Below are 558,120 nucleotides of genomic sequence, written 5' to 3' on the forward strand. Positions count from 1 at the left end.
CATGTAAATATTTAGTTAATAAAGAATCTTGGTATTGTAAAGGTGGAACTTTTGACCTAACCTTCAACGGATTCATGTAGGTTTGTTGCATTCTCACTTTTATAATCTGGTCTGTTGGAGGTGTCTATGCTGATAGTTGATTATTTAGAGTGCCGACTGCTCATATCTACTGTAGGTTGATTGCACCCTTCCTAGGTTCTATATTAATGGTACGGCATTAAGTTTTTGAAAAACTACCAGAAAAAAAATAAACAAATATTGTGATATAAAATTGTAAAAAAGAGTGCAATGATCTTGTCTAATATTTTAATTGTTCGTTTCATGTATCTGCGATATGTAGTCCCCTGTTTTACTTCATCTGCATTTATGCTGAGCTGTATGATTTACCGATTTGCTGGTTATGATTTTGAAAACCTTCTGGTAACTGTGCGGTGTATGCAGTCTCTCTGTTTGGATGTTAAGGGTGACCTGTAATATTTTCTTCCTTATTCTCTGCGGATTTGGTGAGTGACTGCATGTAATTATTTATCCTTGGTTGGAAGTTGAAATTATTGAAGAATTTGTAGTTGAGTATGACTTGATTGGCTCAGGGTTACAAGTGTACTACCGTTGGCTACATGTTCGGTAATGTGTGTGCTACCTGTCAGCTAGGTATTTTTGCTATCTACCTGTGTACTGTGTTTACGATTTTGGTGAGAATTAATTTTATCTTATCTGGGTGTGCTTATCCGATCATTTACGTTTGGGTGAAGTTCGGTCTGTTGCTATTTGTGGAGTGATAGTCTGCGCGCTGGGAGCATTTTATTGTATTATCTGTTCTGGCCTTGGTTTCGGCTCCCAGACTTAATGTTGTTATTATTATCACTATTATCATGGTTTCCTATATTGTGCTTCGATGGTGTACATGCTAACCATTAATTTACCTTCTTCTATTTTCAACTGCGTTTACCGGGCGTATGAAACTGATGAATAATTAACCTAACCTCTAGGCGTAGCCAATTATGTCTATTTCTATGTGTAAACGGTTATATACTGAAGTATGTGGTGATTCATGGTACCCTCCTATAGTTACTGTCTGTGACCTTGTCCTGTAAACCTTAATGAATTTATGTAGTTGGTGTGGGTGTTAATCTTACCTGAACTTATGGGGTGTATTTATGTGGTACTACCAATTTACGGCCTAACCACTTTATTATCTTGCCAGTTCTGGTTTTTCTGAAATTATTATATCCCAACTCTCGTGAATTATTTATGCTGGTTATGAATTAAATGTGGCACATGATGTTTTAGTAATCTTTGGCATGTAACTGTCCTTGTATTGTTTAAACTTATTATACTACTGTGGTAACTTGTGGTTTGCTCACATCATTATTTGTTCACTTGTGTAATATCTTGACAAGGTGTTGAACCTTTATCACACTGTTGCTGACTAATCCTGGCATTATGTGACCTATCGCTGGTGATATGTTCTCATCTCTGCTCGGTGATTGCTAATCGATGCTAATTCTGAGGCTGGCTTTGCTTGTTGCATGAATGGTGCTCCCATTTTTATCCTGTTTTTATGGTTAGTGTCGGCTGGTGTGTTGCTGGGTGGTTGGAGGCGTTTCATCTATGTTATCTGGTATTGAGTGGTTCTCGGTTTTGGATTGAGCTCTGCTAATCGGTGTTAGTATGGGTGACTTGTTCAATCAATCAATCAATCAATCAATCAATCAATCAATCAATCAATCAATCAATCAATCAATCAATCAATACTGATCTGCATTTAGGGCAGTCGCCCAGGTGGCAGATTCCCTATCTGTTGTATTCCTAGCCTTTTCTTAAATGACTGCAAAGAAATTGGAAATTTATTGAACATCTCCCTTGGTAAGTTATTCCAATCCCTAACTCCCCTTCCTATAAACGAATATTTGCCCCAATATGTCCTCTTGAATTCCAACTTTATCTTCATATTGTGATCTTTCCTACTTTAAAGACACCATCCAAACTTATTCGTCTACTGATGTCCTTCCACGCCATCTCTCCACTGACAGCTCGGAACAAACCACTTATGATGTAGATGTTGATTCCCATAGGGAACCAAAAATATTTGTCCTGAACGAGTAAATTTATAATACCAATATAATGGTCCATTATTGGACATCATAAATTTTCCAGCTAACTCATTCTTGGTTGCCTGCGTTTCGCCCTCATGTGCTAAGTTAGGCTCGTCAGTTGGGACTTAGCACATCACCCAAGACGCAAGGCTAGTGCATACCGTGGAGGCTTACTTACTTTACTCGGTTTCATTCCCCACTCCGAAGGGGTGAGGCGGGCCACCTAGAGGGTTGCGCCCTCGCTCTGGCCGAGAGTTTTGGGCGTGTTGGGGGTTGTATGGGAAAAGGAAGGTGGGTAAGTGGATGTGAAATATAATGGAGATGGAAGAGGGGGAAGTGGCTTTTTTTTTTTTTTTTTTTTTTTAAATAGGGCTCAATATTGTGTATAACGTGTATAACAGCTTGACTTTATATATTTGAGACATACATTGGTCAACAAAAGGGGGATACATAGGTGTTTTTTATTCAATATTGTGCATAACAGCATGACTTTATATATTTCAGACATTTACATACATTGGGCAACAAAAAGGGGATACAGAGGTTTTAAAACAAATATATAAACCTGGGCGTCCAAACTTTGTTGGTCATGAAATGAACATTAAGTTTTATACACAGAGAAGGAGAGATAATAAGAGAAGCCTACTTCAATAAATACAATATAGTATTGGGTTATAAAGACAGGCATGAAAAGACTGAGTATAAGATTACATAAATAAATTAATACATATCTGAAAGGTAAGAGTGCCATGTGAGAGTGGAGCGGTGCTCATAGCCCTGGGGCGTAATATAATATGCTTAACTGAGTGTCCGATGCTGAAGGTAGTTTTTACGGGACCGGTCGATCTGTGGGCGCTGTGAGTGCTTGGAAGTGATGGATTGGGGTAAGGATTCGGAGAGGTCGTTTGAGAGGAACTTGGAAGAGTTGTGTTATGAGGGGATTTCCTTGGTCAAGGGAGAGCTAGATGAAGCGGTGGAATATTGTTGAGGTGTGGACATCGAGTTTGGGGATTGGGAAGATGTTATAGAGGTCATGGGTGTGGTAAAGTGGGGGAAGGCGGAGGGCGATACGGATTATTCTTCGTTCCATGGATATGAGTGGACGGAGGAGATGATGGTTGGTGCTAGTTGCAGCGAGCCAGACTGGATACCCATATGTGATGAATGAGCGTATGAAGGACGTGTATGTGTGAATTAGAAGTTGGGAGCAGAGACCCCAGCTGGTGCCGGCAAGCCGACGGAGCAGCTGGGATCTTCGCTGGGCGCGTGTTTTGATATGAAGGAAGTGAGGGCGGAACGTAAGGTGTTCGTCGATGATAATTCCGAGGTATTTGAGGGATGGTTGGGGGTGGATAGCAGTTTTATGGATGGTGAGTTTGAGTTCATCTGGATTCCGTGTTATGGAGAGGCAGCGTTTGCGGGGACGGATAAGCGTGGACTGAGTTTTGGTGGGATTGAGACGTAGGTGCCAGCGATCACACCATTTTACAAAGGATTTAAGGAAGGGTTGGAGACGCCGGCTGATGCTTTGGACAGACGGAAATGGAGCGAGAATAGCTGTGACGTCCGCGAACTGTAAAAGATGGATGGGAGGTTGGGGCTGTGGAATGTCCGCGACGAATAGGAGGAAGAGTAGTGGAGACAGGGGAGAGCCTTGGGGGACACCAACATTCATGGGGAAGGATCGGGAATTGTGGCCTTGTATGTGGATGGTTGCAGAGCGGTCAGTGAGATATGATGAAAGAAGGCGGATGTAGGATTGGGGAAGAGAGAAATGGTGTAACTTGAAGATAAGGGCGTCATGCCAGACAGAGTCAAAAGCGAGATGAAAATCAAATGTGATGAGGAGTGTAGGACGGGCTCGATTAAAGTTACTGGAGGTCAGCTGGATTAGACGAAAGAGTTGGTGGTGAGTGGAATAGCCGGGTCGGAAACCACATTGGGAGGCTGGGATAAGGTGCATGGAGTGGATATATTTATAGAGACGACGGGCCAGAATTTTATCAAGGCTATGACGATGATCAGGCAGATGGGGCGATAGGAGTCGAGATTAGTAGGGTCCTTACCGGGTTTAGGAAAGAGCAGCATGATGGCCTGTTTCCAGAGGGAAGGGTAGTAACCAGAAGTGAGAAGGAAGGTGAAGAATTGAGCTAATAATGATATAAAGGCAGGCGGGGCTTCCTTAAGATGGCGGTACTGGAGTTTGTCGGATCCTGGGGCGGTGTTCCTTGTCCGGCGGAGGGCGTCTAGGACGTCATTGTCGGTGATAGGGGTATCGAGGATGTGATTGGTTAGGGCGTGATTAGAAGAAGGGGAAAACATGGGGGACGTGCGGACTGTGTGGTAGGTTGCGTCGTTCGTATAGTCGAAGTGTCTGTCGAATGGGCGTGTGAAACGTCGTTCGTAGTGGTCTGCGAAGACCTCCAATTTTTCTGGGGTGTTACTTGGGGATCGTCCTTGGTGAAGGATGGGGAATTTAGGGGAGCTTGTCTGTCCAAGGAGCGAGGATAGTCGTCTCCAGTACTGGGATGTGTTAGCATGAAGGGAATTCAAGAATGAACAGGTGGCCCTCCAAGATCGTCTTTTGTACATCTGCAGGTAGTTTTCAATGGTCCGTAGTGTCTGTCGGTGAAGGCGTAAGAAGTAGGTGTCTCGAGTCCGTTGGTATTCAGTTAGGTAGGATTGGGAAAGTTTTTGGAGGTGGCGGAACTTGGGGGGTAGTCTAGGTTTGGAGGGGCTATAGGAGGTGGTAGGAATATAATCCGCAGCTGCGGTGGTGAGAGTATTTTGGAGAAATTCTGCGTAGGTGTCGGTGGAAGGAGCGTCGGCTGGAAGTGGAGGCGCTTGTGCAATAGCAGAATTAATTGAATCTTGGTAGGCAGGCCAGTTGGCTAGGGAGTAATTCGGTCTTTTGATAGGGGGAGGAGGAGTGGGACGTGGAGACCGGGTCGGAATTTGGAGTACGATGGGAAGGTGGTCACTCCCAATGCTGGGTAGATAAGAAACTGTGACAAGGTGGAGGAGAGAGTTGTGAGCGATAACTAATCGGGAGTGGTTTGTGAGCTGGGAAGGGATGGCCCGGGTAAGGGGATTAAGGAGGAGTCGATATGACTGAGAAAGGTGGAGAGGTTATTGGTTTCACGGGGGGTGCGGTTGTGAAGGTTAAGATCTGCGAGGAGAATGAAGTGTGGGAAGGTGCTGTGAAGATGGGCAAAGAATTCAAGAGGGAGAGGTTGGATGTTACGGTTGTATATGGTGGCGACATGAAGGATCCGGGATGAAAAGTAGATGGTAGCAATGATGGATTCTGGAAAGTGAAGGGGATGCGGAGGGTGATGGAGGCGAAGGAGAAGTGCAGGTCGGATAGCGAGGGCGGCGCCCCCGCGACCGATATCAGCAGGATGGTCCGATCGGTGGAGGGTGAAGCCTGGGAGGTGAGCAGATTGGTCTGGACAGAGCATTGTTTCATTGAGTAAAATGGAGTGGACTGGGTGCTGGGAGGTAAGGGTCTGAAGGTGTAAGCGTTTGCGATGAAAAGATTGAACGTTCAGGAAAAGAATGGCGATGGGAGAGGAGGCCGGAATTCTATGTAAACTACCTGCCATGATTATACCAGCGTTTCTAGACATGTGAATAAAAAATGAGTGTTTAGTCCAGCGTGAGATGTCTGAAAATAGAGATTAAGGGCCTGGTTCGCTGCAGCTTGCAAGTGTGAGAGGACTAGGTGGCAATGGTGGGGATAGATATTGAGAAGGGAAAGTGTTATAAAACGGACGACGTCTTCGACAATAGGTGAAGGAAAAAGAGTATTACTGGGAGTAGTGGGAGGGACGATGGTTCGAATGGGAGCTCTCATAGTGCATAGTGCATAGGCACTGCTGGTGGCTTCATATAGCTTATGCAGTGGCCTCCACGGTATGCACTAGCCTTGCGTCTTGGGTGGTGTGCTAAGTCCCAACTGACGAGCCTAACTTAGCACACGAGGGCGAAACGCAGGCAACCAAGAATGAGTTAGCTGGAAAATTTATAATGTCCAATAACGGACCATTATATTGGTATTACATACCACTTAGTCGAGCAGCTTGTCTCCTTTCTACCAAGTCTTCCCAGCCCAATCTTTGCAACATTTTTGTAACGCTACTCTTTTGTCGGAAATCGCCCAGAACAAATCGAGCTGCTTTTCTTTGGATTTTTTCCAGTTCTTGAATCAAGTAATCCTGGTAAGGGTCCCATACACTGGAACCATACTCAAGTTGAGGTCTCACCAGAGACAAATATGCTCTCTCCTTTACATCCTTACTACAACCCCTAAATACTCTCATAACCATGTGCAGAGATCTGTACCCTTTATTTACAATCATATTTATGTGGTTACCCCAATGAAGATCTTTCCTTATATTTATACCTAGGTATTTACAATGATCTTCAAAGGGAACTTTCACCCCATCAATGCAGTAATTAAAACTGAGAGGACTTTTCCTATTTGTGAAACTTACAACCTAACTTTTATCCCCATTTATCATCATACCATTGCCTACTGTCCATCTAACAACATTATCAAGGTCATTTTCCAGTTGCTCACAATCTTGTAACTTATTTATTACTCTGTACAGAATAACATCATCTGCAAAAAGCCTTATCTCTGATTCCACTTCTTTACACATATCATTGATATATATAAGAAAACATAAAGGTCCAATAATACTGCCTTGAGGAATTCCCCTCTTAATTTTTACAGGGACAGATAAAGCTTCCCCTACTCTAATTCTCTGAGTTATATTTTCTAGAAACAGAGCCACCCATTCAGTCACTCTTTTGTCAAGTCCAATTGCACTCATTTTGGCCAGTAAGTTAGTTTCCCATGATCTACCCTATCAAATGCCTTACATAAGTCAATTGCAATACAGTCCAACTGACCTCCTGAATCCAGGACATCTGCTATATCTTGCTGCAATCCTACAAGTTGGTGGGCTTCAGTGGAATAACCTTTCCTAAACCCAAACTGCCTTCTGTCACACCAATTATTAATTTTGCAAACATGCCTTATATAATCAGAAAGAATGTTTTCCAAAAGCTTACATACAATGCATGTCAAACTGACTGGCTGTAATTTTCAGCTTTATGCCTATCACCCTTTCCTTTATATATAGGGGCTACTATAGCAACTCCCCATTCATTTTGTAAAGTTTCTTCATGCAAACAAAAATCAAACAAGTACTTCAGATATGGTACTATATCCCAACCCATTGTCTTTAGTATATCCCCTGAAACCTTATCAATTCCAGCAGCTTTTCTAGTTTTCAACTTTAATAATAATAATGTTATTTGCTTTACGTCCCACTAACTACTCTTTTACGGTTTTCGGAGACGCCGAGGTGCCGAAATTTTGTCCCGCAGGAGTTCTTTTACATGCCAGTAAATCTACCGACACGAGGCTGACGTATCTGAGCACCTTCAAATACCACCGGACTGAGCCAGGATCGAACCTGCCAAGTTGGGGTCAAAAGGCCAGCGCCTCAACCGTCTGAGCCACTCAGCCCGGCAGTTTTCAACTTTTGTATCTTACTGTAAATGTCATTGCTGCCATAGGTAAATTTTAATACTTCTTTAGTATTAGTCACCTCCTCTATCTGGACATTATCCTTGTAACCAATAATCTTTACATACTGCTGACTGAATACTTCTGCCTTTTGAAGATCCTCACATACACACTCCCCTTGTTCATTAATTATTCCTGGAATGTCCTTCTTGGAACCTGTTTCTGCCTTAAAGTACCTATACATACTCTTCAATTTTTCACTAAAATTAGTGTGGCCACCAATTATGCTTGCCATCATGTTATCCTTAGCTGACTTCTTTGCTAGATTCAATTTCCTAGTAAGTTCCTTCAATTTCTCCTTACTTCCACAGCCATTTCTAACTCTATTTCTTTCCAACCTGCACCTCCTTCTTAGTCTCTTTATTTCCCTGTTATAATATAGTGGATCTTTACCATTCCTTACCACCTTTAAAGGTACAAACCTATTTTCACATTCCTCAATAATTGCTTTTAACCCATCCCAGAGTCTGTTTACATTTTTATTTACCGTTTTCCACCGATGATAGTTGCTTATTAAAAACTCCCTCATGCCTGTTTTATCAGCCATATGGTACTGCCTAACGGGCTAATTTTAATCTCTTCCTTTCTTTCACATTTATTTTTAATTACAACAAAAACAGCTTTGTGATCACTAATACCATCTATTACTTCAGTTTCTCTATAGAGCTCATCTGGTTTTACCAGCACCACATCCAGAATATTCTTCCCTCTAGTTGGTTCTATCACTTTCTGAATCAGGTGCCCTTCCCATATTAACTTTTTTGCCATTTGTTGGTCATGCTTCCTGTCGTTCGCATTACCTTCCCAATTGACACTTGGTAAATTGAGATCACCCGCTACGATCACGTTCCTTTCCTTATCGTCTCCCACATAGCTGATTATCTTATCAAATAATTCTGAATCAGCATCTGCGCTACCCTTTCCTGGTCTGTACACTCCAAAGACATCTAGTTGCCTATTATCTTTAGAAATGAGCCTTACACCTAGAATTTCATGTGTCCATCTTTAACTTTTTCGTAGCTTACAAATTCTTCTTTCACCAGAATGAATACTCCCCCTCCTACATTTTCTATCCTATCTCTACGATACACCCTCCAGTTCCGTGAGAAAATTTCTGCATCCATTATATCATTTCTCAGCCATGATTCAACTCCTATTACAATATCTGGTAAATATGTGTTGTGTTTGAGTCATCAGTCCGTAGACTGGTTTGATGCAGCCCTCCATGCCACCCTATCCTGCGCTAACCTTTTCATTTCTACGTAACTATTGCATCCTACATCTGCTCTAATCTGTTTGTCATATTCATACCTTGGTCTACCCCTACCGTTCTTACCACCTACACTTCCTTCAAAAACCAACTGAACAAGTCCTGGGTGTCTTAAGATGTGTCCTATCATTCTATCTCTTCTTCTCGTCAAATTTAGCCAAATCGATCTCCTCTCATCAATTCGATTCAGTATCTCTTCATTCGTGATTTGATCTATCCATCTCACCTTCAGCATTCTTCTGTAACACCACATTTCAAAAGCTTCTATTCTCTTTCTTTCTGAGCTAGTTATCATCCATGTTTCACTTCCATACAATGCCACGCTCCAAACAAAAGTCTTCAAAAACATCTTTCTAATTCCGATATCAATGTTTGAAGTGAGGAAATTTCTTTTCTTAAGAAAGCTCTTCCTTGCTTGTGCTGGTCTGCATTTTATGTCCTCCTTACTTCTGCCATCGTTAGTTACTTTACTACCCAAGTAACAATATTCATCTACTTCCTTTAAGACTTCGTTTCCTAATCTAATATTTCCTACATCACCTGCCTTCGTTCGACTGCACTCCATTACTTTTGTTTTGGACTTATTTATTTTCATCTTGTACTCCTTACCCAAGACTTCATCCATACCATTCAGCAACTTCTCGAGATCTTCTGCAGTCTCAGATAAAATAACAATATATCATCAGCAAATCTCAAGGTTTTGATTTCCTCTCCTTGGACTGTGATTCCCTTTCCAAATTTCTCTTTGATTTCCTTTACTGCCTGTTCTATGTAAACATTGAAAAGGAGAGGGGACAAACTGCATCCTTGCCTCACTCCTTTCTGGATTGCTGCTTCTTTTTCAAAGCCCTCGATTCTTATCACTGCAGACTGATTTTTATACAGGTTGTAGATAATTCTTCGTTCTCGGTATCTGATCCCTATCATCCTCAGAATCATAAATAGCTTGTTCCAATCAACATTATCGAATGCCTTTTCTAGATCTACGAATGCCATGTACGTGGGCTTGTCCTTCTTGATTCGATCCTCTAAGATCAGACGTAAAGTCAGGATTGCTTCACGTGTTCCTACATTTCTCCTGAAGCCAAATTGATCTTCTCCCAACTCAGCTTCAACTTGTTTTTCCATTCTTTTGTAAATAATACGTGTTAAAATTTTGCAGGCATGAGATACTAAACTAATGGTGCGGTAGTTTTCACACCGGTCAGCTCCGGCTTTCTTGGGAATAGGTATAACAACATTCTGCCGAAAATCGGATGGGACTTCTCCTGTCTCATACATCCTGCACACTAAATGAAATAACCTTACCATGCTGGTTTCTCCTAAGGCAGTCAGTAGTTCAGAGGGAATATCATCAATTCCAGGTGCCTTGTTCCTATTTAGGTCACTCACAGCTCTGTCAAACTCTGACCTCAAAATTGGGTCTCCCATTTCATCAGCATCAACAGCCTCTTCATGTTCCAGAACCAAATTATCTACATCGTTACCTTGATACAACTGTTGGATATGCTCCTGCCATCTTTCTGCTTTGTCTTCTTTCCCTAGAAGTGGCTTTCCACCTGAGCTCTTAATATTCATGCACCTAGATTTCCTTTCTCCAAAGGTTTCCTTGATTTTCCTGTATGCAGCATCTACCTTTCCCAAGACCATACAGTCTTCGACATCCTTGCACTTCTCCTTCAGCCATTCTTCCTTAGCTACCTTGCACTTTCTGTCCACTTCATTCTTTTCTGTATTCTTTTCTGCCCTCTTCATTTCTAGCATTCCTGTATTTTCGTCGTTCATCAATCAGGTCTAGTATCTCCTGAGTTATCCACTGATTCTTAGTTGATCTTTTCTTCCTTCCTAACATTTCTTCAGCAGCCCTACTGACTTCATTTTTCATGACTATCCACTCTTCCTCTATTGTGTTTCCTTCAGCCTTTTCATTTAGTCCTTGTGCAACATGTTCCTTGAAACAATCTCTCACACTCTTTTCTTTCAACTTGTCTAGATCCCATCTTTTTGCATTCTTTCCTTTTTTCAATTTCTTCAACTTCAGATGGCATTTCATGACAAACAAGTTGTGGTCAGAGTCCACGTCTGCTCCTGGGAAAGTTTTGCAATCCAACACCTGGTTTCTGAATCTCTGCCTAATCATAATGAAGTCTATTTGATACCTTCCAGTGTCTCCAGGTCTCGTCCACGTATAAAGCCGCCGTTTGTGGTGTTTGAACCAAGTATTGGCAAGGACTAAATTATGATCAGTGCAGAATTCAACCAGCCGACTTCCTCTTTCGTTCCTTTGTCCCAATCCGAATTCTCCTACTGCACTACCTTCTCTTCCTTGGCCTACCACTGCATTCCAGTTTCCCATCACAATTAGATTCTCGTCACCTTTTACATATTGAATTAAATATTCTATCTCCTCATATATTCTTTCGATTTCTTCATCATCCACTGAACTAGTAGGCATATAGACCTGCACAATTGTGGTGGGCATTGGTTTGGTGTCTATCTTGACAATAACAATAACAATAACCACCATCACCACCCTCTAATAAACGTCCCCACCCCCTTTCTCTATTTATCATTTCTTTATCAATTACTACGGCAAGTTGTTTCGAGTTGAACCTCGTATTTCTTTCATTATTTCTTCCCATTTTTAATATATTTTTATTTGGCTTTATTCTTTTTTAACGTTTTAAATTATTTTAAAACCTATATATCCACTTTGATTTTGACGAAATTAAATCCTACACTGTTTCCCTAAGACTTCATTCACGTCACCTTTTACCCTTCGGCCGGAAAACAAATGCCTACAAGACCTGCCTAGCAACGACTTTACATAAGTGCATACTTGATCTGCTTATGAACTTCAAATATATTTGTTTTCGGCGCAAGATAGTGATGTTATGTTTACTCTCTTGACTGTGATTATTGTGTTTTGAACATTAACTGAATTGCCACGATGTGATACAATGTTAATATTTTGCCTATGTTTAATATGTTAGTTATTGTTAAGATCTTCGCTAATTGGCTGATGATGACACTCTAAATGTGTTGAAACCGGTCCCATTAAACAGGTTGTAACTACTTTTTACTACGGAGTATTGAAAGGTGGATCCTTCCCTATAATATTGTACATCTTAACAATAATTCTTTCACTATGCTGGTCGTAGTAGCTTATCCGCTGCCCTATTTTCTTATGCATTATTAAACCAACTCCTGCATTTCCCCTGTTTGATTTCGTGTTGATAACTCGGTAGTCACCTGACCAAAAATCCTGTTCTTCCTGCCAACGTACTTCACTTATACCAACTACATCTAACTTTAGCCTATCCATCTCCCTTTTCAGATTCTCTAACCTACCACAACGATTCAAACTTCTAACATTCCACGCTCCGACTCGCAGAATGTCAGTATCCATCTTCCTGATGATTGCCCCCTCTCGTGTAGTCCCCACCCGGAGATCCGAATGGGGGACTAGTTTACCTCCGGAATATTTTACCCGGGAGGAAGCCATCATTAGTACATCATTCATACAGAGAGAGCTGCATGTCCTCGGGAGGTAGTTACGGCTATAGTTTCCCGTTGCTTTCAGCCGTGTAGCAGTATCAACACAGCTAAGCCATGTTGAGTATTATTACAAGGCCGTATCAGTCAATCATCTAGACTGCCGCCCTTGCAACTACCGAAAGGCTGCTACCCCCCTTTCGATGAACCATTCGTTAGTATGGTCTCTCAACAGATACCCATCCGATATGGTTGCACCTGCGGCTCGGCTATCTGCATCATTGGGACACGCAAGCCTCCCCACCGCGGCAAGGTCACATGGTTCGCAGAGGAGGCTGGTAAATATATATCTATTAAATTACTTAATTTACTTCTTTCTTTACAATACTTCTACAGTTCAACACTAACAATTTTATGTCATCCCCACTTGATTTCCAGTTCCCTGTTCCCTTATCACCGCTCCCTAGGCCACCCTGTTTCCCTGAATGTACCTCCCTATAACCCTTCCAAACAAATTTCCTAACTTATATGTACCACTGCGGTTTAAGTGAAGGCCATACGAGCGCAGATCCCTATCTCCTACCCATCCATTAGCATCTAGAAATTTCACTCGCAGTTTCCCACATACCCACTCCATAGTCTCATTTAAATCCCCAATCACCCTCCAGTCAGTATCCCTCCTACACAGTATTCCACTGATAACAATCTCCGCTTCCTTAAACTTTATCCGCGCTGCATTTACCAGATCTCACACATCCCCAACTATGTTGGTACTTATACCTGCTTGTATTACGTTGTTAGTACCAACGTGAAACACTACCACTTTCTCCTTTCCCTCCTCCTTCTCTTCTACTTTCTTCAACATCTGTCTTAACCTAATTCCTGGATAACACTCTACCCTGGTACCCTTTCCTCCACACACTTTCCCGACATGTCTAACGATAGAATTCCCCATGACCAGAGCCTCAACCCTACCCACCTCATTTGATCCCCTCCCCTCCTGGTCAGTCCTATCTTTCCTGACAGCTGCAGAAGCTACTTCCTCCTCCCTTTTCTCCATCCCATGACCCTGTTCCACCTGTCTTTTCCTATCCACTACTCCACATTTCCCTTTCCTACCTCTTCCCTTTCTCCTACTTCCAAACTTCAAGGCAAAGTTCCCTGTTCCTCATCTTCCCTCGGTTGTTCTACCTGCAGTGACTCGTACCGATTTCTCACCGACACCTGTCGTGAATTTTGATCCTGAATGGAGCCCTTAGCCTGCAATCTCCTTCCCCTTAAAACATTAGACCACCTATCTTCCACAATTCCCCCATTTCCTTCCAATCCCTCTATTTCACCTACTGTATCCTGTACATTGTTTGGAGGCCTACTTTCCTTCCTGTCCTCTGAGAGTATATTAATTATCTCCCTCAAGCTCTCCAACTCCTCCCACATACTCCTTAATGCCTGGCCATACCCACAGTTCCTACACTCACAATGCTTAGGCATTTTTTTACTAAATAATGAAAAGAAAAGGAAAAATAAGATAACTTAGTGTGTGCAAAGTAAAAATGAAAGGAAAGAAATATTGTCTAGGTTAGTTCACAAAGAACACACGACAGTAAGTTATTTAATATAGGCTACTACTACACTACAATACTACTTAATTGTACTATTTTTATTTCTACAACACACTAACACGATGAAAATTGCTCTTAATTACTGGAAACAGAGAATAATACACAAGAATTACACAATTCTTAACTGCAGTTAAGTCTACCCTAATTACAACAACAGAATTTTAGTAAGAGAGTTACTACAGATACCACAGAAACGATACTATACAATTAAATATTTCACAGTAATAGAATAAACACACTACTTTCTAATAAGATGCTATAATACACTACAATAATTTTAAACTACGTTCAGATGTATTCTAATTACAACATTAAAGTTTGAAATTCGCAAAACTACTCAAAATTATACAATAGGCACTGTAATTTCTAATAAGTTACTATACTACACTACAATAATGTTTAAACTACATTTGGACGTATACTAGCTTCTTAGTAAGCACAAATAAAAATGAAAATTCCAATTAGGCCTAAATTTAGATATTCGCAAGAACAACCGGTAGGTACGGTACTCAAAGATTACCAACAAAGTTAAACACGTATACAGATTAATATTAGTACTAGTTTGTCCTACTATGCTGTAACAGAAATGAAACCTGCCATTTGCACAAAAATTTAACAGGCAAGATACTATCTAATATACTGTATCTACACTACAATTCTCAACTGAAATGCGGTTATGTGATCTTTACAGATGGTGGATTTACTAATATTTTCCCTACTCCGTGGGACGGAGAATAAAAGTGTCCTTAAATGTTGAAAAATTTGAGGTTGTTTCCAATAATTTCTCAAAAGTATTTCTGTCTAAACTACGCCAGGGACTTGAATTGCAGTTATTGGAATGTTGGCCTCGTGCCTGAACTTTTAGAGTTCTTAACGGTTTTCCCTTTCGTAATTATTGGTTGCATGTGTTTGACTATTTCTGATGTGTCATGGGCCACTTATTTGGTGTAAGCTATCAATTAGTTGTAAAGTATACATCTGATGTCTGGGCTACCTCAAGTTTTCCCACTCGTGATTTTTCCTGTTGTGTATTAAATAATCTAACTTGCCTTCCTGAATTGTTGGTTTTGTTTTCATCCTGGTGTAAATGTTACTTGGTATTTTGGAGTTTCTTATGCCTGATTGTTCTCTACATTGTTGGTATTGTGCACTGCCATGGTAATAATGTACCTGGAATATGTGTTTTAAAAAAAATCTGCTAACCTATTGTTATTTATCTGATTTCTTTGAGTTGTGGGTTCCATGTATTCCCTACCAGATCTGCTTATTGTGGTCTTGCATTGTGCAAGTGAGGATCCTTTGCCTGAGGGGCGGAATGCCTCTTTGAACCTAAACGGTGTGGCTCTGGGCCTATGTGGGGTGATTATGTTGTGACGGTACCGCGGTTTGTTTCTGGGGATATATTTTGGGGTAGCATGGTGACTTTGCGGCATGTTGTTGAGGATGGTCTGTGTTCCTTTTATCCCTTTTACGGGGCTGACACATGTCCTTTGTAGTTTATCATGGTTGTTGTATTTGTATTGTGTTGTGTAGTTGGGTGGTGATGGCACCTTGGTATGGGCAAGTGTCTTGTCTTTAACTTACCCGTGTCCTGTGGATATGGCCATTTTTCCTTACATGAATTCGCTACTCTCAGAATTAGCTTGTATTGTTATGAGTAATTCGTTGGTTTTGTGTGTTCTGGTTTCTTATTTTCCTGTCTCCATGCATTTCCTATTGATCTGATGTCGTCGTGTCTGTAATTGCCTCTTCTGTAAAGCTCATTTTTTATTTTATCTGCCACTCTATGGTGTTTTTCTATCAGTGGATCTTGTAGTGTCTGTCGACATTGTTCGTTGGTCATCCTACCGTTCTGCGGGTTTGCTTGTTGGGTATGGGACTAACCAGTTCTCCCCTAGTCGGTACTGGAATCTCACTGCTGTTAGGTCATGGGGTCTATTAGTAGTGTACTGCCTTCTTCACGTTACTTTGAGCATTTTCCATGGACTTGACTTGTATTTCACCACTTATGTTTTATTTGCCTGCTCTCCTGGTGGATAGGAGAAGGTGCCTATTGCCGTAAAGGGACAGTGTGATGTGGATATCACGTATTTATAGACCAGGTAATGCTGAGATCCTAAGGGATAACCGGTGGTATATGTAGTGTAGGTCATTGCTCGTTATTTTCCTTTTGGGTCTTCTAATCTGATGTTTTTCATTGCCTTTAAATTTGATTGGATGTCCATTGTGGAATGAATTGTGTTTCTGATTCTGTGCAGTAGGTTAGTTATCAGATTCCAAATTGTGTTCCCTCCTGAGTTTCTTCTATCCCTATTTCTGTCCTGGTTGTTCCATGGAGCTTATTATGGTCCAACGTTATATTAACTTTGATCTGGAAGTTTTGATAGATTGGTGTTAGTTAGTTGATCTGTTGTTGATGACAAACCTGATTGCGCACCCTCCATCTTGAAATTGTAGAGGTCTCCAACCGATCGTGCTTACTCTTCCCTTGCTATGAATTTGTTTACCCTTTAAGCCTTGGATTTTTCATATTTAATCCCCTATCCCTGGTTACTTGAAGCATGACTTATTAATTGCGTATTGGTTGCTTGTCCTTATTCTTATTCAATTAGGTGATGTATTGTGATATGGAGAGTTGAACCGGTGTTAGTTGAAAATTTATTTAATGTTCTTGTCAGTGTATTTTGAATTTTTTTTTTGAAACGATTTACTCATCACCATGTCGTAGTCCTGTATCTGCTAAGTTCTAAACTTTGGATTTGTTCCTACTTTCTCGGGTTATACTTGTGTAATGACATCTTTACAACGCCCAATTGACTTACGTTTATCTGGTTCGGGTCAGACGTTGAACTACCTCGCTTGGTATTTCTGCGAGTATCAGATGTGAACTTCTGTGGGGTGTTGTCATCCGGTACAGTTTTCATGGTATCCTGAGTAGTGTTTCATGTTCTCGATAATGGGTTATGGTTTGATGGTAATTTGAACCTGTGTATTGGGTTGGTAACTGAGCCGAGTGTTGAATTTACAATTACCTTTTAACTTTGGAGATATGAACTTTAATCGTTTGTCCTCTTTCCAGTATTGTAGTTATACCCTGTGCTTTACTCATACTTCCTCCACTAATAAACCCTTGCATGTGTGCCTTTGGTGCTCTCTGAGTTTTTTAGTGGTATACTTTGGCCCTGACTCAATCAAGTGTAACAAATCTATGTTAATCTAAATTGTGAATTTGGTTATTCCGTAGTTTTCATTCGCCAATTGCGCCTCCTTTTGCCCTCCCTTGTGCCTTTGCGTTTCCTTTATCTTTAATCGACGCTAATTGATCTGCCATGAAACAAGATGTTGCGCTCTTTTATCATGGAAACTCGATAGATAGGATTAATATTATGATGGTACTCTTGAAGCCTTAAAGTGGACGCATTTCAATAAGAACTTTATGATAAAAGAAAGAAGATATAAACTAGGGGTGCTGATTTTCAAGGTATGTGCAGGACCCGTGTGATGTTAAATTAAAAAAGGTGTGATCCTTCTAACAACATGTGAGAACTTCTGAATGCCTAGCTGGTGATTACTCTTTTGTTGCCTATGAATAACAATTTGGGGTAACTAAGTAATTGAAATCTACTGAACTTTAACATGTAGTTTAACATTATTTTGGTACAATTAAATATCTCGAACTACAAGGATGTGTATTGTAGAACTTTCTTAATGGAACTCTATGTTCAAAAGGAAAAAGATATTGGTGTGCGAAAGGTTAAAAAAAAAAAAAAAAAAAAGTTATGTAAATTATGAACTTAAATTAAGTCTACAAAGTATGCTGAACTTTTGACCTTGTTTTACATTGTAAATGGTCTAAGTACTATGAGAATGGTGGTATATTATGCATCTTGCAAGCATGGTAAAAAAAAAGAGGTTCAATGGTCTTTCTCTCATGTGATTGGTACTACTAAATAATTTTCTTGATTCTTTGACCACTATATGGTAAGAGAATTATGTGAAGCTTCGGGGATGGAGGCTGTCTCATTGGTGACGAGTTTTAGCTCTCCCTAACCATATTTTGAATCTGCATTCATGCAATAGAAATTAGTGTCATTCGGAAATTATTTCCGCCTTGTATTCAACTAATACTTTCTACGTGGCTTTGCCCACATTATTTATTTGATACCATCTTCGTCATTGTCGCCATGAGATTATATTGCTTTAAAGTTTTCTCTTGGTCCGGTACGATTCTGTGCTGTAAGTTGTAATGTCTCCTTGAGGGCGAGTCTCTGACTCTTCCTTTTCCGTTTGGTGGGCCATGCTGCCTGTTGGCAAGTGACGCCATGCTGGAGTAATCACGGGAGTACGATGGAGGCAAGACGTGTTTCGTCTTCACTTCTGGATCGGCTTGCAATCTACTACATGGATACTGGATAACAGTGTTTCTGCATAAGGGTTTAGTCCTTAGTGCTGCTTAATCAGATTTGGGGAACGTCTTTCCTTTAAATATGAATCTAGTAATTTCAAGTATATTTCATTTACGTGAGTAATGGATACTAGCATTCTTCTGCAAACTTCAACAATGCAAGTAAGTCTCTTCTTCATTTCTGTCTTGGATCTGCTTCCTGCTGCGTGAAGAAATATGAGTTGAAACTCTTTCGTCTTGAGTATCGTCGTGGGTCTCAAATTTATTATGTTGTCCTGTTTTTTTTTAGTTACCTTAGGTTTTTCTAAGTTGGGTTTCCAAATTGCACCTAGTTATACATCCAAACCTTTTGGTAAATAGAAAGTGTGATTAATTAAAAACAATTTATCTAGTAATACTATTGAGTAATTATGAAATTAATCTGTGTATAATTTTAAAACTACGCGAGATTTCACTAGGGTGCCAGTCTCTTGATTCGTTTTCATATCTTGTTTACCTTTGTTTGTGCTTATTTTATTTTGACCATGTACTTGTTATTTTATTTTTAACCTTCATATTTTTCTTATTGGACCAGCGTTGTTTTGGTTCATGTTTCGGGGTTGCCAAGGTCTCTTGGCGTGTTTAAGTCACCACGGTAACTGGTCCTGGTTGTGATAGTGACAGTTTGATGTTGTTTGGTGATGGGATTCTTTTAAAGTTGTGTGTGGATATTGTTCTGCTTCTTGGGGATTTTTCATTTAGTTACGCTTGCTTAAATGCAATTTTATTTATCCCCACTACCTTTTCATTCTTATATTTTTCTGGCCTTCTGCCGGGTTATGTTTGCTATTTTCTCATCCGCGAGCCAAGTACTGGGGGCCGTGTGAAATCTCTGTGGTAATCAACTGAGGTGTTTTCTGAGGAATAAAAATGTTTATAAGTTAAAGAAATATTGTGAAAAGAAATATTTCTGGAAGACGCGATGCATGAAACATGTTAAAAATTTCACACGAAGTTTGATTGTTTTGAAGTTATGCAAATGTATCATTTAATTTTATTTCTCCATCCGGACGGTACATTAAGATTTTATCACTACATTTAATTTTGTAACCCAATTTTGGGTGGTTTCAATTTTGGACGTTTTCCCTGATAATGATGGCTTAATTTCTTTAATTTTTAAATAATAAATATGTCAGTTATGTTCATAATTAAAACTTGTTCTCTTTATTGTAGACTAGAAATTTACTGCCATACCAAAGCTTAATTTGGTCCATGGTCTCTAGGTAATTGATTGTTGTAACTAAGGTAACAGTAAGTGTTTGATGGTAATGAGTTATTTTTCCTGTCACCTTTATTATTGCCAATGTTTAACTTCTGTTGCTGATAGTTGGTAGGCGGTAGAGACCAGGCCTCAAAGTCCTACCTCCTTCAATCTCAATCAGGACATTGAAATTCTCACTGTTAATATGATAAATCTCTTCATGACATTAGTGTATAAACCTCCAGGTGCTTACAGAACTAAACCATACAGTAAGATCAGTAAAGTGACTTCATAATAGATTACCAGGGAATTGTTTGATATATTTCCAAGTTCTTTGAAAACATTTAAGAAAAGGTTAGGTAAACAATTGATTGATTGATTGATTGATTGATTGATTGATTGATTGATCGATTGATTGATTGATTGATTATCGATTGATCATATCTTTCCTATTTTTTGAACATGAACAGTATCAAAAAATAAGATGTGGTATTGTTTTAAGAAAAATGGGTGATGAAAGCCTCTGATGGATGAAAATCAGTGAATGATGGGATTATCACAGCATCCTTTTCCACTGAACAGGGCTCACAATACTCCAACAGAGAGCACTGATGACTAAAAGGAATGTCTTTTACCATAAATTCTAAAAATTCCTTGACTGAGTAGTGATGCTCAAGAACTGTGAAATCAGTATATGGAAAAACTTGATAATGTTTCTCTCTCTTTGACTGTTCTAAATGGGGGATTTAAAAAAAAGTCTCTTTGCTTTGTGACTATTTCACTTCATTCTATTCCATAAAACTCTATGTGCATTATAATATATAGGAACAACCTACCTTGAAAATTTCCATTGGAGCTTCAATGGTTGAATATAAATGTCGGACCCAAAGAATTCGTCCACTAACAGGAGGCATTAGCCTTCCTATGGGAGGTGATTTCCTTTCTGTATGATAGTGATCTCTAATCACTTCCATTTCTTTGTGAAATTTTTCCATCACTTCCATGTACACATCTTCTACTTTCAAACACGGCAAGTTCAAGTTTTCAAATCTGCAAGTAATGCATACAGATCTGAGGGTATGAAATAAAGAGCCTTTCAATCTACACTCTCATAAAATTATAATAATTATAACAATGTTATTGGCTTCAGGTCCCACTAAATACTTTTATGGTTTTCAGAGACACTGAGGTGCCAGACTTTAGTCCTGCAGGAGTTCTTTTATGTGCCAGTAAATTACCAACATATGGTTGACGTATTTGAGCACCTTCAAATACCACCAGACTGAGCAAGGATCAAACCTGCCAAATTAGAGTCAAAAGGCCAGCACCTCAACCGTCAGAGCTACTCAGCCCTGTTCATAAAATTCTTCTCCTAAGCTTGTGAAAGTGAACTTATCCCAGTAAAATGCAAAACTAAACTGTGAACCATCCAATAGAGCAATGGGTCTCATTAAAATTACTGAACCAAGCATTTGCCTACACAGTATGGTAAATAAATTTGCACTCAGGAGATTGTGAATTCAAAATCCCTTCAGTTGCTCTGCTATTATTTTCTCATGACATCCTGTTTTCAAAGCAAAGCAAAGCAAAGCAAAGCAAAGTCACCTCCGTACAGGCCATGAAGGCCCTTGAAGGAGGGGAAGGTAAAGGCTTCCACCAGTTAACCTCGACACGTGATGGGGTAGAGTGGTTAGCTCTACGCCCAGCTGCCTTTGCCCCCAGGAATTAACCTGGTACTCATTTTTGGTGTAGGCTGAGTGAACCTCAGGGCTATATGCATTCCGGAAGTGGAAAAATCGTTTCTTAAATTTTTACGACTTCCTGACGGTGATTCGAACCCACGTCTTTCCGGGCGAACCGAGCATGCCTTTACCGCCTTGGCCAGGCAGCCCCACATTCTATTTTCACACGTGTAAATGCCACAGGTTTACCTTAATTAAGGTTATAACCTCTTATATTCCCTATATTAGTCCTCTATCAGCATAGTCAAAAAATCTGTGTTAGTGTGACATTAAAGAGCTAGCAAAAAAGAAAAAATATCTTACTGCTTAGAGAACAACTATCTTAATAAATTTGATATCATAATGTAAATAGCATAAAAGAGTTATTTTCACTTATATTGAGATAATGAAGGCCTAACGTAAGGAGGTGAGAATGCCAGTGAATCTTTGAGCCTGTGATAGGGAAGCTCCCTAGAAGGAGCTGGAAGCTGATTAAAATAAGGAAGGTGCCCAGAACAATCTGAAAGTGGAAACTGTGAAAATCTTTCATGGACATACTTATGAAAAGAACAGCTGTGGGAGTATGGAGTCAGTCTTGAACCAGTTGCGAGTAATATCAAGCAGTTTCGAGACTATCATGAGTTTGTGATGAGTTATTCAGTGAGGAGTGAGTCCATCAGATGGCTATGCAGAGTTCATTAAGGATTGTTAATTGTGAGGTTAACTGTTCTGGAATGACTGCACAGTGAGAAGCTGTGTTGGATAGTTGTGTTTGACAAACCAGATAGCTGTGCATTTGATTACATCCAAATGTAAAAAGACTGTGTCGAGTGGAAAACCCAACACAGTGAGAAGCTGTGTTGGATAGTTGTGCTTGACATACCAGATAGCTGTGCATTTGATTACATCCAAATGTAAAAAGACTGTGTCGAGTGGAAAACCCAAACATGAGAGAATTTTTAAATTTTAAAAAATCATATTTTATGGCATCACTTAAATTATAACACTTATTATAGACAGAATACAGTATATACAGTAATGAAACAAGAAATATACCTCCGTTAACACCATTAGGAAAAAACTGTTGGTCTCTACTGGTTTTTTTTTTCTCCCACATACTTTTCAGCAACTTTAATTGCTGTGAATGTGAAAATCCCGTCACTTACAATCGACTGACGTCTGCTGATGGTACAGGAGAAGGCAGCTCCAGCCCTTCTTGATGGGATTAATAATAATAATTATATATTATTATTATTATTATATTATATTATAATTATATATATATATTATATATTATTATTATTATATAATATAATAATAATTACATATTTTACGCCCACATTGGAGCACTTAAATCAATACATTGAAGTTAATTTCTTCTTTTTCTTCTCCCAGAACTTTCTCCTCCTCTCCGACCTGGAAGCCCTTTGTGTGCCCGATATAGTATATTGTTTCTGTTCAACTGTTTTTAGTTTGAGACTTATGCTTTTGTTCTTCAAAATCCTCTTCTCTTTTCTGTCTTTGATATGTTGCCGAGTTATACCCAATTCTTCCAGATCATCCTGAACTTCTTTGAACCAATTATTATTGATTTTATTTTTCAAAAAAAAAAACTTCTTCTTCTTCTTGCTTGCTTGGTAGCAGCATTGACGGTATTTGTAGGAGGCTTGGCCACTATAACATCAGAGTCCACATTTATGTAGGCCTTAATATCAGGTTTGCAGTTAACAAGCTGCTGATACTTCACCCATTCTTCAGAAAGAGGAGCGAGTTCCTCCTCTTTGTATTCTGAAGTCCCCAAGTCACCTTTCAAAAATCCTGCTTTGCAAAAGCAGTTTGCAATTGTTTCCTGCTTCATATCAGCCCATGATTTACTCAGCATTGTTATCAACTGCAGTAGATCGATGTCCGTTAATGACTCCTCAAATTCAATTCCTCTCAGAATTCTCTGAACAGCGCTCTTCCTATAGAAATACTTCAAGTTTTTAATCACCCCTTGGTCTATGGGCTGTAGTTTGGATGTTAAGTTTGGTGGCAAGAAGACCACGTGCACTGCCTGTAACTCCTGAATGAGCACCTTGCAATGAGCAGAGAAGTTGTCTATGAAAAGGAGGGATTTCCTCTCTTCACGTTGAAACTTCTTGTCAATATCATGCAGCCAAGATTCGTAAGTGGAGCTTGTCATCCACAACTTTCGGTTACTTTCGTACATGATTGGTAATGACTTCACACACAAGAAACAGCAAGGCTTTGCAGATTTTCTGATCACTAGAAGTTTTAGTTTTGCATTCCTGTCATATCAGCTCTCAGCATCATTGGAACTTTTTTTTTTTTTTTTTTACTTATTTTCCCCCAAAACACTTTTCACCTGTAAACATCAGTGTATATCCAGGAAAGCATTTGTAGAAGAAAGCAGTCTCATCAGCATTAAAAACATCATTAGGACTGTACTCCTGTAATAGGGCTGGTAAAACATTTTCTTTGTAATGTTTGCTATCCACTTCACTGACTGCAGCACTTTCACCTCACATTACCATTTGTACTATTCCATTCTGAAATTTAAAATTTTCCAGCCACTTACTGCTGGACTGAAAAGAGTCATAACCTAAGTTTTTAGCAAACGTTTCTGCTTATTTACGTCTCTCACACGAGTCACCCACAGAAGCATAGATTCTTCAAGCTCACGGAAACTTGATGTTCTAAGTCTCCTCGGCTGCGGTGTAAATCATGATTCATTTATTGCCAGGTGAATCTTGCCTTTATCTTTGAGTATGGTAGCTAGTATGCTTGGAGAAATTCCATACTCAGCTGCAATGTCCTTCTTCTTTTCTGACCTTTATCTACTTCACATATCATCTGAACTTTCTCACTGAGGTTTAGGCATTTCACTTTGTGTTTCTCCATGCTTTACACTGCAGGACAGTAAGCAGATACTAAATGACTGTTCAAAAAGATGCTCCAGGTTTTCTTCATAATCACGTAATGCAAGGTGTTGGCACATTGAGCCCATCAGTACTGTCACTTCCTGTCCCAGCTGCATATGGTGAATGCAACAGGGGTGGAAAGATAAGCTGCTATGTAAACATACCGAGGTCAGCTGGGAATACCATACTGCCGTATGTTTAGGAACAATAACACCCAAACCACAAATTCTGTATTGAACAGTTGAAGTTGTACAAATTTGAGTTACAGAGTATTTTTTGCTTCTATGGAGGAAATGTCTGCTTTGAGAAATCAAGAAATTAACTGAATTTTGAATAATAGAGAAATAAATACACATGAAGAATAGGACAAACAGCCAAGAAATTGAAGTTACTTTGAGATACTGAGAATTCAAGTAATAGAGGTTTGAGATATCAAGGTTTGGCTGTCTATGTTTTGCTATATTTTAAGGGCTTCTTCAGTGGGTTAGACAGACAGACAGACAGACAGACAGACAGACAGACAGACAGACAGACAGACAGACAGACAGACAGACAGACAGACAGACAGACAGACAGACAGACAGACAGGCAGGCAGGCAGACAGGCAGGCAGGCAGGCAGACAGACAGACAGACAGACAGACAGACAGACAGACAGAGAGACAGACAATACCTTTATTTGTGGCATAGTTAGCCTCGAGGTCCTCTCTTATGCTTAATCACAAGAATGGTATACATTTACATAACTTATAATTACAAATACATATAACACAAATAATATTAATAGCAATAACAATAGTAATTATGTTAATAATAATAGCAGAATCCTTAATTTTAAAATTATAATGTACACTTAAATGACGTAACTACAGTAATTCATTCATTCAACAATTACCCAGGAAGTCAGCAGGATCTACTCAGCAAATGCTCACAGCAAGCCACTTTAAACCTGTGATGCAAGGGAACATCCCTACTGTTGTCAGCTGGACGCACAGATTATGAAGAAGCGGTTGTAAACAGCAGTGTGGTTTGAGGTACGGCAAGAGAGGAGCCAGATCTTGTACTGTGGTCATAATAGGATGAGAGGTAAGAAAAATGTGAAGAAGGGTAGTTGGGAATATCAGCAGAAAGTATTTTGTGTAGAAATGATAATGTGAAGTTCATGGTGCTGGTACACCTCACAATAAGATGACACATGAGCATCATATCACAGAATAATACTATCTTATGTGGCTGTACAGGCTCTGGTCCAGTTGCTTATAACTGTTGTACATTATTTCAGTCAACACAGTGTTTTTGCAGATGGAAGCACTCTAGCTTTCTGATATCCTGACAGTAGAAGGTCCAAATTTCACAACCATAAAGCAGTGTTGATATGACAATAACACAGTAAACCATGATCTTGGTATGCACTGTACAGTCCTTAATCATGAAGACATGATGGGATAAACATCCAAATGCTGAGTGGGCAGCATTAATTCTCCTATCTACATCTCGTGAGCAGATAGCATTTGTTGAAAGGATACTTCCTAGGTATAAAATTATTTATATTCATGAACTTTATTAAATGTGCTGATCACCTGTTGAGTCAAACTGAAGGTCTTAGTCATAGTAATTCCTAAGTTAGTTGCTGAAGTAGAGTAGCGTATGATTTTATTTGAAATTATTGGAACAATGTCACATTGCTTGAGAGAATATTGGTTTTTACTAGTACTGAAAATAATAACTTGAGATTTATTCATGTTTATAAATAACTTGAAATTTTTGTATAGTCACTACAATGTTGAAGGTCAGAATTTATTCTAATACTTGGTTTTGAATGGTAGTAAATCTGTTCAACATCTATATAAATTTGCAATGTGCAGAGTTTAAAAGCTATTTGGATGAGAAATAACAGTTGTCTGAGGAGCAACACCTGAGGGGCACCTAGTGACTTACTATGTCATTCTGAACTCTTATTTTCTACTGTCACATGCTGCCAATGATTTTAAATTATAAGAGGAAAGAAACTGAAGTGACATTCTCTTAAAATTTACTTCTTGATGTTTCTGCAGAAGTAATGAAGGGTTGACAGTATCGAAGGCACTACTGGGATCTAATGATGTCAGTTCAGTCAGATCACTTCGGTCCTTTGCATGTCTGATATCACCTGCCACTCTTAGTAAAGCTGTCACAGTGCTATGTCTTTTCTGAAGTCAGACTGAAGGAGGTTGAGGAGGAAATGCTTGGTAAAGCATCCAGTAACTTGTGTGTAAACTAGATGTTCAAGCACATTGTTTAAGGGTGGTAAGATGGTTACTGGATGAAAATCTGAAGGAGAATCTAAATTGGAGCTCTTCAGAATGGGTCTAATTAGTGCATCTTTCCAAACACACCATTTGTCAGGCAGTATTTAAATACAGAGTATACTTTGGGACGGATCATATTGTTGACCCTCCTACGAATCTATTAATACACAAAGATGTAAATTATGTCTTATTATTGATGTGACAGAGGCTTGTAAATATAGTTGTCCTAAAAATCTCACACTATGCACAAGGAGTCCTATTGTCTCAAACATTTGTACTCCCGTACTAGTTTGATGGTGAGTGAAATATTGGAAATTTTGGAGGAAGAACCGACATCTGAAGAGGAGCAGCACATCAAACCTCCTAATGATGGATGTGAAATGGTTGATGGATAATGACAGATGAGTATGAGGGTAATTTAAATTATCTTGCTAGAAACATACTTCTGAGTGAATGTGAAGGGCAAATTGGTTCAACAGAATATGAAAAAGGGAAGGCTAGGTCCTGTGGTAGTCAAAAATATTACTGAAAGTTCTACAGATGGAACTAAAAAACCAGAAAACCATGTAAAAGGAAGCTGTCATATGAAAATAAAGAGAGTCTTATATAAGATTGGGCCATTATTTCTGTTTCCAACATCCCTGATCAGAAATTCAAAAGCATTAGTAGGTCAAATTGTAAGACACAAGGGCAACCCCAAAGTGGACAACATCACAATCTGCATCTCATTTAGTGACTGACTGTATTCCTGTCTCCTCCTCTCTTTCCCACCCCCTCCCCCACACACAATCACATCTGATGATGCACAAAATTGTGAAATTCTGCTAGAATTCTCTCTCTGCCAGTGGCTATGGGATACCTTTCCACATTTCCAAGTGAATACAGCAATATAAAATGAAAGGCTGAAAGAATTTGGACTGGGTGGAAGTGTAGTTTAGTCCTATCTCTCATTGATGCAGGTGGGACTGAATCAAACAGGGGGCATACAATATTCCTTGATGACTATATTACATCCCTGAAACTGGTAAGACATCTGGCTTCAAAGGGAATGAGTGCAACAGGGACATTTCAAGAAAACCGCACAGAGAAGTGCCCCGTTCAAAGAGAGGCAGACAGGAAAAAGAAGGGGATCATATGACTACAAGAGTTTTGGTGGTACGTTGCTGGTGCGCTGGAATGACAACTGTGTTGTCACTGCTGGTATGAACTACAGACAGATGGAGATAAAGCGGTGTATCAAGGTGGTCCAGCATAAAAAATATGCAAATTGTCTGTACTGCAATGAAAGCTGTTTAATTCCTATAGTGGCATCCGAAGAGTGGATCAGCTTGACCAGTTTGAACTTCACCCGAAATGCTTGTGTGGATACATAAACGTAAATAGCATATACAGTATTGTGATAAGTCTGTAGTGGAAATTGAAGGTCCACTTTACAGTGTAAATTTGATAAGTAAATACTGCCTAGCTTGCAACATTATTGTACAATGTAATGCTGAGTAACTAGTGTCATTACTGACTTGAGTGCATAGCGTCCAATATATCGGACGGCCTGTGTAAATAAAACTAATACTTGTATGAATATTCTGATAACTGGAACATGTTTCTGCAATTATTAAGAGTAGAAATGTGTAGATAAATAAAATAACACACAAAAAATAACTTTATGCACTAAGGGATTAAACTGAGTCTTATCAGACCACACTACCTTCGTCAGTAAGTGTTCATCTTAACTTACCATTTGTTGATACCATTCACAAAATTGCAGTTGATGAACAGGATCATCGTCGTTAAGCGCATGCAGTAATCGTGGGATATAATTGCCCACTTTATGGCTTTCAAAATTTGTCATATACTTGACCAGCTAATCACCATTTACCGCACACATTGCGTACCAGACTTCAGTGGAGAGGTAGCAAACCTTTCCAACACAACAGTCGATGAAACAAGACTAGTACCTGTACGTGTTCTTTCCGATCTTCCTTTATACATACATACATACATACATACATACATACACACACACATTATCATTATAGACTGTTATGCCTTTCAGTGTTCAGTCTGCAAGCCTCTGTGAATTTACTAAACGTCGCCACAATCCTCTGTTTGCAACTAGTGCTGTGGCCTCATTTAGTTCTATACCTCTTATCTTTAAATCGTTAGAAACTGAGTCTAAGCATCATCGTCTTGGTCTCCCTCTACTTCTCTTACCCTCCATAACAGAGTCCATTATTCTCCTGGGTAACCTATCCTCCTCCATTTGCCTCACATGACCCCACCACTGAAGCCGGTTTAGGCATTTTCGCTGCTCAAACATGAAGCATGCTCCAGCTATTTTGTTTTCCTACTAGCGTGGTGCAAGTACCAACATCTGTTGGGCAAAAGACCATATTACAACATACTGGTACTTCAAAACAATTGACAATACCAATATCCCGATACAGTCTGACAAGGAGTATACACATTTTTCTGACGGATTCTGTATATGAGTTAGTACTGACAGAACAGCTCCTAAGATACTGTATTTCATCACATAATTGTCACATCCTTTATTTTCAATATAAAAATTGGATTTTAAAATTTCATCCCAGAAGTGGTGAATGCTTAAATTTTATTCATCAAGCTGCAATATAAATTGCATATGAATGCATAATTTAAATACGTATATGGCTTAAAGGCAGTTTAGCAACACAGTCATGTTTGCAAGATGTTGCACAATGCATGAATGAATGAATGAATGAATGAATGAATGAATGAATGAATGAATGAATGAATTAATAATACCAATATATGTACGAAGCGTCACTTATTGGCAGTTTGACAATGTGATCATGAGACAATGTACAATTTATTCACCGGTGACATATTAAGAGGTCTCATTTGAAATATGTTAGACTGTAAGTTATCGCTTTGTTGCCAATGTCACTGGGAAATACCGGCACCACATACACTTGATTTCTAGCATGGCTTTCAAAGCCTTGTAACCGGGGACGTACTGGTATCAGTAAGCGCAGGTAAACTGCAACAAAATGTGTCACTGAGAATCTAATTCACAAAAAAAAAAGTTAAAGGAGACCAAAACAAAAAAGTCAAATTGCCTCAAAATCAAAGAGAGTATCAGGCAGTGTTCAACTACATAATTGCTTTTGTTGTGCGCCGCTTCACAGGCCAGTAAAACAAGGAAACACAAATAAATCTGATGTTACTGTGCTGTAAGTGCTGAGTGCTAACTACTCCATCCAGTTGACTGTTACAATACACCCATTGCCACTCTTCCATTTATTTGATGTGTTGTTTATTATAATCGAGTGTGATGACTGTCAAAATGCCTGCCTGTAGTGTGGATGGCTGTAACAACATGAGTAGAAACAAAAACTATAGAGAGGAAACAATACATGCCCATAGATTTCCAGCTCAAAGTAAGCCACCTTGCACGTTTAGCAGTTGGGTAGAATTTTGCAAGAAGAAACATTTTTCTCCCGGTAAAGGAGCTACTGCTTATTCAGTGCATTTTAAAAATACAGACTATGATGAAACGCACTTTTGAAAATGAAGTTGATGCCTGCAGAAAAGCAACAAGATCCATAATTGAAGCCAGGGGCTGTTCCTTCAATAAGATGTCCGGCGCCAATAGTTGGAGATACTTCTCACGCAGGAATGCTAATTCATATGGAAGCCACTTTACAAAATACATTGTGGGAGTACTTGTCAGTAACTGAAAGGAGCAGGACAAAAAGGTATGAGACTAAAAGATGGTGGGAATTTGTTGACACAATAATAAACAAAAGTGATAATGATAAAGATGTATATGACGTGCAGAATTATATGAATGAAAATGTTTTACCAGACTGGTACGAATGTAGTTTAGAAATACAGTGTGAGTTAGGAAGTGAAATAGCTAGAGAATACTTAGGTGCTGCAATTTCTGGCCCAGCCCTGAACAGTGACGTGATGGTAGAACATTTGAACAACAGTTTCTATGAACCAGATGAAAGTGATGAAAGTGATATTAGTGATACTGATAACATCCATACTCAGTATGATGTACATATTACAGGTTCATATTTCTTTGTTGCGTGGACAAGTTTACCCATACTCTTGGAAATTTGTTACATTTTTCAGTTGAACGTAAAGTGAAAAACATTTTACATTACATTAAAGAGACGACCTGATCAAGAATCACTTCTCACAATTTCACTCGCAATAATAAATGAGGTAACATTCTGCAAAAAAAAATTGTATATTAACTATATTTATCATACATTAAACTATCTTAGGAAACACTCATATAATTCTACTGTTTTAATTTACATCTTGAAGCCCACATGTGCCCTTGGGTTCCGGAAAGGTGTTCCTTATGGTGTTGACAACATACGATGGTATGACAACTCTGTTCATTTTACCAATCACAATCCATGAATTTACTCAGGATGTGAAATTTTTGTAACAAATAAAATGCCAAGTTCTATTTGATGGATTTAAAATTGTCAGTAAACATTTCTTTGTCCTGTTCCTTGTTTTTTATTTTATTTTATTTTTTCTATTGGCTTTACGTCGCACTGACACAGATAGGTCTTAGGGCGACGATGGGACAGGAAAGGGCTCGGACTGGGAAGGAAGTGGCTGTGGCCTTAATTAAGGTACATCCTCAGCATTTGCTTGGTGTGAAAATGGGAAACCACGGAAAACCATCTTCAGGGCTGCCGACAGTGGGGTTCGAACCCACTATCTCCCGAATACATTCTTTGTTTCTAAGCTCATATTATGCCTTGTCATTGTTAACAATTCACAGTCTAAAAATAAGCCTTGTAAACAAGGGATTTCATATTTTACACATACATTTCTCAGATTATAGTGCTTTTACATTGTCTAATACACAATGGCACATACTTTCTTCATTTATATCCATGATGGTACACTCATTACATTTACACAAAATTCACATGCCAGCTCAGCCTGTAGTGTTTAGTAAATCCATGTCAAGATTGCTAACTGAATGGACATCAGCAAACGCCATTTGTTCTGGCTCACACTGATATGGATGAATGTTATTTTTCAGCCATTATAAGTCAAAATAAGCCCACTGACAATGCAACAGAAGAACACCACCGTAGCAGATGGAGTGCACGAAAAGACAGCACGAGTTTATGCACAGCGTCAAGGCTGCTAGGTAGACTTGACAGCGCAATGATGTCACAAGCTGTTACTACCTCCGCATATAACTTGAGAATGGTTGGACATAGAGGCACCAGATTAACAGCATTTTTATTAAGTTCCCATATAACATAGTTAGCAATGAATAATGAAATATACGTTTTTGTGTTGTGTTCTCCTTTAACATTTGTTCTTATCACTGGTAAACATCAAAATTAATGCATTCTTTTTTTTTCATAATATTGTCATGTAAAGAGCCACCCATGACCGTGGGCTATATTCTTGTGGTCTACTATAATACATAATCAAACGTTCCAGTACTGGGAAATTTACGAGTAGGTACATCCCTGCTTGCAACCCTTGTACTTCACCTGAAGTGGGCCTCTCCATGTTCTGGGGGGGTATGTAGGTTTTTCCTGTTTTGTGTTTATTAGGTAGGTTACTCTCACAGAAGTATCACTTGCTCTGAAATGTGCATGTGTTTGCTGTTTGTGAGAGACATAATTACTGGAGACATGTGTGAGAATTTAAATTTTGTTTTGTTAGCCCGTATTTCACAACAAAGAAATTATTTTCAAGTACAATCTTTTAACTTTAATTCTAAAATCAATGACATTTGACTCAAGTTAATTTATATTTTGAGATTGGAGGAATGTTCTCTGAACTGTTGTGAATAAATTACGAATATTGATTTGGACTATTTTGTTTATTGTGATGTATATTTGTGAGTATCACGTGCACCTTAAACTTGTATCAAATACAATTTAGTTAAACATTAATCTTTTGAGTAATAAAATACAGTTATTAAAAAAATTATTCCAATAATGGTCACATCCTACTATTTTTCCAAAAATTGTGGCATAAAAATTGCGACAATTATGTGGTGAAATACGATATCCTTAATTACTAATATAGGAATGTCACCATTACCTGTGGCATTAGATGTAATAAGAGTATATCATATATTTAACTTCATTTTAGCTGGTATTTCTAAAAGAGAACTGCTTATGCACAGAATGCTGCTCAAACAAATGTGGCAAATTTTTAGCGAAGGACATAGAGGCTATTTTTGGTTGTGTAAAACGGATCAATGAAAGTCTCTGTTCTAGCCATATGTTGCTCTATGGCTTTACCTATACCTAGTGTATGTAATTTACTCCATTTTTGTCTTGGACTATTTTTCAACAGTTCCTGAAAGTAATTATATTTAGAACTAGCAAGATACCCGTGCTTCGCTATGGTATTATACTGAAATTTATAATTGAATGCTTATTGTTTTATATATAATCCGCCAAAGTTCGCGATCTGATTCGTTTTCTGAGAGAATCCGCCAAAATTCGCGATCTGACTCGTTTTCTAATAGATTACGGCAAGTTTCCTCCCATTTTTCAATCTTTCTTTCCAGCAATCGATATCGTACTTCCCGGGCTAGGTCCAGGTATTCCACCCGGTCAGTTGGGTCCCTAAATTTTGCCATCTTTTCCTATAAGCATTTTTAATATGGATCAAATACTTTAGGAGATCCGGCGTGGTGTCGTCTTGGGTGCCTTAGCGGTATTGAAACCGCAGCAGGACTGCATTCTTAGTCATTACCCATCCAGGACCCGTTTCCAGCGCGGTCCGCACATTTGATGACGGACCAGAACATTATTATTATTATTATTATTATTATTATTATTATTATTATTATTATTATTATTATTATTATTATTATTATTATAATAGATGTTCTGGACCTCACAGCAAGATGCAAGACCGCTACTTGGCGGTAAATTACATCTTCTGCCATTGTCATTGTTGACAATGTGACCAGCACCATCGTCATGCATAGGCAAGTGTGCGGAATTTTTGGCGATACAAATGGCATACTTCCGTGCATTATTGACCTTATTATAGATGTGAACAATTTGACGGTCAATCTCATTCCTATCGTTTATTTCAAATGTGTTTACATTTTTATTTGTATGCCAGGAGATCTACTGTAATCTAAGAACATTCCCTGAAGGAAAAGATGGCTGTTGAAAACGAACCTTGGAAAGATTAAAAATGATCGGTATATGATCAGAATAAGTACATTGAAAATCTACAGCCTGTTTCCAGTCATTCGACAGGGTCAGGAGTGGAATGAATAAAGTCCCACCTAGCGGCGACAATAGGAATTGTGCCGGCTGCCCAAGCACTCCTCTAGGGCAATGATTGATGAATGACAAATGAAATGAAATATTGGACAGTGTTGCTGGAATGAATGATGACAGGGAAAACCGGAGTATCCAGATAAAAACCTGTCCCGCATCCATTTTGTCCAGCACGAATGTCACATGGAGTGACCGGAATTTGAACCACGGAACCCATCTGTGAGAGGCCGGCGGTCTGCCGCCTGAGCAACGGAGGCTCCTTATAACAACATTATGAGCAGTAAAATCATTTGGTCTCACCTCCTTCTACACTCCACCGCCGTTAAGTTTATATAACCCCCCCCCCAAAAGAATATTAAAAGAAGGCGTGTTTCTTTACATTTAAAGGAGATTCCAAACACCATGTTCACGTCTATTACCTTCAGTTTTGAGATATAAGTATCCCCATAAAAATAATTCACTTTTTTCACTTCCTTTCACACTCCTCCCCCCACCCCTAAGTGAATTTTCTGGCAAAAAATACTTGTTTCTTTTATAGTAAAGGATCTTCTAAATACCTATTATCACGACTCTAATTTCTTCAGTTTTTGATTTATGTGTCCTAATGAAAGGAATTCAAATCCTTTTCACTCCCACCCCCCCCCAAGATTTTTTGCCCCCAAAACGGGTTTTTCTTTATTTTAAAGGAGATCCAAGTACCAATTTTCATGGCTGTAACAACTTTAGTTTTTATTAGACATATGTATTCTCATACAATTAAGTCAATTCATTTTTCAATTCTTTCACCCCACCCTCCATTGGAGTTTCCGAGAATACGTGTTTCTTTAGTTTTAAAGCAAATTCCAAATATCAAATTTCACGTCTGTTTCATTTTTGAGATATCAGTAGCCTAATTAAAGGAATTCAACACCATTTTCAGTCACTTTTACTCCCCCCTCCACCCAAGTGGTATTTCCGAAAACTAACAATACACGTTTCTTTATTTTTAATAGAGATAAAAATGCCATTTTTCACTTCTGTTATATGTTATGTTTTTTGAGATATACTATAGAAAAATCTTATTTTAAAATTTCACCCCTTTTTAATTCCCCTTAAGTGGAGTTTCCAAAAACAAATCACCTACGTTTCTTTACATTTCCAGGAGATTCCAAATACCCACTTTCTACGCCTGTAACATTTTACGTTTCTCAGATACTCTGTAGGTATAGTCTTTCAAAAAATTCACCCCAATTTGTCACTCCTGTTTAACCGCCATTAAGTGTATTTTCCAAAAACAAAAAAAACAAAAAAATGTGTGTTTATTTTTAAAGGAGATTCTAAATACCAATTTTTTACATCTGTAAACTTTTAAAGTTTTAAGATGTAGACACACGCATTTTAAAATTTCACCCCCATTTTCACTCCCCATTACTTGGATTTTCCAAAAACAAAAATATTCCTGTTTCTTTATGTTTAAAGTAGATTCCAAATACCAATTTTCAGGTCGGTCATATCTTCAGGTTCTGAAATATAAGTAGCTTCTTTAAAGGCATTCAACCACTTTTTCACCCTTTTCCACCCTTGCTATTGGGATTTTCCGAAAACAAAAAGATACCTGTTTCTTTATTTTTAAGGGAGATTCTAAATACTAATTTTTACATCTATAAACTTGAAACGGTTTGAGATATAGATACACCCCTTTTAAAAATTCACCCCCTTTTCACCCCCCATTAATTGGATTTTCCAAAAACAAAAAAAATACTTGTTTCTTTATTTTTAAAGGAGACCCCTAACACCAATTTTCAGGTCTGTAATGTCTTCAGTTTCTGAGATATAAGTATCCTCATTAAAGGCATTCAACCCCTTTTCACAACTTTTCACCCCTCGTATTGGGATTTTCCTAAAACAAAAAAAATACGTGTTTCTTTATTTTTAATGAAGATTCTAAATACCAATTTTTACATCTGTAAACTCTCAAAGTCTTGAGATATAGATACACTCCTTTTAAAATTTCATCCCCTTTTCACCCTTCCATTAATTGGATTGTCCAAAAACAAAAAAAAGTGTTTCTTTATTTTTAAAAGAGATGAAAAGTACCAATTTTCAGGTCTGTAATATCTTCAGTTTCTGAGATATAAGTACCGGTATCCTGATTAAAGGCATTCAACCCCTTTTTCACCCTTTTTCACCCCTCCTATTGGGATTTTCTGAAAACAAAAAAATACTTGTTTCCTTTTTAAAGAAGATTCTAAATACCAATTTTTACATCTGTAAACTTTATAAGTTTTGAGATATAGATACACTCCTTTTAAAATTTTACCCCCCTTTTCACCCCCTTAGCGACGGAATATCCAAAAATCCTCTCTTAGCGAGCACCTACATCTTAATATGAATATCTCCCCAAAATTTCATTTCTTTATGTCCAGTAGTTTTGGCTCGGCGATGATGAATCAGTCAGTCAGTCAGTCAGGACAAGTTATTTTATATATATAGATTTCTAATTAACTGCTTGGTTCTGTACCACTTGAAATCGTCTGTGTCACGTGTCTGCCTGTGTTGTCTGTATAATTTGTCACGACTCTGTTGGATTATTTTGATCAACATAATAAATATACACTGCTGAAAAAAAAAAAAATCCCTGCAACATCCACAAGGACAAGGTCAGTTTATTCACAAGCAATGTGACAGGTAGTTCATCATAGCAGGAGTATATGATTACAAATTCAGACCAAATGAAACACAAATGTCATAGTAAAGGATGCCCAAACAGTCACATCAATATACAGGGTACCCCTCTCTGGTGACAATGTAGGCATGTACAGTAGGGTCTTGATTATCCGACCTAAACGGGACCTGGAGTACATCGGATCACCGAAAATGTTGGATAATACAGAATAACTTTGAAAATGAACTGAAACAAACAGGAAGGCTATACTCTAGTACTAAAACTATGACATGTTTTACGGTACTCTATTTATTAAATTATCAATTCAATTGTACAGTACATGCAGTAATTTGGCAATGGTTCTTGCACGTAGAGCATGTTGCGTCACAGAAGCTGTATGCGGAAATGCATTGTTCTGCTGAAAAAGCACATCACATTCCTGTCAAAGAAATGGCAGCAGCACCAGACAACAACCTGTGCAATGCAGCGGCCACTGGTTATGTTACCCTGCAGAAACACCAACTGTGACCGCAAGTTGTAACTGATGGCCCCCCACACCATGAAGCCTGGGGTGGGACATGTGTGTCATTGGCGAATGCATTCTGGAATAAGCCACTCACCAGGTCTACACCGTACATGTGTACATCTATTACTTGCATATGGACAGAACCTATACTCGTCACTGAAGACAAAAGAGCACCACCTCCCTCTCCAGTGGAGAGTAGCCATGCTTAGTGGTGTCAGTAGAAGCTTGGCCAGAAGCTCACGTGATCGTAATCCTGCTGTAAGCAGATGGTTCCTAATCGTCCTTGGTGTCACAGCAACATGTGACTGGATTTTGTTCCTAGATGATGTTTGGTCGCCCACCACCGCTCGCACAGTGCATCAAATTTGACATGCATCTGTACTACGCAGATATCCGGAGCCTGATCTATGGATGTAGGAATGTTCTATAGATGACTGCTGAAAGCAGCGGCACACCACTGATACATTGTGGCTAATATATGTAGCAATCCATTGATACGTCCGTCCAGCTTCCTGCAGGCCGACAATGCGACCCTGTTCAAATGGCTGCAGTTGTTCAACAGGAGCATGTACTCATCGGCAGGGCATGGTTGTACTCCAGAATGAATGTTGCAAACACTGTTCAATTCTAACCTCAGCATAGTTACTACCTGCAGAGTCAAAACAGAGCAAGCACAGACAGGCCTCCTGAATGTCATCTGATTGCCAATGTTCGTAACAAATGAATCACTAGTACAACAACCCCTCAGTAGGCACATATTATATCCTAGAGCCACTGAACACACTTCTTGAGGATGTTGCATTTTTCCCAAACATTGAAAATAAACCATGAAAATAAGGTGAGGACTTGTTTAAGTAAGTCAATGTTTGTATGTGTGACTGAAGATGTCCTATAAGAGGACGAAGCATGTATCACGAATATAGTCTAATGTAGTCTTTTCAATAAACACAATTACAGTATTGTAAAGGTGGAATTATAAATTTAAATTTTCACAAATTGATACTTTGACAATATGGGTTCTAATATGAAATTTATTACCTGCAATATTATAAATCATCTTGACAAAATTAAGATATGGGAAGAATATACAAAAGAACTCTTCTATGTTAATCGACTGACATTAAATGAAAATCGTGAATGCTCAAATGTACCGAGAATTTTGAAACTGGAAGTAATCCATGTGATAAGACAATTAAAAGATAGGAAAGCTTTAGGCCAAGATGAAATTCCAGCTGAAGTTATGAAACTTATCAACGAAGAGCAAATTAATAAGATAGTGGACCTTTTTAATAACTCTAGAAAATTACCTCAAAGTTGACTAACCACTACTTTCATTCCCCTTCCAAAGAAAACAACCTCAAAAAACCATGGTGAATATCGTCTCCTTAGACTAATGAGCCATTTGTTAAAATCTTTCTTGAAAGTTATCCATGCTCGAATAAGGAAGAAATGTGAGGAAAACCTGGATGGTACCCAGTCTGGATTTCGGAATGGATATGGAACTCGTGAGGCTATTTTCAGTTTAATGACTCTTATTCAAGAATGTTGGGATCAACAAAAGGATGTCTTTGCCTGTTTCGTAGATTATGAAAAGGCTTTTGATAGAGTAAAACATACCAAACTCAGACTACTGCAGCAAACTGGAATTGATGATAAAGATATAAGAATTATTGAAAACCTGTATTGGCATCAGAAGGCTGTGGTGAAGGTTGATGATGTTATAACGAACTACATAGAACTACATAGAAATCCGATGATGAGTTCGTCAAGGCTGTTTTGTCTCCGTTATTGTATAACACTACTCAGATGCCATATTTAAGGTAACATCAACCGATTTGGAAGTAGGAATTAAAGTGAATGGAGAACTAATAAGTAATTTGCGATATGCAGATGGCACAGTAATTCTTGCTAATAGTGTTGAAAGCTTGCAACTATTCCTGGACAAAATTAATATAGGTAATGGAAAAAATATTTGCTAAGTTTCCTTATACAGCTGATGTGACCACTAAGTGGTCGAAACATGTTCTGTGAGTGATAATGTTTATTTAATTTTACCCAACGCAAAAAATAAAGTATCAATCAGGTGGTTCTTTAATTATTCTTGTTGATTATACCCATCGATATGGTCATGAAGTGGACTACTTGCAATAAGGGATAGGTCTTATCGCGATAATGGGATTGGAAAGGCCTACGAGTTGGAAGGAAGCAGCCATGGTCTTAATTAAGGTACAGCCCCAGCATTTGCCTGGTGTGAAAATGGGAAACCATGGAAAACCATCCTCAGGGCTGCTGACAGTGGGATTCGAATCCACTATCTCCCGGATGCAAGTTCAAAGCCGGGCGCCCCTAACCGCATGGCCAACTCGCCCGGTACAACATATTTGTTGTATGTATACTAATATGACTGGATTTAATACAAGAACACATAATTAATAGTATCTAATATATTATTACCTGTAAATATGATGTATAAATCCAATGTAGTGTTGTGCAACACAGGGTAAGGTTCCAGAACAACACACCTTGTCACAAGGCGTTTATCAAATGTTTGATCCATTTGTACATAGGTTATTGGAGACAGGAGTAATTACGAGAAAACATGTTGTGTCATACTTTTCTAGAAGCCTGGCCAGGCAATATGTATAAAGAGGCAGTCTTGGGGGTTGAAGTCAAGTTGTTATCGAGACTTGTATTGGAAGTCGTTAGCTGAGTGGGTGAACTCATTTTGTGGTTTTGTTGTGTTGGTAATCCGTTGACATGCTAATGTAGCAGTCTTCTTCTTCTACTTCTTCTTCTTCTTTGTAGAAGTGTTTTGTTCAAAATGATGGTTTATTAATGTGTGTGTATAATGTGTACATAATTTGTAAGTAAAACAGTGTACACAATTGACAGCATCACGTCTGTGCATCTTCGTGATTACGACCTTGGCAACCGTGTATTTCACAAGAGGAGTGACGGTGGAAGGGACATCATCGAGTATGCCAGCAGAAAGCTATTCTCACTGAACAACGCTACTGCACTGCCGAGAAGGAAGCCTTAGCCATGGTGTGGGCCACGGGCAAATTCAGAGGATGCTTGGAGGAAAGGAAGTTCCAGCTGTACACCAATGACACAGCTCTCAAATGGTGGAACGCAGTCTCTGGCTCAAAATCTAAACTGATGCAATGGGCTCTGTTAGTCGCAGAATTTGATTTTGATGTGTGTCACGTCCCAGGAGCAGACAGTTCATCTAGGCACCCGGCGATGGAACCTGAAGCCAGAAGTACCACTGTCGAGAGGGAGTTTCCACAAAAACACCAGAGCAAACCCAGTGAACCTGTTCTTATGATCATCAAGAAGGAACTTGATCTGGGAGTAATCAAGCAATGGCAAGAACAAGACAAGCCCTGTAGGACAATGATACAGTGGATTAGGAGACAGAACACCGATAGTTAACTCATCCCAAGGGAATTCAAGGTGTGCTACAAGAACTTCCGGGTTGACGGAGGACTCTTAATGTACAGATCACACCTCTCTGACACGCCTGCAGTAGTGGTGATTCCTAGACAGCACACAACGGACATTCTCGAGAAGTTCCACGACAGTAGTGAAGCCAGACATCCAAGAGGTGAAGAGACATACCAGTCTATCCGACAAAGATTCTTCTGGGTTAACATGCGGAAAGACATCTTCGTGAAAGGGTGCTTACATCTGTGCCTGCACCTAGGTGAGCAACAGGAAGGCAGATTTCACTCAGCAAGGAAGACGGCCACAATGCCCTTGGGAGATCATAGCCCTGGACATGATGGGTCCTTAAACTAGAACACCAAGGGGTAAAACAGGACTCCTAGTAATCACTGACCTCTTCACAAGATGGACTGAAGCCTTTCCGATACCAGAAGCCACAGCGGGGCGCATCACCAGTCTTCTACAGGATGAGGTATTCAGCCGCTACGGTTATCCATGGTGCATTCTGTCAGACAACGAGAGTCGGTTCACATCAAGGAAGTGGCAGCAAATGATGACTGAATGGGGTGTGGAGCACTGGACCACCCCTATCTACAACCCAAGGGCCAATCCAATGGATCAACAGACCCAGGAGCTAAAAAGGATGTTATGGGTCGACCTAATAGACAAGGAACATCAACTGTCACTGTCAGATACTGCAGTCACTCTTTGCCCTGCAACGACACATCAACTGGGTCACTGGTTGTTCCCCAGCGGACCTGTTTTTGGTCGATAGCTATACGACACCGGGGATTGGGAGTTTCATCCACCACCCACTTCTGGTCAAGATGATTCAGCTGTTTCCCTAGCGGGGTGGCAACATAAGCAGCAGCAGGACATCAAGGAAAAGCAAGCATTAGCCGAGAAGAGATCCCTACCCAGGCCAAGGCTCAAGGTGTCAAAGAGATCCAGATCTTCCTACCAGGTCAACAAGTGCTGCGATATAACCACTCAGTCAGTAATAAGATTTAGGATTTCATGCATGTCTCTCTCCTAAGTGGATTGGTCCCGTCAAGGTCAATAAGCAGCTGGGCCATGGGGTCTACTTACGAAAGACCAACCCTCCTGTCAAGGTCCACGCATCAGAGTTATGGCGAGTCACCCAACCGCTGCGCATACAGAGTAAGCCTGGTACTGCCACGGATCCACCCGGAGGAGGGGCTACTAATGTCATGGCACAATCTGGGCATAAGGAAGAGAACGCATCGACTATCACCGAGGAGGAGGCTGGCAGCAAGACAACACCGACCCCCGACATGGCACAATCCGGCCAAGAGGAGGAGAGCACATCCAGCGACATCAAGGAAGAGAGAAGATATAATCTACGACCAATGCAAAGATGACGAGTGTGATAGACTGTTGAAAGTTTTTCAAGTTATAGGGGGATATTAATGCAGGTGTAATGGACTAGTATAACTTGGAAACAATTCTCTAACCCATGGGTAAATAATGAAAATATAGAGGTTGATTATTATTATTATTATTATTATTATTATTATTATTATTATTATTATTATTATTATTATTATTATTATTGCTGTTGTTGTTATTCACGTAGTAATGTACAGACTTTATTTGGCATAAATCGTGGCCGTATCAATTATTATTTGTGTGTTGTCTTGTGTAAAAAAACATGTGAGGTTATCCCTTTCAGACCTGAAAGAAAACTGGCGGTGTGAATTTTTGTTTGTATGTCAAAAACTGACTAAAATGCTCTTAAATATATATATTTTTAGTTTATTCTACAAAATAAAAATTAACATCTGAAAAAACGCACCCGCACAATTGTGCGTGTCAGGACTTACTTCACTACTTACAAAAAAGAAAAATTACCTCAATGCACGTGAATATACATATGTACATGATCAAATGTTCTATTTTACAGTGGGGAATAATTTTAAAAAATTAAATCTTTGTTCAAACACAAGTAAACTTTACATTTTCCACATTGAGGAGGAGTTTTGCTATTACTGCCCTTTTGGCAGCAGCAGCTTGTTGTCAGACCTGAAGGAAATCTGGAGGTGTCTAAACATCAAAACCTTACTAAAATGCACTAAAATACATGTTTTTACAGTTTATTTTACAAAATAAGAACTATTGGCTGAAAAACAGAACCCACACAATTGTGCGTGTCAGGACTTCATTCACTACTTGCAAAAAAAATAAATAATTAAAAAAATTCAACTCAGTACATGTGAATATGCACATGTACATGATCAAATGTTCTATTTTACAGTGTGGAATGATTTTAAACAATTAAAATCTTATACATTACATTTCTCATGTAGAGTACGAGTTTTTCTTTTACAGTCCTTTTTGTGACAGCAACCAGCACTCCTGCATGCATTGGTTGTAAGGAAACCTAGCCCGGACATTTGTGCGTATCAACATTCAAAACCTCATGGTAATACGTACGATGTTGTATGTTCACAATTTACGTTTGTTACACAATCTACACACTTCATTGATTATATTCTGATATTCAGTAAAGCTTCTAGATTAATATGAATGCAATAAATAAATACTTACTTTAGGCATTACTGCTTCCCACCATATTCCTAATGAACTGTATTTTTGAACTCTTCTTCCTGCCCCCTGGTGGTCAAGTACTACACTGACTGACAGAGCAAATGCAACACCAAGAAGGAGTGGTTCGAAAGGGATGAAAGTTGGGGAAAAGACAGAGACGGCACGGACGAATAATTGATGTTTATTTCAAACCGATATGCAGGTTACACAATGCGCACGGCATCGACTCAGTAGGATGTAGGACCACCGCGAGCGGCGATGCACGCAGAAACACGTCGAGGTACAGAGTCAATAAGAGTGCGGATGGTGTCCTGAGGGATGGTTCTCCATTCTCTGTCAACCATTTGCCACAGTTGGTCGTCCGTACGAGGCTGGGGCAGAGTTTGCAAATGGCGTCCAATGAGATCCCACACGTGTTCGATTGGTGAGAGATCCGGAGAGTACGCTGGCCACGGAAGCATCTGTACACCTCGTAGAGCCTGTTGAGAGATGCGAGCAGTGTGTGGGCGGGCATTATCCTGCTGAAACAGAGCATTGGGCAACCCCTGAAGGTACGGGAGTGCCACCGGCCGCAGCACATGCTGCACGTAGTGGTGGGCATTTAACGTGCCTTGAATACGCACTAGAGGTGATGTGGAATCATACGCAATAGCATCCCAAACCATGATGCCACGTTGTCTAGCGGTAGGGCGCTCCACAGTTACTTCCGGATTTGACCTTTCTCCACGCCGACGCCACACTCGTCTGCGGTGACTATCACTGACAGAACAGAAGCGTGACTCATCGGAGAACATGACGTTCCGCCATTCCCTCATCCAAGTCGCTCTAGCCCGGCACCATGCCAGGCGTGCACGTCTATGCTGTGGAGTCAATGGTAGTCTTCTGAGCGGACGCCGGGAGTGCAGGCCTCCTTCAACCAATCGACGGGAAATTGTTCTGGTCGATATTGGAACAGCCAGGGTGTCTTGCACATGCTGAAGAATGGCGGTTGACGTGGCGTGCGGGGCTGCCACCGCTTGGCGGAGGATGCACCGATCCTCGCGTGCTGACGTCACTCGGGCTGCGCTTGGACCCCTCGCACGTGCCACATGTCCCTGCGCCAACCATCTTCGCCACAGGCGCTGCACCGTGGACACATCCTTATGGGTATCGGCTGCATTTTGACGAAGCGACCAACCTGCCCTTCTCAGCCCGATCACCATACCCCTCGTAAAGTCGTCTGTCTGCTGGAAATGCCTCCGTTGACGGCAGCCTGGCATTCTTAGCTATACACGTGTCCTGTGGCACACGACAACACGTTCTACAATGACTGTCGGCTGAGAAATCACGGTACGAAGTGGGCCATTCGCCAACGCCGTGTCCCATTTATCGTTCGCTACGTGCGCAGCAGAGCGGCGCATTTCACATCATGAGCATACCTCAGTGACGTCAGTCTACCCTGCAATTGGCATAAAGTTCTGACCACTCCTTCTTGGTGTTGCATTTGCTCTGTCAGTCAGTGTAAATAAAAACAGTTGAAGTACATGCTACATGTCCCGCACAAGCACTGCAGTCCGGTCTAGTGCCAAGAAAACGTCAAATAAGCTCAGACATAAATAAAATACGAACCCGCACAATTGTGCGTACATGGTCTGAAAGGGTTTTGTCACAACACGTCTGCTGTATGTATATTAATATGACTGGATTTAATGTAAGAACATGTACTTAATAGTATCTAATTTATTATTACCTGTAAATATGATGTATAAATCCAACGTAATGTTATGCAACACAGGGTAATATTCCAGAACATTACACCTTGTCACTAGAGGTTTATTGAATGCTCGATCCATTTGTACATAGGTTATTGGAGACACGAGAAATTACGAGAAAATATATTGTGTCATGCTTTTCTAGAAGATTGGCCAGGCAATGTATGTAAAGAGGCAGTCTTGGGAGTTGGAGTTGAGTTGTTAGCGAGACTTGTAGTGGAAGTCGTTAACCAAGTGGGTGAACTCATGATATGATTTTGTTGTGTTGATAATCGGTTCACATGCTAATGTAGCAGTCTTCTTCCTCTTCTTCTTCTTCTTCTTCTGAAATGAGACGATTTTGTGTTTTGTTCAAAATGGTGGTTTATTAATGTGTGTGTGTATAATGTGTATATACCGGTAATTTGTAAATAAAACAGTGTACACAATTTACAGTATCGCGTATGTGCGTGTTTGTTGTTACTATGTGGTTATGACAACCGTCCCCACCTATATTATCACTATCAGTATCACCATTGTTTTCTGCATCACTTGCCACATCCGTCAAGCTGTCAGTGCACTCATCTTCACTGTCATCAACACTTACATCTTTCTCTCAATCAGAATCCATCGGTAATTCACAAATATTGCAAGAGACTATTCTCATTTTAGATCCTGTATTGAAAATCAATACTTAACTAGCATACAAAATTAGGATTTCATTCTTATTTTATTGCCAAATTATTAAAAACGTGGTACATGTTTTGCTCATTTTCTGAGCATTTTCAGCCATATTGTCATCAAAAGGTTAATTAGGAACATTGATCTTGAATTTGTATACATGATTTGTCATTAGCAAACTTAAATAATACAATTTTTAAGGAACCTGAATAAATATAATTATCTTATATATTACGTCGTTTGGATGTGATATAGGACATAATTATTAAACATTGAAATTAAAACTATTACAATCCATATGGGATGTCAATTAGTTGGTCTAAGTGTAACAATTTTTTCATATTCTATTAAAAGTTTGTTGTTTGAACTTAAAATGGTTTATTAAAATCTTGAATAATCATTGTCACATCATATAAACTTGAGAAATAAAATATATTACACTCTCAAAATAAATTATGAGATCAGGCGCACTTATTATTGTGTTCGCCATCATAATATCTGAAACTCTAATGTGCCATGGATTATTATAGGTGATGTTGTTGTACACTTTGAAATTAACATTTGTTGAAACTTGTTAAATTCAACATTTGCTGTTATCTTATTCAAGATTTAAATATCCTGTGTAAGTGAGCAGGGCCTAGGTCTGATGGGGACTCTCAAGCTTTGAATTAGGATTTCTCCCAACTATGCAATGAGCTTGTTGACATATCTGTAACAAGGGAAAAATTTCATAAGGATATACTATATATGATGTAAAATTGAGGCTTCACTTTAAAGGATCAACACTTACCCCTTCGACTCCTGCTTACGTATGTGTTGGTGTTCTCGGCTGTTTGACGACTGCCTGACGTTCTACTGGCGATCCTTGTGTTGTATGTAGGTACGTAACCACGGGGAGTGGGGAGGGGAAGTAGCAGTGGGCAGCGTCATAATGGATAGAGTGGTTTGTGGAGGGGAATATCCAGAAGTAGTATAGGACGGGGTGTTTGTTCTCTTAGATTGACTATTTATATCATCAGGAATGAAAATATTTGAAAATTTTTTCTATCAAGTTTAAATGTTTGTATTAAATTTGGTTATTGTTCAATTAAAGGGTTCTTACCTTTGATTTCATCATTCAATTTTTTACCTTTGTTGAAGTGTTTATCTAAGTGGATATTTATATTTTCCAGTTCATCCATCAGTTTTCCTTTTTCTACCCTTTTTCAATCTTCAATCTTTCCACACCCTGAGCAAGTGAGTTTATACATTCCTGAACATTGATATTGGTTATTATGTGAATTTACTATGTTATGGTTGAAAAAAAATATTTTGATTTGTGTTTTGAGTTTTAAATGCAATATTAATTTCTCGTTTTTTAACAGGATTAGTGATTTGATGTATAGTTGGATTAGTGAATGTAAATGTTGCAAATGTTCACAGTGATATTGAGAAAACAACAATGTTTCAAAAGGTGAAATTGGTACCAATTATATTTTTCTATGTCTTCTTTAGTCCGCCTCCATAGCGTAATGGGTAGTGTTATTAGCTGCCGTCCTCGGAGGCCCGGGTTCGATTCCCGGTACTGCCAGAAATTTATGAATGGCAGGAGGGCTGTTATGTGGTTGAAATGGTACAAGCAGCTCACCTCCATTGGGGGTGTGCCTGAAAAGAGCTGCACCATCTCGGTATGAGGACACGAGTTTGTCCACCTCCGTAGTATAACAGTTAGTGTTATAAGCTGCCATCCTCGGGGGCCCGGGTTCGATTCCCGGTACTGCCAGAAATTTAAGAATGGCAGGAGGGCTGGTATGTGGTTGAAATGGTACATGCAGCTCACCTCCAATGGGGGTGTGCCTGAAAAGAGCTGCACCACCTCAGGATGAGGATACGAGGTTGGTTTTTTTTTTTGTCCGACTCGTTGGCTGAATGGTCAGCATACTGGCCTTTGGTTCAGAGGGTCCCGGGTTCAATTCCCAGACGAGTCAGGGATTTTAACCTTCATTGGTTAATTCCACTGGCATGGGGGCTGGGTGTTTGTGCTGTCCCCAACATCCCTGCAACACACACACCACACATAACACTATCCTCCACCACAATAACACGCAGTTACCTACACATGGCAGATGCCGCCCACCCTCATCGGAGGGTCTGCCTAACAAGGGCTGCACCCAGCTAGAAATAGCCACACAAAATTATTAATATGTCTTCTTTAAAAGAAAAATACAATGAACCTTCCATGACCACGACTTTTGTATTTTTTTACGGAAAAATACGTTTCTGTCTGTGAGCGAAGTTATTGTCTCATGGCCATGATTACGTAGGTACACAGCTATATCTTTCGGTATGAGTTAAAACTATGTACAACCTTACTTCCATTGCCTTCTAACTGGTACCAGATAAGTGTTACAAGAAGAATACAATACTCACCATCATACTGTTTAGTGAAAAATGCTATCTTTCAGTAAAATAAAATGTATCAATTTTTTTCCATTCTGGGGTATGAAAACACATTATCTCCATTGATAAGCATGAGAATAAACAGGCTGTCTGTGACCATGATTGTTAAGGCGTGATCTGTATATAGTCTGACACCATGGTTAAACAGTTCAAGTCCCGTTTGATGATTACATTTTTACCATCAGAACATTAGCTAGCAGGGTAAGGGAGGTAGTGATATACAATTTATAATCACTAGATTGCGTGCCAAAATCCTGGATTAAATTCCAAACCTCTCCGCAGTGCTCATATGGAGTGAGGGCATATGATGGACACTGTTTATGGTGATTCATCAATCGGATGGTGGCGTAAAGTCTTGTGCAGACCCCTTGGAGCTATTCGACAGTAGTAAGCTGTGTGCCAACACTGGCTTCAATCTCTTCCTTCCTCCTATCATATATCATGTCATTTATTTCATCTTATTAACTCTTCTGATGAGCTTGACATTAGGAAGGGCATCTGGTCATAAAAGCTCGCTATGAAGATTCATCTCATTTCACACTCGACCGCGAAGAGAAACAGGGCAAGGGTTAGACATACAAGCACGACATAAAACAACTTCCGCTGAGTTTGAGGAATGACATTTAAACAAATGTTTATCTTGCATGCTTCATTGTATATGCTTCTATGGTAGAGATACGATTCGGCTGAGATGGAATTTTGTATGCTTGGATCTTTCTCAACAAAATGTTTGGCAGTAGTTCCTCACTGTTACAGAACAGCTGTTATCCAGTCAAGTTTTAAATAGTCTACTTGATGGCTAAAATTTAAGATCTAACTTCACTGAATTGCTTCTAAAACTCACAAATGGACAACTAGGACAAATGGCACTATTGAGATAAAGTTCATATATCCCAATAATTGCAGTTCAAGTCCCTGGAGTAGTAGTAGTAGTTTTGATATAAATATTTGAGAAATTATTGTAGACAACCTCGTATTTTTCAGTAGGCCTAATTAAGGACACTTTTATTCTCCGTCCCGTGGAGTATGGAAAATAATAGTAATCCACCAGCTGTAATAATCACATAACCACATTTCAGTAGAATTGTAGTGAAGATAAGGTATAATATATTAGATAGTATCTTGCCAGTTATATTCGTGTTTTTCTTCGTGTACGGCAATCCTTTCAATTCTTAAGCATTTAACCAAACGCAGTGTAGTGTAGACACATTGTAGTATAGATACAGTACATTTAGATAGTGCCATATCTTGCCTGCTATATTCGTGTGTTATCTTTCGTGGGTATCTATTAGACCGTAATACTAATAATAATTTGTCTAAGCATTTAGCTTCGTTGGTAATCTTTGAGTACAGTAGTTCTTGCAAATTTCATTTCTGTTGTGCTTAGTAGTGACATACGGTACGGTACCAGTATCGTAATTAGGATACGTCTGAAAGTAGTTTAAAATTACTGTAGTGTACTGTACAGTAGTATACGAGTAATATCCTATTAGAATTTAGTGTGCTTATTTTCTTATTGTAAAATATTTGTGTAGTACTGGTGTAGTAGAGGTATCCGTAGAAACTCTTACTAAAATACTGTTGTTGTAATTAGGATAAGCTTTATTGCAGTTTGGAATTGTGTAGCTCTTGTGTAGGCTATTACTTTCGATATTCAGTAATTAACAGCAGTTTTTATCCTGTTAGGAGTTGTAGGATTTAAAAAAATAGAGCACGACTAAGTAGTATTGTAGTGTAGTCGTATATTAATTACCTTATTGTTGTGTACTATCCCAGACAATATATCCCTCCGTTCATTTATTTTTTGCAAATAAGTTATTTTATTTTTAATTTCATTTTTTTTCCGTAAAGAATGGCTAAGGAGCGCGAGTGTACTTATTGTGGGTGTGGCGAGGCATTGAGGGGTATGAGGGAGGAGTTGGAAAGTTTGAGGGAGATAATTAGGATTCTCACAGAAGACAGAAAGGAAGATAGGACTCCCTCAAACAATGTACAGGTTACAGTAGGTGTACAAGAGGGAGGGAAAGGAAAGGGAGGAGTTGTAGAAGACAGGTGGTCTAATGTTCTAAGGGGAAGGAGATTGTAGGCTAAGGGCTCTATTCAGGATAAGAATTCAGGACAGGTGTCTGTGCAAAATCGGTACGAGTCACTCCAGGTAGAACAACAGAGGGAAGAGGAGGGACAGGGAACTGTTGCTGAGATGTGTGGAAGTAGGAGGAAGGGAAAAGGTAGGAAAGGGAAACGTAGAGTAGAGGATAGGAAAAGACAGGTGGAACAGGGTCATGTGAAGGAGAAAAGGGAGGAGGAAGTAGCTTCTGCAGCTATCAGGAAAGATAGGGCTGACCAGGAGGGGAGGGGAGGGGATCAAATGAGGTGGGTAGGGTTGAGGCTCTGGTCATGGGGGATTCCATCGTTAGACACGTGGGGAAACTGTGTGGAGGAAAGGGAACCTGGGTAGAATGTTATCCAGGAATTAGGTTGAGGCAGATGTTGAGGAAAGTAGAAGAGAGGGAGGAGGGGAAGGAGAAGGTGGTAGTGTTTCACGTTGGTACAAACAACATAAGGCAAGCTGATATAAGTACCAACATAGTTGGAGATGTGTGGGATCTGGTAAATGCAGCACGGGTGAAGTTTAAGAAAGCGGAGATTGTTATTAGTGGAATACTGTGTAGGAAGGATACTGACTGGAGGGCGATTGGGGATTTAAATGAGACTATGGAGTGGGTATGTGGGAAACTGGGAGTGAAATTTCTAGATGCTAATGGGTGGGTAGGAGATAGGGATCTGCGCTCGGATGGCCTTCATTTAAACCGCAGTGGTATGCATAAGTTAGGAAATTTGTTTGGAAGGGAAATAGGGAGGTACATTCAGGGAAATGGGATGGTTTAGGGAGCAGTGATAAGGGAACAGGGAACTGGAAATAAAGTAGGGATGACATAAAATTGTTAGTGTTGAACTGTAGAAGTATTGTAAAGAAAGGAATAGAATTAAGTAATTTAATAGATTTATATTTACCAGATATTGTAATAGGAGTTGAATCATGGTTGAGAAATGATATAATGGATGCAGAAATTTTCTGAAGACACTGGAGTGTGTATCGTAGAGATAGGATAGGAATGGTGGGAGAGGGAGTGTTCATTCTGGTGAAAGAAAAATTTGTAAGAATTTGTAAGCTACGAAAAAGTTAAAGATGAGATACATGAAATTCTAGGTGTAAGGCTCATTTCTAAAGATAATAGGCAACTTGATATATTTGGAGTGTACAGATCGGGAAAGGGTAGCACTGACGTGGATTCGGAATTATTTGATAGGATAGTCAGCTATGTGGGAAACGACATGGAAAGAAATGTGATTGTAGTGGGAGATCTGAATTTGCCAGACGTCAATTGGGAAGGAAATGCGAATGGCAGGAAGCATGACCAATAAATGGCAAATCTATATATATATATAATAAGAGTTTTGTCTGTACATTGCTCAGGATTTAAAAAGGATGGTATTTCTGTATCAGTCGTGTCCATAGTAACAAGGAAATGCACTTTTTCATTTTCCGTAATGTCTGTCTGCCTGCCTGTCTGTCTGTCTGTCTGTCTGTCTGTCTGTCTGTCTGTCTGTCTGTCTGTCTGTCTGTCTGTCTGTCTGTCTGTACACACATCACGAGAAAACGGCCAAAGAGAATTTAATGAAAATCGGTATGCATAGTCGGGAAATAAGTTGCTACAATCTAGGCTATAAATAATTTTATTCACGCTGAGTGAAATGGTAGTTTAGGGGAAGGCCTAAAATTTAATTCTCAAATATTTATATTATTATTGGTCATACCTTAGTGAAAATTGGTATGCGAAGTCGGGGAATAAGTTGCTATAATTTATGCCATAAATAATTGTATTCGTGCTGAATAAAATGGTAGTTTAGGGGAAGGTCTAAAATTTCATTCTCAAAAGTTCATATTAGTGGTTTTATCTTAATAAAAATCGGTATGCAAGGTCGGGGAATAAATTGCTATAATCTAGGCCATAAATAATTTTATTCATGCTGAGATACATGGTAGTTTAGGGGAAGGCCTAAAATTTAGTTCTCAAATATTCATGTTATTAGTGGTCGTATCGATTACATAACTACAGTTACATAGTTTGAAATTTCCGATCATTTATGTCTTATACATTGTTACCGTACCGGCTATTATCACAGCAATATTCATGAATTTGGATTTTTGTTACTAAGTCCAAATCAGCGCCAAGTCACGAGAAAATGGGTAAACAGAATTTAATGAAAATCGGTATGTGAAGTCGGAGAATAAGGAACTACAGTCTACGCTATAAATAATTTTATAAGATGACCTGATATCACAGAGTCGAAAGAAAACTAAATGTGAAAACCTACAATATAGGAAACTCATAAAATTGATCAACAATAGCATTACATTGACCATTGTTTGTGATGTGCTTTGTGTCTTCTGTTGCCACAAATTTACGATAGAGAGGATTACTGCTGCGTACCGAGTATTTTTTTTTCAATTTGCCTGACGTCGCACCGACACAGATAGGTCTTACGGCGACGATGGAATATGATAGGGCTAGGAGTGTGAAGGAAGTGGTCTTGGCCTTAATTAGGATACAGCCCCAGCATTTGCCTGGTGTGAAAATGGGAAACCACAGAATACCATCTTCAGGGCTGCCAACATTGGGGTTTGAATCCATTATCTCCCGGATGTAAACTCACACCTGCGCGCCCCTAACCACATGGCCAACTCGCCCGGTCGTACCGAGTATAACAGCCTGCCTGAATATTGGTGGGAAGTAGCTGGAGAGTTCGATACATTCTTTAGCATGCCATTCCACTGGTTCATACATTTTCTGATACTAGTGGTACGTAACACACTGGTTCATTCATCATAGCATTCGAGCTATTCAACCCCTACTCTGAGGCACTGATTGGAATGAGCAGTGTGCATATTTAACGGAATAATATCAGAGGAGTGTTCGCGACTGTCTGCGGCTTGGTCATTCCAGCTCTGGAACTTTGGACTGTTAGATCGGCATCGTAGTACTGTTCGTTGAAAGTGAGAAAAGTGCGGTTTTTCATTTGATCGAGTATTTTATATGATATTGCTTTTAATCGCTACTTTCCTATTGACGTTAAAAAATGACCTATGTTGACTTCAGTTAGGAAAACCACAAGGTCAGTCTCTGAGAATCCAATCCCGTAGTGAAGCACGGGTACATCAGCTAGTAAGTTAATATGGGAAGGACAGCTGATTCAGAAAGTGATGGAACCAACCAGAGGAAAAAATATCCTGGATGTCGTGCTGATAAAACCAGATGAGCTCTATAGGGAAACTGAAGTAATAGATGGTATTAGTGATCATGAAGCTGTTTTTGTCGTAGTTCAAAATAAATGTGATAGAAAGGAAGGTTTTAAAAGTAGGACTGTTAGGCAGTACCATATGGCTGATAAAGCAGGCATGAGGCAGTTTCTAAAAAGTAACTATGATCGGTGGAAAACGGTAAATAAAAATGTAAACAGACTCTGGGATGGGTTTAAAGAACCTGTTGAGGAATGCAAAAACAGGTTTGTACCTTTAAGGGTGGTAAGGAATGGTAAAGACCCACCTTATTATAATAGAGAAATAAAGAGACTAAGAAGGAGGTGCAGACTGGAAAGAAATAGAGTTAGAAATGGCTGTGGAAGTAAGGAGAAATTGAAGGAACTTACCAGAAAATTGAATCTAGCAAAGAAGGCAGCTAAGGATAACATGATGGCAAGCATAATTGGCAGTCATACAAATTTTAGTGAAAAATGGAAGGGTATGTATAGGTATTTTAAGGCAGAAACAGGTTCCAAGAAGGAAATTCCAGGAATAATTAATGAACAAGGGGAGTGTGTATGTGAGGATCTTCAAAAGGCAGAAGTATTCAGTCAGCAGTATATAAAGATTGTTGGTTACAAGGATGATGTCGAGATAGAGGAGGAGACTAAGGCCAAAGAAGTAATAAAATTTACATATGATAACAATGACATTTACAATAAATACAAAAGTTGAAAACTAGAAAAGCAGCTGGAATTGATTAGATTTCTGGGGATATACTAAAGACAGTGCGTTGGGATATAGTACCATATCTGAAGTACTTATTTGATTATTGTTTGGTCGGAGGAGCTATACCAGATGAATGGAGAGTTGCTATAGTAGCCCCTGTGTATAAAGGAAAGGGTGATAGACATAAAGCTGAAAATTACAGGCTAGTAAGTTTGACATGCATTGTATGTAAGCTTTGGGAAGGCATTCTTTCTGATTATATTAGACATGTTTGTGAAATTAATAAATGGTTCGATAGAAGGCAATTCGGTTTTAGGAAAGGTTATTCCACTGAAGCTCAACTTGTAGGATTTCAGCAAGATATAGCAGATATCTTGGATTTTGGAGGTCAAATGGACTGTATCGCGATTGACCTGTCTAAAGCATTTGATAAGGTGGATCATGGGAGACTACTGGCAAAAATGAGTGCAATTGGACTAGACAAAAGAGTGACTGAATGGGTTGCTATATTTCTAGAAAATAGATCTCAGAGAATTAGAGTTGGTGAAGCTTTATCTGACCCTGTAATAATTATGAGGGGAATTCCCCAAGGCAGTATTATCGGACCTTTATGTTTTCTTATATATATAAATGATATGAGTAAAGGAGTGGAATCGGAGGTAAGGCTTTTTGCGGATGATGTTATTCTCTATAGAGTGATAAATAAGTTACAAGATTGTGAGCAACTGCAACGTGAACTCGAAAATGTTGTGAGATGGACAGCAGGCAATGGTATGTTGATAAACAGGGTTAAAAGTCACGTTGTGAGTTTCACAAATAGGAAATGTCCTCTCAATTTTAATTACTGCGTTGATGGGGTGAAAGTTCCTTTTGGGGATCATTGTAAGTATCTAGGTGCTAATATAAGGAAAGATCTTCATTGGGGTAATCACATAAATGGGATTGTAAATAAATGGTACAGATCTCTGCACATGGTTATGGGTGTTTAGGGGTTGTAGTAAGGATATAAAGGAGAGTGCATATAAGTCTCTGGTAAGACCCCAACTAGAGTATGGTTCCAGTGTATGGGACCCTCACCAGGATTACCTGATTCAAGAACTGGAAAAAATCCTAAGAAAAGCAGCTCGATTTGTTCTGGGTGATTTCCGACAAAAGAGTAGCGTTACAAAAATGTTGCAATGTTTGGGTTGGGAAGAATTGAGAGAAAGAAGAAGAGCTGCTCGACTAAGAGGTATGTGATATACTAACAATTTGTTGGTTGTTTTTGATCTACCTTTTCAATACAAATTACAGTTTGTGTTGCTAAGTTGTAATGTTACAACACTAATTTACCGGGACATGTTTCACTTTTATTCACAAGCATCATCAGCCTATACAATTGCCTCAAGGTTTGTCATATTTGGATTGTTGTTACAAATTTCATTACATTGAATGTAAATCTAATTTCAGTGATAACAATATTTAAAACATAAGAATAATATACACATTAAAAATTATGACAATATGATTTGCAATGTTAAAATGGAGTAACTCTTAATTCTAAAACACATTGACATCCAAAACACAGTTTTTACAATTTGAAAATTTGGCTAAAAATTGTTTGCAATGTTAAAATAAAATTGATTCATCTATAATCTGGCATTAAAATTTGAGTCATAAATATAAATATTGGATGTTAGTATATAGGAGCCATAATTTCTGAAGTGCGTTGGTTTCTAGACTATAGTAACATTTCAATATTGAGAATTTTAGTTAAGAATTGTGCTCTCTAAATAATGTTATTTAAAAAGACTGTAATTTTGCATCATGCGTGATTAGAGTCATGATGATAATCTAGAATTGAAGTCTTGGGTTCGTTGGAAAATGGCTTCTAGGTTTGATGAGGTTTGCTGCTGCAGTTTGGCAATTTGATCAGAGGAAGTATTGACATGTTTAATTCTTGTCTGTAGCGACCAGACTCTCCGTTGGAAGTTGATTGTTTTGATGCAACAGCAGACAAAGGGGTAAGTGATAATGCAACATCAACACTCACATTACAAGCACAACACACACACAATATTACTTAAGTTCATTTCCATTTGTTCCAGATGCTTCTTCCATTCTATAAATCAAAAGAAACATAATCAGATAATCAAAATTTGAATTGAAGCCCCTTTTAACCATAACTTACATCAAAACAATCAACTTCCAATGGAGAGTCTGAGTCGCTACAAACAAGAATTAAACATGTCAATACTTCCTCTGATCAAATTGCCAAACTGCAGCAGCAAACCTCATCAAATCTAGAAGCCATTTTCCAACGAACCCAAGACTTCAATTCCAGATTATCATCATGACTCTAATCACGCATGATGCAAAATTACAGTCTTTTTAAATAACATTATTTAGAGAGCACAATTCTTAACTAAAATTCTCAATATTGAAATGTTACTGTATTCTAGAAACCAACGCACTTCAGAAACTATGGCTCCTATATACTAACATCCAATATTTATATTTATGACTCAAATTTTAATGCCAGATTATAGTTGAATCAATTTTATTTTAACATTGCAAACAATTTTTAGCCAAATTTTCAAATTGTAAAAACTGTGTTTTGGACGTCAATGTGTTTTAGAATTAAGAGTTACTCCATTTTAACATTGCAAATCATATTGTCATAATTTTTAATGTGTATATTATTCTTATGTTTTAAATACTGTTATCACTGAAATTAGATTTACATTCAATGTAATGAAATTTGTAACAACAATCCAAATATGACAAACCTTGAGGCAATTGTATAGGCTGATGATGCTTGTGAATAAAAGTGAAACATGTCCCGGTAAATTAGTGTTGTAACATTACAACTTAGCAACACAAACTGTAATTTGTATTGAAAAGGTAGATCAAAAACAACCAACAAATTGTTAGTATATCATAGCATAGTTCAATACGGGCCTAATAAAGAGATTAGTTACATGTAATAAGAGGTATGTTCCGAGCTGTCAGCGGAGAGATGGCGTGGAATGACATTAGTAGACGAATAAGTTTGAATGGCGTTTATAAAAGTAGGAAAGATCACAGTATGAAGATAAAGTTGGAATTCAAGAGGACAAACTGGGGCTTATATTCATTTATAGGAAGGGGAGTTAGGGATTGGAATAACTTACCAAGGGAGATGTTCAATAAGTTTCCAATTTCTTTGAAGTCATTTAGGAAAAGGCTAGGAAAGCAACAGATAGGGAATCTGCCACCTGGGCGACTGCCCTAACTGCAGATCAGTATTGATTGATTGATTGATTAATTGATTGATTGATTGATTGATTGATTGATTGATTGATTGATTGATTGATTGATTTAACTAAACTAGATTTCAAAATGTATTGTACAAGATTCTCTTGGTTTTTCTTTTCAACCACGTGAGAGTACTCATTATCCTCATCATCATCATCATTTCCCTTTATCCAGCTGTAGCCGGGTAGGGGCAAATATGGTTCCTCTCCACTTTCTTCGGTCTTTCCACCACTCCTCCTCCAACACTGTCCCAGAGTACTATGTTTTCCAAATTAGCAGTTTTTTTCCCCAATAAATGAACAAGTTAACTTCATCAACAAATAGATTCTGAATAGTTTGATAGGTGACCAAATAACGTACATTAGCATTGACTACATAGTGTGTGATGATAATAATGAAGTTAATAAAGCTGGTTTCTGCAACGGAACAAGATTGAATGTATACAAGCCATACAAAAATATTGTTCATGCAGACATTCATATGAGCTCAGCTTCAGGAATAAAATGTTTTACTTCAAGAATAGATTTAGCACGAGTGAATGCAGGTATACCATTTGTTTTTAAATGGAGATAGTTTCCTCTAAATGTAGCCTTATTTACACACTGAATATGTCACCAGGACAAACTTTAAAGTTGGAATAAAAGCTTTCTTGAAAATACACAGATCCATAGACGAGAAAGTACAACTCCAAGCTTTGTAAGGAAATACTGTAATACCTGTTTTGATTTCATTCAAATGCCAAATAAAACCTGGAAAGTGTAACTTTTATTCATAAGATGTATTAATAGTCCATTTAGAATTCCTAATTACTTTACAGATAGAAATTTTGAATGTCAAAGACGGGGCTTATGTACTAGTAATGACAAAAACCTGCTCTAAAGGGTTTAGGGAGAATGATCATTAACTCATTCCGGTCTGGGCCTGAACATCCCTAACAAACATTCTGGACTGGACATTTCTAAGGTTTTGAAAAAGATTATATCTCTGTACCTGTAGGAGATATTTGCATGATTCTTTTTTCCTTGTGCTTGTTTGACATCTAGTTTTTAAAAATGTTGTTTGTTTCACATCAGCTCTCACTTGAGATTTTAAAATAGTTTATATATTATACCATATTTTTTGAATGAAAGAAAGGTCCGACGGATTATTAAGTAAGTACAGTTTTCTGAAATAATGCTATATTTTCCCTAGATTGATCATGTAAAATATGCACTGCTATTACAAAACAGCAACAATAATGAAAATGATATACAATAATACCTGTTCAATAATAATAACTGTAATAAGAACTCTTATGAAATTTTATTTGTATATTTTTATGTGACGATACTGGCTTGGAAGGTGATGTTAGCAAAGATGATATTGAAGGCATGTAATTGTAATTTTATTCATAAATGGAAATATTGACATCCAAATAGGAATTCGAAACAATATCTTGCATTTCATTATGATTGAAATTCATTTTACAGTTTACCATATGTTCCCGTGCATTTCATAAATGTGCAAATACGTAAGAATATCTAAATATTAGTAAAGTTTTCTGTTTTTTTAGATGTGAGGGATTACGATTAGGCCTACACAAAATATCAAAAATACAGTATAACTTCTATCAAGCACTTGCTTGCCATGAAATGCCATGTTTTAGAGCACACTGAGTGACAACACCTACTTAATGCACACTCGTCAATTATATCGCAAATTCTCTGACTTAGACAATACTGCCATCTGTTGAAATACTCTCGTATGTAACACATGAAGAAACATGATGCAGTTGGCAGAATGTGTGCACAGCTCGTTCTTGATTTTTAGCGAATTGTCAAACTTTACTATGGGCTATGCTCGCAGAGTGGCATGAAAGTAATTTTGGCCGCTGCAAGCTATGCTCACAGTTAGACCGGAAAGAGTTAACAATCAAATGTGTATGTTATAATTGTAATTATTTTTCAAATTTTGGCAGAATAAATTTCATATTTTGGCAGCATTTTCTTTATATTGTACCTGTTTCTCGTAATGAAAATAAGATGCTCTCAGGGCAATACTTGGAAAGAAAACTGCCATACTGCCTCCAAAAGATTATATCATAATCACTGATAATCACAATGAACATGGTGAATGTAGGAAGAAAATTCAAGCAGCCTATGGGATAGAAGAACCATGATCACAGGTGAATTCTTGATTAAGCAGTAATACCGGTACATGATCTGATCATCATGAACACGTGGGGTTTGAAAAATATGATTCACAAATATTTACTACAGTGAAATATAGTAATTGCTACAGAAATTAACGGCATTCCTGTCAGCTATCGAGAACTGAAAGATATGCTACAAGAAAAAGTCACAACAAAAAGAACAGTCAAGGTGCAATACTGACCAATCATCTAAGTAGCGTACCCAAAACACTAATACAGACAATGTAAATTGAAGTTACGAAGTATTTCAGCATGTGGACATGCATCAGCTCTGCCTCAGCTGATGTGGAGTGGATGGCATAGACCTCACCACTGGGCCGCCAAGTTTGAGACAAGTCACCAACATCACCCAATTACCTGCCATATTTTGTAACTCCTAAAATAATGATGCTACAACAAACTGAATAACAGCATCGTGTACCTCATATAATTTAAATTTCATGTTCACTTCTATCTTAAGAACAGATTTACCTTTGCCGAAGAAAATATCAAAGTTTGTCACTCTGTAACATAGATGAAGTTAATGTTATTTCTCAAGAAGAAATGTTCAAAGTTTCTTACACTGTCGAGCAGAAATACAAGTCCTAACTCAACAAGAAATATTACAAATTCGTAGCACTACGTTGCATGAAAAGTAAAAGTATTACTTACATTTCTGCAATACTACATTATGTAATGTATGAACTTAGTGTCATCAAGCCTTTTACCACAGACTCATTTTAAAGAGCTTTCTTCATTTTGCCTGCCCCGTGGTATAGGTGTAACATGCCTGCCTCTTGCTTGGAGGTCCCGGGTTTGATTCCCGGCCAGGTCAGGGATATTTTTCTTGACCTGAAGGCTGGTTCGAGGTCCATTCAGCCTACGTGATTAGAATTGAGGAGCTATCTGATGGTGAGATGGTGGCCCCGCTCTCGAAAGCCCAGAATAATGGCCGAGAGGATGCGTCGTGCTGACCACACGACCCCTCGCAATCTGCAGGCCTTCGGGCTGATCAGCGGTCGCTGGGCAGGCCAAGGCCCTTTCAAGGGCGTTAAATGCCGTGGGGTTTGGTTTTGGTTTCTTCTTCATTTTAGATGTTTCTGTGTATTTTAATGTGTATTGTGCCTATTTTTAATGTGTATAGCTGATGATGGCCCAAGTGGCTGAAACTAGTACTATTTTAATATTAATATTGGAATGATAATGTAACTTACTATTGTTGTGTAAGTTTAGTCAGATTACCATTAGCCTTGTACTGAATAGGTGGACCCATTTCACTCTATAAAGCATTATGTTGTCATCATTGGCTGTAACTCAACAAGAGTATGTATATATAACTTCTTCCTGCATAAAATGAACAGTTCAACTCAGTTTATGGATGTGTTTGCGATGACTAAACAGACCAATCTTGGCATAAAACATTCGCCCACACAAATCACACTGAATGGATGCAGGAGGGCGGAGATATAATTGACAGAGCTTTTTGCTTGTCGCTTGGCCTCTTGATGTCTGCAGTATTCTCTTGCAAACAAGTTAACAGTGGTGGATGTAGTGTTCCACCAGAGTGAACGGTTCACAGCACATTATTCCCACATCAGTATATTTATGCCAGTTGTTTTCATGATGTGTATCAGCTGGTCCTTAACATGCTTAAGGGGGGCACCATGAGGTCTACTACCAGAGCATAGTTCACCATAAAGAATTTGGCAGGTAAGCCTTGTATCACTCATGCAGTAAACATGGCCAAACCATCTCAATTGATCAGCGATGATTGTTGCTTCAATGCTATTTAGCTGCGCTTTGTCGAGAACTGCAATGTTAGTCACATAGTCCTCCCACTTGATATTCAAGATGTATCTCATTTTCTCTTGGTGGAAGTGCTCAAGTTTTTTGATATGGTGATAAAGTGTCCAAGTTTCACAGCCATACAGTAGCCTTGAAATAACAACAGCTTTGTTCACCATGAGTTTAATAGCAATTTTAGGCCGTTATTCATGAAGACTGTGCATTAACCGTCCAAACGCTGCATGGGCAGCCTCAGTTCTTTAATCAACACCTTGTTCGCAGTACACCGTTTAGACAAGATATGAAAAGTGATCACCCTGTTCCAGTGTTACGTCTAAGATGGAGATAAACTCAGGAAGAATTAATCCTGGGGGCAGGTTGTGCAAGTACCTTTGTTTTGGATTTTTTTTTTTTTTTTTTTTTTTTTTTGAAAAGCAGTCACATGCAGTTTTAAAGCAGCGAGCTGCCTGATGTAGTTCTGCGGGTGCTAGAGCAGGAGATGCGGTGTCATCACCATTCTGCAGTTCTGTCACCCGGTAACCAGAGTACGTCTTTGTGAGCGAAGTCTTGCCAGATTGAAAAGGCCTCCATCAAAACAAAATTTAATCTCCATGCCTAAGTTTTTTACTGATGATTCACCCAGCATGGCAGCCATATACAATGCAAAGAGTGTAGGAGCAAGCACACAATCATGTACATCAATATTATTTCTAAAACACATCACAGTTTCATTGAAATCTGACCTCGACTATAGAAGATATTCAATAGACTAGAAACTGATGCAACAAATGTGATGTGGCTCGCTAGCTACAGCTTTTGAACATATATGCCAGAATATGCTCATATTATTCCAGCCATGATCCACAACTCTACTCAGCAGGATAGCTGCTGTCTTAGGGCAAAGTTACGAAGTGCGACAGACTTAAAAATTCTATCAGAGAAAGTAATACTTAACTTTTCATGCAACACAGTGAGGCAAATTTGTAATATTTCTTGTTGATTTGGGACTTGTATTTCTGCCCGACAGTGTGACAAACTTTGAACATTTCTTCTTGATAAATAATTTTAACTTTATCTATGTTACAGAGTGACAAACTTTGATATTTTCTCTGGCAAAGGTAAACCTGTTCTTATCATAGAAGTAACATTTAAGATTGAGACTTTGTGATTATTAGAGAACAAATCTTAGCTTCCCATCACCACAAGATAATAGTATTCAAATAGTATTGATGGAACTTACTTTTTGTGTCATTAAATGCTCAATTCAAAGTGCCAGTGTACAGTAGGACATCTATATATTAACATGTTGGAGGCAGCCAAATTTAAATGTGGTACCCTCCAAAAATCACAGGATTTTAAATTTTTTTGAAACTTTTTCAATGCTAGGGGAAGCAATGATAGTAATAACTTTTGGAATATTTAGAAAAATCACACTTTCTTTTACACAAAAATGAATTTGAATTATCATCATAGTGCAGCAATTTTTAAATATAAATTTATGAAGATGATAAGTTTTACAAACGAAAATAAATCTGATGCAGCTATGGTTGCCAGTTGGGTTAATATTTCAAAATTTGTCTAATATTGTGGACACATCTACTGAAAAGTACTAATACAGATTCTAATCTACTTGGTCAATTGGCATCAGTGTCCTTTGTTTACGACCAGTAATTTGATTTCCCACTGTTTGTTGTTTCACGACAGGGTTGCATCGAGTTGCTGCACCCACATTTTTAGGAAGCGGTATAAAAATGTATTACAGAACCCACTTCAGGAAGCAGTATAAAACTACTGTATGTTACACTTCACACCAATCTGAAATTAGCTCATTATCTATATTTACTGCCTAAAGCACCAGAATCATCATGTTTACTTAGTGTGTTATTGTTACCCTCATCCTCATTTTCAGAACTCGTGTCTTCCATAAGAACATCCAGTATGGATTCATTGTCGAAATTTTGTACACTTGAATTAGACATGCTAAATATTCACAAGAATTACACAAACAAGCCTGCCTCTAGAACACACACTCTTATTGTCCGCATGTACCATATGTACTTTCCTGCTCATTTCACAGCTGAGAGTCAATGATGATGCAGCCTCAGGTTATGGCTGGGTTATCTATGACTTGAAAGAATAGCTCTTGACTTATGCTCATAAATAGTACATTTTATGCTTATAGAAGCATTCATCATTATCCTAGTGAAATCACAGCTCACTGAAATAGTGGCGAATATTTTTGAGCTCTGTCAGCAACAATGAAATAGTGTGACTGTAGTTTCTACGGGAGGCGTCTCCAATGTGATAAAAGAGTTTACTAAAAACAGTTTTGGAAAATCCACCTGTCTGTTCTACTGGGCCGATTTGCTTCATTTCTGTTTTATTCTCTCTGGAATTACCTGCCGGTGAATCATGAGACATTGATAGGTCTCTAAGTTCAGCCAACTTTGAGTAATCATAAAATCAAATCATTAAATGATCACTCCAATAATTGCAGGTGAAGGCATACCCTAACCCGCAATATATTCTGTTCTTAGCAAGTTTCTAAGCAACTAACACTTTAATTAATATTCATTAATATACATACCGTATGTGATTTTCATTCGTCGTAATATCATTGCATGCAGTCATGTTTGATTACTACCTATTAAACCCATGACCTTTGTACCGTAAGGAACCAGAGTCCTATGTCATTGCATGAGGTCCCATATAAATTATAAGTCATGAGCTCTAGCTACATTTTGTTTATCTCTGACCAGAGACGGCACGTGAAGGACCAGGTGTTTGTTCTCATTCTCAAGCTAAAGAAATTATGTCACCCGCACGTGGAAAAGGAGTATGGATATGGTGAACTATTTGTTGTAATAAAAAGTACATTTTAAGGAGGATTGGCGATAAAACTGTCGTAGTGAATGGTAGGAAATTGTAAGAGAAAAAATTTTGTCATTAATGATACAGATTTTAGTAACAATAATAATGTTATTTGCTAAGGCCTTTTCAAGGGCGTTAAGTGCCATGGGGTTTGGTTTTTTATTTGCTTTACGTTCCACTAACTACTTTTATGGCTTTACAAGATGCCGAGGTGCTGGAATTTAGTCCCGCGGGAGTTCTTTTACGTGCCAGTAAATCTACAGACACGAGGCTGACGTATTTGAGCACCTTCAAATACCACCGGACTGAGCCAGGATCGAACCTGCCAAAATGGAGAAGGCAAGCACCCCAACTGTCTGAGCCACTCAGCCCGGCTACAGGTTTTAGACCGCTAAATAGTTTCAGAAGGAAATTTGTAAAAAAGCCGTGCCTGATCATTCAATCTCGGTTACATCAACCAAATATAGTGCCTATCTTATGAGGTAATTTAACGATTCAATTCGTTAAAAGAAATTCTTAAATGCTCATCAATAACAATGCTACTAAATTAAATAACTATGGGTTACACTGAGACCTGCCTTCAGTACATTTTTATGGGGTAGGAAAAGTGCCTGTAAAATTTTTGGCGGTGGGTGAAAATGGCATGAGTGTGGGAGTAAAATGTATAAAAGAGCGATGCTCCATCTTGAAAACATGCATTGTGTCAATTGAATTTGAGGTGAGTCCACGTATTTCAGAGTAACTTTATAAACCAGCGTATGAAAGACTCCCAAGGAAAGATAGGTTTTGGCCGAAGGAGGCTGTAAAATCATCTCCAAGTGGAGATAGGTTTTAAACATCACTTCATTTTTCAGGGACAGTTAACAGTCAGTCATTCTGATGCTGCAATCCTGCAATTCCTGCAATTGAAGTTAAAATAATAATTGTTGTATTTTAAAATACTGCGTGTGCGGGTCGTGTTCGACAGACGTGTTCAGTATTACAAACCATAACTCTCATCTTTGTTCTGTACTGAAAACACTATTTCACTCAATTTACAAAAGGAGTATTTGTATTACCCCACCTATTCAATACAATTTAGAAAAATATTATAAATACTACTTTTGTAAACTTAGATGTATTCGGTCCGTGCAAGCAAGAGAACGTGTGAAGAGTAATGTTTGTTTATGTCATTATTTTCAGGTGAATAAAATAAAAAGGAAACTATGTTTGTAAAGCCTCGATCTGCCGAGATGGCTAAATAAAACGAGTGAGAGACTGGTGAATCTGTAAAGATGGGAGAAGACGTATGAATACAGGTATGTGAATTACCACGTTGTTAAAATGGTTTCATTTATTTCATGATGTCACCATATATTTTCTTGTGTATGTATCTATGACTCATTTTGGTCACCCTTTTATTGCATGAATATGTCAGAAATATGACAAAAGGTCATTTGTTTTATTTTCTTGGATAATCACAAAAGTCAAGGAATTCAAGACTTGGAAGCTGAAGGACAATGATAGAATAATAGAGTTCCAAGAAAACATCAAAACAATAATATCAAAGACAGATGAAAGAACAGTTGAGGAGGAATGGAAGGATCTGACAGAAAATCTAGTAATGATAACTGAGAAGTTATGTGGACTAACCCAGTGGCGTATCCTGTAATCTCCACTGAGGCATGCAACTAGTAACCATGCAGTTAACACAATGTATTAAGTAAATTTCAATTCTACTCATCCTAATTACATGTAGATGAACTCGAGCCAAACAGTTTTACTGTAAGTTTCTGTATTGAACGTGCGTACACAATTCTTGTTTTCTGTTTTTAAATTTACGAGAGTACGCCTCTGTGGTGTAGTGGTTAGTGTGATTAGCTGCCACCCCCGGAGGCCCGGGTTCGATTCCCGGCTCTGCTGGAACGGGGTCCACTCAGCCTCGGGAGGTCAACTGAGTAGAGGTGGGTTCGATTCCCACCTCAGCCATCCTCGAAGTGGTTTTCCGTGGTTTCCCACTTCTCCTCCAGACAAATGCCGGGAAGGTACATAACTTCAGGCCACGGCCGCTTCCTTCCCTCTTCCTTGTCTATCCCTTCCAATCTTCCCATCCCCCGCAAAGCCCCTGTTCAGCATAGCAGGTGAGGCAGCCTGGGCAAGATACTGGTCATCTTCCCCAGTTGTATCCCCCGACCCAGAGTCTGAAGCTCCAGTACACTGCCCTTGAGGCGGTAGAGGTGGGATCCCTCGCTGAGTCCGAGGGAAAAGCCAACCCTGGAGGGTAAACAGAAGAAGAAGAAGAAGAAGAAATTTACGAGGGAAGGTAGAGGTCTCCCGACTTTAACTATTTGAATCTTTTCATCAAACGAACCGCCAGTAAATGGCTTTTCAAACTGATTTACAATTATATCCGTTTTAGACTCATCCATCGTTAATACCACATGTGCGCAAAATATAACAAAACACCTAAAACACAATGAATTAACTCACTTGTTAGCCACAACTCAAGCACTGGAGGTAGGTCACCCAGTGGCATTGGTCAGTTTCGTCACATTGGGTTCTCGCCGGGGGGTAAAGATGCCGACTTTCTCCAAGTTGCTAACAGATGGCAGACGGTAGCACGGGTATGGGGTGACAAATTCTGACCAAGTTTCAATTGCAGCGACATCGTTCGGAGGGTTTCAGTACTACGTCTGCCACTGAATGCAATTTTAAGATTGAATGCCTTTCATCCGTAACTCCTGCATTCGCTGTCTCTTCCTTCCTAGAGTGGAGTAGACGGCGAGACTACACCAGCACCACACGTAGTCAAGCAACGGAACCAATACAGTTGCGGGGACCTTTTGAACTTCTGAGAGATGAAATCGTTAATATTTGACTTGAAACAACCTAAAATCGTACATCAGACAGTTCTTTGTGTTATCATAACGCATGCAATGAATGCCTTGCATTCAAGGAGAATACGCCCCTGGACTAACCAGTGGCACAAGAAGATGGAAGGAAACTCCATGGTGGAATGACAGAACAGGAACTGCTGTCCTGAACAAGAACATGTTCAGAAAATATTTCAAGGACCGGACTGACCATAATAAGGAACTATACAGGGTTGCTAAAAACAAGCAAACAAAGTTGTTACAGAAGAACGAGAGAAGTGGCTGAATAAGTGGAGTGATGAATTGAAAGAGGATGTTAATGGTAATAAGAAAATGTTATATGAACTCAAACCCCATGGCAATACAGCCCTTGAAGGGCCTTGGCCTACCAAGCAACCGCTGCTCAGCCTGAAGGCCTGCAGATTACGACAAATCCTCTCGGCCGTTATTCTTGCCTTTCGAGACCGGGGCCGCTGCCTCACCATCAGATAGCTCCTCAATTCTAATCATGTAGGCTGAGTGGACCTCGAACCAGTCCTCAGGTCCAGGTAAAAATCCCTGACCTGGCCGGGAATCGAACCCGGGGCCTCCGGTTTGAGGCAGGCACGCTACCCATACACCACAGGGCCGGCAAGAAAATGTTATATGGGATGATGAAAATAGAAAAAGAGATAAAGAACACTCCAAATACCTAAGAGATGATAATGAAAATCTAATCACTGAAGATGAGAAGATCAAAGAGACTTGGAGGACTTACTTCAATGAATTTCTAAATGTGAATTGCATGCAGCCTACACAAAAAGACAGTACTGGTACTGTGTCATGCAAGTCTGCCTCTGACAACGGGTGAGACTTAACATGGAGTGATGTAGAATATGCCTGGAAATATGTCACCGGTCAGTGGGATGGAGAATTGGAACTACAGTATATTTAGAAATATAAATTTTAACGTTTTTGTGTAACTGAAATATGTTTGTAAAATTTTTTAAATATGGAAACATCAAGAAACATTGAACTGTATGAACATTGCAACATGCAAAAGTGTTTTGAAGTGATTTTTTTAAAAATGTAGTTTTTATGTAATCTGATGTAAAATTTGTAAGGTGATTTATTTTGGAGCATCCTGTATCTGTACCACACGTGTGGTTTCCTATGATGAAATTTTGGGTGTTGTAATCGTAATGTTCCAGAACTTGTGCAATTGCTAACGATGTTAAAATTACCATATATGGTAACGAGATTTCCTTTTGGCAAAAAGGTCCAGGAATCTAGGGTAAGTTTGATCTTATTGGTTGATTGTAATCGGGCCATTTCCGGCCTTGTGGCCGGCTTCGAAAAATGATGCGTGAGCTCGGCGTCTTTTTCCATCCGACCGCCCAAGCGAGCGTTCGCGCTCGAAGGCTTCTGCCCTCGGGAACGCCTGCCTTTCCGAAGTAAGTGTTATTTCAGTGTTTTTGCAATGTTATTATCAATGTTTTCCGGTTTCATTTCATTTAGTTTAATTCCTTTTGTGTTTCATTATTTCTTTGCTTAATGTCATCTTAATAGTTTAATTTAATGTGTCCGAGTTTACCCTAGGTTCCAATTGCCGTACTTTTAATTCTTTCATCCATTAAATACTTTCGCTTTAAACTATACCTTTAATGAAGTATCACCTTCATTGTTAAATCAAGTTATATGTTAACTTACTTAAGTATGTCTTGTTTCCGTGTCGTGGAACTGTATTTTGTAAAACTTTCTTGTCATTTCTAATATAGTTGAGCTGGAGGGTGTTTCTTATAAGTCTTTTCTCCCCCATAACGTCATACGTTTCCATGGACCTCAGTAGGGCTTCCCAGCACGTTCCACATCCTGTCTTAGTTGTCATTTTTTTTGGCCTGTAAGTGTTCCCTGTATTTGGTTTATATGAATTATCCGCCACTGCGTCATATTTCTACCTCCTTATTCATATTATTAAGTATTATCTTATTTACTACAAGTATTATTATTATTATTATGTTATTTATTATTTCTATATTACTTCATTATTATTGTTATTCTTATTTTTATTTATGTACGCTCGAAGTACCGCGGTTCCATTGGTTGATTGTAATCGGGCCATTTCCGGCCTTGTGGCCGGCTTCGAAAAATGATGCGTGAGCTCGGCGTCTTTTTCCATCCGACCGCCCAAGCGAGCGTTCGCGCTCGAGGGCTTCTGCCCTCGGGAACGCCTGCCTTTCCGAAGTAAGTGTTATTTCAGTGTTTTTGCAATGTTATTATTAATGTTTTCCGGTTTCGTTTCATTTAGTTTAATTCCTTTTGTGTTTCATTATTTCTTCGCTTAATGTCATCTTAATAGTTTAATTTAATGTGTCCGAGTTTACCCTAGGTTCCAATTGCCGTACTTTTAATTCTTTCATCCATTAAATACTTTCGCTTTAAACTATACCTTTAATGAAGTATCACCTTCATTGTTAAATCAAGTTATATGTTAACTTACTTAAGTATGTCTTGTTTCCGTGTCGTGGAACTGTATTTTGTAAAACTTTCTTGTCATTTCTAATATAGTTGAGCTGGAGGGTGTTTCTTATAAGTCTTTTCTCCCCCATAACGTCATACGTTTCCATGGACCTCAGTAGGGCTTCCCAGCACGTTCCACATCCTGTCTTAGTTGTCATTTTTTTTGGGCTGTAAGTGTTCCCTGTATTTGGTTTATATGAATTCTCTGCCACTGCGTCATATTTCTACCTCCTTATTCATATTATTAAGTATTATCTTATTTACTACAAGTATTATTATTATTATTATGTTATTTATTATTGCTATATTACTTCATTATTATTATTTTTATTTATGTACGCTCGAAATACCGCGGTTACATAATACATCAAAACTGGGAAATCAGCTGGTGCTGATGAAATTAATGGGAGAAATGATCGAGGCTATGGGCATTTGTGGAAAACATTGAATCTATAGACTCTTTCATAAGATCTGGAAAGAAGAGGACATACCAGCCGATTAGAAAACAGGCATCATAATTCCAATTTTCAAGAAAGGAGATAGAAATTTTTCAACTATAGAGGCATCACTTTAACAATTCAAGTTGGTAAACTTTATGAAAGAATTATAGAGTGTAAAATCAGACCCCTTATTGAAGAGAACCTCTTCGAAGAACAGTATGGATTCAGGAAGGGGAGATCAACAACTGATTTAATCTCTACAGTCCCTCAGTTAATGGAAAAATACTACGAACACAACTGAGATTTGTGGTTTGCCTTTCTGGATATCAAGAAAGCATTTGATGGTGTGAACAGAGAGAAGGTGTGGGAAACACTGAAGAAAACTGGAATACAGGATGATATGAAACACAGGATCAAGAATTTGTATAAAGATACCCGAAGTAATGTCAAAACACCTGTAGGAATGACTGAAACCTTTGATATAAAATCTGGGTTAAGACAGGGAGGTGTTTTGTCTCCTCTTCTTTTCATCACTGTGATGAACGAGATTCAGAGAAAAGTAAACCAAACCATTGGAGGTAAGAAAATGAAAGTTATCTTGTTCGGGGATGATATATTCTTGTGGGGAGACTCTAAAGAAGACCTTCAAGGACAAATAAACTCCTGGACAGAAGCTGCTAAAGAATCAATCAATCAATCAATCAATCAATACTGATTTGCATTTAGGGCAGTCGTCCAGGTGGCAGATTCCCTACCTGTTGTTTTCCTAGCCGAGAATATGAACTCATTTTCAGCCAAGAGAAGAGTGAGGTTATGGTCATGAAGAGATACAGGCAACCAATGGGACACATTGAAATGGAGGGGAAACAGCTACAGATGAACCATCAATTGAAATATCTTGGAAGTGTTATCTCTCATACTGGTTCTACAGACAAGGAAATTTCCCACAGAATTCAGGCAGGTAGCAACTTTTACAAAATAGTTAAAGGCATAATATGGAACAAGAAAATACCAATAAAATGTAAGAGAGTCATACATGAATCCTATTACATACCAATCCTGACCTATGTTTGCAAAACATGGACCATGAGAAATAAAGAAATTAGTACAATCCAGGCAGCAGATATGAGATTTGTCTGTAGCATGATCGGTAAAACACAGAGGGACCGAGTCCGTAATAAGGAAATCCGCAAGCAGGCTCAGTTATAAGACTGCAGGACAGAATAACAGCGCAGCAACTGAGATTGTATGGACACATGCGACACATGGGAGATAACAGATTACTGAAGAAATATGATCTAAAACTTGAAGACAAAACTCCAAGAGGGCGACCAAGACTCAGGTACAAGGACATGGTGAAGATTGACATTGAACAGCGAGGATATACTCTGGAAAGCATCAAAGAAGGAGAGAAGTTCAGAGACCAGAACTGGTAGAGAAGCCTCGTTCGCCAACACATCACTTAAAGATGGAACGACATGGGATATGTATGTATGTAATCGCAAAAAGTCACGAAACTAGCATGTGAAGTGTTATAGAATAGTAGATTGTGATGGTTGAGATACAAATTTAATGTGTAAAGTAAAGGATCATTTCTGTATGTTTATTTTCTATATTTGTGGTTTGTCAAAGTTAAGATATTAATTTGTCATAAAATTCTGTTTGATATAAAGACAAAAATTCATGCAAGTGTAATTCACGGTTATTCAGTTAGAGCTGGCATGAAGGCACACCAGTGTATTAAGCAACGTAAATTTTATTCAAGGGAAGTTATGAGGCAAGTTTGATAAAAAAATTTACAGGGATTTCTATTCCAAAGTATGTTGAAATCTGTGTAGAGTTGATGAGAGGAAAATAACAGTAACATTTTTTAAAGTCAAGTTTGTGAATTCCAGTTTTGGAAACATTTAGCTCAGATATGCAGGGAGAGATTGTTAGTTGTCACAATGTGTTTGTGTAACAGCATTGTGGCTCATTCAAGAGAGAAATTCCATATTAGTGTCATGTTGAGATTTTGTGTTAAGTAAGTGTTTCAAGTCTTGCAAAATGGGTGGCAGTAAAGGATTGTGAATCAGGTTGTTGAAATCCTGCAGTGTTGATGCTGGGAGGTCCAGTGTAGGAAACCTGAGGAGTTATTTGGTGCAATTTATTGGATGGGAATAGGGTCAGTCCATAATTAGGATTCCACATGAAACTGTAGGTCCATGATGGATAAGAATTTTTTAGTGATGCCTTAAATTAAATCTCTTCGTATAACTTATGTGGGTCAAGAATTATATTTCATGTGAATTGCCAGCGAGACCGAGTTTTGTTGTTCATTTAATGCCAGTTAAAAACATGACTAGCACACATGTGTTTCGTTTCAAGATACTCAAGCCAGCTGTAATCGATTTAGCTCACTACTAGAAACTAACTGTAACTGGAATTGGTCATGTGTAATAAAATGTTTGGAATCAGATTTCATTCATTAGTAGAGATTCGTCTTAATAAAGATTTCAATTCATGTTTCAAAGCAGCAGTAATGAGACAATGAAGTTGGTTAATCATTTTGAGGGATGTCAAAATTTGAGAATGTAGCAATGTTGTCTGACATTATTCGAGGGTTGTACAAAGTCTTATTTTTAAATGCCACAAAGCAATGTGATGGGGATTTGGTTATTTTGCATTGTGTGTTAATTTGTGCAGATTGTACAATTTAATGTTAGGATTATCCAAGCTAGTTTCTTAATAACTGTTAGTGTTAATGTAAGCTTGTTGAGTGACATCATAAAATAAATAAATAGTACTGAGAATCTTAACAATGTATTTGATTTTCAGCAGCAATAAATAAAGTGAGCAGTAAAATGAGACGATTATGTAATTGAAATAATTAGGGATTTTTTTAAAGAAACCATTCGTCTGGGGTAGATAAAATTTGTTGTTAATTAGGATTATGAGATTACTTCAATTTATTAAATTTTTAAAATCAGTGAATTTGTATTTTGAAACTTAACTTAAAATCAAGTGACTAACTTGAAAATGTATTCTGGAAATCTTGGCTTTTTAAATGGGAAATCTCAACTTATTAATGTAACAATTAAGGGGATATGTCCGATGGCAATGGACTTTAGTGCCACAAGTGTTGTGAGTGTTTGTTGTGTTGTTATCATTTTTGATTTTGATTTGTTGTGCATCAGATGTGCTGGGGATTTGTTAATGTGGAAACCTTGGTCATCAACTACTGTAACTTAATTGTGTTCAGCCTTCAACTTAGCTATTTGGATGGTCATGCGGTCATCAACCTCAGTGACTCAGATTAGGGCCATCTGCCATTATAGCTTCATTTTCCTTGCAGTCAGCATCCACACTGACTTTAACGTAAATTACAATGTTAGATGTCGGTCCATGGCATAGTCCATGCCGTACAACCACTGTGTGGCACATACAGATTGGACTGCCTTAATTATACCAAGAGTCCAGAGCTCGTGCTATGGGGTCTGGATCATCACGAATCATTATTATGGTACATGCAGTCTCACATGGAAGCCGATCTTAGGGATCTCCAGACTTTCTTTATTTTGACTCTTAACTTAAGACAGTGGTTTCTAGTAAGAATGCTCCTCTAGCATTTGAGTTAAGGTCTCCAAAGCCAGTATCTCTCATCAGTGTTATGATTCTTCTTCTTATTTTTTATTATGGACAAGACTGAGTTCGTTGTTAAAATGTCATGTGCTTCTTTGACCTCATTTTAAATTATTTAAATAATACCCATTTCCTTTGACTCGATTCCTCTTATTTAGTAGATAGATTAAGTGATGAAGATCCCTAGACGACCCAAGAGAAAGATCTCGTGCTGATTTGCTAATAGGTAAGGAAGGTAGGTATCCTCCGAAGGACTTTAAAGGTTTCACTATGAAGCCAGAGAGTATACACTTCCTCTGATGATGGAAGAATACTATTCTCAGCTAGATACTCTTTGGGTCTCTGACTTTCCCCTGCTTCTGAATATACTCAACAGATGGCAGAAATTTCCTATACTGCTAAGAGAAAACAGAGTACATATGTACAGACGGGAAGGTATCAAGTCGACTAGCCTTCTGTATGAATATTAATAAAGCGCAGGGAGAAACTCTTGAAAAAATGTGCAGTCTACTTACTCGATCCATTATTCAGCCATGATCTACAAGATGATTGGTACCCTTCATCGAATGTTGATGCTGAGTACTCTATCTGACATTATGATGTGGTAGTGAGCGACCACACAAGACAGATCTATATGTTACACATCAAGCTACCAAATTCTGAACATCACGAACAGGACATGTGACAATTAAACAGTGTCACTTCAAAGAAAAGGAGGAAGATGTTATGAGACTAATAACTCTGCTAATCATTACCACAGTCAAAGAGAGCTGGGGAAAAGAAAATTCACAATGCTGTACATGCCATTCCTGGGATAATGAAGTGAAGACAAGGAAAGATCGGCAAAGAAGTGCAGTTTTGTAATTATAAAATCAAAGATGCGGTACACAACAAGAAAAGGTTATATCGTGAGACCGGTGTAGAATCTCTATGATGTGGAAAGTTGTTGTAGAATATTTTATTTGTAAATCTTTTTTAAAGGAATATTTGCCGTATAATGTGGAATGTTGTGGTAGAATATTTTATTCGTATTCCATTTAGCTACCTAACCTGTACGGTGTAAAAATATTATTGTAGTATATTTTATTTGTATTCCCTTTATTCACTTAAGTAACTACTAGATTGTAAATTATTACTCTGTAATAGCTGGAACAGTCCAGAAAGGTTGTGACGTGAACTTTTCCTGTCGGTTGTAGATTCTAGAAATATGTCCTTACTAATTCTGGAAGATGGAAAGTTCGCGATTAGTGTGTATATATGTTAGGGAATATTGTATAAACATCACGACTGGATAAAGAATTATTATTAGTGAATCTGGGTGGCAACAGGCAAGCTCCTCTGCTCTGATTGGTCATTCGGTAATTGCACCAAGGCCAGACCTCCCTTTTTAAGTGAGCGAGACAGGATTTCGTGGTCTTTCGTTCTCTCGTCAGTTCTGCAATAGATGCACGTCGGCGACTCCCCGCACCCGAGATGGCCTACTTTGGGCTAAGCTCAGTTGATTTCTGTTCCCCTTTAATTTACATTTACTGTTTCGCTGGTGTTACAATCGTAACTTTCTTGGCAATGCAAAAGTGGTGCATCCATCAAGAGAGTGCAACAGGCATTTCTACAAACTACAATTCCATTAACAGTTTCTTATTTTCTCTTATCACATACGCATAACAAAACAAAGAAAACATTTAAAGATTGAAATTAAAATTAAAAAATACTAATTTCTAAACTTACAATGCTGATCTTCCTGTCCAATCTTGATGTTGTTTTCACTGTTGCTGTTGTTGTTGTTAATACAAAATTTCATATTCTGTAGGTTTTATAAAGTTATATGGACATGGTATCAGTTGAAGCAGTATGGTGACTTACCGTTTCAAAAGATGTAATGCTGCTTCTGCCTTGGAAACTTCATCTATACAACTGTGCATAAAGTCCTTAAGGTCTTCTTCAGCATCGTGAACATCATGAAGATAATTATTATAGTCTAAATCAAATTCCTTTTTGCGGTGATCCAAGACATCATACTGACGATCCGTGATTTTGTTATAAAGAGCATTAAACTTCACGGCATAGCATTCTATTCCTTCAATTCTTGAACTATCCAAAATGGAATAAAAAATAATATTTTCTATTATATGTGCAATCTGGAAACCAAAATAAGAAATACTATTAAATATCATATATAATACTGAGCAACTTACTGGTACAAGTAGATTATATCAATAGGGTCCTATCTGTAGAAGTGTTTAAATGAACCAATAACTACCCGGTATACAATACTTATAAACCCAGACTGTCCAGCGGCATTTTTACTCTCGGAGACCTAAGCAGCTGTACAGGAGGTGTGTGCATATTTCCTGACCTTGCAAGGAGCGTGCACGTGTTCGACCTAGTATCAGTAGCCAGTCTGAATCTCAGCTGTTAACATTGTGAGACAGTTATCATTGCAACACCTTTTTTCATATGTAAAAGTTATTTTAAGTACGAGTCGATTCGACAGGTACGTGATGTATTTGTTCAGCAATTTCCTAGTGAAATGCCACCTTCACGAGCACAGATTCATGTAATTGCAAATAAATTTGGAACTACTGGCTCACTGCTCAATAAAAAAATTGCATGGACACGAACAGTTTTAACAGAGGACATAATTTGGGCTGAGGCAACTGCTTTAGCGCAGAGTACAAACACCATGTGCTTTGTATGGATTTATAAGAGACATAAATGACATTGGAGTGAATCTTGAACAGTCACTGAATAAATCACTCACAAAATTAGCACAACAAGTAGGGGTTTCGGTTTCTTCTTCACACAGAGCTGCAAAGCTGTTACACATCAAACCGTACAGATTTACACGGGCCCATTTTTTAAAACCTGCTGATCCAGCCACAAGAGTGGGATATTGAGAGTGGTATCTTGCATCATTGAATGATTGTTTATTCAATCGACTGCTTGTGTTATTTTTGGATGAGTTCTGGTTTCATCTTAATGGTCGTGTGAACAGTCATTACTCTCACTATTGGTGTGCAGAAAATCCTAACGTGTTTATGAAGTCCCTCATTATGAAGGATGACACTTCCAGCATCTTTTATAAGGTAAGATTTCATATAAGATTGTATACACGCTTAAAGTAGGGCGGCCGCGCGCGACATAATTTGGGCTGAGGCAGCTGCTTTAGCGCAGAGTACAAACACCGTGCGCTTGGTATGGATTTATATGAGAGACCCTGTATTTATATTCAATTACACTGATATGACAATGATTTATTCATGAAATGTGAAGAAAACTGCAGACAAATAATGAAAATTCAAGCAGCTTTAAGAAGATATGAAAATTGCAATGAAATTTCATGAAATGAAGGATAGTATGCAATTAAAACAGAACATGTTTAATTTCAGAAACACTTCTTGCAGTGGTGATTCTGGTTTTGATTTCTACATCTGGACTTACTTGTAATGCTGATCTTCCTGACTGTTATATTATTATTAATGTTACTGTGGTATACTCTTTTGTGTTCTCCGGTGGTGTTTTGGGGAGGGGAGATTGGTGAGGATATTTTAACATTAGAATTTCCTTAAACATGTCCCTCTTAATATGTAAACATATAGTCCTGTAATGTGCTCTGCACATGATTGGTCTATCTCCTCCCCTTCTTGGTATCGCTAACGGGATACGGATGGCCTTGGTGATTGTTGGGGGTAGCCATTTTGGCAGTTATTGCCTGCTCTTTCTACAAGACGGATGTGATATAGACCTCATTATATTTCCTGGGGTTTTTCTCCCCCTTTCGGGGTGGGAATTTTATAAAGATTTATTTATATTTCCTGGTATTTACCTGATCGGTATGTAAATTTTATCGTTTGATCTCCATTCTCCTCAAACCCCCCACGAATTTTTGACATTCCAGTTAGTTTATATTATATTGTAAGCTGTTTCTGTTTCTTAATTTCATTACTGACCCTTTTTCTAAAATTCATTATTCTTCTGGTTTGTAGATTTAAGTATTTTCCTTGGTCAGTAATTTCCTTGACGTCCTTCAATTTAGGAGGCATTCAAACTTGTACGTTTCCATTGGTAACTCACTATGTTTTATTACACTGTTTTTTATTCTCCTTATGTCAGATACTATTCCCATAATATTATGTTTAATGGGAAACTTTTGGCCTTTCTTAGATTGTATTATTGCACCTTTATTTTAAATACCATAGGGGTTTCACTTATTATACCCATCTGTTCAGTAAGCTAACCTTGAATTTAATTCACCTTGTGGTAGCAATCATTAATTGTAATGAAGTAGCGGTATGTAATGAGAAAAAATGAAACCACCTCCTTTATTGCGGTGATATGTCACATGTTTTGACCGTCTGATTTTTAGTTCGCTTGTCGTCTTCGTGACTGATTGTGGCAATGTCGCCTTTCGGATTAGAGACTTGAGTCTGATTGGACTGAGATCGGGTGGACGTTGTGGATTGATTCGACTTGAGTTTGGTCTAGTGGATTTGGTGGTGATATTTACTGATCTTACATTATTTCACCACTTCATTGGATGATTATTTGTGATGTCATCCATTTGTTATTCTCCTGCAATTTAATTAGAAAAGTTTTGGATTAAGGAGTGACTTCTCCTTGACTTGACTTTGGTCTACCTTGTTCCACATTCGGTTGTGAGCATTTCTCCTACTTCTTCTTGTGTTTTTGGGGGGTTTTATCTAATGTTCCCCTCTGATTTTAATTCTATTGATTTTAAGTTCCCTACCTTAATTGATTTTGGAATTATCCCTATTTGAGTTTTCATATGAATTATTATATTTGAGGGCATTTGCTTTCAATTTCCTCTCCATGGAAACTTAAAATACCCTGGGCTTGTGTTAACACCGTACTAAGGTATTGGTTTTGTTTTTCTCCATTTAGCCTTGTCTTTTAATTTAATTGTTAAACCACCAGTTCCTTCTTCTTCCTTAGGCTATTATTTCTAAATCATCCAATTATTTATTGATTTATTATTGATTCCCTTGAGGACTTGTGTAATACTCATATACTGTTGTTATTACATTCTATTATTTCTAAAATCTAGGTCTTATCCTTTCATAATAATGGTTCTGAACTAGTCTCTTAAATTTACTATATTAATTCTCATTTTTGAATAAAACGTGGTCATGATTGCAATGATCCACTATAAGCCCGCTCTCCAAACGTTTACCCCTTTGAGGTAAGTTGCCTTGCTTTTTGCTTGTAGCAATTTATTTCTATTCCTTTTTAGTTTACTGCTTCGGGTGTAGTGACACTGTATTGAAATTTATCGTTTGATTTTTCTGGGTGTCGGTGTATTCGAAGAGTGTGTGTTAATTTTTTATCTTGCCTGATCTCTGTGCACTGTGATCCTTACTGTTATTGTGTTATTAATTATCTGTCACCCGGTACGTTATTGTGTATTTTTCTTAACTACCACTGTGCCATTTATATTTAATTTGCCTGATCACAGTGTTAATTTAATCCGATCTAATTGTGTTCAGGTTAGATGACCTTTGTTGTTCTTGTCATTGTTGTTGTCATCGTCATTGTTAATTTAGTTATTTTACCGGGCGAGTTGGCCGTGCGCGTAGAGGCGTGCGGCTGTGAGCTTGCATCCGGGAGATAGTAGGTTCGAATCCCACTATCAGCAGCCCTGAAGATGGTTTTCCGTGGTTTCCCATTTTCACACCAGGCAAATGCTGGGGCTGTACCTTAATTAAGGCCACGGCTGATTCCTTCCAACTCCTAGGCCTTTCCTATCCCATCGTCGCCATAAGACCTATCTGTGTCGGTGCGACGTAAAGCTCCTAGCAAAAAAAAAAAATTTAGTTATTTTCTGTTTGCTGATTAACATGAATTTTGCTTCTGAATTTTATTTTAAGGCAAACTCCTTGCTTATTTTGTTGGTGCTGTTCAAACATAATTGAAAGTTTTCTCAATTGCAGCAAGTATCATTGTGTCATCTGTATAGCGGATAGTATGTATTCTCTTTCCATTGATCTTGATTCTTTTATCAGTTCCATCTAGGGCAATTAAAAAAACTGCAGAGTATAAGTTTCATTTGTTTAACAATAACAACAAAGGCAGAAAATCCTGCTGTCTAACTGTGTGTCAGTTAAATACCGAGCCCAATTAAATATCAGGAAGAAAGAAAAGAGAGAGTCCTGCTGTCTCGATCTTCATCATTTATAGTTTAATGATGATCATCATCTCAACACGGCGGTAAACAATGATTTAGTTTCTTCTCCAAGTGGTGATATGTTTGGTAATAATATGTGCATGAAGTGCAATGGATCTATTCACGGAAGTAATGCTAGTCTTAATAGTCTTAATGCTTCTTACGAGTGCGAATTTAAGAATACGTTTGGTAGCGAAGTGTCGGATCCGGTAGACGATCTCGTTTCCGATAACCTCACTTTGGACTCCTCGCATTTGAGGTTTAGAATAAGAGACCTGGAACTTGAACTCTCATCCAAAGATGAAATAATTAAAATGTAATCAACAGAACTAGAAAATGCTCGCCGGGCCGAGTGGCTCAGACGGTTAAGGCGCTGGCCTTCTAACCCCAACTTGGCAGGTTCGATCCTGGCTCAGTCCGGTGGTATTTGAAGGTGCTCAAATACGACAGCCCCATGTCGGTAGGTTTACTGGCATGTAAAAGAACTCCTGCGGGACTAAATTCCGGCACCTTGGCGTCTCCGAAGACCGTAAAAGTAGTTAGTGGGACGTAAACCAAATAACATTATTATCATTAGAAAATACTCTGCTGGAATTGAAGAACTTTAAACAAAATAATGTTGAAATGCCGAGTCAATACAAAAATGATTTTAAAGAGGTTAAGTCGAAGAATGTTAGGCCTAACTGGAAACATGTTGTATTTAAGGATTCTGTAAATAGTAATTTAGTGACACAAAACAGTTTTCAAGTGTTAGAATGTAATGATCATGAGGCAACCATAGAACATGACTCAGCTGCAGTGTTGAAAAGACAAAACAAATCCCGTCGGCGACTGGTACATAAACAAGCCCGTACAGTAATAGTGGGGGACTCGATGATAAGAAATGTTGGGCCCGAAGTTGAAGAGGGAATTGCGTACTGCTATCAAGGCATACGAGTGGGTCAACTTGCTGAACATGTAAACAGTGACAGTATTAAAGAAAATCCTTAAGCCCTAATAGTTCATATTTGCACAAATTACCTTCATCATTTCTCAACACCTAGTGACATAATGGCCGAAACTGATAAACTTATTACTGCGATAAAAAGGAGGTTTCCAGCGGCAAAGCTCTGTCTCAGTGGCGTTTTATATCGGCATGATGTTGATTATCGCTATATAGATGCTGTAAACTCCACTCTTGACTGGTTATGCCGTAAAGGAGATGTCCTTTTTGTCGATGGTAATAGTCGGCTTAGAGGTAGTGATTTTAGAAAAGATGGGCTACACCTTAACAGAAAAGGAACCTCTTTGTTAAACTTCTCAATAGAATATCTAGTAGAATGCTCTCGGGAAACTAATTAAGAAAATGAGGGGGGATGCTAATCCTAATGACAAAAACTTAAGTGATACAGAAAATGATTTAGAAAGTATAACTTATATCAGGAATACAATACACAATGTAGATAGGGAATCATTTCACAGAGATCAGATACACTATACTAAGAAAGCACCAAAGACATCAATAAAAAGGTTAGTTGAACACTTTAGAGGATACTATCAAAATGTAAATGGACTTCGAAGCAAACTAACTGAACTTAAAATTTCTTCATGTTTAGCTGACTATGACTTCATGATGAAATTAGTGATATGGAACTCGGACTCAAAACGTATTCAATTTTCAGATGTGATAGGTCTTCTTTAACGAGTATGAAGGCATCCCATGGGGTGGTAATGATCTGTATTAGCAAGAGGTTTAAACCTACTCTGATACCATGCATTAATACAGTTGAACAGTTATTTGTGTCCCTGACTTTTAACACCACAAAATTAATCATTGGTGCTGTATACATTCCACCCAAGTCTCCTGTCCAAAAATATTTCGAACATTGCAGTGCTGTTGAAAAAATTATGTCAAATCTTGACAACCATTTATTGCTCATTGTTGGTGACTACAATCTACCACATCTTAATTGGATAGTAAATGAAGAAACATCTTCTGGCCTTATGTCAGTAGGTAACCACACTATGCAGTCCAGTTTAGTTATAGGCACTTTTTCTTATCTCTGTTTAAATCAGTTTAATGCTATCCCAAATTTTCTGAATCACTTTCTTGATTTGGTTTTCAGTAACTCCAGTTCCATTGAAGTAAAACCTAGTAATGAAAGTATTGTCCCCCTCGATAGACACCACCCAGCATTAGAGATTCCTTTACCTATAAATGAGCTATACAATTCCTTGCCGGCTGATAGTTTTTATTTTGACTTTTTAAATGGTGACTATAATGGACTAAATTATTATCTGTCACAGTTCAGCTGGAAGGTGGTTTCAAAATGTATCAATTGATAAAGCAGTAGAAACCTTCTATTCAGTACTACATTATGGCATGGAACTTTACATCCCTATACGGAATTTTAAGACTCCCAAATTCCCAAAGTGGTTTAATCATAAATTGAAGTCCCTGATTATTGAAAAGAAAAAAGCACACAAGCGATACAAAATATCAGGTCTCAATAGTGATTATCAGCATTTCTCGAAATTAAGAAATGAATGCAAGTCTGAATCTAAATCTTGCTATACAATGTATGTCTCCAACTGTGAATGAAGTATTACTTCCAATCCACAGAAATTCTGGCAATATTTAAGTTCTAAAAGGTCATGTAATAATATTCCTTCAACAATGCATCTTAATGAAGTTATAGCAGATACTGGAGAAAATATTGTCAATCTTTTAGCTAACCACTTTTCATCTGTTTATTCTTCTTATCAGAATAGTAGTAGTATGTCATATGATTATCCTTTCTCTGTCAATCAATCATTTATAAACATTTGTAAGGCAGAAATTTACAACAAACTGATATCTTTGGAATTAAAGAAAACTGTAGGACCTGATCGTGTTTCAACTTACCTGCTCAAGTACTGCTCATTTATTTTATGTGAAGCACTCTGTTATCTGTTCAACTTATCATTAAACCAAGGCGTTTTTCCAGTGGAATGGAAGAAAGGATTTGTTAGTCCAGTTTTCAAAAATTATAAAACTGACATAAAACAACATAGACCAGTTATAATTTTTTCTCATATTTCCAAAATTTTTGACTCAATAATTCTTGACAAAATCACACCTCTCTTTAGAAATATCATCATTGATGAGCAACATGGATTCTTTTCAGGACGGTCAACCTGTAGCAATCTTCTTTTATTCTATCAGTTCCTCTTGGATGCAATAGAGAACCACTCCCAAGTGGACTGCATTTATACAGACTTCTCAAAAGCTTTTGATACTGTCGACCACAATATCTTGCTGCAAAAACTAACAGGCTACGGAATTAAAGGGCCTCTGCTCTCATGGTTCGAATTGTATCTTAAAAATCGCCTGCAGATTGTTAAAATAAGGAATCACTTTTCTGCACCTACTATTATTACCAGTGGAGTTCCTCAAGGGTCTCACCTTGTGCCCTCTCTACATAAATGACATTAAAAATATACTTGAGAATTCTGAATTGCTTTTGTTTGCCGACGATGTAAACATTTTTATGCAAATTAATTGTCGACTTGATTGTTTAAAACTTCAAGAAGATTTACATCATCTGGAAAAGTACTGTATTCAAAATGGGTTGAAACTTAATCATGAGAAATGTAAAATAATATCGTTTTTTAAAAACAAGAAGAAAATATCATTTCAGTACAAATTTAGTAATAACAACATTCTAACTCCTGTTTCTCAAGTTAATGACCTTGGTGTTTTATTCAGTTATAAGCTATCGTTTAATGAACATATTGAAAATATTTGTAAGAAAACATTTCAAAGATTGGGTTGCATTACTAGATATTCTAGAGAATATTCAAACTTAGCTACCTATCGATTGCTGTATGTGTCTATGGTACGCCCTATACTAGAATACTTTACACCTGTTTGGAACCCTTCTCATCAGACCTCTATCCATAGATTAGATTCAGTACAACATAAATTTCTTCGTTTATATTCATTTAGAGCAGGATTCTCATATGATAATGTTGATTATACATCCCTACAACAGTCCTTAAATCAGCATAGCCTGTCACAACGCCGTGAATTATTGGATACACTCTTCATTTTTAAATTGCTTCATTCCTTGGTGAATTGTCCACAACTCCTTGCAAAAATTAACATACATGTACCAGACAGACGCACAAGGTTCATGAATACATTGTCTACAAATTGGCATAGAACTAACTACGCATTCAATGGGCCAATTGAACGAATGTCAAGATCTCTAAACAAAGTGGATATTGATATATTTAACTGCTCATTGTCAAAATTTAGAAATCACTTACATAATCTCCAGAATTAACTATTACTTTTCTGTGATTACTTGTAATATAACCTGTGTATATATCTGTACATATTTTTCTACTTATACTCCATTGAACTTCCTTTTTTGTGTGTTTTGTTTTGTCTTGTTTATTCTTCTCTAAGGTTATGTAAAATGGAATTACTGTTAATAAAGTATTATTATGATATGTTAACCTTTTTGTAGCTAATGATGTTATATGAGAGCATGATCTTTCACTCTAAAGCTACGCAGTTTCTCCAGGTGTTGTTAAATAATTCACAGCATATCTGTGGGGCCTGAAAGAAAACCTGAAAACTGCACCGGAAAACCAATATTACTGAAAATGAAAGATAAGATTTAAGATGGAATAATCTAGAAGACAATCAACAAGGAATTCTTCATAAGATCTGACCTCAATCTACATGCTTACATCCTATATATTGTCTATGTGTTTGTAGAGCTGAGAAAGCTGAACACTTGACACTAATACTGAGAAAAGGATTTACGCTTCCAAACCTTTTCTTCTTCTTAAGACTTCGTCTCCGAGCGGAGGTTGGTGATCCACGTAACTAGCTCTGATCTTGACAGCACAGAATGGAATGCCATTTCTGAAGTACAGCAGTGCCATCTTCGAAGATCTTTCAGCCATGAATTTCTTCTTCTCTCAATAGATCTCTTCCCCTGTATTTTCCCTTCAATAATAAGCTGTAATAACTGATACCTCTCACCTCTCATGATACGTCCTAGGTATTGCGTTTTCCTGTGTTTTATGGTGAGCAGTAGTTCTTTTCGCTTTTTCATCCGACGAAGGACCTCGGCATTTGAGATTTTTCATTACCCAGGATATCCGCAAGAGACGGCGATACAGGAACATTTCGAACGATTCAATACATTTTTCTATGATTGGATCCAGAGTCCAGCTTTCACATCCATATAGGAGAACAGAAAATATATAGCAGCAGATCATACGAATTCGTAGTTGGAGACTGAAATCTGACCTCACAAAGAATTTCTTTACGGTAATGAATTGTTTCCTGGCCTGCTCAATTCTAGATATTATCTCCCGTTTGGAGTTACATTGGTCATCCAAGGTGGTACCCAGATATTTGAGAGAAGACACTTGCTCAGCTATTTTATCTTTTATTATGAGATTTGTCTGAATTGTCCTCTTAGAGAACACCATCAGTTTCGTTTTTGAGGGGTTAACATATAATCCAAACTTTTCACTGTGCTGAACTAAGGAGTTTATGCACTGAAGGGCAGGCATGTCATCAGCTATGACAACAGTATCATCTGCATATCTGATGTTGTTGATGATTTTCCCGTTAATTTTGATCCCACCATAATCTTCCAATGTTTCTTTAAAGATTGCCTCTGAGTAAATGTTAAACAACAGAGGTGACAGTACACAACCCTGGCAGACGCCCTTCCTGATCGAAGCAGTTTCTGAAGTTCCTTGATCAGTTTTGACATTTGCAAACTGATTCCAGTACAGGTTACTGATTATACGTAAGTCACCGGACTCAATACCTGTTGATCTCAGGTCTCTATCAGCTTATTGTGCTTGACACAATCAAAAACTTTTTATGGTCTATAAAACAGACATAGACATCAACATTCATATCCCTGCACCTCTGTAACAACACATTTAACGAGAAGAGTGCCTCACGTGTACCAACGCCATTTCGGAAACCGAACTGATTCTGATTCATGTGGGATTCACATTTTTTGTATATTCTAGTGTGAATGATTCGCAAGATTATTTTGAGCATGTGAGACATCAAACTTATCATACGATAATCATCGCACTGAGACGAGTTAGGCTTCTTCAGTAGTGGAATGAAGGTTGATTTCAGCCATTCTGATGGTATTTCTCCTTATACATATATTTGATTGAATAGTTAAGATATTCAGGCCGGTAAATTCCTGTTCTGTTATTACTTTGAGAACTTCAGCGTACACACTGTCAGGTCCAGTTGCTTTACCATTCTTTTGAAGTTTTACGGCATGTACAACTTCACTATTTGTTATTTCAGGGCTATTTTCATTTATTCTCTTGTCAGGTGAAGGAGGATCATTTCTGTCATCTTTGAAGAGATTTTCTATATATTCCTTCCATCATTTGAGTTTCCCTTCCACACCCAAGATGATTTCATCATTGGCATCTCTCAAAATTTGACCATATCGTCTCCGTTTCAAACCAGCAAGTTCTTTCACTTTCTTATGCAAGTTAAAATAGTCGTGCTTCTCTTGAAGGATCTCAATTTCTTTACATCTGTCTGTCATCCATAATTCTCGGGCTTCCCTGCAGTTTCTGCGTACAGCTTTGTTTAGAATTTTGATTGAATGTGATCTGTATTTTTGTGCTTTCTCCTTTCATCCAGTTCTAGAATTTCATTTGTCATCCAGCTCAGTCTTTTGATGTTGTTGCAGTGTCCAATTTTATTTTCCTGGATTTCAATCACACTATCTTTTATGGTGATCTATGTGTATTCTACCTCTGATGATTCAGTGTATATTATTAATTCCATCTTCTTTCCCACTGCAGTTCCAACATTAGTTCTTACTTTGGGATCCAACAGTTTCTTAATATCTATATGCTTGGATGATTTAACATTTCTTTGAATTTTTCTAAAACGTGTCATTTTAAGGTCCATTACAACTGGATTGTGGTCACTATTTACATCAGCACCGGGATACGCCTTAACGGATGTCACATATTTCTTTAGTTGTTGTTTTACCAAAATGAAATCAATTTGATTTCTTATGATCTTTTCGTCATTATCGGCGGGTGATATCCATGTGTAAAGCCGCCGAGGAGAAAGTTTGAAGAATGTGTTAGAGACAAACAGATTGTGCTCCATACAGAACTGAACAAGTCTATATCCTTTTATGTTACATTCACCAAGACCAATGTTATTTCTCCATTCTTAGTTATTTTCATAGCTTCCTCTAAGGTGTCATAGAATGCTTCTACTTCATCATTATCTTTATTGGCAGTTGGTGCATGGACCTGAATAACGTTCATGATCCGGTGTGATGTTTGTAACCTCAGCAACATTACTCTATCACTAAGTGGTACAAAATCTTTAACTGAATTTGCGATCATTGATGAAATAAGCACAGCAACTCCATATCTGTGATTGGTGTTGGTTCCTCCCGAGAAGTACATATATCCTTCCTTTGTGTACTGAATTCCTGATCCAGTCCATCTTACCTCACTCAATCCAAGAATGTCTACTTTCAGTCTACATATTTCTGCTTCCACATTTGCTAGTTTTCCACTCATATACAAACTGCGTACGTTCAAAGTAGCAACTCGTAATTTCTTGTCATAGATTTTGATTTTCCTAGCACTGTCAAGTACACAATCGTTCACAACTATGTTCGCAGCAATCCCCCATGGAGATCTGATTGGGGGAATAGAAACTCTGTATACTAATTTCTGAGCCATGTTATGTGAATTAATATGGATGTCCTTCAGCACCTTTAATGCAGTGGTTTCCCGTTGCCTTCTGCATTCTACTGCCGTTGACCACACTTGGTTCCTCCGCCTTTAGGGGCAATTTCTTACCCCTTGGACAATAGAGTGACCAGACCTACACCCGCTCATCCACTCTCAAAGAGACTGTTGGCATCTGGTGTAGTGTGTCTCCTTATACCGGGAGATATTCGGTCCCCTTTTAGTCGCCTTTTACGACAAGCAGAGGTTACCGTGAGTGAATTCTAACCCGCAGACCACACCTTCCAAAAATGAACTGTAGAGTGGACACTATCAGTAAAATATTCTACAATATGAATTTTGATTATTAGTATCCTTCAGAATACGACGTAGCATATGTACATTATTCTTACATGAAGCCGGTTTCTCATAGAAAGAATCCTGCGTTGTCGTTATCATACCATCTCCTTTAATAGGCTTATCAGGATTACCCCTTGGACAATAGAGTGCCCAGACCTACACCCACTCATCCACTCTCAAAGAGACTGTTGGCATCTGGTGTAGTGTGTCTCCTTATACCGGGAGATATTCGGTCCCCTTTTAGTCGCCTTTTACGAGAAGCAGAGGTTACCGTGGGTGAATTCGAACCCTCAGACCACACCTTCCAAAAATGAACTGTAGAGTAGACACTATCAGTAAAATATTCTACAATATGAATTTTGATTAGTAGTATCCTTCGGAATACAACGTAGCATATGTACATTATTCTTGCATGAAGCCGGTTCCTCATAGAAAGAATCCCATGATGTTGTTATCATACCATCTCCTTTAATAGGCTTATCAGGATGATTGTAAGACCAATGAATACGAAAACCTTTTGTACATTTAATGAATTTATCGCAGATAGGGCAGTTTTATTAATTTGCACGATGGACACAACCACGAGTCAGCAGCGCTAGTAAGAACTTAAACTTCCACATCAGAGATGCCAGCGTAAACTCCATGAATCCTCAAATGACATATCTCACAGAGAAGTAATTCAATGAATATAACGTCACCTTATTTCCCACACAGACATCAGGCAATTGTTCGTTATCTTCTATCTGACACGCACAATAACAAAGAATAACTTAAGCATTGAATATCATACTGAAAATACACGACGCATGAATACTAACAAAACATGGTTACCGTTCCTTAGTTGGTGTAAAGTACACCTAGGTGGTATTAACTAATATAGTATACTTTTCGAAAAGGTCAAGGAGAATTTTACAATCAATGACAAACAAGAAACTATAACAAGATGGCTGCCATCTTGTTCATAACTGAACTTAAGAATTTAGTGGAAACATCATATTAAAAAAAAAAAACTCAACCACGGAAGACAACACTATCACATATGTAAAACACACTAACAAACTTTGCAGTCAGTCAATGAACCCCAAACAAAGCACCATTTGGTTGATTTCAATACAGAAATTGCGTGTCTGAAATCAATGGTCAAATCCACAGCCTCCTATTTATTCTATCATCAGGTAATGCATGACTCCAGGGGGGTGTATTCTGGCTTCCCGCGCATTTGGTGGCAAACGAGTCAATACTAACGTGACGTCACTGGGAAGATGCAGTGAGCTTTGAACTCGCCACTCGCTTTGAAGTCTTGGTTGTGTTGATTTTGTGGATGATAAATAGTAAAGTCTATGTTATAAAATCTAACTTGCTGGTGTAAATACTTCGTTTCTCATTTAACAGGCAATTGGTTGCTTTAGTGTTCTACGTATTTAAGTAAAATGAGTAAAAATAGAACTAACTGTGCCGTTGCTCTGTGTAATAATATTGGTTACAAAACTGAGGTCATAGTTTACCATCGATTCCCAAAGAATGAGGCACTCCAAATTACATGGGTGGCTCGGTGCAAGCGAATGGACAAGATAAATATTAATAATGCAAGAATATGTTCAGAACATTTTCTTTCGGATGATTATGAACGAGACTTGAAAAATGAATTACTGGGTCTCCCAATCACAAAGTTTATACAAGGAGTAATTTTAATACCACCTATTCAATACAAATTTATTCCACTATAGTGTGGTTAAATACACATGGAAATTATCAGAAATTTGAAGTACATGTTTCGCCCACTATTTATTGGGCATCATCAGCTTCAGTCAATCTTAAAACAAACACACATGGTCTAAGGAGTCATAATAACTTGTGTAAAAAATTGATGAATAGTTACAAGTGTTAATACTTTGGATGCAAAATGTTTACAGTAAAAAAAGTATTAAAACAAAACTTATACTAAAATCACTTTGAAAAAATGATGTGTTCATCTAAAAATAATAGTCATATATTGTTTTTAAAAATAGTCCATATCTGACACTGAAATGGATCTTCTTGATGAGAAGTTTATTTATTTTTTGCTAGGGGCTTTACGTCGCACCGACACAGACAGGTCTTATGGCGACGATGGGATAGGAAAGGCCTAGGAGTTGGAAGGAAGCGGCCGTTGCCTTAATTAAGGTACAGCCCCAGCATTTGCCTGGTGTGAAAATGGGAAACCACGGAAAACCATCCTCAGGGCTGCCGATAGTGGGACTCGAACCTACTATCTCCCGGATGCAAGCTCACAGCCACACGCCCCTAACCGCACGGCCAACTCGCCCGGTAATGATGAGAAGTTTAAGCAATACATGTTACATTAGGAAAACAGAATATAAAAAATAAGGCGTCAACAGGATAAGAACAAGACGGTTAAAAGATGCAGTAAAAGTTCATATTTGAGGCCAATATTTAAAATAAGGATGAAAAGAAGTAGTTGTTGCATTGAAGGCAGTGTAGTTTATGACGTCTTGGAAAGTTGGATTAAAATAGTGGTATATCGTGAAGTGCTGAAAAACATCGAAGAATTTGCCGTAAAACGCTGCTAAAATATCGAATAAAAGAAGGTAGGCTGGACGACAAATTCATGTGACAGAAAATGCCTTCAATGCAACTACTTCTTTTCATCCTTATTTTAAAAATTGGCCTCAAATATGAACTTTTACTGCATCTTTTAACCGTCTTGTTCTTATCCTGTTGACGCCTTATTTTTGATATTCCGTTTTCCTAATGTAATATGTATTGCTTAAACTTCTCATCAAGAAGATCCATTTCAGTGTCAGACATGGACTATTTTTAAAAACAATATATGACTATTACTTTTAGATGAACACATCATTTTTTCAAAGTGATTTTAGTATAAGTTTTGTTTTAATACTTTTTTTTACTGTAAACATTTTGCATCCACAGTATTAACACTTGTAACTATTCACCAATTTTTTACGTAAGTTATTATGACTCCTTAGACCATGTGTGTTTTAAGATTGATTGAAGCTGATGATGCCCAATAAATAGTGGACGAAACATGTACAGTACTTCAAATTTCTGATAATTTCTATGTGTAATTTAACCACACTATAGTGGAATAAATTTGTATTGAATAGGTGGTATTAAAATTACTCCTTGTATAAACTTTGTGATCAGCTATATTTCAATACGGAATAATGACGAGAATAATGGTTTGTAATGGGTCTCCCAATACGGAAGATATTGAAATCGGATGTTGTTCCATCCTAGAAAATACCAAATTGGCATGGAAATAAAACTGAGGTCCGCCACTGTGGTGTAGTAGTTAGCGTGATTAACTACCAGCCCCGGAGGTCCAGGTTCGATTTCCGGCTCTGCCACGAAATTTGAAAAGTTGTACGAGGAATGGGACAGGGTCCATTCAGCCTCACCTCAGCCATCCTCGAAGTGGTTTTCCGTGGTTTCCAATTTCTCCTCCAGGCAAATGCCGGGATGGTACTTAACATGAGGCCACAACCGCTTCCTTCCCTCTTCCTTGCCTGTCCCTTCCAATCTTCCCATCCTTCCACAAGGCCCCTCTTCAGCATAGCAGGTGAGGCCGCCTGGGTGAGGTACTGGTCATTCTCCCCAGTTGTATCCCCCGACCCAGAGTCTGAAGCTCCAGGACACTACCCTTGAGATGATAGAGGTGGGATCCCTCGCTGAGCCCGAGGGAAAAACCAAACCTGAGGGTATAGGGATTTAAAAGAAGAAGAATAAAACTGAGGCTAGTGCAGTAAGTCATATTCACTTTCCTTAATCTCGGCTTTTAATTTGATGTTTTTACATTTAAAATTACATTCAGACTTGAAATGCTTGTTATTAATAGTAACAAATACCGGGTGAGTTGGCTGTGCAGTTGAGGCCGCGCAGCTGTGAGCTTGCATCCGGGAGATAGTGGGTTCGAATCCCAGTGTCGGCAGCCGTGAAGATGGTTTTCCGTGGTTTCCCATTTTCACACCAGGCAAATGCTGGGGCTGTACCTTAATTAAGGCCACAGCCACTTCCTTCCCACTCCTAGCCCTTTCCTATTCCATCGTCGCCGTAAGAACTATCTGTGTCGGTGCGACGTAAAGCCATTTGTAAAAAAAAAGTGCCATACTCAGAAACCACAATACCTTTCTTTTCTGTTTAGGTTATAATGGAGGGAGAACAGCACGGTGACATGAGATCAGTTAGGAAAAGGGCCGTAACAGTATTAGACTCCTTATCTCCGAAGAAACTGAAACTAGACCAGGCAACCAACACAAAACCAGCTCCTCATCAATATATATTAATGAAAGACCAGAAATTAAATATATTCTACACAAACATCATTAATAAATGATGTATTCGTTGTTTTGAACTCAAGGGTCCCTAACAATGGAAAAACTCCCCTTAGAAGTGGTTATGGCCTCAAACATCGATGTCAAGAAAACACTTTAAAAAGATTTTTTGACTTTTGCTCGAGTATGCGTTTGGGGAAAAGAAGCAGTCTCCTTCCGTTCCAGAAAGGGTTTTTAATATCCATAAACTCCCTTACTGGACTCTTTGGAGATGTGAAAGGCATTAGGGCAAAGTACATTTTGACTTCCAGGCTGAATCAGACTGTCTGGAAAATTATTTTTCTAGACTTTGGGGTCTCGGTATATTTTATAACAATCCCAGTCCTTTCGAAGTGAAAAATAGAATGCGACTCTTAATACTAACTGGGAATGCGAATGACATGCCTCTATCTCGTGGAGCCCCTGTTGCTCAGGACAGAAGTCAACTTTCTACATTTTCTGACCCTCTGACACCTGACGAAGGAACTGAAGAAGAATTCTGGAATTTCCTTTCCAGCGAACTTTGCATCGAAGTGACTGACAACCCGTCCGATGTTTTGAGTTTTATTTATTTATTTATTTATTTATTTATTTATTTATTTATTTATTTATTTATTTATTTATTTATTTATTTATTTATTTATTTAATTAATTATTAGATACAGTCTATGGAGGGCCATTTTACACTAATAATAATAATAATAATAATAATATAAATAAGTATAAAAGATAACAAAGGTATAAACAACAATATTAAGTAACAACAATAGTTAACAATTTTAACAGTAACAATGTAACAACAATGAAAACGGTAACTGGGAAGTGTCGGTTTCAGAAATTAGGAAGAAGAAAGGTCAAGGGTTGGAGGGACGGAAGAAAGTGAAAACCTGGAGAGGACTTCAAAGGAATCTTTTAATTTTTTGTTTGAAGGATGCGAAAGGTGTGAATATGTCGATATCGGGTAGTGAATTACCAAGAGTAGGGAGACGGTGGAAGATAGAGCGTTGTTGTAAGGTTAGGCGCGGATGGGACACATGATGGGTGCGCCGGTTGCGTGTAGGGCGGGGAGGAACGTGTATAGGGAAGTACGCTGGAAGAGAATTACATTTGGTGTAGCCATTGATTATTTTATGGAGGTAACATAGATCAGAGAACTGTAAACGGCTTCTCAGGTCAAGTATACCCAGGTAGTTCATAATGTCAGATTTAGTTTTGTTCTTAGAAACAGGATTGCGAGTCTTAACAATGAAAGTGAAAAAGTTAAAAATACTATTTAGTTGAGATATGTTTGTGATAGCAGATGAGGACCAAATAGGGGAACAAAAGTCAATAATGGGGAGAACATACGAGACAAAGTATAATTTTAAGGCGTTAATATAATTAATTTCAGTAAACCTGTAAAGAATGCCTAGAGTACGCATAGCACGGGATTTTATGGAGTGAATGTGAGCAGAGAAGGTTAGTTTACAGTCTATTATAACACCTAGGTCTCTTATCTGAGAAGCCGATTGCAATGTATTTCCGTGGATGGTATATGCAGTGTTCATTCCTTGCTTTAGCAATGAAAAGGAGATTGTATTGCAATTCTTAAAATTGGGAGAAAGATTCCATTTCTTAAACCAGTCACCACACGAATTGAGAACAGTCTGTAATTCGTCACAGTCATCAGGCGTAGACACTTCCCTTAGGATTTTCAGGTCGTCGGCGTACAAGAGGAGGGAACACTGACTATTTCGGGTGCAAAAAATTATGTCATCGATATAGAGAACAAAGAGTAGGGGTCCCAGAATACTGCCCTGAGATACTCCTGATAACACAGATAACCATGATGAGGCAGATTCAGGGAGTACCACTCTTTGTTTTCTGCCGGAGAGGAAACTTGTTATCAATGACAAGACGGGGCCATGGATATTAAATCTGGTAGCGAGCTTATGAAGAAGAAGTGCATGATCCACTGAGTCGAATGCCTTGGCCAGATCTATATATATTGCATCTAACTGAGATTTATTTTCCATTGCTGAAATGATGTGGTGATTAAGAACAGTGAGGTTAGTGAGGCATGATTTTCCGGGAGTGAATCCGTGTTGTTCTTCAGATATGTACGGCTGTGTGAAAAAGAGGAGTCAGCGGTGGATTATTCTTTCGAGGACAGTGGATAGTATTGGAACGATAGATATTGGGCGGTATGATGATATATCATATTTGTTGCCAGATTTGAAAATAGGTGTGATATCAGCTTGTTTCCAGCTGTCGGGGAATGTACCAGTAGCCATACACAGGTTTAAAATTGTAGATAACGGTGCACAGAGAGATGCAGAAGTATTTTTGAGGAATATAGGGCTAATATCATTGGGCCCGGTGGAGCGGTTTGTTGGGAGACTATTGAGAATATTTTGTACTTCGTTAGGGGTCGTTGATATTTGTGACAGTGAGTAACTGCAAACACTATTGATTTGTGGTAGTTCTGTGATAGGTGCAGGAGGGCTAAAGGTAGAGTGAAAGTACTCATTGAATTTTTGAGACCTTAATTCAGTTGGGACATCATCACTATGTAGTTTAGGATTCAGTGGTATCCGAGGTGACTTTCTGCGTGACGAAATTAGGGTCCAGAACTTTTTAGGGTTGTTTTTAAGGTTTCCAGTTATAGAAGTGATGTGCCGGTTGTAGTCATTTTTAAGATGCGATTTTGAGATTTGCCTGAGGTGTTTAAAAGTATTATACGTGTGTGAATTGGGGATAGACTTCCAGAGTGACCACGCACGGGTTTTGTTCTTTAGTAGCAATTTAGTTTCGGCACTCAGCCAGGGGGGATATTTGTGTGTTCTGGGTTTGGAGAAAGGTACATGCTGTTTAATGGTGGTAAATATTAAATCCTCAAACAGGGAAACCGCACTGTTGACGTCACGCTCAGCTGATAACCAGCACCAAGGGAGGGATGACAAGTCCTGGTTGACGACTAGCCAGTCCTTACTCCAGAGCGGAAATGTTTGCCTCGCAGCGGGTGGGAAGTCTTTATGTTGACAAGCAGGTAGGCTGAGGGTAGCCTCGATTGAGTCATGGTCAGCGCTAAGAATGTTTCTGCCAACAGATACACTAGCACTAGTTACTGTAGAGAAGAGGAGGTCCAATGTTGCCAGATTTCTGGTGGGTTTTAAGCAGAACTGATGTAGATGAAGACCGTTTATGAAATTAGACAAAATAAATGAGTCCACAGGGTCGGTTACTGTTCCAGTGGTTGTAGATTGCCAGGATATGTGCGAATTGAAATCACCGATATCGTTGGATTTATTTAGAGCCAAAACCGTTGAATTAAAGCAATTTTCTAACGCTGTGATATCACCGGAGGGTGGGCGGTAGAAGCAGCCAACTAACAAGTTTTTACTTCTGGGGATCGTAATTTCAACCCAGGTTATCTCACATTCAGTTTCTAGGTCGGGCCTGTGACGGGCTTTAAGTTTATTACTTACTGCAATCATTACACCACCCCCACGCTTACCGGTACCTCTGTTTTTACGGAACACTGAAAAGTTAGATGAGAATGGAAGATCACTGTCCGAGACAAAATCAGGTAACCAAGTTTCAGTGAAACGTAAGATATCAAACTCGCTAAACTCAGGTTCACTGAGTACACAGTCAGTTAATTTGTTTTTCAGACTCTGGGTATTCTGATAATAAACATTAAGCGGTCCTGGATTTAAATGAACGTCACCGGAAAGAAGTAGTAAGATAGCGAACACAGCACATGAGGAAGCATGGCAACCTTTCGTCCTTTCGCTAGAAGAAACAGGGGCATGGCGAAGCACAGGGAGATCAGAGACGGACAAAGCAGAGAAAATATAATGCCGTTCAGCGAAGCACCATTGCAGTACTGAATCACACGACACTTCACTTGCTTCAGGGATGGTTGTAGATATGAAAGCACAGTACGACACACTTCTATACAAAAGAAAGACTAAAAGAAAGTAATATGTCGGAGGTACAAAAACACGCCCGTTCCCAGTTACCGCCATCTTTGTTAGAAGTGAAGAAAACTTGCTACTTGATACTGACCTAAGCAGTTTAACGATTCCCCATGAAGATGTAACAGACGATGCTTTAAAATACTTGGCAGGTTACGTCGCCGACAAGTATAAAAACACTGACAGTTTGTTGGGAACAAAAGCGGATATATATTGTCTTGATCCAATACTATCCTCTGAACAAGACCGGATCTCTATCATTTCTAAAGGTATGCCTCACTTCTTCTTCCCCTGAGTGGTTGGCTACGACAATGGAGTTTGAAGTTATTTTTTATTCCTTCCACGGGCACTGTATTTCAAGGTGCTACAAAGTAAGGGAAACATTAACATCAACTATACACTCGAAATTTCCCAAAGTCGATAGGAAAATCATTGCCTTATATGGAAGGACAAGGACTTTCATTCGAATGAGACATTTGAACAAAAAGGCCAAATGGGAAGCAATGAAGACGAATGCAGTAAAGAAGAACCCACTCTGGGTTGTATCTCCTTAACAGCCATGGATTACATTTCCTACCTTAACATTAAAAAATAAGCTTTAGCCGGTTTCAGTGTTGCTAACTTCAACTTTTGAAGGATATTTAAAACCTACCGTGGCAAAAACAGCCCACTGAGCGCCGTAGCAGATAGTGGAAGGATATCCTTGCGAAATCCACATCCGTCTTGTCCGATAAAGAAGAAAAATGTTAAAACAATTTTAAGAACTACCTATTCATTGTAATATGATTATTAACAAAAAACATGCCTAACTAAGGTTTACGAGGCTGGCACATAAAATATGCATTATAATTTGCCCTACGATAAATATTTTTCTCTCATTCATTAAACATATTCATGATTTAAATATATGTTCCAAGTCAAGAAAGAAAAACATTCCAGTTTGAAAGCTCAAAAGAAACGATAAATATTACTTTGCATTCAGCATTTAATGCAAGAGAATATTACAGACCGCAGATGTGTTCTTCCCGATGACGTCACAAGACGCTGACCAATGGCAGCACACATGCCCGGAATGGCCTACCTGTAGATTATTCTAAATTCCTTGGCATGACTCTTTGATACAAAGCATTTCAAACTAAGAGTTTCTCAACTGCATATAAGGAACTGCTGCTTGTGATGAAAGAAAAGAAGAACCAATATTTAGACGTGTAATGCGGGTAAGGTAAGGGTGTATTCTGCCCGAAGGCAGATCCAAACTTCCGCAGATGTGTGCCTGAGCCGGAGTTTACATACGGTAGGGTGGCCAGTTCCTTTCTGCTCTTCCATTACCTTACCCCCACCAACAGCACGTGGGAACCCATCCAAATATTGACCACACCCAATGTTGCTTAACTTCGGAGATCTCACGGGATCCGGTGTTTCAACACAGCTATGGCCATTGGCTGTAATAAGGGGGTGAAACGTAAAATTACTTGGCAGGAGTAAATATTCTTTAACAGAAAAGAACAACTAGGAAACCATAGTTTGCTCCTTTCCATTACTTACATTACAAAATGAGTTCATTTTCTCCTTATGTTTGTCCTGTATTCCTAGTTTCCTACCCACCTCTATACATGTTTATCTTCTTATCTCTTCTCTTTTTTACTGTGTTTATTCAGCTTTCTTTTTACTCCATACTGTACACATCAAAACTGAAGTTCAATGGGTGTTGAAGATGGTCTTCCTGATGAAGCTAGGTGGCAGAAAAAGGCTTGTTGAGGATTGAAAAGAAATGGATGTAGAATAGCTAGGAATGATGAGAAGGCAGCTTATCTATTTTAAAACAGCCGTGTATGAAGATCATCCATGTTCTTTTGTGTTTTCATGTTGGTCTTGTCTCGTTTTCTATTGCTCATTCCTCTAATACTGACCTGTTATTGTGTTTATCCTATTATGTATTCCTCTTCACATTCCTATCTTTTTATTTAAAAGTTTACTACAATTACAAATAAAGTAACTCCTTCTTGGGGTTTCCTGCCTTGTGGCGGAGAAGGATCTTCAAAGGCTTGGAGAGTAACCCCAGCAGAAAATCCAATTCTGTGTTAGCCCCAGCAAGTCAACAGTAGAAATATCAGGATTGCTTTCAAAGTTACAATGAGCCTCAGAAAGAAATGTGTACCGAATGTAGACTATTGTTCTGGTGCTCTTGGAATCAATAATGATCTTATGTCCGAAGATCCTCCATGAGGCATGATAAGAACCAATCATAGAAATCAACTTTTGATTGGAACCTTGAACATTCTAACCCTAACAGGGAAATGCAATGAGATCATAGATTTAATGATATGCAGGTACATTCACATCTTAGGGCTAAATGAAAACCAAATGAAATAGCTGCAATACAAGAGTTTTAGAGGATGGATATAAATTATATTATAGTAAGAATGAATCAGCAGCAAGGAATGGCATATGTTTTATCCTCCATAAAGACATCGATAGTATCTCAGATATCATGTTCATCAATGAGAGACTAACAAACCAAAGTGTGTCTAAAAGGAGAAACCTTAACTGTTGTTGAAGTCTATACTCCCCAACAGGATTGTAGTGAAAATGAAAAAACAAATTTCTTAGAAAAATTGGATGACATCACTGATGATGAGAACCTGATTTCCTATGCACTATGAAACTAGTAAATCAAGATTGTTTAATATGTGTTTTGAATTACTTTCACTGGTAACACATGCCGGCCAACCTACATTAATTGAAAATGTATTTACTTCACCAACTTACTTGGAGTGATAATGTTTTAAATTTGTCATAATTTTGTACGTTTTCATAGCATTCTGATATATATTTTATTACTAACATTTTTATTTTAAAGGGTGACCCCCACCCACTTTTCTTTCCCTACAACGTCAAGTAACCATTCACCCTCTTAGGGATCCTAGCCACCTTCTTCTGTTGATTTGTTGTTAATTTTAATTTATAGCATGGCAAGCATGAATGAATACACCCTTTAATGACTTGTCGAATTCTTGGAATCCAATATCTCTCACGTAATGATGATATCAGGAGTTGGGGTCCAGCGTGAAGTAATCTTTGATGTTCACTTAAAATAATAAGTTTCGTGAGGTGATGCTTGGGAGGTAATATAAGTTGATGTTTAGCTTCGTAAGAGATGGATGATGCATTGTACAGTCTTCCACCAACACGAAGATAGCCATGTTGGTCCAGAGTCGGGCTTAAGTTCCTAATTTTGCTAGCTGAGTGAATGTTCTTTCCTTGCTTGAGGCAACAAATTTCTTCATGATAGGATATTGCTTGAACAATCTTGATACATACATTGAGGGCATTACTTATTTCTTGAGGCCTTAATGGGGACATGTCACGATCATCGGGGTTTCTCCTGCAGTTTGAAGCAAATCTGAGACAATAGCTAATCGTCCTGAGTAGTCAGTTTAACGAGGAGAATGTGTTTAGAAATGAGTCATTATGTTGCACAATAACAAGTGAAGTTAATATTCTTTCGTCTGGTATCTTGTTAGGATCGGAGATAGTTTCTCGTTTCGGCCAAGCTGAGGGATCTAAGCATAGCTAGGCTGGACAGTGCCACCACAGCATGTTGTTCTTCATGTCTGTTGGTTCAATGCCTCATGAAACGAGATCTGCTGGGTTATCCTGTGATTTAACATGAGACCAGTGATTCAAGGGAGAAATTTCTTGAATTTCTGCAACCCTATTTGCTACGAACGTCTTCCATTTAGTGGGGCACGCATTTAACCATGCTAGTACAATTGTCGAGTCAGTCCAAAGCTGTATCTTAGTAAATGACAGTTGTAGAGAGGCAAGTGTTTCCTTCAGGAGATGGGAGAGCAGTAAGGCACCACACAATTCTAGTCGGGGAATTGAGACTTGCTTTAAAGGTGCGACTCTCAATTTTGCACATAACAATCTGATAAGAACGTCATCTTTGTTGTTCACAGACCTCACATAAATACAGGCGCCATAAGCGTGATGTGAAGCATCGCAGAAACCATGGATGTCTATGGACTTGATTTTCCCTTTAGCGAGAACACACCTTGGGACCTTGATGCTATTAAGCGTGGGAATCTGATCATATAATTTCAACCACATATCAAGTAAGTTTACTGGTAAAGGGTAATCCCATCCTGACCTTTCCTACCAGAGACGTTGCATGAAAACCTTGGAGCTGATTACTACAGGGCTTATAAATCCAAGTGGGTCGAAAATTGAGGATATCGTTGAGAGAACCATTCTCTTTGTGAACGTCGTATCACCCATTAATTCTGGAAAATTTGCATTACTGTTTATTTGAAACTTGTCTGTGGATGGATGCCAAGTCAACCCTAAGGTCTTTACCATGTCACTAACGTTGTCAGTTAACAAGTGCTTAGTTTCTCGTAAGCTTCCTGGGATGGAGTTCAGTAATTCAGGGCTATTGGAACACCATTTTTGCAAAGGAAACCCTGCACGACTGAGAAGCTGTTGTAACTCAATTCGCAGCTCCAGGGCTTCTTCTAAGGTATCTGCTCCAGAAAGACAGTCATCAACATAGAAGTCATATTTGAGGATCGCAGCCGCTCTCGGGAATTCGGACGCTTCTTCGAGTGCTAATTGCTGGAGACATCTTGTGGATAGAAACGATGCTGCAGATGTGCCGTATGTGACAGTGTTAAGAGCATAAGATTTTAGATTATCTTGAGGATGTTCTCTCCATAGGATGCACTGTAAGTGTCAATGTTTAGGATGCACCATTATCTGACGGTACATCTTTTCAATATCAACGGTGAAAGCAATGTTGTGAGTGAAGAATCTCATAACTATTGAGCAAAGATCTTCTTGAATTGTAGGTCCTACCATTAAGATATTGTTGAAGGCAGTACCGTTGTCAGTCCTTGCTGATCCATCAAATACGACTCTTGTTTAGTAGTGCTGCTAGAATGCTTGACAACAGCGTGATGAGGCATATAATATCTTTCTCCTTCAACGGGTTCTGACTGAAGTTCCGTCATGTGTCCAAGGGTCTGGTACGCTCTCATGAAGGTGATGTAATTTTGACAAAGGTTGTCTTGAGTTTGTAGTTTCCGTTCTAAGAGATCGTCGGCTGGCAGTCTGCATTGAGTTTCCAAGTTTCAACTCTCCCTTAAGGGGTAGCTCTACGATGAATCTCCCAGTTTCATCTCTTCTTGTGGTGCCCTTGAAATGGGCTTCACATTCCTTCTCTTCAGGTGAGTGTGTAACATGGTTCACTTCCTCGAGGCTCCAGAACTTCTGAATTTGTATTTCTAAGTTGAGGTCAGACCTGATAAAAAGCGACTTTGTTGGTGTCTCCTCTTCCCTCGATTGAGTTGTGAATATCCTAGCTGTGTGTTCTGTAGGCATGGGTACCCTTGTCGGCTTTTTCTTCCGGGTTTCAGGAGCTGTAAGAAAAACTGTGCGCCAATCAGTAAATTGGTAGCCTGAGGGATGTGAAAGTCAGGATCAGCGAGAGTGATGTCTTGTGGAATGTTCCAGTCCTTGCAATTGATATGTGAGACAGGTATATTGCCAGTTATTCTGGGAAGAACAATACATTCCATGTTGAAGTGATAATCGTTGATTGTTGAGTGAACCTCAATATTCACTGCTGTGTTTGCTTGGGATGTGAGTTCACCAAAAGCTTGCAGTGTCATGGCGCTGGTCTTTTTCTTTTTCAGTCTCAGTTGTTGCACCATGTGTTCAGATATAAAGTTACTCTGAGAACCATTGTCGAGTATGGCACGAACTAAATGGAATCTTCCCTGACCGTCCTTGATCTTTACTAAAGGCGTACTCAGAAGTATCTGATTCTTGGATGTGCTTCTTAGAGAATGATAAGATGATTGTTGTGGTTTGTTGTTTTGATTTGCAGGAGATGATATATGGTCAGTCTCATGATGCAACAAGGTGTGGTGATATTTGTTACATAATCTACATGATGTTTTTGATGTACATGCCTTCCAAGTGTGGGATGAGCTCAGGCAATTGCTGCATAGATTTTTATCCTTTACTACTTTGAACCTTTCATCACAATCTAATTTAAGAAAATCTGGGCACCTATAAAGCTGATGTTCATCTGAACAGATGCAACATTGTCTTGACGTTGTAATGTACGACTGTTGAGCTGCGATTTTTGACCTTGAACTTGTCTGATGGTTTTGCGATAGACTGGGAGAGGGTTTGGAGGCACAAAGTTGCAATGTCTGACAACGTCTCTCCAAGAACTTAACAAGTTCTTTAAACTCTACAGCTTCGAGATGAGAATGTTTATTTCTGAATTCTAGTCTCAATTTCTTATCCACTCGCAATAGTAAGAGCTCGTTTAGGAGAAGATGTAGCGTGCTTATCTTAGTATCTAGTGCGTTCAGCGCATCAATGCTACCTCAGAATTTATTTACGAGTTGGCGTATCTCTGTTTCGGTTGAACATATTTTACCTGGTGATTCTAGGATCTGTTTAATATATTCAGCAGCTATTAATTTTGGCGAGTGATACCTGCTCACGAGAAGGTCATAAGCTACAGTAAAATTGGAGTCTGAAATGCCAATATTCCTAATAGCATCCTTGGCTTCTCCTTTAAGCGAGGATAACATATAATGAAACTTGTCAACATTTGACAGATCATTGTTATTAACTATCAGGTTCTGAAAGGTGTCCCTGAAGTGAAGCCAAGTTGTTAAAGTACCGTCAAATGTAGGGAGCCTGATTTCTGGCAATTTTATTTGCCTTCCTACAGCATTGGTTGAAAGAGAACGTACTTTGTTAGCTAAATGTGAAGTCTGGGAAATGATAGCCTTTCAATAATAACAACAACATTTACTCAGGGTCAGGTGTTTATAGGTTAAAATGTGCCCAATGTGGGTTCACATATTTTGAACAAACTGGGAGGAGCTTTTACACGAGGTATCTGGAACATTACAATGCTTCCAAGCATAATAAGTATTCGGCCATGAGCCAGCATATGACTGAAACAGGCCATAAGTTCACCTCTATAGAAAATAATTTGATGGTCATTAAAAACCTAAGCAAAGGGAAATTATTGAACGAAACAGAAAACTTGTACATTTATTTGGACCAACCTTATAACAAAAATAATAATCTTAACGATGCCATCGATAACAAAAATTCATTATATGAAACAACTCCAAGGTTAATCCAGACCGTAAATCAGAATAAAGTTCCCAGTATGTTTAAATCACAGAACGCATGCGCTCCAATAGCCACACCTATTGCCAGGCCCACCCAATCCAATTCAAGTAACGCCTCTCAAGCAACAATGCAGACGCACAATTTGAATATCACACCCCCTTCCCCACCAGGCTCCACCCCTCCGCTTCAGCATCGATACTACACTAGAAGCAAGCTTAGCCATTTAGACACAACCGGAACAATGGATCCCAGCTAACGTCGACAAGACAAGTAAGTTCATACGATAAACACTCTACTTTATTACCGTATTGGGTTCCCCGTTTTTTCTCTTATCCAGTTACAGACAAATCATATTCCTCCCAGATTGAATATGCACCAATGGGAAGTTTATCCACAAGAATGACGGAATATTTTTATTCCGATAAACAATGATTGAAATCAACAATATGTATCCTACTTACACGCTTCAACCTTATAACATAACCATGCTTCTTTCTAAAGGAATATTCAAACTGTTTCAAACCCTAACAGGAACGACTTGAACCAAGGTTCCGGCATTGTTAAAATTTCTTACCACTCAAGCGACCATATCTGCTGATGAAACCCCAACTCACGCAGTGATAAATTCTAGTCAATACATTTTGAGAAACCCCTATTCATGCTTGACCAATCCAATCCACAATTGGAATTCTAATCATTATAAAATAAGTTAATTCAAATTTCATTGTTCATAATATGAATAGAATTCAGAATAAGGTCAACAAGATTTGGATAAGAAATGTAATTAAAGCAACGTAAAAAAGAAAGCCCTCTTAAATTTACAATTATATAAATTTCATTTATTTTTGGCCCAAATGTTGTCTTCGTTTGAATGGATTTCATTTCCAACTACATGTGGACTATAAATTGAATATTAATGATTTTATCCAAGAATCCGGTGTTGTAAAAATTCTTATGGCTCAGGGGACTATAACAGCTGAAGAAACCCCAACTCACGCAGTGATAAATTCTAGTCAGTACTATTGAGAAGCCCCAATTCAAGTTGTGATCAATCCAATCTGCAATTGGAGGTCTGGTCATTGTAAAAATGTAATTCATTGTTCATAAATTCTGGCAAGGTTAATGCACTTATTGTACATACTGTATATATTGTAAACTCTGTAAATAGCATAAGACAATTGTATTTAGTATTAAGTTAGTTTACTATAAGTTCCAATGTTTATATTTTTAATTCTTGACCTTAGGATTAATATAGGCTGAAGATGCCCATAACTAGGGCGAAACATGTCCCTAACTGGTGTGTTTCATTCATGTAGAATTTAACCACTAAAAATATATATTTGTATTGAAAAGGTGGACACAATAATTTTAATCTTGAAAGAGTTTACTTATAGTCATGGACCGGTCTCCGTTTCATACTTGTGTGTGTCGATGCATTCTTGCATTTTACGTGGATGTTCCCAACTCATATGACTATTGCTAACACTAAGATTTCTTGTTTGAAATAGATCTTTGCTTCCTTTGGACCCTGTCAATTTTTAGTGAGTGACAATGCCAGAGCTTTTACCTCTGTGCAGATACATAATTTCTGTTTTGATTTATCTATTTCTCATTTAACTGCTACCCTGTATTATCCAAGACCAAATTATGCTGAAAGAGGAAATCAGAATCTTAGATCTGCTCTTATTGCCTACCACTTTGCTGACCACAATAAGTGGGATTCATCGCTTAATTGGTTGTCATTTGCTTTCAATACTGCTGTCCATGAAAGTCATAAGCAAACTCCTGCTTCATTAATGCTAGCTTTTATGCCTAAATCTCCACTTTCAAATCTATGGTCCATTAACGATCTTCTTCCTGACGTCACCAATCCAGAAACGATCTGTGCTATTTGGCATCATGCGCGCAAAAATTTGAAGGTTGATTGCGCTGAAGTTTAACATAACTACAATCACGGGCGAAGATCGCACAATCTGCCTGTGGGTGATCAGGTATTTGTTAAGATCATCCTGTCAGTAGTGCTGCGGACCATGTTATTAGCAAGTTAGCCCCCAGATTTCAAGGTCCCTGCACAATTTTAAGATTTCTAACGCCAGTACCACTATTGGTAAGTGATCCTGAAAGGAAGAGGATTAGTAGAGTGTATTTGTCGCAAATTAAAATACCTTTGTTATGAAATGATACTTTAGTAACCATTTAAGTTTTAGTTATAAGAAATGTATTAGTTGTAAGAAATTGCAGAATCTTAATGCTGGCCAGCACATATGTATTATCCCTGTATCTTAATCATAAGTTATTTTGGTAATTTAGGAATAGGAATGGTCATTTATGACTATATAAAGGTATCCTCCTTGGGTATTTGTTTCTTTTAAGAGTAATGAATTTTGTGTAAAGATTACGTAAGATTTGCATTCACGTTCATAACTAGGGATTTATCTGTAAATTTTCCGGATTGGGGTAAACTACTATAGCTTTTGCATTTTTATCTTTTCTCTTGTTTTTCAAAATTATTTAATAGTGCTTGCCCTGGGAGTCTGATATCCCAAGTTCATAGTGTGGGAGTGGATCTCCCCATGTAGTTGTGTGGAGCCACCAGTTGGGTGAGTCTAGGTGAACATTAGTTTAAATTAAAATAGAAAACCACCCTTTAAAATCTTCAGTTGTCTTCAGTTTCCTTCAAGCTCTTCAGAATGGTCAGGCGATGGAGTTGCATCAAATATTATTCTTTCAGCTGCAGATTTGTTTATTTTACAGTGGCAGCGATAACTGGGTCCATCTGACAGAGAACCTACCGCGTCTGAGTGGAGGGCACATTGATTTTTGGTGGTTACCAGCCGATACTGGATCGAATGGCCAATCGTTCCTGGTGGCAGCAGTAGTGCTATACTGCACCACACTTTACAGCTTGATTAAGTCAGTCACTAGATAGGTGAGATGGCCCAAAGGTTTCCATCGCAATGGTTGGACTGAACATATATGGGAGTAGGCTGGTAGTTGGCCGGCATTAGCCATTTCCTAAAGCAGCGAGACCAGAGGTCAAACAGCAACTACTTCGATGCACTATGGATGTTCCTGTTGAGGACAGTGTCAAGACAGAAGTGTGGTGTGAAGTTTTTTTTTATTGAGCCTCGGTTCAATTTTAGAGAAGGGGAGGATGTGACAAACGTTGGGACTGCCGTGTGCAATAAACATTCCCAGGAAATGTTTAAAAATTATCTGTATAAAGTTTTATTTGTTTCAAATTCATGTTGATTGAAAAATCTTAATTATAATGATGTTTTTAGGCCTATAAAAAACACTGAACATTATGAAGAATATCTACATTGAAAAAAATTTTGGTGGTTAATGATATTTGTTTTAGAAAATCATGAACATTTAAGGATTAATTTTTCTGAAGATCTTGATGCAAAATTTTAAATTTTATAGAATGTATTGTGTAATTGTGGTTTAAAACTTGAACTTGTGAGGCAGGGTGTACTGCCACGTGCCATTTTTAGGAGTATTTTTCCAGTTGTTTCCTGTATTTTTCTGGTTCATTAGAAAGAATATTCTCTCAAAGCTTTCTGATAAGTCAGAATGAGAATGTTTCTAATTGGTGAATGTGGGTGTCAGGAGTAATGCGATTGGTCACCTGTGATCAAACGATTTCTGGTTTTGGGCTCCTCGTGAGAGCGAGGCAAACTGTCCGCATCTTTGATTTCTGACCACCCTTGCAGGCAGCCGCACATCTGCTTTCATCCCGCTTGGGATGCCAGCCCTTGGGGTAAGCGCTATGTTCTTGTTCTTAACTTAATTTAAATTCAGTGTAACCTTTTCCTTTTAGGAGTTTACCCCAGACATCAGCATTCACCAATATGTTCTTCGAAATGACTTAGCTGTACAGCTAGTCATTATTCTTTGGTTTTGGAGGCAATTCCCCCTTTTCTCTTTGTTTTATAAACTGTGTACTTGACATATTAATCTTAATTTTCCTCCAGAATTGCCTCCCATAGTTCAGTGTCCCCCGATGTATGCTAAATTATTATCTGCTCTATGCCAGAAGTTTTTTTGGTATGGGAGCAATTTAACTTAGCCCCTGCATCAAGCTTTATCATTACAATTTTAATTTAATAATGTAGTACACAATCTTGTAAGCCACTTTAATTTCTTTTGAATTAATTGCATTTCTTTGGTGGTTGTAATTGCTCCTGTTTCTAGTCTAATTTTGTTTTGTTTAATATGTATTTTGAATTACTTTTGCTGGTAACACATGCCAGCCAACTTACATTCATTGAAAATGTATTTACTTAGCCAACTTACTTACAGTGTAAATCTTTTTAATTTGTCATAATTTTTTAGGTTTTCATGTCATTCTGATCTTTATTTTGTTGCTAAAATTTTGATTTTAAAAGGTGACCCCCACCCTCTTTTCCTTCCCTACAACGACAAGTAACCATTCACCCTCTTGGGGGTCCTAGCCACCTTCCCACGTACTTCATTAGTTGTCATGTTGGTTTACCTGTTTGTTTTCACTTCTAGCAACTTGCATCCCCAAACCTTACGATATTTTTTATCTCTTTCGCTCCATTCTCATTATTATTTTATAATTATGTATTATCTTAATTTAATGTAACCTGTGACGAGGTTACATTAACTGTAAATAGTAGTTCAATAAACTTAGTGAATAGTAAAACACAGTACTTCTCTGTGTAGCAATTTTATTATCAAGGACTCTAAGAACCTGCCACAGTAATAACAGAAACATCATCTCAATTTTCTATCAAAAAGAGAAAGAAAGAGAACAGATAATTAAAAGAGAAAACAGCATGAGCATGACAGTACAAGAATATAAAATGCACACACTGACATATTTCCTTTGTCATTGAATTACATTAGAAAGCAGGATAGTGGGGGTAAGTTTTGTACACTTTCCTTCCACCTGAAAATTCACTAATATATTTCAATGTAATCTACATTTTTCCTTATAATAATGATGACAATGACAATGATGACTATGATGATGATGATCATGATGATGTGTTTGAAGCATTTAACTTACTCTTTCAAGGCGAGTTTGAAATGCCCCAAGTTTTCCAAAGATATATACTTCAGAACAATCCACGGGTGCTGCTCCAGGAAATTCTTTGTCAGCATCTTTCATCTGATGAAAGCAATCTGCATATTTCCTGTGAAGTCCAACACAGACCTGGGAAGAAAAATATCCATACACGTAAAAACTTTCCTCTTATTCGTTATGAAATAATTAATACTGTTATAGTCACAATTATTATTAAGTTGTGTTCCACAACACATTTCAGAACTTATACTCTATTGTCAGGTGGTGAAAGGGTGATGTTCAATTTATTGCATTCTTTCACACTGTGTGATACTGGTATAATTTTATGTGGCTACTGTATGCCTGCAAAATGTGGACACTAAATAAACATGAAACGAACCATTTTGAAGCCTTTGAGATGTGGTGCTGTTGCAGGATGATAAATGGGATGTGGAAAGATAAGATGTTATACACCAGAGTCCTAGACACTGTGAACCACCAGAATCAATCTTTTGCACCATCCGTAACTGTAACCTCTTTCGTTACACACAAACACAAATGAACAAGATGATAACAATAATAATAATAATAATAATAATTACGGCAGACTAAAAATGTTTAGACGTTATCAAAATATAAAAAACAAACGCACGTTTTGCACAAGAGAACAACAAACAGTAATGATCAGGTTGAGCAACATGACGGCTAAGGAAAGGATAGTGGAAAGTGGTGGGACCATACCCAGGCAGTGAAAAGGTATTGGCAGTACTGATGAAGTGAAATCAATGGTGATTCAGTTTAAAATACAGTTTACTTAATTCATAATATTGATGGAAATAACATAATTTGCAAAGGTGACCAAAATAATATTACACTAGGAAATCGCAAAATAATAATAACAATGATGAGAGATTACACCGATTGTAGAAATAACATAATCTGCAGATGTGACCAAAATAACATTACACAAGGGACTCGCAAAATAATAATAATAATAATAATAATAATAATAATAATAATAATAATAATAATAATAATAGATTACCCTGGATGAACAAATTTCTATGATGCTAATTTCTATTATTTCAAGAAGGAACATCACACTGAATGTGTAAATTTCACGGCACAAATATTAAGTTACTTACATTGCAAGAAAGAATATACACACACAAGGAAAGAACGGAAAACTCAACATTTTAAAAATTATCTTAGTACAGAGCTCTTTTAGGAGGCAGCCTTATCAAAAACACTTCTGAAAAATGTGCTCTTCCTAAATGAGAATATCCTAAGGTGAAGCGGATCTATGAGAGACAGTTCCGAGGGGAAAAATTTATGATTTACATTTACAACCAAAAAATGAATTGAACATTTTACATTTTAACACAATTCAAGAAAACAAAAGGAGAAGGGAACTGCCTCTTAACAAACATGATATGACTCGCCGCAAATGCTAAGTTATTTTAATTTAAATTTGGCGGCAGAGAGAGAAGTGGGTAAGCTCCGGCGTTAAAGAGAAATTAAACTGAACACTACATTTGAAGATTACTACCAGAAAACTGAAAAAACCAGATGCTTACCTTATAGGGGGGCCAAGAGACCCATCACCTCGAGGGGGCAACCTCTCTTGTCAATGGTCAAACCAACAAGACGGCTTGGATGCGCTTGGCTCTCACCAAGAGTCCCGCTGCCGGAAATGGTGAAATCGCGAAACAACCAGCGAGCGCCCCGCATATCTTGTGTTCGCCAATAGCAAATAGTCTTATTATGGCCAATGAGGGCTTCACAAAAAATTGCTGACAAAATAAAGCGTATAGCATCGAGAAATTTCCCAAATGACACAACCGGAAACTCCTCGAAGCATCCTACCCGATCTGACATGTGCACCACAGTATGTTGCACAAGTTTTTCATCTTACCTTTAACATTCCTAAGACCTAATAACATTTTTGATAATACCCCAATAATTTTGAAGAAGTATATAAAAAAGACAAAGCAACAAATAAACACATGAACATACAAGAATCACTATATCCTCTGAGTCCAAATAATATTTTACAATCACTACATCCTCCCTGCCCTCAACTTCGAGCATAGCTCGATAAAATTAATTTTATTACACTTCATTTAGCAGTCCACTTTCTGAAATACAACACTGTTGGAAAATATATTATTGATAAAATTTAGTGTCACTTTGATGTCTGCTGAAAAAAGTACAACACTGTGGAAAACAAAGCAAAGGTATCTTCTTGCACTGGATTTTCAGTTTGTTCTTTATTTACACGGTAGGATTTGCTACCATGTGACTGACGACTCGGCCGATGTCACCAGCCTCCACATTAATTCAATTCAAACTGGGTTCTCAAGCAAATAGTTGTGCGGTTCATCCATACTTTAAACCAACGAAATAGCAAAATAGAGCACAGTCTAGCACTACTGGCATTATTAGGACATCTGGCTGCTGTGTTGCGGTGTCGGTTGACAAGTCCAAAGCATATGATGTGCCCCATCAATAGGCACATCAAGAATTGTCTGATAGATATGCATCAGTGTTATCTGGATATCTGGTATGGGACAATGGTCACCAAAACATAGAAAGTGCCCCTCAACTAGGCACATTCTGTTGTCAGGTAGGAAACGGCTGCACTTAGGCTTTCACATGCATTAATTGAGCAGTAGATGGTTCAGAGGAACAAAAAGACAAAATAATAGCATTAAATTCAGTCATTTTATCTCTAACGATTGTCAAAGATGCGCACACTTCGTCTGTCGATAACTCGGGGATGGATATTGGTACATTAAGTGATTGTTTTAACAAGCTCGCGTCATCTCTAACCCTTCCTGTCAAATTCAATTTACGAATACAAAGTGCGTAAACTAATTCCTCCTTCCTCAAATGGAAAGGGACAGGGATAGCACAAGACATGTTGACCAAACAGCACTACGAGATAATACTTTAATTAAATTTTAGGTTATAATCACCATCAACTTCCCTTCTTCAGCAACCACGCTTTGTTACCATTATGTAACTTCTTTCATTACACAAAAACACAAATGAACAAGATGATGATGATGATGATGAAGAAGATAATAATAATAATAATAATAATAATAATAATAATAATAATAATAATAATAATAATAATAATAATAATAATAATAATAATAATAATAATAATTAAGGCAGACTAAATTGTTTGGACGCAATCAGAAATATAGAAAACAAATACACGTTTTGCACAAGAGAACAACACACAGTAATGATCAGGTTGAGCAACATGACAGCTAAGGAAAGGATAGAGGAAAGCGGTGGGACCATATCCAGGCGGTGAAAAGCTATTGGCAGTACTGATGAAGCGAAATGAATGGTGATTCAGTTTAAAATACAATTTACTTAATTAATAATATTGATAGAAATAACATAATTTGCAAAGGTGACCAAAATAATATTACACTAGGAAATCGCAAAATAATAATAACAGTGATGAGGGATTACACTGATCATAGAAATAACATAATCTGCAGATGTGACCAAAATAACATTACACAAGGGACTCCCGAAAAAAAAAAAAAAAGAAAATAATAATAATAATAATAATAATAATAATAATAATAATAATAATAATAATAATAATAATAATAATCGAGTACCCTGGATGTACAAACTTCTATGATGCTAATTTACATTATTTCAAGAAGGAACATCACACTGCATGTGTAAATTTCACGGCACAAATATTAAGTTACTTACATTGCAAGAAAGAATATACACACACAAGGAAATAAAGGAAAACTCAACATTTTAAAAAATTATCTTAGTATAGAGTCCTTTTAGGAGGCAGCCTTATCAAAAACACTTCTGAAAAAGGTGCTCGTCCTAAATGAGAATATCCTAAGATGAAGCGGATTTACGAGAGACAGCCCCGAGAGGCAAAATTTATGATTTACATTTACAACCAAAAAAGGAATTCAACATTTTACATTTTAACACAATTTAAGAAAACAAAAGGAAAAGAGAACTGCCTCTTAACAAACATGATATCACTCGCTGCAAATGCTAAGTTATTTTAATTTTAATTTGGTGACTGAGAGAAAAGCGGGTATGCTCTGCCGTTAAAGAGAAATTAAACTGAACACTACATTTGAAGATTACTACCAGAAAACTGAAAAAGCCAAGCGCTTACCTTATAGGGGGGCCAAGAGACCTGTCACCTGGAAGAGGCAACCTCTCCTGTCAATGGTCAAACCAACAAGACGGCTTGGATGCGCTTGGCTCTCACCAAGAGTCCCGCTGCCGGAAATGGTGAAATCGCGAAACAACCAGCGAGCGCCCCGCATATCTTGTGTTCGCCAATAGCAAATAGTCTTATGGCCAATGACAGCCCAACAAAAAATTGCTGACAAAATAAAGTGTATAGCATCGAGGAATTTCCCAACTGATGCAACTGGAAACTCCTCGAAGCATCCTACCCGATCTGACATGTGCACCACAGTATGTTGCACAAGTTTTTCATCTTACCTTTATCGTTCCTAAGACCTAATAACATATAACATATATAACATATATATAATAACAAATAATTTTGAAGAAGTATATAAAAAAAGACAAAGCAACAAATAAACACATGAACATACAAGAATCACTATATCCTCTGAGTCCAAATAAATATTTTACAATCACTGTATCTTTTAAGTCCAAACAAATATTTTACAATCACTACAGTAACCATCGTCTTGCATGATGGGGTCACACAATGCACCATTCAAATTTAATGAGAACTGTGGTAGAAAGCTTTACAGAAGGAAAACATCCATGAGAAAGACCTAGAAATACCTTCTTTAAACAAATTCTAATTGTCATGCAGGCACATAATTATGTTTCAATGAAGGAAGCAGCAGATGAGAGGAAAATTGGTAAATGTTTTAACTGATCAGTCTTAGGACCGTAAACCGATGATGATAACTGTTATCTCTGTCAAAGCTTAATTCAAATCTCAAATGATTAAAGTGTTCAACTATTTTTGTTCTTAGAGGTGGCTTACCTTGATATGTCATGCATTTACTTTTAGAATTAAGCATCTTTAATTTTTTCTAAGTATTTTTTTCATTGGAAAAAGCTCTTTTTCTGTATTGGCTACAGGCATTTTATCATTCACAAAGATGCACACACAAGATGCAGTCAATTGTGTACACTGTTTTATTTACAAATTATATGCACATTACACACACACATTAATGAACCACCGTCTTGAACTGAACTGGCACATTAGCATGTCAACCATCTACCAACACAACAAAATCACAACATGAGTTCACATACTTGACTCGACTAGCGACTTTCACTAACCACTCAACTCAACTTAAGACAGTCCTTTATATACATTGCCTGGCCAGGCTTATAGAAAAGTATGACACAACATGCTTTCTTGTATCTTCTCAAGTCCTTGCAAGAAATCAGCTTCATTTCCTGTATCAAATCCTATTTACAAAGACTTAATAACAATTAAAAGAAACCTTCCACCTTTTTGATACTTATATTTGCATTTAAGCAAATCAATTAATCATATACAGTACATATTTTGTTCCTGTTTATAACATCCTCGGCTGTTTTACATTGCTTAGGTGAATTCACTAAGTATTTATCTTTTTAATAAGATCTTAAACAGTGTAACCGTTACTTCAGCGGCCACACAAATACAGTAAAGAGGGGAAAATAAGTTCAATTATATGGTACCTAAGACACTACACACACAATAAAACATCTGATGAACTACGTGGCACTCCGCCGATAACAACACTCGTAAAAATCAGTAGGGGCAACTTGATGATAATAAACCAGGAATGTGGAAAGGTTACTGGGAAACCTTACGAAGGGCCATGGAGAGGCGAAGGTTGTGGTTTCAGAAAGGCCAGCAATGATCTCTGGTTTTCAAAATATTATTTACCAAATCGGCAGTACAAATTCCGAAACAAATTCAACTGTACACAAAATCTAGATACACACTACACATCATATGCATGTTCTTAGACAAACTACCGTATAGATATTCCTAAACAAGAGCTTTGCCTTAAGTTCAAAAGTTAAGCAAGTGCATCTCAGTACAAATCAAATTCCACAAATACAATATTGAAGGTAAGGGGAAGCATACAATACTATTACATTTTAGAGCGAAATTGAAATTTGTTTTTCACATGTGATCAAAGATTGGCGATTAGGGTAAACTCCTGTGATAGACTAACGAAAACTAAATGGAACTTAAAACCGGACAGAAAGAAACAGCGCTTACCCCAAGGCAGGCCATGCTGGTACCGAGGAGACATTCACGATGTCAAAACTTCAGGAGGCTCGGCAGGGCAAGACCAAGACGGCTATGAGATTTAAGACCTCAGACCTTTCACGAAATGCTGCCTAGCCCCTTTTAAAGGGGACCCTGGCCTCGGAGTAGCCAATCAAAACACAGGAGCTTGCCCGGATTGACCAATTACAACACTTACTTCAGTCGCGATGTTTAAATACTTTCTCGAATACATACGATTGAAAATCTTCCAATTCCAGAATAGTTAGAACATACTTTCTAGAATACATAACTAACAAAGGCCAACACACCCTGTTCTAAAATTCATGTGACAACTTTCTGGACAGTTCCAGTAAATATAGAAATAAAACCTACTAGTTACAAATACAATATGTACAATACAGTAGGTACTACTTAACAAGGTTTACAAATAAAACTTCTATAAACACTTTCCACTTCCAATATATTCTACACCTGTGTCAATCAGGTACCTTGTTTTTCTTAAATACTTTGTAAATTTAAAATAAATTAAAATAAATTTTAAAAAATGTGGATGGTTGAATGGGGTAGTGAAATGAGAGGGAAATGGATCTACTTATAGTTAGCCTATTTAAAAAAAACTATTTCTATTCATTTGAACAGATGTTGTAAAAAATGTTTCTAGCACTTTTATCGCTAAAATATTCCGCTTGTCTTCTAATAAAAAGTTTTTGAAAAAATAACTTTCCTTTGTCACTGTTCAGAATATTGATATGTATTCTCTTTATTTACTCACTTCAAGGTGGCTGCTCTTTGTTTTAAATTTAAAAGTGTCTCTTGAATTCGGTTAGTTCAGGAACCTTGAAGCTGATTGCTGCTTCGTTATTAATAAAACAGTCCCACAATTTGGAACAGGATTTTTGGTCAGCCTTAAAATAATAAACTCAGTTCATGAATTCAGATCACAGTCTCCATGACTCTCAATGCTCACCTTCAAGGCATCTAATAAAATCTATACTATAATAAATGCCCATGTTCCCACTAATGATAAAACCAACTCCTCAAAAGACCAGGAGGAAACAGGAGAATTTTGGGACCTATTGGACCAGACCATAGATAACATCCCCAAACACCATATAAAATTATTAATAGGCAACTTCAACGCTCAACTAGGCAGAGAAAGAAAATAGCGTGACACCATTGGAAAATGGCCAGCACACAAGAAAACAAATAAAAATAGAAAGACACTAGTTGACCTGTGTAGAAACCATAATTTAATCTCAAAATCTACATGTTTTAAGAGGAAACCTCAAAAATTCCAAATATGGAAACACCCTGACTACACCAAAGGAGAATGGCAACTGGATCACATCTGCATGGACAAATACCACCACAAAGAGATCTATAACGTCAAAGTCCTCCGAGGAATAGACACAGGTTCAGATCACTATGTAGTTAAAATTAAAATTAAACTCACTCCCCAGAGGAGACAACAAAAGCAAGCCCTTAAAACTAAAAGAAAAGTAGATCCTACCCAGTTAATCAACAACAAAAATTACCAGAAAGCAACTGAAAAAATAAAAAATCACAGATAAACTTGAAGACTTAGTACACAACCTTAAACAAATTGCAGAAGACCTGGCTCCAATTAAACCACGTAAAAAACACCAATGTTGGAACAGTGAATGTGATGAAATAGTGGAGAAAAGACATCAGGCATGGCTATTACATCAGTCCCAAAAAAACAGGAATATCCTATCAAAAGCTAGTAAAACAGAGAAAAGAAACTACCCAAGTCTTAAGAAGAATAAAAAGACAAGATCATAAGGACACCCTGCAGTTAACTGAAGAACAATTCAATAAAACTCAATCAAGGGATTACTACAAAACCTTCAGAAAGCAGCTCCAAAAATGTGAACCCCCGACCCTACTGATGAAGGATGAAGATGGTAAGCTGGCCCATAACAATAAAGACAATGCAGAAATTCTGGCTAAACATTTCAACAAGATTTTAAATTGTGAGTAACCTACAGAACTCCTTCATTTGGACAACAACACCCTGATAAAAACACCACCAGAGAACATCAATCCCCCCACAATAAAGGAAGTCTACGAAGCACTGAATAAATTAAAAAAATACAAAGCACCAGGAGAAGATCAGACCTTTGCGGAAATCTGGAAATATGCAGGAACATCAGCAAAAGTTGCCCTCCATCAACAACTTGTCTCTATCTGGATTAAAGAAGAACTACCATAACACTGGACAGCAGCCCTCATTCATCCACTGCACAAAAAAGGAGACAAAACCGACCCTAATAACTACAGGAGAATCTCGCTCCTAGACATAACATACAAAATCTTTTCAATAATCATCCTTAATAGGATAAGTTTACAACTTGAGAAAGAACTAGGAGAATATCAAGGAGGTTTCAGACCCTGGAGGAGCTGTCCTGATCAGATCATGAGTCTTAAGTTGATAATGGAGAAGAAACAGAGATATGGTGATAACATTTGTAGATTTCAAGAAAGCTTATGATTGCATCCATAGAGAAACTCTGTTTAAAATTTTAAGACACCTTGGACGACACCCCAAATTAATAAACATGATAAAATTGACTCTCACCAACACCAAATCAAAAGTGAGGTTTAGGGGTGAAACATCAGAGACATATGAAATTAAAACTGGACTACGGCAGGGAGATGGGCTCTCACCACTATTATTTAGCTGTGCTCTAGGAATGGTAATGAGGGAATGGTTTAGGAAATGTCCCCCCAAAATAAAGATTGGCCAAAAAATCAAAACAAATTGCCTGGGTTTTGCTGACGATTTAGCATTACTAACAGTGGACATAAAAGAAGCAAAAACCCAGATATCAGAACTTCAAAACATTACAAATAAAATTGGCCTCAAAATGTCATTTGAAAAAACAGAAATTATGCCTCAAAAACCAACACAGCTAAAAGAAGTCACCATAAATGGAAATAAAATCAAAATAGTAACTCAATTTAAATATCTTGGAGAAGTAATAACACATAACCTAAATGAAAAAATCTCAATCCAAATAAGAACAAATAGATTAGCTAAAGCACAGAAATTAACATGGAATATCTACAAAAAGAAATGTCTATCAATAAATACAAAAATAAAACACTACAGCACAGTTATAAAACCAGAAGCTACATATGCAGCAGAAACACTCTTTTACCTGAATAAACAATCAAAGACTGACAAGACTTCAGAAAATTGAAAGGAGGATTGGAAAAACCTGCATCAACGAAAATTATCAGAAAGATGGACAGTGGCGGTTAATACTTAACAAAGTCGTGTACAAAGAGCTAGAACCCATTACAGATACTATGCGTAAGAGGAGACTGGGATTCTTTGGACATATCCTGAGGATGCAGGATTTGAGACTTCTGAAACAACTAGTACAACACAATCTCGTCTCAAAAAATACCACAACAGGATGTAAATGGATCAGAGCAGTAAGAGAGGATCTGAAAGAAATAGGCCTTACAACAGAAGACACCACAAATAAGATAAAATTGAATACAAAACTCAAGAATACAAACCTCCGCTCTACCCTTACACAAAACAAACCAACAACACGCACATTTTCAACTGAGGAAAGGACACGAAGATCGGAGCGTCTAAAGAAGTACTGGGGGGACTGCAAAGCCCAAACAATCCCTTCAAAGACACCTGAATGACGGACTGACTAAAGTGATCCTATGTGGTCATGAAAGAAGAAGAAGAAGAAGATAGCCTCCCCACAATTTTGTTGTTGTCAAAATCCACTCCTACTGTGTCCTTGGAGGAGCTATGGCTGAAGCAGCATTCCATCTTCTTTACCATATTTTGGAACAGGTGGTCTCTTCTTCGAATCTCTTGTACTATCTCCTTGGTGATCCATGGCGATTTCTGTTTGCTGATTATATTTACTATTGGTGTGGTTTCTTCTACGCATTGGAAGAAAATTTTCTTCCAGTTTTGCCATATCTTGTTAATGTCTATATATTGCCCATGAATTTTGGGTGAGAACAGGGAAGCAGTTTGATAGTAACGTATGTAGATCGTTTCAGTTTGTTTGGGAAAAATTATAGGCTGTTCTGGTATAGAGTTCAAGGATGGCATTGTATGGGTCAGTGTTGCAAGAATTGCCTGATGGTCACAAAACCCAAGAATAATATTAAGGGATTGGAGGGATTGGGGTATGTTACTTAGGAAAAAATATAAATGGAGCATGCCGTTTGCATAATATGCATTGCTTTGAATATTAACTGATGAGGGAATAAATCATAAAAAAGCAGAAAAGAATCTACTGCCGAGGGAGTTATTTGGAATAGGGACAGCATTTCTGGACCATATAATTTCTAAGTTCAAATCACCAACAATATAAATGGCATTGTATTTTTGTTGTATATATTGCACATGCTTGAGGGAGAGGATTAGTTCATTGTTCATCTCTGGGGACAATTTAGGGGTGTGACAAATTGATCCAAAACAGAATTTTTTATTCGTTGCATGACACTTCTACCCACAACGTTACATCTGTTGTCTCCAGGTGATGAACTCTATTCAGGTGACATTCTGACTTTACTGTTATTATTAGCACTCCTCCTGCAGAGCCGTAGGACCAGTCCTTACATAACAATATCGAAACACTTCTGAGTTATTAATTTTACTGGACAACCACATCTCACTGATACATGAAGATGGCTGGGTCAAAGCTTTGAAGCAATGCGTGAATATTTTGTAGCCGTCCAGGTCACATAATACTGTGCACATTGAATTACAGACTATGAATCTCATGTTAGATCTGTATTGACCGTTGAACTTCTTACAAGATTTTTATAATATTGACTAGGAAGATATCAACTTCATTCTGTACAATTTTGTAAGATGTGCACATTGAAGGCAAAAAGTTATAGATATTAATTACATATTTACATTTATAATTATTCACTAAGCCACTGGTCATATCACTGGTTATTGTAAAAAATGAGCATGATAATGATGTCATTTCCCACTGCCAGCATAACCATGTCTGGGAACCCTTCTTTATTTTTCTGAAGTCAGACATTGAGAATTTTGGACAGATTCTATGACCATTTAGTAAGCAGTTATTACAGTGGAAAAATAATTGCTTCCTCCTACCACTATTTCCACAAATTGTGCAGTATTGAGGTCAGAGGTTCAGTTCAATGTCCCCACTTAGGGTCATCGCCAAGCACCACAGTGGCCGATCAGGAAAAGGCCATCTGACAACACCGCTCTCATCCCTTTGCTGTAGCTAACCTATGACTGCCAGCCCAGACTTTCAGCACTGCACCATGATAAACAGTTAAGTGTATATTTTTCACTCACCAATACTTTTTCGAATAGAATTATGTTTCAAAGTGTGACCAAAATTGGGACGGCTGGGGGGAAGTCATCAAAATCTCTTTGTTGTATTTAAACTCATCTATTTTTCTAAAAGAAATGAATTATGTTATATAACATAGCTAATACTTTGGACATTTGAGAATTGGACCTATTACTTTGAAAAATTTATTTATTGTTCTGGAAAAATTATGACCATTTTGAAAATTATTTCTATAAGATATTTGTTTTGGAAGAATTAGGTTTTTGGACTTACAAAGAATAACTATTTTGGAAAGGAAGGTGGTTGTACAAAATTATTATTCACTTTTGTTGTATCTGGTATTTGCAAGCTTTAATATTTTACTTTGAAACAGATACCGCCACGTGCCATTAGTGGCAAAATTAATGTTGCATCAAGCAATTTTCTTGAATTTGCATCAGCTAGAATGTAGAGAATGAATGAATACCAACTGCCCCTCTGCTTAGAATTTGGTGATTTCGAAAAGGCATTTGATTCTGTTAGCCACTCATCTATCCTTTTGGCATTAGTTGAACAGGGATTAGAAGCAGTCTACATCAACATACTTAAGGACATATACAAATCATCTTCTGCCTTTGTTAGTGTCAGTGAAACAACTGAAGGTTTTTCACATTCAGCGTGGTGTAAAACAAGGTGACCCCATCTCACCAAAGCTCTTCTCTGCAGTCTTAGAAAGGGCAATGTCCAAAATTCAACGGAAAAATTGAGTCATCAGAATCAATGGGAGGAGGCTGAATCACTTGAGATTTGCAGACGATACAGTATTGTTGGCTAACGATAAGGAAGAACTGCAATCACAAGTACACGATCTTGTACTTATTTGTCAGCAAGTAGGCCTCAAGATTAATCTGTCCAAGACAAAGATCATGCATAACAAGTGGGCAACTTCAGAAAAAAAGGAAGTGATAGAAGGAATAACTATTGAAAATGTTAGTGAATACATCTACCTTGGCCAACAAATCTACATGAAAGGAGATATGTCAATAAATTTTCCGAAGAATCAAGTTAGGATGGCAGGCATTTGGACAATATTCAACCGTCTTCAAATCCAACATGTCAGTAAACCTAAAGAAGCAAGTTCATGACCAATGCATTCTACCTGTCATGACCTATGCCTGTGTGACCTGGACAATGAATGAGTTCATTAAACGGAAACTAAGAACTGCCCAGAGAGGAATGGGGAGGTCTATGCTTGGGTTTACCAGAAGAGAGAGAAAGAGGGCCCATGACATAAGAGCAGTAACAAATGTCGTTGACATCATAACGAGAATTTCTACCTTTAAGTGGCAATGGGCAGGACATGTTGGCTCAAAGAAGGGATGACAGATGGACCAAGGTTGTTCTCAAATGGAGCCCAGGAGATAAACTGAGACCACGAGGAAGGCCACCGGATCGCTGAGACAAAAACATCCGCGAAATCACCAGAGTTAATAGGCAAAACATTGCTCAAGTTCGTTGGAAGAGGAGCAAACTCCTAAATATCTAAGTTCCAGACTTCAAGAGGCCATATCAGTTATTGATAGAACTGGCTGATTGTGATTGTGATTATTGTTGAATGTGAAAGTCGGGAGTAAATTCGATTGCCTGATTGGTCACCCCGGGAGTTGCACCATTTCTGGCCTCTTGTTCCTCTGTGGGAGCGAAGCTTGCTTGAGTGTCTTTTGCAAGTGACCAGCCTAGAGGGCGGATGTGCTTCAGTTTCCGCCCCATCATGGGATACCTACCTCGGGGTAAGCACTGCTTCTTCTTGCTATCTGGACTTATTCTAATTTAAATGTAAATTTTTCTTTCACGTAGGAGTTTACCCTCGATATTCACATTCGCCATTTAATCATCAAAATGACTTAGCTGTTCAGCTAAGCATCCCATTTTTAATTTCGGAGGCAATTCCCTTTTCCTTTTATTTAAAGAAATATGTAATTAAGATGTCATAACCTTTGCTCGGATTTGCCACCGGTAGTTCAGCGTCTTAATTCACATCCCGAAAACCGATGTTTCTTGCTGCAAGTGTTTTAGGTGAGAATAGTAGATTTCGGTGCCTCTGTATTAAGTTTATTTAATCTCCCCCTTTCTTTTCTGTGTTAATATCTTTTCATGTCCCTTTCTTTAATTTCATTTAGTCATAAGGGATTAGCCCTTTACATTCATATAATGTTATGTCTACTTTCCTTTCTTGAAAAGTGTTTTGAAATTGCCATCGCTTGTAATATATCTTACATAAAATCAGTTTCATGGTCCGTATCGCACTTCAATAGATTCACAATTAAGTATTTATTATTTTCCACCTAGTCGATACAATGATTGCTAAAGGCAATTTAATGGTTAAAAGTGGTACATGTTTCGTATTATTTTATCAACATCTTGAGCCACATAACACTGTTTAGATGAAAAATATAAAAAATTGACAAAGTAATGCTTAAGAGGAAGTGTCCTTAAAATTAACATAAGATTGACAACATTATAACAAACAAAAAACTCAAGAGAAAAATATAAATTATTTCTACAATTGAAAGCAGTCATCAAGGAAACACTTGTACAATATTCCAAAGAGAATATGTCCTAAATGAATATTCTTTTCTTAATAATTCATGAAAAAAAGGTCAATTTATAAATTATAAATTATACAGTTTATAAGTAATTGTCGAAATGAATAAAACCAAATATCACAATGTGGTTCTTATTATTAACGCAGATGAAAAATATAACTAATTCCTAGTTGTCAATTCTTATTAAGCCTGCTTTCCTTTGGAACAGTAACTTCTGTCATTCTTTCACAGTCTTGTGTCTGGTGTAATACTGATAATGCGTTCTTCCTTGCTCTTGCACCTGAGGAGGTAGAGGAGCGGGGGATATAGGTGTGTCAAGAACCTCCTTGCTGCCACCTATAGCTTCAACTGAGGAGGAATAAGTTGTAAGGCTATCTGTAGGTGGAGAAATTCCAATTCTTTTTTCGTGATCTTTCTCAAGCATTTTCAAATATACTAGAATTTGATAATATAAAGGATTCTTATATTCTACAGCCAAATCTGAAAGGAATAAAGAACTGGACAACAAACCCTCTTCAATGGTTTCAACAATAACATGATTGATAAAATAATTAATAAATTTTCGGAGAAGCAGCATTCCAAATTAGCAATCGAACCTAGTAAAACTGAAAAATACATCAAGTTCACATATAATAATCCAAACATACACGTAATAACAAATTTATTTAAGAGAAAAAATTTCAAAATTGCATTTTCCACCAATAACAACATGAAACATAGTATTTTCAACCATGATACAATAAATCTCTCAGAAAAAGATAAATTTTTTGATTCGGGAATATATAAACTCACATGCTTTGAATGCAAGAATACATACATAGGACAATTTGGCCGCAATTTTAAAGTTAGATATTTGGAACATGTGAATGCTAAAAAACATAGAAGATTCTCAGCTATGGGATCACACATGACTGCCACAGGTCATAAATTTACCAACATAGAACAAGACCTTACCATCATAAAGAAATTAAAGAAGGGCAGCTTAATGAAAACATATGAAGATCTATACATTCATCTAGACCAACTTATAAAGAAAAATGATAACCTTAATGAGGCTGTAGAATATAAGAATCCTTTATATTATCAAATTCTAGTATATTTGAAAATGCTTGAGAAAGAAAAGAATTGGAATTTCTCCACCTACATATAGCCCTACAACTTATTCCTCCTCAGTTGAAGCTATAGGTGGCAGCAAGGAGGTTCTTGACACACCTATATCCCCCGCTCCTCCACCTCCTCAGGTGCAAGAGCAAGGAAGAACGCATCATCAGTATTACACCAGACACAAGACTGTGAAAGAATGACAGAAGTTACTGTTCCAAAGGAAAGCAGGCTTAATAAGAATTGACAACTAGGAATTATATTTTTCATCTGCATTAATAATAAGAACCACATTGTGATATTTGGTTTTATTCATTTCGACAATTACTTATAAACTGTATAATTTATAAACTGAACTTTTTTTCATGAATTATTAAGAAAAAAATATTCATTTAGGACATATTCTCTTTGGAATATTGTACAAGTGTTTCCTTGATGACTGCTTTCAATTGTAGAAATAATTTATATATTTTCTCTTGAGTTTTTTGTTTGTTTTAATGTTGTCAATCTTATGTTAATTTTAAGGACACTTCCTCTTAAGCATTACTTTGTCAATTTTTTATGTTTTTCATCTAAACAGTGTTATGTGGCTGAAGATGTTGATAAAATAATACGAAACATGTACCACTTTTAACCATTAAATTGCCTTAAGCAATCATTGTATCGACTAGGTGGAAAATAATAAATACTTAATTGTGAATGTAATATATCTCTCAAAATTTACCTTCATTTGTAAATGAGTTTGTTAATTTCATTATTCTTGTTTGTTTTGATTTTGTTCATCCCTTTTAATCGCTGATTTGTTAGTTCATTTAATTGAAATTTTTATGGGTGATTTCTATCTATGTTTCTTTCCCTACAACGCAAACATTATCATCCACCTTTTAGGGATCCATGCTGCTTCCCACATCGTTTATAGTTGTCATGTTTGTCAACCTGTTTATTTACATGTAACACAGTTTTGAGTCAGTGAACTTCGCGAGTGTCATAACTGTTTTTGCTTTTTAAATTCTTAAGATCCATTATTATTATTATTATTATTATTATTATTATTATTATTATTATTATTATTATTATTATTATTATTATATATAATTCGCTGGGGCCATCAAGGACCACGTTAAGTCTTGTTGCATTTGACACTGAACTTGGCCTTCTTTAGAGCCCAAATTTCCCTCATTCTTTGTGAGTGGGACTGCTTACGCTCCACTGTCCAAGGACCACCGTGTCTTCTCTTCGGTTGCTCGTCTCGGTTTAGCCCGTTCGTCAATATTTCCTTGCGGAAGAGATCTCTATTGAGGGCGTCTTCAGCTGAGATATGTAGCATTTGCAGGTCTTCTTTGGTATTTCTAAACCAGGGAATTGTGGTTTTGGGGTTTGAATCAAAAAAGTGAAAGATTTCTTTAGTTAACTTACTTCTATCCATTCTTTTCAGATGACCATAAAAGCGTGCCCGTCTTTTTCTGATTGTGTCGGTAATTTTCTCTATTTTGCTGTAGACTCTCTTGTTGGATCTCTTTTGATGGATTCCATTTCTGTACTTTGATCCCAAGATTCCTCTCACAATTTTGCGTTCTCTTTTCTCCAGTTCTTCAAGGAGTCCTTTGTTGGCTTTTAGAGACAGGGTTTCGGCTGCATATAGAACTACTGGCTTCAGAACTGTTTCATAGTGATGTATCTTGGTGTTTTGGGAAAGGCATTTTTTGTTGTAGATTGTGCGGGATGTTTGGTAGGCTATTTCCAGTTTGCGTACTTGCTCCTAAAGTGCTTCTTTGTCCAGTCCATTTTTCATGATGATCTCACCCAGGTATTTGAATTTGTCTACTCGGGTGATGTCCCCGTATTTTGTATGAAGTTTTGGTGAAGCCTCTTTGATGTTAGTCATTACTTCTGTTTTCTCAAACGATATCTGCAAACCAGTATGTTCAGCAATTTCCTTTAAAATTTCAACTTGAGCTCTAGCGGTTTCTATGTCGTTTGAGAGAACAGCAATATCATCGGCAAATGCTAAGCAGTCTGTTGCGATCCCCTTGGATTTGGTTCCTATTCTCAATGGACTGTAGTTGGTTTCCTGTAATCTCACCCGCCAGGTTCTGATGATCTTTTCAAGAACACAGTTGAAGAGTATCGGGGATAGCCCATCACCTTGTCGGACTCCTGTTTTGATGTCAAAGGAATGCGAGAGACATCCGTGGAACTTCACCTTGGATTTTGTATCGGTCAGGGTGGCTCTAATTAATGCCAGCAGTTTCAAATCAACTCCAAATTCATTTAAGATGTTTAGCAGGACTTCCCGGTCAATGGAATCGTACGCTTTCTTAAAGTCCACAAAGACAGACACATACTGCTTGGACCTTAGTGTACAATATCTGATGATCGTTTTGAGATTTTGAATCTGTTCAGCTGTTGAGCGACCTTTTCTGAACCCTCCTTGGTATTCACCTATTTGATGTTCGACTTGTGCTTCCAAACGCTCCAGGATGGCAAGTGATAGAATTTTGTAAGTCACGGGTAGCAAAGATATTCCTCTGTAGTTGTTGATGTTCTTCATGCTGCCTTTTTTGTGTAATGGATGGATCAAAGCTATTTTCCAATCTTCGGGTAGGGTCTCCTTGTTCCAAATTTCTTCTATTTGCTTTTGCAAGATATCAAGTGATTCCTCTGGGGCATATTTCCATAGTTCTGCTACTACTGAGTCTTCCCCCGGCGCTTTGTTATTTTTGAGATGGGCAATGTGGCGCTTGATTTCATCTCTGTCGGGTGGTCTGGAATCTGGGTACCTGAGTAAGGGTTCCTTGGTCTCAATGGTGCTTTGCGGTTTAGAGCAATTAAGTAAATTCTTGAAGTAATCTGCCAGAATGCTGCAATTTTCTTCACTTGACGTCGCCAGTGTGCCGTCCTTTCACTCAAAGCATAGAGATGCTGGTTTATAGCCAGTGAGTTTGCGTTTGAAGGCTCTGTAGTACTCTCTGCTTTTATTCTTTCTAAAGTTTTGTTCTATCTTTTCAATGAGAGATTTTTCGTATTTACGTTTCTCAGTTCTGAACACCCTAGCTGCTTGGGCACGTTGGATTTTGTAGGTTTCCCAATCATTTTCTGATTTCGTAGAGTAGTACTGTTTCCACGCATTGAGTCTTTCTTGGAGGACTGATTCGCAGGTATTATTCCACCAGGCATGCTTTTTGCTTCTCTTGATTTCTGCAACGTCTTTGGCGGCCTCAACAAGGAGACTTTTGGCGTTGTTAAAGTCACAGTCATTTGGTCTAGCCTTCTCCTGGAACTCCTTGACCCTTTGCCGAAGTTTATCATTGTCGAAGCGTGTGATCTGTTTAGTTGTCTTCCTTGTGTTTGCGGGAATTGGTTTGAATTTGATAAGAGAGATATAATGATCTGAGGCCACATTGATGCCTTTCTTTACCTTGACATTCATAATCTCAGGGCTGTTTCTCCTGGAGATTGCAACATGATCAATTTGGAACTCTCCGAGAGCTTGGACGGGAGAACGCCAAGTCATTTGCTTTCTGGGTAGATGGCGAAAGTGGGTCGACATGACCTGCAGGTTGTGATTTTCGCAAATGGACATCAGTCTTTTGCCGTTGGGATTGGTTCTTTTGTGAGCAGGGTAATTTCCTATAACTTTCTTGTACTTCTGTTCACAACCTAGTTGGGCATTGAAGTCACCCAAAAGAAGCTTGACATGGTGTTATTATTATTATTATTATTATTATTATTATTATTATTATTATTATTATTATTATTATTATTATTATTATTATTATTATTATTATTATGTATTGTGTTTTACATTTTTTTTTTTTTTAATGTAACCTGTAATGAGGTAACATTTTGGTAACAGAGCGTGTGTTGTGGATGAAAGATTGGTTGATGGTGATACCCTCGAATAAGGTAAAAATTTTAATTCTAAATGCATAGAATTATCTTGTGTTTTAGTTCTTCCTTTCACAATGTCTCGAGCTGTTCCTGCTCCTTCTCATTTGAGAAATGAGGAATTATGTTACGAACTCCAAATTCGAAAAGTAGATTCCACAGGGACTGTTAGGGACGATATGAGCTTCTTAAAAGCTTCTCTTAACTTCCTTTGCTAACCGCAGATGAATTGCGTGAGTCTTTGTTAGTGATTAAAAATTGATTGCCGGAATTTAATGGCACAATTTTGTTTTTCAGTTCTTCTGAGCCCTCAGAAAATTAATTAGCACATGTTAAAGTGCAGCTACAACATTACACGGATCGTATTCGGGATTTGTTCTCACTTAACATTCAAGAACATGAGTGGCAGGAGTGTGAATCATTGTTAACATCCTTTTCCAAGTTGTTTGAGAAAATTGTCAGCTTGCATGCAGGCCATGAATTGCCCAATTCAATGTCTGATGTTCAAGTGCCTACCTCTTCAGTATCTGGTGAAAGTGATTGTAACTACACACTGGTTGAATCTCCGGTTTTTTCTTCAACAAGTGAAAGTGTTACTCCAATTTCTATATCTACAGCTTCTCAAGCTTGTACTGTGGTCATTAGTGCTAATGTTATTCGGGAATCTAATGTGGGTAATGTTCACCAGGCCTCTTCTTCAGCTCTCTTTTCAAGTGATTTGGAGCCTGTAAATTATTCATGTAATGTGTCTTCTGCACATGTTGAAGTGCCAGATAATATTCCTATGGCACCTTTTAACTCTACCGTGTCTCAATGTCAACCTATTTTAGCCGAACAACCTGTTTATCAGGCAATAGTGCAAAACTATTCTCCTATCCAAGTGCCATCTGTACCTAATGTTCCTTTAGGTTGTATAACCCATAAACAAGTGGTCAATGCTCCGATGGTTTCTCAAATTTGTGAAAACGTTTAGCAGATGAGGATATCTGCGCCTGTTCTATTACAGTCTAATGCTAGTCCTAACCTCACTTTCAGTACCCCATCCTTATCTCCAGGGCGCTCCAATCAGGGTCATTATGTTGGTATAATTCCTTCTCAGGACCACTTGAGTCTTTCCCAAGTATCTCCCACACTTGCTTTCTCCCACATTTTCTCCAATTTACCTCATCCATTGTCTATTATATTTAAGGGAGTATTAAAATTTACTGCTAATTCTATTGACGAGGTTATTTCCTTCCTTCGATTTTTTCAAGTCTTATATCCACATGTATCTTGGACCTCTTTCTGAGCATATCATTAGAGCCAATTCTGAGAGATGGACAGTGGATCAGTTTCATGCGCGTGTACTTGAATTCTTAGTTCCTTCCTGTGCCTTGTATTCGTTAGTGCAAAAACATTATTTCAGTGCAGCATTTGAATGAATCTTTGTCAGAGTATATTCAGAATATTAAACTCTATGTTAGAATTGTTATGCTAAACTACTCTGATTCTCAAATGGTTGCTAGCATTATTGATAGTCTTGCCCCTAACTATCGGTCATATCTTGCTCTTTCAGCACGACCAGCAACTTTTACTCAATTGTATGCTATCACTGTTTCTGCCGAAGGTATTAGATATGCCGACCAACTACACCTTGCATTAGTTCCCCCTCCTATGAGCATGTCTTTATCCTTTTTCTCTGGTTACTAAAACTGCTTCTTCCCTTTATTCAAAGCCATGTAATTCTCGTGCATGTTTTAGTTGTGGTTCCACTGAACTTTTCCAGAAGAATTATCCTATGATTGGGCCCTCAGGCAATTTGAAACCAGACGTGGGTAGAGTCCCATCTACCAACAATTCTTGTCGATACTGTGGGTCGAATAGGCATTTCTCTAGACAGTATCCATGGAATTCTTCTGGACCTGGGCGTTCTAGTAACAGTAATTCTAGATGACTAACTGCCAACCCTTGTGATAAACCTCAAACAGTTGCTTCATGTTCTGTTTGTTATAACTGCACGTTAAAGGACGATTCACCTAATTCTGAGACTGATAGTAGGTTCCAGTATGAACCTAATGTAAATTTCCTACAATCTTGTGGCATTTCTGCTATTCCCCCTTGTAAATTACATATGCTTAGAGGTAAATAATGAACCTGTATGTGCATTGCATTACATTGTCGGGTGAGAACTGGTATAATTGAATGAAAACTGTTTGTAAGTTACCTCCATTGAAAACAGTATCCTTAATTTGACATACTGCTAATTCTAACACTTTGAATATAGTAGGATCTCTAAATGTCAAAATCAGAATCCGTGATTTTACATGGAACACGCCAGTACTAGTTTCATTTTAGGTGCAAATTTTATTGCTAAAACTGGTATGATTTTGGACCTGCAGTTCAACAAATGCCTTTTTAAGTCCTCCCTGAGTATCTATAAGCAGTGTAATTGCTCTCTTATTCTTCCTTGTCATGTTAATGCTATTCCTGAAGATACTGGTGAACCCAAAGCTTTTGATTTTTATCATTTTCCTGATGATCGGGCTAACCAACTTCAGAATCTCTGCGATAAATTTCCAGATGTATTCACTAACAAGTTAGGTGTAAGTAATGTTTTGAAGAACAAAATTGAAGTCACTGATAACATACTTGTTCGCTCTCCTCCGTATCATCTGTCGCCACCTAAAATGAAAACCCTTAAGGCTATTATTGACCAAATGCTTGCTGACAGTGCAATACGTCCTTCTAAATCTGCTTTTTCTTCTCCCATGTTTCTTGTCCCTAAACCACAGGGTTGTTTTCGGCCTGTTGTTGATTAACAGATCTTGAACAAGAGAGTTGTCCTTCAATCTGTTCCCCTTTCTGATCTTCTCTCTTGTTTTTTGGTTTGCTAATGCCAGAATTTTTACCACTTTTGATTTGAAGCAGGTATGTTATCAGACAACTCTTGCTGAGGAATCCAAGCACCTCACTGCTTTTGCCACTGATTGGAACATCTATGAATTTAAGAGGGTGCAGTTTGTCTTGCGCATGAGCGCAGCTGTCCTTACTCGGTTGCTAGATAACGTTCTGTTAGATATTAAATTCAGGTTTGTGTACAATTATCTTGACGATATGGTAATTTTCAGTGGAACATTTGAAGAGCCCCCTATCCATCTCAATGAACTCCATGAAATACTGTGTAAAGCAGGCCTAACCCTTAGGCTAGCAAGGTTACTTTCTCACATACCCAAATGTCATTCTTGGGGCATATTTTGTCAGAGAAAGGTGTCTCCATTTGACAATCTCATAGAGGTGCCATCCAAAATTTTGCTACCCCTATAGATGTCAAAGCTGTAGCCAGATTCATTGGCATGGTCAATTCCTTTCATAAATTCATCCCCAATTTTGCTTAAAGAGCAGCCCCGTTAAATGTTTCGAGAAGAAAGGATGCTAAATTCATGTGGGGGTAATGCCCAACATGAAGTTCCTTATGATTTGAAACCGGCTTTATGTAACGCTCCTGTTCTGGCAATACCAGATTTTTCTAAATGTTTCATCCATCAAACCTATGACTCTTCAACAGATATATCTGGTGTTCTTCAGGAATTCAAAAATGGGCGTCATCACATTTCTTATGCTTCACGTATTCTAAATCCTGCTGAGTGAAACTATTCTATTTATGAATTGGAAGCCTTAGCTGTTGTCTTTTCTTTAGAACAGTTTAGAAATGTATTGTGAACACCTTCCTTTCGATCTTGAAACTGACAATCAGGCATTCAGTTGGGTAATTGCCAAACCAAGACGTAGCGGTCATCTTGCATGTTCGGCAGTACGCATCTCAGCTTTTCAGTTCGAATCTCATCACATTCGTGGCACTGAAAACGTAGTGGCTGATAGCCTCAGTAGAATGTTCTATATATGCAGTTCTGATCCTCAATCAGAGCCTGCAGATCCCTCTACTAACCTAGTTTCATCCTTTGTGAATGTAGTTCTGACTAATTCACCTTTTCTTTTCAATATTTCCAAACATCAGGAATATGATGCAGAATTAAAGGCTATTATTGACAGGATTAAATTGGGCAAACTTTTAAAACCTTATGTTCTTAAGAATGACGTTCTATGTTGTCCTGCTCCCGGTCGCAGAGACCCCAAAATTGTTGTTCCATCTAAACTAGTTCCTACTCTTTTCAAATATTTTCATGAATCTCCAGTTGGTGGTCATCTTGGTGTTTTCTAAACTAGAGAGAAAATCTGTAAACATATCATTTGGAAATCTATGAACGGTGAAATCCGTACATTTGTCAAATATTGGAAAACTTGTAACATTAGTATATCTGCACCTAATACTCGCCTAGGTCTGAACAAGCTTTTCGTCTTATAGAGATATTATTAATTGATTACATTGGGCTTTTCCCGAGGTCCAGGACTGGCCAACATTTCATACTTGTGTGTGTTGATGCCTTCTCGCATTTTACGTGGCTGTTCCCAACTCGTATGGCTAATGCTAATACTACTATCTCTTGTTTGAAACAGATCTTTGTTTCCTTTGGACCGTGTCAATTTTTAGTGAGTGACAATTCCAGAGCTTTCACCTCTGTTCAGTTCCATAATTTTTGTTTTGATTTCGCAATATAATTATTAAATTAATGTCGTAATGGTCCACCTTTCAATACTATAATATGCAATATTCTAAATTACATTAACTAGGGACTAGTTTCAGCCAGGGCTGGCCATCTTCAGCCTTAACATAAAACATCTCATAACTAAACAAATGTACGTGCAAACAACTGACATAAAACAAATCAAACAAATATATACAAATTGACAATAAAAACTGGGATGAAATTATGGGTAAATTTGAAAATAACTAGGTACTAAATTCTTGCATCTTGAGTATGCTCATCATTGAGATTCTTTCATGTATTAATATTCACAGAATTGTTAGCTCTAACAGTGCTAATCATTACTAATTCAATTGTAAACAGGAGCTGATAAATGTTGATCCCGTAGTCATTCACCAAATCTACTTGAGTGGTGTTAGCCGTAAAATTATCTTGATTTGGTCATTTTCAGTAAAACATTTGAAGAGCACCTTATCCATCTCAATGAATTCCTTGAAAGACTGTATAAAGCAGGCCTAACCCTTAAGGCTAGCAAATGACAAATATTTTGATTTCTCAATTTCTCATGTAACTATGAGCCCGTATTATCCAAGGCAAAATTATGGTGAAAGACTTAATTGAAATCTTCGATCCGCTCTTATTGCTTATCACTCTGCTGACCACCCCAAGTGTGATTCATCGCTCAATTGGTTGTCATTAGCATTTAATACTGCCATCTAGGAGAGTCGTAAGCAAACGGCTGCTTCATTAATGCTAGATTTCATGTCTAATTCTCCCCTTTCGAATCTGTGGTCCATTAACAATCTCCTTCCTGACATCGCCAATCCAGAAACAATCCGTACTACTTGGCATCGTGCGTCTAAAAATTTGAAGTTTTATTACACTAAAGTTCAACATTACCACAATCACGGGCAAAAACCGCACAATCTATCTGTGGGTGACCAGGTTTTTGTTTAAATTCATCTTGTCAGTAGTGCTGTGGACCATGTTATTTGTAAATTAGCCCCCAGATTTTTAGGTCCCTGCAAGATTTTGAAATTTCTTACCCCAGTAACATTATTGGTAAGTCATCCTGAAAGAAAGAGGATCAGTAGAGTGCATTTATCACAAATAAAGGTACCTTAGTTATGTGTATTCATGATTCAGTGACCATTTATGTCTTAGTTATAAGGAATGTCTTAGTTATGAGAAATGTCTTAGTTGTAAGAAATGTCTAATATTTTTAAATGCAGACCAGCATATACACATGCTATCGCTATATTTTAGTTATGAGTTATGTTAGTGAGTTAGGAATAGGTATGGTCATTGTGAATATATTTGGTATCCTCCTTAAGTATTTGCTTATTTTAAATGTAGTGATTTTAGTAGAATGATTAGGTTATGTAAGATTTTGTTTTATGGTCACATCTAAAGGTATTCTGTCTGTAACCTTTTGGGCTTGGGGTAAACTCCTATTGGTTTCCATTTTTATCTTTTCTCTTGTTTTAAAAATTTATGAATACTGCATGCCCTTGGTTTCTGGTATCCCAAAAATCCAAAGCTCCTGATGGAGCTATTGAGCCACCGATTGGGTGGCATTAATTTAACTACTAGAAGAAAAATTTTCACCCTCAACTTCTTCAGTTCTTCATCAAAACACTTCGTTCGATGCTGGCCTTTTCTGCTGCATATCTGTTTGTGTTGCAGTGGCTGAAAAACTTTGGTCCATCTGGTGGACAAACTACTGTGCCTGTCTGGATGCTGCACTTGGTCGCTACCATCCAATTCGGGGACCGAGTTGTTGGAATGTTCCAGCTTGCGGCAGTTACTTATACCATACTGCACGATACATCACAGTCTGTTTCCAGTCATTTCACTGGATGGGTGAGCTGGGCTGAAGGTTACCAAATAGCCATGGTTGGACTGAAAGTGTATGGGAGTTTGTTGGCAGCCGGCAGGTGTCAGCAGCTACATAAGTCAGCGAAATCAGAGGTCAAGATGGAATACTTCAAAGCATAATGGATGTTCCCTAAGGATAAAAGGTTTAATACATTGAATAGGCGGAAACACTTTATCCTTAATTAACATTGTAAATTTCGATTTAATACGAACCATAATGAAATTCTTAACATTAAATAATGGATGTTCCAGTTGAGAAAAGTATCAAAATGGATGTGTTGTGTTGTGTATTCCTTGCTCCCCAAAATTTAAAGTTTTGTTATTGAGCCCTAACTCAATACTGAAGCAGGGGAAGATGTGACGTGTGGACAAACCTCCAGTTAATTTAAAGAATAAAATTTATTATTTTCGAGTGTAGCTTGAATTTGGGATGTGGAGGATGTGACCGGAATTGGGACGGCTGTGGGGAAGTCATTGAAGTTTCTTCATTGTATTTTGAAAACTCATCTATTTTTCAAAAGAAATTAATTACAGTATGTTGTATGATATAGCTAATTATTTGGACATTTGAGAATTGGACTTAATGCTTTGAAAAATTGATTTATTTTTCTGAAAGAATTATGAACGTTTTAAAAATTATTTCTATAAGATATTTGATTTGGAAGAATGAGGTTTTTGGACTTATGAAGAATAACTATTTGAAAAGGGAGGTGGTTGTACAAAATTGTTATTATTAATATGTGGAATTTTTGTTGTATACGGTATACTGCCACGTGCTGTTAGTAGTGAAACAGGTGTTGCATCAAGCAATTTTCTTGAACTTGCATCAGCTAGAATTTACAGACCTTATTGGTCAAAATAACGAATGTTATTATTGGTGAATTTGAAAGTCGGGAGTAAATTTGATTGCCTGATTGGTCACCCCAGGAGTTGCACCATTTCTGGCCTCCTGCTCCTCTGTGGGAGCGAAATTTGCATGAGTGTCTTTTACTACTGACCAGCCTAGATGGTGGACGTGCTTCGGCTTCCGACCCATCATTGGATACCTACCTCGGGGTAAGCACTACTTCTTGTTTTTTGAACTTCATCTAATGTAAATATAAATTTTTCTTTCGCATCAGAGTTTACCTCGATATTCACATTCCATTTAATCATCAAAATGACTTAGCTGTTCAGCTAAGCATCTCCTTTTTTTAGTTTTGGAGGCAATTCCCTTTTCCTTTTATTGAAAGAAAAATATAATTAAGACATCATAACCTTTGCTTGGATTTGCCACCAATGGTTCAGCATCGCTTAATTCACACCCCGAAAACCAATGTTTCTTGCTGGAAGTGTTTTAGGTGAGAATACTAGGTTTCGGTGCCTCTGTGTTAAGTTTTTTAATCTCCCCCTTTCTTTTCTGTGATAATATCTTTTCATGTCCCTTTCTTTAATTTCATTTAGTCATAAAGGATTAGGCTTTTACTTTCATATACTGAAATGTTTTGTCTACTTTCCTTTCTTAAAAGTTTTTTGAAATTGCCATGGCTTGCAAAACATATCTGCAAACTTACCTTCATTGTAAATGAGTTTGTTAATTTCATTATTCTTGTTTGTTTTGATTTTGTTCATCCCTTTTAATTGCTGATTTGTTAGTTCATTTAATTAAACTTTTTAAGAGTGATTTCTATTTATATTTCTTTCCCTACAATGCACACATTACCATCCACCTTTTAGGGATCCATGCCGCTTCCTTTACAGCTGTCATGTTTGTCAACCTGTTAATTTACATGTAATGCAGCTTTCAGTCGGTGAACTTTACGAGTGTTGTAACCGTTTTTTTTTTTTTTTTTTTTTTTTTTTTTTTTTTTTTTTTTTTTTTTTTTTAAGATCTATTATAATAATAATAATTATATAATAATTATTATGTTGTAGCACACATTAGAGGAAGTCTTCAGCAGCAGAAGAACAGCAGTTTAAGGGCAGAAGTACGTGAGTGCCCACTGAAATAATGCTGAAACCTACCATACCATTTCTCACAATATCTATTAAAAAATGAAAGATAGAAATGCATCAATTTTACCATGTCAAGTCAAAGCCCTTCTGATTCTAATAGATTGCAATTTATACTATTTAGACTTGTAGTTTCTTGTAAGGAATTTATTGAATATGAGAAATTTTTTAAGGTCTTATTGAAACATGTCATCATGTTGGTACACATTACTACTGAAGTATTGGTAACACTGCTTCCAAATTATCACCACACATTCATTGATGCATGAAAGTCTTGAAACTCTAGAATTTTAACATTTGATAAATATTTATGTCTTCAGTTATAAATTAAAATTTAATTTTAAAATATTGTAAATTTTAGCAACAAGAAAAGGTTTATAAAAAACACAATTTAGAAGTCAACATTAAAAATTCTAGAGCTTTAGTATCGCAGTACAGTCATACATGAGTGTGCAAAATTTCATATCTCTAGGTAGAATAGATATTGTGAGAAGTGTTCTGGTAAGTTTCAGCATTATTTCAGTGGGCACTCATGTAATTCTGCCCTTAAGAGCCAGCTGAAGTGTTCATTATTATCTTCTTCCTTACAACATAGCCAATGACCTTCTCTGCAGTCTCTCTGATGGTGTTTCTTAATGTGTTCCACTCTGATTTAACATCTTTTATGTTGGCTGGACATTTAATCAGCTGATTTAAAAGAGTGTCTTGGAAAGCAGTGCGAACAACTTCATTCCGAAGATTGGTGATGTTGAATTTTTTCCTGAAAGGGTTACTGATAATGCCATGAATAAAGAATGGGACTGAACTAAACACCAAAATATGCTGTTCTCATGGACAAAATAATGAGATTATCAGCATTCATAAAACTAAGCAATAGCAAGGAGGAAAAGAGAACACTTTTTAAAGGATGAAGGTAACAATCAAAGAAAGAGAAAGGTCAAGAAACTATTACCATAGAGATTCAAAGAAAATTAATGTTGACTATGTGTGGCTGATGATGTACAAGGATCCTTAGATGACTAACTAGAAGTCTATGGTCAGTCTGGCAGGATGTCTCATGCACACAAGATAAATAAATAAGTACATGGCAATGTATGAAGAATATATTGGAGATTGCCTCTGTTCTACAGTGTTTTCAAGTTTGGACTTGTCTGCTCTTACTGTTGCTTCTTCTTCCCACATTCGCCTGTCATTGCGATAATCGTATTATGTGTTCCTCTTTTCCGTTGATTTTGATATATGACTTGACATTAAGCTTTGGACTTTTCCTCTGGTTTTCTAAATATGTTGCCATTGCCTAAACATGTTGCTCTACTAAATCAGATAAATTATCCTGAAATACTCTGTACACGTTCTGAATTTAAGTAAGATTTTAAGTGGTGCTTATTAATTCTCCAGAGCATTCTAAAGAGTAAGATGGCCAAAGGTTATTGGGAAATGACTCTCTTTTCTGTGCTATTTTGCAAATAACATATCCTTAAAAAACAGGCCATAGTAAAAACTAATCACTAAAAACCATTTTTGAGAATCTTTACAGTTTGGCTAAACATAGAGAATGAAAGTCCAGTTTAATTCAAACTTTGTAATAAAAGCAATTCTTCTTGGACAGTACCTTGATCTTTCTAAGGACTTCCTTCTTTGCTTGACTCCAAATACTCACAGTACCATTATTAGTGAGATAACCTTGGCATGCTGTAATCAGCTGATTCGTCACCTAAAAGATAATAATTTTAGTTTACACAATATTACCATCCATTTATTTCAAACAATTACACTGAGAAATTAGTAGGCCTACAATGGAACTCATCAAATCAGTATAGGAAAGATTTTATTTAAAAATATGCCACCAGCAGAGACATTCTCCACTTATAGAACATAACAGGTAATTTTTTTATCTACAATGACAGGCATTAAATGTTGAGTACTCCAACAGAGGTATCCAACTGAAATGCCATTTGATACAGATAGTTTTATTACATAAGTGGAAGAGGCAAATATTCTAAGACATCTAGTGTATTTTCCAAAACAAGGGATGGTTGTCAATTACTGATAATGCCATGAATAAAGAATGGGGCTGAACTAAACACCAAAATATGCTGTTCTCATGGACAAAATAATGAGATTATCAGCATTCATAAAACTAAGCAATAGCAAGGAGTAAAAGAGAACACTTTCTAAAGGATGAAGGTAACAATCAAAGAAAGAGAAAGGTCAAGAAACCTATTACCATAGGGATTCAAAGAAAATTAATGTTGACTATGTGTGATTGTACAAGAAAGAGAAAAGAGAGGAGCTTAGCACAAGTGAAAGTTTATGCCAGACTTAACCATCTGCTTACCAAGATAGAAGCATAGGATTAAAATGAAATATTACTGGAGTGAAGGCACAAGCAAACAAAAGAAGCAACGAAGTATGCCTCCAGCAGTACAATGTTCCATCCTCATGCAACAAATGACACGATCACTTCACCAAAGGATATGGTCACTATTAGTAGCATATCGGACTGTTTCATGCCTAGAATTGTACATTGATACAATCGAGCATGTAAATAGTTTTGGTGTCAGTTGTTTGTATTATGTTCCAAATCACAAACTTTTCACAAGGGAAGAAACTCGTATTTCATTTGGTCGCACAAATGTTCAATGGGCTACAAATCAGATAACCAGCTAGGCCAAGGAAATATTGAAATATGACTTATACACTCCTGGGATATCAAAACTGCAAGCAGGCAGGCATTATCTCACTGGAAAATGACTCCTGACTGCTCAGCAAGGAATGACAATGGTGTGATAGGAATTCTTCAATGTAGTGGTGTATGGCCAATGACTGTTGTCAGTGACAAACAGGGAATATATGTGCAGCTCTACACACCATCACACCAGTTCTAGGGAACAGATACCATTGTAAAGTGAGGCAAAGAGAGTAATACTCATATGCTGGCATGGTGGTTATTCACACCCAATAAAATGCATGGTTCGTCACTAAAAACAAAATACTGTACCACCAGTCCATAACATTTCACACTGCTCATCACTGACATTATTGCAGACGAGGAAAACAATATTTTGGTGTTGCAAAGCTCATCACAATCACAGAATTGTCCATGCTAGGCATCTGAAAATGCATCTGGTAGAGATACATTGCTCTTGATGATGGATAAGAAAGCCATTGAATACTTTTGTGCTTATCTGACAATCTTATAGTGTGCCAGTTCATCCACATGCAGTCCACCATGTATGTATGACTTGATGTGCCATTGCTCCCAATATAATTCAACTGTAAAGTCCAAATGACAAGCAATTCAGTGCGCCATCCACTCTGCCACTTGTAGCCTAACTACAGAGCCTCAAACAAATGCTATCAATAGTTTTAACAAATGCTTCATGCACCTCCTAGGTATCCATGGATCATACTTGTAAGTACCGTGTAAGTCACATCGCATGTGTTCTTCTGAGGACTGTTTATTAAGCCACACAGAGTGACTGAAGCACTCTTGTACAACATACATTCAAACATATGTATTCCATTTTCATAACTTCCATTCATGAAGCTATTTAAAAACTTCCCCAGTTACCAAATCATTTTTAAAGGCTGTGCAAGTATTTATGGCAACCTGCACATTTTTTTCTTGCGGCAGAATGATCACTGAAAATTTGGGAAAATGGATACCCGGTAATGTAAGAATCATATTGGCCCAAATATGGAAAGGCCTCGCATATAAATCAACTGAATTTTTGGACGATATTTGAAAGAAAAATGAAACAGTGAATGATATTACAACATATTCAAGTTCTCCTACAATTCAGAAAACTTAATAAGCCCTGAAATAAATCTGAGAACAAAAGTTTTATTTTAATATAAAAAATTGTACGCTTGCTTCAATTTTATTATGCGATGACTGGTAGGTCATCAGCCCAGAGGCTGGTTGGATCCTCAAATAGCACCATCAAAGGCTATGCAGTTATAGGAAAACCACAAAAAACAATGGCAGCACCAAAATTAGGCGTACTAAGCAGGATGAGGAGTGAGGTAGTTTGCCATTGCTTTCCTCACTGGGCCAGACAGTGCTATTGTAGCACGACCGACCCCATGAATAACAACTTTCATAACAATACCAATGTAAATGGTCCGTTATTGGATATTACAAATTTTCCAGCTAACTCATACCTGGTTGCCAGAGTTTTGCCCGCATGTGCTAAGTTGGGCTCATCAGTTGGTACTTAGCACACCCACCAGAACACATGGCTAGTGCAAACCGTGGAGGCCACTGCGTAGGCTACTTGGAGCCACTGGCAGTGCCAATGCATTATAACAGACTTTGTCTCATTACCAAAAACTGATGCCTGCTTGGCCATCAGATGATATAGATGCTGAATCCCATAGGGAACCTGAAATATTTGTCCTGAATGAGTAAATTTATAATACCAAAATAAATGGTCCGTTATTGGACATTACAAATTTTCCAGCTAACAACTCATTCCTGGTTGGCAGCGTTTTGTCCCCATGTGCTAAGTTGGGCTCATCAGTTGGTACTTAGCACACCCACCAGGACACATGGCTAGTGCAAACCGTGGAGGCCACTGTGTAGGCTACTTGGAGCCACCGACCGACTGACCAACCAATAAATACTGATCTGCATTTAGGGCAGTCACCCAGGTGACAGATTCCCTATCTGTTGTTTTCCCAGTCTTTTCTTAAATGATTTCAAAGAAATTGGAGATTTTCTGAACATCTCCCTTGGTAAGTTATTCCAATCCCTAACTCCCCATCCTACTGTATAAATGAATATTTGCCCCAATTTTTCCTCTTGAATTCCAAATTTATCCTCATATTGTGATCTTTCCTACTTTTAAAGACGCCGCTCAAACTTATTTGTCTACTAATGTCATTCCACGCCATCACTCCACTGACAGCTGCGAACATACTACTTAGTCGAGCAGCTCGTTTTCTTTCTCTCATTTCTTCCCAGCCCAAACTCTGCAACATTTTTGTAATGCTACTCTTTTGTCGGAAATCACCCAGAACAAATCGAGCTGCTTCTCTTTGGATTTTTTCCAGTTCTTGAATCAGGTAATCCTAGTTGGGGTCTTACCAGAGACTTATATACCCTCTCCTTTACATCCTGATTACAGACCCTAAACATCCTCATAACCATGTGCAGAGACCTGTACCCTTTACTTACAGTCCCATTTATGTGATTTCCCCAATCAAGATCTTTCCTTATATTAACACCTAAGTACTTACAATGATCCCCAAAAGGAACTTTCACCCCATCAATGCAGAAATTAAAACTGAGAGAACTTTTCCTATTTGTGAAACTCACAACCTGACTTTTAACCCCGTTTATCAACATACCATTGCCTGCTGTCCATTTAACAACATGATCGAGATCAAGTTGCAGTTGCTCACAATCTTGTAACTTATTTATTACTCTATACAGAATAACATCATCTGCAAAAAGCCTTACCTCTGATTCCACTTGTTTACTCATATCATTTATATATATAAGAAAACATAAATGTCCAATAATACTGTCTTGAGGAATTCCCCTCTTAATTATTACAGGGTCAGATAAAGCTTTGTCTACTCTAATTCTCCGAGATCTATTTTCTAGAAATATAGCAACCCATTCAGTCACTCTTTTGTCTAGTACAATTGCACTCATTTTTGCCAGTAGTCTCCCATGATCCACCCTATCAAATGCTTTCGACAGGTCAATCGTGATACAGTCTATTTGACCTCCTGAATCCAAGATATCTGCTATATCTTGCTGGAATCCTACAAGTTGAGCTTCAGCGGAATAACCATTCCTAAAACTGAACTGCCTTCTATTGAACCAGTTATTAATTTTGCAAATATGTCTAATATAATCAGGAAGAATGCCTTCCCAAAGCTTAAATAGTAGGTGCCCACCAAGAAAGCATCAGCTGTAGATAATTACAAACAGGATAAATTCATCTGGTTTTCTTTTGGGTGAGTAAGTATTTGGAAATTGAACGTGGGGCTTTCAGGGGAGAGGCAAATATGCTGCTCCTACATCTAAAAATTTATATAAATGTTTAATTTTTTATTTGTTTTACATTTCACTAAAATTGTTCACAGTCTAGGTAAAACCAAGGACAGATTGTCCCCACTTTTACATCCTGGGGTATACAAAATATCCTGTACTTGCAGCAAGGTATACATTGGCCAAACATGCCGGTCCATCGGTACTCGTATCAAGGAACATGAACAAAATATTAGTCTCACCCAGCCAGACAAATCAGCATTAGCTGAGCGTGCCCTGTCATCGGGTCATGATGTCGTGTTTCAAGATGCTTGAGCTCTTACCCATACTAGACACCACAAGTCCAGGGCTATACGGGAAGCTGTGGAAATGCGTAGAAATCCTAACAGTTTCAACAGCGACAGTGGATATCAATTAAGTATTACGTGGTTGCCTGCTATTAAGGATTTGCGTAGGTAGTTCGCTTTCCTGTCCCTTCACCATTGTTATTTCATTTTGGTTTTTTCCAAATTCGTACATTCCTTATCACCAAATGTGTCATTCCAGGCTTGTGTCAGAGTCATACTTTCATATGTATGTACACCTGTTATGTTATTCCCTCTCAGACGGATTCTGATAGTGCTGTCAGCTCCCACTTCGAATGCTAGCGCTGTACTGCGTACAGTGAGCTATCTGACAAATTAATGTACCGCTTTCACTTCTCTTATTAACATCTAAATTCAAACTTCATACTTGGAGAAGTCTTCCTCATGGACAGTCGAGATTTTCTCCTGAAGATGCAGAGCAAAGTTTTCTGTGAAACGTTAAGAATTTCACCTTATTTTCTTGACACGGCATAAGACCAAAAGCCCATATGTCAATAAGTATGGGCCGTGAAAGCATCAATGGTAAGATATTTTATAATCATTCCCTTTTTATATAAAAGCATTGACCATGGTTCATGCAATATGAGAGACTTTGTCTCATTACCAAAAACTGATGCCTGCTTGGCCATCAGATGATATAGATGTTGATTCCCATAGGGAATTGGTATTATAAATTTACTCATTTGGGACAAATATTTCAGGTTCCCTATGGGAATCAACATCTATATCAACTTTCATAACACTCAGACACACTGGTTATGCCCTGAATGTCATAACTCAGCACCATCCATATTCCTGCAGCTTCCTATTGTCACAGCCATGCATGAGACAGGGACTTCGGTGGAAGCTACACTTTATCTGGCCTCTGCCAAGAGATGGATGCAAAAGTACTGCATCTATCAAGAAATTTATTGGTGTAATCTGCTGGTAGATACTGCATAGTAATAGTGGTACATCGTAAATATAGTCCTGAATGCAGCATCATCACTTTACACCACCCCAAGCTTGCCTTAAATTAAGTTGGGCTACACCTAGATAACAAGTTTATGGAAATGCACATAAAATTTTATTCTATTCACCACAGCTAGAACATACGTTTAATAAAACAATGATCTATATGTTAAATGACACAGGTTTCAGAACGTTCTGGCTATATGATGTATTTTTAATGTAATTGTCTTTGCTGCAGGGATTCAGTGTAAATCATAATGCATGGTCCAATTCCATGACTAAATGGTTAGCGTGATGGCCTTTGATCACAGGGGTCCTGGGTTCGATTCCTGGCAGAGTCGAGTATTTTTACCATAATTGGTTAATTCCTCTGGCACGGGGGCTGGGTGTATGTGTCATATTCATCATCATTTCATCCTCATCACGACACGCAGGTCACCTACAGGCGTCAAATGGAAAGACCTGCATGTGGCGAGCCAAACTTGTCCTTGGACACTCCCGGCACTAAAAGCCATATGTCTTTATTTTTTTAATGCATTTTTAAAGAAATTAAGCATTTTGAAAAGTCATGACAGAATTAAGCAAAACCTCAAAAGTGATTGTTTCATTACTGGTTGTTAAGATGACATCATAAATGGAAATGATAGAGAAGATAGTGGATACATGGTGACTGATCTGGTCACTCATACACTACAGTACTTAAGATTTGTGTAACCACTAATAGTTGTATAGTTTATGGGCCATAATGCGTTGTCTGCATTATGACTTTGAGGATTGCTTTGTACTTTGACAATGTGCAATAGCTTTCACAGCATCAAGCCATGTCACATTTCACACAGCAGTGGCTCTTTAGGGGAACAGGCTGAGGGGCACTACTTTTTCACAAATTCACGTACTTGGACAAATAAGTTTATGTGGTGTGTCCCTTAATATGGGATTAATTTGTTCTAACAGACATTGACTCAATCCATCCACTGTCCTGTTGGTTGGATTCACGAACTCCCAGAATCTTTCATAGACGTGACCCTCTAATGCATATCGAAAAACAAGTACCAATTGGCATTTGCTTGAAACATCTGTTGTTTCGTCTGCTTCTATTGAAACGAATTGGGATTCCCCCTTTTTTGAATGAATTTGTTCCCTACACACATTCAACATACAGTCGAGAAGTTCGTTCTGAATGGTCTTTGACGTACCTTTAAATACAGAAGCTTTGGTCAGGTGTTCTTTCATAGCAATGTCTATTTCACCTGTAAAATGAATGAGACCTTTGGGAATTCCAGGATTTAGAGAATTTTCTGTCTCATCATGGCCATGGAGTGCCACTTCAAATATGCAACAGAATTTTATCCACTGAATAATTCTGCGTAATATGTACCTATTTTTCCTAACCTGATCATTGTGTTTGTTAATGGATTGGCTACAAGCAGAATCCAGTTGAGTCACTATATTAGCTTTCCTTAGCACAGCTTATTTCATGCATGAATTGATATGTTGGTAGGAACTTTCGTCATTTTTAATTTTTTCTTTCAAGTGTTTGAGACCTGTTACTCCGGTTTTCGTCCATGTCAGGTCATGTCCGAACAACATGCACGGAAAACAGAAAAAACACATTCCTTGAATCACAGCCCCACAACCACCTGTATTCTGTATACAACCCTGGCTGGAATCTACGTCGATATTCGCACCCTTTATACTGTCCGACTTGTTCTAGTTGTAAATGGGGTGTTGGTCGACCGAGTGTCTTTATCTCCATCTTTTCAGTTAGGGACAGTTGAGAAAAAGGTCTAATTAAAATATTACTCCCAGAATTCATTGTACATAGCCTACAGGTTAATCATACCTGTGTGATATACCTTAAGCGACTCTTCATAGGGATTCTATATATCCACACACAACACATGATAGATTTACTCTGAACGACACGACACTAAATATTATGAGATAGGATACTGACAAATTTCATTAGCCAGTACAGCATATTTATCAGACTGCAGATAACAGACTTGGAACACGAATTTGAAACGGATGTTCTGCTCGGCGCGATAAGCCTTAACGTATTTTTTGAATCGTAGCAGGCTGGCTTCGGCAATGACCCAATCTCCCATTCAGTGCATATTAAGAAATAGTTCCATGCAGGTGTGAACGAAAATTACCGAAGAAAGAGACAACAGCTAAGGGCACAGGGCCGGCATGACCGGCTACGAAGAGCCCACCAGAGAAAGCAAAGTATGTGTCTGATGAAAACACTGACGCACTAGCTGCATACGGCGCCTAATACCAAACTGAATGTATCATCATTCAAATTGCCAGTATTTATAAAACCATGCATTAACAGTTACTTAGCTGGAGGGGCACATACCCCTCTGCCCTCTGCCTTTTAGAGCGAGCCGCTACTGATGTCGTACCACTATGTGCATATTTCTTGCGATATTCAAAGGATAAGTATCACATTTTAAAATGCCTGCCTAGCCTGTCCAATGCCTTCATTCTAAAATGATTACAGTCAATGAATTTTTGACAGATCTAGCTTGTATGACGTTATGGAAGAGCTGTCATGTTTGTCCTCAACTCTTCAAGAATGAAGCTGCAACATGGCAAAAGCAGATAGATAATCTGATTTTCAATTGAAGCATTTGGTGAAATGTGAAGACACTCGAGAAAAAGTGACAATGTGAGGAAGCTGTGGAGTTACATTCTTTCAAAGGAGTTAACATAACTCCCAAGAAACTGACCCAGCTAAATACACCTCAGTTTATTTCTAGCACTGCTGATAATCTGAAGTCAAGATGTTTTTCATTTCAAGCATCAAATGTAAAAAGTGTCTCAAGCACCAGACTGTCAAATATTTACACAACCTTCATACAGAACATAAACATCTTTGACGCAAGTGCATGACCTTCCAATGTTTCTCATTTTTACAGAAAAGAATCCATTGCAAGACTTTGCAAAATACTGCACATGGACAACAAGCCAGGGGAATTTGCATTCCAAGAATTTATCGACAATGGAGGGAAAGTTGTGCTGCTTATAGTAGCTGAACTGCAGAGAGTAGTGAATACTTTACCTTGCAGCACTACTGATTGCGAGAGAGGATTCTCGGCAATAAACCACATACTGACAAATGAAAGAAACAGGAGGACAATGGAGAATGTGTCTTCCCTGTTATTTATAAAAATGAATAACCCCCGCTGGAGTTATGGCTGCCAGCCCCATATGTCCAGTCATGGCTATTGAGGCACCATGGAACTGACAGCACATAATTGCACCATGTTCCAACATCAAGATACTCTGAATCAACAGCAGACAAAGGGGAGCTTTGGAATCTTTTTTAAGGTAAGATAACTTCCCGTTATTTAATATATATGTATAGATTTAAATATTCTATCCTATGTCATGTTGGTCTTGAAAAACAAAAAAAAAATCATCTAAATGACACCAAGATTTTTAGCAAATTTCACACCCCAGGCACCATATACTATTTACAAAAATATAGTATGTATAGTACTTTCCTTAAACACCTAGGCACTTTTATTTTTACCACTACACCACTGAAAGCTAGTCATGTTTCTCAGAGTTTAAATTTCCCTCCCATATCACATCTGGCATATTTAGGTCACTACCAATGACAATGCCGGTATCACATTTCTCGACCACCCCATGCTGTACTAAACGTATGTCCACCCCTTTGTCTCGTTTCTTGATAAGGGGTTGGGGATGAGGTGAGATGAATTTATATGGCATATTTTCACAGCCGGATGCCCTTTCCTGGCTCCAACCTCAGTTGAAGAGCTGATGAAGATGAAATAGATGATGGTGAATGAAATTGGGTAAGGAGGTAGAGGGAATGAACTGGGCGTATGAATAGGAATTGTCCTGGCATTTGCCTGAAAGTGAAAAAGGGAAACCACAGAAAACCATTCTCAGGACAGCCGACGGTGGGATTTGAACCCACACGTCTCCTGAATGCAGAGTCTGATTCCCTAGCCGTCGTGCATTAACATGCACATCTGGTTAGTGCTGCATCCTATGAACTCTTTGCAAAGCACCTTTGTAAGTATCACAATTCTCCTGCTGCAGGATACAAATGTCATCCATTGTCTAACTTGCTTCCGCTTGTAGTTCTGCCAACCGCCAATTCCCTTCACTGCTCTTTGGAGTTTTGGTAGCTTTTACATGTTCCAACACTCCCCCAGTACCCTCTCTTAAAGTTGTAGACATGATGTTGCTACCTTGCTTCCCTTTCACTCGTACCTTGTTATTACAAGCTCTTGAACTTACCAAATTAAGACAATCACTCTGTTTCTTAGTAAGTACCATCTTTTGGTCAAGTTTCTTATTAGCAACAGAATCACACACAACTTCTGCTGCGCTCCCAGATAGAGACAAAAGAGGACTTCATCAAGATAAGTTCCAGATTTCAAGTTCATATGTATTTAAACAGAAATAAATATAAATGTTTATACATTTCTAAATATTTCAGTGTTGATTCAATAAAATCTGATGGTGTTCTTTCAAGAACTAAACATGTCGTTCTATTTTAATAAGTTGTTTCTTTTTCAAGTATAATAGTGTTACCATACATTTTTCTTTTCAGATAGTTTATAAATTTATTACTTAAAATTAGTTTCAGCAGACTGAAGAACATAAGAGTTAAAAAAATCTCCACCATGATTGAAGTATCAAGCTTCCTCGTGATGATGATGCTGGAATCAAAATAGTCCAGACAGCTCCTGTTTTCCTTTCTACTGCAACTCTTCTTCAACCCAGTAATGCTGGATGGAATCCCTTTTCACACCCAGAGCACTCAACCACGGCCTTCACTCTTTACACCATCAACTGCCTCCGCACTTTGCACACCATTTTTCCGTCACCATTTCAAATTTCCTCATTGACAACCATCATATACCAATTTATGGGGATACTAGCTGATGTACCCGTGCTTCGCTACAGGATTCTCAGAAAGACTGACTTTGTGGTTTTCCTAACTAAAGTCAACATAGGTCATTACAAAAATGTCAGTAGGAATGTAGCGATTAAAAGCAATACTCGATCAAATGAAAAACCGCACATTTTATCACTTTTAACAAACAGTACTATGGTGCCAATCCAACAGCCCAAAGTTCCAGAGCTGGAATGACCAAGCCGCAGACTGCCGTGAACACTCCTCTGCCATGATTCCGTTAAGTATGCATGCTGCTCATTCCAATCAGTGCCTCAGAGTAGGGACTGAATAGCTTGAATGCCATGATGAACCAGTGTGTTACGTACCAGTAGTATCAGAAAATTTATGAACCAGAGGAATGGCATGCTAAAGAAAGTTATCTAACTCCCCAGCTACTTCCCATCAATGTTCAGGCAGGCTGTTACACTCTGTATGACCGGGCAAGTTGGCTGTGTGGTTAGGGGTGCGCAGCTGTGAGCTCATATCCGGGAGATAGTGGATTCAAACCCCACTGTCAGCAGCGCTGAAGATGGTATGCCATGGTTTCCCACTTTCACACCAGGCAAATGCTGGGACTGTACCTTAATTAAGGCCAAGGCCGCTTCCTTCACACTCCTAGCTCTTTCCTATTCCATAGTCGCCATAAGACCTATCTGTGTCGGTGCGACATAAAGCAAATAAAAAGATACACGGTACGCAGCAGTAATCCTAGCTACTAGAGATGAGTGGCAACAGAAGACAAATGTTATGAGCTTTCTATAGTGTAGGCCTTCACATTTAGTTTCCTTTCGAATCTGTGATTTGTAAAATTATTTATAGCATAGACTGTAGTTCCTTATTCTCCAACTTTAGATACTGATTTTCATTAAATTCTGTTCAGCCATTTTCTCATGACTTGGTGCTGATATGGACTTAGTAACAAAAATCCAAATTCATGAATAGCTGGTATGGTAACAATGTATAAGACATAAATGATCTGAAATTTAATATTATAGAACTTTAGTTATGCAGTATTTATTGATACAGCCTCTAATAATAAATATTTGATAATTAAATTTCAGGCCTTCCCCTAAACTACCATTTCACTCAGCGTGAATAAAATTATTCATGAACTAGATTATAGTGACTTATTCCCTGACTTTGCATACCAATTTTCATTAAGATAGGACCACTAATAACATAAATATTTGAGTATTAAATGTTAGGCCTTCCCCTAAACTACCATTTTTCTCAGCGTCAATACAATTATTTATATCCTAGATTGTAGCAACATATTCCTCGACTTTGCATACCAATTTTCATTAAAATATGACCACTAATAACATAAATATTTGAGAATTAAATTTTAGGCCTTCCCCTAAACTACCATTTCTGAATACAATTATTTATGGCCTAGATTGTAGCGGCTTATTTTCCGACTTTGCATACCAATTTTCTTTAAATTCCTTTCAGACCATTTCTCGTGATGCATGTACATACATACATGCATTCATGCATGCATCCATGCATACATACATATATACATACATACATACATACATACATACATACAGACAGACAGACAGACAGACAGAAATTACGGAAAATTAAAAAGTTCATTTTTCTTGTTACTGTGCACATGACTGATACAAAAATGCCATCCTTTTTAAATTCTGAGCAATGTACAGACAAAACTCTTATTTTATATACAGTATATAGATTACTGACTCTGAAATCAACAGGCTCCACTCCAAGCATCCTCCTCTCAAAACAGCTAACTTCCTTGTAGAACATAATTTCATGTTGGTAACAAACCATGAAAACTTGATCTACCTCACAGGACATTCTTCACACTGAACAGCCTCTGGACTAACATGACAGATATTGACCTGCTTCATAAGTGGGGAAATGTGTCTTTTGCCACAGTGAAGTTGCAGCTTGCCAAGACAGATAGTCCAACTTATTGCTGAAGACCTCAGAGAATAATTTAATGTTATTAGTTTTAAGTCCCACTAACTAATTTAAGGTTTTCAGAGATGCCAAGGAGCCAGAATTTTGTCTTGCATTAGTTCTGTAATATGCCAGTAAATCTACCAACACAAGGCTGATGTATTTAAGCACCTTCAAATACCACCAAACTGAGCAGGAATCAAACCCACCTACTTGAGCTCAGAAGGCCAGCACTCTACTGACTAAGCTACCCACCTCAGTAGACTTCAGAAATTTCTTGTACACTACTACCAGGGACAACAGACTACACTAAAACTTACCAGTACATTTGTAAATAATACTGTACAGAAAGTTATTTTGTTTTCTTTATTTTCTTTAAATATGTGACAGTGATGTGTAACACCACATGCTTAATAACATCAACATCAACAGTTCAATTCTTCATATTATTCCACGCAACTCATCCTGTATAGAATTTCATGTATTTAGTAACCTGTCTTTAATCCATTCCAGTCTGGGCCTTAATATCCCTAATAAACGTTCTGGACTGGGCATTTTTAAGGATTTTTAAAACATTACATCTCTGTACCTGCAGGAGATATTTGCATGATTCCTTTTTCTGTGTGCTTGTTTGAGCATCTAATTTTGAAAAACACTGTTTGTATTATGTCAACTATCACTTGAGATTTTAAAATTGTTTATATATTATACCATGTTTTGCGAATGGAGGAACGGTCTGATGGATAACTAAGCAAGTACAGTTTTCTGAAATACTGTTATATTTACCCTATTTTGCTAACATAAAATGCGCATTACAACTACAAAACAACAAAAATAATGAGTACAATATAAAAATAATTTTTCAATAATAATAGTAATAATTACAACAATGAAAATGGGAGCTCTTATGAAATTTTATTTTAATTGATAAATTTTGTCAAAAGTTAATCAAATGTAAAATTATTGTTCCATTTACCACAAAAGACTTCTGAGAAAGAGAAAATACAGTCTTCTAAAGAGACAACTTCACTAATATGTAGACAATCTTACGTATTCACGCAAATATGAAATAAGCGGGAACATGCACTAGGCTGTAAAATAAACTCCAATCATAATGAAATATAAGTTATTTTGAATTCATATGCCAATACTATGTTCATTTGCTCATAAACTTATAATATATCATAAAATATCGAAAATATCACTTTTGTCAAGCACATGTTTGCTGCGAGAAGCCATGTCCTAGAGCTCACTGAGTGACAACACCTACTGATGCATGCTGATCGAAAATATCATAAATTCTCTGACTTAGACATATAATACTACAATCTGCTTAAATACTCTCGTAACTAATATATGAAGAAACACAATGTAACCACCAGAATGCGTGCATAGCTCGTTCTCGATTTTTAGTGAATTGTCAAACCTTACTATGGGCTATGCCCGCAGCGCGGCCTGAACGTAATTTCGGCCACTGCGAGCTATGCTCACAGTTAGACCGGAAAGAGTTAATAGCTGCTTAAGAGTCTAAAGCTCACTGAACAACTTCAAAATGAGACAGTCTTTACCTTGACCAGAAGTCCTGTCAGTCGATCATTAGTATTGAAGTACCGTGATGTTGAATATACCATACGGATGCAATACATGAGGCACGGCATGTATCGATCAATTGCATTAGGTTCGGTATGGTATAAGGGGTCCAAGTACTTCTCCAGAGCATAGAGATATTTAACATTGTCTTCAACTTCATTATTCACATTAGTAACCATGTTTTCCAAAGTAGTCCATTTCTGAAAGAAACACGTTACTAAATAATGAATGGTTACAAACAGTTACCTATTGCACAAAATGTAATAATACACAGAAAGATATGAATACAATGAACACAATGATAGGTCAGTGTGGGAAGGGGGTAGCAACAGAAAGAGGAAGCAAGGACAAACAAGAAAACATTAAAGGACAAAAGGCTTTAGGATTGACTGCGGAAATATCTGGACAGATCATCAGTCTTGATGCAGGAGCCCTCTGTTCCAAGAGTTTTACCATTAGTGATCATCTTTATCTTATATCCCTTCCCTTTTCTTGCGTTTATCTGCCTTTCTCATCCTATACTTACCCCAAATCAAGACTGAAGATCTGTCAAGGTGGTCCCTCAATGAGTGTTGATGCCCACACTTCTGATGAAGTTGCGAAGCGGAAATGAGCTCCCTGGGGCCTGAGAACAGTTGGCTGCAGAATAACTGGGATTGATGAAGGAAGAACCAATCTATTTGAAGATGAAAGTGTATGATGACATTGAGGTAGTCCTTCTCCTTAGGAGGTGTTTCCGTGTTCATCCTTTTCCCCTCATTCTTTTGCTCCCTCTTTCCACAGTGACCTAACATTGTTTATCCCAGTAGGTGTTCGTTTTTCATGTTCATAACTTTTTATATCTTGATTTATTTTCATGTTCATAACTTTCCATATCTTGATTTATTACTAATTTGTTTCTTTCCAATACTTTGTAATAAGAAAATGTGCAAAATCAATACAGTAGCATGAAAATTGATTTAAACATCACCATTCTATGATTATTTATATGGTAATTAATGTTGGCAGAATTGTGCATTCCTGCTAAGTGCTGTTCCCACTTTCAACCTAATTGCATTGTAGGTATATGGCAGCATTATTGTTAACAATATTAGGCTTTATTGGGTGTTCCTTATAACATATTAATTAGTTGAATGTCTCTGGAGATGTACTTCCTCTTAAAACAAATAATCACCACCACCACCATTACCACCAGCACCACCAATGTCTCCAGATAAGCTTGTATTTGTTTTCAGTATTGTGTCGTGCTACCGCACTGCAGGTGATACCTCTCTGCAATGGTAAATTAAATTTTGAAGTGATACTGATAAAGCAGGTCCTTTTTATCGCTGAAGAAAGGAAACTGTGGTCAGAAATGTAAGACAATACCAAAAGAAGGCGGTTTTCTCATTTTGGATGAGTAAATTAAACCCCAAACCAAAAATAAGTCAGACTGGGTGAAATGTTCATGTTACAACAGTTTGCCACAGACTGTTGTAGGCAGGAAGATGAGCATCCAGACCAGCAAAGAAGCAGCTTCTGACAGATGCTATGAGCATAAAGCAATTGATATGGGCTAAACTACATAAAGATCAGTCTTTGAAAGACAGGGAAAAACTTTTACTTTTAAATGAAAGCCCTTTTGAAGTTTGTGGTCAGTGTGTTCCTTTGTGCATAGAAAAACAACAGAGGGAATGTCACCAGCCCATTTTCAATAAAAACCTAAACCTCTTCCAAAAGTGATGTCTGGGGATATTTGACCTAAAAGGAGCCAGGATCCTTAATCCCCATTAAGGGTATGATGAACAGTAACCAGTATGTAGAAATCCTTCAAAGAAAGGCAGCACCTTACAAAAACTTTCTCCAGATGGTGAAAGTGCTTTTCAACAAGATCTTGCACCATGCCACATATCCAATAAGATCAACAAATCGTTGTTGCTGGGACAAAACCTCCTATGTGTAATATTTTTTGAGATATGCTGACCGGCAGCACATACATTATGAAGAGCGAGAATGCCTTGACAATGTTCACACACTATTGCACCTTAGATGACAGAACCTTACTGGCCAAAGTTCTAAGCTAAAATATTTTGCACAGGAGGTTTTGTCCTGGTAGCAACAAAATTCATAAAAGACAGAAACATTGAATTGCTCTCTTGGCCCACAACTTATCCAATACAAACCCCATCAAAAATTAATGGGCCATTTATGAGAAGAGAATGGTGACACTTGATAGATAAATAAAAGTGATATGTTCACTTATCAAGGTGTGGTTTCATGATGAAGAGATCAAGAACTGATTTTCAGAAGATTTTATGACTTTTGTTATCAGAATACTTTTCTGCATCTTGTTCAGATTAGTTTGCACGCTACTGTTTCACCTTGCCTTTGCATATTAAAACACAATACTTTTTGTCAGGGGAAGTTGGGGAAACAGGCAAAACATATGATACACAGTAATTTTCCAGTACTATTTGTTCAGGTTTTATCTATGGTCCCAATAGAATGGTGCATACACACAAAAGCTGTTTCAGTTTCTTCACAAAATAGAACCAGCAGAAAATTTGTATAGTGAGTTAGATATCATTAGCATTAATCACAAAAATCACAAAAGTCACAAAAGAAAGGAAAATAAGTCTTAATTCACTAAGGAAGGAGGAAAGAAAGAAAGAATGAAAGAAAGAATGATGGAATACATCATTATGTCACCCATGGCAATATGCTCCAAATACGAAACTGTTCCTGAATTAAATGAGTACCTGAAGGATCCACCCACTACCCTGAGGATTTTAAAATGTGGATGGGTCGAAACTAGCTAAATGACAATCAGGAGCTGGATCCGGGCCTCTTAAAATGACAACCAGGAACTGGACCCAGGCCTCTTATATAAATGAATTATACATAAAAGGCAAGAACCCAAGACATAAATAGTTTTAACATAGATTGGGGTTTATTTTCATACACAAATCAAAGGATACATATAGAATATAAATGTTACATATGTATTCAGGGAGGATAGCATTTTCATTAACATGTATAGAAGCCTTTTACTTCCACAGAAACCATCATAAAGACTTTCTCACTTATTTCCCTTTTATATGGGTACATAGGGAGAGATGATATCCATATATTCAGACATTACCAGCAAAAGGTATGTTGTATTTATTTCAAAACATTTCTCTCATGAAGGAGGAAAATATTATATCTCCAAGAGTCAAGTATGACTGTTCCGAGACAAAACAAGGCAAAAACTCTCTTCTTATTCAAAGCATCACCACCAACTACAATCCCCACAGAGTAACTCCTCATGGAAATTTGAAAGATGAAAAAGGAAGCACATCAGTCAACAAATACCATTACAACCTCCGAAGAGGTAACATGGACAAAAGGACAAGGGGCGTTACCATAGCAATACAGAAAATAAACATTGTCAAAGACAACATGGAAAACATTAATATCAGATCCCGAAATATAAAAATAAAATGGCTAAAAAGCCAGGAATAGAGATAAAGCAAAACATATCAGAAAAATAGAAAGTAACATACATAAGGTATCCAAAAAAATAACACTAACCCGACATTCATACAACGCATTCAAACAAGCACACCTAGAGACCAGATGCATAAGGCAATATAAATAGATTCAAGATACATCACGATGAAACCGCAGTAGCATGAGATAAGTGACTCAAAAGTCCATGAGCTTGATCTGAGAGTCCAGATCCAAATACCAGGGTGGCTGCAATACAAGGCAAAGCTCACCCAATCATAGCAATAGTCTAACCACAAATACACAATGGGATGCATTCATATCACTCCACGGTAGCGAATATGAATTGTTCCTAAGTAGCGTTTTAAATATACGTCGTCATATGAGCTAAACCAAAACACTGCAGGAGGAGAGAAAAAGACATGGTCTCAACTGAAAATACATCGAAATCAAATAGCACCACACACACATAAATTAAAACGGGTTAGTGCTACCTTTTCATCCCTACGTAGGAACAGATACGTAAATATATATATATATCCAGTAAAATATGAAACGGGAACAGTGAATATAGGTTCTCCACAATAAAAAAAAGGAAAAAAGAACAAAACTGGGATCACAATGTACACAAGCTTAGTATAGCTGTGACAACCCAAAGGAACTAGAGATATAAATAAATACCTGGTAAAAGGTCCATATGTATAAATCAATCATGTACGTTAGCTCAAGGCAGAGAGCCACGTATGTTACATAGTGAATCTTTCTTAATATACCACTTATATGAAACGAAACACGTTTCATAATATAGCCTGTCCATCTTGTTTACTAAGGCTTCCATTTATTTTTCTTCTCTCAGAGAGCAAAGCAAACAAATTAGGATTGAAAGAAATGCTTTAGAAAATCATAGCGGCATAAGGTGCCATCTGTCTAACTATGAAAGAGGTAGATGTCAAGTCAGAGAAAAGTTATCATTATCAAATAACAGACATGTGAATTCTGTATCAGGGAATAGACTAACAAGCCCATTCTTGGAAATAAGTATGGAAAACACTAGGTGCAGCACAAGGACAGAGAACACTTACCTTGATATATTTTGATTTGGATAGCTGCAGGGCCAAGATAAAATTCTTACATTTAACACTTTTAAGATGTTCAACAATGGATGAGTTCATGGCCAACAATCTTCGCCAATATATTAAACAGGCAAGTGGTCCAATGGTGTCTTTTTCTCGTCTAATCTCCATGTCCTTGGTCAGTGCCTAAAGAAGAAATCAAGTTGTCTATTATACTAGAACATGATCAGTAAAATTTACTATTGATACCCTGATCAAATCAAGTCAAATCAACCATCACTGATCTTCATTTAAGACTGTCATACAGGTGGCAGATTCTCTGTCAGATATTTACCTAGACTCTTCTTAAAAGATTTCAGAGCACTTTGATATTTATCAAACATTTCCCTTGATAAATGTTCTGATCCTCGTACTATAAATGAATATTTGCCCAAATTTGTCCTCTTGAATTCCAACTTTGTCATTATATTATGACCTTTCCAACTTTTAAAAGCTCCACTTAAGCTTATTCCTCTACTAATGTCATTCCATGCCATCTCTCTACTGACACCTCAGAACATACTGCTTAGTCAAACAACTCATCTCCTTACTTCCATTTCTTCCCAGCCTGAAGTTCACAACATTTTGGTTGGATACAATCCAGAACAAACCATCCTGCTTTTTTTTTTATCTTTCCCAGTTTTGCATCAAGTAATTTTGGTAAGGGTCTCATACACTGGAACCATACTCTTGCCAGAAACTTATTGTATATGCCCTCTATTTTATATCCTTTATATCTGTAACTTTCATTTACAACCTCGTTAACATAGGCATAATTTGGGGGTGGCAAGGAGTTGCAGTTGTACTCCCCTCCTCTCCCAAGTATTGTGAAGGAAACCAAATTTTTGTAATATTACAAATTTAGAAATTCATATTTTACAAGTACATTTTCGTTACTGTGTTTAATTTAGCTCAGTGAAACAAAATGATCATTGAAAAATTGTATAACTACATAACATTGATAGAAATAATTTCTATTATTGTTCAATTTGACCTTCCCTCCCCCCCCCCCCCCCCCCCCACTGCCTAATCCCCCCAAATTTTAATTAAAATTTACTAGTAAGTTCTGAAAAAATGCTGACAGAGAGGTGCTGAATGCCATGGACTGCAGACTATTGCTCTACACGATTCTCGCGATAATCAAATGTTCCTATTACCTACTGTATGCATATTTGCTGACTGATTATGTTACAGTGTAGTGTTTGCCTCATGCATCTCCTGTGGTTATATTCATTAGTTGTTCTATTTTGCTCCATTATTCAATATTTTTAATAACCAGTGTACAATGTACACAAATCCTCTACAATATTTATTTTTTTAGGTTTAATAAATGTCAGTTTGCATTAATGTTTATTATAAATTTTTTTAATCAAAATGTTATCTCTATATAGAAATATTATTCAGATTTGACTAATATAGCAGTTGAGGCTTTCATGGCTGGCATTATAAATCATGGCTGTATTTTCCGGGCTTGTAGGCAAATACAGTACTAGAGACAATACGCGACACTCAGCGAGATATCGAGAGAGCTATCAGAGCTCTATCTAGCGGATTGACCTGAGAACTACTGATTCTGTCATAAGAGCACGTGTATTACTGTGTGAAGTTTTTGGTGTTATTTATGCATTTTCAGTGAGTTGAGATAATTAAATAGTAGCGTGTGTCATTCCTCGATATCTCCTCTCAACATGAGGGGAAAGGTATGTGCTGTGTTTGGCTGCAGTAACTATGAAGTAGAGAAGAAAGCGTGTTCTTTCTTCTGTTTCCCTTGTGACAAGAAAATGTAAGTAATATTGGGTTTGCATATATATTCTTCCAGTGACAAAGAGATTTTTATAGTACTTCATAATCTTCTGACCTGCTCAACCCATATTTTAACTGGCTTAAAATATAATACGCATATGTTATTGTATAGTGCAGCAGTTAACCTTCAATACCGATGTGGTGTTGTAGGTGTGATCTGTGGGTTTGATTTAATTCAGGAAAATACATATGCATATGAGTGTGGCTGGTTGTGTTCCAAGTTACCCCATTTGGAATGCCGTAATGCATTGTCAAGCACTGAAGAAAATATGGTTGATTTAAGAAATGTACATATTTTGTTGAAACAATATGATGATGCAAATTTGCTTTACCCTAATGTAATGGCATTATGGCAAGTATTGCTTATAGGGAAAGTTTGAATGTTTTTGAGGATAAATTTATAGATTTTCTTTCTGTTAGTAGGCTTCAAGTTAAAAGGAAAATTGTCCAGCTCTTAAATGTAAATTCATTGTATAAGGAATGTGCCGATATTTTTTTGAGAAGTGTTTTAATATGATGATACAATGCTTTTAAATGAGAAAAAAAAATCTAGCCGTGAACGTTCAGACAGGAATTCTAAAGTTAAAAATGTAATGCATAAATGAAACATCAAGCCTTTTCACAGCAGTCCATTTCACATCTTGATTATATGTCTAATTTCAGTCTTTAAATAATAACCTGTTAAATAATTCTTCATTCATTTATCCAGAATTGCTTTAGCACCTTTGAAGTTAATATCTTAGTAACCCTTGCTTTCTAGACGTAATTTATTTATCCATTTCCGTATATACATTTCCATTGATATTTGAATTTAGCGCAAATTTTCAGGTCAAGCCACTTGCGACTTATCTCCCATTTTAACAAGGCTAAATCCGGAAGTGTCGCGTATTGTCTCTACTGTATTTGTTGTAGGCCATGGTCCAGGAGCATTCTTCAAAATGGCCTCGGCACTGCCTTCGTAATATACAGGCCGTACTGTAGAAAGCGCGCCAAGCCAATCAGCTGATCAATTGAGGCGAGCTAAGCGAATGTTACAAATTGTACTTGTGAATGTAATCCATACGGATTGGTGGCATTCTTAGGATAATTGTGACCGTTGAGAGACAAACATTTATATTTAAGTATATTGCATGTTTTTTCTTTAAATTTATCACATCAGGATTTACGTAAGCAGCTGTTATTAAGATAATGAGACCTCATAGTTTAGGTTAGACAAGGTATCTTCACGTGGTGAGTAATGTAATTTCAAGGGGCGTAATACATCTCGTGTAATTTATTCATTTAACTGTTATCGTATACCACGTTTTTGTGGAAATATAATGTGAAACAAATTTAAATACAGCGTGTGAAAGTACGCATTTGCCACAATGCTAAGAACTTGTGCGTACCACGGTGAAAATACAACTATATAAGTAAATAGACATTCATATTTTCATTTTCTTCGTGTGGGGGAAGGTTAACTTTATGAAAAACGATAATCCCAACGGCAAAAATACCTGTTACAAATAATAAAGTGTATGTTTCACTCATTTTCCAGAGCTGATGATGAGTTCTGCTTTTGACTTTCTTGTTACACAGATTTACAGCAGAGCGTTTTATTGTTGATACAGAGCAAGTATAAAAGTGGACAACAACCAATGGAGCCTACATATGGTCATTTCTTGGGTTCGTAATGTTGAGTACGCGCTGCTTTTTCTTTCCAAAATTAATGCGAGTAAAAACCATTCCTTGACAGTTTCCGTGAATGTGGAAAGTAACAAATAGATCTGGCTGATCAGTGCATTAATATTTGGGAAAACATGGGCTATTCCTAAACAAAAAATGATACAAATGTTTGTATAGAAGAAAGGGTCTTAAGAAAGTCTTCGAAGGATAGTGCCAGAAGTCTCAAACAACAACAAAAAGCCAAGAAATCTATTGTATTTATGCCCATCTAGAGGTATGGAAGTGCACGTTTGTTGTCTCCATATTTGTATTAATGCATAATAATTATTTGTTGGATACACTGACGAGTAAAACACTGAAGCTTTGATCACGTAGATCGCACTTCAAACCTACTTCTCCTGAAATTGCATAGACCTGACTTACGAGTGATGATGCGATTACAGGTTTTAGTGATCTCACCTGTAATATTAATACAGCATTTGTAAATATTTCATAATTACAAAAGGTACAGACGCATCATGTCCTTGCATTACACGGGTCGGACAGAGGAAACAGTTTGCCTCTTTGTGTGACGTCTTCGGAGGTGCAGTACGGCCTGTACATCACGAAGGCAGTGGCCTCGGCAGTGCAAGCTTGTAATGAGTGTTCCCAAATTTTATTAGAAAATGAAGTGAAATGTGCTGTAAGATGTACAGAAAATGTTACAGATGGTGAGAAGAACAGTCAAAGTATTCTCAGTACAAGTAGTGAAAGTAATCACTCCTTCTCTCCAGAAAAAGACATTTCTACCGGTAATATCTACGAACGCGAGAGTGTGTGTAAGCCTAAAATGACGCCTTCATCTGTCCATGAAACTGTTGAATCACTACACAAAATAATAGAAGTGCTACATAAGGATTTGGTAGAAGCAAAACATGTAGTTAAAAAATTACAGTCTGAAAAGAAAAATATGATTGAAGAGGTGGAAAAAATAAAAAAATGTGATGGTGTTGGTGCAGGCGTTGGCGCGCCGTGGAGTGAGGTTACGTCGCAGCAAAGGAAAGTGTTGCTAACTAGGCCTAATTCATCTGGAAATCATTCTGCATTAATAAACAGATTCAGCATTTTACACAAAGTTCGGGAAGAACAAGGAAGCACTTCTTGCTCCCAAGATCCGAGTTCTCTGATGAAAAAACACCGAATTCACGCCAATAACGTGATCAAGAATTTCAAATCAAAATCTCTTTATTTGCAAATGAGGTGCCTACCTCGGTGGCAAATGGTACACTAAAATACATTACTGTCAAGCACTAAATTTTAAATTCACAAGAGACGAAGAAAATTTTCCTAGAATACAATATTATACAACTTACACTAATAATTTTTTCTATTAAACACACACACATCATCCTTAATAAATTTATAATGTTTAAAAAATTATACTTATAATATCTGCTGTACTTACAAACATAGTCAACTCATATACAGTATGCGAAATTACTTCTAATAATACTACACAACTGGTATAAGATTAAAATTAACATTGTATTTATTTACATATTTATATTTTACCAATTTTGGAACTTAAGTAGCATAACGACCTGCTGTGTCTTAACCAGAGCCCCTTTTGCCACCACTTTTCAGAGTTCCTGAAGGGCCTTCACAGCTACCGTAGCGGTCCCAGGGCCCTCGAAGTCCCCACTGTACTTCACACCTACAGGCAGTCCCCTACTTGGGCTGTCCAAACTCCATAGACCAGGGGATGGAATTAATTCAATCACACACATTTTTTATTTACAATATCCTGCACTGGTCTAATGCCCTCTAACATTTAATTTATTTTCTCTGTTGTTGTTTATTCCCTTCTTGAATATTTGTACAGATTTTGGAAAAGGATCAAACACTACCCCTGGTAAACTGTTCCACTCCTTCACGCCCTTCCCAATGAATGAAAATTTACCCCAATCGCTTCTGCTAAAATTCCTTCTAATTTTGTACTTGTGGTCGGTTCTACCAATATAATTATTTTCCAACTGAAGCCTCTCACGGATATCTCTCCATGCTTCTTCTCCTGTATAGGCTCTATATAATCCTATAATTCTAGTTTTCTCCCTTCTCTTACTTAAAGTTTCCCAACCAAGTTCCTCTAACATTTCTGATACACTACTCTTTCTCCTGAAATCTCCTGTTACAAACCTTGCTGCTTTCCTCTCAACACCATCTAGTTCTTTTATTAGGTATTCTTGGTGAGGATCCCAAACACTGTTTGCATATTCCAATAATGGACGAACCATACTTAAGTAACTTTTTTGTTTTAATTCTTTGTTGCATCCTTTAAGTAGCCTCATTATGACATGTAACGATCTGTATGTTTTCCCAACAATGTCATCAACATGACCCTTCCAGTGCAAATTACTTTCAAATCTCACACCTAAGTATTTGCACTTGCCATCTTTAGGAATAACTACTTCATCCAAAGTATATTCAAATTCAGTTTTAAAGCTCCTGTTTGTAAATGTTGTAACAGTTGATTTGCCTCCATTAACCTTCATATTATTTTCTTCAACCCATTCTTGGATACTCTCAAGGTCCCTTTGTAATTCTGAACAATTCTCAATGTTATTTATTTCACTATAAACAATTATGTCATCTGCATACAATCTTATTTTCGATGTTATATTGTTCCCTAAATCATTTGCGTATATTAAGAAAAGTAACGGACGATTATACCACCCTGTGCAATTCCCTTCCAAACTTTTTCTTCCTGTGATATATTATTTCCTACTTTGACTTTCTGAACCCTTGAATTTAGAAATGTTCTTATCCAACGTATAACCCTTACGTCCAATCCTATTCCCTCCAATTTCTTTAATAATATTCCATGTTCCACTCTATCAAAGGTTTTGGAAAGATCTATGGCTATGCAATCTAACTGGCCTCCTGAATCCAACTGATCTGATATGTCCTGCTGAAATCCCACCAGTTGTGCCTTGCAAGATAATTTCTTTCTAAATCCACACTGGCTCCTCATGAAGCAATTTTTATCATCACATATCCCTCTGATGTACTTTGATATTAAACTCTCCAGTATTTTACAAACTATACTGGTCAGGCTGATTGGTCTGTAGTTCTGTGGTTTCCTTTTATCACCCTTTCCTTTATAAATTGGTATTATTATGGATTCCTTCCATTCCTTTGGTATTACACTATTATTTATGACATAGTCAAAGATAAATTTTAAATAAGGCACTATGTACCACCCCATTGTCTTTAATACCTCCCCAGTAATTTGATCACTTCCTGCTGCTTTTCCTTGTTGAAGCAGTTGGATTTCTCTGAAAATATCTTCATTTGTGAATGAGAAGCTTCTTGTTTCCCTATGTGTCTCTCCCTCTCTATCTTCTGTTACTGTTTCAAACTCCTGACAATCTTCTACTGAATCTCTGAATTCCCTACTAAAGAGGTTTGGTTTCTCAGTATCTGTTAAATAGTGTTCACCCCCTTCTCCCACCATTGTAGGGATTTGGATTCCTTTTCCTTTTTGATTCCTAATATATGAATACATCTTTTTCCATTTCCCTTTGTGGTCATTACCCTCTTGAAGAATGCCATTCATATAATTCTCTTTTGCTTCCTTTTTCACTCTATTCAGTTCCCTCATTAGCTGTTTTCTAATTTCTCTATTCTCCCTACCCTCTTTGATTTTCCCGTTTACTATTCTACGTTTTCTTTTTAATTTTCTTATTTCCTTTGTATAATAAACAGGGTCTGAGGTTATTTTACCCTTCTTAACAGGTACAAATCTCTTCTCTCCTTCCCAAATGATTCCTTTAAATTTAGCCCAAAGTGTATCCACATTACTCCCTTCACTTATCCAACAACTGAATTGTGATTTAATAAGGTAAGTCCCAAATTCATCAACTTTAGTTTTTCTGTACAATTTCTTGTCTTGTGTGACCCTCTTATTAAGCCTTTTTGGTACCAGTCCTACATCCATTATTACAGCCTTATGGTCACCTATTCCTTCAATTACCTCAGTTTTATCAACAATTTCCCATGGTTTAACCAAGAATACATCTAGTAAGTTATTGAGACGAGTCGGTTCTTGTACTACTTGTGTAAATCCTCCCTCCCAAATTAACTTACTTGCCAGTTTCTGTTCATGGTCTTCACTTGCAGCTCCATTCCATTCAACTGCAGGCAAGTTTAGATCTCCCCCAATTATTACCATATTATTATTATTATTATTGTTTTTATGAGTATAATCTATTATTTTCTCAAATATTTCCATGTCTCTTTCCTCTCTTCCAGGCCTGTATGTTCCTATAATTCCCACCTCCTTCATATTATGACAAATTAATTTTATCCCTAATATTTCATCCCTTTCATCCGTAAACCATTCATGTGAACAATAAGTTTCCTTCACCAGAATAAACACCCCCCCTCCCTTTTTATCTCCTCGGTCTCTACGATAGACTGTGTACCCTTCTGGAAATACTTCTGTATTACCCACCCCTTCTCTCAACCATGATTCCACTCCTATCACCACATCAGTCTCATAAGATTCCATCAATGTACCGAATTTTAATTGTTTATTTACTACACACTGACAGTTTACCAATAGCAATCTCAGACCTCCTTCCTCCCTAAAACTTGACTGTTGCAATTGGGTAACGTTTGACTCATGAGTTGAGAACGTCCCTGGAACCCAGATCCTTGTACATAGATCTTGATTTAAGGGTCTGGGGTTTCTGGCAAGTTTCCCTGTATGTGCCAGTTTAGTGGTATGGGTTTTCTTAAGTACAGATTAGTTTGCAAATCTCTGTTGATAATTGTAGCAATTTGTCTACAGAGATTTGCTTTTCTATTACCATTCAGATGTAACCTATGCCTAGTGAACATTTGCCTGCCAAGACCTAAAGTATCTACTACATATACATTTCTAAAACTCTTACATAATCTCTTGATTTTTATATTTACATCATGTACAGCTTTGTTCACACATGAGTCCTCTAAAAGGTCATACCTAGGTGGCACATTAACTACAATTACTTTTGAGTCAGGTAGTTTGGAAATCTTACCTCTGAGGGTCGTAATTAGTTCCTCACCTTCATTTGCAGCAATGTCATTTGTACCACTCACAATCACCACATAATTGTCCTTCTCTAACATAGGATCACAACTTGAAAGGACGTCTTCAGTTTTGGCACCTGGTTTTATTAGTCCTAAAACCTCAGTTTCTGGATTCTGCAGCTCATATTTGATGCCTTCTGCCATACTCCGCCCTTGACTGTCTGCGTAGAGATGAATCTTTGGCGATCTTGACTTTCAGTTGGTTTTCTTCTTCTGTAGGTTACCTCCACTGGATTTAAAATTATTTGGAAAACTTGGTGTGTCTTCTTCTGGAACTTGCTGCAATAACTGAAATCTATTTTGGCACTGCAAAGAGTTTTTTCCCGGTTTTAAGTTGTACGTACCGGTAGTTTCTCCCATATGTTTAACATTAGGCCTAAAATGGCTACGCGTCACTTCCGTCCATGGCGATCTTTCTTCTCCAATGTCTTCTTTATCTTCCAGTTTCTTTATTCTGTCCTTTAAGCTTTCATTTTCATGTTTCAGAGCGCATAAGTCTTCTTGTAGCACTCCTAAAATCTTAATTATAGTTTTGTATGTCTCTCTTTCTTGTTGTTCTGCCTCACTATCAGTTTGTTTACACTCGGGACACAGCCACTCACTTTCTTCAATATCAGTCCTATTTACAATATTTGCACAACGAAAATGGTACCATTCATCACACTTACGACACAGAAACCCATTTTTAACTACTCTTCTGCATTTGCCACATTTTTCACTGCATCTTACACCATTATCTACTATGGATATCACAGACTCACACATAGTAGTCGCCATCTTACTTCCAAAAAACCTTCCAAAAATTAAGGAAGGAGAAGAAAGTCAAACTGTTTGGTGATAGTCATGGTCGAGGCCTTTCAGCAAATATAGCAGAACTGCGAGCCGACAATGGTGAAGTGACAGGTGTTATTCAACCAGGTGCCCCCTTTTCAGAAGTAGTGAAACCGCTCGAGAAATGCCGATAAACTCTTGTCAAACGATGTCATAGTTATTGTTGGTGGAACCAATGACATAGCGAGAAATGAAGGCCATCAGGCTGCAAGTATTCTGAAAAGGACTCTAGGTAAGCTGACCCATACAAATGTGATAGTGACAAACGTACCCCATAGACATGATATAACTGACTGGTCAATTGTGAATAAAGCTGTCAAGGACACAAATGAGAAATTCAGGTAAATATGTAGTCATTTCAAAAATGTTACGCTGTTAGACATTAGTAAATAAACCAAATTTCTCATACAAGGCATGGCATGCACTTGAATAGACTTGGGAAGCAATATGTAAGCAAGTTAATAAGTAACATCATTACAAGTAAAGATCAGGAAAAGACTGTCCTAAAACTACCTAGTCCGGGAAACGTATGTTAGATTCTGGACCCAATAACATTTCAGTCCAGAATGTGGATCCAGAATTAAATTCTGGTCATGATTTGGAGGGTGGGAATAGGCAGTTCAAAATATTTCATTAGAACATTCAATGTCTTAAAAATAAAATTTTAGAACTACAAGTAATTTTAAATTCAATACAGGATATTATGTTTTGGATGAACATTGGTGTAATAATGATGAACTTGAACTCATTAATATTGAAGATTATTATCTGGCAAGTAATTACAGTCGGGTTAATAAAGAGCATGGGGGAGTTTGTATTTTTGCTAAGTCAGGAATTGAATGTAAAGAAAGGAATGATCCTGAAGTGCATAATTCCGAACCAGAATTTGAACTAACTTCAGTGGAATTTAAGCTTCGCTATGCTAAAAGGGTAATTCTGTTAACCGTGTACCATTCACTGGATGCTGATGTGCAGATTTTCTTAGGAAAATTAGACCAAGTCCTTCATAACATTTTCGGTAGGAATAGCAGCGCAGAAGTAATACTTTGTGATGATTTTAACATAGATTTTGCTGAAGAATAACTTCTGTCAACATCACAACTACTGCATGTTCTTCAAAGCTGTAATCTAAAACACTTAATTTTTACACCCACCCGGGTAACTGCCACCTCTGCTACAATGATAAACATTTGTATTAATTTCCATTGTTCTAAAATGTAAGCCTCCAATATAAACTTTGGATTATCAGATCATCATGCTCAAATTTTATTACTAGAAATTGAGAATGCTAACAAGCATACAACCGAAATGAAGCAAGCACAATTAACTAGTTTTTTCTCTGCAGCTGCATATGGCAGTTTCATTGAAAGCCTTAAACTTCAGACCTAGGCTCCAATAACATTTGGTCATAGCATTGACTAAAAGTATAGAACCTTTTTAAACATTTTTTTAAAACGCAGAATTACATTTTCCAAAAAATCTTGCAGTAATTAATAAATCTTCAAAAGAGCCATGGATCATGAAGGGTATACAGATTTCAAGTAAAAAAAATGTAAATTACTAAGTAGATTAGCACAGCAGAGTTGCGACCACGTTTTTTTTAAGTATGTTAAAAACTACAAATCAGTCTATCGAAGAGTTCTTAGGGTGGCTAAGATAATGTACAATAACAAGAAAGTTAAAGAGAGTCATGCAATAAATCACGAACCATATGGAATGTAATCAAGGGAGAAACCAACAGACACGCAGTTGGAAATAAAGTTGCTGCCATAAAAAATGGTAAGGGAATACAAATGAATGACCCTCATCATTTGGCTAATTATATAAATGATTTCTTTCTATCCCTACCATTTTTTTTTTGGGTATTCAGCCCGAAGGCTGGTTGGATCCTCAACAGGTCCACCATTAGCTGTCATAGATGGCCTAGGTGTCACTGAAGAGGCGTACTAGGGAAATGAGGAGTGAAGTAGTTTCCCGTTGCTTTCCTCACTGAGCCAGAAGTTGCCATTGCATATCAGTCTGCCAACCCCACTGAAATGCGTGCACCAACCGACCCTATGAGCGACATTTCCACACCATTCATAGCAGGGACTGGCTGCTGAAGGAATGGCATTACTAGTATCACTCATACCTCAGCCACTTTCATATTGTCAAAGCCAATGATAAGACTGAGACAGGTCAATGAAAGTAACAAATTTATTCTAGCCCATAACAGAAGACATAGTGCACTGTAAACACTACATCTTGCCTACCATACAAACTTGAAAATGCAAATAAATCAGATGTATTACCAGAACTCCCAACCTTTGTGCAAAACTCTATGCAGTTAACTCCAGTAACAGAATTGGAAGTTCTTAAAATCATACAGTCTTTGAAGAACAAAACTTCCACAGGTGTAGATGAAGTTCCCACAAAACTCATTAAAAAATGTGCTCCTTATCTGGTACAGCCTTTAACTTATCTCATCAATGAATCATTTTCTAGTGGTCAGTTTCCTAATCTCCTCAAAATAGCTAAAGTTATTCCAGTCTTTAAAAGTGGAAATGATTTACATAACTACAGACAAATATCAATACTGTTATTTCAAAAATATTTGAATGTGCTATGAAAGATCGGCTTACTAAATTTTTAATCAAATATAACTTGTTAAAAATGCACAACACAGGTTCAGAGCTGGCAGAAGTACTTTGTCTGCTTTATCACATTTTACACAGTTGGTCGTAAATGCTTGATAATGATGAAACTGTGACAGGACTATTTCTTGACCTTTCAAAGGCATTTGATACTGATGATCATGAAATATTGTTGCACAAATTATATCAGACTGGAGTTAGAGGAATTGTTAATGACTGGTTGAGATCGTACCTGGATAAACAATCCCAGTTTGTTGAAATTACACATTGTAACAGTAAAGGGCATAATGAGACATATCACTCTCAGGGAAAAATCATAGACTTAGGTATTCCGCAGGGTAGTATTTTGGGGCCAGTTCTTTTCTTGATCTATGTGAATGATCTTCTTCACAATAATCAAGTAGAAACAGCCGTTCTGTATGCTGTTGATACAAACATAATTATTAATAATCCTGACCCTATGTCTATAGAAACTGCAGCAAATACAGTCCTGTCTAGATTAGAATCATGGTTCAGGAAAAACAAATTAACATTGAACTTAAAAAAAGACCCAATGCATGGAATTCAAGGCATCTAACTACCATGAGAAAACTGCAAAGAACACAACCTTATATTAAATGCAAATACAATTGAAAATACGTTGACCACAAAATTTTTAGGTGTCCATATATGAAAACTGCCGGCCCCGTGGTGTAGGGGTAGCATGCTTACCTCTTACCCGGAGGCCCCAGGTTCGATTCCCGGCCAGGTCAGAGATTTTTACCTGGACCCGAGGGCTGGTTCGAGGTCCACTCAGCCTACGTGATTAGAATTGAGGAGCTATCTGATGGTAAGATAGCGGCCCTGGTCTCGAAAGCCAAGAATAACGGCCGAGAGGATTCGTCGTGCTGACCACACGGCACCTCGTAATCTGCAGGCCTTCGGGCTGAGCAGCAGTCGCTTGGTAGGCCAAGGCCCTTCAAGGGCTGTAGTGCCATGGGTTTTTTTTTTTTTTGTATATATGAAAACTTAAGATGGGATTTTCATATTTAAAAAATAGGGAAGTCTCTGAGTTCTGTTTGTTTTGTCTTAAGGATTTTGTCAAATAGTTGTAGTGAAGAATATGTTAGAATAGCATATTTTGGATATTTCCACTCAGTCATCACTTATGCTATTGGTCTCTGGGGCTGCAACAAATCAAATCTTGATGTTATCTTTTGAATAGAGAAACAAGCTATCAGAATTATATCGAGACATAACAGGTTAGATCATTGCAGACCATTATTTAAGAGACTAAGGATACTCCAAGTACCAAGCATATACATCATGCAATGTATTCTACATGTGAAAAAATATATTGATCACTTCAGAAAGAATTTTGACAATCACAGTTACCAGATGCGAACAAGAAATAATATTTTAATCGAGCACAAGAGTAAAACCATTGCCTTGAGACATGAAGACTCTGTTGGAATCAGATTGTATAATAAGCTTCCAAATAAGATTAAAGATATTAGCCCCATCAGTTCATTTATCACAGCTTTTGAGTAGCTGCTTCTACAGTACAGAAAAATACATGATGAAGTGCTGGTTATGATGCTATTACTTATTTACTTGTAAACTTTCTTAATATCTAGTATTTAGCCTTAAAAATATGTTAATGTCACATTGATTATGTACATATTATTAACACCACACCAATAGATTTCTATTTTTATTTTGTCTTGTAAATATTGGTTATTAATATTATTTATTATTTAAAAAAATAAAGATGTGCTGTCCTAACATTGAGGTATTTGGTGTTTCTGTTTTTCTTCTTTTTCAAAATGTTATTATTGTTAGTATTAGGAAATAACTTGACAACTCCTATACTGTTGGCATATTTCAAAATATGTAATTGTACAGTCTATGGAAGCTAAATAAATGAATTAATTAATATGATGGTCCTGTCGTTTCACCGACGACTGCATTCTGCATTTTCAAGGGTTCCGACTGACTCTGATGGCTGGTGTGACATGTGCTGTGAGAGTTTATATATTTGGGCTTTTCCAAGTCAAGTTTGGATCATTTACAATTGTATTAAATTTTATTGTCAAAATTTATGGGACATCCTGTACTGCACATGTCGATTTTTCTGGGACTTGCACAAGATGCAAGCTTCTAGAAGTTTTTAAGGACAAGGCAACCAGCATCTAATTAAATTTGATTGGGTTAAATAAATTGAAAGGTAACTCCTGTGCACTCATTGGTCATAAATTTTGCGGTGTCGCTTCTGGTTGCACCATCTAGCGTGAGCTACCTCTGGGAAGTGTGCTGCAAGGTGTTTAAATTTGGTCTTCGGCATCATGTAGTGCAGACATGTTGTCCAGGAGCTCAGTGCTCCATGGAAGCTCTGGCTTCTCTTGGGGTAGGCAAATCTTAAATTTCCTAATGTAACTTTATTTTCTTTCACTTTTTAATTTGTCACATTAGTTTACCCGTCTTTTTTTTTACCAGAAATCAATTTACGATGGTGTAAAGAGGTCTTACATCCATCTTCACATTGGCATGAGGCAAGCCTTTTATAACATTTTTGTAACTTAAATTAATTTTTTATTAAGCTTGACCTCAGTAAATCTGCTTCTTTTGGAAGTATTTTCCTTTGGACTGGGTTTTTTTTTTTTTTTTAAGTGAAGGTGGTCACTTCACATTTAAAATGTTTTCTATGAAGACTAGCTTTGGTAAGATTGCAACTTCAGTGTTTGTTTTACAATTTTGTGTTTTATATTAATGGCAGTGTTCATTGCTTCCTTTTTAGATGTTTTTATAAATAGGTATTTATGATAAGTAGATATTAACTAAATTATTCTTTGTTCAGGGTTTTGGCCACAAAAGTTCTTCGATCCACAACCTCGTAACGTTTCTTCCGCTGTCCACATCCTGCTGTTAGTTTCCGTGTATTTTACCTTGTTTAATTTTGATTTTATGATATGGTTTTATCTATTCTAAATTTTATTTAATGTCTAAATTGTAACTGCACAGCTGGAAAGCTCAGAGTGGAATGGAGTGGTGTTGCAATTCCACCTTACTGTATATAGTGCAGGCTGTGGTCCACCAGGGTGGGGACTGTAATCATTTTCCATTTACTTTAATTCCTTTTGTGTTCTCCTTCAGAATAATGGCTTCTTCAATGTACAGAAGTAGGGTGACAGAGGGCACCCCTGTCTTAAACCTCTCCATATTTTTGCTATGCTCTTCTTCTTCTTTCTCTTTTCCCTTGATGCCCTCGCAGGCGTTGGGTCCTTCAGCCACTTCCCATATGAAGTCCGGTCCAGTGCCAATCTTCTATATTCTGCTGGAGTCTTTCCCCTCTTTCGTGCCAGGTCAAAGACATAGGTGTCCCACTCTAGCCTTGGTCGTCCCCTCCCCCTTTATCCCTCTGGTCTTGCTTGGAATATTTGTTTAGGCTTCCTTTCCTCCTCCATCCTCACTAGGTGCCCCAACCATCCAAGTTCTTTCTTTTCAATTAAACTGATCAGTGGTTCTTGGTTAAGACACTCTTCCCTTGTCCTAGAATTTCTAACCATATCTCTCCTTGTCCTTCCAACCATTTTATGCAAATACTTCATTTCTGTGGCAGTAAGTCTGCTCTCTAAATTACTCTGCAGTGTCCAGCTTTTAGATCCGTACATCAGCACTGGAAGATATACTGATTTGTATATTCTCATTTTTGTTTTCCTGGTAACTTCTCCCTTTCCTATGATGGTATTACTAATTTTATAATATAGATTGTTAGCTTTATGGATTCTGTGATTTATTTCAGAACCACTTTCCCATCTGCTTTTATGATGCTGTCTAAATATTCAAACTGCTGAACCTGTTCTAAAATATCATTCTGCCACTCGATGTTAAGGTCTTTTTGTTCTTTCCTAGTAAGATGCATAACTTTACTTTTACTAACATTAACTTCCATCCCCCTGTCTTGGAGTGCACACTCCCATTCCCTCACTGCCCTCTGTAATTTATCTCTATCTGTTCCCAAAAGTACGATATCATCTGTGTATACTAGTGCATGTATCCACAGTGGTCTCATCTTGAAATTTCCAACTTTGCATTTACTTGTTTGTCTCTTACATAGTTTAATAACTTGATCCATAATATTGCTTTTCCCACTGCCTTTTCAAATTTATTCTGGCTGTTCTTGTTGGCTCCATCCTCCATCCCGTACCACCGTAGTCTGGATGTGCTGATTCGGTCTAATAGGGATGTCTTTATTCTGGCTTCCTTCCTCACCTCCTTTTATAACTTGTCTACCTTGGTCTTCTGGATGGTGGATCTTAAAAATTTCATCTCTGATGCTTGCAGTCTTGATGAATGTCTTTTTGTGAGAGTGCATGCTTCAATACCATCAATAGCTGTTAAACATCATCAGTTTAGCTGGTTTTGGAATCATGTCATCCCATAAAAGTGATTGTACTTGTTGATAGAATTCTGATCTCTTTTGCACTCTGTTTGTAATTTCCTTTCTGACCAAATTATCACTGGAGATAACACTCACAAGGTAAGAAAATCTATCCACACACTCTAGCTGGTGGTTTCCTAGTTTTACACTTGCTGGACATCAATTTCTGTTGACTGCCATCACCACTGTCTTGATCTTGCTAATGTTGAGGTTGTATACCTGGAACTGGGATTTCCATACATTGAATCTGGTCTGTACTTCCTCTCCTGTTTCACCGCAAATCATGATATCAACAGCAAAGGACACTGCATTCAATTCACCTAACGTTTCCTTGACATTCTTCATTATATTGTCCATAACAGTGATGAACAGTTGTGGGGACAGTGCACTTCCTTGCTGAACTCCACTCTTGGTCTCCAAACATGATGACCGACCTTCTCCAATACGTACACAGCTGGTACAGTCTTTGTTCAACATCTAAATTTTCCTTACCAGTCCTTCAGGCACATTTCTTTTCTTCAGGCACTCCCAGATCTTATCTCTTATAACACTATCATAGGCCTTTTCTATATCCAGGAATACAATGACCAGGTTCTTGCCTTTCTCCCAATAGTTTCTCATCATGCAGGAGCTAAAAATTAGATCCTTTGTTGATCTGTTACATCTGAATCCATATTGCTCCTCCTCTAACTGTGGTTCAATGCTGGTTCTCAATCTCGTTTCTATGATCTTCTCCAGAACTTTTAGCCCATGAGACAGCAGTGTTATTCCTCTATAGTTGGTAGGTTTCCATCTGCTGCCTTTCTTAAACAGGGGAATTATAACGCCCTTGCTCCAAACTGCAGGTATTTTGTTGTCTGCCCATATGACATTTAGTACTCTGTGCAGCCATTGTATGCCCTGGATGCCTGCTGCCTTTATCATGTCTGCATTGACTTCATCTGCACCTGAAGATTTTCCTTTAGGCATAGATATTAAGGGTGTCTCAATTTCTGCCCAGGTGATGGGAGGTTCCTCATTGTAGGCTTGGATTCCTGGTTCTGTATTTTGTTCTTGAACTGGTCTATTCAGCAGGTGGTCAAAATAGTTCTTCAGGTCTTCTCTCATGTCAAGTGCCTTTATGGTATTTATTGGTTTCCTTTTACCTCTGATAACACTATACAGTAGTTTCTTATTGCTTCTACTGTCCTCCTCCAGTTTCTGAGTAAATATCTTCATGCCTTGGTCTTTCCTGCTGTAACTCCTTAAATCAAGCTCTATGTACAAAGATCTGGGTTCCAGGGACGTTCTCAACTCATGAGTCAAATGTTACCCAATTACAACAGTCAAGTGTTAGGGAGGAAGGGGGTCTGAGATTGCTCTTGGTAAACTGTCAGAGTGTAGTAAATAAACAAATAAAATTCAGTACATTGATGGAATCTTATGAGACTGATGTGGTGATAGGAGTAGAATCATGGTTGAGAGAAGGGGTGGGTAATAGAGAAGTATTTCCAGAAGGGTATACAGTCTATCGTAGAGACCGAGGAGATAAAAAGGGAGGGGGGGGGTGTTTATTCTGGTGAAGGAAACTTATTGTTCATATGAATGGTTTACGGATGAAAGGGATGAAATATTAGGGATAAAATTAGTTTGTGATAATATGCAGGAGGTGGGATTTATAGGAACATATACGCCTGGAAGAGAGGAAAGAGACATGGAAATATTTGAGAAAATAATAGATTATACTCATAAAAACAATAATAATGATATGGTAATAATTGGGGGAGATCTAAACTTGCATGAAGTTGAATGGAATGGAGCTGCAAGTGAAGCCCATGAACAGAGACTAGCAAATAAGTTAATTTGGGACAGAGGATTTACACAAGTAGTACAAGAACCGACTCGTCTCAACAACTTGCTAGATGTATTCTTGGTTAAACCATGGGAAATTGTTGATAAAACTGAGGTAATTGAAGGAATAGGTGACCATAAGGCTGTAATAATGGATGTAAGAATTGTACCAAAAATGCTTAATAAGAGGGTCACACAAGACAAGAAATTATACAGAAATACTAAAATTGATGAATTTAGGACTTACCTTATTAAATCACAATTCAGTTGTTGGATAAGTGAAGGGAGTAATGTGGATACACTTTGGGCTAAATTTAAAGGAATCATTTGGGAAAGAGAGAAGACATTTGTACCTGTTAAGAAGGGTAAAATGACCTCAGACCCTGTTTATTATACAAGGGTAATAAGGAAATTGAAAAGAAAATGTAGAATAGTAAACAGGAAAATCAAAGAGGGTAGGGAGAATAGAGAAACTAGAAAACAGCTAATGAGGGAACTGAATAGAGTGAAAAAGGAAGCAAAAGAGAAGTATATGAATGGCATTCTTCAAGAGGGTAATGACCACAAAGGGAAATGGAAAAAGATGTATTCATATATTAGGAATCAAAAAGGAAAAGGAATCCAAATTCCTACAATGGTGGGAGAAGGGGGTGAACACTATTCAACAGATACTGAGAAAGCAAATCTATTTAGTAGGGAATTCAGAGATTCAGTAGAAGATTGTCAGGAGTTTGAAACAGTAACAGAAGATAGAGAGGGAGAGACACATAGGGAAACAAGAAGCTTCTCATTCACAAATGAAGATATTTTCAGAGAAATCCAACTGCTTCAGCAAGGAAAAGCAGCAAGAAGTGATCAAATTACTGGGGAGGTATTAAAGACAATGGGGTGGTACATAGTGCCTTATTTAAAATTTATCTTTGACTATGTCATAAATAATAGTGTAATACCAAAGGAATGGAAGGTATCTATAATAATACCAATTTATAAAGGAAAGGGTGATAAAAGGAAACCAGAGAACTACAGACCAATCAGCCTGACCAGTATAGTTTTTAAAATACTGGAGAGTTTAGTAGCAAAGTACATCAGAGGGATATGTGATGATAAAAATTGGTTCATGTGGAGCCAGTATGGATTTAGAAAGAAATTTTCTTGTGAGGCACAACTGGTGGGATTTCAGCAGGACATATATCAGATCAGTTGGATTCAGGAGACCAGTTAGATTGCATAGCCATAGATCTTTCCAAAACCTTTGATAGAGTGGAATATGGAATGTTATTAAAGAAATTGGAGGGAATAGGATTGCACGTAAGGGTTGCACCATCCTGAGGGGGTTTCTTTCTTGCACCATATTGGGCGACCCATCAATTGCTCCGGCTATTTTCCCCTCATCCAACCATCACTTCTACGGATCATTAAATGGACCAATGCATTTAATAAAAAACAATACTAAGTGTCGGTAGTTATGCTCGCTTCTAACATTCATTGAATAAACAGTAACCGCATCATAAAATTTAAGCGATATCGCAATCTTCATTTCTCTTATCACATTCATCGATAGGATAATACTTAAATTGCCACGCGACACCTCTCAGGAATAATTAAAATGCATCTGTGAATAGTATTATTTTTACGTGAGGTCAATTGGGAAACCGCATTTCCTTTTTAATAAATTACCATCGATACCATCCATCCACCGGAATCAATGTCAAGTTGTCCAAGTCCAATCATTCGAAGAAAAGAAAAGAAAATATTTTTTTTTAATTAATTAATTCAAAATCATCTATACCATAATGATATTAGCCTATCTTCAATAATAACCTCTAAATTGAATAATCTATAGTTTATTTCATGATTCTAGAATCATAAAAGAAAATCTGATAACATTTATTTACATCAATTATCTTCCTCCTCTCTAGATGGAAATATTTAAATTTCATCTATCTACAATCTGATTCAACTGATCCTCTTGCACTTATTATCCGCATCATAAAAGTAAAGAATACATTCTCTTAATCACATAAATCGTGGGTACATATTCTATCTGTTGAAGATGTAGTTTAATATTCTCTGAAATTAATTATCTCATAATAATAATGACAATTAATTGATAAGCAGAAAAAATTAATATGGGTTTAAAAAATCTAAGTCCCTAAGCCTTAGTAAACTTCATAATAAATATGCTTAATCTGAGTCCATCAGCTCTTGTTTCTTTCTAAAAAAAATAAAATGCTTATTTTCGTCGATATTAAATTGCTATTCTGTCACTAACAAACGTATATCTTCCAATATTATTACGTCAGCAGTCGCAAGTAAGTTCCAAGTATTTAACAGCCCAAAATGGCTATTTCAAATATATATCGATCATTAAATGAAAAATATTGGTCACTTTGACCATGTCATTTGGTTAAAATATTCAGATAACATCCTAAAATTAAATGTAGGTATTGTATAAAGATCAATTATTATCGTAGTTCAAATAGAAATTATACCTATCATGATTTATGGTTTCACCAATATCCAATCAAGTATCAAAAAATTCGTAGGAATGCATTTGGTAACCTATTTTATTTAACTGTGGTAGAGATTCAAATTATGAAGTTGCTCTATCAATTAAATACATTCTCGATACCAAACTTCAAATAATATTCAGTACAACGTTGACATATTCTCTATGAAGACATTATTATCGTAGTTCAAATAGAAATTGTACCTATCATGATTTATGGTTTCACCAATATCCAATCAAGTATCAAAAAATTCGTAGGAATGCATTTGGTAACCTATTTTATTTAATTGTGGTAGAGATTCAAATTATGAAGTTGCTCTATCAATTAAATACATTCTCGATACCAAACTTCAAATAATATTCAGTACAACGTTGACATATTCTCCATGAAGACAACAAGTTTCCCTTTTTTAATTTATTATTTGGATATTTAATCTGAAGACAGTTTACGGTAACCCACATACGAAATCTACGATGTATTTCATTTGTATTGATGTACCACTAACCCAAAATATCTCGCATAACCATTTTAATATCTTGCCGCATATGTCAAACATCACCATTGGCCAGTAATACGTCGTATTTACCACCAAAATTATCCATAAGCATATCTATCTCTCCATTTACCAATATTAATTATCATAATATCTCGTCATTCATTCCCATAAATATATCTCAGCGAATAATTATTCGTAAAACCACATCAACATGTCACTGAAATCCTAACTTCCCTACGTAAACATTTATCATTTCCAACTAGGCGGCAAATCATCTTAACATATCATTAATGTACTGCAACGGTACATTTCTGGGTTAAGTTTCATTTGTAATACACATGAACACGTTATCCTGTAAATGAAACACATGTATAAACTAAACAAGTTAATATTTACTCACATGTCATCGCGTCGTAATAGTAACCAGATCTAAGTTACTCAGAAATCAACTATCTTCTTTAAAACATTACGTCTGGGATATGTCTCTTTGTATACGTTGTTTCAATCCCATAATGGTTGAAAACATCACTTTAAATCTCTCCTTGTTCAATTATAAACATTCCTATACTATGACATTGATTATAAACTCTGGAAGAAATACCTACTCCCATAATGATAAATCTACTAGGATAATCTCATTGCAAAGATAGTATCGACTGAGATTTCATCACGAAGAACTCCGTAACAAGCAACATACCAATGTTCACTACAAATATTTAAATACTACGTCTACGGCACATTAGTTTCAGGATAATAAAATAATTCTTTGGAACTTAGCTTGCGGCTGCTGATGTTAGATGACTGGGTTAGGCTCCGATGTTGTCATCTTAGGGCTGCGTAGAAAGTCCCCAACATCCGTTACGTCACCATCAGGTTGTAGTCTCAAAACTCGGGTTAGCAGGAACAGCTGGGCGGTCTACGTCGGAAAGTCGGCTCCATCTCCGATTTAGCCTCTCATGTTGTAGCCGTTAGTCATATGTGAAAGAAACATTTCCAATATGGCAATTAATATCACGTCCATATCCTTCAGAATGTTCTACAAAGAATCTAGATTATATTTTTGTTTCAGGTTATTATGTCAGAAATTCAATGTCAATTCCTTGTGACAGATTTTAACAGGTAAAATCATCAAATTAGCTTTTAATTTTTTTTATCCAGCCAATCAACCTATAATACGTTAAATTTGACTTGGTATTTCGTAACGGCCTTCGCTCTATATTCCGACTACTGTCCGGATACTATTCAACTTCTTCTGACTTTCCGCCTCGATATTTGATCAGATATAGGCGTAATTCTAAAATTTCTTCACTGTGCAGGTTCTTCAGCTCTTATTAATTGAAATATCTCCCTTCTTCTTTCCGCGAGGATTTTTTTTTTTTCGTGGATAAATTTACTTCGAAGTTTTGTGTACCAAATTTTTTTATTGTTCACCCACTTCCTCTTTTGTAACAATTTTAAAAACTTTCTACTTTTTATCACGGCCGCATGGATCCTTTATAACTTTACGTCTCACTCCATGACCTAGGCATACTTAATTCGTCAAATGAACATCTTTGCCGTCCCATGCATGGCCTCCTTGATTTTATGCGTCCATATTATATATATTCTGAAATCACGGCCTATTTCACTTATTATATTCGTTCTTTTTAGATGTACGGCTCAATTACATAATCTTTGCGATCTCATTACCGTGCATGGCAAACTTTTAACATTGTATGACATCCTTTATTCAGTTATCAGGACGATAAAAACGGTACAGGGTTATACGTTGGATAAGAACATTTCTAAATTCAAGGGTTCAGAAAGTCAAAGTAGGAAATAATATATCACAGGAAGAGAAAGTTTGGAAGGGAATTGCACAGGGTGGTATAATCGGTCCGTTACTTTTCTTAATATACACAAATGATTTAGGGAACAATATAACAGCAAAAATAAGATTGTATGCAGATGATATAATTGTTTATAGGGAAATAAATAACATTGAGGATAGTTCAGAATTACAAAGGGACCTTGAAAGTATCCAACAATGGCTTGAAGAAAATAATATGAAGGTTAATGGAGGCAAATCAACTGTTACAACATTTACAAACAGGAGCTTTAAAACTGAATTTGAATATACTTTGGATGAGGTAGTTATCCCAAAAGATGTCAAGTGCAAATACTTAGGTGTGAGATTTGAAAGTAATTTGAACCGGAAGGGTCATGTTGATGACAATGTTGGGAAAGCATACAGATCGTTACATGTCATAACGAGGCTACTTAAAGGATGCAATAAAGAATTAAAAGAAAAAAGTTACTTAAGTATGGTGCGTCCATTATTGGAATATTTAAACAGTGTTTGGGATCCTCACCAAGAATACCTAATAAAAGAAATAAATAGTGTGCAGAGGAAAGCAGCAAGGTTTGTAACAGGGGATTTCAGGAGAAAGAGTAGTGTATCAGAAATGTTAGAGGAACTTGGTTGGGAAACTTTAAGTAAGAGAAGGGAGAACACTAGACTTATAGGATTATATAGATCTTACACAGGAAGAGAAGCATGGGGAGAAATCCGTGAGAGGCTTCAGTTGGAAAATAATTATATAGGCAGAACTGACCACAAGTATAAAATTAGGAGGAATTTTAGCAGAAGCGACTGGGGTAAATTTTCATTCATTGGGAAGGGCGTGAAGGAGTGGAACAGTTTACCAGGGGTAGTGTTTGATCCTTTTCCAAAATCTGTACAGGTATTCAAGAAAAGAATAAACAGCTACAGGGAAAATAAATGAAATGTTAGAGGGCATTCGACCAGTGCAGGCTATTGTAAATAAAAAATGTGTATAAAAAAAATTTATTCTATCCCCTGGTCCGTGGAGTTTGGACAGCCAAAGTAGGGGACTGCCTGTAGGGGTGAAGTACAGTGGGGACGTCGAGGGCCCTGGGACCACTACAGTAGCTGTGAAGGCCCTTCAGGAACTCTGAAAAGTGGTGGCAAAAGGGGGCTCTGGTTAAGACGCAGCAGGTCGTTATGCTACTTAGGTTCCAAAATGGGTAAAAAAAAAGTAAATAAATGCAATGTAAATTTTAATCTTATACCAGTTGCATAGTATTATTTGAAGTAATTCCACATACTGTGTATGAGTTGACTATGTTTGTAAGTATAGGAGATATTATAAGTAGAATTTTTTAAAGAATATAAATTTATTAAGGATGATCTGTTGGTTTAATAGAAAAAATTGTTAGCATAAATTGTATATTATTATATTCTAGAAAAAATATTTTTCTTCTCTTGTTAATTTAAAATTTAGTGCTTGACAATAATGTATTTTAGTGTACCATTTGCCACCAAGGTAAACACCTCATTTGCAAATAAAGAGATTTTGATTTGATTTTGAACTCTGCTTTTAACATCCAGTTTCTTGTTTCCATATATTTGTTCAATGTTTCTGATTTTAGCCTCGTCTCTAGTAAGATCTGGTTTATTTTTTCTCCTGATCCCTTTCTTTCTGCAAGAGATTTCTTTCCCTGATTGCTGCTCTCACTTTCATACCACCAAGGTGTTCACTTCTCCCTTGTTTTCATACTTGTTTTTCCACAAACTTCAGTTCCTTCCTTAACCAATGTGTCCCTTAGTCTGGTCCATTCTGCCTCTTCATTTTTCCTTTTATCTCCTGGTAACAGGGTTTTTATCTGGTTCTGATACTCAGTTCTCTTATCTGTTCTCTGGATTTCCCATACTTTGATTTTTGGCATTTTCCTGTTCAGTACTTCTGGCACACACAAGTTTCTCAGGTCTGCTACTAATAGACGGTGGTCACTATCAAGGCTCTCGCTGCATATTACTCTGACATCTTTTACCATTCTGCTCCTTTCTTCATCTGAGATGACTTAATCAATTACAGTCTTTTGTAGTGCATCTCAACTGTATCGTGTTATCTTATGGCTCGGTCTCTTCTTGAACCAACTGTTTTTCACCACCAACTCATTCCGCATACAGAAGTCAAGGAGATGTTCACCTTCTATATTTCTTCCACCATATCCGTGAGGTCCCATTACATTCTCATATCCTGTTCCATCTGTACATTCAGATCTCCTGTAATGATAACTTTTTCCAAATCATCAAGAAACTGGTTCTTATCCTTTTGAAAACATCCAGTTTGAGGTGCATACACTTGTACCAAAATTAGTTTTTCTTTCCCTAAATGCACAATCACCTTTATTATTCTCTCACTAACATACTGAATGTCAGCGACTCCTTCTAGAACTTTACTCATGATGGTACCATCACCATTCCTCATCTCTTTCCCATGCCAATACAGTGTATACCATTTTCTTAATTTCTTCATTCCTTTCCCTCTCCATCCCTCCATGAGGTCCACTAGTTCTTCACATTTTCCTGTGAGACTGAGTAAGTTGATGGTCCCAATCCATGTAAGTCTCCTCCAGGATTTCTGCGTTTTTGCAAGACCCTATCTATCATCAGGCCATAAACCATCATCCCTGACATGAGTCTGCTCATTCTGGCATCTTAATTTAGTTTATAAATGCGATCTGAGGCTTTTATGTGTTTTGAAAGCAACTACAAATAAGCTCTTTTCCTGGCTTGCTAGGCCTAACGTAATTGAGGATTTTCTTTCGGGGTTTACTCCCTTAGCCTTTGAGGACTCCTCCTCTTCCCATAAGGTAGTGGGTTCCAACTGTACTACCCCGAGAGGAATGGATTGCCTCCTCTACCAGCTCCACCGTACCGAATCATATTCTCCGCCTTTGCTACCGTTCAGGTCTTCACTCATTACCCTGAGCTGGGACCCCTTATCAGATGCTTCACACAGGGTCAGTGTACTCTAGGACTCTCATATGTAGGGGCACCACTCCCTGGCAGGCTGCTTCTAAGAGGGTCCCTACTTGTTACCTTTATTATCATACGTAAATGTCAGTAACTTGCCAGTATTAGTTACCTCCTCCACTCATAAATAGCTTCTACGGGAGTAAGTATGCTCACCTACCTGATGAAATTGGGAAAGCGAATCAAGCTTGTTTGGAACTGAGAAGATGAAATAGAGGTTGATGGACAGAAAACTCCTCCATTAGACAGCAGTGTGGGAGGACGTGAAATTGGTCTTTATCCTTTCATGTTTGTCTTTGTTTCTTCTATCTACTGCTCTTCTTCCTGCACTAGATTGTCATGGTGTTCATCTGTCTGTCTTAGTATTCTCCTTCCCAGTTTCACTTTGATGATATGCATTAATACAACCATTGTTCTTTCCTGTTTCATAGTCATATACATCAAATAAGTTAGGTTACATCTGAGAAGTGTGCTGTGAGAGTTCATGCAGTATATTTGGCCCTCTTCAAGTAATTCTAGATCATTTAAAACTGTATTAAATTTTATCGTTGAAATTTGTGGGACGCACTGTATCAAATATGTCGATTTTTCTGGGACTTGCACAAGATGTAAGCATCAAGATGTTTCATAACAAGCATCCAATTAAACATTTAAATTTGATTGATTTAAATAAATCAAAAGGTAACTCCTGTGTTGTCATTGGTCATTAATTTTGCTGTGTCATTTCCAGTTACACCATCCAGCACGGACTACCTTCGGGAAGTGTGTTGCAGGGTGTCTAATTCCGTCTTTGGCATCATGTAGACCAGACGTGTTGTCCAGGAGCTCTGTGCTCCACTGGATATCTTGCCTTCTCTTGGGGCAAGCAAATCTTAAATTTCCTAATGTAACGTTATTTCATTTTTATTTCACTTTTTAATTTGTCACAGGAGTTTACCCGTCGATCTTTCTACCAGAAATCAATTGTAATTTACGATGGTGTAAAAAGGTCTTACATCCATCTTCACATTGCCACAAGCCAAGACTTCCCTAACAGTTTTGTAAATTAAATTAATTTTTCTTTAATCTCGACCTCAGTAATTCTTGATTCACTTGAACATGTTTTCCTATGACCAGTATTTTATTTCTTTGGTGAAGGTGGTCACTTCACATTAAAAATATTTTACATGAAGATTAGTACTGCCAAGACTGTAAGACTGCAACTTAATTACATCAGAGTATGTTTTTCTATTTTGGGTTTACATTTTTATAATAAATAAGTATTTACTATAAGTAGGTATTAACTAAACTATTCTTTGGTCGAAGTTTTGGCCACAAAAGTTTGATCCACAACCTCGTAGGGTTCCTTCTGCTTCCACATCCTGCTGTTAATTTCCGTGTATTTTAGGCCTACTTAGTTTTATTTTGATTTTATGATATGATTTTAACGATTCTTTTATTATTGTTTTCTTAATGCCCCAAGCGCCACTACATTGGTAGCCAGACATTGGTTTTTGTTAACTGAAACTTCGAAAAGGGTAGTTGATTTCCTTTTAAAAGATGTAATTATTGAGTGTGCATTCCTAATCCTTGTTTATTTGTGTTTTTCCATGCACAATGTTCACATCCCAAGAGAGTCGCCTATTATCTCCATATAAGGCACCTGAATGTGTTTGGCAGTCTGTCCGTGATGTGGAATCTGTGTTTAGCTGTTTTCAACCTGTAATTACCTGAACGTTGGAGGTAATGGTAAATCACTGTCCATGACATTTTATTTCAGTCTGTTGTCAATTTGTGTTAAAAATTTTGCCTGTGGTAAGCTTTCTGCTGACGGAGTGAATGTTTTAAAGCTATATTATCACATTGCGTGTGCCGTGTTCCGAAAGTCTTCTGTGATACAATTTTATACATACATACATTACATACATTATCATTATAGACTGTTATGCCTTTCAGCGTTCAGTCTGCAAGCCTCTGTGAATTTAGTAAACGTCACCACAATCCTTGATTTGCAAGTAGTGTTGTGGCCTCATTTAGTTCTATACCTCTTATCTTTAAATCGTTAGAAACCGAGTTTAACCATCGTCGTCTTGGTCTCCCTCTACTTCTCTTACCCTCCACAGCAGAGTCCATTATTCTCCTAGGTAACCTATCCTCCTCCATTCGCCTCACATGACCCCACCACCGAAGCCGGTTTATGCGTACAGCTTCATCCATCGAGTTCATTCCTAAATTAGCCTTTATCTCCTCATTCTGAGTATCTTCCTGCCATTGTTCCCATCTGTTTGTACCAGTAATCATTCTTGCTACTTTCATGTCTGTTACTTCTAACTTATGAATAAGATATCCTGAGTCCACCCAGCTTTCACTCCCGTAAAGCAAAGTTGGTCTGAAAACAGACCGATGTAAAGATAGTTTCGTCTGGGAGCTGACTTCCTTCTTACAGAATACTACTGATCGCAACTGCGAGCTCACTGCATTAGCTTTACTACACCTTGATTCAATCTCACTTACTATATTACCATCCTGGGAGAACACACAACCTAAATACTTGAAATTATCGACCTGTTCTAGCTTTGTATCACCAATCTGACATTCAATTCTGTTGAATTTCTTACCTACTGACATCAATTTAGTCTTTGAGAGGCTAATTTTCATGCCATACTCATTGCACCTATTTTCAAGTTCCAAGATGATATACTGCAGACTTTCGACACAATTTGCCATTAAGACCAAGTTGTCAGCATAGGCCAAACTGCTTACTACATTTTCACCTAACTGAATCCCTCCCTGCCATTTTATACCTTTCAGCAGATGATCCATATAAACTACGAACAGCAAAGGTAAAAGATTACAGCCTTGTCTAACCCCTGTAAGTACCCTGAACCAAGAACTCATTCTACCATCAATTCTCACTGAAGCCCAATTGTCAACACAAATGCCTTTGATTGATTTTAATAATCTACCTTTAATTCCACAGTCCCCTAGTATAGTGAACATCTTTTTCCTCGGTACCCTGTCATATGCTTTCTCTAGATCTACGAAACATAAACACAACTGCCTATTCCTCTCGTAGCATTTTTCATTTACCTAGCACATACTGAAAATCTGATCCTGACAGCCTCTCTGTGGTCTGAAACCACACTGGTTTTCATCCTACTTCCCCTCAACCACTGATCGCACCCTCCCTTCCAAGATGACAGTGAATACTTTGCCTGGTATACTAATCAATGAGATACCTCAATAGTTGTTGCAATCCTTCCTGTTCCCTTGCTTATAGATAGGTGCAATTACTGCTTTTGTCCAATCTGAAGGTACCTTACCAACACTCCACACTAATTTTACTACTCTATGAAGCCATTTCATCCCTGCCTTCCCACTATACTTCACCAACTCAGGTCTAATTTCATCTATTCCTGGTGCCTTATGACAACGGAGTTTATTTACCATCCTTTCCACTTCCTCAAGCATAATTTCACCAACATCATTTTCCTCTTCCCCATGAGTTTGGTTGTTTGCAACACCACCAGAATGATTTCCTTTTACATTGAGAAGATGTTCAAAATATTCCCTCCACCTCCCCAGTGATTCCCTGGGATCTATTATGAGTTCACCTGAATTACTCAAAACACTGGGGGACACGAGAGAAACCTCCCAGTAGGGTGTATTTGCATGTGATATTGTTATACATCCGGGTGTCTCCTGGGCAACGGACTAGGACTCTTCCTAGACGGCTGATTCTCTCACACCAGAAGCAGAACTAATCAATCTTAAAATGTATTTTAAGAAACGGCTCTTTTCAGAGCCATCCATGACAATAATATCCATAAATATTGAAGGCCTGTCAGCTGCCAAAGAGGAACTCTTGAAAAAACTATGCCAAGATCAGAAATGTGACGTCTTGTGCATTCAGGAAACGCATAGGGATGAACATCAGAAACGTCCAAAGATTTCAGGAATGATTTTAGTTGCAGAAAGGCCTCATGCGAAATATGGTAGTGCTGTATTTGTAAAGCCAGACATCCAGATCATCAGTACTCATCATACTGAAGATAACGACATCGAAATAATCACCGTGGAGTTAAGCAACATGACCATTACATATGTGTACAAGCCTCCAAATGAAAAGTTCTGTTTCTTACCACCTGCAAATTTTGGTAATCAAACTAAGTCAATAGTAATTGGTGACTTTAACAGCCGTAGTCACGTCTGGGGATATGCTCAAGAAGATGAGAATGGAGAGATCGTCATTGCATGGGCTGAAACTCAGGAGCTTTCCCTTATTCATGACAGTAAGCTTCCCTCCTCCTTCAACAGTGGAAGATGGCACCGAGGGTAAAACCCAGATCTTCTCTTTGTGAGCAACTGCTTTGTGCAGCAATGTTCTAAAGAAATGGGTTCACCAATGCCAAGAACACAACACCAGCCACTAATATGTCACCTCTCTTCACCCATAAGACCACACGAAGTTCGGTTCAGACGGAGATATAACTTTCGAAAGGCTGACTGGAAAAGGTTTTCCAGTATGTTGGATGAGAGGATAAAAACTGTCTCTCCTATACCCCAAGATTATGACAAATTCATTGATATCGTGAAGTTCTGTTCACGGGCATCAATTCCCAGAGGCTGCAGGACACACTACCTTCAAGGTATAACTCGTGAAACAACTGCTCTGCTGCATGATTACTACAGGCTTCACGAAGAAGACCCATTTAGTGAGCAAACGATTCAAGCAGCACAAAGTGTTCTTTCCTCTATCTCCCAGGCAAAGAAGGAGACATGGATGAAGTTGATGTCTAAAGTCGATATGGGTAGGAGCAGTCAAGAAGCTTGGAGACTTTTAAAACACTTGAGCAATGATCCTACGCAAGGTAACACACATGTCAATGTGAGTGCAGATCAAATAGCACACCAACTTTTGCTTAATGGAAAACCAAAGCTTTCCATGAAAGTAGGGAAGAATCCTATAGTCAGACAACCAGACGAGAGCAATGAGTTATCTAAGCATTTCACACTAACTGAACTGGAATTAGCTCTCAGTAAGTGTAAGATTGGGAAGTCAGCAGGACTCGATGACCTTCGAATGGAACAAATTAAGAACTTTGGTCCTACTGCGAAGTGCTGGTTGCTAGAACTCATGAATAACTGCATTCAGTCTTCCATGATACCCAAAATATGGAGGAAGGCCAGGGTCATAGCCATTTTAAAACCAGGCAAAGATAAAAATGACCCTAGGAGCTACAGGCCAATCTCCTTATTATGCCATCTTTTTAAGATTCTGGAGAGACTAATCCTCAATAGGTTGACTGATAAAATTGAGCCACTTCTGATTCCACAGCAAGCTGGATTCAGGAGAGGGAAAAGCTGCACATCGCAGGTGTTGAAATTAAGTCAACACATAGAAGATGGCTTTGAAAGCCGGAAAATCACAGGAGCTGCATTTATAGATCTCTCGGCAGCATATGATACTGTTAATCACCGAATTCTCCTTGGAATGGTATACAGCATGACAAAGGACTTCCATCTGACTTGTGCCATTAGAAACCTACTTCAAAATCATTCTTCGTTGAGTTCCAGGGAAAAAGAAGCAGGTGGAGGATACAGAAGAACGGACTACCTCAGGGAAGCGTGTTGGCACCAATGCTTTTCAATATTTACACAAATGATCAGCTTCTTCCTGCCGGGACGAATAGTTTCATCTATGCTGATGATTGTGTCATCACATCTCAGGGGGATAACTTCGAGGCGATTGAACAAACATTGTCCACAGCTCTAGACACTCTTGCTGGCTATTACAAGAAGAATCAACTAACACCAAACCCAACTAAGACGCAAACCTGTGTTTTTCATCTAAACAACAGAGAAGCTTCCCGAACTATGAAGGTCAACTGGCAAGGCATAGCATTACAACACAATCCTACCCCAAAGTACCTCGGAGTCACTCTGGATCGTGCCTTAACCTACAGAAAACATTGTTTGAACATCAAGCAGAAAGTGACTGCTAGAAACAATATTGTGCGGAAGCTAACTGGAACATCTTGGGGAGCACAACCAGACACAGTGAGGACATCTGCCCTTTCGCTCTGCTATTCCGCAGCTGAATACGCATGCCCGGTGTGGTACAAATCTTGCCATACCAAAGCAGTTGATGTAGCACTCAACGAAACCTGCCACATTATTACTGGATGTTTGAGACCTACACCTTTGGAAAAAGTGTATTGCCTTGCAGGGATAGCACCTCCCGATATTCGCCGTGAAGTGGCAGCCAAGAAAGAAAAGAGAAAGGTGTTGACATCGGAAGCCCACCCTTTGTTTGGATATGAGCCACCACGCCAGCGGCTTAAGTCTAGGAAAAGCTTCTTGAGAGTAACCGAAACACTTGCAGGAACAGCGCAGCAAGCAAGAATTCAAGAATGGCGCATCAGGAGTCAACATACGAGGATCAGTCAATGGATGACCCCAAAAGAGGAACTCCCTCCTGGCCATGTCACAGATTGGGTGAATTGGAGAGCACTGAACAGACTGCGCTCTGGTGTTACGCGGTGCAGGGTAAACCAGAAGAAATGGGGTTTCGAAGTGGACAGTACCTTGTGTGTATGTGGAGAAGAGCAGACCACAGCCCATTTGCTGCAATGCAGTTCATGCCCATTCAGCTGCACAACAGAAGACCTGGTTAAAGCGAAGCCAAATGCACTTCATGTTGCAAGGTTTTGGGCTCACATAGTTTAATGTGGCTCTTCGCCATTGGAGTATTTATATTATATTTTATGTTCTTCCTTATCTTTAATTTTAAACTTATGTATGCTTCTGACACGATATAAATAAATAACTCAAAACACTGTTCATTTCCTTTTTCCCTCCCTTCCTAAGATTCTTTATTACTGTCCAGAAAGGAATCCCTGCTGCTTGACCTAGTCTTTCCAGGTTATTACCAAAATCTACCCATGACTCGTTTTTGGATTCAACAACTATTTGCTTCGCTCTGTTTCTTTCATCTATGTATAACTCCCTTTCTGCCTCAGCCCTTGTTTGGAGCCATTTCTGATAAGCCTTCTTTTTAAGTTTACAGGCTGCTCTCACTTCATCATTCCACCAAGATGTTCGCCTTTTCCTATCTTTACACACAGTTGTTCCTAGGCATTACCTTGCTGTTTCTACTACAGCATCCCTGTATGCCACCCATTCACTTTCTATATCCTGAACCTGCTTACTGTCTACTGCTTTACAAAGGTGAAAAATGAGAGTATCCTCCTAATTCAATACAATAAATATTCCGTCATTAGACGGAGTAAACAAATTCAAACATGTTTTGGCTCGTTTGAGCCATCTTCAGTGAAAAATGAGGGGAGATTTGAAAAATTTACATAATATAAGTTGAAAAAATGCTAAAAAACATAATGAAGGAGCAAATGAAAAAACAAACAAAAGAGAGCCTAGACGGAAACAAAATTAGCACAAATATACAATATTTACATCAATATGCAGAGCAAAAAACAATTCACTGCGACAAAATTCAGTGAAAAGGTGTTAATTTAAAATAATAATTGAAACTAAAAACTGTGTTAACCTAAGAAAACAAAGGAATGAAAAAACAAATGATGCAGATGGAAATGAACAATAGTAGCACATGGTGAGGTTGTGGACCTCATAGTTTACAAAATATTGTTTAGTAACAATAACAAACTGAAGAATGCATTTGTAACAGCTAAACCCATACTAACACAGAAGTCCAGCAAATGCTTCCCATTCCCATTAGCTTCCATATCTTCCCCACATTTACTAATCACCCTTTCGTATCCTTCAGTTCTATTCCCAACTCTCGCATTGAAATCGTCCATTAGCACTATTCTATCCTTGCTGTTGACCCTGACCACGATGTCACTCAATGCTTCATAAAACTTGTCAACATCCTCATCTGCACCCTCACATGGTGAATACACGGACACAATTCTTGTCCTAAATCCTCCAACTGACAAATCTACCCACATCATTCGCTCATTTACGTGCCTATCAGAAACTATGTTGCGTGCAATGGTATTGCTGAAAAAGAGGCCTACCCCAGACTCTGCCCTTCCCTTTCTAGCACCCATCAAGTACACTTTATAATCTCATATCTCTTCCTCGTTATCTCCCCTTATCCAAATATCACTTACTCCTAGCACATCCAGATGCATCCTCTTTGCTGACTCAGCCAGTTCTACCTTCTTTCATCCATAAGCCCCATTAATATTGATAGCTCCCCATCGAATTCCATTTCGTTCGCCAAGTTGTTTCCAAGGAGTCCCTCGCCTGTCAAATGTGAGTGGGACTCCATTACTCCCATAGGTCCGAGGCTTGCTTAAAATGTTCTGAGCTCAGTAAATTCATGAAGCAGGATGCTACCCTACTTGCACATAGTCCAAGTGAGGATCTTTCCTCTAACGAGTTATGGACTACCGGTGAATTGTGTAGTCCTAGCCGCCTGAGCACAAGGAGGGACATGACACAGAATATGTCCGAGATGCCCACTCCCATTCCATAGCAACTGGTATCCCGACTCTCAGGACCACTTACTAGGCCGCTCAGCCGTTGCCCATGGTTCACGAACTAGGACGTGACTACAGTAACCCACAAACATGAACCATATACAATTTTATATGTGCTATTAATTTAAAGTTTTCTCGTTCCATGTGTTTTGTTTGTAATGTCTGCATAATTACCTGTTGCTTTAGGCTATGTCATTGAATCATGCTAAGTCTTGTACTACCCCGTGTGACTTCATGCTTGTTATCTTTCGAACAACTGACGTACATATCCAGTGAAAACAGATGAGTGCTTGACCTACTTCAAGTTTGGCACACCTTACACCTTAAAATTATCTCATGTCGTAATCTTCTTGTTCTTCTTCCAGATTACTTAATTTTATATTTGATAGTCGTACCGCTTATCATGTACATGTTAATTAATAAGTCTTCAGCATGGAGTTTCACTGGATTTTGTTAATGTATTTTTGGTAAATTTCGAGTAAAAAAATTATAGGCTAATCTTCGTAAGTCTTTCGACAACTTTTTTGAATGTTTATTCTGTTTTGCAAATCAGGTGTTTCAGTAAATTATTTTGCAAATTTCCAGTTTCATTTCTAGTCACCTGCAGCACAAGTACATTTCATTTGGCATTATTATTCGTACTGGTATGTGTTCATGTAAAATTTTATGTTATATTGCATTTTGGCTCAGTGCCTTGTCTAAATTTCTGACCATCAGCCTTATAACAATTACATGCATTGTATTGTATTTCAGTCTTCTGCTGAACCTTGGTTTGATTCTGAGTAATTATGGAATTACTTACGGTGTTCCTAGTCAGTTGCTAAATTGTTAAACCAGATAGTAGATTATGGGATCTCTTAATCTATCCAAAAATTCTCCTACATCATCTGTTGAGCTTTTCAATCATGCAATATTACATTTCTTTGTATTATATTATATTATATTATATTATATTATATTATATTATATTATATTATATTATATTATATTATATTATATTATATTATATTATATTATATCCCATGTATTCCTATATTTGGTAGGAAGGGTGCCTATGAGGACTTGAAGAGTCTCATAGGGTGAAATGATGCTCACCATTTTATTAGACCAGGTACTGCTGAGGCCATTATGGCAATTATTATGGGTTATGGTTGTGTACCTGTGCCCATGATATGTATTTGAAGTCTGGTGTTCATCTAATATGAGATTCTTTTGCAATCTTTTCCATGGTATTAGATGGTTAGACATAGGATATTGTCCATTAATTATTGGGAATTATGTGCTAAGAGGGTTTTCTTCAAAAGTTTGGTTTCTTTATAATTACCCTGAGCTGTTTACTGTATTTCATTTACATTGCAGGTCATTAAGATTTGTTCTTCACAATTATTCTAAATTCATCATAAAGTTTTGAAGTAAATTTGCAGGTGTTACGGATCAGTAAAAGATCTTTAATTAATAATCCTTAACTACTCTGTCTTTATTTTAATTTTCATGGTTCTTATTTTCACTTCACCAGTTGTAGAATCGCTGTGTCTTCTAAATTAATTTACTCATTTTGCTAGATTAAGGGGTCTTGTAGGCTAAGTAAGGAATTTTTAATTCAGTACCGAGCCTTGTCATGTCTGTCCATCAATATGTTTGTAAATATGTAAATATGGTGATGTCATTTGTGCTCAAGGTGCTGAGGGTTTGTCGCTCTCCGGGGAGTACGATGCTGGTACTAGGGTAGTTTCATGTAGTGTGATGATGTCAAGTAGTACTGAAGGTTATGTTTTGCCTTTTTCTTCTGTTGGTACTTTGGGGTCATCTCACTGGAGTGTTTTGAGAATTTATTGTGTCCTTGTATTGTCGTTCATTGAAAGCTAGATAGGCATGGTGATTGTGGTGTGTCATGCTGTGATCTGATAAATCTACTGACATGAGGCTGATGTATTTGAGCACCTTCAAATACCACCAGACTGAGCCAGAATTGAACCTGGCAAGTTGGGGCCAGAAAGACAGCACGCAACCATCTGAGCTTACCCTGGGAGAGAAGAAATTGGTAAAGAGAGCAGAATGGTTTGATGAGGAATGTTCAACATTAATCCAAGAGAGGAATGATGCTAGGAACAGAATGCTTCAAAGGAGAACAAGACAAACAGTAGAAGAGTATAGAGAGAAACGAAGAAGAGCAGATAAGATATGTAGATATAAGAAAAGAGCTTTTGAAAGAAAGAGAATCGAAGAACTGGATGAAATGAAGGATAGAAACGAGGTACGAAAGTTCTATGAAAGAACAAAAGACATTGAGAGAGGGTTTCAACCAAGAGCTGTTTTCTTCAAGGATAAAGATGGAAACCTTCTGGGTGATAAAAGCAAAGTGCTTGGAAGATGGCAGGAGTATTTTTACGAGTTACTCAATGGAAATAATGAAGATGATAGAGAGGAGGAAAATATAAATGTTGATGGGGAAGAAAGAGAATTGGAAGAGGAATCAGTAAAAGAGCCAGACTTAGAAGAGGTCAAAGCTGCAATTAATGCATTAAAGAATAATAGAGCCCCAGGTGAAGATGGAATGGAGTCAGAGCTGTTGAGATATGGGGGAGAGGGAATAGAAATGGCTGTTTATGAATTGATTAAGGAGGTTTGGACAAAGGAGGAAATACCCAAGGATTGGACATTGGGTATAATTTACCCATTACATAAAAAGGGAGATAAGGCAGTATGTGGAAATTATCGAGGGATCACCTTGCTGGATGGAACGTACAAGGTTTTTGGTAAGGTAGTAGCCTTAAGATTGGAATTATGGATGGAAAGAATATTAGGGGATTACCAAGCAGGTTTTAGACAACATCGCCCTACTCTGGATCAGATATTTATATTACGACAAGTGCTAGGGAAATTTTATGAATATGACAAACAGCTACATCAGCTGTATGTTGATTTTAAACAGGCATATGACAGTCTAGATAGGGGTAAAATTTACAAGATTATGAAAGAATTTGGAATCCCAAGGAAATTGATTAGATTAACAGAAATGACTTTGAAAACAACGGTATGCAAGGTGAGAGTGGAGCAAGATCTGTCAGAGGAGTTTTTAGTGGAGAGAGGACTAAGACAGGGAGATGTACTTTCCACACTGCTTTTTAACCTAGCATTGGAAAAAAGTAATCCGTGAATTGCCCATCAACCCAGGGGGAACCATTTTGAACAGATTAGTACAAGTGATAGCATATGCTGATGATGTAGCAATAATTGCAAGAAATGAAAGAGCTCTTGAAGAGAGCTACTCAGTATTAGAAGGGAAAGCACGGGACCTAGGACTAGAAGTGAATATAAACAAAACAAAATATATGAAGATGGGAGATACAGAGGGAGTAAGAGGAAGGACCCCAGTAAGATTAAATGGGAAGGAATATCAAAGAATCACATCTTTCAAATATCTAGGCTCTATAATAACAGAGGACAATAAAACCTCCGTGGAAATACAGGAGAGGATAACAAGTGGAAACCGATGCTTTTACGCCTTGCAAAATATGTTTAAATTCAGGAATGTCAGCAGGAATACAAAAATTAAAATATACACAACAGTACTAAGACCAATAGTTATGTATGGCTCAGAATGCTGGGTGATGACCGCCAGAGAAGAACAGTGGCTGTTACGGTGGGAAAGGAAGATATTGAGAAAGATATTCGGTGCAGTAAGAGAGCAGGATGGGTGGAGAATGAGGACAAATGTAGAGCTGCAAGGACTGTTTGGCCAGCCAGATATTGTTGCTAAAATTAAGCAGGGAAGAATTAGGTGGGCCGGTCATGTTCAAAGAATGGCAGAAACCTGCACCGTAAAAAAGGTGTTTATAGGGAAACTTGATGGAAGGAGGAGGAGAGGAAGACCCAGGAAAAGATGGATTGATGATGTTGAGGATGACCTTAGAAAGTTAGGAGTTAAACGTTGGAGAAGAAAAGCTGAGGACCGAGATGAATGGAGGCAGGTGATAAAGGAGGCCAAGGACCTACAAGGACTGTAGCCCCGACCAGTAAGTAAGTAAGTAAGTAACCATCTGAGCTACTCAGCTTGACCATTTTTTAAAATACTGTTTTTTTTTGGTGTGTTATTGGTTTAATGTCACACTAACATGCAAGGATGGGAAAGGGCTAGGATTGTGAAGGTAGCAACCATGGTCTTAATTAAGATTCAGCCCCAGAATTTGTTGGGTGTGAAAATAGTAAACCATGGAAAACCATCCTCAGGGCTGCTGACAGTGGGATTCGAACCCACCATTTCCTGAATGTAAGCTTACAGTTATGCCACCCTAACTGCGTGGCCAACTCACTCAGTAGCCACAAGAGAAATCTTCAACAGGGTGTAAAAGAGTTTCCTCTTTAAGTGAGGACCCACCATTGGGATGATAAGATTCAAAAGAAGGCAAAATTAGTGATGTTTAACATCCACATTATACTGGCATTAATCTATGGTATGAAAACATGCACCCTCACAAGGAGAGACACATCAAATCACACTGACTCAGACATGTCTTGTTGTGATGATGGGATAGGACAGAAAGTAACCATGACCTTAAATAAGGTTCAGCAACAACACTTACCTGTTGTGAAAAGTGGAAAACCACCTTCAGCACCGCCAACAGTGGGGATAGAGTCCATCTTTCTAATAGCTACACAGCCCAAACTGTGCAGCCAATTTGCTTAGTGACTCATCGATGCTGTGCAGCCATCAAACATCTCTATTAGACACATCATTGATATATATAAGAAAACATAAAGGTCCACTAATACTGTCTTGAGGAATCCCCCTCTTAACTATTACAGGGTCAGATAAAGCCTCGCCTACTCTAATTCTCTGAGTTCTATTTTCTAGAAATATACCCACCCATACAGTCACTCCCTTTTCTAGTACAATTGCACTCATTTTTGCCAGTAGTCTCCCATGATCTACCCTATCAAATGCCTTAGATAGTCAACCGTGATACAGTCCTGTGTATGGTTTCAGTGTATGGGACCCTCACCAGGATTACTTGATTCAAGAACTGAAAAAAATCCAAAGAAAAGCAGCTCGATTTGTTCTGGGTGAATTCCGACAAAAAAGTTACATAAAATCAGCGTTATGTTGCAAAGTTTGGGCTGGGAAGACTTGGGAGACCCATAGGGAACCTGAAATATTTGTCTGGAATGGGTAAATTATAATACCAATATATGGTCCATTATTGGACATTTTAATTTTCCAGCTAACTCATTCCTGGTTGCCAGCGTCTCGCCCCAGTGTGCTAACTTGGGCTCATCAGTTGGTAAATAGCACACCCACCAAGACACATGGCTAGTGCATACCATGGAGGCCAAGGACCAATGGGAATGTTTTCCCGAAGGGAAGGGGCGGGCCACCTAGAAGGTTACGCCTTCTCTCTGGCCAGGAGATTTGGCGGGGTTTGGAGATTTGCAGGGTTGGCCTCTTGGCTAAGGTATGCATCTGTTCCGTGCTTTATTTACAGTTTGTAGTGATACAATTTGCAGTGAAATAGTTTTGCAGTAATTACATTTGGGTTACACAGTTATATGGCAATTACCCTCCTCTGCGAACCATGTGACCTTGCCGCGGTGGGGAGGCTTGCGTGTCCCAATGATGCAGATAGCCGAGCCGCAGGAGCAACCATATCGGATGGGTATCTGTTGAGAGACCAGACTAACGAATGGTTCATCGAAAGGGGGGTAGCAGCCTTTCGGTAGTTGCAAGGGTGGCAGTCTAGATGATTGATTGATACGGCTGTGTAATAATACTCAACATGGCTTAGCTGTGTTGATACTGCTACACGGCTGAAAGCAACGGGAAACTACAGCCGTAACTACCTCCCGAGGACATGCAGCTCTCTCTGTATGAATGGTGTACTGATGATGGCTTCCTCCCGGGTATAATATTCCGGAGGTAAACTAGTCCCCCATTCGGATCTCCGGGTGGGGACTACACGAGAGGGGGCGATCATTAAGAAGATGGATACTGACATTCTGCGAGTTGGAGCGTGGAATGTTAGAAGTTTGAATCATTGTGGTAGGTTAGAGAATCTGAAAAGGGAGATGGATAGGCTAAAGTTAGATGTAGTTGGTATAAGTGAAGTACGTTGGCAGGAAGAACAAGATTTTTGGTCAGGTGACTACCGAATTATCAACACAAAATCAAACAGGGGAAATGCAGGAGTTGGTTTAATAATCAATAAGAAAATAGGGCATCGGGTAAGCTACTACAACCAGCATAGTGAAAGAATTATTGTCGTCAAGATAGACAACAAACCAATGCCCACCACAATAGTGCAGGTCTATATGCCTACTAGTACAGCACATGATGAAGAAATCGAAAGAATATATAAGGAGATAGAAGATTTAATACAATATGTAAAAGGTGACGAGAATCTAATTGTGATGGGAGACTGGAATGCAAAGGTAGGCCAAGGAAGAGAAGGTAGTACAGTAGGAGAATTTGGATTGGGACAAAGGAACGAAAGAGGAAGTCGGCTGGTTGAATTCTGCACTGATCATAATTTAGTCCTTGCCAATACTTGGTTCAAACACCACAAACGACGGCTGTATACGTGGACGAGACCTGGAGACACTGGAAGGTATCAAATAGACTTCATTATGATTAGGCAGAGATTCAGAAACCAGGTGTTGGATTGCAAAACTTTCCCAGGAGCAGACGTGGACTCTGACCACAACTTGTTGGTCATGAAATGCCATCTGAAGTTGAAGAAATTGAAGAAAGGAGAGAATGCAAAAAGATGAGATCTAGACAAGTTGAAAGAAAAGAGTGTGAGGGATTGTTTCAAGGAACATGTTGCACAAGGACTATATGAGAAGGCTGAAGGAAACACTATAGAGGAAGAGTGGAGAGTCATGAAAAATGAAGTCAGTAGGGCTGCTGAAGAAATGTTAGGAAGGAAGAAAAGATCAACTAAGAATCAGTGGATAACTCAGGAGATACTAGACCTGATTGATGAACGACGAAAATACAAGAATGCTAGAAATGAAGAAGGCAGAAAAGAATACAGGTGATTAAAGAATGAAGTGGATAGAAAGTGTAAGGTAACTAAGGAAGAATGGCTGAAGGAGAAGTGCAAGGATGTCGAAGGCTGTATGGTCCTGGGAAAGGTAGATGCTGCATACAGGAAAATCAAGGAAACCGTTGGAGAAAGGAAATCTAGGTGTATGAATATTAAGAGCTCAGATGGAAAGCCACTTCTAGAGAAAGAAGACAAAGCAGAAAGATGGCAGGAGCATATCCAACAGTTGTATCAAGGTAAAGATGTAGATAATTTCGTTCTGGAACATGAAGAGGCTGTTGATGCAGATGAAATGGGAGACCCAATTTTGAGGTCAGAGTTTGACAGAGCAGTGAGTGACCTAAATAGGAACAAGGCACCTGGAATTGATGACATTCCCTCTGAATTACTGACTGACTTAGGAGAAACCAGCATGGCAAGGTTATTCCATTTAGTGTGTAAGATGTATGAGACAGGAGAAGTCCCATCCGATTTTCGGCAGAATGTTGTTATACCTATTCCCAAGAAAGCCGGTGCTGACAGGTGTGAAAACTACCGCACCATTAGTTTAGAATCTCATGCCTGCAAAATTTTAACACATATTATTTACAGAAGAATGGAAAAACAAGTCAAAGCTGAGTTGGGAGAAGATCAATTTGGCTTCAGAACAAATGTAGGAAAACGCGAAGCAATCCTGACTTTACGTCTTATCTTAGAGGATCAAATCAAGAAGGACAAGCCCACATACATGGCATTCATAAATCTAGAAAAGGCATTCGATAATGTTGATTTGACCAAGCTATTTATGATTTTGAAGAGGATAGGGATCAGATACCGAGAACGAAGAATTATCTACAATCTGTATAAAAATCAGTCTGCAGTGATAAGAATCGAGGGCTTTGAAAAGGAAGCAGCAATCCAGAAAGGAGTGAGGCAAGGCTGCAGTTTGTCCCCTCTCCTTTTCAATGTTTACATAGAACAGGCAGTAAAGGAAATCAAAGAGAAATTTGGAAAGGGAATCACAGTCCAAGGAGAGGAAATCAGAACCTTGAGATTTGCCGATGATAGTGTTATTTTATCTGAGACTGCAGAAGATCTTGAGAAGTTGCTGAATGGTATGGATGAATTCTTGGGTAAGGAGTACCAGATGAAAATAAATAAGTCCAAAACAAAAGTCATGGAGTGCAGTCGAATGAAAGCAGGTGATGTAGGAAACATTAGATTAGGAAATGAAGTCTTAAAGGAAGTAGATGAATATTGTTACTTGGGTAGTAAAATAACTAACGATGGCAGAAGTAAGGAGGACATAAAATGCAGACTAGCACAAGCAAGGAAGAGCTTTCTTAAGAAAAGAAATCTGCTCACTTCAAACAATGATATCGGAATCAGAAAGATGTTTTTGAAGACTTTCGTGTGGAGCGTGTCATTGTATGGAAGTGAAACATGGACGATAACTAGCTCAGAAAGAAAGAGAATAGAAGCTTTTGAAATATGGTGTTACAGGAGAATGTTGAAGGTGAGATGGATAGATCGAATCACAAATGAAGAGATACTGAATCGAATTGGTGAGAGAAGATCGATTTGGCTAAATTTGACGAGAAGAAGAGATAGAATGATGGGACACATCTTAAGACACCCAGGACTTGTTCTGTTGGTTTTTGAAGGAAGTGTATGTGGTAAGAACGGTAGGGGTAGACCAAGGTATGAATATGACAAGCAGATTAGAGCAGATGTAGGATGCAATAGTTACGTAGAAATGGAAAGGTTAGCACAGGATAGGGTGGCATGGAAGCTGCATCAAACCAGTCTATGGACTGATGACTCAAACACATGGCAATTACATTGGGTTTTACATTACAGATACATATATGATTGTTACCAGAGGTACATGAGCGATTTTACAACCATGATGCGTATGGTGGTGTGGGGAAATGAGGGTTCTTGTGAGGTTGAGGAAGAATGTGAAGTGCTAGAATGTGATATAAGGATGAGAAATTTACCAGGGAAGTGAGTAGGAGATTTAATAGGTTAGATGGGGGAGTGGGTAGTGGGAAGATTGCTGGTGGGGGTGGTGGGAGGTTTGTGAGTGGGGGTGGTGGATAGTTGCTAGCTGGAAATGATGGAAAGCGGGAGTGTGGACTGGGTGGTTGCTGAGAAGGTACGGGCCAGGGCAAGTTCGGTGGCGGAGTGATTTATGTTGGTTAGGAGATTGGGGTGGGGAGCGAGACGGTTCAATCCTATGGTGACGGCCGTTGAGGTATATACCTTGGGTGATGAGCCGCTGAACGTCTTCGGGCGTAGGTATGTGCAGACGTACTAAGTAGGTTGGTCCATCATCGTTGCAGATCCTAATAGCTTTCTTCACCGGGAGTCCTGCTTGTTGGAGTTCTTCTAGGATTGCTGTGGTTGGCAGGTTGGGTTCCACACCACAGGCCACACAGCTGTATATGTTGCTCTGGTTGGGCGGTGATGATGGAGTTAGTGGTCGTATATTGTCTGGTGCTGGTGGTCGTGTATTATCTGCTTGGGTTACCGTTGGCGACGTAGTTGCTTCTTCCTGTTGGCCCTGGGTGTGGGAGGGTGGGGGGTGGAATGCCATTATGGAAGAGGGGTGGGTCATAGTTGTGGTGGTGGTAGGAGTGTTGGAGGTAGAGTGAGAGGAGGTGGTTGTGGTGGTGGTGACAGTAGTCGTGGTGGTGGTCTGAGAGGTGTGAGGAGAGGGCGGCTGTTGGTGTGGTGTACCAGTAGTGGGGGTGGCTGTGGCGGCGGTGTATTCCTTCATTAGCCGCTCGACTATTTCCTTTGGGGTATGTTTTACTTGGTAAATTTTTTTATTAATATATACCCCATTATCTACAGTGTTGAAAACGTCCTCTTCCACTGGGTAGTATAGGAGCACTTCTCTTGTGGGTTTGTTGTTTTCATACAGTCTGGCGGCGACGTGGAGGCCGGTGGGACAAAGTTCCTTAAGGATGTCATCTTCTGGAATTGCTGGGTCAATATCTTGGATAATGCAAGAGTAGTACATTATAAGGAAGGCCGACTTCCACTTGGTGTCTGGCCTATTTTGCTGTTTGGATCGGCTGGGCGTGAAATTAAATATGTGGTGCCACCCGGCCTAATAAAAATGCTTGTGGGTGTTGTCGGGGTGATACAGTCCACTTTCGGAGTATGGAGAGGGGATGCCCCATGGAGGCCACTGGGTAGGCTACTTGGAGCCACTGGCAGTGCCAATGCACTATGAGAGACTTTGTCTCATTACCAAAAATTGATGCCTGCCTGGCCATCAGATGATAAAGATGTTGATTCCCATAGAGAACCTGAAATATTTGTCCTGAATGAGTAAACTTATAATACCAATATAAATTGTCCGTTATTGGACATTATAAATTTTCCAGCTAACTCATTCCTGGTTGCCAGCATTTCACCCTAGTGTGCTAAGTTGGGCTCATCAGTTGGTAAATAGCACACCCACCAAGACGCTTGGCTAGTGCATACCGTAGAGGCCACTGCGTAGGCTGCATGGAGCCACCAGCAGTGTATTACATGGTATAATTCTCATATTTTCATTACCAGCAGTGTATTACATGGTATAATTCTCATATTTTGGTCCGTATTGAATTGTACATTAAAGTCACAGAAATATTAATGTTTATTTAATTCCACCTATTCAATACCCCTACTATTTTAAAAACACAACTCCTACCCTGACCATCCCTGCAAACCCACCGCAAGCAATAACACATAAACTTAACACCACGCCTAATCCTCCACCACACCCACCTCCTCACATCGTTATAACACCAGAAGCACAAGTGTCAGTCATTTCAATGCTACCATAGCAACTGATTAACACTATAACAGTTGAAAAGATAAACGAAATTACATACCTCGTTTTTCTTTACTCGCCTTTACGTTAACCAATTAACATCATAACAGATAAAGGGGTAAGTGAATTTACACACATCGTTTTTTCTTTGAACTCAACTTCCCTTCAATTTAATTCCTTAATACGTAAATCTCTTCTTGTTACAGACTTTAAACCACATTTCCCCTTCGACTCTCTATATAAGAAGCCACAGTCGCACCTTCCAGCTAATGTAAACACACAGCTACTTATCATCAAGCGCTCTTCCTCACTCGTATATGCTTTAAGAAGACTGCAGACTTATCTCATCACACGAGATTAACAACAAACTAACAACTTTAAATTTTATTTTAACCCCACTTGGAGTGATCAAGAAATACTTTTCTTCGTCATTATTCTAAAGATTGAACTGTTTAGGCTCCAGACTTATTTCTTATAACCTCAACCAATACATGGCGCCGTTTAACAAGATTCAACGTAGCAATAATTGTGTTCTTGTAGAACTGCTAATATGCAACTAGTTACCACATTTTTAGACAAGGACATTCATGAAAGTATATAAATTATGAATGTTTGTAAGGCTTTATTATAAGAATATCTTAACTACTGTCATCCCTATGGAAAAATCTAAATTCCCATGGAGGGAATTAGATAGCTTTCACCAATAGAGCATGTCAAAAATGTCAAAAACATATCAGATGTAAGGCTTTTCAGGCGTTTGCTCTATTAACCAGCGTTTCCCACTCTGATGAGTCTAGTGTCAGACCTAAGACAAAATGCTGGTTAATAGAGCAAACACCTGAAAAGCCTTACATCTGATATGTTTTTGACATTTTTTTACTGCCATCCCTCTCGCTCATTTTTTGACTCATGTACCTACATCATCCTCACTTTTATAATTTGTGATTTATCTTAAAAAACTACAATTAAGAACTATCAGGGTCCTGATTTATTATCTAACAGGTTTGAGATTACGGCTGAAGATGCCCTTAAAAAGGACAAAACATGTCCCTATAATTTACTTTATATTAATTCTTAATTAAAGTCACTCTTTATGTATTGAATAGGTGGAATTAAATTAATATTAATATTTCTTTGACTTTAAAAAACTCTTTATGTATTGAATAGGTGGAATTATTTCTTTGACTTTAATGTACAATTCAATACGGACCAAAATATGAGAATTATAACGTGTAAAGTCTCTCATAGTGCAGTGGCATTACTGGTTTTGCCAAGTAGCCTATGCAGTGGCCTCCACGGTATGCACTAGCCATACATCTTGGTGAGTGTGCTATTTACCAACTGATGAGCCCAACTTAGCACACTGGGGTGAAACGCTGACAACCAGGATTGAATTAGCTGGAAAATTTATAATGTCCAATAATGGACCATTTATAGCGGTATTATAAATTTACTCATTTGGGACAAATATTTCAGGTCCCCTTTGGGAATCAACGTCTATATCATCTGATGGCCAGGCAGGCATCAATTTTTGGTAATGAGACAAAGTCTCTCATAGTGCATTGGCACTGCCGGTGTCTACAAGTAGCCTACGCAGTAGCCTCTACAGTATGCACAAGCCATGTGTCTTGGGGGGGGGCAATTTACCAACTGATCTGCCCAACTTAGTACACTGGGGCAAAACACTGGCAACCAGGAATGAGTTAGCTGGAAAATTTATAATGTCCAATAACGAGCCATTCATGTTGGTATTAAGTGGTATGTTCCGAGCTGTCAGCGGAGAGATGGCGTGGAATGACATCAATAGATGAATAAGTTTGAGTGGTGTCTTTGAAAGTAGGAAAGATCACAAATATGAAGATAAAGCTGGAATTTAGTGATGGGCTAGCGACGGAATTGAGTAGAATCAAGTAATGTGCTCATAGAATCGGTACACTCGACTCCAAGCATACTCGTATCACTATCTGTGGACATGTCTTAGAACTATCATCTACTGTACTGGAGAGCACGGCATTCAGGGTCATCCACAGAATATTTGTGTGGTGTGGGCTGCAGTATGTTTGCTGCTGATGATTGGTTTTGTTGAGTCATCGGCCGTCAATAATTTGATAAATAATGATAATATTACTTCTTCTTCATCTGTTTTCCCACCAGAATCGGCTTTTCCCTCGGACTCAGAGAGGGATCCCACCTCTACCACATAGGGCAGTGTCCTGGAGCTTCAAACTCTGGGGCGGGGATACAACTGGGGAGGATGACCAGTACCTTGCTCAGGCGGCCTCACCTGCTATGCTGAACAGGAGGCTTGCGGGGGATGGGAAGATTGAAAGGGATAGACAAAGAAGAGGGAAGGAAGTGGTGGTGGTTTAAGTTAGGTACCACCCCAGCATTCGCCTGGAGGAGAAGTGGGAAACCATGGAAAACCACTTCCAGGATGGCTGAGGTGGGAATCGAACCCTCCTCTACTCGGTTGACCTCCCGAGGCTGAGTGGACCCCGTTCCAGCCTTCGTACCACTTTTCAAATTTTGTGGCAGAGCCGGGAATCAAACCCAGCCCTCTGGGGGAGGCAGCTAATCACATTAACCACTACACCACAGAGGCGGGATGACAATATTAGTGCCAGAGAAATTTATTGCAAAGACACATGTGTAGGGCGTTTGAAAAACATACATGTGCTCTTGTTTCACTTATTGGTACCGGTATTGTATTCACACAGTCTGCATAAATAACATGCAAATCTCATCTGACTCCTAATTGATTAAATCACATTAACATTCACTGGCCAGTCGCCAATACCTGTAATTGTATACTTCATCAGACAATTAACACACAAAAGATTGGGTTCATATCAACTTTTAAATGACAACATTAGGGTTGTAGGTGTCAAGCATTGTTGCTCTACATCATGTTCCTGTGTGAGCGAGAATTGATTGGTGTATTTACAAAACCCAGTTTCAACTGTGAGCGCTTCGATCACCCTTGACCAGCAACGGATCTACAGATCTAGGCTTTTTGTTGCTGTAGGAAGAAAAATATTGGTATTCATCGACCTAGAGAAAAGCAGAGCACAAAATATTTATTTTAAGTAATACATTGTTTTATGTAAGTAATACATCACAAAATTGATTTTCTGTTATTAAACTATGTTTACATTGTTTACATAACTATGTTACAATATTTACCTGGGTATGTACTATGATCCTTATCAGTGCCACGATAGTAACATAATTGCCCTTCAGTCATTGTCACACTGATTTTATGTACTGCATTCAGGTGTTTTAGCATGGTGTTTGTACTTCTGTTGTAACTTAAAGTATTTTTACATATGTTGCACACAGCTTTTTTTGGAACAGTTTCGGAGACATCAGAGTAGTCCCATACAGCCGATCTCTTCCTACTTGACATTGTTGATGTTTGCAGTACCCTACTGCTTAAATCCCGCAACTATTCTTCGACCTTCGCTCAACTTCTAAAGACTGCAATACACTTTGTTTTGTTCCTTTGTACAGTCATGTGTTTCAATGATAAACGTCAAACCGGAAGGTATATTTTTGTTCATTGCGTCCCATCAAATGTTTAGCTACCGGGCGAGTTGGCCGTGCGCGTAGAGGCGTGCGGCTGTGAGCTTGCATCCGGGAGATAGTAGGTTCGAATCCCACTATCGGCAGCCCTGAAGATGGTTTTCCGTGGTTTCCCATTTTCACACCAGGCAAATGCTGGGGCTGTACCTTAATTAAGGCCACGGCCGATTCCTTCCAACTCCTAGGCCTTTCCTATCCCATCGTCGCCATAAGACCTATCTGTGTCGGTGCAACGTAAAGCCCCTAGCAAAAAAAAAAAAAAAAAAAAAATGTTTAGCTAGAACAGAATGATGTTCTGTCGGATGATTTGCTGTGTGTACATACATCACATTCTGGATGCCTGATCTTAATACCCTACATTATATCTGCCGAAAGTATGATGTAGATAAAAACTATTCACCTGTTCTCCCAGACGATTGTAGGCTTTGGCGCGGTTAGTAATAGGCTATGGTTGCAATAAGTCTGTCATACTAACGAACCGATCATGTTAGCATATCTATGGCATAATGGCTACCTGTAATCAAACTTTCCAGTAGCGAAGCAATACAATGTATGCAGAAAGACAGTGTATAAAAAGAACACGTGTTTAAAATAAATTAAATACAACACATATACCGTGACATTGATTTTAAACAATACCTTAATAATAATAATGTTATGAATTTTACGTCCAACTACATAAAATTTTATTGTTTTTGGAGATGCCAAAGGCCCGGAATTTAGTCCCCAGGAGTTCTTTTACGAGCCAGTAATTCTTCCGACACGAGGCTGACATATCTGAGCACCTTTAAATACCACCGGACTAAACCAGTATTGAACCTGCCAAGTTGGGCTTAAAAGGCCAGATAAGCTATATTATCAATATTAGAATTGACGGCATATTCAGTGGAGTGGGCGATAGACGCCGTGAACAGATATTTTCATATTTTATTATGCACATATAGTTGTAGTAATATCGTTCTCAAGTCATCGTCAAACTTAGATTACTTCTTTTGCTCATTAAAGTTTTTTTTATTATTTTTATATCTTCTTCTTCTTCTTCTTCATGTGCCATGTCCTCGCAGAATGTTGGCGATCAGTAGCATGATCTGTTGTTTGTTCATAGCTGTTCTGAACAGAGTAAGCTTTGTCACCCCAAACCACTGGCTCAAGTTGCCGAGCCATGATGTCCTACTTCTCCCTGGACCACGTTTTCCATTAATTTTCCCTTGGAGTATTACTTGCAGAAGGTGGTATTTAGAGTTCCGCAACATATGACCAAAGTATTCTAGTTTCCTTCTCTTGATGGTAGTGAGAATTTCTGGTTCTTTGTTCATACGGTGCAAAACGTCTATATTGGTCATTTTAGCTGTCCAAGGTATCTTCAGCATCCTTCGGTACGTCCACATTTCAAATGCTTGCACTCTCTTGCACATGGTCTCAGTTAGTGTCCATGCCTCAACGCCGTATAACAGAATGCTGAAAACGAAGCACCGGAGTAGTCATGTCCGTAGTGAAATGGAAAGGTCACGGCTTGTCAAAAGTTTCCTAAGTCTCTGAAAAGAAGTTCTGGCCTGCTCAATTCTACATCGGATCTCGTGAGTAAGGTCCCAGTCATCATTGATGTGACATCGCAGGTATTTAAATGCTGCCACTCTCGCGATCTGTTCCTTCGCTGTTGTGAGATTACCTCGAATGCCATCTTCTTTCCTACTTATAACCATCCCATAAAAACTTAGCGACCACCTGTAGGCATGCTTCATCCATCCAAGAGCGGGCGAGAGAGCGAACGTGTGACGTCATGCTGTCATCGAGTCTTCGCAAGCGAAACAAGTCCGAACCTGGACTTGATAGTGTCAAGTACCGTGATTCCAGGCATCACTCGCGTACATCACTGCTGGAATTCAAGAGGACAAATTGGGGCAAATATTGCTTTATAGGAAGGGGAATTGGAATAACCTACCAAGGGAGATGTTCAATAAATTTCCAATTTCTTTGAAATCATTTAAGAAAAGGCTAGGAAAACAACAGATGGGGAATCTGCTACCTGGGCGACTACCCTAAATGCAGATCAGTAGTGGTCGGTCGGTCGATTGATCGGTCGATTGATTGATTGATTGATTGATTGATTGATTGATTGATTGATTGATTGATTGATTGATTGATTGATTGATTGTCAGCACATCCAGACTACAATAGTCCAGACATGTGATACAAGAACAGCCTGTGTGCACTTGGAAATGGAGGCAGAACAAAATCACCAGGATGAAAGATATAGAACATTTTGGATAGATAAGGTCAAGATGGACATTGCATCTAGGGGAATGGACAATGGATGATGTCATGAAGAACAAGACGTTCATGAATAGAAGAGAGTAGAGGAGGCTTATCATGATGGTTATCATGTAGATACTTTAATAATTAACCTGATGAATCTGGAGTATGCTTGACTGGAAAATAGATATGTCTCTACACAACCTATGTGAAACTGGAAACTGGAAACGTAACCAGGGAAACTAGAACTGCAAACTGATGATGAAAAAAAGTACACAGGACTGGTGGTCTGTAAATCCTAAGCCCTAAAATGAAACAAGACTTTAATAGGTAATGAAAGACACTTACCTTCTCAATTAGTTGTCCCCACTGTTGTACAACATTTTCCACCTTTTCCATAATTTCTGGTTCATTTATTGTTTTGTTTATCTGCTGGGGTGTGGACAGTGCTGTCCATAGATCATCAGGGACACTGAATATCATGCTGCCTTCCAGGTCCACTTCTGTTACTGCTCACAAACAAAAGATGAATTTTTGCTTTATGCAATGTTAACTACAGTACTGTATGTGCAGACTGTTCAGTGAAGATTGTTCAGTGAACATCTTTATTAATACATCTATCAGCAATTTAGTGTTGTCAGAATATGAATTTTAGTTACTTTCAAGACTGTTGATGCTTTTTAACTTCAAGAGGTAAGATGCTTCGCTATCCAGGAGTTGTTACTCACTGACCGAGCTGCCCATGCGGTTAGGGCCGCGCAGCTGTGAGCTTGCATCCAGGAGATAGTGGGTTTGAACCCCACTGTCAGCAGCCCTGAAGATGGTTTTCTGTAGTTTCCCATTTTCACACCAGGCAAATGCTTGGGCTGTACCATAATTAAGGCCACAGCCACTTCCTTCCCACTCCTAGGCCTTTCCAATTCCATCCGGGTTCGATTCCCGGCCGGGTCGGGGATTTTAACCTTAATTGGTTAATTCCAGTGGCACGGGGGCTGGGTGTATGTGTTGTCTTCATCATCATTTCATCCTCATCACGACGCGCAGGTCGCCTAAGGGAGTCAAATAGAAAGACCTGCACCTGGCGAGCCGAACCCGTCCTGGGATATCCCGGTACTAAAAACCATACGACATTTCATTTCATTGCCGTAAGACCTATCTGTCCCAGTGTGACGTAAAGTAAATTATAAAAAATTGTAGTTGTTACTCAAAGTCTAACTCCGCTATGCCGGTTGCAAGCCCGGGGCCTTATCTCGCAAGTGATGGGGAAGGAGGAGCAGGAGGAGTATAAACCTCGTTAAAAAAACAGGGTCCATCTGGCTCCGGATGGTAGCACCCTGTTAGATGGCCTACCTAGGGTTACAAGTGAAGAGGACCAACGGCTTAAAGGGTGGATGAGGGTATGGCCCAATAGCTGGAAAGGCAGAGGAATCTTTCTTCCTGGTAGTTGAAACAGCACTATCAGTATCTGCACAATGTAAGACTAAAAGGTGTCTACTGGACTGTTGCTGAAAATTTACTGGCATGGTCAGGAAGACTTGAATGGCAGTAAAAATACGATGTGGAAGGCAATAAGAAACCACCACATTATTTTTCCTATTATAGCAACCATGGATAGTATGAATTGTAACTTAGATACTACTCATCATGGTACTACTGACACCAAGATCCGGCAGGGGAGTAACTGAGGTATCCCAGGTCATCAGCAAGCAAAATCCTTGGAAGTTTGGAGAAGGGATTAAAATAGCAACATGGAATACAAGAAAAATGCTAAGAACAGGAAGACTAGAAGAACTCAAACTAATTATGGATAAAAACAAAATAGACATCCTGGGTTTATGTGAAACTAGATGGCCTGGCAAAGGTGATTTCCACAGTGACCCATTCAGAATTGTGTACAGTGGAAATGAAAATGGTGGACAATACGGAGTAGCTGTAATATTACGAAAAAAGTGGGCAAACAATGTGCTAAACAAATATCATGTCAATGATAGAATAATGATGGTGAAAATAGCTGCCAAACCAACAGATACAAACAATGACAAAGATAACATAACCATAATGGGAGACTTCAGTGCTGCAGTTGGCAGCAATATTACTAGAAAACTTGCTGGCAGATTCGGCCTAGGATGAACAAATGATAGAGGAGAACGTATGATGGACTTCTGTGAAGAACAGGACATGATCATAATGAACACTGTATTTTACATGCCTAATAGAAGACGTTACACAAGGAAGGATTTTGGAGATAATAACAGATACCAAATTGACTACATTCTAGTTAAGAGAAGGTACAGAAATCAGGTAACGTCATGCCATAGACATAGACAGCGACTATATCCCAGTATTAGCAAAATGTCGAATTAGGCTGAAGAAGTTAAGGAAACCAAGAAGCAAGAAATGGAATATAAAAAAGTTAAATGATCTATGAACACAAGTAGCATTCAAAGAAAAGACAGAGACGATCATGTACAACAACAACAACAACAATGAAACAGATTGGGACACTGTCGAAGCTTCACTTACAACGGCAGCAGATGAAGTGCTAGGTAAAAAGACGCTTGAACCCAGGAAGAACTGGATGACTGAAGAAATACTAAATCTCATTCAGGAAAGAAACAAAGAACACTGGAAAAATACTCCAGAAGGTATGATAAACTATAAGAAACTAAAAAACCTAGTTACACAGAAGTGCCGAGAGGCAAAGACTGATGGATTGATGACATTTGCAAAAGCATAGAACATGATATGAAAATCGGAAATGCTGACAGAGCATACAATCAAGTAAAAATATTGCAATTCAAGGCTAAAATGAAATCCACTGTAATAAAAGTTAAGGAAGGAAATCTGTTAATAGAAGATGAGGAGGTAATGACGAGATGGAAAGAGTGTTTGGAAGATATATATAATGGAGAAGAAATTGACAATGTAAATGAGTACATGACAAAACAAGAGGAGGTTTCACAAGATGAACTAGGTCCTCCCATAGTGAGAAGTGAATTCAAAACAGCACTACAACAGCTGAAAAAGAAAAAGGCTCCTGGACCAGACAAACTGTCTGCTGAACTGTGGAGAAACTCTGGAAAAAAGCTGAAGGATGAACTCTTCAAAATCATCAAGAACTGCTATGAAAACAGAGATATGCCAAGAGGATTTTATAGAAACCAAAGCAGTACTTTTCCACAAAAAAGGAGATTCAACAGAATGTTCCAATTACAGAGTACTAAGCCTTGTTTCACATGCATCAAAAATATTCACATGCATATTAAAAAGCAGAATCAAAATGAAAATTGAGCAGAATCTAGATGATGATCAGTTTGGGTTCAGGAAAGGAGTAGGAATGAGAGAAGCTAATATAGCACTTAAAACCATCTTGGAGAAAAGACTAGAGCTTAACAGAAATACATATATAGCTTTTGTAGGCCTGGAAAAAGCTTTTGACAATGTTCAGTGGAAAAGACTGTTCAGAATTATGAAGAATATTCATTTAGACTGGAAAGACAGAAAACTTATACATCAATAACAAAATAAACATTGAAAGTAATGAAACAGTATGCAAGGGGAGGATCAGGAAAGGAGTAAGATAGGGGTGTTCCTTATCACCATTTCATCTGTACATTGACGAGGCCATGAAAATTTTTAAATCAAAAACACCTGGCATTAAAATAAATAGAACAACTGTACACTGTATTAGATTTGCTGACAACATTGCACTTCTGGCTGACAATGAGAAGAACATGCAGATCATGCTCAACAAATTAACAACCTTCTTAAAAGATTTCCAACTTAACATTAATGTAAATAAAACTAATGTTATGGTTGTAAGCAAATCTAAAATGAAGGCAGAGGCACATCTCAGAATTGGAAATATTTTAATAAAACAAGTGCACAAGTTCTCTACTTAGGATCAGTTATTACCGATGACAACAGATGCACTGTGAAAATAAAAGGAAGAATTTCCCTGCGTAAGAAAGCCTTTGAGGAGAAGAAGCAGCTCTTAATTAATAAATCCTTAGATGCTGAACAAAAGAAAATGTTCATTAAAACATTCATTTGGAGTGTTCTGCTATATATATATATTTGCCGGGCTGAGTGGCTCAGACGGTTAAGGCGCTGGCCTTCTAACCACAACTTGGCAGGTTCGATCCTGGCTCAGTCTGGTGGTATATGAAGGTGCTCAAATACGACAGCCTCATGTCAGTAGATTTACTGGCATGTAAAAGAACTAATGCAGGACTAAATTCTGGCACCTCGGTGTCTCCGAAGACCATAAAAGTAGTTAGTGGGACGTAAAGCAAATAACATTATTATTATTATTATTATTATTATTATTATTATTATTATTATTATTATTATTATTATTATTATTGTTCTGCTATATGGCTGTGAAAGATGGACTCTCTTGAAGGAGGATGTGAAACGACTAGAGGGAATGAAAATGTGGCTAAGGAGGAAGATGACAAGAACCAGCTGGAATGAGAAGAAAACTAATAAAGCAGTGCTTAGAGAAATAAACACCCAGAGACATTTAATAACAATGATAAAAAGGAGAAAAGCGTCAGTTTTTCGTCACTTTCTCTGGCATAATGACTTCATAAATAACTTGTTCAAAGGCAAGGTGATGGGAAAGAAAGGCAGAGGGAAACCACGGAAGAAGATCATTGAAGAGGTAGTTGATATGATGGGATGCCAAGGTTATGGAGAGATGAAAAGGATCACAGAGAGAAGAGATCAATGGTTGCAGTGACAAGGCCAAGCCTTTAGATAATGATGAATGATGATGATGACTCAAAGCCTCAAGAAGTCTTATATTGAGCTGTATCATTTGACTTCATGCATGTACATGGGAGGATGGGAAGTAGAATTTAAATGAAAGTGACTGAGGTAAGAGCAGGATGAACAGAAATTAAAATAGTATGACAGCTGGAGCTAGTTGATATGTTCCTTTACTACACAGCATTAGTGTAGCTATCTAGGGAACAGCTAGCTGACAGTAAACATGCATATTAAGTGGGATGTGAAGTGATCAATTTTGGAATTTCACATTTAAATCAATGATTTTGAAATGATGTATTCATTATTGTGGTATTTCAGGATTTCTGTACCATACTGACTGGTCAGTGCATGCATTTTTAGCAATATAGTATATTATATTTGGTGCAAAAAAGATAAAATGCTCCCTTTTTTCAACAAAAATTCGTGAAAGATGCAAAGGAAAAGGTAAAAATCAGTATAGACTTAATTATATCACTTCATAAATTGGCTCATCAATAACTTTATCAATATCTCAAACATTTATGCATCTAGTTGCATTAAGTGACCGTTGAGTAATTCACCACAAAACAGACTATATCAGAGTCAGTTGCAAGGAACAGCTATAACCTAAAAAGAAGAAAGATGTTAACTAATGTAGGGTACAACCTGCACAATATTTTGTAATAAATGTATTAAACCTCTACGGACTGCCACATAATTGATATAATCATATCACTCACATACCATATAACTCCAAAAGAAGCGACCGTACTTCATTCATGTGTTAAACCACAGTTCTACTGTTGTTGAAGGCTTCCTCCAACATGTGCCACAGCATCCTCCACAACCTTGGATGACATCCCTGTCAATTTTTCAGGAATTAAATAAGGCTCTTGATAAGACACCTGGATCCAACAACTTTCCCCCTAAGCTCATTCAAAGAGGAGGCTTACTTCTGGAAACCAGGTTCTTCCTTCCAATCCTCCTAAAAAGGGAAACTCAAAATGCCTCTGCTGACATGAAGAAGTCCACCATTGTCAACATCTTCAAAACAGGTGATCGAAGCATCTGTGGCAATTACTGTGGCATATCCCTGCTCTCTATAGCTGGTAAAATCTTTGCTAGAATTCTCTTGAATAGTCTTCAGACAGTCTCTGAGAAGGTATTTCCTGAATCTAAGCATGGGAGACATCCCTCCAGAAGTACTATTGATATGATGTTCTGTGCGCAACAACAGGAGAAGTGCAGAAAATAACAAAAGCCTCTGCTTTAATTTTCACGACCGCAGTGTAATCGAAACAGACTTTCAACGTATTAGGTCGTGTTATGTACATGTAGTACGTGTTGAAGAGATGTTAAGTACAGAACAAAAATGGCCAGCCGGACACCAGTGGGATCCGAACGCACAACCTCCCGACTTCGCGTTGGTTGCTCTACCAATTGAGCTATGGTGGCCTAGGCCATCTTTGTTCTGTTTGAAAGGATCTGAGCTACAGGCCTGGCACTGCTGCTAGAACACTGTAGAGTGCGTTTAAGTCACCCGTTGTGGGGAATGTCAATGAATATTGAATTTTCACGACCGCATTGTAATCGAAACAGACTTTCAACGTATTAGGTCGTGCTACGTACATGTAGTACGTGTTGAAGAGATGTTAAGTACAGAACAAAAATGGCCAGCCAGACACCAGTGGGATCCGAACCCACAACCTCCCGATTTCGCGTCGGTTGCTCTACCAATTGAGCTATGGTGGCCTAGGCCATCTTTGTTCTGTTTGAAAGGATCTGAGCTACAGGTCTGGCACTGCTGCTAGCACACTGTAGAGTGCGTTTAAGTCACCCGTTGTGGGGCAAGTCAATGAATATTGAATTTTCACGACCGCATTGTAATCAAAACAGACTTTCAACGTATTAGGTTGTGTTACGTACATGTAGTATGTGTTGAAGAGATGTTAAGCACAGAACAAAAATGGCCAGCCGGACACCAGTGGGATCCGAACCCACAACCTCCCAATTTCGCTTCGGTTGCTCTACCAACACGTACTACATGTACGTAACACGACCTAATACGTTGAAAGTCTGTTTCGATTACAATGCGGTCGTGAAAATTCAATATTCATTGACATGCCCCACAACGGACGATTCAAATGCACTCTACAGTGTGCTAGCAGCAGTGCCAGACCTGTAGCTCAGATCCTTTCAAACAGAACAAAGATGGCCTAGGCCAACATAGCACAATTGGTAGAGCAACCGACGCGAAATTGGGAGGTTGTGGGTTCGGATCCCACTGGTGTCCGGCTGGCCATTTTTGTTCTGTACTTAACATCTCTTCAACACGTACTACATGTACGTAACACGACCTAATACATTGAAAGTCTGTTTCGATTACAATGCGGTCGTGAAAATTCAATATTCATTGACATGCCCCACAACAGGCGACTTAAATGCACTCTACAGTGTGCTAGCAGAAGTGCCAGACCTGTACCTCAGATCCTTTCAAACAGAACAAAGATGGCCTAGGCCACCATAGCTCAATTGGTAGAGCAACCGACACGAAATCGGGAGGTTGTGGGTTCAGATCCCACTGGTGTCCGGCTGGCCATTTTTGTTCTGTACTTAACATCTCTTCAACACGTACTACATGTACGTAACACAACCTAATACGTTGAAAGTCTGTTTCGATTACAATGCGGTCGTGAAAATTCAATATCCATTGACATGCCCCACAACGGGCGACTTAAACGCACTCTACAGTGTGCTAGCAGCAGTGCCAGACCTGTAGCTCAGATCCTTTCAAACAGAACAAAGATGGCCTAGGCCACCATAGCTCAATTGGTAGAGCAACCGACGCGAAATCGGGAGGTTGTAGGTTCGGATCCCACTGGTGTCTGGCTGGCCATTTTTGTTCTGTACTTAACATCTCTTCAACACGTACTACATGTACGTAACACAACCTAATATGTTGAAAGTCTGTTTCGATTACAGTGCGGTCGTGAAAATTCAATATTCATTGACATGCCCCACAACGGACGACTTAAATGCACTCTACAGTGTGCTAGCAGAAGTGCCAGACCTGTACCTCAGATCCTTTCAAACAGAACAAAGATGGCCTAGGCCACCATAGCTCAATTGGTAGATCAACCAACGCGAAATCGGGAGGTTGTGGGTTCGGATCCCACTGGTGTCCGGCTGGCCATTTTTGTTCTGTATTTAACATCTCTTCAACACGTACTACATGTACGTAACACGACCTAATACACTGAAAGTCTGTTTCGATTACAATGCGTTCGTGAAAATTCAATATTCATTGACATGCCCCACAACAGGCGACTTAAATGCACTCTACAGTGTGCTAGCAGCAGTGCCAGACCTGTACCTCAGATCCTTTCAAACAGAACAAAGATGGCCTAGGCCACCATAGCTCAATTGGTAGAGCAACCGACGCGAAATCGGGAGGTTGTGGGTTCAGATCCCACTGGTGTCCGGCTGGCCATTTTTGTTCTGTACTTAACATCTCTTCAACACGTACTACATGTACGTAACACGACCTAATACATTGAAAGTCTGTTTCGATTACAATGCGGTCGTGAAAATTCAATATTCATTGACATGCCCCACAACAGGCGACTTAAATGCACTCTACAGTGTGCTAGCAGCAGTGCCAGACCTGTAGCTCAGATCCTTTCAAACAGAACAAAGATGGCCTAGGCCACCATAGCTCAATTGGTAGAGCAACCGACGCAAAATCGGGAGGTTGTGGGTTCGGATCCCACTGGTGTCTGGCTGGCCATTTTCGTTCTGTACTTAACATCTCTTCAACACGTACTACATGTACGTAACACAACCTAATACGTTGAAAGTCTGTTTCGATTACAATGCGGTCGTGAAAATTCAATATCCATTGACATGCCATACAACGGGCGACTTAAACGCACTCTACAGTGTGCTAGCAGCAGTGCCAGACCTGTAGCTCAGATCCTTTCAAACAGAACAAAGATGGCCTAGGCCACCATAGCTCAATTGGTAGAACAACCGACGCGAAATCGGGAGGTTGTGGGTTCAGATCCCACTGGTGTCTGGCTGGCCATTTTCGTTCTGTACTTAACATCTCTTCAACACGTACTACATGTACGTTACACAACCTAATACGTTGAAAGTCTGTTTCGATTACAATGCGGTCGTGAAAATTCAATATCCATTGACATGCCATACAACGGGCGACTTAAACGCACTCTACAGTGTGCTAGCAGCAGTGCCAGACCTGTAGCTCAGATCCTTTCAAACAGAACAAAGATGGCCTAGGCCACCATAGCTCAATTGGTAGAGCAACCGACGCGAAATAGGGAGGTTGTGGGTTCGGGTCCCACTGGTGTCCGACTGGCCATTTTTGTTCTGTATTTAACATCACTTCAACACGTACTACATGTACGTAACACGACCTAATACCTTGAAAGTCTGTTTCGATTACAATGCGGTCGTGAAAATTCAATATCCATTGACATGCCCCACAACGGGCGACTTAAATGCACTCTGCAGTGTGCTAGCAGCAGTGCCAGACCTGTAGCTCAGATCCTTTCAAACAGAACAAAGATGGCCTAGGCCACCATAGCTCAATTGGTAGAGCAACCGACGCGAAATCGGGAGGTTGCGGGTTCGGATCCCACTGGTGTCCGGCTGGCCATTTTTGTTCTGTACTTAACGTCTCTTCAACACGTACTACATGTACGTAACACAACCTAATACGTTGAAAGTCTGTTTCGATTACAATGCGGTCGTGAAAATTCAATATCCATTGACATGCCATACAACGGGCGACTTAAACGCACTCTACAGTGTGCTAGCAGCAGTGCCAGACCTGTAGCTCAGATCTTTCAAACAGAACAAAGATGGCCTAGGCCACCATAGCTCAATTGGTAGAGCAACCGACGCGAAATCGGGAGGTTGTGGGTTCGGGTCCCACTGGTGTCCGACTGGCCATTTTTGTTCTGTACTTAACATCTCTTCAACACGTACTACATGTACGTAACACGACCTAATACATTGAAAGTCTGTTTCGATTACAATGCGGTCATGAAAATTCAATATCCATTGACATGCCCCACAACGGGCGACTTAAATGCACTCTACAGTGTGCTAGCAGCAGTGCCAGACCTGTAGCTCAGATCCTTTCAAACAGAACAAAGATGGCCTAGGCCACCATAGCTCAATTGGTAGATCAACCAACGCGAAATCGGGAGGTTGTGGGTTCGGATCCCACTGGTGTCCGGCTGGCCATTTTTGTTCTGTATTTAACATCTCTTCAACACGTACTACATGTACGTAACACGACCTAATACACTGAAAGTCTGTTTCGATTACAATGCGGTCGTGAAAATTCAATATTCATTGACATGCCCCACAACAGGCGACTTAAATGCACTCTACAGTGTGCTAGCAGCAGTGCCAGACCTGTAGCTCAGATCCTTTCAAACAGAACAAAGATGGCCTAGGCCACCATAGCTCAATTGGTAGAGCAACCGACGCGAAATCGGGAGGTTGTGGGTTCGGATCCCACTGGTGTCTGGCTGGCCATTTTTGTTCTGTACTTAACATCTCTTCAACACGTACTACATGTACGTAACACGACCTAATACGTTGAAAGTCTGTTTCGATTACAATGCGGTCGTGAAAATTCAATATCCATTGACATGCCATACAACGGGCGACTTAAACGCACTCTACAGTGTGCTAGCAGCAGTGCCAGACCTGTAGCTCAGATCCTTTCAAACAGAACAAAGATGGCCTAGGCCACCATAGCTCAATTGGTAGAGCAACCGACGCGAAATCGGGAGGTTGTGGGTTCGGGTCCCACTGGTGTCCGACTGGCCATTTTTGTTCTGTACTTAACATCTCTTCAACACGTACTACATGTACGTAACACGACCTAATACCTTGAAAGTCTGTTTCGATTACAATGCGGTCGTGAAAATTCAATATCCATTGACATGCCCCACAACGGGCGACTTAAATGCACTCTACAGTGTGCTAGCAGCAGTGCCAGACCTGTAGCTCAGATCCTTTCAAACAGAACAAAGATGGCCTAGGCCACCATAGCTCAATTGGTAGAGCAACCGACGCGAAATCGGGAGGTTGCGGGTTCGGATCCCACTGGTGTCCGGCTGGCCATTTTTGTTCTGTACTTAACATCTCTTCAACACGTACTACATATACGTAACACGACCTAATATGTTGAAAGTCTGTTTCGAAGCAATATGGATGGTTTTAAAATGGTTTGCTGTCCTCCAAGCACTCCATGATGATATGTTTGGACCAGAATGAAACATTAGAAGAATTCCCCATCACTAAATGGGCTTAAAGAAGGTTGTGCACTTACACCAACACTTTTTGCCCTGTACCTGACAGGTTGTGGTGCTAGTGAGGAGGCGGAGGTGATCATTGTTTTAAGAGGAAGTACAACTAGGCAACCATCGTCTATATAACACTAATCAGAGGGAAAAGTGGAAGGGATCCGACACTTCAAAAAATGAAGTAATCGGTCAAAGAAAGACAAGGGCCACGAAGGGTGTGAAAATGAAAGACTCCCTTGCCCTCGCAAACCTAATAGTGTCGGGATCGGAAACGAACAAGAGTTGACCAAGTGAGGTCAGATAGGATAGATGAAAGTGAGGAGCCTGGCACAAGTAAGTGGAAGCAATGCCAGGACTCAGCTAAGGGCCCCATGGTCGCCAACCCACGCTCCAAAGTTCAGAGCCCCTGAGGCTGGTGGTAGTAAGTATTGTTTTAATAGGAAGTAAAATTAGGCAACCATCCTCTATATAATACTAATCAGAGAGAAAAATTGAGAGGGTCCAAGACTTCAAAAATTGAAGGCATCGGTCAAAGAAAGACAAGGGCATGAAAATGAAAGACTCCCTAGGCCTCCATATGTAATACCGTCGAGATCGGAAGAGAACAACAGTTGACCAAAGGAAGTCAGATATAACTGATGAAAATGAGGAGCCTGACACAAGTACGTGGAAGCAATGCCAGAACTCAACTAAGGGACCCCTGTCGCCAACCCACGCTCCTAGTTAAGAGCCCCTGAAGCCCCTTTTAGTCGCCTCTTACAAAAGGCAGGGGATACCATGGGTGTTATTTTACCTCCCCCACCCATAGGGGATCTTGTACCTGACACCCATGCTGTACGAAACATTATCTGCAAACAACATAGGTAAGAATTGAAGTACAAAGGACTATTTAATCAAACCAGACTCCAATCAGAATGGCTTACAAGTCTCTCTCATGTAACTAAACTGCAATATGCTGACAACAAAGCTCCTCCAACTCACATACTTGATCGCCTTCAACTGTCAGTTAATTGATTCAGTAAGCTATATGCATGCTCTGGCCTGATCATCAGCATGCCAAAAATGGAAAAACAAGGATACTTGCAGAGCCAGCTCCTGGAACTACCTTCCCATATTTCAATATTTCTATCTCCAACATGCTTCTGGAACAAATAGTTCACTTCCAGTATCTAGGAAGGATTTTTCCAACCAACTACTTACCGGAGAAGGACGTGGAGAACAGAAATATTGCTGCCCACGTAGCTTTAGGATGTATCACACGTTGGGTCTTCCTGATGGTATATTGAGCAGTTGTCATCTCCGCCTTGCTCTATGGATCCAAAACCTTGACCTATATCACCATGATATCAAGAAATACCTTCTCTGCAAAACCATGTGAACTTGCCGTGGTGGGGAGGCTTCTGCGTCCTAGTGAAGTAAATAGCCGAGCCGCAGGTGCAAACATATTGGATGGGTATCTGTTGAGAGACCAGAGTAACGAATTGTTCATGGAAAGGGTTGTAGCAGACTTTCAGAAGTTGCAAGAACGGCAGTCTAGATGATTGACGGATATGGCCTTTTAATTACACTGAACATGGCTTAGCTAAGTTGATACTGCTACACGGCTGAAAGCAATAGGAAACTACAGCCGTAACTAACCCCTGAGGACATGTAACTCTCTCTGTATGAATGATGTACTGATGACGACTTATCCTGGGTAAAAGAGTCCCTCATTCGGATCTCTGGGAGGAGATTACAAGAGGGGGGAAATCATCAGGAAGATGGACACTAACATTCTGCAAGTCGGAGCATGGAATGTTAGAAGTCTGAATCGTTGTGGTAGGTTAGAGAAACTGAAAAGGGAGACTTAAGTTTGATTTAGATGGTATAAGGAAACTACGTTGGCAGGAAGAGCAACTACAGAATTATGAACAAACTAGGAGTTCAATGACTAAGAAAACAGGGCAGCGGGTAAGCTACTATGACCAGCATAGTGAACGGATTATTGTTGTCAAGATGGACACCAAACTAATTCTCAACACAGTAGTGCAGGTCCATATACCTACTAGTTCAGAGGATCATGAAGAAAATTAAAAGAATATATGAAGAGATAGAATTAATACAATGTATAAAAGTTGACGAGAATCTAATTGTGATGGGAGACTAGAATGCAGTAGTAGGCCAAGGAAGAGAAAGTAATACAGTAGGAGATTTCGGATTTGAAAAAGGAATGAACGAAGAAATCAACTGGATGAATTCTGCCTCGATCATATTTTAGTCCTTGCAAATACATGGTTCAAACAACACAAACAATTGCTGTACACATGGGCGAGACCTGGAGACACTGGAAGATATCAAATAGACTTCCTTATGATAGGGCTGAGATTCAGAAACCAGGTGTTGGTTTGCAAAACTTTACCAGGAGCAGATGTGGACTCTGAGCACAAATTATTTGGACCTTTATGTTTTCTTATATATATCAATGATATGTGTAAAGAAGTGGAATCAGAGATAAGGCTTTTCGCAGATGATGTTATTCTGTACAGAGTAATAAATAAGTTACAAGATTGTGAGCAACTGCAAAATGACCTCAATAATGTTGTGAGACGGACAATAGGCAATGGATGATGATAAACGAGGATAAAAGTCAGGTTGTGAGTTTCACAAATAGGAAAAGTCCTCTCAGTTTTAATTACTGTGTTGATGGGGTGAAAGTTCCCTTTGGGGATCATTGTAAATACCTAGGTATAAATATAAGGAAAGATCTTCATTGGGGTAATCACATAAATATGATTGTAAATAAAGGGTACAGGTCTCTGCACATGGTTATGAGAGTATTTAGGGGTTGTAGTAAGGATGTAAAGGAGAGAGCATATTTGTCTCTGGTGAGCCCTCAACTTGAGTATGGTTCCAGTGTATGGGACCCTTACCAGGATTACTTGATTCAGAAACTGGAAAAAATCCAAAGGAAAGCAGCTCGATTTGTTCTGGGCGATTTCTGACAAAAGAGTAGCATTACAAAAATGTTGCAAAGTTTGCGATGGGAAGACTTGGGAGAAAGGAGACGAGCTGCTCGACTAAGTGGTATGTTGAAATAATAACATTAAGTTATTTATTAGACCACCTAATCAATACAAAATCGTCTTGGATGATTTACATAAATTTGTTAGTTTACACCACGTGTAAGTGGTATGTTCCGAGCTGTCAGTGGAGAGATGGCGTGGGAGGACGTCAGTAGACGAATAGGTTTGGATGGTGTCTTTACAAGTAGGAAAGATCACAATATGAAGATAAAGTTGGAATTCAAGAGGACAAATTGGGGCAAATATTCATTTATAGGAAGGGGAGTTAGGGATTGGAATAACTTACCAAGGCTAGGAAAACAACAGATAGGGAATCTGCCACCTGGGTAACTGCCCTAAATGCAGATCAGTAGTGACTGATTGATGAAATGCCGTCTGAAGTTGAAGAAATTGAAGAAAGGAATGAAAATAGATGGTATCTAAATAAATTAAAAGAGTGTGACGGATTGTTTCAAGGAACATGTTGCACAAGGACTAAATTAAAATGCAATAGAGAAAAATGGACAGTCATGAAGAATGAGGCCAGTAGGACTGCTGAAGAAAAGTTGGGAAGTAAAGAAAGATCAACTAGGTATAAATGAATAACAGAGAAAATTCTAGATCTGATTGATGAACAATGAAAGTACATAATGCAAAAAATGAGGACAGAAAAGAATACAGGCGATTAAAGAAGATAAGCTCTGGCTCCGTCTGGATCACTCATTTGGTGTGGTAGACAAAATGACACACCAGAAGACAGTTAAGTCTAATTGGTCTCTTGACCCCATGACAGATAAGGAAGAATGGCTGAAAGAGAAGTGCAAGGATGTTGTATGGTCCTAGGAAAGGTAGATGCTGCATACAGGAAAATCAAGGAAACTATTGGAAAAAGGAAAACTAGTTGTATGAATATTAAAAGCTCAGATGAAAAGCAACTCCTAGGTTAAAGAAGACAAGGCAGAAAGATGGCAGGAACATATCCAACAGTTGTACCACGGTAAAGAAGTAGATGATATGGTTCTGGAACAAGAAGAGTCTGTTGATGCTGAAGAAATGGGAGACCCAATTTTGAGGTCAGCTTTGAGAAACCTAAATAAAAACAAGGCACTTGGAATTGATGACATACCCTCAGAATTATTGACTGCCTTAGGAGAAACCAGCATTATGAGGTTATTTCATTTAGAGTGTAAGATGTACAGTATGACGCAGCAGAAGTGCCAACCAATTTTCAGAAGAATGTTGCTATACCTATTCCCAAGAAAGCCAGTGCAGACAAGGTGGTGGTGGTGATTTTTGTTTTAAAAGGAAGTACAACTAGGTAATCATCCTCTCTGAACAAATCAGTGGAAAAGAGGGGGACCACTGTTGCTCATGTCTGTAGGTTTAACCTAAAATTACCCTACACATGTCCCCCGGGTGGTGCTAAGTAAGCAACATCAGAATAAGATGAGACTAAACTGTCGTATATGACCTTTCAGTCAAGGAAAACGGAGAAGAAACACATCTAGAGGCCCTTCACAGGGCCCTCAAGTTTGTAACATTGGCCATTCAATGAAAATATGCCAGCTTAACATCGACGGCATAAGCAGAGCAAAGTGTGAACACCCAGCAAAGATTCTCAAAGAACACCAGACTCATATCATCCTGCTTCAAGAAACCCACACAGAAAATAATCTCCAACTGCAATCCAGAGGGAGAATTCCAGGATTTAAATTAGTGTCCACAGTAAATCATGCAAGGTACGGGATTGCCACCTACGTGAGGAGCGATATCATGCACTATCAAGTCTTGCCATCCTCCTCGGATAATGAAATATTTACTACCTCAATCAAAGTCTGTGATTTGACAGTAGTTAATGTATGTAAACCTTCTGGAACTCCCTGATCATCTCCGCCAATTCCAACTCTGCAAAATCCAAGTATAATTGCAGACGACTTCAACAGCCATCACACACTATGGGGATACAAAGAGAACGACAGTAATGGGGAAACGCTCACTGACTGGATGGAAACTGAAAACTTTAAACTTATCTATGATGCCAAGGATAAGGCTTCCTTCTCTTCTGCATGATGGAACAAAGAATACACCCCGGATCTCTGTTTTGTAGCACAGTCACAACACCCACTCAGCAACATATGACGCACAGTGCTCAATAAATTTCCTCACAGTCAGCACAGACCAATAATTCTCCAGTCTGGATTGCTTGTGCCCATCGTTCACTCCTGCCCGAAACAGAGATGGAATTTTTAAAAAGCCAATTGGGAAGAATTTTCTAAACAGATTAACTTCAACCTGCGATGGATAAGACCTATCCATAGTAACTACAGCAGATTCATCAGTGTAGTTAAAAGTGCAGCAAAATTATGTATCCCAAGAGGATATCATAAATAATACATCCCCAACTGAAACGAGGAGAGTGAAAGGCTCTTTAAAGAATTTGAGGCCAATGGTGATCCAGATATAATTTTGGAACTTTTACAATCCCTAGATGAAAACAGGAAGAGAATTTGGCAAGAAACTGTAGAGTCCCTAGACCTCACTCACTCCAGCAGGGAAGCTTGGAGCCTGATCAGGAAATTGGACACACCAAACAGCAAAATTAGACCGAAAACAAGCATCAGTCTAGACGACATGGCCAAGCATACGATCTCTACCTCAAAGGTTTCAGTTGAAAAGCATTAAAGAAGGCACATCAAGCACCTCTTGAAGGAAAAGAAATGTTCGGCTCAATGATCCTTTGAATTCTCTGCCCCATTTCAACCACAATAAATTAAGCAGGCCTTAGAAAGCCTAAAATCTGGGAAACGACAGGTGCTGATGGTATATATCCGGAGTTTCTTCTTCATCTTGGTCCAACTGCTGCTAAATGGCTTACTAACTTCTTCACAAACATACTAAAGACAGGTAACCTACCTTTAGTCTTCAAGAAAACAAAAATAATAGCTGTACTGAAAACATCTAAGGACCTAACAAAAGTTGAGGTACCGGCCAATAGCACTACTCAGTGTTATAATGAAGCTTCTGGAAAGGCTGATACATAACAGGATCTCTGCAACAATAAATCAGCATATTCCAGTCGAGAAAGCTGGATTTAGAGCTGGACGAGGATGTGAAGAACAGGTTTTAGCACTAGTTACCCATACTGCAAATGGATTTGAGAACAAAATGGTGATCACAGGTGTCTTCTTAGATCTGACAGCTGCATATGACACCATGTGGCAAGATAAGTTCCTTCTCAAATTTATCAGCATCATCCCTTGCCTGTAACTCTCCACATTACTCAGTAACATGCTGAGTAATAGGTACTTTCAGATTTTTTCAGAAGACTCCAGAAGTAAAGTACATAAGATAAGTGGTGGACTCTCTCAGGGCTCTGTATTGGCCCCTCTCCTATTCATCCTGTACACATATGACTTTCCAGTAACCAAATCCAGAAAACTCACCTACGCAGATGACATCGCATTTGTCACCCAACACCAATACTTTGATGAGTGAGTCGATGCTTACATCAAACTTAAAGATTCTAGAAAGTTACTTTCATCAGAACAATCTTAGATCAAACCCTCAGAAAAATGTTGTGTTTACCTTCCACTTGCGGAATAGAAGTGTTAGGTACAAACCAACCATACCATTCAAAGGACAGAATCTACAGTATTGTAGTAACCCAAAATACCTGGGAGTCACCATGGAGAGGTGTCTGACCTACAAGAATCACCTCTATAATGTGTCAGCCAAGATCAACATCAGGAATAACATCCTTCAAAAGCTGGCAGGTACATCCTGGAGTGCTAATGCTCAAATCCTGAGATCCACTGCTCTTGCACTTTCTTATTCCGTCGCTGAATACTGCTGCTCTACCTGGCTTAACAGTGCTCATACTGGATTAGTTGACATCCAGCTGAACCAAACAATGCGTATCATTACAGGATGCATCCGACCAACTAACACACACTGGCTTCCCACCCTAAGCCACATACCACCTCCATCCCTAAGAAGATTACAGTCACTGCTTAACTTATGGAAGAAAATAGAAAACAATCCTCACCTCCCTATTCATTCTGACATAGTAGCTACTCCAGCTAAACGACTGAAATCCAGACACCCTTCTTGGCATACTGCAATGAATCTACAAGACACCTCCTTTAATGTATCAGACACCTGGAAAGAACAATGGCAACAGCAATCCTCGTTACCATATCATCACATCATTGAGAACCACTGCAAGTGCCCAGATGGTTTTTCCCTTCCCGGATGGCAGCGGAGGATGCTAAACCAAATTAGGATCAGCCAAAGTAGATGTGGAGCAACTCTCTTCAAATGGGGATGGAAGACATCACCGCAATGTGACTGTGGAGAAGAGGAGCAGACAGTGGATCACATTGCATTTGAGTGTCCTTTGCGTGCTTATACAGGCTCTATAGAGGACTTACACTGTGTCTCAAGCGAAGCTCTTTTCTGGCTCTCAACTTTTGATATGGAACTTTAGTTATGAACTTGAGATGGTAGTTGTACATATTGTATATAATATTGTATTCATCATACACTAAATAAAGTGGAAAAGAAATTTTTTAAAAACAATATTTATTCAGCAAAGGAATTTGGAAACGTAGTACAAAATAAAATAAAAATTATTGAATTAGGCCAAAAAATTACTAACGAATGAAAAGGGAACGTGTGTTCCCTGCGTAACAGTACACTTGTAATTTACATACCCCTGATTAATTCACTGTTGCACATAAAACGGATGACGAGATCAGCAGTAGTCGGCTAGTATGCGTTTGAGTGTTTTCTGCAGACCAAGACTCCGTCTTAGGCCAGAGAGATCGGCGCACTCTGTGAGGAAGTGGGCCATGGTGAAGTCGGCACCACAAGAACACACTTGGGGGGGGGGGGGTCTTCCCTCTTTAGGGGATAAGAGTGTAATGATCGTTCATATCCTATCCTCAGCCTACACAATGCTAGGGCCTCTCTCCATGAAGGCCAAAAAGAGGACTGTCACTCGGTAGTTGTCTTCTTAATTGCTCTAAGCTTGTTGGAGTGTAGATAGCTAGCTACTCCAATTCCCAGGACACTAAAATGGTTCGATGTAGCTGAGAACAAATATTTTTAGCAGGTACATTGATAGATCTTCAAGGTAAAAATACTGCTTCCTTTGCAGTTTCAAATGCAAGTTCATTTCCCCCTATCCCAATGTAGCTTGGAAACCAAGCAAAAGTGATTCTGGTGCTAGAATCACTTAACCTGGCTACAAGGTCATGAATCTGCTGCACCAGTGGGTGTTGCAAGAAACAGGTACTTCCTTCAGGCTAGTAACCCGTCGGAAGGACATTTGATTGCTTTCAAATCTTGCAAAAAGTAAAATGCAAGACCATAATGGGTCACATGGCCCAATACTTGGAAGGAAGATGATGATGATGTATGTACAACTTGTTCTTAAACTAAGTTTTTGTATTGGGTGTTCACCATAAAACTTGTATATTTAAAATACAAAGACTAGAATAATTCCTATGAGATACAATACAAGTCATAAATATTATACAATCTTTTCAATATAAAAATAGTAAATGAAGCTGTCAAATTGCACATAGATGTTATAAAAGTTGACTTACAGGATTGAGTTTCTGTAAAAAATTCTTCATAAAATAGATCTTAACTGGACATTAAAGGCATTCAATTGGCCTTATCGAATTGTAAACATTTTAAATTATATTTAACATACAGTAAAATTGGCTAATTAGAATATTAAAAGTCATTATATGTGAGGGGAAATCAGATTACAGCACCAATTTTTGATAAAAACAGTTTCTTGTAGAATATATGTTAATGACCTGTGTAGAATGTTTGAGTTTGCCCTAATAGTATCTAGAGTATCGTGACTAATATCTTGTGTGGATACAGTAAATTAAATTATATTAGTACATGTGTCACATAATATTGATCATATATTTTGATAGCAGTATCCATAAATATGCATAAATTTAAGAATTGTAGATTGATTGCTGATATTTCTTGAAAAACAATATGTTCAGAAGAATTTTGGTGGATCTAGAAAGATCTCGAACCAAGACAGACCTAAAAGAAGAAAATAAATTGCGTATTACTGTGACGGAAATGGAGACAAGGAGAAATTCCTTTTTGTAAATAGAAACTCACCTCAAGCACCAAGTTGACAAAGGTAAAGCTGATGAGGAACTGCCTCGTGAAATGACAGACAACAGACCACAAGCCCTAGCGGATAGGCGGAGCATGTTATGTAGGGGAAGGGGTGGTAGCAGTAGCTGGAGGGCATTGGTCGGGAGGGTGTGGATTACGGTGCGGGTAGTAGGCTAGCGTGTTACATATTATTTTGTGTACTGATTGATCTTTTGGTATTTTTAGATCATTAATTACAGAAATGTATCAAATAAAATTGTAGGTTTTTTGGACAAGTCGTTAAGACTGTAGTTAGGGTTATGATATTGATCTAATAAAATGAAACATAGCTCCATTAAGCCAAGTAAAGGGCCTTTGTTTATTATTCCGATGATGTCTATATCGTGATTAACATTGTGAAAGCTATGTTTGTAGTCATTTATATGCTGCCCTATTGCGAAAAATCTCCTGTATTTAATAGCATTGACATGCTCATTGTATCTGATCTTAAAGGATCTTCCTTTTTGTCCAATATGTGTGCTGGCACAGTTGTTACAGTGAAATCTGTATACACCTGATTTGTCAAAAGGGTTTGAAACATTAACTAGGCTAGAGTTATGAAATATATGTCACGATTTCTATTATTGGTTCTAAAGGCGATATTGATATTTTTCTTCTTAAATATGTTTCTTATTCTATAAATGTCAGGATTAAATGTAAAGGTTGAATAAGTGTTTGATCTCATTGTTTCTTTTTGTAAATTGGATTTCGGTCGGTGCTTAAACTTATATATTATACATTCTATAAAACTATGGTTGTAGCCATTGTTGAGTGCAATGCTACGTATAGTGATAAGTTCTTTATTTAAATCTGATCTTGACATGAGAACGCTAAAGACATGGTGTATCAAACTATTATAGGTAACACGCTTATGGTTAGGGGGGTGTACGGAGTCTTGTTTAATGGTAACAGCTGTGTGTGTTGGTTTTCTATAAAAATTTTATTTAAAAGAAAACAGAAGTCTAGTAATGGTCAAATCTAAACGGTTAAGGGCCTTATTAACTTCAGATTCTATTGTCAACTTGATGTCTGGATCGATATTATTAAGGTGTGCTAGGGTGGTAGATGCATCAGTACTGCATTGGTCCATAATAATAAACGTATCATCTACAAATCTGGACCATACAAGTATATTGTAAAATTTCTTGTCTTTCTCTATTTTTGTATATTCTAGGAAATCTAAGTGTATGTTAGCTAAAATACCAGATGCTGGTGAACCCATGGCTAGGCCATCTTGTTTGTATATTACCCTGTGGAACTTGAAGTAGTTACTGTTAGTTAGAAGTTTCAGAATGGTCATTAAGTCAGCTATTTCAAGTTGGTTAAGTTGGCTATGAGTACGTAGGTTTTTAAGAATGATTGGTAAAACTTTTTCTGGTTTAATATTTGTTTACATATTGGTAATATCGACTGAATGCATTGTATGATGTGGTTGCAGTTTAAAGCTCTTAATTGTTTAATTAATTCTAGGGTATTTTTAATGGATTTGTTTGCTTGAAAAATGTAGTGTTTACTCAGGAGTTGTTGGATGAATTGTGCTTGCACTTTGACAGTCGGTAGTCTTGGGTTAATATTGATAAGCTTGTTTTTTCCTATTTTTCACTATCAGCAAAAAGGTTGTGTTTTTGTGTATCTGTTGTAATTGTTTTTGAATGGAATGGGTTGGATCTTTTTCAATTATTGTGAAAGAACTATCTGTAAAAACTTTTTTGTTTTGGCGATATAATCTGTTTGGTCCATTATAACAGTAGTGTTCCCTTTATCTGCTTTGGTAACAATGGTTTTTGTGTTTTTGATTTTGTTTTTAAGTTGAAGAAACTTTCTTCTATCTGCAAGTTGCGTTGTAGTTACGGTGTGAACTGGTTTATTGAAAATGTTATTTAGTTGTTTTTTAGCTTCATATGTGATTTCATCTTGGGAATCATAAGGTATTTTGTTAATAGATGCTTCTGTCTCTATTACTAATGTTTTAGCTGTGTTTGCTATGTTGTAATCGGGCCAATTATGCTTAGGAGCTTTGGAAAGGATAGCAATTTCTTCTTTGTCGAAGTCAGTGTTGGAAAGATTGATAAAAGGCAGGTGAAATTGGGATAAAATATGAGCATGTGTGTTATGTAAGATAGCCTTTCTATCCGGGCTGTTGTCTTCATTGGATTTATTGGACAAAACTTGGAATTTATGGTCTAAAGTACCTCGTTTTTGAGAAAGTATAGCGGTCAGCTTGCTGTGAACTTTATCTTGAAAAATGTCTCATTGTGCACTTGACAACAATGTAGTAACTTCAGGATGGGTTTCATAAAGATGATTATTTAAAAATGAATTTTTCCTATGTAAAAATTTGAGTTCATTTTGAAACCAATGTTTGTTAGTTTTTTGGTGTACTTTTTTCTGATGCGGTAGTATATGATTTACCATCATAAGATTCTGACAATAATGCTTAAAAGCCCACCAGCGATCACATATGGCTGCTGCAATTTCGTTGGTCCACCATGGGACCTGTTTCCAGCAAGGAATACCGAACAAGGAAGGAATTGTTTCCTCTGCAGCAGCTAGAATCCCAGTAGTAATAGAAGAAACATGGTCATCAATAGACTCCAGCATGTCATCGGCCATCACTGCATGTCTGAAAAATTACTGCACTATTAGTTTAGTATTTCATGCCTGCAAAATTTTAACCAAAATTATTTACAGAAGAATGGAAAGACAAGTTGAAACTGAGTTGAGAGAAGATCAGTTTTGCTTTGGAAGAAATGCAGGAACATGTGAAGCAATCCTGACTTTAACTCTGATCTTAGATGATCAAATTAAGAAGGACAAGCACACATACATGGCATTCATAGATCTAGAAAAGGTATTCAATAATGTTGATTGGATCAAGCTACTTGGGATTCTAATGGTGATTGGCATCAGATATCGAGAATGAAGAATTATTTACTATCTGTTTAAAAATTAGTCTGCAGTGATAAAAACTGAGGGCTTTGAAAAACAAGCAGTAATCCAGAAAGGAGTGAGGCAGGGATGCAATATGTCCCCATTCCTTTTCAATTTTTATATAGAACAGGCAGTAAAGGAAATTAAAGAGGAATTTGGAAAGGTAATTGCAATCCAAGGAGAGGAAATTGAAGACCTGAGATTTGCTACTGATATTATTATTTTATCTGAGTCTGCAGAAGACCTTGAGAAACTGCTAAATAGTATAGACTGAGTTCTGGGGAAGGAGTACAAGATGAAAATAAATAAGTCCAAAACAAAGTTAATGGAGTGTAATCAAATGAAGTCAGGTGATGCACGAAACATTAGATTAGGAAATTAAGTCTTAAAGGAAGCAGATGAATATTTTTACTTGGGTAGTAAAATAACTAATGATGGCAGAAGTAAGGAGGACATAAAAAGCAGACTAGCACAAGCAAGGAAGGCCTTTCTTATGAAAAGAAATTTGCTCTCTTCGAACATTGATATAGGAATTAGAAAGATATTTTTGAAGACTTTTGCCTGTTACATGGCATTGTATGGAAGTGAAACATGGATGATATTGATAGCTAGCTCAGAAAGAAAGATATATTTCTTTTTTTACAATTGGCTTTATGTCACACTGAAACAGATAGGTCTTATGTGATGATGAGACAGGAAAGGGCTAGGAGTGGGAAGGAAGCAGTTGTGGCCTTAATTAAGGTACATTTGCCTGGCGTGAAAAGGGGAAAACAAGGAAAACCATCTTCAGGGCTGCCAACTCATTATCTTCTGAATGAAAACTCACAGCAGAGAAAGAGAATAGAAGCTTTTGAAAATTGGTGTTACAGAAGAATGCTGAAGATGAGATGGGTAGATTGAGTCACAATGAAGAGATACTAAATCGAATTGGTGAGAGGAGATCAATTTGGTTAAATTTGATGAGAAGAAGATGTAGAATGATAAAACACATCTTAAGACAGCGAGGACTTTTTCAGTTGGTTTGTTAGGGAAGTGTAGGCGGTAAGAATGGCAGTGGTAGACCAAGCAGATGTAGAATGTAGTAGTTACATAGAAATGAATAGGTTAGCACAGGATAGGATGGCATGGAGGACTGCATAAAACCAGTCTATGGGCTTGTAAGGGTACACAGGTCATAAAACCAGTCTATGGGCTTGTAAGGGTACACAGGTAATATTATGGTACAAGTTAGGTTATGTGATATAAGGAGAATGGGTACATGTGATAGAAAATAGGAAGTAATCTGCCATGCAGTATTCAATGGTGGAAATGCCACTAATGAAGGGATATTAAATTACAGCAGTAAATTAGACAAAACCTTTGCAGTGGGAGCTTATACTATTGGCAATTTTTAGTAAACATTCTGGGCTTTCCCATGAGAGATCGCAGGTAGCAGAAAAACAGGATAATATGAATTAGCAAATAATCCAACTGGAAAATTTATTTCAAGGTAATATTTCTAACAAAATAAGTTCTTTGGTATAAAGCTTAGGGAACGCTATTGAATAGAATATTATATCATCGAAAGATAAAAATTACAGTCATTGTGTTCACCAGAGACTTGAAGAGAGTCAATAAAGAAGAGGACAATGAATTAGATATCCTTACAATATAAAGAATTACTGATCCAAGTAAAGTGTTATACAAATTACTGCTTGCATGATAAATTTTGTAAAGAAATAGGATAACAATAATTCAGTGATTGTTTACATAAACCTATCAAAGGTCCCAGATTATTCCTACACATTAAACACATTACACTGTGACTCCAGCAAGGCTAATAGATTTTCCTTCCTCGATTAAGAAACAAGGGATAACTCATAGATTTAGAATCCTTCATAGGAATGAATAAATACTTTACCACAAAGCCAATAGAAAATTACACCACTAACGAAGAGTCACTGTTTACATTGAAGCCATGATGCTATGTAGTCCAATGGAGCCAACTTACGAACAAATAATTAATAAAGTTCCATCACAGGCCAGAGCAAAGTGTAGCTTCCACCAAAGTCCCAGTCTCATCCATGGCTGTGACAATATGGAAGCTGCTGGGGTATGAGTGGTGCTGAGTAATGACATTTGGAGCACAAATAGTACCTGAATGTTATGAAAGGTGTTGCTCATGGGATCAGTCGTGCTGCAGTAGCACCTTCTGGTCCAGTGAGGAAAGCAATGGCAAACTACCTCACTCCTCATCTTGCCTAGTACGCCTCATTTGGGCTCTGCCATTGGTTTTTTGTGATTTTCCTATAACTGCACAGCCTTTGGTGGTTCTATTTGAGGATCCAACCAGCCTCTGGGCTGATGTCCTAACAGACAGACAGTTCACAGAATGAAGAAGAAAATATAAAAGATTTACTCATTCACTGAAACACTGACTGCGTACTGCACCGAGCATGACAGGTACACAGTTAAAAAAAAAAAAAAGTATCTAAAAGAGTCCACGGCGAGATACCGCGGAAAACAGGAGAAGGAAGATGAATTTGAGTATTTCATAGATCAGGCCACTGGGGCATATGCTATTCCATTCAAAAATATAGGCAAACATATGGTAGTGAAGCCACTTAATAAAATAAGAATACCCTGAAGAACCAGTTTCAAAAGGTACAATAAAAGAGCTCTTTCCTTCTGCCTGAATAAAATCCAGTCAACACCAGATGTCATGGTAAGAAAATGATGAGAACCACTGCCAGATGGACGCAAACTAAAGGGTAGATCTCTTTCAGACTAGGATGATATCACAGACATTGGACCAAATAAACTCACGAGAATTTATACAATTTGCAAGAGGGGAAAATATGACGTATTGGCAGGGGAAAGGGAACACTTGAGAACAAAGTAGAAGCATGGGTACACAAAGCATATGCCAAAGAAAGTGAACAAGTACAGAATTCTGGGGCGAAAGTAGAAAGAAGATGGTGTCAAAATGGAGACAGAGTAGCAGATATGTGAATATAGAACCCAATGGTGGCGGAAGGTAAGAATAACATTACAGGCTGATGACTCAAACAACAATGATCAAGAAATCAGAATGCTTCTACCAACAGAAGCTCAGATCCATTATGAACTTCAAATGGGATGACTACAAACCAAACACAACAGTTCCTGAGAGGGCAAAGGTGAACAGTATAAAGGCTACCATCATTGGTCACCTACTCAGATGGACTGGGCATGTCCAGCATATTAGGAATGACAGACCTCCTCGACAAACCCTGTATAGTGAACTTAGTACAGATAGGAGACCTCATGGTGCTCCTCTGAAGTGCTACAAAGATCAACTCAAGAAGACTTTGAGGGGCACAGACATTGATCTGTGTATGCGGTACGCCATTGCAGAAGATTGTACTCACTAGTGCACAACCACTTCAGCTGCTGTTGCACAATTTGAATGTGAGCATTGAAGACAGGAAGAAGAGAAATATCAGAGATATAAACTACTCCAGGCCCAGTGACATCCTCCAGCTTCCATTAAGTGCAATCAATGTGGCCACAAGTTTCATGTCAGGATCCTGCTAAGCCAACAAGGACATCTGCATAGAGTATGCGGGAAAGAAAAAATTGCAGAAGAGAAATGAAAACTCAGTACGGGTAACAGCCACCATCTTTTACTGTTAATTATCTGTTATATAACTCATGTAATATGTGTGTATTTATTTTCTGGAACTGATTTTTTTATGTGTGAATGTGGAGGGGGTAGGTATTCTTTTCTCATTATGTTTTGTTTATCTGTGTAAAATTAACATCTAAAACAATTGTGTGTTGGAGTATTATTGTTGGCTTGTGATCAAGCCTACCATTTGATTACTTTTTTTCTGTGAAAGATTAGATTTTATTACATTGCTGACATGCAGGAGGGAAGCAGAGCATTAACAATCTCAAGGGCTAAGAGTTTTAGGTGGGTTGCTTATATTCATGAATTTTAAGGAGCTGATGAACGACTATAGAAAGATAGGAACATGAACCAAACCAAACCCTATGGCACAACAGCCCCGAAGGGCCTTGGTCTATCAAGCGACTGCTACTCAGCCCAAAGGCCTGCAGATTACGAGATGTCATGTGGTCAGCATGATGAATTATCTCGGTCATTATTCTTGGCATTCTAGACCTGGGCCGCTATCTCACCGTCAGAGAGCTCCTCAATTGTAATGACGTAGGCTGAGTGGACCTCAAACCAGCCCTCAGATTCAGGTAAAAGTCCCTGACCTGGCTGAGAATCAAACCCGGGGCCTCCGGGTAAGAGGCAGGCATGCTACCCCTACACCACGGGGCCAGCAGGAACATTGAGTAGGAACACATAATACTGTGGCGGGTTATCCGCAGCATCAATGTACTACACAGGGAGATGCCATGCTTTACTATTTATTGAATTACACTATTTACAGAAAATCATGAGTTCACTCGCATTTGAGTTTTCCATTCAACACAGATTTTTTGCTCATGACCATAACACACACTAACACACTTGAACACTTCTACACTACTTCTAACAGAAAGGTTCATAGCTAACAAGCCTCGATGAACTCCACGTAGCCATTTGACAGACTCTTTCTTGATAAATGACACATCATGGACTTGTGACTGTCAGCTTACTTTCACTCGCAATTGACGCATTCAAGACTGACTCACTTGAGACTGGTTCCAGATTGACTGACTTGATTGCTTGACTGCTTTGTATAGGTGAGGAGGAGATTCTAGTAGTTTCTACCTCCAGATCAATTTGGATGACTCCTTCCAACTTCTTCTAGGAACTTTTTTATTGTGAGGCTGAACAGTTCACTGGGGCTATTGCTTTACTCACTGTTGGCTCCATCCACACTGTCAACCACTGCACTGCGATTATTACTGTATTTCTTGCTAGCATTATTATCACCCGCCCCACTCTTGGCCTTCATTGCCACAATACAGAAAACACAATGTGTTCCTATACATGTTCCTAGTTTTCTGTATGGCGGACTGAGTGGCACAGATGGTTGAGGCGCTGGCCTTCTGACCCCAACTTGGAAGGTTTGATCCTGGCTCAGCCCGGTGGTACTTGAAGGTGCTCAAATACATCAGCCTCGTGTCGGTAGATTTACTGGCACATAATAGAACTCCTACAGGACTAAATTCTGGCAAATTGGCATCTCTGGAAACCGTAAAAGTTGTTAGTGGAACGTAAAGCAATTAACATTAACATTAACATTATTATTATTATTATTATTATTATTATTATTATTATTATTATTATTATTATTATTATTATTATTATTATTATTATTTTTCTGCATATGAATTAATTTGTCACTTGTTTGCTCCTTTCTATTACCAAACAGAAACCAGATGAAGAAAATACATTCTGTGTGGATTTACAACAAATCTTTGAAAAGCTTATTTGCTTTGTAAATTTTTTTTTCTACAATTTGCTTTACATTGCAGCAACACAGATAGGTCTTATTTTAAGTTATAAATTTCATTTTTGTTCCATACTGAAGTGCAATTATAAGAGTAAATTGACAAGAAAGTGGCCACTAAGTGGCTGAAACTAGTCCCAAGACTTACGTAATATCATTTACTTGATTATATTGTATTGAAAAGGTGGATCCTTTTGTCAATTTACTCTTATAACAGATAGGTCTTATGGCAATGATGGGATAGGAAAAGCCTGGGAGTGGAAGGAAGTGGCCGTGTCCTTAATTAAAGTTCAGCCCCAGCATTTGTCTGGTGTGAAAATGGGAAAACCATCTTCAGGGCTGCTGACATTGGGGTTCGAACCCACTATCTCCCGTATGCAAGTTCATAGCTGCACACCCCTAACCGCATGGCCAACTTGCCTGGTATTTTTTGCTTTATAATTCCAAGATAAATGTAGCTTACCTTGTAAAAACTCCACAAAAATATCAACACATTCCAAAAATGTAGCCACAGTTGCTTTTCCCTGTTCACTTTCTTTAAGTTCACCCCAGTGAGTTGAGCAACGTAGTCTGTCTTTTATGCTCATTGAGAATATATCAATCAGTCCAGGAACAGGGTTATTGTAGCTTGAGTCCAGGTCAACTGAACGAAAATAAAGTTCCTGGAACAACGTTTTTATATCATACACAATGTTGCAGCACATTTTAGAAAACAGAATGAATAGTATTTCTATTAAGTATTATCTCTTATAAAACACTACAGATATTAATTACAATTCCACACAACATAGTTAAGACTGTCATCCACACATCATCACAGCACAACATTGACCATGGGAAGTACAGTGCATGCCATAAAACCTAATATCATCATGCTCTTGCTAGAGTATGTATGTATGTATGTATGTATGTATGTATGTATGTATGTATGTATGTATGTATGTATGTATGTATGTATGTATGTATGTAATGTAATGTAATGTATGTTGAGTTCTCAACCCTAAGGCTGGTTGGATCCTGAACAGCTCTGCCGTCAGCTGTCATAGATGGCCTAGGTATCACTGAAGAGGCGTACTAGGGAAATGAGGAGCGAGGTAGTTTCCCGTTGCTTTCCTCACCGAGCCAGAAGTTGCTATTACATATCAGTCTGCCAAGCCCACTGAAATGCATGCATCAACCAACCCTATGAGCAACATTTTCACACCATTCATAGCAGGGATTGGCTGCATAAGGAATGGCATTCATACCTCTGTCACTTTCATATTGTCAAAGCCAAGTATGAGACTGAGACAGGTCAATGGAAGTAAAAGGACTAAAGAACACTGATGTGATTAGAAAAAAATATCTAGGGAATAGACTGCAGGTATATATGTAGGTCCAGAATAATGAAATAAAATGCATGGTACACACAGATACCACTCTGGGAATTTAAATAGTGTGTCATGGTTAAACCATGTTTTAAGATGAAAAAATACACTCAAACTGTTGAAGAAACTGTCAAAGTAGAATCATGTAAAAAGGAAAAGGCATATAAAAATGACTTCAGACATGAAATGAGGGAAGTAATAGTACCAAACAAATAATTATAGAAATCAAAAGACTTGTTTTTTCCAAGTGTTAAACATTGCACCTACTCAGTTAAGGCTTTTGGCGATGATGGTATAGGAAAGGACTAACAATGGGAAGGTTCAGCTCTGGCATTTTCTAGTGTGAAAATGGGAAACCAAGGAAAATTATCCGCAGGACAGCCAACAGTGGGGTTCAAACCCACAGTCTCCCAAATACAAGCTCATAGCTATGTGACCCAAACTGTGTAGCCAACTCGCTTGGTAGTTCAAGAGGAAAATAACTTGGAAGAGTTACATTAGATGGTTGCAAACCAATTTATGGCAAAGACAATAATCTTTGGAGAAAGGATAAACATGTCTTGGTTTAAGAAGGTAAATTGTAGATTCTGGAGAAGTACTGGACAGAGAGAAGGAATATTTTCAAAACAAGGCCTATGTAAAAGGAAATCTTTTTGGTAATGTCCCATACTACAGATTTTTGAGGATGGAAAAATGGAATTACATTTGGGAAAATAAGATATTACAGATCATTGATGATTTGATAACAGAAACTGAACCAATACTCTAAAGGAACAGCATAAAATGGCAAGGTAAGATAAAATAACTTAAAATACAGGGTAGAATTAGTATTGGATTTGGATAAGATCCTTCTCATTGGAGGAAAGCAGTTACAAGCAAATCACTGGAAAGGACTGCAATGTATCACAGCATTTCTCTGATGTATGTGAAGTTTTCAGCCTGGAGGCTGGTTGAAAAAAAAAAAAAAAATGGTGGTACCATAATGAGGCATACAAAAGACATAATGAAGAGTGAGGTAGTTTTTCCATTGTTTTCCTCACTGAGCCAGAAAGTGCTATTGTAGCATGCCTGATACTATCAGTAGCACCTTTTGTAACATCCCAGTGTACTAATTTGTCCTGAATATAATTACTCAGCACCATCCGTACCTCAGCAGTTTCCATAATGTCATAGCCATAAATGAGGTTAAGATTTTGGTCTGTACTAAGAGACAGATGGAAAAACACTGCATCGATCAAGAAAAAGCCACAGGCATTGTTTCTCTGATAGGTGTATCATAAGATGTGTCTACAGGAAATGAGAGTGCTCTTACTGGTATTATGTACTGTAGGCCTTTGTGTACATAAAATATTGAGTGTATTATGTATAACAATTGTAGTATTCTAATCTGCTGTCCTCATATAACAGAGCCCGAGGTCATTGTCCTTCACATATTGTTGCTCTTTAGATAATAAATAGACAATTGACAATAAATTACAGTATAATTCACAATTCATAGATGACTTTTTTCTCCTACATATTTTTCTTTCCATCCTTAGCTCTATTCTAAACTTCTTCTATCCTTATTCTATCACATTCATCGCTGACTTGTCTGATGACCTTGCTATTGATTTTGCAATGCACATATGATTGATATTCAAGACATTCTATTACTGTTACATCTATTTGTAGCTGGCGCCCATCAACAATTGAATGTGTAAGTAATCAGGTAAGTACTAAGTGTGAGTACATAGTCTGACGATTGAGTATTTTATTTCATGAAAATTTTAATTGTGTTTCATTTTAATCCAGTTCCACATATTTAAAACCAGTGAGTAATAGTCACACTACAGACAACATATTTGCAATTAAGATTAATAATGATAAGGTGTGGGAACACAAGGAGTCGGTTCATTATCTCTTTATAGATTTCTTCAAGGCATACTATTCAATCCATAGAGAAGGGCTGTGGAACATCATGATGGAGTTTGGCTTTCCTATAAAATTAACATGTGCAAACTGTGTATGGACGGCAATGTTAGCTGTGTTTTGCTCAAGGGCAGAAAATCAAGTTCCTTCCAGAATAAAACTGGTCTGAGACAAGGGGATGCACTACCTCATCTTCTATTCAACATTGCACTGGAGAAGATTCTCAGGAAATTAGCTCTTGCACCTGCTGGCATCAAAAAAAAAAAAAAAAATCTCTTTATTTGCAAATGAGGTGTCTACCTCGGTGGCAAATGGTACACTAAAATACATTATTGTCAAGCACTAAATTTTAAATTAACAGGAGACGAAGAAAATTTTCCTAGAATACAATATTATACAATTTAGGCTAATAATTTTTTCTATTAAACACACACATCATCCTTAATAAATTTATATTGTTTACAAAATTCTACTTATAATATCTTACAAACATAGTCAACTCATATACAGTGCAGTATGTGAAATTACGTCTAATAATACTATACAACTGGTATAAGATTAAAATTAACATTGAATTTATTTACATATTTATATTTTACCCATTTTGGAACCTAAGTAGCATAACGACCTGCTGCGTCTTAACCAGAGCCCCTTTTGCCACCACTTTTCAGAGTTCCTGAAGGGCCTTCACAGCTACCGTAGCGGTCCCAGGGCCCTCGAAGTCCCCACTGTACTTCACCCCTACAGGCAGTCCCCTACTTGGGCTGTCCAAACTCCTTAGACCAGGGGATGGAATTAATTTAATCACACACATTTATTATTTACAATATCCTGCACTGGTCGAATGCCCTCTAACATTTAATTTATTATCTCTGTTGTTGTTTATTCTCTTCTTGAACATCTGTACAGATTTTGGAAAAGGATCGAACACTACCCCTGGTAAACTGTTCCACTCCTTCACGCCCTTCCCAATGAAAGAAAATTTACCCCAATCGCTTCTGCTAAAATTCCTTCTAATTTTGTACTTGTGGTAAGTTCTACCAATATAATTATTTTCCAACCGAAGCCTCTCACGGATATCTCCCCATGCTGCTTCTCCTGTATAGGCTCTATATAATCCTATAAGTCTACTTTTCTCCCTTCTCTTACTTAAAGTTTCCCACCCAAGTTCCTTTAACATTTCTGATACACTACTCTTTCTCCTGAAATCCCCTGTTACAAACCTTGCTGCTTTCTTCTGCACACCATCTAGTTCTTTTATTAGGTATTCTTGGTGAGGATCCCAAACACTGTTTGCATATTCCAATAATGGATGAACCATACTTAAGTAACTTTTTTCTTTTAATTCTTTGTTGCATCCTTTAAGTAACCTCATTATGACATGTAACGATCTGTATGCTTTCCCAACAACGTCATCAACATGACCCTTCCAGTGCAAATTACTTTCAAATCTCACACCTAAGTATTTGCACTTGACATCTTTTGGGATAACTACCTCATCCAAAGTATATTCAAATTCAGTTTTAAAGCTCCTGTTTGTAAATGTTGTAACAGTTGATTTGCCTCCATTAATCTTCATATTATTTTCTTCAACCCATTCTTGGATACTGTCAAGGTCCCTTTGTAATTCTGAACAATCCTCAATGTTATTTATTTCCCTGTAAACAATTATGTCATCTGCATACAATCTTATTTTCGATGTTATATTGTTCCCTAAGTCATTTGCGTATATTAAGAAATGTAACGGACCGATTATACTACCCAGTGCAATTCCCTTCCAGACTTTCTCTTCCTGTGATATATTATTTCCTACTTTGACTTTCTGAACCCTTGAATTTAGAAATGTTCTTATCCAACGTATAACCCTTACGTCCAATCCTATTCCCTCCAATTTCTTTAATATTCCATGTTCCACTCTATCAAAGGCTTTGGAAAGATCTATGGCTATGCAATCTAACTGGCCTCCTGAATCTAACTGATCTGATATGTCCTGCTGAAATCCCACCAGTTGTGCCTCGCAAGAAAATTTCTTTCTAAATCCACACTGGCTCCTCATGAAGCAATTTTTATCATCACATATCCCTCTGATGTACTTTGCTATTAAACTCTCCAGTATTTTACAAACTATACTGGTCAGGCTGATTGATCTGTAGTTCTCTGGTTTCCTTTTATCACCCTTTCCTTTATAAATTGGTATTATTATAGATTCCTTCCATTCCTTTGGTATCACACTATTATTTATGACATAGTCAAAGAGAAATTTTAAATAAGACACTATATACCACCCCATTGGGGAGACAACATAAAGTCCTTGTATATGCAGATGATACTGTTCTTATTGGCCGCAATGAATTAGAAATTAGGCAGTTATTTGTGGAACTAGAGAAAATGGCAGCAAAAATTTGCTTATAGGTAAATGATAAAAAGACGCATTACATGGTTGTACAGAGACCAGGTCATGAGAAGGTTGACAGATTGCCTTTGAAGATTAGGAAATATATATTTAAAAGAGTAGAGGAGTTTAAATTCCTTGGTGTATTAATCGATGAGCAAAACCGAAGGAACACAGGAACACCAAGCTAGAATTAAGAATGCAAATAAGGCACTTTACTCTATGAGACCTATATTAGGCTCCAAGTTTTTTAACAAGGAATGCAAAAATGATTATCTACAATACAATCATTCGACCAGTACTTCTGTACGGTTCCAAGACATGGAGAATAACCAAGAAAGAGAAGCAGCAGTTGCAAGTCTTTGAGAATAAAGTTTATAGAAAAAATATTTGGCCCATGGTTCGATCCTATCTCTCAAAGCTGGCAGAAAAGATCTAATTATGGGATTTACACCCTCTCTCAACAACACGCCATAATGGGTGTGATACAATCCAACAGACTGCACTGGGCTGGACATGTAGTGAGGATGCAGAATAACAGAGCACCAGTAGAACTATACAAGGGATCTTTTAATGGGAAAAGACCTTTAGGAAGATCCGAAAGCACCTGGAAGAAGGAGATCAACAAGGTATGCTGGACCCTACAAAATTGATAACTTGGAAGAGCAGGATCAAGATCAAAAAGGATGGAAGAGGATTGTGAGATAGGCATGGGATCATCACATCCCTCAGAAGCCTACAAACAGAGTGAGTATGTCTAAAAATCCAAACCAACTAAAGAGTACTTACGAAATATTTCCTTTAGATGAGCCAATAAGTATAGAGGAGGTATGCACACTTCACATGGTTATTTGGGAATACAGGCATGCACATTAATGGTGTCCCGACATAAACAATCAACACGGCCCCACTCCAGTACTGAAGAGGAGGGGAAGGGAGTGAACGGGTAGTCTTGAAGCCACAGTGTGTGTATTCTGTGGTGGCCTACATTTCGTTATACAGTATGTAACACTGTAAGATGGCTCCTATCTTATCACAAGTGAACTGAGGCTGTATTATTGGCATGTGGGAGGCTCACATGCTCCCCCAAGCAATAGCTGAAGCAATACCATGCAGTCTTAAGACATGGAGTAGAAATATGGCAAGAACGAGATGAAGAAAGATTTGACCGGGCGAGATGGCTGTGCGGTTAGGAACGCATGGGTGTGAGCTTGCATACGGGAGATAGTGGGTTCGAATCCCATTGTTGGCAGACCTGAAGATGGTTTTCCATAGTTTCCCAATTTTACACCAGGAAAATGCTGGGGTTGTACCTTAATTAAGGCCACGGCCACTTCCTTCCAACTCATAGACCTTTCCTATCCCATCGTCGCCATAAGACCTATCTGTGTCGGTGTGACGTAAAGCCACTAGCTAAAAAAAATAATAATTGGTTGATCATATGACACCTAACAAGGCTGATTGAAATAATAACAATAAGTTAATTTATTAATTTGTTCATCTAATCAATATAATAAATCTTGTCTTTGTTAAATTACATTGACATGTTAATTAAATTGGTACATGTTTCGCCTTACATACAGTATAGGCATCATCAGCCATGGGTTTAACCTTGAAATAAAATCACGTACCTGATTTACATATAAATAAGATAAAACTGATTATAAAAAGACTTGAAGAGACTTGAAAGAAAATTAACATATGGTAAAAGACTAGTACAATATTGGTTTTAAAGACATTGCTATGAGTGCAAAGTTTGGGCTGGGAAGAACTGGAAGAAAGGAGACGAGCCGATCGACTGAGTGGTATGTTCTGAACTGTCAGTGAAGAAATGGCGTGGAATGACATTAGTAGACAAATAAGTTTGAGTGGCGTCTTTAAAAGTAGGAAAAATGTCAATGAAATCATTTAAGAAAAGGCTGGGAAAACAACGGTCGGTCGGTTGGTTGGTTTTTATAATTAGGGAGTGTTTACAATAGTAACATTGAAAGACTATTAATGTCACCGGTCGGTGGGACGGAGAACTGAAACTACAGTGTGTTTGGAAATGTAAATTTTAATTTTTTTTATTTGTCTGAAGGATTTAATTTTTTTTGCAACTCTGGACTCTACTGGAATTTTATGTAACCGCAAGAAATATTGAGCTGTATGAACATTTCAACATGCAAAAGTGTTTTGAAGTGATTTTTTTAATGTAGTTTTTATGTAATCTGATGTAAAATTTGTAAGGTGATTTATTTTGGAGCATCCTGTACCTGTACTGCAAGCGCGGTTTCCTATGATGAAATTTTGGTGTTGTAATCGTAATGTTCCAGAACTTGTGCAATTGCTAACGATGTTAAAATTACCATATATGGTCACGAGATTTCCTATTGGCAAAAAGGTCCAGGAATCTAGGGTAAGTTTGATCTTATTGGCTAATTGTAATCGGGCCATTTCCGGCCTTGTGGCCGGCTTCGTAAAATGATGCGTGAGCTCGGCGTCTATTTCCATCCGACCGCCCAAGCGAGCATTCGCGCTCGAGGGCTACTACCCTCGGGAGCTCCATCTTTCCGCGGTAAGTGTTATTTCAGTGTTTTTGCAATGTTTTCTGGTTTCGTTTCATTTAGTTTAATTCCTTTTGTGTTTCATTATTTCTTCGCTTAATGTCATCTTAAAAGTTTAATGTGATGTGTCCGAGTTTACCCTAGGTTCCAATTGCCGTACTTTCAATTCTTTCATCCATTATATACTTTTGCTTTAAACTATACCTTTAATGTAGCATCCCCTTCATTGTTAAATCAAATTTTATGTTAAATTACTTAAGTATGTCTTGTTTCCGTGTCGTGGAACTGTATTTTGTAAAACCTTCTTGTCATTTTTAATATAGTTGAGCTAGAGGGTGTTTCTTGTAAGTCTTTTCTCCCCCATAACGTCATACGTTCCCATGGACCTCATAGATAGGGCTTCCCAGCACGTTCCACTATCCTGTCTTAGTTGTGATTTTTAGGCCTGTAAGTGTTCCCTGTATTTGGTTTATATGAATTCTCTGCCACTGCGTCATATTTCTACCTCCTTATTCATATTATTAAGTATTATCTTATTTACTACAAGTATTATCATTTCTATTATTATTTTTATTTATGTACACGCTCAAAATCCCGCGGTTACAATTAATATCAGTAAAATGAATAAAACGATAGTTTGTTATAGACTAGTAGTAAAATTGCTGTAAAATGATGATGAATGACTAGCGGTTGGAACTAGATAATAATGAGAATGACGGTCAGAATCGTATTTTTAAAACATAATGTTGAATAAAATAAAGTTGAGATATGGTCAAGTGACCTGTGATAATTTGTTTACAAAAGTCAATAGCATATGGTGAAGTTATGGTTCACTTTGATGCAGAAGTATGAGGTTGTCCTTGAAGGTTAATATACGATGTTTATATTGGACCTCTATGGACCATCTCATTTGATATGATGTTATAACGTGGTTGAGAATAGGGTTTTGTTGACAAGCTGGTCGAAAAGGCAATGTGACAGTAGAATGTAGCTAACATGTTGAATGTTGGATCAGCAGTAAAATCTGTAAAAGCAAACCAAAAGCGTGTTGTTAATTGTATGAAAAAATCGTTATAGAATTTTTAGGCAGAAACTGTGTGCACTTACCATTTGACAGTGGTGAGGGTAACTTGTTATGTTATGAGCTAAAAGTTATTGACGACTGTTGAGCTCTTACTGCGTGTGTTATAGCTGTAGATTTGAATTGGAGGGGAATCTGTTTGGGCTTGTTTGTAATACTTGGAGGGGAGCTACTATCGATGGGGGAGAAAGAAGAAAGTGTATTGCTGCGCGTATAGTAATGGTGGGATGCCGTTGGAGGGAGCGGTACTAGAGTGGGTGTAGCTATAGGTCTATTGGTTGTACTTGAATGGGAGGTACTGGCGATGGGGGAAGGGAGGGGAGTTTATTAGTTATAGAGGAGGTGGGCTTGCTTATTAATTTTTGGTTAAAAATTTGAAGAATATATTGGTGAGGGGAATTGATTCTAGTAATAGTAATAAAATCTGTTTGTACAAGGGGCTTCTTTTTATCAATGATATCATTTAAATTCTTATCATTGTTAAACTGGTAGTCGAGGAATATGAATAAATTTTCGTATTCTGTCATGAGTTTACTTTTTTGATTCTTTTGAGTATATGAAGGTCCTGTTGTATTGTAGTGAATTTATGCCCTGTGTCCCTCATATGGTTGGCCATAGCAGAAAATTTATTGTATCTTAGTGCATTGTAATGTTCGGCGTATCTGGTTAAAAAGCTGCGGCCAGTTTGGCCAACATAAGAAAAATTACACGTAGAGCATTTTAATCTGTATATACCTGATCCTGCGTAACGATGATCTGTTACGTTAATAGAGTTATGATTAAAGAATAAGTTATGATTAGTATTTTTTGCAGTATAGGCTATTTTTACATTGTGCTTCATTAAGGGATAGGTAATTGGATGAATACTATGGTTAGTGAACGTGAATTTAGCATATTTTGGTTTGATAGGTTTTAATGGAGTTAAATTTGTAGCTAGTTTTAATTTGGTTTTGTTCATGATTTATTAATTATATCAGTATTAAAACCATTGCATTTAGCTATTTCTTTAATGAATTGTAATTCTTTTTTTCAAATTACTAGAAGACATAGGGATTTTTAAACCAGATACACCAAACATTACAATGCTCTAAGATACAATAAATTCTCTGCTATGGCCAACCATATGAGAGACACAGGGCATAAATTCACTACAATAGAACAGGATCTTCATGTCCTCAAAAGAATCAAAAAAGTAAACTCATGACAGAATATGAAAATTTATTCATATTCCTCAACTAGCAGTTTAACAAAGTTAAGAATTTAAACGATATCATTGATAAAAAAGAGACCCTTGTACAAACAGATTTTATTACTATTACAAGAATCAATTCCCCTCACCAATATATTCTTCAAATTTTCAACCATAAATTTATAAGCAAGCCCACCTCCTCTATAACTAATAAGCTCCCCTCCCTTCCCCCCATCGCCAGTACCACCCATTCAAGTACAACCAATAGACCTATAGCTACACCCACTCTAGTACCGCTCCCTCCAACGGCATCCCACCATTACTATACGTGCAGCAATACACTTTCTTCTTTCTCCCCCACCGATAGTAGCTCCCCTCCAAGTATTACAAACAAGCCCAAACAGATTCCTCTCCAATTCAAACCTACAGCTATAACACACATAGTAAGAGCTCAACAGTCGTCAATAACTTTTAGCTCATAACATAACAAGTTACCCTCACCACTGTCAAATGGTAAGTGCACACGATTTCTGCCTAAAAATTCTATTACGATTTTTTCATACAATTAACACCACGCTTTTGGTTTCCTTTTACAGATTTTACTGCTGATCCAACATTCAACATGTTAGCTACATTCTACTGTCACATTGCCTTTTCGACCAGCTTGTCAACAAACCCCTATTCTCAACAACGTTATAACATCATATCAAATGAGATGTGTCACAGGTGAAAAATGTAGTGGAAGTGGAAAATGTTTATTGAAGACTTTATTTGTAAAGTGTGGTAATATGTTTAATTTGTAATGACCTAACCTGTACTATATAATATTTGTAACATATGGTATATGTAAATAGTAGATTTCAGTTCTCTAGGTGTCATCATTGTATTAGAATACAAAATTGAGGTTACGAATAACATACCTGTTCGCTCTCCTCCGTACCGGTTGTCACCTCCAAAAATGAAAGCCCTGAAGGCTATCATTGATCAAATGCTCGCTGACGGAGTGATATGCCCGTCCAAGTCAGCCTATTCTTCTCCCATGTTTCTGGTCCCTAAACCGCAAGGTGGTTATCGGCCTGTAGTTGACAATCAGATGTTGAACCATAAGGTAGTCCTCCAATCTGTCCCCCTTCCTGATTTGCACTCTTGTTTTTCATGGTTCGCTAATGCAAAAATTTTCACCACCTTCAATTTAAATCAGGCTTATTACCAGATACCTCTTGCCGAAGAATCCAAGCATCTCACTGCATTTGCGACCGATTGAAACCTATATGAATTTGAGTGCGTCCCTTTTGCTTGGCGACTGGAGCGGCCGTCCTTACACTGTTACTAGATTATGTCCTATCGGGCATTAAGTTCAAGTTCGTTTATAATTACCTTGATGATCTCATAATTTTTAGTGAAACCTTCGAGGAACACCTACTCCATCTCAAAGAATTGCTTGGAAGACTGCGTAAAGCAGGTCTAACACTCAAGGCATGGAAGGTTTCCTTCGCACAACCCCAGATGTCCTTCTAAGGACATATTGTGTCGGGGAGGGGTGTGTCAATCGATCAGCCTCATACTACCGCCATCCAGAATTTTCCCCCTCCAAAGGACGTCAAGGCTGTAGCCAGATTCATTGGCATGGTTAATTTCTTTCGCAAATTCATTCCCAATTTTGCTGAACGTGCAGCCCCATTAAATGCTTTGAGAAGAAAGGATGCCAACTTTGTGTTGGGTAATGCCCAACATGAAGCCTTCATGGACTTGAAATCTGTCTTATGTAACGCTCCTGTACTGGCTATGCCAGACTTTTCTAAACGCTTCATCCTTCAGACGGACGCCTCTTCCTCAGGCATATCCGGTGTTCTTCTTCAGGAATTTCAAGAAGGGCATCGTCCTATTTCTTATGCTTCACGTGCCCTGAATCCTGCTGAGCAAAATTATTCCATTTATGAGTTGGAAGCCTTGGCTGTTGTCTTCTCATTAGAACGCTTCAGAAGGTACCTGGAACATCTTCCTTTCGATCTGGAAACTGATAATCAGGCGTTGAGTTGGGTACTGGCCAAGGCGCGAAAGGCCGGTCGTCTAGCACATTGGGCAGTGCGCATCTCAGCCTTCCAATTTGAAGCCCGCCACAAACGTTGTGGGTAATGGCTTCAGCAGGATGTTCTTTCCAGGCAGCTCTGACCCTCAATCAGAGCCAGAAGACTCATCTCCCGAACAAGTATCAGCTTTTGTCAATGTAATTCTCACTGACTCCCTTCCTTTTCAAGGATATAACCAAACATCAAGAGGATGATGCTGAGGTAAAAGCTATTATCGACAGGATTAACTCCAGTGAGCATGTTAAGCCCTACATTCTTAAGAATGGTGTCCTTTGTTGTCCTGCTCGCGGTCGCAGAGACCCCAAAATTGTAGTCCCAACTAACCTGGTCCCGGCTCTCTTCAAATATTTTCATGAATCCCCAGTGGGCGGTCATCTGGGTGTTTTCAAAACAAGAGAGAAGATTCGTAACCACTTAATTTGGAAATCCGTGGATAGTGAGATCCGTACCCTTGTCAAGTCCTGTAAGACTTGTAACATCAGTAAACCCGCCCCGAATACTCGTCTAGGTCTCTTGTCTTCCGAGCAAGCTTCTCGCCCAATGGAAAGACTGTTCATAGACTATATCGGGCCCTTCCCGAGATCTCGGAATGGTCATCGTTTCATACTTGTGTGTGTTGACGCCTTTTCGCATTTTACGTGGCTGTTCCCCACTTGTATGGCTAACGCCAGCACCACCATCTCGTGCTTGAAACAGATATTCACCTCATTTGGACCCTCTCAATTTTTCGTAAGTGATATTGCAAGAGCCTTTACTTCTGCCCAGTTCCGGAATTTCTGTTTTGATCTATCCATTACTCATGTAACCACCACCCCATATTACCCGAAGCCAAATTATGCTGAGGGAGCGAATCGCAACCTGCAATCTGCCCTCATCGCTTATCACTCCTCAGACCACTCCAAGTGGGATTCCTCATTAAATTGGTTGTCATTTGCATTTAACACTGCTGTCCATGAAAGCCACAAGCAAACCCCTGCTTCGTTAATGTTGGCTTTTACCCCAAATTCTCCTCTATCTAACCTATGGTCAATTAATGATCTTCTGCCCGACGATGCCAGCCCAGAAAAGATCCGAGCTAATTGGCATTGTGCACGAAAGAACTAGAAGATTTATTACGCTAAGGTGCAGCGTTATTACAAACACGAGCAAAGTAGTGCTGCGGACCATGTTATCAGTAAGTTGGCCCCCAGATTTCGAGGTCGCTGCACCATCTTAAAGTTCCTTATCCTGGTGACATTATTGGTGAGCAATCCCGAAAGGAAAAGGATCAGCAGAGTCCACCTCTCCCAGATCAAGGTACCTTAAGTCAGGGAGGGAGGGGTAAATACCATAGTTGGTGACCGTGTAGATCTAGTTGTAAACTATTGGTAAGAGTTTCGTTAATAAGATAATGATAAGTTTATTGTAAGGTATTTATAAGGTTTTAATTATAAGGTAATAATAAGTTTTATTGTAAGTTAGTTGTAAGTAATTGTGCAAGTGAGTACTTTAGATATCCTCTAGTGTAATAGATTTAGTATTATAAGTTAGGTAGGTTTTAGTTAGCGTCACTCCTTGGAATTTATTCCCCTTACTTTCAGGTTTAGGGTAAACTCCTATAGGTTTTTTCACCCCCACCATAATCTTGTCAAATGAATTATAGATAGCAGTGCTTACCCCGGGGCTAGTGCACTAATATCCCTGGTGTGCGAGGGAGAGTCCCTACTGCATACTCATTAAGCCACCCTTTGGGTGACTGCGCAAGGTCCTTGAGCCCAGCAGCATACTTTTACCTCAAGTATTCCCCTGTCTGCTGCAGTTTGTTTATGTTACAGTGGCTGCAGTGACCAGCTTCCCTTGATGGCAACCCGAAGTGCCAAGTTGGGAGGCACACTCTGTGCCTTGGGCGCTACCATACCGCACCACCATCCTGTGGCGAACATCCTAATGGTCCCAGTCTGACTGGGCGGTATCTCACCCTGCTGCTTACCTGGTGCAAGATACCACTGGACTGCAATTACATAGCTACCCGGGTCGGACTGAAATCGAATGGAGGCTGGCGGCAAACGGCCGTGTCGGCAGCCGCATCATCAGCGAGAACCTGTGGCCTAGCTGTGCTGTGACTGGTGTGGAAAAGTGGTGCTAAATACTTAGTCCATATCTCGCCTATAAGGAGGCTTTGAACGCTGTTTAGGAACAAAGTGAGAAGTTCCTGGATGACTAACATTTGGCAGAAAGAAAGTGTGTACATCCTTTGGTGGACAGAGTACAAATTGTCTAAACAAATGTGAAAGGGTGAGAAGGCGTTTTGAAGTGTAATATGACTATCCATGTGGATTTTTATGTGATATTTATAAGTGGATCTATGAACACCTTCATTATATTTGAAAATTATGTGACAGATTGGTTGGTTTTGCTTTGATTACTTAGAAAGTCAACTTCAAGAAATCGTGTGTGTTAGAGTAATGTATCTTTACTATCTGTACTGTGTGAGAACGTTTTATCGCTTTCTCCCCAGGGAAACTATATTAATGGTCGAGCGTGGCTCGACTTTCGGGGGGGGAGGAAGATGTCACAGGTGAACAATGTAGTGGAAGTGGAAAATATTTATTGAAGACTTTATTTGTAAAGTGTGGTAATATGTTTAATTTGTAATGACCTAACCTGTACTGTGTAATATTTGTAACATATGGTATTTGTAAATGGTAGATTTCAGTTCTGTACTTACTGGAAATATCTAGAAAATTGTTACATGAATTTTTGAACAGGGTGTGTTGCCTTTTGTTGGTTATGTGTTCTAGAAGGCATTTTCTAACTATTCTGGAAATGGAAGATTCGTGAACGTGCGTATTCGAGAAGCTTAGTTAAAGTTCGCGACTGTAGTAGGAATTGTGATGGGTGAACCTAGGTGGGCATAGGTGGACCCATGCATTCTGAATGGCTACTCCAAGGCCAAGGTTTACCTATATATAGAGAGCGAGGCAGTGTTCATGATAATTCGGCCTGGTCTTGTCTTGTCTTGGCCTGGTCTGCCTTAGTCTGTGTTGATCTGTGTGATGTTTTACGTCGTGTGCGACGCCTCGCTAACGGGATGGGCCACATTCGGGTAAGCACTCTTGAATTCCGTTCCGGCTAAAATTTCCGTAATGTTCGGTTGCTATTTCGTATAGGAGTCTGCCCTAGCCTAACCTAGATTCGTCAAATTAATTATTTATGATGCCTTAGCTTTTCAGCTGGGCTTGCCTGTTTGTTTTCGAGGCATTCCCATTTCTTGTTTCGCTAAATATGTAGATTGTAGTTTAATATATTTACCTTGGCGTTTGCCTCTGGTAGTTCAGTGTCACTTGATGTATGCTAGAGTTTTGGAGAGTACGTTTACTTAACTGTAAATTGCCTTGTACAACTGCATTTGTGACTAGATGTATAGTTGGTTTGAAATTTGAACTTGTAGAAAGATATTATCAAAGAACCTCTAAGTTATGTGTAGCACAGAGAGTATAGTTCGTAAGTTGCAAGTTGGTGGATTTTGTTCTGAATGTAATTGTAAAATTTCATTCGTAAATAATATTTTCAAATTTAAGGATCACAGTTGATTTATTTCGGAATCTGCAATCTAAGCCATGTCCATGCCCTCGGTAGGTACTGCCTGTTTCCACTTTCCTGCTTTACTGTCCTCTAGTTGGCCCTACTGATATTTACGTATGTTTTGGGTCGGTGGAGATCCGTGTAATTTCAGCTAATGTTTGTCTGAGTGTGTAATGGTTTCTGATATTGTGTAGCTGCTCTTACCTTCCCCCCTTTACTGTGTTTAGTGCTTTGTTTTGTGTAACCACTGTAGTAAAGGTAACAAGATGGTCCATAGAGGTCCAATATAAACGTTGTACATTAACCTTCAACGACAACCTCGTACTTCTGAATCAAAGTGAACCACAACTTCACCATATGCTATTGACTTCTGTAAACAAATTATCACAGGTCACTTGACCATATCACAACTTTATTTTATTCAACATTATGTTTTAAAAATACGATTCTGATCAGCATTCTAATTATTATCTAGTTCCAACAGCTAGTGAATCATCATCATTTTACAGCAATTTTACTACTAGTCTATAACAAACTATCATTTTATTCATTTTACTCATATTAATAGTATTTCAATGTTACTATTGTAAATACTCCCCAATTATAAACTTCTCACACATAGCATTATCTTTAAAACTAATACTGTACTAGTCTTTTACCATATGTTAATTTTCTTTCAAGACTCTTCAAGGATTTTTATAAATCAGTTTTATCTTATTTATATGTAAATCAGGTGCCTGATTTTATTTCAAGGTTAAACCTATGGCTGATGATGCCTATATGTAAGGTGAAACCTACCAATTTAATTAACATGTCAATGTAATTTAACAAAGACAAAATTTGTTGTATTGATTAGGTGAGCAAATTAATAAATTATTTCAATCAAATATCATCAATACGGATCAAGAATGATATTTATCACTTGTAATCTAACAAGGCTCCTAGAAGAACTACTATCCGGGAGATAGTGGGTTCAAATCCCACTGTTGGCAGCCCTGAAGATGGTTTTCCATGGTTTCCCCATTTTCACACCAGGCAAATGCTGGGACTGCAGGGCCTACCTTAATTAAGGCCATGGCCGCTCCCTTACCTTTCCGTGGTTTCCCATTTTTACACCAGGCAAATGCTGGGCTGTACCTTAAGGCCATGGCCACTTCCTTCCCATTCCTAGGCCTTTCCCATCCCATCATGACCATAAGACCTATCTGTGTCGTGCGGCATCTTCAGGGCTGCCGATAGTGGGATTCGAACCTACTATCTCCCGGATGCAAGCACACTAATGAGTAGTAGATCTGTGTTATAATTAGTCTTTTACACATTAAATGTTCATTTATTTGCTTGAAACAAAAATCAGAGTATACTAACACTTTCCTGCATATTACAACCAGTCCAGAAGATGTTTGTGTCATCAGCATATAGTGTGATACATTCTTTTAAACTGCAAGTTACAGTGTCATTGACATAGACTAGAAACAGTAGGCCTACTGATCCTAACATAGACCATTGTGGAACAACATGGATTATACTCTTTGCACTGTTATTCAGTACTCAATACTGTTTTCTATCAGAAAGATGAATTTTCAAACCACCTCAAAGTAATACCACGATCTCCTGCATTCTTTTTTTAGCTAACAGCCTTTCATTATCTGTGGTATAAAAGGTCTATGTTAGGTCTATAAATAACTCACCAGAAAAGTTATTACAATCTATTGTTTCTTACAGCAGATTTATGAGAATCATGGTTGCCATTTCAGTGTTACAGTTCTCATGAAAGCCATGTCCTGAAGTTATTAGAATGAAGATGGCACACAAGTCAAAAGTTCTTATACCATAACTGAATTTAAGGCAGCCCGAGGTGGTGAAAATGAAAGCTGCGGTATATGAGACTGTGTTTTTGACATTGCACTATTATTGTGCAATACCTGCCAACATCTTATACCAATAAATTTAGTCACCTACGAGCCTTACATAATAAAATGGAGAAAGGTCCGCAATATTAAAATAAAACTGAAGTAGGTTGTGTCATCCACACGGTCACGGCTGTCTTGGACATAGCAATGTCTGCCCAAAATGAAAGAAATGAAACTCGATTTACAATGTAATGTGTTTGTTACTTACAGCAAAATGGTAGCAGGTAGGGACCCTCCTCAGGATCAGCCCTATCCAGGGAGTGGCGCCCCTGCCTATGCGAGTCCGAGAGCACACTGACCCGGTGTGTAACATCTGGTAAGGGTCCCAGCTCAGGGTTATGAGTGAAGACCTCAATGGCATCTACAGTGGAGAAGGTGGACTCAATTACGGTGGAAATGGCAGAGATAAATGAGAGTACTATCTAAAGAGAACAGGGGCTTTGGGCAGATGAAGCTCTTTAGGAGGGCTGATGGTTCCTGAGTGGAGGAAATGCTACTGAAATACCATTACTCAATGGTTTACTCGGCGGTGAAGATGGGCTTTGGTATGGTGAGTGAAATGAAAGAGAAAATGCCAGATGGACTGGCTATGAAGGCGTCACTAGGTTTTCTTCGAGTCAGCGGCAATCCATTGCAGTTTCGGTGTTTGACACCACATGTCTCATGCATATGTGCCATGGTGAATGATTCTGAAATCATATTGTGTGGGTCACTTCCTGGCAAGCTGCCAGTGGCATTTTCTTCAGCTGTCACTTTTCACTCCCAAGACCAACAGCAATGGGATAAGGATGGTGGAAACAAGTTCTCAGGTGAAACGGAAAGTCTTTAGTTTGGACCTGCACGTTGGCAGCAGGTGTGTGATGGTCGTCTTTCTAAGAATTGTGATTACTTGGGAATTCGGTCCTGCACATGTATTTGGGCAGGCCTACTTAGGATCACTGCTGCCCATCCCAAATGGGCAAGGCACTAGAAAAGGTGGGCTAAACATCAGAAGTCGCACTTTTGTCTGGCTGGGCGACTGCACCCAGGGGGTTACCCCACATGTGGTCAAAACAATAAAGGTAAACAATTTATAATTGCAACATGGGATGTCTGAACACTGTTTGACATGAAAGAGAGCAAGAGACCTGAAAGAGAACAGCTCTTGTTACCTGCGAGCTTTCTAGATTGAATACTGATGTAGTTGCTTTGACTGAAACAAGATTATCCAGTGAAGGCAAAGTTAATTCAGGATATACCATCTATTGGAATGGTAAGGAAGATGAAGAGCATCGTACTCATGGTGTTGGATTTGCCATACAGTACTAATATAGTTGCTGATCACCAACTTGTCCCAAATGCAAGTAGTGAAAGACTTATGACTCTCCGTATACAACTGTCTGGAGATAGTTTCATGACTCTCATGTCTGCTTATGTTCCTACATTAGATGCTGATGAAGATGCTAAGAACCAGTTCTATAACATGCTTTCCAAACGATCTGCAACGTACCAACTAAAGATAATCTCTTCAGGTGACTCGGTGCTTGCAATGCCAACGGATTGCTGCTTCTCGGTCTATGTAGTAAACATGAACTTTTCATAACCAATATGCAGTTTCGCCTGCCTAATCGCTTCAAGATTACATGGATGCACCCTCGCTCTAAGCATGGGCACATCCTTGATTATACAGTATCATCATTCAACAATGTGATAAGAAGGATGTCCTTATCACCAGGACAGCTAGAAATGTCACAAGCCACTATTCTCTTGACTTAGGATCAGTCTTCGCCATAAACCATCCAAGCATTTTTAAACCTCATTGAGGCAGAAGTTTGATGCATCTAAACTCCCGGATGGTCCCAGTCTTTAAAAGTAGGAAAGATCACAATATGAAGATAAGGCTGGAATTCAAGAGAACAAATTGGAGCAAGTATGCATTTACAGGAAGGGGAGTTAGGGACTTGGAATAACTTACCAAGGGGGATGTTCTATAAATTTCCAATTTCTTTGCAAACAATTAACAAAAGGCTAGGAAAACAACAGATAGGGAATCTGCCACCTGGGTGACTGGCCTAAATGCAGATCAGGATTGACTGATTGCTTGATTGATTGATTGACTGATTGCTTGATTGATTGATTATTTATTTATTTATTTATTTATTTATTTATTTATTTATTTATTTCCACAACATCTCTGACATGCTGGCAAATGCTCCATTCAACACAAAAAACGTAGAGCAGGAATGGGCTACAATGCGGAAAGTAATCACAGAATCAGCTGAGAAAACCGTTGATTTTAAGAAAAGGTAAGACACGACTGCTTTGACGACAACAACAAAGAAATTTTGTGCGTCATCAATGCTAAACAAGAAGCTCATCTATCCCCTCTTCAAGATCCATCTTCAAATGCAAAGAAAGTGCACTTTCTCGAACTCAAGTGTAAATGTCAGGGGCAAATAAGAGAGATAAATAACAACTGGCGGCAGCAGAAAACTCAGGAACTGCAAAGTATATCTGATGCCTGAGACCCGCGTAACTTCTATGCAAGAATAAAAGAGTTATATGGCCCAAGTTGCTCCTCCTCTGTGACACTGAAAGCTGCTGATAATGCTACTACTATTATTGATAGTCAAGAAATCCTAGAGTATTGGTAAGAACATTTCTTCACTCTTCTCAATCAGAGTTCAAATGCAGTTGAAGACCTTCTCAATGATGTGCCCTTACAACCCCAAAAATCATGGATGGTTCTCCAACCAACATTCAGGGGAATTCAGTGCTGCTCTCGGTAAACTGAAACCTGGAAAGGCTCCTGGCCCAGATAACAATCTTCTGAAACAGATTCAAAGTGGAGGCCTACCTTTAAAGACCAGACATCATAGACTTATCTTTTAATATTGGAAATGTGAAATACCTGGTGACCTTAAAAATGTCACTATCATTACTTTTTTTTAAAAGGTGAACATAGTGTTTGTGGCAACTACCGGGGTATATCATTACTCCTTATCATGTGATGTCCATGCAATTGAGATGTTAGTTGATGTCCAATAGCTTACCCTGATTGATGTTGATACCCAAGCGAGTAGGGTCGAACATGTTAATGCACCCAACGCTCACCCGGCTGGTATATTGTCTCCCCGAAGTGAAGGTAAATGTGAAGGATGCTTACCTGTTAACTCTTTTGTTGTACCTCCTCCTGTCTTAGATTTATTTAAAGGCTTGTCAGATTTCTCTGTAGATTCTATCGAAGAAATGATTCCATTTTTAAGATTCCGGATTGAATTATTAGAGATTGCACATATTTTTGAGTTAACTTCCCTAAATGTCTTCCGAGTCTGCTTCCCTCATTGTCAGGGCATGCTAAAGGATGAGTTAGGTGATGCCATTACTGAAAACGTCACAGTGGAGGATTTTTATGACACTGTATTGAACAAGCATATTCCCTGGAGTGCCTAACAGTCCCTTAACCAAAGTTGTTGCTTTAGGAGGCAATCTTTAAACGAGAAATTGTCAAACTATATAAAAGATGTCAAGCACTGTTGCAAAGTTTTCAGGTAATCCATTTCCAAAAATAATTTGGTGAATCATTTAGTAAGGGGCATATCGCTGCAGCACCATATTTACATCTGCTTTACTCCCAGACCTGTAACCCTTATGAAACTCCAGGCTGCTTGTGTTGAGGCGGAGAGTGTGCGTTATGAGGATTTGTGCCATGTGGTGAACGTTCCTCCACCGTCGCTTTGTCCTCCAAGTGTTCTCCTGACGTTACCTCCGGCTATTAAGCCTGTTAAAAATGTTATGCATGTGGTGCCAGAGATCATCTTCAGGACAAGTGTCCGAGCCTGAAACAGTCAACAACGTCTAAGAATAATACCTACCCCAATTTTGCCTGTTTTATTTGTGGATCCAAACAACACGGTAAACGTTCTTGCCTGAATAATCCCAATCTTCTGATAAATTTTGCTCAGAATCAACCAAGAATATGACTAGCCAACACAAAAGAAACTGTGTGTCTTTCTCCATTCTCAACAAATTATATGAAATTGGGTAACCCGTCTAATGATGCATTGTGTCATGTTGATGGCAAAGGTATTTCTGCCCATGTATGTGTTAACTTGCCTTTTATTGCAGCTGAGATCAACGGTGAGCCTGTGTCAGCTCTCATGGATTCTGGGAGCGTGTATTTCTTGGTCAACATGTCTTGGTATGAAAGGTGTAAGTCTCCTTGTAAACTTCCTGAGCTTCAACCGGTAATAATTAATTGTGTCACTGCTAATGGTTCAAATGCATGTTATTGGGTCTATTGTTATCAAAATTAGAATTCTGAACTACGCTTCAAAATTTAAATTAATGGCGGTTAAGGAATTATGTTGTAACATTATTTTGGGAGCTGATTTCTTGACACATGTTGGTTTGGTTATTGACCTCCAGGAAAGAAAATTGTTTTACAAGTTTTCTCCTGATTCTAAAGTTCCATTGATTGGCAGGCATATTATCGCCTCAAGCTTCATTTCTTCCATAGAGAATACTGCTAATATTGACTCGTCCAAAATTAATCTGGATCATTTACCTACTGAGCAAGCGGTAAAAATTTGTGAATTATGTGCTAAATTTCCTGATGTTTTCAACGATAAGCTTGGATTGACTAATGTTCTCGAGTATAAAATTGATGTGTCTGACAACATTCCTGTCAGATCACCTCCTTATCGCTTGGATCCTCCCCGGATGAAAATTCTGACGGACATTATCCAAGATATGCTCAATGAGGGTGTCATTCATCCATCTACCTTTGCCTATTCCTCACCTATCTTTCTTGGGCCCAAATCTAATGGTGGCTATCGTCCTGTCATTGACTATTGTGTTTTGAACAGCAAGGTTGTTCTTCAATCTGTGTCATTACCTGATATTCATTCTTGTTTTTCTTGGTTCAATGCAGCAAAATTTTATACGTCATTCGATTTGAACAGTGCGTACCTTCAAATTATTGGAATTTATAATTTTCTTCTGTATTGAGTGTCATTTAAAACTTGACATGAGAAAAATAGTTCGTAGTGTGTGTAGTATTTTTTATATCTGGTAGTGTTTTTGATTATTCAATTGTTTTATTCAGAGATTGTGTCGCCAACCTTCTCACACCGAAACCGTGCTAAATTTATATTTACTCTGTGACTAAAACTGTGATTCTTTTGTTTTTACTTGTGCTGAGTAATGGCGCGATGTGTTATTGAGTGTAGAGTAGTGTTGAGACAGAATGTTTTAATACATTTTTCTAATCAATCATATTATTGAAAGTTGTGTCCGAATTTATTTCTGATAGGTTATGGGCCCAGTGCATCAGTAAGTTGTGAGTAAAAATGGCATCAGTTGCGGATACGCTGAAGATTGAGAGACTTGGGCCGAAAAACTATGTGGTGTAGTGCAAGCGAGTGAAGGCTTTCCTAATAAGAAAGAAATGCTGGATTGCCATCAATCCCGGTTACGATGATGATGAAGATTTAACAGCAGACGAAGAGGACCTAAATGCCACTGCACTTAGTTACTTGACGGAGTTAGTAGAGGACTGTTACTTGAATGATGTAACCAGACATGAACGAGCAAAGCATGCCTGGAACAGACTTAGAGCAATCCATTTCAAGATTTCTCCTTTTCAATTTGTGAGTACCATGGACAAACTGGCAAGCTGCATCAAGAAACAAGATGAACCTGTTTTGGAATATCTGAATCGAGTTGAGCAATTAGTGGAAAAACTGAGAAATCATGGATCCAACATCAATGATCAAGACCTGGCGGCCTACATACTGAGAGGTTTGAAGCAAGAAAATTACAAACACATTGCCCATGTGATGGAGTTAAATGAAGAAAAACTATCATCAGAAAATGTGAAGAGTAAATTGCTGCTGGAAGAAGATAGACTAGAGAGAGAGAGAAGAATGAACGTGAGAAGGAAAATCAAGAACTGAGAAGCTATGTTATGAAGAACAAAGGAAAATTCCATGTTTTTGAGAAGAAACACAATTTTTCTGGTGAAAAATTCAGCTCTTCTGATAGATCCTGTCACTGTTGTGGTCAACTTGGGCATTTTGCAAGAGAGTGTCCAAAAGTAAGAGAAGCCAAGTCAAGAGGAAATATGATTTGTTACTCTTGTGGCAAGGAGGGACATCCTTTGTTTAAGTGTAGAAACTCTGAAGCTAGTACAAGTGACAATAGGGGCTCAGACGGGAATGCCCATGACAACAATAAACCACAGAGAGAATTCAAGAATAAAGTTGCCACTTATGAAGAGAAGAAAGAACCAGAGTCAGAAGAAAAGAAGATTGGAAATAGCACTGTGAAAGTGAAATATGCTGTGCATTTGATGAGAGGACCTGAGGACAAAGAATGTAAACAGGACGAAAAGTCAAGTGATGCAAACACTTGGATTGTGGACAATGGCTGTAACCATCACATTACACCTCACCATGAATTGTTGAACAACTTTATAAGAAATGTGTCAGGTTCAGTGCAGGTGGGAAAGAAAAGTGTCGTATGTGATGTGAAAGGCAGTGGGTCCATAGTACTGAAAATAAGTGATCAGTGTGGTGGATGGACTTTGAAACTAACCAAAGTGCTGTGGGTTCCAGATGCATCTGATAATATTTCGTCAGTGAGGCAACTTGAGAAAACTAATGTGCGTTTTGAGATAGACAATGGAAAGCTGACTGCTTATGACAAAGAGAATGAAGATGAAGAATTGTTCAGTGCCTATGCAAGAGAAGATGACATGTATATCATCAAATGTGATTGGTATGAACTAGAGAAATCTGACTGTCAAGATAGTGTTGGTGAACAGGAATCTGTGTGTGCATTTGCTTGCAAGATGGTAACAAGAGAAATATGGCATGGCCGTTTTAGGCATGCTGAAAATTTGTCTGACAGTGATTTGAATAGCAAACAAAAAGGCAGTGAGAAGTGTGAAGTGTGCATGAAAGGCAAAGCTTAAACGGCTCCTTTCCCAGATAGACTAGTGAAATCACCAGCTTCCTTAGAACTTGTTTCCTCTGATGTTTGTTATGTAAAGCTTGAAACCTTGGGAGGGGGTAAATATTTCCTAACCTTAACAGATGACTATTCCAGATACAGTGAAGTGAATGTGTTAAAGCAAAAAAATGAGGCTTGTGAAAAAATAATTACATTCAAGAAAAGAGCTGAGAATATTCAAGATAAAAAACTGAAAAGTGTTCAAACAGATGGGGGAGGAGAATATTACAATAATGACTTGAAACAGTTCTTTGTTGACAATGGTATTGTTCACAGGCTGTCTTTACCAGGCGAACACCAGCAAATGGGAGTGGCAGAGAGGCTGAATCAACAGCTTCTGACTTTAGTTCAGTGCATGTTATTGAATGCAGGTATGCCCTTGAATTTTTGAGGTGAGGCGATATATACTGCCTGTTACATTAAGAATAGGTGTAAAGCATCTGCTATTGAAAACAGTGTACCCTACGAGTTGTGGTTTAACAAAAAATTGTATGATGAGGAAATTTGTAGAATGAGAGTATTTGGATGTCGTGCCTGGGCATATGAGGAACATAACAAAGCTGAGAAATTAGAGTCTAGAGCAAAGGAATGTGTCTTTTTGGGCTATCCTGACAATAGAAGAGGTTATAGGCTGTGGGACTTGGAAAACAAATGTGTTGTTTTATCCAGAAATGTAGTATTTGAGGAGAGAGTGTTTCCCATGAAAACTAAGGAAGGACCTGCTACTGTGTTACCTGTTAAGTCATGTGAGAAACCATTGGTTGTAGATTTAAGTTTGTTTGACTCTGATAATGAATCTGACTTGGTGCGTAGAACTGATGGGCAAGTAATAGATGAGCCAGAGATAGGTCCTGAAATCAGTGGGAATAACACCAACGTTGAAGTGCTGGAAGAACCCATAATTCCTGAACTACGTAGGTCACAGAGAATCAGAAACAGAGGAGAGTGTGTGGATTGCATTGGATGTAATTTTCATGTTGTGTCTGCTGTAACTGACAGTTTACCAATGAGTGCCAAGGAAGCTTTGACTGGTCCTGAATGTGAAAAATGGAAATCAGCAATGGAGAAGGAAGTAAGTAATTTTGAGAAAAATAAGTGTTGGGAATTGGTAGAGAGACCAAAGGGAAAGAATATTATTGGGACAAAATGGCGTTCAGAATTAAAGAAGGACTTGATTGTAATGAGAACATTTACAGGGCTAGGCTTGTAGCTTTAGGTTATAAGCAGGTAGAAGGTGTTGATTATAATGATACTTATAGTCCTGTTTTGAGGCATCAGACTGTCAGAATTCTGATTGCTCTTGCGGTTGTCAAAGGTTGGAATATTGAACATTATGATGTAGATGCGGCATTTCTAAAGAGTAACGTTAAGGAGGAAGTGTTTGTGGAGCAACCAAGTGGTTTTGAAAGAAAACCCAACTGTGTCTACAAGTTAAAGAAAAGCATGTATGGTTTACACCAAAGTTCAAAGGACTGGAACATTTGTTTTGATGGTGTTTTGAAGTTAGTCGGTCTTAAAAGATACTGTTTGTGAACCATGTGTGTACTTTGGTAAAAATATGCTAGTTGGAGTGTATGTTGATGATATGATAGCTATCAGTATTGTTGAAGTTTTTGAGTGGTTTAAGTCAGAGTTGTGTCGCTATCTAGACTTCAAGGATCTTGGGCAAATTAAGAGTTTTTTTATCAATGTCTATGACTGTAACCAAAGATGCGGTGTATGTTGATCAGTGCAAATACATTGATAATCTGATACATGAGTATAACCTAGAAAATGCCAAAGGATATGTTGCTGCGTTGGATGTAGGAGACAAGAGGATTTCAGGGGAGGCTGACAGTTGTAATCAGACTTTGTATCAAAAGGCTGTAGGCAATCTACTTTATATAGCCAACAATACAAGACCGGACATATCCTTTGTGGTCTGCAAGCTAAGCCAGTATTCTCAGAACCCTAACGTAAAAGATTGGCAAAGAATAAAGAAGGTGTTTAGATATCTGAAGAAAACAAGAGGTGTGAAATTATGCTATAAAGCTAGTGATGATTCAATGAGTGTTTATTGCGATGCTGATTATGCTAACTCTGAGGACAGGAAATCTATTACTGGGTATGTATGCAAATTTTCTTGTTGTCCAGTTATATGGTCTAGTAAGAAACAACAGATTGTTGCTACTTCAACTGTGGAGGCTGAGTTTGTATCAATGGTGATGTGCACAAAGGAAATATTGTGGTTGCGTATTTTTTTCAATGAATTTGATGATTGTAATTATGTTAAAGTGCCAATTCAAATTCTTTGTGATAATCAAGGTGCTATACATGTGAGCTCAACTCATGCTGTGTCTGAAAAAACTAAACATGGATGTTCGCTATTTGTTTGTTAAGGACATTGTGGCCAAGGGATTGGTAAAGTTTGTGTATGTACCATCAGATGAAAATGTGGCAGACGTTTTCACGAAGGCATTGTCAGGGGAGGGAACTTCTAAATTTAGGAACTTGTTAGGACTTGTTGATTAGTGTCCTCATGTTTATCTACATATGTTGCTTATTTTTTCTTATTTGTGTTTTTGGTCAAATTTTTATGACAAGGGGAGGTATTGGAATTAATAATTTTCTTCTGTATTGAGTGTCATTTAAATTTTGACATGATGAGAAAAATAGTTCATAGTGTGTGTAGTATTTTTCATATCTGGTAGTGTTTTTGATTATTCAATTGTTTTATTCAGAGATTGTGTCGCCAACCTTCTCACACTGAAACCGTGCTAAATTTATATTTACTCTGTGACAAACTGTGATTCTTTTGTTTTTACTTGTGTTGAGTAATGGCGCGATGTGTTGTTGAGTGTAGAGTAGTGTTGAGACAGAATGTTTTAATACATTTTTCTAATCAATCATATTATTGAAAGTTGTGCCCGAATTTACTTCTGATACAAATTCCTCTTGCCGAAGAGTCTTGACATCTAACTGCCTTTGCAACCGACTGGAATTTGTATAAATTCTGTCGTGTACCCTTCGGCCTTTCGACAGGTGCTGCAGTTCGTACTCGCCTTCTTGATTCACTCCTATCAGATATTAAATTCCAGTATGCATACCATTATTTAGATGATCTGATTATTTACTCCAAAACCTTCCAGGAACATGTCCATCATACTCATGAGGTCCTTACTCAGTTAAAGAAAGCTGGGCTTATTGTCAAAATTGCTAAGGTTTCCTTTGCTAAACCCCAGATGTCCTTTCTTTGGAACATTGTGTCTCCCAAAGTAGATGCTATTGAAAAAAGTCAAACTAAAATGACTCATGACTTTCCTCCTCCTAAAAACCAGGAAGACATTGCTCGTTTCATTGGCATGGCTAATTTCTTTTGCAAATTTGTACCTAATTTTGCTGACATTGCTGCCCCTCTCAATGCATTAACACGCAAGGCTGCTAAGTTTGTTTGGGACCTGCCTCAGAAAGAAGCTTTCGAAAAATTGAAAATTGGTCGGTCTATTGCTCCTGTCTTGGCCATTCCTGATTTTTTGAAAAAAATTATTGTACAAACTGATGCCTCTTGTTCTGCTGTTGCCAGAGTATTTCTTTAGGAATCTGAACTTGGTAGACGTCCAATTGCTTACGCATCTCATGCGTTGAGTTCATTAGAATCTAAGTATTCAGTGTATGAACTTGAATATTTGGCGGTCATCTTTGCCCTGGAAAAATTTTGTATGTATATTGAACATACTCCTTTCCTCCTGGAAACTGATAACATGGCCTTAAGTTGGGTTCTGAATCATCCACGTCGAACTGGTCGTCTTACTAGATGGGCAATTCGTATTTCTGCCTTCAAATTTGAGGTGCTTCACATCAAAGGGACTGATAACATCATTGCAGACTGTCTAAGTCATATGTATGGTGACTCTCCTGTTAAGAATAATGAACCTCCAATTGTTGATTTTCATGAACCATGTCAATGTGTCTCTGGTTGTGTCAATGCCATACTATCAGACTGTCCCTTGTTGTATCAAGACATTAGTAAGCAACAGAGGGATGACCCTGAGTTGAAATTGATCATCAATGATATCAAAGCTGGTAAACTTGTAAAACCCTATTGTATGTGCAGTGGTTTGTTGTGTTGTAAGGTACGTAACGACAAGAAATGGAAAACTGTTTGTCCACAACTCTCGATCCCAGTAGTTTTCCAGCATTATCATAATATACTATTGGCGGACATCTTGGTAACTTTAAAACTCATCAAAAGATCAGACATTTCTTCATTTGGAAGGGTATGGATTTTCAAATTGCTGAGATGGTAAAATCTTGTCATGTGTGTGCAATTAGTAAACTGTCATTGAACACTAAGATTGGTATGTTAACATCATCCCAAGCTTCCAAACCCATGGAAAGGTTATTTAGAGATTTCATTAGACCGCTACTTCGTTTGAGGCGGGGCTTCAGATTCATACTTGTGTGTGTAGATGGATATTCCCATTTTTCCTGGACCTTCTAGACTCGTTCAGCTAATGCTCCTATTGTAATCAAATGTTTGAACTCCATCTTTTGTTCCTTTGGCCCACCTAAGTTTCTGATGATGGCTAATGTTAAGTACTTCTCATGTAATTTGTTCAGGAAATCCTGTTTTGACTTATCTGTTTCCCATGTCACTACGTCTCCCTATAATCCTGCCCCATCATATGCTGAGGGAGTGAATCGAAACCTTACGTCAGCGTTGATTGCATTTCATCACAAAGATCATCAAAATTGGGATTCCTCTTTACACTGGTTAAAATTTGCATTACATTCCAATGTTCATGAATCTCATAAGCAAACCCCTATGTCACTTATGTTTGCCTTCACTAAAGTTTCCCCCATTTCGAATCTGCTGAAGATTGATGAGTTACTTCCTGAGAAAAAAGATCCTGAGGAGATTACAAGAGTGTGGAAGAAAGCCAAAGAGAGATTAAAAGTATCATATGCTAAAATTGAGAAGCAGTATAACAAGGGCCATCGACCTACTGACCTGGCTGTTGGTGATGAAGCCTTTGTCAAGGCTTATTACCAAAGTAAGGCTGATGATAAATGTGCTCGTAAGCTTGCTCCCCGTTTTCATGGTCCTTGTACCATACTTGAATTTTTGACCCCTGTCTCTATTTTGGTGAGTGATCCCCATTCGAAAAGTATCCATAGAGTTCACCTCAGTCAAGTCAAGCCTGCTTAGGTTGGCACTTGATGTAATGGGTTAATGTAAAACCCAAGTGTAAGGAGTATTAATGTATGACCATTTTGTGTACATTTTTCACATATATTGCCTTAAAAGCTATGTAACTAAGAGTTGTTAAGAATTCATTGTCACACTGTGTAATAAATTAAAATGCTAGTACTGGTTATGTAACCTGTGACAAAATGTAAAGTAATCTCCTGTACCGTGTACACATGACTTCCATGGGATTTCTAGAGACTAGGTCTCATGTCACTGGAAGTGTTTCACTTACCATTGCCCCATGATATTTTCTAAAACATTATTGCCCTGGATCATGGAAACCCATTTTGAAACTAAACGACTACCTAATGTGTGTTACAGAATAATTTTGATTCCTTATTATATGTGTGTATTGTACTTGTTCCTTCTCTTTCTGCTTGCTTGTCCGTGTTGCAACTTGCGCACATTTTCCATCCTGGAGCTGCTGTGATCTGAAGTGTCTGTGGACTGGTACATCGCACAGATGGCATTGGAGCTATACATTTGGAGCTGGATCTTCTGATGTCATGTGTCTGTTTACCATCTGGTGCGTTGTGCGCTGTACTTACTGGCCATTTGTAACCGTCTTCCTGCACATTGAACTGCCCATGAGATGCCCTTTCATGCACTTTCATTGTCATCTAATGCCAAGTAAGACTGTGCCAAAAAATTCCTATTATTTGCATGAATTTTATGGCACTCAAAGACGTCTATAGACTTCGTTACCACCTAGATGATGACCATCCTTTTTCCCACATCCTTCAGCCCCACCTTAACCCCCCTCCCCCTCCTCCACCCCCTTCCCCAACCCCCTCTCCTTCTGACCTTCCCCTCCCCTCTCCTTCCTTTTCATTTGAATTTCAAAACAGTTAGTCTGAAGCACACTCAACAATGGACCACACACCTCATGCTGTATTGAGAGGTAAGTCTCATATAACCTATACCATCTAACTAACACATTCTCTCATTCAATTCATTAATTTAATTTTATCTAATTTATCAGGTTAACTTCATGGGCACCGCAATGAATCACAAAAATTTTATACCAGACACAATGTATCTGTGTTAACCACATCTTCATGTGCTGTCCTGACAATGTCCAACAACATTTCAGCAAGATTTAACAAGCACCATGAGAGCATCTCATTTATTATTTTGATTGAAGATGAAACAACATCTAACAGTTCCCTGTCAGCTAGTGGTTATTTACAGCAGTGTCCAATGGATTACATATAGCTAACACCACACATATAGATTTGATGACAAACTACAGGATCAACATTTACCAGTTCCTATTGAAATGATCAGCAGTATTAGAACTAACAGTTCTGTGTATATAAATTAATACTTAATACTTGAAATTATTCTCAATGATGAACATACTCAAGATGTTAGAACCTAGTTCATTTTCAAATTTATTCATATTCCATCCCAGTTTTTAATGTCACTTTGTATATATTTGTTTTCATTTGTTTTTATGTCAATTGTGTGCATGTACATTTGTTTAGTTATTAGGTGTTTTACATTAAGGCTGAAGATGGCCAACCCAGGCCGAAACTAGTCCCTAATTAATGTAATTTAGAATATTACATATTATAGTATTGAAAGGTGGACCATTACTACATTAATTTAATAATTACATCAAACTCAGGAACTGCAAAGTATATCTGATACCTGAAACCCGCGTTTCTATGCAAGAAGAAAAGAGTTATATGGCCCAACTCGCTCCTCCTTTGGGACACTGAAAGCTGCTGATAATGTTACTACTATTATTGATAGTCAAGAAATCCTAGAATATTGGCAAGAACATTTCTTCACTCTTCTCAATCCTAGTTCAAATGCAGTTGAAGACCTTCTCAATGATGTGCCCTTACAACCCCAAAAATCATGGATGGTTCTCCCACCAACATTCAGGGAATTCAGTGCTGCTCTCGGTAAACTGAAACCTGGAAAGTCCCCTGGCCCAGATAACATTCTTCTGAAACAGATTCAAAGTGGAGGCCTACCTTTAAAGACCAGACATCATACACTTAATATTGGAAATGCGAAATGCCTGGTGACCTTAAAAATGCCACTATAATTACTTTTTTCTAAAAGGTGATCATAGTGCTTGTGGCTACTACCGGGGTATATCATTGCTATCTATAGCAGGTAAAATTCTTGCTAGAATTTTGCTCAATTGTCTGCAGATTATTTTCAAGAGGATCCTACCCAAGCTGCAGTGCGCTTTTCAAATCCAGAGGCACAACAGATATAATCTTCTGTGCAAGGCAATCCAGCAATAATGCAGAGAGCAACAGACTCCTTTATAATTAGTGTTCTATAACCTGAAAAAAAGGCTTTTGACTCAGTCGTGAGACTAGCTATGTGGACAGTACTGAAGCACTTTGGCTGTCCACAGCATTTTGTAGATCTGGTCAAGGCTTTTTATGATAACATGTCTGGACAAATCATTCATCAAAATATTATCTCTGATCATTTCCAACCACTCCTGGATTGAAACAGTGATGTGTGCTTGCTTCAACACTCTTTGCTCTTTATCAAGCTGCCATGCTATATTGAACATCTACAAACAACCAAGGTGTAAAAGTCAGATATCGCTTCAATGTGGGACTCTTCAATCTGGCTAGACTTTGCTCCCGAAAACTTACTAAGACTTTCTCCGTTATGAAATTGCATTATGCAGATGATGCTACCACACCTGCTCTCAAACCTGATGAGTTACAACAGTCCGTCTGCTATTTCAAGAGTGCTTGCGATTGTTTTGGTCTCTCCATTAATGCTCAGAAAACCAAAGTACTCGCACAGCCTGAATCTAGGTCAAACCTCCCTGCTACGAATATCTTCACTGCAGATACTTCACTGGAGCAGGTCGACCACTTTTAATATCTAGGAAGTATCCTCTCAGCTAACTGCTCACAATATGTGGATAGGAGAATTGGTGCAGCCCACTCAGCATTTGGACATTTATCCTTCTGATCGGTTGGAGATATCTTCATGAGTCTTTCATCATTGTGTTCATTTTGCTGAGATTTCTTCATAGCATAAAATTTTATTGGCAGGTGTGTTACTGATAGAGAAACCAAAAAAGTAAAATTTTGTTGCAAATTTTCAATGTTCACAGTCACTTATGTTACCGATTACAACATCTTACCATCAAGGCTGCTTTTTAGTTAGCAATACATTCTACATTATAAAATAATAACTAAAGAATAGATATATGAAAGTCCCTAGTTCTGCTGGCACATATCAGTCCTTCACATCTTCCTCACCCTGGTTTATGTCCAACGGGATGACCAGCTGAACTGGGCAGCTAAATTTTGCCCATCAGATTGATGAACTGTCACTGTCCTTATCTTGTCATCCCACTCTAGGTACACAACCTCAATCTGAGCCTCCTTCCACTTTTGCCTTGGTAGGATATCCTCCTGAAAAAGTACATCACCTATCCTCACCTATCCTTAATTTTGGCCATTTTCTTTGTGGTTGCCTGACATCATGGAAGCTCTGTAGTTTTAGGAGGAATTCCTTAAATCACCTATTCCAGAAGTTGTCATTTGCCTTCTACTTCTGATGAAACTCCTTTGTCAAATTATTTGCATTCATCGTTTCCTGACCGCTAGGAATGGGGAGTCAGTTTCTCCCCAAGGAGAAAGTGGGCAGGAATTAAAACCTCTATACTCTTATCCACTTGGGAAAAATACCTTGAATTAAGGGCATTCTCAATACCCATCAAAATAGTTACAACTTATGAATCTCATTTTTTATTCCATATTGGCTTTAACACCTAAGTTCAAAGGATTTTTCCCACCATCCAATACTTATTTTATTTTTATAGCTACTTTTTATGCATACATATATAAACATGTGTCAGCTTAAATTCTAGTTAAACATTTTCCATTCCATTTTGGAACAATATCAGCTTTAAAAAACGTATATTAAGCACAAATAATGAGAACACTAAAGGTGATTGATAACGAAGTTAAAATGCTCTTCCATACAGAATTAAAACCCCAAATATATCGTTGTGTGTATTGATAAAATAGTTCGTTGTGGCATTGGTCTTTAAAGGGAAAGAGGTTCTTCTTTCTTCTAAATATAAAAATGTGGTTTATATTATTGTGTTCTGATTCCTGAATTTCAAACAATAACAATTGAGGAAAACTCCTTAAAATCAGAAACTTAGTTGATTATAATTCCTGGCAAAAATATATAGAGATGCTAGTGGGAGTCTCCTGGCTGACTGACTGAGGCAGTCAGCTGATGACATAAGAGAAAGAGGAATATAACGGTGCCAGCCGGGATATGAGTGATATGGTTGGTTTCAAACAATGAATGGAATCCAACAAAGATGTTGTTTAACCCCAACACTCTTCATTGTTATAATGATGAGATAATTAAAAGAAAGGGCCAAACAACAAATGCCTAAGTCTTTGCCAATGATGTAATGACAATGAGGGGGTGGGGGGAATGGAAACTGAATTACAATATTTTTTTTTTCTATTTGCTTTATGTTGCACCAACACAGATAGGTCTTATGGCAATAATGGGATAGGTCTAAGAATGGGAAGGAAGTAGCTGTGGCTTTAATTAAGGTTCAGCCCCAGCATTTGCCTGGTGTGAAAATGGGAAACCACAGAAAACCATCTTCAGGGCTGCCGACAGTGGAGTTGAAACCCACTATCCCCCGGATGCAAGCTCATAGCTACACACCCCTAACTGCATGGCCAACTCGCCCAGTGAAACTGAATTACTAGCCAGGCTACAACCTTGACAAGAATTTAGAAGAATGGGACTGATAAAATCAGCAAAACCAAGACAGTTGGTTTGGTGATTGGTAGGAATTCTGAAACTGTCCATCTGAGAGTTGGAAGTGATGAAACATACACTATCAACAATTTGAATCCGGCTCCATGGCTAAATGGTTAGCGTGCTGGCTTTTGGTCACAGAGGTCCCGGGTTCGATTCCCGGCAGAGTCGGGAATTTTAACCATAATTTGTTAATTTCGCTGGCATGAGGCCTGGATGTATGTGTCGTCTTCATCATCATTTCATCCTCATCACGACGCGCAGGTCGCCTTTGGCCGTCAAATCGAAAGACCTGCATCTGGTGAGCCGAACTTTCCTTGGACACTCCCGGCACTAACAGCCATACACCATTTCATTTTTTACCATACCATAGAAAATTAGCATTAGAATATAAACAGAATCCCAATTCTGCCACTCCATTCATCAAATGTTTTGGGATGAAAATACTTCCACTGCCTTGCAGTATAGCCCTGTACAAAACATACCTTGTACCAATCTTGACTTGTGGACTGGAAGCAGCAACATTGACTGGACCAGTCAACAATTATCTCCAGACAACTTGAAATGAAGTTTTTCCATTCTTGTCAACAAAGAACAAGAAAGGATAAAATAAAAAAATGAAAAAATAAGATATCAACTCAAATGGAAAAAAAAGTCGGAGTGAAACAATAGAACTTTGAAAAGACTGGTCCAGGCAAAAGACCGAGAGAGAGACTTTAAGATGTTTGGGAGAAACAAATTTTCAAAGACAATGAAAAGCGAAGTATGAATCGTTATTATGTAATCAACCAACAACTGTGAATGGACACAACAAATTGGAATAGGCTTGTGTATAACTGTTCCTGGCTTTCTGGGGCAATAAACCAATGATGATGATGATGATAAAGTAAACTTGTGTCCTCTTCCCGATATGGTACAGCTCTTTTCAGGCACACCCCGAATGAAGGTGAGCTGCATGTACCATTTCAACCACTTATCAGCCCTCCTGCCATTCTTAAATTTCTGGCAGTACCGGAAACAAACCCGGGTCCCAGAGGACAGCAAATGATAACACTAACCATTATGCTATGGAGGCGGACATGATGATGGTGATGAGAAGCAGCTGGAGTCCCAGCTTCTCCTAGTGAGTATGTTGGGTATTCAGCCCAAAAGCTGATTTGATCCTCCATAGCTCTGCCAACACCTGTAATGATAGCCTAGGCATAACTGAAGAGACATTCTAGGGAAATGAGGAGTGAGGTAGTTTCCCGTTGCTTTCCCACAGAGCCAGAAGTTATTACATATCAGTCTGACAAGCCCACTGAAATGCATGCAACAACCGACCCTACGAACAATATTTTCTGAAGGATATGTAAACTTAATATGTATGATCCATTTGTGAATGTAACGACCATACTGAATACTGACAAATTCTTCTTTCTCTTCCTCTTCCTCTCCCTCCTCCTCCTCTTCCTCCTCCTCCTAGGGTTGTCCCACTGGTGCAGGGTTAGATTTCTTGGTCAGTGATCACCATTTTGTCCGGTCTCATGCATCAGCACGCTGTAGGCTAACGATTTTTAAGTCACTATTTATTGTGTCTTGCCAATGCTGCATTGGTCATCCTCTAGGATGTAGACCGTCAACATAAAAATGGAGGACAGAGTTGGCAACAGTATCAGGCGCTGAACGCAGAGTATGGCCATACCATCCAAACTGTTTCCTCTCCCTTTATCCACAATTGGAGCAACACCCATTTGCTCTCGAAATGTGTCATTTCTGACATGGTCCCCTAGACAAATGGAGCATTCTCATTTCCATAGCATGTAGTTGGCATTCTGAAATTTTGTCAGATGGTCGACATTCAGTTCCATACAGTGCAACTGGCAATACTACTGTCGACATTTCTTGGATCTGAGACAAAATGGCATTTTTTAATTACAAAGTACACCGAATACTGAAACAATTCTCTCAGACAATGACAGAATCCAAAAGTAATTTCAGCACACAAAGATAAATATATTTACGGTATATACAAAATACTTTGGTGATCAAGAATATTTAAGGACTCTGGTTAGCACACACAAGGACATGCAATAAGTGTTCTAATTTGATATATAAAAATGAATATTTGATTGTTCGTTTCGACTGGACTCAAAAACTACTGCAGCAAAATTGCTGAAAATTCACAATTTGTTCTTATTACACCTGAGAAGGTTTAGGAAGTGGTTTGAATAAAATCTGATGAATAGTTCTTTTTATGATGAGTAATTTTATGTAAATAATTTCATTGCAAAGTCGCACCAAGATTGGTTCGACTTGTTGGACAGATTGTCGCTAGGTGACAGTGACTTACTTTGTATCATGATGGTTCAGTAAAAAATGCTGTACACAGGAGGACAAAATGACGCCACCATGTTTCATCAAGTATGTTTCAGGCTAGGAGGTTTTTTTAAAGAACTTATTTATGTGGCACCGACGCAGATAGGTCTTATGGAGATGATGGGAGAGGAAATGGCTTCTTCCACGGCCAACTCGCCCGGTGCTAGGACGTTCATGACCATGCATATAAAGATGGTTGCAGGTATTGCAGGCTCTGTGACCTGGACAATGTCGTGAATAGAAAGTAGACTGCACATCTTTTTCATGGTTTCCATGGTAGTGATGCCAAAAGAAATAAATGGGTGCAATTGGTAGATCTACCAATTGAGAACTAATTAAAGACTGTTATAAGGTACGTAATTTATCTGTAAGTAGATTGAAAACTCTGCTTTATTACATTTAAAAAGTAGCCTATATAATTAACAATAGTGTTGCTTTTCTTGGTCCGAATCTTTGGCTGAATGGTCAATGTACTGGCCCTTCGGTTCAGAGGGTCCCGGGTTCGATTCCCGGCTGGGTCGGGGATTTTAATTGCTTCTGATTAATTCTTCTGGATCGGGGACTGGGTGTATGTATCCATCCCAACACTCTCCTCATCATATTCAGACAACATACCACACTACCAACCACCACAGAAACACGCAATAGTGATTACATCCCTCCATATAGGGTTGGCGCCAGGAAGGGCATCCGGCCATGAAACAGGGCTAAATCTACATGTGCGACGCAGTTCGCACCCGTGACCCCACAGGTGTGGAAAAAAGCAGTAGGAAAAGAAGAAGAAGTTGCTTTGCTTGCAGTTACAAGTAACTAATCTCATTTTGTTCCGTATTGAAGATACAATAAGTAAACTATTTCAAGATTAAAATTATTGTGTCCACCTTTTCAACACAATAATTTTAATCTTGAAATAGTTTACTTCTTGCTTGCAGTTGCCATTGCTTTCTCCAACAAAATAATCATGTCTCCTAAATGCGCATCGATTGGTAGATCTACCAGCAGAGCACAAAGAAAAAGCGATACGAACAATGTATTTTCATCATTCCCACCGACATGCCATTTCATTTCAAAAGACTGCAGTTCCCCATTCACCTTGCATTCTCAATGACCATTAACAAGGCACAAGGTCAATTGCTACAAGTGTTTGGATAAATCTGGAAAATCCATGCTTTTCACATTGTCACTTATATGTTGCATGCTGACAAGTGGGACAGCCAAAAAATGTATTTGTTTTTGCAGAAGATGGAATGACCAAACAGATTGTATATTCCAAAGCACTTGAATAATTCTAATAATTCTTTTCAAATTTAATATAATGGACAAAATATCATTGTCTTTCATTTATTTTAAGACTATAAAGACATACGCAACAGGGTTACTAGAATGAAAAGAGATCTAGAAAATAATTATTATATCAATAGGCTAAACAGCACAAATAATCAGTGGAAAGTTATTAATAATATTTTAACAACTAATAACTGTAACAATGAAGAAATACAATTGAAAGTAAATGATAAGTTGGTGACTGACTCTAGTCAAATTTCAACTATATTTAATGACTATTTCACTGATATGGGTCTGTCTTTAGCTAAGAACATTCCTCAGTGTAAATACCCTCACCTTGAACCTGGCCCATCTAATTCCTTGTTTTTAACCCCTACTAATGAAAATGAAATTGAACAAATAATTAATCATCTTAAAAACAGTTGTAGTGTTGACTATTTTGGTATTAGTAATACTCTTATAAAGAGACTCTCTAAATTTCTTATACCTCACATCACAAAATTAGTTAACAAATCTCTATCAGAGGGTAAAGTACCAGCCAAACTTAAAATCGCCAGAGTTGTACCAATCTATAAAGGCATGGATAAATTTAATGTAAGTAATTACAGACCAATCTCGGTACTACCTCCTTTATCTAAGATTTTAGAACAAGTGGTTAAAAAAAGATTATTAGATTTTTGTTAAATAATAAATATTTTTATCAATTTCAGTATGGTTTCCTACCTCACTTGAGTACCAATAATGCTATTGAGGATATTAGTATTAAACTACAACAAGCTTTAGACTCAGGTATGTTAGCAGCTGGCTTATTTATAGATCTAAAAAAGGCTTTTGACACAGTTGATCATAAAATTCTATTACATAAATTAGAAGTAGCAGGCATTAGAGGTATTGCATTGGATTGGTTTGTTGATACCTCTCTAATATGGAGCAGTTTGTTACATGTAATAATACTCAGAGTAATGTAAAGGTGATATCCATTGGTATGCCTCAGGGTTCTGTGCTGGGGCCTTTATTGTTTCTTATCTTCATTAATGATATTGGTCACCTTAAATTAAATGGAAGACTATCCATCTTTGCTGATGACACCAATATTTTTTATACAGGCTCTAGCAATCAGGAACTTGAACAAAATATGCAGCAGGATATTCGATTACTTGAAACATGGCTTGATTCCAACCGATTAACGATAAATCTAACAAAAACAAACTACATAAATTTTCACAAACCTTTATATGTATTAAATTTGGATAAAAATCTGCTTTTCTTCAATCACAGAGTAATGAAAATACACAGTACTAAATTCTTAGGACTGATTATAGATGAAAATCTGTCGTGGAGTAATCACGTGGAGACCATCTGTAATAAAATTATCCCTGTGATTGGTATCCTCAGTAGATTGCGATATAAGTTCTCTCGTGGGTTGTTGAAGGGTATTTACCATGCTCTTATTGAAAGCCACATCTCTTATATGATACATGTCTGGGCATGCTGTAATAAAGAATTATTTGAAAAGGTAGAGGTCTTTAGGAAGAGAGCACTAAAAATAATTTTCAAACTGCCCATTCTGACACCGACTAAAGATCTGTATAAACATTGTAATATATTATCACTTCCAAACCTCTGCATAAAGGCTTCTATAATTATGATCTATAAAATTCAAAACAAATTGGTCCGCTCAAACACATCAGTAATTACTAATTCACAGATTCATAATTATGAAACAAGAATTATTCATAATATTCACTACAATCAGATTCATTCCACTAGTTATGGTCAAAATTCTCTTTGGCATTTTTCTATAACTATGTATAACTCACTTCCAAAAAGTATAAAAATGTTACCAACTTTATCTATCTTCAAGGGTAATGTAACTAAATACTTGAAGTAGTATGGTAATTTTGGTTAGGAAGCTTTGTCCTATCTTATCTATTACATCATGTTAAATTATATACTTACTGTATTTTATTTTGTAATTACATTGTGAATATAGCTGCCATTGTAATTTATTTGTAATGCACCAAGAAGAGCCTTGGCTCAGGTGCCTATATTGAAATGAAATAAAAATTTTAAAAAAATATAGTAAATAGTCTAAAATGACTGAGGTTAGTATTTAATCCACAGATTTTGGGTTCGCAAGGCCAATTGGTGACAGTCTTAATGACAGTTGGAATCATGTACACCATATCTAGAGTGCGACAGTTAAATACTTACAATTGTCACTTATTTTTTTGAAATGATCAAATACTTCCCAGTCAATTAGGGCTTCCACATGGACAAAGTTTTACCCAAAAATGAAATAATCTACAATTTAAAATCGAACACACATAAATAACTTTATTATGACATAATAGATTGTAAAATATCAATCAATGTCTCCATAAGAAATTATATGAAAACTCACTTCACACATAATTAACAAGTAATACAAAACTTGAAGGTAAACATTCAAAAACTATCCGGGCAATGTCAGGTACTACAGCTAGTGTTTTATATACAACATACTGTATTCTAATTTAGATTAATTGCACTGTTTGCTTCCAAGAATGTATTTTCTGTATGACTTTTGTTACTAACAGTTATCACAATGAAGAAAGCTAAATTTTGCAGTATAGCAAAAGAACTGCTTTCATTCAAGAGAGGGATAGATAGATCCCACAAGAGATGGGCATTAACTGTGAGCACGTTTAGTTGGTTCCATTGAAGGTTAGACAAAGTTGTGACATCGGTCAAAAAGACTCTATGTGCATTCTAGCATAAATTTGCCCATCAAAAATTTAAAACGTTTGGAGCTATTGGCTTGTTTACAGTTCTTACACACATACTTCTTCATTTACATGCAATACACTATGCTGCCAACCACCACAGAAACACATAATAGCAGATTATATCCCTTCATATAAGGTTCACGTCAGAAAGAACATCCAGCCATAAAACAAGGTCAAGTCCACATGTGCAACATCACACCCACAACCTCACCAGGGTATGGGAACAAGCAGAGGAAGAAGAATTCAAGCTTAATCAATAGATAAATTACCAATATACTCCAAAGATTACCCTGAGTATAATTCACTTTTAATGGATTCACTTCATTACTTATCCTGTAGAAGTTATGAGAATTTGAGTATAAATCGTTCATGTGTTTGACTGAAACAACAGTAATATCATGTGTAGCTCATATAAGTATTTCATTTAATAATTTGTTCCGTAGCCAACAGATTATTTTTTAATGCTACTAGACATTTGATATTCACTAACATCAAAATATAGCAGATAAGTTTTTATGAAGCACTGAGTGATATAAGTCAGAGTCAATAGTGAAGATAATACAGTGGCAAAAGGTGATTTCAATATGAGAATCAGAAATAGAAACTGAGGAATATGGGAAGGTATCGACCTAAATATTTAAGAAAAAAAAAAGGAACTAAAAAGATTACCATACCTGAACTTCACCACTAAAAGATAAGTAAGGATTGACACTTCAGTTACCTCAGACATATTCTTTGTGTCAATGGAGATATTACAGTTTGTTCGATAGACAACAACACTTGGACCACAGGTTTCAATATCACCCCCATCTGAAACCACAACTCTCTTCATCTTTTGATCTTTAGGGAGCAAGGGGTTGAAACGGCCACTTTCTGAAAACACACAAAAGAATATTGGTATATGAGAAATAAGGAAAATATGAGATAATGAGTTAGGTGTGTAGGGAGTCAATGAACATACATAAAAACTTACTATACCTAGGGAGTAAATTCAAATGATATTCTATCAATTATCAATGTCACTGGGGGACAGATGGGGTGAAAATGTCCAAAATGATCAAGATTAGTGTTGACTGCACATGTTTTGGTTTGCTAGGCTGATTGGTGACTGTCCTAATGACAGTTGGAATGGCGAACATCATATATATAATGCAACATTGCAACGTGTACATTCACATGTAATTTTGCTTATTTTTATTATTTATTTGACAGGATCAACAACTTCCCAGACAATATGGACAGCAACAAGGAAAATGTTGCATGTGAAACAAGATAATCTAAAACTTGAATTTTTAATTTTTTTTTTTTTTTTTTTTTTTTGCTATTTGCTTTACGTCGCACCGACACAGATAGGTCTTATGGCCTAGGAATGGGAAGGAAGCGGGTGTGGCCTTAATTAAGGTACAGCCCCAGCATTTGTCTGGTATGAAAATGGGAAACCACAGAAAACCATCTTCAGGGCTGCCGACAGTGGGGTTCGAACCCACTACCTCCCGGATGCTAGCTCACAAATGCACGCTCCTAACTGCACAGCCAACTCACCCAGTACTTGAAACTACAAACACAACAATAACTCCATACCTGCCAACTTTACAAAACCAAAAATCAGGAGATTTTAATATGAAAATCAGGAAAAATCAGGAGTTATAATTGGTCAAAACTGCTTATTATATGTCATGTCTTATGCAGTACAGGAGGACCATTGTATACGTATACGTATTATAACATTAATTGTCTCAACTAGCACACCCAGCACCAGCAGTGCAGGCACCGAACAACCACAAACAGTGACTCCACTACTCATCAAGCACACCATGTCACAGGAACGAGCACAGCAGCCAGCCATCCAGCAACCAGCTCAAGAACAACAGCAGCCAGCTCCACAGCCATTGGAAGAACCAGCACCACAGCAGAACCCACCGTCGCTCCAAGAATTGACTCTCAGAACCCACCGTCCCTCCAAGAATTGACTCTCATTGTCAATCAACTAGCACGCAGAATGCAAACACTAACCGACCATTTTTTAAAGCCTGAGCAGGGCTTGGAAGACACTGGTGGGGACAACGAACCGGACAACCAGGCCTTTCCTTTTCGCAACCTCTGGCCGCTCAATTACAGCAAGGGACTCGAGACTCCTCCAGACTACAGAGTTTATCAAATTGCATCAGCACTCAAGGGCATGCTTCATTCCCTACCGGCTGGGAGGGACCGCCACGACGTCACGACCATGCTATGGCTGCTCTCAGCTTGGTATTCCCTGGACCAAGCGCAAAGAATATACGCATTCAACAGGGCAAACCTGTTGTATATTGCCTTGTCGAAGGGCTGGAACTCGGCCATACAGCTGGACCAAGCCACCAGGGACAAGATCGCAGAATTACTGGCCGGGTTCCAGTTCCAACATCAACCACAATGGATGGTCAGCCGTCCCACACCAGGCCGAGGGAGGGGGCGCGGCACTCACGGTGGAAGAGCAGAGGGGTGGCAGCAGCTCCAGCAGCAGCAACCACTCAACAGTAGACCTGTCTACAGTTCCTGCTCTGCCGGATCAACTCCCTCAAAACCAATGGAGCCCAATCCCATCACCAACAACGGAGGATCGATAGACGCCAGTGACTCAGCTACGCAGGATGGTCAGGACACCAGTTTGCCACAGCCCGAGACAGAAACAACTTCCAGACAAATTCCAGTAACATCTGGTTGTATATATATTTTTCTTTTAGGTATTTCACAGATTGGTTTTGCTTGTTTTGTAATCTTTTTCTATAATGTGTGTAGACAGTCTGCTGTAACTTAATAATTAATAAAAACAGCACTGGTGGGGTCATCTCCCTCAGAGAGACCTCACGGTTCTAGCCTCTTGTCCCGACGAGGCTGCGCCAGTGTTGGCTCCCCCCTACACGCGCCGAGCCAATCGGCTATATAAGCCAGGGGGTGAGTTGGCTCTGGAGCAGTCGTCAAGCAGGGACAGGAGGCAGAACCAACTAGGAAATGTTGCATGTGAAACAAGATAATCTAAAACTAAAACTTGAATTTTTTTTATTTTTTTATTTTTTGCTATTTGTTTTATGTCGCACCAACACAGATAGGTCTTATGGCGACGATGGGACAGGAAAGGCCTAGGAATGGCCAAGCAGCAGGAACCAGATCTCCAAGACACCATCCATTAGCTGCTATAACTAAGAGAGCTCAAATTCCCTTTTCTTCTTGATTGCCAGCAGCTATAGCAGCTCCGACACCTGTATCAGCTTTAGTACATTCATCAACATTGGTTACGGCAGGGGTTTACTTATTGATTCAGTTTAATAGAGCATTTGTGGATACTTGATTATCTAAGTTTTTATTACTTATAGCTGGTCTTACTATATTTATGGCGGGTTTAGTGGCTAACTTTGAATTTGATTTAAAGAAGATCAATGCTTTATCAACTTTAAGACAATTAGACAATTAGACAATTATTTGATAAAACCCACTGACGAGATCCAATTTGATTGCTTTATGTGTAGCTGGGATAGATGACAAGGCTTCTGCTGGCGCTTGAAGTGAGAATCTAGGCTTATCTATGAAATCTGTCCAGCTTGAGAGATCATAAATAATGGGGGCTGCTCCTGTCTCCTTCGGGACAAGGAACATAGGGAAGGCAGAAGTGGGCTGGCTGGTTCCAGTATTCAGTGACGAACTAAGTCCTTGATAGCTTGATCTATTAGTGCAGTGGGTGTAGTGGCACGGAACACGGGCGGGGCTACCCGTGGCCGTGGCAGGTATACTCCGCTGTCCATGATGCGCTGGGCATACTGGCCAAGGGGAGTATCCAGATAGGGAACTGGATTAGCGCGTGGTACTGCGACTGATTGACAATGAGAAGGACGAGGGCACGGGACTAAGAGGGGTGGGTGAAGAGGATCACTGGCTGGCTGGTGACGAGGCAACGGTCGTATGAAAGAGCCCTCAAAACTATACTCGGAGATGCTGCTGGCATCGTCTTCGGATCCTTCGACGTCCGATTCCGAGACCTCTGGGCAGCTGGAGGCGGAACCTGGACCTTCTCCGTCGTCCGACATTATGTCATGTTGGTTCTACCTCCTGTCCCCGCTTGACAACTGCTCCAGAGCCACCTCGCCCTATGGCTTATATAGCCGATTGGCTCAGCGCGTGTAGGGGGGAGCCAGCACTAGCGCAGCCTCGCCGGGACAAGAGGCTAGAACCGTGAGGTCTCTCTGAGGGAGATGACCCCACCAGTGCTGTTTTTATTAATTATTAAGTTACAGCAGACTGTCTATACACATTATATAAAAAGATTACAAAACAAGCAAAACCAATCTGTGGAATACATAAAAGAAAGATATATATACAACCAGATGTTACTGGAATTTGTCTGGAGGTCGTTTCCGTCTCGGGCTGCAGCGAACTGGTGTCCTGACCATCCTGCATAGCTGAGTCACTGGCGTCTGTCAATCCTCCGTTGTTGGTGATGGGACTGGGCTCCGTTGGTTTCAAGGGAGTTGAACCGGTGGAGCAGGAACTGTAGACAGGTCTACTGTTGAGTGGTTGCTGCTACTGGAGCTGCTGCCACCCCTCTTCCTCTTCCACCGCGAGTGCCACGCCCCCTCCCACGGCCTGGTGTGGGGCGGCTGACGGTCCGTTGTGGTTGAGGTTGGAACTGGAACCCGGCCGGTAATTCTGCAATCTCTTCCCCGGTGGCTTTGTCCAGCTGTATGGCCGAGTTCTAGCCCCTTGACAAGGCGATGTACAACAGGTTCGCCCTGTTGAATGCGTATTTTTTTTGCGCTTGGTCCAGGGAATACCCAGCTGAGAGCAGCCATAGCATGAATGTGACATCGTGGTGCTCCCTCCCGGCCGGTAGGGAATGAAGCATGCCCTCGAGTGCTGATGCAATTTGATAAACTCTGTAGTCTGGAGTAGTCTCGAGTCCCTTGCTGTAAATGAGCGGCTGGAGGTTGCGAAAAGGAAAGGCCTGGTCGTCCAGTTCGATGTCCCCACCAGTGTCGTCCAAGCCCTGCTCAGGCTCTAAAAAATGGTCGGTTAGTGTTTGCATTCTGCGTGCTAGTTCATTGACAATGAGAGTCAATTCTTGGAGCGACGGTGGGTTCTGCTGTGGTGCTGGTTGTTCCAACGGCTGTGGAGCTGGCTGCTATTGTCCTTAGGCTGGCTGCTGGGCTGGTTGCTGGATGGCTGGCTGTTGTGCTCATTCCTGTGACATGGTGCGCTTGATGAGTAGTGGAGTCACTGTTTGTGGTTGTTCGGAGGCTGCACTGCTGGTGCTGGGTGTGCTGGTTGCCTGGCGTTGCTTACGGGGCTACAAGCCTAAAAATTACACATCTCTGTTCCCTCACAGGAAGTATGTGCGTGAGATGATCGGTCTCTGATAAGCCTCTTGCTCCACATGTGTGAATCCGTCATGCACTTAGATGCCATTACTTAGCAAATGCATAGATAAATATACTGCATCAAGCCCCCGTGCAATTATGCAAAGCTCAATGCTATTTTTATCAAGTAATAAATTAAAATCTGCCAATATTGTCTCCAAATGGCTCCTAAAATCTCTAGAAAAGTCACTACAGTATTTGCTATCTGTCACAAAATACTAAAAGAGACTACAAATCTAGTGACTAGTCTCTAGAATAGACTAGACTGATGTGAACGAACGTGTACATAGCACGTGAGAACAAGAGATTCACAATAGATAGACAGGTTTCAATAAACACCGCACATTCATGTGCATTTCTTGTATTAATAAACGTTGATATTTCATTTGAAAGTGGTCAATGTGTGAAGGACTTCCGGTCACTGGTGTACAAAGCTAAAATAGCAGGATTTGAAAATAACTGAAGTTCACCACAAAATAAGCTAAAATCGGGAGAAATAATAGAATAATCAGGAGGCAGGAAAAACTGTTGATAAGCGGGATTCTCCTGCCTAAATCAGGAAAGTTGGCAGCTATGTGACTCAATAAGAAGAAGAAGAAGAAGAAGAAGAAGAAGAAGAAGAAGAAGAAGAAGAAGAAGAAGAAGAAGCCAGCACACTAACCATTCAGCCATGGAACCGGACACTCTAAAACTATAAAAATACTTAAATCAACATCACAATAAAGAAATCTACAAAAATTAATTTGACCCATAATTAGTAGGTAATACAAATCATAAAAGTAAACATTCAAAAAAGTACCCAGGCAGCACATGGAGCAATTTCATATCAACACACATTATTTATGATGAACCTCTAGTTTTGTTGTTGTTGTTGTTATTATTATTATTATTATTATTATTATTATTATTATTATTATTATTATTATTATTATTATTATTATTATTATTATTAATCTACCTGAGTAGACAATTAAATCAGGGACCTACTGTACATAAGGAGATAACAGGAACATAGGACAAGATATTTTCTATGACTTCTCTATTTTCATAAATAGTAAATATACAGGTTGGTTGGAAATAAAGTGAATTGGGTATATCACCATTGGAGGGTTGGTCTTGCTGATAATTAATTTGAAAAAAATAATTCTATATTTTGCACCATTGTAATTTTATCAGTTGGTGAAGTTAGCCAATCAGATTGCTCTGCGGGCGAATTCAAATGGCCTTTGGGTGGCAGTGTTGCTAAATCTGCGCATGGCTTAAGACCAGCCGGAGAACACCAATCAAAGAAAAATTTGCCAGGGGTAGGATTTGAACATGGACCTCTAAATTGACAGGATCGCACCATAGCAAGTATGCTACGGTGACAATGACTGAATACCACAATGTGTTTGTGTTTGATGCTGATTTCTTGGCATCGGTAGCTGTCAGGCAATTGGTAATTTATGAAAATCTGGCATGCATACAGTGGACTTGGACTCACATAACGACACTAGCTTATTCAGTGTCAATATTACCAGGCAACGATTCTCTTGTGCAAAGTTTGCTGTATTGCATTTAGCTTATTGTGCTGCTCAGCAAAACGAAGCAGAGGCATGGAGGATTTACAGTGAAAGATCTCCTCACCGTGTCATTACATGCAGCAACTAATAATAATAATAATAATAATAATAATAATAATAATAATAATAATAATAATAATAATAATAATAATAATAATAATAATAATAATAATAATAATGTTATTTGTTTTATGTCCCACTAACTACTCTTTTACGCTCTTCGGAGATGCCGAGGTGCCGGAATTTAGTCCCGCAGGAGTTCTTTTACGAGCCAGTAAATCTACCGACACGAGGCTGACGTATTTGAGTACTTTCAAATACCACTGGACTGAGCCAGGATCGAACCTGCCAAGTTGGGGTCAGAAGGCCAGCGCCTTAACCGTCTGAGCCACTCAGCCTGGCACATGCAGCAACACATTTCGATCTGTGGATAGAAAAATTTGAGAGTGCAGGAGTGTTTGAGTAAAAATGCACAACACTGAATGGTGCAGTAGCTTTTGAAGAAAATGTACCAGAAATGAATAATGTAGACCAAAGTACAAGTTTGAGGGTCATCAGCAATGCTTTGCAGGTACATAAAATTCACATGTCTTACAATTTATCTGAAATAGCAACATGTTAAAAATAACTTTCATATGGGTTTTTATTTAATTTTTTCGGTAGGCTTCCCACTCTGTTGTGCTGAACACTGTGCATGAGGAAAATCTCTACCCCTATCACACGCAAAAAGTGGAAGATTTGAGAGGGACGGTTTTCCCTCTTCGCCGAGATTTATGTCAGTGGTATTTATGTCAGTGTATCGATGACCCTGACTTTGAGAAGATGATATTGTGGGCAGATGAGTCATGCTTTCTGCGGGAGGGGGCATTTAATAGCTGTAACAGTCACATTTGGGACTATGTGAATCCACACGAAACTCGCATTATTTTGGATCACAACAAATTTAGCGCGAACAGGTATCATCGGTGACTGTTTGGTGGGTCTCATTCTACTCCCTCTTCCTGTTTACTGTTTAAATGGAGGCAAGTACCTAGCTTTTCTAGTGTCACCATAGAGTACTCCTATCTCTCCACTTTCGAATCTATGGTCCATTAACGATTTCCTTCCTGATGTTGCCAACTCAGAAACGATCTGTGCTACTTGGCATCGTGCGCATAAAATATTTCAAGGTTGATTGCGCTAAAGTTCAACGTAACTACAATCACGGCCGAAGACCGCACAATCTGTCTGTGGATGACCAGGTTTTTGTTAAAACTTATCCTGTCAGTAGTGCTGTGCACCTTGTTATTAGTAAGTTAGCCCCCAGATTTCGAGGTCCCTGCACGATTTTGAAATTCTTTACCCCAGTATACTTATTAGCAAGTGATCCTGAAAGGAAGAGGATCAGTAGAGTGCATTTATCGCAAATAAAGGTATCCTAGTTATATACATTCCTTTATCTGTGACTATTTATGTCTTAGTTGTAAGAAATGCCTGTATTATTTTATGGCTGGCCAGCCCACACACATGTGTTATCCCTGTGTATATAGACTTTGTGTATGATCAATGTCAGAAAGTTAAGGAATAGGAATTGGAATTGTCATTTGTGACTATATTAGTTATCCTCCTTAGGTATTTGTTTTTTTTTTTTTAATGTAATGGATTTTGTATGGTAATGATTAGGTTATATAAGATTTTGTTTTTATGGTCACAACTTAGGAAATTCTAACTGTAAGCTTTCAGGCTGTGGGGTAAACTCCTGCAGATTTTCATTTTTATCTTTAGTCCCTTTTTTAAATTAATAGATGGTGCTTGCCCTGGGTTTCTGGTATCCCAAAGTATGGGAGGGAGTCTCCCGATGGAGCATTTATTGAGCCACCAGTTGGGTGACCATCATTTAATTACTGGAATAAAACAAAGCACAAAAAACCCTTGACTATCATCGTTTTATTCAATTCTTCACCAAAACACTTCAGAATGGTTGGACACTGGCCTTGCCTGATCTATTCCCCTTTTCTGCTACATATCTTTCAGTGTTGCAGTTGCTGCAAAAAACTTTGGTCCATCTGGTGGACAAACTATTGTGCCTGTCTGGATGCTGCACTAAACTACTTTGGCGCAACGGTCCAATACTGGGATTGAGTTGTCGGAATGTTCCTGCCTTTATGTGGTTAGGCTGAAAGTGTATGGGTGATTGTTGGCAGCCGGCCGGTGTCGACAGCTACATAAATCAGTGATACCTGAAAGAAAGGAAGCAGATGCATATTAACGTTCCTACAGTGAATGGCATCAAAGTGTGACGTGTGGCAAAAACCTCCAAGTAATGTAGACCTATAAAGTATGTCAGTTTTGAGCATAGCTCAAGTTTGTAAGGAGGAAGATGTGGCCGGATTTGGGAGAGCAGTGGGAAAATGATGGAAGCCTATTTATTTATTGTTTTAAAAAAAATTTTTATTGTTTTGGAACTAAGAGGTAAAAATCTGTTTCGGAAACATTTTTTTTTTGTATAATGTAGCTGTGATTTTTAAAAATATTATGTATTTAACTTACGAAACAGCGTGTACTCACATGTGCCATTTTTAGAAGCACATTTCCTCTTGCTTCCTGTTGCATCAAAAGATTTTTTTTGGATCAGCAAAAAATGACCAACTTTCATTGGTCAAAATAAACTTAATTATAATTTGTGAATATGAAAGTCGAGGATAAATTCTGTAGCCTGATTGGTTACCTTGGTGGTTGCACCATTTCCTGTTTCTCGATCTCATCCCTCCTCCACGGGAGCGAGGTTGCCTCCGCGTCTTTGATTCTTGATCATCCTTGGGAGCGGTCGTGCTCCTGCATCAATCCCATCATAGGATACTTGTCTCAGGGTAAGCACTATTTCTTCTTATTTTTTGGACATTAACTTCATTAATGTAATTATTTCTTTTATTGTGCAGGAGTTTATCCTCGGGATTCACATTCATCACTAAAATTGTTGTAATAACATGGTTTTTGAGCTAAGCTCACATCATTTTGTTTTAGGAGACAATTCCCTTTTCCTTTTTTTTTTTAACATTGTAACTAACACGTAATTTCACTTTCCCTCGGGTTGCCTCCCATAGTTCAGTTTCTCTTAACACACGCATCTAAAATTGACATTCTTTACCAGAAGTGTTTTAGGAACTGATACTACTTTTCGGTGTCTCTGTGTTAAGATTTTCTTTCCTTTTCTCAAATTGTGTAGATGGGGATTAGCCCTCATTTAAATCATTATGCATAATCGTATACTGAAGTGTACCTAAAATTTTTCTTTATACGTAGCGCATAGTTACTTTAATCTTGTAAATGAGTTTGTTTAGTTCTTTCGTTGATGATTTTTGATTCATCCTTCTCTTAATTTATTTTGTTTACTTCAATAAAATGTCAAGGGCAATTACCATTTTTTAATTCTTTAACTACAATGAATACATTCCATTACCTTGTAGGGTCCATGCCATTTACCACTTCCATTTTGTAGTTGTCATGTTTCCCAACTTGTTGTTTACGGTTTATGCTACTTCGAGTCTATGAACCTTGAGTTTGTTCTAATATTTTTACTGTGTTTTTAAATTCATAAAATTTATCATAAACTTTCCATTATTTTATCATTATTATTATTATTATTATTATTATTATTATTATTATTATTATTATTATTATTATTATTATTATTACTGTGTAACCCGTGGAGCAGTTACAGGAATAATCCAGAGTCTTACTTACAAAAGAACACTATGTACTGACTTCCACCAACTACTCACCGGGAACGTGAATTAATGAGTAATACACTCATCATGGCTCCATAATGGTACAGTAGTGAACCCGTAAAAAAACTCGTACAACAAAGAATTTGTAGTGGTAATTGTCATCAATAGCAACCATAACTGTCATGAACAGTAATAGAAAACATCTCACTGCACACGCGCACAATACGCTTCCCCCAGCACTCCGTAATAAATAAGACCTCCATTGCACGTGCACACATGTATATATAGGCTCGCTCCACATGGTGTAGTGTCTGCCAAAATCCACTGGAAACAATGCTACCACTGCCACATCTTCAAGTGTCTCTTGGTCAGTGCAACCTCATTCAAAATTGGAGCTTTTGGATTCGTTACCAATAGCGATCTTGCACATTCATCCATATTGATGAATTACCATCTTCAGCATGCACTTCCCAGCCATACCCCAGGTTTCTAAACCACTTGTTGCAACACTTTTAACCAAGTTGAACCATCTTTCCCGATACAGTCACTCTTTTCCATGATGCACAATCACTGCTAGGCCATGTGCACAGACTCATACCCAAACAGAAATTTATACAAAATATAATGATGCACATATGCAATATTCCCTAACTAAAACTTCTGCTTACAATGTTCTTACATATTAATTTAACAAACTCACTGATATTTACTCTTTATATTATAAATTATTTTATGATAATTTCCTAACCTAAAATCGGGAGATCGTCTTATACAAACATTTCCTAACCCACAATCAGGGATTGTGTTCTTGTACGGTCACAATACTTTTATTAGTTCATGTTTCAGTTAGTAAGACCTTACTATTTTTTATTTTTTACTATTTATTTATTATTTAATTAGTTAAAGTCAGTTCAGAACAAGCATGATATCCAACAATTGATAGCAAGTGTACAACTATACAAGTACTGCAACATGCTTTCACTTGAGAAACTATGGCAGTCATGATTTACAAGATAAGAAATGGAACAGATCACTCCAATTTGCTATGTAAAACACGGACATTCATTCATATAACACCAGAGGTACTGATAAAACCCACATAAAATCAATACATTCGACGAAATATGGCAAAAAATTCTTATGGTATTACTTTTCAAATATATTCTATGCCCTACCATATGTTATACACCTGGCTCCTGTCATATACCTGTATTTAAGAGGAAACTGTCAATTATCTAGTGTTGATATTATTTACTGAATACACTGGATTCCCTTGTTACTACACTGTCATAAAATTAAGGTGTAACTTCTAAATTTTCTTTCTATATTGGCCTATACATATCTTATTTCAATGGACACTGTATAATTGAAATGATTGTAATGTAAAACTTTGTATTGATTCTGCTATGTACTATTCTGATTGTACAGCACCATCATGAACCTTGGCTCAGGTGCCTTAAATATTGTCAATAAAAGATTTAAATAATTATTTCTCGATGATTTGCACAAGTGCACTTTGAGTCTACAGTGTCCTTTTTCAAGATTGAATAAACGTCATAGGATTCAAAATACACCAGGGAAGAATATTCATCTGTGTCACAAGCAACTGAAATGAGGTTCTTGAAAAGCATCACACAAAAACACAGATGATAGGCAGGGTATGCAATGAAGTGACAAGTGACAAGCTGTAGTTGGGAGATGGCATGACAGGACTGTTTCAGAGAAGCTGAAGTGGTTTGGGCACATGATGAGAATGTCAGAAGAGAGAATGACAAAGCAGGCATATAACGAGCAATTACAGGTAGGGGAGAGCCTCCGTGGCTCAGACGGCAGCATGTCGGCCTCTCACCGCCAGATACCTTGGTTCAAATCCTGGTCACTCCATGCGAGATTTGTGCTGGAAAAAGCGTAGGCGGGACAGGTTTTTCTCTGGGTTCTCCGGTTTTCCCTGTCATCTTTCATTTCAGCAATACCCTCCATTCTCATTTCATAGCACCTCTCAGTCATTCATAAATCAGTTTGGGAGTGGCAACCCCATTGTACTAATAGCCTATATATGATTTATTCATTGCATCCCTGACCTGGTCATTGACTGGAAAACTGGTTGTAGGTTTTTCATTTCACAGGTAAGGGACTAGAGGCATGCCTAGAACTAGATGTACCGAGAGAGTTGGCCATGCGGGTAGGGTCACACAACCATGAATTTGCATTTGGGAGATAGCGGGTTTGAAACCCACCATCGACAGCCCTGAAGATGATTTTCCCATTTTCACACCAGGCAAATGCTGGGACTGTACATTAATTAATGCCATGGCACCTTCCTTCCCCCTCCTAGCCCTTTCCTATCCCATTATCACCACAAGACCTATCAGTGTCGGTGCGACGTAAAGCAAATTGTAAACAAAGACCTAGATGTAAAGATACAGTAAGGACAGAGGAATAAACACTGACAGAGTGTTCACAGAGGAATAGTGACATGACAGAGTAAAGAGGTGGCATTAATACACTACCCTACACAGAGATAATCTGGAACAGGGAATGGACAATGATGCTGATGCTGCTGTTGCTGCTGATGATGAAAATGGTATCTTATTCAAATAAAGTAGTGATTTACCTAATGGTGGATTTTCCATCTCTTGATAGATGAATAACACAGCCTGCCGACCACCGACTGAAAAGAGGCTGTCAAGTAACAGTATGTGCAACTGTGCATCACAAACTCCATCTTCTACAACCTGTGGGTCAATATTGAAATGAAAACTCACAACATCAAAGATGAATCGATGTACGGCATACAAGCATCCCTTCCGGTTCATTCGAGCACTCCTTGCTTTTGCCTGGAAAGAAAACACAAATCATTTAACACAGTTCACAAAATCAGTGATATCAAGATAATAGCTTCTGGCAGATTATGGTGGCATGGCAGCAGCTGACTAAAAACACTGTGAACAGAAAATATGGTATACAAATACAAAGATTGCTTACTTGAATGTCTAGGGAAATTTAGACGAGGCACAATCTGACAACACTAGTTGTCAAGCCACTGGTTCCACTGCAGTTTAGAAGATGATCAGTTCCTCTTCTGACAGTAATCTAGACAGGCCTTTGGGCCCCATGTACAGAGCTTTTCTTCATCTTACTCAGGAATGACGCACAACTTAAATTGCCTGATTATAGTAGTTGAAGTCATTCAATTATTATTGACATTATTTATTACCAAACTTAGTGGGTGGGATTAACTTACTATAAGTAACTATGGGAACCTGACCCCTTCAGAGCATATCCCCAGGTGGCAGACAAGAGATTCCCTATAGGGATGATTTCAGATCCATGGACCAACAGGTAACTCAGTTCCCAGAGACTTTAAAATACTTGGACACTTGCACCCCAGGGATCATAAATATGGAGGACCTAACATAGGGTAACGGGTGAAGTCCTCAATGGCATCTACAGTGGAGAAAGTAGACTTTGGAACAGTGTAGTTGGTGGATGGGGCAACCTAGTGCTCAGGTTAATAAGAGTAAATGACATATAATAGCCATATACAACCTGTGACAAAGTTTGGTGAATAGTCCCGTACTAAGTTATCAACATAGAAGAACAATGCACGACAGTGACCTTACTGTCCTTCGAAATAGTCCCCTTCCATGACTATGCACTGCTGAGATCGGTAATACATGTCTTGGAAAATTTGCAAGAAGGCTTCCTTTGGGATTGTGTTCAAAAGCCTCGTCATGTTTCGTTGGATGTCAGGAATATCATCAAATCTCTTTCCTTGCAAAGCGAGTTTGATGCGTGACTTTCCGGCTCCAACCTTTTTCTGATGAGGGGATCCTGGAGAATACCATTCCATGCTTTGCCGTTTCGTTTCAGGGTCGTACCTGAGACACTAGGTTTCATCTTCAGTGACAATATACACTGACTGACAGAGCAAATGCAACACCAAGAAGGAGTGGTCAGAACTTTATGCCAATTGCAGGGTAGACTGACGTCACTGAGGTATGCTCATGATGTGAAATGCGCCGCTGTGCTGCGCACGTAGCAAACGATAAATGGGACATGGCGTTGGCGAATGGCCCACTTCGTACCGTGATTTCTCAGCCGACAGTCATTGTAGAACGTGTTGTCGTGTGCCACAGGACACGTGTATAGCTAAGAATGCCAGGCCGCCGTCAACGGAGGCATTTCCAGCAGACAGACGACTTTACGAGGGGTATGGTGATTGGGCTGAGAAGGGCAGGTTGGTTGCTTCGTCAAATCGCAGCCGATACCCATAGGGATGTGTCCACGGTGCAGCGCCTGTGGCGAAGATGGTTGGCGCAGGGACATGTGGCACGTGCGAGGGGTCCAGGCGCAGCCCGAGTGACGTCAGCACGCGAGGATCGGTGCATCCGCCGCCAAGCGGTGGCAGCCCCGCACGCCACGTCAATCGCCATTCTTCAGCATGTGCAAGACACCCTGGCTGTTCCAATATCGACCAGAACAATTTCCCGTCGATTGGTTGAAGGAGGCCTGCACTCCCGGCGTCCGCTCAGAAGACTACCATTGACTCCACAGCATAGACGTGCACGCCTGGCATGGTGCCGGGCTAGAGCGACTTGGATGAGGGAATGGCGGAACGTCGTTTTCTCCGATGAGTCACGCTTCTGTTCTGTCAGTGATAGTCACCGCAGACGAGTGTGGCGTCGGCGTGGAGAAAGGTCAAATCCGGCAGTAACTGTGGAGCGCCCTACCGCTAGACAACGCGGCATCATGGTTTGGGGCGCTATTGCATATGATTCCACGTCAGCTCTAGTGCGTATTCAAGGCACGTTAAATGCCCACCGCTACGTGCAGCATGTGCTGCGGCCGGTGGCACTCCCGTACCTTCAGGGGCTGCCCAATGCTCTGTTTCAGCAGGATAATGCCCGCCCACACACTGCTCGCATCTCCCAACAGGCTCTACGAGGTGTACAGATGCTTCCGTGGCCAGCGTACTCTCCGGATCTCTCACCAATCGAACACGTGTGGGATCTCATTGGACGCCGTTTGCAAACTCTGCCCCAGCCTCGTACGGACGACCAACTGTGGCAAATGGTTGACAGAGAATGGAGAACCATCCCTCAGGACACCATCTGCACTCTTATTGACTCTGTACCTCAACGTGTTTCTGCGTGCATCGCCGCTCGTGGTGGTCCTACATCCTACTGAGTCGATGCCGTGCACATTGTGTAACCTGCATATCGGTTTGAAATAAACATCAATTATTCATCCGTGCCGTCTCTGTTTTTTCCCCAACTTTCATCCCTTTCGAACCACTCCTCCTTGGTGTTGCATTGTCACTGTCAGTCAGTGTAGTTCAAGAAATTTGGTGTCGCATCCGCCGTTTCGACGAAATCCTGTGAAGCCTGTAAATGTGCCAGCTTCTGATCATCAGTCAAGTGATGTGGCACAAGATGAAAACACGTTTTCCTCTTCCCTAACTTCTGGGTAACGATTTGTCGCATGGATTCATGGTTAATCTGCAATTCATCCACTATCATGCGCACAGTTTATTGCCGATCATTCGATTAATGTCCTCACCTTCTCAATGTTTTTGTCACTGACGGCGGTCTTCCACTATGGGAGTTGTCAGAAACACTTTCCCGGCTTCCTCGAAAACAGGCAAACCACTTGTACACGCAGTACACAGTCGTACACAGGACAGTGCTTGATCTTCATAAACACGTACCAGCATCGCACGTGTTTCTTTTGGTGTCTTGCCAAACCCAAAACAAAACTGTACATTGATCTTTTCATCGTTCATGTTCCTGTTCGCAGTTCAGAACCAACGCACTAAACACACACTGTGTCAAACAGGTCTTACATGGCACACACACAATGCTCAACTGAACAACGTTGGAAGCAGGTAGTCAAAACTTGCTGCTATGCAGGTGCAGCGTTGTGTGTTACCAGTGTTGCCGGATCAACCGTTCTGAATTCATTCACCAAACTTTATTGTCACAGGTTGTACTCTATTACAGGCCAAGTATCTCCTGGGGTAAGGAGATACCTTTAACCAACTGCCAATGGCCTCCCTGAAGGGCAGATGAGAGGGTAGAGAGTAACGCATTCTTTTCCAGAATGATGGAAGGCTCTTTAGTAAGACATTCTGGAATAGTCCCCCATTAGGATCTCTGGGAGGGGACTGCTGAAGAGTTCAAACTAAGGAAACATAATGAAGGAGAAAGAAGAATAGCAACATGGAACATGAATAGAATGCTGAGATGTGGTAAACTGTAAAACCTTAAACACATGATGCAATGGATAAAGATTGATATCCTAAGAATTTTCAAGATAAGATGTCCTGACACTGGCGATTTCTGAGTTAAACACTAAGGAACAGCCCAAGAAAAACCAGGATAAGCAGGAGTACGAATAATTTTGGCCAAAGAGTTAGGACAAAGATTAAAAGTATGCATAAAAATTTAATAATAATAATGTTATTTGCTTTATGTCCCACTAAATACTTTTATGGTTTTTGGAGCTGCTGAAGTGCCAGAATTATGTTCTGCAGGAGTTCTTATATGCCAGTAAATCTACCGACACAAGACTGATATATTTGAGCACCTTCAAACACCACCGGACTGAGCCAGGATGGAATCTGCCAATTTGGGATCAGAAGGCCAGTGCCTCAACTTTCTGAGCCAGTCAGCCCGGCACAGAAAAATTTAATGAAAGATTGATACTGGTCAGGTTGGAAACAAACCCAACACACAAAATAGTCAAAATATCAGATCATGACGATCAAGAAATGTAATGCACCCTACCGCCTGCCCTCAATGTGCTTGGCTAGCTCCCTCAGGGATTGATGTCCGAATAGACCCTTGAAATATACTCTTAACTAAAATCAGTAATAATGGACAGGATCAGAAGGTACATAATCTGTAAATGAGAACTCCAGTTTATTGGATAAAATGAAATTTATTTTATTATGGCAAATTGAAGATAACCCAAAAATCATAACACACAATTAAAGCAAAATTTACATGTGAAAGAAAACTGAATGTGGTCTCATGCCCCTCTCAAATGATTATCGTCGCCGTAAGACCTATCTGTGTCAGTGCGACGTAAAACAACTAGCAAAAAAAAAATGATTATTACACATATTTTGGAACAGGGGATACATCATTTTATGGAGCAGGGTGGTCAAATAAGTCCTATAATTTACTTGGTCCCTGAACCATTTACCTCTGACATTAAATGTAGGAGAAAGAAAAGTTCTGCACTGATTTAACCCCATTCTGAATTATACAAGTTCCAAAAAATTACAACAACAACAAACACATGAAGATGAGACCGGAAACAAATAAATTCAAAAGCACTGAATTTATGCCATGAGCGTGGTCATGACAACAAAGATCCGTGCATCCGGCACGCATAACAAGAAATAAAATACACAAAAAAAAAACACCTATGAAACAACAACGTAACATGCGATAATAACATGTGGCAGCTGAAACAATGTACAAAAGCATGGAGTACAGTATACATGTAGTGGGGCCCCTCCAATGTTCCTAATGACTACTGTGGTCATGTGGCAAAACAACAATAATATGAAGACAAGGGTGGAATTCTGAGGACTAACTGGGGCAAATATTAATTTTTAGGAAGAGGAATTATGGATTGGAATAATTTATCAAGGGAAGTGTTCAATAAATTTCCAAGTACTTTGAAGTCATTTGAAGATTTGATAGGGAATCTGCCACCTGGGCAACATCCATAAATGATGATTGATAGGTGGAGGAAAGAGAAGTGCAAAAGTAAGAAAATTTAATAGAAATGTCTAAGAAAACATTTGGGTATTTGGATGAAAACATTTGGGTATTTGAATGAAAACATTTGGGTATTTCGATGTGAAGTTAAAAAAGCTATTTTCTGTTTTCTTTGGATAGTTTTTGGAAACAAAACAATGAGATAATAGAAACACTTCAGTTATTATTACATTGATACAGCCTTCTGTGGACTATGGTTACACATGCTACCTGCCTCTCTTTCTAAGGTTTACACTTTTTAGTTTACATTTTAACCGAAAGTTTTTCAAACTAATGCCCCTTTACAGCCATTCTTCCACCAAGATGTTTTGCGGCTTAGCAGGTACTTTCTCTGGATCTTCCCTCAACCCTGCAACTTTCTTCCTAACGATGGTCCTCTCCATTATGTCCTCTGCTCTTATGTTATTTATTCACATATTTTTGTGTACCTCCTTCAACCAGCGTGAATGAAATTTCCATTTTTCCTAAAAAGAGAGCAATTTTTGTGCCAATCTCTCAACGGTTTATTCTCTTCAAGCAACCATAAAAGGTTAACGTTTGTTTTCTCATAACAGTGGTGATCTTTTCACCTTGCATATAGTTCCTTGTTGGACCTCAGGTGGAAAGCAAAACACATTGACACTTTCTTAGGACCCAAAATCCTTCTGAAGAACTTTCTTTCCTTTGTCTCAATCAACATATCTTCCATTTTTGCTAATGTTTCTGCATATAAATGCATGCCGGTCTGACTACTATGCAGTAGTGCCTCAGTTTAGCCTGGTAGGAGATGGATGGATCTGTAAGTATCATGGTTCATTTTAAATGCCAGTTCCATCTGCCTTGCCCTTTCCCCCAGTCCTTCCTTTTCATTGTCATTCAGGGTAATGACCTTGTCAAGGTATTTAAATTTCATGGTCCTCTGGACAATCTCATAGGCTGTCTCAATGCTGTGATTAGAGTCTGTATTTTTCAAATCTATATATTTGGTCTTATAGGCGAGATCCATAAGACTGTTTTAGCAGCTATTTCTTGAAGAATTTCCACCTGTTTTACTGCTCTCTGAAGACTGCCTGCTAGGAGCAGAACATCATCAGTGAAAGCCAAATAATCAAAAGTGATGCCTATGTTCTTGCATCCTACTATCACTCCATTCTGAAGATCATTTTTGGGGTCAACTTTTCTCTCCATTCTCTGATTACCTTCTCCAAAACACAATTGAAAAGGAGTGGGGAAAGACCATACCCCTGCCTCAGGCCTGTCCTTACCTCAAACAGTTCCAACAGATTGCCCAGAAACTTTACTTGGTAGTGTGTGTCCGTGAGAGTCTGTTGTATCAGTGCCAATGACTTATTGTCGATTGCAAATTCCCTGAGAATGTTTAGAAGTGTCTCGCAATCCAATCATACACTTTCTTGAAATCCACGAGTCATAATCAATCGTTTCTGACTCATTGCCCCAATTCTGATCAGCAATTTAGGGATGTAAATTTGTTCTGCACAAGACAGCCCTTTTCTAAACCCTGCCTGGTATTCTCTCAGCTGATTTTCTAGGTGGATCTCCACGTTTCAGTACTTTCGACAATAGCTTGTATGCAATGGGGAGGAGACAGATGTCTCTGTAATTATTGACATCCCTTTTATTGCCTTTCTTCAATTTATTGGAATCTTCTGTCACCCATATGTGGGCGAAGAGTCTTTCCAGCTGTTTAACCAAGTTTTCACCCACATACTTGAACAGTTCCACAGTAACGAAGTCTTTCCCAGGAGCCTTGTTGTTTTTCAACTCTTTGATTATAGTTATGATTTTTTCACTATCAGGAGGATGTGAATTTTAAAGTTTATCTGTAGGTGCAGCAAAAGATAGCCCTTCTTCAGGCTGATTGCAATTTAAGAGCTTTTGGAAGTACTGAGCCATGTGCATACAGTTTTCTGTGTTGGTCATGATAAGTTTGTCTTGTTCATTCTTGAAGCACATGTTATTTGGAGTGAACCCTTTAGTCTTGTTCTTGAAAATCTGATGAAAATCCCTCCTGTTGTTCTTCTTAAAATGTTCCTCTATTTGATCCAATTTGTCTTTCTCGTATTTGTGTTTCACATTCTTTAGGATTTTGGCTATATGCTTTCTCTGCTCTCTAAATGCCTCAAAATCTTTACAGCTAGAGCAACATTTGTTTCATTGTTTTGATCTTTCCTGCAGTGCCTCCTCCAGGGATGCTTTATCTTCTTTGCAGGGATATGGTCTGTTTGGGTGCCTGTTGTATTTTCTTAGCCATTTCATACCACTCATTTGAGTCCAGGGATTCAAACCCTATCCTGTAGTTATCTATGATCTCCTGATTCACTTTAACTTCCTTAGTTCTAAATCATTTCAGTTTGAGAGGTGTATTCTTAGTGGGTTTTGGAATGAACTTGATGTTTATTCTAGTGAGGTACTGATCAGAATTCCCATTAGCTCCTCTCTGAACCTTAACATTGACTATCTCCTTGGGACTGGGGCTGTTTCCTTAAGTGGGTTTTGGAATGAACTTGATATTTATTCTAGTGAGGTAGTGATCAAAATCCATGTTGGCTCCTCTCCGAACCTTAACATTCACTATTTCCTTGGGGCTGGACGTTGCCACACGGTCAATTTGAAATTCTTCTAAATTAGGATTTGGGCATCACCATGTCAAATCATCATTGGCTCCTCTCTGAACCCCCCCATGGCACTACAGCCCATGAAGGGCCTTGGCCTACCAAGCGAACGCTGCTCATCCCGAAGGCCTGCAGATTACAAGGTATTGTATGGTCAGCACAATGAATCCTCTCGGACATTATTCTTGGCTTTCTAGACCGAGGCAGCCATCTCACTGTCAGATAGCTCCTCAATTCTAATCACGTAGGCTGAGTGGACCTCGAACCAGCCTTCAGGTCCAGGTAAAAATCCCTGACCTGGCCAGGAATCGAACCCGGGGCCTCCGGGTAAGAGACAGGCATGCTACCCCTACACCATGGGGCCGGCTCTCTCTGAACTTTAACATTCATTATTTCCTTGGGGCTGGAAATTGCCACACAGTCAATTTGAAATTCTTCTAATTTACGATTTGGGGATCACCATATCATCATCTTCTTCGTTTCCTTCCTAAACCAGGTGGACATTAACTTCAGGTTGAAGGAATCACAGATTTTGATCAATCTCTCTCCATTCTTCTTTGTCTTTCTGTGTCTTGCATATATCACAACTATTTTCTTATATTTATTTTCCTTTCTGATCCGTGCACTGTGAAGTCCCCTAGAAGGATTTTTGCTTGATAATCAGCAGAGCTGGACTTCGTAGTCAGAGAACACGGGTGATACAAGTGGGTCACATAACACTAAAATCAGACGGTTCAACTTCAATAATGCTTATGTATATCAGTCCTTGTCGGAACACAACAACTAAGCCAACAGTATACAGATACCAGTTGAACCACACCAAAGGACAACAAAAACATTGAAACAGAAAGACCTCCAGCTCAAGAATGTTTTAACAATCAACAATTCACAGTGCTTGTACACCACACCCGGGAAGAAAATCATGATGATGATTATGATGATTCCATTTTGTGTGTTTCCAATGTTTTAAATTCATTTTACATGTCTTACTGAGGATGACCCAATGCTGGGTCAAAACATGTCTATTTATGTGTGAAGTTTTGTCTTAATTGGATGTAAAATATATAGTATTGACTAGCAGGATGAAAATAGTTTTGTACAATTTTATAAGATGATGATAATCATGTACTTGCATCATCTGTCTTTCCAGCAGGGACCAAAATTCTTTCACTGATCAGGATTTTTCCTACTATCCTCACTGATCGGTGTGTGCACACGGAGGATCACATAAGATTTGTTTCCACTTCTTAGCATTAGAATTGAAAACCTCGGTGACAGTGACCTGAATTCTATGATGGCATCCACTAATGATTTGTGAACAAAGAAGGCTGTTCCAAAGATGGTCAGGGACTTCCTTTTGTGTTTTTGTTTGTTGACTTGTGTGGCATTATTAAAATAAAAACTCTTATTGAGTCATATACCTTGGACAATCTACGGGTATTGGACATTTATTTAAATTGCGTCTATTTTTGACACTTGTAATTATTATTCTCTGCTAATGACCTTGGGTTCCCAGCCTAGTAACTGTGTTGAACTATTATATTACCACGTTCATATGAGGCTGGAGTTCGACTATATTTGAAGTATAAATTAAGAAAGACTTCGTATTTCGTGAACTTGGATTATATCTGCCCTAGCTACTTGGACGCATGACTACTAAGTGCCGCCTCTGTGTGTTGTAGTTTCTAAACGTGTAATTGCACTGTAGGCCAGCTACAGGGACTGCTACGCTATCTATCAGATTGAATGTAGTACTAATGAGTGTGATGTGACAGTTGCTCGCCAGGGCGCGTATCGAGTCTTCTGGGTGTCGCGCCTAGCGGCGAACTTAGTAGCGCTGCATTTTGCGCAGGAAGTCTTGGAGGCTGGTTGTAGCAATGATGGCTGCGGAGACTGTTACCAGAACGATGTGTACTCCAACTGGTGTTGGATGATAAACAAAAAACCACATCGAGTGACGGGAGTTTAAGTATTTTGTTTTGGTGTATAATATGTGTGTTAATTTGTAAATATGTAATTATATAGGTAGTTTATTTATACTTGTGGAATGATAATGTTAGGTTGAACTACGAGGTGAGTTATCTTGGCATAAGGCTTGCTTGTAAGTATTTTAACGTATCATTGCTATTAATATTATTTTACTGCGTGTGTGTAATATTTGAATTGGTGTGGAATATGAACATTGTGGACATCTAAGTTTTGTGATGCCGTGTTCTGCTCCAAGTGTACGTGCTGTACATAACGGTGGGCTATCCTTGTGCTAAGATAACATTTTGAAATTTTTTATCGTGTTCTTGTTTTAAATTTGTCATTCTCTTCGCTCGGGCTTTACCTTTCGGTGTTTTTGCTTGTGATTTTCCTTGTACTGCCCGATGCGTGTGCCGCTTTTCTTTAAACTGTGGCATTTTATCGTTTTCTTACGTGTTGTTGGCGTATATTCGTGTTTCTGCTTGTCTCCTTGTGCGAATTGTGTTGCTTGTCGCATGTTTTGGCTATCCTGTGCCCGTATTTTGACCTAACACTGCACCTACATTTCTCTCTGTAATTTTCTTTAATTTTTTTTTACATTATTATTATTATTATTATTATTATTATTATTAGTCACCTTTGGTAAGTTGAATTACGCTTAATTTTCTTGGTGAATACTTGAGTTGAGTCTGGTTTAGTTATATTCTTTCCCTTTGAGGGCTTTAAATTAAATATCACTCCATTGTTGGTGTAATATCGTATAAATGTTATCAGTTTCAACAATACAAGTAACGTTTAGTAGGTCGAGGGCTGGACACCCCTGGAGAATAGGATGGTTCCTTATCTTATCTTTTGGTGTGGGTATTGTTGTTATTATCTATTCGTGCCTGACAGTTATGTAACTTTATTAGTGTGATGGGTGTGTGCATTGTGTCTGCCGCGATGGCTGTATCGTGTATTATACTCCATAAATTATTCGTTGTATTGATTTTTTTCTTCTGAATCTGTTGGTTCTATATTGTGTTCTGGGTTATGCTAAGTGATCTGTTCGTGTTTTTCCTGATGTTACTGTGGCTCATGTTTACGTTTGTTTACCAAGGTTTGGTGATTGAAAATTAATTGTAACTTGGGATATATTTCTTTTAAACGGTGCCGTGTGAGCTTGTGGTTGTAACATGTTCGTAATCGTGGCCTGATTTGACTGTCACGTCCCGTGGTACTGCCTTCGTATCCGGGTTTGGTGTGGGCCATTTACTTCTACCGGGTGCTGTCACAGTCCTCGATTTGCTAACCCCTTTCTCCCCTTTCGGGCTTAAATGAAAAAATTTCATTTAATTTTAGAATACGTCAAACATGTGCGTACCATGGTACCTACGTAGTTTTCCTGATGCATCAGTATATAGGTATATAAATATGGTTGTTCTTAAAGAAATGAATGATTTTATTTATTAGCAATGAATTTCTTTCTACTTATATAATTCTGTGATTTTCTGTATATTTATTTTACCCTAAATGTTGGGTGCTAATTGTAAGCTTAAAACCTTTTTCAGTTTATTTAAATTTTATCCAAAGGTTTAAATTGTAGTGTAAAAGATTTATTTATTATATTTTATTTTAAATTTTTTGAATATTTCTGGTGTCATTTCTTGGTGTGTTTGCTAAGCAATTTCCTGATCCCGTCCTCTCTCATTAAATGGGTAGGCTCCTGGTCCCTACATGCTTCCTCTTTTCTATTTCCTTGGGTATGTTTTACTGTCTTACCTTATTTTTTGCTCTGCTGAAAATTTATTTGTAAGCGCTCGTCCCTATGACCATCGTCATTTACTCATAATTATTAGGGGCGTTGCACTTGCATTCCTTAATAGCAGGTAACCCTTTTAATATCCTTTGGTTGTCCATGCGGATATTTCAAGTGATGAAAACCTAGTTTCTTGCACTGCCATGATTTTAATTTGCTATTCCTCAAGTACTGGGTGTTCCTGGATCAGTACCTCTAGAATCTTTGTGAAAGAGGATTTTGACCTAATACATTTAGGAAGCCATCATAACTTTATAACAGGTGGCGTGTTAATCCCTGTAAAGATTAAGAGCGGAATTCCTCAAGGCAGTATTATTGGGCCTTTATGTTTTCTTACACATATCAATGATATGTGTAAAGGAGTTGAATCAGAGATAAGGCTTTTCGCAGATGATGTTATTCTGTACAGAGTAATAAATAAGTTACAAGATTGTGAGCAACTGCAAAATGACCTTGATAATGTTGTGAGATGGACAGTAGGCAATGGTATGATGATAAACGGGGATAAAAGTCAGGTTGTGAGTTTCACAAATAGGAAAAGTCCTCTCAGTTTTAATTACTGCATTGATGGGGTGAAAGTTCCCTTTGGGGATCATTATAAGTATCCAGGTATTAATAAGAAAAGATCTTCATTGGGGTAATCACATAAACGGAATTGTAAATAAAGGGTACAGATCTCTGCACATGGTTATGAGAGTATTTAGGGGTTGTACTAAGGATGTAAAGAAGAGAGCATAATTGTCTCTGGTGAGACCCCAACTAGAGTATGGTTCCAGTGTATGGGACCCTCACTGGAAAAAAATCCAAAGAAAAGCAGCTCGATTTGTTCTGGGCGATTTCCGACAAAAGAGTAGCGTTACAAAAATGTTGCAAAGTTTGGGCTGGAAAGACTTAGGAGAAAGGAGATGAACTGCTCGACTAAGTGGTATGTTACATGTAATAAACATCATTTTTGGTCCGTATTGATGATATTTGATTGAAATTGTACCGGGCGGTACACCTCCACGCCGCTTATTTAAAATTTGCGCCAGTTGAAACTCCTCTGCTGGAGGAAGTCTGAACTTTATCTACGGTATTAATTTTCAAATTTCTCAGAAGATGTCACTACTTGGAAATTTTGGAGTTTTTGAACTGGGTCATTTTTGATGTATTTTTGTTTTACCTGTAGTAAGAAGTGTGAACTTTCTCTTCTAGAGGACACTACAGAAAAACTACAATGGTGCACCCTAGTGCGAAGTGAAAGAACTGTTTTTTGGAGAAATTTTTATTTCAAAAGTTTGTTTCTTGTTAAATTTCTTTCTGTTATTGTTTAAGTTGGCTGTATACCCCTTTCTTTCCCCTTGTTTTGTATTTAGCCAATCCCGAATTTCTTTAATTAATTTCTGACCAATCTGATGTATCTTCCCCCAACTTGAATATCTTGCTTAACCCTAGCCAATAAAGTTTTTGTGGGCGGGTGTTCTCATTCCAAAAACGCCTCGAACTTTCCGCGAGAGTATATAAACTGCTGATTTTCGGGTCTCCGGGCCACTCCAGTAACAGCTTTTGGTGTGTAAAGTACGTAGCAGGGGGCGGGAAGCGCCTCTTTCTTCGGGCAGCAGTTCAACAACCAGGTAATGGCCATTTAATAACTTCTTTTCTTGCTAGCTCAGCAGTTTAACTCTCGGGGCGGGTCCGAAGCGTTTCCACCATGTAACTTTTCCCTAAAATGTAACTACTCTTAGCATCTATTCTCTTTCAAAGCTACATATTGGGATAGAGAGTGCTTAACCCTCTCGAGCTCCCACTCATATTGCTTTGAGGTGAACTTATTTCTCACAACCGATTCTTCCTTAATGTAATGTAAATTGTTCTTTTCTAAAGTCACCTCTGTAGTATGGGATTAGCCCTTGCATTAGCGGCCTAGAGCCAGATCAGGTTTTAAACAAAATGTATTAGGAGTGCAGATCGCCTCCTCTCAAACTGTTATTTTAGAGGTCATGTAATTAACCTTTTTCTCACTTAATAGGCCTCAGTAGGTTGGGTATTTTACCCCTGTGTCTATGTTCTTAGAGGACAACTTGAAGGTGGAGTTTGGTGTGGCCTTTGATAGGCTTAAAGTTGAGAGCGAGTGGCTCTTTCTCGAAAATTGAGTGTTGTATGCCTCGAGGAGGCTTTTCTGTGTAATTGGGAGCAAGTGCTCCTGGGCATGATTGGGGTCTTCTGCCCCTTTGTTGAATTTCTGTATATCGTAAGATTGGGCTAATTGTTCAAGTATTGTGGGTTTGGCTCTCGGAGCCCATCCTGTAACTCTGTAATTGTACATTCTCGACTAGTGGCTTTGCTACTCCGTACCTGCCATGCTTGTTATTTCTTGATTTTACAAAGAAAATATAACCTTGTTAAATTTTAAATTAACTTTAATTTCGTAGCCTGAGACCTGTTCACCCCCGCACCTTCTTTCACCTCTAACTACCACGGAAAACTCTGTAACAAGTGGTAGCAGAGCGTGGTTGAATGGGTCTCAATTTAGCCCCTTTTGACGGCTAAACATTGCTTTGATCCGAACTCTAACAATTTTCTCTGTTGCTGGAATTTTTTGATTTTTTCTGTTTCAAAATTGTTCTGTCATCATGCCCGGCCCCCGCGATGTTCTCCATCTTAACTATTTGCGCAAGGAGGAGTTGATCTATGAGTTAACTATCAGAAATGTGCAATCTGGAGGCACGGTTGCAGTAGACAGAAACAAGCTTAGAGAGTCCCTTGATTTGCCCGTTTCCATCCCCGCTTTGGGAGAGAAAGAAATTGACGACTCTCTTTCCACGATCACTGATAATACTACTGAGCTAGCATCTGTAGTTAGTTTTTTTGAAGAAAATGATCCTTCTCCTAATCAAATTAAACGTGTGCAAGCCAGGCTATTTCATTTTTCAAATAGAGTTAACGATCTGTTGTCTCTAAAGTTGAATGACGTTCAGAGGAAGGAAGCTAGTATGGTTCTCGATAGTCTTTCTGAATTATCTAGTAAGGTCACCCAATTGTTAACTGGGGAAGTTCCTCCCAAAACTGATCAACCCGTCACGGTGAATGTAGGTAGCGAGGAAGAGCCTCCTAAGGGAGACGTCAATAGGAAAACCGTTGCGGCTCAAACAACCTCTACCCCATTGGACAACGAGTCTGAACGCCGTAACTCATTGAATAATGTACGTTCTGAATTAACGTCCTTGCCACTTAAACCTTTACCGACTATGTCACCTGGGTTCAACAGCTTGCCTCATCCATTGGCAATGTTGCTCAGAGGTATCTCGAAGTTTTCTGTTAACACTACCAGTGAAGTTATTTCTTTCTTAAGGTTTTTAGTTGAATTTCAGGATCATGCCCTTGTTTTTTCTCTTTCCCCATGTCAGATTTTGCAAATCATCTATCCCTATGCAATAGGTATTCTCTCAGACAAAATAGTTAGAGCCATTGCCGAGCAATCATCGATCGAAGACTTCCACGCCCACTTGCTAGCTAACTTCATCCCGGCTAGGGCAAGGTCCTCCCTTATTCAGAAGTACTATTATCGGGTACAGCGCTTGGATGAAAACTTGGCAGATTTCATCCAAGATATTAAGTTCTATACTAGGGTGTTTGCTCTTCACTTCCCTGAGGATCAGATTGTACAAGCTATTGTGGAAGGCATTTCACCATCCTATAGGTCATATTTGTGTTTCGTGGCGTGCCCGTAAACTTTCTCTGAACTCGAAGCATTGGCCGTCTCAGCGGAAGGAGTTAGATACGCCGATTCTTTGCGTGTCGCGAAAGAACCGCCCCCTTCTTTTAGTAATCTTCGGCCTCCACCTCGCCGACCAGTCACACCCCGTAAATGTTATGCTTGCGGGTCGCCTGACCATCTTCGCAATAAGTGTCCAACTGATCAAGTCTAGTGGGACAAGGAATGGAGCTGGTTCATCACAAGGCTGTTTTAAATGTGGGGCTTTCTCACATATCGCCAAGAATTGCCCAAATTCAAATAGCACCCCCTCCTGCTCAACTTCTGGTGCAAATTCCACCAATGCCAATAATAAAAAATGACTAGTGGCTTCGGCTGAGTCGACTAATCCCTCTTCCCGAGGCTCAGCCCCTGGTAAACAGGTCGAAAATTCAGGGAACGTTCAATCTTCAAATTCATCTTTTGAATGCCCCAAAGAATGTCTTAGGATTGCGGCGGATACCCCCGCACCTGTTCCTTTTCTTAAAATTGAGTTAAATAATGAGCCTATAACAGCTCTATTAGATTCAGGCAGTGTTTGTTCAATTATTTCGGATCACTGGTATTCAAAATTGAAATCTGTTTGTAAGCTTCCTAACTATTGTTTGTCTGCGATCCAATATGTTTCGGCTAATTCATCTCCATTAGAAATTCTAGGTTCTTTGCATGTCAAAATTCGTATTTTTAAATTTACATGGAAAATCAAATTGTTTGTGGCCAAGCACTTGTCTTGCCCCATTATATTGGGAGCTGACTTCATTTCTCACACTGGTCTCGTGCTTGATCTTCAGAGTAAGTCGTGCACATTCAAATTTGCTTCCAATTGTAAAATCCCCTTGTTAAAGTGTAATTCTGTATCATGTTTATCTATTTCGCCTACCCAGGATGAGATGTTGTTAGACCTTAGACATCTAACTGTGGGGCAGGCTGATAGTATTCGTAAGTTGTGTCAGTCGTTTCCAGAGGTGTTCTCTGAAACTCTTGGTGTTACTGACCTTATCGAATACAAAATTGAGGTCACGGATTCGATTCCTGTCCGTTTTCCACCTTATAGGCTATCTCCACCTAAAATGAAGGCTCTGAAAGAAATCATTGATCAGATGTTGAAGGATGGTATTATTAGGCCCTCTAAGTCGGCGTATTCTTCATCTATTTTTCTAGTCCTGAAACCCCAAGGGGGCTTCAGGCCTGTCATTGATTATAGGGCTCTCAATCGGAAGGTGGTGTTACAATCTGTGCCTCTTCCGGACCTCCATTCTAGCTTTTCATGGTTTCGTAAGGCCAAGTTCTTTACTATCTTGGACCTGAATCAGGCCTACAATCAAATTCCCCTAGCCGAAGAGTCTAAACATCTTACAGCGTTTGCCACGGATTGGAATTTGTATGAATACAACCGCGTGCCTTTCGGGCTCCCCACGGGAGCAGCTGTACTCACTAGATTGCTAGATAGCGTCTTCTCCGACATCAAATTTGAGTACTTGTATCACTACCTGGATGATGTCGTCGTATTTTCGGAGACCTTTGAAGAACATCTAGATCATCTGCGAGAAGTTCTTAATCGCCTTCGTAAGGCTGGGTTAACTGTGAAGTTGTCCAAGGTTGCCTTTGCTAAGCCCTCTATGTCATTCCTAGGGCATATTGTGTCACCTGATGGTGTTGCCGTCGATCATTCTAGAACACAGGCCATCCGTGAATTTAAACCTCCCAAGGACATCAAAGGTATCGCCAGGTTCATTGGCATGGTGAATTTCTTCAGGAAGTTTATTCCGAACTTCGCTAATAGAGCGACGCCCTTAAACTTTCTTCGTAGGAAAGGCATCAAATTCGAGTGGGGACCTTCTCAACAAGCCGCTTTTGAAGATCTTAAATTAGCTCTCTGTAATGCCCCTGTCCTTGCTATGCCTGATTTCTCAAAGAAATTCATCGTCCAAACCGACGCGTCATCGTCGGCGGTAGCTCCAGTCCTTCTTCAAGAGACTGAACTAGGGAGGCGACCCATCGCCTATTAATCTAGGACTCTATCGGCTCAAGAAGCAAAGTATTCCATATATGAGCTCGAAGGTTTGGCAGTCTTATTTGCCTTAGAAAAGTTCCGTCTCTATCTGGAACATGTCAAATTCGACCTGGAGACAGATAATCAAGCCTTAAGCTGGGTCTTAGGTAGGCCGCGTCGTACTGGTCGTATAGCCCGTTGGGCCATCCGTATTTCTGCCTTCCAATTCGATGTCAGGCATATCAGAGGTACCGAAAATGTTGTTGCTGATGGACTTAGCTGTATGTTTTCCAACGACGTTGAGACCTATGAACCGGTCGATAGTTCATCTCCTCCCGAGTCCATGCTATCTGATGTTAATGCCATCTTAACAGATGCTCCTATGCTATTTAGGGATATCGAGAAATACCAACGTGAAGATCCGACGCTGGCTCCGATAATGGAAACCCTTTCTTCTGGGGAACATGTCGTCCCTTATGTTCTGAGGAATGGTGTTTCATGTTGCCCATCGAGGCATGATAAGATGATGAAAGTTGTCGTTCCAGCTGTTCTTGTACCTATGATCTTCAAGTATTATCATGAGACCCCATTAGGAGGGCATCTAGGCATCTTTAAAACTCGTGAGAAGATTCGTGAAATGTTCATCTGGAAGGAGATGGACGGTGAAGTCCGTGAACTAGTAAAAGCTTGTAAATCCTGCTTGCTTAGTAAACCCACCATGTCCACCAAGGTAGGCATGTTGTCCTCTCATCAGGCTTCGCGCCCCATGGAACGCCTGTATATTGATTATGTAGGACCCTTCCCCCAGTCAAAGGGAAATGCCAACAAGTTCATCTTTGTATGCGTAGATGGTTTTACAAGATTTTCCTGGTTATTTCCGACTAAGCTGGCTACCGCTCAGTCCACCATTACTTGTCTAAATTCTATCTTTGCTTCTTTTGGTCCGTGTCAATATATTGTATCTGATAATGCTAAGGCTTTCACATCTAATTTATTTCGTAAATTCTGCTTTGACCTGTCCATATCTCATGTGACAACTTCTGCTTATTACCCTCAACCATCTCTGGCTGAACGGGTTAATCGTAATCTCAGGTCCGCGCTTATTGCCTATCATCATGAAGATCATTCTAGATGGGACACGTCCCTGCATTGGTTAGCTTTTGCTTTGAATTTGGCGGTTCATGAATCTCACAAGTTTACTCCAGCTTCTTTGATGTTTAAGTTCGTTCCCAACACGCCGCTCTCTAACCTCTGGTCTCTGAGTGACATTCTACCTGAGACAATAGACCCAGACAACATTAAAGATCTTTGGAAGAAGGCTAAAGCCAATCTTAAAGTCTCTCATGAAAAGGTTAGGGAAAGATATGATCGTGGACGGAGACCCACCCATTTGAAGGTAGGTGACCAGGTGATGGTCAAGAATTTTGTTCCCGCGGGCAAGCTTGCCCCCAGATTTCATGGGCCGTGTATCATTCTAGATTTCCTTACGCCGGTCACATTATTATTAAGCAATCCAGCCACCGAGAGGATATTTAGGATTCACCTGTCGCAGGTGAAACCTGTATAATTTCTGTGCTAACTTGCTTCATATAATCTTGAAAGGAATATGAAGGTTATATTTTTTATTTGAGTTTTCACTTTTAAGGCATTCTGCCCCTTCTATAATATTTTGTTTTATATGTAAGCATTTTTGTAAAACCTTCCCCGAACCGTTAAACTGCCATCCTGTCGTTGCCACGGCCATTACCATGCTAATTCTAGGCGGGCATTAATTCCATTGTGGAGTTTTATCTCCCGTATGCAGTTATCAGACTGTGCCACATAAGAGGCTTCTGATAAGTTCACCTGCATACACCCCAGCATCAGTGGGTAGGGTCTGACACATCCCACTCTGACAAGTCTAGTGTCAGACCTAAGACGAAATGCTGGTTAATAGAGCAAACGCCTGAAAAGCCATACATCTAATTTTTGATCTGATTCATTACCATGCTCCCGTCTCCTGCTCCACTACACACAGTGGCTTGTACATGAAATGGATATCTGCACGCCGCTGGCCCCTCAACCTTTCCACAAAGCCTGTGCCCTCAAAAAGACGATGGTCCAACAAAATTCTGCCGCCGAGCTTTAATGTTTCAGTGCCCCCGCAGCAGCGCGGCGCCGTACCGCTCCTGAGGCAGGGTACGGGCCCGCCCTTCTCCAGTGAGGCCAACCTGTGTACGGCGAGCCGGAGCCCTCCTCCCGGCCAAGCCTGATGTGCGGCGCACAACCTGCTACTGGCCCGCAGCCTGTATATGTTCGCCGCGGGCGCGGCGTGCTTCAACACCACTACTCCTCTCATAGTGCGGGCGAGCGGTATCTCAGGGTACTTGAGGGGTCCGGGCGGCCTCCTCTGAACTCAAGCAGTGGCAGCTTGTCTGGCCGTTAAAATTATCAACGTTTGAAGTACATATCCAGCTATATGGACATTCCAGTTCAACATTACTACCTTTTCTTGGATTTTACTGCAATACCTGGTGGACTTAGAAAATTTTTCCTCAACTTTAAAAACTAAAGTTTTCCTTCTGAATTCAACTTCTACAAACATAAAGACATTACTTCAGCAGTTACTACGAGAAATTTTGAAACTGGATAAAATCAAATTTCAACAATTTTGATAAATGCTTCTGCAATTAATCTCCATATCAACAACATAACTTGGACCTTGTTTTCAAACAAAAGTTTATGTTCTTCTGTGTTACCCCTTGGAGGAACTTTTCGGGGGGGAGGTCTGTACCGGGCGGTACACCTCCACGCCGCTTATTTAAAATTTGCGCCAGTTGAAACTCCTCTGCTGGAGGAAGTCTGAACTTTATCTACGGTATTATTTTCAAGTTTCTCAGAAGATGTCACTACTTGGAAATTTTGGAGTTTTTGAACTGGGTCATTTTTGATGTATTTTTGTTTTACCTGTAGTAAAAAGTGTGAACTTTCTCTTCTAGAGGACACTACGGAAAAACTACAATGGTGCATCCTAGTGCGAAGTGAAAGAACTGTTTTTTGGAGAAATTTTTATTTCAAAAGTTTATTTCTTGTTAAATTTCTTTCTGTTATTGTTTAAGTTGGCTGTATACCCCTTTCTTTCCCCTTGTTTTGTATTTAGCCAATCCCGAATTTCTTTAATTAATTTCTGACCAATCTGATGTATCTTCCCCCAACTTGAATATCTTGCTTAACCCTAGCCAATAAAGTTTTTGTGGGCGGGTGTTCTCATTCCAAAAACGCCTCGAACTTTCCGCGAGAGTATATAAACTGCTGATTTTCGGGTCTCCGGGCCACTCCAGTAACAGCTTTTGGTGTGTAAAGTACGTAGCAGGGGGCGGGAAGCGCCTCTTTCTTCGGGCAGCAGTTCAACAACCAGGTAATGGCCATTTAATAACTTCTTTTCTTGCTAGCTCAGCAGTTTAACTCTCGGGGCGGGTCCGAAGCGTTTCCACATGTAACTTTTCCCTAAAATGTAACTACTCTTAGCATCTATTCTCTTTTAAAGCTACATATTGGGATAGAGAGTGCTTAACCCTCTCGAGCTCCCACTCATATTGCTTTGAGGTGAACTTATTTCTCACAACCGATTCTTCCTTAATGTAATGTAAATTGTTCTTTTCTAAAGTCACCTCTGTAGTATGGGATTAGCCCTTGCATTAGCGGCCTAGAGCCAGACTAGGTTTTAAACAAAATGTATTAGGAGTGCAGATCGCCTCCTCTCAAATTGTTATTTTAGAGGTCATGTAATTAACCTTTTTCTCACTTAATAGGCCTCAGTAGGTTGGGTATTTTACCCCTGTGTCTATGTCCTTAGAGGACAACTTGAAGGTGGAGTTTGGTGTGGCCTTTGATAGGCTTAAAGTTGAGAGCGAGTGGCTCTTTCTCGAAAATTGAGTGTTGTATGCCTCGAGGAGGCTTTTCTGTGTAATTGGGAGCAAGTGCTCCTGGGCATGATTGGGGTCTTCTGCCCCTTTGTTGAATTTCTGTATATCGTAAGATTGGGCTAATTGTTCAAGTATTGTGGGTTTGGCTCTCGGAGCCCATCCTGTAACTCTGTAATTGTACATTCTCGACTAGTGGCTTTGCTACTCTGTACCTGCCATGCTTGTTGTTTCTTGATTTTACAAAGAAAATACAACCTTGTTAAATTTTAAATTAACTTTAATTTCGTAGCCTGAGACCTGTTCACCCCCGCACCTTCTTTCACCTCTAACTACCACGGAAAACTCCGTAACAGAAATAATAACATTAAGTTATTTATTAGACCACCTAATCAATACAAAATCGTCTTGGATGATTTACATAAATTTGTTAACTAATAGTGGTACATGTTTCGCCTTCCCTGAAGGCATCATCAGCCATAGTCTTAACCTTAAATTAAAAATAAGCGTCTAAATAACATGTAGTAATGAAATGAATTTTAAAATCTTGAAGAGATTTGAAGTAAAATAACATTAAAAATAACAATGATGGTTTGAAAATACAATGTGATGAGATATAATAGTGGAAGTATTAACAAAATTAACATTAGAAGGCTGCTAAAATAAGTGCAATGGATAAAACAACAGATTGTTATACAACAAGTAGTAAGATTGCATAAAAGTAAAGTTGATAGTCTGGTGGTTATAATTAGACGATGGCAAAAAATCGTATATAATCAAAGTAAAGAAGAGAGAATAAAAGTCAAAGTTAGTCGAGAGATCCGAAGTTAATCATGATCTTGAAGATAAAAGACGAAAGTCAGATGCATATGGTGAAGTTGTAGAACACGTTGAGGATATGAAGTTGGTGAATAGAAGTTGAAGAACAGTTTCAAATAGGATCACTATGGACCATCTCAAACTTTGAAGTGATGTTCAAATGTTGTATATTGTGAGATTGTAGATATTCTAGTTGAAAAAGCATATAATAGTGGAATCTGTAAAAGGAAGCAAGAAACGTAGAGTTAATTGTGTGAAAAGATATTTGAAAATATTGAAGTAGAATCGTGTGCACTTACCATTTGACGGTGACAAAGATAGCTTGTAACCTTATGAGTTAGAAGTATTTGCAACAGTAGACTTCTTGTTACGTGTGTTATAACTGAAGGTTTGTGCTGGAGGGGGATCTGTTTGCGTTGACGTAACTATTGTAGGGGGGCTGCTATTGGTGGGAGGGAAGGAAGAGAGTGTATTACTGCGCGTGTTGTAACGGTGTAAGGCTATTGGAGGGAGCGATGTTACGGTGGGTGTGGCTATGGGTTTATTGGTTGTATTTGAATTAGAGGTACTAGCGGCGGAGGGAAGGGAGGAGGTATATTAGCTGTAGGGGAGGTGGGAACGCTAACTGATGTGAGGTTGAAGATTTTTAAGAATATGTTGGTGAGGGAAGTTGATTCTCGTAATAAAATAAGAATCTGTTCATACAAGGGGCTCTTTTTATCAATAGTGTCATTTAGATTCTTATCTTTATTAAAATGTTGGTCGAGGAAAATAAATAAGTTTTCATATTCTGTCATGAGTTTGCTTTTATCGACTCTTTTTAGGATATGGAGGTCTTGTTCTATTGCGATGAATTTATGCCGTGTCCCTCATGTGGTTGGCCATTGCGGATAATTTGTTGTGTCTTTGGGCATTGTAATGCTCGGCGTATCTGGTGGAGAAGCTGCGGCCAGTTTGGCCAACATAATAAAAATTACATGTAGAGCATTTCAATCTGTATATTCCTGATCCAGAGTAACTATTGTCTGTGATGATAATAGAGTTGTGATTGAAGAATAAATTACGATTAGTGTTTTTTGTTGTGTAGGCTATTTTTATTTCGTGCTTCATTAATGAATTGGTTATCGGATAAATGCTATGGTTAGTGAACGTGAATTTAGCGTATATTGGTTTGACGGGTTTCAATGGAGTTAAATTGGTAGCTAGTTTCAGTTTGGTTTTATCAATGATTTTATCAATCATACTCGTGTTAAATCCATTGAATTTAGCTATTTCCTTAATGAATAGTAATTCTTTCTTTAAATTAATAGAGGACATAGGGATATTTAAACCTCTATATATTAAACTGTGATAAGTGGCTTTCTTATGTGAGTTGGGATGTAAAGAATCATTTTTTATGGTTGTTGGAGAAAAAGTGGGTTTTCTGTATATTTGGAAGTCGAATTTGTTCAATGCTCGTGTGATTTTGATGTCTAAGAAGTTCAAAGAGTTATTGAACTCATCTTCTTTAGTGAATTTAATATTATTATCTAAGTTGTTGAGAAATGATAGTATGTTATTGCTGTTGTTGATTTGTTTATCAATGATAGCTATGGTAGCATCAACATAGCGATGCCAAAGACAGAGTCCGTTGATGTTATTAATAATCTTACTATGTTCGAGATTATCTAAGTATATATCGGCTAGTATTCCAGATAACGGGTCTTCCATCACTAGACCTTCTTGTTTGTAAATTGTCTTATTGAAGGTAAAATAGTTCTTGTCTAAAACGAAATTAAGTAATTTTAACCATTCATCAATTTCGATTTTACTCAATGGGCTATGTTTCAACAGATTGCTTTTTATGATGTTAATAGTATTGTTGCTAGGGATATTAGTATACATGTTGGTGAAGTCAAAAGAACATAAAACGTGGTTTGGTTGTAGACTGAACTTATTTAGGGAATTACAAAGTTCGATCGAGTTCTTTAAGGGGTTGGAGTTGTGAAATTTGAAGTGTTTTTTCAGGAATTTGTGTAGGAACTGAGAGGTTTTATAGGTAGGACTATTGATACTATTAATTATAGGCCGAATGGGGACATCCTTCTTATGAATTTTGGGCAGTGATCTGACTGTAGGTAATTTTGGGTTCATTACAGTTAATTTCTGATAATCTTGATCATTTAAAATGAAGTTAGAATTTTTAAGAAGGTCCTTTAAGTTACGCTGTATTTTGTTTGTTGGATCCTTGTTAATTAAGGTATAGGTACACTGACCTTAAACTATCTTACGTATTAGACAGGAAACAGAAAACCCTAAACCATAAATTACTTTGTCTTCAAGAAAACAAATGTAAAACTCCTGACCAAAATACAAACAACAAAGTGTCCCCTTCCCATTTGACTAACATTCCCACTACAATCAACCTATCTAATGCAACCTTCTCTAACCAAGAATTAAATCTATTACATAAAGGCATCAAACATTATTGGCCTAATCACAAAAAGGCAGAAGACATCATCACTACCATCGCTGAAACCGAAACTAATATCGATAAACAAATCCCAATTGATAAACAGAATGACGTATGATATGAAGTAAAAAAGAAACTCCCAACTTTGATTAATGAGATAACATCTAATAATAACTACATCGTCTCAAAACAAATTCTAAACCTGAAATCCAAAATCCATAACAACAACGTAGTAATTACAAAAGCAGATAAGGGCAACACCATAGTAATAATGAACAAACAAGATTACATCAATAAAACTGAAACCTTTTTTTCAGACGATACCTATACCTTAATTAACAAAGATCCAACAAACAAAATACAGCGTAACTTAAAGAACCTTCTTAAAAATTCTAACTTCATTTTAAATGATCAAGATTATCAGAAATTAACTGTAATGAACCCAAAATTACCTACAGTCAGATCACTGCCCAAAATTCCTAAAAAGGATGTCCCCCTTCGGCCTATAATTAATAGTATCAATAGTCCTACCTATAAAACCTCTCAATTCCTACACAAATTCCTGAAAAAACACTTCAAATTTCACAACTCCAACCCATAAAGAACTCGATCGAACTTTGTAATTCCCTAAATAAGTTCACTCTACAACCAAACCACGTTTTATGTTCTTTTGACATGACCAACATGTATACTAATATCCCTAGCAACAATACTATTAACATCATAAAAACAATCTGTTGAAACATAGCCCATTGAGTAAAATCGAAATTGATGAATGGTTAAAATTACTTAATTTCGTTTTAGACAAGAACTATTTTACCTTCAATAAGACAATTTACAAACAAGAAGGTCTAGCGATGGGAGACCCGTTATCTGGAATACTAGCCGATATATACTTAGATAATCTCGAACATAGTAAGATTATTAATAACATCAACGGACTCTGTCTTTGGCATCGCTATGCAGATGATACCATAGCTATCATTGATAAACAAATCAACAACAGCAATAACATACTATCATTTCTCAACAACTTAGATAATAATATTAAATTCACTAAAGAAGATGAGTTCAATAACTCTTTGAACTTCTTAGACATCAAAATCACACGAGCATTGAACAAATTCGACTTCCAAATATACAGAAAACCCACATTTTCTCCAACAACCATTAAAAAAAAGATTCTTTACATCCCAACTCACATAAAAAAGCCACTTATCACAGTTTAATATATAGAGCATTAAAGATCCCTATGTCCTCTATTAATTTAAAGAAAGAATTACTATTCATTAAGGAAATAGCTAAATTCAATGGATTTAACACGAGTATGATTGATAAAATCATCAATAAAACCAAACTGAAATTAGCTACCAATTTAACTCCATTGAAACCCGTCAAACCAAAATACGCTAAATTCACGTTCACTAACCATAGCATTTATCCGATAACCAATTCATTAATGAAGCACGAAATAAAAATAGCCTACACAACAAAAAACACTAATCGTAATTTATTCTTCAATCACAACTCTATTAACATCACAGACAATAGTTACTCTGGATCAGGAATATACAGATTGAAATGCTCTACATGTAATTTTTATTATGTTGGCCAAACTGGCCGCAGCTTCTCCACCAGATACGCCGAGCATTACAATGCCCAAAGACACAACAAATTCTCCGCAATGGCCAACCACATGAGGGACACAAGGCATAAATTCACCACAACAGAACAAGACCTCCATATCCTAAAAAGAGTCGATAAGAGCAAACTCATGACAGAATATGAAAACTTATTTATTTTCCTCGACCAACATTTTAATAAAGATAAGAATCTAATTGACACTATTGATAAAAAAGCCCCTTGTATGAACAGATTCTTATTTTATTACGAGAATCAACTTCCCTCACCAACATATTCTTAAAAATCTTCAACCTCACATCAGTTAGCGTTCCCACCTCTCCTACAGCTAATATACCCCCTCCCTTCCCTCCGCCGCTAGTACCCCTAATTCAAATACAACCAATAAACCCATAGCCACACCCACCGTAACATCGCTCCCTCCAATAGCCTTACACCGTTACAACACGCGCAGTAATACACTCTCTTCCTTCCCTCCCACCAATAGCAGCCCCCCTCCAATAGTTACGTCAACGCAAACAGATCCCCCTCCAGAACAAACCTTCAGTTATAACACACGTAGCAAGAAGTCTACTGTTGCAAATACTTCTAACTCATAACGTTACAAGCTATCTTTGTCACCGTCAAATGGTAAGTGCACACGATTCTACTTCAATATTTTCAAATATCTTTTCACACAATTAACTCTACGTTTCTTGCTTCCTTTTACAGATTCCACTTTTATATGCTTTTTCAACTAGAATATCTACAAACTCACAATTTACAACATTTGAACATCACTTCAAATTTTGAGATGGTCCATAGTGATCCTATTTGAAACTGTTCTTCAACTTCTATTCACCAACTTCAGATCCTCAACGTGTTCTACAACTTCACCATATGCATCTGACTTTCGTCTTTTATCTTCAAGATCATGATTAACTTCGGATCTCTCGACTAACTTTGACTTTTATTCTCTCTTCTTTACTGTGATTATATACGATTTTTCTCCATCGACTAATTATAACCACCAGACTATCAACTTTACTTTTATGCAATCTTACTACTTGTTGTATAACAATCTGTTGTTTTATCCATTGCACTTATTTTAGCAGCCTTCTAATGTTAATTTTGTTAATACTTCCACTATTATATCTCATCACATTGTATTTTCAAACCATCATTGTTATTTTTAATGTTATTTTACTTCAAATCTCTTCAAGATTTTAAAATTCATTTCATTACTACATGTTATTTAGACGCTTATTTTTAATTTAAGGTTAAGACTATGGCTGATGATGCCTTCAGGGAAGGCGAAACATGTACCACTATTAGTTAACAAATTTATGTAAATCATCCAAGACGATTTTGTATTGATTAGGTGGTCTAATAAATAATTTAATGTTATTATTTCAATTAAGTGGTATGTTCCGAGCTGTCAGTGGAGAGATGGCAAGGGAGGACATCAGTACATGAATATGTTGGGATGGAGTCTTTAAAAGTAGGAAAGATCACAATATGAAATTTAAGTTGGAATTCAAGAGGACAAATTGGGGCAAATATTCATTTATAGGAAGGGGAGTTAGGGAATGGAACAACTTACCAAGGGAGATGTTCAATAAATTTCCAATTTCTTTGCAATCATTTAAGAAAAGGCTAGGAAAACAACAGATAGGGAATCTGCCACCTGGGCGACTACCCTAATTGCAGATCAGTAGTGATTGATTGATTGATTGATTGATTGATTGATTGATTGATAATTTAATCAGTTCTGTTTATTTTTCCATGGTTTTCCATTTTTACACCAGGCAAATGCTTGGGCTGTACCTTAATTAATGCCACGGCCGCTTCTTATCCCATCATCGCCATAAGACATATCCTGTGTCAGTGTAACATAAAGCCACTAGCAAAAAAATATATATTTATTTGCCAATTCTAAATAGTGTGTTCATGTTAAAGGTACCAAAGAAATACACTCATGTTCATAAAAAACAGAACAACTTGAAAAACTAGAGATAGAAAGTACATATGCTCAGGACATGTGCATTAGTATGTTCTCAAGAAATGATTAGCATTTGAATCATGTCGGCCCTCAGGTTCATGGTCCACATCGACATATCGACGAACCACCACTAAATGGTAAAATGTGCCTACGGCTCTTGTTGTTGCTATAAACCGAAGGTAATGGATCAGTGTGACTTGGGCAGACGTTCAAGATGCCTTGCACATGTATGCGAGAATCGTACCGTCAACTGAGTGAGTTTGAAAGAGGGCGCAATATTGGCATGAGAGAATGTGATGCATCCATCCCAGAAATTGCTGCTCCCATGAGACGAAGTGTGCTGGCAGTGCAACGGGTGAGTACAGAATGGTTCACAGAAGGCCGTAGAACACAAAGAGATGGGTCTGGTCACACCACCCAGACCATACCCCGAGAAAACGGACACCTCATCCGAATGGCATTGCAGGAGAAATCTGCGTTCTCCTTGGCTCTGACACAACAGTGGAAGAGTGTAATACATCGTACGCTATCAGGAGTGACAGTCCGTGGCTGTTTATTAAGGTCTATGTTACCGGTGCGTTGTCCACTTCTCTGCCTACCTTTGACTAATGTGCATAAACATGCTAGACTGCAATGGTGTATGGAACGACATTACTGGGGCAGCAAATAGTGTTTTTGGATGAATTCAGGTTCTGTTTGTTTGAAAATGATGGCCGCATTTTGGTTCAACACAGACGGGGAGAGGCATCACACTGACTGCATTCCCACAAGTCATACAGTGCAAACTCAAGGCCTCATGGTGTAGGGTGCTATTGGGTTCAACCACAAATCACAGTTGGTGCATATCCAGGGCACTGTGACCAGTTTGACCTAGGTGAATGACATCCTGCAACCCATAGTCATACCCTTTCAGCACGACACCCCAGGCACCGTATTTCAGCAGGCGGGATCACATATCACTGTACAAGCATGTGCCTTCTTGTTGTCACAGGATGTCAGACTGTAGCCCTGGCCTGCCCGATCACCGGACTTGTCGCCAATTGAAAATGTGTGGGATAGGCTGAAATGAAGAGTGCGGTGCTCTGACCCAATGCCAACCACTAAAGATTGACGTGGAACCAGGTGATTGCAGTAAGGATGGCTGTACCCCACAAAGCCATTCTCGCCTTATACACATCGATGCCATCACGCATGGAACAACTTATCAGTGCCCATGGAGTACCCAGTACCTACTAACCAACAGGACACATGCTGAAACTAGGTAACTGAAATGCTAAATTTTTTCTGCAGAACATACTAATGAACATGTCCTGTGAATATGAACTTCCTATCTCTAGTCTTTCAAGGTGTTCTATTTTTTATGAACATGAGTATACTTCTTTGTAAGGCTGCAAGCTGATGGATCCTCCGATTGATCCAAAAATGATGGATTAGGGCAGCCAAAATCAAGAGCCCCAGACCACGGCGATGTTAAACCAATGCCTTGGCCTCAGATTTTACCTGCTGGGGTAGTCATTTCCGAATGTTTTGCATCCATCATGGTAGTTGTGTGCAGTAGCACTTAGAGGACGGACAGTGCCTTGACTAAGAAAAAACCAAATTGGTAAAACCTGGAGCTGGTTCTTCTGCCCTCCAAGCTGTTGGGAGTACTCCTCCTATGCCTTACAGGCCACTGACAGGCTTCCTTTATACCTTAGTTGTTCCATGGTTGCTTCCCTGCAAATCTACAGCATGTCCTGTATCAGCCAGTGGGATGCACCATGTCAGGGTTTAGGTGCCCCATCCCACTGTTTTATACAGAGCTATGTCCATTCCTAACTCAATTCAGAGCCTGACCCTTGCATAAACTTATCAGGCACAGATTATTGTTCTTTCTTTCTCCGTTAGGGTCTTCTAGGGACCACGAGACAATTTCAAAGCTTCATCCTTTGTTGTTCCTTCTTCCTCCTCCAATATTCCTTCATCTGCTCACTATGCCTCCTCTTCCTGTCCTCAGACCATTTTGAACCTGTTTTCTTTTCCTCACGACCTTGGAATCCTGCCAAGTTTAACACTTTCTTTCTAAAAAATCTTTCTCTCTCTCTCTCTCTGTTCCTTTCTCTACCCTTAAGTTGTTTCATTCCAATCTTTCTTGACTTCTTGAATCCAGGTTGTTGTTGATTTCTTGTTCCAAAGATATTTGAAGATCTGTTTGGTTCACCTGTTGTCATCCATTCTGCATAAATGTCCAAAAAATATCAATAGCCGCTTCTGCATTGTATCCATCATGTTTTCTACGTTACGGTATATTATTCATCACTACTTCTTGATTTCCAGAGTTCTGTACTTCTTAGTGGGCCAAGCATTTTCTGTATAATTTTTCTTTCCAGTACTTCTAATTTAATCAGATTATAATTAAGTACTAGACATTCACTCGCATATAGACATTCCAGTTCAACTACTGTGTTGTAGTGTTGTATTTTGAGGTTTTTATATAAACACTTTTTGTTATAGATACTGTATGCTCTTTCCACTTGTGTATCCTTTCTTCTGCAGTGAATTTTTCCAAATAATTTTTCTTGAATTGTTTCTCCCAAATATTTGAATTTCTTTACCTTCTTTATTCAACCAATTTCTTTTACTAGAAATTCTGGAACATTTTTTATATTTGTCATAAATTTTGTTTTTCTACAGAAATTCTTAAACCTGTTCTGATGGCTAATTCTTCCAAGAGATTGACTTGTATTGCTGCATTTTTCAAGTTTTCTGAAAGTATGGCAAAATCATCTGCAAATGCTAGACAGTTTTTTTTAACATCTCTATTCTTTCTTCCAGTGTTATTGGTGATAGCTTGAGTTCTTTCAGTTTTTCATTCCAAATTCTGACTATTTTCTCCAGAACGCAATTGAATAGGAGCGGAGATAAACCATCACTTTGCCTTACGCCTGTATTTTTTTCTGAATGGTGTAGATATTTCACCCATAAATTTTACTTTTGATACGGTGTCTGTGAGGGTTTCACGGATTGGGTTTATCAATTTGGTTTTAACTCTGAACTCTCGGATTATAATATCTAGAGTTTCCCTATCAACAGAGTCAAAAGCCTTTTTAAAATCTATAAATCTTATTACTATGTTTTTGGAGTTCATTAATCTGTGATGGTTGAATATCTGCCCTTTCTAAATTCACTCTGTTATTCACCCAAATGAAGCCTCCGTGGTTCAGGTGGCAGCACGTCGGCCTCTCACCGCTGGGTTTGGTGGTTCAAATCCCGGTCAATCCATGTGAGATTTCTGCTGGACAAAGTGGAGGCGAGACAGGTTTTTCTCCGGGTACCCTGATTTTCCCTGTCATGTTTCATTCCAGCAACACTCTCCATTATCATTTCATTTCATTAATTATTAATCATTACTCCAGAGGAGTGCAACAGGCCTCGGCAGCCAGCACAATTCCTATCCTCGCTGCAAGATGGGGGTTTCATTCATTCCATCCCTGACCTGGTCAATGACTGGAAAACAGGTTGTAGGTTTTCATCATTCACCCAAATGACTGTTAAGAGTTGTTTCTATCCTGTTCAGTCGTTATTATTATTATTATTATTATTATTATTATTATTATTATTATTATCTTCTCATTTCTCAAGATCTGTTTACCCCACGAACAAAAATGGTAATTCTCGGATGTCACCAGAAGTAGTTCTTGGGAAATTTCTGTCAGGAGAAACAAGGAACAATTTGACCTCGAAGCCTTCAACCCCTACAACCTCCTAAGACATTGAGAAACAATCAATGTTGAACTACGTTGCAAAACTCATATCTCTATTAATTTATGTTTTGTAGAAAGTTGTTTTGTTGCAATGCTGTATTAGTCATTAACTTTCAATAATTTATATTGGTAAAATGTAAATAATCATTTAATTACTGAACGAGGAGTTAGAATGCCGGTTGTCTCTTGTCACAGAGGGGATGAACATTAAAAATCTGTATTACGATCTCTGATTCATTTTCTGTCAAAACAGAAATTTACAACTGAAATATTTTCTTTATTTCATTCTTTCCTTCTTTCATTCTTTCTGTCTTTCTTTCTTTCCTAATCTGTTTACCCTCCAGAGTAGATTTTTTTCTTCAGGTTCAGTGAAGGATCCCACCTCTACCGTCTAAGGGCAGTGTCCTGGAGCATGAAACTTTGGGTTGGGGATACAACTGAGAAGGAGGACTAGTACCAAGCCCAGACAGCCTCATATTCTATGCTGAACAGGGGCCTTACGAAGGCATGGAAAGATTAGAAGGGACAGGCAAAGAAGAGGGAAGGAAGTGGTCGTGTCCTTAAGTTAGGTACCATCCTGGCATTTTCCTGGAGGAGAAGTGGGAAACCATGGAAAACCACTTCGAGGATGGCTGAGGTGGAAACTGAACCCACGTGTACTCAGTTGACCTCCCATGGCTGAGTGGACCCAGTTCGAGCCCTCAAGCCACTTTCAAGTTTCGTGGCAGAGCCGGGAATCGAACCCGGGCCTCCGTGGGTGGCAGCTAATCATGCTAACTACTACACCACAGAAGCGGACTACAACTGAAATGTAATTATAAAAAAATTTTGAGTAACTTTCACCAGAGCTATGTGTAGGCTCTAGTGAACTCTATTACGCTTCCGCTAAGCCTTCGGGAAACATATGTTGAAGATCCAATGTGATGCAGCTAGGACGATGTCACAGAGGCTAGACATACAAGATGGCATGGCTTGGATGATGTTACAGCGTGTTTTATAAGGCTGCAAAGACTGTCTTTACAGGATCAGGTCAGTCAGAAGACCGTTGGTCTGGATTGGTGAGGTCCGGTTAGTAACCGTTGTGCTGGGAGGAAGGGGGGCAAGCAAAGAGAGTTTGAGGGGCGTAAGCTCTAGCATCCCATCTAGAGTCTTGCTAAATTGTGATGAAAAGTAAGGTGGTGGGCGCATGCCACGACAATTTCAAATCACTCAGTTTTCCAATTTTTAATGAGGGTGGCAGCCTTGTGGGCACACATGATGCAGAATCTATTGCAGGCAACAGAATATAGTCTTTGAATAGTCTTCATGACAGCTGAACTGGTTGAACAAACTGGCGAATAGCAACATATAAAATGTTCACAAATCTGAGATTCATAGTGCCTCCATTTTAATTCTTCTATATAAGTAAGAATGCTGCTCTGGTTTCATTTCACATCATTTTAATTATTTTTTTCACCCGGTGAACTCAATAGGAAACTGCCAGGTTAGAACTAAACATTTTTGAGGACATATTTCCATTTAAATTATGAATTCTGTTGTTCCTACTTTAACGTTTTGTACTTTTATAAACATCACCTCCAATAGTCTTCTTATTTTTTTATTTTTTTTATGAAACAAGTGCATGTTTATACTAAGCATTATTGCCAGTTAGCCCAGCTATAGAAATTTAAGATTTTGAAACATTGTAATTTCTTCTTCTTCTTCTCTTATGACCACATAGGATCACTTTAGTCAGTCCGTCGTTCAGGTCTCTTTGAAGGGATTGTTCAGGCTTTCCGGTCCTCCCAGTACTTCTTCAGACGCTCCGATCTTCGTGCCCTTTCCTCAGTTGAAAATATGCGTGTTGTTGGTTTGTTTTGTGTACGGGTAAAGCGGAGGTTTGTATTCTTGAGTTTGTATTCAATTTTATCTTATTTGTGGTGTCTTCTGTTGTAAGGCCTATTTCTTTCAGATCCTCTCTTACTTCTCTGATCCATTTACATCCTGTTGTGGTATTTTTTGAGACGAGATTGTGTTGTACTAGTTGTTTCAGAAGTCTCGAATCCTGCATCCTCATGATATGTCCAAAGAATCCCAGTCTCCTCTTACGCATAGTATCTGTAATGGGTTCTAGCTCTTTGTACACGACTTTGTTAGGTATTAACCGCCACTGTCCATCTTCCTGGTATTTTTTGTTGATGCAGGTTCTTCCAATCCTCCTTTTAATTTTCTGAAGTCTGTCAGTCTTTGGTTGTTTATTCAGGTAAAAGACTGTTTCTGCTGCATATGTAGCTTCAGGTTTTATAACTGTGTTGTAGTGTTTTATTTTTGCATTTATTGATAGACATTTCTTTTTGTAGATATCCCATGTTAATTTTTGTGCTTTAGCTAATCGATTTGTTCTTGTTTGGATTGAGATTTTTTCATTTAGGTTATGTATTATTAGTTCTCCAAGATATTTAAATTTAGTTACTATTTTGATTTTATTACCATTTATGGTAACTTCTTTTAGTTGTGTTGGTTTTTGGGGCATGATTTCTGTTTTTTCAAATTATATTTTGAGGCCATATTTATTTGCAATGTTTTGAAGTTCTGATATCTGGGTTTTTGCTTCTTTTATGTCCACTGCTAGTAATGCTAAATCGTCAGTGAAACCCAGGCAATTTGTTTTGATTTTTTGGCCAATCTTTATTTTGGGGGGACATTTCCTAAACCATTCCCTTATTACCATTACCATTACCATTACCATTTGCCATTTCTAGAGCACAATTAAATAATAGTGGTGACAGCCCATCTCCCTGCCGTAGTCCAGTTTTAATCACAAATATCTCTGATGTTTCACCTCTAAACTTTACTTTTGATTTGGTGTTAGTGAGAGTCAATTTTATCATGTTTATTAATTTGGGGTGTAGTCCAAGGTGTCTTAAAATTTTGAACAAAGATTCTCTATGGATGCAATCATAAGCTTTCTGGAAATCTACAAATGCTGTCAACATATCTCTATTTCTTCTCCTGTTATAGTCCATTATCAACTTAAGACTCATGATCTGATCAGGACAGCTCCTCCAGGGTCTGAAACCTCCTTGATATTCTCCTAGTTCTTTCTCAAGTTGTAAACTCATCCTATTAAGGATGATTATTGAAAATATTTTGTATGTTATGTCTAGCAGCACGATTCTCCTGTAGTTATTAGGGTTGGTTTTGTCTCCTTTTTTGTGCAGTGGGTGAATGAGGGCTGTTGTCCAGTGTTCTGGTAGTTCTTCTTTAATCCATTGTAATTTAATTAAATTTTATAGTTTTTCAGATCAAATATGAAAAGGTACCATATAGATCAACATAGAAATGCTGCGATGCATTTGACACGAGTACAGAAAGCTGTGTCAAAGCAGCTTTTCTACCAGTCCACTGTGAACAGCGACCAACAACGTTTTAATAGATCTGTGCACTGCAATGGTGGGAGCTAATATCTCCCCTGCATAAACTGGAACATCTTTCAAACTTCAACAAGCTTCCGGGAGTGGTGGAGTCATTTAGGGTTGTGGAAGAAGTCAGGGGAAGTTTTGACCGAACCTCTGGGAAGGTAGCCGCTGTCAGCAAAAAGTTCCATAAGAGTCCTGCAGCAGAATCCATGATGGAAAGCAACCGTAAAAGTAGCCAGGCCACTACGAGGTGAGGTGGATGAAGCAATTGAAATAAAACCAGATGAAGTGGATTCATTGAAGTTTTGTCCAATCACTTCCTGTGATGTTGAGAGATCTTTCTCTCAGTAAAAAACTTTCTACCCGACAGGAGAACAAGACTGTAATCGGAAAACATTGAAAAGATGCTTGTTGTGAATTCCTTTTTTTTTTTAATTAATTAATTAATTAATTAATTTTACGCCCACATTGGAGCACTGAAATCAATCTACATACAGTCAAGTCTTATGAATATTGGTTACAAATTTGGTTGATGTTTCTTCTTTTGTTCCAAGAAATGTTTCATTCTCTCTGATCTGGCTGCCCGTTCTTCGTCAGTTATGTTGTACTGTTTGCATGTATAGGCACTATCGAACTTGAAATAATAAGCAATGAAAATAATCTGGAACTTTCTGAGATGCGAAAGTTTAGCACTTCACTCAATCTCAAAAGCACTACCAAATATTATGTGGTAATAGGCGAAAATCAAACATCAATAATGACACCAAAATGAGGCATAATAGGCAATATGAGGAGTGAGGTAGTTTGCCATGGCTCTCTTTCTTCGGGCCCAACTGTACTTGCAGGCAGATGGTAAGGTAACACGTGGTTAATGAGTTATATCCCTTAACTATCCTATGACAGCATACCGATTCCCTTAACTAGCAGAAAGTGGTCTGGTCAAGGCCTAACATTCCCATCCGATAGGCGAATCACCATCAACAGTGTTACTCTATATGAACAGTGTGGGGATGTTTAGAATCAAATCCAGGATTTGACACAAAATTCAGTAAATATCACCACCTTTCCCACCCGGCCAGCTGGTAAAATTATTTCTACCAACAAGGAGCATGAACTGACTGACTACATTGTTAGACCATGTTCATGTTGTTGTTGTTGTTGTTTGAGTCTGTATACTGGTTTGATGCACCTCTTCATGCCACCCTATCCTGTGCTAATCTTATCATTTCTACATAACTACTACATCCGACATCTGCTCGAATCTGCTTGTCATATTCATACCTTGGTCTACCCTATCTTTCTTACAGCCTACACTTCCCTCGAAAACCAACTGAACAAGTCCTGGGTGTTTTAGAATGTGTCCTATTATTCTATCTCTTCTTCTCGTCCAATTTAGTCAAATCGATATCCTCTCACCAACATGATTCAGTATATTTTAATTCAAGATTCAATCTACCCATCTCACCTTCAGGATTCTCCTGTAACCCCCCACCCATTTCAAAAGCTTCTATTCTCTTTCTTTCTGAGATAGTGATTGTCCATGTTTCACTTCCAAACAATGCCACGCTCCATATGAAAGTCTTCAAAAACATCTTTCTAATTCATAGCCCTTTCAGACCGAGTACGCACAATTGTGCGGGTTCGTATTTTAGTTATCCCTGACCGTATTTGATGTTTTTTCGGCGATACACCGGACTGCAGTGATTGTGCAGGACACGTGGCGTGTATTTCAATTGATTTTAGTATGTGCTTGACCGCCAGGGCGAAGGAAGAAGAGTTTAAAAAGCACAGTTGATCGGCGAGATGGCAGGAAGCAGTAGTGCCGAAAGTAAGTATTTATTTACTGCGTTTATATTAATCTAGAAGCTTTACTGAATACCGGAATATATTCAATGAAGTGTGTACATTGGTTAGTGAACGTAAATTTTGAAGCTACACCATCGTACGTGATACGAGGTTTTGAATTTTGATACGCACAATTGTTTGGGTCCTGTTTTTCGGATGTTAGTTTTTATTTTGTAAAATAAACTATTAATATGTGTATTGAGGAGCATTTTAGTCAGTTCTTGACGTATGAACAAAAATTCACACCTCCAGTTTTCTTTCAGGTCTGAAAGGGATAGATCAAATTTCGAAGCAAACAAATTTATTTGCTTAAGAAAGACCTTCCTCACTTGTGCTAGTCTGAATTTTGTTGTCCTTCTTACTTCGGCCATCATCAGTTATTTTACTACACAAGTAACTATATTCATCTACATCCTTTAACACTTCATTTCCTAATCTAATATTTGGTGCATCATCTGCCTTCATTCAACTGCACTCCATTACTTTTGTTTTGGACTTATTTATTTTCATCTTGTACTCCTTCGCCTAGACTCTACCCATACCATTCAGCAATTTCTTCAGTTCTTCTGCAGAATCGTAAATAGTATATCATCGGCAAATCTCAGAATTTTGATTTTCTCTCCTTGGATTGTAATTCCCTCTCCAAATTCCTCTTTGATTTCCTTTTCCACCTGTTATATATAAACACTGAAAAGAAGGGCAGACAAACTGCAACTTTGCTTAACTCCATTGTGGATTGTTGCTTCTTTTTCAAAGCCCTTGATTCTTATCACCTTGCAGACTGATTTTTATACATGTTGCAAATAGTTCTTCCTTGGTGTCTGATGCCAATCACCTTCAGAATTTCAAATAGCTTGGTCCAATCAACATTATCAAATTCCTTTTCTAGATCTGCAAATGCCATGTACGTGGGCTTGTCCTTCTTAAATTGGTCCTCTAAGATCAGACATAGAGTCAAGATTGCTTCACATGTTCTGACATTTCTTCTGAAGCCAAACTGATATTCTCCCAACCCAGTTTCAATTTGTTTTTTCATTCTCCTGTAAATAATGTGTGTTAAAATTTTGCAGGCATGAGATATTAAACTAATGGTATGGTAGTTTTCACACTTGTCACACTTAGACCATATAAACTTGATATGCTGCTAAGCTACTGTTTCCATGACAACTCTGTTTACCTTAGACCTGTCTTTTAGGCTGATGAGCCTACAGTTTCCAATAGCTTAACTGATAAACCTTGTCACTTTAAGGTGATGACCTAAAAGATCAAGCAAACAAGAGTGAAGATATGTCAGTAGCTGTGATATCTATGAAATTGTGGTTATTCTGAAAGAGGATATAGAAGCTTTGGGGAAGTAAACTACTGATATTAAAAATCAGCTTGGCAACTCAATTAATGTCTGCCATGAGAGGTTAGATGAACACCACATACTACTTGTTAATCAGCAAGCAATAATCTCAAAAATTTCAGGATTAACTAAAATATTATATTGTGGGAAAACATGGTACCAAACCAAGGAATTTGTCTTGAATTAGTCGACCAGTATGAAAGGATAGTTGGCCTTCTTGTAAGACCCATTTCCAAAAACACTGCTGCAATGGCTTTTATTTCTATGATAGTAACAGGTCTCCATTGTCAGGCTGTTGAATGGGGCAAACGTGGCCTTAGAGAAAAGAAGAACTAATATGTGTACCTGTTCATATTCTTCAAAATTAGATTTTTAAAATACACAATAAAGAACAGGTTGAAATACTGCACAGGCTCTGCATCAGCAGGAGAGGCATGGTAAGGACCTGGTTTTTCAAGATACAGTGGGGAGGGCTCAAACTGGGTTTCATTTCCAACTGAAACTTCACTAAACACTATTATGCATACAGGCATTGTTATCAGCAATCCCTACATCACGGCCTACGATATCTTGATTTCCGTCATTTTTCGAATCAGTAAAACAGTCACTTTCATGCGGTTTATGGTGCTGTGGAATGTCTTCGCTACACTCACTTCCTGTCTCTGAAATAACATCACCAACATCATTATTACATGACCCTGATAACTACATCTTCATCAACTCAATGTAGGCATCATCGGCACAGACTCTATTAATATATTCAGCTAAATCGTCATCATTCTGGAACACATCCTGTGCAGTCGAGGGCACTTTCTGATTCAAATGGATGGACGGGACGGGGCGGGATGGTACAGTATGGGATGGGATGGAGTTGGGAAACAAGCTCATTGGGGTCAAGAAAGGAAGAATGTAGAAGAACTAGGATTGATGAGAAGAGAGTCTGTCTATTTGAAGATGGCAGTGTATGAAGATGTGGAGACTGCCCTTTTCCTTTTGTTTTTTCATGTCTGTCCTTGTTCCCTTCCCTACTGTGCCCTCTTCTGATGCAGACCTAACCTATTATACTGTGTACAGTATGTTCCTACATATCTACCACACGACTTGATTTGTTCCTGGTTTTTTCTTTCAATTATTTACAAACAATGATAGTATCGACACTTAAGTATAAAAACCAACCCAAATCCTATGGCACAACAGCCCCGCAGGACTGTGACTTACCAAGCGACTGCTGCTCGGCCCGAACACTAGCAGATGTCATATGGTCAGCACAATTGATTCTCTCACCCATTATTCTTGGCTTTCTAGACTGGGCTAAAGTATAGTGTCAGATTAATTCTTAACATACATACATACATTATCATTATAGACTGTTATGCCTTTCAGCGTTCAGTCTGCAAGCCTCTGAGAATTTACTAAACGTCGCCACAATCCTCGATTTGCAACTAGTGGTTTATGCGTACAGCTTCATCCATCGAGTTCATTCCTAAATTAGCCTTTATCTCCTCATTCTGAGTACCATCCTGCCATTGTTCCCACCTGTTTGTACCAGCAATCATTCTCGCTACCTTCATGTCTGTTACTTCTAACTCATGAATAAGATATCCTGAGTCCACCCAGCTTTCACTCCCGTAAAGCAAAGTTGGTCTGAAAACAGACCGATGTAAAGATAGTTTCGTCTGGGAGCTGACTTCCTTCTTACAGAATACTGCTGATCGCAACTGCGAGCTCACTGCATTAGCTTTACTACACCTTGATTCAATCTCACTTACTATATTACCATCCTGGGAGAACACACAACCTAAATACTTGAAATTATCGGTCTGTTCTAGCTTTGTATCACCAATCTGACATTCAATTCTGTTGAATTTCTTACCTACTGACATCAGTTTAGTCTTCGAGAGGCTAATTTTCATACCATACTCATTGCACCTCTTTTCAAGTTCCAAGATATTAGACTGCAGGCTTTCGGCACAGTCTGCCATTAAGACCAAGTCGTCAGCATAGGCCAAACTGCTTACTACATTTCCACCTAACTGAATCCCTCCCTGCCATTTTATACCTTTCAGCAGATGATCCATGTAAACTACGAACAGCAAAGGTGAAAGATTACAGCCTTGTCTAACTCCTGTAAGTACCCTGAACCAAGAACTCATTCTACCATCAATTCTCACTGAAGCCCAATTGTCAACATAAATGCCTTTGATTGATTTAATAATCTACCTTTAATTCCATAGTCCCCCAGTATGGCGAATATCTTTTCCCTTGGTACCCTGTCATATGCTTTCTCTAGATCTACGAAACATAAACACAACTGCCTAATCCTCTCATAGCATTTTTCAATTACCTGGCGCATACTGAAAATCTGATCCTGACAGCCTCTCTGTGGTCTGAAACCACACTGGTTTTCATCCAACTTCCTCTCAACGACTGATCGCACCCTCCCTTCCAGGATGCCAGTGAATACTTTGCCTGGTATACTAATCAATGAGATACCTCGATAGTTGTTGCAATCCTTCCTGTTCCCTTGCTTATAGATAGGTGCAATTACTGCTTTTGTCCAATCTGAAGGTACCTTACCAACACTCCACGCTAATTTTACTATTCTATGAAGCCATTTCATCCCTGCCTTCCCACTGTACTTCACCATTTCAGGTCTAATTTCATCTATTCCTGCTGCCTTATGACAATGGAGTTTATTTACTATCCTTTCCACTTCCTCAAGCATAATTTCACCAACATCCTTTTCCTCCTCCCCATGAGCTTGGCTGTTTGCAACACCACTATGATGATTTCCTTTTACATTGAGAAGATGTTCAAAATATTCCCTCCACCTCTCCAGTGATTCCCTGGGATCTATTATGAGTTCACCTGAATTACTCAAAACACTGTTCATTTCCTTTTTCCCTCCCTTCCTAAGATCCTATATTACTGTCCAGAAAGGTTTCCCTGCTGCTTGACCTAGCCTTTCCAGGTTATTACCAAAATCTTCCCATGACTTCTTTTTGGATTCAACAACTATTTGTTTCAAAATATTTAGTACAGCTGAATTTGCAGGTCATCGCATAAGTGTCAAATGATCAAGGCAAAATTTGGTGCTTGGCAAATGCTTTAAGAATGGATTACTTTTTTTTTTACCACCATATGAAGGTTCTAGAGAATATCATACCCCAAGCTGCAAGCTTCAGACTTGGGACACTGGAGTTAAGTGCTTGGACCACTGTACTAGCATGCTCCTCATTAAATGTAAAACATGATAGTAAAGGAAAACTTTACCAGGATATAAATGACAGAGTCTATTTGAGAGACATATACCATCAAGTCAGGTATCAGTATAGGGTTAGGAATATGTAATTTAGCCTAAATAACTAGTTAAGAACAGGGCTGAGGGTAGGGTTCAAACTAATTTTATGAAAGATAGACACTATACCATTCTTTCCCGGTAGTTCTCCTGCATCATTAATGCGTATGTTGAATGTCTGGTAGGTGTTTTCGACTTCAATCTGCTCCCTTTCATAGAAGCTCTAGTAAGTGTCGTGCGTGATTGAAATGCGATCATTTTACTGAACCTCATAACAGGGGCTGCCTCATCAAATGTTGTCCTGAAATAATTTGAAGAGAGATGACATATCCTAATATGTAAAAAATCAACAAATACAATAATAATGCATATAATCTTATTTAGAAACTTCAAGAATTTCAATACATAACTACCATAATTAAAATGAACTGTATAACCACAAATGTTTAGTTCTATACAAAATTGTAAAATTAATGAAAATAACAAGTGATATAACAGGTGTGCTAGTTACCAACTGATTTGTCCAAATTGGTACACTGGGCCGAAACACTGGCAACCAAGAATGAGCCAGCTGGAAAATTTATGATTTCCAATAATGGACCATTTATATTGGAATTATGAATTTACTCATTCAGGACAAATATTTCAGGTTCCCTGTGAAAATCAAGATCTATACAATCTGATGGCCTAGAAAGCATCAATTTTTGTAAAAGGGAGCAAGTCTCTCTAAATGAATTGGCAATTCCTCTGGCTCCAAGTAGCCTATGCAGTGCCCTTCACTACATCCTTCATTAACTACAGTGACTCTACTGTCAGTTTATGCCACTGCATAAGTCTTTACGTCGACATCCGCACACAAAGCTCTAACATGGCAATTTATAGTTGCAAAAAAATGTATAGACAGGTGAAGCCTTCAGCGTTTTGAGCTTCAGCCAATAGCCAACGGAGAAGCCTGCTGTGTTGTGAAGGCTGCTTCACAAGCTACTGACCTGGCCTCTGCTACTGCCAATAATCAACACCTGATTAGTGGAGATGGTAGCCTAAGGTCTGCTTTATGGCTAAATGGATAGAATGCCTGCCTCTGTTCCGATAACCCCGGACCATTATTTTTATCCTCATAAGGACAGCACCAACCCTACACAGATGCCATGTACCATTATTATTATTATTATTATTATTATTATTATTATTATTATTATTATTATTATTATTATTATTATTATTATTAAATAAAAATGCCAAATTTTACAGCGGTCATACCCATCGTTCACTGGTTTATTAGCTTCCTCGGGAGATCAGTGACATGATCACGGGTTCGATTCCAACCAACAAAAGACAACCTGAAAGATTGCATTTCATTTTAGCAGCTGTACCTATAAAAATAAAACTATATTGCTCCTATAACAGCTGCCCTGCAGTGTCTTCCTACAAGGATGTAGAAGGAAATGGGAGTGAAATACCAGCACTCTTTCATCTATGTGATTAAGTCAGAAGTATGAGATGAGGAAGTAGGGGGAACTTAGGATATTTGACCCAGGTACCACTTTTTTATTTTTAGGAATCTTTTAATGGTGTAAACAAATTATTGAATAATCTAATTAGGTTTTGTAATCATATGCCAATTATATTCAGTTGTAATATCAAGAAAGTTTACATTCTAAATGTGTAAATTTCCATATTTGTTTATGTGCACACAAGGGTCAAGTATCCCTCGAGTTAGGGATACTTGACCCACGTCTACTTATTTTTGGACGATGCTCAAACAAGGGTGAAATGAAAATGATTACAAGGACAGCTATAATTTTAAGTGAAACTGCATTTATTATATGTCAGTGTCTAGAACTAACTGAACCGTTCTGCATGCTACAAAGAAATGTATTGGGTTTAAAGTCACTCATTTCATATTAACATAAAATGTAATGGTTTCTATTGGTCTAAGCAAAAAATCCTGTGTGTGTTAAGCATAGGCTACTATAAAAATGTCTTACACTGTTAGGCTACTCAATGGGAAATTGAAACTGGTGTTCAAATTGAAAACTGATAACACTGTCATTTTTTCATTGAAAACTCAGGAGGCTCTAGAATGCCTTCAATTTGCTCTGGATCAACCTCAGAAATATTATCACATTCCAGCCACTTGAATCGTGAACCACCTACACCTCTGGAAAATTTAACCACAAACACTTCAGGAAAAACTTCACTAACTTGTCCCACATACCTGCGAACATTTCTCTTCCCACAAAATTTCACAATCACCCAATCACCTACGCTTGGAATTTTTCTTGTGTGACTTATGTCTTCACCTGTCAATTCTGATTAGGAATCGAACTGAACATGCTCTAGATCAGATTCAGAACTTTCAGTTTCAGGAGATTGGTCAAATTGTTTTCTCTTTTTTTTACTTTCCTTTTCTGAAAACAGTCTTTTGCGTGCCACTTTTTTTCTTCAATTCTTCTTCTCTTGTCTTCTTTCCCATTGTATTTGGCTTCAATTTCCTCTTTGTTTGGTGTATCAGTAAAAATAATGGTTGTACCCTGTTTACGGCCCCCTCTTCTATTTGTCCTTCTCTCCCCTGCTTTAGGATATGGAAGAAGACTTTCTGGACTGGTGCAAAAGCCTTGTAATCTTGTACACCCATCTTTTTTTGCACTCCCTTCAGTCTCATTCACAGTTCCCACAAGTAAGTTGCTAGTGTGATCTGGGAACTCTGATGTTTCTTTGCCTATCGCTGCTGGTTCAGATGATGTTGAAGGCTGCTAATTTTGAGGATTCGGTCGATCAGTCACAGCAGAAGAAAGAAAATCATCGCCTGAGAATATGGCATCATTGAACGGCCAAATTTCTGTGGCCCTAAAGCCACTGATTATATTACTTGGGGTGAATGCTTGTGAAAATGCCTTTAAAATCAACCCAGCAACATGATAAATCGTGATCGGTTGTCCTGTTTTGTCTATGGTGAGGTAGTTTGTCCAGATTGTATTATAATGCCTTCTGAAAGGACCACAGACTGAAACATCCAAAGGTTGAAGTCTATGGGAGCAATGTGGAGAGAATGTTAATATTATAATCCCATTTTCTCTGGCATAAAGAATGACATCAAGAGACATGTGGTTCTCATGATTATCAATGAGTAGGAGAACATTTCTTACGGGAGAGCATCCAACATATTTCTGGAAGTGCTACAAATACAAAAGAAAGTTTACAAGCGTCATCCAACCAGAAGTATGTGTGGAATGATCAGAACCTACAGGAGCCCCAAACATGAATACTGGATTTGGTTTTGCACGTGGGAAAATAAGAAAAGGTGGGATACTATTACCTAAAGCATTCACAGCATTACATACTGTACCAGGAAATGATTGTGGGTTTTGGGCATGAGAAGGATCTCAGGTAGTGTACGGTGTTTTGGAGCTGATACAGAGAAGGATAGAATCGCAGGGCGAATAATAGATGGTTATACTTTTTCTATAAAATTTATTAATAGTATTCAAAGATATATCAGCCTGCAATCTTAATGTAGAACTCAAATCTATAATCAATATTGATCAAAATCAAAGATTTATATCGTGACCTTCTTGAAGTCAGTTTGAAATAAATATCACTCCTTCGCAGAACATTAATATCCTACAATCTTTCTAAATCTCGTGAAAACATAAGATATCAATTTTGCACCTAGAGTCTTTCTAAGTTTTAAATTACACAAAAATAAACAGACACATTTATCATGAAAAAGTAAAATATTTAAACTCTTGTTGAGTGTCTCTCAGTTTGGATTGTAAGAAATGATAATAAAACACTTGAAAACCCTAAAGTTTATCTAGGTAACGTGAATTTGAATTACTTATTAACTTTGAAATAAATTTGTCACAGAATCTGAACTTCTTTGTTACGACGAGAAAATTATGGAATACTATTCACACGAAGCACTGATAATATCACCGTATTGGATTAACCGTTTGGTAAAAGTCAGTCAGTTTGTAATTACTCACTCAGAACAGAAATATCTGCTTATGATTGCTGAAGTTGGAGACTCTGTGTCTAGAACATTCCGCGGAGTGCGGAAGAAGACTCGAACTCGGCGATGTCCCGTGAAGAGACCACGTCGATGTCCCTCGATGGGTACCATAGATGAAGAAATTATGTCCGATGTAGCAGGATGTAGTATTTCGCCAAGGTTTCCGTCACTCTTGGAGGTGATATTAGCACACGGAAAGTTCAATTGGCACTATTCAATTCAGTAATCACGGAGATTATTACCACTCAATGTCGTGATACACAGTTCTGTTCTAACTCTAATTTTACGATTTTAAATTACCATTTACAGTCCTTGTGGCACGAAACACAATTTATTATCGTCACTGATTACGTCTGAAATTATGATTGCGAAGTAATAAGCACAGTTCAAACACGTGAAAATGTAATTTGCAATAGTTTTTATCACGGTCTCTGAACAATTGTTGTTGGCAGATTAAGGTGAGTTTATGGTCGTGTTTATGCAACACTAGTCTGAATTATTTAATATAACTATAAAAAGTTCTTAATGTTCTCTAAGTTTATTATAGTGCTGATCAAAAGATCGAGAAAGTTCACTGGAAAAAATAGCAAAGTCTTGACCTCTTATGGAACAAATGTTAAGAAAATACGGTTACACACAGTTCACTGTTATACTGTCTTAAAAGAAAGTGTCATAGAATGATTAAAATTGTCGTAAATTATGATTTCCGTTTTGCGAAACACGATAATTTAACATATCGTCACAGTGCACAATTACACGAAATTAGTAAAGTGTACAAGTCCGTAAAATATCAGATTCTTGAATTCTCACTTCAAATTATGGTCTTATTCAGTTAATCATTTCACAAATATTATATTACGGAAACGTCTAGAATTTTACCGTCATCGCGGCGTGTTGGAACTTCACGTACGGTACTAGTTCAACGACGTTCGATCATGGCCATAACCACGTCCTCGCGAATCGCGACGGAGCGTACTAGAGGTGGGGACGGAGCGAGTAATACCGATGAGTAATCCGGTTGTAGCGGTAGAGCGCACCACCGATCCCCTCCGCTTACAAGTGCGAGTACTCGCGGAGGACCTGAGCACAGTGTAGCGCACAACACACGTACGAAAGTACCTGTATTCAATCTGCGTGTTTCGAGTGTACCTATATATTTCCTACGCTTGTTATATTTTGTAGATAATGTAAAGTCTGTTAGATTATATTTGTGGTGTTAGTGTGATATTTAAACATATTCGTAGATAGTAGTTATATTTTTAGAACATTTAAAGGAATTTAAAGAAATTTTTACAGAACGTTGTTCCACAAATGCCACGAAAACCGTCGGATGCCTGGCAGTTTATTGACATCACTGATAATAGGAAACACGCAAAATGCAAATTTTGTGGCCGGACATACGCGACGGGTGGTGGCACATCAAATATAATATAATATAATATAATATAATATAATATAATATAATATAATATAATATAATATAATATAATATAATATAATATAATATAATATAATATAATATAATATAATATAATATAATATAATATAATATAATATAATATAATATAATATAATAACTGTATTTATAGAAGCATTCTACTGATAGCTGTTTGGCATTGGGACGTGTAGTAGTATGTTGTCAGATATGTTTTGTAATACATTTGCAAAGAAGGACATGCCAGTCAACGTTCATTTACGTAATTACTTTTGTCATCCTGTAGATGAAATTATGTCAGTGTTTTTTATTATATTCTGATAAGACTCTTTCTATTCAGGTTATTCTTCTCATTATCAGTGTACCGTATCACATGAACTTACGAAATAATTGTTAATACACTACATTTCTGTTAACTTCCAATCCCCTTGTATACAAACCCTTTCGGTAGGTATGCGCCATACTTTGTTTCACTATTCGAATGAGTTAACTATACGAGTTACTAACATTTATTCCACATACTACCTTCTACTCCCTAGCAGTTACGTATATAACAATTATAGTGAATATATATGCAGTTATTTACAGTTGTTACGTTGTAAGAGAAGGGTATTAATAGGGGGATGCAATACCTTCGCAGTGCCATACCTATAACGTGTTTAAACGTCCCGCGTCAGGACATTCACTCGGTAGTTCATTCGGTACTACCGGGTGATGACGTCACAACAACTGCTCCGCTCCGCTCCGTCCCCAGCACTAGAGCATACTTTCTTCACTGACGAGACTGCACTGACAGACTGTACTCGCCACACGGGTCAGACTGCTCTCTCCCTGGCCTTGGCCCAGTGGCATATACACTGACTGACAGTGACAATGCAACACCAAGGAGGAGTGGTTCGAAAGGGATGAAAGTTGGGGAAAAAACAGAGACGGCACGGATGAATAATTGATGTTTATTTCAAACCGATATGCAGGTTACACAATGCGCACGGCATCGACTCAGTAGGATGTAGGACCACCGCGAGCGGCGATGCACGCAGAAACACGTCGAGGTAGAGAGTCAATAAGAGTGCGGATGGTGTCCTGAGGGATGGTTCTCTATTCTCTGTCAACCATTTGCCACAGTTGGTCGTCCGTACGAGGCTGGGGCAGTGTTTGCAAACGGCGTTCAATGAGATCCCACACGTGTTCGATTGGTGAGAGATCCGGAGAGTACGCTGGCCATGGAAGCATCGGTACACCTCGTAGAGCCTGTTGGGAGATGCGAGCAGTGTGTGGGCGGGCATTATCCTGCTGAAACAGAGCATTGGGCAGCCCCTGAAGGTACGGGAGTGCCACCGGCCGCAGCACATGCTGCACGTAGCGGTGGGCATTTAACGTGCCTTGAATACGCACTAGAGGTGACGTGGAATCATACGCAATAGCGCCCCAAACCATGATGCCGCGTTGTCTAGCGGTAGGGCGCTCCACAGTTACTGCCGGATTTGACCTTTCTCCACACCGACGCCACACTCGTCTGCGGTGACTATCACTGACAGAACAGAAGCGTGACTCATCGGAGAACACGACGTTCCGCCATCCGCCATTCCCTCATCCAAGTCGCTCTAGCCCGGCACCATGTCAGGCGTGCACGTCTATGCTGTGGAGTCAATGGTAGTCTTCTGAGCGGACGCCGGGAGTGCAGGCCTCCTTCAACCAATCGACGGGAAATTGTTCTGGTCGATATTGGAACAGCCAGGGTGTCTTGCATATGCTGAAGAATGGCGGTTGACGTGGCGTGCGGGGCTGCCACCGCTTGGCGGCGGATGCGCAGATCCTCGCGTGCTGACGTCACTCGGGCTGCGCCTGGACCCCTCGCACGTGCCACATGTCCCTGCGCCAACCATCTTCGCCACAGGCGCTGCACCGTGGACACATCCCTATGGGTATCGGCTGCGATTTGACGAAGCGACCAACCTGCCCTTCTCAGCCCGATCACCATACCCCTCGTAAAGTCGTCTGTCTGCTGGAAATGCCTCCGTTGACGGCGGCCTGGCATTCTTAGCTATACACGTGTCCTGTGGCACACGACAACACGTTCTACAATGACTGTCGGCTGAGAAATCACGGTACGAAGTGGGCCATTCGCCAACGCCGTGTCCCATTTATCGTTCGCTACGTGCGCAGCACAGCGGCGCATTTCACATCATAAGCATACCTCAGTGACGTCAGTCTACCCTGCAATTGGCATAAAGTTCTGACCACTCCTTCTTGGTGTTGCATTTGCTCTGTCAGTCAGTGTATATACACGCCAGGTGGGCGGCTCTATGAATCAGCTGAAGGAGGGGTGTTCATTCTTCCCAAACTTTAAATCGTTATATTTCGAAAACTACTGGATGGATTGACTTGAAATTTGCAGGGCATTGCTTCCATAATGTTAGCTATAATTTAGCGTTGGTCTCATTTTAATCGGTCCAGGCGTTAAAAAAGTTAATGAAAAAACGTCTAGAAATATCTGTAGGGGAAGTAAGCTGTAAAAGGCGGTGACGTCACTTGACCTTGCTTGACTTGCTCGTGAAGTGTGGTAGGTACTAGAACATTCTCTCACACAGCTGCTCACGTATCGGAATGGAATTGTATGCTGGAAATAAAGTTTTGAATTTATATGTGCCACGACCTATATTGAAATTCAACTCAAGAGCTTAGGAAAAGTATCCTTCCGCATGTGAGCACGTCCCTGCGCCAACCATCTGTTCCCCCTTCCCGTCTCGTCCCGTTCTCCATCTCCGCCACAAACAGCTTATCATTAACGCCGTGCGTCTATCTGACAGGTACTTCATTCTCAAATAGTGGAGCATCAAACAAAATCACTTCCTTTCACATAGCTGCATTTTGATTCGTACCGTACTTATATATTCCTTTATTGACCATTTAAAACCTACAGATTACTGACAAATACCGAGGCAAGAGAAGCAAGGTTTATTTTTATTTCTTAATGCATTTTATTTGAGGCACATGGAGACTTACAACATAAGTATACGATTCCGCTCTCGTGCAACGACTGTCAGTGGCAGTTTCTCACAGTTCAAGAAGCTGAAAACCCCACCCGTGAGAGGGATTGCAAAATACAATGTTTCCAGGAATGTTGTCAATATTGTAGTCTCATCATTCGGAGGGTAAAAACGAACTCATGATCCCCTCATGACAAATTTCTGCAGGTAGCGGGCGGTTACGAATGTAAAGTAAAGTACAAATTATTATTATTATTATTATTATTATTATTATTATTATTATTATTATTATCGAATACGCCAAGGATCCTATTCCCCTACCGTGTTAAGGCCCTTCCTGTTTTATTTACGGCGAGTGCATAGTTTGAACTGAGCTGACACACCGACCTTTCGCTAGAGACTTGGATTTTCCGTGGAGTTTAAATTCGAAGCGAGCGGCGTAAACATTGTACACAGAAACGCCGGTCAGCTGCGCGGTCTTTTTCACGTCTTCCACAGTCCATAGCAGATTCTAATCTCGTAGGCTACTGTAAACGTTCAAAACAATTTGGTTTTGATATCCTACTTAATTTGTCTCCACTTTCGTTAGCTTAAAGTATTTCATAGGGGACTCAAGCGTCACAACATCACACACGTCTTGTTCGCAGCTGGCAGCCATTGTGAATACTGAACATGCTGTTCAGCCAGTATTGCCAACAGTTTTCTTGGATCCATCTTCAACGTCGTACATATTATGGGAACTTACCAGCAATGGAATTAACTCGAACAAAGCTTACTAAGTACACAGTGCAATAAGATATCAATATCATTATGAAATAATTATTATTTTGCTACATACACAACTGAGAACAATAACTATTCATAGCCATCTACGTACGAAATATAAGAGTTGGTAACGAACCCGAATAACATACAACCTGTGATATATTTTCTATATTTATACAGGGCAAAATTTTTTAATTCGTCAAGTCAGTTCACCAGAATATCTAACCAAACTGAAGAAAGCTCCTGATTCAGGAACAAGTACAAAACCTCGGGAACTATTTGGCGCTGCGGAAGCCTTTTCACCGACCAGAAGTCTGACTAACATCAAAGGGACCGCTAAGGTCTTGAGTTGACTCTCGGTATAGGCATTCCTGGTACATCTTCCCCCTGGTCTGACGAAAAGAAAATTCGCAGGATTTTCTTTTCCAGGCTTTACTCTTCTTGTGGTACATATTGCTTCAAGTTGGCTGAGTTATAAATACCTTCAAAAGTGCCATCCAGTCTTACAATTTCATAAGCTCCGTTCCTTAATACAGTGCGGACACGGTAGGGACCTACAAATAGTGGACAAAACTTGGCGTAAATCCTTCTCTCAGGGTTGGAAGTAGCTGGTCTGCGTATTAAAATTAGGTCTCTAGGATTTAATGGTCTTCTGAACTTCCTATTACGTTGACGTCGTTCTCTGATGGCGGGTGCATGTCTTAGCCGGGTCAGCGCTTTGTTAATCTTAACTTGCTGTGGCACAATTACATCAGGTGGAGCGGGTAGAATTCTGTCCCAAGGTCGCTCTGGTCTTATCCCGCGATGCAGGCTGAGAGGAATGTCGTTCGTGGATTCATGTACAGTAGAATTGACAATCCTTTGCATTACTGGCAGTACCTCGATCCACTTCCAGTGATGTTCGCTGCAGTAAATACGGCAGAATTTAGCGAGTTCTCTCATTATCCTTTCAGCTGGGTTAGCTTCCGAGTGCCTGATAGAATTCATGATATGGCGGATGTTGAGTTCTTCTAAAGCCTGTTGGGATTTTACGGAAGTGAACTGAGTTCCGTGATCTGTCAATACGTATTCAGGCTTTCGCATCTCGAGGATGATGTTTCTTTTCAGCCTCCTTAAGATGTTACCGGCATTAGCCTTGTGGATAGGAAACAGCATAGTATACTTGGAAAAGACATCCACAACAACAATGACATGTCTGTCCCCCCTCGTCGCCTTGGGTAAAGGACGGTACAGATCGATTGCCACATTTCTCCGGGCTTTTCCTGGATCAGTGGTTTGGGAAACTCCTTGTGTAAATAGTTATTCGGTTGGATCCGCTGGCAGAAGTCACAAGACCGCAAAATTCTCCTAGTGTCTGGCCTAAGGTATTCCCATGTAAATCTCTCCTTAATAAGCTTGACAACTTTATCAGTACCAGCAAGACCAGAAATTGAATGACAATCCCATATGATGGCCTTCCTAATTTTCACGGGTGCATAAATACTGCATTGCGTCTTAGCTAAATCAATGTATTTCATAAGGATTCCATCCTGTAGACAGTAGTTGGAAGAAAGTCTTTGAAGACGTGGGAAGTCATCGTCATCGACGGGGATCGAACCCGATAAAAATCGTATTAATTCCCTACAATTAGCATCTCTTCGTTGCATCTGGGTATAGTAGCGTAGTTTGCGAAGAAATTCTTCATCATCATCATTCATGGCGTTAACTTGGTGAACTTCGATGACGTCAGCAGAGTTGCGGCTTAGCGCATCTGCTAAGGGATTCTTACGACTGGGCTTGTGTATTACAGTGAGGTCGAACTGCTGTATGAAGAGAGCCTATCGGGTAACTCTTTCGTTTGTCACGTCTGATGACATTATGAATGTCAGAGCTTTATGGTCTGTAAAAATCGTAATGGGATATCCATAAATGATTTTCTTCCAATACTGCAGAGAATAAACAACAGCCAAAGCTTCGAGTTCCGTTATGGTGTAAGACTTTTCGTGAGGTCGCAGTTTCCTACTTAAAAAAGACGAAAAGTCTGTGATCGGGATCTTCAGGTCTCAATTGATACAGCACAGCGCCTATTCCTACAGAGCTTGCATCACACTCTATGAAGAACGAAAGGGAATAATCCGGATAAACTAGTTTGACAGAATGGTGGCAAGGAAAGCTCGTTTACATTTTCCCGTCCATTTCCATCTATTATTCTTAAGAAGAAATTGCTGAGGAGGAGCTACAGTTTCAGTGTAACCTGGACAATGTTGAGAGAAAAACTGACAGAGTCCTAGGAACTGTCTCACGTTTCGAATGCGCTGAGGTCTAGGAAGTCAATGATGTTCTTAATATTGGCAGCGTTGGGCTGAATTCCATCACCGCTAATTACATGTCCTAGGAATAACATTGACTTTTTGGGCATTTATTTTGAAATTCTTCTTCTCTAACTCCTGTAGGACTAGGTTGACATCCCTCACGCGCTCTTCGAAAGTTCTCGATGCAATCAAAATATCATCAACATAAATCGTAGTTATGTAGTTCACTTCATCTGATAAGTGTTTTTCTAAGGCTCTAATCAGCACAGCTCCAGAGTTCTTAATTCCAAAAGGCATTTTATTAAAACATAGGTCCTATTCTCAAACAAGAAGGCTATCAAAAGTCTACTTTCAGCATCCAATAATAGGAGGAAGTTCCGTCGAGGCAACTAAAGAAATTCATGCCGTGGAATCTTCTGATGATATCCTTAAGTAGTGGAGGACAGTCATATTCTAAAGTCAATCGGTCGTTGAGGACACGCGCGTCGAGGCAAAGCCTGATATTGCCGTTAGGCTTAGGTACTATGGCCAGTGGATTCAAATACTTAGTTACGCAAGGCGAAATTATCCCATCATCTGTCATTTTATGGATTAGATCACGAACTTCTTCCCTATATTTCTCTGGAATGGGATATGGCTTTTTCTGGTAAGGGGATAAATCATTTACATTGAGATGATACTCATAACCAGCTATCTCTCCAGGCTTATCATCGAACACACATGCAAATTTCTGTAAAACTTCATTCTTAGCCTCCTCTAATTTCAATCTGATTTCCGGGTCTTCAACCACACTGGCTAATGACATTACATAATCCGGACCTATTATGGAGTTCTCATTGAGTAGGGACTCTACACTGTCCTCACTCTGGTCACCCCTTCTACACTCTGCTACGGCTGGCGATTCCTCGCTTGTAGCGGGCTCTATATAGTCACCACCGGCTTCTTCGAAAGGGGCTCCATTTTCTTGAACCTCCAGGTCGCTTCGTCCTACCAGCTGCAGTTCTACAGAATTATTCTTTAATTTCACGAGGTTGGCATCATAATCAATGGTTCCCTTGTATTTGATCATAAAATCTGATCCAAGTATCAGGTTGAAGTTAAGACGTGAAACTACCAGAAATATGTGTTCGAATGACTGGCTATTTATTTCGAATTCCAAAAATGCCTGTGATTTACATTTAATTACTTTATCAGGAACTATCCCTCTTACTTTAATCTGAGCTGCAGGTAATAATAAAATATTGCTCTGGCTTTTAATTGAGTCCACAAGTCTATCAGAAATTAAAGAAGCTTGCGCTCCAGAGTCAATAAGCGTAATCACATGTATGTTGCCTGTGCGTACTGTAATAACAGGTAATGAACAAGTAATTGTTGGCCTTGGTGTCTGTGCGTCTTCGAACAGCAATTCAGAATCGTCAATGTGCCAGTAATTGATGACAGCAATACAATAATCTGACATCTCGTCCTCATCGTGGTTTATAGTCAATCTCCTTACTGTGTGATCGTTTTTTATAGTACCTGTTGATTCGGGGTCAGGCGAACTTTGCTCTCTCGGTCCAAACTGACGTTGGTATTCCAGGGACGTGGCTCCAGGTTCATCAGGATTGCGGTTTCTTTCTCTGACGTATTCCTGTGTATCCCTCCATCTTCTCTCTAAGTCCCGTCTTCTGGACTCGCGGTTTCCTTCAGGAGTGCTTTCACGCTGTCTTCATGAATTCCTTGGTCGGTAAGGATGTCTGTCCTGATTTCTCTGACGTCTAAAATTTCGGAATCTTGTTGGGTTGGTAGGGTTTATTCTGCCTTCTTCACGCGGCCTGGGTTCCTCTCTCTCCGGCGGTTTTATCTCCGTAGAGTTCGTGCTTATTTCTCGATTTCTGCTAGTCTTCGGAGTAGATTGGGTATTACCCGTGTCTAGTCTGCGCAAAGTAGCGTCGAAATGCTCCAATGTGTTAATATTGGCAGCGACTAATATCTCCTGAACATGAGGCGGATATTGAAGTGTCAAGATCTGAATGAGCTCAAGATCTGGCAAAGGTGGATCCAAGAATTGTAGCTTCTTTAATTGCATTAGGCAATAATCGGAATATCGAGAAGTATTGATCGAAGTATTGTATTTCTTAGCATATAGTTGTATCTTGACGAGGTGTTGCGTCTCAACATCCCAAAAACGTTTAAGAAGTGCCTGTTTAAAGTCGTCATAGTTATTAAAGCTGCTATTAAAAGCTATGAACCATGAAAAGACTAGTCCTTCTAGAAGCTTACATACGACCCTAAGTTCTCTATCGTCTTCTACCCTATTTTCATGCAGGTAATCGTCGACATTTAACACGAATTCTCGGGCAGGGTAATCGTCGCGTCCTGAAAATTTGACTGGCTTGTCATCCGGTACTTTAATGAGGGTTGTTGTGTTTTGTACTTCCCTCGAAGAACCAGGAATTGTGACGTCAGTCGTACGACCTATGAGTTTAATTTGATTGACCTCTTCTGACAAATTCTCAATTTTGGAATTAATAGAGGCGTCTAAATCTTATATTTCGTTTTTCAAATCAGTTTTGATAACTTGTACGTTCTTACAGAAAGCAGCTATCTGTGTATGAGTGCTGTATAGCTCTCCTGTAATACGCTTGTCGAGCTCTCCTTGCGTACTTTTGATTAATCCTATCTCACTTTGTAATTTACCCACGTCATTCTTTAATGCATCTCGAAGGTTTTCCTGAACCTGAGCTAGCTTTACTTGAGCTGGCGAGATATTACCATGAGATTCTTGAAATTCAGTTCGTAAGTCTCTAAGTTCAGTGGAAAATGCTTGAACAGAAGGAAGAATATTTCTGAGATCTTTGTCTAAAGACTTGATGACCTCTGTATTTATCTCTTCCTTGACAGACTCTGAGTTTTCAACGAACTGGTCCCGCATGTTTTTTAATGTGGCTTCAACTTGTGCACTGGAGTCTGTTAATTTCTTTTCGAGGCGAGTTCCAGTTTCACGGAATCGTTGCTCAATAAGGGCACTGGATTCAGCGAGCCTTTTAGTAATAACTTTATCGGCCTCTGCGAATTTAGTTTCCAAAGTCCTGTCAATTCTAGAAGTTAAGTCTTCGACCTTCCTGTTTGACTCAGTTAACTGCGCTTGCATTTGAGTATTTTGTGCCTGCAGTTGAGAATTTGAGCTGACTATCTGTTGTTGTAGCTGAGAATTAGAGTCAACTATCTGCGCCTGTAATTGTGACTGTAACTGGTTGTTAAACTCTACCATTTGCGTATTAATTCAATCAATTTTTGCGTTCTGATCGTCAATGCTAAGCCGAAGAGCTTCGATTGCTGCATGTAAATTATCCATGCTGTCAGAATATTTGATGAAGGCAACTGTAAGGTACGATAAGTTCTTCGCGTTCGTAGTAACTCCAATCGAACCCTGTACTCGAATAGAAGTTTATCTATTATGTCCAGTATCGTGTCTCCAACCGAGCCCTTCACGTACGGAGTGCCGTCTATTACTACTGGCGCAGCTCCAAATCGAGCCGTGAACGTTGCGGCGCCATCTATTACTTCTATCCTCTCTGTACCAGGAAATGATTGTGGGTTTTGGGCATGAGAAGGATCTCAGGTAGTGTACGGTGTTTTGGAGCCGATACAGAGAAGGATAGAATCGCAGGGCGAATAATAGATGGTTATACTTTTCTATAAAATGTATTAATAGTATTCAAAGATATATCACCCTGCAATCTTAATGTAGAACTCAAATCTATCATCAATATTTGTCAAAATCAAAGATTTATATCGTGACCTTCTCGAAGTCAGTTTGAAATAAATATCACTCCTTCATAGAACATTAATATCCTACAGTCTTTCTAAATCTCGTGAAAACATAAGATATCAATTTTGCACCTAGAGTCTTTCTAAGTTTTAAATTACACAAAAATAAACAGACACATTTATCATGAAAAAGTAAAATATTTAAACTCTTGTTGAGTGTCTCTCAGTTTGGATTGTAAGAAATGATAATAAAACACTTGAAAACCCTAAAGTTTATCTAGGTAACGTGAATTTGAATTACTTATTAACTTTGAAATAAATTTGTCACAGAATCTGAACTTCTTTGTTACGACGAGAAAATTATGGAATACTATTCACACGAAGCACTGATAATATCACCGTATTGGATTAACCGTTTGGTAAAAGTCAGTCAGTTTGTAATTACTCACTCAGAACAGAAATATCTGCTTGCCACTGCTGAAGTTGGAGACTCGATGTCTGGAACATTCCGCGGAGTGCGGAAGAAGACTCGAACTAGGCGATGTTCCGTGAAGAGACCACGTCGACATTCCTCGATGGGTACCACAGATGAAGAATTGATGTCCGATGTAGCAGGATGTAGTATTTCGCCAAGGTTTCCGTCACTCTTGGAGGTGATATTAGCACACGGAAAGTTCAATTGGCACTATTCAATTCAGTAATCACGGAGATTATTACCACTCACTGTCGTGATACACAGTTCTGTTCTAACTCTAATTTTACGATTTTAAATTACCATTTACAGTCCTTGTGGCACGAAACACAGTTCATTATCGTCACTGATTACGTCTGAAATTATGATTGCGAAGTAATAAGCACAGTTCAAACACGTGAAAATGTAATTTGCAATAGTTTTTATCACGGTCTCTGAACAATTGTTGTTGGCAGATTAAGGTGAGTTTATGGTCGTGTTTATGCAACACTAGTCTGAATTATTTAATATAACTATAAAAAGTTCTTAATGTTCTCTAAGTTTATTATAGTGCTGATCAAAAGATCGAGAAAGTTCACTGGAAAAAATAGCAAAGTCTTGACCTCTTATGGAACAAATGTTAAGAAAATACGGTTACACACAGTTCACTGTTATACTGTCTTAAAAGAATGTGTCATAGACTGATTAAAATTGTCGTAAATTATGATTTCCGTTTTGCGACACACGATAATTTACGATTTCGTCATAGTTCACAATTACACGAAATTAGTAAAGTGTACCATCATCATCATCGGTTTGCCTTTCCAGCGAGCCGGGTAGGGTGTTTGAAAACGAGCGTCTTCCAAAGTTGCCTATTCAAAAACATTTCGTTGTCCAAGACAGATTCCCAGTTCCATCCTCTTCTCTCCACGTCTTCCCACAGTAGGTGCATCCATCTTCTTCTTGGTCTTCCAGCTGGTCTTCTACCTGTTATTCTCTTTTCCAAAGAAACACATGGTAACCTTGTGCTATTCATTCGTTTAACATGCCCAAACCATTTAAGTCTAGATGACCTAAGTCTTTCCTCCATCGATTCATTTAGACCTAGGTTAGATCGGATCTCATCATTTTTCACATGATCAAGTCGGGTCTTTTGGAGGGCAGTTCTAAGAAATTTCATTTCACAGGCTTGAATCCTACTATAATCCTTTGATGTTAGTGTGCAGGTTTCCAGAGAATATGTAAAGATAGGAATGAAACATGACTTGTACAGGGTCATTTTTGTTCTTTGTGGGACTTTCTGATCCCATAGTAGGTGTCTAACGATGCTGTAAAAGTTAGAGCCTTTGGTTACTCTGTAAAATATCAGATACTTGAATTCTCGCTTCAAAATGGTCTTATTCAGTTAATCATTTCACAAATATTATATTACGGAAACGTCTAGAATTTTACCGTCATCGCGGCGTGTTGGAACTTCACGTACGGTACTAGTTCAACGACGTTCGATCATGGCCATAACCACGTCCTCGCGAATCGTGACGGAGCATACTTTCTTCACTGACAAGACTGCACTGACAGATTGTACTCGCCACACGGGTCAGACTGCTCTCTCCCTGGCCTTGGCCCAGTGGCATATATATACACGCCAGGTGGGCGGCGCTATGAATCAGCTGAAGAAGGGGTGTTCATTCTTCCCAAACTTTAAATCGTTATATTTCAAAAACTACTGGATGGATTGACTTGAAATGTGCAGGGCATTACTTCCATAATGTTAGCTATAATTTAGCGTTGGCCTCATTTTAATCGGCCCAGGCGTTAAAAAGTTAATGAAAAAACGTCTAGAAATATCTGTAGGGGAAGTAAGCTGTAAAAGGCGGTGACGTCACTTGACCTTGCTTGACTTGCTCGTGAAGTGTGGTAGGTACTAGAACATTCTTTCACACAGCTGCTCACGTATCGGAATGGAATTGTATGCTGGAAATAAAGTTTTGAATTTATATGTGCCAGGACCTAGTCTTTCCTGGTACAATACAGTCACTAATTGCCCTCTTTCACCTGATGTAACTAGGCCTACTTGCTTCGATTTCTTAGGAGCAATCATCTTTGGACATTTATGGACTGTAGTAAGTCCCGTTTCATCTGCGTTCCATATCCTTTCTGCTCCCAACTGTTCACGTACGAGCACTGTTCGCAAGTTTTCATGAAACAAACCTATATTATGTTTGTTGAAACTTGTAGAACGTGACAAACTTGCAGCCTCGGGGGTTCTTAATGATAATTCTGAATTTCGCTCCATAAAGCCATGTAACCAAAAGTAACCTGCCCTTTTCTCATTATCTCACTGTTTAGGATAGGTTTCTCCATATTTTACTGCCAAGTCATAGGCTAATTGTCTGTCCAAATCACAGGTATGTCCTTGGTTCACGCGTGACATAATCAGTAAGTAATTTCCAAGTTCTGCTTCCTCAGTTTTATTAAAAACTTGCCTAACTGTATAGTCTGGCGTAAAATTAGAGCCTTCCTCCCTGCTGAACCTCTCTAACATATCTCCTTAATGTATTCCTATTAATACCAGTTTTTTGCAATTTTATTGTATGTAAGGCACCACCAGGAAAAACTTTCTGCACTGCCTTCTTCATAATTTCTGCAGGAATGGACTTCCTGGGTTTGGCAACCTCCTTTATTTTGTAGTGTTGTGGCATCTGGAATCCAAAAATTAGAATCCGGTTATTAGTTTATGGATGTGACAGATGGGTCGGTATCCCTAACTGAATGGGTCAAATATCCCACACTTGACCTAACAGTTCATTGTATCCGTTATAAATCAGAAATGTGGCTTTGTGTAAAAAGAAGGCGAGATATGTTACTAATAACAAGAAATAATACAAGGTTTCTTACCTTCAAGTACACAGGTGTAGACAGACAACAATTCAGCCATTTAAAATGTACTTATAACAGAATAAAACGCATTTCATTCTCTCCTCCAGTAATCCCAACAAACAACTCAATCCCATTCTTAGGAAATTGGAGGGAAAATCAAAGACAAACAGTGGTCCCAACACCAAGCATCCTAAATATCCCTACCTACTCTGATATAAAGGCTTTGGGTCAAGTATCCTAATGGGTCAAGTATCCCTAGTTCCCCCTATACTGTATATGATGAGCAACGCATGGTTTGATAGTAGTGGCGATTTGACGGACCGAAGCCTAGCACATCTACACCCGCCCCGGTCCCAGCTCCTATCAGATATACAGCAGCAAGCCGCTAAGGGCCAGTAGAGGGGAAGGGGACGATTGTCTGGGCTGCGATATCAGTCTCCGATGCTTAGTTCTCAGAAATACGTGCGACGTTTCTTCTCACTGCTTTCAAGTTTTAAAAATGGAACATTGTGTCAGATGCTTACATTATAATGTGCTTTATACTTCCATAGTTCTCGACTGAAGTTTGGGCTTCACCGGTAGCCTCCTTAGCCCACAGTATACGCCACTGATGTTGTTTTCTGTAATATCTGAAGCCAACTTTTTTCATTTTCTAGTCAGTTAATTTATAACTCTTAGGTTTATCGTAATCACAAAGATGCACACACAACATGCTGTCAATTATGTACAATGTTATTTAAAATTATATACACATTACACACACACATTAGTGAACCGCCATCTTGAACTATTCTTCTTCTTCTTCTTCTTGCATGTTGTTGGGCTTAGTTTTAACTCCGTACCCAGTAACTACACAATCTTGAACTCGACTGCAACATTAGCATGTCAACCAACTACCAACACAACAAAATCACAACACGAGTTCACACACTTAACTTGATCAACGACTCTCACTAACAACTCCCCAACTCAACTCAACTCTGCCCTTTTATATACCTTGCCTGGCCCGGCTTCTAGAAAAGTATGACACAACATGTTTCTCTTATCTCCTTGAATCTCCAATAACCTACGTACAAATGGATAGAACATTCCGTAAAACTCGCGTGACAAAGGTGCATTGTTCTAGAATCTTACCTTATCTCCTTGAATCTCTAATAACCTACTGCACCCGTCCACCTCCCGAGTCCCAGACTAGCATTTATCTCAGGGGTGTCGGTTCATTATTTAAATCATCAAATATAAATATAACGGCATAATAGAACACGGGGATGAACGGAGCAACTTAAAATAAAGAGGGGGAAGGCTCGATTGTAAACTTGAATTTAAGGACTCCATGATAGGACTAGGAAGTGACTGTTACTTTAAAAAGGGCATCATCTAACTACAATAAAAAGATTATGAGAGTGGTTTCCTTTGAAATAATTTGCCAGAAGGAGCGGTTTATTACGCCTTTTGACGTATAAAACTTTGATACACGTGGCAACAATATTTGAATTTACACACATGTTACATATATAAATCACTTGCCATACCGCAAGTGGTATCAATATCTTGCTGCGTTGCTTCTGAAATAAAATGACATTTTGGAGGTATAATTTACGGATCGATTCCATTTGAATCGAACCGTTACTCAAGGATATAGCTTCCTTCTATCGGGAGCCCGAGCATAACCCATGTTACGGTCGGCTTCCCGATTTAACTAAGATGATGTACTCCGGCTATATACATTTTTCCGAGACCGGTACTCGGACTGGGTAATGTTTCTCGTGAAGTGCGAAAACTGGATTCCACGGACAGTCCCTATCTTACGATATCCAGCTGATGCCATACCAATGAATTAGCATTTACATTTTATTTACATGTGATCTGAATTGTCACCAGTTAGCCTCAGTAGACTACTGCCACAGATGAGATAACGAGGAGCGGAGGGAAATACCGTGCCAGTGACCCCCCTCGCATCGCGAGCGAAGTAAACAAACACGCAAGTATGACTGTAACATCGTCCCGTACGGAAACCGTACAATAACGCGGTAAAAAAAAAAATGATTCTAATATTATCACTCTCATTATTCAACATACGAATAGAGGGATATCGTCACCAAATAATTTAATTCACGATATTATCATCCTCGAAATTATTATTATTATTATTATTATTATTATTATTATTATTATTATTATTATTATTATTATTATTATTATTATTATTATTATTATTCCTCAACGGTTCCTGGCACTGTCACGTTGATTAATATCGTCATTATTATGCGGGATGCAAACACCAAGTGGTTATTACTGTTATTATTATTATTATATCCCTCTCGTGGTTATTATTATTATTAATGAATAGGTGACCCAAGATATTATTATTGTTATTCACGTCACTTAAAAAGGTTATTATCATTAATGAACCGGTCACTTGCGCCAAAACATATATATTAAGATATCGGTGCAATTACAAACATTTCACTGATCAACCAACGACATCATTACAGTTATTATTATGACAATTATTATTAATCCGACCGCGGTGATTTAACATCGTCCTTACATTGTTATTATTATTATCGGTTGCACATTATCATTTAGATTCCCGTTTAACATCTTTATCAACGCTCATTTAATTAAGGCGGTCCAATCCTTTATCTGCAATATTTATTATTATTATTACCACGACATCATGATTGTCCTCACTCGTTATTACAATGAATACAATATACGACCATTTCTGTGGAATCTGAACTCTCATTATCCTTAGATCCGTTGTATCTCAACGAATAACTGTGCAGTCTATTTATTTCGTACATGCTGTCACGGGTTCGAATTCTACCCGCTGCGTAACTCAGTATTTCTCTGTGACACTGCCCGTACATTTTACACTCATATCAATATCCTAAGTGTCTCTCGTACGGAATTTATTTTCCTCTCTATCTCAATATTCCTCGATTCATTTATTTATTCCTCACAGAATTATCAACTGACTTATTTATTCATTTCGGACATCGTACGACCTTTTATTATCTGACTGCAAATTCTTTCACATATTCTATTTCATTTGGATCTATGCCTTAGTTCATTCTCCACAAATAATCGTAACATCTTGAAATTATATTTACCAAAATTTGACAATCATGGTCTCGTAATATTAGCACTACATGTTCCGGCTAATGAATCGCAACTTCAAAACGCGACATTTATACGTAAAAAAAATTGGACCGTAATTTAAACCACACGTTCATTAACATGTACGGATTATTAACACCGATCTACATTTCAATATTATTAATCGATCAAATTAAGTTATCACGCACTTTAATTCCGAATAAAAAAAAACGACATCCCGTCATTAAATGATTCCCAATAAACTCAACACTTGATCACATAAATTATTATTATCTCCAAATCATATTTAAAAAAAGAAATATCTTCTTAAAAAAAATAGTTATATTATTTATTTATTATTATTATTAATAAAAAAAATAATTTCGCCTGTAATACGGTAGTCCACTCTTATTATGTTTAACGCATAACCCCTTTTACAAATTCAATTTATTCTGGCACTAAATCACTCCAGATATGATTTACTTGGAAATATTATATTAATCGCATCTCACAAATTTAACAACTTCACTTTGAAAATATGACCATATTAATTTCAACAAAACACACTTGGTATGGCGAAGCTGGATTTTCCTTCCATGTCATTAAATGGCTCGTTAAAATGACAAAACATAAAAGCACATATCGGGTCTTATTTAACTAGCATAATCAAAATCAAATGTAAAGAAAATTATCGACTACAAAGAAAATAATGAATGCATGCATGACTTAACGTACTACACTATATATACAAATTTACATCTCCAACAAACTGAATACATAAAAGACCCGATTATTTACATTATTATGATTTACTACTGTCCGTGCTACAAATTTAGGATGGGGTCGTTAAGCGACCCATCTTGTTACAGAAGGTAACCAAGTATGACCAAATTATTCCCATTTTTCCCATCACGATAACATTTCCCAAATATATTTTACAGTTTAGTACTCATCTTAGTTATCGGTATTCCATTGCAGCTTTGCAGACGAGAGGCTTCATCCAGCCCCTCTCTGCGTTTTACTCCTCCATCCTTGATGGCGTAGTTTCACAAAAGATTTCCTGGCACATTATTATTTTACACTCATATCTTGATTACCACAAACCTTCACCATTTACTACGTTAACACTGTATACTTTAATTTGGATACAACAAATTTCTATCCTAGACCCAAGAATTTAATATATTTACACTGTTTAATCTTCGTCCACCTACCGCACAATGGACCTGGACACGTACGACGTGGTGTCAACTATTACGCCCGTCGCGATACGCCCGATTTATACGGCATTCTTGACGTGTTCATTACATCGGTTCGGTATAGCTAAGTACAGGCTACTACTTCCTTAAAGTACTGTTCGTCACACAGTCTATTATGTACGTACTTATGGTGATATATTTTATACTACTCTCTTGCAGGGTAATTACTTTACGTCACTGATTATTCATAAATAACAAACACTATCCTACGTTAACTATTTCCAGATTTAACATGTTGCTTGAGCGCGATCACACTTTACAAACACTGGCGGATGCTCGCGCCATTAAATGACTGTACGTCCGTAGAATTCTAAGTTACCGGCGACCAACAGTTCAGCTCCCGATATTCAATTCACGTGTGCTGGCGACCGTCAATTCAGCTCCAACGATTCAAGACAAGTGTGTTGGCGACCGTCCTCGCCCCGTATATATTGATGAAGCCTTTTTCCCGCGGATTTGTTGACGTCATACCCCTGAGGGAGGGGGTGGATTTTTAATATCGGTCCTTGCACTCCGAATTGGAAGTTAAAATTTACATCAAATTAATCCACTCCGCTAGCATATCTGCTGGATAAAATATGAACTCCAGGTGATCACAGATTTAGGAGATATGGATGGATTTCGCTCCTCACATTTCGCGCCTTTGTAAGCGTCCCTGACAACGTGGTCTTCTTTCAGCCAATGAGATTCAAGCTGTCCGGTTTCCAAGAAATCCAGCCTTCAATTTATTTAATTTGCCATTAAGTATTGATTATTTTTCCATGCGTGACATCTAATAAATTCAGTACATTCATCCGCGTACTCATATTAATTTATTACTGATTACCTTTGTAGTTACGAAAATATCTCATCCCTCATTCCTTAAGATGGTATCACTGAGTCTCCCATCACATTTTTACTATTGGCCGGCAAGCGGTCACGTGATTTAAATCTCCACCTGCTCGAACTTAGGCTAGCGAACGTACACTCAGCCGCTGTAATTTTCCATGAGGTCATGGAATTTCCGTCCTACCAAAAATATCCCAAGGTCTTACTCATGTGGTGGGTTTTCTTTGTATGACTCTCCCCCTTCCTCTTTCTGACCAAGACTTATTTGTGGACTCTGTATTTCCTTGTACGCCAACTAATGATATTCCCTGCTGTGAAGTAGCTAAAAGTTGTCGGGTTGAGCTAATCCGTCAGGCTCCAGTCTGTCGTCCTTCCTTCGCTCTGATTTCGACATTACCTAAACGAAATATTTTCAAATACACTCCTCTGTATTTCAATAAATGTATCATATTATTTTACCGATCAAATCATGACTGACTATGGGCCTAAGTCAACCGGGTTCAAAAGAAGGCGAGATATGTTACTAATAACAAGAAATAATACAAGGTTTCTTACCTTCAAGTACACAGGTGTAGACAGACAACAATTCAGCCATTTAAAATGTACTTATAACAGAATAAAACGCATTTCATTCTCTCCTCCAGTAATCCCAACAAACAACTCAATCCCATTCTTAGGAAATTGGAGGGAAAATCAAAGACAAACAGTGGTCCCAACACCAAGCATCCTAAATATCCCTACCTACTCTGATATAAAGGCTTTGGGTCAAGTATCCTAATGGGTCAAGTATCCCTAGTTCCCCCTATACTGTATATGATGAGCAACGCATGGTTTGATAGTAGTGGCGATTTGACGGACCGAAGCCTAGCACATCTACACCCGCCCCGGTCCCAGCTCCTATCAGATATACAGCAGCAAGCCGCTAAGGGCCAGTAGAGGGGAAGGGGACGATTGTCTGGGCTGCGATATCAGTCTCCGATGCTTAGTTCTCAGAAATACGTGCGACGTTTCTTCTCACTGCTTTCAAGTTTTAAAAATGGAACATTGTGTCAGATGCTTACATTATAATGTGCTTTATACTTCCATAGTTCTCGACTGAAGTTTGGGCTTCACCGGTAGCCTCCTTAGCCCACAGTATACGCCACTGATGTTGTTTTCTGTAATATCTGAAGCCAACTTTTTTCATTTTCTAGTCAGTTAATTTATAACTCTTAGGTTTATCGTAATCACAAAGATGCACACACAACATGCTGTCAATTATGTACAATGTTATTTAAAATTATATACACATTACACACACACATTAGTGAACCGCCATCTTGAACTATTCTTCTTCTTCTTCTTCTTGCATGTTGTTGGGCTTAGTTTTAACTCCGTACCCAGTAACTACACAATCTTGAACTCGACTGCAACATTAGCATGTCAACCAACTACCAACACAACAAAATCACAACACGAGTTCACACACTTAACTTGATCAACGACTCTCACTAACAACTCCCCAACTCAACTCAACTCTGCCCTTTTATATACCTTGCCTGGCCCGGCTTCTAGAAAAGTATGACACAACATGTTTCTCTTATCTCCTTGAATCTCCAATAACCTACGTACAAATGGATAGAACATTCCGTAAAACTCGCGTGACAAAGGTGCATTGTTCTAGAATCTTACCTTATCTCCTTGAATCTCCAATAACCTACGTACAAATGGATAGAACATTCCGTAAAACTCGCGTGACAAAGGTGCATTGTTCTAGAATCTTACCTTGTGTTACACAACATTACATCGGATGTATACATCATAGTTATAGGCAATAATAAATTATGTACTATTAACTACGTATTCTTACATTTCATTAAGTTGTATTAATAAACATACAACAGAAGTATCCTGACATAATCTCACATGTTCTGTTACGCAAGACAGATCATACAACACACAAATAATGATAGACCAAGATTTATACCAAACAAAGTCCGTACTGACAACCTGTCGTACATAACTATGTAGTTGATAATAATAATGGATGTAAACAACTTCACAGCCACACATCACAAGTAATAATAATAATAATAATAATAATAATAATAATAATAATAATAATAATAACACCTACAAATCGAGCTGGATATTTTCACTATTTATCCAAGGGTTTAGAGAATTGTTTCCAAGTCATACTAGTCATTACACACTTGAATCATTATCCCCCCTATAACTTGAAACAATTTCAACAGTCTATCACACTCGGCGAGTTTGCCTTGGTCGTAGATTATACGAGACCTGGAACTTAAATAGTGGCAACACTGCTGTGGAGACACTATGCAAACGAATCTAATATTGTCACTGATAGCACACGTTGGTTACATACCTACCTTACCTCAGAGCAAATGGACTCGTCCTTCCCACATCACCTGCGTGCGCACAAGCGAGAGAAACGCAGCCACGTGTGAGCTAGCGGTCTAACGTAACGTTGTCACTGTTTTCCAAAAAGGAACAACGGAGTTGGATCAAGATTGAATGTGCAAGAGGTCGTACAGCACGACATTGTCATCAAGGTCTTCAAGAGGATCGCGGGGAATCTGCATTGCCTTACAGGACAGTGGCACGTTGGGTAAAAGACTCAACGATGGTCGCAAACTGTGGCTGACCTTCATCGGGTAGTTCGTCCTACGAGTGAAGTAGAAGTACATACTCTTGCCGCGTTATTGAACAGTGATCGAAACCACACGACACGTGAGAATTCGCTTCAGAACTGTTGCAGAGATTCGACAGGCATTAGATCGCTTCATTGGCGCCATCAACAGAACAGGCTCTGCTAAAGGTATACTACGACTTCCACATCGCTGGCAACGGGTTATACACAACGGTGGTAACTACATTGTAACACTTTTGTATCTGTTGTAAATAAATAGTTGTCACTATTTAAGTTCAAACCTTCGTATCTTCTCTCTTCCTCGACGTCGCTGGATGTGCTCTCCTCCCCTTGACCAGATCGTGCGTGTCAGGGTTCGGTGTCGCCACGCTGCCAGCCTCCTCCTCAGTGGTAGTCGATGTATTCCCCTCCTCACGTATAGATTGTGTTGGGTCATAAGTAGCCTCTCCTCCAAGTGGACCTGTGGCAGTACCAGGCTTACTCTGTATGCCCAATCGTTGGCTGACTCGCCACAACTTTGATGCGTGAACCTTGACAGGAGGGTTGGTCTTCAGTAAGTAGACACCATGGCCCAGATGCGTATCGAACTCGACGGACAAACCCACTTAGTTGTGAGATCAGAGTGAAACACTCCAATTTTATTACTGGCTGGGTGGTTACGTCGCAGCACTTGTTGGCCTGGTAGGAATATCTGGGTCTCTTTGACATCTTGAGCCTTGGCCTATGTAAGAGATCTCTTCTCGGCCAAAGCTTGTTTTTCCTTGATGTCCTGCAGCTGCTTATGCTGTCATTCTGCTAAGAAAACATGTGCATCATCTTGACCAGAAGTGAATGGTGGAAAAATCTCACAATCCCTGGTACCGTATAGCTGTCGACCAAGGAACAGCTAAGCTGGGGAATAGCCACTGAAGCGGTTGGTGCATCGTCGCAGGGCAAAGAGTGACTACGGTACCGGGCATTCCCATAATCGAACTTCCTTGTCTATTAATTGGACCCGTAGCAACCTTTTAGCTCCTGGTTCCGTCGTTCCGTTCAATTAGCCATGGTGTTTTAGGTAGGGTGTCCAGTGCTCCACACTCCATTCAGTCATCATTTTCTGCCACTTCCTTGACGTGAACTTACTGCCGATATCTGACAAAATGCATCGTGGATAACGGTGGCGGCTGAATACAACATCCTGTGGAAGACTGGTCATACATCCCGTCGTGGCTTCTGATATCGGAAAGGCTTCAGTCCATCTTGTGGAAAGTTCGCTGATTACTAGGAGTCCTGTTTTACCCGTTGGTGTTCTAGGGTAAGGACCCATTAAGTCTAGGGCAATGACCTCCCATGGGTGTTGCGGCTGTCTTCCTTGCTGACGGGAATCTGCCTTCAAGTTACTCGCCTTGGCGCAGGCGCAGCTATAGCACCCTTTCCCATAATCAAGGATGTCTTTTCGCATGTTGGCCCAGAAGAATCTTCGACGGATAGAATGGTATGTCTCTTCACCTCCTGGATTTCCGCCTCAGTGCTGTTGTGGAACTTCTGAAGGATATCCATTGTGTGCTGTCCACGTATCACCATTACTGCAGGCGTGTCGGAGAGGTGAGGTCTGTATATTATGAGTCCTCCGTCAACACGGAATTTCTTGTAGCACATCATGAACTCCCTTGGGACGACTCGACAATCGGTGATCTGTCTCCTAATCCACTGCGCCATGGTCCTACAGGGCTTGTCATGCTCTTGCCATTGCTTATTACTCCCAGCTAAAATACCTTCTTGATGACCAAAAGGACAGAATCATTGGGTTCGCTCTAGTGATTTTGGGGAAACTCCCTATCGACAATGGTGCTCCTAACTTTAGCTTCCATCGCCGGGTCGTTAGATAAACTGTCGGCTTCTATGGTTGTCGGTCCTGTGACGTGACACACATCAAAATCAAATTCAGCGGTTAACAGAACCCATCGCATCAATTTAGATTTTGAGCCAGAGACCGAGTTCCAGCATTTGCGAGCTGCGTTATCGGTGCAGAGCTGGAACTTCCTTTCCTCCAAGTAGCCTCTGAATTTGCCTACGGCCCACACCACGGCTAAGGCCTCCTCGGCAGTGCAGTAGCGTTCTTCGGTGGGACATATGTTTCTGCTGGCGTACTCGATGCTGTCCCTCCCACCGTCACTCCTTTCCTGAAGAAACACTGCTCCTAAGCCGAAGTCGCTTGCATTCGTCCGTTGAGGGTCGGGACGGGCTAGACAGAGAGCGCTACATATCGCAGCCTTAATGCCTTGGAATGCTGCCTCTTTCTTGCTGGTCCATCGGAACGGGCGGTTGTTATGGAGTAGATCGGTGAGTGGTATTGCCTTCTCTTCAAAGTGCTATGCCATCCACAGAAGACAAGGAACTGACGTACTCGTTGCTTGGTCCGCTGGCGTTCAGCTTCTTTGCTAGCGCGATTCTTCTCCGGTTGCCTTTCTAAACCTTCAGATGTTAGAACATATCCAAAATATTCTATGCAGGACTGGGCAAAGTGACACTTCCCTCCAGTTGACATGTCAGTCCATGAATTTTCAGTCATTCCAGCATTTTCTTCAGATGTACAACGTGTTCTTGAATGCTCTTCCTGTGGATTAAGATGTCATCCAGGTACACTTCAGCAGAAATCTCCAACATATACTGAAATTAACTTCTCCTTTAGTCACATGAATGTTGCAGGACCATTCTTCATCCAAAAGGAATTACTGTTAACTGGCACAATCCTCTCGGTGTCATGAAGGTGGTCAGTGGCCTGGGACTTCGCTCGATCGTTACTTGCCAGTATCCGGAGTTGAGATCCAGTGTGATGAAAATCCTAGGTCCACTTTCTTGTTTCAGGCGTAGGCGTCACTGACGATCTTCTCGTTCAACTTGCGGAAGTCCACACACAGCTGATACTCCCCATTCTTCTTCAGTAGGACGATGGAAGAAGCCCAATAGAGATGTAGAGGTTTCGATGAGACCTTGCCCTTCCATCTCTTGAATCATCTGAATGACGAAGTTGTACTTATCCGGGATGATTGGAAATGGGCGTTGCTTGATGGGTGAGGAGGTGCTGCATTCAATGGTGTGCATTGACGCAAGTGTAATATACTGATATAACTTGAAAACAAAATTCTTTAGCCCATGGTTAATCATGCAATTTTCGATCTCGTATTATTATTGTGCCGGCCCGTGGTGTAGGAGTAGCGTGCCTGTCTCTCGACCTGAAGGCTGGTTCGAGGTCCACTCAGCCTACGTGAATAGAACTGAGGAGCTATCTGCCGGTGAGATGGCAGCCCCGGTCTGGAGAGCCCAGCATAACGGCCGAGAGGATGCGTTATTTTGAGCACGCGACCCCTCGTAATCTCCAGGCCTTCGGGCTGAGCAGCGGTCGCTGGGCAGGTCAAGGCCCTTTCAAGGGCATTACCTGCCATGGGGTTTGATTTATTATTTTTTACAATTATTATTATTATTATTATTATTATTATTATTATTATTATTATTATTATTATTATTATTATTATTATTATATGTGATGTGTGGCTATGAAATGTTTACATCCGTTTAGTATTATTCATTATTTACGTCGTATGTACAGACGATTCGATCGTATTATTTGTGAAGTTATGTCATGCAACATGTGTTGTATATACTGCGGATGAGTTAAATTAATGTAAGAACCGGTAATTAATTGTATACAATTTCCTGTATATATGGTGAATAATCCACTACAGTATTATGCAACACATTGTAATATCCAGAATAACACTAGGCAAGACGAGAACTATGTGGAACGTTCCTTTCAATTGCCACTATGCATTAAGCACTCTAGAATTTCATAGAAAATATGTTGTGATATATCCTTCTAAGATCCCGGCTAGGCAACACATATAAGGAAGCGCTCTTGATGTGCAGTGGAGTTATTGTTTAGTTAGAGTTGTTTCCGTGAGCACGTGTTGCGTTTTGGCCGACATGCTAATGTAAACAAACAGCAGTCAACGGTTTGAAGGTTGCAATTTCCATGCGTTTCGTGATAGGCAGTTATTGAAGATGGTCGTTTGTTGATGTGTGTTTTATTTGTGACGGCAGTTGGTTAGGTTATGTGTGATTAATGTGTAAATCATTAATTTTAAATAAATATCAGTGTACGCAAGTTGACAGCATTTTGTGTGCGTCGTCTTTGTAGTAACATCAACTGGCGACCGTTACGAGGACGTAAGAATATCTTTGGAGTGAACACGAGTATAAGTGAAAAATAGAACAAACTGAAAGTGATACTAGAAAATATGTCCGTACAACAACTCAGAGATGAACTCGCCAACAGAAATCTTCCGACGAACGGCAAGAAGAAATCACTGCGGACGCGGTTACGAGAAGATTTCTTCGAAAAAGGCAAAGATCTCGAAAATATTTTTTTCGAAATAGACAAAACATCGCACTCTGCCACAGAAGAGGTGGTAATTATGACTACCTTGTGTTCAAATTTAGTGAGCATGATGCAGGCACTCAATGATCAAATTTCGAAAGTAAATGACAAACTTTCAGAAAAACATTCAGACGAAATGACTCAATCTAATCAGTTTTAACCGGACAAATATCACAAGTATACACGCAGGTTTACAAAGCAGAACAGGGCCTAGAATAGAAAATTTCAACCGTAGATGACAAATTTCATCCCAAATTAGCGACATCACCAACCGATTAACTCAGCAGAATTCGGACATCAGGTCAAAACTGGGACAGGATGAACAAGTCGATAGTAGGGTAAGCCATCTGGAAGGGGACATCGCGAAACTCGAGGTGGAAATTTAGGTTTCCGGCATAAATCAACGGGTTGAGGGGAGAATTTCTACCGTCGAGGGAAATTTTGTAGGCCGTATCCCTGTCGTTGAGGGAAATTTGGAAGCCGTATTTCTACTGTTGAAGGAAGGTTAAAAAAACCGGTTTTCGACCATCAAGGGAGATATGCAGAATATAAGAGACAGCATCCTTCACGCAGTATAAGATAGATTTACTCGAACAGGAACTCTCACCATGCATCTAACCCCATCAAACCTACCCGGCAATACAGGGCACCTAGATCCGAAGGTGATTACACACAGCCTTCTGGAATTCCAAGGGCGACTGGAAGAGAACCCGAGTAGCATCATCGAGGGATCGGTCAGTCTATTAGGAAGGACTAATCTACCAGAGGACATCTTCGTGCAACTCATCACACCACGATTAACGGTACAAGCCGCTACCTGGTGGAATACTTGAAGGTCTTAAGTTTAAACTGGGCGGACTTCAAGTGGGAATTCCTCGCTAAGTTTAATTCCGAAGGGATTAAGAGCTCCATGAAAAGGAACCTACTGACTGAGGCACAACCCACTGGCATGAGAGCTAGCGCCTCCGTCCTGCAGAAATACCAGCTCTTCAAGCGTCTGCACCCGGAAGGAAGCGAAAACGAGATCTCACCAGACATCACCGAGCTACTCCACGATACGATTCGACCCCTAGTGAAAGCATCACAACCGAGATCCTTTGATGATCTAGGTAGAATCATTGCCCAGTTGGAGGAGGAACACAATAGCAAAGCTACGAAAAAGGCCAGCGCAGTTAGGAAGTACTCCCAGTGTGGGAGAACGGGACACCTGAAGAATAAGTGCCCAGCCTTGACGTCGGATAACTAGGTCCTGCCCATTCTGGCTTGAGGGTGGATGGGACCGGGAAAAGGAATACGCCTCAAGACACGACAGACAAGCAACCCTGATCAAGCAGGAGAGGGATTGGTCAGATTGTGAGTAGAACAGGCCAACCCCGCCCAGCTATCATCTTTAGGATAGGCAACGAGACTTTTTCAACCACACTCGACAGCCAAGCAAGCCATTCATTTGTCACGGGGCAGTTTCCGGATCACTGCCACCTATGGAGCCTAACCACCTCGGAAGGGTAATGGGAGCAGCGGACGGGGTAATCTATTCCATCCAAAGACAGACTTACCTAACTGTTAAATGCATGGACCTGCCTATTGTAATTGACGTTGCAGTGATCCAGAACCTAACACCTGACATCGTATTACGTCATGACTTTCAGGTGGAATACAAGTTGATCCTAGACTAGGCAGCTCATGAAGACTTTTTGGCACGATGGAAATCTCCGGACTCGGAAGGATAGGAATTCGACGTTGACCTGGGAGATATCCAGTTAACGCACCTTCCACCAAGTGAAGACAAGGAGCTGAGACGTTCCTTAAAGGACTTTCCGGAAATCATCACCAATAGAATAGGAAGGACTACCACGGTAGCGCACACCATTGAATGCAGCACTTCCTTACCCATCAAACAGCGTCCATATCAAATCAACCTGGATAAGCCCAACTTCCTCATTCAGAAGATTCAAGAGATGGAAGGGCAAGGTCTCATCGAAAACTATACATCCTGTTGGGCTTCGCCTACCGTAATAATAATTATTAAATTAATGTCGTAATGGTCCACAATTTCAATACTATAATATGCAATATTTTTGAATTACATTACTAAACTAGGGACTAGTTTCGGTCTTGGTTGGCCATCATCAGCCCTAATGTAATACGGTATATCTAATAACTAAACAAATGTACAAACACACAATTGACATAAAAACAAATGTACAAACACACTATTGAGAATACACCTGGGCTGAACTATGTGTAACATTTGCAAAATTAATTAGGCTTTAAATTCTTGGCATCTGGAGTATGCTCATCACCCAGACTCTTTCTTTCATTAATATAGAATTGTTAGATCCATCACTGCTAATCATTATAATTTCAATTGCAAAACGGGAACTGGTAAATGTTGATTCTGTAGTCAGATCATCAATCACCAAATCTACTTGAGTGTTATTAGCAGTACGCAAGCCACTGGACGCCACTGTAAATAACCAACAGCTGACGCAGAACTGGTAAATGTTGTTTCCACATCAACCAACGTATATCAAATGTTCCCGTAGTGCTTGTTAAAATCATGCTTAAATGCTGTTGGTCATTGTCAGGAAGGCACATGAAGATATGGTTAAAACCGACACATTCTTAATTTTTGACTGGTATAAATTCGCAATTAATTGCTGTGTCCATGAAGTTAACCTGAATAAATTACAGATAAAAGTAATGAATTGAAGGACAGAGCGTGTTAGTGATATGGCTTAGGTTATATGAGACTTACCTCTCGTTGCGGCATGTGGTGCGTGGCCTATTGTCGTGTGCCTCATACTAACGGTTGTGAGATTCAAAGGAAAAGGAAGGGGCGGGGCAAGGAGATAGAGGGGTGGGGAAAGGGAGAGGTTGGGAAAGAAGAGCGGGTGGAGGGGAAGGGGGAATTCAGGCGGGGCCGTTGAATGTGAAAAAAGAGATGGCTGCTGAAGAAAGGTACTCTGAATAGTATGAAAAACTGAATTATGACTTGTTGGTTTGACGTTTCTAAAAATGGGAATATGAAGGTCAAATGGGATATTTAGCTTTTCTGAAAAGTCATTAAGATTATGATTCAGGTTAAAATATTGATCTATAAGTATGAAGCAGCTTTCAGTAATGTTAAGGGTGGGTCTTTGTCGATGATTTTGAGAATGTCCATATCTTGTTTTGCCTGTGAATTTGTGATTATAGCCATGCATGTGTCCTACAGCTGATCAGTTATTGTACTTCAGGGTATTAACGTGTTCCGAGCACCTTATATTAATATTCCTCCCAGTCTGTTCGTTGTAAGAAGAATTACAACTGTTGCAAATAATCCTGAACACTCTTGATTTTGAAAAACTATTGAACTTGTTTATGGATGTGGCATTATGTAAAACTTGTGCATTCCTATTGTTGGTTTTGAAAACTACTTTTACATCGTGCCTTTTGACGATGTTGGATACTTTGTAAATTTGTTCGTTGAACGCAAAGATAGAAAGGGAGAACTTGTTTATGGATGTGGCATTATGTAAAACTTGTGCATTCCTATTGTTGGTTTTGAAAACTACTTTTACATCGTGCCTTTTGAAGATGTTGGAGACTTCGTAAATTTGTTCGTTGAACGTAAAGATAGAAAGGGAGGAATTGTTTTGTTTGTATTTTGTAAACGTGGTACAGGAGCGATATTTATTGATTATTCTTTCAATAAAGAAACTGTTGTATCAATTAGATTTAGCTATATTACGAATGGTGTTAAACTTATTTTGAGGTATCTTTTAGACATTGGAACACCGAAGGCTCGGCACACCATGCTGTTGTACGTAACTCGTTTGTGAATTTGGGGGTGTGAAGAATCTTGATGGATTGCAGTGACTGTTTGGGTGGCTTTTCTGAAAATCTTGTATCTTAAGTAGCTTGGGTGCCTGATGATAGTTAAGTCTAGAAAATTAATTTTCCGTCCAATTTCGGATTCAAGTGTGAAATTTATATGCGGCTCAATGTTATTTAGATTGATGAGGGTGGTAGTAGCGCCTGTGCTGCTCTCATCCGTAATCACCGTGGTGTCATCTACATATCTTGCCCAGAAAGGGATGTTGTCAAAATTATTATTATTATTATTATTATTATTATTATTATTATTATTATTATTATTATTATTATTATTATTACCACCAACTTTGGTGTACTAAAAATCCAAGTAAATCTCAGCTAAGATACCGGAGGCCGGCGATCCCGTAGCTAATCCTTCTTGTTGATAAATAACATTATCGAAAGTGAAATAATTGTTGCTTATAACTAATTTAAGCACAGACATGAAATCCCGTATTTCTAATATACTTAAGCCGCTGTATTTGCTTAAATTGTTTTGAATGATGGGGCATACCTTAGGATATATGTTTACAATATCGAATAAGTGGAGTGGACTGAATGTTAATTTTTAAATTTATCGATCAATTCTTTAGTGTTTTTGACGGATTTGTTCGACACAAATGATAGTTACTTCTTAAAAATCTTTGGAAGAATAGTGATGTTTTATATAACGGATTCGGTCTATAGTTAATGATCGGGCGAATGGGGGCGCCGGTTTTGTGTACTTAGGGAGGGCTTTAGCGGTGGGTAAATCTGGATTCATATTTAGTTTTTCTTGATTTGTCAATAGATATGAAGTATTCTCGAGGTCTGCTTAAGTCGATGTTGGATTCTCGGTGTAGGGTCAATTTCTACTGTTTAAAATGAGCTATCTTTAAATAATTTATTTGTTTGCTTACTTTTTCGTTTTTGTCCATTATGACGGTAGTGTTTCCTTTATCTGCTTTCGTGATCATAAGATTATTATCATTGATTTTCTTTTTGAGAGCATGTATTTGGTTTTGTTTGAGAATCAAATCCTTGTAGCTATTGTCGTCATGAGTAGTATGGGGTGAATTACGGGAGCTAATATTGATTTTTTTTCCCTTCAATTCTTACTTCGCCTTGATTAACTGCTGGAAATTTGCTGATGGCTAATTCCGCTTCTACTGTTGTAGTGATGGCTGTGTTCAGTGTGTTAAAATTAGGCCAACAGGGCCCTTGGCTAAAATGGAATGGAACTTCCGTTTCTTTTAATGATATCTTGGACAAATTTATGATCAGAGGGTGAAATTGGTTGTGCATGTTAGGCCAAGTGTTTTTTAGTTTCTTTAGCTTACTTATCGTTGAGTTTAGAGTTCATCAAAGTATGCATCTTTTTCTCTAGGTTTGGTTATTTCTTTGATAATGAAATAAATAATCTATTGCCAACTTCGGCCTGAAATAGGTTCCAGTGAGCATCCGAAACTTGTAGTTTCGAGATTAGTCACATATTATCTATGGTTAAAAAAGGACTTATACTGGTACAAAATTTGATCTGCTCTCTCAGCCAAATCTCATTTGTTCTAGTTTGGGTTTTAGTAATTTAAAAAGAACGACGTTTCTTAGACTTGCTTTTCAGAAAGTTGAATGTAAAATTGTGAGCGATACACTGTTTGAGAAATTCGATGTCTTTGCTCAATTTGGCTATTGTGACTTTAAGACCTAAATATAAATAGTCTTTCTGTTTTGTCTGGTTCGCTACGTAATCATAGGATATAAACTTCCATACTGAATTGTGATCACAATAATAATAATTAAATTAATTATAGGATTTTCAATACTATAATATGCAATATTTTTCTATTACATAGCTAAACTAGGGACTAGTTTCGGTCTTGGCTGGCCATACCCAGCCTTAATGTAGGACATCTAATAACCAAACAAATTGACATAAAAACAAATGTACAAACACACAAATGACATTAAAAATATGGAATGAAATTTGCAAAATAAATTAGGCTCTAAATGCTTGGCATCCGGAGTATGCTCATCATCCAGACTCTTTCTTTCATTAATATTCATAAAATTGTTAGTTCCATCACTGTTAATAATTACAATTTCAACTGCAAAACGGGAACTGGTAAATGTTGATTCTGTAGTCAGATAATCAATCACCAAATATACTTGAGTGGCATTAGCAGTATGCAAGCCACTGGACGCCACTGTAAATAACCAACAGCTGACGTAGAACTGCTAAATGGTGTTTTCACATCAACCAACGTAAATAAAATGAAACATTCCCGTAGTGCTTGTTAAAATCATGCTGAAAATATGTTGGACGGCACATGAAGATATGGTTAAACCTGACACATTCTTAATTTGTGGCTGATATAAATGAGCAATTCATGGTGGTGTCCATGAAGTTACCCTGAATAAATGTCCGGCTCCATAGCTAAATGGTTAAGGTGCTGGCCTATGGTCGCAGGGGTCCCGGGTTCGATTCTCGATAGGGTCGGGAATTTAAACCATCATTGATTAATTTCACTGGCACGGGGACTGATTGTATGTGTCGTCCTCATCATCATTTCATCTTTATCACGACGCGCAGGTCGCCTACGGGAGTCAAATCAAGACCTGTACCTGGAGACCGGAACATGTCCTCGGACACTCCCAGCAAGAAAAGCCGTACGCTATATCATTTTACCTGAATAAATGATAGCTAAAATTATTGAACTGAAGGAGAGAGCGTGTTAGGTTATGAGACATATCTCTCGTTGCGGCATGTGGTGCGTGGCCTCTTGTCGTGCGCCTCATACAACCGTTAGTTCACCTATCGTCCTGCCGAAAAAAGGAGGTTTAATTCACAGCAAGAATATTCAAGAACACTTTGTACATCTGAGGAAAATGCCGGAACGACTGAGAATTCATGGATGGACTTGCCAACTAGAGAAGTGCCACTCTGCCCAGTCCCGCGTAGAATATCTTGGCCTGTCCTAACATCTGAAGGCTTAGAAAGGGAATCAAAGAAGAAACGACCTATTGAAGAAGCGACAAGTACGTCAGTTCGCTGGCTTGTGTGGATGGTATAGCACCTTCCTGCCACACTTTGAAGAGAAGGCAATACCACCCACCGATCTACTCCATAATACCGCCCGTTCCGAAGGACCAGCAAGGAAGAGGCAGCATTCCAAGACATTAAGGCTGCGATACGCAACGCTCCAGGTTTAGCCCATCCCGTTCCCCAACGGAAGATGTTCTTGCAGACAGACGCCAGCGACTCCGGCGTAGGAACAGTGTTATTCCAGGAGAGGAGTGACAGTGGAAGGGGCATCATCGAGTATGACAGCAGAAAGCTATCTCCCATCGAACAACGCTACTGCACTGCCGAGAAGGGAGCCTTAGCTATGGTGTTGGCCATGGGCAAATTCAGAGGCTACTTGGAGGGAAGAAAGTTACAGCACTACACTGATAACGCCGCTCTCAAATGGTTGAACTCGGTCTCCGGGTCAAAATCTAAATTGATGTGATGGGCTCTGTTGATCGCAGAATTTTATTTCGATGTGAGTCACGTCCCAGGACTGAAAAACATATGAGCAGAAAGTTTATCTAGGCAACCGGTGATGGAACCTGAAGCCAGGAGCATCATTGTCGAGAGGGAATTCCCACGAAAACACCAGAATGAGCCTAAGGAACCTGTCCTTATGACCATCAAGAATGAACTTGATCCGGGAGTAATCAAAGTGTGGCAAAATCAAGACAAGCTCTATAGGACCATGACACAGTAGATTAGGAGACAGAACACCGATAGTCTACTCGTTCCGAGGGAACTCAAGATGTGGTACAAGAATTTCCGGGTCGACGGAAGACACATGATGTACAGATCGCACTTTTCCGACGCACCTGCAGTACTGGTGATCCCTAGACAGCACATGATGGACATCCTCGAGAAGTTCCACGACAGCACAGAAGCCGGACATCCAGGAGGTGAAGAAACATACCAGTATATCCGACGAAGATTGTTCTAGGTCAACATGCGGAAAGACATACTGGACTATGCGAAGGGGTGCTACATCTGTGCTAGCACCAAGGCGAGCAACAGGAAGGCAGATTCCAGTCAACGAGGAAGGCGGCCGCAACGCCCGTGGAAGATCATAACCCTGGACTTGATAGGCCCTTACTCTAGAACACCAAGGGGTAAAACAGGATTCCTAGTAATCACCGACCTGTTCACATGATGGACTGAGGCCTTTCCGTTACCAGAAGCCACGACGGGACACATCACAAGCTGTCTACACGATGAGGTATTCAGCCGCTACGGTTATCCACGGTGTATTCTGTGAGACAACGGAAGTCCGTTCACGTCAAGGAAGTGACAGAAAATGATGACTGAATAGGTTGTGGAGCACTTGACCACCCCTAAATACAACCCAAAGGCCAATCCAACGGAACGACCGAACCAGGAGCTAAAGGATGCTACGGGTCCATCTAATAGACAAACAACTTCGACTGTCGGACAGTCAGATACCGCAGACATTCTTTGCTCTGCGACGACGCATCAACCGAGTTACCAGCTATTCCCCAGCGAATCTCTTCCTTTGTCGACAGCTATACGGCATCGGGGATTGGGAGATTCGTCCACCACCCACTTCTGGTGAAGATGATGCAGCTGATTCCCTGGCAGAGGAGCAGCAGGACGACATCAAGGAGAAGCAAGCTTTCGCCGAGGAGAGATCCCTTATCCAGGCGAAGGCTCAAGATGTCGATGAGACCCATATCTTCCTACCGGGCCAACAAGAACTGCGACGTAAACACCCAATCAGTAATAAGATTGGTGAGTTTCACGCAGGTCTCGCACCTAAGTGGGTTGGTCCCGTCGAGGTGGATAAGCAGCTGGGCCATGGGGTCTACTTACGAAAGAGCAACCCTCCTGTCAAGGTCCACGCTTCAGAGTTGCGGCGAGTCAGCCAACCGTTGAGCATACAGAGTAAGCCTGGTACTGCCATGTTTCCACCTGGAGGAGAGGCTACGAATAACACAGCACAACCTGGTCACGAGGAGAATGCATCGAGGAAGAGGCTGGCACCGAGGCAACCCCGACCTCCGACAGGGCACAATTCGGTCAAGAAGAGGAGAACACATACAGCGACGTGGAGGAAGAGGGAAGATAGAATCTACGTCCAAGGCAAAGTCGACGAGTGTGATTGACTGTCGAAACTGGTTCAAGTTTTAGGGGGTATATTGACACAAGAGTAATAGACTGATGTAACTTGGAAACAATATTATTTAGCCCATGGGTAAATAATGCAGGTATCGAGCTCGAATTATTATTATTATTATTATTATTATTATTATTATTATTATTATTATTATTATTATTATTATTATTATTATTATTATTATTATTTTACGATTATTGTTATTATGGCTTGTGAGGTATGACTATGAAGTGTTTATATCCATTTAGTAATAGTATTATCGTTATCTACGTCATATATACAGACGATATGGTCGTATTATTTGTGAGGTTGTGTCATGAAACATGTTCTGTATATATATATGAGTTTAGTTAATGTAAGAACCTGTAATTAATAGTTATATATACAGGATGAAGCGTAATTCGCGCACTCGGGAGTCGCAGCGGGACTCCTCACATGCCAGCAACAAAAAAAATGTCTCTTACAAAATTTCGTCTTGCGAGTATATCCGGTAGAAAACGGACGTTGAAAAGTAGCAATCTGGCAACACTGTAACCATATGTAGGGTAACTACCGCTGTCAGCACATTCTCGTCGTGCTGTACAGTTGGTGCAGTGGGTAGAGTTTTTGGTTGGCATGCAGGAGGTCGATGGTTCGATCCTGGGTTGAGGCGAATTTTTTATTTGCTAATTTCCATCTAACATTACCTACTGTAATACAGTAAGACACCGTTTCTGAGGTCACATGTATCCTACATTTACAAAATTTTGTAACGCTGAAACAACAAATACCTGGTTAGACTAATAAGAAATAGACAGCTGAAACAAATGACCAGTCATAGGACAGAATAACTACACAAACAATATCACTTTCGATATGCTAAAGATGATAGCACAGTACAATAACACAGCATCTACCTTGTCATTTACATACTACATGTATAATAATAATAATGTTATTTGTTTCACGTCCCACGAACTACTTTTTAAGGTTTTCGGAGACGCCGCCATACTACATGTAATATGATCGCGCAGATGTAGCACATTAGTACCAATACTGTCCATATTAAATTCATGCCCACGACGTGGAAAGGGCGCCTTTCAAAGCTGACGAATGAAAACGATTGTTCGTCCATTTCTAGGATCGTAGTATGTAAGTGCAAATGGTTTCTAGAGGACCCACTGCAATCGCTGTTGACGATTAAGATGCCAGATACCATACCACCTGGACTACATTTACGAAATAAAAAACATACGCCTCAACCCAGGGTCGACCACTCGACCTCCTGCATGCTAACCCAAAACTTTATCCACTGCACCAACTGTACAGTACGACTAGCTTCTGCTGACAGAGGTAGTTACCCTACATGTGGTTACAGCGTTGCCAGATTGCTACTCTTCAACGTCGTTTTTGTGCCGGATATACTCGCAAGACGAAATTTTGTAAGGGACATTACGCGAATTACGCTTCTCCCTGTATAGTGTATAATATTATATAGCAGTTTATCCGAAATAAAGGGGGCGGAGCCACTTCGGTTGACGGGTTTTTTCGGATGACACGTGGTAAATATTTTCGGAAGTTAATGTCGAAATAAAAGTGCATTAGCTCTCTTAATCAGAAATGCATACTGTATATTAACATAAAAAAATTGCATAATATCATTCACTGTATAAAAATGAATGATTTTCTTCTGAATTTTCTTGGTGCAGCGTTGTCGTGCAGTTATTTCGTACCACCGTTTAATCAACCATACATCAGCTGGTGTAGGTTCTTGCTTTGTTCATCAAAGCCCAAAGTAATCTGAGATAATGGAACAATCTTTTGTTATTACTGAACTGAATTCTGTATACAGTAAATTTATTACAGTACTGTAATTAAAGCATGGGGTACTGTATTTTAATAACAATTTTAAATCAATTTTACCTCCAATACATTAAATCCATTATCTGCTGTAATATAATTCTCAGAACTGCTATTGTCAAGAACTGAGTCGTCTGCATAATCTTCATGACGAATAATATAGTAATAATAATAATAATAATAATAATAATAATAATAATAATAATAATAATAATAATAATAATAATAATAATAATAATACTTCCTGCTTGTTCAAGAAAAATGTATCCCGGAACGAACTGGAGGGTAAGAACCTGGTTTGTTTTATGCTACACGTGCATTCTGGCATAGGTCATAATATAACAATAGGGTTTGCCAAGCAGCTCACAGCACATATATCAAGAGAATTACTAATATCGACAGCTAACAACGAGAGGTTAAAAACAAAATATTACATTCCACTTTTGCAAGAACATTTCGGTTAAGCCGGGTTTCGGTTAAGCGGGTTTCAACTGTATATAATTTATTATTACATGTATATATGATGTGCAATCCACTACAGTATTATGCAACACATTGCAATATCCAGAATAACAGTAGGCAAAACGAGAACTATGTGGAACCTTCCTTCCAATAATAAATATGTATTAAGCACTTTAGAATGTACTAGAAGATATGTTGGGACATATCCTTCTAGAAGCCTGGCCAGGCGACATATATAAGGAAGCGTTCTTGATTGTGGAGTGGAGTTATTGTTTAGTTGGAGTTGTTTTTGTGAGCTCGCGGTGTAATCTGACGATATGGTACTGTAATGGTCAAATGTTTTTCAAGATCACAGTCGCGTTCTTATTAATCTCCGTAGTCGTGTTTTGTTTACGATGGCAGTTGATTACGTTATGTATGTAAAATGTGAAAATAAGTTCTAAATAAATAAGTGTACACAACTGACAGCATTTTGTGTGCGTCTTTGTGGATACATCAGCAATACAGTGGTAGTCCATCCTATTTGATTAGTGATGACTTCTGGAATGTCTTTTCAGGCGAATCTCAGCTCCTCTTCTTCACTTGGTTGAAGATGCATTTACAGGATATCTTCCACGTCTACATCGACTTCCACATCATAGCTTGTCTGGAGGTTTCCATTGTGCCAAGCGACCCTCAGACGTCTGTCTTTCCCCAAAAAGACTTCATGAGGTGCATAGTCTTGGGTCACCTTGTACAAATTCTACCAAAAGTCATGACCTAACATAATGTCAGATATTAGGTTCTGAATCACTGCAATGTAAACTACAATAGGCACGTCCATGCATTTAGCGGTTAGGTTAGTATGTCCGTGGATGGAATAGGATACCCCGTACGCTACTCCCACTACCCTTCCAAGATGGTGAGACTCCATATGTGGTAGTAATCTAGCAACAGTCCCATTTATGAATGAGTGGCTTGCTTGGCTATCGAGTATGGCTGAAATTTTCTCGTTGCCTGTCCTCAAGATAGCTGGATGAGGTTAATCTATTCTGCTCAAAAACTGACCAATCGCTTTACTACTTGTCCGGGACTGTTTGTCTGTTGTGTCTTGAGGCGTATTCTTGTTCCCGGTCCCATCCACCTTCAAGCTAGAATGGCCTGGACCTAGTTTACCGACGCCAAGGTTGGGCATTTATTCTTCAGGTGCCCCGTTCTTCCACACTGGTAGCATTTCCTAACTGAGCTGATCTCTTTGGTGGCTTTACTCTTGTGTTCTTCTTCCAACTGGGCGATGGTTCTACGCAGTTCATCAAGGGATCTCGGTTGCAATACCTCCACTAGGGGTCTAATCTTGTCGTGGAGTAGCTCTACGATGTCTGTTAGGATCTCGTTCTCGTTTCTTTCAGGATGCCGCCACTTGATGATCTGGTACTTCTGGAAGACGGACGCGTTAGCTCTCATGCCGTTGGTTTGTGCATCAGTCAGTAGCCTCCTTTTCACAGACTCCTCACCTCTTCGGAATTAAACCAAGCAAGGAATTACCTCTTGAAGTCAGTCCAGTTTAAGTTCAAGCACTTCAAGTTATCTACCAAGTAGCTGGGCAAGGTTGATCTGTTCTGATCAAAATCTGACCAATCCCTTTCCTACTTGTCCAGGAATGCTTGTCTGTTAGGTCTTGAAGCGTATTCCTCTTCTCGGTCCCATCCACCTTCAATCCAGATTGCCCCTTAATTGTGGTGTGATGAGATGAATGGAAGATATCCTCCGAGAGATTACTCCTTCTTAGTAGACCGACCGATCCCTCGATGAAGCTAATCGGGTTCTCTTCCAGTCTCCCGTGGAATTTCGGAAGGCTCTCTTTAATCATCTTCTGATCTAGGTGTCCTGTATTGCCGGTTAGGTTTGAGGAGTTTGAACGTGTAGTGACAGGTCCTATTCGAAGTAATTTATCATCTACCGCATGAAGGATGGTCTCTCTCATGTTCTGAACATCTCCCTTGATGGTTGAGATCCAGTTTTCTAACGTTTCTTCAATAGCAGAAATACGGCTCCCAAAATTTCCCTCAACGGCAGAGATTTCTGCTTCCAAACTTTCCCTCGACAGCAGAAATTCTACCCTCAATCTGTTGTTTGATGTCGGAAACCTGGATTTATAATTACCCCTTGAGGTTCGAGATATCCTCTTCCGCCTGGCTTACCCTACCATCGATCTGCTCAACCTGCCCCAGTTTTGACCTGATGCCCGGTATCTGCTACGTTAATTGGTTGGTGATGTCACAAATTTGAGAACTGATGTGCGAAATTTTATAATCTACGGTGGAAATTTTTTATTCTTGGCACTGTTCTATTTTGTAAAGCAGCGTGTACACTCCTATATCTGCATGGTTAAAACTGTGTTAGCTTGAGAAATTTAGTCTGAAATTTAGGCATTTACTTTCGAAATGTTATCTGAAATCTGTTCTGTTAAGGCGGAAAGAACTTGTGAAATTTTGCCTTTTATTTTCGAAATGTTGTCGGAAATCTGTTCGTTAAGGCGGAAGTACCTTTGGAGTTACTCTAAAGCTTTGCCTCATTTACTTTCGAAATGTTGTCGGAAATCTGTTCTATTAAGGCGGAATTAACTTGACATCTTGTATTTTTTCGAATTGTCAGAAATCTGTTCCGTTAAGGCGGAATTATCTTCAGAGTTCTTACTATTGAGTGTCTGTATCACGCTCATTATATTGGAACACACTGTGGTCATATTTACCTCATCTTCCGATGGCGAGTCCGGTTGTTCTTCCACCTCGATGAAAAACCTTTTGGAATCTTCATCGTTTTAATGAGTCTTCTTGTAGGCGTGTCTTCAATGATCTCTTACTGCCGTTCGTCGGAAGCTTTAGTTTTGCGAGTTCGTCTTGAAGTTGTTTTACAGACATATTTCCCAGTATCACTTTCATTTTATTCTGATTTCCGCTTACACTCGTATTCACTACCGATACCGCAAATTATTTTTCAGTCCTGTTGCGGTCGCCCATTATCGTAATCACAAAGACGCACAAACGAAATATTGTCAGCTGTGTACACTGTTTTATTAAAAAAGTATATAGGTACCGTACATCTTATATACACACACATTAATGAACCACCATCTTGAACTCGACTGCCACATTGCCGTGTCAACCAACTACCAACACAACAAAATCACAACATGAGTTCACACACCTAACTCGATTAACGTGTCTAACAACTCCCAACTCAACTCAACTTCACCCTTTTATATACCTTGCCTGGCCGGGCTTCTACAAAAGTATCACACAACATGTTTTCCCATATTTTCTTCAGTCTCCAATAACCTATGTACAAATGGATAGAACATTCTGTAAAACTCGAGTGACAAATGTGCTTTGTTATTGAATCTTATCCTGTGTTGTACAACATTACGTCGGATTTATACATCATATTTACAGGTAATAATAAATTATATAATACTACTCACGTGTTCTTATTTTAAATAACGTCGTATTAATAAACATACGGTACAGCAGAAGTACCGTGACCTAACCTCATATGTTCTGTTACACAAGGCAGATCATACAACACACAAATAATAAATGACAGATCACGATTTATACCAAACAAAGTCCGTTCTGACAACCTGTCGTACACAACTACGTAGATGGTGATGATGGTGATAATAATAATCTTCACACCTCACAAGTAATAATAATAATAAGAAGAAGAAGAAGAAGAATAAGAAGAAGTAGAAGAAGAAGAAGAACACCTAATAATCTAATTGGATATTTTCACTATTTAGAGAATTGTTTCCAAGTTATACCAGTCAATTACACACTTGCATCGGGTTCTTCAGTCTGCCGAAACTAATTTTGATTACTAAATTTATAAACTATCTAAAAAACAGATGTTAAGAATATTTTTTGAAAAATACACAACTTAATTAAAATAGTATGACCAACAATAGAATGATATTGAAACCGTACAGTGTCCTGCACAGCTCATTGGAATTATAGGTGCCTTTCTACTTCGTTAAAATCACTCCTAAAGGTCGCGTCATTGGTAATAGTATGGGCGATGGGGATCGAGCGGCGTCCGGCCACAATGGAACCCGCGAAAGAGCGCCTGAAAAACAAAGGGAAGACCGAGCATGAGCCAAGCCCCCGCGGAAATACCCTCTCAACTTGCAGAGAGAGCTAGAAGAGGACGCGATGCTGGAGTAGTCAGATACGCCCCGAGGTGTGGCTTAGCTTCCCAGAGTTCCAAACTAACATAAGGAACTTACGGTTTTTATGCACGTGTCACGGGTGCCAACGTCGGATTTTGGTCCGTAAAAATGGGATGATATTTCGATCCAGACATAGGAAAATTATGTGAGACACACCATTGAATAGAGCTTAATTTTCTGCGTTTCCCAGACTAAAAATATGTAATAATTTATTCAGGGGAAGAAATGAGGTCACCAGCTGTCCAGATGTAACATATTGCTAACACATGTGAATACAACACCGTCACCCAAGTTAAGAGTCGCGCTCAAAGATGACTCCACCCCCCAAGGGACGCTAATGAATTAATCAAAGGCGGGAAGCAAATTGTATAAAAACTGCCGATCGTAGGTCCAGCACGCCTTGCTCAAATGAAAGAGCAAATAGAGGGCCACAAGATGCACTATTTAAATGTCTTCAATTCTTGGTATGAAAGGAGCTCGTGTTCTTAATGAACCGTGAACGTTTACGCCCCCAGGCTTCCGGCGGGCAAAATGATATAGGCCGGGCTGGCCATCGCAGAAGACAGTTGTTCTTGGCGGGTCGTTGAGAAGGGACTCTGTGTCCCGCGGTGCTCCAGTTTTACAGTCCGAAACCATTGACCGCTTACTAAGAGCGTTATTGTGTCCATCGCCGCTCTGAAGTACAAAGCCTTTGTGAAGTGTAACGGGAGGCCAAACGAGCCTAGGTGAATTGTCTCTGTGCTGCGTGTCAAACTAGTTAATCCGCGAGCATAATTTACAAACGAGTAGCGGAATACGGCTGAGACAGTGCCGGCTTTAATGAGTCAGTGAAATTCATAATTTGGTATCACCCAAAGTGTTACTCTGAATCAGGGTGCTCGAGTCTCGTGAGCCACCCGATCCCTGCTGTGAACGCGCCCGCCGTGATTTGAAAGACCGGCTTATTCGTGGTGTAAACTCTGGAAATAGAGGCCGTGTGACGAGTGGTGAAGTGTTACCCACTTTGGATTACTGTAAGATTTCAGCTGTGAACGAGTTCCCCAGGATGTCGGACTTGTATGGACCAGGGATGAAGGACTGCACGCCCGCCACCAACCGCGGGGTCATGCAGCACTAAGCTCCACCATGGGTCTCCCGTGGAAGGAGAAACAACGGCCACCAAACAGATGAGTGATGTCCAAATCTAATTTCTTAAGCATGATAATGTAACCGGGGGTAGGATTAGCTTTCTTTTGTAAATATCAAAATGTTGTAAGATAATGCATGTCCAAATATGGAAATTTTATTGATCTTTATAATGTTGGAGTAAATTCAAGGGAGCTAAAGTTCCGGACGACTCATTTTTTCCTTAATGATTAGCTTATCGTGAGGGGTATATTTTTAGTAATATGTAGAATGTCCTAGCAAATATGGGAACAAGGTTAGGAGAATATTTGAGTTCCCCTTAGGGGTGGCTGGAACAATAATGCTGGCGAGCAGGGAGAACCATGTCAAAATGTTGTTAGTTACTGTCCCACGTGGCTGTCGTATATGCCGGGGAAACTCATGGGTCAGTCAGACAATGCATGCCTAGCTTACACATATAATCAGTGCATGTACAGCAAGAAAGAAGAAATCCCGACCGGGAGAGGTATATGCTGTGTTATTTAGGTAATTGTGAGGGACCATGTGCAAGTCTCCCTTGATTTTGATTAATTGGCCAGAATGGTTTGGAGTGTTTTTTTAATCTATAGCCGGGGTGAGACCCAGAGGCAGGAGTCTCTAATCTTTGGTCAGAAGATTTAAATATAGGTATATTTCCTGTGGTAGGAGCCAGGAGCATGGAAAAGTGGACTGAGGAGTCATGAGAGCCCTATGCCCAAGGAAAGAAGATACGCGATATGAGACGTAGTGAGAGGGCCGAATGCCCGAGGAATTTACGATGAGATAAGTTAGAAGTGATCGTGCCCACAGTCGGCGTTCAGCGGTAATAATGAGAAGGGAGAGAATAAAAGAGTATTTTATGGGAATCCTACGATAATATGAATAAACAAATGAAGTGGGCCATGGATATATGTCCCCAAGATGAGAAGGGTGGACGTGTGAGGGAGAGAAGAATCTGCCGTGGCGAATGAATGAGTGATGGCTGGAGTAGCGAATGACCTTCCCTTCTTTTTTGTGTGTGAGTGTCTGGCTCGCGCCTTCCTGACAGAGGGATCCCGCTGTACTATTGTATTAAGACTTGGGCTCTGGGTCTTCACCGTGCTTTTCTGTTTGGTTTAAATGGCTTAGCGAAGAATACTTATATAATGATATTATCACGCTGATTTTGAAGGTATTTAATAAATGAGTAGGGATCTCCCCCAGATATCCGGTGATATGAGACTGTAGCTAGCCTAGGGATTTCCTGAAGTCCACAGTACCTCTCGGTCGGGAGTCGGCCAGTTCGACCCTGGATTATGATGGCGCCCTTGAGCGAGCTGCCCCAAGCTTGCGCCTAGGGCCGGAGACAGTGATAACCATGCTGTTTCTTTCTAGGAATGGCTCTTCTTTATGCATGAAGTGTATATATATATCTGTGTTTGTGTAGAATTAATGTGCATATATATTTCTTTGAGTTCAAACAGAACCTTGTTCAGCGTTGACTGGTCTTGGTGACAGAGGAGGGGGTCCGGGATTTAGCTAAATGGTATGTGTGTTTGTTTGTGTATCATGCAAATGTTTCTTTTAATATGGTAATTATGTAGCGTAGGCCCCGGTTATTTTCGTGCTAAGAACAGGAAGTAATATGTGAGTAGGGACATCAGATCATCTCACGGTGTGATCGACAGAAGAATATTTAAAAAATGTCATGAACGGTATGAACTAATGAGGAAAGATGAACGATAGCTATCGCAAAACCTCAATCACACCGTTATGCAGACGACGCCCATGGGCGATTCATATTTTAAAGTGGTCATTATTTTCTTTTCCTCCCATATGTGGAGAGTTCATTGTATAGAGCTGTATCAATTTCTTTAATATGTCCTATTTAAATAAATACTTTCTGTGCTTGCCCGGCAGCCATAGCACTTGGGGAGTGGTACGTTCGAAAGAAAGAGAAAAACAAATACTTAAGATGGAGCCTATGAATATAATATGAAAGTAGGATCTCTGGGTTCAAATGCCTATTGGATACTGCTTAGCACTGCTACAAATGACAAGAATCAAAAAATAGGGGTTACGAATACTAATTTATTCAAATATGACATATTAAAGAAATTGATACAGCTCTATACAATGAACTCTCCACATACGGGAGGAAAAGAAAATAATGATCACTTTAAAATATGAATCGCCCATGGGCGTCGTCTGCATAACGGTGTGATTGAGGTTTTGCGATTGCTATCGTTCATCTTTCCTCATTAATTCATACCGTTCATGACATTTTTTTAATATTCTTCTGTCGATCACACCGTGAGATGATCTGATGTCCCTACTCACATATTACTTCCTGTTCTTAGCACGAAAATAACCGGGGCCTACGCTACATAATTACCATATTAAAAGAAACATTTGCATGATACACAAACAAACACACATACCATTTAGCTAAATCCCGGACGCCCTCATCCGTCACCAAGACCAGTCAACGCTGAACAAGGTTCTGTTTGAACCCAAAGAAATATATATGCACATTAATTCTACACATACACACACATATATATATATACACTTCATGCATAAAGAAGAGCCATTCCTAGAAAGAAACAGCATGGTTATCACTGTCTCCGGCCCTAGGCGCAAGCTTGGGGCAGCTCGCTCAAGGGCGCCATCATAATCCAGGGTCGAACTGGCCGACTCCCGACCGAGAGGTACTGTGGACTTCAGGAAATCCCTAGGCTAGCTACAGTCTCATATCACCGGATATCTGGGGGAGATCCCTACTCATTTATTAAATACCTTCAAAATCAGCGTGATAATATCATTATATAAGTATTCTTCGCTAAGCCATTTAAACCAAACAGAAAAGCACGGTGAAGACCCAGAGCCCAAGTCTTAATACAATAGTACAGCGGGATCCCTCTGTCAGGAAGGCGCGAGCCAGACACTCACACACAAAAAAGAAGGGAAGGTCATTCGCTACTCCAGCCATCACTCATTCATTCGCCACGGCAGATTCTTCTCTCCCTCACACGTCCACCCTTCTCATCTTGGGGACATATATCCATGGCCCACTTCATTTGTTTATTCATATTATCGTAGGATTCCCATAAAATACTCTTTTATTCTCTCCCTTCTCATTATTACCGCTGAACGCCGACTGTGGGCACGATCACTTCTAACTTATCTCATCGTAAATTCCTCGGGCATTCGGCCCTCTCACTACGTCTCATATCGCGTATCTTCTTTCCTTGGGCATAGGGCTCTCATGACTCCTCAGTCCACTTTTCCATGCTCCTGGCTCCTACCACAGGAAATATACCTATATTTAAATCTTCTGACCAAAGATTAGAGACTCCTGCCTCTGGGTCTCACCCCGGCTATAGATTAAAAAAACACTCCAAACCATTCTGGCCAATTAATCAAAATCACGGGAGACTTGCACATGGTCCCTCACAATTACCTAAATAACACAGCATATACCTCTCCCGGTCGGGATTTCTTCTTTCTTGCTGTACATGCACTGATTATATGTGTAAGCTAGACATGCATTGTCTGACTGACCCATGAGTTTCCCCGGCATATACGACAGCCACGTGGGACAGTAACTAACAACATTTTGATATGGTTCTCCCTGCTCGCCAGCATTATTGTTCCAGCCACCCCTAAGGGGAACTCAAATATTCTCCTAACCTTGTTCCCATATTTGCTAGGACATTCTACATATTACTAAAAATATACCCCTCACGATAAGCTAATCATGAAGAAAAAATGAGTCGTCCGGGACTTTAGCTCCCTTGAATTTACTCCAACATTATAAAGATCAATAAAATTTCCATATTTGGGCATGCATTATCTTACAACATTTTGATATTTACAAAAGAAAGCTAATCCCACCCCCGGTTACATTATCATGCTTAAGAAATTAGATTTGGACATCACTCATCTGTTTGGTGGCCGTTGTTTCTCCTTCCACGGGAGACCCATGGTGGAGCTTAGTGCTGCATGACCCCGCGGTTGGTGGCGGGCGTGCAGTCCTTCATCCCTGGTCCATACAAGTCCGACATCCTGGGGAACTCGTTCACAGCTGAAATCTTACAGTAATCCAAAGTGGGTACCACTTCACCACTCGTCACACGGCCTCTATTTCCAGAGTTTACACCACGAATAAGCCGGTCTTTCAAATCACGGCGGGCGCGTTCACAGCAGGGATCGGGTGGCTCACGAGACTCGAGCACCCTGATTCAGAGTAACACTTTGGGTGATACCAAATTATGAATTTCACTGACTCATTAAAGCCGGCACTGTCTCAGCCGTATTCCGCTACTCGTTTGTAAATTATGCTCGCGGATTAACTAGTTTGACACGCAGCACAGAGACAATTCACCTAGGCTCGTTTGGCCTCCCGTTACACTTCACAGAGGCTTTGTACTTCAGAGCGGCGACGGACACAATAACACTCTTAGTAAGCGGTCAATGGTTTCGGACTGTAAAACTGGAGCACCGCGGGACACAGTCCCTTCTCAACGACCCGCCAAGAACAACTGTCTTCTGCGATGGCCAGCCCGGCCTATATCATTTTGCCCGCCGGAAGCCTGGGGGCGTAAACGTTCACGGTTCATTAAGAACACGAGCTCCTTTCATACCAAGAATTGAAGACATTTAAATAGTGCATCTTGTGGCCCTCTATTTGCTCTTTCATTTGAGCAAGGCGTGCTGGACCTACGATCGGCAGTTTTTATACAATTTGCTTCCCGCCTTTGATTAATTCATTAGCGTCCCTTGGGGGGTGGAGTCATCTTTGAGCGCGACTCTTAGCTTGGGTGACGCTGTTGTATTCACATGTGTTAGCAATATGTTACATCTGGACAGCTGGTGACCTCATTTCTTCCCCTGAATAAATTATTACATATTTTTAGTCTGGGAAACGCAGAAAATTCAGCTCTATTCAATGGTGTGTCTCACATAATTTTCCTATGTCTGGATTAAAATATCATCCCATTTTTACGCGCCAAAATCCGACGTTGGCACCCGTGACACGTGCATAAAAAACCGGAAGTTCCTTATGTTAGTTTGGAACTCTGGGAAGCTAAACCACACCTCGGGGCGTATCTGACTACTCCAGCATCGCGTCCTCTTCTAGCTCTCTCTGCAAGTTGAGAGGGTATTTCCGCGGGGGCTTGGCTCATGCTCGGTCTTCCCTTTGTTTTTCAGGCGCTCTTTCGCGGGTTCCATTGTGGCCGGACGCCGCTCGATCCCCATCGCCCATACTATTACCAATGACGCGACCTTTAGGAGTGATTTTAACGAAGTAGAAAGGCACCTATAATTCCAATGAGCTGTACAGGACACTGTACGGTTTCAATATGTCAGTCTATTTTAATTAAGTTGTCTCTTTTTGAAGTAGAATACTCTTAAAATATGTTTTCTTTTTCAGATAGTTTATAAATTTATTAATCAAAACTAGTTTTAGCAGACTGAAGAACCTTACAGTTATAAAAAAGATTTGAAAAGGCTATGTTTCTCTCTTCATGGCTCGTCATGGGTTCCAAGCCACAATCCGTAAGCTCAAGAGGATGGCTACATGAGGTTCCTGCAGCTCTATTAGCCTCCTGAAGCGGCTATTTTACTCGCCATTTTAACTTTCTTCAAGATCTACTAGAAGACATTATGTATTTCTATTTTCAAGTTAACAAACTCTTCTCCAAGATCCTGGACTTTTTTAAATTCATCAGCACTCTCAGGGATGCACTACAACCAAAATTTAAGTTGAATTGGATTACCTAGTTTCAACAAACTGTACGACGTCACTGCCACTTAAATTTCATTTTTTATCACTGTGTTGTCTATAAAGACTTTATTCAGGACACATAAAGTAAATATAATATGTAACAAGTTTCCTTGTATTTTCTTTTTTATTCTCAGCTTCAACATTAACTAGCGTTTCACCATTTTCAAATAACGTTCTTCTATCAGCATTATCAGAGGCGACTTTTTAATAAAATTCATTATTGTGTTGTCAACAAGGATTAACACTTAAAGGTACACTGCAAGCAAATTCTTGGTCTGATGAATTCTTCTCATACTCTTTTCCTGTTTCAATTTCAAATTAACTTCTTTATTTCTGAATTTCTAATTACAGTAATTTATTTTTTGTTCTATCAGTTAATCAGTATGCTGTTCTCCAACACTATTTTCTTGTTATCCATTTTCAATTTGTTAACTTTGTTGAAATATTTATATATTTGTTTATCAATATATTGATAATATATATTACTTCCAAACTATTGGTTTTCTTCCCTTATAAATCTATCACCTGGTATGCCTATACCTTTACCACAAGTAACCCATCTTTTAAAATAATTCGTCCTATCCTCAAACTCATCATTTTCCATCCCCTGTAAATGCACCTTAACCTTCTTTTTCACCAGCTTAAATCAACATGATGTACTGTACATGGAATTGAAATATTCTGCATATTTAGGATTACAGAGGATTATTTGGATGTTAAAAACCTAGCATCAACGCAGTCTTGTAAGAAGTGTTGTTGCTGCTTTTGCTTTGGCTGAAAATCCTGTCTGTCCAAACGAAAGTTTTCTATTGTCAAGCTCAGAAAAATTCTGCTCTGAAGGCAATCAAATTAATTTTAAATCACATATAATTCTTATTTTAAATGGCAGAATAACATATCCTTCTAGTTTAGAATTAGTAAACAATTACAAGAAATTGTTATAAATGTTTACTGTGATATTTTTAAACAGTTCTACTAATTTAAGATGCAGACTTACCCCATTCTGATGGAGGTACCAAGTTTCAGCTGAGACTTGTCAGTAAACAGAGTACTCATCCTAGAAAAAAGGAATCATTAGTAATGTAGTTGTTACATTAAAATAAATCAATGCCTATATCTCTTCTGTCCTTGCTTGAATCTCTGATTTGGAGAGCCTTCTTGTTCCAGGCCTACAGACTGAAGGGAGACATTGACAATATACTGAAGGCATTTAACAATTTCTTCTCCTGTTATACAAACTTTCATGCCTAGAAACTTTGAAATGCCCTCACAAGGTTGCTTTAAACTTCAGTCCTTGCTAATCGTAAGTCTTGGCCAGCACTGGAAATCAAACACATGGTAAGGTGAACAAAATCTAGAAACAAAATTTTTAGACCATGCTGACCAACAATTATCAAAGTTTACATCAGTAGACAAAAGAAGGAAAACCATATCTGGCTATTCTTTTATCCTATGCCTCCCATATCAAGATTAAAGGTATAACACAAAGGCTCTCTAAATCAACTAAAAACAAGAAAAGTTTTTGGTTGATTCCAACTCTAAACCTCAAACTCAGGCAAAAGCTGTTGAGATGTTATGGCTGGTCAACACTGCTTTATGGCTTAGAGACCTGGACTCTCAAACCTTCCTCCATTAACAGATTAGAGACCTTTGAAATTTGGTTACATTTGAGAATGCTCAGAATAGCTTGGACAGATTTTGTAACCAATAAAGAAGTGTTAAGGAGAGATAAAGCTCAGCGTGAGGTGGCAAACATCATCAAAGCCAGGAAAACAACTTATTTAGGCCATGTTCTACAAGGTAGAAACTACGGGCTTCTACTCCTCACATGACAAAGATAAACGGCAAGCGAGGAGCTGGTAGACCACCAATGTCATGACTCCAAGACATCAAAGACTGGACCTGCATCATCAACAACACTGTACAATTCTTCAAGTTAACTAAAGAGATTCTCTTTAAACATTTTAAACTCATAGCTAGCATTAATCTGGGAGATACTTGTTGTTTTTAGATCAACATTTCCAACTTTCTTATTAGTATACTGATTGTGAATAGCACCAAAGTGTTGTTTTCACTATTTACAAAGCCGAAAAATAAAAGGAATATTCTCTCCCCATGCAGCTGAGAAGCAGAAACATATTTGATGGGAGCAAAGGAAAAATGGATGTACAAGAACTGCGGCTGATTAGGTGAGGAGAAAGCCTCTCTCTGTAAAGACACCAGTATTAAAAGGTACGGAGATTGTTGCTGTCCTTTTATGTTTTCAAATTTGTCCTTGTTTATTCTTTCGATTTCTCCCTCTTCTCACACCATTCTACCATCATTGTGTTTATACAGGGCGTTCGCTTACGGGTGGGACTGGGAGAAACCTCGCTTGCCTGGCATTAGCCACTTGCGGGCTAGAGATGCGCCAGTCAAAGGTCGAAGCATCACTTGCCAGGCACTACCTACGTTGTTGGGCGGGAATCAGCTATCTGTATGCTTCCTCTGTCTATATTACAGTGCTACAAGGACACATTGATTAATTAATTAATTATGTAGTGATTGTTTAGAATTGAAACACTGGGGAATTTTATATCATGTATTTATTTATTGTTTTCTGTGGGTTTATGTTTTTCTGTATGTGAATTTTGGAAATATTAAATTTTGATATGGCTTTAAGTTGGGTTGTTGTGAAAAATTAAAGTAAGGTGTATCAATTAGGAAACACCCTATACCACACGCGCCAGATCGCCATGGGATGTTTCCGCTTTCATAATATTGCATCAATTTCGACGTTTCTGGATGCTACGCGAGGTTTTAATCAGCACTAATTACTGGTCCCTAATTGGGTATAATAAAAATTGTTGTGATGGGTGGGTGAAGGAAAAGAACGGAGGCTCACTGGTTGTTTTACGAATTCCTAATTTCCGGAGAGAAGCTTTTCGCTAGAGCCTAGCTCTTCCGAGGCGTCCTTGAATCGTGACAATTAAAGGGAAAGGTTGCCTTTTGCAGGTGATGGATCTTCTTGGCCTCTCCTACAGGTAAGCATTTAGTTGTTTTTCATTTTTCAGGTTATCTTCAACTGTAGTATTCCGTTTAATTTCTTTTGCCGGAGCTTACCCGTTTTTTCTTTCAATCGCCAAAATTTCAGTAAAATGACTTAGCCTACCGGCAAGTCATATCAGAGTTATGTTAAGAGACAGTTTCCATTTCATTTCTTGATTTTGTAAATTAGATATTCAACGCCTTTCAATGTAACCGTAAAATGTAAATTTCCCCTTGGGACTGTCTCATTTATCCCGTTTCATCTTAATGTATTCCCATTTAGGACGGGCACGCTTTCTCAGAAGTGTTTCTGAGGGAGTTGCCTCCTAAAGGTGCCCTGCACTAGGATATATATATATTATATGTTGTTTCCCTTTCTTACATGTACATACTTCTGACTGTATAATGTTACTTTCCTTTTTCTTTTCGTCAGTATTGTATGATTTAAATGTTTCGCCATGAATAGTGGAATGTAGTGTGAGATGTTCAGACCTAGAGGTTTAAACAACCTAAATTTTACCCTCGGGGTAAATAGTAAATATTTTTAATAACCATTTTCGATTTTTAAAGGTATTTTGTTTGATTATTTGCGCTCTAATTTGAATATTAATTTTTAAGTAAACTTATGAATATAAAAACACTATTGATTTCGCTTCCTCAGCATTGCCAATACCTTTCACCGCCTGGATATGGTTCCCAGCCGTTTCCCAATCATCCTTTCTTAGCCGTCACGTTGGTTAACCTGTTTGTGATTGTTTTCGGTGTTAAATGTGCGTATGGTTTTAATTTGATTCATATTATTATCATGTCTGCGTTAATTAATCTCGGTTTGTAACAAGGTGTAAGCACAATGGGAGCAATTATTATTATTATTATTATTATTATTATTATTATTATTATTATTATTATTATTATTATTATTATAAACTATTACTTGTAACCTTCGTTATTCCTGAGGTTACAGAATGGTATCAGAGTTTTGAGTTGCTGAAGAAGGGAAGTTCATGGTGATTAGGTGATTATAACTCACGATTTAATTGAAGTATTATCTCGTAGTGCTTTTTGGTCAACATGTCTCGTGTTATCCCAGTTCCGTTCCATTTGAGGAAGGAGAAATTAGCTTACGAACTTCGTATTCGTAAGTTGAATTCGACAGGAAGAGTTAGAGATGACACGAGCTTGTTAAAACTATCACTAGATGAACCTGTTTTCGTCCCAGTGTTATCAACAGATGATGTGTGCGCATCTTTGTCAACTGTTAGGGATAAAATCATTGAATTTAAAGCCATTATTGTGTCCTTTTGTTCCTCTGAACCGTCTAATGATCAGTTAACACGTGTGAAAGCCCAAGTGCAGCATTAGGTGGACAGGATTTGCGACCTGTTAGCTCATAATGAATCTTAAAACGAGCGACACGAGTACGAATTGTTATTATTACAATTTTCTGGTATTCTTGATAAAATTGTTACCTTGCTGGAAGGTAATGCATTGCCTAGCTCCAGTTCGGTAGTTAATGTGTCTGTTCAATCTGAAACGTGTGACAATGACATTATTTCTGTATCAACTGCTTCACAAATTAGTAGTGTTAACTTGTAATAATATTCCCCTGCAATCTTCTCCTGCTGTATTTACTAGTGCTTCTTTGCCCATGAATAATACCAGTGGTGCTTCTTGTACACAAGTTGGTACGTCTACCGTTCCTATGGGAACTGTCCAAGTCTCACCTGTATCAAATGCTTCGGTGGTGTCACAAATGTGCGAAAATGTTTCGCAGATGCGAATATCTGTGCCGGTATCGATGCAATCTAGTTACAGACCTAACCTCACTTTTAGTACACCCACCCTTTCAGAGGGCGTCCAAATCAAAATTTCTATACTACTGTGATGCCTTCTCTTAACCAATCCAGTGCTGGTCAGGTACCTACTACACCTGCTGCTTCTCAATTTTCTTCAAATTTGCCTCACCCATTAACTGCTATATTTAAGAGTGTATCCAAGTTCACCGCTAATTCAATTGAGGAAATCATTGTGTTTGTACGTTTTTTGGTTGATTTTAAAGATCAGGGTATAGTGTATTCCTTAAGTAGTGAAAATTTTTCCAAGCCTTATATCCACATGTATCTGGAGCACTTTCTGGGCATGTCATAAGAGCCATTTCAGAAAAGTGGACAGTTGACCAATTTCATGCGCATGTGCTTGAGTTCTTTATTCCTTCCCGTGCTTTGTCTTCCTTGGTGCATAAGTATTATTTTCATGTGCAGCATTTGAACGAAACATTGTCTGAATACATTCAGGACATTAAGTTCAATGCTACGTTTTTTATGCTCAACTATTCTGAGTCTCAAATGGTTGCTAGCATTGTTGAGGGTCTTGCAAATTTTCGGTCGTATCTTACTCTGTAACCACGAACCGCTACTTTCGCTCAATTGGGAGCCATTACTGTTTCTCCTGAAGGCATTTGGTATGCCGACCAGTTACGCGTTGCGTTAGCTCCTCCTCCTAATAGCATGTCTTCTCAGGTCACTAGTACCGTTTCTACTTCTTCCAAGCCTTGTAATTCGCGTGCATGCTGTAGTTGTGGTTCCACTGATCATTTCCAGCGGAATTGTCAAAGATTGAGCCCTTAGGCAATTGATATCGTAATGTGAGTAGAGTTTCTCCCTCCACTAATTCTTGCAGATTCTGCGGGGCGAATAGACACTTTTCTAGACAGTGTCCTCGCAATTCTTCTGGTTCTGGGCGTTCTGGTAATGGCAATTCCAGGTGACTAACCGCCGATTCTTGTGCCAAACCTTATAATGTACCTTCATGTTACGTCTGTTATCACTATCAGTTAGATGACGATTTAGCGATCCTGTAATTAATGATGAGACTCAGTCTGACCCTGGTGTCAATTTTCCACAATCTTGTGGTATTTCTGCTATTCCTCCGTGTAAATTACCTTACATATGCCTAGAAGTGAACAATGAACCTGTTTGTGCTTTAGTTGATTCTGGAAGTAGCCTCACCTTGATGAGTGAAAATTTGTCTGTAAAATCTGTTTGTAAGTCCCCTGCCTTAAAACCGGTGTCTTTAACCTGCCATACGGCTAATTCTAATTTCTTGAATGTGATTGGAAGTCTGAATGTGAAAATTAGAATACGTAATTTCACATGAAAAGTGCCTGTGCTAGTGGCGATCTTGTCCTTTCATTCTCGGTGCAAAGTTTATTGCCAAAAGTGGTATGATTTTGGATCTTCAATACAATGAATTCCAGTTTAAATTTTCCGTTAGGGTCTTTAAATGGTGTAACCATTCTCCTATCCTTCCTTATCATGTCAGTGCTGTCTCTGCGGACACAAGTGAACCAAAACTTTTGACTTTAATCATTTGCCTGATCACCAGGCAACCAACTTAGGAATCTTTGTGATAAATTTCCTGATGTGTTCACAGACAAATTATGTGTGACCAATGTTTTGGAATATAAAACTGAAGTAACGGACAATGTGCCTGTTCGTTCTCCTCTGTACCGGTTGTCGCCTCCCAAGATGAAAGCCCTTAAGGCTATCATCGACCAAATGCTTGCTGATGGTGTAGTACGTCGTTCTAAATCTGGGTACTCTTCTCACAGATTTTTCTAGTCCCTAAACTACAGTGTGGTTTTCGGCCTGTAATTGACTACAGAATGTTTAATAAGAGAGTTGTGCTTCAGTCCGTTCCTCTTCCTGACTTACACTCTTGTTTCTCTTGGTTTGCTATTGCCAAAATTTTTACCACTATCGATTTGAATCAGGCGTATTATCAGATACCTCTTGCTGAGGAATCCAAGCATCTCACGGCTTTTGCCACTGACTGGAACCTCTATGAATTTGAGCGGATACCGTTTGTGCTGGCGGCGGGAGCCGCCGTTCTCACTCGGCTGCTGGATAACGTGTTGTCAGACATTAAACTCAAATTTGTTTACGATTATTTAGATGATTTGGTTATATTTAGTGAAACTTTTGAAGAACACCTTGTTCATCTCAATGAAGTCCTTGAAAGACTCCGTAAAGCAAGACTAACCCTTAAGGCTAGCAAAGTTGCTTTCGCACAGCCTCAGATGTTCTTCCTAGGGCATATCGTGTCCGAGAAAGGTGTTTCTGTTGACCAATCTCGTACTGCAGCTATTCAAAATTTTCCAACTCTTAAAGATGTCAAAGCTGTAGCTAGGTTCGTTGACATGGTTAATTTCTTCCGTAAATTCATCCCCAATTTCGCTGAAAGAGCAGCCCCATTAAATGCCTTGAGGAGAAAAGATGCTAAATTTGAGTGGGGTGATGCACAACTTGAAGCTTTCTATGATCTGAAATCTGCATTATGTAATGCTCATGTGCTTGCGATGCCAGATTTTTCTAAACGTTTCATTCTCTTAACCGATACCTCATCTACAGGTATATCTGGTGTTCTCCGTCAGGAATTTGAAGATAGACGTCGTCCTATTTCTTATGCTTCCCGTAGTCTAAATCCGGCTGAACGCAGCTATTCTATATATGAATTGGAAGCCTTAGCTGTTGTTGGAGAAATTTAGAATGTATCTCGGACATCTACGTTTTGATCTTGAAACGGATAACCAGGCGTTGAGTTGGGTACTGGCCAAGCCAAGTAGAACTGGTCGTCCTGCGCGTTGGGCGGTACGCATCTCAGCTTTTCAATTTGAAGCTCAGATTATAGTTTGTGGTAGCGCTGTTAACGAAGCGGTTGTTTACGGAGCGGAGGCTCCGGGCGCTTGCTATCGGTGCCTCCGGAGAACCTCCGATTGGATTACAAGCGCGTAGTTTAAACTTGGTACGGGGGAAATGAACGAGCATTTGCACAAGAATTTATAACTTTTCGCTGTTAATGTGAGAAACTACGCCCCTCCGTTAATACTTTAGTTATTTGGCGATATTACAGATAGCATTCTTACGCACAAACATAATAATTATGTAACAGAACCTCCGATTGAATTACAAGGGCGTAGTTTGAACTTGGTACGGGAGAAATGAACTAGCATTTTCTCAGGAATTTATAACTTGTCACTATTATCGTGAGAAACTAGGTCCCTCAGTTTATACCGGTATCCTTATTATTGGACGATAATGCAGATAGCATTCTTACATACAAACATTGAATGATCGAGCTCGATAGCTGCAGTCGCTTAAGTACGGCCAGTGTCCAGTATTCGGGAGATAGCAGGTTCGAACCCCACTGTCGACAGCCCTGAAAATGGTTTTCCGTGGTTTCCCATTTTCACACCAGGCAAATACTGGGGCTGTACCTTAATTAAGGCCACGACCGCTTCCTTCCCACTCCTAGCCCTTCCCTGACCGATCGTCGCCATAAGACCTACCTGTGTCGGTGCGACGTAAAACAACTAGCAAAAAAGACATTGAATGACAAGCGCGTAGTGTGAACTTCATACGGGAGGAATGAACGAGCGTTTCACATGAATTTATAACTTGTCGCTATTATTGCGCAAAACTACACTCCTTTAACTTTTTTTAATGCTATATGTTCGGGGCGTCGGCCTTTAAAGATCTTTTGCCTCTACTTGCACCATATGTGAGGGAACCTGCGTGTATTATTTATTTATTTATTATGCCTTTGTAGGTGGCGAAGTTAGGGCTCTTGGCCCTCTCTTACACTTAAAGTGCAGTGTAAAGTGTTGAATGTGAGGAAAGGAACGTTAAGGATGACACAAACACCCAGTCCCCAGACCAGGGATATTAATAATTTAAATAAAAAACTCTCAACCGGCCGGGAATCGTACCCGGGGCCGCCGGGTGACAGGCGGACGCGTTGCCACCTACACCGCGAGACCGGTGTTTACAAGTCGTTTGTGCCATGTTTTAAGGCGGGTACTCACTAGGAGGCTGCAACATGCAACGCAACGGTTGCTGCAACCTTGTATAATGTGTACGTTCTTAAAACCTCAATCCGGTAGCTCCGCAGCGTTCGTTGTAGCACATGCAACCATGTCGTCCAGTGTACTCGTCATAAGTGCTGTGTATATTCTTCTGCATTACGTAATCGAGGTCCGGCTCCATGTCTAATTGGTTAGCGTGCTGGCCTTTAGTCCATAGGGTCCCGTGACCGATTCCAAGCCGGGTCGGGGATTTTAACCTTAATTAGTTAATTCCAATGGCTCAGGAGCTGGGTGTGTGTGTGTGACGTATTCAGCATTAGAAATCATTCCAGGTCATCTTCACAGACATGCAGGTCCCCTAATAAGCCGTCTACGAGAAAAGACCTACACCAGGCCTCCCCGGAGGCCATACGCCATTATTATTATTATTATTATTATTATTATTATTATTACCTAATCGAGGTCTATAAACATCCCCGTCGTTGGTGGTAATTTGCTTCTGGATTTGAAATCCCAAGAAATAGTGGATATTTTAAGAATTTCACTCGTATATCACCGACCGATTTCGAGTATTTATTAAATTTGGTTGAACCGAAAATAAGGGACACGAAATTTAGGAAAGCTATATCTGTTCAAGATAAATTTGCACTTACTTTGAGATTTTTGGCCACCGGTGACAGCTTCACCAGCTTGCAGTATCTCTTCAGAATATTCAAGCAAGTCATAAGTAATTATTTTCTGCTATTTGCTTTACGTCGCACCGACACAGATAGGTCTTATACCGAGCTCGATAGCAGTCACTTAAGTGCGGCCAGTATCCAGTATTCGGGAGATAGTGGGTTCGAATCCCACTGTCGGCAGCCCTGGAGATGGTTTTCCGTGGTTTCCCATTTTCACACCAGGCAAATGCAGGGGCTGTACCTTACTTAAGGCCACGGCCGTTTCCTTCCCACTCCTATCCCTTTCCTGTCCCATCGTCGCCGTAAGACCTATCTGTGTCAGTGCGACGTAAAGTAAATTGTTGGTAGGTTTTATGGTGACGATGGGATAGGAAAGGGATAGAACTGGGAAGGAAGCGGCCGTGGCCTTAATTGAGGTGCAGCCCCACTATTTGCCTGGTGTTAAAATGGGAAACCACAAAAAACCATCTTCAGGGCTGCCGACAGTGGGGTTCGAACCCACTATCTCCCGGATGCAAGTACACAGCTACGCGCCCCTATACGCACGGCTAACTCGCCCGGTAGTCATAAGTAAAATTGTACCACAAGTGTGTCAAGCAATCATCAGCGAATTAAAAGATCACATAGAGGTAAGGTTCATTTAATTTTATTTCATTTCATTAAACTTTTTTTTGTATGAGACGTCAGTGATATTGAAATCATTTGGCACTTCAGTGAAGGGTCCCATGATAATGTAGAATTGCGAATTGCGACATAATTCTGTTAAATTTAAACAGGATTCCTCAGTCCACTCCATGACCTCTGCGCGTCCTGACTACGAACGGTTGCAGCAACGAAGCTCAAGGTAGGGATGGGCTGCGAACGGAGTCGCGAAGAGTCGAGACTGCTACCTCTGGAAGCGACACTCTCGACTCCAGTGTCGACTCCACTGATGCTCTAACGCCATCTAACAAGTATTGTCGGAACTGCTTGGAATTATAGTTCCACGTTCATCTCTTGGTAACTTGTGATACGATGAATACAAGATGATTATTAGCCAGCAAACATTAAATATTGTTTCGGGACTTTATCACCGTTGGTGTTAATGTTGTAGGTCTATTTTGGTGACGATGATGATAAAGATCACGATAACAGTAGTGGTAATAATAATCTGACAGTATACGTTTACATAAGCGCCAATATTATCTTCAATCAGTTCAGCCCCGCGGTGTAGGGAGAAAAGCGTCCGCCTGTCACCCGGCGGCCTCGGGTTCGATTCTCGGCCGGGTTAGATATTTAATTGTAAATGATTAATATCCCTGGGGCATAAAACATTTAAAAAAAGAAGCGGGTGCTTAGAGTATGATTTTACAACAAATAGTTTACCAAACATTGTGCGTCATAATAGCCACCTCCGCATTCTAGGGAGGCCCCGGGATCGATTCCGGCCAGGTCAGGGATTTTTACCTGTATCTCAGGTTTCGAGATGACGGTGAGGTAGAGACCGGGTCTAGAAAGCCAAGAATAACGGTCGAGAGGATTCGTCGTGCTGAACACACGTCACCTCGTAATCTACTGGCCTTCCAGCTGGGCAGGGGTCACTTGGTAGCCCAAGGCCTACCAGGGCTGTCTCGAAAAAGGGCTTTTGTGTATAATAATAATAATAATAATAATAATAATAATGATATTGCAACAAGACTTCACGTGGTCCTTGAATTATAACGAAAACGTACAACCCGTTTTCCAGTCACTGACCGGGTCAGGAATGGAATGAATGAAGCCCCCATCCTGCGGCGAGGATAGGAATTGTACCGGCTGCCGAGGCCTGCTGCACTCCTCTGGGGCAATGACGAATGACTGACGGGTGAAATGAAATATTGGAGAGTATTGCTAGAATGAAAGATGCCAGGGAAAACCGGAGTACCCGGAGAAAAACGAATTTCACGTGGAGTGACCGGGATTTGAATCACGGAATCCAGCGGTGAGAGGGCCAACGCGCTGCCACCTGAGCCATGGAGGCTTTAGATGGCTTAATCTATGTTCGAATTATGTTAGTGGATTTACCCATATTAGATTTGTTTTTATCGTTCATGTGGAATTCATAATGATTTACCATCGATATCTGTTAATCAATTTCTTGATCACGACAAATAAAGACGTGAAATTAAATGTCCGTGGTCTGCTATGACGGTACTTTCTGACTTGACACGTTTAGTTTTATATCAACTACACCATTACGCTCGTCGTCTTCGTTAACGTTACCGTAAGTTACTTCACTCTACAATACCAATGGGCAAATGAGCAGCAACATGTATGATATTTTCCGCGCCTCGACAGGCAAGCGGCCCAGAAATGAGAGTCAAGTTCGCTTGGAGTCGTGCGGCCCCGCAATGCGCATCAGGGTAACTTGGAGTCGCGAACCGACACCGGTGTTCGGAGTCGATGGAGTCGATGCTCTCGATTCCAGGCTTCAATCGCGCCCATCTCTAGCTCAAGTCGTACTCATTAGAAAAATATGGTTTCAGCAACCTTTGCGTTGCATGTGAGTACCCGCCTTTACAGCGCAGCACTTACAGACTTGAACCGCTTGAACTCCTCCGTCCGCTCGTAAATAATCATCCCTTACTTCTGCACGTCTTTCGCGTTTTTTACATATGTCCAGAAATTAAAAGCGAATTCAAATTTAACTTCAAACTACTGTATTCTAGCGCCAATACAATGGGAATATTTCCATAATAATGATAATAATAATAATAATAATGAACGAAGTGTACTGTGTAAGTTCTGCACAGGTAGGGCCTGCACTTTTCTGAGAAACAACTGAACCTATTTAGATATATTGTTTGTTGTATCTACAGGGTTTATACCTACAGGTATATGGGGTATGTATTATATGTCGATGTAACTGCATTTTCTTGATAACAAATGAGAGGATGCATTAATTATTCTGAATGACTATACGTTCTTTGTTAGTGGAATCCGTAGCAGACAAAAATGTCGGACAACTTCACCCTATGGCCTTAGGCCGCCTGTTTTATGATAAGAATTTACCAGTAAATCCATAACACGTAAAAGCAGAAATCGTCTTCAAGTCGAATTCAATTATGCTGTTCAAGCGAATGAATTTCTGTGTCATCCGTTACTGGAAACTATTCGTGCCCGAGCATATATACCCAGCTCAGTCGAATTCAATTATGCTGTTCAAGCGAATGAATTTCTGTGTCATCCGTTACTGGAAACTATTCGTGCCCGAGCATATATACCCAGCTCAAGCATCTTTCGTGTTGATATTATAAGAGGGATAGATAAAAACTTGACTGAGGAGTCTATCCTCCAACATTTAAAATCTGATTATACGGTCAAATCTGTCCAGCGTTTACAACGTAAAGCTGTTGTCAATGAAGCTATTGAATACATCCCCACTGGATCGGTCAAAGTAGTCTTCCGCTCACAACATCTTCCAGGTTATGTCTCACCTTACAGTGTATTTCTTGATGTTGAACCTTTTATTTTCAATCCCATTATTTGCAAAAAATGTCGACACTATGGCCATACTGTCCGACAGTGTCGGGCAGAGGCGTTCCGATGCGGCAAATGCTCTTTGCCGCATGCCACAGATAAGTGTACCGAACAGATTACCAAATGTACACACTGTAACGGAGACCATCCAACAGGACATGATACATGCCCTGAACACAAACATCAACAACTTATTAAGAAAATAATAGCATATATCTGTTGTGTGTGTCCTCCGCGCCTACAATCTCCGCAGCACACCCGACACATGGATGTTTCCAGAGACCACGAGGCAGACTGCAGTGCGCTGACGTGATCGTCGGTGACGTCAGCCAGCGCTATAAAAGGAGCAACGTTTCTCGCCTCTCACCGAGACCTTCAGAGAACTTAGAGTGGATACACTAACTGTCCCAGCCGGTTACCGCTTCTCGGTACCTAGGGTTAGACAGGGAATCTGTGGGCCAGGGACCCGCTTAACAACGGATAATCCCGCGTCCACTAGCTCGTATTAGAATGTCCCTACACGAACACACACGGGACCAGGCTTGTTTTTCCAGAAAGAACAAGGATACGCTTAGTAAAGAGCAATTTGTCGGCAAGCCTGGAACCATACAGACAACCAGCAACGAACTTCAAGAACTGACGGAGAGTGACGAGCTGTCGATATCACGGCACTTTGACCACTCTACAGCCGTCAATTCATCAGCGGAGGGCAAAGCGCACTTATCACAGCGCCACCCCCCGCCAATTACTCCCATCGGCAATATATTATTCTTTAGTAATAATGTATTGAATATGTCAGTAGGGTTCAATGCTACAAGCGCGCATAGCGTGTCGCTACCGTCAATGACCCGGCCGAGCGGGAGCTGACTCAGCGCCTAGCGTGCTCCGCGAGCGGGAAACAACAAGTGTTAGAGGAGCTGGGAGCAGACTGCACACCTGACTCTCAGCAAGTAAACCTAACGACTGGAGTTTACCTGACGGGGTGCGCTATGCACAACTATGCGTGCACCGCCACTACTAATAGTACCACCACCACGATAACGCCAATCACCCCGTCAGTACAAGCCAGCTCGCACATACCAGTACAGCCGCTCCCCAATCGGCCGGCCAGCCACAGGGCTGATCCCCGAAATAAGAGCAGGCGAAGCCTGGAAGCTGAGCTGGAGTGCGTGACGTTGTGTGAGGGTGACCGGGAACCGGGGCTAGGCCCCGATGTGCCCGAACCCGAACACAGGAAGGAACAGTCGTATGGCTCGACTGAGCCAGCGACTGTGGAGCAACACCAACATAAACTGGAGGCTACTTCTCCCCCTAACATGAACCGAACCCTCAAACCCGACCCAGTGGTCAGCCCGTCGGACGCCGGGAAAGCGGGACCCAGTTCCGCCAACCCGAGCGCAGAGACAACAGCGCACTAGGGAAGGAATGAGAGGAAGAGACGGATTCGGCGGATGGCGCTAAATAAAGTCCAACCCCCACCCGTGCAAACGAGACACTCGGACTCGGCTCCACTGGTGATTGACCTTTCAGATAAATCCCGGCAGACCGAATCTGAAAGCTCCGAGGGAGAGGGACTCAGTGAGCACGGGGTGACCGAACCCGAGGGGAAAGGCAAAGTGACCTCCAGGCAACCAGCCCCTGAGCCGCAAGGCCCAGAAAAACGGGACACGTAAACCAAGTACCCGAGTCGATAGTAGCACCGAAACATCTATCGGCTCCACCCAGCCCCAGCACTCCACGCACAAGAGGCAGACTCGTCAGAGCCCACCTCAACCACAACGACAAATGAAATCAAACACCCTTAAGGGGTCAACCCACACCCCCACCCCTTTCGGTATACACCACCAACACTAAGACACTTGAAATGGAGCTCCTCACAAAGCTACCGCATGGAGAAAATACTTCTCCAGGCCGAGAGTGGATGCACACGAAGCGATCCGGCTGCACATGCAAAGCTTTGAGAGCTAGGAAATTGCTATCGGAGTGCTAAAAGGGGTAAGTATTAATTTTGTAAAAGTGTTGCCCAACAGCACTATGAAGCGGTTCGTAGTGAGGACCCCCATTAACGGAAGTAATGCGGACGAAATCCAACTTGCATTGAAAGCACAGGATATCCCCGCATTCTCTGTGGTGCGGATGCGAGCAGGGAATAGGCCAGCCAAGGGCAACCTATTCCTAGTTTCCGTGGCGGACACCCCAGAAGCGGACAATCTGCGGAAAATGCGGATGCTCGCGAACATGCTGGTGTCGGTCGGGCCGTACCGCCCCCCAGCCACTGACCCCCAATGTGGAGTGTGTCAGAGGCATGGCCATCCAGGGGCGGCGTGCCGACTGGAGCCCAGATGTCGCAGATGCGTCGCCTCCCACTTGTCCCGCGACTGCCCCCACGGCAGCGACCCCGCACACTCTAAGTGCGCCAACTGCGGGGGGAAACATGCGGCTAATTTCAAGCAATGTCCCAGCCGCAGGGACTTCGAAGTCGCCTTTCAAGGCAAAGGGCCAAAGGGTGACAAGCGTGGCAACCCTAAAGCCCAAGCAGGCCCTTCAAGCATAAGCGCTTCACGCAAAAGGAATCCAGGCCCGTCAGGCAAAAAGGACCCTTCAGGTCCTGCTGGCCCTTCAGACACAAAGGGCCAAAACCAAGGCCCTCCAGGCAACCAGCGCCCATCAGGTAGAGGTCTATTAAAATTCAAACCCACACGCACGGAGGGTACACACAACCCTGGGCCCTCAGCCCCCACCACCGTCCAAGCTAAGACCTCAGGCAACAACAACAAAAGGCCCAGTCCCACGTAAAGAAACAAAGGCAGGTTAAGCCCACGCAAGATTCCACCGAGCTACATGAGGGCCCGCCCCAGGCCAGCTCCACCCCCCCCCCCCCACAAGATACCTGCCGACAGCAAACCGACATCAGCACTACTCCCCCAACGCCCGCCCCCACCACTACATCAGCCACTACCATCCCACCACCTACACCTGAAACACTAACATAGGTGCAACAGCCAGAAGGGAACATGGCAGGAAGGGTGTTCAAGGAAAAGATAGACGAAATTCTGAAAAACGTCTTTCCGAACTTGAACATAACCGCGATCATAACCTTTGGAGTTATGATAGCCAAAATGCTGGCCGCGACCCTATCACTCCCATGGCTAGGGGACTTGGCGAACGCGATCTCCGAACTCCTGACCCTAGATAGCTGAACAAACCAACGAAGACGATAATAATAATAATAATAATAATAATAATAATAATAATAATAATAATAACATGCAGGAGCTTCGAGTTCTAATATGGAACTGCCAGGGCGTCAGGTCTAGAAAATACGAACTCGAAGCCTTCCTAGCCGCGAACACTATACACGTAGCTCTTCTAACAGAAACCTTCCCCCCACCGGGGAAGAAGTTCACCATAAGAGGCTACGAATTACACAGAAGCGACAAGGCTATTATAGTCGGAGGAGTGGCAGTACTGGTAAGTAAGGACATTAAACATATGGAAATAGACTTACCAGAACTGGTCGAGCTAGAAGCATGCGGAATTGCCATGCCAGTGCGAGAAACACTCGACAATGTCATATCGGCATAATCCAGACCTAAAAACCTTAACACACAAGACATTGAATCGTTACTAAGGCTAAATCGAAACACGATCCTAGGAGGAGACCTAAACTCGAAACACGCCAGCTGGGGATGTCTGAAACCTAACGCAGACGGCACAAGGCTGTACAACCACATGCTATCCCAGGACTATGAGGTAACAGCCCCCAGTGAACCCACGTTCCTAGCGCCAAACGAACAGGTCGACGACATTCTAGACATAGCCCTACTGCGACATATTCCTCAAAGACACAGCATAAAAGTCATTAACGACCTAGGGTCAAGGCATCAACCAGTGATACTTACACTGGACGCGAACCCAGAGGAATATGAGAATAACCCCAAGCGCCAACTCAACTATAAAGCAGCCAAATGGGGTAAATTCGAAAGAAAACTCGATTCACTCCTACAAGGGACTGAAGACATACGAATAGTAAACGCAGCCCAAACGGATGAATCCTTAAAGACACTCATAAATGCGATCCAGGCAGACACAACTGCAAATATCCCGGTACACAAACCTAAACAACACACTAACATCGAAATACCGGCCCACATTAAAGATTTAATACGCACGCGCAATCGACACAAGCGTAACTGGGCCCGATACCATCGCGATGAAGACCAGATACGTAAAAATGAACTCAGAACCGAAATCGAAACTGAACTAATGGAATACAGGTCGCGGATCTGGAATAACAAACTGAGTACGTTTGACACAAATACCAGACCGGTGTGGAACTTAGCGAGATATTTCACGCGAGAACCACACGTGATCCCAACAATTAAGGGACCTAACGGACCAGTATAAGAAAACCAAGACAAAGCCGAGGTGATAGCCGACTCACTGGAAGAGGCCTTTACGCCCAATGACGAACCGTCAGACCCCGCCTTCATTAGGCAAACAGAGGCCAAGGTAGCGGAATTCCTAGCAAACGCACCTAAGCCCGAGGTTAAGAAGACTAATATCCACGAAATTAAGTGGATAATTGATCACCTTAACCCGAAAAAGGCACCCGGCCCAGGCGAGATTCAGAACATAATACTCAAAAAGCTAACTCCGAAAGCCCTTGCATTACTCACTAAAATATACAATGAAATGTTCCAATTGCAGTATTACCTGGAACAGTGGAAAAAGGCGAGAATCCTTGTATTTGGCAAACCAGGCAAGGACAAATCTAACTCTAATAATTACAGGCCCACCAGTCTCCTGGACGCCCTCAGCAAAGTGTTCGAGGAAATACTGCTGAAATGAACAATTCGGTTTTAGGAACGGCCACTCCACCCCGCAACTGCTTATCCGGGTCTTAGAACAAGCGACCATCGGACTAAACAAGCGGAGGGACACAGGCACGGTATTCCTTGATATCCAGAAGGCATTCGATAAAGTCTGGGACACAGGCCTATTAGCGAAATTAATAGACCTCGAATTCCACCCAGGGTACATAAGATTAATTAAATCATACCTGGAAGGCCGAGAGTTCCAAGTAGATGTTCATAACACACTGTCAAGCACGCGACCGTTCAGGGCGGGCGTAGCCCAAGGGTCATTAACAGGACCAATCCTGTTCATCCTATTTACGAAAGACATGCCGACAGCGGAACTCACTACCACGCATCTCTACGCGGATGACACTGCTATCACAGTACAACAACCTCAGGTAGCATGCACCAGAAAGAGACTACAAGTAGCACTGCGAACCCTCGAGCCCTGGCTAACCAAGTGGCGTATCAAGGTCAACGTTGACAAATGCCAAGCTGTGATGTTCACTAGGAAGAACAGACACACACACAGACCAGCCGATATAAAACCGCTCAAACTATTCAATCGAGATATAGCATGGCACGACAAGGTCGAATATCTAGGAATAGTCCTACATAGAAAACTAACCATGCTATATCACATTAAAGACATCCAGCGGAAAACACACGCACGACTGTCACAGCTCTATCCCATACTGAATAAAAAATCCAGTATAAACAAGAGAGTAGCAATCAACATGTACAAGGCCCTAATTAGGCCAATAATAACGTACGCAGCTCCCGCCTATGCTATGACGAATCTGGATAAGCTGGAACTAATACAAAACAAATGCATTCGAGCAGCGGCTAGACTCCCGTATGACACACCAATACGCCAATTACGCTCAATTGCGAAAGTCAGCTCGATAAGGCAACACATACGAAAACAAACACTCCGAATGTACACGAAGTCATGGGGTAATAAGATCAACCCACTAGTCAGTGGAATAGGACGCTACGATGACGATCTATACACCAAATACCCCACGCCGAAACACATTCTGTTCAGCCACAGGGTAAGGAGGTCGGGAGTCCAAAAACGCCCCCCCCCCTCCTAAGCTGACACCAACTCACTACACCACTCCACTTAATACTACGCACGCACACCACACTGCAAACACTTGTATATATGTACATATCTGCTTACCTATATCCTTGTCCTACATTATGTTATGTTGTACTATTATTATGTTACAGATCTAGACACCACAGGGAATCAAGCGAGGGAGGATTGAGAGAAGAAATACACCATGACGAAGGCAACAGAGCCATAATAAGGGACGACCCGATCCACTCCCGCCCCCCACCAGTGACAAGGGAGTGGACGGAAAACCCACCCCTGCAAATACCATTCAACTATTTAATCTACTTGTTTTACAGGACCCGAGATCGGAAGAGCGGCCCGCACTCTACAGAGGAAGAGTATTAATGTATATATAATGTGATGTATGTATATAGTTGCAGTGACAAGTGTGTGCCATCAACACCGCAAAGAAGGGACGTCATCAGGCAAGAAAGAAGAAGCCCTTACACAAACTAAGGCTTGGCTGTACTGCCCTTCTCCTTAAAGGAGACTTGGCACCAGGGACCGCTGGCTGCTGGACCAAGGGACTAACCTGCGGCCCAAAGCCCAGACGCCAGCGGACCCGAGCCGCACCAGGCAGTGACAAGATGAACTGATTCCCCATAGTAATTGACAAAAGCTAGGTAAATGGTTATGACTGCATGACACATACTCCTAACTAACACAACCTCTGGACTTTTCCAGCCCACATCCTTGCATGTGCTATCAAAAGATGTCAGGTTTTACATGTAGGCTCTTTCTATTTTCTGCCTATGTGGTTTTTCCCTGACCCTTCAATACCGGTACCATACCTTAACACTATCCTACCAATACAAACTCGCCTGGTAACGTGTTTAACATGGAAACATGCAGATACTCCTTGTATCACCTCCCTCTCTCCCTGCTATCTCTTTCTACTTAAAACTAATAGCATGTCGGAGGCAATGTAGATTGTGTCGATTGCCACGCCAGGGGAGTGGGCTACGGGGGCCCCCGTTTAAAAAAAAGCCTCTCCAGGACTACCACAGTGTCCAACGACCAGACTACACCGCAAGTCAGACACGGAGGCACCCTCTTAAAAATGTGTTCTGAATAGGTGGACTGATTCCTGGCCGTGAGGTTTCACCTCTGGACATTGCCTCATTCATCCTGCATCCCGTAACCACGTCGAGCACCCTATGCAAGCATTCTGCTACTCACTCAAGTCCCCTACAGTGCTCCGACTCCAATCATAGCATTCTGCTATATATGAACATTAGACGCAAGTTCCTTGCAAGTTATATGCCTCCTGTTAGCATTCTGCTAATACGAACTCTCTCTACAAGTTTCACTTGTTATTATACACTGACTGACAGAGCAAATGCAACACCAAGAAGGAGTGGTCAGAACTTTATGCCAATTGCAGGGTAGACTGACGTCACTGAGGTATGCTCATGATGTGAAATGCGCCGCTGTGCTGCGCACGTAGCGAACGATAAATGGGACACGGCGTTGGCGAATGGCCCACTTCGTACCGTGATTTCTCAGTCGACAGTCATTGTAGAACGTGTTGTCGTGTGCCACAGGACACGTGTATAGCTAAGAATGCCAGGCCGCCGTCAACGGAGGCATTTCCAGCAGACAGACGACTTTACGAGGGGTATGGTGATCGGGCTGAGAAGGGCAGGTTGGTCGCTTCGTCAAATCGCAGCCGATACCCATAGGGATGTGTCCACGGTGCAGCGCCTGTGGCGAAGATGGTTGGCGCAGGGACATGTGGCACGTGCGAGGGGTCCAGGCGCAGCCCGAGTGACGTCAGCACGCGAGGATCGGCGCATCCGCCGCCAAGCGGTGGCAGCCCCGCACGCCACGTCAACCGCCATTCTTCAGCATGTGCAAGACACCCTGGCTGTTCCAATATCGACCAGAACAATTTCCCGTCGATTGGTTGAAGGAGGCCTGCACTCCCGGCGGCCGCTCAGAAGACTACCATTGACTCCACAGCATAGACGTGCACGCCTGGCATGGTGCCGGGCTAGAGCGACTTGGATGAGGGAATGGCGGATGGCGGAACGTCGTGTTCTCCGATGAGTCACGCTTCTGTTCTGTCAGTGATAGTCACCGCAGACGAGTGTGGCGTCGGCGTGGAGAAAGGTCAAATCCGGCAGTAACTGTGGAGCGCCCTACCGCTAGACAACGCGGCATCATGGTTTGGGGCGCTATTGCGTATGATTCCACGTCACCTCTAGTGTGTATTCAAGGCACGTTAAATGCCCACCGCTACGTGCAGCATGTGCTGCGGCCGGTGGCACTCCCGTACCTTCAGGGGCTGCCCAATGCTCTGTTTCAGCAGGATAATGCCCGCCCACACACTGCTCGCATCTCCCAACAGGCTCTACGAGGTGTACCGATGCTTCCATGGCCAGCGTACTCTCCGGATCTCTCACCAATCGAACACGTGTGGGATCTCATTGGACGCCGTTTGCAAACTCTGCCCCAGCCTCGTACGGACGACCAACTGTGGCAAATGGTTGACAGAGAATGGAGAACCATCCCTCAGGACACCATCCGCACTCTTATTGACTCTGTACCTCGACGTGTTTCTGCGTGCATCGCCGCTCGCGGTGGTCCTACATCCTACTGAGTCGATGCCTTGCGCATTGTGTAACCTGCATATCGGTTTGAAATAAACATCAATTATTCGTCCGTGCCGTCTCTGTTTTTTCCCCAACATTCATCCCTTTCGAACCACTCCTCCTTGGTGTTGCATTGTCACTGTCAGTCAGTGTACATGACCGATAGTTTTCGACTATCAAGAACATTCTCTCATTTGAACAGACTGTCTCATCACGACAAGGTTGAATGTATATAGGAATCTCCATTTGTACCTATGTAAATAATACTCAGGCCCTCAGCCTACTACCTATGTGTGCAACTCAACAAGCTTCGAGAAAAGTTTCGTTCTATTTTATGTACATATTGTATAAATGTGTTGAAGCAATAAACTTTTATATTGTGCCTTGTATACCAAGTTCCTTGTATACAACAATATCTTTCCTTGAAGCAAAATCAAAGGTTTCACCACCGATATATTGCCCTGCTCAACATCCGCAACATTTTCCACCCCTCGCTAGTGAACATTACTCCCCCCCATTGGAAATCCGAGAAAACGTAAGTTTACTCAGATTATTACGCAATCACCAAGACCTCAACTCCAACCTGGGTACGATCGAGCTGCACATATGGCTATTCTTCGAGATCCACCTAATTCACTTAATGTGCCTGTGAGTGTCACTGCTCTCCCCCACACGCCCCACCCCTCCTACAGTCACTACCCTCGACTTCTACAGCAAATATCATTTCCCCCATTCTACCTTCTGAACATACACAACATCCCGTTTATCGCCAAAAGGCCGACCTTCAGAAAGATATCCATAACATTATTATCCTTCTACTCCAAGCTGTAGGTGCTCACCCCTCTATCCAGCATGTTATTTATTAACTGCGAGACTGACTACGTGACATTTTTACTTTGTATGATCAATATAGTTCAATGGAACGCTAGGAGTGTCCTTAATAAAAAGAGTGGTATTCAATTAATTATTAACGAAACCCGTGCGCATATTCTTGCGTTACAGGAAACACGGTTTTCCGAGCAAACAAACTTTACAATTCCGGGATATAATCAAGTACGACATGATGGCCCAGGGTATGGAGGGGCTGCCTTTTTTATTCATTCTTCTATAACATACCAATCATTACCCATCCATTATTACATTCTTCATACCTTTATTGTCGGCATTTCTTTTCGACATCTCCACCTTATTAACCTTTATTGTCCTCCTGATGTTCATATTTCGGGCTCGAATTGGTCTCAATTTTTCCAACAATTCAATCATCTATCAAATATTCTCATCTTAGGAGACTTCAATCTGCATCATACAGCATGGGGTGGCACTAGTGATACCCCATGCGGCTCATATCTCCTCTCAGCATCACAACAGCATGACCTAACCCTTCTCAATGATGGTTCACCCACGCGCCTCACTTTACCCGGATCCACACCTAGTGCGGTTGATTTAACCTTCTGTCGCTCAGCTTTGACCCTCATAATTACATGGTCGACACTCTCTGATACATATACCAGCGACCATTATCCTATTTGGATTACGTGTGGGGTTGGTAGACCTGTACACCCCCAACACACTTCCTTACCCGCCAGCAATGTCCGATCCATGCGATCATTTGATGACCGGACATATACATCCTATCTTCAATATCATCTACGTCACAGCTCGGAACACACCATCACGTACTCATCCCTAGTTACACTTCTCAATCACTATCTCGATAGTTATCATCCCCTCAAACCATTTTTTACTTCCACCCCCTGCCCTTTCCAATATGTCCATTGGTGGGATAATTAGTGTCACCAACTGATATTGACTCGCAAGACTTTATTTCGCACGTATCGCAGATCCTTAACACGACATAATTATCTACGACTGAAACATCATATTGCCAAAACTAAACTTATTTTCAATCAGAAACGGCATGCTGCGTGGAGGTCGTTTATCTCCTCACTCAATTCACATATGTCTGCTCTTCATTTATGGAACTGCCTCTCAACATCAAGCACAACGAGTCATACCACGTGATATAATTCTTACTTGTCTGCATTCTGTGACCCCTGATTATTCCGTACCACATTTTGAACTACCCCCATATAATTATCACCCTCATTACTCCAGCCTTTTACAACCCATTCAATTAAGCGAATTAACAGCTGTCCTAAATCCACCCCAGGTCCGGACTATATTACATACCATATGCTCCGGCTATTACCTTTGAGTGCACAAAACGTGCTTCTTACTCTTTACAACAATATTTTACTTAGTACACATATTCCCCCTCATTGGAATGAATTTTTTCTGATACCCATACTAAAACCTAAAAAACCCCTACGGATCCGAATAGTTATTGTGGTATTGTCCTCGGATCCTGTATTCGTAAGACGTTCTTAAAAATCTTACTACAAAGGCTGTTATGGACTGCAGAGTATTATCAGTTAATTCCTAAGTATCAATATGCCTTCCTTAAAGGAAAAAGTACCCAAGATCCTATCAATATTTTTACTATAGACCTGCTCCTCGCCAAGCATCGAAAACAGAGTACTCTTTCCGTATTCCTGGATATCAAAAGTGCATACGACTCCGTCCTACTCCACCTTCTTTGGGAAAACCTCACTGCGAAAGGCATACCTCCCGCCTTTGTTGTCATCCTACAAAACTTATACACATATCGTTCATTAAAAATTAAATCTTCATATCATCAAGTACATAGCCGCTTTGCTTGTAATGGCTTGCCTCAAGGTGATATATTAAGCAGAATTTTATTTGCTATCTATATCAGCGATTTATAACATCTCATTTCACAGTATACCCGGGTGCTTATTTACGCGGACGATATAGTACTCTACACATCGCATGACAACATTGATATTGCACGACAACTGATGAGCGATGTCATGAGCAAAGTACACACATGGTTTCAGGATAATGGACTTCAACTTTCTATTGATAAATGTGCGGCAATGATTTTTACTCACAAACGTTCTTATGATCGCTCTCCACTTACTTTTGACGGATATAGTATTTCCCTTACTACTCATCACAAATACCTCGGCATAATCTATGATCAAAAACTCGTGTGGCAGCGGCATATTACATCGATTGGTCAAAATGCTGACGGATATCTTAAAATTCTTAAAACTGTAGTACGTCGTAGTTGAGGCGCAGACCCCAATACTGCTCTTTCATTGTATAAAGCAACCATACGTTCCTTTCTGGATTATTCCGCTCATATAATAGACATTGCATCAGTCACCTCTCTTACACCGCTTAATACCCTAGAATTTCATGCCTTACGTCTTTGTATTGGAGCCTTTACGACTACTCCTACCAATGCATTACTAGTAGAAACAAGTGAATTCCCACTTTTGATTAGACATCATATACTCACACAAAAATATCTGCTTAAACGGCTTTCCTTTTTGTCTTCTCCTTTAATTCCAAAGTTACAGCTATTACAGGAATACTATCAACAATATCCGCCCCATTCAGGACGATTTCCAGCTATATACACTGCTTATATTACTTTAAACAGATCCCACAATTCGATTCTCAGGACTCCTACACTACCCATGTACTCCATTCCATTTACTAGCTTACACTACACACCCAATATTATTTTCTCTCATAAATCTTTATTCTCAGGATCGTCATCTACTTCTGATTTTCCCTTTCCCATGTCGAAAAAACTATGCATAACCCCTTCTGCTAGGGGTGTCAACATCTACACCGATGGAGCAAAACATTCTCAAGGAGTTGGTGCTGCTTTCGTTATTAGCGACTCCAGCACGGTAGAACGATTTCATCTTCCGACTACTTTCTCTATTTTTCCTGCCGAGCTATTTGCTATCCAACAGGCTTTAATTTACACACTACAACATTCCCTTCCAAAAGCTACCATTTATACAGATACTAAAAGTGTTTTACAGACATTATCATCATTTACCCCCTCCTTAAACTTATATATATACTGTCAAATCTCTACTATATCACCTTGAAAGAAATGGCGTATATATAACACTTGTATGGATACCAGGACATTCCAACATTCTTGGTAATGATCAAGCTGACCTTGCCACCAAAGAAGCTACCCGTCTTCCAACTCCCCCCCTCTATCCTAGTCTTACAGACAATGCCTACCGGTCCTGGCAAGATGAGTGGAATCAATCTGCGCGTTATAAAGGCACTTATTATTATCAGCTTCAACCATACATTCCAACAAAACCTTGGTTTTCTAAGGGCACATATATACGCCGACATATTACTAACATAATTCGCTTACACTTCAACCATTCCCTTACCCCGCAATACAAGTTTCGTTTTCATTTAGTTAACCAGCCTACCTGTGTGTGTGGTGATTTAGAAGGGGATAGTAACCATCTATTTTTTCAATGTCCTGTCTATTTTGCCTCCCGTCGTTAGTTACTCACTAGTCTGACACAAATGAAAATCCCCTTTCCTACTAGTCTTTCTTGTCTGTTATTTGATCTATCACCTGACATCATTACAGCTATGAATCAATTTCTTGATGATGCTCAACTGATTCTATAACCATTGCTTGTTCAAGACTATTTTACTGACCTATTTCAATGGCGTGTAAGTTTATTCACTCTTTTTGTTTTGGTCTTAGTTTTCTTCTGCTTTCCGCTATACTTTACTCCTGCTGCTACTGTCCTTCTCGCTACTGAACATAGCTACTGTATTTTGTCACTCCCAATACTCGTGCTTCAAACATTATCATACGTATTTCCGGTGCGTTCCTCTTTTGTCAACTAGATCAAACATTGCGTGTTATTGTTTTAGGTTAGTACTTTTATCTATACACTACACTCTCCGGTATTTATCTCATTTTCCTCCTCAATCCTTCAATGTTTACCCTCCTATTAGTTTTATTTTTTTTATCCCCCTCATAGATCCTTCCTACATGTTTGTCTATCCCAACTGTAGACCCGGTCGTGTTTGAGTAGTAAAAAGTCGCCAAGATGGGTCACTTTGACGTGAAGATTAGCATCTTTGTGTCCCTGTGCTGTTTCCTATGTCTCCTCCCCTTTTTCGCCTACTCCCCTAGGCCACTCTCCTTACCACATAGCTGCACTCATTCAACAATCTCATGAACGATCCCCTCTACACCTGTCACCCTAACTTCAAAAACTTTTCATTCCATATGGGAATTTGCGTGACATGTCCACAGCTCGATCATATTTACAGGTGATTGATGATTTTGTCCTCTTCATATTTCTCTTATCTACCTTCGGTCATTATGTTCCGGCTTCCATTTTGAACTAAGTGCAAGATTTTTTCGTGTGTGAACTGTGAATACCTAGACTGATTTCAGGGACATCAGTTAACCCCTCCATTAATATGCAAAAGCTTCACTTATCTTATGCTTTCTAGACTCTATCTTGCGTGTGATTCATTTTATTATTCCCATAGTGGCTGGACAACAGTAAAAGAGTCCATAAGTATCAAGAAAGAAGAAAAGAAGAATTTGAAGCTCATCACGTTCGTGGAACTCAAAATGTTGTTGCTGACAGTCTTAGTAGGATGTTCTACCCTAGCAGTTCTGATTCTCAATCGGAGCCTGTTGATCCCTCCCCTGAACAAGATTTGGCTTTTGTTAATGTAGTTTTAACCGATTTCCCTGTCCTTTTCAAAGATATTTCTAAGCATCAGGAAGACGATCCTGAATTGAAGGGTATTATTGACAGGATTAAGTCTGGTGAACATGTCAAACCATATGTCATCAAAAATGGTGTTCTGTGTTGTCCTGCTCATGGTCGCAGAGACCCCAAAATTGTTCCAGCTAATTTAGTTCCTGCTCTTTTCAAATATTTTCATGAATCCCCTGTTGGCAGACACCTTGGTGTATTCAAAACCAGAGAGAAAATTCGTAAGCATTTCAGTTGGAAATCTATGGATGGTGAAATCCGCACCATGGTCAAATCTTGCAAAACCTGTAACATTAGTATACCCGCCTTGGTCTGTTATCATTCGAGCAGCTTCTCGCCCGATGGAGAGACTATTTATAAACTACATCGGACCATTCCCGCGATAACGGACCGGCCATAGTTTCATGCTTGTGTGTGTTGATGCGTTCTCGTGTTTTACATGACTGTTTCCTACTCGTATGGCTAATGCTAGTACTACCATTTCTTGCTTGAAACAGATCTTTGCTTCATTTGAACCCCGTCAATTTTCGGTGAGTGATAATGCTAGAGTTTTACATCTGTGCAATTCCGTAATTTCTGTTTTGACCTATCTATTTCTCATGTGACTACCACACCTTATTATCCCAGGCCTAATTATGCTGAGAGAGTAAATCAGAATCTAAGATCTGCTCTTATTGCATACAATTCTTCTGACCACCCCAAGTGTAATTCTTCACTTAATTGGCTATCATTTGCTTCCAATACTGCTGTTCATGAAAGTCATAAGCAAATTCCTGCTTCATTAATGCTAGCATTCACCCCTAATTCTCCACTTTCTAATCTATGGTCCATTAACGATCTTCTGCCTGATGTCGCTAATCCAGAAACGATCCGTGCTGCTTGGCACCATGCGCGTAAAAATATGAAGGTTTATTACACTAAAGTTCTACATAACTACAATCACGGGCGAAGACCGCACAATCTGTCTGTAGGTGACCAGGTCTATGTAAAGACTCATCCCATTAGTAGTGCTGTGGACCATGTAATTAGTAAGTTATCCCCCAGATTTCGAGGTCCCTGCACGATTTTGAAATTTTTAACCCCTGTGTCATTGTTGGTTAGTGATCCTGAAAGAAAGAGGATCAGTCGTGTGCATTTATCGCAAGTAAAAATTCTCTAGTTATGAGATAATACTTTAGAGACTATTTTTGTTTTGGGGTAGTTATAAGGAATCAGTTGTAAGCAAATTCTAGTTAATGGGCTAGCCAGCCATTTTTCAGATTTTGTAGTTAACAATTTAGTTAAGAGTTACCTTAGTTGTAATGTGAATGGTCATTTATAATCATGTTAGATATAATTTAGTATGTATTTTGGGTAGAATTAAGATCTTCATAACTAGGGATTGTTGTCAAAATTTAGGAATCAGGGTAAACCCCAGTAGAGTTTTTGAGTTTAACCATTTTCTAAATTTTATCTTGAGGTTATCTATAGTGCTTGCCTAAGAGGGGGGCTAAGGTAGTCCAAAACCTGTTCAAGGAACCTCCCAAATGAAGGTCGAGGAGACACTGGTTGGGTGCCTCCAAGCTCTTGTCCACCAGGGTGGCTTTAGCTTCTGAAATTCCCTGCCTGCTGCGGATAAATTTCTGTTGCAGTGGCCGGAGGGGGATGCAATCTCCATTTCTTCTGTTGTGCCTAGAGGAGAGGTGCGTTATGTCTTGGGCTCTGCTGTTTTGCACCAAAACCCAGTGACCAGATTTCGAGGTGACAACTACTGTTCTGCCTGACAACCAGACGTCCCTAGTCAAAAAGGGGACCGTCTGCATGCTGGTGACCATTGTCCCATGCCAAAGATCCTGATGACTACATATTTACCGGACAGAAACTGACGTGGCCATTGGTGGCACGTAATCACATCACATATTCTTGGACTTGTCAATCAACAGTGCAACCTTGTAAACAGAGGTTTTAAAGACGCCAGTTGTGCTAGACTGTGCTCAGTTATGGAGGATCCATGTAACGTGTTGGTGAACCCAGTTTGAACTGATGTAATGTGGAGGCTGAAGACATCGGCCGAGTCGTCAGTCACATAATCAGCAAGAACTAGTGCAGTTACCGTATAAATAAAGGAATAGACTCAATACTCATGCAGAAGATATTTATATTTTGTTTTCATAATTTTTTTTATTTCCAGAGGACGTTTAAGTTTTATTAAAGAAAAAATATTCAGTGTTGTGTTTTCTTGATGGACATGAAAGTGATTTGTATGGAATTTTTCGTGCAGTGTTATATGTCCTTTCTCTTTCAGTGAACATTAAGTGATTAGTTGTTTTTAAAAATTATGCAGAAGTTAGACTGCGAAATAAAGTAAACCAATTTTTTTTTTGAAGCTGTGCTCCAAGTTAAGGGGAGGAGTAGAGTGATTTTATATTCATAAGTTTACTTAACAATTAATATTCAAATTAGAGCGCAAATAATCAAACAAAATACCTTTAAAAATCAAAAATGGTTATTAAAAATGTTTACTATTTACCCCGAGGGTAAAATTTAGGTTATTTAAACCTCTACGTCTGAACATCTCACACTACATTCCACTGTTCATGGCAAAACATTTAAATCATACAATACTGATGGAAAGAAAAAGGAACGTAACATTATACAGTCAGAAATATGTACATGTAAGAAAGGGAAACAACATATAAAATATATATATCCTAGTGCAGGGCACCTTTAGGAGGCAACCCCCTCAAAAACACTTCTGAGAAAAGGTGCCCGTCCTAAATGGGAATACACTAAGATGAAATGGGATAAATGAGACAGTCCCAAGGGGAAATTTACATTTTACGGTTACATCAAAAGGCGTTGAATAGTGTGGCGGCTCGTGACCTAATTTTCAGGGGGTTCACAGCAAAATTTGTGTTCACGTCTCAAATATACCAAAATAGAATGCAAACACTAACAAAATCATTTACTTAAATCATTTCACTAAAAGTTCCTTGTACGGTTGCTTCTCTACCCATTATATGGTAGAACCCTTATAACCGAGGATACATTTTTCCAAGGCTAATTTGTGAGTGTACAAGAAGATTAAAATTACGACTGCCGGCCTGAGTCGCTCAGGCTTTGGCTGAGGATGAGGCTCTGGCTTTATGTCCCGTGATTACGAGCACCTGTTCAGAATTAGCTACTAACGAAATCTTCTGGCGATGTAATGCAATAGTAACTTCTGGGAGCTGTGGCTACAGTAACAGAGAAGGTGGCTACCATTTCCTTTGCAGCTTTATCCGCAAGTTCATTTTGCAAAATCCCAACATAGCTTGGAAGCCACACAGATGATTTCTGGTGCCACCATCACTTAACCTAGCAAGAAGGTCACGAATCTGCTGCACCAGTGGGTGTTGCGGGGAAACAGGTGTCAACAGACTGCAGAGAACTTAACGAGTCGGTACATACGAGAAAGTGGTTTGTTTAGTCACTCAGTGCAAACTGCAGAGCTTCTAAGATGGCAAAAAGCTCCACAGTATGCAGGTTACAGACACTAGGAGGTGAGGTCTACATGCTTACATTATCGGTGACAAAAGAGCAACCCATATTTTCTCTGATCTTGGAACCATCCGTAAAGAAATGTCTTGCAGCCGGATACTGGTGAACAAAGTCCTGGAAATACCTCCAATGAATAGATGCATCCAGGTTTACCTTGGGTCCACAGAGTAGATCTAGCCATATATCCATTTGTGGAACTAACCACGGCAGTACCTTGCTAGAAGTCTGCTCAAGACAACCACCGATAGCCACATCTAACTCACAACAGAAGTTATCAAATCTAAACCCAACTGGCCGTGTGGCATTCAGCCTTTCTTGGTACCTCTAGTGGTATTTGGCACTAAAGATGAATTGATAGCTTGGATGTAGCGGCATTTCATGAATTTTGACAGCATACGTGTGGAGTAAGTTAAGTGCTGCCTCATTTTTCATAAAGATGGAACTCCCACTTCAGCAAGTAGGCTGGGAATGGAACTAGTACGGAAATCTCTCACTGCCAGCCTAACTCCACTATGGTGAACACTGTCAAAAAGGTTCAGCATAGATCTTGATGCTGAGCTACAAGCCACACAACCGTAGTCTATTCAGGAGAGGACAGTTGCCAAGTAGAAACAAAGCAGCATCGCATGGACAGCCTCACACGAAGTGCTGCTGAGAAAAGCATGTTAAGTCTCTTCATGCAGGTGACCTTTAGCTGATGAATGTGGAGCTGCCAGGTTAGTCTCTTACCAAAATCGAGACCCAGAAACTAGCAGGTGTCTACCACTGGTAAGACATTCTTTCACATTGTTTCTGGTTCAGGATGTACAAGCAGACAATGACAGGAGTGTACAACTGAGGTTTACACCATTGAAAATAAAAGTGGTGGTGGTGGTGATTATTGTTTTAAGAGGAAGTACAACTAGGCAACTATCCTCTACATAACACTAATCAGAGAGAAAAAACCGAAGGGAACCGACACTTCAAAAAATGAAGGTATCAGCCAAAGGAAGACGAAGGGCATGAAAATGAAAGACTCCTTAGACCTCGAGTGCTCTAATACCGTTGGGTCGGAAAAGAAAAAGTGTTGACCAAGGGAGGTCAGATAGGACAAATGAAAGTGAGGAGCCTGGCACAAGTAAATGGAAGCAATACCAGGACTCAGTTGAGGGCGCTGAAAATAAAAAAACCAGGTTGCAGGGCTCATCTATTGACTCAGTTAATAGCTTGCTGTAGCTGTCTCTCAGCAGATGCCATCCCTCCGGAGCTGTAATGTAGAACTAAATTGTCTACATACAGTAATGGAAAGACTGCAGGCCCAGCAGTAGCTACTATGCCATTGATGGTAATATTGCAAACAGCATGACACTGAGTACAAATCCCTGTGGTATCAGTACTGGTCACACTTGGTAATTTGTTGCCCTTTGATGGTAATCGGATCTTCTTTGTTATCCAGTGTACTGCATGCCATGTATTGGGTCTTGTAAACACTCAACAGCTGTTTGCTTTCCAGAAGAGCCTATTCAAGTAATGCCCTGCTCTCCATGCAGATGGCTACATCATCTGCATGGATAAAAGTCCATTGTGCTTTAGTTTGGGCATCTTCAATAAGTGCATCCAGAACCAGATAGAACAGAAACAGGCTCAAGACAAAAAAATGATGCACCCCTTACATTGCTGAAATATATTTTGCAACTCCAACTAAGATTCTAATGGTTGTCTTTACTTACCTATACAGCACAGCTATGATATTATATTTCTTGGGGATGTATTTCTTTCAAAGGCTCCACCAGTTCACACATCTCTTGGGACATAATTGCTTGGGAAAATGGCAGGGTGTAATTATGTCATAAAGTGGGAATAACAGTATGGCTGGGTCTCACTAGTGGATACAATCAATCAATCAATCAATCAATCAATCAATCAATCAATCAATCAATCAATCAATCAATCAATCAATCAATCAATCAATCAATCAATCAATCAATTAATCAATCAATCAATCAATCAATCAATACTGATCTGCATTTAGGGCAGTCGCCCAGGTGGCAGATTCCCTATCTGTTGCTTTCCTAGCCTTTTCCTAAATGATTTCAAAGAAATTGGAAATTTATTGAACATCTCCCTTGGTAAGTTATTCCAATCCCTAACTCCCCTTCCTATAAATGAATATTTGCCCCAGTTTGTCCTCTTGAATTCCAACTTTATCTTCATATTGTGATCTTTCCTACTTTTATAAACGCCATTCAAACTTATTCGTCTACTAATGTCATTCCACGCCATTTCTCCGCTGATAGCTCGGAACATACCACTTAGTCGAGCAGCTCTTCTTCTTTCTCTCAATTCTTCCCAACCCAAACATTGCAACATTTTTGTAACGCTACTCTTTTGACGGAAATCCTCCAGAACAAATCGAGCTGCCTTTCTTTGGATTTTTTCCAGTTCTTGAATCAGGTAATCCTGGTGAGGGTCCCATACACTGGAACCATACTTTAGTTGGGGTCTTACCAGAGACTTATATGCACTCTCCTTTACATCCTTACTACAACCCCTAAACACCGTCATAACCATGTGCAGAGATCTGTACCCTTTATTTACAATCCCATTTATGTGATTACCCCAATGAAGATCTTTCCGTATATTAACACCCAGATACTTACAATGATCCCCAAAAGGAACTTTCACCCCATCAACGCAGTAATTAAAACTGAGAGGACTTTTCCTATTTGTGAAACTCACAACCTGACTTTTAACCCCGTTTATCAACATACCATTGCCTGCTGTCCATCTCACAACATTTTCGAGATCACGTTGCAGTTGCTCACAATCTTGTAACTTGAGGTCACGTTGCAGTTGCTCACAATCTTGTAACTTATTTATCACTCTATAGAGAATAACATCATCCGCAAAAAGCCTTACCTCCGATTCCACTCCTTTACTCATATCATTTATATATATAAGAAAACATAAAGGTCCGATAATACTGCCTTGAGGAATTCCCCTCTTAATTTTTACAGGGTCAGATAAAGCTTCACCTACTCTAATTCTCTGAGATCTATTTTCTGGAAATATAGCAACCCATTCAGTCACTCTTTTGTCTAGTCCAATTGCACTCATTTTTGCCAGTAGTCTCCCATGATCCACCCTATCAAATGCTTTAGACAGGTCAATCGCGATACAGTCCATTTGACCTCCAGAATCCAAGATATCTGCTATATCTTGCTGGAATCCTACAAGTTGAGCTTCAGTGGAATGACCTTTCCTAAAACCGAATTGCCTACTATCGAACCAGTTATTAATTTCACAAACATGTCTAATATAATCAGAAAGAATGCCTTCCCAAAGCTTACATACAATGCATGTCAAACTTACTGGCTTTGAAGCAAGTTATGTCTCTTGCAATAAGATTTATAGATTGACTGTGATGGTGAAAAAGGCTTGAAATAATATGTTTTGATGTCACTTCACAAACATTATTTAAGAGCAGGTAAAGTACATCTAAAATTAAAAGTCTGTACTCAAAGATGGTAGAAAGATGTTAACAGTGCTAATGCAACAAAATTGGCATTTTATTACCATAATATTACACACATTCTTAGTTCTAACAATTTTGATTATGGAATGAAATTAATAAAATATGTTTTCAGCAGTGGTTTGGGGCCACAATGAAACTGAGGGAGAACAAAGATGGAAGTCTCTGAAACAAAGAAATCTGAATGACTTCTACGAACAAAATCTGGTACAGTTCTTCTCCATTTTGATTGTAAGGAGGTGGTGGTGGTATTATTGTTTTAAAAGGAAGTACAACTAGGCAACTATCCTCTATATAACACTAATCAGAGGGAAAAAATGGAAGGGATCCGACACTTCAAAAAATGAAGGTATTGGCCAAAGAAAGGTAAGGTCCACGAAGGGCAAGGAAATGAAAGACTCCCTAGGTCTCGAATACTCTAATAGCATCGGTCAGAAATGAACAAGAATTAACCAAGGGATGTTGGACAGGATAGATGAAAGTGAGGAGCTGAGCACGAGTGAGTAGAAGCAATTCCAGGACTCAGCTAATGGTCCCGTGGTCGCCAACCCACGCTCCCAAGTTGAGAGCCCCTGGGGCCCCTTTTAGTCACCTCTTTCATCAGGCAAGGGATACCGTGCATGTTATTCTACTGCCCCCCATCCAAAGAAGGAGATTTGAAGGAGGGGCAGAGAAGGTCAAGGTGGTAAACATATGCCATATTACAAACTTAAAAACCAGACAATCATTCTAAGAATTTTTAACTTTTTCCAATTTGAAAATAACTTATTGCATCTCATCTGCTTTTGTTTTTAAGCAGATATTAAAATGTCAAAACACAAAATAAAGGAAAATGTATTCATATCAGCCCATTAAGATTTTGAAAATATATACTGTATATATTCTTTTTACAATTTTGCTGTACGTTGTACTAACAGAGATAGGTCTTATTGCAATGATGGGATAGGAAAGGCCTAGGAGTGGGAAGGAAGCAGCTGTGACCTTAATTAAGGTACAGCCTCAGCATTTGCCTGGTGTGAAAATGGGAAACCACGGAAAACCATCTTCAGGGCTGCTGACAGTGGTGTTAGAACCCACTATCTCCTGGACGCAACCTTACATCTGCGCGGCCCTAACTGCATGGCCAACTTGCCCAGTAAAAAAATAAACAAATACCGGTATATATATAAATAGGCTTGCCCTCGGGGGAGCCTGAAACCCCTAGAGGGCGCGTCCCCAGGTGGCGGATAGGGGGCTCACAGAAATGTGGGCTGATTCAAATACCACGAAAAGGAACCTGCGGACCAACAGGCAGCCCAATTCCTGGGGGTTGATAATACTGGGACACCCTCTCTCCAGGAGTCATAAATATGGAGGGCCCAACCCAGGGTTATGGGTGAAGACCTCAATGTCGTCTGCGGCAGAGAAGGTGGACTTCGGTATGGCGGAGAGGGCAGAAGGGGCAACCCTGTACTCAGGGAATTAAAACGAGTACAATATAAATCCAGAAGAAGGTCAACAGCTTCAACGGCGGATGAGGAATATAATTCCCAACGGCGAAGAAGGTGGAAGAACTATCTTTGTAACACATGCAGCGTCTGTTGTCCAGGTTAGGGGCGGCTGCAAAAGGCGTCTGTTCTCCAGGTTAGGGGCGGCCTAAAATAAACTCTGGGGCTTACAACTTCAGTTTTAACACTGAGGTATGGGCTGTACCCATCCTCTCAATTATTTTCAACTTAAGGCATGATGGAAACACTTTCGGTAAAGATTACTCCAGGGGGCAGCCAGAAACGGAAATCCCCCATCGCCATGAGCGATGCAATCAGGCCGTCGGATTCTGGAGAGCCTGAAACATCATGTGGGGAAGAGTCGGAGCTTCCCAGAACCTCATCACAGAAGGTAAGACCCAAGCAAAAACACCTGCTTGGAACGTTGAATATCAATACCCTCCTAAAAACGGGAAAACTGAAGCAGCTAATCAAAGTTATGGAAGAACGGAACATTTGCGTAATGGCATTACAAGAAACCAGATACCTTGATGAAAACCCAATGGATTCAGAAAGTTACAGAATCTTCAAAGGAAAACCTGCTATAAAGAACAACTCCAACATAACGATTCTTGGAACAGCCTTTGTAGTCAAAAAGAACATAATTGAATCTGTAATTGATTTCGCTTCACAATCAGAGAGGATCTCACTCCTCTCTTTCAAGTCAGGAAATAAGGTGTATACGATTATCAATGCGCACGCACCAATAAATTAAGATAATAAGAAAAACCCAGAAAAGGTGGAAGATTTCTGGGAAATGCTCGAAGATGCAACTTCAAAAATCCCTCCACATCACACAAAGATCTTGCTTGGTGACTTCAATGCTCAGGTGGGCATGGAAAAAAAGTACAGAAAAACTGTAGGAGACTACCCGGCACATAAACGAACAAATAGGAATGGTGAAAGACTCATTGCCTTCTGTAGACAATTCAGCCTCAAATTAATGTCCACATACTTCAAAGCACTCCCAATGAAGAAGAAAACATGGGTTTCCCCTAATGCAATGCTCGGGAAATTTCAGATAGACCATGTGGCAATAGCAGCCAGATATCGAAAAGAAATTCTTAATGTAAAAGTAAGAAAAAGTGCCAACATTGATTCAGACCATTACCTCTCGGAAATCAAAACAAGATTCCTACCGAACAGAATCAAGCCAAAAGCTAACAAGAAACCCAGAATCAATACAGAAATACTAAAGCAGAACAAAGAAAGTACATCAAGAATCTGTCAAACCTGGACATGAATAACTGGGAAGAAATGAAAGTATCCTTGATCAAAGCATCTGAAGGTTTGGGGAACCCTCCACGAAAACGTAAGCACAAGTGGTGGACTGAAAAATGTGATAAAGCACTTGAAAAAAGATTAAAATCCTGGAAGAGGTGGAATTCCAACAAGACAGAGGAAAAGTGGGAAGAGTTCAGGAATCAAAGGAAGGAATCGGCCAAAATCATACGAGGTGAAAAGAGAAAATATGACAGAGATAGGGTGGAAAAGGCAGAAGAAGAATTTAGAAAGAACAACACCAGAAATTTTTACAGAATATTCAAAGAGGAACTACAAGGTTATCAACCACCAAGTCTCTGCTTCCAGTGAACAGACGGCAGCATTGCTACCAATAACAAAGAAAACTGCCAACTCCTAGCAGACTATTTCAAAGAGCTGCTAAACTGCGAAGAACCTCTGGACAGACTAGAGACCCAGCAACCAATCCATGAGAACCCAGATTCTAAACCTCCAAATCTAGACGAAATCAAACAGGTAATCAAAGAGCTTAAGGATAACAAAGCGCCAGGTGAAGATGGTATAGTGGCAGAAATGTGGGAGATTGGAGGAGAAATCACAGTGGAAGCTATTCATCGCTGTATAGAAGATATATGGAAAACTGGGAAGATCCCTGCAGACTGGAAATGTGCGCTTATACATCTGCTTCACAAGAAAGGTAACCGAACAGACCCGAACAACTACAGAGGGATCTCTTTACTGTCAATTGCTTATAAGATATTCTCTAAAGTTCTACTAAACAGAGTTCAGGAACAGACTGACCACCTCATTGGAGAATACCAAGCTGGTTTCCGAAAAGGAAGGTCGTGCGCAGAACAAATTTTCAACCTCAAAAGTATACTGCGAACAAGAGCAATAAGGAGTCAGAACACCGTAGTCATCTTTATTGATTTCACAAAAGCATATGACTCAATAGACAGACAAACCTTATTTAAAGTCCTAGAGGAGTTTGGAATTGACAAAAAAACTAGAGAACTCATTAAACAAACCCTGACGGATACCATCTCGAAAGTCAAGTTACTCGGAGATATATATCTGACCCGTTCTAAATCAAGACAGGGGTCAGACAAGGAGATGGACTGTCCCCGATCCTCTTCAACTTAGTTTTGGAGAAAATAATGAAAACTTGGGAAGAAGCTCTGAAATCGGAAGGGATAAGAGGAATACACCTTGGAAGAGAAGGCCAGAACTTGGAAATTAAATGTCTAGCTTTTGCCGATGACCTCGCCGTCTTAGCTAAAAATCGAGAAGACGCTATAAAGATGATAGAGAAACTGCACAAAATCGCCGGAAAAGCAGGTCTTAAATTCTTATGGAAAGACGGAGTATATGGAGTATAGGCACCGAAATGAGAAGTACATGGAGATAAAGTATGGGAAGATTAAAAGGGCAGAGAAGTTCGGATACCTGGGAGAATGGATCCAACCCAATGGGCTAGACAAAGAGGCTATCAAAGGAAGAATCAGAAAATTAGAATTGGCCTACAAACTAACCCAGAGTATGTACAACAAACGGGCATTATCCTACATGGCCAAAATCCGACACTATCATTCAGTAATCAAACCAGAAGGATTGTATGCCTCAGAGTGTCTTATTTTGAATAGAAAAGGGGAGCTACAAGAACTGGAAAAGAAAGAAAGGAAGATCCTAAGGAAGATTCTGGGACCCCAGAAAACTACTGATGGAACCTGGAAAAAAAGGAAAAACAAGGATCTTTATAAACATACGGAAAAGATCTCAGACACAATGAGGAAGCGAAGGTTGAACTTCTACGGACATCTAGTAAGAATGAATGACAGCAGACTGACCAAAAATATCTTTAAGTACATTGTAGGATTGAAGGCCACCACTAAGTGGGTAGAAGAGGTCAAAAGAGATGCAGAAGAAGTTGGAATTACACTAGAGGTGATCAATAAAAGGAAAGAGTTTAGAAACATAATCAACAAAATGAAATTTTTTGAGGACAAACCACCTAAAAAGAAGCCCAACCGGATAATCTCTGAGGAGGAGAGAAAAATACAAAGCGAGAGAATGAAAAGGTTCTGGGAAGAGAAGAGAAGAAAGGCCAACAAGCCTTAAGTTCTATGCGGTCCACAGTTGGCCAAATTCGGAAGAAGAAGAAGAAGAAGATAAATAGGCTTGGTATTGTGATGGATCTGCAGCAACTTAAAAAGTACGTACCCTACTCTGATACTGGTGCCACTCGCTCCTCTCTGAGGCTGTGGAATTCCAGGATCTTCAATTGGTTTCATCCTGAAAAAGAAGAGGTAAATGAAAATTTAATATTTAGCTTTCAGGACTGCAGAGTACCTAAAATACACTTTCTGCATATAAGGTTGTGCCAAGTACATATTTGAGCACCTTCAGATACCAACGGACTGAGCCAGGATCGAACCTGCCAAGTTGGGGTCAGAGGGCCAGCGCGTCAACTGTCAACTGTCTGAGCCACTCAGCCTGGCAAGAGTTTTGGTGCCCTGTCTTAAGTAGTTGTATACTTGAATCTTGTTTAGTGGTGGTGATACTAGTCGTGTTAAGCTAGTAGTGATCATCATTTTAAGTGGTGAAATTCAATTATCAGTCTCAAGTAACATTAACTTATGAGAAAGTTGTTCAAAACCTTAAAGAATAAGAGTATTTAGTTAAGGAAAAGATGATGATATAATGTTGCTGGTGTTATGTCTCACTAACTGAGCCTCAGGCAGCAATGCGCCAGCCTCTCAACACTTGGTACCGTGTTTCAAATCCCGGTCACTCTATATGAGATTTATGCTGGACAAAGCAAAGGCGGGACATGTTTAACTCCGGGTACTCCAGTTTTCCCTGTCTTCCTTCATTCCATCAACACTCTCCATTATTATTTCATTTAATCTGCCAGTTATTAATCATTGCCCCAGAGAAGTGTGACAGGTTTCGGCAGCTAGCACAATTCCTATCATTGCAACTAGATGGGGGCTTCATTCATTCCATTCATCACGCGGTTGAATGACTGGAAACAAGCTGTGGATTTTCATTTCCTTTTCTACTAACTACTTTTAAGGTTTTCGGAGATGCCAAGGTGCTGGAATATTGTCCTGTGGGATACTTTTATGTGCCGGTAAATTTACTGACACGAGCCTGGTATATTTCAGTACCTTCAAATACCATTGTACTGAGGCAGGATTGAACCTGCCAACTTGGGCTCAGAAAGTCAGTGCTGAACTATATGAGCTAATCAGCCCAGCTATGGAAAGGATAGCCACAAAGGTATGAAAATGAAGGATTCTTCATCTCATAAACTTTCTAGCCACTTTACAATATCTTCGTCACCACCAGCCATGTTTGTTTACTATAAGCACAGGCAGATTGCACTTTGTCTTTCTATACAGCATTCTACGAACTTAGTAGGGTGCATTTTATTGAGAAGATTCCCTGAACTTTAAGCAGTAATCTGTATGTGCTGCAAGACCCATCCCTTGCCAAAAACTTGAACTAGTAGCGTTTATAAGTTAGTATAAAATAGCCTGAGTCAGAAGAGAACAAGGTGGCGATTGTTATTTTAAGGTGGAAAACATAAGCAAGATCAAGCAAACAAAGCTGTTAGCTTGCGTTTAGCAGATGGTGGGTTTGAACATCACCACCTGCAGCCCTGAAGATGGTTTTCCATGGTTTTTCATTTTTATAGCAGGCAGCGGGCAAATACTGGGGCTGTACCTTAATTAAGGCCATGGTCAGTACCTTTCCAGTCCTACCCATATACTACCCCAGTTACTATTATCAAAAACCTATCTGATTTAGTATAATAATTTTCTATGACTAATGCTGGCCTGGTGCAGCCCTTGTAAGGCAGATCTTCCAACAAGGGTGAGCAACATCTTGCATGCATAGGAAACTGCATGCTATTTTGATGGAGTATACTGTTGTGTGGGATGTATGAAGTTCAAGAATGTTGGGGCAGTACAGACACCCAGTCCTTAAATCATGGGGGTTAACCATTTAAGATTAAAATCCCCAATCTGGCCAAGAATCAAACCTGGAGCTCTCTGAACCAAAGGCCATTATGCTAACCATTCAGCCAAAGAGCCAGACATCTGAGTTAGTGATACTTTGAAACACTAGCAAAAAAAAAAAAACACCTCATCGCACAATAGCACGACGAATCCTCTCAGCTGCTATTCTTGGCTTTCTAGAATGGACCACCATCTCGCCAATAGATACTTCCTTAATTGCAATCGAGTGGACCTCATACCAGCCCACAGATCTAAATAAAAATCCCTGACCTAGTTGGGAACTTCTGGGTAAGATGCAGGCAAGCTATCCCTACACGCCAGGGCCAGCGCACGCTAGCAAAAAGAAGTAATAAGAAAGAGGATGAGGTCTGGCCCTTTCAAGAGTGAAGTATCACGAAAAGAAAGATGGTGGTTGTGGTGATTGTTGTTTTAGGAGTACACTTAATAGGTCAATCACTGGATCACTGGATCTGACTTCAGGAGTCATTTTGTGCACCGCCATTTTGGACCGAAAGCCGACATATGGAGCTGTTCTGTACTAACTTATAAACGCTAATAGTTCAAGTTTTTTGGCAAGAGATGGGTCTTGCAGCACATACAGATTACTGCTTAAAGCTCAGGCAATCTTCTCAATAAAATTCACCCTACTAAGTTCATAGAATGCTGTATAAAAAGACAAAGTACAATCTGCCTGTCCTTGTAATAAACAAACATGGCTGGTGGTGACAAAGATATCACTTTGGCTTTTGGGACAATTCCCCCGTTGGGCGTCTTAATTTTGACCATAGTCAAGCTCTGAACACTAGTTAAGGAAATAAGCAAGAACTCCAAAAACAATCATTTTCTGCTTTCTAGTTTTAAATAGCTAAAATATAATAACATTGTCTTTTTTTAAAGAGTGCGGGGTAACTGCCCCCCCACACCCCTCTTGTCGACGTCATGTTATTTGCAGACGACGAGAAATCTTGGATAGTGACAGGATTGTCAAATGAAGTGATTAGAACAACGTACGGCATCAGACAGATACACGACATCGTAAAGGAAATCTAACTATACGCCTCAGCAGTCACGACCATAGAAATCCGGACTTCGGCGCCAAATAAAACAATACTACAAATTACAATCATAAACAGCCCATTAATTTTCAGTGGTGTTCGACATTAAGGGTTGTTTTTGTATTAAATGAACCTCGTTTATCGAACGTCCTTTCGATATTATAAAATGGGAGTCAAATATCGAACAGTATTTTATTTTAGAAATAAATATCAAGATAGGTGAAAACTCACAATACAAGAAATTAATAAACATGTATGTATGTTACCACAACCTGTTATTTAAAGGATACCTTCTGAAGACACTATTTTACCGGCAAAAACAGATAATCATAGGGACACTGCACCTTAGTAACAATACAACAATCTCATCAAAATCCCGCCAACTCCAAAGTTCTGAGACTTTCCCACGCTCACCAACACATTTACGACTTCGACCTATCGATTGACACAAAGCTAAGTTTGGAAGGGTGAATTTAGAAATCTCAGATGTTATGTGAACTTCTCCATATTCTTATTTTGCAACGAGATGTGTAAACTGTTCGGTATTTAAAGGATGTTCGATATATAGTGCCATTACCCTACTCACATTCCGAGGTTTCACTGTATGTATTTTGTAACTCTTATGATATTGTCAAGGGGGAAAATATCCCGTTTACAAAATAAATGTTCTGATTCTGATTTAGAATGATACTTAAAAAAGAAGAGTGGTGGAGAGACAGGCAGCAATGGAGGTCCTTGATTCACAACCTGACCTCGGAAGCTGGAAATGGGAAATGAAGATGATGATTCTGATTTAGAGTGACTGGATCACTTACTCCTCATCATTAGCAACCAGAGGTGGCACAAGACCCGTATCAAAGTCTGTAGAAACATGGATAAAAACGATGTGTGGGTATTAAAGCTTAAATAGAAGCATGCATTTTTAAACTTACACAAATCAATTCTCTCTGTACATCTGCATATATTACTTCTTGTAACACAGCTCTATCTGGCAATTTTTGGCAGCAAAAATGTCTATAACAGAATACTGGAAACCTGAATTGTTTGTACAGCTATTCAGGAGGTTCTTCTCAATTGAAATTAATGACAGTTTTGATAATTTTTCTTGTGTCTGCATACTTCTTAAATAACTTTTATCCACTTCATTGCCGAGAAAGATCATTCAACAGAGGCGCTAGTAGCAGGAATAGTAAAAAAAAAAAAAAAAAAAAAACCAGTGTTAGGTTACTTCAGGTAATGACAAATTTAATCCTGAACATGTCAAATATTTATAAAGTTTCAGTATGCAGGACACTTAAATTCTGTTGATGCGTAGATGGCCGACAACTCGGTTTTGAGTACCAAGATGCTGAAGTAGCTGCCATATGATTTAACCTGAGACTCAAATGGCAGAGCAAGGAAAGAATCAATGTATGTTTCAAACAAGTCAAAATCCAAAAGAGAAAGAAATTCCAGCTTATTCTGATCAGGAAAAACGATAGGTTATATGTTGAACTATTGTATCAAGTACATCACAATACAGCCTCATTATGATTTCTGTTTGTCAATTCCCACATCACCAATTCACTGCATTTTAACTTCAATTTTATTTTATTTTGATAAAACTTATGAATGTTCGTTTGTGCACTGCTTCCAAAGCAAATAAAATTTATCATGTTTGTCATTCAGAAATCTTTTATATTCATCAACGTTGAGAGCACAATATCTTATGTCATTAATTTTAGTTTGTAAAGTGTTGAACAAGATTTTTGCTTGGTATCTAAAAGGCAGCTCTAGCTCCACCAGAAAAAAAAACACCACCTTTTAGGCAACTAACTATATAGCCCTACTGGTATCCGTTTGCTTTATTTTTTCAATAATTTTCTCCTGATTAATTTTGAACGCTAGGCTTAGAGATTGCTCTATTTGAATCCTACTGAACTTCAGTAAAGATATTTTGGAATTAAAGTCTACAGACTGTTCATGTCATTTCTTTGATAATACCTGATGATAATGATGATGATGCTTGTTGTTTAAAGGGGCCTAACATCGAAGGTCATCGGCCCAGCATAATACCAGTAACTGTTAACATCACAAACTCCCTTTGTTGTCCAAACATTTGTATCTGTTGAAAATAAAAGGCAAGGTCAGCAATATAAGGAACACGACTTTCTTCAGCCACATAGCCATGTATCATTTGTGTACCAGGAATCACTAAAACGATGCAATTTGTTGCCTATTCTTTCTGTTACCATAGCTAATATACTGGGAGTAGGTCTCCCATTGTTTATGATTTGTATCTTAGCAGCAATAGTTCAGCTAGAGAACGAATATTTTTAATAAATCCTCAATAACACAGCAGCATTCGTCCTTCATCATAACTTCATCTCCCTTCAGCAACAACAAAGTCGTTGCAGGCAGAAGATACGCTCTTAACAATCACATACCTGCCAACTTTACAAAACCAAAAATCAAGAGATTTTGATATGAAAATCAGGAAAAATCAGGAGATACAATTGGTCAGAACTGCTTATTCTACATGTCTTGCAGAATACAATACAATACTATGATATATTTATAACATTTATTGTCTCAAAGCCAGACTGTTGCTATAATGAGGCTACACGGCTGAAAGTGACACACCTCTATTGCCTTTCAGGAAGAATGTGAGTGAGATGATCGGTCTCTGATAAGGCTTTCGACAATAGTATGAACTCATGCTCCACATGTCTGTATCGGTCATGCACTTAAATACCATTACTTAGCAAATGCATAGAGTAATATATTGCATCAAGCGCCCACGCAATTATGCAAAGCGCAATGCTATTTGTATCAAATAACTAGCTGTTGCACCCGTGCTTCGCTACGGAATTCTGAGAAAGACTGTCCTTATAGTTTAACCAACTGAAGTCAATATAGGTCGTTATAATGATGTCAGTACGAATCTCACGATTAAAATTAATGCTGCCATATGAAATATTCGATAAAATAAAAAACAGCACATTTTCTCACTTTTAAAGAAAAGTACCACAGTGTCGATCTAACAGTTCAAAGTTCCAGAGCTAGAATGACCAGGCCGCAGAAATCCACTAACACTCCTGTGTCATTATTACATTTAAGATGATGCTTGTTGTTTAAAGGGACCTAACATCTAGGTCACTGGCCCCTAATGGTAAAAATGCGATGAAATATAATGACAATTTCAAAGTCCAAAATCATCCACTGACCAGAATTCAAAACGTGCTGTTCCTCACATAGTGGCTACTAACCATAGGCAAGGCAGACCTATGGTGTCGCTCATAGTGGTACTAATCACAGGTACTGTAAAACTCACCCTGATTCACGTGCTGTTGCTACTAATTACAAATCTATTGTGTGCCTAACATAGTGGTACTACGCGCAAGTAAAAGTGACCCAGCTTGGTGGTACTAATTATAAGTAGTCTCATGGTTCCAATTCAAACATCCCTAGGTTGCCCCTTTTAGTTAGTTGCCTCTTACGACAGGCAGGGGATACCATGGGAATATTCTTCGCCTGCATACGCTACACACAGGGATATGACCAATTAGATAGGTAATTAAAAAATAAATGTTGGCATCTTCCCCTAAACTACCATTTCTAACAGGGTGAATAAAATTATTTGTAGCCTGGACTGTAGTTCCTTATTCCCTGACTTTACATACCAATTTTCATTAAATTCAGTTCACCCATTTTCTCGTATCTCAGCGTTGATATGGACTTAGCAACACAAATCCAAATTCATTAATATCTCTGTTATCATACCCGGCACGGTAAAAATGTACAAGACATAAATGATAGGAAATTTAATAATATATAACTTTAATTATGTAGTATTTATCGATAGGGCGAACATGTGAGAATTAAATTTTAGGTCTTCCCCTAAACTACCATTTCACTCAGCGTGAACACAATTATTTATGGTCTAGATTGTAGCAACTTACTCCCCAATGTTATATATCAATTTTCATTCAATTATCTTCAGCCGTTTTCTCGTGATGCGCGTACGCATATACATACATACAGACGGACAGACAGACATACATTACGGAAAAATAAAACGTGCATTTCTCCTTGTTACTGTGGTCACGACTGGTGCAGAAATTGCATTCTTTTTAAATTCTGCGCAATGTACAGTACAGACACACTTTTTTTAGTTATATTGAGACAAATTAAAATTAATTGTCTCCGAATGGCTCCTAAAATCTCTAGAAAGGTCACTAGTTGCCATCACTGAAATTCTATCACTAAATTACTAAAAAAGACTCCATATCTAGTGACTAGTCTCTAGAATCGACTAGACTGATGTGAACGAACATGAACATAGTACGCGAGAATGAGAGATTGACGATCGATATCCGCGTCGCGATAAACAGGTTTCAGTAAACATTGCACATTCACGCACATTTCTCACATTAATAAACGTAGACATTTCGTTTGAAAGCGGCCAATGAGTGAAGGACTTCCGGCCACTCGCATAAAAAAGGTGAAATGGCGGGATTTGAAAACAAATGTTTTAAGTCCACCAAAAAATAAGCTAAAATCGGGAGGCGGGAAAAACTGTCGAAAATCGGGAGTCTCCCACCTAAATCGGGAAAGTTGGTAGGTATTCAATCACCACTGACTGAACACTGCAGACGATTACTATTAAGTTAGCCTCTCGACTGGGGCTAACACATAAGCCTTGTAGCCTGCATGGTAAACTCTGTGCAGTGTTTCAGAGTGCGTCGAATGCGCAAGCGTGCCCCAACTGAAATCAAGCTCCTCAAGTTTGCCTCTGTGAAATGGCAAAAAGAGCACACAGTTGGCATATCTTCATCATTCGACAGATGCGAAGCTTTCGTCACTTAAAGTGATATTTATGCATAAGAGGATTAGGCTTTGCTGTTATATTATGCAATATTAAATAAACATTTTATATACCGTAAGATTACATAGTCATATTCATTGATCCTTCATTTTAGATGGTGTTAGCCCGGCTAACATGGCAAACATAGACCCGCTGCGCCTGTCATCAGCCACCACTGATCAGCATTTACAGCAGTCACCCAAGTTGTAGAGTCCCTATCAGTTGTTTACCTAGACTTTTCTTCAGTAATTTCAGAGAATTCAGAAATTTATTGAACATCTTCCTTGGAAAATTATTCTAATCTCTTACTCCTCTTCCTATAAATGAATATTTGCCTCAATTTGTCCTATTGAATTCCAACTTGGGCCGATGACCTTAGATGTTAGGCCCCTTTAAACAACAAACATCATCAGCAAGAATTCCAAATTTATCTTCATATTTTGATCTTTCCTACTTTTTAAAGCACCACTCAACATTATCCGCTTACTAATTATTTTTTGAAGTGATTTCACATACTGAATATGAGTTGATTATGTGTGTAAGTACAGAGGATATTATGAGTAGAATTTTGTAAATAACATAAATTTATTACGGACTAGCATATATACCCGTCCTTCGCATGGGATTTGGTAATCGATTCACAATTCCTTCATGAATTTATGCGAAGTTACATGCCTGTATTCAAACATTATGCAGCATGTTAAACTGATATTCTTCTACGAAAGCACATGGAAAAAAGGGGAAGTATGATAAAGCTGAACAAAATGGAGACAGAATGAGGGTGATCACAGAGTTTATTGAATGGTACACTTCCTGGTCCGAAGTTGTTCTCCTTACCCCTACATTACATATTCTTGTTGATCTGAAACCGGCAGTGGCGTATGTTATTGACTGTTTACTTTTAGGTATTTTATTACCTGTTAATTAAATGTGAAGAGAATTTTTGTAGATTTCGTTATTGTGACATTGACTGATTATTTTATTATTATTTTTACTAATTATATACAGTCGTATGAGCACACACTTTATTAAAACATAACCGGTTTTCGGACACTAAGGTCCATCATCAGTGTTAAAATTTAAATTTAATTTCACATGAATGTGTCATCAAAATAGGTTAAAATGAGTTTAAAATGTAGCCCTGTTGACATTAACTGTAAAATAAGAAAAAGAAAAAACAAGTGTAAAAGTATGAAAATAATACATATAAACTTAATATTGTTGTAAAAAGTATGAACATACTATAGGACGGGCTGGCTTTTCCTCATGCTCAGGCTGTTGGTCGAGTACTGACAAATGTTCAGCTTTAAGTAGGAACTGCGTTACGTGATGTTACATCACCTCAAGGTTTCGTTAGAAGCACCTGATTTTACGTCAACTCAAGATTGTAAACAAAATGTTGCTTGCGACTGTTTCATTTAAAATTTTATCTGGATCCCTTGTCTGCGCCAAAAATATCTCAATGTTTTCACGTGTATTTAATTCAAATCCATAATTACCCTTAAAAATTAACTTCATGTCCTTTTCGATCCCTAAAAAGCTGTGGTTATTGTTGTAAATATGTTCCGCAAAAGCTGAATATCTGTTGTACTTTATTGCCTTGAAATGTTCTTGATATCTTTGATTTAAGGTTTGCCTAGTTCTTCCTATATGAAACATTTTACAGTCGTCACAAGTGAGCCTGTATACTCCCAAATTGGTATATATATCTTTTTTATTGACACTATATGCATTATATATATGTTCTGATATTTTATTTCTGGTTCGGAAAGCTGTATTAAGTTGAAATTTCTTAAATATATTTGTGATTTTAAAAACTTGACTTCCAAAATATGTAAATGTTACAAATTGATTACGTTCATGGATTTTCTTTCTTTTCTCATGGTTTTTCTTTTTTTCTCAGTTTTCTTTCTTACGTATAATATTGTCTATCATTTCTGGGTTGTAGCCATTTGCTTTAGCAATTTGTTTTATTATTCTAATTTCTTTCAGTTTGTTTTCATTACTCAGGGGAAGTTTTAATAATCTATTAATATAGCTGTTGTAAGCTGCTTGTTTGTGAGTTCCTGGGTGGTTGGAGTTTTTATTGATGGTGGTGATGGCCTGTGTGGGTTTCCTAAAAATATCAAAATCTATCCTATTGTTGGTTTTTGTTAATGTGAGGTCCAAAAACTTTTACTTTTTATCGATTTCTTTCTCCATAGTGAATTTAAAGTTGCTGTCAAGCAAATTGAAACAACCCAGAAATGTTTCGGGAATAATGAGGTCTCCATTAAAAATACTACTGTGTCGTCACCAACAAAACGGACCCATAATTTTATTTCTTTCTGATATGTGTTCAAGATGGTTTTCTCAAGATTATTTAAATAAATATTGGCTAAGAAACCTGATAGTGGACCCCCCATTGGTAAACCTGTGTTTTGCTGGTAGTACCTCCCGTTGAATGTAAAGTCATTATTTTCTATATTAGAGTTAATAAGTTTATCGTTTCGTTTATTTCTGTATGACTTAGTCTGTCTTGGTTCTTTAAATTTTCTTCTATTAAGTCTATAGTCTCTTTGATAGGAATCTTGGAATACATGTTGGTCACGTCATATGATACCATTATAATTTCTTCGTTTATTTCTGTTGATTGTATTTTGGAAATAGCTTCCAAAGAATTCGATATTGAATTGCTTTTCTAATGTGATGTGGTTTTGTAGGTGTTTAAGTAAAAATTTAGATAATTGAAATGTGGGACTGTTCCGACAATTAATTATAGGTCTAACAGGGTAATTCTCTTTGTGGATTTTTGGGAGAGACTTTAAAGTTGGGCACCTTGGGTTCATCGGGACTAATTTTTGTTTCTCTTTTTCATTTATTATGAATTGTGTGTCCTTTAGGGTTTCTTTTATTTTTGTGTTTAAATTCCTGGTGGGGTCCTTCTTTATTTAATTTATGTTGTTTGTTTCTATGAAATCAATTTTTTTTTGGATGTAGTCGTCTTTATTTATGATAACTGTGATGTTACCCTTATCTGCTTTAGTTACAATCAAGTTATTTTTTATTTTAGTTTTTAGATTAGTTATTAGTTTTTGTTGTGTAATACTCTCTTTGTTTTCTTTGATTGGTTTGTTTTTTATGTTTTCAATTTCATTTGCTACTAAGTGTCTTACAGTTTCTTTTTTATTGTCAGGGACTTTTTGGATAGCTGATTCGGTCTCTGTTATTAGTTGTTTTAATGTGCATTATTAAGGTTTTGTTTAAGATTGTGTTCGTGACTTAGTTTTAATAGATTGGTTTCATTTTGGGTTAAAGATGTGTCCGAAATGTTGACAAAGGTTCACAAAATTTGTGCTCAATCAAATCATTTGTTCTTAAGTTTACTTAATTTGTTTTGAATTATTTTTCATTTTTTCTCAAGCCTAATTCTTATGTATTCATGAATGTGTGTTGCGAGACATGTCCATTCCAGTTTATTGTATGTGTTCATAAGTTGAAGTTGAAGGTGAAATGCTTCTTCATTTAACTGGTCCTTCTTTGCATGTAGGCTCTTGATTTCACTTTTTAACCATGTTTTCCATGCTATTTTGACGGCTCGTTGACAAGATATTGATGTGTTGTTGCTTTTCAGATTAACAAAATTAGGTGTTAAGTTATGCTTTAAGCATTCGTGGTTGAACTTTAATGTCCTCATTGATGGTTAATATTTTCAATTTTGTGTTTCTAAATTTAAAGGCTTTGAATGTTTCTCGACCAATGAATGACGAATTATAATCATTATAAAATATCAAAGCCATTTCTTATTAACAGTGCTGATGTAGTTATTTTATTATTATTACTGATTATATACAGTCGTATCAGCACACAATTTATTAAAATATAACCGGTTTTCGGACACTAAGGTCCATCATCAATGTTAAAATTTAAATTTAATTTCACATGAGTGTGTCGTCAAAATTGGTTAAAATGAGTTTAAAATGTAGCCCTGTTGACATTAACTGTAAAAATAAGAAAAAGAAAAAACAAGTGTAAAAGTATGAAAATAATACATATAAACTTACAATGTTGTTGTAAAAGGTATGAACATACCATAGGAAGGGCTGGCTTTTCCTCGTGCTCAGGCTGTTGGTTGAGTACTGACAAATGTTCAGCTTTAAGTACGGAACTGCGTTACGTGATGTTTGTCACCTCAAGGTTTCATTAGAAGCACCTGATGTTACGTCAACTCAAGATTGTAAACAAAATGTTGCTTGCGACTGTTTCATTTAAAATTTTATCTGGATCCCTTGTCTGTGCCAAAAATATCTCAATGTTTTCACGTGTATTTAATTCAAATCCATAATTACCCTTAAAAATTAACTTCATGTCCTTTTCGATCACTAAAAAGCTGTGGTTATTGTTGTGAGTTTATTGTACGTTTATATGTATTATTTTCATACTTTTACACTTGTTTTTTCTTTTTCTTATTTTTACAGTTAATGTCAACAAGGCTACATTTTAAACTCATTTTAACCAATTTTGATGACACACTCATGGAAATTAAATTTAAATTTAAACACTGATGATGGATCTTAGTGTCCGAAAACCGGTTATGTTTTCATAAACTGTGTGCTGATACGACTGTATATAATTAGTAATAATAATAAAATAACTACATCAGCACTGTTAATAAGAAATGGTTTTGATATTTTATAATGATTATAATTCGTCATTCGTTGACTGATTAAGAACTATTTTTAGTTAAGAAGTTATTGTTATGTGTTTAATTTCAAGTTTTATAGATCATTTTGTTCCTTGTTAATCAAACCAATCTCCGTAAGTTTGGACATTTTCTTCATCACCACTTTTCACCATGTCTACGCAACTGAACTGGTATATAAACAGCATCCAGAGTGCCACAACACAACTCAGCAACCATGGATACTATGAAATGGACACTAATATTGGTCGTTTTTGATTATTTTTGAATGTCATTCCCTCCTCTAGGTTTGCTAGAAGGGGTTTTACTCCTCCAGTATCTTTTCGAGATAGTACTTTGTATTTGTACGAAGTTTGGTTGAGAGCTATTCTGGAAGATACTGTACACATGTAAATTTACAATTTTGGTAATCTTCTCTTTCACACCTTGATTTGTATCACTTGTTTCAAGTGTTTTTTCTTAAGTTTTCTTAATTGCGATGTTGATTGATTGTTTATGAACTCTTTTATAAATTCGCAAATTTAGAAATATTGTTATGTGTATAATTCTACGTTTTAGCTTGACATTATTTTGTATTCTCTTGAAGTATTTCCTTGTGGCAGCCCAGATTGTCTGGCAAATAGCTGATCCTTTCAAACAATAATAAGTAATAACAAACTGTATTTACACGTCACATTATAGATATGATGAAAACGATTCCAACTGTCATTGGGACTGTCACTAATCAGCCGGGCAACACCGAAAACTGTGTAAACAACATTAATCTTGGTGAATTTGGACATTTTCTTTATCACCCCTTCTAAATCACCATGCCGATGGGTGCTGAACTTTGACTTAAACGATATCCAGAGTGCCACTATTCATCTCAGTGACCCAGAAAACTATGAATTTGACACTAATATAGGCTGTTTCAATTATTTTACATTTCACCCCCTCCCCCAGGTATGTCTTACTCCTACAGTACCTTTTCGAGATAGTAACTCATATTCATACCGAGTTTGGTTGAGAGCTGTGATGGGGTCTGACATTCAACTTAACGGCATCTGGAGTGTCAGTATTCATTTAAGCGACCCTGAAAACTATGGATTTGACAGTGATATTCGCCGTTTTCGATTATTTTTTTAGTATCATTCCCCGTGCTAGGGTTGCTAGGGGTGTCTGACCCCACGTAATTTTTTTCAGATAGTATAATAAGTCATGTGTGCACCAATTTTAGTTGAGAGCTATGCTGGAATATAACATATACATCCATAATCTCATTTTGGACATTCTTTTTCCACCCCTTCTCAACCTCCATTCCGACTGGGCCTGAAGTATGACTTAAATGGCATCCAAAGAGTCACGGTGTTAGAGGAGTCCTGCCCTCAAAGTCATTGTTTGTTTGAAAGCTATGCTGGAACATACATTCATAATCTCGGTTATTTTGGATATTTTCTTTTTCCCCCTCCTCACCCCCATGCTGATATGGGTGAACTTGGACTCAAACAACATCTGGAGTGTCAATATTCATCTCAGCAATGCCAAAAACTACGGATTCTACTTTAATATTGGTCGTTTTGTATCTTTTATACTTCATCCCTTTTCCACTCCTGCTCAGAGAGGTGCACACACACATAAATCCATAAACTGGGCCATTTTGGACTATTTTCAGCCCTTCTCACCCCCATGTCGATGGCGACTGAACTTAGACTTAAATGACATGTAGAGTGTCACTGTCCATCTCAGCGACCCTGAACCTATGGTTTCGACACTATTTTAGATTATTTTTATATATGCCACCCCCTCCCGACCACAGCCCCGAGGGGTGGCTTACCCCCACAGTGCTTTTTTCGAGACAGTCACATGTGTAGCAGAATCTCTCCTTGGCCTAGCCTACATTTAGGCACGTGCCTACTTCGAACACCAGACCTGTATTCTACTGCAGAATCATTGAGCTGACGTTGCCATGGTTACTGCTGGTCATTTCTTCATCCAATTCCTAGAGCAGGGTAGTGTGATGCCAATATTCCCAAAATGGTTGGTTTTAGGCCCTTAAAAACATGGTTTTCGGGGCCCATAGGGCCTGACCAAGATTTGTTCTATGCGTCGTGAGGCTTAAAATGAGCTTTGTCTGGTCCTTGTACGACAAATTGAATAATTCGCCTATGTTATCCCATACAACTGAAAGCCTCACTGAATCACCATCGAACTTCAGAGTGAATTCATGGTGTTCCAGATCCAGCCACATTGCAGGATGGATGACGCCTTCTGAAAGACTTCCTTCAGGCCACAAGGAGAGCTGGTCAACATGGAAGATGCTCAACAGATTGTTTTCAGGGGTTGGAAGAACAAAGACCAACATGAGAAAGTGGGGTTTTGTCTGTGACTCCACTCTATTTGAATGTGGTGAAGAACAGATAATGAGCCATCTTCTTGCTTGTAACTTGTGTCCAACTACTTGCTCTCTCCATAATGTGATCGACGCTACCAAGGAAGCATGTGAATTAGCCGCATATTGGTCACACCACATTTAATTAAATTTGTATTTATGTAGAGCTTAATCACATCATTACCTGCCATCATCAGAAATGATTAATGGTTATAGTACCATATTTGTTATTGTTCTGATATTATTGTTAAGTTATAATGTATGTTTCTGACATGATTAAATAAATAAATCCCATGCAAATGTGCCAAAGGGACTTTTTTTTCTGCCACACCCCTTAAACTGCCTTTGGGAGTAGGTGAAAACTTATATTTAACAATATAAAATATAGCCTATAGCACTCAGATATAATTTTTAGAATAAGTCCAGTTGTTTCTGAGATTACCTTCCCGATATTAACAAATTCACAAAATTTGCACTCTCTCTCTATTAACTTATATTAGTATAGATGAGGTGTGTGTTTAATAGAAAAATTGTTAATGTAAATTGTATAATACTGTATTTTAGGAAAATGTCTTCTTTCCTTTTTAATTTAAAATTGAGTTTTTGAGAAAAATGTAATTTTTTGTATCATTTGCCACTCATTTGCAAATAAAGTATTTTGATTTGATTCGACTCCACGTCATCTCTCCATCAACAGCTCGAAACATACCACTTTGTTGAGAAGCTCATCTCTTTTTTCTCAAGTCTTCCCAGCCTAAATTTTGCAATTTTGTTTTTGACCCTACTGTTTTGTTGGAAATCACCCAGAATAAATCGTGCTGCTTTTGTTTTGATTTTTTACGGTTCTTGAAGTAATCCTGCTGAAAATCCCATACACAGGAACCATATTCTAATTATGGTCTTACCAGGGACTTATATATCGTCTCCTTTACAACCTTACTACAACCCCTAAATGTCCTCAAAACATTATGGAGAGATCTGTAACTTTTTTTTTGCTAGTTGCTTTACGTCGCACCGACACAGATAGGTCTTATGGTGACGATGGGACAGGGGCTAGGAGTGGGAAGGAAGCGGCCGTGGCCTTAATGAAGGTACAGCCCCAGCATTTGCCTGGTGTGAAAATGGGAAACCACGGAAAACCATTTTCAGGGCTGCCGACAGTGGGGTTCGAACCTACTATCTCCCAAATACTGGATACTGGCCGCACTTAAGCGACTGCAGCTATCGAGCTCGGTGATCTGTAACTTTTATGTACAATCCTGTTGATGTGATTACCACAATGAAGATCTCTCCTTATCTTAAAATATAGGTACTTACAGTGATCCCCATGAAGTACTTTGACCCTACTAATGCAGTAATTAGAAATGTGAGGACTTTACTTCTTGTTCAAACTTGCAACCTGAATTTTCATCCCGTTTACCATCATACCATTGCCTGCTGTCCATCTCGCAACACTGTTGAGGTCTTTTTTTTTCAGTCACTCACAATCATGTAACATATTTAGTACTTTATATAGCAAAACATCATCCATGATTCCAGTTCTTTACTCACATCATTGATATATGTAAGAAAACACAGAGGTCCAATAATACTGCCTTGAAGAACTCCCCTCTCAATAATTACATAACCAATCAGATAAGGCTCTCCAAGAGACATGATAGCCAAATGGCAATGCCATTGACTTCTCACCAAGATGAATAGAATATCATTGATGATGATGATGATTATTGTTATTTAAAAGGGCCTAACATCTAGGTCATCAGCCCCCAATGGTACGAGGTGAATGAAATGGAAATTAAAACTTCAAAATGTATCCACTGACTAGAGTCTAAAACGAATGACGATGAAAAAATAATTGTGTAACAAAAACAAGCAGTGGATCCTTTTTCCAATGCCTTAAGTCCTGGGATGATACTTATCTAAATAGGTCCAAAATCCAGGTGACCGGCTCCTGATAATGGTACTAATTACTGGTAAAGCAGAACCATGGTATTCCCCCTATAACGGTACTAATTACAGGTAATGTAGGCTCACAGTGTTTCTTGCATGGTGGTACTATTCACAGGTACCTAATGTAGACCCATGGTATGTCACACACAATGGTACCACTCACAGGTAACACAAACCTATGGCGTTTCGCACATAAGGGTACCACTCACAAGCAACGCTGACCCATGGTGTTCCTCAAACATTGGGACTAATCATAGGTGCCAGTATTCCCATGGAGTTTCTCACTTAGCGAAACCAATCACAGGCCACGCATACTTCATGGTGCCGCTCACACAGTGTTACTAATCATAGGCAATGTAGGCCTACTGTGTATCATCCATTATGGTAACACCCACAGGCAACACAAACCCATGGTGTTCCTCGCATATCTCACAATGTGGTGCCAACCACAGGCAACATAGACCCATAGTATTCCTTATAAAGTGCTACTACTCATAGGTAACGCAGACCCATTCTGAACACAGTGGAACCAACCGGTAGAATGCATACGATGACACTTGTCACAAACAACGCCCAGACCCATAGTGTTTCTCACATAATAATACTGCTCTTATATAACATAGACCCATGGTTTTCCTCACAAGGTGGTACTAGTCGCAAGTAACGTCAACCCATGTTGTTCCGCACGTAATGGTACTAATCACAACTAAGCATATGGTTCTAATATCATCATCCCTTTTAGTCGCCTCTTACGACAGGCAGGGGATACCATGGATGTATTCTTCGTCTGCGTCCCCCACTCACAGGGATGTAGAATAGCATTTATTGTCTTTAAACAACGTACATTGTAACAGAAACAGTCAAACAATCCATAAAAATGTTTTATAAATAATGACTGAAAAGTTTTACAATATACCGAATTTAACTGTACTGACTTCCCTCTCAAGTGGTACATAATACATTCATTTACACTTCGGTGGTGGTGTTGGTGGTGGTGGTGGTGGTGGTGGCGGTGGTGGTGATTATTGTTTTAAGAGGAAGTACAACTAGGCAACTATCCTCTATATAACACTAATCAGAGAGAAAAAATGGAAGGAATCCGACATTTCAAAAAATGAAGGTATCGTTCAAAGTAAGACAAGGGCCACGAAGGGCATGAAAATGAAAGACTCCCTAGGCCTCGACTGCTCTAATACTGTCAGGGTCGGAAAAGAACAAGAGCTGACCAAGGGAAGTCAGATAGGACAGATGAAAGTGAGGAGCCTGGCACAAGTAAGTGTAAGCAATGCCAGGACTCAGCTAAGGGCTCTGTGGTCGCCAACCCAAGCTGCCAAGTTAAGAGCCCCTGGAGCCTTTACACTTCATCTCCCTTGGAATATACCCTGTACTAAATATTTTATGCTATATCAACGAGTAATATCTACATATTTACACATCTCTAGTAATTTATATACAGGTGCATCAATTTTTCTTCAAATTCCTGTATACTATAAATGTTGTTTATCATCACCCAACTATTTAAAGTCTTTTGAAAGCATTTCACCAACATTTCTCTTAATTCCAATTGGAGCTTGTTATAAAGTACCATTCCTGTGTATGATATTTTTTAGTTTACTTTAGTCTAACATGAAGAGTGTCCATTTCATTTCTTCTTCCTATATTATGCTGATGTACCTTCTTCCTTAATGGGTAACTAAGCAGGTGTTCTTTGATGCCTATCATGCATTGATAAGTGTATATTGAGGGAAGACCTGGAAAATAGCCCTACAAGATTCCTTGCCTGAAATTCCCTGTATATACCCGATTACTTTCTTTTGCAATATAAAAATATTCTGAGCCCCTGTGGATTTCTTCCAGATTATTGTTCCATACTGTAGATATGAATGGAAGAAAGTATAATAAACAGGCCATATTTTAGGTTTGCTAACACATTTCTTCAGTTTTTGCAATAAAAATATCCCTCAGGACGGTTTCTTACACAGTTGTTGTGTATGAACTTTCCAGTTCAATTTTGAGTCTAAATCAATTCCTAACAGTTTCCCTGACTTATTGCTGTCCTCCCTAGTTGTTTTGCTTCAAAAAACAAAAATTTCTTCGGTTTTGTTACTAAGACCAATTTATTCCCCTTTAACCATGACGACTCCAGAAACCCCTCCATATTTTTATTAATTACATTTTCTAATTCTTTATCTACTGTTATAAGAGTAAGTGGTGGTGGTGGTGGTGGTGGTGGTGGTGGTGGTGGTGGTGGTGGTGGTGGTGGTGGTGGTGGTGGTGGTGATTATTGTTTTAAGTGGAAGTACAACTAGGCAACCATCCCCTATATAACACTAATCACAGAGAAAAAATGGACGGGATCCGACACTTCAAAAAATGAAGGTATCAGCCAAAGGAAGACAAGGGCCATGAAGGGCATGAAAATGAAAGACTCCCTAGACCTTCATATGTAATACCGTCGGGGTCAGAAAAGAACAAGAGTTGACCAAGGGAGGTTGGATAAGGTAGATATAAAAGTGAGGAGCCGGACACAAGTGGAAGCAATGCCAGGACTCAGTTAATGGCCTCGTGGTCACCAACCCACACTCCCAAGTTAAGAGCCCCCGTGGCCCCTTGTAGTCACCTCTTACGACAGGCAGGGGATACCGTGGAGGTATTCTACCACCCCCACCCACAGGAGGATTTATAAGAGTAATATCATCCACATCATGGAAGAGTCCTGGTGATACGGCCAGATATCATATAGATTTTATTATACTCAATCAAAGGTTCAAAAACAGCATCAAAATGGCTAAAGCATTCCCTGGGGCAGACGCAAATACAGACCACAACTTGCTAGTGGCAGCTATAATAACACGACTGAAACATATCAGAAATAAACACCCTGGAAGGAAGTGGGACATAACAAAACTGAAGAATGAAAACGTTGGGTCTTATATAAGAAGGACTGAAGAAAAGTTGGAAAACTTGAGAATGAGTATGGATGTATCACAGGAATTGCTTACCATCAGGACTGCAATAGTAAAATCCTTAGAAGAAGAAGTAGGTAAAGTTGGAAGGAAAAGAAAAGGAATAGATAACAAAGGAAGTGTTAGATAAAATGGATGAACACAGGAAATGGAAAAATGACTCCTCAGATGAAGGAAAAGTACAACACAGGAAACTAAACTATGAGGTGAGACGGATAACAGATAAGGCCAGGGAAGAATGGATGAAAAACCAATGTGAAGAAATAGAAAAGTTGGAAAAGGAGGGGAAAACAGAAGACATGCATCGAACAGCAAGGAGCTTGATGAGGAGAAATCCAAAGAAGATAAGCAAGCAAGTAATAATGAAAAAATATGTAAAGATGACATCAAGTTTAGAAGAAAGTAAGGAGGTGTGGATGGAATATATAAAAGATCTATATGATCATCAAGCTGATTAAGGAACAATGATACTGGAGAATGAGCAGGATTGTGACGAAGAATCCAGAGAACCAAGGATAGAAAAATGGGAAGTGGAGAAGGCAATCCAGGACCTTTTTTTTTTGCTAGTGGCTTTACATCACATGACACAGATAGGTCTTATGGCAACGATGGGATAGGAAAGCCCTAGGAGTTGGAAGGAAGCGGCCGTGGCCTTAATTAAGGTACAGCCCTAGCATTTGCCTGGTGTGAAAATGGAAAACCACCTTCAGGGCTGCCGACAGTGGGATTCGAACCCACTATCTCCCAGATGCAAGCTCAAGAATGGAGGAATAGTTAGACTGACCAATCTGGTGAACACAATATACGATACAGGCATTTGGCTAGAAGATCTCCTTAGGACCATTATGGTTCCCTTACCAAAGAAATGTAATGCTAAACAATGTAAAGACTATAGGACAGCTAGTTTTATATGTTACTAAGGCAGTGACGAAAATAGTGCTGAGAAGAATAGAAAATAGAGGAGAATATGGGAGATGACCAGTTTGGTTTTAGAAAGGGAAGAGGAACCAGAGATGCAATTAGATGCCTAAGGATGATTGCAGAAAGGATGTCAGAAGTGAGCAGGGAAATATATGTACATGTTTCATTGATTGGGAAAAAGCGCTTGACAGAGTGAACTGGTGCATTCTGATGAGGATTCTGAAAGATATTGGTGTAGACTGGAAAGACAGAAGACTGATAAAAGAGTTGTATAAGAATCAGAAGGTGATGGTTAGAGTAGATGAATATGAAACAGAAGAAGTGGGTATCAGAAGTGGAATGAGACAGTGATGTTGCATGTCACCGGCTCTGTTCAATATATATGCCGAAAAACTGTTACAGAAGTCCCTAGAAAAAGCAAGAGGCATTGTAGTGGGAGGAGAACCAATAAAGACCATAAAATATGCAGATGATGTGGAGGTATTAGCGCAACCAGATAAAGATCTGCAAGTCATGTTGGAAAATATTGATAGAGTGGGCAAAGAGTTCAGAATGAAGATAAACATTAGGAAGACTAAGGGGATGAGAACAGGAAAGGAGGAGATTGCTGTTAATATAAAACTAGAGGGAAAGAAATTGGAACAAGTAAAGTCATTCAGATATTTGGTAAGTTTGTTGACATGGAATGGAAGCTGTACAGAATAAATAAGAAGCAGAATATCTATAGGAAAAGAAGCTTTCAGAAAGGAGAGGGGGCTTTTGACATCTAAGGCAATCCCTATTGATTTGAGAAAGAGGTTCACAAAGTGTTTTGTGTGGAGTGTAGTGTCATATGGAACTGAAACAGGGACATTAAGAAAGAAAGAAATAAAGTATTCAGAAAGTTTTGAAATATAGTTGTGGAGAAGAATGAAAAACGTGAAGTGTACAGATAAAGTGAGAAATTATGAAGTGCTAAGAAAAGTAGGAGAGAAGAGACACTTGATGAAAATGATAAAGAAGAAAATACCCTGTTTGGGTCACATATTATGTAAAAATTGTCTTCAACAGAGGGCGATGGAGGGAAAAATAGATGGAATAAAAGGAAGATGAAGAAGAAGATTTTGAATGTTAACAGATGTCAAACAACAGAGAAGCTATGAACATCTGAAGCAAGATGCTCAGGACAGAGAATTATGGAGGCTATCCACCTGATACCTCTCAAGACAGATTCACAGAAAAAAAAAAAAAAAAAGAGTACAGACTTGCCTGACAAGTTCCCAGGAGAGTCATTTATATATGCAAGAAAAAGGAAAGGCCCTGCTACTGACACTTGCACTACTCTTGTTGTTATGTGGTGTAACTCCAAGTGTTGGTTGTCAACAGTTACCTTTTGGCTTCTATTTGTGAGGAAAGATTTAATTAATGATATTCCAAAGCCCTTAACTCTATAGTGTTTAAATTTAGAAATCAGTATCTCATGTGACACTGTATCAAGAGCAGAAAATCAATCAATCAATCAATCAATCAATCAATCAATCAATCAATCAATCCTGATCTGCATTTAGGGCAGTCGCCCAGGTTGCGTATTCCTATCTGTTGTTTTCCTAGCCTTTTCTTAAATGATTTCAAAGAAATTAGAAATTGATTGAACATCTCCCTTGGTAAGTTATTCCAGTCCCTAACTCCCCTTCCTATAAATGAATATTTGCCCCAATTTGTCCTCTTGAATTCCAACTTTATCTTCATATTGTGATCATTCCTACTTTTCAAGACACCACTCAAACTTATTCGTCTACTGATGTCCTCCCACGCCATCTCTCCTCTGACAGCTCAGAACAAACCATTTAATCAAGCAGCTTGTCTCCTTTCTCCCAAATCTTCCCAGCCCAAACTTTGCAACATTTTTGTAACGCTACTCTTTTGTCGGAAATCACCCAGAACAAATCGAGCTGCTTTTCTTTGGATTTTTTCCAGTGAGGGTCCCATACACTGGAACCATACTGTAGTTGGGGTCTTACCAGAGACTTATATGCCCTCTCCTTTACATCCTTACTACAACCCCTAAATGCCCTCATAACCATGTGCAGAGATCTGTACCCTTTATTAACAATTATATTTACGTGATTACCCCAATGGGAAAAGAAGCTTTCAGATCAATAAATATGGCACAAGTAATAGATGATGATGTTGCTTGTTGTTTAAAGAGACCCCTAGGTCACTGGCCCATAATGGTACAATATGAGACAAAATGTAATGACAATTTAAAAGTCCAAAATTCATCCACTGACCAGAATTCAAAATGTGATAATGAAGAATGAATGGATGAATATGAGTTTAAAATAATCAGCAGATCTTAAAACAGTAGCATTATTGAACAAGGGACTGCTTCCAAAGCACAATCCTGAACTGATGATGCTTATTGTCTAAAGGGGTCCAAAATCCAGGTCAATGGCCGCTCATAATGGTACTTATTGCTAGGAATGTAGAACCATGGTATTTCTCATGTTGAGGTACTAATCAAAAGTGGTGTAGACTCACGGTGTTCCACACATTATGGTACTACTCACAAGTACAGTATTGTACGTAGCACAGGTTAATGCAAACCTATGGTGTTTCTTACATAATGGTGCCACTCATAAGCAACGCAAACCGTGTACCTCACATAGTGGGAATCACAGGCAACGCAGACCCGCGGTGTCACTCATATGGTGGTAGTAATCACAGGCAACGCCCAGACCCGTGGTGTTTCTCACATAATGGTACTAATCACAGGCAACGTAAGCTCTTGGTGTTCCGCATACAGTGGTACTAATCACAGGTACTGTAAATGCAAACTGAACCACTCTTTGCTGCTACTGGTACTAATCACAAACCTATTGTGTATCTAACATAGTGGTACTACTCATAAGTTAAGCGACCCATGCTGTTCCCCACATGAATCACAAGTAGTTTCATGGTTCTAATTCAAGCATCCCTCAGTCGCCCCTTTTAGTCACCTCTTGCGACAAGCAGGGAGTAGTGTGGGTGTATTCTTCGTCTGCGTCCCCACCCACAGGGGGTAAGGAGAGAAAAAAGGAAAAATAAGGGATCAGTCACTTTGAAAAATGAAGTAATGGACGAAGAAAGGCAAGGGCCATGAAGGGCATGAAAATGAAAGACTCCCTAGCCCTCGAATGCTCCTATACTATCCGAGTCCGAAAAGAAGAAGAGTTGACCAAGAGAGGTCGGACCGGATAGACGAAAGTGAGGAACCTGGCACGAGTAAGTGGAAGCAATGCTAGGACTCAGCTAAGGGACCCATGGTCACCAACCCACGCTCCCAAGTTCAGGGCCTACCTTTAGTTGCCTTGTACGGCAAGCAGGGTATACCGTGGATGTATTCTACCAACCCCACACACGGCGTGACCCGAGTCATCCTCTTTGATGTTACTACCGGTACTTGCTTATGTCCGGCTCTCCGTCGCCAGGTACAAAAGCGTACCAAATCTATGACTGCTCACTTAGTGTATAAAGTTGTTGGATTCTGAATGATCAACGTACATTCCATTCTGACTTCGCCCTGTTGTTTTGGCATTTGAAGCGCTCACAAATTATTCTCTAAAATCCATTCTGTCATATCGGTATTGCAAACTCACGTGATGATTCACTGTACTCACTGCCATCTAGGCCTACCCACTAGAGCTGGGAGCGGAGCGAGTAATACCAATGAGTAATCCGGTTGTAGTGGTAGAGGGCACCACCGATCCCCTCCGCTTACAACTGCAAGTACTCGCGGAGGACCAGAACACAGTGTAGTGTACAACACATGTTTAACAAGGGGAGGCCACAATGTTCGGATCACGGATTATCTTCAAACTTTGTACACTTTTAGTAGTCCATTAGGACAACAGAATATGCAAGTATTAAGGTGTAGTACAAAGGCGTTTTCGAGAAAACCGCAAGAGAATTTTTTGCGTTGAATATGTACCGATGTATTGTGGTCACGAGCAGGAGATGGCGAAGGTCGAGTGATTAGCATTCAAGCTTCGTAATCGCCAGTTTGCTGGATTGAGTCCCGCTCATCGCTTTTTCGTTTTTTTTGTTTTTTTTGTTTTTCAACACTGGTTGCAGGTCAAAGAGTCCAGGTGCAAAGCAGTTTCGGGTACCTTACCCGATTTCACTGTCAGGTATGAGGAATTTCGTAAACCACGGCATGCATATATTTGAGGAAATATTTATGCATTTGGTCGTTTACTTGTTGATAATTATAAATAATATTCTTCTTTTGTAGTCCGCCTCTGTGATGGAGTGGTTAGTGTGATTAACTGCCATCCCCTGGAGATCCGGGTTCTATTCTCGGCTCTGCCACGAAATTCGAAAAGTGGTACGAGGGCCGGAACGGGGTCCACTTAGCCTCGGGAGGTCAACTGAGTAGAGGGGGGTTCGATTCCCTCCTCATCCAGCCTCGAAGTGGTTTTTCTGTGGTTCCCCACTTCTCCTCCAGGCAAATGCCAGAATGTAGGCTCCTACCCAACGTAAGGCCATGGCCACTTCCTTTCCTCTTCCTTGCCTATCCATTCCAATCTTCCCATTCCTACAAAAGGCCCCTGTTAAGCATAGACCCGAAGTCTCGTGCTCCAGGACACTTCCCTTGAGGCAGTATAGGTGGGATGCTTTGCTGAGTCCGAGGGGAAAAAAACCGACCCTGTACAGAAAACAGATTAATAAAGAAAAAAGAAAGATATTTTATGTAATGATAAAAATTAGTAAAGAGCCAAATAACATTGGAAATCCAATAAAAGTTCATGCAAATACATTTTTTTTTCATTATATTACCTTTGAATTGTAATATATATGAAAGAATATGACCAGTGTTGAGAAACAAAACAACAAGCGGGGCTCGATCCAGCGAATCAGCGATTACGGAGCTTGAACGCTAACCAGTAGACCACCGCCGTTTCGTGCTCATGATCGCAATGCACCGGTGCATATTCGACGCGAGCTTCTCTTGCAATTTTCTCGAGAACGCCTTACCACTTGCGCATGAACTACTAAATGTGTACAAAGTTTGAAGATACTCCGCGATCCGAACGTCGTGTAAGAGTATTGTACCTGTATTCAGTCTGTGTTTATTAAATTTGCGTCTATATTTCCCCCGCTTGTTGTGTTTTTGTAGATAATGCAAAGTATATTAGATAATAATTGTGGTATTAGTTTGATATTTAATCCCATTTTTAGATGGTATTCATGTTTTAGAATGTTCAAAGGAGTACACAGAAATGTGTACCAGTATCACAAATGCCACGAAAAAAATCTGATGCATGGCAGTTCTTTGAAATTACTTATGATAAAACTCAGCAAAATGCAAATTTCGCAGCCGCATTTACGCGACGGGTGGTGGCGTATCAAATTTGTGAGATCATATCAAGAGGCATCATCATCATCATCATCATCATCATCATCATCATTTGTTTACCTTCCAGGTTCGGTTTTTCCCTCGGACTCAGCAAGGGATCCCACCTCTACTGCCTCAAGGGCAGTGTCCTGGAGCTTCAGACTCTTTGTCGGGGATACAACTGGGGAGAATGACCAGGCGGCATCACCTGCTATGCTGAACAGGGGCCTTGTGGAGGGATGGGAAGAGGGAAGGGAGCGGCCGTGGCCTTATGTTAGGGACCATCCCGGCATTCGCCTGGAGGAGAAGTGGGAAACCACGGAAAACCACTTCGAGGATGGCTGAGGTGGGAATCGAACCCACCTTCCCGAGGCTGAGTGGACCCCGTTCCAGCCTCGTACCACTTTTCAAATTTCGTGGCAGAGCCGGGAATCGAACCCGGGCCTCCTGGGGTGGCAGCTAATCACGCTAACCACTACACAAGAAGGCATCACAAGAATGAAATGAGCAGATCGGTTTCTGCGGCAAAAAACAACAGTGAAATTTACGTTGTCATACCAATAAAGTGTTTAAACGTCCCGCTACAGGACATTTACTCGGTAGTTCACTCAGCACAACCAGGTGATGACGTCTCATATGACAAACGCTAGCGCCGCCTCGCCGAAGTGCAATCGTATTTTGAATAAGTAATAGGCCTAGTTGTCACGTTCCTGTCTGGTCTGCAGTTATATACAGCACAATACAGAAGTTAACAATCGGTTTTATTTGTGAAAGATTGTGGTTAATGAGAACTCACACCATACCTGATTAGCCTGTTATTATCTACTTGCATACCTTGCAGACGAGCACCGTAATCAAATGTTAAGTTTGTATTCTCCGCAACTATTAACTCCTGGCCAAAACAGACTTATTTACCGAAGAAATGCTCCTAATATATGAATGCTACTCATCGAAATCTATTGGAAGAGCGAGTCAATTATTTTTCAACTATTACATTCGTAAATCAGGCTCACTAGGGCGCATTATTATTATATTACAAATATGAGCTCGGCCGTGAGATGAGAAAAACTACTTTTGAGCTCCACATTGCGCATTATTTATATATTAACAGTAAAGAAGCCTGGCATATTTGTACACGATTATGTTATTCCAAAGCGTAGTGATATCATTCTGTATGGAATAAAAAGGAAGTTTCATTAATTAGTAATACAGGCTGTGTGCCTTTGAGGTTACTGACGGAATATATGGTAGGATCGGGGAGAAATTCCACAGATTTCTCACCAAAGAGTGTGTAGCTACGCTGCTAGCTACATAAACCTCACCATATCTATACATAACTTACTTCTTAATTTAAGATGATTCATACAAATTTTCATGGGATATTTTCCAGTCACTGTAAACTATAAGGAAAGTTCTTTGCTATAAACCTCTGCCTGCTTCTATCCAAATTGCTTCGAACTTTCTGAGTGAGAGTATGTTCTGAGCTTTGCACACTGGTCTGGTCCAAAGAGTATATGTGAATGTGTAGTCTGGTCTGTACCAAAGAGAAGTCTGTACTGGGTTATAGGCAACGAGCTAGAAAGAGGACTATAGAGTGGCTATTGGACCGCCATATTTGAATCTACTTGAAAGGCACGTCCGCCATATTGTAAGCGATCAAATCGAGTGGGCGTGTGTTGAAGCAAGTACAGAAGCTGCGGGAATAAATACAGTTTCACAGTTTTCTTTATTAGAGAAGCAGTCAAAGGTGCATAATTCCTGTTTAAAAGGACATTAAAAATGCAAGGTACAGACTACATACTTACATATTGATTTTTTTTGCTATTGGCCTTACGTCGCATCGACACAGATAAGTCTTATGGCGACGATGGGACAGGAAAGGGCTAGGAATGGGAAGGAATCGGCCGTGGCCTTAATTAAAGTACAGCCCCAGCATTTGCCTGGTGTGAAAAGAGGAAACCACAGAAAACCATCTTCAGGGCTGCCGACAGTAGGGTTCGAACCCACTATCTCCCGAATACTGGATACTGGCAGCACTTAAGCGACTGCAGCTATCGAGCTCGGTCTTACATATTGTATAAAGAAAGAAAATTAGTGCATTTACAGTACGGTGGCCCTAATAACAATACATATCACAATAGTACATTGCCATTTAACAAATTTAGACCTACATGCAGGGAATGAAAATATACAACAGAAAACCTTGAACAAAGTAATAGAACAACATCGAGAAATAATTCATATAACTTTAATGAAAATGAAAACCTACAACCTGTTTTCCAGTCATTGACCGGGTCAGGGTTGTAATGAATGAAGCAGATATAGGCTGTTAGTGCGATGGGGTCGCCACTCCCAAAGTGATTTATTAATGACTGATGGATGCTATGAAATGAGAATGGAGAGTGTTGCTGGAATGAAAGATGACAGGGAAAACCGGAGTACCCGGAGAAAAATCTGTCCCGCCTCCGCTTTGTCCAGCACAAATCTCACATGGTGTGACCGGGATTTGAACCACGGTATCCAGCGGTGAGAGGCCGACGCGCTGCCTTCTGAGCCACGGAGGCTCCGATAACATTAATAATAATAATAATAATAATAATAATAATAATAATAATAATAATAATAATAATAATAATAATAATAATAATTGTACCGGGCGGTACACCTCCACGCCGCTAATTTACAATGTGCGCCAGTTGAAACTCCTCTGCTGGAGGAAGTCTGAACCTTATTGACGGTATAAATTTTCAAGTTTCTCAGAAGATGTCACTACCTGGAAATTTTGGAGTTTTTGAACTGTGTCATTTTCGACGTATTTTTGTTTTGCTTGTAGTAAGAAGTGTGAACTTTCTCTTCTAGAGGACACTACTGAAGATCAACAATAGTGCACCCTAGTGCGGAGTGAAAGAACTGTTTTTTGGAGAAAATGTTTATTTCAAAAGTTTGTTTCTTGTTAAATTTCTTTCTGTTATTGTTTAAGTTGGCTGTATACCCCTCTCTTTCCCCTTGTTTTATATTTAGCCAATCCCGAATTTCTTTTATTAATTTCTGACCAATCGGATGTATCTTCCCCCAACTTGAACATGTTGCTGTATCCTACCCAATAAAGTGCTTGTGGGAGGGTGTTCTCATTCCCCTAACGCCTCGAACCTTCCGCGAGAGTATATAAACTGCTGATTTTAGGGTCTCCGGGCCACTTCTGTTCCATCTTTCAGTGTGTAAAGTACATAGTAGGGGGCGGGAAGCGCCTCTTTCTCCGGCAGCGGTCAACAACCAGGTAATGGCCGATTAATTACTTCTTTTCTTGCTTGCTCAGCAGTTTAACTCTCGGGGCGGGTCCGAAGTTTTTCCATTATGTAACCTTCCTTAAAATGTAAAGAAACTTGTATTTATTCTATCTTTTAAACTACATATTGGGATAGAGAGTGCTTAACCCTCTCGAGCTCCCACTCATATTGCTTTGAGGTGAACTTATTTTCTCAACCTATTCTTCTTTAACATTATGTAAATTTGTTTCTTTTCTAAAGTCACCTCCGTAGTATGGGATTAGCCCTTGCATCAGTGGCCTAGAGCCAAATTAGGTTTTGAAACAAATACATTAGGAGTGCAGATCGCCTCCTCTCAAATTGTTATTTTAGAGGTCATGTAATTCCCCCCTTTTTTTTATCTAATAGACCTCAGTAGGTTGGGTATTTTACCCCTGTGTCTATGTCCAGAGAGGACAACTTGAAGGTGGAGTTTGGTGTGGCCTTTGAGAGGCTTAAAGTTGAGAGCGAGTGGCTTTTTTTTTTCGAAAATTGAGTGTTGTATGCCTCGTGGAGGCTTTTCGGTGTAATTTGGAGCAAGTGCTCCGGAGCATGAATGGGGTTTTCTGCCCCTCTGTTAATACTTATTTTGAAGTAAGGTTGGGCTGATTGCCCAAGCATTGTAAAGTCAGGGCGCGAAGCCCTAATCCTGTAAATATAGTAACTACCTTTTTGACTTGCTACTCTGTACCTGCCATGCTTGTTATTTCTTTATTTTGAAAAGAGAATATAACCTTGTTAAATTTTAAATTAATTTTACTTTTGTAGCTTGAGGCCTGTTCACCACCCCGCACCTTCTTTCACGCATAACTACCACAAAAACACGGTAACAATAATAATAATAATAATAATAATAATAATAATAATAATAATAATAATAATAATAATAATAATAATAATAATAATAAATCCTGGTATTTTGCCAGTTACCTGGATTTGGCATTTGTATGGATTTAGCCTAATTCTACGACCGGATGCCCTTCCTGACGACGACGCCAACCTTAGGTGGAGTGATGTATTTACTATTACGTGTTTCTGTGGTGGTTTGTAGTATGTTCTGTTGTGTGGAGATGACGAAGATTATCCAGTCCCCGATCCAGAGGAATTAACTGTCAACTACCCGGTAAAAATCCTCAACTCGGTCGAATCCGGGGCCCCCTGAACCAAAGGCCAGCACGCTGATCACTCAGTTGGCGGACACAAGGCAACTTGGCAGGTTCGATCCTAGCTCAATACGATGGTATCTGAAGGTGCTCAAATCCCTCAGCCTCGTGTCAGTTGATTTACTGGCACGCAAAAGAACTCCTGCGGGACTACATTCAGGCACCTCTGCTTATCCGAAAAAGTAGTTAGTAGGACATAAAACTAATAATAATTTACGAAAAATAAGTATTTGTTCACATTATTTTTTTTCAAAATGCTGGGAAAATGTGCACTGTAGGATACAATGTAATAATAAATAGTGTTATTAGTTTTTCATCCTACCAAGTACTTAGTACGGTTTTCGGAGAAGCTGAAGTGGCGGACATATGTCCCGCCGGAGTTCTCTTACGTGCCAGTAAATCTACTGATAGAAGGGTGACGTATCTGAGCACCTTCAAATACCAAATATGCCAAATTAAGCTCAGAAATCCAGCGCTCTACCGTCTGAGCCACTCAGCCAGGCAGGATACAGTTTATCGTGTCTGGCTGTCTGGTCAGTTCCTACAAGAAAATAAAAGTAGGCCTACCCTACACGAGCTGGATTATGCTACACAGGCAACGTAATTCTGCTAATCGCCCATAACTGTGTACTTTAGTAAGAAAATCTTATTTGAAATATGATTATATTCTTCGTGTTTTTTTCTACAATTTGTGCATTTGCTTGCTACACACGTAGAGAGCATAATTTATTCGATCTAATCTATTAAAAGTAACGCATCTTAAGCGGAAGAACGGCGCTTAAACTATGGAGTCGCTATTTCGCCTTGGCACCACCCAGAGCGCTGTAGCAGCCATGTTAGCCACTCTATAGTCCTCTTTCTAGCTCGTTGGTTATAGGCAAAGGATCCAAGGTTCTTAAACACTACTAAGGATCAAAGAGAATCCTCCTTCGTACTAAATTGAACTTCAGCTCTTTTTTTAGTACGTACTACGGTAACCAACCAAGAGCGTTGCCTACTTGCCTACGAGATACACCAGTCACAGACCACCAATATATAACCAACGACGCGACTCTACACCATGAACTAGTAATGGGTCGAACTAGCTCTTTTGAGGGAGCTAGCTCATTCGCTCCCGCTCCTAACTGAGAGTCGTTCAAAAGAGTCGACTCTTGGGAGCGGGAACGTTGAAGCGAGCCGAGGAAGTCAGAGGCCTCCAGGTTCGTTCGTTCATTCGTTCTTCCGGTTTAGGGCAGACGGCTCTTTATGACTTCCGCTCGCTCTGTATGACTTCCGGGAACGAACGAGATAGCGTAAATAGTTTAGATTTTCCACAACAGATGGCTACAAAATATCCAGTTTGGCACGCTACCCTCTAAATAAAACAAATGAACAAGTAATATATGCAACATTGGCAATTAATCTAACGATAAAGCCTTATAGGCCTACACAGTAACGAAGAAATGCATCACAAATATTCAGTATTAATGGATGACATCTAATATTACTTTGCCTAAATTCCATTCTTCTGAAAATGATGTCTTTCAAGACTGAATGCACCATAACGAGACGCATGTTCCATATGTTGGCACTACTTACACGTTAATAAATAATTGTTTAAACATATAATGGGATGGAAGTTACTATAGTATACTATATACTAAGGCAGGAGTTATTTATTCATGAAAGTTCAAAATAGTGTTATTTTACATTTTCTAGATTGCTCATGCCTCCCGTTTTTATTTGAAGGAACGAGATAGCGCGAGATAGTTCACCTCTCTTACAACAGATGGCAACACAATGCTCAGTTTGATACGCTACTCTTGGAATAAAACAAATGAACAATAATATATACACTGCTGGGCGCTAGCAACATTGGCAATTAATCCAGTGATAAAGCTTAATATACAATAACGAAGAAACGTATCACAAAGTATACAGTGTTAATGGATGACATCGAATATTACTTTGCCTAAGTTCCATTCTTCTTAAAACGATGTCTTTCAAGATTGAATGCACCGTACGGGACGTATATTCGAAATGTTGGCACTACTTCCGTTCGAACCCGGCAGTCTACAGAATTTTATTTTTCAGATGAGCATAAGAAGGCATAAGACGAGTCTCTGACTTATTGGTCCAATAGGAGTTTTAAATTCATTATGGAGGGTGCGTGTACCGGTAATTGAAAATCAGGTGATACTGATACGTGACGGGATTAATCAGTAAAGGAGGGGGAGTATTAGAAGTTCGAGGAATGTTCTTCACGTAGTTTACATTTCACTCAACAGATGTCATCAGAATATCATTTTTCGACTGGAGCTTGCTGGAGCTACAGAAAGTTATTCGCTCGACTCTCCGCGATGGAACAACAGATTCATTCAATAATGCAGCGTAGGAAACATAACTGATTAAATGCGATCTTTAACGAAAATAATGGAAAATGCTATCAGTACAAATGTATATATAACCATGTATAACATCTCTCACTACGGTACGCACAGTATTTTTCCTTTTTTCGCGTACAGTATGTCACACTCTCTTCTATTTATTTTAAGAACTATTATACCGTAGGAAACATATATGTTCGGTATATTGGCATTCCTTACACGATTCTAAATACGCATTTACAACAAACAACAGTGGAAATACTGCAGTTGTGTTGTCTGAATGTGAGGAGGAGAGTGTTGGAACAAACACAAATACCCAGTTCCCGAGCCAGAAGAATTAATCAGAAGATATTAAAATCCCCGACTTGGCCGAGATACGAATCCGGGGCCCTCTGCACCGAAGGCCTCAATGCTGACCATCCAGCTAAGGAGTCGGACTCCTTACGTGACTACACGTTAATTAATAATTATTTGAAAATATACTCCGGTATACACTTTGGCATGAGTTATTTAGCTTATATTTTAATGCCAAAACTAGCGTTATTTTATATTTCCCTTAATTCGATTTAAAACTACAGTAAGTTATGTCATTTTAACCACTGTACCGTAAAACCGAATGATTTTCGCAATATGTTGATTCATAACTACGACAGCATTTAAGAAACAGGTGAGGATTGGTTAGAGTATTCCTTAATTATTTCAGCCAGAGTAAAACTACGCCGTTTCTACTTGCGGTGTAGTATATTCAGTATTCTGGATAGTGACTGTTGTTCGTGCTTAGTTGGGGATAGTTAACCTGAACTGGGTGTCGTTAATTTGCTCTTAACCTACTGGATCTACAGTACATCCTTCATAGATTACGAGTGCATACAGGAACGGAACTGGTAGGTATTCCTCAATAACATGTTTCGTTACGTAGCAAGTTGCCGGAACTATGGGACGAATAGCGTGCCTGGCACACAGGCCACTACCACTGCACTCAGCGGACTGACTGAACGTGGAAAGAAGCTTAGACTTGCTTGCTTGCTTGCTGATGCTTATGGGCTGTGTCTACGACATTTCACTCAGTCAATACTCGCTTACTCATGTAAACTCACTAGTATAGATGAAAAACTTTAGTTCAATAAGGGATGCTTGAGCTTGCAAGTAGAAAAAACAAAACACTGATCCTCACTATAACACATAATAACCCTAATTTACTAGAGCAGACTGTTCTCATGCGGGAAACTTCCAATCTTGCAATCACACTTCTTCTAAAGCTTCACCCACACGAATAATCCAAAATAGCACTCTCAAGTAATACACTAATGATATGAGGAATCACTCAAATGGAACCTTCAAAAGCATGAGCAATTCGCACCCTATATTACAGACAGAATTATAACACGATATTGGCTTCATCTAGAAACAAATTTAGCACTCTAATAATCTCGACTGTAGGATTACAGAGTAAACAAGAAACACTGGTTGGAAAAACCGGCTTGAGTCGCTTGAGATTAGTCATAAGTTGTTTACGAGGGTTAGCATATAAAGAACATTCAAATAAAATGTGGTTGGAGTCGCCATTACTAATATTTGTACTACACAAACAGTTTGTATCCTGCGTTAAATGGAAACGTGATCTATATTGTGGTGTAAGGGCATGATTAAACCGTAACCGAATGATGTTAATAATATGTCGTCTAGAATATGATCCTCGTACAAAACAAGGTTTAACCAAAAGTGTTGGTTGTAAATGATAATAGAAGTTACCTTTGACTTGTGCACTCTGTCTCCAGTAGTTCTGACATTCTTGACGCGCATCCTGTCGGATAACAACTACATAATCAGAAGCAGGAACAATATTGTTAGTATTCGGAACAGGAAGACGAGAAGCTTGTTTTGCAAGACAATCTACTTTTTCATTGCCCTCGATACCCACATGACCTGGTACCCATACTAAAGTTATGTAAATACCGACGTTGTCAAGCATATAAAGGAGACTCTTGACATTGTATACATACCAATTATAGGATAACTCATACGAAACCAAAGATTGCAATGCACTAAGCGAATCCGTATAGATTGTAACTCGCGTATATCCCTGTCGCTGAACAAAAAGTAAAGCTTGCTGTATAGCGAATAACTCCGCCGTAAAAATCGAACAGTCACTAGGCAAACCATATTGTTCTGTAACATTTAGAGAAGGTATATAATAAGCGGACCCAACTCCATTAATGTTCTTTGCCCCATCTGTAAAAATGTTTATGCTTCGTGGAATATTAGAAAATTTCACTCTTTTAACAGGACAAATCTCGGTCCCCTGCAGACAAGTAACGTTAGTAGAGCCATTACGGAGAGGCCATATTATTTGAGGCTTATAATAAGAAACCTGATAGGGTAAGGTATAGGGTATTAAATTAACACTGTGTATTAAGGTACACTGTTTCGACTTCAATGTAGCAAAAGCATGAAACAGTACTGGCAATCTGCGTAAACCCTGACGCCGTACGGAATAATACTCCGAAAGTAACTGTAACTTCGGAATTAAAGGATGACTTGTTAAAGAAAACTTTTTAAGTAAATATTTCGTCGCAAGTATTTTTCTACGTACTTGTAAGGGAGCTTCGCAGGATTCGACTAAAAGTGCATTGGTAGGTGTGGACTTTAAAGCTCCAATACAGGAGCGTAGTGCTTTATATTGACAAGTGTTAAGAATATTCAAGTTAGTATACGATGCCAAGTCAAAAATATGCGATCCGTAGTCCAATACCGATCGAATAGTGGTTTTGTACAAAGATAGCACCACCACGGGATCTGCCCCCCATTGCCTACGGGTTACAGCTTGTATTACCTGAATATACCGTTCAAGAAGCTTAGACTCTGTAGCCTGTAAAAAAGAAAGCGGCTTCTGTATGTCACGTGATTATCTGAAGCATGGCATTGGCTAGAAATGAACGAGAGTCGATGTGACGAGCTAGCTCTTTCTTGGAGTCGCAGTTGATAAAAGAGTCGGCTCGTGCTAGCTCTCAAGGAGCAAGGAGGAAGCTAGCTCATACAAGAGTCGACTCGTAATTGAACGACTAGCTCTCAAGGAGCCAGGAGGGAGCTAGCTCTTACAAGAGTCGACTCTCAATGACAGAGCTAGCTCAGAGCTAGCTCTCCCCAATGAGTCGTTCAAAAGAGTCAGTTCGTTCACGAACGACCCATCACTACCATGCACCGCTTCCAAGTGGTCTGGATCTGGACGCTAGCCAAGTCCAGTCTAGTTCGTGAACTGAAGACAGCAGCTCACCCAGTTATAGTTCGTGGAACCGAAGAGAGCCGAAGTGTTCCGAGATGTTCCGAAAGGGTCCTTATCCTGCGTTTCCGAGACCATCGCCCTCTACTATGACTGCGCTAATACGCCTTCTCATTCGCCCAGTTTCACATGTAAACGAGCGAACACGGCGTAGTTACCAGTTCAGGCGCTTGGAGCGCTGAGAAGCTGGCATTAGTCTGCTTGACAAGACACGCTCAGTAATCATTGCTAAGAGTGCTGGTGTAATTTGAGCCTGTATTTACCTTGTTTGGTTATTTCTTTGGCCGTGAACCGTTTTAGTGTTTATATATATAATATTGTTTACTGCTGTGTGCCTTAATGTATGATGAAAAGCAGATCTGGAAGTGGGATTTCGTTTCATGAATTTCCTCTCAACGAGCTACGTCATAAATGGCTAAATGTTATTTCAAGAAACATTTCTCGCCGAATTTCAATTCAAGATCATCCTAACGATATGTTTGCCACGCCGAATAAATCTACACTTTCATGCTACGTAGGAGATATGAACTGCGTGACTGGAATAACTCTTAATAAGGAGCGCATCTTAGCAGAAAGTCAGTGCCTAAGTGAAGCAGAGAGGTTGTGATTGTTGGTAGTCCATCGAACAGCAGACGTTATATGACAAGAAATTCGGCATCTTCTTTCAACAGAAAGACGCTTCATTCCATGTTGAGCGAATAAAAACTACTGAAGATGACCGTCATCCAAACGAAAGTAGAAATCGAATTACCCTAGTCAATAACATTTTCTGTTTTATAATTTCTGCTGTGACTACAAAATAAAGGTTACAGCAGCATTTTTCTTCTTTAAGAGGCTTTTAGGTACAGAGCTACATAGTTTAACACTCACAGCAATAAAGGAAATCGAAACTTGCTGTTTTTTCGTATTGCGCATTGTGAGTGACAATCATAAGACTAATGTTAGCAGGATAAGAAGAATGTCTTCTTCAAAACACATTAAACCGAAGATCTGTCATCCTGTTGGTAGTGAAATGCCTCTTCTTGCTTCCGACAAATGGCACATTCTGAAAAGTAAGGAATTCTTTACTCAAAAAATCTATGTTTGATAGTTCTCAGGATATAAATGGTGATTTTATCAAGGAACTGTATCAGATGCAATCAAATGAAACTGCGAAATGGGTTCATTTTTCTTACATGAAAAAACATCGAGCCGTCTAAGTTTAAGAAATGAATGTGCTGTGCGCGAATTATATTTTCGCGACTGAAGTAATAACAGCCCTATGATATTTAAAAGACCATTCCTACACAGATATGCACGATTTTTTAAATGCAGGTACCACTGTCAAATACAAGTTATCGATAAAAAATGATTCGACATACGTGTCAGTGGCACAAATGTAGCAACATTGCAGCCGGACAAGATGCTTGATTCTTAGGACAAGATCAAGGTGTTCGACAGTGCTAATGGATTGATTTATAAGAGAGATCAAAACAATAGGCTGCATTACCCATCTGATTTGCCACTATGGATTTTGAAAGTTATTCACGATTTTGTATTGAAAGCACAACCATTTGTACATAAAAAGTCCTGTTGCATCTATGAGTGACCATTTAGTGTCTTTGTTGCGTGATTTTCCTCACTTAAGTTGTCCTGAAATCGGACGTTCATAGTTGAGTGAAGTTACTTGCGAGTGTGGTATTCCTGTATTCTTAAATAACGTAGCCACATAAATAATAGAGGTCTTTGAAAGATTTGAACGCAAAAACGCGAAACACCTAAACAGAAAAATGTGTGAAATTTTTTAAATTCTACAGTATTTACTACCTACAGTTAACATTATTTTGTACGGTTTTTCCGCTGCGGAGGGGTACGTTCTTCACTGAATTTCTTTATTAAGGTGTAAAGTGTGATTCAAATATAATTGGCTGATTGGCTTTATATTTGAACAGAAATATACAAAACACTTAACGTGTGCTGTAATGAACAATCGTGTTTTAATGCCAGCGAAACAGCGCTCGGTGGTAAAAATGGGAACTAGGCCCATATCGCTCATATAGCTGTATTGGGAAGGCGTATTAGCGCAGTCATAGTAGAGGGCGATGCCGAGACACAAGTCTGAAATACAGCCTGTTGTACTTTTGTCGTATCTCACCTTCACCCCCATGAGATACACGGCCAAGAGCGTTGCCGCAACCAAGACCGACTACAATATTGCCGCAACATATCTATTTAAGCAGCGCCAAGAGCCGGTCTTGATTGCACCCGCACCGTCTAAAGACCATCGATCTTGGTCGATCACGTCGATTATCACTAACAACATGTAGGTCGTGTGTACCAACCTCGGAAGAAAGATACCAAATTATTAGGTACTGTAAGTATCACAATATCGCACAAATCGTTTAGCGAAATTATGACTTCTTATCATCCATGATAAAATGTAACATTATGAGAAGAGTAAACATCCAGAATCTGTTATCATCCTTGGAATTTTATGGTCTAGTTAAAAATGATCATACTAAAGAATTAGACGAGTAATTCTCGTAAGAGTGGACAAGCTGAATTAAAATGATGATCCGGCGAAGTAGATGACGTTTATGAATTTCAGGTATGCGTTTTGAAGACACTTATGATCCTGGAAAATATGATTCTTCGTGTAGTATTGAATAAGGAAGTGTATGGAACGTAATTGATTGATTGTTATTAACCATGACCTTTAGCGTTTTCGGCCAATGCTTTTATGTCATCTTGTTTAGCCCGGCTTTATTGACACGCTCTTACATATTTCATATTACTCACCTTTTACTGTTCCTTCAAATTTGGCATATTGGACAAGGCTGTTCATTCTACCTTGTATTCTTTAGACAGTGTAGTAATGGAAACAAGTAATTCCGAATTTGATCATAACGGAATATACAGTTTCCTCTGTTAAGGTGCACTTGTAGTGATATAATTCTGTGTGGAATAAAAAGGAAGTTTCATTAATTAGTAATACAGGCTGTGTGCCTTTCTAGGTGAGGGTAATGCTGTGATTGAGATACCATGATTCGACACAGAGGGAAAAGAATTTCGCTCAAGACTGTTAAGGAATTGGATGCATTTCCGAAAGTTCCAGAATCATACGTGGAAACTTCACCTGTTGGAGGCACCTGTAAGTATCAGTTGGTAAACTTCACTACAAGACCTTACATTTTATTGAGCCCTATTGCCATAACAGAAAATAACTGGTCTCGTATTTTCACGAGGATGTCACTTTCTTTTCGGGGGGTCCGTCAAGGAAGTTGCTTTGTTCAATCTACATGGTGAATGTTATGAAAATAGATAAAGGTGTCTCTGTTCTAAAAAATGTAGCATTAAATACCCTTTTTTCTTTCCTTTGCTTCAAATCTGCACCTTTTCCGTTTGCACTAAAATACCGTGGTTGCTTAAATCTAATATATATCAATCCCGGAGACATCAATTTGCTCTTGGCATAAATATAGTAAGAATGTCAGTAACAACAGATGCCACTATGCAGCGCACGCAAAGCCACGGCTTGAGTGTCCTTAGTTTGTTGCTAACTTTTTCAAAACGGTATTTCTCTTAGTAACACATGTTTAGAGAAAGTGAACAATTACCTTACAGTTGACATATAATTTAGTAAAAGTAAATACGGGTCTTCATCCCGAGTTGCTGCAGCTCTTTCCGGGCAAATGCAGAATAGAGGTGAGTTGCATGTACATTTTGAGCCATGTGCCAGTCCTACTGCCAATCCTACATTTCTGACTACCAGAAATTGAACCTAGGCCTCCGAGGACGGCAGTTAATAGTGCTAACCGTTACAATACTGAGGTCATGCAGTTGGAGGTGTTAAAGTTTTACTACCTGGCGTTATTTGTCCTTACTTGATGGCCTGTGTGATTATTATTATTATTATTATTATTATTATTTAGTCATGCGTAAAATGAAATGGCGTATGGCTTTTAGTGCCGGGAGTGTCCGAGAACATGTTTGACTCGTGTTTTAATGCAGTAATTCAAGGAAGACTGGGCGAGTTGGCCGTGCAGTTAGGGGTGCACAGCTGTGCTTCTGGGAGAGAGTGGGTTCGAACTTACTGAAAAAGTGATCAGTTAGGCAGATTGAGCAGTGCTTCGTGAGGTTTCACCTCGGACTTTGCATCTTTTCCTTGGTTCATGGTTAAAACCCCATTTCTTCTTGGGGCTTAAATGCAGTACCTCACTTCAAGGGTTGGATCCCCAGTTTTTTGGGGGTTGATCCCCTCATTTCGAGGATTCCACCCAATCTTTTCTTGGTGCCTAGGTTCGAGGATAGAATCCCCATTTCTCTTTGGGTTAATTCCCTCACTTCGAAGTTCCCAACTTCACTTTAGGGCATTTCTCTTCATTTGAGGACCGTTCTAACTCCCCTCTACCACTCAGAATCTTTGTTCAGAATGTACCCGTACTGGCTGCATTACCCTGTCACCTCGATTTCCACCACAGCTGTTGCTTATCACACAACTCTAATGTCCACTTGCACCAACCCTTCACATTACGCTTGGTATCTCCCAGAGGCACCGGCTCTGCAACATGACAGCTCGCGGGTGCAATACAAATGCACCTCATCACAGCTTCCCCATGAAGCAGAGCCTGCTGCATGTCGGTCGGGGATTTTCTGGTGGCACCAGCCTTGGCCATCTCTAAAGTTGAACATCAACCTAGGGCAGATGAACGCCCTCCTGCCATTCCAGTGTCCTCTGCTGTATCTGAACTCCCAATATTGGGAACACGTCGCCCTGTCTCAAACACCTGTACTCTTCAGTTAACTCCAGAAGGCACTCTACCTCCTCTTAAACCCCACAACCGAGTTACACTCATCGTCCAAGATCTTCACTACACTTCTGTGTTAAAATTTGAGGAGGGAGGAGGTGGCTGACATCCGACCGAAGGCTTTCCAGATGAAGAACAGTTCTGGGCCCACTTATATTCTTGCAACGACCTTGACAGAGTTCTCGTGAGTGGGGTTGCAATTCATCGCCACCATCACAAGGTGGAAGCCTCTCATGCAACTGAACCACAGCCTATTTGCTGTGAGTGCTGCTTGTCTTACAATAGACATACAACATCCCACTGCAATTCTTAACATCTCGTATGCGGTCACTGCACCCAGCACCACCACACCTGTAAATGCCCTAACATATCCTAGCCTCCTTGGTGCAATACCGAGAGACAGACCAGAACTCGTAGCGCCTATGCGTAGCATCGACAAACCCACTAGATCGTAATCTATTAGCTTCATGTCCCATATTGATAATTCCAATGATCACAACTATGTGTGTGTATGTTACACAGCACGCTCCCAACAAATATAGAAGTGACAAACTAGAGACAACAAGAAAATAATCCGTTACAGCACAATTCTCCAATAGATCACAAATATGAAGGAAGGAACATTTTCACCATCCTACTTCAGATAATGAGGCATTAAATTTAGACATTTTGACCTTGAGCAGATCACATGAAGATTTAAAACCCATTTTGCCCCTTCAAAACACAAAATATCCATTTCGACAGTCAGTGCCAGCTAGTTTGTCAAAAAATAGTTTGAGTATATTATCCCTGCATCTTTGTGCATTAATTGTGCCGTGAAAAAAGATAGGTCCTATAATTCTATATCCATTCACTGTGCACCATACTCAGATCTGTTCATCATGTAGAGAGAGGAATTTTGTATATGCAATGGGGGTTTTCTGTACTCCAGTATCTGTTATTCTGCATCGAAATATATCCGTGTAAATGGAACCATGCTTCGTCAGAGAAAATATTAAGGGTGGATCAGTTATTTCATCATGAGCATTTTACAGCATCCAATTACAAAAACGTACCCACTTATCATGATTTCTTGGATGCAGTTCATGTACTACAGTTACCTTGTATGGTTTCTATTTTAACATTTTCGTAGCCCGCCATGTTGAACTCTTCGAAATCCCGGGCTTCTTGTCCGAGTCGTCTTAGAGATTTTGTATCCCCCTGTGGGTGGGGGTGGTAGAATAACACCCACGGTATCCCCTGCTTGTCGTAAGAGGCGACTAAAAGGGGCCCAGGGGCTCTGAACTTTGGAGAATGGGTTGGCGACCACGGGGCCCTTAGCTGAGTCCTGGCATTGCTTCCACTTGTGCTAGGCTCCTCACTTTCATCTATCCTATCCGACCTCTCTTGGTCAACTCTTGTTCTTTAACGACCCCGACGCTATTAGGTTTGCGAGGGCTAGGGAGTCTTTCATTTTCACGTCCTTCGTAGCCCTTGTCTTCCTTTGGCCGATACCTTTATTTTTTGAAGCTTCGGACCCCTTCCATTTTTTTTCTCTCTGATTAGTGTTATATAGAGGATGGTTGCCCAGTTGTACTTCCTCTTAAAACAATAATTACCTCCACCCCCCCACTTAGAGATTTTGTAGGTGTACCGTATCTAATCTTTCTGCGATTTCATTTACTTTTTCCTCGTTAAGTACACGTTTTTTAACACTTCACTTCTTATCGAGTAAAGAACCAGTTCCTCTCAGTTTGTTTATTTCCACATGGTTTGTCTTTGTAGAGGGCATACGCCTTGAAATTGTGCTACAAATCGCCTAACAACTTCCCTGCAAGACTCTGTTTTCACATAATTATAGTACATAAATACCCTTTCCTCTACCGTGTACACATCTGGAGGCATTTGAAAATTATACACTGAAATAACACTTTACAACTCCAGAACAGTTAGAGCGACAAATCAACATTTAATACACGTTCTAAGCCCGGACCTGAAGTGCGAAGTGCGGGCATTCCTGTGCTGTCGCTGCGCTGTACAACGGGAAGTGATGAGTCAACGGGAGGCAGATAAGCTGGGCATGCCTGCCAGCCAACTGATGAGAGAAATTCACTCTACTAATTTCACTGAAAAAATTACATTCCTAATCATCATTACTTTCTAAAAGGGGTTATATATCGGTCACATCCAGTCGTTTACCACTTTCAGACCTGAAAGAAAACTGGCGGTGCGAATTTTTGTTTATACGTCAAAAACTGACTAAAACGCTCTTAAATACTTATATTTTTAGTTTATTCTACAAAATGAAAATTAACATCTGAGAAAAGCACCCATGCAATTGTGCGTGTCAGGACTTTATTCACTACTTACAAAAAAAGAAAAATTATCTCAGTGCATGTGAATATAGCCTACATATGTAGGCCCTACATGGTCAGATATTCTATTTTACAGTGTTGAACAATTAAAATCTTTGTTCAAACACAAGTATACATTATATTTTCTACACTGAGGATGAGTTTTGCTTTTACAGCCCTTTTGGTGGTAGCACCTTTTCATCAGACCTGAAAGAAAACTGGAGGTGTGAATTTATGTTTGTACATTAAAAATTTACTAAAATGCTATCAAATACACGTGTTTACAGTTTATTTTACAAAATAAGAACTATCGTCTGAAAAACAGCACCCACACAATTGTGCGTGTTAGGACTTAATTCACTACTAACAAAAAAGAAAAAGAAAAAATTTAGCTCAGCACATGTGAATATACACATGTATATGTTCAGATGTTCTATTTTTCTATTTTACAGTGTGGAACGATTTAAAACAATTAAATTCTTATACATTACATTTCTCACATAGACTACAAATTCTACTTTCACAGTGCTTTTTGTGGAAAGCACCTAGCACTCCCGCATGCATTGCCTGTAGGAAAACCTAGCTCGCACAATTGTACATATCAACATTCAAAACCTCATGATATTACGTATGATGTTATAGGCCTAAGTTCACAATTTTACGTTTGCTAAACAATTTACACACTTCATAGATTACATTCTGATATTCAGTGAAGCTTCTAGATTAATATGAATGCACTAAATAAATATTTACTTTAGGCTTTATTGCTTCCTGCCACTTTTCAATGAACTGCATTTTTAAACTCTTCTTCCTGCCCCCTGGTGGCCAAGCGCTAAATAAAAACAACTGAAATTCATGCTACGTGTCCCACACAATCACTGTAGTCCGGTCTAGCGCCAAGAAAACGTCAAATAAGCTCAGATATAAAAAAAATACGAACCCGTACAATTGTACGTACACGTCTGAAAGGGTTAATGGCAGCCATCTTGTTTACAGGCAAATCTCAAAGTCTAGAGAGAGCCCACTTCAAACTAATAATATCAGGCACACTATTGATGTATATTAGCAAAGAGCATTAACAATGGGGAGAAAGAGTTCCTACACAAATCACAAATGCAGCGGAACAATTCCGTGGTCCGGCATTTGGTCCACCAAAACAAAGCACAGAATGGTTCTGCGGCTTGGGCCCAATGCATTAATAAAAAATTTGTTGTAGTAAGAATATCAGCAATGTTTATTCATCCATAGTCTGCGCCAGCATTAACACATTTTTAACATAGGTCTACGAACCTATCCCCGAAACACCTGTAAAGGAACGGAGATCTGTTGTACAAATTTTGATGCACGTTTGCAGTTTTGTTTGATGTCATGTAATATTGTATTTGATGGACACACTGTATTTGGCCATACTTTTCACACATATGCTTTCATATGTGAATTAGTAGATGCAAAACATTTATATTGCACATATCTTGCATGTTTACCATTCAGAGTTGTTACTAGTAAGAAGGAATGCAACACATCACTCTTCATCCTTTCTTAATTAGTAATCCATATTGCTTCCTCTCAGGTTTTGCTTTCACCCTGTATTTAGACTCCTGTTCCATGTTTGCGACGAATGTCGTAAGTGACTGCAAATGTCAGTCAGTCGGATCCAATGTGGTGCATTCTCTCAGACTCACAATTACAAAGAATGGGTACCGTCCATCTAATCAGTACTTTATTATGTCTTGTTACTATGCAGTACCGGTTTCGACCTTCACAGAGGTCATCCTCAGCTGGTCATGAGATATAATGTTAACTTAACATATAATTTAAAAAAATTACTAAATCTAATGAAGAATGTCACATGATATGAGTGATAATATTAAAATATACAATGATATTATGTGTCCTCTGGTTTGAAAAACAAGCGTCAATATTTTTTGACATGTATATGTTACTTAAAATTCTGGTTACTGTTTGTGAGTAGCAGATAATTTCTTAAAATACAATTTCTACACTTAAAATGTTTATAGCATTCTTGAGGGCACTTTAGAGTTTAATTCATGTTGGTAAATCGTTGCATACATTCATGGGTAAATTTGTACCAAGCATTCTAGAATATTCCAAGATATGGATGTGATAAAAACTAGTAATACATAGTACATTAAAATACGATATTCTGTAACATAAAATGTTCACAGTATTCTTGCGGTACACTTTAGAGTTGTATTAATGTTGGTAAAGCATTGTATATGTTCACAGGTATGTTTCTACCAAGCATTCTAGAATGTTCAATGATGTGAATTGTTTATCTTGTGCGTTCATACAGTTGAGAATGTTGGATGATTTACATCGAAATATTGTGGTGTGACACAATTACAAAGAATGGGTACCGTCCACCTAATCAATACTTTATTATGTCTTGTTACTATGCACTACCAGTTTTGACCTTCACAGAGATCATCCTCAGCTGGACATGAGATCTAAAGTTAATTTAACATATAATTAAAAAAACATTACTAACATTTACCAACATGAATTAAACTCCAAAGTGTACCTCAAGAATGCTATTAACATTTTAAGTGTAGAAATTGTATTTTAACAAATTATCTGCTACTCATGAACAGTTATACTTATAGCAGATACAAATGAGCTGATGTGAATGGAAGGGTATCGCACAATAATATTAGCAGTAACCCAGTTTGTTAATTTCTTCCGCTTACTTTGGTCTTCAAGGTGGCACGTAATCTCTATTATCTTCGAACATTCGAACTAGGCTATTCTTTGTAGCATTTTGGACCCACTACATGGCCACATTTACCATCCAGCAATGTATGAACGCACAAGATAAACAGGTGTTTGACATGCTGCTGTGCTGTGTATTCAAGTGTGTGTGAGTAAAAGACTGTGTCAAGTGGGAAACGCGAACTTGAGTGAACTTGTAAATAACTGTAAATAGTACTAGTTGATTAAATTTAGTCAATAGTAAAATGCAGTACATTTCCTTGTAGTAATTTTAGTTTTAACGACCTTGAAAATGCAATACAATTACCTAGAGGTAATTACAAATGAAGAATTATGAATGTGAGCATTGGAAGAACATCTCGAAAATGAAGTAAAAAGAGGGAAATGGAATTGGATAGGAGTCGTACTCTGGAAAGAAGGCAGTGCCATTGAGAAACAAGTGCAATGATATTTCCTTAGCACTTTTTTGATGGTACCTAAAGTTAACATATACACAGGAAAACATACTAATGAAAGAAAAGCAACAGTTATTATATTAGTCAGGTCAAGAGCAATCCTGCTACCGTATATGACAGTAGATGATATTACCTGCGACTGTCTGGCAGAGGGTCAGGCGGCCAATACCAAACCTCACAAACTGTGGGAGAACCAATGGCTAAAGGCGGAGGAGTTCTTCCTTAGGAGCCCTGATGAAGCCTTTGTGTAGGAAATGACATATAAATTCATCAAAGTGCTGCTGGCTTGTGGCTGAGGGAGATAAATTGACAGAAAACCCTCTGCAGTGTTAAAATTACCGGACAAGGCAACTCTTCAAGCTGGTCACGACATAAGGATGGCCAACAATCTGAAGCTCATTGGAGGTGCAGGAAGAGAGAGACATTACCGAAGAAACAGCTCAAAATTGGAACCCTCAGCATTCTCACTCTCACTAACAAATATGAAGAACTCGTAGACTTTATGGACAGGCGCAAGCTTCAGATATTGGGGTTGAGTGAGACAAAATGTAAAGGTTGTGGAAAAAAATATCTGAGAAATGGATACATGTTATATTGGAGTGGGAACTTGAGTGAATCCAAAAATGGAGTTGGTCTCATCCTTCACAGAGATTTAGATGTACAGACAGATGTCACCTATGTGAATGATAGGCTCGTCCAGATGAGATTACAAGATGAAAATGTGCATCACACTTTATTTCAAGTATATGCCCTTCAAACAAGATGTACCACAGTGAGAAAGAAGAATTCCTTATCGAACTTCAAGAACAATTAATGGGGAGAACACCATAAATGTGGGTGATCAGCGGCTCCAGTCATTCCGGGGTAAGCATGTTTTCTTTTCTCAAATGTTAAATTAATATGTAAATTCATTTGTTCGGAGTTTACCTTAGACCCTGGTTTTCACCGTTTTGGTTTTGTAATGCCTTAGTTTGTAGCTAGGCATATCCTTGTTTTGGAGGCAATTTCTTTTGTTAACCTTTTGTGTAAATGTAAATTTTAATTTTTCCATTCGAGTTGCCTCCAGTAATTCCGTGTCAATTTAGTGTACACTTGTTGAGCTATGCGTCCCTCGCTGATGTGTATTAGGAGAGGACTGCACCTCTAAAGGCCTCTGCGCTAAATTTAAATTTCCGTTGTTTTCTTTCCTTGTAAACTCTTTTCGATTTGCCTTGTAAGATGTTTGTAATTATGTCATATTCCCTGTTAAATTTTCCTTGTAAATTTCATCGTCGAAGTTACGCTCACCTTTTTGAAATATAATTTTAATATTGTGTAGATATTTAATTTTCTGAAGAACCACCCATAGGAACCTCATGGTTCTATTTAACCTTTTCTTAATTGATAATGTTATCCTTTTGATTGGTGTTTTATACCTTGTTAAAATTCTGTATGTTGAATAAACTAGACCAAAGGGGTTCTCACATTTCTTTCCCTACAGCGTCACGTAAGATCTCGTCCTCTGTAGGGTTTCTCGGCCTGCTTCCCATTCATCCTTTCTCTAGTTGTCATGTTGGTAACCCTGCGTAGCCATGTGTTGTTGAATTTTAAAATATTTTTCCTGGTGTATCATCGGCTGACGTTATTCATTCAGGTTTGTTATTTTTTTTGGATTATTACATCATTACTTGTTTTATATGTACCTTGTATTATGTGCACTCTTCTGTAAACTGGGGGGGTGACAAATATTTAAGTCTGCCAAAACTTTTTTCAAGAACATTGCCTTTTCAGTAGCTTGACATAATGAGATTAATTCTGCTTCTGCAATGCTTAACGCCACAACACTTTGCTTTTTACATTTCCAAACTACTGTGTTATTAAATACCTTAAATACACATCCTAAAGTTGACTTACGGTCAAAGTCTCTAGCAAAGTCTGCATCTGCATAACCAGTTAACACATCACAGTTGTTTGATTTACATTGTGTCTGTTTTATGTCCAGAGTTCCTTTTACATATCTAAGTACTCTTTGTAATGCTAACCATAGCTCATCAGATGGCTTGTTTTGAAATCTACTTAGATAGGACATTGCAAAAGCTAAGTCAGGTCTTGAACCATTTGTTGCATACATAATTGAACCAATACATGACCTACATAATTTTTCCTTATCAGGAGTAATTGCTCAATCTTCACTGATTCTAAAAGTATTGTCCATAGGTGTTCTAGATGGGTCGAAACTAGTTCCATGTAATTTTAAAATATTGTGAATATATTTTGTATTGAATAGGTGGAAACCTTTACTGTGTTGTTACTCATATGTTATATTAAATCTGTGCAAGACGCTCATCAAATAGTTTGTTTGATCAATGTACAGACAGTTGTTAACATTTTCAATGCACATACCTAGGTATTTAAGTTTATTGGATCCTAGATCTTTCATCTTAAAATTCAGGCTTAAGAAGTTTTTTTTTTTTTTTTGTTAATTTCTACCAAATCATTACAAAAAATTAACAAATCGTCCACATAAACCAACACATACAATTTATCATTGATGTACAAACAATAATCATTCTCTGACCTATGAAACCCATACTCTTCCATTTTCTCCCTCAATTTTTCATACCAATATTTTGGTGATTTAGAGTGTCCATATAGTAGCCCGCCGGGTGGCCATGATCGTTAAGGCACTGAAGTCTAAATGGTCTAACACCGAGGTTAGCTGGTTCGAGTCCCATTGGTCAAACAAACTTTCACCATCAGAATGTTGGCCGGCGGGGTAGGGAAGGTGGTGGTATACAATTTCTAATCACTAGATTGCGTGCAGACTGGTGATTCGTCCGTCGGATGGGGGGCGTTAAGCCTTGAGGAGACCCCTTGGTGCTATTCGACAGAAGTAGGCTTTGTGCTGGCACCGGGTTTCACCCTCTCCCTACTATCATATATCATGTCATTCATTTCATCTCATTAACTCCTTTGATGAGGTTGACGTCAGGAAGGGCATCCGGTCATAAAAACCCGCCAGGACAGATTCATCTCACCTCATACCCGACCCCGTAGGGAAACGGGACAAGGGTTGGGCAAACAACAACAGAGTCCATATTGTGACTTTTTCAATTTGAGTACAGAACCAGACTGAACTTCCACAAATGGTGGGGGTTTCAAAAAGACATTTTCCTTGATCTCTCCATACAAGAAAGTACTTTTTACATTCATTTGATGAATTTCCAAATTATTTTGAACTGAAACTGATAACAATATTCTTAAAGTTTCTAATTTTGCAACAGTTGAATAAGTATCCTCATTTATGTTACTGTGTAAATAAACCACATGCAACTAATCTTGCTTTGTACACCATTAAACCATTAAACATTTGGTTTCTTTAATTCTACCCATGTATCATTTTCTGAGAGTGAATGTAGCTCTTCCTCAGTAGCTCTTTCCCATTGTAATATACCTCTACAAAACTTAACATCACTGTAACTTGATGGGACATCTACCTCTGACTGAACAAATAATGCAAATAGAATCTATTATTCTGCTTCTTCAACCACATTATCCACATCTGTGACATAATCATCATGCCATACTGTTTTCCGCCTGAATCTTTTTGATCTGAACTACTTGCATTGCCTTAACCTCATTCTCAATACTGACTGTAACTGATTGAACATTAACATTTTGAGGTTGAGACTGGACTGATACAGTTACTACATTCTTGTTCCGTAATTTATGTTCATGAAAAATCACCTTCCGACCTAGAACATCTTTCTCTTTTTAGCATCCCATAATTTCCAACTTCGTGCTGGAGCATAGCCTACCATAACTAGCTTTTCACTTTTTGGTTTTAGGTTTCTCCTGAACTGTTTAGGCACATGCTTAAAAGCAATACTACCAAAAACTCAAAGGTTACATAAATTGGGTTTTCTACCTTCTCATACTTCATTAGGAGTTTTGTTACAAGAAACAGTTGGACTTCTATTTGTTAACCCGCGAGTGGTCGCTAGCCGAAATGTAACGTGAGTGGTCGCGCGTGAGACTTTTTCTCACATTAAAATAAATATGACATTTTTCACAATTTTGTGGGGGCTTAAGGCTGAAATTTACTACTGATATGAAACACAAGTTCTATCTTATTTATATTAGTTAAATGAAATGAAATGCCGTGTGGCTTTTAGTGCCGGGAGTGTCAGAGGACAAATTCGGCTCGCCAGATGCAGGTCTTACAAGTTGTGCTTATTGTCAATGTTTTTCTTTTCAGTTCTTTATTTATACAGCTGAAGAGGACCACTAAGTGGTTGAAACATGTCCTGTAAGTTTTAATTTTATTCAATTTTGCCTGAGGCATTAATAAAGTATCGATTAGGTGGTTATTTATACTTACTTCTAGATGCAGGTCTTTCGATTTGACACTCGTAGGCGACCTGCGTGTCGTGATGAGAATGAAATGATGATGAAGACGACACCTACACCCAGCCCCCGCGCCAGCGAAATTAACCAATTAAGGTTAAAATTCCCGACCCTGCCGGGAATCGAACCCGGGACCCCTGTGACCAAAGGCCAGCACGCTAACCATTTAGCCATGGAGCCGGACATATTTTAGATAAAAATGAAATGATTAGCTCTTTATTAAAGACACAAATTACTACTTAAAATAACATATCCAAAATACATAAAAATAACTTCCGTCCTGAAGTTGTAAAAAATAAAATCTCACATGCATTATATCTAGTAATATTTACATACAAAGCAAGGTTTCTGAACACAATAACATTTTCAGAAACAAGGAGTGCTCATAATACAAATACTAATGCGTACAACAGGAGTAAGTTTCCCGCTCCACTTCAACATAACACCAACGTCATTAGTTGCGCGATGAGAGAAACTCTCATGCAGCATGCATGGACACATATGAACCTTTGTTCTGACTAGGGGAGGGAGTGCTTACCCTTCAAATGTGAATCGCTCTACTCACGACAGTTATAAACTCAGCTAGAAGAGGGAACAGTCACCTCCCTTTCATCACTGTGAAGTAATATCACAATAAAAAATAATGTGAAAGAAAATCTCATATAGCGACCACTCGCGGGTTAAATAAGTTGAACAATAAATTGCTTCTCCCCAAATTTCTTTGGGTAACTCAGATTCAATCAATAAAGTTCTAGCCTTTTCTACCAAGGTTCTATTCATTCTTTCTGACACTGGATTCATTTCTGGATTGTATGGAACTGTATATTCTAGCTTTATATCCTTACTTCTGCAAAAACTTTTCATATTATTACTAATATATTCACCACCGTTGTCTGCTCGTAAGTTTTAACAAGTTTTTAGGGAAATGATTTGTTGCATAATTATAATATTCAACAAATTTGTCATATACTTCATGCCTATTTCTCAATAGATATATCGCAGTAAAATGTGTAAAGTCATCAGTAAATGTTACAAAATATTCATATGCATCCCATGTTAAAGGTTTAATTGGATCACACACATCAGTATGAACAAGTTCTAATGGCTTACTTGACTTTCCCTTTTACTACTAAATGGTTGTCTAGTTATCTTTCTAAGAATGCAATTCTCACAACTGTAATTTTTAAATCTAACATCTCATATTTTACTTAATCCATTAACTAGATCTTTCTTTGCTAAAGTACTTATACTTTTGTAATTCAAGTGACCTAACCTTCTATGCCACAACTCTTAATTCTTCATTAGGTTTACGATTCTTCAAAGAATTACCATAGCTAGCATTAGACTTTTCAACTTTCATCTTAACTGTGTACAGTGAACCATCTTTCTGTCCTGAATATTAATCTATTATTCAAGAAAGCTTTGACACTACTCCTAGGAAATATCACTTTGCAGCCAACCTGCTACAACTTTGAAACTGACAATAGATTTTTCTGAGTTCTGGTACATAAAATATCCATTTTCAATAGTACAAGGAACAATTGTTCCATTTGCATACATATTATCATTAATATTCCTTATACCAATTGCCTCAATGTTTATGCAATTTTTGGCTACACATCTTCTTTGGAAGTCTTAATTTCACATAGGTATCAAAAACATATAATTCAGACACAAAATGATCAGAACAACCTGATCCACACACCAAACAAGATCACTATTAGTATTAATTTGCTTATTTTCCTCTACATTACACACAATGTTATCAGAGTTACATGAATTTAAACTTTGCCCTGACTCACTTTCACTTTGAACTTCATTTTCATCTTCTGCTTAAAATGTCACTTTGCCATCTTCTTCAGTGTTGAACTTATTTCCCCGGCTGTCCGTTTTCTATGAACTATTTCCACGAGCTGTAGAAACTGGAGTATGAGAATGTGTTCAACCATGTCCTCTTGACCTTGAAGATCCTCTTCCTCTGTCTGGAGTGAACTTTCCTCTTCCTCTGTAGAAGATTCTAGATGAAGAATTGGAATGTTCTTTACACTGATATTGTTTATGACCTGGTTTACCACATCGAAAGCAGAGAAAAATATGATCACTTCTGGTAACAGAATTTTGAAGTTTGTTCTGTTTGTCTTCTCCTAACAGATAATTTTTCACAAAATCTAATGTTAAGTCTGGTTGAGTTTTAAGAGCTGTCACCACTGAATCATAACTACAAGGCATTGAAACAAACAAATAGCTTATTTTGTGATCCTCTGATAGGCCCTAACTCACTATCAGTGTCTTTCAGTTGTGAGAAATAGTCCTCCAATTTCATAATATGTTCTGCTAATGATCTACAGTCCAACCATGATATGTAATTTCATTCAACAGTCTCCTCAAATATAAATGACTTCTTGCCCCTTTACTTTTAAAATTACCTTCTAAACTCTTGAACATTGCATAAGCTGAATTATGCTGTTTCAGAAAATTGAGATGACTATCACTTACACTAGCAGTGGGTAACGCCTGGGCTTTTGCTTCCTTACCAGCATTTTCAGTTTTTGTAGCAAAATCAGCAACTTTGATAGCTTCTAACACTTGAGCTTGACGTAATACACTCTTAATTTTAAACGTCCAGTTCTCAAAATCTGCACCCAAAAACTGCTGAATGTGATACATTTCATTAGTCGCCATTGTCTCTGGTTAACCTTCACTAACCAAGCTCGATAGCTGCAGTCACTTAAGTGCGGCCAGTATCCAGTATTCGGGAGATAGTAGGTTCGAACCCCACTGTCGGCAGCCTTGAAGATGGTTTTCCGTGGTTTCCCATTTTCACACTAGGCAAATGCTGGGGCTGTACCTTAATTAAGGCCATGGCCGCTTCCTTCCCACTCCTAGCCCTTTCCTGTCCCATCGTCGCTATAAGACCTATCTGTGTCAGTGCGATGTAAAACAACTAGCAAAAAAATAACCTTCACTATTTATGCAAGCACACCAAAAAACAACTCACTGGAACTTTCTGGAACCTTGTAGCTCCATTGATCTTCTGGACACTTCTGGAACACACGAGGTGGACTGTCGACCTGGGTCACTGGGCCCATAACCTTGTTGGTGAACTAACTATCGGGTTATGTGAGGAGTAACATAACCACAATACCACTTGTTAGTTAAAAGATTGGTTTATTCAACATTACAACATCACAAGCCATACTACATCTCTGTACACATTCACTTTGCTAGTACTCAGCTTACTACATCTTTCCTCATGTACAAATGCCATCCAACTGCTACACATTTCCAACTAGTACATCCCACGACTGACATACATTGATATAGGGACACACCTGATTGACTCCAAAGAGTCTATCCATAATCGCAGAGTAAAAGCTACTATCACAGAATACACAATATGAGGGAACATTGAACCCTATCAGTAAAAAGTAAAAGAAGTGAAAATGGAAACAACCTTGCACTGGAAACAAATGATGGTAGTTTGATAAGAACAGAGGAAGGGATCAGAGATGAAATGGAGAAGTACTTCACAATGTTGTTAAATGGAGACAGACACACCACCTGTAGAATAGATGAAATCCAGAAAAACCAAACCCCATTAACATGGCTTGAAGTCGAAACGGCTCTAAAGAACATGTGAAACAGGAAGTCCTCGGGCTTCGATGATCTCACCTCATATATGATAAAGGCTAAAGATATAAGATTAGCAGGCTTAAATTGGCTAAATAGAGTACTCTCAGTGAAACAAAATCCGAGAAGATTGGAGAAAAGGAATAATCATCCCATTGTTTAGAAAGGGCAACAGACAGTAACATGGAAACTGTAGGGGCATAACGTTATCACACACCTTCAAGCTATTGGAAAAGATCATTGAAATGAGAATTAGAAAGATAGTGGAACCTGTGCTTGAGGAAGAACAATATGCGCTCAAGAAAGATGGAAGTACTATTGTTCTCATTTTCGCCATGAGAATGCTTACAGAAAAGTACTGGGAACATGGAAAGAATCTTGTGCTTACATTTTTGGACATTGAATAGACCTATGATAGTGTCCTTCGGAACAAGCTCTGGGAATGCGTAAAAGACCTCAAGGTGCCAAAGAATCTGACTGACAAAATGGAGATGCTATACCAGAATTGCTACGGCTGTGTTCAGATAGGCAATGGAAGATTAAAATGGTTTGTGACGAAGAGAGTTGTCCAACAAGGAAGTGTGCCATATCTTCCCTCTTGTTCGTAATAGTAATGGACAAGATCATAACGTCTATCAAGAAAATGGACAGCAGACCAAATGCCCTGGTATTTGCTAATGATGTGCTGTTAAGGGGAGAAACAGAAACTGAAGTACAGAAAAGACTGACTGAGTGGAACAGTATGTTCATTAAATTTGAGATGAAGATAAGCAAAACAAAGCTGTAAAAATGACCATCCACAGGAAAGGAACAAACTCAAACTTCTTTTTGGAAGGAGAAAAACTAGAATCAGTTTCTCACTTCAAATACCTCACAAGCACAATCTCCAAAGACAACACTGTCAAGCAGGAAATACTCAGCAGGACATAGAAAGCATCAAACTTTTACAATCAAATCAGAAATCTACTCTGGGACTGCTAAATACCACCAAAAACAAAAGCAACCCTTTACCACACCTACTTTGTACTGATTCTCACATATGGTTTAAAGGCATGTACTCTGCTAAACAGTGACAACGGTACAGCAGAATTCAGGCAACAGAAATGAGATTCATTAGAACAATGAATCAAGCTACTTGAAAGAACAGAATTAGGAATGAAATAAACAGGAAGGTAGCTAACAGTGAGGTCCGTATTACCAGTGTAATAAAGAAGTGTAGACTTCAGTGAGATGGGCACATTATGAGAATGAAGAGCGAAAGATCTGTCAGAAAATACTTCGACCATACCGGCCAAGGAAAAAAGAGCAAGGGGAAAGGAAAAAAACTGTGGATAGAGTGAAATCAGATGTGGAGGAGAGAGGTCTCAAATGGGAAGATATCCTTAAACAGAAGATGTATGCAGACAGGAAGAGATGGCAAGTGCTTGTACACCACACCCGGGAAACTGGAGTTGGAAAATGATTATGATGATAATAATAATAATAATAATAATAATAATTATAATTATATTATAATATAATAATTATAATAATAATTTTTTTTTTGCTACTTGCTTTACGTTGCACCGACACAGATAGGTCTTATGGCGACGATGGGACAAGGAAGGGCAAGGAGTGGGAAGGAAGCGGCCGTGGCTTTAATTAAGGTACAACCCCAGCATTTGCCTGGTGTGAAAATGGGAAACCACGCAAAACCATTTTCAGGACTGCCGATAGTGGGGTTCGAACCTACTATCTCCCGAATACTGGATACTGGCCGCACTTAAGCGACTGCAGCTGTCGAGCTCGGTATTATTATTATTATTATTATTATTATTATTATTATTATTATTATTATTATTATTATTATATATTGTGTGTATAGGCTGGTAAACAAAAAAAAAGTTTTTGTCATCACCAGCAACAAAGCTTGAAACAAAACTTTGAACAATATTCATTGCTTCTATAGCGTTGGCAACGTAGACACCAATGTTTGCTCCATTTCATCCTCTCTATCATCAGTTTCCTCTTGCAGCTTCTCAGACGTATGCTGATCCAGGATTTTGTCAGTCGCCATATGCTGACAAATCACAACACTGTCATCATATTCTGTTTAATCGGCGAAGGCTATGTTGCCCTCATCCCCCACTACCTCATTTCGTTCACCTGCTTCGGAAGATATGACGTGTTGGTAGGATGTGCTGCATATGAGTCAGCATACAAAAGGAATACTGCAGCTGTTACCCAGACTTTAGGATTTGAAGTGTACATGCTTGGAAATGTCTGCTCATTTTTTAACCAGTGTAGACTTTTTGCTTTTCCTTTTATTGGAGGAACCAACTTTATGTTTCATTTTCATTGCAACACAGGACTCTCAATCTCTCTTTATACAACCTTCCACTGTGACATGTCTTGCCCTTAAATGCCAAGGTTTGGCAGGTAGAAGGTAAAAAAATAGCCTTTCTTGAGGAGTGATTGCTGTATAGCAGTGTAGTATCTCTCTGTATTTCTATTGTGTCCGGGTGGATGTTAGAGACCTAGCTGCTGTGCTAAATGAACCGCCTGGCTCAAACCACAGTTCTAGGTTGTGAGATATTAGACACATGGGTTTGCTTAATCCACTTCTGTAATGCACTTTCCAGCTTGAGAAACTGGCTCTTAATACACTCTATTTTGTGCCACTTGATTCTTCTTTGCAAACAATTCCTTACAGTGTATGGTGTTCATTATGGATGGAGGAATGTTCAGTTTTCATGCAGTAGGCCTATCCACATGCTTCATGCAAGGATTGGGGTCATCTTCTTGAATGAACTTCAGATTTTCATAATTGGTTATCTGTCACATTTTCTTTTTCTCCATAATTAAAACACACTTTGTAAATATTGTTACGAAGACACTGAATGAACACAACATGTGTTGACTGAAACAGTCGCATGCTGCTCTCTGTAGGCACTCTTAATGAGGGAGAGAGAGAGCAATAGAAAGAAAAGGCATTACTTTCAGTTCTTGATTGGCCCTAGAATTTTATACCGTACAAGATGTAATTCAGTTTTATATTTTGTCATTGATCTGGGTAAAATAATGTTTAGTGCAACAGTGCTATAAGAATTGATTCTCTTCTTAGATGGAAAGGGAAAACATGTTAATGAGGACATGTTAACATGTATTTTATGTATAAATAAATAAATAAATAAATAAATAAATAAATAAATAAATAAATATTCAACAGTTGCATGAATTTAAAAACAATAGGACTAGGACTGACAAAAATAATCATGTTAAGTGGGGAAACATGCTAACAGAGAATGTACTAACAAGATTCCACAGCACTTGATTGAAAACTCCAGGGTGTTGGGAAAAGAGGAAAGCCTAAACACTCGTGGAAACTTTCCATAGAGGATGAGAGTGTACAACAGGGAAAGAGCTGGAAAGATCTGAAGTGGTTTGTGAGCAATTGAACAAGATGGCACAATTTCGTGGATGCCATTTGTTTCAGTAGGAGCCATAAAAGAAAAATAATAATAATAATAATAATAATAATAATAATAATATAATGCTATTTGCTTTACGTCCCGCTAACTACTTTTTCGGTCTTTGGAGACGCCAAGGTGCTATAATTTAGTCCCGCAGGAGTTCTTTTACGTGCCAGAAAATCTACCGACACGAGGCTGACGTATTTGAGTACCTTCAAATACCACCGGACTGAGCCAGGATCGAACCTGCCAAGTTGGGGTCAGAAGGCCAGCGCCTCAACCGTCTGAGCCACTCAGCCCAGCTAAAAGAAAAGTCATTGTTGCCATGTAAGTGCCACATCTTGTACAAGGAGTTTTAAAAAAAATGGAACGCGTAGTAATCTGTAGAGATTTCACTGCTAATGAAATGTTATGCTGAATCGTATTGGTGTAATTGATGAAATCTGGGCATTGCACAAAACTGATCTTAAAGGAGCATTTCAGGTACAAAATTATTTACCCTTAAATGATGCAGGAATTAATTTTGTAGTGCACATATTTTTTGTTCGTTTCTCCATTGTTTCTGTGACGAGTGATAAGCATTTGAAGTCAGAAAGTAGTTTTGCATTACTTCATTAAAGGTAACCTCTATCTGAGCCTGTAACTAACCAGTGTGCTGCAGCACCAATGCAGTAACATGTCCTAGGTAAGCCAACCTACTCATAACCTAACTCTTGTAAAACTTTCAATTATGTTTAATATATTTTAATCGTCTTTTATTAAATAAGTACGACTATACCCTGTAAATATGTATTGCACATTTGTATAACCTCAAATACGTATTATTAATATATTTAAATTATATTTTATTAAATGTTAAGTATGACCAAATCTGTAAATACAAGGTAGATTTTAATAAAACCGACGAACTGCATGGACTGATTCCTGACTGGAAATGGAGGAAAAAATGTCCTATGATCATGTGTCCGGAAATGGATGGTGTGCGTGCAACGACAACGAATAGTCCCGGAACACAGTGCATAGCTGAATCGCATCTGCGTCACAGCAGATGTTGCAAGTGATAAAAATCATTGTTGTCCGTATTGAAGATACTGAATGTAGGATGCTAAATGGTTTATTTTGTCACCTATTCAATACATATAAATTTTACATTTAGGAATTTATTCGTAATTCCGCTTGAGACATGTTTCGCCCTTCCCTTGAGGAGATAATTTTGATTGATGGTGCCCTCAATGAAGGGCGAAACATGTCTCAAGCGGAATTAAGAATAAATTCCTAAATGTAAAATTTATATGTATTGAATAGGTGACAAAATAAACCATTTAGCATCCTACATCACAGCAGATGTTCAAAGTGGCCTCCATGGACTGCAATGCACATGTTCAGACGTTGTATCATGGATTGCCTCACTCTTTCGCACGTTCCGGCCTCTTGCCGAATAGCGTCACAGGCGTCGTGAACATGCTGTTGAAGGGTCTGCACTTCAGGAACTGGTTCGGCATACACAACGCTCTTCAGATGTCCCCAGAGGTAAAAATCCAGGGTGTTTAAGTCCGATGATTTAGAAGGCCATGCAACAGGGCCTCCACGTCCTATCCAGCACTTGGGGAAGATGTTGTTGAGGTGTTGGAGAACTGTAATGCGGAAGTGGGTTGGTGCTCCATCATGCAGAAACCACATAACCTGTCTTATTGCCAAAGGCACATTCTCAAGCAATCCAGGTAGAGTATTCTGCAGGAAGTCCAGGTACATTCCTCCGTTGAGGCGTTGTGGAATAATAACTAGTCCAAGTATGTGGTCGCCAAGAATTCCTGCCCAAACATCGATGTTGAATCGATGCTGGTGAGACGCTCCAACCATTCCCTGGAGATTTTCTGTAGCCCAGAGATGAAGATTATGCAGATTGACGATGCCATTTGTGGTAAAGGTTGCTTCATCGGTAAAGAGGACTGTCGACAGAAATCCCATAACTGTGATGGCCTGGTGCAAAAACCATTGACAAAATCCTTCCCGTAGAGGGTATCCTGATAATCCTTGCACTCGTTGCAGGTGATTGGGATAATAGCAGTTGTCATGCAGATACACATAATCGTAGTCTGGCTTACATCATGTTGGCTGGCCACTTGCCTGGAGCTTGTACTAGGGTTCGTCTTAATGTCCTGTAGAACCTGTTCCTCCAGATCTGGTGTACGCACGGTCCGCCGCCTTCCTGCACGTTTGTCTGTCTGAAAGGACCCATGGTCACCCAAACGCCCAAAAAGGGCTTGAAACGTGTGATATGGTTGGTGTCTGTGAGGGTACTTTTATTGGTATAGCCGTGCTGCCTCTCGACCGTTTCCATTGACTTGGCCGTACACAAACAGCATCTCGGCTTGTTCCCGACATGAATACCGGACCATTCTGCTTCCGACAGTACTCTGCTTCAATCACACTATCTGCAACAGAAGAAACACTGCAAGTAGTCAGAGAAAATTTCATTTGTCAGTGCCACCTACCGTCGCAACGATGCATTTCCGGACACATGTTCATAGAACATTTTTTCCTCCATTTCCAGTCAGGAATAAGTTTCTGCAGTTCATCGGTTTTATTAAAGTTCACCCTGTATGAATTGTATATTTGTATAACCTCAAAATCTGTGTAGGCAAAAACTGTAGAAAACTCTGTAATATTAGTATATTGGGTATAATCCATTATCATTTTGTTACATATTGAGGTTTCTGGAAACTCACGGTAATGATTTATTATCCAGATACATGTGAAAACATTAGGAATTTCGTATACATGTCCATGTGTGTTTATAAACAATAATCAAACATTCTAGTTTGATCTGCTCCAGTCGAGAGGCCGGTCGATCGATTGTCCATGTATGTTCGATTGTGTTCCCTTGAGTGTTGCAAGAACATGTCCAGAAGTCAGTATTTCTAGACTGTTTGTTGAACAATATATATATATCGAGCTGACAGGCCGACAGTCGGTCATTGTTGGACTCCGTGGTGAAGTATGTCAGTCAGTCAGTGAGACAGTGACAAAGAGTGCAGTAAGAGAATGTAGAGTGTGGGTTAGAGTGAGTTGATATCTGTATTTGTCAAAATTGACTTGACTTAGAGGGTAGTCAGTCTTTCCTTGTAATGGCAGAGTGAAAAATCAGTTTGTGGACTGTTGATATCTGTACTTTTCAGAATCGACTGTATGATGGTTGAAGTGAATAACAAGTGTGAGAACTTGTTGATATCTGTACTTGACAGAATCGATAGTAAATTGCTTCAGTGTGTTTCCCTTAATAGTGTAGTGTTGTATATAATTGTGTACAACTGTTTGTTGTTAAGGAATAGACGTAATGGCAATAAGGTGGTTTTATGTAAGGAAGTGAATGTATTTCATGTGATATTTATTTACATCAAAATCAAATTGCAATAAGAACAATAAATTGGCAACCGTGACAGGACTCTTTACCGATGGCGGGAAGCAAAGTGTACTTACAAACGAGGCTGCGTCAGCAGGATTTGTTGGACAGCGAGGAGTTTCTACTTTGAAGACACCTCATAGGAAGAAGCTAACGACCAGGTGAGCGCTATGTTCACACAATTAACTTCTTTGATTCAGGCCCAGTCCGCGAAATTCAAAGGAGATATTGAGGTCCAGTCTCAAGAAATAAAGGACGAAATCAATTCTTTGAACTAAGATGTCAAAGAAAATATTTCAGTAATTAATAATAAAATAAGCAGCTTAGAATCAGACATAGGTTAAGTAATAGACGATATGAATACTTTAGAAAATAAAGTTGAGGAAAAGTTTGAAGAAATTGAGCGAGAATCCAACGATTTTAAAACTAAGGTAGACCAGAACTTTACAGAGTTAGAGGCGAAAGTAAATAGTAAAATTTCAACCTTTGAAAAGAAAACCTGTGTAGGCAGTAACCAAGTCTGCATGAGTACAACTCTCCCCTTTGGGATACCTGTTGACCCCAGAGTAATTAAAGGCAGCCTATCAGAATTTCATGGTAGGCGCGAGGAGTGTCCTAAAATGTTTCTGAAAACATCGAAGTCCCTACTTTGTAGGACAAATATACCAACAGAAATATATTTACGGATTGTCAGTCAGCAACTAAAGGGGTCAGCAGGGGTTTGGTGGCAGAATATTAGAGGGCTCAGTATCAACTGGGAAGAAATCAAGAAAGAATTCGTCCAAAGGTTTGACCTGGAGGCTCTCCAAACTTCTGTCCAAGAAAAGTTCCTAACCAATACACAACCCAGTGGAATGAGAGCGGAAGCTTTCATAATTCAAAAACTCCAAGCTCTTTAAAAGAGTCTACAAGGGAAAAGATATTGACACAAGTGTCCCTTATATAATTGAACTGTTACATTATAAGGTTCGATGCTTGTCAGGGTGTCACAGCCAAAAACATTTGGGGAGTTCCATGACATGGTAGTGAAACTAGATTAAGAGACAAGTTCTCATGCCTCAAAGACGAAAACCTCAACTACAGAGGAATTCCGGGAATGCTACATATATGGGCGGACTGGGCATTTGAAAGACCGCTAGATTGGAACCGTTCGAGTCGGGCCGATGATGGTTCTGAAAGAATGAAGAACCCCCAAGCAAATTACACTTGGCTAAAAACTAAACATATTGGTCAAATTTATAGTGAGGATGACTTAATCCACCCCACCCGGCCATTAATTTGATGATTAATGACAAACCTTTCATTGTTGTCCTTGACACTCAAGATTCACATTCATTTGTGAACATGAATTTGGCAAGATTAATAAAACATGGAATAAATTACGAGATTGAGAGTTGCCATTGATGCTTTTACGGCATGTACTTATAGACATGATACTGTATAGGCTTTTGGGCTTATGCCGTGTCAAGAAAATAAGGTGAAATTCTTTACGTTTCGCAGAGCTCTGTCCTCTGCGTCCTCGGAAGAAATCTCGACTGTCCACGAGAAAGGCTTCTTAAACAATGACTTTAAATTTATACGTTATAATAGAAGTGGAAATGGTATGTTTATTCGCCACCAGATGGCTCCCAGGACGTGGCACAACGCTAGCGTTCGAAGTGGAAGCTGACTGAACCATCAGAATTAGTCTAAGCGGTTCACATAACGTGTGTACGTAACATATGACATTGACAGGTGCCTGGAATGAAACTTCCGACGACGAGGAACGTACAAATTTGGAAAACACCGAGATGAAATAACAATAGGGAAGGGAACTACCTATGTAAATTCTTAATGGTGGCAACCAGGTATTACTTAATTGATAGCCGGTGTCCCTGTTGAAATTGTTAGGATTTCTACGTATTTCCACAACTTCCTGTATAATCCTGGACCTGTAGTGTATAGTGTGGGTGGGCCTTTCAAGGTAGAGAAGAATTTGGGGAATGGCATGTATCTCTTGAAAACAACACCTCCGACGAAGGTCCATGCGTCAGAATTGAAGGAATTACCACGACATCTACAAGGAGACAGAGAGACCAAAGAGGAAGACCTAAAGTCGTCATTTTCTACGGGTGCTCAGGAGACTGCGGATTTCTTGGTAGATCAACAACCCCCGATACCTACAGTGGAGGATTAGAAAGACAAAGACTTAGATATAAGGACACCTAGCTATAATTTAAAACCTAGAGTAAGGAATGTACAGGATAGATATTGAAGGTTTTAGGAGGGATAATTGCCATATGTACTTAGAGGATCAGATGAAGAAAAACAAGCTCGCATACATGGCATTTGTACATCTAAGAATGGCATTCGATAATGTCGGACCAAGGTATTTGAGATTCTGAGGGTAATCAGAATCAGATGTTGAGAAAGAAGAATTATCTACAGTCTGTTCAAAAACCAGTCTACAGTGATAGGAATCGAAGGCTATGAAAAAAGAGTAGTCACCCCGAAATGAGTTAGGCAAGGCTGCAACTTTTCCCCCTCTCCTTTTTAATGTTTATATAGAACAGGAAATCAAAAAGGAATTCGGAAAGGGAATCACAATCTAATGAGAGGCAGTCAAAACTCTGAGATTTATCGATGATATTGTTATTTTATGTGGTTCTGCAGAAGATCTGGAGAAATTGCTGAATGGTATGGGCACAGTCTTGGAGAAGGAGTACACGATGAAAATATACAGATCCAAAACAAAGGTATGTCTGCAGTTAAACTGTCAGGTGATGCAGGAAATATTAGATTAGGAATTGAAGTCCTAAAGCAAGTAAGATGAATATTGTTACTTGGGTAAGATAATAAGTAATGATGGCAGAAGTAAGGAGGACATAAAATGCAGACTAGTAGAAGAAAGAAAGGCCTTTCTTAAGAAAATAAATTTTCTCTCTTTGAACATTGGTATAGAAATTAACATGTTTTTGAAGACTTTTGACTAAAACGTGGCATAGTAGGGAAGTGGAACACGATTGATAGCTAGCTCAGAAAGAAAGAATAGGAGCTTTTGAAATTTGGTATTATAGAAGAATGCTGAAATGGATAGATCGAATTATGAATGAAGTAATACTAAATGGAATTTGTGCAACAACGATTTGGCAGAATTCGAACCCAAGAAGAGCGAGAATGATAGGCCACATCTTAAGACTCCTAGCGGACTTGTTCAGTTGGTTTTTGAGGGAAGTGTAGGCGGTAAAAACGGTAGGGGTAGACCAAGGTATGAATATGACAAACAGATTAGAGTAGATGTCAGATGTAGTAGTTAGTAGAAATGAAAAGGTTAGCACAGGATAGGGTGGGATGGAGAGATGCATCAAACCAGTCTATGGACGGATAACCCAAACAACAACAAACGTTCCATAGTTTGTTCCCGTTTGCCGGTATTTCAGTCCTTGTGCTTTGGCTATGTGCTGCATGGTGCAACTGTACAACATATTGATAACTCATAATTTTGATCTTTGTTCTAATTCTGACAGTACATTAATATTGTAAATTATTATGTTCTGCTAATACTGTACTCTCTAGTTCCCTCTTCTAGTATTGGTTATTTTTTCTTTCTTCTTTATAGTGTCATTGGTTACCTGCATTCTGATAGCCTTCCTGGTGTATGCTGAAGTGAAATACTATTTCAGTAGTCGCTTCATATTCAAATTCGTTCCAGATACTGATATTGATGCCAAATTGAAGATAAACGTTGATCTCACTGTAGCAATGCCATGTAGCAGTAAGTATTGTATCTTTATTTTATCTTATTTAGAAATTTGAACATTGTAAGTTACAATATTGCTCTGCATGTCTGAAGTCATTTTAATTGATTCAGAACTATCTCCTATAAAAGGTGGATACTCGAGGTAAAAATTGAAAAGAAACTGTGTGGGAGAATTTTTTTTTAAATCCAGGTGTTTATAGCAATAGTAACCTATTTTTAGATCACCTCCACGGTCACTGTGAATACATTATAGTACAATTTGAAATATTAAAAAATATAAAGCTACTTCTTCCATGGTATTCAATAGAAAGATTGGTTTGTAGGTAGCAGCTCTCCATGTTTCCTATTAATTGACTGATTTCTTTGACTGTAGGTAGCTATAGGACTTGCCCCACTTGACTGATCATCCTCTGAAATTATGTCCTTCCACACAACCTTCCAGAGTTGTGTGCAGAAGACTTTTTTTAAAATCTTAACACTTGCCCTATCAAATTGTCCCTTCTTTAAGTGAGAATATACCACAAATATGGCCTCTCTCCAATCCGTAACATTGCCTCAGTGTTTACTTCATCCACCCATTCAATTTTTATCATTCTGCAACACCTCATCACGGAAAGCTGTAGTCTTTCTTTATTTTTTTTTCCTTTATTTTTCTTCCATGGAAGTTAAGGGTTCAGGTTTCACTTCTATATGGTAATATGCTCTACTCACATAAAATATATCTTCACCAGGTATTTTCTGAGATTTATTCTCTATGTGAAGAGGGAGCATGATACCAGGTGGCTTCATCAAGTCATTTGCAGTCAGTTGAGTCCCAGCTAATGCATGTGGGATTTTTAAAATCAAAAGGTCGCATCCATGAGGTTCAAATGTCACATAAAACTGGGTGTCCTGTGGCTAAGATCTCAATGTCAGCTTTCATGTAAGACTACAAGTTTTGGATGTGAAGAGCTCCTTTTCTTTTGAATGCTGTTTTGGCTTGGCTGATGCAAATGTCTGATTCTCTTTTTTACTTTTTCCATGAGCTGTTATTTTACTGCCAACATGTATGCAATCCTGTACATTTTCCTGGCATTCACCCTTTTATTACAGTATGATTATTTTTATATATTTCTATCTACTGATGGGGAAGATAATTAATTAATTAATTTATTTATTTATTTCTTTATTTAGTATATAAGTACATTTGACTTCCAATCAAAAAGATTGATTAATTCAAAATAAATAATCTGAATTATATTTATTGTTTCACTATTCACAATCATCTTAATCAATTGTGATAATTTTGGCTTCAACCTTATCCAAAAAAATCATTTACAGTGGCACTGTGCAGGGTGGCAACTACAGAAAGGATCTTCATTTTTGATTTTATTGATGCGCATGTTTTTCATGCTAAAAGTGATTTTTATATCATCTGTGATCTTGTGAAGGTTGTCTTCATTTTCTGCCAGAATTGCGATGTCATCAGCAAAACAGATTGTGATAATTCATTCTCCTTGGACGTTGACACCTGCAGTCAGTGGAATATTGTCTTTAACTTCACCTCTGGCTTTCTGGATGTATGCATTGGAGTGGTGTAAGTGAACAACCTTGACTGATGTGGACCTCCATCTCATACTTTCCATGTTGTACAACTGCTATGTCATTTTTGTGCACTTTCCACAAATACTAAATATTGGATCCTTCAGGACCATGAACAGTTTCTCCCACTCAGCATTATCAGATAACCTTTTTTTGGTCAATAAAGGCAATATACATCTCAAGATCTTTCCTCAGGCTTTTCCACAGGGAGTATAGTTTAACTTCACACTTCTGCTCACAGGCCGTTGGAATCCCCAAGCAAGCGCCATATGGTTTGTGTCAAGCTTGCGTGATAAGTCTTGACAGCTGACGTAGCAGTTTGCTAGTAACTATTGGAGTTTGAAAGTGTGTTGTGAGGTTATTATTGTGATGGTTAAGTACTCTGGAGCACAGAAAATATTTTTGGCTGAGTGTTATTTGCACAAGAAGAAGAAACCAGTTAATAGGTACCTTTGAAAATTCCGTAGACATTTCCCCAGTTCTGCAGTACCATCAAAAATTTTGCGTACAACACCTCGTTTCACAAGTGGTGTAATACTGGTTCCATAACAAATAAAAAAAACCAGCAAAGGAGAACAGCTGTCACACAGAAGAGGTTAGAAGATATACAGGCAAGACTGAAAGTCAGCCCACATAAGTCACTGCGGAGAGTAGATCAGAAACTGGTATTTCACGTTCATCAGCACGTAATGCAACAAAATTATTACATGTACGATCTTACAGGACTCATTCAGTCCACAACATACAGCCTACAGATTTCATTGCAAGAATAAGTCTTTGCAATTGGCTAATGAATAGTGTCCGGCCCTGCAGTCTAGATAAATGTGCTTGCTTCTCACCTGGAGGCTCCGGTTCGCTTCCCAGCCAGGTCAGAGATTTTTACATGGTCCTGAGGGTTGGTTTGAGGTCCACTCAGCCTGCGTAATTACAATTGAGGAGCTATCTGATGGTGAGATGGCGACCCTGGTCTGGGAAACCAAGAATAACAACCGAGAGGATTCGTCGCACTTACCAAGGATCTCCTCATAATCTGCATTCCTTCGGGCTGAGCAGTGGTCACTTGATAGGCCAAGGCTCGTCAGGGCTGTAGTGCCATGAAGTTTTTGTTTACTGAATAGTGTCCACGATGGTATCATGGATCCAAACTTTCTTTTTATGAGTGACGAAGTATGGTTTCATTTGATTGGTTATATCAGTTCTCAGAACAGTAGGATCTGGGATACAGACAACCTGCACATTTAACAGCTGAGACCTCTGCACGATGTTATGGTGGGTGCATGGTGCGCAATTAAGGCCTGATGAATTATCGATCAGATACTTTTTCAGAACTCTATTACTTCTGACCGTTATATTCACAGCATTCTCGAATCATGTTTTGTTGAACTGATCGAAGAAGAAAAGAGGAACGGCTATTTCCAGCAGGATAGCTCTATGCAACGGATGCAGGAAGTGTTCGATGATGAACAGGTCATCAGTGAAGGCCCTTAATTTGCCTGATTTAAGCACAGTTTGCAGGAATAAGTCTGGAACTGCGGAAAAATTAATAATCAAATTTTTTTTGCTAGTTGCTTTACGTCGCGCCGACACTGATAGGTCTTATGGCGACAATGGGACAGGGAAGGGCTGGGAGTGGGAAGGAAGTGGCCGTGGCCTTAAGGTACAGCCTGGTGTGAAAATGGGAAACCACAGAAAACCATTTTCAGGGCTGCTGACAGTGGGGTTCGAACCTACTATCTCCCGAATACTGAATACTGGCCGCACTTAAGCGACTGCAACTATCGAGCTCGGTGTAATAATCAAAATTAGGAACACTGATACCAATATAATGGGTCATTGGACATTATACATTTTCAGGCTAACTCATTCCTGTTGCCAGCATTTCATCCCAGTGTGCTAATTTGGGCTCGTTAGTTGACAAATAGCACACCTACCAAGATGCATGGTTAGTGCATACCTGTAAAAGCCACTGCGTAGGCTATTTGAAGCTACCAGCAGTGCCAATGCGCTATGTGAGACTTTGTCTCTTTTGCAAAAGTAGAAACTTGCCAGGCTATCAGATAATATGGATATAGATTTCCTTTGGGAATGTGAATAATTTGTCCTGAATGAGTAAATTTATAATACCAATACAATGGGCCCATTATTGGATATTATAAATTTCCAGCCCAACTCGTTCGGGACAAATAATTCAGGTTCCCACAGGTATGCACTAGCTATGTGTCTTAGTAGATGTGCTATTTGCAAACTGAGAAGCACAAATTAGCACACTGGGGCGAGACGCTGGCAACAGGAATGAGTTAGCCTTGAAAATTTATCATGTCCACTAACTGATCCATTAAATTGGTATTATAAATTTACTCATTCGGGACAAATAATTCAGGTTCCCGAAGGTGAGTTCAGTTTCATTTATAGTTTATTTGATTGATTGACTGATTTATTTATTATTTATTTATTTATTTACTTTTTTATTTATTTATTTATTTATTTATTTATCCTGAGCATATATATAGCTGGTGATTTCAGTTTCGTTTCTATAGGCGTAATCATGCCGCTTCTTCGAGGTAGCTATGTCCGCTCGCCATTGTGGGCATTGTGCTTGCTGTCACCACTCCTCTGCTCTCCTATGCCTTTGTACTCCACTATGAAGTCTTAAATTATACTCCCTGTACTGTATATGACCATTCTTAATGATGAGTTGGCTTCTCAAGTCCCTTACTCTTCCTAAATCCAACCTGATCTTCATTGAGTACAATCTGTATCTTTTGTTAAACTCTTTTCAGAATAATATTAGTAAGCATTTTGAGAAGTTTGGTTTTTAAAGCTCAGAGTACAGTACTGCTCACATTTGTTTCCTGATGCTTCTGATGGATGTGTCCAGTGTTACATACTTTGCAGACCAGGCCTTCATATTGTCTCTGGGAGCTTTTATTAGCTCTGCAGGTAATTTGTTAATTCTGGGAGCTTTCCTGTTTTTCATCTTTTCTGAAGTATAATTAAATTCATAATGAATTGAATGTCCCTCATCTTTTTATCTATGATTTCCTGACTCTGCAGCTTGTTATGAGTTATATATTTTTCTCCAGTACGAAACTCTCAGATAACCTTTCCATCCTGTGACAATGTCAGAATTTTCATACACCAGTTCTCCATGCTCTGTCTGTAATCTGTGGCATGCAATTCTTTTCCCTCAAAACTTTTCTAATGTTATATTTATCGTTCCTTATGAGCTCTTCTATTTCCTTGGACTGGGATTCCAGAAATCTTTCTCTAGCTATTATTTTTACTTTTTGGTTTACTTCTTTTCTCAATTCCTTATACTGCTGTTGTCCATCACTGGTACAATTCGTAAAATTCCTCCTCATGTCTGTTTTCTCAATCAGTTCAGCTGTAATCTAGGTTCCTCTGTTTCATGCATTTCGTTTCCGTATGGCATGCTGTAGCTGCTAGAATATTTCCCTTCTCTGTATTTCCTTTATTTAATTCAGTTGTTGCCAAGAGCTCATTAGTCTTGTTCTTAAAAGGTGTAGTTGGGTCTATATTTTTGACAGTTTTGATAATTCATTTCTGAAAATCTTCTGTTTTAATTCTTTGTTGTATTTTGCTGTAACATGTACTGGTCACCACAGCTAACCTTTCTCTTCATATGGAGAGGTATATTAACACACAATATTAGGTTGAATGATTAGAACATAAGGTAGCCTAATTAATACAGCAGAAATAAAACATGAACTTTTTTGACACAGGAAACTTATCTTGGATTTTAGCACATTCTCATGACTATGTTATGATTGCTGCCAGTATCAGGGCTAGGGCAGTCTCTACAGTTCTTTTTGGGCCTTACAGTATATTGCCGTTTTACTGTTGAAAAAAAAAAAAAAGAAGCATGGGTTTTTGAGGAATTTGTATCGTCAAATATGGAAATTGGTACACAGTATTATGGAAACAATTGATAACTTGTCTTGTTAAAGAAAGCAGACCATGAACATGATGTAGAGTTTCTTTCCACTGGATGTGAAAAACCATCAACAGAAAAATTGAACACAGACATAGTAGAGCTTACAGAAAAAATCAACAAATGGAGCACTTCAATTCAAGCTGGAGGACACTTCTGTGAAGCTGTTTGAAACCTGGTATGGAACTTAAAAATGTCACTATAATGCAAGTGAGCCATCTGCCACACCTATTACATAGCCATGATGTATGAGTGTGAAATTTGGATGATAAGGACAAAAGGATTGAAGAGGATCCAAGCAGCTTGAGATGAGATATGGACACATGTGAAGGATGTACCAAAGAAAAGATTTGATTTACAACTTACGGATAAGGGACCAAGAGAGTGTCCCAGAGTAAGGTATAGAAACATGATTAGGTCCAACATCGAGATGAGAGGTGGGGACTGGCACACCATTGCAACTGAAGTGTGGAGCAAGGATAAAAATTGATGGAGGTGCTTCATACACCTACCCATCAAATAGATATAACAACACTCGATATGATGATGCGATAATCATGGAGCATGTCAGTGAGAAAATTATATGGAAATTTGTATGGTTTTAGAAAAAGGTGAACTGTGGTGAACAGTACATATAACAGCAAAATGCAATTTAAAAAATTTACAAAATATTTTCAGGATTTTATTTATTTGTTTATCACTATAAAGGTCCGATGAACCTGAGGCTCAAGATAGGGACAGTCTTTTAACATATTTACGTATGGAACATTAACACACAGCAGTAGGTTAAAAGATTAAACATAAGGTACTTAATTCAGCATGAATTCAATATGAGCTTTTTAGACACAGAGAACTTATTCTTTACAATATTTTACATTGCAGATACATTTCAACTAAGATTATGACTAGGTATGCCATCCATATAAGTAATTTATAGAATTCTTAAATTTGTACACATTTCATATCAATAGGTAGATTGTTATACACAGTGATACCCGAGGATAATAGGTTTTTAAGAACTTATTTTGTGCTACTAGTAGATTTGATATGGAAATTTTGAACCTGTCTTGTAGTAAGACAATGAGTATTACAGTTATGAGGCAAAATGGTGTTTCAGTGACAGTCTGCGTTTTACCTTTTGGTGAAAAGTTGTTACAGAGTATTTTATGCTTTCTGAGACTGGTAATACATCACCTGTTTGACTAATAACTGTTCTTTATTGTAAAACCTCTAACCAATTTAAATTTTCTTTGGTGCAAAATCCCTTTAATATGTTAACGTAGCATAAGTGTGGGTGTATCAGAAAATAGTAAATGTTGTTGTTGTTGTATCTTACGGCTAGCCTGGATTCCATTCCATCAGCTTTCTTGCATTCCAGTATAGTTGGAGTGAGATTTCCTGAAGTTCTGGCTGTCACATCAAGTTTGTTGCAATGTAGCAGGTGTTCCTTATCCATTTTGCTTCCAGGGTCATGGCAAAGTGTGCATTTTTTGGATCTCAGGATGTTGATTCGTTTCAGATGAGTTGCAAGACTGTCTGGCCAGTGTTAAGTCTGAAGAAGACCACACAGCTTCTCTTCTTGGTTTTATTTTATACTAATCCTATTTAGCATCAATATCCTTCCATAATTTGGTTTCTGCTGTTTTCTTTGCCTTTCTTCATGCCTGTTTTTAATAGCATTTTTCAGAATCCTTTTTGCTGACGTAAAATCAGTCTGACTGGCAGGTTGTTGTAGTGTGGTGCCTTTTTTGGCTAATCTGTCTACCTCTTCATTACCTATTATTCCAACATGAAAAGGAATCCACTGAAATGAGATCTGTTTGTGGATTCTTTCAAGGGTTTTTTATCATACATAGAATTTCTTCCAGTTCTTTATTTTGAGGCTTATTATTTGACGAGACGGCTTGGATGGCTGCTTTTGAATTTGTAAGGTAAAGGAATTTTTGGTAATCATTGTTTCTGCCTAGTAACTGTTGTAGTGCAGGGGTAATTAGTTTTATCTCTGCATACATTTTTTTGTTTTGGCCTACAGGGAAGTGGAGTGGGAAGAGAGTTGAATGTTGTTTGGTAGGTTTTCATTTGATGTCCAAAATTTGTTGAATATGTGCAGACGTATGTTAACCCTCTATAGACAGAATTATGAATCGATAAAGACAAAAAAATGATTGTGCTATATTTGTGTTCCTTAAGGGCCACAATAAACATATTTCAATAAAAGAATCATCAAGTCATGTTTATATTTTGTAGCATTACATATTTGTCACAGTAGGCATTTAAGGGTACAGATGAATTTAATGTTGGTCTGTGAATAATTATATCATTTTCTTACATATGAACATATATGAAGGGGAAATTTTGACCTGCACAGTTCTTATTCTTTGTGAAAGTCCAGAAAACAATTCCTTTCTTTTCCGATGCACAAATGAACATATTTCTCACTGATAGTTGAGGGACTTCCCTTTCAGTTCAGCACTTTGCATCTGCCTATTTCTTATTCTTTGTGAAAGTCCAGAAAACATTTTCTTTTCTTCTTGATGCATACATGAACATTACACTTCTGACACCCAATTAAAGGACTTCCTTTGCAATTTGGCATTTTGCATCTGCCTTTCTTCTCAGACACAATTAGCCGATGTCCAACATTGTCCTGACGAACAACCTTTTGGGGAATTGGCTTAGATGCATGCCCTGTTTTCTTCTTTGCATATTCAGAATCCACATTGAAGAAGGTCTTCCCCTCTTTCTCCCACTTACGTCGTTGTTTATCTTGCACAGAGCATCAGCTATTTCAGCCTTGAACTGGCAAAGTGGGATCTGCTTACTTTGGGGGACACCAAAGGAGTCACAGTTCCTCCTGTATAAGAGCCAAGCAGTTATGATCACCATATCAAGTAAGTGAAAAGATAACCGATGGTAGTACCTTTTCGATCTGATGTGGACTCTGTACAATGCAATAAGTGAAACTAAAAGATCAACTCCTCCCATAAACTTGTTGTAGAGAAGAATCATTGATGGACAGTCAACGTCAACACTTTCTTTTGCTTTTAATCCCATCGTTTCACCTTTTTCAATGGTTCTCCAGCTGCAGAAAATGTACGGATCTGTTGTCAAACCATTTGACAACTCGCACACTTTGACCGTCAATATCTGCCTCCCGTTCTTCATAGGAACATCTCTCTCTTTTTTTTTTTTTCAAATCTTTGTCAGTCATCAACGTACATCCTCACAATCTGTTGGCTCTAAAAGTCTACGTCAGGGATGCTGGTATCATCTTTATCACTTGGCTCTGAAGTCACAGAAACAGTCTACAGATTAGTGTCTTTTGAAATCTACATCTACTATTGCAGAAACAGTTCTAAATAATGTTGGAGTGCAAAACCAGAGACAAGGGCTAAAACCTTACCAACTTCAGAACTGCTTGATGTAGCATCCCTATTCGTTGGCACATAATCATCATCTGTATCACGAGAAGAGGGACTCAGGCAACTGTCATAGCTCTCTCCATCCACTCCGACCGCCACACGAGCATTCACACACCTCTTCTTTCCGTAAAATGTTGCAGACTTCATTTTCTACAAAAACAACCTCTTTCTTGTAAATGCCTAAGTTGACAAATTTGTAATGTTTAAAAAAAGGGGTCACAAATTCTTGGAATAATGTCTACCATAATATTTTTTTATCCAGATGTACATCGTAATTACCTGTATCATTTAAACCTAGGAATTTCATATTTGTCCGTATTGAACTGAGAAAGGATGATAGGAAAACTTAAAACGGTCCACCTTTTCAATACAAAAATGTTATAGTTTATTTATAACATGTATTTGTACTTGGAACTAGTTTCAACGCTGATTTGCGTCATCAGCCAAAATGTGGGAATAGGCAAGCATGTAGGCATTTATATTACACAAGGCGTTACATTAAACAATACACATCTTACAAGGAGATAAAAACAGGGACGAGTATAGAAACAAATGAATCGTTGAGAAAACAAAAGTTATACATATTAAAAATAACCTTAACCACACATCTTGCAGTGCGAAAGTGTTCTTCTTGAATGATTCCTGAATATAAAACACACGTGCACACATTTCTGAAGAGCCAGCAGGCAGGACAAAGTAAAGTGAAACCTTAAGAGTTCTCATTTTTCTATGTTCTGACTAACTAATGAAGTCTCCCTTGAGTTCCTGATAAACATACAAAACAGGAAATTCTCCTTCACTCTCAACAATAGCTATAAAGACCAACGGTAAAATTTCATTTTAAATATTGTGCAGAGACGTGAAAGCATGATTGTGAACATGATATAACTCCTTCATATAACCCAGTTTTTTACGCAAGGTGTTACATTAAATAATACACATCTTACGAGGAGATAAAAACAGGGACGAATGGAGAAACACATGCATCGTTGAGAAAGCAAAGTTATACATATTAAAAATAAGCTTAACCACACAACTTGCAGTGCGAAAATGTGCAAGATGTGTGGTTAAGGTTATTTTTAATATGTATGACTTTTGTTTTCTCAACGATTCATTTGTTTCTATACTCGTCCCTGTTTTTATCTCCTTGTAAGATGTGTATTGTTTAGTGTAACGCCTTGTGTAATATAAATGCCTACATGCTTGCCTATTCCCACATTTTGGCTGATGATGACGCAAATCAGCGTTGAAACTAGTTCCAAGTACAAATACATGTTATAAATAAACTATAACATTTTTGTATTGAAAAGGTGGACCGTTTTAAGTTTTCCTATCATCCATTACCTGTATCGTATACTATTTTGTTAAAGTTCATTACTTACCTTTTTCAAGAACAGTAATAATGAATATCCACATCTGAAATACACGTGTCTATACCATTCAGAACTCCCGACATTCTACTGTTCAAATGGTTCCACAGATTGTCGCAACGCTGCGCCACTTCCTAGACTTGTAATCTGAAGCGTTACAAATCTGCTACGCGCGGAAATTGAGAGAAAATGCTTCTCGCTGTACAGATAAAGCAATGTATTGGAAATGTTACAAATTTGTCGCGCTCATCCATAGAGGATTAAGAGCAGATGGTCCAAGGTTTTTTATGAATTCTGGGAATATTTCATTGGGTCCTGGTTGTTTTCTGACTTGTGTGTTCTTTATCGCTGACATTAACTCTGCCGGGCGAGTTGGCCGTGCGGTTAGGTGCGCGCAGCTGTGAGCTTGCATCCGGGAGATAGTGGGTTTGAACCCCACTGTCGGCAGCCTTGAAGATGGTTTTCCGTGGTTTCCCATTTTCACACCAGGTAAATGTTGGGGCTGTACCTTAATTAAGGCCATGGCTGCTTCCTTCCCATTCCTAGGCCTTTCCTGTCTCATCGTCACCATAAGACCTATCTGTGTCAGTGTGACGTAAAGCAAATAGCAAAACAACATTAACTCTTCTATGTAAAATTCATTGTTAAAGATGTCTTCTGCATTATTATTCATGAATTTTTTCACTATTTGTTTGAGGGTCTTGTCTTTTTTCTTTTTCTGTCTTGATAACCTATTTGATGTGTAGTGTTTACAGAAGTGGTTTGCTATTTTGTGGCAATCTGTAATTTCCTGATCATTTATCATAATAGGATTCAAAGGAGTGACTACAGGTTTGTTGTGTAGAGAATTGATAAGTTTGTGGGCTTTATTGCATTCTGTCGTATAGTCATCTGTTGTTAAGAATGTGTTTCAAGATTCCCTTTTTGATATTGTTATGGCTTGTTTTAATTTTGCTCTTGCTTGTCGTCATTTGCGTACATCATTTTGATCCTGAGTAAGTTCAGCTGTTCTTCTTATCTCTGTCGGACTTAAGATTGTTCAATTTATCTGACCAGTCCGACTCATTGGCTGAACGGTCACCGTACTGGCCTTCGGTTCAGAGAGTCCCGGGTTCAGTTCCCGGCCGGGTCGGGGATTTTAACCTTAATTGGTTAATTCCTATGGCACGGGGCTGGCTGTATGTGTTGTCTTCATCATCATTTCATCCTCATCATGATGCGCAGGTCACCTACGGGAGTCAAATAGAAAGACCTGCACGTGGTGAGCCAAACCCGTCCTGGGATATCCCGGCACTAACAGCCATACGACATTTCATCTGACCAGAAAGGTTTATATTTTGTTTGAGTACCTCTAGGTATGAACAGTTTGGCTATGTCTTTTGTGGTTGTAGTAAATTTATTCAGGATGATGTTAGGAGGTGCATCAAGATCAATTTCTTACAGTTTAGTTTCCAGGTGTTCCTGAAAGTTTCTCCAGGCTGCCTTCTTGAAGTTCCACCGGATCTTCTGGTCTGCACATAGAGCAATTTCACTGTATGATGTAAGAGTAAGGAGGGACATTCTATGTCCACTGGCTGGGTCTTCAAGTACTGATCGATGACTGGTTTGCAAGATCTGTTGACACTAATATGAGGTCTGGGTTAGTTGTGGAACCAGAGTGGTGAATGAATGTTGCTGGAACTTTGTTATTGTATAGTAGTTCTAAAGAGCTGCTCTCTATAAGGTCTATTATTGCTTTGCCTGCTGTGTTTGTGTAGTTGTAGCCCCAGACTGGAGAAGCTGCATTGAAATCCCCTATAAAAATAGTAGCTGTTTTGATTTCTAAAAGGTGGGGATTCAGATTTTTATTGTTTGGAGGGCTGTAAACACAAAAGATATATTTTCTGAAGGACGGGTGTAAGTTTTTGTGATTACATTTGGACAGCGCACTCAGCACTTGTGTGATTTTTGTACTTGTATTTTCGATATGCTTGGACCAGTTCAGGTTCAGTCAGTAGTTAAACCCAAGTACTGGTAATGGTCAAATCTTTCAATTACTGTACCTCCAATTTGGATTGTATTCTCTGTGATAAAATCAATGAATATTCAAGATAAACTTAAATATTATAATTAAGCGGTCTGCCTTTTCAATACAATATATAATTTATTATATTTAGTATATGTTTCGTCCCCTAAGGGACATCATCAGCTAATAATACATTAACAATATATCAAAAATAAATATTAAAATTGGAAAGACACCTTAAAATTTTTGACATTTAAAATAAGATCTTCGAAATTTTGTTAAAATTGTAAGTCATAAGACAGATAAAACAGTTAAATTGTCCATATTTCTCTTGTTGATGTTCTTGGAAAATACCAGTTTTGCTTATAAAATCTTAAAATATCATTTGTTGTAAATAGCACACTTGATTTGTATCTCTTGGTGAAAGATTTGTTGAAACTTAATAAGCATTCCTTATATGATATAATAAAATTTAAATGCTTCAGAATTTAAAATCGTTTATTATACCATCTAAAGCCCGCTACACACGTTCAATTCGGCTTGTCAGTTTGGCTCGTTAGTTAGAATTGACAAATCTGACTGATGCAACAATCACATACACACGTTCAGTTTGGTGTGTCAATTCGATGTGGTTAACTCCAAAATTTGGTCGTGCTTGTGTTTCGGAAATTGCAGCTTAATGTTTTCGGACGATGAGTTATTACTGATGTATGGTGCAGTGGCTTGTGTAATTGTGAAAAGAAGGCGTCAATTCAAGCGGAATGTGTGGGTTAAAGACTGGCTTTTAAAATGAGCCCAGTACTCCCACCTTAACCTTTTAAAAGAGCTTCGGTTTCACCCCAAGGATTGGCCTAATTATTTGCGGATGAACGAAGAAACATATCTAGATCTGCTGTCCCGTGTTTCTCCGTTGATAAAGGACACTGATAACGAAGATTTGGACATCATTGGCACCTCTTGATCCGTCAGGAATAACAATTGATCGAAGTACCATATTTTAGGTACACACCCATCTTCTGCACTCATTCCACTAACCAAACTGTCTGTTTTACACAGTTCTTTACGAAATGCAGTTTTCAAACTGTTTATCTTCTTTGTCATTAGTGTTTTGTTGGCAAGAGGATCGATCTCTTTAACTTTTTGTACGAGCTTGTCTCACGTTTCACTTTATGATAATCTTTAGAGGTAAATAAATGTAAATAAAAAACTACTTTAGCAAAGCCTGGTGTCACTTGAAAAAGGGCTATCAATGTACTGACTACGCCCACGGCAAAAAATACGTGGGACACTTGCCATTTACTGGTGCGCATGCGCAGAACAGCTGATTTGAGGAACTGAACTGACGCACACACACACACACACACACGATCAATTCGGCTTGCCGTCAAGCTGATGTGTCAAGCAAAACTGATGAATTTCCATCATGCCATCAGTTCAAATTTCTGGCTTGAGCTCACATCATTTGAACAAACTTATGCATACACACGGTCAATTCGGCTTGTCCGTTCGGCTTGTTCACATCGAATTGACAAGCCGAATTGAACGTGTGTAGCCGCCTTAAGGCAATGCTTATTTTCAACAAATCTTTCACCAAGAGATACAAGTCAAGTGTGCTATTTACAACAAATGATATTTTAAGATTTTATAAGCAAAACTGGTATTTTCCAAGAACATCAACAAGAGAAATATGGACAATTTAACTGTTTTATCTGTCTTATGACTTACAATTTTAACAAAATTTCAAAGATCTTATTTTGAATGTAAAAATTTTAAGGTGTCTTTCCATTTTTAATATTTATTTCTGATATATTAATGTTAATTTATTATCAGCTGATGATGTCCCTTAGGGGATGAAACATGTACTAGATATAATGAATTATATATTGTATTGAATAGGCGGTCGCTTAATTATAATATTTAAGTTTATCTTGAATATTCATTGATTGATTATAGTCAATACGGGATTAGTATTACTTGAAATGAAGCTGTTAAAGCTTATCACTTGTAATTCTCTATGGTAATGAAAGATTTCTTTTTTACCTTTTATCATTCGTATTTTTGCCTGGAATCTTCCTCTGATGTTGCCAATTTTCTGCCTGTCATTTTCCTCCACTTATTTGCACTGTTCACTTCCCTTATTACAGTTTAGATAGGATGAAACTTTCATTATATTATCTGCATTATCAATCTCCATATTGAAGCCAAGGTCAAAAATGTAAGAATAAATATAGACATCAGAGATGACATATTGTCACCCCCAGTACATTTGAAGAGAGATTTTGTGTAAACTATGCATAGACACTGTTAAATCACTTCCGTCTTCCTGTTTGTATACAGAGCTATTTGTAAAATTTCTGTATTTTTTTTTTTTTTTAGTTGTTGGTGCTGATATCCTTGATTCAACTAGTCAAAATGTCCTTCAGTTTGGGAATTTGGAGCAAGAGGACACATGGTTTGAGCTGAGTTCTGAGCAACGGTACCATTTTGACAGTGTACGCTATGCTAATTCCTATCTTCGTGAAGAATTCCATGCTATTCAGGATCTGCTGTGGAAATCTGGACAGTCAACTTTGTTTGGAGATATGCCAAAAAGGTTTGTTTTAGATGGATAAGCGCATCTGTGTTTTTGATTGCAAATCTTAACACTATTTTTATTATTTTTACTTATTTTGTCATTGTATGTTTCGTTGAGTGTTTATTAAAAGGCAAGGTAGTTTTACCAAATATACTACATGTCTGTCCATTAAAAGTCCCAAATTCTCTAGTTAAGAACAGTTCTTTGCTGATATTTTGTATTTTCATTCATGTTCAACTTTGTAATTATATGGCCTTTTTTTTTTTTTCTTTTTCCCCACATTAATTTGAGTTTCAACATTTACACAACCACCTTTACTACAGACCGAGTTGTTGACCGTGACAATCCTGCTTCGTATATTCTATGAAGACTATGCCAGAACAGTACCTAGCACACAATTCCCTTACACACATAGTGAAAGTTAAAAGTAATCACAGCAGTCAAATGCCAGGGCTGCACTTTAATTAAGGCCATGGTCTTTACCTTCCTTCAGGAGATAGTGTGAATCTCACCATCCACAGGCCTGAAGATGGTTTTGTGTGGTTTCCCAGTTTCACACTAGGCAAATGCTAGGGCTGTACCTTAATTAAAGCAATGGCTGCTACATTCCTAATCGTAGCCCTTTTCCATCCTTCCATCACCAAAAACCTTTGATTTTGATGTGTTAATGCACCGTTAAATGATTAAGAAAAAAAAGAAGAAGAAAAAAGCTTCCAGTCTTTGTTTTGTCATATTCCATCCTTGCCAAAAACCTGTATAAGTTAATACAATGTTGAGAACAATGTGAAAAAGAGAAAAAATCTACCTCTGCATTTGGGTATTTCTTGACAGAAATTGGGATGCATTATTTACTACCCACTGTTTATAGTGCTGTGTTTGGTTGTGGTAGTGATATTGAGTCATAATTCTAAAGAATATTCTGGAGCCAGAAATAATGTAAAGAGACTTGGCAATTTGTTCTATGTTAGTCATATCACATATTGTAGTAATGTTTATAAATTCCTTTTGACCGGGCGAGTTGGCCATGCGGTTAGGGGCACCAGCTGTGAGCTTGCATCCAGGAGATAGTGGGTTCGAACCCCACTGTCGGCGGCCCTGAAGATGATTTTCTGTGGTTTCCCATTTTCACACCAGGCTGTACCTTAATTAAGGTCACGGCTGTTTCCTTCCCACTCCTAGCCCTTTCCTATCCCATTGTGGCCATAAGACTTATTTGTGTCAATGCGACGTAAAGCAAGTTATAAAAAATCCTTTTGAGAGCTACGGTTGAACCCATATTATCTAGCTCAGGGCTAGTCTCCTACACTAGTATACCTACTGTACTATAATACTATCCTATACTATACCTCTTACTGTGCATTGTTTTACATAGAGTATTCTGCGAGAGAATAATTTATAAAATAATATTTTGAACTTTATAGAACAGTGATCCCTCCATATCCACCTGATGCTTGCCGCATCTTTGGAAGTTTGGTGCTGAACAAGGTTGCTGGGAACTTCCACATCACAGCTGGACGGTCTCTGGCCCTTCCTAGAGGTCATGTTCATATTTCAACTTTCATGTCTGATTCAGACTACAATTTTACTCATCGTATCAACCGTTTCTCGTTTGGTGATCCAAGTCCTGGTATTGTTCATCCTTTGGAAGGTGATGAGAAAGTAACCACTGAAAGTGAGTAACTAGAAATGTTTTCATTTTATCTTATTAGTATTATAATTGCATTTATGAAATTTTTCTTCCAATTTTTGTAATATTACAAGGTTTTTGTCTCACCATTCTGCTGTAATTTGTATTCTGAGTGTATTTTTAAGAACGCCTTAACATTTTTAAAAAGTAAGAAAACTTCTTTGTTATGTTTTAGGATAGTTGAGATTAAGAGCTTCTGGAAATGTCAAAAGATCTAGGCTTTATCTTGCTATGCTGAGTACCGTATTTCTTGGAATCCAAGGCGACCCTGAATGTAAACCAACCCCCACTTTTTCCTTTAAAAAAAAAAAAAAAGTCAGGCTTAGAAAGTGCTTTGTAAAATCATATGGATGCCTTTCTTGTACAGTACGCATTTTTAATTTATCTTTGTCTTCACACCAGTGACGAACATTGGCTTTAGTTAGACCATATTTTCTTGCGGCTGCACAATAGTTCTTTATTTCCACGAGTGTAATAACCTTTAAATTCAAATTGGCATCATAATATTGAAGGGAACCCATTGAAAATTTTCCAGCAATACCTGTTCCCTCTATAGTACGACGATCCATCAGAAAAATATTCCCACTGTCTATAAAACTGTTACTTTTAATAAGTGTCAGGTGCAGTTGCCTGCTGCTCGAAGTATGTCTCGCTTGCCGGCTTCGGTCGACTTCAGCGGTTAACAATGTGTATTGAAGATGCCGACGTTGAAGGTCAGAGAGTTTATTGCGCTGTGGTATGGCCATTCCCCCCTCGCGTTTTTCATGCACGTACCTCTCAATTTCATCTTCAAGTTCTTTAAAGCATTCTTACTGCAGTCCACCGAATGTATTTTTTGTACATTACACATTTTTAAGCTATCTTTGTCTTCACGCTAACACGGAACATTGGCTTTAGTTATACCATATTTCCTTGCGGCTGCACAATTATTCTTCATTTCTGTGTGTTTAATAACCATTAACTTAAAAATTACATTATAATATCAATGGGAATATGTTGAAAATTTGCCAGCAATACCTGTTCCACGTGTTTTTACAATACGACTATCCATCACGAAAATATTCCTGCTGTCTATAAAACTGTTAATTTTACTGAATGTCAGGTACAGTAGTCGCCTTATAACTCTGCCACTGCGTAGCCATGGCCTTTCTAAGAATTCAAAGGCTCGCACGTTTTGATTCCATTCTGCGGATTTGAAAAAAGTTTTTTAGAGGCTAATACAGGGACTTTATTTTAATCTATTCAGGGGATTGTCACTCGCCCACATTGCGAGTCTGTCTCCTGGCAAGTAAAATGTCATTCTCTCTTCATTATTTCCTGAGAATTAGCCAGGTTGAGTGGCTCAGACAGTTAAGGTGCTGGCCTTCTCACCCCAACTTCGTAGGTCCGATCTTGGCTCAGTCCGGTGGTATTTGAAGGTGCTCAAATATGTCAGCTTCATGTCAGTAGATTTACTGGCACATAAAATAACTCCTGCTTGACTAAATTCCGGCACCTCGGTATCTCTGAAAACTGTAAAAGTACTATCAAAGGATAGAGAAAGGTCCACCTATTCAATACCATCATATGACTTGTATTGAGGACTTGTTCCTCCATTTCCAGGAAATTTGCCAGCAACACCTGTTCCACGTCTCTATAATACGACGATCCATCAGGAAAATATTCCCGCTGTCTATAAAACTGTTACTTTACTAAGCGTCAGGTACAACTGGCTGCCGCTGGAAGCATGTCTCGCTTGCCGGCTTCGGAAATGGAGGAACAAGTCCTCAGTGCAACTCATATGATAGTATTGAATAGATGGACCTTTCTCTATCCTTTGATTGTGATCAGTTGTCAATACGGAGCATAATGAAATTCGTAACTTATGAACCATAAAAGTAGTTACTGGGATGTAAAACCTAGAACATTATTATTATTTATCCCGAGAATTAGTGATGTTAAATAGGGGCACTGTACAACCGGTTGCCACGGCTAGTGATGTAGCCTATAGGCCTGATAAAGACGCGGACTTTGAAGGGACAGTTTTATGCGCGTGCGGGGGATGAAGGAAAGCAACAAGCAACCTTATTAGCTGCCAGTGGTGTTTTTACTGTTCGGTCATGAATGCAAGACAACCCTTGATTTTTCACATGAGATTCTGAGGAAAAATCGTCGTTTTGGATTTGGAGAAATACGGTAATATTTATATGTGCTAGTGCACGGTTTCTCAAACTTTAAGTTTTGTAGGAAGACTTGAAAGACATGTCAAATGGTTTTGTTGGTCATTTTAATAAACCTGAATTGTAGTTAAACCAGTTTTTCTTAATTTAATAGTCATTTTGTAATATTTGATTTCAGACATGATGTTGTATCAATACTTCGTGGATGTTGTTCCTACGGATGTGGAGACTTTTCTCACAAGACTCACTACTTACCAATATTCTGTGAAAGATCATGAGCGGCCTATTGACCACAATAAGGGTTCTCATGGTATCCCTGGTATCTTCTTTAAGTATGATATGAGTGCCCTAAAAGTCAGAGTGACTCAAGAGCGGGATACCTTTGGTCAGTTTATAGTACGCCTGTGTGCCTCTGTTGGAGGACTTTATGTCACTTCAGGTAAGAAATTGTTAAACAAAGATTGAAAAGACCTTATGTTCCTGTAGATGAATTAATTCAGGTATGAATTATTTGAAAAATTACCTCCTTTGGGATATCCTACTGAATTTTTGGCTGAAAATGCACAAATTATCAAGTTTTTGTTTACATAAAAATTGTCCTTGGACCCTCCCTTACTTGATACATTAAGTTTTATACTTCCCCTGTAATTTTTAAGTGTCTTTATGAGAGTATTTAAAACATCTTGCTTTGTTTAAAGTGCCATGCCCACCTGACCCCCTTGGGGCTTTTTCTGGGTTTTGAATGTTTTATTCCCTTATTTTCAGCTTCTTGCCATGGTGTCACACCAAGTTACCTTTATGTTGTACCTTCCGACATTGTGTTCTTGTGATATGGATGTTGATTCCCATAGGGAATATCTCTCATAGTGCATTGGTACTGCCGGTGGCTCCAAGTAGCCTACGCAGTGGCCTCCACGGTATGCACTTGCCATATGTCTTGGTAGGTGTGCTATTTACCAACTGATGAGCCCAACTTAGCAAACTGCGGTGAAACGCTGGCAACCAGGGACGAGTTAGCTGGAAAATTTATAATGTCCAATAACGGGCCATTTATAATGGTATTATCGCGTTCTTTATCGATGTCATAGATCAGTCTGACTGTTTGATATTCTTAAGCTTGACATGTAGTTCATCCCGATTAGACAGATAGCACCTCTTGTTGTGAAAGATTGCCGAAGCATTTCTTTCTTACTATTCTTTGATTCTTTTGCTCTCTGAGAGAGATGCAAAAATGGCATGGATTGAAAAGGTGGAGGCATTGGGCTATGAGATGATTCTTATTGTTTTTAACTGGTATTTTAAAAGGATTCATTATTGGCCCAGTATGACTCCGTTTGAGTCAATGTATATGATTAAATAGAATCTATGGATTCTGTTTCTCATGGTTTCAGGTATTTATCTCATTTTCCTTTTCTTGGCTAAGTTATGCTGGTCTTGTATGCTGAGAGATCCCTGTTCTGTTGATTATTCTTTATTTATTTGCTGCAGACTTTTTCAATGTTTCATTTTCCTCATGTCTGCTTGTTGTGTATTAATCCCTACTTAGGGGCGGAAGATAACGCTGATCCATTTGATCCGTGTGGATGATGAGTTTGTTTGTGATTTTGGTTGGAGACCTTTTATTATTCTCTTTGGCTTCGACATCTGGCTTGAGCTTAAGTTCTGTGATTATGGTTGAACATTAATGCTGTGCATTTCATATTCGCCTTTTTTGGGCGACATGAATATGTTATGTAGCATGTGTGTTGTGGTTTGTTTATGGCGTTGATTGGATGAGCCTGACCTATATTGCAGCGACCCAAATTTCTGATGTGTGTTTTTGGATCAAGCTCACCAACCTTTGATTTACTCTTGTCATGCTGTTACGAGTCTTACCGTAACGTGTCTTGATACCATATTATTTATTCTACCTTGCATGTTTGGTCTCTGTGTGCGTGCGTGCATGTGTGTGTGTGTGTGTTTTTTTTTTTGCGTGATTGCTGAATCTGTGTTATTTTTCAGTATCTAACGGATGTTACTTTAGTACTAATGTTTGTTCTTTTTATGTTGCTATTATTCTCAGCTGTATCTGTTTATTTGCCTATTTTCAGGATTTTACTCTCAGTTTTATTTATTTCATTTAAGACATGTTTACAGTAGAACCTCGATAATTCAAAATCGGTTAATTCAAAATCCCGCCTAATTCGAAGAAGCTCTCGTTCCCGGAAACATGAGATACAGTTTTGCATGTTGTTTCAATTGTTTAATTCGAAATACGGAAAATTCGTAATTCGAAGTACAACGTCGACCCCATTACCGAAATTCAGACTTTTAATTCGAAACTGCCTTTACATTTTAAAACAATAATATGTTACAGAGTAATTTCAACTCTAAATTTATACGCTCCGCGTCATAATAGAACGCGCGTTCCGGAACGTGGAGGGGTAGCTTTCCGCACTTACACTCACTTCGGTGGGTCAACAGTGCGCTTCATGATTGCTAAGTTGAATGAAATCGGAATTCTTGTTTGTTCAACCTTTTAAGGAACGCCGTAATATCACGCAACATGCAGTGTGCGGGAAAATAGAATCCGCGAACACTGGCGATGCCGACAGTTGACGAAAAAACGTGGCAAATATAATAAATTCGTAGGCACCGAGCAATATTGACATTGCCGGAGAAACTGCATTGCTTTATTTTAATGCGAGCCCAAACGGTCTTATTGTTTTAAAGGAGAAATTGCCAGCCTGGAAACCGTACAGTGTGAGGGATGGGGGTAGTAGTAGTGCGTTGCAATGCGCATGGAAGCGAGATACTCCCTCGTCATAGGAAACTTCGATAAGACACGATGTTTTAAGAACGTCGGGCACTTTCCATGCCAGTACAAAGCATCTATAATAAAAATGCAAACAGTAAAGAAATCCAAAAAATAATTCATTTGCACAGGGGAACCGGCATAATTTATCCTCGTCTTTGAATCGTGCTTTTTTTTTTCTTTCGTTGCGTGAGGTTATGTTAGTCAGTGATTTATCCAAGTGCATTATTTGAACATTGTAAATGCACCTTGTTGGATACATTTCGGAAATAGTTTTTTCCATGGCATTTGAAAGGTTTAAACTGTGAATCGAGGTGATTGCATGTATTGATGGATCTTAGAATACTTCGTGACGCGGCAAATGTTTACATTTCTGAAGTACGAGAGAAGTGCCATGGCGGGAAATCGTACAAGGATAGAGTCATACGAAAGTTCGATTTTAAGGGCATCGGGTACTTTCTGTGTAAATACAAGGCATCTAAAATGCTTACAGTATAGTAATCCAATTAATAAAGCACTTGCACATGGGAGCGAGCATAGATTTCTCTTCGTCTTTGAATCGTGCTTTTTTTTTTTTTCTTTCTTTCGTTGCGTGAGGTTATGTTTACCAGTGAGATATCCGAGTGTATTATTTGAATAATGTAAATGCACCTTCTTGGATACATTTTGGAAATAGTTCTTTTTTCATGGCGTTTGAAAGGTATAAACTGTGAATCAAGGTTAAATGCATGCAGTATATTTTGTAACGCGGCAAGGGTTGGTACTTCTGAATTTCGAATTGGCGGTTAATTCAAAATCACGTAATTCGAAGTCCGATTTTTGAGTCCCAACGACTTCGAATTAACGAGGTTTTACTGTATTTACTTTCATAACTATGGCAACTCCTTTAATCTTCTTGTGTTCCTTGTTTGTTCCTTTTCTGCCAGCTTTACCACTCTGGCGTTTGATTTCTGGAGGATACAGTCTCCTTGGAGATTGTTGGGATTGGTGATTCTTTGAAAATGAATTGATTTTTAAGCCTTGTCTTACCTGATGCACTGAGTGGCTCAGACGGTTAAAATCAGATCAAAAATTAGATGTATGGCTTTTCAGGCGTTTGCTCTATTAACCAGCATTTCGTCTTAGGTCTGACACTAGACTCTTCAGAGTGGGATGTGTCAGACCCTACCCACTGATGCTGGGGTGTATGCAGGTGAACTTATCAGAAGCCTTTTATGAGGCACGGTTAAGGCGCTGGCCTTCTGGCCCCAACTTGGCAGGTTCGATCCTGGCTCAGTCCGGTGGTATTTGAAGGTGCTCAAATACGTCAGCCTCGTGTCAATAGATTTACTGGCACGTAAAAGAACTCCTGCGGGACTCAATTCCGGCACCTCAGCGTCTCCGAAAACTGTAAAAGAGTAGTTAGTGGGACGTAAAACAAATAACTATTATTACCTGATGCAAAGATTGTATTCTTTTGGTGTGAAGGCTGTTTCTTTCACCTGTTATTAACGTCTTGCCCTTGGGAAAGAAATGTTTGGCATCGAATCATAATTATTTCTGTAAAAAAAAAAAAAAGAAAGGAAATGAATACAATTGTATCACTTTTCGCTGTGCTTCTGTTGCTTTTGAATAAAAGTTCTTGAGATTGAATTTTATGACTTAAAAGACTCTATTGTGATTATGACACCCTCAAGGACTATGTATGCGAGTACCCGTTCCCCTTTGTATCTCCCATTTTGCTTTTGTGTCCACATTTTTATCTATTTGCCTAGTTTTTGTTAATAAATTTGTTTTATCTTCCTAATCAATCTGTTTTGTCTACATACCTTTTTTACTCCACTTTTGTAGTTTAAGAGGCCCGAATTCAGCTCCTGGCAGTTTCTAGCTAGTTTCGACCGGTCTACGGAAGTTAGGTAGCTAGGTGGGTAAGCAGAGGTTAAGGTGGACCACTCTGAGGTGCAAATTGTACTTCTCCTATCTTCTACTGGTCATAACAGTAACTTCTTTCTGTATATAATGCCAGTAAATCAAGCAGTGATGTATTTTTTACTTCTGTACATTTTTCTGTAGCTTTTAGCAGTGTAAGCTGAAAAGTATTTATGGTTATAATACTTGAGTTGGTTTTGTTGGTAGTTTATTTTTACTTAGATTCAAGGCCATGTGTTTGTCCATGTGCTTTTAGTTCAAAGTTGTGGTAGTTCTTGCTTCTTGTGTGTTTTTGAAATGGAAATCTCCCCAATTCTGAGGGCTAAACAGAAACGTAGACCTTGAAAATGACACAAAATAGGGCTTTAGAATGTTAAGAGAAAAGCACAAATAGTAACCTCTAAGGAAAAACCTGAACCTGTCTAACCTGAACAGGAACCTGTATCATCTTCAAGGAAATGTATGTCTCCTGCACCTAATACAAGCCATAGTACTTTGGATAAAGTGAGTACAGAAGTTTCATCTGCTAGCAGTAGGAACTTACCATATTTCAGTGACATTCACAGCATAAAGTCAGGTTTGAGACATGATGATGATGATGATGGTGATGATGATGATCACCCTGTGGGTAGGGGACGCAGATGAAGAATACACCCACGGTATCCCTTGCCTGTTGTAACAGGCAACTAAAAGGGGCCCACGGGCTCTCAACTTGGGAATGTGGGTTGGCGACAACGGGGCTCTTAGCTGAGTCCTGGCATTGCTTCCACTTACTTGTGCCAGGCTCCTCACTTTCATCTATCCTGTCCGACCTTTCTTCGTCAACTCTTGTTCTTTTCTGACCCCGACGGTATTAGAGCATTCGAGGCCTAGGGAGTCTTTCCTTTTCACGCCCTTCGTAACGCTTGCCTTTCTTTATCCGTTACTTCATTTTTCGAAGTGACGGATCACTACTTTTTTCTTCATTTTTCTCTTTGTCCACCCCCTGTGGGTGGGGGACACAGACGAAGAATACACCCACGGTATCCCCTGCCTGCTGTAAGAGGCAACAAAAAGGGGCGACCAAGGGATGACCAAATTAGAACTTTGAGACTACTTGTAATCAGTACCATCACGCAGGGAACACCATGGGTCGCATTTACTTGCACGTAATACCACTATCTTAGGTACGCAATAGGTTTGTGATTAGTAGCGACAGTGTGTGAATCGGAATGTGGATCCAACAGTACCTGTGATTCGTACCCCTATATGAGCGACACCATGTTTCTGCCTTACCTATGCTCAGTTACCTATGCTCAGTTCCCACTCTGTGAGGAATACCACGGGATAGTATGAGTCCCTGTGGTTAGTCCACTTATGTGCGGAACGCCATAGGTTTGCGTTGCCTGTAAATAGCACCGCAATGTATGAAACACTATAGGTCTGTGTTACATGTGCGCATTACACTACCTGTGAATAGGACCATAATGTGTGGAATACCGCGAGTCTATGCTCCTCTTGCTTAGTACCGCAACGTGACAAATAGCATGGTTCTACGTTCCTAGCGATAAATACCATTGTGAGGGACCGATGACCTGGATTTTGGACCTGTTTCGACTATAAGCATAATCGATTCAGCATCGTGCTATAGAAGCAGTCCCTTGGTCAGTAATACTATTGTTTTGTGCCAGCTTCTGTGCATGTGTAGCACTGTGGGTTAGATCCACTGATCATTTTAAATTCATCTCCATCCATCCATCCGTCCGTCCGTCCGTCCGTCCGTCCATCCATCCATCGTCCTCACGCTTTGAATTCTAGTCATTGGAGGATTTTGGACTTTTAATTTGTCATTTCATTTCATCTCATTTCGTATCATTAGGGGCCGATGACCTCAATGTTAGTCTCCTTTAAACAACAAACATCAATCATCATCGATGATGATGATGATGATGATGATGATGATGATGATGATGATGACTACCGCTTGTACATGCTTGTTCATTAAAGCACTTGGCTGAAACTGTATTAGATTTTACTTTGTTCTAAATGCCAAGAAAAATGGCTGGTTGTGCAGATTAGAGATTTTGTTTGACAATTTGCTGTACATCTCACCAACATAAATAGGTCTTATGGCGACGATGGGATAGGGGAGGGAAGGAAGTGGCCATGGCCTTCATTAAGGTACAGCCTAGCATTTGCCTGGTGTGAAAATGGGAAACCACGGAAAATACATCTTCAGGGCTACCAGCGGTGGGATTTGAACGCACTATCTCCCGAATGCTAGCTCACGGCTGTGCGACCCTAACCACACAGTCAGTTTGCTCTGTACTTGTTAAACTGTCCATTCAGTAACCTTAATCTTAAAATAGGATGTACCCAAAATCTTTAACCATGTCTTCATTTATTTTTTAGCAAAGGTGTTCGACAGCAATGGCCTCAATGAAATCCATGTTGAATCAATGTGATTATTTATCACCACTAGCGAGCTGGCTGAAAATAAGAGCACCTCTTTGGTTATGCGATTTTATAATCACTCAGCTATAGCGCACTTCGCCAATTGTCTCTGCATTTTATTCCTTTCTTTCCTTCTCTCCTGGCTGCTGTTATAATCATTACCTTCCTTCCATCCACACTGAATCTCATTCCTCACTCCACTTAATTACTGCATCAAGCTACTCTTGGCTTTTGTTCAATCAATAAATAATACAAGTAAATTCTTTCCATATTCATAATACCTTTCTATATTTTGTCTGGTAGTGAAAATGGGCTTCACTGTTGGTCTTCCTTTTCTGAAACTCAAATTATCTTCTTGTAGTTGTACTTCTATTCAGTTACCTTAAACCTAAAATAGGATGTACCCAAAATCTTTTCCCATGTCTTCATTTATTTCTTAGCAGTAGAGCTCAGCACCAGTGACCTCGATGAAATCCATCTTTTCTAGTTCTTCTTTCACGTATTCTTCCCTAATTTTGGTGTCAAGGAGTACAGTTGTGATTCCTCTATAATTACATCCCGTAAAATGGGCTAAAACTGATTGTTGCCCACTTTTAAATTTCCTGTATTTCTGACAAAAATTTGTGGAAAAGTTCTCATTGACACATTTGTGGCACAAGCTCCCACACCACAAATAAGTGGCCCCAGTGTACCATTCACAATGTAATAGAAGCATTATTGTCGGCATAATAATTTCACTTGAATTACTGAGTTTGGTAAAGAAAGGTAATGCGTGCTATTAATGAATGTGATTTAGCAGGTAATCTTGACGTTAGCATGTAAGTAGGAATATTATTCATTTCAAAATGTTCCAGTGTGCAGAGTTTTAATTTAGCAAGTTTCAAAAGTTGCACAAACATTCTTAGTATCCATAAGTTTATATTCCACCTATAAACAAATTTCTCAAAAGTATTAATTTTTTGTTAGTTGTTTTTGTTCGTTCACAATTTTTCTCTTTAATTTTTTTCATTTTTTTTTTTTTTTTTTTTCATTTTATCTTTAGTCTAATTTACACAAAGTTTCAAGCAAATCAAGTTATACATTTTTCCTCCTTATTCTTGGCCTTCTGAAACTCACTCCTCCTTTTTCATCTTCTGTCAAGCATCACACTAATCTTTTTTGGACTTGGTGAAATGATGTTCCCTAGAATTGCATCTATGTTAAATTCTGATACTACCTGGAAAACTGCAAAAAGCTAGTTTAACTTTACAAAGGTGCTTTTGGGACACTTTGGAATGAAAACTTTCGTTAGGGTTGTGTCTTTTCCCTAATACATCATTTCAATACCTATTCGTTGGCTAGGACTCTTCCTGTTCAGCTTTGGCATGATAAATTAAACATCATGTGTCCCTTTTTATTTTACTTTCTTCCTTTGATAGCATTTGCAATTGATTTTCACAAGTTCTTACAGAAAAGACTTCATTCCTATACTTCTGTGAAACTTCTCTGAATATGCAAAGTCACATTTCAGAATCCCCTCAACCATTGCTTAATTTGCTGTGAAAAGTGGTCATTGAGATTTGTACTCAAATGAGGACTGGTATAACATAATGAATTTACCCTCATAACTCTCTTTTTTTTTTTCATCAGTTCAGCACAGAACCCCATATTTTCTGTAGTTAAGGCCACAGCTGCTACCTTCCCGGTCCTAGCATTTAACCCATCCCTCCGTTGCCGAAAACCTTCAGTCTGTTAGTGCGATTTTAAACAAGTTAAGAATAAAAATTTAACAAGCTGTACAGTGTTTTGGGGGAATAAAATACATTTTTTTCAATTGCTTCTGCATGAACAAAGACAGTTTTGATAACTTGCTAGAAGCTGATGTACCTCAAGTTACACATCGAATCCCCAGGCTGTGACTGTCACTGTTCCCCCCCCCCCCGAATAAAAACTGTCAAATTCTTTCAGATGTTTGTTGTTCTTTTCTATTTCAGAATTAAAATATTCCATATCAAATGACGTTGCTGTACCTTGACTGCACAACTTTATCTTGATTGATAATTGACAGCTTGAAAGCTCTCTCTAATCCATTTCTGAGCATGTGCAGGAAGGACTGAGCAACTAAATTACTACTAATGTGCGCTGATATGTTAACAACTATGTGTTTCATTTCTGTGAGCAACAGTTCCATCACCTAAAAAGATAGTGCTTGTGACATCTCTTTAGTTGCCATGATTAAAAAGTTCTCAAAGTGCTGTACATTGGCAGCCAAACAATTTTTAATACTTGCAGAACCTTATATGATAGCTTTGAAGAATTTCAAGTACTTGGGGTATGAATTAGAAGAATTTAGTACTTGATATGGAAATAAGCAGAAGAATACAAGTTGGAGTATTTTCTATTACACTGTTCTCAACCTTATGGAATGAAGATGTAGCGATTGGGGGCTAAAGAAATAATGTACCAGGTATATACAGTGAAACCTCGTTAGTGCATTCCTCATTAACATGTTTTCCCGCTTAGCACGTTCTAAATTCAAAGTTCCGATTCTCATTGTATTAAATCTATATAAAAGTTCCTCGCTTATCACGTCACAAATTTTTGCTATTACCGCTGAGTACGATCACATTTTTCCTAGCTCTAAAAATTTTATTTGTCATCCCTTGTGAAACAAACGTGATTTCCAACTCGGGTAAGATCCATCACCACGGTTGCGTGATTACAGAAAAAGGCCTTAAATTCCTGAATTCCACAGGATAAGTTGCATGTTTGGGGACCAAGCTGTTAGCCTCAAGAATGTTCAGTTTTGCTTGCCAGTTAGCAGCAAGATTGCTGAATAACACAGTGAGTCTATTTGTGCTTGTATTTCGCATTCCATTCAGAAGTTAGAAATTTATTTTGTGTTGAGTGGTACAGTGAAGTATAGCGAATGTTTGTCGCATGATATGGTAGCCTATATCAGGATTAGGAACATATAAACATACATATCGCATCACAAATTTTCATAAGAGCCATCGCCACAGTTGCGTAATTACGGAAAAAGTGAGCCTGTTTGTGCTTGTATTCCATTCAGAAATTACAAATTTATTTTGTGTTGAGTGGTACAATGAAGTATTTTTCCTGTGATACTATAGCCTGTATCTGGCTTAGGAACATAATCGTGTGAAATTGACTAGCATGGTGCATATTTGTCTTGTGATAGCCTAGGTTTGTATATGGAAGAAGTGAAATTCCTTTCTAATGAAGACAACATTAAAATTTTTCAGCAAGTGGACTGGCATCCACAACTTTAAGCGCGCAGAAGTTACGAATGTTGGAACTTGCACCTTCAAGTTTCGACTCGATCGATTCGACTGTCAAAATTTTCAAAATGGTGGCCAAAGTCATTCTGTTCTGTCGCAGTCGCACATGGCCAAATATAACCTCCAATTCATTGTCTTAAGAGTGTGACCAGAAAATAATGTTTTATAACCCACTACTCCAAAATAAAAGGTTTCTACTAACATTTGTTTCAGAAAGAGTGTGATCTGCAATAACAATTTCATATTTTTATTGGCCCCCGTGCATATGTTTTTATGTTTGTTGTTTGGTATTTTTCACACCGTTCAGTGCACTTGTTATTTTATAAGTCCCCAACAGAAAAGGTTTTCATATTTGTTCTCTCGTGTTCTCCACACCTTTTAATACTTTCCTCTCATCTTGAGAAATGGTTAGATATAGTTTCCACTGTACCTGCGGATACACGTTGTAAAATGCCTTCATGTCGGAAAAAATCGTACCGAGTGTTTCCATATCCCTGTTGGATAGTTTTTATTTGTATATTCAGTAGTACGTTTTCTCGTTTAACATGTTAATTTTAGTTGTCTCCTTCAGAAACGTCTTGACGAGGTTTTACTGTAATTACGTTTTATAACATGGGCAATTGAGACCTGACTAGCAAAGAAGGATGAGAATCAAATACTGACTACAGAAGTGAATTGTATGTTACACAAGACAAGGAAAGATAGAATGAGGAAAGACACATGGATATAAATAAAAGTCGAAAAGTTCAGTGATGAAATTGAGAGAAATAGAGGTGGTTTGGACATACTAAACACATGAATGGAGGAACGGACATACTAAACACATGAATGGAGGAACAATGCCTCCTCACTGTGGAGGGGGCAGTAGAATACATCCACGGTATCCCTTTATGTTGTAAGAGGCGACTGGAAGGGAACCCATGGGGTTCTTGACTAGGGAGTGTGGATTAGCAGCTACAGGACCCTTAGTTGAGCCTTGACATTGTTTATGCTTACTTGTGGTCTTCTCACTTTCATCTGTCGTATCTGACATCCCTTGGGCCGAACTGAGTAGTTTGGATAGTAGAGCGCTGGCCTTCTGAGCCCAACTTGGTAGGTTCAGTTCTGGCTCAGTCTGGTGGTATTTGGTCTCAAATATGTCAGCCTTATGCCGGTAGATACTGGCATCTAAAAGAACTCCTGTGGGACAAAACTCTCGGACCTTGGCACCTCCGAAAGCTTTAAAAGAAAGTAGTTAGTGGGACGTAAATAACAATAACATTATTATTGACCTCCCTTGGTTAATTCTTGTTCTTTTCGAACCCTGTTGGATTTAGGTTTGGGAGGCATGGGATTTCACTCCCTTCATGTATCTGCTCTTTCTTTTGTTTATACCTTCATCCTTCCAAGGATCAAACCTCTCCCGATTACTCTTCTGAATACTGTTAAGACAGGATGGTTGTCCAGTTGTAATTTCCCTTAGGACAGGGCCTCTCAGGGTTCATGCACCAGTGCATTGCACGGTGCAAGGTGTAAAAGACGACTTCGCTTGGTTGACCAGAGTGCAGACCCCCCCACTGCTCAATTGGAACAATAACACTGTCTCTCTCTTTTCCCACGCCTGTCTCCCCCTTCCTCACTTGCTCCGTAGCGCTCCAAATCCAAGCCGAGCTTAGCCGAGTCGCCCCGAGACGACACGCTGGTCCGAGCCGAGTGGGACCGATGCACTGTGCACAGGACCTCTGCTCCGCAGTTAGCACGCGTGAGATTTTGGGTGTTTGAGAGGCCCTGCCTTAGGACAGTAATCACCATCACTACTAGAAAGAATGCCAAAGCAAACTATGAAATTGGCATCTCCAAAAACCATAAAAGTAGTTAGTGGGACGTAATGCAAGTAACATTATTATTGAACTATGGAATTACCATTGAAAGGAAAGAGAGTCCGAGGATGATCTGATTTCTGATTGCAATGGATGAACTTCATTAGTTCAGGATAGTAAAAGACAGCGAGGCCTGATCTGAAATATGGTGATAAGTAAGGAATGGTGGAAAAATAGAAATTTTATAAAGAAGCATATTTGTCCCATTCCAGCTGCATCTGAATAACGGAAAATTGTGATGCTGGTGGTAATGGTGATTATAAAAAAAAAAAAAAAAAAAAAAAAAGATGACTATTGAGATGTATGATTATCTGGTAATCTTGAAACAACTACTTGATTATCTGCCATTTTATTTTATAAAGTGAACCATCATACTTTTTTTTTTTTTAATTCTTGATTTGGATCCATCAACAACCCTACAGCTAAACAGTTCATTTCAGCTTTCAAGAAAATACTGATTCACAAACAATTCCATGCACCAAGATGACCGAACTACCTACCCCTAGAGGATATCCCTATTTTGTCTTTCACAGTGAAGAATGACCTGTTCGATAGAATAAATTCTTTGACTCCATGCTTTGACAGCACTTAATTTGGCACAAAAGGTGACACTGAATCGAGTCATCTTTTTTTGTTTTTAGAAACTTTCATCTGAGGTTGTGAAACACATCGCTGGTTTTGTTGTGCCACAGATTGGTCGGAAAATAGCTTCTGAGTAATGTATTACTTGTTTGAGAGACGTTGAAAATTTGAGTGCAGTCTAGTTAGGATTAAGAATACAGGTGGTTCATGGTGTGGGTTACTGTAGTCACATCCTAGTTCGTGAACCATGGGCAATGGCTGAGTGGCCTAGTAAGTGGTCCTGAGAGTCGGAATACCAGTTGCTATGGAATGGGAGTTGGCATCTCAGACACATTCTGAGTCATGGCCCTCAGGTGGCTAGGACTAAACAATCCACCGGTGGTCCATAACCTGTTAGAGGAGAGATCCTCACTTGTACTATGTGTAAGTAGGGTAGCATCCTGCTTCATGAATTTACCAAACTCAGAACATTTTAAGCAAGCCTTGGACCTATGGGAGTTACTTAGTCCCACTCCCATTTGACAGGCGAGGGACTCCTTGAAAACAACTTGGCGAACAAAATGGAATTCGATGAGGAGCTATCAATATTTATGGGGCTTATGGAGAAAGAAAGTAGAACTGGCTGAGTCAGCAAAGAGGATGCATTTGGATTTGCTAGGAGTAAGTGATATTCGAGTAAGGGGAGATATCAAGGAAGATATAAGAGATTATAAAATGTGCTTGATGGATGTTAGAAAGGGAAGGGCAGAGTATGGGATAGGGCTATTTATCAGGAATACCATTGCATGCAACCTAGTTTCTGTTATGCACGTAAATGAGCGAATAATGTGGGTAGATTTGGCAGGAGGAGGAATTAGGACGAGACTTGTCTCAGTGTATTCACCATGTGAGAGTGCAGATGAGGGTGAAGTTGACAAGTTTTATGAAGCATTGAGTGACATCGTGGTCAGGGTCAACAGCAAGGATAGGATAGTGCTAATGGACGATTTCAATGTGAGAGTTGGAAAAAGAACTGAAGGATACGAAAGGATGATTGGTAAATGTGGGGAAGATATGGAAACTAATGCGAATGGGAAGCGTTTGTTGGACTTCTGTGCTAGTATGGATTTAGAGCTACGAATACATTTGTCATGCATAAGGCTCTCCACCACTACACATGGGAGGCTAGGGGTACCAGATCCATAATGGACTATATCTTAACCGACTTAAAATTCAGGAAATCTGTTATGAATGTACAAGTTTTCCGGAGATTTTCCGATGATACAGACCACTATCCGATCTGTAGTGAACTAAGTATCTCTAGGCCTAGGATAGAGAAATTGAAATCTGTCTGCAAACAAATACGGTTAGAAAATCTCCAGGACAAGGAAATTGGATGGAAGTGCATGGATATGATTAGTGAGAAGTTTCGAACAGCAGACAGTAAGCAGGTTCAGGATATAGAAAAAGAATGGGTGGCATACAGGGATGCTGTAGTAGAAACAGCAAGGAAATTCCTAGGAACAACAGTATGTAATGATGGGAAAAGGCGAACATCTGGGTGGAATGATGAAGTGAGAGCAGCCTGTAAACGTAAAAAGAAGGCTTATCAGAAATGGCTCCAAACAAGGGCCGATGCAGACAGGGAATTGTACGTAGATTAAAGAAACAGAGTGAAACAAATAGATGTTGAATCCAAAAATAAGTCAGGAGAAGATTTTGGTAATAACCTGGAATGGCTGGGACAAGCAGCAGGGAAACCTTTCTGGACAGTAATAAAGAATCTAAGGAAGGGAGGGGAAAAAGGAAATGAACAGTGTTTTGAGTAATTTAGGTGAACTCGTAACAGATCCCAGGAAATCACTGGAGGGGTGGATGGAATATTTTGAACATCTTCTCAACATAAAAGGATATCTTCCTGGTCTTGTTAGGAACAGCCAACCTCATGGGGAGGAGGAAAATGATGTTGGTGAAATTACGCTTGAGGAAGTGGAAAGAATGGTAAATAAACTCCATTGTCATAAAGCAGCAGGAAAAGATGAAATTAGACCTGAAATGTTGAAGTATAGTGGGAAGGCAGTGATGAAATGGCTTCATAGAGTAGTAAGATTAGCATGGAGTGTTAGTAAGGTACCTTCAGATTGGACAAAAGCAGTAATTGCCCCTATCTATAAGCAAGGGAACAGGAAGGATTGCAACAACTATCGAGGTATCTCATTGATTAGTATACCAGGCAAAGTATTCACTGGCATCTTGGAAGGGAGGGTGCGATCAGTAGGTCAAAGGAAGTTGGATGAAAACCAGTGTGGTTTCAGACCACAGAGAGGTTGTCAGGATCAGATTTTCAGTATGCACCAGGTAATTGAAAAATGCTATGAGAGGAATAGGCAGTTGTGTTTGTTTCATAGATCTAGAGAAAGCATATGATCGGGTACCAAGGGAAAAGATGTTCGCCATACTGAGGGACTATGGAATTAAAGGTAGATTATTAAATCAGTCAAAGGCATTTATGTTGACAATTGGGCTTCAGTGAGAATTGATGGTAGAATGAGTTCCTGGTTCAGGGTACTTACAGGGGTTGGACAAGGCTGTAATCTTTCACCTTTGCTGTTCGTAGTTTACATGGATCATCTGTTGAAAGGTTTAAAATGGCAGGGAGGGATTCAGTTGGGTGGAAATGTAGTAAGATGTCTGGCCTATGCTGACGACTTGGTCTTGTGCCGAATGCCTGCATTCTAGTATCTTGGGACTTGAAAATAGGTGCAATGAGTATGGTATGAAAATTAGCCTTTCAAAGACTAAATTGATGTCAGTAGTTGAGAAATTCAACAGAACTGAATGTCAGATTGGTGATACAAAGATAGAACAGGTAGATAATTTCAAGTATTTAGGTTGTGTGTTCTCTCAGGATGGTAATATAGTAAGTGAGATTGAATCAAGGAGTAGTAAAGCTAATGAAGTGAGCTCGCATTTGTGATCAACAGTTATTCTGTAAAAATTAAGTCACCTCCCAGACAAAACTATCTTTACATCGGTCTGTTTTCAGATCAGCTTTCCTTTACTGGAGTGAAAGCTGGGTGGACTCAGGATATCTTATTCATAAGTTAGAAGTAACAGACATGAAAGTAGCAAGAATAATTGCTGGTACACACAGGTGGGAACAATGGCAGGAGGGCACTCAGAATGAGGAGATAAAGGCTTATTTAGGAACGAACTCGATGGATGAAGTTGTACTCATAAACCGGATTCAGTGGTGGGGTCATGTGAGATGAATGGAAAAGTGCTGTTGCCCATCTTCCAACTGTCAGTATAGAAGGGCATTAGTACCCAGAGCTTCCACAAGTTCTCTATGACGTTCTTTGGCATTGCAATTCCAGAACGGCTCGTTTGATGTATGCATGCTGTTCTTGCCTTGTCGCATCCATTCTGCATGGAGCCTGACTCGCTACTGCAGTCCCATCATCCTGTGCATGATACGTGTCCAACGCACTGTCACCTCTTGCTGTGCCTATGTGTCATGAGCGTCATGCTTTCCAGGACATATAACCATTGTGTAGTAGCATCGTGCAAATGTGACGAAAAAAGTAGTTGCCATGACTTATGATCCAACCCTCGTATTAACCAATAAGTTGTTAGTTAACCCCAAGATAAAAATTTAATGTGTTAAGATTATTGTGTTTCTTCAAAATTTTTATGAAAAACACATTGTTACAAACAGTGCAAATCTAGAAAGGAGTGGCAGAACCAAGTGTTTTTTGAGTATGATCCAATGAGATTGTGTTTGAATACAGCTGTAAAACATGGTGCTTGAAATCAGCATAAAGAGGTTGTCTCAACATGTGAATCGCAACCCCCAGCTAAAAACAGGAAACCGCCTTTTACAGACCCTTCCGCACCCCCTGTAAGGACAACAGGACCTTGATGTCGGTGTGGGGCTTCTTTGTTTGATGATCACGAGGGCTTTGCCAGCTCAAGGTTACCCATGCTGGATTGGCCCTGGAGTAGAACCAGACTTACAAGGTGTCCCCCGAGTTGCCTGAGAAGCCCCTGTGCTCTTTTACTTTCTTTATTTCTATTTCTTCCTTTTCCATCTTAACCACTTAATTTTTATTTCTCTGACTGTCTAGCCAGCCTCTCTGCCTGAGGGAGAGAAAGAGGGTGTATGTGTAGGTTTCAACACCCCCCCCATCAGTAACAAGTTTTGAGCCATGGCCTGCAGCCCACCTCCAGATACCGGGTGTCCTCTGGAGTAGGTAGCCTTATCTCAAAATGCAGGATTCTGCCAAATGTTGACCAGTTACTTCCATAGCTACTGAGAAATATAACCTCCTCCTCCTCCTTCTTCTTCTTGTTTTTTCCTATTTTCCCCCCTCATTATCTTGAAAAGGTGGCATTCTCAAAATCGCATCTGTAAAAGTCAAGAAACAAAAGAGTTATACCACATTTCCTTGTGTATTAGGACCCCCCCCCCCTCCTCTGGCTTTTCGTGACAAAGAAAATGAAAAATTTAAAGCTCGCATATAAGATCCCTCCAACTTAATTCATCAGAACAATAATTCCGCTTCACAGCGGGTACAGGCCATACTGCAGCTTCGATAACATCACAGAAATAGGTGAATAGTTTTGTCCTTCCGGCCCGTACAATGCAAGCACGCATCAAAGTCATGTGGAAGGTTTGTATGCGGTAAAATGGTGGGGGCATGCCTGAAAAGAGCTGCACCACCTAAGGATTAGGTCATTAGTTTACTTTAGTTAAGAAATATTCATGGATGTTGTTATTAATATAGCAGGCGAGGTCATTAACACTGTGATTGTTTAATTTCTCGTAAGTCAGGCCGATACAAGTAATTTTTCAAGAAGTAGGTTTAAAACATGATAAAAGCAATCTCATTATAATGATTCTTTCACTTGTCAACGTACCTTAAAAATCATAGGCATACTATACGTTAATTAAAACATGGAGACAACGAACATACAAAATTAAACATTATGATAATAAAACGCATTACTGCCACACCTTCAGATATCTAGAAATATGGCAAGCTTTCCTGTTATTTATTTCTGTCGTCGTGGAACTTCTGTCACTATCCGAGCACTTGGAGATAGCATGCCTAACCTATACCTCCACACCTTCAGATATGCATAAATATGGCATCAGGTCAATACAGTAATTTTTCGAGGAGTATATTTAAAACGTGATAAAAGCAATCCCATTATAAGGATTGTTTTACCCGTCAACGCACCTTGAAAATCATAGGCATACTATGCGTTAATTAAACACGGAGACAACGAACATACAAAATTAAACGTTATGATAATAAAATGCATTACCTTCACACCTTCAGATATCCATAAATACGGCAAGCTTTCCTGTTATTTATTTTTGTCGTCGTGGAACTTCTGACACTATCCAAGCACTTAGAGATAGCATGCCTAACCTCAACAATGCGTCTCTTTATATCAATTATAGCTAATTAGATAAATCCTGATGTGATAAATGTAGAGAACAAGCATGAAATATACCTCAAAATAAAAGTCTGGCTTTCAACAGCTGCAATTATCCAAAGAATGCATCTAGTCGCTATGTATTACATTTGGAAGTACAACTCTTAAAATATAAGAATAAATTGACAAGAGGGTCCACTTTTTCAATTGTTGTATTACATTATAAAAATATATTGTATTGAAAAGGTGGACCCTCTCATCAATTTATTCTTATAATTGCACTTCAATACAGAACAAAAATGAAATTTATAGCTTATAACAACTCTTAAAATTCGCTCAGACTGTCCCCAAGCGATCAGCTGGTGGCTTGGCATGCTTTGTACAGCACAGCTTTGTTACGAAAGGGTGGCTTCTGCTAAACATACACCAACTGGGAGAATACAGAAACCATATCTAGAAACAATCAGTGAATAGGTTCTCACTGTTTGGCCTCTAATTGGGAATGAAACTGTTGTAAAAAGTTTCAAAAAGACTGTTACATGTCAATGGCAGTGAAGATGACATTTGGGGTGGTAACAACGTTGGTAGCAGGGAAGTTAGCGGCACAGATGATGATAATTCAAATTAAAACAGATTAGATTTACTGTGTGATAGGCATATTGCTCCAACTGACAGAGACAAATGACTCTGCCGGATTGGGTATGAAGTGGGATGAATCTTTGTAGCGAGTTTTTGTGACCAGATGCCCTTCCTGACGTCTACCTTATCAGAGGAGTTAATACAATACAATCGTAAATTTATTAAAGAATAGTGTAGAATACACACATGTATAATTTATAGTCATGTGTGTACTGCCCGAAATTGGAGGCTATCACATATTGTACCCCCTTCCTCCCCTTACTTTTTGGTTATAAAAGCAAACAAAAAGTGGGTGCCAATATGTGAGGAAATACGGTACTCCAGTGCCTGTTGATTTTGAAAGTGATGAACGGCTACCTAAATTCCCGGTTATGTCCAGGATCGATAGAAAGAGTTTCCGAGACAAGAGTCTTTTCTTAATCAGCAATGCACAGGAAGAAGTTGTTGGTGGTGAAATTGACGAGATGTGTTTGCTTCATGATGGATCCATACTGATCAAAATATCCATGGCTAAACAGTCTAATCAGCTACTTAAAGCCACATTGTTTGGGAAGGTTGAAGTTAGCATTGAGAAGCACAAATCTCTGAACTCCTGCAAAGCAATTATTTTCACACAGATTTAGTAAAGGCTTGTTATGATGACATAAGAAACCTCACACTTTAAGGTATTACTGACATGAGGAGGTTAAAGAGACATGTCGGTATCCTGACCTTCAAAGCCCACTCACTGCCCGAATATATAAAGATTGCATTGTACCATTTAACTGTTTACCCATACATGCTAGCAGGTGCTATAACTGCCTGAAATTTGGTCACACCTCATTGCGTTATCAAGGATAGGCGACCTGTAAGATGTGTTGAGTGCACACCACCACCTATGTGTGTCAATAGCACAAGTTCACATGCTCCAGTATCTGAGGACTGTCCCACATTCTGGGAGGAGAAGAAGATCCACGAGATTAAAAATCTCTTTTCTTATCCAGATGCGTGGAGAAAGTTCAAATATATGGCTGCTCTGGAGTTGTCCTCTGAAAAGATCACACAAGTGTAGATCCCCCCACATAGCTTAGTGCCTAACACCAGTACACAGCAAGCATCAGTTATTCTTGGTAGCTACCATAAAAAATGAGTAGTCAAAGAAACTGGAGATCTCAGGAAGTTATCTGTACCTCCTGGGAAGCCAACAAGTGCGTTATTGCCAGTGTTGCCTAGGAAGAGCCCATTCCACCCACATTCGACTGGGAAGCCCTTGTGCTCCCCTAAAAAGTTGGAGAAGCAGCCTTCTCCAACCCTGTCGGGGGTCACCAAATCTCAAACGAAATCCAGAAAACCATCCACTGGGTCTCCTCCAAAGAGTACAGAAACAGTGAGCAAGAGGCCCTGGTGCCCAATTACCCAATCCCTTTCTGGGGAACCCAATTCTCCCAGGAAGAAGGCCCACAGTTCCAAATCAGAGAGTTCATCATTTACGAAATGCTGCATCTCCAAGTCATGCTCTACTAAGGAGACAGTGGAGGCTGAACCAGTCATTATCATAGATGGTGATGACAACAGCAATGATGGCAAAAATTGGCAGGTAGCTGGACACAAGGAGGACAAACAGTTGTTCTAATTTCATTGTGCTAATTATCCACACAGTGGCACTATTGCAATAGTTATATTTGTCGCCTAGCTGAGTTACGTCAATTGGTATCTGTCAATGCGGCCACCATAGTCTGTTTACAGGAATTTCATCTCAGACCTGGGCTAGACATGACTATGAGAGGATTCCGTCTTTACTCCAAAGACCGAGTAGCTGTGGATGGTGGGGCAACTGGGGCGTTAGTACCTTATTCCGTTTCGACATCTTCAGTGAACAAGTGGCACTATTAACTCAGTTGGATGCAGTTGTAGTTTGCCAGTAATGATAATGGTATGAAACATGTACTTTCCACTAGACTACGATCTCCACATTCATGAACTCCCAAGATTTGATTGCTCAGTTACATCCTCCTTTGCTCTTGCCGGGAGATGTGAACGCCTGTAACACCCTCTGGCGCTCTCTGTCTTCCTGTGCTAGAGGGAAGATTCTTGAGCGATTGATTAAGTAGTTTGATCTTTGTGTACCCAACACAGGGGAACCTACTCAGTTCAGCAGCACACATGGCACATTCTCCCACCTGGATGTCGCCTTGTGCAGCTGTGCGCTAGTTCCCTTGTTGTTGTGGTAAATACACAATGACTTACGTAATAGTGACCACTTCCTGATACTTCTCACACTCTTGAATCTAAGACAATCCGAAGTATCAAAGCACCTGGCGTATTCGTTAAGCAAATTGGCCAAAGTTCTCAAAACGTACAGTGATGGTCGATGAGGTGCCGGAGTCTGTTGGCAACCACGTTTGTTTCATTACAACTGGAATTCTGGCTGCTGCATAGGAAACAATAAATTCCTTGTCCAGCATCCCTCGCAGGAAGCAGGTCCCATAGTGGACCAACAAAATCTCAGTAGCCATCCATGATCGCCGGCGGGCTTTCAGACATTGTTGGAGTGCTGCATTGGCCAATCATGTTACATTTAAGTGTGTGCTTGCTAAGCCCCATTGTTTTTATTCGAGAGTAAGAAAGCTACTTGGTAAAAGTATGATGTGTCCTCCATGATGGCATATACTCCATCATTGCGAGTGTGGACGAAACTGCCATATTGTTGGAGTACAGAACGTGGCTTACGTACCCATAATCTCAAGTAATGGAGATATAGTTATGATTCCATCATTCATTACAGATTGCATCACATCACATTTCACAGCTACGTCCAGCTCTGGGAAATGCAATCGTGCATTTCTGCCTATTAAGTGCAACAGAGGCTCACAATCTCTCTTTCACCTCTAGCGTTTTGTATTCCTATAATGTACCTATCTTGGAGTGGGAATTATGAAGTGCACTTGCACTGTGCAGGGACATGGGCCAGACAAAATCTATAATCAAGTTCTTAAACGTTTGAGAGGCCAATGTCTCAGTGATATCCTCACCCTATTCAACAGAATATGGACTAAGTGAGTGTTTCCATCTCAGTGGTGTGATGGATCCCATGCCAGGTAAAGATCCAAAGCTTTGTGTATCAATAGGCCAATATGCATTATAAATGGCGACTTCAAATCGATAAATGCTGCAGATAGTTCTATTTCCCGATTTAGGATCTTTTCTGCTGCATTTCTCAAACAGAAGATCCAATCTTGTATTTGCTGATGGGGTCTAAATCCAGCCTGTTCTTCTTCCAGTTCTTCCTCCACTTGCTCTCTTAGTCTCTTCTCTATTATAGTTAGTATAACTTCTGGAGAACTAATGCTAAGCACATTGCTCTGTAATTATGACAGTCAGTTGAGCTTCCCTTCTTGTAAAAGGGAACTATGATGTTCTGCTCCCAATCTCCTGGTATTTTCTCAGAGCCCCAAACCAACTTGAAGAGATCCCAGATCCATTTCTCTAGTTCTCTTCCTCCAAATTTCACAAACTCTGGCTGAATGTTATCCCAGCCTGCTGCTTTACAAGTTTTGATTGCCTTAATTGCCTCATGCACTTCCTTCAAACTAATGCCTTCTTCCTCTTCCCACTCTCCATTGTTATCCTCTTTCATTGGCGTCATGCTGCCATTCTATTGCTTTCCTTGAAGGTTTCTGAGTAATATTCGCTCCACACTTCCAGGTTGTCATTTATGTTGGCTTTCAGCCTGTTATTTTTATCCTTAATGATTCTGATTTTCTTTCCCCTTTTTCCCTTCAAGCTTTTCACCACATGCCAGAACTTTCTTTGATCTTCCTATTAACTTTCTTCTACTTCCATTCCGAACTGTTCCCAGGATTCCTTTTTAGCTTCCTTGACTGCTCTCCCTGCTGCATTTCTTAGTTGTATATATGTTCCTTTGTCTTTCTCACTTTTTGATTTCATATATCTTTTCCATGCTTTCTTCTTGGCTGCAACCACTTCTTTTACTGTTTCGCTCCACCATCTTGTCTGTCTCCTGTTTCCTTTGACTATGCTGATCTCGCACACCTCTGTAGCTACGAGGTTAATTGTCTCTTTCATCACCTTCCATTTGTCTTCCACGTTCCACATACCTCTGTGATTTTGCTGCTTCTGTATGAGTTTTTCGCTCAACTTATTCTCTTACTCCCATCGCTTGGATATATCCTCTAAGGCAGATACTTTCACTTTGACATAATTCATTTTTGTTGATTCTCGTATATATCTGAACCGAGTTTCCATTACCAATAAACGATGTTCATTGTTGAGTTCTGTACTGCGGAATACCCTCACATCCATTACATCATAGTGGACATTCTTTGTGTACAAATAGTAGTCTATTGTTCTTCGTACATTTCTGCTTATTGCCTCGAAGGTAATTTGGTGGATCTGTTTAGGTGAGAAGAAAGAATTCCCTATTCGTATTTCATTGTCTATGCAGAACTCAAGCATTCTCTTCCCATTGCTGTTCAGACTTCTCTCTGCCCCATACCTTCCCAAGCTTCCATGACCAGAACTGATCTTATTCCCAACTCTAGCATTCCCGTCCCCCATTATTATCACCAAGTCTATGGTATCTCTGGCTTTGTCTAATGTCCTCTGGAGGGCTGAGTAAAATATATCTTTTTCTATCATCACTATCCTTAGTAGGAGCATATATTTGTATGAGAGCAACTTTTTGGTTATTTTCCAGATCCAGATCTAATCTCATTATCCTTGGGCTTACTGCCTTCCAGTCCACCTCACTTGTGATAATTCTGACTTCTTCCTTAGCTCAACTTCTCTTATATACTCCTAAATATCTCAGAACATATCCCTGGTCCAGTTCCATCTCCCCTGGTCCCTTTTTCTTCACTTTGCTGATCCCAAGAATATTGAGTTTGTACTTCATCTCCTCCACCACTTCCACTTCCTTGCCTGTCAGAGAGGTAATATTCCAGGTTCCGATTCCCATATTCCGTTTCTCGCCAGTTCGTCGTCTTGGGATCTATCTAGCTTCAAATCTAATATTTCTCTGAATTGTTTTGAAATTCGTTCCGTATGGGTAATTAAGCCTGTGATGGAGCTCGGACAGTGGGAGGGCTGCTCCCTGAAAGCCTCCGTCTTTGCTTGATGATTTTCTTTCTGGGTTTACTTTCATAGCCATTGGGTCAAAACCCTATCCACAAGGCAGTGGGTTGCCTCATTTGATCTGCGGGTGCTTATTTTGTATAACCTTATTCGCACCTGCCCTGCATATCTATAGCAACTTCCCCTATCAGCCATTGGGACGCGCCATATCGGGGTTGAGACCCTCTATCCCAGTCTGTTCCCTGAAGAGTACTGACTGGCTCTACTCAATTCAGAACTAGACCCCAACCAGGACTAGACCAGGCACGGGAGTTATCATTCAAATTGACATATTTCCATGATGCCATCTTTCCTCCAATATTGTTGCTCCAATGTCTCCTCATGCCTGCAATAACCTTAAAGTAGGAAGCGGAAACCTTGGAGAATGCACTGATCCGTCTTTTCCTACAGGTGTTGTACCGGAATGGCACCTGTCACATTTTGTCCTCTTAATACTTATTTAATTTTTTTACTATACTAGTTCTATGGGATTGAGATCACAGTTGTATTGAGGTAGAGAAAGAAGCATATCGTTGCTGCCAGAACAAAACCTCCTATGTGAAATATTTTAGCTTAGAACTTTGGATGGTAAGGTTCTGTCATCTAAGGTGCAAAATTGTGTGAGAGTTGTCAAGGCATTCTCGCTCTTTATAACATGTGCTGCGGGTTAGTATGTCTCCAAAAGTATTAACACATAGGAGGTTTCGTCCCGGCAACGACGATATGTCCAGTTTCAGAAGCCAATAAATCTATTTCATGTTATAACCGTTCGTGGATGTGGGTCATTTGAAATGACATGTTTTGTTTTCAATTAAACCTCAGCTAGTGTCAACGGTTCACAAGAAATTCCACTCACGGGCATGGTCATTCAGCGAGTACCGGTTGTATCCCTCTCCAACGTCAGGCTCAAACACAGAGTAACTTCTACGTCCTACCTAACTGCATAAAGCTATTAAATTATAATTTATGAAATGAGAAGATCGTAATGAAATGTTGGAAGGATATTAAACTTTAATTAATTATTCATGAAAAATAATATTTAATAATTTGACTAGACAACATGATGGAGAATAATAAAATATCACATTGATTAATCTTTGTTGGTTTCCATTAACATTATAAACATTATCTGACGTTAAATTCATAAAAATCATAAATAAATTCATTGTAATATTTCTGTAATTCTTGTCCATGAAATAATGAATTATTAACAGTTCTCCGAACATCTGCCAATCATAAGGTATCATTCACTTTGTTCATTCATCTGAGTCACATATCAGCCCACAGACTGCCTTCCCATATTCTATCTGTTTTGATCGTTTAACTATCTTAGTATCTAGCATACAACTTGAATATCCCAACGATCCAGTCTTCTTAACGTTGCATAAAATATAATCATCTGTTACTCAGCCAAAGTGACCAAATAAATTCAATAAATAAACCAATCATGGTGATGACAGCACTCATCTGGAACTTCCAGCTTCACCGTACCTAAAATAACATCTAACTACTGGCATATCCAATGTAAACGGTAATATCGGCATGTCCACACTGCGTCCGCTCTCCTCCAAAGATTTCCTGTGAATAACACTACTGCCCAAAATTAACTACTACAAGCAACTACTCTGAATGCTAACGTATTGCAACAGGTGACATTAACCTCTTAAACAACACATCTCACTGTTTATTCGTGTCATTTATCGAAGATCCTCTCAAATTCATCCGTTAATACGTTCATCTTACCTTCAGGCTGTGCCATAAATCCATATTTCGATGATTTACACACGCTCAACATTTAATATCTCCGGGATACCTTTTGAAAATACTATCATCACATTATATCACTTTCCTATCCAAAAATCTTTAAAACATCGCATGATGAACATCTCATTTAAACCATTACCTCACGAACCTACTACACTGGCGTAGCAGGGGGAGAAGTGATACTCCCACGTGGCGCGTCCCAGGTGGTGGATAGGGGGGTCCTAACCAGCTTGCCGGCGGACTTGAGGGAAATAAAATACATCTCATGGACCAAACTCACTACCCCTTGCGGGTGGGGGACGCACATGTAGAATACAACCACGATATCCCCTGCCTGTCGTAAGAGTTGACTAACAGGGGCCCAAGGGGCTCTCAACTTGGGAGTGTGGATTGGCGACCATGGGGCCCTTAGCTGAGTTGGCATTGCTTCCACTTACTTGCGCCAGGCTCCTCACTTTTGTCTATCCTATCCGACCTCCCTTGGTCAACTCTTGTTCTTTTCTGACTCCGATGGTATTAGAGCATTCGAGGCCTAGGGAGTCTTTCATTTTCACGCCCTTCATGGCCCTTGCCTTTCTTCGTCCGTTACTTCATTTCTCAAAGTGACGGATCCCTTCTTTCTTCTTTTTTCTCTCTCTTTACCCCCTATGGGTGGGGAACGCAGATGAATAATACACCCACGGTATCCCCTGCCTGTCGTGAGAGGCGACTAAAAGGGGCGACCAAGGGATGATTGAATTAGAACCATGAAACTACTTTCGATTCGTACCATCACGTGGGGAACACCATGGGTTGCCTGTACTTGCGAGTAGTACCACTATATTAGGTACGAAATAGGTTTGTGATTAGTAGCAGTAAAGAGGTTGGCCTGGGGGTTTTCAGTACCCGTGCGTCGGTCCCATGTGAGCAGCACTGCGGGTCTGGGCGTTGCCTGTGAGTTGTACCACTATATGAGCGACACCGTGGGTCTGCATTGCCTGTGATTAGTATCCACTATGCGAGGAACACCACGGGACCCGTGGAACCGGCACCCGTGACTAATACACCTAGGTGAGGAAACTCATCGGTTTGTGTTGGCTTTGAGTGGCACCATTATGTGAGAAACACCATAGGTCTGCGTTACCTGTATGAAGTACAATACTTGTGAGTAGTACCATCTTGTGTGGAACACCGTGAGTCCTCGCTACTTTTGATTAGTACCCCAACATGACAAATACCATGGTTCTACTTTACTCGCGACATGTACCATTCTGTGGGGCCTTAGATGTGGATTTTGCACCCCTTTAGACATCCAGCATCATTGTGCTTTATAAGTGGTCCCTTGGTCAGTAATACTATTATTTACTATTCTTTTTTGAGTCTGATCCACTGTTTTTTGTTTGTTTGTTTTTGTTGGGTTCATGTCCATCCATTCATTCTTCATGACATTTTTTATTTCATTTTGGTCAGTGGATGAATTTGAACTTTTTGTTATTTCATTTCATACCATTAGGGGCCGATGACCTCGATGTTAGGCCCCTTTAAACAACAAGCATAATCATCATCAAACCATTACGAATCTAGGTTCATTGACATTCTCGAAGACTCACTACATTACCATAGTATCGATCTCAACAAACCACATTATCATAATAATCACATTACATCACCATAATATATTCGACGACCCTAACATTTACCATATCTTACCTCAAAATTTGCACCATGCCTACATTATCATTCTGAATACACAAGCGCATGTATCCGAAGAACCTCAACTATTCGCGTATAAAATCATCTCATAATTGACAGCATACTCGCACTTCACTAAACTATTACACAACCAAATCATTCTATAGAAGATTTCGACACTGACATTAGTTACGTATAATCACTCACTAGAATTACATACGCACCACTCAATATTAACAGGAAATTCCATAAAAATATTGCCACACTTGTCTGCCTTCATCACCTGACATTCACGATAAACCGAATTGTTACTCTTACCAGTGATCAGATTATCACTCTCTGACAGATACACAATGACAGTCACGTTAGGTTACTCAAGCTGTATACTCTTTAGGTCACCTGCATCATATGGTAACAAATCTAATACTACTGTAAGCTCTCTACAGACAGAATAAAGGAAGACAATGCATGGGTACTTATCATTTGACGACTCTGGTGTTCATCCCATCCTTTTGGTTGCGGTAGCCATAGACATTTATTTCCATATCATTGTGGTTATTCCATCTGAACTCGGACCCACCAAGATACCAGTCTTGACTTAGGCCCACGTTTCTGCCTTGATTGGATTCATCATAATAATAACCAGGTTCGTCGTTCTTCCATCCTGAAACTCGTACAAACGATATTAGTACAATGCCAAATAGATTTTAAATTATCTCAATTTTGTTTACGACACTCGCCTTTCGTATATTAACGTTGTTTAATCTGTTATTGAGCTCTTAAAATCTTACAATATCTTTAAACTCTTTATAATCTCATCAATTCCTTCTCAACGTGTACCAGAGCTGTTTTTTTAATCAACCTTCTTCGATGCTTTTTTCATTCATTGTCATAAAAACAAAATCTTATTTTATAATATTACAATAATACTTTGGTTCGCATTTTATGATTCATACTAAAATTACTATGCTGTAATCTCCCTTACATCTGTTTTTGACATTTGAGGAACATTTTGTCTAACACAGTCACTCTCTTCATTCAAGGAAATACGCAAAGGAACACACTCTACCATTCATTCATCTTTTTAATGCATACAATCCATTACTCTGCATACGCCTTCTTGATGATTAAACTTGCACTATTTCAAACCGTTCCATGGCCGCGTGACATTCCTAGATCTGAATGTTACATATGATATTTAACTTCTTCACAGCTGTTGATGTAATCTTTTATTTGCTGGTCCCTATTCATATCCCAACTCATGTTTTCTTAACTCAATCATCTGAATACCACGGGGTTCTGAGCTTATGAATTTCTCCTGATTTCACTCCATTAAATTTCCTCTTAAATGAGCGAGTTATCTCGGTTTATGTATGTAGTTGGATGTATAGATTGGACGTATTCACACTGGACAAGTACTTCTGCACAGTTTCTGTTGATCTATTTTATTATAACTTTCAATGGTTCCTTCAGACTCGACTTAGAGACCATTGAAAGGTTATAATGTAGGAGCCTTTTGCTGCCTCACTAGCTGAAGGAGGTATCACAGAATGAAACATGATCTAATATATGTATTTATTACTAAGTATTGAATGGCGAAAATGTAAATCATTCCAATTAAAGGAACTATTATTTTACTGGTTAAAGTCAATATGTAACAAACTTGATATCAGTTGGTAACAAAATATTTTGCACTGCAGTCAACAATGTCACATTCTCTGATAATAGCACACATTTATTCTGAACTCTTTCACACAAATCCCATGCCTTTCAAAACATTATGAAAAGAAGTCGGTCCCCATTTTCAGCTTATCTTCCCTTGTAAACCAGGGATGAGTGCGTGAATGGTGGGGGGCAACTTTCTTCACAGTGTAGATTTCTTCAATTGTGACTGGAATAACGCCACGTCTGTCAAAATCATCCAGCATGACCTTGCTGCTTTTCTTTGACCTAATGGAAATAAAATCATACTTATTGTTATTTAAATAGACTGCATAAAATGTTGATATGTATTGGTATTAAAGCACAATAGGCTTACTTTTACTTGCTTGGAGTCTATGGAGATTTATTTATATGAGATGTGCTGAAACCTTTCACATTCTTAAAAGATGAGACTGCTGGGCTGAGTGGCTCAGACGATTGAGGTGCTGGCCTTCTGACCCCAACTTAGTATGTTCGATCCTGGCTCAGTCCGGTGGTATTTGAAGGTGCTCAAAACGTCGGCCTCGTGTCTGTAGATTTACTGGCACTTAAAAGAACTCCTGCAGGTCAACATTCCGGCACCTCGGTGTCTCTGAGTTAGTGGGACGTAAAGCCAATAACATTATTACAAAAGTTGACATACTTGCACACGTGTAAACACTTGCCCTATTAAGAGACAGATTAAGAGGAACCCATAATGATTTGGTCTTTGTCTTTCTCACAGAATCCCAGAATGTTTGCATTTACTTTATCTTCCTCTCACCGCAATTAAATACATGTCACCATAGATCAATAGTAGAGCAACCGACACAAAATTGGGAGGTTGTGGGTTCGGATCCCACTGGTGTCCGATTGGCCATTTTTATCTTGTACTTAACATCTCTTCTACATGTACTTTATGTATGGCCTATTGGGTTGAAACTCGATTTTGATTACAATGCAGTCGTGCAAATTCAGTATTCACTCAGATAGGATATTTCCTAACATGTAAAGGGATGTGCCAAAATTAAGTTGTATTTCAAATTTCTTGGACAGATAGAGGAGTTAAGTTATCTTGCAAGCTCTGTAAAAAATTTTCAACAGAAAGATGGCATTTTATGAGGATATTGTTGAGTGAGATGAAACAAATATCTGTTTAGACTTCAAAACTTAACATCAGCCCCAGGGTTGTAACAGTCCACACACAATGAATGCATCACATGTTCTAAGATTGTACATCTAAAACCTTTTCTTCTCTTTTCAGGCATTATAAACAGTATACTTCAGTTTTTATTAAATATCTTAACCTGTAAATATTTCTGGGCATGGACATTCAAGGAGAAAGAATCTTCATCAGTACCTGTTGCAGACGGTGTTCCGGCGACTCCCGTCAAAGGAATAGACCTTCAGCCTGTGTCCTTACTGCCTCCAGACATTATTTCTGACATTCATTAATATGGCATAGCCACTAGAAATTTCAGTATTTGACCATGTGATCTCACTTTGGAGGAATGTATTTAATAAGGAGAAACTATTTTTGAATTTATGGAAAAATTTTATACTGTGTTTTTATATTTTCTAGCCCATTATTAATACGAACAAATGAAATTGTTACTGTTGCCCAGTTTGTTCCAGTTGTAAAATATTGATGAAAGTTGTAGGAATGAAGACAGTTCTTATTAACCTTGGTTCTTTTAAACCATACATATTGTCTTTTGTGTATGATTTTTTTCTGCAAGTTTTAAGTTATGCTACATTCTGAAACAGATTCACTGTTGTCTCAAACCTACAGCTGTTTATAATTGGAACTCTGATCAAAAGATACTCTTTATCGTACATATTTTGTAATGTTTGCTGTTGGTGGTTTTAAGTTTTACTGTTTTAAAATATATCTACAAGGCCTACAAGCTGCACTTATTAGGTACCAAGCAGTCATAAATTTTTTAAATAAAAATCTTTAATTTGATTCCATTTAGAATATCCTTGATTTTAATATGAAAACAACATGGCTGTCATGATATTACCCCATGATAAGCAGCCTCATGAATAGTCCATATTCTACTGCAACCCTTAGTTATGATTTTGTTCAAATCCAGAATATAATTTGGTTCAAAAATAATAGAGTACTCAGTGCTGAGTGGTTTAGAATTTTGCTGTGATTAAATTTTAAGTTTCTGAATATGATCTGTCACTTAATGTTAAGGGGCAACTTCAATCTCTTGAAAACTTAATCAGAATGAATTGCACTCTTAATTTGTTGTGTGACTCTGGCACTGTTGTTGTTTCTGTTTAAAATCATCATTGTTTTAATTTTTTTAATTTGGTTAGGTTAGAGTAAATTTGCTTAGATTTTTCATGTATGTTTTATTACTGTGATGATATGAACGTGACCTTTTAGTAACCCACCTTGAATGAGAGAGATGTTGCACTTGTGGAAAACATATTAGGGCCAAACGCACAGTAAAGGGCAAGATTCAACTGCAAGTCAGAGGTCTTCTGAGTAGGAATGTAGTAATGAAAGTACATAAAAGTAAGAAGCATCAAAGAGCTCAACATTTTTGGTAGATTCTCATTGAAAAATAAGAAAATAATGCTCTCTGTGTGTACTCGACAACCACATGTCCATCAAAGTCATTCTTTTTCATTAATTTACATACTCCCTCTGTAGATCAGTGGCGGCCTTCGGATCCCAAGATCATGGATTCATACCCGGCATAGGCAGTGGAATTTTTGAATGGTTAACAAAGTCTGTTTGTTACTCCTGGTCGTACGATGTTGGCGTGTAAAAGATCTCAGGTGACACATTTTATACTTACCCAAAAAAATTACAGTAAAACCCCGTTAAGACATTTCTGAAGGAAAGAGGGAAAGAGAATGTGTTAAACAAGAAAATGTTCTATTGAATTTACAAATAAAAACTTAACAGGGAAACATTTGACACTTCTTTTCGACATGATATCGCTGATGAAGAGAATGGTGCAAATTTCTCAAAAGAGGTGCAATTCATGAACATTGTAGACTAACTACGTTCTAGTAAAAACAGTAAATATTGACAGGGTGGACCCATTAATAACCCATTGTGTTTGTTGATCTCGAACAATACGGACCAATATAGGACCAAAAATGGTCAAATTTTTTAATGCAGTCACATTACATCATGTATATATCGATACAGTGAAAGCTGTATCTACCATTTCTGAAAATGAGAGGAGAGTATTAAAAGGTATTAAAACTTTCTAAAACGAATGTAATGTTGAACTCTTAATTGAAGCCTTATTTTTCGGATCAGTGAGTTATTAAGCATTGTTTTTAAGTTACAGTTTTCAGTCATGAATTAGAAACTTGGAGATTACACTCCCCCATGTGTGAGAGGATGATTTTGAACATGACAACACTTCGGCAATACGTGACATTGGTTTGGACTAACTCAAGTTGAAGGTGTGAAATACCATGATTTAACATTCACACCAACTTTACCCGCTTATGACACAGATGCCTGTACACTTCGTGAAGGATTTTAATTTTGTCTTCATTAGTAACCAATTTCGCAACTTTTTCCATATCGATACCTGGGCTATCGCAAGACAAATGCACACCACCAGAGCCATAATTAGCCATGAGCCTTATGGGACCAGAATACCAAAAGTTCAGGAGAAGTCTGAAAATGAAAGCCATTTTTATTCATTTTGTGGGCGTTATTAGGTGTTTTTCGTGTTGAGTACACAACATGAATGGTGAAAACTATTACGGTTAGTGGTACAAATGATAGCAGATTAGCAGAAGAAAAGATGAGAAGGGAAATATGATCTAATACCAAGAGAAGGTATTCTTAAGCCAAACGATTACGATTACCCTTATTTGTGGCTTATGATTAATGTTACTAGAGACTACTATGCTAAAAGTGGAGTGAAAGAGAATCAGACAGTTAGCGATTTCTGATAAAAGTGCTGTTTGAAAGAAAGCTTTTAAGTGGAGACATTATGAAAAGTGAATATCTGGTTTATTACTGCAGCCAACGATCTGTTTCAGTGCTCCTTGTACACGTTTTGAAGGGACATCCCAAATTTCAACAACTTACTTTAATGATTATAGGCATGGAATATTAGAATATCCACTCTCATCGTGATTGTGTTAATGTTTAAAAGACAGGGTAGTGAGTAGTGTACATTTTACAGCTGTCTGCTCTTTCAGATAGAATATAAATATTATTATTATTATTATTATTATTATTATTATTATTATTATTATTATTTAGTATTAACATTTGCTATTTTACCTTGGAAGCATTCTACTGTATTCCTTTACTTTTTATATAAAAATAACTGCAACTTTTTCCTGTCAGCAAAGGAGAGACAAATCTGGTTGCAGCAACAAGGCTTTGCCTTTAGGATATGAATGAATGTTTAAGGATGGGGGGGGGGGGGGCAAAATTATTTGGGCCCAGAGGCGTTGCAGTAGTTAAATTTGGCCCTGCACACCATGCTACTCAACTTCTCTTGATTTTGTTCCTAATCCATACACAGGCTATCACGTAACAAATATTCACTACTTTTCGCTGTACAACTCAACAGAGAATAAATTTCTTAACTGGAATGCAAAATACAAGCACAAACGTATTCACAGCGTTATTCAGCAATCTAACTGCTGACTGGCAAGAGAAGTTGAACTTCCCTGAGGCTAACAGCTTGCTCCCTGAAGGTGCTATTTACCTTGTGAAGTTTAGGAATTGAAGGCCGTTTCCTGTTACCGCGCAGTTTTCTCTGATATGTCTTGTGTGGTGAGGGCTCTTCATCTGTGTTGGAAATTCCATTCCTTTCACAAGAAATGAAAAGAAAAGTTAACATTTGTGATGCGTTAAGTGAAGTATTTTTATACAAATTTAATATAATGGAAATCAGGACTTAGAACGTGCTAAGTGGAAAACTTATGAGGAGTGCACTAACAAAGTTTCACTCTGATAAAAGCCATGCCATAGATCTCTCAGCAGAGATTTCTCTACGATCTGGTAGAGTGAAACAAAATGTTATTGACATGCAGGCAGCTAGGATTATATAAAATCAAAATGCTTACACAGGGTAGGTGAGACCATGCGATACTTATTAGTATTGTTTACTGCACATCATAGAGCCTACCATAAAGTTTGAGACTCATGTCAATCAATCTAAGGAAGTCAATGCAGAGAACATGTATGAACATACTGTTGACTATTTCAATATATACGTGTACTGTATATTGGTTACACGGAGCTCGATAGCTGCAGTCACTTAAGTGCAGCCAGTATCCAGTATTCGGGAGATAGTGGGTTTGAACCCCACTGTCGTCAGCTCTGAAGATGGTTTTCCATGGTTTCCCATTTTCACACCAGGTAAATGCCGGGCCTGTACCTTAATTAGGGCCATGGTCACTTCCCACTTCTAGCCCTTTACTGTTCCATCGTCGCCATAAGATCTCTGTGTCAGAGCGATGTAAAGCAGCGTGTCTATCAGTTACTGGTTTGATGACTGGAGCTAGAGGCATCATCCCAAACCTTTTTGCAGACTTCTGTAAGTAGTTCGGACTTCCAAAAGCCTCCCTTACTCATCATTAATTAAGGCCAAGGCTACTTCCTTCCCACTTCTAGCCCTTTCTCGTTCCATCTTCGCCATAAGATCTCTGTGTCGGTGCAACGTAAAGCCACGTGTATATCAGTTACTGGTTTGATAACTGGAGCTAGAGGCATAATCCCAAAACTTTTTGCAGAATTCTGTAAGTAGTTTGGACTTCCAAAAGCCTTCCTTACTACCAGTGCAATTACTCAATCTCCATTTTCTTTAGGAACCACACATGTGAACCTTAAAAAATGATCACTTGTTTCTTTTTTTCTTTGATTATTAAATACCTAAAATGAATAGGTTCATGCCTACCCAGAATTTGCATGGTACTCTTCTTTCTTTATGGCAGCCTGCAAGTGCTGTAGGAAAAAAATTAAAACATATAATTTACCTTGTTCTTTCTTTCGTCGTTAGTATTTGCACTGGGCCCTAAGTAACCTGTGTAATTTTTTCAGTCTTCCAGGTGCATCTGATCCCTAGCATGTTTTGATTTTAAATAAGAAAATTGAGTACACAGTATGTTGGTTGAAAATCGTACCTTAACCCATGAATGTCTTGAGAAATATCATCTGTTAACATCTCATACAAAAGCACAGTGGACTGTCAATAATTCATGTTAATTTATGCAGGCACTTCCGCGAATTACCAAAAACTGCAAATTATCTAGTTTTCTTTTATGCGTAGTTAAAATGAAGTCATCAGTTTAAATATTGAAATGTATGAACAAATGAAAAAGTAATAACATTTTATGTTATATTGCAACACACAATTGAGAGAAATGAATACACAACAAAAAGTACATAAGCTTTAAAAAATGCATCTGGATTATGCCAACAATAAGTACCAAAAAAAATCTGTGATCATGTTTTGTTTCTTAAATGATTGTTCATTTTTCCTAATTTTGGATCGACCGAGCTCAATAGCTGCATTCGCTTAAGTGCGGCCAGTATCCAGTATTCGGGAGATAGTGGGTTCGAGCCCCACTGTCGGCAGCCCTGAAGATGGTTTTCCGTGGTTTCCCATTTTCACACCAGGCAAATGCTAGGGCTGTACCGCAATTAAGGCCAGGCCGCTTCTTTCCCAGTCCTAGCCCTTTCCTGTCCCATCGTCGCCATAAGACCTATCTGTGTCGATGCGACGTTAAGCCAATAGCAAAAAAATATTAATAATTTTGGATCGTACATTTCTCAAGGAAACAATACCTGAAAACGAAATTTCATCTTGGTTTTCCATATGAGAGATATTATATGGATCCTTGTCTCTCACCAACAGTCAAATTCTGTACGATATCCTCCTCACTTTCGTGTTTGAAACCATCATAATTTTTTTCGACATCTAACCACTCGATTATGTCACTTTCTTCTGCATCTTGACATTCATCCAGATTTTGCACTACTGGGCGAGTTGGCCGTGCGTGTAGAGGCGCGCGGCTGTGAGCTTGCATCCGGGAGATAGTAGGTTCGAATCCCACTATCGGCAGCCCTGAAGATGGTTTTCCGTGGTTTCCCATTTTCACACCAGGCAAATGCTGGGGTTGTACCTTAATTAAGGCCACGGCCGCTTCCTTCCAACTCCTAGGCCTTTCCTATCCCATCGTCGCCATAAGACCTATCTGTGTCGGTGCGACGTAAAGCCCCTAGCAAAAAAAAAAAAAAGATTTTGCACTAATAATGTCATTGTTGTAAATCTCTCTTGCCCATTGGAAATACCATCATCACTGAAGCCAGCATACGGTTGTTCTTCACCTAGAATTGATTTCCATGACCGTGCGAGCATTGTAGCAGTAATTTTCTCCCATAACTTGTTGACTGCATGAAGACCATCCAACAAACTAAATTCCTTCCAATATGTTGGAATATCAGTGATTTCTTCAACCAATTGCTGTAGCAGAGATGGTCTGTACTTCCTCTTTAAAGCAACAATAACAGCTTTGTCCATAGGTTGCAGAACAGAAGTTACATTAGGGGGAAGGAATTTGACAAAAATATCGCCTTCTTTAAATTCACTTTCATGTGGGTGGAAGGGCACATTGTCAATTAAGAGCACTGCTTTGATTGGCAGCAAGTGTTTAATTAGGTAGGCCATCACTTGTTTCACAAAATAATTGTGAAACCAGACCCCTGAATAAGTGTGTCCATCCATGTTGCCTTTTGATAAAATAATAGTTCTGCAAAGTGTCATTTTCTCATTTAGAACAATGAGGTTTTTTTGGATTTCCCTATTGCTAATAATTTTAATTTACAATCACTACTTGCCTTACTTAGCACACGCCGTAATGGTTATTCTTTCCTTGGACGTTTTACGGCCTGCGGCTTGCTGTTCTTGTTGCATCCTTAGTGTTTGTATGGTACTCTTCTTTCTTTATGGCAGCCTGCAAGTGCTGTAGGAAAAAAATTAAAACATATAATTTACATTGCTCTTTCTTCCGTCGTTAGTATTTGCATTGGGCCCTAAGTAACCTGTGTAATTTTTTCAGTCTTCCAGGCGCATTTGATCCCTAGCATGTTTTGATTTTAAAGAGTTAGTGAACTTCTCAGCATCATCCATGTCTGCACTAAGACGTTCTTCGTGAATTGTAATTTCTCGAATTCCGAATCGTTTCTTAAACCGCGTAAGCCAGCCAGAAAAGGCTTTAAAATCTTCTTCTAAGCTAAGGACAAAGTGAAAGTGCATTTTTCATGTTTTATCAGTTGGGCTGGACACAGGAGTACCTTGCGCTCGCTTTTTTTTTATTAAACCACCGTATCATGGCTTCATCTAAATTTTCATAGTCCAATGTTCTCATTGATTTTCAGGATGATGAACGATCACACCTAGCAGAAAATTTGATCAGGGTTTCCTTTTGTTTCTTTATGTCTCTCACTGTTGTTTCACCCACATCAAACTTACTGGCTAGTTTGGATGTCAACTCACTATTTTCCACTCTTTTATTTTTCTCAGTGTTTCACTTATGGTTAATCTTTTAAATTTCATTTTATGACTGTTCATATTGAAAAATTAGTGACAAAACACAGTTGAAACCTCTCACAACTAAATTATTCGAAAATTTAAAAAGACTCCCGTAATTTCATACCTATGTTCACACTTCTCAACTACTGTATGAGTAGGCTGTACTGTTTGCACATCCACCCTTTGCAATTACATTTAGAACAGTTCAGCGACCTTGAGGCGTGAGGTAGGTAGGTTAGGCTCCGAGTGAAAGTGCATTCCTCTCGTATTATCTCGGCTTCGAAGACAAGGAAATCTGTGCTGTAACACTCATGACCACATGCTCTAATGTTTCCAAGCTTGTGGCATTCTTGTTGCAGTATGCAAGTAGTTTCAAACAGTTTCAAACTGTATCACATCGTTACTTCACCAGGTCGCACTCAAAAACAGACCCTCTGGACAGCACAGAATAAACATTTTTTCCAAACAAGAACGAGAGGCAAGATGACCTATTCTGATGACCTCCATTTTTTATCGAAGGAGTCTCCAAAGAACTTTTATTTGTGCTTATTGTCATAATGTTTTTCTTTTCAGTTCTTTATTTATACAGCTGAAGAGGACCACTAAGTGGTCGAAACATGTCCTGTAAGTTTTAATTTTATTCAATTTTGCCTGAGGCATTAATAAAGTATCGATTAGGTGGTTATTAATACTTACTTCTTGTGTACAACTAATGCATTGTTATCAGTCCCGAAAGTTGCTTAAGTTGGCATCGTGTTGTTTCTGGCTGTTGTATCAGTATTGTTAATCTGCATAAAATGAAGTAGAACTTCACGAGATTATTTGTTTGGAAAGAGAATACAAAACCTGAAATATACCTTCAGGCTAAAAAGTATAGGTACTTTTCTCATTGCAAAATATATTTGAATCCTAGTCTAAGGCTGGATAACAGCTTGGACTATTCTTGCAATAATATCAAAATTAAGCTGCATTTTTCATGTTTTATCAGTTGGGTCTGTTAAAAGACAGTTAAAATCATACTTTGGGGTCAAAAACACTAAAGATATTTCTTTATTGTTATAAGCAAACCTGAATTTTGTGATACACATTAATTTTATTTTTTAACCAGTTATGGGATTGTACATTTGGTGTCAGAATACAAAACTGGGGATATATGATCTGAAGTACAGGTGCTACTCTCCATATGGAAAGTATATGAATTCCTAGTTTGAGGCTGATGTCTGGAGAACAGCTAGGTCAATTTTCACAGTAGTAACATTTTTCATGTTTTATTGATTGAGTCTATTATATTCTAAGACAGTTATGCTTTTGGGTCAGAAATCACTAAATAAGCATATATTTCTTTATCTTTCATGAACAAACCTGAATACAGTTATCTGTATCTTTTAGTTTCCTTTATTTGTCCAGCTTTCTTCCTATCCTACACTTCCCCCATCAAGACTGAAGATCTATTAAGATGACCCCTCAGTAAGTTTAGAAGCCCACCTTCCTGATGAAGCTGGGAAGCAAAAACAAGCTGAGAAGAAATGGATGTAGAAGAACTGGGATTGATTAGAAGAGAGCCAATTTATCTGAAAGATAGCAGTGTATGAAAATGTGGAGATTGCCCTTGTTCTTTTGTTTTCTTCTTATTTCTCCCTCTTCCCACACTGACTCTGACCTATTCTGGTGTTTTTCCTGTTATGTGCTCCTTTTAGTGTTCCTGTCTTTTTATATATGACTTGATTTGCACTTATTTGTTCCTTTTCATTACTTAGACAAGAAGCTGGAACAAGAGTAATGTTATATATGAGAATAAACTAACAAGCAGTTAGCTTGGCTGCAGTGCTTCCAAGTCCTTCAAAATTTCATAAGGTCTTAGTTTTAAAAGAATTTTTTGAAAATAAGAATATAGGTGGAAATACAGTATTCCAAATTATCCTCAGTCTCATTTCATAGATGAAATTAACATATCAGCTGTTATACTTGAATGCAATACATGTGTTTAATTTTCCTTCAGCTGCTAATTAGTTTTAAGAGAAATTGGTATCTGGATGATATCTGCTTTGAAAACAGATCATTAACATGCCAATTGTATGAGTTCTCATATGTACTGTCGACAGTTGTAAATGCCGGCTGTCAACAAGACCGATCATGTCATTCTAAAAGGATTCTTGAATATCTAAATTTTTAAACTTGGAGCAGAGTTTGTGTATCTGGTGAAGAGCAGCATCTGGGGAGGATGAAAAAAGCATAGATTATTGAGTGAACATAATGAAAATCAATCTTTTAATGTTGTTTGTATGACTGTTTAGTTTTAAAATTAACCTTTAAATTTTCCAGTCTGTCAGACACAAAAACAAATTTATAGTATATAGTAGTGTTTTGTAAATGTGTATCTTGTGTTCAACACACTGTAAAATGTAACGGCTGGATGCATTTTCTGACATTAGTCTTATGTGGAGAGATGTATTCACTATTGCGTGTGTCTGTGGTGATTGTATGTTGTAGTTAAACGAAGATATCTTCACACATGCACCAGAAATACTCTTCCACTTGAACAAACAATCGAAGACCGACAGACTCCAGAAGATCGTAAGAAGAATTGGAAGAACCTGCATCGACAAAAAATACCAGAAAGATGGACAGTGGTGGATAATGCCCAACAAAGTCATGTAACCCATTACTGATACTGTGTGTAAAAGGAGACTGTGATTCTTTGAACACATAATGAAAATGTGTGATTCAAGACTTCTGAAACAACTGGTACAATATATTGTCAATGTAAGAAATAACAGGCTGCAGATGAAAGAGAGAAATAAGTGAGGATCTGAAGGAAATTGGCCATACTCCAATAGAAACCACAGATAAGATAAAACTAAACAATAAGTTCCAGAACACAAATATCTGTTTCACATTTGCAAGAAAGAAACTCACAACATGAATATTTGCAACATCAGAAAGGGCACAAAGATCGGAACATATGATGAATAAGTACTGGGAGGACCGCAAGGCCTGAACAGTCCCTTCGAAGAGATTTACGACAATGGACTGACTAAAGTGATCCTATGCCATCATAAACGTGAAAGAAGAAGAAAAATAAATTAAGATATGTTTGAAAATGAACACAATTCCTAGTGCTCAACTAGAGGAATTAACCAAACGTAGTTAAAATCCTTGGCCCAGTTGGGAATCAAATCCTGGACCCTCTGAGCCGAAGACCAGAACACTGATTATTCAGCCAACAAATTTTAAGTAACTTTTTTTATGACATATTTATAAATATCTTCCAAAATTTTAGAGTCCTGTCTTCCAAAATAATATTTTTGCATCTGGCAACACTGCTTGGCTATGTGCTCTCATTCAGGAGATACAAGATTTTGTTAGTAGTCCAAAAGGTGGTTTTCCAGGAAAGTTCCACCACTGTCTTAATTAAGGCCATAGTCGCTACCTTCCCAGTTCTGGTCCTCTCCTTTTACACCATTGTCAAAATCCTTCTGATGTTAGTGTGGGATTAAACTGGTAACAAAGATTAATAAGAGTCCATCTATAAATTTGGGCTCTTGCTTTTTAATGTTTATCCTTGTTTCTCCTTCCTGTTGCTCCTGCTCACACTAGTCTGTCATTTTGTTTATCCTTGTGTGTACCCATATTTGTCCTACCTTCCTTTCTTTATGATTATATGCAGTATTGGTATAGATAGCATCCCCTCTGCCATTTATGTAACTATTGAGCCACTGAAAGACTAGTCTTCATTATAATGACTGCTTATCATGAGCTTGCTGGATAAGGTTCGAGGTTTCTTTGGCTGTCTTTCCTAACTTCACACAGAATCTTATACTCATGCGCTGCTCAATGTTCACGTCTGTGTTCTATGACCATCAAGATAACAGTATTACCACAACTTGGATGCTTATATTACTCATCGCCATCCTTCCACATGGGAGAATTGCACAAAATCAGAACCAAGGTTACAGAATACTGTACCGCAGGCAAACAAAGTATCTCTAGTTCTAATTCTCATTACAGTTACAGCCTCACTCATGAAACTCCCCAGATGATGGTTATGTTTATATTAAGTATCCCATTGTTTACTAGATGGTGTTTAAAATAATCCTTTATTGTCCTCTAGAACAGAAAAAAATGAAAACATTTTCAGTTCTACATCTTGACCCATCTCTTTCCTTGGAGACAAATTCTCTGTGGGATAAATTTTACTGGTCTTCAGATTCATTTCAGGTAAATTTGACTTGTACTGCAGTAGATTTTAAAAAAATTGTAACTATCATGTATCAAAGAGTTGTCCTTATCAGAAGACTGTTTGCTTGGTCCATACGGCAAAATAACAAAATTATAAGGTGAATTGATAGACTGCTGCAACCAGTTTTATAGTATGCATAACTATAGATTTAGTTACAGTTAAGTTACAAATTGGAGATTTCACAACCTTCTATATCCCCTTAAAACAACAATCACCACCATCTAGATCATATCTCTTCTAGTATTCATAACTAAATACTTGATGTTATTGAAGTACCGATGTTTCTAGTAGTGATGGGCAACTCACTCTCTCGACTGACATCACAGATCTCGAGACTGACGAGAATCTCAAGACCAATTCTCCTGTGCTGCAATCTGCGGTATTCCAGTAACTATGAGTGTAAGCTTGATACTATATCAGCAGTTATTGCATGAAATAATGTTCTTATATGAAAATGTGTGTGCTGATAAATTTTGTCAAAAGCCTGGAAAAGTACTGCATGTTCAACTGTGAACCCCTTAATACCATTAACGAAAGTGAAAACACAATGTCAGGATCTTAAACTGTTTACGGCTTATTTGAGGTAGACATCTTAGCTGAATAACCCTGTATAATTTGTGAATAATTGTAGATCGGATGTACAACTACCTGGATACTAGAGACGTGCATTATTTGAATGTGAGACAGGGCGAAATGCGCCTTGCTGCATATGCAACTACCATTACTCATGAATGGAACATGTAATCTAATATGTCTGAGTTTGCTCCATTTCTTTTGACAGGGTAGTGGTGAGCAATGCTCTCGAGACCAATATTCTCCAGTACTGCGGTTTGTGCGTCGTCCCAGTAACTACAAGTGTAAACTTCATAGTATACCATCAGTGTTCTGATATGGAAATGGTGTGTGCCAATAAATTTCGTCAAAAGCCTGGAAAAGTAGAACCCCTTAATACCATTAACGGAAGTGAAAACGCAATGTCAGTATCTTAAACTGTTGACGACTTATTTGAGGTGGATATCTTATCTGCATAATTTGTAAATAACTGTAGATAGGTTGTATACCTACCTGGAAACCTCGCAATTGTTGTCGACAGGATAAAGTCTTGTGATGCAGGTTGGGCCACAAGTGTTCTCTTTGATGGTTCCCCTTCAGCAATATTATGAGATTGTAAGTGCTGGATCATCCAATCTGAAGTATTTCTGTTGACGTATTTTACTTCTTTTGAATAGACAACACAGCGGGTGTGCTGTGTGGCATCTCTTCAAAATAACCTTCATCCACGACTTACCTTGCGTTTCGGAAGTACCTAATTATGTTGCAAATACTCTATAACATTGTAATGAATTATTTCCTTCATCACCAAAGTATTGGTAAACACAAGCAGTGGTCATATGATATTGAATGTGGGGTGAGATCATGATGTACACCTGCCTGTCAAAAGAATTGGAGCAAACTCAGGCATTTTAGATTACATGTTCCAATCATGCGTAATGGTGGTTGCATATGCAGCATGGCGCATCTTGCCCCGTCTCGAGTTTGAATAATGCATGCCTCTGGTATCAAGGTAGGTGTACCTACAGTAGCCATCAGTTTCTGTACTTCACCTACTTATTCGTGTACGTACCGCTCCATACAATGCCAGATTACATATCTTTTATAATTATATTATACTGCGTCAAAATAGACCTTGGTAAAATAAAGGAAATGAATGCCCTAGTCACTTGTTGAAACGTATTTACGGAATGGAGAAGGCGTATGGTGTGTTATTCGCATACTCGGCACAAATAACATTCAGCTCCGTCTACGTGTAGGCCTACGACACGCTGCTCGCCACAAAACATGGGGCAGTGCTCTCGAGGTCTCTCGAAATTTCTCGCGAGAAACAGTGCCTGCACTAGTCTCGAGAAATCTCGAGATCCCATCTCAGACTGCCCATCACTACGTTCTAAGATATATGGCTGTAGAATATTAAGAACAATCCTGTGTGCATAACTTAAATACTGGTACTTTGTATGAGTTTCCTATGTTCATTCTACAAAGTATTAGTGTATGTTACAGGGGTATGTTATTCCTGACCTCCAATGCTCTTTGTTTTAACTCTGAATATTTTAACATGCAAAGCAATTTAATTTGTGTGTGTTATTTTATATGCAAGCACAAGGTTTCACTGTGGTTTATGTGCAATCTTAAGTGAATATGTTATGTATTGAGTGTGGAACTTAACCTGTGTAATGAATGTATGTATGTGATATTATTGATTAATAAATGTGCAGTGTGTTTTGTTTGATTTTCCTTTGTATTCTGTCTTTCTTTTAACTTCTGCACGCACATTATGGTTCTTAGAGTGGACGTGGCTATAGCTTCTTACTGAGATTAATGTTGTTCGAACCCTGGTCATTGCTTGTGAGATTTTGAAAATTGAAAATAGTGTCCCTTTGGCGCAGACACCACATAAAATTGGTAGTTCCAAGGTTTATGATTGAAAGATTTAAAGTGAGTAAAGTTGTGACCTTGCTTGTTTATTTTGCTTTCTTAATTATCCTTTCTCTGAGAATAATTATTGATTTCTTTCATTATTAGATCCACTGCCAAGAATATTACTGTGCCTGTAAAATGTTAGAATTGACGACCACCTCACATGTCCATGTTTAAGTTGGCATTTCATGCCCAGAATAATAGCTATGATATTCTTTTGGGTTTATGAAATAAAGGGAAACTTAACAGTTCACCAAGATTTCATTTTGTGTTCTTGAATGTGAACTATAACTGACCAAAACTTATTATTTTTATAAAATTTAAAATATAGAGAATGTAACATCATTCTCAACTGTTTTACACAGAAGCACATGTTGGATTGTAATTCTGTTTTTATTAGACATGATACAATCTTTTGGATTTATGCTGTATGATTGTGTCATTTCACAGAGCATAAACCCTGAAGTAGGTGTGGGAATTTATCTTGCTTAAGAGTCTCAAAGATATCTTAAACCTTTTGAGTCAAAGAGAATACCGTACTGCTGCGCACCCTGGGCATGTGTGCAAATCACAAGTGTTGTAAATATTTCTTTCTCAATGCTAGGGACTTGAGCTTTTTTTAAATATTGCATTTCCAATTAATCTGTTAGAACACATGAGCAACATCTTGTTAGAATTTCTTGCCTTAAGTCCAGTGTAGAAACTTTCCAAAAACAATAAATATTACAGTATTTGCAATTAATTAAAAATTGAGTGTTATTCCTTTGAATTAAAAAAAATAAAATCTCTATATTTAACTGTAAAATGATAACTATTTATTCCCAAAAGTAATAAAATAAAAGGGAATGAAGAAGAACAGAACGTAGTTTAGAGAACAAATACAGCCTGCTAAGGAGAATTACTAGCTGATGCTTGACTGTCTTGAAATATCCATGCCTTTTCAAAGGAAAAATCATGCCCAGTGTATTTATGCTTTTGAAACTGATATACTGAGGACAGATATTCTATTTACAAGTAAATATTCTCATATTTGAGCCCGTATTGAAATTCAATATAAATGTTAAAATACAAGTGTTCATTTGTAAGTTCACCTATTCAACACATAAAATATACCAAGCTCGATAGCTGCAGTCGCTTAAGTGTGGCCAGTATTCGGGAGATAGTGGGTTCGAACCCCACTGTCAGCAGCCCTGAAGATGGTATCCGTGGTTTCCCACTTTCACACCAGGCAAATGCTGGGGCTGAACCTTAATTAAGGCCATGGCCGCTTCCTTCCCATTCCTAGCACTTTCCTGTCCCATCGTCACCATAAGACCTATCTGTGTCGGTGCGACGTTAAGCAAGTTGAAAAAAAAACATAAAATACATTTATAATTAGACTTCATCCTTGTTATAAATTCTATATTTGTTACATGTTTTGCCCATGTACCAGGCATCATCAGCTATAATAATGTCTCAAGGGTAGTTCAGCATCCTGACTTTAATCTTTATAAATGATTTGTACTTTACTGTCTTAAAACTAATTTACAACAAATTATATTGTAATTGGAGAGCAGTTATTACACAGTATATAAAATAACAGATTGATTGTGAAAAAGAAAATTAACAGTTCTGTACACTTTCAATTAGATTAATTGCAATAAAATTCTTGAATAGGGCTACTTTTTAATGCTGAATGTCTAAATCTCAATAGTGTCATTCAGACTTGAAATGGTGAATGAACTCACTTATGTTGTAAAACACTTTAAAGGTTTGAATCCCACTGTCAGCAGCCTTGTGATGGTTTTTCATGGTTTTCATGTAGACAGTGAAGCTACTGCTGCCTTTAGTGTAAACTTTGCTAATTTGTGCCTAGAATTGACCCTAAAATCCTGAAAAGGTGAAAAGTCACAGAAACTTTTAAGTTGTGGTCAGGCTATGATCAGATTAGATTAAGAGGCATTCACAACATGTCCAAGCAACCAATACCCAGAAGAGTAGGTACAGTAGTGCTGTTAGGAAATAGAGGAGATTAGTGGAACAGAAGAGAAGAATGCATGTGAGGTGAAAATTGTGACTGGAACACTGGTGATCTCGCAAGCTAAGGCAGCTGGTCGACATTTTGTAGAGCATGTTGGGTGACAGCAGCTGTGTGAGAGTGAGCATTATCCTTTTGGAAAACACCTCCTTGAATATTGCGAATGAATGGCAGCATAACCAATTCAGTCATCAGTCTGGCGTACAAATCCACTTTTAAGGTTCTTGGGATAACTATCAGGGGCGGTTTCTCCATAAGGTTGCAGGTTTCCGCTACCCCCCATTAATATTTTATGTTTATTTTAGATAAAGTTGTATAATTTAGATTACTCAATTACTGTATTTTCATTCAACAAGACAAACCTTTCAAGAGCTTGGAAGAGCAATAATATTGACTACAGGAGACTTTAAAATCCAATACTCTTAGTTGTTCACTGCAGGAGCGGAAAAGTTTGCAGTAGAGACTCAACCTGAGGTAGGATGAAACCAAGGCTGCTAGATGGGCACGTGGGGCTGCAAGAGGGGTGCTATTAGGCGTGGCTTCTTATACATTGCTTAAATAGAGGTTTATCGACCTGGCTTCTCCTAGCACGGCCAACTGGATCCCTTGCTGCGCTCCCGCTAGAGCGACGCATTAAGTCAGCCGTGCTCTTACGTAACCAACTACTAGCAAAGTCGCTAGAAACCGTTGCTGCTCAATGTGAGAGTCTGTTATAGAACAGGGATGTCATCTGGCGACATTAGATGGAAGTTCATCTGCTGGATACGGCCGACTAGCTCTGAGCGCAGCGAGGGATCCAGTCGGCCATGACTCGATATATAACTAATGGCTTTAAATTTGAAAATAAAAACCACCATTTCTTTCAGTATAGTCATGAGCTTTGTTATGTGCGTACAAGCTAAGTAGCTTATTGACTTCATTGTATAAACATTTGTGTCAGCATGTGTGTTTTTATTATTGTGCATTTTTATCAGTTAGTGGTATTTTGCCAGATCATGAATGCGGTGCAGACTTTAATGTCTAGACTGTTTCTGCAATGGACTGCCGAAGAAAAATCCGAAGTAGGCCCATGCAACGTTTTTCAAAACCAGATACATTACAAAAGGAATTTTTTTCAGTACCGGAATTAGGCTACTTCAGCGTGTTTCATTCCAATATGGTAAAAGAGTTTTTAAATAAAAATATTAATGGGTTGTAGTAATATTCCTGAAAATAGAAATGTAAAATGATTGTTTTATTTCTAATAATAAAAAGTATTGTGGATGTATCTGGATTTGAAAATTAGCCTGTAATCAAATTATATCACTGGTAAAAATTGTGCACCACTGAACTTTGAAACCACCAGTCGCCACTGATAACTATGAGTGTGCTGCTGCTGTCAAAGGAAATCACTCCCTAAGCTATAACTGCTGGTGTTTTGATGCTGCAGACAGTTTGATTCCAAGACAGGGCCGATAACCTTCGATGTTAGGCCCCTTAAAACAACAAGCATCAGATTCCAAGACATCTAGCTGAAGTAGTGGCATGAACGCTGCAGGATGTCTGGCTCGGAAGTGTCCCTCAAGTAGTTGCTTTGTTACAGTTTGCTGTGTCACTGGTGCCAACTGAAGCCCTAATGGCTGCTACAGGTGCAGTATGATCCATGCGGCAAACGCTGTGGTCTTACCTCTCTGTGGTGGTCTATATGCAGCCAAACCCTGGTCTTCTTGAGACAGTGCCTTGCCCCTCATCACTGTTACCAACACAGATGCACTATGGATACATCCCTGCCAAGTCTTTTTGTAATATCGCAGAAAGAGCACCCACCTTCTTGTAGCCCTATCACACAGCCTTGTTCAAACTCAGTAAACTGCTGATCCTGCTAAAAAAACATGCCACACAAATTCATCTCACCTCGTCCCTGATCCCATATCAAGAAAGGGATTAAGGAGTAGACGTCCATTATTATTATTATTATTATTATTATTATTATTATTATTATTATTATTATTATTATTATTTTGTTATACTTCAGTGCTTTCATTGAAATTTCTTAGAATAATATGTAGAATGTGGTAATATTAAATTTCTTTAAAGCCATGTTTGACTCGCACCTACCTCATGTCAACACCAGATGATGACTAATGCTCACAGCGCATATTTAAAGCAAATTTACTTTTCAAGGTCACAGTAGCACTACTAGCACCACTCTTTTGTTGACTAGTGCAGAAATTTGTACAGGCGTCATCTTTCAGATGTGCAAACACACCTCCCGAATTTTGTTTATCTAGCACAACTCCTTTTTTGCTGTTGAGATTTAATTTCCCTCTCCCCTCCCCCCCCAACAAAAAAGAATCTTGCTAGTCTGTCCTCTGACTTAATGCTTGTCTCTCCAGCTGGTCACTGCTCTCAGGCTTTGAGCCTGAGGAGAAACCAGTGAATGCTCAGTGAGCTAGCAGTCGGCAAAATTTTGGTGGACTGGTCATGACTTTTTCAATTATTATTATTACTGAGCAGAGTGGCCATGAGTGGTAATGGCTCTGCATTTGAGTAACACGTTTTGAACCTCTATCATCGGCAGTTCTGTAAATTGTTTCCCATGG

The 558,120-nt window shown here is 39.0% G+C and overlaps 2 protein-coding genes and 3 non-coding genes across 9 annotated transcripts; 3 read left to right on the top strand and 2 right to left on the bottom strand.

The window, feature by feature from the left end:
• Nucleotides 1–89,606: 89,606 nt before the first annotated feature.
• Nucleotides 89,607–452,809, bottom strand: LOC136877292 (dynein axonemal heavy chain 5). Its single transcript, XM_067151223.1, has 13 exons — nt 452,682–452,809; nt 425,392–425,463; nt 387,064–387,123; nt 332,904–333,075; nt 291,065–291,287; nt 278,516–278,667; nt 236,790–236,988; nt 207,986–208,146; nt 156,296–156,472; nt 151,724–151,945; nt 137,571–137,672; nt 108,298–108,444; nt 89,607–89,615 (listed from the first exon to the last, which is right to left on the bottom strand). Exons 2-13 carry the CDS (start codon nt 425,460–425,462, stop codon nt 89,607–89,609), a joined length of 1,695 nt encoding a protein of 564 aa, XP_067007324.1. The 5' UTR covers nt 425,463; nt 452,682–452,809.
• Nucleotides 214,065–214,141, bottom strand: TRNAS-CGA (transfer RNA serine (anticodon CGA)). The gene has a single exon. It is a non-coding gene; the product is annotated as a tRNA-Ser (tRNA).
• Nucleotides 216,095–216,171, top strand: TRNAL-CAA (transfer RNA leucine (anticodon CAA)). The gene has a single exon. It is a non-coding gene; the product is annotated as a tRNA-Leu (tRNA).
• Nucleotides 217,876–217,952, top strand: TRNAS-CGA (transfer RNA serine (anticodon CGA)). Its single transcript has one exon. It is a non-coding gene; the product is annotated as a tRNA-Ser (tRNA).
• Nucleotides 452,810–463,785: 10,976 nt separating the features above from the next.
• LOC136876931 (endoplasmic reticulum-Golgi intermediate compartment protein 2) lies at nt 463,786–540,237 on the top strand. Of its 5 annotated transcripts, none has more exons than XM_067150693.2 (7): nt 463,786–463,806; nt 464,447–464,583; nt 490,228–490,383; nt 505,075–505,291; nt 506,695–506,945; nt 509,298–509,558; nt 539,531–540,237. In XM_067150693.2, the coding sequence occupies exons 2-7, from the start codon at nt 464,475–464,477 to the stop codon at nt 539,719–539,721; spliced, it is 1,185 nt and encodes a 394-aa protein (XP_067006794.1). In that variant the 5' UTR covers nt 463,786–463,806; nt 464,447–464,474; the 3' UTR covers nt 539,722–540,237. The 5 variants fall into 5 exon arrangements, with proteins under 5 accessions (XP_067006794.1, XP_067006789.1, XP_067006792.1 ...); XM_067150688.2 differs by lacking the exon at nt 463,786–463,806 and adding an exon at nt 463,865–464,040; XM_067150691.2 differs by lacking the exon at nt 463,786–463,806 and adding an exon at nt 464,065–464,117.
• The last annotated feature ends 17,883 nt before the right edge of the window (nt 540,238–558,120 follow it).

The sequence above is a fragment of the Anabrus simplex genome, chromosome 7, assembly GCF_040414725.1.
Source record: "Anabrus simplex isolate iqAnaSimp1 chromosome 7, ASM4041472v1, whole genome shotgun sequence".
Lineage (NCBI taxonomy): Eukaryota > Metazoa > Arthropoda > Insecta > Orthoptera > Tettigoniidae > Anabrus > Anabrus simplex.

What these genes read in the sequence shown, in the direction of transcription:
- LOC136876931 (XM_067150693.2), top strand. Translation starts at nt 464,475, where the DNA reads ATGATTCGACACAGAGGGAAAAGAATTTCGCTCAAGACTGTTAAGGAA. An exon ending in TTCACCTGTTGGAGGCACCT is followed by an intron (nt 464,584 to 490,227) that starts GTAAGTATCAGT and finishes TCTTCTTTATAG; the next exon opens with TGTCATTGGTTACCTGCATT. An exon ending in TTTGGAGATATGCCAAAAAG is followed by an intron (nt 505,292 to 506,694) that starts GTTTGTTTTAGA and finishes TGAACTTTATAG; the next exon opens with AACAGTGATCCCTCCATATC.
- LOC136877292 (XM_067151223.1), bottom strand. Translation starts at nt 425,462, where the DNA reads ATGAAACCAATTGAAGATCCTGGAATTCCACAGCCTCAGAGAGGAGCG. An exon ending in GGCACCAGTATCAGAGTAGG is followed by an intron (nt 387,124 to 425,391) that starts GTACGTACTTTT and finishes CCTTTTTTCTAG; the next exon opens with GATGAGTACTCTGTTTACTG. An exon ending in ACACAAAGAATATGTCTGAG is followed by an intron (nt 236,989 to 278,515) that starts GTAACTGAAGTG and finishes ACGTTGTTCCAG; the next exon opens with GAACTTTATTTTCGTTCAGT.